Here is a 576716-nt window from a genome sequence, read left to right as displayed (position 1 = left end):
ATAGGAGATGAACCTTTGGTGAGATGGTGAGAGGGTATACAGTAGGGAGACAGTACATCTCTGCCAATGTATGCAAGCACAGCCTGGAAACAAAACAAAACAAAATACCTGGAACTCAAACAAAAAGCAAAGAACTTAGGATCAGGAATGGAGTCTTCATGGAGACACAGGGGAAAGAGTTGTGTAATCCTCTTCTCATCAGAGCTGTCATTACTGCGCCACATAGCAATAGGAGCGCCATGCAGGAAACATCCTTTAACATAAATAGATACAATCTTCCCAAGAATTTTAATACCTTTGCCAGAAAAAATATTTACTGCTTCTGAGAGTTACAAAATTCACTCCATGTTTAATATTTAATATCCTCATCCAAAAAGTTGCATGCTTCTAAGTAAGCTAGAAGAGGATACAACAGTCTCATCTGTCTTTACTCACAGCCTTTTTGAAGCAGAAATGCTGAAAGAGTGCTGGAGATTTAACTTTCCCAACTGGAAACAGCAATGAAATATGTCCTTCACAAACCATGAAATTATTTCTTATCTTTGGCCAAAATACTTACGATAGATCTACACAGCACAGCTCTCCACAACTGAGAGCAAACTGTTTTCAATTCAATTTGGTATTTCATATGAATATTAGGAATGACAAAAATCAAAACACTGGACTCAAAATCACCAATATAGAGAATTTCATTCTAAGTCTGTAAATGTTATTACAAAGTTTCTTGCATGGACAAGGCCATTATATATAAACAGCTTTCTTATTCTAGCCTTTTTCAGATTTTTAAGATTTTATGCTTTCAGAACAGATTCTCTTTATTCATTGTTTTAATCTCTGAAGATCTTTGTAAGATTCAACAGGACTATTCAGAGCAGGGTGCACTCCATTCTTACGATCATACTAGACCTTAACATAAATATTGATCTTGATTATGTGATTGTGTCAAAGTTTTCTAGTTTTGTATCTGGTCTCTAGACCAAGTTCCACCTTCCCAATCACATTTCTTATAAATTCTCTTGGATCATCTGATTCCTTAACATTTTTCTTACAGTCACAGCTGAGACTCAAGAGCCTGACATCCACTGAGCTACTGCTTTCAAGCAACCACTTGCATAAGTTGTTGCAGTGTTTGTAATATCCTCTTCTAGCTGAACTCAAGGTCATCGGTCACCAACCGAACTCAAACAAAAGAAAAAAGAACTGATGGTTGGAAAGTCCATGATTCAGTTTTTTTGTTTGTTTTCTTTTTTTTTTTTTTTTTTCTATGTTTCTGACTTAAAAGATTACCTATAATTTATAACATGATGTTCAAATATGCATGATTCCCCAGAAGTAGGGGAGCCCACAACTTTTATTTTGTTTCATCTGTATTCCGGTTGCATGATGACATTTTAAAATCTGAGAGCCATAGAAATGCGCAAAATAAAAATACATCTATATGTCTTATGACATCCTCTTCACCCTGTGAAAGTCTTGCTTCCCCTTCCAGCTAAAAGTATTAAATATTAAGTTAGGAAAAGTTTGAATAAAAGTATAAACTCTTAATGGGTATCTTCAACTTTTCTGTAAGAATAGACACATTAAAACAGTCTTTTCATTTGGAAAGCTATTCTTTCCCAATAGTGCTCAGATGACCCATTAAAATATTACAATAGAGCATAATTTTCATTAAGTTAAGGTAAGGAGTGTTTTACTTCTAAACTTCACAACCACATTTTAGAAGAAAGACCTTGCATGTTTTGTTCCTGCTTCCACCTCTGGAAACAATGCATTTTCCAGGCAGACATAAGCTTGCTTCAACTTCAGGTAATCTCATTCTGCCCTTAGAATTTGTTTGTTAGGGCTCAGAGTTGTGCTAACCTTATCCACATCATTTTTGGTTAGCTCAGAAGATGGACAGAGCTTCTTCCTCTGCACCAGTAAATAGTTACCTCCTACCTCAGTATGGCAATACTTTGGGATATTCTATGATTCTATGATTCTATGATTTAAGAGCTTAAGGTCAGTAGAAGTCTATTTAAGCGACAGCAACAGAAACTCATGTTCTTACATTATCTTGATCAAAAATATAATGACCAAATTCAGTCTGGACCTGTGTAGGTATAGCTACTTGGGAATGTCCAAGGCAAAGAGCTCTAATCTGGCCAAATGTTTTAGGTTCTGCATTTCAACTTTGTACTCATAAGGAAGGCCCAGAGCTTTCTTGTGGTTTTGGAGCTGTTGTAGAAACATTTACCATGCTCACTTCTTTTCAGAGTCTTCTAGAACTTGAGAAACTAAGGGAAAAAAAAAACAACTGATTTTGGTAATTATGAGGAATCAATAAACTTCATAAAGCAGAAACAAACTGAGTAAGGATAAAAGGTCTCTTGGCTTCTGAGACCACAAAGTGAGTCATAGGGACACCAAATGGCAAACAGCACCTTTTTATGGCATTTGCTTCCTAGTTAGAGAGACAGTCCCTTACTTCCCTTCACCCCACAGAAGAGCACTGAAGCTCTATAATCACCAGGCAGCTTGCCACAGGTGATGATTCCCACCCACTCAGTGACTGTTATCGGTCCATTTGCTGGGCTGATACTAGTCTAAGCTTATGGAGGAGGGGGCTTGGTTGTTGTTGTTGTTTTTGTTTGTTTTTAAAATCAGTTTATTGTGGATACATTTCAATCCTTCAGAGATTTTTAGTTTATTTTTTTTTTTTATTGTTGTTGTTGTCTAAATGCAGTCCATTTTTACATAGATTTGATTATATTTCAATGTGTTATAATCATTAACATAAACCTCTGCATCAGAGCAGAGATGATAATTCCCTCTCATCCTTTTAATTTTGTTTATTGGTTTAAGAAATATTTAACATCTGAAGGCACACTCATACACTATGTTAAAACACTTAAGTCTCATTTATTTAGCCCTGCAGGGTAACTTCATGCATTCGTTTCCTGAGGTATGATGTTTTCTGTAGCAATTTATTACTGAAAGTCCTTGATTCTTCCTAGCTACATTGTGCTTCTGTAAGTCAACACTGCACCTGGCTCTCATTTATACCAAAGAGAGCAGAAACTGTTCTTTCTCACCTCATGCCTCCAATGGCTTGTATTTTCCCCTGCTACCTTCACGGCTCCCTCAAAGATCACCTTTATGATATTTGCATAGACTGACTGACCTATTTGGGGATATTTCTAATAGACGGGCAAACTCCATTTCTGGTATCTTTTCCTGTAATTCTTTCTCTGGCCCCTGGGTACATCCATAGTGGACACGTAGCCCTCCAAGGTTGACTGACAGACTTAGTAGGCTGAGGTCAGCTTATCAAATTTTAGCTATCTGCACTAAATATGTGTCTTTGAGCTCTGTCACAGAGAGTTCCTGTCTCTTTTCAATGCCTAGAACTCAGATAATTTCGTTTGGGGCTGGACATGAGCAGACAATAACATGACGCTAGGCTGCTGTTCTCCATAGTCAAAGTGGCAATGAAAAGATTTGAGATGAGCAATATCACTGCCAAGTTCCCTGGAGTCCTCCAAGCATGCAAATATTCATCTGCCTGACTTGCTCCACTCACTCATCTCTCCCTTCTGATTTCTTTTTGGTTCTTTGCTCCCTCTCAAAGCTCAGCACCGGAAGCTGTACTACAGTGCAGAGTGCACAATATTCCACGATCTTACTCTTGCAACAGCAGTTTCTTAAAAGTCATGAAATACTAAACACATGTTTAGTGTTTTGTTTGTTTGTTTGTTTGTTTGTTTTCCTATCCTTTCCAAAAACCAGCAGTGTTTCTGCAGCTTAGTTTCAGCTCAGCATCTCTTGCCAGGCCTAGAATAGCTTAAGGACTCCATATTGTATTGTGAGTCCCAGAAACAACATTATACTCTTTCTCTGGCAATGGTGTTCACAGTGCAACACAACAGATGGATAGGCAAAGGACAATTTTCTGTTGCTCTTGTATTCCTTCTCTTTCCCACTCTCTGCCCTTTCTGAATGTTTCTTGTATGAAAGCGGCTTGTCAACATCCTGCTTGCCAGGACCATCGATCCTGCCCCAGGATATGTACTCCGTTTCCCCATTTGTCAGATTTCTTTTGTTTTCCAGCCAGTTCCTCTTCAGTATTCCCATAACATCCCATTTTTGCCTTTGGCCTTACACTGCCTCCTCTCCTTTGAGATTTTTTTTTCTTCTTCTCTGGCTACATTTTCTTTTTTCCATTTCAAGCCAGAGGGCAAATGAGCAGTGACCTCTGTAGCTGGCACCAGGACCTCTCCTGTGGCTAGATTGGGGCCAGCCCCTGCACAAGAGACAGCCAAGTCGCCTTCCCAGGGGAGGATATTCACCTCCTCACAGAGCAGTTCCTCTCTGCTGAGAAGCTGAGCAAAGTCAAATTTAGCTATTGATTAATCCTCTGTTTTTCTCTTTCTTCAGTGGGAATATGTGGCTTCTTTCTGTGAAGTGCTGATTCTCTCAGGAGGATGAGGTGGTTAAACTAGAGACTTTTCTCTACATTTTTCCCTCTAAAGTACTACCATAACCCCATAACATTTCCAGTTTATCAGATTAAAGAAATCTAATAATGTGAATTAAAAGCTCATTAACTTTAAGTGTCTGGGTTCCAGCAGAGATGTGCCAGAAGAGCCACAACAGTACCGCTGGTCAGTTCATTTCTTGCATATCTCACAGCAAATAGTATTTGCATTGATCTCACTACATGTCTGTTTGAACACTCATGTTTCTGCTTTTCAGCTAGGTTGCCCTCATGCTGTTCATAATCAAGGAAAAGCTGGAAGCACCCAAAAATAATAAGTCACTTGGGAGAGTTTTCCCTTGTTATTCAGATTCAAGATTAAAATTGAGGGTGGTCAGGCCTGACTTGTGTAGCTTGTGTTCAAATCCATCTGTGAAATTGCTTTCACAGCCCTGCACTTACTCAACTGCCCTACAAAACCATGTAATGCTGCCCTACACCAAGTTGCACAGCACCCTTTATAAGTGTCATTTACACCTGAGCCACTCATGCTGTGTGTTTACTGGCCCTGGCAGGGCCACAGCATGTGCCCCAAACAGCAATGCCCATTGCCATTTACACTGTATGGAGCTTGAGAAAGGGCAAATTCAGCACTGAATGAATTGAAACAAAGATTCAGAAGCTGACTCTTTGTGTATCCAAGACTCCCAATGCTAGAGAATCATGTGCCAATATCTGAGTTTGGTTTTTGGTTTGGCATTCAGAGTCCACAGCACCCACAAGGAAGATGTTGATTCTGTTATGGTCTAAGTTGCCTTCAAATCCTTTTTTGATTTCAATAGGAAATAGAGACAATTATCTTTCAAGGCCTCTGGCTCTCCCCAGGTTTGTTGTTGTTTTTAAGATGTGGCAGGACCTTTAGTTTCAAGGTTAATTTTGACTTCACCAAGCAAAAACAGGTCACAGTGACATGCAGTGTTAGAGCTGTCCAGCTTCACGTGAACTAATTCTGCGAATTATCTATATTATTCTGTCCCTGTTTTGCCTCTTTCTCTGCAGTGCCATAATCTAACTGATTAAGGCATGATAAATTCAGCAGCTATCAAGCCAACAACTACACAGGTTTTGTGTGGCAGATGATTTTTGAGAATAGATTTTAGCTGATAAACATAGGAATGCCAGCTCAATCCCTGTAAAAGAGAGTGATGAATGGCACGTCTGAAGCGTACGGTGCTGGCTTCCTGTCACAGGAATGCCACACTCCCCTTTGCTGGTATTGTGATAAGCCCGACTATGTTTAGTAGCTTTCTCTAGCAGGCTGTATATCAGGGCTACCAAAGCTACCATTTGACACATTGGGTGTCCTGTCAGCACAAAATGCTTTAGCCTTTAATTGGTCTTGCACGTACTGTTAATGTTAGAGCCACACATAAATCAAGGTAATTACAGAAAAATGGTGAGGTGGGAGGGAGGTTAAAGAGAAGTAAATGCTGCAAATTAAATAATGAATTGGATTGAGAGAGCTCAGACACACAGATCTCACTGCAGTACTTTGGTAATGAGAAATTGAGTCCATGCTCTTACTGATGTTGTTATAGAGTCCTGGGGGATTTATAGTTTCCAACTTGTGGGAAATGAAGTTTGTCAGAACAGAGAACCCTGGAAGCCAAGCTTAAAAGACATAACAAGACAGAGATGCTGGGTTTCTCCATGGAAAAGCTGTCCTAGAAGAAACAGAAAAAAACATCTGAGCTATTAGTCAAAGAAATGCAAAGAAGCCATTTGAAACAAAACCACCCTAAGATATTTGATGAAACCAATTTTCTTTAAAGATGCAAACACTGACATAAAAATCATGCCTGGGGTATGACCTGAAAGTCCAATGTGATTTGCAGTCAGAAGTGTTCATACCCCTGGACTTGTCAGCTATTGACATCTTATTACTAAGGTCAATACCTTAAAAAATAATAATAATGAATATATAAAAATGCAAACCACCACAACAATAGAAACTAAGATATAAACTAAAAATAAAAATAAGAAAGTTGCTGCAGTTCTTTCTCCTGTCGGTTACATGCAAGAGCTATCAGAAAATTTCAAATTATCTTTGGTAAACTCCACTTTAATCAAGTAAAGTTTTCAAAAAAAGTTGATCAGTTTAAATGAAAACCTATTTTTCATGATCTAGATGAATTTTGAAATTGCCTTACTTTGACATTCATAGCTGTTTTGTTTTAAGTAAGCCCTATTTAACATTTATTAAAATTAAAATGAATTTTTGTTAAAATTTGAGAGTGTTAAGCGGCATGAAAGCTTCTTCCTCCAGATTCTGTTTCCAAAACTTGAGAGACCTTTGCCCTATCACAATTAAGGAATTAACAATGCCAAAAGTAGATTAAAAAAAGAATTCTGACCAACTGCATTTGCAGCAAGAAGTACTGGGAAACAAGAGAGTGACCTCCAAATGTGGGGATTTCTCCTAGGAGAGACTCTAAATGAGCAACAATAAGCAGAGGAACAATTAAAAAAAAAAAAAAAAAAAAAAAAAAAAGTGGTGCAATATGATCATTCTTTCTATGCTTAAAAAAACAACCAACCAAAAAACAAACAAACTGAAACACAGCAAATGGTGCCAATTATGCTGACTGCCACTAGTATATGAATTCAAAAACCCAGTATTAAAAGTAAAATTCAGAATAAGTTAAATAAGGAAATGATGCTGTTCAGAGCAAATCTAAGTCTTATAACTGTTTTGTAACTGGTAGAAAATATGTAGATGTAGGATAAAATACTCTCAAATACTCTCTGCTTGCCATTAACTTTTAAGAGAAAAACATACATGCAAAGTGAGCAGAAAGGCTCACATGCAGGTGCCAACAGAGATGCAGCACACAGACAACTCAGAAGCAGTATGGGGAAATCATTACCCTCCCTCCACTGAAATACAATTACTGAGGAGCAATCACAGCATAAAAAACAGACATCAAAGTGCTGAAGGAAATGAAACTCATGCTGGAAATGAAGATGGCTCTGGTGTTAGACATGATAGTTAAGTAACAATAATCATCATGACAGAGCTTAAAGGCAAAGAAAGCGAAAGCGTTTGTCTAGGAAACAACTACTGTCCTGGAAGACAGCACCTTGATGATGGTAATGCTGCTCTTATGCTTCCACACAGCATTAAATACATCATTTGTGAAGCTCAGGTGAGTTTCAGGTTAGAATAAAGCCAAGACAAGACCAGAGCATGCTGACAGGATTTGATGCGTTGTAGAGGCAATGCAAATAGGTCTAGTCTCAAACATTTTTTCAACAAGAGTGGAAATTGCTACCCTAAAACTTTAAATTTACTCTTATTAGTGACCATAGTTACACTATTCAAATCAGTGACCACAGGATTGAACTCAAGACACCAGCAGAGTTATGTCAGGTCAGAATAAGGCATCAGGAGCTCATCAACATGGCCAGGGTTCCTAAGACACGGTGAGCAGCGACACTCGAAAGGTGTGGAACTAGGCAGGAAAAATACAGGATTAACTACACAGCATTTCTAGCTGAGGGAAGAGCAAAGATCTTTTTGCTGCAACCCATAAATGCTTTATCTTAGTAGACATGACCAACTAGGTTTGGGGAAACCTGATGCCACTACAGTGACTAGAACAGACATGGCAATGAGGTAGACTTGGTGTTGCAACCTGCTTTTTCAGAAAAGACAGGTGATTTTGGCCTCTGCACAGGTATGAGAATTTATACATATCACTTTTTACCATAACTGAGCAGGTAATTAACAAGGCTGAAAACGGATGTTGTAAGACCATTGACATAGTGCTAAAGAAGTATGCAAGTATGTATGGCAGCTGCTCTCAAACCTACAGAGCCTGTGCAGGGAGAGCTTTGCCTCATTAGGCAAAAACACCACAACTCCAGCATTTTGAGAGCTCACAGCAGAGAAAGGGGTATTCCAGAAAGCCAAAGTCATCAAGTGAAGTACGTCTCCACACCACTGCCATCTGAATAAAAACATAGGCTGGAGAACAGTCCATATGCAACAGCTATTTACAGGTGTGCCCCTCACTTCCCACAAGTGTTTTGAGATGTGGAGGAAACGCAGTAGGTGCAATGACCTTTTTGAGATGCGATTCACATTGCTCACATTCATCTGTGATTCTAACCCTCAGCTGCAGGTGGCATGGAGCTGCACCATTGCAAACAGAATCGCCCTAAGCTTCCTGTAAGTTACAGGTGTTCACAGATAGGAGGATGGTCTGGATGTGCTCCTGTGGAGCTATGTGAGGATGCTTTTGGACCTAAGTTTCTACCACTTCCAGAGGCTATCAGGATAGAGAGAGGGATGTTTGAAACATTATGCCTATAAAGTCCATAAACATAAAGCCTATAAAGTCCATTTCTTACCAACTTTAATGCTATTTGAGAACTTCCCCCTGTTCCAACCAATGTGTTTTTCTCCACAAATATTTCTCCGAAGGCTTTAAAATAATTCACAGCTCAGCGTTCTCTCCCCTTGGAATTTGCTAAGCGTGCATTAGCAAAGAAATCAACAATGTATCTGCATGACAATTACATTTTAAAAAGCATAAGAAGTTCTGCAGAGCTGAGTGTTCGTCCATTCCTTCTTTGACTGTGGTTTTGCATTTTGACCAATCAAACTGAACTAGAGCTAGAGCTGTTTGATTTCAGTGCAGCTTACCAGCATCCCCTTCTTAATTTTCCTGCAGGTGATAATTCCCTTAAATCAGCACCAGATGCTTCTCTTAAATAAAAAAATAAAAGTAAATTCTTGCAGGCTTTTCCCTGAAAACAATGAATTTTGGAGTTTACATTGTTTCTTTTTCTCCTTCATTTTATAGTTAATCTTTTTCTTCAATGACCCTAAACCAACAGGCTGAGTTTTCCCCATGGGCTGTTGATGGTATTAAGTGGACTGTTCAGCAGCTGTGCCCTGCTGCCTGCCCTATTGATTGGTTTCTCACATTGCTCTTAATAGGTTTATTGATATTTTGGATTCATTTTGTCCTGATTTTTGTCAGTCTTCACATTTTCACAGTCAGGTTCCCTTTTGCTTGAGGAATGGATTAGCAATTAGTCCTGCTCTTAAAAGCCAAGTTCTCTTACTAATGGTTTAGCCATTGGCATGTATGTGTGTGTGTGTGTGTGTGTGTGTGTCAAATACACCTCCAAACTAGTTTTTGTTGTTTTTGTAGATTTCACTTTATCATTCTTGTTTGACAGTGCTTTAAAATTATTTTTATTTGTGATGCATTTCAACATCCATGGATTTTGAAATCCTTTGCTAGCATTAACTGACACAGCATTCATGTTGTTACAAAGTAATGCTGCTTTATTCCAGCCAAAGATCTGTTTCTTTGCCTTTAAAAAGAAAGAATAACAAATAAATGTATTTCAGTCTAAACTGTTACTTGTTTAAGACTCTTACAGAACAGCAGAAAACAGATCCAAAGAAAATATTTGTCCCTATGATTTCAGAGGCTATTGAAATTGTCTTTTGATAAGGTTCCAGAAGCTGCACAAAGTATTAAATGGGTTTGCTGATCACTGACAAATATCATGTCATAAATGTTTCTTGTATGTTCATTACTTCCATTGATATTGAATAATTTTAAAAGATTATATGCTTATTTTCCATTGTCTAAGTGGTGCTCTATTTGGTTCAATTTGGAAGAATTAAGATATAGTTTATCTTACTTTCTTTTGTTGACATAAGAACCAACCTCATTTATAACCCTAATTTTCAATTATTTTTATGACCTTTCTCCAGGACGTTATTTCAAGTACTATATTGCTTTACACTTCTGAAACAATCTTGCTGTTTAGGTTTATCACCTTGTAGCTACTGTTCCTTACAAATTTATGCTAACAAGGTGCTTTGCAATAATCAATGTTCTTGAACAACTATGAGTGTCACCTGTTGATTAAAGCTGAACAAAACCGACTCCGTCCTACTACATTAAACAACTACAAAAGGTTACGTTACTTTAAATTCCTTCATTTACTCTGTTGAGTAAGACAGAACTTTGTGCACAACCAAGATGTAAAAAACATTTTCTCACATTCAAAATTTATAATCAAACCCAATTTAGAAGACACTATTCTATTTTCCTATTTTAAATACTTATGGAGCAAAATTGCTCATGAAGTTGATGGAAATTTTACCTCAGTCAATCAGATTTTCATCCTAGTATTTGCAAAAATTCTGGGCCTGGGGAAGAATCAAGAATATTTTTTATTTATGAAAGATAATTTGGAGGAAATTAAAGACCTCATAATTTGCACTATAGAGTCATTAAATTTTTAGAAGATTTACAACTCCCAGTCACTTGCTGGGAATTAATGCTGGGGTGTCTCTTATACTAGAGTAGGCCACAATAAAAAAATCATAGGTTGAGTAATGGCAAGATCTTTTCACGTGTGTTTCTCCCTCTGCACCCCCAAATCTTAGAGTTTTTACAAATATGCCTTCAGTCAATTTCAAATATGTGCTTTTGTACATAACCATATTCCTTTCACTAGCATCCTCCATGTTTCTCAGACAATTTTCATCTGCTTTTAAAGTAAATGAATTCTTCAGCAAAGGCACTACTCAACATCTGGCGCAATGAAACCCAAAATTTGAGGCCTGTGGGTTCTCCCGTAAAACAATTAAAATGTATTGGAAAAAGTAACATTTCTCCAGGTGTTTCTCAAAGAGTAGACAACAGTAATATATATATATAATATATAAATAAAATTCACGTTTCTAGAACATAAGTCCATTTACATGTTACATTTATACATTAAGTTGTACAATTTTTAGCTCAGTTGGAACCAAGACCATGTCTGCCTTTTGTTTACACAGCAGGATTAAAACAGGAGGATAAACGAGGGGTTCTTGGCTGGCTGAGGATTACAGAAATAACACAAAGACCTCATAAAAACAGATAGCATCCTGCCTCATATTTGCAGCTCTGAAAAGCTAACGTTTGGCAGGCACTCACACTGGTTAAAGCTTCCTTATTTGGGAGAAAAAAGCAGTAATGCTAAAAAGGTTGAGAGAGAAACAGCGTTCTGTGAGAAGACTTAAGTTCAGATAAGCTAAATCAGACATATATTAACTGGGCAAGCACCAAACTGATGGTTTGATAACCACTGCTTCCAGTAGAAGACTTTGGACTCTTTGAAACGTGTTTCCAGTCAATTTTTATCAGATGTCAGGATTTAATACCTGAAAACAGAGTGCCCAAACTTCCCCCTGCTGTGAAGCCTGGAGTGTTACGGCTGCACTGGCAGGGAGCAGAGACCCTCCTTCTCCATTGGGTTTGTGGCTCTTCTCACAAGAAGGAAGGAGGCAGTGCCAACTGCCAGGCAATAGGCAGCTGCATGCTCCTGGAAGACACGATGCTCTAAAACTGTACCAAAAGTGCCAACAGTAGGGCCCAGCGTTCAGCCTGTATCATGTTGGAAAATTACCTGCCATTTCATAAAACCTCATCCTCAGAAGAATCACTGGTTTGAAAAGGGCCTCCAGAAGTTATCCGGGCTGTCTCTCTGCCATGAGGCAAGATGGTGTTCTGTTTCTCTGTTTTTCTCCAGTGTTTCACCACCCTGTATGACTTTCTAAAGTCTAATCTGAGCCTTCCTTGCTGCAGCTTCAGCCCATAAGACTTACTGTCCTACCCCATGCAAGTGTGGAAAGAAGTTACCCTCTTCATCTTTGCAATGGCCTTTCATTCAGAGACAGTGCCTACACTGTAGGGCCCAGCATTTTCAAAAGCAAAGACTTCAAAGACTTTCTTTGTAGCTGGTGCTTTCTAGCCAGGCGATCTCTTTTGTTGCCCTCCTCTGGAATCCCACCTTTACTTGAAGGGCGAAGCCCCAAACCTGACATTTTGTTCAGGCCCAGCCATTACCAGGCACAGCAGAACAGTGACACTGCTCCTGTCCTGCATGCTCTGCTCTTGCTGTCATGGCCTGGTGTGAGGAGCCCCTTTTCACAGCAACGGTTTCAACAGCAGAGTGTTAATACAAATCAGAGTCATTTTCAGACAAAAGGAAAAGCATAAAACTCATACACAGATGCTTGTATACAATCTTGTAGGTGTTGCATTCTCACCCTGCCAGGGGACATCTTTGGTAAAAACACTCCATGGTAACTTTTCCAACCCAAGTCTTACCAGTAGTAACAAGCTACATCTACTGACCAGCTGTAGGGATCCAGTCCAATCTATCCCAAATAATGTAAGAACTACATAGGTTTGCAAAAAAAGACAAGGCTTCCTTGCATGCTAACATTTTCAGGCACAATTAATCTTTTACATGAGTTATGTATTTTTGAACACAGATCTTTTGCAGGTCAACTCAATTAGAGTTTCAGGTGGATTTTGTAGAAGTCTCACTAGATGATTAAAAATCCCCCAAACATGAGTACATCTCTTCTGGTAAGAACATCTTAGACATTAAAACCTGAACTCAAGTGGAAAGCAAAGATAAAGATAATCCTGAAGAAAATAAACAAACAAACAAAACAAACAAACAAAAAAAAAAAACACAACCAAACAAAAATAACCAAACCAAACCAAACTATGTTTCTGCAGCTGTCATGGCAGTCACGGAATCCAGGAAGCTTGAAGAAAAAGATAGTGTACCCTTTAGAATACATTCTGTCATGGTCAAGAGGACCTACAGTGATGCCGACACTCTCAGATACTGTCACTTCACAACATAACCCCTGGATTATACGTAACAAGATCTCGGGAATTTGTGATCGAGCAACTTCTCAGACTATACTTGTGCCAAGATAGTAAGACATTTACAACAACCCCTCTGCTTGTTTTTTACTCCCTGCTTTCTCACCTATCAAAGGCTGTTCAAGGACTTGGGGTTAGGTTATAGAAGTGGTATACATAGCATTTGAGGTGCAAGTTTCATATATGAAACACTATTATTCCCAGTCTAAGTGCAACAATGCTGTGCAAAGCAATTGTACAATGTGTTGCTCATTAGTTTCTTTTTGCTCTCATTAAGAAGTAGGAACAGACTCTTTTGCTCTGTCCAAGGCAGTTCAAATCATTAATCTTTGCATTGGACACATTTGACTTGAGTCCAAAATAAGTCAGAAAAGCTGGCTAGAAAAATAATGCAAGAAGAGAGAAAGCTTCTGCACCCAAAACTCAGAAAATGGTGAAAGAGGTTTAAACTGGCACATTCCTAACTAAAAATTTCAATAGTCACAGCATAAGTTTTTTACTTTCACAGAACACATAACAGGAATATCTGCAGAAGAGAATTTTACATTAATTCTATTTTGGCATCTCCTCAAGAGGTTTATTTGCAGTTGAGGAAACTTTACGCAGTGAAAACATATCCTGACAAATTTTCAAAAGCTCTGCTAAAAAAAAAAAAAAAAAAAAGGAAAGCACAATCAATCATCTATGAAACATGGCATTAAAAATGAGATTGAAACATGAAATAACTGAGTTTGGAACAGTTTTGTATTCAACTCATTCAGTATAATTTCTGAATTTGAATAAATTCACACACTTGCTGTTATTTGATATATTGATCAATTGTTATACTGATAAGTAAAAGAAGTTTGCATTGATATTGAAGAAAGACTCAAGAAAGTAACCTGTCTCATTGCACATCCACCTCCCTACCCCACCAAAATAAAATTAAATAAAAATAAAGCCATAAGACTGTGGCTTCATATCACACTGATTCGTTTTACATATGAAATACCTTTTAAAAGCTCCCAAGTCAGTAGCATAAAGGCAACGTGCAGTTGGCAGCCTTGCTGAATCAACCACAAAGAATTCAGCAGGTTCCCAAATCCTAAACTGTAGAAGTTTGGATGCATATATCACAAGGACTGACTATGTCTCCAGGGACAGGTTTGACCAACAAAAATGACAAGTTTTAAAATAACTTGTCCATAGGAAAAATAAATAGCTTGGAATATTCTTGCAGAACAAGAACTCAGCGTGGAGTTGTTACGTTGTTCCCGAGCACTTCATTCACTGCCGCTAGGAAAAAGAGCAACATGGTGCCTTGCTTCAGCAGGTGAGGTTGGGCCACTGGCAAAGGTTTTTCTCTCCCCACCCATTCTTGTCACACTTGCACGTGATGAGGTTGTGTTGGGACTGCATCTGCCACACTCCCGGCTCTCCCCAGGGTGGAGTTCCCCCCAGATTTGGCTTTCTATCTCCACATTTTCTTGCTGTAGCCCCACTGTCTCTAGTTTGGTGGTTTCAGAAAACACAGAGAGGCTGAAAAGAATCAGCAAACTCTGGAAAATCTCTGAAGCTGGGAGTGGGTAAGGCAGACACAGGGTTCTTGCAGTAGTTTATTTATGTAAGTTTGGCTGCTGGGACCAGCTTGTACACAAACACAGCATGACCAGAAGTGACTTAAGGGCTGACTACTTTTTATATTCATGCAGGATTCAAGAGAGCTAAAACTTGAGCACTGATATATTTATTTTTCTTTTTTTGTAGAGCAAAAGATCTTCTGAAAAGACGAGTAGGCCATGGTTTGTCCCTTTTGGAGTCCACAGTCCTTTTGGCTAAAGTAACATGCTGAAGCAACTGGTAGAGAAAAGCAGCAGTTCAATCTGTCCCTAAATTTCAGTTAGTTAGACCTGCGGTTTTGGTTCAGCAAGAAAACTCTGTGCTATTGCAGGAAACTGCAGCAGCAAAAGAGAAGTTTGGAACACATTTTCTGAAGAATTTGCAATGCATCTGGCATTTTCTTCTATAAAACAGCAACGCATATTTCTTACGTGTACACAGAAACAAACAGATGCACACAAATGCTTACATACAACTTGCAGGAGAAAAAAAAAATCATTCCCTGATTGTTTTCAAAACCCACCAATTATCCTAAATGCCTTTGTAAACAGATCTGTCTCTGAATGCCTTCGTAAGGTCAAAGTTCAGTTGTGTACTCTTTAGTTAATTTTCTGTGTCATAAAACTTGAGATCAGACACTATTTAGAACGATAAAAGCAAAAGACTAGAAAGAAAACTATAGATTATAGCTCATGATAAAAGATATAGTAATGTGTCACATGGAAGAGTCCAGCGTGTATTTATTTCTGAAGAGCCTGGAAGCAATTATTAAAGCTGAAAAGCTGTGGTTTTAATGTATGTGGAAAATTATTACATGTCAAAGAGATCCAAATTCATGATTTAAGGATATTAAGTAAACCAATCATTTGATTAGAATTGCTCTACGCAAAAGCATGTCAAGAACATTTGAGAAAAGCAAATGTAGAAACTGTAAAAAAAAAAAAAAAAGGGTAAGAAAAAAGAAAAGAAGTTGAATTGTGAAACATGCTTTACTAATAAACAAATGAAATAGTAGAGGTCTGGAGAGGCTCCCAGCAGTGAGTTACATCATTTATTGCAATGTTTGACTGAATTTCAGATGGACCACAGTCCATTTGAGTGCAGAATGTTCTTTGTATAACATTAGCAAGTCAATGGTGGGCTCTAAATAAGAGGAAAGGATTCATCATTTACCATCCCTTTTGCAGCTTTCTTTTCATTACAGCAAAAGGCTGTTTCAATTAGAGCCACGCAGATTCCCTGCACTGAGTTTGGTTCAAAGTGATTTATGCAATGCCAGCATCCCCAGGGACTAGCTTCCCTGCAGGCCGAGGCTCTCCCACTGCTGGGACTGCAGTTTATTTGGGTCGAGCTGTGCTTGCCATCATGCCCTTTGGCTCTCTTGAGAGCATTGGTTCTTGGTGATGAGCCTGAGCTGACCTCCACAGCGAGCTAGGCTTTGCAGCCTGCCACCCTTCAAGGCTGGACCCTGAGGCTATTGCAGTGCATCTGAAATGCACCCCCGGGGCAGCTCCCTTTTTAACTCCTGAGGGGTGTCTGCAGTTCGAGCACACGTGCACTGTTCTGTGGTTAATCACTTCCTTCTGCCTTCCACCTCCCCTGTTTTCCAGCCATGATAATACAGGAAAACCAAATACAACCATTGTTCTTCAGGTTATATAGGCAGGCACATTGACCCAAAGGTATCCAGCCTGTTTAGAAAAGCCTATTTAATACACCAAAGCTCAGCATACCTAGCTATATCTCATATAGCACAGACAAAACAGATGACTCAGGCCCGAAATGGATTGGAAGGGGCATTCAGACTGGAAACAAGGAAAAAAAATACAACAACACACCAAGATTTGAAATCGTGACTGTGCAGCATTAGCAGTCATCTTCATTCTTGGAATTAATTCAATATACTTGCCTCACACAAGGAGCCAAGGCATGTCACAAATAATCTATTCCATGTCCTAACAGCCAAGTATAAAATACTTTCTACAAATTGATTTGATGTTAGACTCTCATCTGCAATTAAGGGCAATATTCAGTAGTTGACTGGTAAAAATTAAATAGGATCTGAGCTAGATGGCACATGCCTGCTCTCTGAGTACTTAGCAGTTTACAGCAGAGGTAGTCATTCTGTCCATTGCTGTTGGAGTACAATAAAAGTAGCTGATGAAAATCCACGAGGCAGCAAGCTTTGTCAGGGAGCTCACAACTGCTAAGGGGGCACTACCAGCTCCTGTTCAACACTGAACAGCACAGAGACCTCAAGACAATAGTTTCAAAAAGCATACCACTTTGTCATAGTTATGACTAAGATTTCTACATCCTCTTTAGACAGGGAGGCATGCTGGTTTATTATTCTTGCTTGTTCTGCTTTGTTTCTGTAAGGTAAACTGGGAACTATGGCATTCCTTTCAAGCATATCAGCTGGAAGTTGGCTACAGGCTGGACCTAAAGAAGAAATTGTCATGGAGCTCTTGGAGTGGTCTCCAGCAAACCCCTGTTTGCTTCAGTACTCTGTTCTATCCAGAACTAGCATGTTAGAGATGAAGGGATCCATTGCAGAGCACACATACACAGAGGGAAAAAATTAGTGTTATTTTAAAGCAAATTATTATACTGAGAAAGGAGCAGTGTGACTGCAACCTCTATGAATCCAAGCTATGGGTACTTTAAGACATACACTGAAATAGAACTTAACATGCAGGAACCTATTCCTATTCCAGCAAAGCAATGCAGACAAAACTATTAAATAGATATACTGAAATGTAAAGAAAAGCAGCGATTAAAGCACCAAAGGAAAACATGCCAGAGTTTTGCAATGGCAAAAATATTCTGAAGAAAACAAAGGGAGCTGAACTGAAAGAAAAATGAAGAGTTTAAAAATGGTTCTTAAATTGCTTCATCTTGACTTTTTTCAATTATATTCAGAATTGAGAGAGAATCACAATCCATACTGCCCCATACTAAAGGCAAACCAAAACATGACATTTCCCCACCTCTGGTAAGTGACCAAGGCTTTCCCTTTAAAGGATTAAAGACATTTAAGAAGGAACAGTCTTCCTTATACCAAAGTCCTAATTGAAAGCATATGGCATGACCTGAAGCAAAATGTTAATTAAAACCACTCTACGTTTCTTTTCCAAAGTCCTTTTGTTTGACTTTTATAGATTAATTTGACACACTCCCTTCCCTTGCCTGGAAAGTTCTGGGGTTTTTTGTTTATACTGTACAAAGCATGAAATTATTGTCCTTAATGCTTTGTTCTTCATAGCTGCATGAAATTGAGTAACATTTTGAAACATATTTGTTAGATGATGAAGGCCAGAGTTGACATATAAAAAACAAGTGAGTGCATCCATTTGCATGCGCAGAAACCCATACCCAGTATATGTGAAAATGAGCACTGCAGTAACTAATTGATATTTTGTCTTCAATGCACCTGTACTATCAATGAATACAGCACGTGTGCATTTTTCTGATGGCAAGTTAGAAGCTGAAGGGTTCTTTGTATAAGTCCCTTGGATCACCACCCAAGATAAATACTTTCCTCTATTTATAATACGCAAGAAAGTCAGCTTCATCTTCCAAGGCTTTAAAGAAAAGCCACCCCAAATTCAGTGTTCCAAAAGTACTTGCTCTCTCTCAGGTCATACAGCCTTTTTTTTGCCTCTCTTTTTCAACTGAAAATCATGAATCTGAAAGGACATCATACCCCAAGAGCAATGCCACTGAAAATCAGCTCCATTCTAATTGTGCATTCTTCTAAACGCTCAGGTTCACAAAGATTGCCATCATTTAAAGCACAAAACATTAGCTCTGTACTTTTTGTCAGCCAGGAAGTTTTCCTGTGTCTGATTACAAAAGAACTCAAAAATCAGCAGTAAAATCATCCATATGTAAACCCCAAATATTCCCTCTCTACTTCCCCAGAGGGAACTAGATAGTGAGGCTGGGGGAGAATCGTGGAGTTACCTTTTAGGAAAACCTTTGCTTGGAGATTTGGACTTTGCTAATGGATAATATTTTATACACCTGTGAAATACTTTTATATACTTAAACAGTATTTAAATAAATGAAAGCTGTAAAACAGTCATGGTGCTCATGATGCTTGGCTGGAAATTGCACTGTTTTTCATATTTTGAATAAAAATTACAAGAATGGACATCTCTGTAGAGTTAGGCTTAAACTAAATTTTTCAAACTGGTGAAAATAAATGACTTGAGAATGTTTTGTCACCACATTCACCATGAATTCTGGTTCACTGGTAGTTTACAGCCATGATATAATAAAAACAAAACAGATTATAGCGTTTTCTAGGGCTATCTCTTGCTTTTAATTTTGTTTCAGAAAAATGAAAAGAACATTAATTGAAAATGTCTCTTTTAATTCCTCCTTTCATATTAATTCCAAATCAAATAGCAGCTTCAAGTGCAGCTACATAATCAAATAGTTAAATTGTAAGTCAAGACTGCAAACAACTTTAATTTTACACATAATGTAAAGGAATTCATAATTAAGACAGAGACATGGGCTTTTTTAGGCATTGAATGATTAAATATTAGGGTGGATATTGTGAATTTGTAATTTGTAATTTTTTTCTCTCTTCAGACAGACTAATTTCCAACATCTAAATATAATTTCTTATCATGTTTACTTTCAGAGATTCCTTTCTTCATCCTTCTACATACATTGTAATTAAAAGCTTGTATTAGTCTGGTTAAATTAGGCTTCAACCTTAAGCAAAAATAAAAATAGCTTAGTTTTTGGAGGTAACTAGGATACAGAACCCCTGTTGTAGTCATAAGGTGAAAGTTTCACCAGAACCCCTGATAAGTCCAATTGGTTTTCAGCCAGAGTGATGACAACAATTAGGAGAGCATTTTTTATGTCAGTGATTTTACTCTGGGTGACTGAAAACATCCAGACTCCCTTATCAGGACACCTTCTGTCATTTTCCATCCTAGAAATAAAATGTTTTCTTGGAAATGCGACAATTAGCAATCTGCTATGGACTGAAATGAAGTTTAGTCCTCATTCATATTTTTGCTGGGTTAACTATTACAACAGTTTCTTCCCTGTATTATCTCTTACAACACCTACTACTGGCTCAGGTCTTGGTCAGCCTGCCTTATTCTTTACAAGGAAAGAGGGAGCTGGAGGGACAATCTCCTCTTGCTGTCCTACAGTTGATCTCTTGCTCCCTCATTCCACAACTCTAAGAACTAAAGCATAACGAGAAAGCATGAAGTTTAACAGTAAAATACTATCCAAAAAAAAGTGAAGTAAATATAAATCATTTTCTAAACTGTTAGTGTTCTCATCTAACATCAGCATGCTTTCAAATTACAACACTCTTTTCACAAAACAAATCTGCAAGTTGTGCCATTTTTCATAATTTCTTTGCAACTAATAATTTCTAAATAATATACAATTTTTCTGTTCTGAGCCTATGAAATGTCTGGAGAAACGCTTTAATTTTCAGAAAGATAACTCACTTTATGAAGTTAAAAAGCTGATGTTTCTTTTGGAGCATGAACTGAGACAGCAGGACATAAGGCAATTGATACGCTAAATGGAAGAATATCTGCTGCAATCAACAAGTAACCCAACCAGTTACACTCAGAAAAGGAAAGTGTGCAACAAAAGGATGACAGACTGCACAGGAAGGTATCCCAAGAGTCAGCAAACAGCTCCCTGGAGGATCTTTACGTCTCAATTATATGTCTCAGCTGAGCAGTGTCCATGGATCTGGAAACTAAAATGGTCTCCCCTCTTTCCAAAAGCCCCTGAACCTTCAGTCTCTGCAAGATAAAAATGGTCCTGGACATGTTAGAATATATGAATGGCTGTGCTATTTCAGATCAACAGTACATCTGGCCCTCAACCTCCAAGCAGAAGGAGCACAGGGCATTTTCTGAGTTTCTTGTGGTTTATCTTCTCTGTTAACCCAACAGGTATGTCATCCAAGCACCTGCTTCGTTTCTCTTAAAATCCATGTTGAAGTAAAAGGTATATATTTTTGATAAGGAGTCCTATAGGTCTACTACCTGCTTGCTTTATCTAGTTAAGAATTTGCACAATGCATCACAATCTCATTAATGTGAGTTATTTTGTTGTTGGTTTTAATTCTTCTTTGCTTTTTACCCCCAGTCCTACATTTGGACAGTTTCCAAATCTTGATGTTTCTTCCTCCAAAGAGCTTCAGACCTCTACCCTGCAGGTAAAACCTGATGTCCACAGTTCCGTGACCATCCAGCTTCACTGATGCAAATTCCTCTTTCTTAACACCAATGCTGCTTTGTCCAGTACTGATGAAATAGAGCCACAAAGATGCTAGGAAGAACAGATTAACCACAGAAGCCACCGGTAGATTTGGAAGTCACACAGCAGGAAAACTCCTGTTCATCCCAGGCACCCTGGGCTCTAGAGTATGGCCAGCACAGATTGAGTCTTCAGTTACTGCTGCTGCCAAACTCCCACAGAGACTGTATAATAGGAAATATTCAGAGGCTTGTGATACTGCCAAATTTAAGCAGATTCCTGACCCCAGGCTCCCCAGCTTCTCAATCAGATGGTTGTAAGATTTTTCTAACCATTGGCTAAACAATATCCTTTGCCTTAACCTTGTTCTTTGAATACTGAACCTATTCCAAAATAATCAGCCTAAGGCTGATGCTAGTTATGGAGAATTCAGGTCCAATTTTTCCAACTTATATTCTACTATGAAAAAGGTTTCATAAAGGAAAGTGTCAGGCAGCTTTAATGACAGCCACCTCTGCCAGCTGCACCTATAACAACTTTTAGTAGTAATAAGAATCTTATCTTTTGTTTTCTCAGCAACAGACCATCTTGTTTTGTGTTGTATTGTGTGACGCTGCAAACAGTTCATGCAGGCACTTCCAGATTAACTGCAAGCCAAGGTTTCAATGCAAATCTTTTTTGATCTCCAGTTGCTAAATAGTTTCTAAATTAAAATAAAATCAGCAGGTTTTTTTTTAAGTGCATTCTTAACTCTGTCTTATTTGCTGCAGCAGAACCTGAGGGCACTTAGAATAGTATAGTAAAATATTATCTCTTTCTCTGTAATTTCCATAAGAAACCATGAACTCAAGGAATTTTAAACATCAAGAGTAGTACTGAAGGTACTTCATTTAGTTCTTAGGTTTTTGTTTGTTTGTTTTCTTCTTCCCTTTGCAACAGATTTGAGGAAAGTGCATTTCTCTTGGCACTGAGTAAAATTATAACTAAATCATTTCCTTCTTCTTTCTCTCAGGGCAACAATCATTGACTTCCTCTCATTTTAAGGTAGTTGGATGACACAATTCAAATTTAATTACTCTTTCTGCATGATAAACTCCAGTTCTGTGAGCAAATAAGCCTAATTCTCAAGTTTGGCTAGACAGTAGCAATGTAATAGGCTTTTCAACCCCTTGTGTAGCCTGTAGCTTTTGAAATCTTTCCTAAATGACAAAATAGCTTCCCCTACCATAGAACTTTCTCTTAACACACTTACTAAATAGATACCTAATCCCTAAAAAACAATAAACCTAATCATCTGGCTGCCAATGACAACTTCTGCTGTCAGAACTACATGATGTGCAACCACAACAGGTAAATGGCAATGTCAAGGGTGGCTTTCAAATTAAGGTTTACTAAGCAAGGATGTGAATTGTCACAGTCATTCTACATACATTACAGTTTCTCTCCTGAGTAAGATTTTCCAGTCTCTGAATGGTTGTAGCAATCTAATTAGTATAATCACTGGATACAAATATCTGGATGGCAAATTCTGACAGGGTAGCTTGTGCTGGCTGTATAAACTCACACCTTGTAGTACACACTACTTCCCTGCCCAGATTCTAACTGGTACAGCAGTATTAAAGAAGAAGAGAATTCTTATAATTTTTACTTCTCAATAGCATACAAAAACAGGAATTTCTATCCTCTAATTTCTCTTTGGAAAGATCTTTGGTACTGAGCAAAACACAGAGCTTTGCAGTATTAGGAAGTAACTTTCAGTACACCTCAAATATACTCACACTTTTCCAGAAGAAAGAGGCCAGGCAAAGACAAGGGGCATCTCTACTCAGTCACGTTTTCAAGGAGGCCATTCAATTATTCTGCTCATAGGCTGCCAATGCACAAGCACTAACAGTTGAAACTCCCTTGAGAAAATATGACAGAAGCAGAAGATTCCTCAGATGAGAGGCCAAGAGCAGCATTTGACAGATATGTTCAATCTGTGAGAGTCAGATGGAGGGAAGTATGAGAAACAGTTTGGGCCACGTGAAACAGGCAACTTAGCCCTACTTTTCCTTCCAGAAGTTTTAACCATGAATCCCAGTAGCTGTTTGTCTCTTTCTTGCTTGGTCTGAGGAAAGTATCAAGCAGGTATCAGACTTGTGCCAGCTCCAGTTTCTTTCAATGAGAGCTACAAGAGATCATCACATCTCTACTAATACAGATTTTAACATTAAAATACCAAAGTAAAAAACAAACAAACAAACAAAACCACAATTGTAATGAAAAAAGTAAACTAAAACCTCAAGACATTAAGAAAAATAAAACTGGTAATTTTTTAAAAAATAGCACAATAAAATTAAGCAACATTGAATTTTGACTTCACTGTTCAGGAAGGGCCCATTTTTGAGCTGGACCCATTTTATTTATCCCATTTATTTCTTAAGCAAGTGAATTTTGTATCCACGTTTTCTAGGAAATTCTAGGTAGCAGTACAATAGGGTTTCTCTGCATAGGCTGGGTAAAGAGTCCATCTTGTTCAAAGTCTGTTGCACCAGTGAAAGATGTCACTATTGTCACTGGTTCATTCAGTTTTCACATGCCACAAACTGTTTGACAGATTCATATTTACCATGAAAGCTCCAAGATCCTTCCTGAGACACTACCAAAGAAGTATTAGACAGCAAGGATGCTGTTGTTACAATGTGCTTACAAAGACAGATAGCACATTGATATTTAATTACAATGCTTTAAATCAAGGCTAGCTGGCTGGCTGTGAGAATATAAGCCAAATCCTAAACCATCACAAAACCAGCTGGCTGACAGCATTCAGAGTTCTTGTTTTGTTAGTTTTTTAACTAACCCGAGCAACGTGTCAGAGAATTCTCCAGTCACCCACTTAAACAGGCAACCTTCAGAAGAAGTTGTACAACACCAAGGCACAGACTTTCCTTTCCTTTTCCTGCTTATTTAAACAAGAAACTCAGAAGAAACTGCACATTGCTTTTAACTAGTCAAGCTCTGAGAGAGCAGCACGGAAATAGAAAAAGGCAAAATTGAGTGTATTTGCATACATCACATGAAATTAGGCTGTGTTGCAGCACATGGTGCACATGTATGCATTGAATGTCAGCTGAATTACATTCTCAAGGTGACACCGGTCCTTGTCTTGCCAAATTTGATACAACTGACAAGCATTTTCATGTAAGGGGGATATATCCCTCCCATCACCTTGTCAAGCTGAGTGAAGGCAAACTCTAGCATATTCCTTCCTCCAGTGATGAGGAGTTTTGGAGTCGTTACAAGTCATAAAGTCACATGGTAGCAACGTGCCCTGCATGCCAGATGAGCTCAGCCAAGGCTGAGGAAACTCCAGGCCCAGCCCTTGCAGCTCCTGCTCAGATCCAGCTCCAGAGCTTGGCTATCTCTGAACTCTTTTGTTTTTTAATGTACCTCCAACATTTTCACACCAACTGTAAATACAGTTGGTCAGTCTCACTGCTGCTTCCTTTTTCATTAGACAAGCATCTCTAACAGCTCTTTTTTACCCAGGGTATTCCCAAACACAGTGATCATTGACAGTGATCAATGCTACCCTGGTGTCAGCTTTCCCTGCAGCTGTCTTCATAATGACATTGTCTTTCCTAGTGACAGTGGTAAACAACTTAAAAGGAAAAATACACTTCTTATACAACACCTTATCTATCCTAGGGTTTAATGTTTCACAGCAGAAGACTGACATTTATCATGAGCATGCTTACAGAGTGGCATGGAAGATATGAAAGCAAAATTACTGTAAAACATTTTTGTAAGGGAAAAATAATTCAAACTGCAATCCATTTTAGAAGAGGTCTGGAGAGACACTATTACTGCTCTTTGCTTCAATTATATAATCTTACCACACTGAAACTTTTGGCTTGAAGCTAAGTTCATGTTATGTGCTGATGGTAAGCATGATTGAGAATTCCAGCTAGATAGCATCATGCTGTTTTCTGTGCCCAGCAAGGTGTTACTTAATTGGATTATGTTGTAAAGGGCAGATTCTAAAATAATGGAGCAAATTCATTTCCCTTAATAATTGATTTGTCTTTAAATAGCTATTTGATTAACAACTTTGGTTATAAGTTTAAGGCAGCATAAGTCTACACAATAATAGTAATATTAAATGAAGGTCATTTGAGAGAACTGTGTGTTGTGTTGTTGTTTTTTTTTTTTGTTTGTTTTGTTTTTTTGTTTTGTTTTTTTGTGAGGCGTTAAATTGCAATTAAGGTAATCTATATCCATTTCCCAATGTCAAGAAAGTTCCTGGGAGATACAGGACATGTCCTTCTCTGACAATTCCCATTCACAAACTGAAGATTATATTATTTTCCTTCTCTTTCTCTTTGTCTGTGATAATTATAGTATGTTATTAACACTGTTAGATGAAACTGCATTTTACTATGACCTTGGATAGGACAGATTAGTGTACTAATCATGAGCAGAAACTGTTATAATAATCAAGGTAATATTTTAAAGGTACCCCTAATAAAACATTAAAGCCAAGCAAAGTATCAAACAATGGACCTAAGAGGGATTGTAGACATTGTAGTGTCTCCATTCTACATGGAAAATAAGAGAATTAACATTACCACATCTCATATGCTACATATTTTACTGTTAATGATGTAAAATAGCTAAGACTCAGGTTTTTTAGTGAAAGCAGATATAGAATGTTTTTGTATATCCACATAGTGGTGTATGACAGAAACCTGTACTGATACACAACCCTGATTCCAGAGTTTTGATCTGTTTGTTCCATCTTGTAAAATAAGCATTTTACAAGATGCAGCAGAAACAGAAAAGATACACAATCGGTTACACAAGACTGATACCTCTGTCTTGCTAAACTGTTCGAGTAATAAAACTTAAAAACACATAATCAACATAAATCCTACCTATAATGAAATATAAAGCACTTTTTTGGGGCACAGTATGTACTTGGACTATTTTCTGATTGATATAGTTACAGAAACATTTTCTTCTGCTGATACAGGGAAGATTTCAACTACTGGGAAAAACTGTAGGGTTATACTCAGAAGCAGAGATATCAGTTGAACTTTACATTTCACATTTTACCACATAGACAAAGCAAAGAAAGTGCAAGAAAGGTTAATTTCTCTATGTAGTTATCTAATTCATTTTAAGAGAAGGTTTATACATATATGTACATATAAGCACTCTGGAAAATAATCTCGATAAACTGAAATGAATTAGTAGAATCATATTAAACTTTTCTGCACGTATGCTTATCCTAAATCAAAGCACACTTAGTTCAAGAATAAGTTGATGAATCTAACTGTTGATAAATCTGTACTTGAATTTGCCTGTATACCTCAGATGGTTTTAGTTATTATGCTATTTGTTGATGTGTAAAATGTTAAATTGTTCTGTTAACCAGAAAAGAAAAAAAAAAAAGATATTCTATTGTGCATCTGCAAATGTCAACTTTTAAAATAATGCACTCATATTTCTGAAGTTCAGCTTGTTTTTCACTCCAGTTTGAGGATGATGAAACAATACTAGTTCAAGATTTATAACATCAGCTGTGTGAGTTACAAAAGCACAAAAGTGTCATTTGGAGTACACAAAGACTATAACTTTGCCTCGGTCTAACTCCAAAACAGCTGAGCATATTTTGCTTAAATTTTCTGAAAATTGGGCATTGTAGATGAGACCATGCAAAGAAAGTGTCAGGTAAAAATTTATTTAGCAACTTATGAGCAAATATATCACTCTGAAAGAGTATGTTAGAAAGACTTCATTGTTCATGACAAGGTGATAACACAAATGGATTGTAATGGAAATTTCAAAGGCAAAAATCACATAATATTATATGGAAATATGATTTCCTACACCATGACTCCATCATCTGGAAGGAGTTTCAATGCACCAGCTTCTCCTGTTTCTGCTTTTTTCACCAGAGCAATATCAAATCATTTTGACATGTATAAATTCTTAACGAAAGGTAAGTGCCATGGCCAAGGGTCAATACAACTGGGTAATTCCTTATACCTCATGTAAATTCTCTGGGCCAATAACAGTGTTGAAATGTATATTGACCTAAAATACATTTGGACGTTGAAATGCTTGCGGAGTGATTATAGTGAAATCTACACATTTCTTTCAGGAAAAGGCAACTGTATCCCCAAGGCAGTGTGCAAAGATATGATGGCACAATGTATACAATCTCCCTGAATGCAGGATCCTCACAATCTTGACTATACATAGAATTACTAAATCTTTGTTTCTTTGAAACTATTTGCTAATGTGAACTAATATTGACTTCTGCAACTATGCACAGGTCCACTAGAGCCACCAATCTCCCTAACTTCATCTTCAAGGGTGCTATACCACAGGATGAGATCCTACTATGAAAACAGTTCACATATGGAGGCGTGATACTCATGCCTTCACTAACTCCATCTTAAAGCAGATGGAAAAGGTGACTGTTCTGGACTGTAAAGTGAGCACACTTCATGAGATAATAGATCCATGTTATGAGACATATCATCCAAATTCTTACATCAGGATAAATGAAGCATTTATTGCATTCTTTCATTTGACTGCGCATAATTTGACAAAGTATAATTTAATGTATGTCAGAAGACTTGATATTCATGAAGATTCACAACCTTCTAGGACTGGATTGGATCTTCAATCCTAGAAATACCTTCTGATTTATTCACCACCTATGTTCCTGCACTGACTTCTGCTTTCTCCTACATCAAGGTGCACACCTTGTTTTAAGAGCAAGGCTTCATTACTTTTGACATAAGTAATGAAACAATTTCTGGTCAATAACTGAAAGCATGTAAGCAGAGAAAGAACCATGACAGCCAAAGAAGAATGTCAGTGGGTGGATGGTAGAAAAGTAGCCACCCAGACTAGCACGGGTGTGTGGACCAGGAGGTAGGGTGTAAATAAGAGAAGGGAATAAAAAGTATAGAGTATCCAGGTTTGTGGCTGATGTGAAAGGAAGCAGGCCTAAAATGAAACAAAGATAATCACCAGTTATCCCTTATGGTCATGGGGACTGTTCTATTAATACTGGGAAAAAGTATCTGTGCAAAATCCACCAAGAATATACAAGTCAGCTTCAGCTTATGCATCTTTCCAGCTTTGTTAATGGTAACAGTGTAATCGTGGCAGCTGGACATAGATGTTTTTGTTGTATTAAATGTTTGGTGCTTTTTTTGAAATACTTTCATACTACAGAATAGCAAATGTCACACAGTAAAGTCATTCCTTCAGTGAATGCAGATTTTTGTCCTGTGAGTGCCTTAAACTACTATTGACTTTTTTTGTTCTATAACAATTATTTTCATAATGATGTCTACCAACTCTTAATTTATAATTTATCAACAGCTAAATAAGAGGCTTTCAAATCTGTGTTGTATTGCTCAGATTGGATGCAAACCACAGGGTAGTGTTATGACTTACATATGAAGTGACTCTTAGAGTCAGATTTCTCATTGAAATACTTGTTACAGATGAATTCCAAATTAATTTTCCACAATTATTCAATGAGCTGAAATTTTATTTGTTCCCGGAATGTTCCTGCCAGTAAGTGCCTAGATAATTTCAGAAAAGCAAGTGGAAAGAAAAGGAAGTGCAGACATAGCTAACCAGGGTTGGCTCTTTTCTTCAGAGAGTCTTTCAGAAAGACTTTTTGCCTGTAATTAGAGCTGCCAACTCACATGTTTCTATCAAGATTTATAAAATTCCTCCCACAAACACCACAGCTATTGAAATTAAATGTATATCCAAGAACATTCACTTTCATTTAAAGTAAAAGTTTCTAATAATTAACTTCAGCAAACTGAAGTTCGAAACTAGAAGGTAAACAAAAATCAAAGATGTCTTATCTTTAAACACCTCATGAAGTTGAGCCAAACTAATAATTTTACTGAGGAGGGGTAAAGGTGTTACACTTCTGCAAGATCATGGTGGTCACAACTGTGATTTGGCTAGCCATATGTTAATACTCAGGTACACCAAAAGTATGTAAGCACAGCTTAAAAACAGCTGCAGTTGCAGCATGAGCAGAAATCACTTAAAAACTCTACAAATTATTTATATTTAACTGACATCCTAAAAATTGTGGAATTTCAAAAGTTGTGGGTGGTAAATGAGAAAGCCGCAAGAATGAAAATAAGTGAGTAAGATGTACAAAGTGAACAAACTGCAAGGATTTATCAGAACAAAAAGACCATTTACCAAAATTTAGATGTGCAGGTTAGCACAGATCACAGTCATCCTCAGCAATAGGCATAAATAACAAAAACATCCAGATCTTCTGTGTCTTGGCCATAAGACAAACACTCTTTACATAAAAAGTAATTACTTCAATATAAGAAACACAAATGCATTTTTCCTTTATATAAGCCACGCCTGCTTTTATTTTGAATTATTTCCTGACCAGTGCCTCCCCTGTTCCATTTTCTGGGTTCTGAAGTTAAATGTGTACTTGTGTCTGATTTGTCCCAGTTCTACCTCTGTTTAACAGAGGGGTAATCAACAGCAGGATCATTTTGCTATGCTATTTGGATTGGGTTCCTATCTTAGACCACAAACTCAGAATCACAGATACTGTGTAAAGATCTTGCACAATGTTTGCTCTTTCTTTTGGAATTAAAATATTCTCACTCTTGCCAAATACAACTCCAGATTGCCGTATGCCTGATCTCCCATGAGTCCGCGTCAGTGTGCTAGCTTCAGGACATGAATGAACATTACCTACTGACATGTACAAATTTGGAGACCTTCATAGTATGAAATTTCTGTACACTTTGGTCCAGATTCCAGCTCTCTGTTAGAAAGGTGCAGGTTGTCTCATGGGTTTTAAATTCTTCAGTGGGAAAAAGTTACCATTCCCTGCCAATTTCAGTTTAGCTGCTGCCTGTAAGGAGAAGGCTATTCTAGAATGAGGCACTCAGAAGTGACACAAGGCCATTAGCTAAGAAAAAATAAGCCTGTTGTGGTTTTTTTTGCATCATAGACAAATACTACATGTATAATCAAATTTAGACTTCTGGACTGCCACTCAAAGTGGCAAAAATATCGATCTAATCTCAGTGGAAATGCTTCTTACTTTTTCCACAAATAAATGGAATTAGCCAAATGTTTTTAACAGGCACCAAAGATGAAAAGAATAGTAAAATAATTCTAGGGTAGGAAACTGTACCAGGACTTTAGGCTTTGGAAAAGTATTAATCTCCACCAATTGAACTTTTTGCCCCTCAAAATCAGGAAAAACATTATGTATTTAAATATGACACTTTTAAACAATAAAAAATAGAGAAATGTTATCCGAGTTTTATGTTAAGTTCAAAAATACTATCTGATCCAACATTTTGCAAAATTAAATCAAGGCTAGGGTTGGTTTCAAGTTAATCTACCACTTGTGAAACTAAATAAAAAGCTAAATACTCAAACAAACACTAAAGGAAAACCAAAAAGGCCTGATGTTATAGCACAAGGTCTTTAAACAAAGAATACCAGCCGGAATGTAAGCATCCATATCCTTATTGAACAGGTAACTATCAATATAAATACAACTCAATCTCATCTCAAACAAATAGAATAATTCAAGACTTGTTTCACAGAAGTGAGTTTTTTATTATTAATTCCAGATTCTTATTATTCAGAAACACATGGGCTTACATCAGAGCACATACTGGCCAGAGCTGTATATTCTCAGCTGGTTCTGCCAGAGATTGAACAAATTACTTTCCCCATGTAGACACTTTTTTTTTTTTTCTTATTAAGTTATTCGAGCTTACCTACTTAAACTGTGAGCTCTTCTCTGCAATGACCCCCACTCCTCCACTAGGTTTGTAGAGTGGCAGCACAACAGGGTCTGAACCTCATTTGAGGATCCTATCTTAGTACACTAAATATGTTTTAAAAGCGCTTCAAACAACTCTTCGTAGAGTACTTCCAAAAGTCAGAAAAGATAAAGATGAATATTTATGATAAATACATAAAACTCCTTAGGAGACCTGGTAGACACACTATGCTTGTTCATATCAAAGGGCCCAGAGAAAGCTGATGTGATTCACAATTTCAGATTGTTAGTCCTTACAGTGGTACTGCTTTGTTTAATAATTTCAAAAGCTATTCATTAGTCCAGCTTTGTACTGGAAAGTCAGAACTCTTCTGGTAGAAGTATGTGCATGAGCACAGAAGAAAAACACTGGACCATTTTAGGAAGTTGGATGAGAATTACTGCAGTATAGAAAGCCTTCTTAAAACCAAACAAAACAAAAAGAAGTTTAGAATTTAACCATGATGAAGAGATCATAGCAGTTTTGTAAACAATACTTCAAAATGTGATATAAAATATGTTGGTTTTTTAAACATTTCAGGCACTGTAAAAATGCATACCCAATATTTTGTTGCTATGACCTTCTCAGCCATCTATCAACACACATATCCACACAGACAGCAAATGGCACATTGAAGGGATGAGTTATAATTTCCAGCTTTCAACCAAGGGTGAAACCCCTTATGGGTCTATTGTTTGCATGGACATAATTAACATGAAATCATATCCTAAGACAAGTCATTACAAGTGTATGTTACTCACCAGCTGCTAACATGACTATTTTAGGTACTGGACTACATGGCAGTACTGGGTGAAGCTGTTTTAAGGTATTATTATGTTAAACTGTTAAGATGCAATTGTTTTTGGTTTAGTCTGTGAAATATAGAAAGTATAAGTTTGTTAAAGCTGCAGTGAACAAGTGAGACATGAAAAAAAAAAAATTACAAAAACCCTTAAGTAGCTACAAAGCTACTTTTTAAGTTCCAAGTATATCTCTAATGATGGTAACTATTATATTTTACATTGGTAGGGATTACTCAAAAAGAGCTTCACAAGAAATCCTAAAAAGTTTCTTTAAAATTACCACTGTAATTTAAATATTTGTAATTATGATTTTAATGTCTTCTGCAGTATGACCAGTAATAAAACACAACAAGAACTTATCAGTGCACTTTTTTATGGTGTGAATCTTTCACCACATATTTGTAAAATCGCTGTTTTTCTCTTCTATGGCTCTACTTTGACCCCCAGAAGTCCAAAGAAAGATTCAGACATCATAGATACAATTTTTGGTTCTCTTTAAACACCCTTCTCAAAAATGAACTTGGACCACCTTCTTAGAAGAATTAATGGAAAGAACCAAATATCTTTAGAGATCTGTCCTTTACTTTCTTCAGAATCTCAGTCTTAATGAAAATCCATATGGCTTAGGTACTTCTGACATTTTTCTCCAGAAAAATCTGTTTGTTTGGCTGAAATGCACAATGATACGTTGCTAAAGAAATACAGATTTCAGAGGGTAAGATATAAGCTACTTTGGTCTTCAAACTTCTTCTGTGTATATTAGCAATATTTTATATCTATTTTAGCTAAATCTGTTAATAGTTAAAACACAATTGGTGAAGACACTGATAAATGCATACAGGCATAAAAACATATACCGGGAGAAGCTTATACTTTTTAGTCATCAGGAGTAAAATATGAGGGAATAGAGTCTTTCCTCATTCTTTCCCTTGATAAATCCTCACCAGCAAAATGCCTCAAGATTTCAGATACTTCACCCTAACCTTTTTTTTTTTTTTTTTGACAAAGCTTATCTGAACTGGGATATTATATGCAGGCTATGAGCAAACAAACACATTTTTGTAATATACAGTTATACCAAACCTCATTTAATCAAACCTCATTTAATTTGCATAATTCTAAGCTCTTTTTTTTTTTTTTTTTTTTTTTTCCCAAATCCTTGCATTCAGAGGAGGTGCGTGAAACTAGGAAATGAAATATCTGTATACAAGGGTATCAGGGTATCAGAAACAGGAACAAAATTCAGTTTTGTCAACATTAGTCATTCCAAAGGAGCAACAAAGAGCTTGGAAAGAACATGAAAGCAACCTTCTGACATGATAAAAAGGTAGCCAGATCCTGGCAGAAAGACACACTGCTCTGTGCAGCAAGATAGTGCTTTTTCTTTCCTCATCACAGTTTTGAAATCACAAGCCTCTTTAGGCCTGCAGTAAAACGCTTCTTGGAGCTTGTTTCTCACTGAATTAGATACAAGTGTTTTCATAAGCTAAATTTGCTTTGTTCTCTGTTCAGTTCTAAAGTTACTGGTCCTGCTGCCAATAAAACAAAATGTAATGAAAGCTCTCTGGAGGCTTTGGAGAGCTGGAGGCGCAAGAGAGAGAAGTAGGAATCACGGTTGCTGTTTTACAGAAAGAGCAGCACTACAGAGAATGAAATGACTTCTCACAGAGCACTTAGCTAGTGGTAAAACTAGAAATAGAATGAAGCAGAAACCCATGCAGAACAAATGTAGAACAAGAGTAAAATAGATACAAGAGTGATCTCTCTCTCTCTCTTTTTATTATTATTATTATTATTATTTATTTTCTTGTATAAAATAAGATCCACTACTAGGATCTTTAAATATTTTAGAGACATTTGGGGAAATCTGAAGCATAAGTTCAATTGCCTCAAGCACTTGAGAAAATCATCACTCTTATGGTAGCTCTGTCAGTTCAGCTCTCTCCTAACCTACTGCATTCTTACCATGATGCTGAATTGGCTGTTGTAGTAGTCTAAACAAAACATTCTTCCAGTCGCCTTGCTTGGCTTACAGCCCTATCGTTTATTATGCTATAGCTAGCAGTGTTAGGAAGGTAAACAGATCAACTTAATTCTGTCTTGTTTAAATTGGCCCTTGAAATGGGCAACGCTTAAAAATTCAGCACTTAGTACTTACTGAAATATTTTATTCTATGGTTTGACCCTTATCTCTACTAAATTCTTGATGTACACAGAAAGCTGCAAACATGTAAGAGAGAAGACGATTTCTAAGAGCCAACAAGATTCTTGTGGAATGATAGCAGTAAGTTTGGCTGACAACTCAGTGCCCGGTAGGCCTGACATCCCAGACAGACTTCTTGAATGGGCCCTTAAAATTACCTGTCAGCTGACTCCCAGAGGGCCTTCCCAAGAAGGGATGGCTCAGCCACTCAGCACACGGCATTCCCAGTTCCCAGGCACTTTGTCCCACATGTGCTGGAAGTGCCACATGTTTAGAATCAACAGCTCAATTTTTGGTATGATGAAGACTCATCTGTTTGCAAGCTGGAGCTAGGAAATACTGTCTTGTCTTCTCCATGCCATGCCCAAAGGGGTTAGTTAGTTCACCACAGCAAAGACTTGTCTAGCCTGGAGATGTCTGGGCCAAGACGGAAATTCAGAAAACAAGTGGGAAATGTCGAGGTAGAAGAGAGTGGGAGGACGGGTTTGTGAATGTCAGCATCTTGCAGGGATTGTGGTTGCGTTTGGCTGACTTCAGCTCTCAGGAGAAGAGGGGTCGGGGACACTGGTGGTGAAGGCTGGATTCCTGGAGGAGAATTACAATTTACCTCCCAACTAGACTGGACAGAAGCCAATGTAGTGCTGCATCAGACTCTTTCATGTTGAGGAGACCATGGGAGAATAATCCTGATTTTTTTGTTTTTTAAACTTGAATTGCAGCCACAAAGATTTTCTGTGTTTCATTTCACATTGTTTCCCAGAGTCAATACATAATCATGGAATAATATAGGTTGGAATGGAACTCTAGATGTTGACCGGTAAAATTCACATAAGTCCCACATGGAGTTCTTACGAGAGATTTTTTATTTTTTTTCCAGCTTGCTCCTTCCTTTGATAGCCCCCTTGCAGCCCAATGTAACTGCAACTCTAGTTTCTGTCAACCAACCCCAACCTTAAACCTAGGCAGTGACAGAGCCATATAAGACCTTATAGCCCTCCCACACATGAAGAATTTCTGAAGGGTGAAATCTACTTGTAGACTTCTGGTTTCTTTGGCAGCCTCTGTACATCTCCACTTCATCTACAGCTCTATACTTGGTCTCTTGCTCAATCCTAACCCTAAGTCCATACCAGTGCAGAGCACAAGCTCTAAGGAGATTACTACACTCTTACTAGTCCCTTAAATATCAGTTTTTCCTTATATATTGTCTTCACGGTCCTGAAGAATGCTTTTTGTTATCTTTTCAATAAGTGATGCTTTTGTCAGAGCTAAACTTCTTTTCTTTTTTTTTTTTTTCTTTTTTTCTTTTCTCTTTTTCTTTTCTCTTTTTTCCCCCTTTCCTTTCCTTTCCTTTCCTTTCCTTTCCTTTCCTTTCCTTTCCTTTCCTTTCCTTTCCTTTCCTTTCCTTTCCTTTCCTTTCCTTTCCTTTCCTTTCCTTTCCTTTCCTTTCCTTTCCTTTCCTTTCCTTTCCTTTCCTTTCCTTTCCTTTCCTTTCCTTTCCTTTCCTTTCCTTTCCTTTCCCTTCCCTTCCCTTCCCTTCCCTTCCCTTCCCTTCCCTTCCCTTCCCTTCCCTTCCCTTCCCTTCCCTTCCCTTCCCTTCCCTTCCCTTCCCTTCCCTTCCCTTCCCTTCCCTTCCCTTCCCTTCCCTTCCCTTCCCTTCCCTTCCCTTCCCTTCCCTTCCCTTCCCTTCCCTTCCCTTCCCTTCCCTTCCCTTCCCTTCCCTTCCTTTCCTTTCCTTTTTTATTTTTCTGAACAAGGACCTCAAGACACTTAGTCACTAAACTCTATATTTTTTCATCTGTTCTTATTCTTTCTAAGTCTTGGTATAAATGGATATCTAGACAAGAATTTGATGATAATCATCGGTCAAAGCTCTCACTCCTTAAACAGTCATGAAATATAATAGAACAGATGATCTTTTCATGTAAAATCAGCTCAGCTCGTGAAGTCAATGAAGTTATTAACAAATGCTAGTTAGGGAACTGATATCTTGTCAAAATGTTAAGCAGCATTTCATGAAATACAGATAATAATCTGTTACTAAGTTACTTTGTTATTCATTTCATTAAACCAGTTGCTCTAAACTAAAGTCTACTTTGATACTAATGAGCCCAAACTAAGAAATAAAACTTAATTTCCAAGAAGGTGGGGATGCCCAGACCCATACTGTTGGCTTGGTCCCATCTGCATTCTTAGGATGCAATTCCACAGAAGCTTAAAATATTTGACTTCCAGGCTCCTACCTCCCAATCTTCCCTGACCCCAGCCACAGGTTCCCCACTTCCATCCATGTGCTAGTATTGCTATTCATTCAATGGCAGAGGGAGCCGATACACAGAATTGACTAGTGAGGAAAATCTTTTTTAACTTGGTGATGAATTGAACTAAAAAAAAAAAAAAAAAAAAAAAAAAGAAAATTTAAAATACATAATGGTTTAAAGAGCACAGCATTCTTCTAAAAGAAAACTTATCTGGTGTTGTTTCATTCAACAAGAATGAAGTATTTTCCCCTTCAAGCTGAAAACAGTCACTGAAAACATCCAAGCCCATTCTGGTTGAAATGAAAAACATAAAATAAATAAAACAAACTAGCCTAAAGTAGTTATTCAATATGGAAAATTTTAGCCCAAAGTATTTTTAAGTTCAGCAATTTTATAAACAATTTAATACAGCTTAATTTAACAAGAAATATCAGGCAACCTGGACAGTCTGCAGCACAGCAAGTACTGTCCTTCAAGTTTTCAATTTTACCCTAAACATCACTGTCATTTTTGAGAACCATCATTTGAATTTCTTGATTTTATGCAATATGGACAATAGTTCAGCCACATCTGAAATGATATATACATATATATTTACTTTATTTACAATTGTGCAAAGACAACAAACTTAAATCCATCTCACTATTGCCAACACTTTGTTAAATCAGCAATTAAACAGGAGGGGCATCATTACCTCCTCCAGTGAAAGAGTGTTGATTAGTGGAAATTGTTTTGAGCTTTCTCCACTCTACAGCAATATGTCGTATTTATATTCAATAATGTTCACAGCAGGACAATAAGAGTTCTGCAAGGAAAGGGGTAAAGATTACTGTACACTGATGAAATTTAAAAACCCATAGGATCCATTCTTCCCAATTGCTCCGTTTTTCGTCTTGACAAGTGTTGGTGTTAGTTATATATTACCTACTTCAAAGGGAGAAACAAAGGTGCTTATTTTCTGTAATTATGTTCATCCAAAAATATCAAGGACATCTCTGTGCCTTGTAACGGGCGTAGCTGCACTTCACTCAGAGGACCCATGATTCAGAAAGTTAGCCTTAGGTTGAAGGCAGACTTTGTGGATGGTTTGTGGATTGCACTTGAGCAGGTGCCCAGACCGAACATAGCCCTGGTATGAACCCATAGGCTGTGCAGCTAGGTCAGCATCACACTATGTCCTTCCCCACGTCCTTCCCCAGAGCACGTTACAGCACCAGCCTACAACCAGCTCCCAGCTGGTGAACCATGGTATGCCTTCTCTCTAGACATGCTGGCATGTACCTCAAACAATCAGGCCTGATGTTCGATGTCCAGCACATGGACTCCCATGCAAGGAAAAAGGCATCACCTCATGATGGGAATGGGCGATTTGTTTATTTTTGTTGCCAGTAAGGTGGGAAGCTATAATCCAGACAGTCTTACTCTTCCTTAGATTTTTGTGTTTGTTTCTCTTCTTGTTTCAGGTTTTCTCTAAAAGGCTGCTCTGATGCTACTCTAATTCTTTGGTAGTTTCAGGATAACAGGTTTCAGGCTCATGGGTTGCATTTGTGACACTTGAGGTGTCTACAATGAGCAGAGAGGAACTTAGTTCAAAAAATAAAAAGTGATATAGAAGGACCAGAGTCATCAACCTGTCTTCAACCCAGGTCTTTAAAAGATGCCTTTGGTCCTGAAAACCTCTGGGATCAGACCACTGAGAACCATGCAGAGACAAACTGAGACCTAACTTTGTTCGTTAACAGTGCATGGAAAGCCGGTGCAGAGAGCAAAGAAGAGGTAGGTGTGCCTATGCAGAGTCAGTAGCCTATGCTGATGGTTTACAGCACCTTGTAGACTCCTGTAGGTTTATTATCAGAGTTTATTAACTCACATTAAGGATTCCATACCCAGATACATCTCAGTGTTACATTCTGCTTAAATGGTAATGAATACACGTGAAGCTGATTCTAGGCCAAGACAAGCTACAGTGTGAAGCAATGCTTAAAACAGCTGGAGGGATTAGAAACTGTTAGCCATGGATACTGCTCTGTGAGAGTTCAAACCGAGGTCTTAATCAGTCTTAATCTACTATGTTCTGGATAAACTGGCTGCAAGAGTAAGACAATGCTCTAAGGGCTTTATGAGCTAACTGAATGAGACATGGAGAGGAACTCTGGGCCAGAAAGAAGCCAGTGACAGATTTCTGAGTGGAAGCAAGCTCTCTTCATTCCCACTTTTAAGTCTTTTAAAGTGGACTACCCGGGCTGTGAGCACAGCTGCTCTCTATTCATTTAGGATGTAACAACACTGAGGGGACAACATCATGTCATAGAACATGATGAACTCCAACCTCTTCATAAGACAGCCATTCTACAAGCATTTTTGCTACAGACAAGAACACTTTGTGGAGGCAAAAGGCATTAATTAGCACATTGACTGCTCATTTTTTCCAGTAACTTGAGAAATACAATGAATGCTTTCCAAATGGAAAAACACCTCTTTATTCAACAGCTGAAGGAGTGATGCTTTGAGGCCTCAAATTTTCAGCACAGCTTTAAAATCTTTGGATAAAGAAAACTGTACATACCAATTATTATTATTTTATTATTATTATTCCTTTGTTTTGTCTGTTTTGGCATTGTTTGGTCACAGGTGGCAGGCAGTAGTTGAGTTAAGTAGATGCCTTGCACATTAGTATGGATAACATGTTTAAGGCTTTTATTCATCAAAAAATGTCCCCCTAAGCTTAAAATTGCATATAATTACTGACTGGCTACTGTATTTAAAAATCATGTTCCTTTAAAATTACAAAAGAGCAAACAAAATCTCTGTCACGGAAGAGTGGATAAATCTCATATAAATAATACACATGCATAGAAAAAATAGTTAATTTGACTTGTTTTTAGGTTAGGTTTAACCCCACATATAAATTGCACAAATAGACCCTCTCTACTTTTCAATAGAAAAAAAATCAAGTTCTTATATCTAAATATCTTTCTATATTCCAGTCTAAATATTGTTTTAGATCTCATAGTTTGAGCATTTACAATGTGACATAATGTCAAAGCATTTGAGTACATCATAGCTTTCCAGGTTTTACACGGAAAGCTAACAGCTGTGCCTTGAGGAATTCTGCTACTTCTCAGACAAAAATTCTGAAAATGAAATCACTTTCTGTAAGAACCTAGTAAATGCCTCTATTACTTGAAAGAAGGTATATGATTCCTCCTAAGTATTGTTGCTGTATCATATTTCAGTTTAGGTTTCAAAAAATTAGTGTCATATTTGGCTGAAACCATTTACTATATATGCAGTCACAAAGGATTCCAGGAGTTATAAAGCAGAACAAATCCTGTTATGCTTTTGACAAGAACTGCCACCTTAACTCAGAATTGGGCTTTAAAGAACAAAGCTTTCTAAGCACTTCCCAGTAAGGAGTTACAAGTCAAATTAATTTATTTTATGTAATAGGTGTTTCATTGTTTACTTAAATTGAGTTAATATGTTGAAAAGCTGGTTGCAATACACTGTGCAGTTTGGACAACTTTTCCACAGATAGACATTTCTCAAGAGACTACCAGACTGAAATTGCATATGCTAGTAAATAAATGTAAAGAAATAGAAAAAAGGACAATGTTTGACATTTAGAGAGTTTGCAAAACAGTTTGCAAAAATTATCTCAAACCTTTTGAGAAAAATGGCTGATGATAGGGACTCATATGATGTTTTTATTAAGTGGTATGTAAATAAGTAAAAGTAAAGGGAAGTAAAACTAAGAACAGGCTCTTCATGAATGATCCATATGCTGAAATCTAGTCTCATAAATATTTGTCAAAAGTTTGAATAATGAAGACATTTGAAAAATGAATGATCCACTCCAAAAACAACTAAATTTACAAAAATGTTCACTGCAATTCACATGACTAATTCTAGTAAAAAGTAATGTCCCTTCCTTCTCTGTCTTGCGTAGATTTGATGGAAGAATTTACATTACATCCAGAGCCATTAATTTCTACAGCAAATTATATTTTATACTATGTTTCTCTCTTCCAGTCAAAACTAGTCTTCTTGTCACTGAAAACTCCCAATGTGCATCAAATTCACAGTTACTACACATGGTTTTTCATATTGCTGAGTTCAAAAACTCATATAGTTCTCAATTATGCCACTTACAATTTTTTAGCAATATTTTGCTAATTACTTTCAGGCTAATTAATACTGTGGATTGGCCTCTCTCTGTGTGCCCTGGAGCCATTTGTTATGCTATTTTAGTACAGAGAGTGTTTTGCTACTCATTTGGTTCCCTACCTGGCATCATGACGGATGCTGGGAGAAAGGCTTGAGCCTCTGGTGTTTCCCTGCAGGGTCTGAATCCCTGCTGCAAACTTTAGGCTGCAGACCAGTTTGAATTTAGAAAAACATGCTGAATCATTGGCAGGTTTGGTGCAGTTTGCTTCTGTCACACAGTAAGGGACTGTTTTTGTTGAATCTTGAAAGAAAAACTTTTCTGTTCCCAGTGGCTTGCGACAGGATACTGAGAGCTCATGTCAGGACACTCATTTTTCAACATTTTCAAACTGTAAATTATATCTGAAAATACAGAATGCAATTAAAGTGAATATTGCAGAGTCTCTTGCTGCTGCAAGTCACCGTTTCTGGCAATTGTCATCATTTGTGACATAAGAAACAGCATGGGAGCCCAGTGTCAGAGGTTGCATATCAGCTTCTATCCTGTCAGAAGAAATTTAATATTTAAACATGCATTCAGAATATGGATACTGGAATAACGGTAGTGCAATGCAATGAAGAATTGAGCCCTTAATATTTAATCTAGTATTGAACATTTAAATACAAAGCCTCTTCTTCTCACAGGATCGGAACAGATAGTCTCTAGCTCTGGAATATTATGTAGTTGGGATTTCAGATGTCACTCATATAATTTTTTTGTTCTTCACTAATTTGAGTATTAGACTCAGCAGACATCAGAAATCACCTCAGACTAGGTTCCTGTGCAAGACACCAGTGATGACAAAGCAATGCAATCCTCCTGTCACACTCATCACAGCAGGGACACTATGGTCTGGCATAATGCTGCACACTTACCAGGGTGGTTTTGGCTAAGGGACCAGCAGGACCTAAGGGAGGCACAGACAGTCACCAGTTGTTGGGTACCCCTGGGAATCACTCATGGGCTGCCCATCTGAAATCCTTTAGGTCAGCCTGGCACCGACAGAGCAGTTGTCCCATGGAAGTATTAAACTCATTTCTGCACACATTCACTTGTACTGTTCCTCCACTCATCAATTAGAAAGGCCCTCCATTTTGAAATGCGGTAAGTAGCAGAGACAACACCTGGTGTAGTCTGGTGTAAAGAAGGATTGTGCATACCCCAACACAAACTCAGGTCCTGGACATAAACTTCCATTTAACAGTTCCAGGAGCAAACATCAAATGGAGATGGTACGTGCTCCCTCTCTCTTTGCTTGTCATAACTTTCAAGTGTCATGAAGGAACTGTCTCGTTTAGCATGGCCTCTCCTCTGGAGCACATTCCTTTCATCAGTCCACAAGAGCTTGGGTATGGCAGCCAGCAAAGCAAAGGCCACTCCTCTGCTTTCACTCTTGTCTAATATTTTGTGTGTTGTTTCAAATAATTTCTTTGTTGCTATGTATCAGGGCACAGCAATGTAACCTGCTTTCACTCATTGATAACAGCTTCTGAAACTTCCCCAGTCCCTGCACGTTTCTGGTTTTAGTCACCAGTTACAGAATCAAAACCAAAACCCTATAATAGTAAATAATATATTTTATGTTTGTAATTGTGTATTTCCTCTAATTTTTAGCAAACTTTATTCTTTAATGTGAGAAATATACAGTAAAAGAAATCAAATTGCAATCTACAGACATCTGAGATGGAGACATACTCAGCATTAAGTTCTGCACTGCCTGTTACAGTTTTAAATGGTACACATCGATAGGATGTGTACACTGCTGGATTCCTAAGTCTTTTTCATTTTAGTGTACCCTTGAAAGAAAGTGGCAGTGTGATGTTAAGATTAATTTTGTGGACAGATACACTATAGTAAGACATTTTGAGGGTTACAGTAAACCAACAATACCAAAACTATGAAGATTAATGCAGGTACCTAACAGCTATTTGTCCAAGCCGTTTTGTGACATCTAAAACAGTTTTATAAACTGGGTTTTTAAAAAGGAAATGGGAGTTGTTGCAACAGAGGAAAATAATCTAGTAGCATCTTGGTTCAATTTCTGCCTCAAATTTCACATTTAATTGCCTGTTAACTCCAAAGGGAAATCTTAATTCTAAAGAATAATATGCATTACCTCATTCACACTCACACATGTTTATTCTAAGAATACTCATTCATGATGAGCTCTCTATTTCTTCCTTCTGTTTTCAGAGTTAGGAATTCACCAAACAACACTGAATGTGACTATTGATGGAAAACTGGTAGCAGCTTCATATGATGCTGCTATAAATGTACTTTTATCCCCAGAGTAAAGACAAAAAGGAAGGCAAGTTGCATCACATTTGTTACAGAGTGCAAATTTTCAGCACATGGCAGAAAATTTGACAAGCTACCTCAGGTGAGTTCCTCTATGATAACTACTTGTGTATGTGTTTTCACCATTGAAACTCTGGAATGATTTGAGGTTGCTTACCTGGAACTAATTAAATATCTTACTATTATTTAAAATGATCTTTCATACTTCACAGTAATGCTTCTGTTCATCTCAAAAAACATGGACAAAATGCCATTAAAATAAGTCATCTTTTGTGGTTATGATACAGTACATGCAGGAAACTGTTTAGATTTATCTTAGATAAGGCTGGGGACAGAACCCTTAAACAATTATAAAGTACAGCCCAAAAATTTAAAGAGAAAGATATTGAAACACTAGTCTCAAATGAAATCACTGTGTCATAAGCTTCTATCTTGTCACTTGTCTGGTGAGTGTTTTAAAATGTGCACAGTTCAGAGCATTCTTCTGAAAAGCTAAAGGATATAATATCATTACATCAGACTAAAAGAACTTAAGAAAAAACTTTTCTGCTCCCTAAAACCCAAATCTAATACAACATGAGGTTGTATTAGATCCTGAATCCTCTTGTATTGAGGTAATTGGCACACATGTACATCATGTAGGTTCTTCAAAACTAGAAGTTATTTGCTAAGTTGTGCGATTGGTTTCATCCTCTGTTGCTGCTAAGTGTTGAGTTACTTCCCTGAGATAAACCAGCAAATTTTAGCACTGGTCAAATGACTTGTCTTCAGTAAGCAGCTTTTACTAAAAATAAAATACAATAAAAATACGTTTAAAGAAAAAAAAATCACCTTTGATGTTTAGACTCTGAACTGCTGAAAAGAAACCTGCCATGACTTCAGCAAGAAGTGTAGTGACTCAAAGCAGCAGTGGTGCTGAACTGGAGCAGAGTGCAGCTATAGTACAACAATTTTCTCACATCCTAGTGGAAAGGTCTGTTCTATGAGAAACAGCAAGAACCAAAAGAACAGTCTTGGAGCACAAGATAGAAGTGATGGCAGAGGACTGTTTGTGCATGAAAAAGCTGCTTTGAGATGTAAGCCACATTTTAAAAGCTTCACTTTTCTCCCTTTCCAGCACAGAAAAAGTAAGACCATTAGATTAAGATATACCATGTCCAGGAAAATAACCAGAAGAATAAGGTGTGTTTGGTGAAAATATAATTCTAAACTTTCATAAAATAAACCATAAGGTAGGGCTTTGTTTTTTAGAAAAGAATCAAAAGAATACCATGAAAATGAGTTCTTTAGTTTCCATACTCCTATTTCCAATTATTGCTAGCAGTTTGGAAAATAAAACCCTTTGTAATTAAAGTGTAGCTACCACTTAAAGAAATAGGATGTCTTCATAACAGCAGAGGCTCTTTTTGAATGACTTGCAACACTCATAAACAGCTCTTTGATTGTTTTACTCTGTTTCTTTGATTGTTTTACTCTTTCGTTCACATTATTCAATTGCAGAAATAGTCACAGTCTGCTTAAATCACAGGATATTGACTCATCATGAATATCTCCATGTTCTTTTTGCAGCTAAATACAACAAGATGTCAATATGATGTTTAAATCAAGGCAACAATAAGTCCGGTCAATTGCAGCCAAGAAGAAAGTTATTTTAAAATATTTGGTGATCTGAAAATCAAATTTTGCGGGTTTGTATTTTTTTAGACATTTGAGGCAATTTGTCCTCATCAAAGTTACCGGAGATTTTCATGCCGATAGCCAAACTTAGCAACTATTTTATAATTAATATACAGAAGATGGGTCAGAGGTAAGCTTAATTCTAGTATTTTGTAATTTTGAGTGGTTTGAAAAAAAGAATTTTAGAATTGCTTTTTTACTGTAATATTTGTATATTCGAATTTTGCTTGCGTATAGAATGTTGCTAGAGCCTCCTGGACTGCTGAAAGCTAGATCCTCCTTAGTAACAATGTCAATATAGCCTGAGCCTGTAAACACAGCAAATAGCAAACGCTGAGGGGAATGCAGACAGATTTCCCAGTTCCAGAAGAGTCCCAAAACATTTCAAAAAGCCAAAATAAACAAATGGATGAAATGAAAAAAAAATCAATTCTAACCACTTATTTCCAGGTCTTAGCTTAAGAAACAGTAAAAATGTTTGCTGATGAATACAGAAAGGTAGTACTGTCATACTGTCAGACACAACAGAACAGATGAAACAGTATTTGGGAGTGTCCATATGTATTTCCTGCCTTGCATTTTCTTGCTTTTGCACTACTAAGTGCAGAATTTCACTTAACAGTGCAAAGAAAATATTCTGATGTCCTACAATACTTCATCAAAATCTCATTTTCTTCCTTTCTACCCACGACATTACTATCCAGGCACCTCAGTCCACATAACAACCAAATTCAAAACATCTACAGAAGCAAGAAATCTGTTTCTGTACTAAATTATGGTGCTCACTCAACCATTTTCCATCTGGACTAAATTAGGGTGTGCATGTTATTAAAGATCATAAAAGCTCTCTTATTCCTCCTTGAACTCCTGTTCTTTTACACTATAGCCGTGATTGTACTACTTTGTTCTCCTCCAGAGTAAATGGTACTGTGATAAAACCAATTTCATCTTCATGTGAAGAAAAAATATCATGATATGTGTCATTTGTGGATGCGAAACTCCCACAGCAAAGTGATCAGCCTCCCTGTGTGTTCAAAACGATCCCACCTCCACCTCAGTGTCCAACAGACATGTCAAAAGTTTTGCTTTCAGCTACCTTCAGAGACATTTCCCCCATTTGGGAGACAGGATACCTGCAAATATGTGTTTGTGCACGCATGTATGCCCACATATATGCACATAAGAGTGTGAAAACACAAATACAAGCACAAATGCACACAGGCTTGGTATAGAGTTGTGCTGTTCCATGGCCACCTTGCTCTGTATTTTCCAGTCAGTGGCTATTCTCAGGAATTCTTTAACAAAGGTTATCATGCACAAGTCCTATAAAATTGTGTTTAACCTGTGAATTGAGAAGAGAATTTCCAGTGAGCACTGAGTCCAGAAGATGGAAAACTCTATTACATATAGGTGAAAGTGCTCTATACAAAGAGCCAGGTATGTACAGGTTCACTACAAAATACTCTGCTATAAATATTACTTTCAAAACAAACTTTCATATAGTTTTAAATTATGCCATGGTCATATGAACTCATATTGTCCTTAAAGAATGCTAGTAAGTAATCTTTTTTCACAGCATTTTTTTCCCAGCAGTTTGTGATAATAAAATATGAGTGATTCAAGCCCTAACACTTACAGGCACCAATGGCTTAATTATTTAACAGTTCCTGGACTGCTGATATTTCCAGCCTGTGGACTTAGTTACAAGCGCAGACCTAGGGAGTTGTGTTACTGAAAACAGATTATTAAATAATGAAATACAGGCTTTGAAAAGCCTCTGAGATGTTTACCTTTAGGAATAAGACCAGCATTAAGAGATTTCTAATAAAATATTGAATGAATTAAGGGACTTCCTTTTTCTGTATGCAGAGGTTACATTTAAATCCCTTCACTGCATAGCAGCCTTAGGCAACACAACCTGACTTGACGTTCTGTTGCCTTGAAAAGCATGAAGGTTTTCTACATGAAAGGCAGGCAGGACTCTTCCTTCTACTCTTCGCTTGTTCTCTAGGCTCCCTAGCTGAGTAGGGCTGTAGTGATTGAACTGAAAACCCTAGAAAGATTTTTCCTGACTTCCACTGGATTTTAAGTGTACGTGTGTTTATTTTCTGGCATTGGAGCTGTAGCAAAGCTAACTTTTATTTGTGAAGCTCATAACAGAAGCAGCCTTAAGCCATGTCAAGCCACACAAGAGCAAAAGGTGTTGGCCACCAGTGAGCATAAAAGAAGACTAAAGGCCCGTGGGGTCATTTACGTAGACAGACAATGTTGATGAAAGTCAAGACAAGCAGGTTGCTACTCTGAGTTTCCAAAAGCACCCTTTGAGAACCGTACAGAAAAATAATAACAAGTATTTTCCAAACATGCTCCTATAATTTTCTCCATTCCAAATATTATTTTTCAAAAACATTTTAATGGTAAGAAACACTAAAACCTAGGCTTTAGAAAACATTGACTGAAACCAGACTCTGTGACCCATTAGCAACATGCAAAGGTCACTTTCATCATGCCATATCCAATACCAGTGTCCTAGCTATACATCTTTTAGCATCATAGCTTCAACGAAACATCACATTCTCTGCCTGAACCACTCTCTCATCAAATATTGGCAGCCAGCTCCTGTCACTGCACCTTTTCCTGACACACAAGAAAGTATTTGGCTGGTATAGCTGTGTGATAAGGCATAAAAGGGTGTGTGTACACTCCCAGGTGCAGGCTGTCAAACACCAGCTCTGCCCTCCCCGGCTCCCCCCAGACTCCTGAAGAGTGAGCTAAGTTTGGCTGGGAAGCCGGGTAACTGCCTGAGTGATAATGGCTGTGATAGCCATGGGTGACACCACAGGAATCTTCAGTGGTACTGACACAAAATATCGTGTCTCGTGATAATGACAACTACTGTAGTATCTGCAAAAACGTTTAGGTATCTGCAGACAGGTATGAAGCTTTTCCTTCTCTTCGCAAGTCTCCTCTTTGAGAGAATTTGTTCTCACTGTGAAGGGCTGCAAAGGGGTCTGTGACCTCTCCAGAAGGACTTCACCACCAAGGTTACATGAAGCATCTTTTCATCTTCTCCCATACCGTCAGATCCTACACCTCAATGTGGGCTCATTGCTGACCTCAGACAAACCCCATCTCTGTTCTAGTACTTCAACAGGCAAAAGCTGCAGAGCTGATGTTTGGGCCTGAAAGGAGGAGTACACCCTTCCTCCTGCCTATTCCTCTCCCAGGGTGGTGTGAAAAGGCCTGTCACACTTCCAGGGGAGCATGAGAGGCATGGAGAAAGCAGGTAAACAGCAAATGAAACTGACCCCTCTAGGGTACGTCACTTACACTGCCCAATCTTAGAATTCACAAGAAGAATTGAAAAACATAAAAATACTATCATGCACATTCTGGTGTGCAACGTTCCTAAGTTCTTTGTGCTGTTATTTGCTTGCCTTGCTGGTTTTAAGCCAGTATTTAGAGAAGCAAGAGTGTGTTAACTGATCCTCAAAACACGCAGACTTCAGCGGAAGAAAGCAGTTGTCATTTTCCTGAGAGCTCTTAGTGGAATGCATAAATTGTTCACAATAACTTACTGTTCTCTTAAGCCATCTCACAGAGAGCAGAAAGCATAGTAAAGGATGACTGTCCATCAAAGCAAAAAAAAAAAAAAAAAAGGCTGCTTAGCCTAACTGCGTTAACAGTTTCATGTCAGGCAACTTGTAAAGAAAAACTCCATGCTCTCAGGCCTGGCAGTTACATCCTACACAAAGGAAGTAGATAGATATTTTACTCCTAGATATTTTACTTGGCTAGCAAGCACACTCTTATTCTGCAGCACTGTTTGTTCTTTTTATTCTAGGGTATAGAATGGCCTGACCGATGCAGTGTTGATTTAAGGGCTGATGCAGCAGATTTCACAATAAGGATTCAAGTATGGGATTTTGACCTGGCCCTACTCTCCTGTGCAGACAAAAATACAAGACATCTGAATCATTTCTGGCTGGGACTGTGAAGAGTTTAAACACAGCTTAAAACAGTTTTACATACCAAAACAGGGTTTTACACCTCTGTCCCTTGTGGCGATTGCATCTATTGTTGCCCTGACATTCTTAGAATCTGCCTACAGGCTGCAACTCCCCTTATTCCTGACTTGGACAAACCGAATTTGTCACTGACTGAGTAGCAGCTTAGAATGGCTTTCTCAAAAGAAAGCATTGCTTGTTCTTTTCCTTAAAGGTCTATAGCACATAGAGAAAAAGTTCTAACAAAGAGCTTGATGCATATGTTTCCCCTTAACTGCACCTCAATCTTGCCTAGCATCTAAAGGATATTTTCCCTCATCCTAGCTGATCCTCATCTGTGATAGGGGATCATATCAAAAGGATTGGATGCTTCACTGTGATTAAAAAGATAAGTAGGAAAAGGTCAAGGGAATTGCTTCATTAGATGATGTCTCTGTCTCAAGCTAACAACGGAAAGCCAAGAAGACGGTAAGAAAAAAAAAAAATCAGAACCACCAGGGTCTAGATATACATCCAAGAAAACTTTGAAATCCAAGACTTGTCAGACGAGTCAGCTTTCATTTCTACGGACACCTTGGTCACTGGTCTTTTTCTGAATCCTTAATCTTCTTTTGTTTTCCCTGTAAGAAGTCATTCCCAATACTTGTTCCTGGTGTCAGAACATACAGTTGCTATTCCCATGACATACTCACTGTCAGAGTTTGTCTCCATACTCGTCACCTCAGATGGGATGTAGATTGTTTGGCATGGGATGTGTGACTTACACTAGGGTCATTAATTCTTGATACATCTGCAAAGCTCTTGATCTTAGTCTTAGTCTTTTAAGCAAACTTTTTTTAAAGAAAGGGGAAAAGCAGGCTGCAACGTTAATTTTTTTTTTTTTTTTTTTTTTTGACTGCCAACAACAAAGGAACTAACAAGCAAGACTCTGTCCCACCTCTGCATGCCTGCGCAAATGAAGCGGAGAGCAAGGAAACATTCCCTAATTGTGTTTCCAAGAGCTGCAAACATTACGGGTAGAGAGTGTAAAGATTCAGATCCAGTGTATTTTTATATTCAACATTTTTCAAACCAGATGTTGTCTTTTCTGAATCTTGGACAATTGTAAGACATCCACATGTTATTTCTCTGGAAAAGCAGCAATGTCACAGATAACTCTATGGGATTATTTGTGCAATTAGTTTTTTAGGTGTATTCTTTGGTAAACTGTACAGCCAGTCTCCAAAGAAGGGCAGACAGATATACGTAGGCTGATTTCCCTTGCAGCTAACTACACACAGGCCTTGAAGTACAAATTTTCCTGAAACACTATTTAAACTAAAAAAAATAAATGCAACTATTAACCCTTCATAGCTGTAAACACAGGTAAAAGAATATCCTCATGACCAACTTAATGTAACTCTAATTGTGCATGATTTCTGAGGATCTAGTCCACTAGTTTCCAGAAGCTCACAGGAAATACCTCACATATAAAAACCACAGCAGTCACTGTCACCAGAGCAGCATAATTTCATCTAGCACAGGTGGATGCAGAATGCAGTAGGCCACCACAGAACAATTTCAAACATTCCTTTCACTCTCCCTGCAAATCAAATCACCCATGATAGGCTCCACAATGCAATTATCAGAGAGAAATCCCCACAGTCAAAGCACAACAAAAATCTTACCAGAGCTCATGACCTGTCCATTCATATGCTGTACCTGAAAAAAAGAGCTTTGATTTAGAAAACAATAGAGCTTTTCTGAAGCCCTAGATCATTGTTAATAATTATTTACTTGTTTATTTATATGGCCATTTCAATTGCTCACACACAAGATTTTTCTTGGTCAGCTTTTTTCACCTAAGGGCATGATTTCCCTCTTTTCCCTTCTATGTAACTACGATGTCGTAAACACCAGTATGCCTTCTGGAATGAATTTAAAATGCAAGAGGCACCATGCCATACTTCACAGTGTTTATCTCCAAGAACTGCATAAGCTGGAAGTGACCTGCAAGCGTAATTAACAGATGGCTTTCTTTTTTATTTTCTTTAATAATCTGGGCAGACGGTGTTCATATGTCACAATCACAGTTATGTACAGTGAACATTCAAACAACGGTCCAGTGCATCCAGATGTATCTAATAGCTGGGCTAAGACATTCTAATACTTCGAAGTATTTATTTCAGACTATAATTGACTGGTTGGTGGAAATTTTTGTCAAATTCAGAGCTGAGTCTTTATTAATATGGATTAAATTTGTCTAGTGCAGACAAGTGGTAACATGACAGATCTTTTGATTTCCAAGGGAGAGTGTCTTGCCTCTTCCAGGGACTGTGCAGTATGGCTCCACGCAGATTTCTAAGAAGCACTGATCTCCACAGAGCTTGGAAACATGCTATCTAATGCATGTGCTTTAAACACAGAATTACAGAACAGTTGAGGTTGGAAGGTACGTCTGAGATTGCCTTGTCCAACTTCCATGAGGGTCACCAAAAGCACGTTGCCCAGAACAGCATCCAGGCAGCTTTTGAAGATCTCCAAGGATGGAGAACGCAGCCTCTCTGGGCAACCTCTGCCAGTGCTCAGTCACACTCACAGGAGGAAAAAACAAAACAAAACAAAACAAACAAACAGACAAACAAAAGTGTTTCCTGATGTTTAGACAGAACTTCCTGTGTTTCAGTTTGTGCCCATTGCTTTTTGTCTTGCCACTGGGCACCACTGAAAAGAGACTGTCTCTGTTGTCTTTGTCACCTTCCCTTCACATATTTGTACACATTTATGGAAAGCCTTCTCGTTTCCTAGATGAACAGTCCCAGCTCTCTCAGCCTTTCCTCATGAGAGATGCTCCCATCCCTCTGTCATCCTGGTGGCCCTTCACTGGACTCTCCAGTATGTCCATGTTTCTCTCATACCGGGGAGCCCAGAAGTGGACCCAGCACTCCAGGTGTGGCCTGACCAATGCTGAGTTGAGGGAAAGCATCACCACCCTTGACCTGCTGGCAACATTCATCCTAACATGGTTCATCAAATTAATACACATTATATACCAAATAAATCAGACAGGAGAAATAAAGGACGTAACTTTCAAAGCAAAATTTGTGTAGTTTTCCTCTTTGTTACACAAGCCTGGGCTTCAGTTTCACATACAGCCTCTGAAGCTTACATTGTTTACAGCTGATGCCAGATGCAGAGCCAGACTGTGACAGGTGGATACCAAGAACAATCCACCCAAAGTCCACTCAGGGACCAAGCAGTTGCACAAATGGAGGGGATGCTTTTTCCTTTGCAGCATCAGGGAGGAATCATCCCCTCCAGCATCCCCAAAGAGAAAAAGATGGTAGCATTGTGGGAAAGGATAAGAGTATCCAGGAAGTTAATATTCTATATTCCCTGAAGTGGGGTGGCTGTGGGCAGCTTTCTACTATGCAGAGAGTTCTTTCCTACTTAAGGTGAAATTTCCCCTTGAGCTACCCGGGGGCTGAGATAGCACTGCACTGGCCTGAATCCAGACTCTAAATAATATACCTTATTCTACATCTTAAAATGTTATTAAAGATAACCTTTAAAGATAAATTAAACTTGACTCACCTTGAAATGTCCCCTTTCTGATTTCCCAATCATTTTCATAACATTATCACCTTAAAAGAGATAAACAGATACCAAGTTATTTAAAAAGTAGATACAAAACAATGAGCTTGCATCTTTCAAATAAATATTTTTCTTCTGTCTAAGTGATTTTTAAACCGTCCTTATTTTTAAGACTTTCATCTTGTTCATTTTCTATTCATATATTTAAGAAGTCTTAAATAAAATAACAGTAGGTTTCTTAGTAGACATCTGTTCCATAAGTAACCCTTGCTTCCTGCTATTTATTGTGTTTGCTTAGCTAGAATAATTGCTCTCAGACTTTCATGGGCCATTATGGTTTTCTGCTCCCAAGCCCTTCCCTTGGCCTGACTTACAAAGAGCAAGAAATTGGCTCCTACACTTGCTGACATGTGGCTGGTCAAATCTATAGAGAAGTCATGTAGCGGTGAAGAGCACATTAATCAAAGATGATAGGAAAACACAACTGTCCTGCATTACAGGGACAGCTGAACAATTCACCCTGAGTTTTAAGCAGACTGGCTTCTCCTGCTTTTATCAGACAATAAACAGACTTCATTAGAAATATAAATGCAAATGACCAGGGTCTACTTTCAAAACACAGCTGTAAATCTGGTGAGATTATGTTCAAGTCAAAGCAACCAACCTGGTATATTGGCATGAAAGCCAACTGAGAAACAATCTCTAAGCACTGAACAAGACTTCTGACAATGAATGCAAACAGAAAAGTATCTATGCACGATTCTACAGAAAGAGCTGCACATGAATATCTCCCTTCTTTCTTTCAACCTTCTTCCTGTTTCCTGCAGGCATGAAGAAATCTTAATTTTCCTAGCCTTAGAGGCATCATTTAGTATCATAGCTAAAATAGTGGTAAAAGCTACAAAGAAGTTTCCATGGTGCATTTGGGACTAAACTATAGTACTGACTTTAGTCCATGAATCAGACGTTTCTGTTTCAATTTGGTCCAAATGTCCCGATCTCAAAGGCTATTACTTCTGTAGTTCTAGTTAAACTATATAGCATTGAACAAAGTCCAAGCAATGCAAAATACCAGAGGAACATTAAGTACTAGAGAATAAAACTTTAAATGATTACATGAACTCACTGAAGTGCTTCTACAATAAACCTTTGCAACCCCTGTTTGAGAAAAAAAAAAAAAAAGAAGCTGGGGAGAGAAGAAAGTGGCAAGTTGTTTGTTTGTTTGCTGTACCCACACTATTAAAAATTTTACAGTCTATACTCTCTCTTTTCTCTGCAGAAGGAAAACTGACATCTGCCCACAGAACGCAAGCTCTGTCTGCATGACCATCTCTCCCTGAAGGTTCTCTCAGAAAGGGTGGCAGTGTGGGATCAGCTGGTAGCCATCACGGAAATTCACTGAACCAGATCACCTCAGCATCTTTTCCTTACCTTTCTTAGCAGATTTTCCCCCTTTGGGGGGTTCTGTGCCATCAGGGATACATACAAATTTGTTTGAGATCCTCAGCCTGTATTGCTAGCAGTGTTTAGCTACCTTGCTCTTTTGTTTCTCTGACTGAGAATGCAAGTCTTCAATTAGTGCAAAGATAGGTTTAGATGCTAGTCAATTGACAGAGGGACACATAGTATGTGCATATGCTATATTCATATACTAATATAAAGCAATAGAAATATTCAGAATGCCTCTCAAAAGCTACAAAAATGATAGAATAAAACTTATTTTCTAACCATTTAGCATTGTTGTTTGTTGATTTTCTACTATATACAGGTTCTAAATGCAACTACATTTGTAATTTGTTACTGTGCATTAGTAATGTTATAAACCTGTATGAACTTTATTCCCAGACTGATGGACTTTAATCCTAAAATCCTGCCAAGAAAAACATTTCACATTCACTGCAGTGAGTGAGAGCTCCACAAATGTAGAAGGAAGTCATTTACCAGATGTTACTATTTGTCTTTCTAGTCTGTCTTTGACTTTTGCTTATTTTCTCTTGACCTTGTAGGCTTCTCCCATACACACTTGGTGCAGAAAAACAAATGTGAAACTTTTGAAAGCCAGTTGTTATCCAGCTATAAAGTTTCTTGAGACCTAATACTTACACCTTTTAGTGTGTCAACAGAGCTACTCATATTGTTTGAGCACCATATCATGTTTCTGACTTTTCTAAAACAATGGCATGTACCATCACAGCTGGTACTGAACAAATAAACCAATAAAATCCCAGCTAAGAAATGCTAAATTACCTCATTCAGAATCACAGAAAAGGAAGATTAGATGATCGGTGTATACCTATGACAATATAGCTTGCTGTCTTTAATGAAAAAGTCTGGAACAACAGTATCAGTTACCGAACAACTGAATTTCAACAACTGAAATGAATGTAGGTATTTCCATTTCAGATTTTTAAAACCACCTTCTCTTTTCTTGTCCTAAATAAACAGGACACTGCTGGTGGTCATAAAGCTACGCAGCATTTCAAATGTATATGGTCACTTACTGATACATTTGTTCACATACAAATAAATGTTCAGCACAAATTCCTGCTGTGCTAGCTAAACCTGGGGGTTATGTGTGGATCACTGTTTCTAGATCTGTTTCACTGAATTAAGAGCCATGCTCTGGCTCATCACAGATGTAACTAGCATAAAGCACCATTGAAGACATTTAACTTCAAGAACCACAAAAAATTAAAAATTAGTGTCCAGAGAATGGTCTGAAATTATCTGTCATGAACAGGGGAAGAAAATACAGAATAAGCAAGATGTGAAAAGCATTTTCTTCTACGCCATTGCTTCAGGTTTGCCTGGGCTCTGCTTTTGCCAGCTGAACTTCAGCAGCTCCATGAAAAACATGGGGACATGTTGTTGTTTAAGCTGTGTGTGCAGAAGTGGGATTTAGTCATGCACTGTTGGTGGTTTTTTGTTGGATTTTTTTTTCCATTATTGCACCACTTTCTTTTCTCCCAAATGCCTGCCATAAATGTTTTATAACATGGGAGAAGAGAACAGAAACAGAAAGCAGGAAACATCTGGAGCCCCAGCTCTGTATGTACAAGAGTATTAAAAGGACAACCTTTCTTTCCATGATTGCTGTGCACAATGGGCAAATGGTCCACAGTTGTGCTTGTGAGATGGATGGGAGGAAATCTAGGAGCAGCTTTCTTGTTGCTAGTTGAACGCAGAGCAGTAGCCCTCAGGGAGAAACTCTGCTACACTCAAATTGATTTGAGACGTAGTCTCAGTCCCTTGGTTTTGGTCAATCCTAGCAAAAAGGTGAGAATGAAAATATGGCCAAAAAATGAGCCTGAGATTGAAATCAGCCCAGGCAACAAACAGGACGCAGCTGTACTAAAAGAATAGCCTAATTCAGCAAAAATGCTTTGACCAGGACTGTAACCGTGGGACCAGTCACTGAACAAAGCGGCAGAGACAGAGATTCACATGTATTGCATCCAAGAATGACAGGCCACCATCAGAAGTGAAAACATTCTAGCTGGGACTAATAAAGAGAGTCAGCTGCGGCCAGTAATCATGTCAGGGGAAATTTAAATCTGTAGGTATTTGAGGCTCAGTATAACCACAATAAACATGATGTGTTTTATTTCTAGCAGAGGATTCAGAATGGTCCTTCACACTAGTTGAGCCTTTGTTTCTACTCAAACAGTTGTGTCCATTTTTATCTCAGTGTAGCATGTATAACTGTGATACTCCTCAGAAGTTATGGAAAAGATCTGAGGCATTTCAATCTAGAACAGCCTGGCATAAAAAATTAAATGCATTATTCCTTAGGAAGATAGTGAAAATGAGATTAGCACAAGTAATTTGGGTAAGATGAAGAAGAGAGAAGTGACAACGGTAAAGGTAAATAGTTTGGCTTCAATTCAATTGGCTATGTGAATCAACGACTCCTTGGGTATGATTTTGTCTTTCGCTGAAGCTCTTGCACCACTGTTACTTCACTCCAGAAATATTCTGTTAGGGCCAACACTTATTTTGAAACATTGCAATATTTTAATCATTTCAGTCTGAATAGTCATTTCATCTTAAATAAAAATACTTTAAAACCTTGAAGGGAAGAATTTAAAATGTATCACAGAGCCAAGTAACAGCTACAGTTCATATTTTAAAAACCCTTAAAATAAATGCACTCTTTTCCTTAGTAAAGAATAACTTTGCTTAGGTTTTGTACAAATATTGATATATTCCCATTTTCACAGAAATTTATTGCAAGTCAAAGAACAATAACCAGAAAAACACATGGAAATGACTCAGATAATTGCAGTTGCTTGAAATATGGCTAGGAAAATCAGCACACATGCACATACATAATTTTATCTTCAAAAGTCTCTTTTCTTTGAGGGATACCCTATTATTCAGAAACAGATAATACATGTAAATTTTGCAACAGGATAGAGTTTTAAGTAGATCAGAGACATAAACACTAACAGAGGAAAAAAAAGTAAAATGACTAGTTATCATATGACTCCCAGAAACTACAACCAAACAAACAAAAGTAAAACAAACTCACTGACAAAACAGAAGTAAACTGTGTATTTTTTCCTGCAGTATCCTGGGAACGTATTTTAGAAATGTGCACATGAGTAACTTGGATGTATATGTCACATGGACAGAAGTGTTAGCAAAATAATCATTGGTTACTTTTCCTGTTAAACCTTCTCTTATTTTGTGCCTGCACAGCATCTGTACAACAAGCTGTTAATTGATAAGTCTGTTGGGGGAAAAAAAGGCAAGAGACCCTTATGTCAGAAAAAGAGGAAAGTTGTATGTAGAGTGACTGACAAATAAGGGTTCTACTTAGCAGCTTGGAAAATCAACTTGGAAAACTCAGAGTTCAAGAACTGCTTTTTTACAGTCTTAGTTTGTTTCTGAAATATTTTGATAGATGTAGATACAGAAAAGGGCACAGCTGGGAAGGAAAGAAAAAGGCAGTTTTGTACAAGCAAAACTTCTCTAAGGGAGAATGTATTTGGGGGCAGCTTTGCTCTTTCTGTTCTCTCTCCAAAGCCATCAGAAATGTGAAGCCTACTTTTCCACTCAGGACTTTTAAAAGAGTAGATGAGTTAAATATCAAATTTAAATAGGGATGAACATTTAAAAATATGTGAAATCAATAGTATATAGTGATAGCTAGAAACAAACGGCCCTTTCATTTTAGTTTCACACCAGCTGTTACTTGTCAATATGTTGGTTTCCAAGTTCTCCAAGAATACTCTCCCAGTTTTTCAGTCTCCTATAATCAATAGCAATAGCAATCATCATCAACATTCATAATAACAATATCAGCAATACCTAATCAGTGTTATTTAACAGCCATAGTTGCCATTACCTCCTCTTAACTAAGCTTTTGCAAATATTTGATGTGTACAGAAATAATCTGTGATGGCTAAATCCTGAAAATGAAGTTGATAAATCTATTCAACATCTCTGAGTTGGAGTGTTTATCAGAACATTCCCAAACTAGCTGACAGGATACCCTGACTGCCTTTCAGGACACACAGCCACGCTTGAACAATATGCTCTTGAATGAATTCAGTAGTTGGAGTAGGTGCCACTACCCTTTCTCCACTGCGTTTTCCTTATACATAATTAAGCATAAAAACATAAAAACCATACATTTTGCAAAACCTGAACTTTGCTCGATGAGGGTTGTCCTACCTCACCATTAATTTCAGTAGCTGAAAGTCAGTTTTAGGGAGCCTATTCTGCTCTTGCTCTAATTTAAAAGCTCTATAACTGCAGTGGAAGTATGGAGGTGAGATTGAGTTCTTGTTGGATAATATTTTAAGCAAACAAAAATACCTCGGTGTCTTGTAAAAAAAAAAAAAAAAAAAGAGTTTGTACAACAGATAAAGAGCAAACAACAGAAACACAAAGTGTGAAGTCCTTGTTGTTTCTGCCATACAGATAAGGTCTTGTTTTCCTTTGTTGAGTTCACTGCTGTTTTTGTGTCGTTGTTCAGGGAATTTTAGTCATATAGTGACAAGTATCACAGTTCACACATCAAGTCCTGCCAAGAGACAGGAAGGAGGAGGGGAAGACAGTCTGCTTATAAAAGAAAAAGAAAAAAAAAAAAAAAAAAGAAAAAGAAAAAAAAAAAAGAAAAAGAAAAAAAAAAGAAAAAGAAAAAAAAAAAAGAAAAAGAAAAAGAAAAAAGGCAAGGGAAGATTTGATACAATCATGGAAAAACACTGAGATCCTCAGCAGTCCAGTTAACTCATTTGCTTTAAAGACAACAGTGCTTTTTTAAAACAGACTACAAGAAACAAGTGAAAACACTAAGAATGATGCTGGGGTAAGTGGTAGCACATGGAGTAAATGTTCTGCAGACCACTCTGAAACAAATATCTTTTGCAGGTGAATGAGGGAGACTTTCTTAATGTCCCAGCTAACTTTCAATTTCTTTGTTCTGGCCAGATCAGGGGCATAAGAGCACAGTTATGATCTACAAAAGTGGTTAGGAAGAAATCTGTAAATTCATATGCCTGATTTATATATATATATATGTATATATATATTTACAATTTAATGCAAGCAGAAAAAGCTCCTGCTCAGACTCGGAGCTGTGCACATTCTTTTACCTACAAAGTCTTTGCTATTGAGTGCTGCCCAATAACCGGAGTGAATCAGAGATTGTGCATAGACCTAGGAGAGCCGGATACTGGCTTTTTGGAGAGAAACCAGCTTCAGGCTCTTTGGGGAGCAACACCACAAATTAAGCATGGTGTGAATGTAGCCATGTTTGTTTCAAAAACAGAACAACATAAAACCAACCTGGCACACATTTAAATGGTTCAAAATAACTAGAGGTTGCTGTCAAAACAGAAGTGAATCCTAACTGAATGGGTGCTTTGCCAGGGACTCGCCTAGGCTGTATATAACCATGTGGCCAGAGTGCTTTAAAGTTCATTGTGCAGTCCTGTTTCTGCATCACCGTAGGAACTGGCCCTGGGCGTATTGCAGAGCCCCCAGCAGCCACACCAGAATTATACTAAGTAATGTGCAGGAAGAAATGGTTCCTGCCCTGGGGTAAGGATGTGGCCACAACCTGCATACAGATGAGGAACACTGCTTTTCTGTGCTCCACAGCACACACACAATCATAAAGCCATTACCTGATGCTGTACTATTAATCTATCAAACCTATTGCTAATCAGGGTGGATACATAAAACCATTTTTCAGCTTGCTGAACATAGGAGGATTGGTAAAGAGGACAGTTCGCTGATTCTGAGTTCTCAGGACTGCTTGGTAATTTTGGTACCAGAAAGCAGCATGTGTTTGTTTGTTTGTCTGTTTGTCTGTTTGTCTGTTTTGTTGTTCTTGTTCTTTTGAAGTCCTTTATGTCTTAAAGTCCTTCAGTCTTTTTATGTTGTCATAAACCTAAGAAAAAAACAAGCATAAATATACAAAATAAAATGTTTTCTGGGAAAACTGTAATGCTGGTTAAGGCTAGAAAGTTTTAGTGGATAATAAGCTAGTCACAAAGTGCCTGGTTAATGGTGGTACCAAAAAAGGCAAATGCAATCAGTGGATATCTAAGTAAATATAGAGCATCAACAGGCAACTATTATAGCCCAGTATTTGGCAGAGGTATCATGCTAACAGAATAGTACATGCAGTTCTGATGCCTGCACTCTAAGAAGGGTCCTAATAACATGAAGACAGCTTTGAAAAGGGGAAAGGGAATAAATTATGATCAGAAGAACAAACAGGACTTCTAGGAGGGCAACCTCTAGCCTAAACAAAACCAGCTAAAGGGGCGACTTAGTCCATCCTCTGAGTACTGGCCAGGAAGTAGAAATATAACAGCAAGTATTTCAAACTCACAAAGCTATAAGGAGTTACTAGGACTAGGACTCAAACCTTGACAATTTCAAGCCAGAAATAAAGCATGTGTTGTTTGATTGGTTGTGTCGTAAACACTGGAGATAGAAACATGTCAGAATAAATTTATTTATTTATTTTTTAATCAGATACAGATGGTTTTCTAAAAGATATATTCTTTTTCAACATGGAATTAGTTCCCATTAACCTGAAGCACCCTGCAGTGTGAAATGTACCAGAACACAAACAAACTCCTTATGAACACCAGAACCAAGGAGGAGTCCTGGATCCTGGGGAAACTTTTCCTTCTGAAAAATGATTGCTATCTTTTAGCAGATGTGCCCAGGCCTCAGTATTGGCAGCCAGACTCCATTTCTGCATCAAGGGAGGAAAACAGTAAACAGCAAATCGCTTGCCTTTTCCCACTGCATTTCCGAAGGATGTCAAGGAACGGCATCACTGAATATTTTCATGAGGTATAGATAGCTACGTGAACAATAATGTAGTTGCAATGCCCAGATTTTGACAGTGTTTAAATGAAAAAAAAATGTAAACGATGCTTCTGAAAATTGTCATAACAGGTGATCATGCCTTTCTGCATAGCCCAGTAGATACAAAACTGACTGTATGGTACTGCTACTGCTGTTTTATTGCCAAGAGGGGTTCCTGCCAAAATTTCCCCATTATTTCAAAAAAATCAGGGGAATTTAATGATCAAGATTATATTTAGATCCAGATAACAGTGCAAAGTGAGTTGGGAATGATGTGGAAGCAAAACAATGTGAATGGTATTTGAGGGAACTGTGTTACAGGAAAGTCTGTTCCACCTTCCAGGGCAGCTCTGCCCAATGCAAATGCTCCTGTCATCTCTTCTTTCTTTTCTTCTTCACTTGCCAAAGATAAAGAGCTTATTGTTTTAAAATAAGATGCTTCAGTGACAAGTTTCAAAGTTGTATGTCCATAAATGTGTTTTTTATGCTGTTTAAGAGAGGGACATGCTTAAATTCTGCCTTGAGATTGAGGCTTCTGATATCCAACCTGAACAGCAAGAACATCTTACAAACACAAGTATACTAATGCTCATGCCAAGTTTCTTACCCACCTTGCTTTGCATTATACTGTAGTAGAAAGTATATTTTGGAGAGAAGAAGAAAAAACCCGATTTAGTTGCATCAAAAACATGCTGATAAATCAGAGGCACAGACAGCTTTAATAATAAAAAGGCCATCAAAGATTAAACGAGTGATAATAATCTACTGAACACAACAGTTTTGCATTTGCTACAGTGTCACTTTAGAAATTTATCTTTTCCAGGCTTAACTACAAACATATGCACAGTAAAGGATAACAGGACCAATCTTATCTTTTCTTTCGCAATTATAAAATGAGGTTTAGCTAAAGGAAGATTAAGGGAAGGGTTGAAAGAAAAATTGAGGAAAGAAAGAGACAGCAAGGAGAGAAAGAGTATCTAGAAGGATGGCTGGCAGGTAGATGGCACGCTCTCAACAGCAGCCATTGTGAAAGCCAGCCAGAAAGCGAGCTGGAGTGTGGCCAGAACAAGATGCTGTCAAAGAATAGGGACTCTGATGTGGCAGACCCAAGCCTGAAGAAGTTACATGAGCTTGCAGAATGGTGCATGGAGGGCTGCCTCTGAATGAGCAAAGGGTTTTCAGTCTTCTGGAGCAACGAAGACCAGATTACTGAAGGGTCATTGAAGCAACCCATTAGAGCTGTAAGTTTTACTGATTTGGGCACCAAATCATGATTTGCAAGCTGGTGCTGACCTCATAAAAGGAAGTGGACTTAAGAAAGACTGACTTTATCTTTTTAATAACTGTCTTATAGAAAGACATGGCTAATTTTTAGTGGTAACTTCCAGGATTTTCTGGATTTTCTGACAACTATATTCTGACAACTATATTATGACAAAACATTCCTCCACTTTTTCTTTTCAAAGCAGCTCTAATTACAACAATGGTGAGGAAAAAAAATAGCTGAACATGATTTGTCCTAGGGTTATGTAAGACAATAATGAAATATGAAGTCTCCACCTGCAGGTTTATTTGCTGCAGATATTCCCTTAACTTAAATTTAAAATTAAATATTTTGATGGCTTGCAAATGAATACAACACGTAATAGTTAAAATGCTGGTTTTCCTACTGGGCGTTTGGCCAACCCTTAAGAAAGTTGTCATGAGTTCCCAGTAAAGCACAGAGCATCTCCTGAGAGTAGAGGTCTATCCATCATGAGCTCATATGAATTTTATGTTCCAGTTCTCAGAAAAGCATTTTGCTTTTCTTGCACACTATCAACTCATTTACTATATCAAAGCAAAATCTCATTGCTTTATTTACTACAAAATGCAGTCTTGGGTTTAAAAGAAACAGCTTTTTTCAACTGAAAATTGTATTAAAGCACATATCTTAAGTAGAAGAAGAAAGAAAGAGAAAATGAAGAAAGAACAACAAAGAAATAAAGAAAAATATCATGTACTGATGTCCATATAGTAAACAGAAGCCATCAATGGCTTACCATTAGCATCTGCTTTTCAAAGTTGACAGCCTTACTACACTTGCTATCCACATTTACCTTTCATCTAAAACAGATTCCAAACGAATGTCTCTAAATACAAGTCATTGATCAGTTTTGCTTTCAATTGTTTATTTTTTCCCTCAAAAGAAACACAAAATTATTTGAGCTAACTGATATTATTTCCCAAGTGGGACACAATTGGGAAGTGACTCTGTTCTGCAAATCAGTGAGTATTTGCCTACGTACTAACTATTTCCTGGAATGTTTGGTCTGATAAATAACTGCAATGTATTTGAACCAATTTCCTATGCTAAATGATGCAGTAGTCTCTAGAAATAATGTTTTCTGACAAGGCTTCCACTAGCCATGGTAAAATAAACATTTTTCTTGTTACAATTTGGTAATAATAATTAGGTATGCAAGGAGTATTTTCAGTATCACTCATACACTCTATACAATTTTTGGCCAGACTCTTCATCTCTTCCGTCTTGCCTATCCTTGCAAAAAATGAAATTACTGCCCTTATCATTGTTTCTCCATATATTTGTATGTCTTTGTCTTACCAGACTACCTGTAGATTAGACAAACACTATTGATCCTGTAAAAAGACAAATATTACCTATTGACAAGATGAGGTTAAAAATTGATTAAAGTACAGATTCGAAAAGAAGATACCAGTATCAGTTTTCAGCAGTCCCCAATAAAAAGAAGAGCAAGCTGGGTGCACTTACATGAGAAAACATATTCCTCAATGATTACTAGAAGCAGGTACAAAAATATTTGTAACTGTGGAAGCTCCCTTACTGTTGAAGCAAAAAAATGTGAACTTTCTCTCCTCTAAGAGTAGACAGGAGTAAGTGGGAAGGGATCTGTGTGCTATGCTTCCAGGTACTTGGTCACATGCCTGCACCAAGGCTGAGGCATGTTCTGGGCTTACTTGATAACTAACAGCTTCCCTTCCAGCACTTGCCACATTGCACCTGCTAAATATAGAGTGGGACAAAAGGACAATTCATCAGAGAGAAAAGATAAAAGGGTAAAGTTGTAACTGCTCTCTCTCAACATGCTTGTTGATATATTTATTTTCCATCTCTAGCTGCACACAATTCCTTTTTCTCCTTCAGAAAATTAACTACAGTTGGAAATTATTTTCTTCCTCATCCTTTCCTTCATCCACCCGTTCTTCTTGTTTTTATACCTACTGAACCCCTCTCCTCCAAGGCTGCTTGTCTTTCTTCCTCTTCTATAAAAGAAGTGAATTTCAGCTTGTTGCTGAGGCACAGAAGGGGGAAATGGGCCACGTTTGAAGATGGTGTAAGGGAAATCTCAACTTGCAAAGAGGAAAGCCATGACAGAAGAATATAGGTGCTGTGATTATTACTTCTCAGAGAGGCTGTTTGCACAGCCATAAGCCATACATTCAACCTTTCTGTCAAAGGCAAGGACAAGAGGTAGAGATTATTTTTTCAGTATGGAAATCTTGTTTCCTTACCCAGAGGTAAACTGGATTGTTTTCCAGTCCCTATAAAATATTTACTGTGTCTTTCTTTAGGTTTTGCAGCCATTTCCCTGCTATTTCCCCACAAGGGGCTGGAAGGATGCCCTTTTTACGGTCAAGGTTGTGTTAAATTGCCAAGCATCTAATCTCTCGTATTGGGATCAATCCAGGAGACAGTGCCTTGTCTCCCATCCCAGCAGATCTAACTTCTGCACAGCCAGGCACGTCCTACTTGTGTCAAGCCACATCCAGGTTCAGAAGCTGGCATACATTATCAGGTACTAGGTATCTGAACACAATTTTTACCTTACTCTTAACGCTAGCCTCATAACTCTTGCTGTCTATAAAACTAAAGTTTTCAAGATCAAGACTTCTTGTTCTACAGAGAAAAAAGCTATTCCTGACCTGAAGAGCTAGCAGAAAGTGCATACAAAAAATTCCAGAGGGGACATAATAATTCTGTTATGCCTTTATTCCTAATACCTAACAAGAAGTCCACAAAAACCTATTCATATCATAAGTTAGGTCAAAAAGACATGTCAAGGAGGAATAATAGTTACAAGAAATTGTTACAAGCAATGAAAGAAGCTATGAAAACAGATTTTTTTTTTCAACTCTGTAGCAAAAATTGATTGAAAGATAAGAATGAAGTGGTTCAACCAATGACATGGTATCACTACACTCATGAAAACGAGTGACGAATTGGGTACACTTGCTTGCTGTATGCAATGATGCAACGTTAATAATCAGATAATAAAAGAAGTGCTCTGCTCTAAGGAGCTGTTCCTTTAGCTTGTGTTTGTACTGAGGCTTCTCAGCTGGGGCTGCAAGATATCCTTGCTCCTTAAAACTTAACAAATGAAATTAGAGCAAAGTTTTTCTTTAAAATGCTGTGTGCCAGTGGTCATTTCTTAACAATAGAAAATTTCATGAAAATTTCACTCCTAAGAATTTTTTGGGGAGGAGAAGGGGCTGAAAATTGTCCTAAAAATAAATATTACATGAAAGCAAAATATGCTTATTTGCTGCTTTCCCTGATCAATATTTTCAACTATTAAAAATCAGGTCTTTTGAGTACTTTGTGTACCTGGAGATGGCTCTTTGAGCTTTCTTGTTTCTTGGCTTATGTCTGTCACTCAACAGAAAGTGTCTCATGACAGAGGTAGATCTATAATTAGCTCTGTGCCACGCATATCCTTAATTTTAGAATATAGTCCTTAGAGAATTCATTTTGGAAATAGATTGTGAAGTGAGGAGATAAGTTTTTAGAATTTTGTAGCCATAGTATTATCCTGCTCCATGCATAGAATTAAATCTCATAATAACCAAATGAAATTAGTAAAGATGAAATCTGAGAAACAGTTTTCAAAGTAGCTATTGAGTTTAGACTCACTTAAAGCCATATTTATCTGATTTTCAGATAATATGTACCTTGCAGCAGAAAACGTCTCATTCAGACACAGAACATCCTCAGGATTCATCCCTAAGGAAACAACATAGTCATTTAAGAAAGCTTATTAATGTCTTCTCTTTAGTCACACATCAAGTCACAATAACAGCTATTCCTGCAGTGGTGTTAACATGTAGACAACACTTTCTTCCTGCAATTTCATTTTATGCTATCTAAATATAAGAAGATTCAAGAAGTTGAGATCATAATAAATAACATGAAAAATAATTTACAAGATGCCAGCAGAAGTTATTTTAAGAGAAAAAAAACAAATCACACAAACATGACTGCCATAAATCCTTGTTTTAAATTCTCACAGGAGAGTTAACCTGAATTCTCTCTGCTATTCCTCTTTCTAGAATTAGTACTTAAAAAATAAAAGAAACCTCATTAGTATTTACTCCTATAAAAGCAAGCTTAGTGAAAGCGTTCCAGCTAGTTAGGCAGCCAAAATATCATTGCAGTGAGAAGGGATGATCACACACACATTCAAGGACAAATCTCATGAAACTCATGTTTGACAGGAAATTGTACAGGAAGCTAATTCAGAGAGATCAAAATGAGGGTGGTATGTTCCCAGGACCCAGGGCAAGTCAGAAATCTTGCAGCTGAATTTTGTACATATGGTAATTTGATCAGAGTGGATATAGCAGAGAAGGGGAAGAAATAGTTGATTGAAAATGTAGTTCTAACTTTAATAATAATAATAATAATAATTAAAAAAAAAAAAAAAGAGAGAGAGAGAAAGAGAGAGAAAGAAAAGAAAAACCAGAATAGGAACATGAATCTTTGTATCTCTGTAAACAAGCCAGATCACAAAACCCCCAAATATAAACAAAAATTGCTTTATTGTAGTACGATCAGAAATACTATGATTTCAGATCTGTGCATTAGAAACTGGTCACTTATATTGTAGGATTTGAAAATGCTGTGCATGTGTTTCATTTATCTTTTAGATATGTACTAAATGTTTTCCTGCCCTAATGATGGAAAGAAGGAAGGAAGGAAGGAAGGAAGGAAGGAAGGAAGGAAGGAAGGAAGGAAGGAAGGAAGGAAGGAAGGAAGGAAGGGAGGGAGGGAGGGAGGGAGGGAGGGAGGGAGGGAGGGAGGGAGGGAGGGAGGGAGGGAGGGAAGAAAGAAAGAAAGAAAGAAAGAAAGAAAGAAAGAAAGAAAGAAAGAAAGAAAGAAAGAAAGAAAGAAAGAAAGAAAGAAAGAAAGAAAGAAAGAAAGAAAGAAAGAAAGAAAGAAAGAAAGAAAGAAAGAAAGAAAGAAAGAAAGAAAGAAAGAAAGAAAGAAAGAAAGAAAGAATAAAAAAAAAAAAAGAATATGAGAATCAAGCACAGAGTTAAAAGAGTAGATTTTGAGGCTACTACGCACTTCAAAGTCTACTTCATTTTTATGTGTTCAACATCAGATCATTACAAAATGCTTGTATCTTTAATATATGGATTATAAACAGGGAATGAGATTCTCTTTGCTACCTCCTCTGCATTTCCAGAACATGATAGAGAGGAATTTCAAAAGTTTGTAGGAAATGTATGTGGGCTGCAGCCTGCAGATCCCACAACCACTTTACATACCCTTTCAGCCAGCCATCTGGTGATTTGTGGTAGCATGAACTTTGATCGTAAGTGGAAACTGTTTAATAACATGAAGTACAGCAGTGGCCAAGTAATCCAAGTAAGAGCAGAGAGCAAAGCATTAATTTCAGCCATAACATTGACTTTCTCTGGGAAAATCCACAACTTGCAATGTCCCTCTGGATGACTAAAAGAATAAAATCTGGGATTTATTTTTCTGTTTTATATCAAAAAATGTATCATCTTATTTTTTATCTTTAAACTGACTGAAAGTTATAGTGGCTAAATCATAACCTGTTTGAATGACTTCTTTATTGTTCATAAAAACAGGCAGCTCAATGAGTACCATTATGTGAATTGGAAGTAATTTGAATTTATACCCGTTCATTCTTTCAAGAGGGACAAAATCCAACATTGTGTCTATGCTGCAGTAGACTTGTATTACAAGTGACACGTCTTGGTTTTCTATGGGGAGAATCCCAGAAGCCCAACAAGAAAGAGGAGGAGCAATGAATGGGAAAATGCAAGAGAAGTTAGAGGTTTCCCACACAGCCATAGGATTTCCCTGGGGCTTTACACAATCTAGGCCAAATTTTGGACTTAGTTACATTTGTAAAACCTGACTGATTTCTGCAGAGCTGTGGTTGTGGAAAAGTGAAACTTGCCACCCTGTTTTCATCACAGGAAAAATACTAATAATTCTAAAAACCAACTTAAAAACCAGATTCTTCTAAAATCAAACAGAACAACCATAAGTGACCACGATGTACAAGTAATGAAATACAACTTATGTAATTCTTCAGAGACATTTTAAAAGCTTTCTGCTACAAACCCATGAGGAATCTACAAAAAAAAAACTATTGGAATCTGAACTGGAAGTAACGCAAATGAAGACAGGAATCTGATGGAGAAAACAGCAGTTGAACAGCATAGTTTAAAAACAACGTTTGGGAACTATAAAGAATAAAATAAAAGTTCAGTGTATATTTCTGGCATGTCCTTCACAGCATGGAGGCCTACCCAGCACTGACCACACAAGACAGGCTGTGACACTCCTCAGTCTGATGACTGAGATGTTTCACTGAAATGTACAAATGGGAAGACTCAGATGACCAGCCAAAAATATGAGAAGAGTCAGGCTGGAGTCTCCTCCTTCCACTCTCTGTGGAGTCCCACGGAGTTCATGGGACTGTCTTACGTGGTCAGATATTACACACACTTTTCTACATTTTCTGATGTTATTGAAGTGATTTGGATAAAAACATGAGCAATGAAACATGATCTTTGCATATTTTTCTTTTTCTATGGGCTTTTGCTGTAAAACACAAGAGAAATAAACTCATTCAGTATGCCTTATCTAAAAATGAACTATCCTTCCCCACATTGTGATCAGTACTGCACAGTTCTCCTAGGATCTGCCAGCATTAGAAGATGGTTCCCATACCACTACTTTGATGTCCCAAAGAAAAAGTCTGAGAGACTGAAAGCAGTCCTCTCATTTTGGCTACCGTTTCTGTTGCTTCCCTAATACGGGAAATGTGGAGGTTCCTCGCATAGCCTGAACAAGTGGGTTTGCTTCTAGAAGAATGTCATGGCACAGTGTGAAGAAGTGATCTGGCAACTAGCCATTGTGGCAAGCATTGTTCTTAGGAGTTTATAAAACTGCCAGCAGTGTACTTAAAAGCCCATGTCCTGAAGCACTGCCATGGTTCAGTTCCACACATGCTCATACTATGCACAGTAGCACCGGGTTTTTGACCAAGAAACCACCCAGTACAGCCCTCATCCTATCCTTTTATTGGGAAATCTCAAATGTGTCTACAGCAATTGAGGCCTGGTTTCTCTTTCAGAATCTTTGCTTATAAAGGCAGCACAAAATCAATAGCCAAAGACCTTCCTACCAGCCCAGAACACCAACAATCTTTACTTTTTTCCCTGAGGCACCAAATGTACCATCATTCTCAAGCAAGGCCAACATATTTGTTGTTATTTGTTGGAATACACTTGTGGAGAAAGAAGGAAGAATACAGACAGGTTCTGCTCTTCCCTGCACTTCTCTCTATGTCCTGTACCATCTATACACAAGGGCAAGAACAGGCTGGTGAAATGGTTCCCATGACCTGTGTGTTTAGAAACCAGCCAAATAACATTTCTACATGAGCAGCAATGGCCGTGTGACTCACTGATGGTTAATCACGGGATGCTATTGCAGCAATAAGTACTTCATGAGCACCTCCAAAGGAAAAATGACCCTTCCAGTATCAGGCCTTCTGTTTAACCACACAGATTTACAACCCTGCCCACATCGACCTCTTTCAAAATGGCATCAGACATGGAACGTAATTGCATCCTGCGTTCTTGTAATGAGCAATAGCAGGCACAATATGTCTGCTTTCTTTTTCATCTTGAGTTGCTAATGATTTATCAGTATTCTTTTTTCAAGGATGGTTTTGACCCAAGTCTTAACTGAAAACTGCAGACACTGTAACAGAACAGGAGGGAGTACAGTTTCAAATGCTGCTGAAAAGCTGTGATTTAATTTGGATTGGCGTTACTTTTCTGCATTCAATTCACAAGCTGTTGCATGGAAGAGGAAAAAGCATCTGAATGTAGTCATTTAGTAAGAAACGAAGCAAACTCTTCCACTCTAATGCTTTGTTTACAATGTAAGAGCTTCCTGATCTGCAAAAACTGGGCCTGATTCTGGGCACCACTCTCCATGAGAACGTCGAGAATAAATCAGCTAAATCCAATGATTTACTGATTCTCAGAAGCCTTTGCCAGGTATCTGTCAGAAAATGAGATGACAGAATCCCAGTGGGTAGGAAGAGAATAATATTTATGGCGAAACTGGCAGTGATCTTTCCAGTAAAATGTTGTCAATTTTTCCTTTATCACAAATACAGTTGTCTTAAAAAACATCTCTTTGAAGCTGTTGTTTGAAGACTAACATATACTTGCAAGGAACTAATTCCTCATTCTCCCAGTTCTGCTTTTCCTGAAAGAGAAATCAGTTACTGTTTCTCAACGGATACTCAAAATGAAGTGTTTTTTTTTTAAAAGGATTAGGAGAAGGGGAGAGAAAAAAGTCCCAAGAATGGAAAAACATCCATCTACTTACAGAACTTCACTTACAGAAGTCCTGTTAATGACATAGGATTTGTGTTTTATAGATTCAGACATTTCTCAATAATTGTTTTATACTATTGCATAACACTGGACTTTGAATAACATCTGTCTGAAGCTACTGTAATACAAGAGGATAAACTTTATCTGAAAGTTGTGAAACATAATTCATGTTTCCTCATCAAAATTGCAGAAAGTTACCACCAGTAACAAAGTTTAAAACAGCTTTGACTGGGCACGTAAGGAAGCTTTTAGCCATCAGGATGAGCTGACAATAGTAGCTATGAAATCTGGCATCTTTCTGTTATGAGTTGAGAACTCAAGGAACACTTTATGAAATGAAAGCAGTTAGACACATGAACGATATTATCCTTCATCTAGATGGCATAAATACAAAAAGGATGAAGAATAAGTGGCAAATTAGCCGGTATCAGTGTAAGAAAGGAAAATGTTTCTGTGTTCAGAGATTATGCTTGAGCTAAACCTGGCCAGAAAATGTTGATACATTTTTTATTCACTGAATACCAATTCAAAAAATAAGTATTTCTCACAAGTTTGCTGATTTTAGGAAGAAGTTGTTTTTTACAAGAATGTTCTTAACATTGTTTCAGCCTCTGTGAAGCAATTGATTTTCCAGTTTGAAATTTTATAGAAATGATTTCTCTTTAATTTCTCTTCTGTTTTGCAGTTCTGTCCTTCACAATACAAATGTTGTTTACTATCTATGTACTTTAAAAGCAAACACAGAAGACCACATCCTTACTTGCCTTTCAACAATGTCTGTATATCCCTTCTCCATTTCATCACTAGTCTTAGAGTCTAAAGTTGCTGTTTGGACCTCTCCTTCTCCAATACATCCCACATCTTGCTCCTGCTTCTGGATCACCACTGAATCTGTAGTCATTAACACCCCCAGTGACTCTTTCTGTCCAAATCTTGGAAACTCTTAGAATTGATAGTTTCCTTAATCTTCACTAACCACATTTTTTGTGGCTCTGTTTTCTGCGACCTTTTCCATATTGAACATCCTTGTTCAAATGTCATCTTCCACTTCTGATCAGCCATGGATATCTTCTGATACTTCTCTCTTACATTTAAAAAAATAATCACTGCACTTTTTCTCATGCTGCCCTTCACACTTGGGTAGAGTGAACATAAACATCCACAAAGTTATTTCACAAACATCTCCAAAGCTCTCTTTTGCTGTTTCCCATAAAAGACTGCAAATTATTACGCTTTCTTGCCTTGCTACCACCATCATCTTAGCCAGAACAGTGTTTTTTGTTTTGTTTTGTGTTAAGCTCCTTGTTAATTTCTTTGTCTCTTCTGTGTACGGATATTACAAACTTACAATCAGTTTTTCACACTTTGTATACTGCCCAGCACAAGCTGACACTTTCTGCCTACAGCTCATAGTACTATAGTACTGTGCATTAAGACAAATAAAAAAGGAGCTGCGGTGGGGAAACATTGAGTTCAGCCTTCCAAAAGGCAAACAGGTGAGATACCTACATCACACTGGAATTCAGACACCTACGTGCCTCCAAAGAGGCCATTACAAGTCCATCACCATCTTTAATGGTCCACAGAACCTTCTGCAAAAATAAGTTTCTAAAAATAAAGCTGCTCAAGGATGCCACAAAAGATCAGTTACATAGTTTTGATTCAAGTCTACCTTGGGACAGCAGAAAAATATTTTTATAAACAGGAAAATTACTATGTACAAGCTCTCCTTGAAAATGAAAACAACAAGCATATATCATACACATTTCAACATACTATATTGTTATCTCTGAACCTTCCCCTTTAAGGAATATGTGAAAGATGAAGTGAAAGAAACATGAGAAGAAAAGAATGTGAGACAGAAAGATCGTGAGAGAGGTTACTCTCATAGCACTTTTGATCTGGCTGACACAAAGAGGTAATAAAAATTCATAAGAAGCCTGTTCTTGCTCAATTTCCAGGACAAAAACATCTGGGTATCTATCCAAAGCTGACTCAGCCTTGACATCTTTTGATCCCAAGTGCCCTATTTCTTTGTAACCGAAGGTACTGTGAAGCATTAACAGAAATGTATGCATTTCTCAGTGGGTTTTGGTGTAGCCTGATCAGAGTGGGATGGGATTAAAAACAAAAGTTGGAACAATCCTGGATACAAAACCAAACCAAACCAAACAAACAACAAGCACTACAAGAAAAGATAAAAAAAATGCCATTCATAACAAAACTGTATTTTATTATTTATGTATCTCTGCATGCACAATGTACACAGTGTTCGCCTTGCAGTTTCAGTATTAGAACTGTCAGATAATGTTATCAATACACATAGGTAATTTAAAAAATGGTCTTTTTGTTGTGCAAATGAACACGAGGGATATGCTATGTCTTGTAAACCAAGGAAAGCAACAAAGCAAAATAATGAACTTTATCTGGAGAAGTGGATGGAGGAAATAGAGGTGTGCACAGGGGGTACAGCCAGTAACGTGCCTCAGATGACCAATTATATTTTATACATTCCAAGCCTCTTTACTTTCTATAATAAAACCATGAAGACAAATACATGTTCTACATACACGTACAATTTAGGGGATATGGAGCTAAACAATGTCTTAACAACAGCTGATGTATACAATTGCCTTACTGTAATACTTAAGAGCTTTTAGCATGGAAAAAAGCAACATTCTGCTACTTGCTATGCTAACACAGGATAAAAAGAAATAAGCTAAAGAAAACATTACTTTGGTAGAACTGTTATAGAAACCTCAGTGTATTTCAAGTTAGTGAGTCAGTAAGGACTCCCATGTCTTGATTTCATGCTATTGGTCTCATCTTCAGTTTTTCTGCAGATGCTTAAGGCACTGAAGCTGAAGTTTTCATAGTTATTTTTCCTCATACTATGTTCTCCAAGCTGGTTTAAGAACTGTGATAATAAGATCTAATTTCTAGAAATACTGAGCATGAATTATTTTCAGCACCAACGTAATTTAGAAAAGTTCATCCAATCTGATATGAAGTCATCTAGTCAAGATATCTAATATTAACCTCCAAGTTCAATTTAAAATGACTAACTATGAGAGTTTGATCATTTCAGCTTCAAGTAAAATCTGTTCAGTGTTATCACAGTAAATCCAGAAACAGTGCCACTTCTTCACAGTGTCTATGCCAATGAGATTGCTAACAGAATCTAACATATGGATTGCATCTAGAAACATACAGAGTTTTGTTTCAAGTGTTACTTCATTTTACACTTTTTTTTTTTTTTTTTAACAGCAACATTTTCACACAGTGCATATTACCTTATAAACACAAAGGAAGGTTAAAGACTACCGAAGGCAGAAAGTAGCACAGCTTCATCCAAAGTTTATGTCAGTGACTAGAATCCATTTAATTAATTTCAGAAGGATTTGGATTAGGCTGTTTGGCTAGCTTCCAACTAACTTTGTATATACAGGGAAAGCAGCGATCACATAGCCAGCAAGAGTGGAGTTTGCACACATACTCGCTTTGGTATGCTTAGACTGAAGACTAAACAGAGTTTTTACTGCTTAATGGTACTGCGGGTGAGTTAGAATAACTGAGACTATCTCGGAGAGATATACCTGAACTGCAACCCTCTTCCAAGCACACTTAACTCTAGATAAACTGTGAACAAAGTATGCAGCACAGAGAAAGCCAATTCTTTTTACTGGTAAGGTTTGCTTATGTTACCGTGGAGTTTTGAGGAGAAGCATACCTTGGGTTTTCCTCTGGTTTACACGCAAGCACAATTGTGAACTACATTTAGGTTGCCAAATATAAAAGTGATGAGGTGAGAAAGAACACAACCTAGGAGACAGATGGCAATTTGAGTTCACAAAGCTTTCTCTTTTTTTCCTATGTGCATTTTTTACTCACATATTTCTGTGGAAAGAGAAGTCACAGGGGGAATCAGTACAGAAGTTCACAATGTCCCTTTTAAACTTTATTAATACTGCTGTGTACAGCATAGCTACACTTTGACTTCTTTGGTGTGTCCCCTTTTTAGAGAATATGTGAAGCATTTGTCAATGGACCTGTGGCAGCAAAAGGATGTCCCGGACTGGGAACATTTCTACAGGAGAGCTTCCAGCCGACTGTGGGCTGATTCCTGAAGGAAGTGGTAGGATCTAAGTTACTGCAGTTGTTTAAACTTGAGCTGAGAGCATCTTACAGAAACTATTACTAATGCTGATAGAAAGATGGAACTGATTATTTTATAAGTGTATGCAGCTGTTTTTTTTTTTTTTTTCCTAGTTCTTTCAGCTTCTGTGTTTGAAAATTGAGTACTTCAAAAATATTTGTTCTAGATCCAATAAAGTAAAATCCAGTAAATAAGTGAGAATGAGTGATTTTTAACATGCCCAAGTGTGGCTATCTGGTTCTTTCACAGACACTTACAGATTCAAAATACGGAGCTTTTGCAATGATAAACAGCTCTTTAAAGTTCCAAGCAACAAATATACTTTCAAATAGAAATGCTACTACTTGTCAGGAAATACACCTGAAGAATGATCCATATGTGTTTGGACATGGTCCTGGGCAACCTGCTCGAGGTGACCCTGCTTGAGCAGAGAGGTTGGACCAGATGAGCTCTGGAGGTCCCTTCCCACCTCTGCCATTCTGTGATTCTGGGAATCTCTGTGCACAGAAGCAGACTTACAGGTTCCTGTTCTGTTTGGGAATGTAGCACTTTACAACAAGTCCTTCCTCGATGGTCCAAAAATTAATGACACATAAATAATGTTCTCAATAAATTAATGACACAATAAATAATGTTCTCAATAAATTGAGAACATTAAGTTGGTGGGCAGAATGTGAAAACCATGCATTATTAAAATAGTGCATGAAGAAAGACAAAGTGACAATTACAGGTTTTGTGCAGAAAGATGCAAATTGTTGCTAATAAAACCTGTAATATGTATATACAGAAGCCTGTTTCTCCAACAAATGGTGACAAAAGAAGGTAGTACTGTCATCCCTAGCACTTCTTTCTCTTTAGAACTCTCTCAGTCTCTGATCAGGATGCAGTCCTAACATACATATGCAACAAATATTCTCATAAGCTAAGACCTGGCAAACATTCATCTATGCACATTACTTTAATAATAACTACATGTGCTTAATTTCAGCTACACAATCATAAGGACTTTAAAGATCAGCTCCCTAACCTTAGAAAGACTGAAGCACTTCTAAAACTGACTGTGCCTGTAAGTAGATAACATCACACAGGCATCATTTTATGTCCCTCTTTCCCACTCCTTAAAGGCTGTAAGTCTTTTGGAGCTAGGATCAGGACTTTTTATGAGTTAGCAGACACACCTAGCAAATGCCTTTTCACACCAAGTTGGACACTGAACAAATAAATTCTTATACAAAGTAGAAACATGTTAATAAAGATGGCTGAAGGCAGAAAGGAGGGTATTCAAATCATCGCGAGTGCCTGTGTTAGGAGTCTGATTTGCCTTTACAGTACATGAAAAGAGCTCTCGCTCCCCATTGACTAGAGAAGATTTTAGACAGATGGCTTCCACCTTCAGTCCATCAATTAGGTGAGATGAATACTGACACCTCTGCTCACTCATCGCCTACATTTGCATGTGGTGAAAATGCTTGCCCCAATCACACAAATCAGAGCAATAGGTATGCCACCATAGAGAGAACATCTCACAAGGAGAACAGATTACCTTTAAATACAGATTGAAATGTAATGTGAACAGCAAGCACATGCATTCTGAAATCAAGCATAGACAATTCACCGGTGCTTTGTGCAACAGCGTTAGAACTTCCCCATATCCATGAGGTATAGTCTTAGCTACTGCTGCATCTTAACACTGCATTTGTCTCAAATTGACAGCCTGTAGTCTGATGTTGACTAAACATTGCTTTTCTTTCTTTTCTCTTTTTTCGTTTTTCTTTTCTCTCTCTTTTTCTTTTTCTTTTTCCTTTTCTCTCTCTCTCCTTTTTTTTTTTTTGTTTTTAATCCTTTTGTCAGTTCTGGCTGTCCTGGTATACAGCAGAAACTCCAGTGCAGTTTCCATTACTCATAGTCAGGAAAGAATTAGGCAGAAACAGGTAGGTTAGGATAGGTTCTTATTTAAGTTCTTGTAAGAAAGATGTGTAAGGCAACCTGACTTAATAGCCAACTTACTTTTATTTATTAGTTAAATAAAATGTTGGCACAAGAATAATTTTGTTCAATGAAAATCTAAATAATGTTAGGCCCAAAATTGTAAGATTATGTTTTGGAACAGCTTGTCATTAGGAACTAGGAAGGGCAAGAAACCTGTTTTCAAGGAGGATCACTGAAATTTTCCTGATACACTAAGTGATACTGTTGTTTGTGAGAGCAAAGGAGAAAAAATATAACTCACATTATAAAGAATAACAAATTCACCACAAAATTTATGAGTAGAAATCAATTTCTGCTGACCTGGACTAGGGCAATTGAAGTTAGGGCCCAAGTAATCCATTACAAGATATTGTATTCCTCATTCAAGAAGCACAGGAAGAAGATTTATTTTATTTCAATTATGCTTAGGCAATAAAGAAATAAGCAAAGATTACAGCAAACCATTGTTTTAAGCAGAAGAAGACCTAAAGGACAGACAGGGAAAGAGATGTGTTTAGCTCCACACTTCCAAGGAGAATAAGCAGTATTTTTCAGAGCAAGGTGAGATTAGTGATTTTTATGGGAAGAATTTTGCATCTGCATAAAAAAAAACAACAAGCTGAAAATGCAGAAACATAAATTACACACACTAGTTAAACCAGGGATCTACTAAAACCCATTAATTTACAGGTGTGACAAGGTCTATGCTCTAGATTCATCAGTGTTGAGCTGTGGAAAATAAATTTAAATAGTATTACTGTGAATGTGAGGCAGCTCCTTATAAATTATGCCAATTTCGCTGACTCTCAACATTGGCTGATTCTTAAAACTTGGTACTCCACACATTTTTTTACTATTCAAGAAGCTCCTTTAGACAAAGCCAAGACTGGTTGTGCCAAAATGTTGTGGGGATGGCTGTCCCAGTGGCACTTCCATCAAAGACAGAAGATATGAATGCCAGAAAACTTTTAAGACGGATCTCCTGAGGCCTCCTGACCAGTTTTGTTCATCTCAGAAGCAGGCAAACATTTTGGAAAAGCATCAGACTTCCACTCATTACCCGACAGAATCTTGAAGTTTGACATGCAATAATTAATATAAAATCTGTGCACACATTCTTTTAGTCTCCTCTACAGACTTTTCTTTCCCCGAAATATGAAGAACTGGCAAAGGAATCTCAATAAAAATTCTAATAAAAATATCCATTATGCCCTGGAGGTAAACATAACACAAATCAGGCGTTGTCTTTAACAGGGGGAAGAAGCTAGCCAGTCCCTGGACAAGTCATTAGAACAAGAGAATAGGAAGGAAAATTCCTTCAGTTGGCTGGGAGACTGTCTCCCTTCAAGTGCAGACTTGGGTAGTCTTCCTGTAGAACTTTGCAGTGAGACTCATGGACTCTACAGTTTAAAACAACTCCGGAAAATGGTATGTCTGTGTGTATGTAGGTTTAGAAAACTGTGTGTGTGTGTGTACACTGCCTAAGTTTAGTAAATATGTCTTAATACAAGAAATCATAGGAAAAAAAGTAACAGTAAAGCATGTCAGTAAAAACAGCAGATATAGAAACAGGCATGAGCATGACAGCTTGCCCGTTACATGCCGTCAAACTGCTGAGGTACACGAAACAATTCTGATGCAGATCATCACAAATAGCATCAAAATAGCAGCATGAGGAACATCAGGTAGGAATAGGAATATACATTAGCACTTGTAGGCTTCTTCACATCCTTTTTCTTTCATCTGTTGCATTTTCAAGCCTAACATCACAATCCAGAGCACATCAATTCACTTTCTACTCTGCCTCTCTACAAAAGCAGGTGGGGCAGCTGGATCACTTAGAAGTACTTTGAGGACCACCAGTTGTACACCTAACACAGTGAACCAACTCTGAACCAACGTACCAAAAGTCAAAGTTTCTGCTAGAGTCTGAAATCATTCTAATCAGAATCAGACACTCAAAAAAAAATAAAGAAGCAAACTTCAGGTACAGGTTGTGCATTCTGATTACAGATATGAGGCACACAACAGCGTCCACCTCATTAAGGCTTTTTGTTCAAGGTGCAATGGAAATGTGAAAGGGCGAGAAGAAACAAAAGGAGGCAGATGTATGGTACAATGCCCTACTAAAGGTTAGACAGAAAAGCCACAGAAATATCACAGGAACTAAGGAAGACGGGGGTAGTGAACTTGATAATGAAAATTAGACTATACAGTATGTTCCCTTACAACATAGCAAGAGCAACAAAAGAATAATGACATTAAAATTCTGGATGACAGTTTCTTTCTAAGGCTACCTCTGAGATGTTGGAGTTGCATGCTACTTTTGCTAAATGTCTAAATATAATCTCTTAATAACAATGCTAACGTGAGGCTTATCACATATGCAAGCACTCCTACAAGTTTTTCCACTTTCCCGTCATCCCTCCATACACATTCAACTACCTTTGCGTGTTTGTTTATAAGTCAGAGATCATCTGTGCTCACCTGCACGAGGGCTGCATACCGTATCACATAAACATTCAGACATAAACTTGAACTATATAGAGATGATATACTTATCATCTATCAGTTTTGCTTATTCTAGTCATGCTTATTTGTGCATTATGTTATTGGGTATGGTCTACATTATATTTCTCTGTTGAAAGGAATTTTGGATGGCTGTTTAATGAAGAACATGTTATCCTTGCAGATCTGGAAACACAAATCACCTTTCTTGACAGAACACATCTTGTGTTCTTCACCCTCTTTCTGAAGATCCCTGCTATCTTTTGTCTTATGTGTGTATTCAATATTTTATTCTGTGCACTTTCAGAAATGCTGCCATATACTTTCGTAGTAAGAAAAAAATCTGTAACCTTGACATGGCTGGATGCCCTTATAACTATGTAAGACAAGCTATCACTTCTGTACCCCTGTTATATTCTGTCAGACACAGGTAAGGGAAGGAGAATTAAAACCAGGTAATCTAAACCACACCAAAACCCCATGAAAACTGAGTCCTAATGACATGACTCCATGTCTGAGTCCTAATGACAGCAGGTATCTGAAGTCATCAGTTTGATAGCCCTGACTTTATTAAGCATCCCTTCTAACACAGAACTCATTATGTCTGTAGAATTAGTATCAGCTCCCACAAATTTTAAATGCTGTGGGTGATCATCAGCAGAAAGCAAGCACATTTTATTGATTAAAAGTGAATTGATAGCAAATAAATGAAGGCACTGGACGTGCACAAAGAAATGTTGTTAGCATGCCCCATCCCTATTTTGCCATAGGGCTGTAATCAGCAGTGAAAAGCCTCACGCTTCTAATTTAATACAGCAATACAGTCTGTTAGACAAACAGACTCTTCAGAAATCAAGACTGTTGGACTTGCTGGTTTTTTATTGATGCAGCCAGTAACTTTAGTACCTCTTCACAGAAGCTCCTCCGCACACAGTCTTCTGTACAGTCTCATGAGCACAGAGCCCTACGTGGCTGTTTTCACTGTAAAGATTTTGAAAATTAGTACTGGGTCTCAGTCCTCTGTAACTAGTTAGAAAAGCTGAAGAGAATAATCTGTTCTTTAGCAAGTTTGACCAGGATGCCGGTTTGTATTTACTTTAAATTTTAAAACAGGATAATGATGTAAAATTGCAATCTGACTTCCTCCACAAAAAGATTTCTGTCTAAAATGCAATTTAGAATAGTTTAATATTTCAGTCACTTGGGGTGAAATCCTAGCTTCAGTAAGAGACAAAGAGAATTTTCCAAGGGACTTCAAAGTGGTCAGGATTTCATTCCTTATATGCTTCAGATATTTTATTCAGAAGAGGAGTATGCGGTTGAAGTTTAAAAAATATGCTTCATTTAGTTAAATTTCAAGTGCACCAAGATGCTAGAAGTATACTAATTCTTCAGTTGTAAATGGGAAAGAAAACCTTTGAAATGTCACTTTAAAGAGAATAAGCAGACTTCATGTTAAAGGGTCGTATTTGGCAACAACAAATTGTAGCATGCCTTCCCATTCCTCTCCCTCATCTTATAACTATTATTTATTGCCATTACTAGGATGTGTTCTATAATTGGATTCTGGCACAGATCAATGGAAAGAGAAAAATCTTTCCAATCTGATTCAAAATAGGATATACTTTGTAAAACACACATGCAAAGAGTGAAAGATTATCTCTCTGCTCCCCAGTAGTTATTCAAAATATGGAGACATTTTAGGATAGGCGGACTTTAAACCTGCATTTCTGAAGTTGTTTTTATAAACTGTCCGTGTGATTTGAAGTTGGTGTAAATTTTTCCCTGTTTGTTGGTTTCTACTAATTCATTTTGGCCAAGCAAATGGCATGTTCCTTTCAAGAAATACACTTTGAAAGAAACTTGCTTCTCACCAGAGTCACATGTTCTGCAATTAGAAGTAAAATAGATGTGGTACTTTGCAGTCAGATTTAACAAATGAAAATCAGTTGAAGGCTAATCAGGCATAAATCAGCAATTCTGCTTCAGTGTCTGTTCAGACAGGATATTGAAACAACTATGAACTAATGAGGAAAGTATAAGGCAAAAAGGATAATAGCATAGCATAATAAATAATAATAATAAAAATAATAAATAAAAAAATAAAGTAGCATCAGGAAAAGCTAAAACTTATTCTTTTTAGAAGATGGTCTTCCAGAGTTCAAGAACTTTTTCGACCAATTGATTCCAACATGAATGGCCAAGCTGAGAACTGTCAGCACACTCATATAGTCTTCAGCAAGGCACTCAATGTTTGGACTTCAGGGCAATCAGGATGTTAGTCCTGGAATGGAATAAGGAAGGAAAATATGAGGAAAAGTCAAAAACTGTTCAGAACAGGAACCTGGAAATGTTTAATTAAAATGTCAATTTGTTTAAATTATTTTTTCCTTTCTATAAAGCTTAAGTTATAGCAGCTGCCAGCGCAGGGTTAATTAATACTATCAGCCACTTAACAAATCAGAAGTACTCTGTAGTTTGGAGTCTGAAATTATTTATAACTTTTCTGAGCTTTGTAACACTCTTAGACTTATAGCCACCAACTGATGTCTATTTTGCAAGAAACTGTGCCTTTGAAGACTACTCCATCCTCAACTGTTTGTCACTAGCAACTTTTCTCTTCAAAAGAGGTCTGTCCAAACATCCCTTTATTTATTTCAGGCCAACTGAACAGCTGCCCTAGTTTAAAAAATAGGTTCAGGCTCCTAACAGAGCTTTAGGGAAGGGACATGTCCTTCTTCTGTCTGAGAACGAGCAATGGATGGCTAGCAGCATCTTACATTTGCACAGTTAAATTCAAATGTCTGTTTGGGGCCTATTTGAAGGAGAGTGGAGCCATTTTACTTCAAAGCAATCAGAGAGCAGATTCTGTTTACCAGTCCCTCCGAGTGAAAACCCAAAAGAATACCACAAACTTCCAGAAATGTTCCAGTTTCTGTGCATGGCTTTTTTTTCTAGTGCCAGACATTTTGAGTCTTATTTTAAAAGCTTAGAACCAGCTTGTTTTTATTAAATGATTGAACACATTTGTCAACCATTTTCTATGCAAAAAAAAAAGCTAAAATATTTTCTTTATTGAAAAAGACAGCACTGTCACTGAGAACTTCATATGCATCTACGGTAATGATACATACAAAAGAGTACATTTAAATATATATATATATATATATATATATATTGATACTTCTAATTCCTGTGCATGTTATATCTGTGATTGCAATTGTTCTGAACCTGGTTTCCATACAGTAATGTTGTGATTTCTGTACGAAATCTAAGCCCCCCAATAGGCCTATGGGTTTTCACATACATGACTTGACAGCAGTTAAATAAGAGATGAAAAATTGGTGTGCTCTACCAGAAGAAGTCAAAAACCTATTAATTAATATCACTTCATATCCAAAGTCCTAAATGGAAAGGAGATTGTTGTCCCTGAAAATATTACTCGTTCACCTTCCTGACGTCTTGAGATACTCAGTCAGCTGCAGTGGTAGTTGACTGAACCACCAGGTGACAATGGAAGGGAAGACGTACAATTACAGAACAGCCTTATACAAGGAAATAGCCTGAATCTGAGGCTCAACACTTTGATATAAGTTTCCAAGCATATCTGTTCAAACTAGCATTTCTTAATATACAAAGGCATACCAACCCTCCAGGGCAGAAAGAATTAAACTATCAGCTCCTATTCACCACTAAAAACAACCCTAAAACTTTTTTTCATGTTGAGACACCTCATTAGGGGTGGGTACTTAAATCTACAGACAGCATTATAATAAGAGTAATGATTACTTAAAAAAAAAATAAAATTGAAAATTTTAGAAAATTGCAGAGACTAGGCTTGTGACTATCTGGAGGCAACAATTATTGTTACTATCTCTAGAGAGTACTTGGCCCAGACACGTCGATTAATACCAGACTCATTAGGTCTTGACAGCTTATAGGACATCTGTTTGTTTCATTTCCCTTTAGTCTCGCCAAATGCTAGCAGCTAAAATCATACAGACTTTTTTCCTTCTCCTGCATAACTTGAAAGGTTTTTTTGCATATATGAATTTTGACAATAAACAAGATCTTCTAGTGTTCAGTATCTGATATATATGTACAGGCATGTGTATTCAAAGAACTGCAAATGTGGGTAAATTTCTTTAATCTGAAGACATTTATCTTGGAATAAAGGTGCTGTTAGTGGAGGTAATAAACACTCAATAAACTGAACCAAGAAAGTTACGGAGACAAAAATATCTCAGTAGCAGTTCTTCACATCCAACCTTCCTCCCCAGTTCACCATATTGCAAAATTCAAAGAAAAAAAAAAAAAAAAAAAAAAAAGGAAGAAAATAAGAAATTTCAGGAAAAAACAGAGGTTTTTGGTATGTCTTTTCCCATTTTTCCACTTTCTAACATTAATTGAAGAGGAAAAGTCAGCACACAGAACTTGATCCAAATAAAGTTCAGCCAGTGGTACAGTGGTACCAGTTCCAAGCTAAACTGGAAGCACTCTTCTAGTCCATTTTGTCTTTTGCCAGACTGCTACAGTATTCTAAATCTAAATCCGAAAAGCATTATTTTCCCGAGTTTTTCACAGTTCTTGTAAAGCTTTTATTGTTCTTGGCTGTTATTTCAAAAGTAACGGTATAGATGAGATTTGAATACCACCAACTGAAAAAAATAAATAGGAGATATAGGAAATAGCTACTTGGATATTATAAATCAATCAGAGACAGCCGCTGATGCTTTGATCCACATTATTTCTCTGTGAATATATGCCAAATAGCTAAACTATTTAATTTACTGGAATTCAGCTTTATCCACTTGCATGATCTTCATACTGCTGTATAAATAATGTTTAAATTTTAAAATTACTTTATCTTTTATTATAAATGTCATTTTAATAATATAATTTTATACAAATGTTTACAGCATTTGTAATTGTTGAACAGAAAAAAAAAAAAGTATGCCTTGAATTATGTTCATTCGCACAGTCAATACATAGGTTTATTATTTTAGGTTAAAACCTATTTGGATACAAGTTTCTTCAAATATTTTCATTCCATAGAATATCATTTCCCATAAAATATTTCAGATTATTTCAGAATCAAAATTTGATTTTCAACTATTTTCTAAAACTTATTGAAAATTTACTGATCAAGATTATTATAGCCGCTAGTGAATTAATATTCATAAAAATCAGGAAATAAAATAAAATAAAATAAAATAAAATAAAATAAAATAAAATAAAATAAAATAAAATAAAATAAAATAAAATAAAGGTTATACAAATGACAGAATCAAAAAATCTTAACAAGAAATAGCTTTTGCAGAAAACTGCAGCAGTTTTCCAGTTTCAGATATATTTTGAGATACGTGTGCACAATGGCATGGTTCCCTACAAAGTATATTCATCGACATAAATGCATCATTTATGACCACTATTTGATGATACAAATAAATGCTTTTCCAGTTCTATCAAGAGATTTACACTCATTTATGCCTGCAGAGAATCATATCCAACTGTGCTATATGAGTAGAGTCCTACAATGTATCTTCAGTTGGTCTGAAGTAAATAACATTTAATCACAACATTGATATGTGTGTTTTCAAGCATACATGTATGTCTCACAAGGATATGCATGTTTTTGAGTATATTCATAATATAATATTCTAAATAACTACAGAGCTTTCCTCTTATAGGAGAGAACCTCACACTCCCAGTGTCTTAAATTTGAACTAGTTAAGATGTAGCATTATATTTACTTATGGATTAGAAAATAGGAGTTTGATGTTCATAAGGCACTGAAAAGTGTTCTTTTCCATATGTTCTTCCTTAGGAAAACATGATGCAAATTATAAACTGACTGGTTCAAAGAATATATAAGCTTATATTTGCATGTATTTATTGTTTCCATTTTTTAACCTACTTCCTGTATAGATAAATTGAAGAGCATATTAAATCAGAGTTGTTGAAAGTTTGTGACTAGGATAAGTAGTATTTAAATGTTTAAAAACTAAGTTATATTGGTTCTTGTTACCTAACATACGTGATTTTATTTAATTATTAACAATTGTAATATACAGTATTTTGGTTATATTCATAAGAATTGTAACAGAAGGCTAATGACATTCTTTACCCTTCTGTGACCAGCAATTACACAGGCACCAAACTTTTTTTTTTTTTTTTTACATAGCAATTTTTTTATTTTTTTTTTTAATCTAGACAAATGAAATAGTCTGGTGTTACAGCTTGATAAAACTGAATTGCCATAGATGTTTCTTCTATAACATTACTTATGTTCTCATTGCACTGGATATTAGCATACCAAAAATCCAGTGTTATCCAATGAAAGCCCATGTAACTGGAGTGGAATATCTGATAGAAAAGAAATCACTCCTTGTTCTCTTTCCAGCATGCCCTCTGTCATGAGGGATCAGCAAGGGCTGGCTGCTCCCTCAGGGCTGGGGAGCCAGCACATGAGGGGAAAACCACAGACAGCAGGGCAGGGACCTTGCCAGCCAGAGGCTTGGCATTCTCCATTTGCTCATCTATCTTTCCTTATCACACCAAACCCCAGTAACCACAACTGGGATTAAGGGTAAACTAGGAAAAGTCATCCATTTAGTGTTTAGTGCATGAAGAAACAGGCACACTACCAACTGTGTGAGAAACTAGTAGATCATCAGCATGGGGTAGGACAAGAATCAACAGAAGCAAGGTGGTAGATGAATGCTGTTGGGGTTTGATGCCTAGAAGGCATACTTGGAAGATGTGAGAAGTTATTATTAGAAGGAACAGAGCAAAAGAGACAAGGCTCTCTACAAGCTGGGATGGAAGAAGAATGAAATAAGCCAAGATTAGTTTGCTCCCAACCCTTTAAAAAATCAAGACAAATTCAGAGTTCCTGACAATCCTAAAACTTATTATCATGTGCTGTACAGCCAAGTACCAGTAAAAATGTTTGTTCCAGAAAGGGTCTAACTTTAAGAAACACAGAACAATTCCCATTGATAAAATAGGTCCCATGGCACCTTTACTGTAAGAGGGGTTTTTGCAAGATTGGATTTTGTTGAATCAATCTGAGCTGTTTTTATGGTAAACTTCCAAAACATAATTCTGAATGATGTCTCTCATCAAAACACAGAACTAGCATAAGAAGATTCATTTCTCTCTTGATAACATTCATGCTTGGTTTTTCTTTTCTATATAGAAAAGGTATGCAAGTCATTGCAATGGAAGTCCATGTCACAGCAAGGTAATAAACATAAAATGCTTAACAAAAACTATTGCTGTCTCCTTCAATCAGTTTGAAGACTACGATTTAGGTGCCCATTTACCTCACACAAGGGCCATGATGACAGCACATCGTAACAACCCTATTTCCATGAAGCCAATCGTATCTTAACCCAGCCCCTCTAAACACAGGATAGAGTCGGCTGTATCGTTAAAACAAAGAGAATACTGCACTTGCATGAACATAAAAATCAGGATCATTCCTAGAAGGCTGGAAGAGTTTTATTACCAAAATCTACAGAGCTACCCTTTCTCAAGAATTCCAAACCTATATTTTCTACTTACATTGTCTTAACACTATCATAATTACCTAAATGTGTGCTTCAGTTTCCAATAATGTTTTCTTAGATATCAGAAAAGAATGGTTTAACCTTTTCCAGAAACCTTGATCATTTGAAAAATCTCTATCCTAAAACTGTGCTGTAGAACATGCCTTATATCTGTCAAAACATGCAAAAGTTTGTAGATTTGTCACTTAATGATAAGTCTGTAAATAAGCCTAGGTGTAACACTTACTGTAAGATAATATATCGACTATTATATGATAACCATTACACAATGAATGCTGAATAATACAACAGCAGTAGTTTACTGTATCAAGATAAATGTACACACAGCTCATTTCAACGCAGCTTTTCTTAGGCTAATAAAAAATTAGATAACTTTGAAACATAAGAAATAAGTGAGATGAGTCAGGGTTTTTCACGAAAAACAGCTTCACAGCTGAGTAGCCAATAGAAATAATTGTAACCTTATTTAGTTTAAGATAAAATGGCATTCTAATATCTCACTATCTTATCTAGATAATTTTATTACTGATTAAGATAATAAAAGAAGGGTCTGGCAGCAGAATAGCATTCTTCTGTCACAGAACGTGTGTTCTGCACAGGCTCCCATTTGCTGATGTGGATTGAAACTTGCTTATGTGAACTAAAGTAAGTTATGAAAGATTTTCTAATCTATTCCCTCCCTTTTTTTATTCTTTAAAACGCACTTTGCTTTCTCTTTATATAATTGCAAAATTATGTAATAGGCATCTTCTATGCTATGTCTGTATTTTCCTGGTCTTTACTTATTCTTTTTTTTTTTTTTTTTTTCCTGCGTATTTAGGTTTTTATGTAAAATTCTTTTTATCTATTACCATTAAAACCTGGTCTCTTTGTAGCAGGCTGCTTGAGCTCATAGCTAATTTCAGGGTCTCAGTAGGTTAACATCCCTCTTAATGTTCATATATTCTATTCATAAATCTTTCTGCTTCAGGATATTAATGCCTATACTTGAGAACATTAATAAAATCATCTTTAGTGAATAGTCTTTCAGTGTAAAGTAAAGGTGGAAGTACTTTGATCAGTGGTCTTAAGGCAATTTATCTGAACTATTAGTAAGGAGAAATGCATCTGGTCAATGGATTGGATTTAGAGCACAGACAGCATAAAATCTATTAGTCTGTCAAGGCTTCTGGACATAAAAGCTGTGGATCCACCTTTGGCATTCACTGGGCACTGAGAGAAAAGTTTGGGAAAACACTGGTATTCTGTTGTTCTTCATTAGTCATCCTCTGCTGGCCTCTGTCACAAGCAAAGGATATGGGACCAGATGGTCTGACCTGGCGTGGCTGATTTAACATTCTACCATTCACAACTGGTAAGAAAAGCAAAACCAAAAAGAGACAGGAAGACAGAACAGTGATTCCCCATCGCAGCTGGATTATGGAAAAGCTCTATTCATCTGGTATAACTTTCAACAGAGTGAGTAAGAATATTAATTTCAACAAATACTTTTCATATTTAATAATTTGAGTTTTCCACATATACAGAAATTTAAACACAGATTATGGATTATGACTAAAAAGGGACAAGATGGAGGATACAGATTTAAGGAACACTGACATGAATTCCCCCCGCGTGCAGTGGGGAAGTGTGCCCTTGCCTGAAACAATGGGGACAAATAATGAGAACATCTGAAGATCCCCAAACACTCTCTGCAGTCAACAACTCTGCCATCTTGGCCTCAAAAGAGAAGAAAAAAATTCTCTGTAGAGCTAATGTTAAAAAAATACACTTTTTGCTAAATATTTCAATGAACTTCACTCGTTATTCTTTTGGACAATATTCAATGCTGTAACAGTTTCCAATAGAAACATTATAACTCAAAGTATTCCGAAGACCATAATTCTAAAGTTTGAGTCAAAATACCCTTGACATAATGGGATGAATCACAGTGTCACAGAGTCACTTAATTGCAGAGCCACTGAGGTTTGGAAGGGACTCCTGGAGATCAACTAGTGCAACCCCCTGCTCTGAACAGGGTCCCCTTGAGCAAGTTGCTCAGGACCGAGTCCAGTTGTGTTCTGGAAAGCTCCAAGGATGAAGATTTGACAACCTCTCTGGACAACCTGCTCCACTGTTTGATCACCTTGGTAGTGAAAAAGCATTTTATTACTTTTAAATTGAATTTCTTCCCTTTCAGTTTGTGCCCATTGCCTCCTATTCTGCTACTGAACACCCTTGAGATGAGTCTGGCTCCATCTTCTGTACTGCTTTCTGCCAGATATTTTATTTTATTTTAAACCTGAGGAGATGCATTCCAATCAAATAATCCAAATATAGCCAAAGATCATCTTTTATTGTCTCTGAGGTTAGATGTATAAGAAGCACTGCAGCATTAGGTTCATTTGTCTAATAACCCTTGTAATAAGGCATTCCTTTCTAAAGCCCAAATTGCTCAGGAACATTATTAGCTTTCAAATTGAGTCTTCTTGAAGAATGACTCCAGCTGCAAAAGCCAGGTATCCTTAAAACCGATGTAAAAGGGGTTAGTGTGTAACTGTTATGGTGTAACAAGACCAGTACGTTGCCCTTACTCTCCATCTTTGCAGTTATACAAGACAAGCTGAGTAGTTTGTTGAAGAGACAGAAGAGAAGAGGTCAGAGGAAACACCCATGGCACTGATTCTGGGAGAGAGAGCCACCAGTCAAGAACTCTTCCATAAAAGAATGCATGCACAGGATAGCAGTCCTACAACAATGGTGAAAGTGTTTCTAGTACCTAAAAATATATCGGTGTAAAAAAATGCATTGTCACTTTTCTTGGTAGCTGAAGTCAACTGCATTTGCAACTGCAGTTTTTGAATAGTTCGTATATAATAAATTCCTTTTTCGTGTTGCTTCCTGAACATGGTTAAAAAAAAAAAAAAATCAGGAACAACGTCTGAATTTAACTGAGTTTAAAACAGAAATTTAACTCAGTTTTAGACACCTGACAATATTAAAGATAGAACAAAGGCCTAATTAATAAATAAGCAACAAAAACAACAACAAAGAATAGAGAACCGCTATGAGCAATTCAGTAATTTCTAATAATTAATACCACTTATGTGGGTTGGCAATAACAGAGGAATTCACAGTGGTAATAAATAGCTCTCTTTTTTCATATTTTAAAAGTTATCTTTAACAGCATTAGTAAATTTTATTATACCGTTTAATAGTAAATGTAGCTAGGCATGTCAGTGTCTGAATATATGATGTAAACCTTCCAAATTAATGGAATTATGAATTGGAAGGAAAAATATGTGTTTGAAAGTCAGATATCATTTTCATTTTGTTGAGTAAGCAATTCTAGTTTTTTGGACATAGAGATAAAATGATCCAAGGAAGGGAAAGGTGTGTTAGGAATGTCTGGAGAATATATATTACAGATTCAAGAACTTCATCAGAAAAGCACCCCATAAAACGCTCATGATCTTTAACTACACCCTTTCTAGTTCTTCAACAATTTTTCCAACAAATTAGCACACAGATGATTCTTGACAAAACATATCATTGATGCTAAGTATCTATGACCAAACCATAAAGAATTTTTAAATATCTTTTATTAATAGCGTATGGACAATTCAATGGCTTGTCAGTATTCATTCAACTTCAAGGCAACGTGAAGCTTTGAATTAAACTTTTCTACTGATTTGCAAGCAGTGGGCTTCCTGTGATTCTCAGCTTGAACATTTACATTCCTTCAAAGATCTCATGTCTTGACACATTTAATTGAGATGGCTTTCTAGAGCAAATAAAGTATTGCTGTTCCAGTTGATCAAGATGCTTTCAGATGCCTTTTTTTTTTTTTTTTTTTTTTTTAATTCAAGGTTTAACAGATAATTTAAAGGAATGTCTTCAGAAACATTCTTCTAACTACGCAGTACTCAGAAAGCCTAAACAATTTCTTACATGATTTATGGCCAAATATCTTAACTCTGAAGGCCACTGGGCATCACGTTTTCTATTGTTCTTTTCAGGCTGATCTTATTCTTTTAGGATCATGTATTCTTATATCATATTTAGGAAGATTGCCTTTTTGGATTCAAAAGAAGCCCAGATATGTTTAGAAAATTATTCCAGATGGAAATTTGCCATGAAATGAGGATCTTGAAAAGTTTCAAGAAAGGAACTGAAAATTTCTTGTTAACTTGTTAGCATGAAGGGATCTTGAAACTGTTTCCACTACAAGCTTCACTCTCTGGTATATGAGTATATGAGAAAAGATTGTTAACTTTAACAGAACTTCCACTTTTTCTGAGTAACTTTTCTGTATCACTACCTTAGCAGAAGAACAGTAATAAGAAACATCTGAATGACAGAAAATGCTACGATTTTATTTTTGTACGTGCATTTTTGGTCTTGAAAAATAAAAGGTGTTACCGAGGTGTGTCCTGGACGGACCACAGCAAATGACACCCCGAGATGCAGAATTTCTGAAACTCTTACACATCCAGTTTTACTGATCGTCGTGGAAACATAATCCTGACCGAGTCCGGGGAAAATGAAACGCAAAAGCTGTGTATTTAGTCGCGGGATATTTTTCCCTGCTCTGCTTGTGGCTGTTAAGTCGTCTGATTCAGTCAGACACACAACCTTTGCGTGAACCCTACTTGCTGTCAGGAGGCAGCTGCAGCAGGGGATGGATTCCCAAAGGCAGTTGCCCTGCCGAGTGCAGCGAGGTCGTTAAGCTCCGTTTCAGAGAGGAAACAGTTAAAGGGCTCAGCGTTCCCCCCGTGCCCGGGAGGCAGCCTTTGTGTTTAACGTTGGCAGGGGCTCCGCTCGGGCTGGAGGCTTGTTTTAATAGGGGGAGGGGGCAGAGAAGCGAGGACGCTCTGCCTTCTCCGCTCCGTCTCCCGCTGCCGATTGAGCGGAGGTGGAGATTTCCATCCCACCCAGTCAGAGGCTCGGGGAAGACCATCCCAGGAAAAGCCGCTCGGCGGCAACTCCCGGGAGCAGCAGGCGCAGCATGAGCGCGGGGCCGGCGGCGGAGGCACGCCTGGGGTGAGTGCGCGGCGCCCCGCACCAGCGGCCCCGCTCCCAGCCCCGCTAAGGGCAGGGAACGGCGAGCGGCTGCTGCGGCCGCCCGGCTGCCGGCGGGGGCGAGGGAAGGGGGCAGAGAGGCAGAGAGCTTGGGCTCTCCGGTAGGAAGCGCAGCTCGGCGTGGGAACCCTGTGGAAGAGCTCCGCAGGCTGCCCTGCCTCGCCGGGTCCGTGTCGGGGCCGCTGTCCCGGCGGCGGGGAGCGGGGAGGCATCACCCCGGGGCGGCATCACCGCGGTGATCACCCCGTCAGTGCCCTGCTTGGGCTCCGCAGCAGCTTTTCGGGCACACCGGTCGCCGGTTACGTTTCGGCTCCTCTTTCCTAGCGCTCTGCGGTGACCCGGGCAGGGGCTGTCCCCGGTTTGTCCCCGGGTTCTGCTCCCCCACAGCGGCCGCCCCCGGCCCGCGGGTCCCCTCCGCGCCTCGGGCACCCACAGCCCTGCACGTAGGGCAGGCCGCCTGGGAGCTGTGTGCTCTGTGGCCGTATGGACACTTGGAGAATACGCCAAGCAAATGAAGGATTTGTCAGGAATCCGTAGGAAAGTGGTCTTCCTTATAAATCATTCTTTAAAAAAAGACAGTTGTAGTTTTGCTTCTTATGGGAAAGTTTCTTCTGGGAGAGGGAAGAGATGGCAGCTGGCGATGCTGTTCCCAGCTTTGCATGCTGCATGCACCATTGGCATGCGACCGCTATGTTCAAATGAGGTGTGTATACTAAGTTTTCACAGGAAAACATCATTAAATAAGGGGGATACTAATACAGCAACCAAAGCTGTGGGTCTTTGTAGTGAGGGCTTGGGCTCAGTCCATAGCTGTATCACATTTACTTGGGCAAGTACAAACTTGGAAATGTCATTTAAATCACTACTGATTCAGTTTTTCCATTTGTGAATTGGAGAACAGCAGTCATAGCAAATAATAAAAGTACTAATGCTTGCCTGAAAAGAGTTGCAGTAAAACATGCCTGTTATTTCTGATACGACTTAGAATCGTAAGGCAAAAGCACTGAGATCACGCTAACTATTGCTAACTGCCCTGAGATATCATTGTATCAGGCTTTTAGGTAAGAAGGATTTGCTGTCTAACTGATTAAACTTTAAAATCAAGTGCACAGGTACTCAGGCTGGTCAGATCACTATCTCAGATACACCAAGATAGAAGACCGTAAATTTGGATGACTGGTCTGTGAGAGATAGCACCCTACACAGCAGACAGGAATACTCGGACTTAACATTGCATACGCTGCTGTATAGAGACACACACACTTTAACAGATGACACACAACAGAAGTAGTAAATATTTATAGTGTGGCTGCATTCAGAACTACTATCAGTAAATTGTCTGCCACGTTCTTGTAAATTTTTGCTATAAACTCTGAATTAATAGGCCCATAGGGAATGAAATTGGGATTCATTTATTTAAAAGGATCCTCCCAATTGCTTCATGTGAGTCCCTAGAAATCAGAAAGTTATAAATACTAAACTTTCTACTCTTTTTTTGGCAACACTGTAGCATTTTGTCCTGCTTTGCAGATATTACCCATGTATAAAATCTTTATCCTAAATTAGACCAAGGCTTCAAGGAATTGGACTTGAGAGTGTCCTCCTTGGCTTGTACCTCAGGGAAGCTTTGCTGGAGGTGCTACCTGCCCCCTGCCGCAGCGACCAGCAGCTCTGGGGCTGCACACTCCCAGTCACAGGGGTGGAATGCTACTGCCTCCTTTCCTATCTGGAAATGTCAGGAGTTATCACTTAGAATACTAAACCAACTAGTTTTTTATCTTTAAAAGAGCTTAATTTTTTTATAATCAACTTTGCCATGGATAAGGACTGCAACATGAGCAGCACTTACATTATTCAGGAACCAAAGACTTCTTTTTATTACAATAAATTGACATATGTGGTCAAATGTTTACCCTGAGACTATAAAAGTCTTCCTCATAATGTCCAGGGACTTTGAGTCCAGTCCAAAATTTGATTTGATATATACGTATTATCAGTCTTCATTTAAAATCCAGGTAATTATAAAGCCAGAGAAAAATAATATAAAGCATCATTGTTGCAATATATCAAAAACACTCAAAAATTAACAAATGTAGTACCTGTAATTACTAATGCAGTGTTACCTTACTTTTTAGAACATACTTTATTTTAGTTAAAATATCTTACAGCAGTCCCCAAGGCCTCCCTTTGCTGGTAGAATTTTCTTGCAAGACTATATTTTAAAGCAGAACTTCATCTACCCCTTTGTGTTCTTTCATGCACAAGTTCTGTCTAAAGTTAAAGGATCCTGCAGGATCTCATCTCTGTTTGTGTTTTGTCAGAATTAATGGATGTGGGTAATCTAGATTTCAGAGTAGCACAATGATTACAAGCATGTGTTTATATATATGTGTTATAGAAATTACATCCAAATAGCTTTCTTCCTAAGTGAGAAGCAGGATGTGTTACCCTGCTGGGTCTACTGATTCTGTTTCTTTTTTTTGTTTGTTTTTCCTTATTGTTTTTCTCTGCAGGTGAAGAAGTGAAAAGTACCTCACTGAGATAGTGAAAAAAACTCTCACTGAATTTGCTCATTTGGGACTTCGGGATGGAAGCCTTATGTTTAAAAGTTTCTTTGCTGCTGCTGGTTTCGGGATTTGTCCTCAGTGACAGCTCTGACAGAGATGCTGCCAACCAGAGTGATCTGGGAAACAACCTTCCCACTTTCTCAGGGATTGACTCCAGCATGCTCCTCACCACCAGACGGCCCCTGGTAATCAACCAATCTGTCAAATGCTCCCAGCAGACTAAGATTGCTGAAACTTTTAAATACATTAACACGGTGGTATCTTGTGCTATTTTCATCGTTGGAATGGTTGGGAATGCAACTCTGCTGAGGATCATTTACCAGAACAAGTGTATGAGGAATGGCCCGAATGCACTGATAGCCAGTCTGGCACTAGGAGACCTTATCTATATTGTCATTGATATTCCTATCATTGTGTACAAGGTAGGATGCAACAACAATACATTTTACTTGCAATTTCCTTACAAATACACTTGTTCTCTGTGGTTACTTCTTTGTCTAAATAGTGCATTTTGTCAGTGAACAGTCTGCTTTAAAAAAGTATATCTCACTTTCGCTCTGCAACCAAGTCCTTGCTCTCAGGTGTCACCTCCATAAAGGAAAAAAAAAAATCTTCCTTTAAAGATGATGTAGCTCCTAGCTCTTAACCAAACCATAGCCTTGGGTATTTCAAGGAACTTTTCATTTATTATAGCTACTATAGTTAGCAAAACAAATTGTGAGAGTAGACTTTTTATAGACTGTTCCCCTTCTTGATGGGCATAAAGCATTATATAAATATATAAAGCACAGTTGCTATTTTTGGAATATCCTCTCCTTACTTTATGTTTTTACAGAAAATACTCTCTGTGATCAGCAAGTTTTATGTTATGACTTTGTGGAGAGTGACTATGTCAGTTACACTGAGAGTTAAGATTTTAATTTAACACTCATAAGTAGCAGATTTCCAAAATTATTCCAGGGTTAGTAAGGTTAATTATATCACAGAACATTTTTGAAATAACAAATTTCATCTGGATCTCTCAAAGCATTAAAAGGGTTCTCAGCAATTCTGTCCCAGTTTTAATTTGCATCTTAATCAAGCAAAAACTTAAAGTAAACATAGCTTTTTCTAATGCAATATATGTTTGTCAGTGTGACAAACTTGCATGATTCCAGGACAGGTTTGAGTGAACAGAACTGAGTCCTTTTTCAATATATCTGTCTTGAAGACATTAACTTGTTTTAGAAAGTCTTCAAAGAATTTTGTAAGCTTCTATGTGTATCCTCGTGGATTATACATAAGTCCATAGCTGATAGGATATATTTTTTTTTTATTTCTTTTTCTTTTTCTTTCGTAAAAAACTTAAGACATTGCTGACAGTAAATAAAACACTAAGGAGTATAATGAAAAACAAAACAAAACAAAAAAAACATTCCTCATGTTTTGGCCCTTAAAAATTCTAGAGACTTAACTTTTAATGACATACCTTTAAAACAAACCATATTAATGCATGACTTCATAATTATTAGTGTTGTCTGGTTTCAAAACAGATTTTTAAATTAAAGAAACAGTGAACTGAAAAGAAATATTTTGTATGTATATATTACAACCATTGACATCATAACTTGACCTGCATTTTAATGCAGGCATTGACACAACAAGATTGTCATAACTTGAATTCATTAACCAATTAAATATATATATATATGTGCATATGTCATTTGTACAGAGGCATATGGTAACATATAGTACCCGATTATGATCTTACAGTGGTATGAATTACACATAAATCTTTTAACTTTAACTGGTTTTAACATAATATGAATTTGAAATTAGGAGATAGACTGTGAATAATAACACAGGTGATTTAATGGAAATGTAAAAGTAAAATATTTTGTATTATCAAGTTGATGCGTACATTAGCCTTTGCCTGGTTTGACATTCCCCTGTGTTTTTCACAGCTGTGTGATGCCTGGTGGGACATGGGACTGGAGTTCTGCATGTTTTCATTATCCTTAGTGAATTGGACTCATAACCTGAACTACATCTCCCAAAATGCATTACTATTTCCTCCCAAGGAAATTATCCCAATGTCTTTATGAATATTTGCTAGGGTAGTGTTCTTATTCCTGGTGGAATTTCTGAAAAGAAAGTTCCCAGGAAAAATGGCCCATTTTTTATCCAAACTAAGTTTGGGAAAGAACAAGTATTCTCACCACACAGTTTTTTCTTGCTTTTCAAGAGCTCTGCTGCTTCTTCACATTGAAAGAGGACTGGAAATATGGAATTAATTTTGCCTTTATTGATTTTTTTATATTCCCTTTATTGCTTTGAAATATGTATTTTTTTCCAATTAATCTTCTGTCAATCCTTTGCCTTCCATAGGTTCACTGTTATATCTTATATGACAAACTGTGGTGCCAAATAGCTCTCTACAAACAAAATGACTGTAGACTATAACCAAATATCTTACTGGACTGCAGAGAAGTACTTGATAATTAAAGGCTGTGAATGAAACCACAGCCCCTTGACATCAACGTCTGTCAACTCCCACATACAAGAAGGCAGAACTGAAAGATTGTCTTTTAGTACTTTTTGACAGCTTGAACCTAAAAAATTGTTTTCTTAGAAATTATCATATATAACCACCTTGCTGTATAGAGTTACCTGCATGTATTTCGAAACAGGAAAGCATCTGTAGCATTTATAATGGAATGGTTTTACTTATGCTAAGAAATGAAGTTACTATTTGTAGTACTTTTTTCATATAAACCATTCAGTAATATGTCTCTTTACATTAGAAGCTGATTTTAAAGTCTGTTAGATGGTATTCCTGTTTATATCTCAAGGGATCCTAAAATCTGTGGCATCATTTAGCTCCCCTTTTTGAGTGACAATCTGAAAGATGGCCACTGGAAATATTATAACCATTTGAAAGTGGAAGTGACAGTATTTCAAGAAAAAAAAAAGTTTCCTTTTTATTTTAAATTTTAATTTCTTAAGTATTTTATATACTTAGTTTTGAACTATATTTTAAACATTCTTTTAGCTTTAGAATAAGGCTCATTTTGGGTTATATATTAGTATTCTATATGAATAAGTGGTGTCAAACAAAACCTTATAGATTTGATCTTCATTTTGAGGAGGACAGAACAGCTCTAAAATCAGAATCAGAGTAAAGCAAGCATTGGTCTGCATGTTAAAAAAAAGAACACAATAGTATAGTATTAAGATAGCCACATCCTATACATCAAAACTTGTAATACTATGTAATTACACTGTAATATCAGAAATATGTATAATTGAAACATAAGGTAGCTTTAACTATTTTGAAATGACTCTCAGAAGAGAAGTAGTTAATGTTACTGAGATCCATATCAATTTCACAGATCTTAAAAAAGAGGAAGTTATAAGATTATAGTAATTGAAAATGTAAGGTCCCAGGAGGACTGAATCCATGATTAAGTTATGCATTTATACAATTAACAATGATGTGACACTGGGGAGAAAAAAAAATCATATAATTTATGTCAGATAAAGATATGGTCACAGGTGTTTGACATTTTTATCCTTTCTTCACTGTACAGTAGACTCAAAAATTCCCACTTACTTTCCTGAATTACTGTAATTATATGGTGGATTCCCCTTAGCAATTTGTTAAATGGATTGAGATGTTAGTAATACTCACTAGCCTTCTTTGAAGATATTCTGAATGTATTAAAGTCCCATCAGGCTTAATTACCTCTAGTATATTCACTTGTAGGATCAAATCAATATTAAAAATTGTAACAAATTGAGTTTTACAGGAAGGGTGCCAATTATAAATCCAGCCTTAATGGACTGAACAACTCGTTCTAAGACAATTTCATTTTAATCTCATTTATAACACCGAGACCCAAATAGTTTCCTCAACGTAAAACATACACATCTCAGCTATTCATGATGTGAAATAATGAAACCTTCATATCAGTAAGAATTACTTATTTTTGGTGAAAAGAAGAGTAGGAAATATAATTCTAATGTTTCATGGTGCTGTAGAGGTAGGGCTAAGGCACTGAAAGAGACAGAGGTTTCACATCTCCTTTTCCAGAATCAGGTGACAGGGCACATTACGGGAAGCTGCTGCATCACCCACATTATCCATTTGTAACAAATAGGTTAAGTTTGGACCCAATGCATGAAGGCTTCTTTAGAGGACTGCTTCCTATTAAAAAAAAAAAAAAAGTCACCTTTTTAAGGTTATACAGAGGCAGCAGCAGCAGCGTATCTGTAGCACTGCTGTCACCTTGGCTGTGCTAGAGCTCTGGCTGCTGCTATCACTGGCTAATCCCTGGCTGGAGCAACAGCAAGAACAGCTGCTCACCAGAGAAAAAAACTCTCCTGTTTCTGAAACAGAAAAAGTTTCCTGAGCTTGTAGAGCTAGAAACATTCCAGGCCCAGGCTCTCACCTTTGGAATGGCAAAGTTCAGCTTTAAAGATATTATTGGGAAGCCTTGAGCTGTCTCTGCTTCCATTTTAATGCAATTTCCAGAAAAACATTTAAATGAGTTCTGTTTATTGAAAAATGACCTACATAGGATTGATGTTAATTATATCACCTTACATCTTATTATTCTTAACTTCTTGAGTCATTATATTATTTTTTAAAAAATAGATGAAGCAAATTAAGTTTCTTTGAATGTGATTACCAAACTTTTCCCTAATTATTTTACCGATATAAAGTGAAAGACATCTACCAAGAATAAAAAGGTGTGAGTGTCCACCGCTCAAACAGCTCAACACAGTGGTGTTTTCAGTAGTGGCCTAAGGTGGGTTTCTTTGGTGTTCATGTTTACATAGTTACAACAGCATCTAAATCTGAGTAGTCTACCTTGAACATTATAAAGCTAAATGTAGAAATCAGCAGGCAGTAAGCAAGCATTCCCAGCCATTTGCTCTTCCATAAAGGAAGAGTTAGCTGAGGCATTTCTGGTCATAAACATTTTTCAACGCTAGAGCAAATGTGCAAGTTTTAGACCCTCCCCCCCTTCTACATCACAATTTGGTGTATCTGATTGCCTTTACTGTCAGAATTAATAATATATACAAACAGGGTTGATAAAGAAACTCATCAGGAGTGATCATGTGGACTAATTGAGCAAGTGACAGCCACAGTAGTTACACTTCTGTGCCAAAGGAATATAAGGCCAAGCCCACAGCACACACAAAGTTAAGTCTACTTAGAAGAGAAACCCACCTTTACAAACAAAATTCATCCCCTGTGCAGTGTGTCTCTCTCAATTAAGTATAAACACTAGTAGGAAACTCTGAGGCCACCAACCTAACAGCATTCCAACTTTTTCTGAATGCTTGGCAGTGATTCCACAAAGACATGTATCAGTAGCCCGGTGTGATGCAAAAATCAATATTACTTGCTCAGAACATGAACTATGATTTGGGTGTATGTCCCCATGTAGTGACCATACATTAAAGAAATCTAGAGGTAGCACAGGTATTGATTGTCGTGTCCTGGAGACACAAATCACCCAAAGTGGAAGAGGGAAGGGGCAAGTGTTAGTATACCAGGAATCTGTTCTCTCCATTTGCAGACTACAGCTTCCTAGCAGAATGTGTATCATGCACTCCAAGGCAGGAGGTAAGGAAGGGTTTATGTTCTAGGGCTCCATTCAAGATCCACTCTGCCATTAAGTAATGGCTGTCCAGTACATAAATTGCCAACCCAGAGACTGTGGGAGAATATATATTCCTTTCAATGCACAGGCAGCTCCTCCCTCTTCTTCAGTTTCACATCTTGTGCCTGTCTTGCTGCTCTGTGGATCTGTAATACTGTACAGTACCTAGAGACTGTAGGTTTCACAGAATATTTTAGTATGCTCACTCTGGTCATTTTTCAATCAGCTGAATTCTACAGATAACAAGGAATCATTTTGACTGTGCATATCCAGGGTTTACCACTTTTGCTGTAATTTCATAGCAATACTGTCACCCTCTTTTAGCAACACAAAGAAGACAACACAGGTTGAAGAATAAGAAAAGCAATATTTTGTCCAGGGATTGAAAAAGTTCTTTTCAGCAGATCACCATGCACATAAACAGACCTTGCAGCTCATTTGCCTGAAAAAGAGCTGCACAGCTTGAAAAGTAGTCTACCTAAATGGGGGGGAAGTTAGCCATCACCACAGAACAAGAAAAAAAAATTAATCCTACTTTGTAAACAACAAAAATACCACAGGGAGATGTCAGGAATGCTTGGCTGCTAAGTAGATTTTTGTAATAAACATAAACATTTTAAAGAGAATGTAAAACTTAGGATTTATCGTTTTAGCTGTTAGTTGAGACAGAACATTCTGCTTCAAAATCAGGGCATTTGTTTCCTTACCTTTCAGGATCTCTTAAAGTATAATATATCTTCTCTTGTGTAAAAACTCTACAGTCCTTTCCCTAGCTGCCTAAGTGGGAGAAAATGACTGCCCATTTTACTCAGCAGGAAAAGATGAGCCGAAAAAGCTGTGATAGGGCAATTCAGAAGAAAAAATGTTTTTGATGGTACTCCCGCATCCCCACATAACCTTTCTTCCTTCCTTCCAGAAAACAGACAGTCAGACTTCTATCCACTCAGACAGTGGAAAGAGGGCAGCTGTTGGCTGTAGCAAAACTAGGGATATATTTCCTGCAAAGAACAGCTGAAGAGATGCCACGTGCCTTCTGGAACGTGGCAGTATCATGATCCTAAGTATAAGCGAACTACTAAAGTCAGCAGAAGTCTGAACTATTGAGTCACCTTGATATACCCAGTGTTGGTCTTGTGCCCTTTTTACAGAGGCTTGCCCTGTTTGCTATCTTCCTCTACTCAATGCCCTTCCCAAAGTTGAGGCTTTTCACTCCAGCAGTGGGAAGGGAAGGAATACTTCCAGACAGGCGCTTTTCTATCTTCTTTCACCCTTGCAGCTTTCTGTGCCAGCAAAGTGGTGGAGCAGAGCTGAGTCATGCATGTGGGGTGAGCAACAGTTTGTGGGTCCCAAGAAAGAAATGGATGAGTATTGTCCTGCAATTCAGTTCTCTTTAGGATGCAGGGTTTGCGGGAAGACGAGAAAGACTTGAAAGTATGGAGTGAATTCTTGTACTATGAGGTTTCATGGGGACAGAATGATCCTGGTTGAGTCACTGAGTCAAAATACCACAATTAAAATGCAACAAGCGGGAGACTGAACCCACCCCTCTTTCTAACTGGTCTCACAGACTGGAGACAGGAGGAATGCCTCAGTCACAATTACTGTCTTTTGTCACTTAATGCAGTCAAGTCAGTGGCACAGACTTTGGACACTTTTGTGTTCAGTCAGATTCCACCTGAATTCTGACCAAAAGAGCGGGTACCATATTTGGCCCATGCCTTGAAGCAGATGTACTTTGCAAGGACCTACATAAATGTAGATGATAACTTAAGACACAGCTGCACTTACAAAGCTCAACATCTCCCACAGGAAACTTGCCTGAAAAAACAAAACCCCATGTGATCTGACAAAGAGTAATTTCTCTTGTCTTTCATTCTGTGCTATGTTGCAAGGCAACGAAATCACCCAGGAATACACCGATTTTGTAACTCCACAGTTAGCAGGCAACGGTAACTTATGCAACTAGAAGTTATACAAACAACCAGCAGTCTGCTGGTTTGGTCTCCATCACTGCACAGGATGAACAGAATTTAGAGAATAAAGAAGGTATTTCTGTTTGTCCTGCTGAAGACAGAGTTGAAACCCTAGCTGCCAGAGTGGTGCCACTAGAATCACTGAACACCTAAAGGCCATGAAACTCAGAGATGTATCCTGCATGGGGGCAAATACTACCTGTATGAAAAAGTTTCTGGGAAGCAGAGCTTGTGTGCCAGCGCAGCAATGGTTCCAAGAAGATACAGGAAGAAGAGGAAGACTCTAGTGCACTAGCATGAGATAAGAGCAGGAAGAGGCAGGTACAATAAAACCTTTGCTTTCATCCTCAGTGCCAAGTGGCAGGGAGAGATGACCTCCTAACAAGTAGCTGTTGAACCAAAGCAGTTTTCACAGAGCAGCTCAGAGACATTTCCTATCCAGCACCCAACCCAGTCCATCTATTTTGGGCTGAGCTCCAGGGTCATCATCTGCCTGTAAACACACAGTATCAGCCTAGGAATAGATAAACACTGTGGATGCATATGAGCATGTACTGGTGAATGCTCGTGTGGTTAGATTATAACATTCTCTCTTTTAGACTATATATAAATTGCTTGAGATGCACAGTGGGACTTTATCTGTGTTTTGTACATCAGCTAGAATACTAATGGGGGTTAGAAAATAGCAGTGGCAGTAGAATAAAATCAACTGAGTGACATTTAAAAATCATTGCAAAGGAATGTTCTCAGCGCTGCTGTCTTGTTTGTTTCAAGCTGCAGTCAGGGCAGAGAGGCCATATAAAGGAGCAGAGACCAGGGGATGCTCAAGGAAGCTGTAGCTTTCTAGTCACTTACTGAGGTTTTTCAAGACTGATGGTAGAACCTTGAAATTTTGGTTTCTGATTTCAGTGTAAGAATACGCTGTTGGCTACACTCTTCTCGCTCACGAATTGCACCACAGCTGAACCTTATGAAATACACATTTGCAACTACACATGGGAAAAAGTGTATTTCCTTTGCCACGTCTTATTTTGAAACCTCAGATTTTGAGAGTGGGATTGCAAAAGCAGAATCCATTTGACCAAGTCATGGAGAACTAGGATACAAGCTAGGATAATCAGCCTGATTCCTCCTATCCCTAGGGCTTGAGAGAAAATGTAATATGCTACGATTTTATCCCCATTTTGTCTGGATGTTAAAAACATGCAAAAGCACTTGAAGAGCACAGACAGTAGTCCCAATTCTTATCTTGAGACTAAGTAAATCAGGACTAATTCAATTGAACTTCTGCGCCCACTTTTTCATACAAAATGAATATGATATTTCCCTCAGAAGTTTCTGTATCCTGCTAGGGTAGAACAGAGGGCAATGGACTTGTTTTGATGTAAAATTAGTAAAACCACAGATGGGATAAGATTTGCTGACTAAAAATATCTCCTGAAGAAAAAACTGGCACCTGATCCAAAGGGAAGTAATGAATGCATAGCTGATGTAGAATGGTAATGGAGTATACCCATGGAAATGTTTGCAAAGTTAATCTTAAAAATCAAATAACTTAATCCTGATCCTAGTGATTTTGATTAAAATCAACTTGAAAAGAATGTCTGATGATTTGGTACTGATGGTACTTCAATTAGTGGAAAAGTGTAAGAAACAAAAGGAATAAAATACTTTTCATCTTAAAAAAGGAGAGCTTCCTGGGGTGCAGGGAAGATGTGTACATGCTGAAACTGTGATAAAGCTTCCCTGTGAGAAGTAATGACTAAGTGAACCTTTTTCAAGTACAACACTTTTCTTTTTGAACCTTTTCTTTTTGAGCTTTGTAGTAAGAGTTTCACAGTCAGTACAAAGTGCTTGTTCATTTCTATTGCTGAGTATATGCTACAGTCATGGTCAGTGCACATAAGTGAAGAGGTGGCTGTCTTTCTCTTGCCTCTTAGAGTGTGAGTTGTAATAGTAAATCAGTTTTGGGGCTCTGCTTGGCACAGGCAATTGGTAAAAGTCTGCTGAGGCCTCCTTCCCTTGGCAGTGCCACTTCTAATTTAGCCTTCACCCAGTGGTGCCTGCAAACTATTCCGATTTTACCCAAACCCAGACACCATATGATTACTGACTGTTGAGAATCTGAAGCTGATATTCCACATGATGAGAATAGGTTGGAGAACCACCTTGGATTCAGACTGGCCTTTCTTTCTCCAACAGCTTTTATGCAGACCCTGACATAAACTAAAGCCTCATGCAAGAGCTCTTGGCGAAAGGCAAAAATATGCCCTGAAACTTTTGTTATTATATTGCCAATCTATCCAGAAAATAATTTTGCTGGAGCTTTCAATGTATTTCATTCAGTTCATATAGATAAAATCAAAGGAATTATCCAACAGCTTGCAGGCATAATTTCATTACCTTTATTACTGAAGCTACTGACAATAGTTAAATCACCAATTCTAGTGATCCACTAACTAGCCTCTGGCACAAGAGGGATTTGCTTACATTAAATATGATTGTCCTAAACTGGAATACCATTGCAAAGATGCTTGCATTCTGTCTGCTGGGGTCTTGATGGTAAGTAAGTTTCTCGGTTCTTCTTGAAGAAGGAAAGAATTCTCAGTATGCTAGAAAACATACAGCAAGAAACAGCAACAGAACGAGAGCAAATGGAACATTTATATTGTATCACTCTCAAATAGCAAGTAGACAGATTTGGATTGATCCTATGGCTTATTTTTAGAAATCTCATTTTAGTATTCAACTAAAGAGAAAAAATAATCAAGTAAAAATATAATGCCTAGTGGATAATGCCTTTCCTATTTAACTAGCAGTCATACATGTAAGTTTGGTTCATAGTTGACTGAAAGTTATGAATTGCTAAAATCTGTCCTGAAATACAAGTGATCAAATAACAATATGAATATGGTCCTAGAGAACCTTATACAGCATGTTGTAGATAGCAGCTTCCAGGATTTAAGGCAGTATTTGGGGAAAAAAAAAAAAAAAAAAAAAGCACATGTGGTGAATGGGTATAAACAAGAGATGTGAAAATGCAAATGATGAGTGACTCTAAAGAGAAGTTCAATTACTAGAAACCTAGCTTTCAATGAGTATTAAATAGCTTGCTTCAGCAATAAACATCCTGTACTCTGCATCTGAATATTCTGAAAATCTCACGCTGTGAAAAAGCAGAAAGGTAATTCCTACCTTCAGTGAGATAAAGACGTATGTGAACTTTAACAATAACATTTATATTATCAAAGGTTGTAATTAATCTTATATTTCAATTGAAGAATAATTTAAATAGTGATAAAATGTTTATTTTGAATACTACAGTCCTGAGCTAGGACCAAAAGTTGTTGTTTTTTCTAATTCTGCAGACAGAATACACCCACTTTTACTAGACAACCACTTTCCAGACCCTAAGCCTCTAATGAAAAAATTTCCTTCTGTCTGCACAGATAACTTTCAAAATGCAAACTGACTGTAAGGAAAGAAATAAGGTCTGCCCAAGCATCAAAATGGCCTGAGAACAGATCTGCAAGAAAGTGAACTCTGCAACCTACAGTCAAAATTCCTACTGATTTAATTATATTCTGAACAGTATAATCTTTGCTCAGTTTTAATTGCAAAAATGTTACAAAATATGAGATTCGTAGATTTTGTACTTTGTTTTTGAAAGAGCCCAACTAATTTTTGCATGAAGAAAGCAATGGGGTCAGTCCCTGTGCATTTCTGTAGATAAGTGTGGTTCCTTGCTCTCTGTTTTCCATTTTGTGTTTTTGCCCACAGACAGCTAGAATCTGGCACATCACACATGCTGTATTTATTGGAAATGATAGCCTTGCCACCCGTTTATCACTATCTCATGCACTGGAAAATAAAACTGTTGTGATGTTACAATCTATTTCAGTTATATAACACTGAAAAAGTTCTATATAAACCTTCCCAGGTCTGGATCCAAGTATCTTCAAAATTTCAGCAGAATTAGTTTTCAGAAGCTTTCAGAAGCTTGGGTTTAGCTTCTAATTGCTACTCAATAGTGTATCATTTGCTATTGCCCTCTAAAGCAAACAAAAACATCTATAAACTGAAAGGGTACCATCAAACTATCCTGTGTTCCAGCCTTTGTTCAGTAACACTACATATACATGTAAATCAGATGATGAATGCACACGACTAATAATGAGTTAATCATCCAATAAGATAAACTATAATTACTTTGTATTGACTTGAAAAATTGGATCCCTGCCTATCTGGGATACAACATCCTCCAAGATGTTGACAAAGTTACATGTCTAGTTCAAGAATTGGTATTTTCATTTTGAAACTAATGCTTCTTATTACATAGACACTCCAATAAAAGTTGGTAATAGCATAAGAACTGTTGGGCTATGTCACACAAACTGCTCATCATACCTCTTATTCAGTATCCTACCCCTGACAAAGGCTCAGCAGCAGAGACTTAGAGGAGAAAATTTAAAAGAGGTAGAGCAAGAGTGACCTTCTCACCAAAAGGGGAAGGATATGTCAATTTTCAAAAAACAAGGTGACTGTAAGATCTCTTTCCTGAATGGAATTAGCCAAGTTAGAGCTCAGTGTGTATGGACTTAATATTTTTTTCCAATTACATTTACTTACATTGAATATAATCTGCCATTTTAACTACCCTAAGTCATTCGTATCCTGTATTTTGTTCAACACATTAACAGTTACACCTAGAAAGATTAATATTTATGCACTATTTTTTCACAATTATTCACAGGAATCAATGTTTTCATATTTGTTTTGTTAATGCTTCCTTGGAAATACTGATCTAAACCCCAGCCGCTCATTCACATCTTTCCAAATGGATGCCTTTCTGTTGCGTGGTAGTACAGCCCACATGTATGAAGCTAGTCCTTTAGAACATAATATGGAACTAATTATGTGTGTACACTATCTTCTCCACACACTTAACAATCTGGCAGTGTCTACTGACATGGTGGTGTATTTACAATGACAAGAATCTACTTGCATGCAAGCATGGGAATTTGGCTCTGAGGTATTTCATTATGAACTATGAATTACGCTTTGAATCCTTGGTTCTGGGCCATAGTAATCGCAACCATTTATGACAGGGCTGAGTTAGATTTTCACTGTTTGGTATTGGTGGCTGAAGCACATCAATAAAAGATCCTTTAACAATGCAAGTGTAGAAGGTCAACACTTAAGTTTTCACCCTCTATGCCTCTATGTTTGAAGTACGTAAATTTCGAGGTTACAATGATTGTGTCTAAGACAAGAAAGAATTGTGATTGTTACACATTTGCTAAGCTATTGTTTAAATATTCTGCTTGTTTTGTATCTTCTCTTTAGCTCCTGGCTCAGCAATGGCCTTTTGGAGATAGTGAATTTGGACAGTTTCTTTGCAAATTCCTCCCCTTTATACAGAAGGCATCAGTGGGAATCACAGTCCTTAATCTCTGTGCCCTTAGTGTGGACAGGTACAGTATGTTCTACTCTTTTGATTGACACCGTTCTTTCCCTTGCAGTTGTACTAATAGTGGGAATACTCAGTATGGTCTTCTTAGCAGACAGACTACAGTATAGATGTAACCTAAATTCTGCTTTTTGATATCCTGGCTATAACAAAGCACCACATCTGTAGCTCAAAGTATACCACGAAGCTACTAGACCTCATGCCTACTGAATTAATTTCATAGCTTTTTAAAGGTATTTAAAAGGTTTATTAAAGCATTATCTCAATTTCTCTTACCAGACTAAATTTTATTGGGATTTGAGTCAGTATTCTTTTTTTTTTCTTTCTTGTATGTGACATAATGTTTGCTTTGTATTTGAACAGGATCATAATCTTTAGTCATAAAAATATTTTTTTTCAACTCATTGCCTATGGACTATAATTACAGTATTCATTTTAATAACTTATACAGCTAACTGAATTTTATTGAAAAACATGCTGGAAAACGGCTTTGATAGTTTGATGTTGATAGTTTGAAAATTAATAAAACTCTGCTAAAAGTGCTCAAGAAGATATATAAACATTATGGTAGGACAACAGCTAAGATGCTTTTGAACATTATTCTTTTATGCTTTTTTTTTCTTCATGAATATTAGGCAAAAGCAGATGGAGAATTCACATACTTAAAGGCTCTTTATTTTTATTGGTCTTGAATATACTTGTTCATGTTCTAGTCTAAGATTTCAGTAATTCTGATACAGAAATCGTTGATAAATAGAATGCATTATGCATATTAATATAGTGATGCAAATATAAATGAAACTTTAAAAATAATCTTGGTTTGGTTTTGTATGAAAAGTTGATGTGCAAGGTTTGCAATGGATGAGTAACTGAGATGTATCTATTCCTGAAATGATTCCTTATTGCATTGGTAACTCATTAGCTGACCTCGTTAGCTCATTAGAAACAAACAAACAAACAAATGTTCAACAAGGCCAAGTGCCGGGTCCTGCACCTGGGGCGCAATAACCCCAAGCAGAGCTACAGGCTGGGAGAGGAATGGTTGGAGAGCTGCCAGGCAGAGAAGGACCTGGGAGTGATGATGGATAGTCGGCTGAATATGAGCCAGCAGTGTGCTCAGGTGGCCAAGAAGGCCAACGGCATCCTGGCTTGTATCAGGAACGGTGTGACCAGCAGGGCTAGGGAGGTGATCGTCCCCCTGTACTCGGCTCTGGTGAGGCCGCACCTCGAGTACTGTGTTCAGTTTTGGGCCCCTCGCTACAAGAAGGACATCGAGGTGCTTGAGCGGGTGCAGAGAAGGGCGACGAAGCTGGTGAGGGGCCTGGAGAACAAGTCCTACGAGGAGCGGCTGAGGGAGCTGGGCTTGTTCAGCCTGGAGAAGAGGAGGCTCAGGGGCGACCTTATCGCTCTTTTTAGGTACCTCAAGGGAGGCTGTAGCGAGGTGGGGGTTGGCCTGTTCTCCCACGTGCCTGGTGACAGGACGAGGGGGAATGGGCTTAAGTTGAGCCAGGGGAGTTTTAGGTTAGATGTTAGGAAGAACTTCTTCACTGAAAGGGTTGTGAGGCACTGGAACAGGCTGCCCAGGGAAGTGGTGGAGTCACCATCCCTGGAGGTCTTCAAAAGACGTTTAGATGTAGAGCTTAGGGATATGGTTTAGTGGAGGGCTGTTAGCGTTAGGTTGGAGGTTGGACTCGATGACTTTGAGGTCTCTTCCAACCTAGAAAATTCTGTGATTCTGTGAAATAAACACAAGTGCTCTATTTCTTTTATGAGTCTATGACTATAAACAGAATTCTAATGCTCAGACTGTATCTGTCCAACATAAAACACAATCCCATGGACTACTCTAAATCCTAGATCAAACACATAGGAAACTTGCAGATTGTTCACTAAGTTCTCACCAATGAGTTTCCACTAGATTTAGTGAACATACGTTACATATGTTTTCATAAATTGGAAGTAACTCAGCTGAAGCTATCTTTTTATATATGCATGCTTGTTTTTCTTTGTTTTGTGATTATTTTGTTGTTGTTGTTGTTGTTTGTTTATAAACACTGGTTTGCTAATCTTTAAAATAACCAAATGCCATTTCCATTTGAGCATAAAACCTTGTATGGGATCATATGCAAACTACTTAATTTCCTCCTCCAAACTACATGCTTTGTCAAGGACATAGTCTTTATCACTTGGTGCTACTGTAGTAAATGACTGCAGAGAATGTGTGTTTGAAAACAGATACATAGAGCCAGACTCTGATATTGGCTAACACATATTGAATCTAAGTTACACTATCATTAAATCAAGATCTGACAACACCTTAGACAAATTAGGTCAGGCACAGGAGTGACAGGCATAATCATATTAGTAAAGAATTCTACATCAACTAAAGGATATTTTTTAATATGAAAAATGAGTACATTTTTCACAAAAACTTGTGTGCTGTCACAGCTGGACTATTTCTGGTCTACAGGATAGCTATTTTTTCCTTAAAAAATGCTCCTGAAAATGTTCTCTTTTATAGTTAGTTAGTTAGAGAGCGTATATATGGGACTGCATTCTGCAAGGTAAAAATAGATGGATGCAATCAGTACAATGAATACAGAGCTCCGAAGCTTTGATAATTATTGACTCCTTAGCTCTCATTTGTAGACTACAGCCTTGCTTTAGAGCCCAATGTTTGTTTTTTCTTACAGGGACTGGTCCCTGTGTTAACTACACCTTACTGTGAAACACCACTCATTACTAGTGCCCCTTGCACAAAATGGCATGCACTGACAGCGTCTTAAGGTTTAACTGTGCATTCCCAAAGGAACAATGCCCATTCACACATAGAGAGGGTTTCAAGAGGCTGAAAGAAAACACCAAACCAGCCATTCACCCTTCAGAGGAAGATCACATTTATTTCAGATGCCCCTCAGACATTTTTAAACTCTGAATCATGATCATGATGAAAGTCTGACACTTCTTCTAAACAGTCCCTGACTATGACTAAGAGGAAGGATGTTTTCCTTCCTGAGCTTTTACTTTTCCTTATGTCTCAGACATAACAGTTTTGATGAAGAGATGGTTTTTAAAAGTGCCGATCTCATTTCATAGGTATACACTCTCTTCTTGACCCTTCTGAATACCAAATTTCACAGGACAGTCATTTCAGATTAGGTGCTTCCATCTGGACCAACTTCCAGTAAACGTATAAAACATCCAGGTTATAGCAGTAAAGCAAAGCAGTAAGAGCTTTATTATATTAACTGTTATTATATTATTAATGGCTCTTATTTTTAATGTAATTACTTTCAATTATCAATTTATTATATTGCTGTCAACACACTGCCAGCTGGCTTTAGAATGAAGAACTGCAGTGATCTGATCTCTCACAGCAAAGAGGAATAGATTGGTACCAGTAACAGTATAGGAACTGTTCTGCTGCTAACCTTGGCAGTGACTGCTTCTCATGTGCTTGACATTTTATAAAGGGCTTTCCATTTTATAAAGGGCTGGTGGTACTTGCAGAACAGAAGTATGTTATACTAGTGGGTCACTTGAACAACTAATTTTAATGTGGTCAAAAGGAACAGGGAGGCAAAACCACCTACTCTGTAAAACAGCAGCAGGCATAGGGGAGGCACAGGCGTTCCCTGTGCAACGTGCTCTAAGTGACCCCGCTGGAGCAGTGGGATTGAACTTGGTGATCTCCAGACGTCCCTCCCAACCTCAACCATTCTGGGATTCTGTGACTCATAGTCCACACACAAGCTATAAGCCAAGGTTTAATTTTCATACACTCCTTGACTTCATTTCATAAGGCGAACAGTACATTTTCTTTTTTAATTGTGACTAGATACCACTATGGTAAAGTCCATCCAAATTGTTCCAAAAACTAATCTAGGCCACAGCAAAAACCACAAGGCTACAGCATTAATGTGACCAATACTGAAAGGCTAATTAGAGTTCTGGAATTATTCCTTACCAAAGAATGATGAAATCATGGAGAGGGTGTTGAAAAGCATCAGAAATGATTCAATGACCTTAGAGATCTCAGCAAGTTGCTTCTCAAAAATAATGGTGAAAAAGCCACTTAAACATTACATCCAAGTGCTGAAACACAGATGATGTATCAGATATCCTTTAGGTCTTAGTTTTGCAAAGAAAATGTAATATTAACCCACTGATCAAAGTTGCAGCCAGATTCCGAATGAAAATAAGGTACACATGTTTAACAATGAGGTTAATTAACTACTACAAGACATCACCAGGGAAAGGTGAAGGTGTGCTGTTTTTTATGTTCTCAAATCAATACAAGATATCCTTGTGGAAGACATGCTTTGAACCAGTTATAACTAGATAGGAGTGCACTATTTAATTTTATGTATGTATACTTTATGATGTAATGATCCCTTGTCCTCAAATACTCCGCATATTTAAATACAAGTAGTAAGAGGGACTGCAGGGTCCATAAAAAGAAAGTTGGAATAAATAGCTAAGAATGAGAGAAAAGGGAAGAGGAGAAAACACAGAGGAGAGAGCAATTGAAGGGTACAGTATACTAAAGTTGACAGCACATACACGAGCAATAGAAAGAGGAAAAAAAACTGGGGGGGGGGGGGGGGGAGAAGAAAGAGAGCCACAGCACTAAATAGGGAGAGGGAAATGATTTGGAAAAGAGCTGAATGTTTTAGAAAAGATTGGAGAGAAAAAGAAAACAAACAGAAACGGCAAATGAAAAGATAAAACATGCACATATACACAGATTTTAGGCTGAGGAATTAAATGTAATGTGTGATGCATCTATATTATTTCATTTCCCTGGCAGCCATCCTATATTTTTTAAGTGTGAGGGAAATAAACCCTGCAGTATTTCCCATTCATAATTATGGGAGGTTTGTGGCTAGACAAAGATCCTATATATTACATAATTCACAGAACACCCACTTGAAAAATTTTACTACCACTATTTTTCAAATCACTCTTAGAGCAGTGAGTAGAGACAAAGTAATTGCGGGCTAATATGTATTCAGGAAATTTTGATCTAATTAGTGAACTTCCTATCCTTTAGGTGAAACCATTCATAATATTTTTCAGACAGTAATTCTGCATCTGATGGTTATTTGAAATGTTAACTGAAAAAAAATTGCCAATAAAATATATATAGAATCCAAATCCTTGCTGCTGTGCACACTGACCTTCTGTACAAAGCAGACATAACTTGAAGAGAAACAGGTATAAAAAAATGCAAGAATTCACAGTTTCTAACCCATTTGTTGTCATTTAGATAGTTACACAGGTAACGCAACAAAAATTTATGTCTTACTTGAGAAATGTGTAGTCTATAGTCTCCTGTTTAAGGACATCCTGCAGTCAAGGATGATGAGGTAGTACCCTGCACCTTGTGCAGCTGATTTTATTGATTGTAAAAGTTCCAGTTAGTAAACTTCCAATTGATTGTTATATTTCCAAAGTTCACCTGGTACAAATATCTGAGTATTTGTGTGAATATTCCTAGGAATATTGCATGTAGTAATTAAATCTAAAATCTGATATTTGGTAAAATGAAATATGAGAGGATCACAAAACATTCAAAATTAAATCTGAATTTTAATACGAATAATTGTGTGGGAAGATCTGATGTTGAGCATTACTTTCCCAATTATTTCAACATAGGTTGTTTCAGTGCTCTCAGAATTCCATTCTCATAGGCCTCCTCCCCACAAGTGAACTCTTGACTCCATCCTTTCTGAGATCCTTTGAAGATAAGGATGCCTTCAGAAGATGCTTTCGTTTTTAATCTGCAAGTCCAAAATGTAATGCTTTGCTTTAGTACTTTCAAAATCTTTATACATACATTTCTGTTAAAATGGTGTACCAAGAACCTATCTCTAGTACACCCATGACTATGCAGTGTATGATACTGCTTTTTTATCACGAGATATCAAAGCAAAGGTTTCTAGTTAGTTTGCTGCAAGCATGGTGGCATACAAGGCTCTGACACCTTCCACTGTTGTTCTTTGATAATGCCTTCTGAAGTTTGTGTGAAGGGCTTAAGGCCTGATTTTGCATTCCTGCATCTTCCTTCTTCTAACATCGAGGCTACAGGGTATTTAGTTCATGTGTTCCACCCTGTTAATATGAATGAGCACACTTCCAAACAAAAAAAGGGGACGTGATAGAGGGAATCAGAAGAAGTGCTACGTGTGAATCCTTAATCTCAAATTAGTGTTTTGTTTAGAGGAGGGGTGTGGTTGCCTTTAAATAACTAATTTTTACAGACATCTGTAGCCTAGGTCCTACATCCCTTGGCAGTTTTTTTCCCACCAGAAGCTCTTCATTCCTTCCATCTCAGAAATACAAACTTGAACCCTTCCCAGTATATTCAAAATAATTGTAATCCAGAGTTCTCAACTACTCTTTTCCTTAAACCCTTGTTACCCCTGAGCCTTTGAGCCCATGCCAAAACTCTGACTTCCTCCAATCATAAGCCATCCCACTCTCATCCTTCCACACCCTAATCCTCCAAATGAAAACTCTGTGATCTAAATTCCCCTGTTCTCTCTTTTCCCTGCCAAATCTCGCCCATCCCTGCTACTGAGAGCCTATGTACTTGCAAATTGTACACTCCTGGTCTGCTGAGGGCACCTTCTTTTCCCACACCCTCCACCTTCCTTGTGCCTGCTGGCATGCTCTGTTGTTAGTTGCTGTCATCTGTTAAAATCACCACTTCATTTGCTTTTCTTTGAAAAGCTTAACCTTGGCTCCTGCCTTGGAAAGGTGTTAAGGATAGACGTAGCAGCTGCATGAATCCAAATGTGTCTGCCAGGACTCATGCAGCAGAAAATGAGGGCATGTCAAAAGAATACTTGTCATAGTCAGGACAGTAAAATGCCACAGCTCCATACAATTTTTAACTGCTTCAGTAACTTCTTATTCTCACCTTTATAAAGCAGAAGAACAACTCTTCTTGACTTTTTTCTCCTCAACTAAAGAAGACTATTTCATCCGTGCATGCCATGATAAGCCCGTATAGCACTGTGGTTCCAAATGGGAAGGTGCTATTCTTTTGTGGAAGTAAAATAAACAGTTTAGAAACTGTTATATCACCAATGACCGAAAGCTCTCCAGTATGCATTTCAGATTAGTACAAGAACACAATAATGTTCATTCTTTCCATAATTTTAGATAGCATTGTCTTTGCTAAATTGTTGGAAATGCTAAGTATCTTATTTACTATAGCTATTGCTAGATAACAGTTCCGTCTACTAATGAATTTTCTATTTACAGACTGGTATTACTCTGTATTACATGCCCATCTGTCTTCTTCCAATAATTTTTGAACCTATTGAGCAGACTTGACAGAGAGGTTAAGGTCTGAAAGCTAATAAACTCCTACAAGTTCCTTGAAAACTGGCAGACAAGTCGAGGAGAAAGACCCTCTCAGTTCCCTGACTGGGGGAAAGGCTGTAGCCTGTAACAAGAATCCTCCAACACGGGAAAGACAGAGAAAGTAAAGAGAGGAAGAGAAAAAGGGAGACGTGCTATAAATGTTTGGACTGTATTTGAAACTTTTTTGAGTTCTTACCTTTTATCAGGGATTTGAGCTATCAGATGCATACATATAGAGAAATAGGTTTCAGCAATTCCACTTTTTCAAAGAAACTTGGTATTTGAGAGATAAAGTTATGGGAAAAATGCTTTGCTTTTGGTATGTGCACACCTCTTAGCCATGCACTTCAGCTTCTCATCAGAAAGGTGATGTAAAGGCTGGGATCACTGCCAGACAGTCCTAACTAGCACTCAGCTGTATTCTAAAGCCAATACAGGATATACCTCATAGAAACAGTACTTTCACCATTAGCATAAATAAAAGAAATGCATTTTCATTTGATGAAAAATATTTTCACAGTATTTCATTGCATGCCAGCTGACAACTCCACTTCAGATAGCACTGCAGTTACAGCTGAGGTAGCTGTGCCAGATCTGTTAGAATGGCTAGTGTGTTAGAAAGATTTTTCTTCTGCTGTTATATCATCTGATCTAGATGATCACCCCTTGATGTGCGCTGCTGTGTCCTAGGTGGCTTGACAGCTGGCAGAGCCCCTGGAACAGGCAGGAAAAACAAGCAACATGAGTCTAAGATGTCAGCTTTGGGATTTTCCTTCGTATATAAAACTGGAGCAAGATGTTTGAATTTAAGGAAGAAGTTGGAAGATTGGACACTAATGCCTTTCTCTTTCAGGTATAGAGCAGTTGCCTCCTGGAGCCGTGTTCAGGGCATTGGAATCCCTATGATCACCGCTATTGAAATTTTCTCCATTTGGCTTCTGTCTTTTATACTGGCTATTCCAGAAGCCATTGGTTTTACTGTGGTACATTTCAAATACAAGGATGAAAGTTATGTTACCTGCATGCTCAATCCTACAAATAATTTTATGTTGGTAAGTAACATCCTTTCTTCTCTTTTTGGAATCCACATCATATAACTTAGACACTTAAGATACTGGATTATAATATGCTTTATTTATCCATTAAAGTGCAAATAGCATTCTAATGTGTATTGATGCAAAAAAGGTCCTTCATGCACAGTTACCAGCCTCTGCTTTCATCTAGAGATCCTAAATGTGACTTTACATTTCCATTTATTCCCTACTGAGGATTCTTAATACAGAAATTTGCAATTTGGGCCCGACTAAAGTACAGCCAAGAGATGTCAGTGTAGCCAGAGCCTTGGGAGGTATTGTGTTTCTAGGTATAACACCCTGAAGCCTGTAACTGTCAGAAAACGTGTTTTACCGTGATGAGTCATTGGTTTGTGTGCAGTAGCCAGGTCCTTTGGCAGATAAATAATAGGGTGGGGCCATGCTCTAACATAGCTTTTCCTATTCTAAATGCAGTTACAAAATCAGAGGATAATCCCTTCATTTATTAGAAATCATGGGTACAAATCTGACAGACTCACATCTCTAACTTAGGTAGCTTAGGCACTGTTAGCTGTCATCAAGACACAGCAACTCAGGAGCAAGAGATGTACCCGAGTACAAACCAGACTTCTTTGGCACGCTTCATAGCACTCGTCCTCTGTGCTACTAAACCTTAACAGTGGCAAATATCCACATTAGATTGTTCAAAGCAAGTCAGGTGAGTAGTCACTACAGAGTTAACATATCTTTACTCCATAGAGGGATGGTGATTATTTTCTTGGCTTTCCATTGCGAAAATGGGAAAGTGATATATTACTGTTTTTTTTGTGAACCCAAAGAAGGGCCAGTAACCATTCAACAATTAATAATCATCATCATCAGAAAAAAAAAAAAAGTTTCATTCTGTTTTGTCTCTGAGGATGCAGATAATGCAAGGTCTTCAGTCTTGAGGGAAAATCCACCCAGAGTTTCTGGGTCTTTTTCTGACCAAGATTTTTTAATAACAGAGTGTAAGCTTCTCTGTTTTTGAATGTCTGATCTTGAGTTAGATCCCAAGCTTGGGATCCCACATGGCCTGGGTTAGAATTGAGAAGGGTGAGGCAAATGAAGTTAGGAAATTTAGAAAATAAAAAGTACGTATGAATTGTGTTTTTCAGTGGAATATCTCCAATTTTGGTTGGGTTAGACTGCAGGGATGGCAGAAAGAGTCAGAGACAAGAGCAAGAGAAAACAAAAGCAATACCCTAACGGAAATAATTAATGTGGGTGAAGAGGGAGTGGAATTGCCCAAGATTTATGGTATCTCTGTTTCTAAACTCTACAGGCAGTATGGCTGTAGATGCTATGGTTTAAAGAAAATGATTTATGAAATGCACACTGCAGTAAATGTAGGCCTTTCCATTTTGTAGTGGTTTTTCTCCACAGATGTGCCTGGACAATCTTCACTTCTTCTCTCCTTGAGAAAAAGAATGCTTTTCTCATCATGCTTCTCAAAAACACTACAGTTCAGGTCTTCCACAGGCATGTTAACTTTAATGATTATCGTTCTGTTTTTAATGTAGTTAAGAGAATAGCTTGGTTCATTTTGTTTACTAGCAGAAATTAGTATTGTTTATTTGCTCAGAATAATTCAACAGCTCCAAATTTCACCATGACAATTTGATTTTCAGTGAAATAAATCAACATTTAGGTCCAAACTGAGAATAAGTGTTGGACACATCAGTCAAAAAAAATGTTGTGTTTCAATGCATCGCAAGGGAGTACAAATATGAGATTAAAATGGAAATACCATTTTAACCTTAACTATAATATTCACTACCACAAACATCACAATAAGTGATTACTAAACTGTGGGAAGTACTTATGATTAACTTTTATTTTTAATAGGGGAATTTATTCAATTTTAAAGCTGTCTTTGAAAGACTTGAAAGGTTCTTGCTAGACCATGATTCCCTAGAGGCTGAGCGCACTAGAAAACTTGTTTAAAATGCACATTTCCTGTAGAAAACCAGTTCCATGTGGGCTTTCAAGACAAACAAAAGAATGTCTACTTCTCTTAAATCAACCCAGTCATGTGCTTTGATGCAAGCTTTGAGAAAGCCAGATTCCATAATTAATCATTTACAGACATTTTTGTGTAGGTTTTGTATTTTCACGAAGCCAGGTCATCAGTCAGGGTTGTGACACAGGACTATGGGTGTGTTCTTGACTGCCATGCAATGCTCACGAAAGCTGGTAGCCTGCTAGGAGAGAAAGCTTGCCTTGCAAATGTAGCATGGATTCACACAGTATACATTTTGCTGTGCTGCCCAACCAACATGCTTCTAGTCTGACCCAGAGGAATTTGCCACAGAAAAGATAATTGCTACATGTATTTGTAATACTTTTCTCTGCAGGAGCAGTGGTAATTAGATTTCCCCTCAGTACAAACTCTTAAAATATGAGGCGTTTTGTTTTCTGGTTTTCTGCTGGCAGAAGCTCAGGTTCTGAGGGGAGTGAGGGGAGGGGGAATTTGGCCCCAAAGGAGAGAGCAACTATGCAGCTGACTCTATCCCCTCCTCACCCAGGGATGAAGCTAAAATGAGGAGGAGGAAACAAGCTAAAGAACACAGTTCAAGATGTCCTGTAGGGTGGGGTTGTGGCCTAGATACCAGTAGCATACTCGAAATTAGCAAGCTCTGTAAGCAGCTAACTCTGTTGGGATGGAGGAAGAAAAATCAAAAACATTCCCTTTTTCTCAGTAAATCAACTCCCTAGTGTAAGTAAAGCAGATTAAAAATGAATGTTATTAAATACAGTCTATTAAATTGCATTTGTTTCCTTTATCTTTTAAAGTTTAGAACTGTTCAGCTTTAAATGTAAACAAGATGTCAAGAGTTTAACTTCTTCAGACAGGATCCCTAATAATCCTCAGTTATTAGCATTTTGACATTTGGTGTGGGAACTGTGATGTTACTAGAGCACATCCGCTAGGAATAAACAAGCTAGGGAAAAGATTATGAGAAAGAAGGTTCCCTATTACACATATCCATCTCAGTGACTAACAATGTAGAGACAGGAAGTCTTTAAAATGTCATATTTCAGTACATGGTTTTGGCTTAGCATGAAGTTTAAAAACTAAGATTTAATATTTTCTCCAGTCTGAAAATGCAACCATCTACAAAAAAAAAAAAAAAAAAAAAAAGAGGAATTTTAAATGTTTTGTCAAATGTAGTATTTCCCATAATACATAAATGTATTAACTTAAACTACAACTTGAACTACAACTTATATTTAAAACTACACAGCAACGCACTGCTACTCTATAATTCCCTCAATGTCCTGTCACAGAAGTCAAATAGCATGAAAGGCAGGCAAAGAGTTAAAAGTAACCGTACTGCTGGAAGCCACCAGCCCTAAGCGTTGCATATATCAGACGAACACTTATGAAGTGGCCCCTATCTGCCCTGCACATAAGCAAACCAACTACCAATCTTCTCACTGATAACAAAAGGTGATTAAACTTACAAGACATTTTGAATTTTCCTTTTTTGGAATTGGGGCAGAAGCCACAGAGGTAAATGGCATTTCCTGAGACAGGCTTTTAGTGAGATTTGTTGTCTCATACTGACAGTGTCTACATTTTGGCATGTTCTTTTCACGTAAGCTGAACTCCAGTTTTCTTGAGTAAGTGTAAATGTTCAGAAAACACAACCAAAGGAAATTAATTCCAACCCAGGACAGATTGCAGCAAGGGTACAGTCAGGTTGTTAGTAAGGTAAAATTAAGGTTTACACTGCCACAGTTCCCATTTTGATGTTGGTCCAAAATAGATGCGAATTATAAGGAAGTTTACGTAATTTGGAACTGTTTGCCAATAGACAGATACCAGGATACAAACTGTCACACCTTCCATTTCCCATACCTTGCTGTGGTACTTTCCATTGAATTATATGAAAATACCTTCTCTTTTCTTTCTCTTATCCACAGTTTTACAAAGATGCAAAGGATTGGTGGCTGTTTGGTTTCTATTTCTGCATGCCACTGGCATGTACTGCCATCTTTTATACGCTAATGACTTGTGAAATGTTAAACAGAAGGAACAGCAACTTGAGAATCGCTCTCAGTGAACACCTTAAGCAGGTAAATATTAGGGACAGCAATGTTTGAAAATACTGTTCTTCTGTCTTTGGCTTAGCATAGAAATGTTTCAAAGTATATCTGAATACATTAAATTACAGAAGTAGGACTTGAGGATATAGGTTATTTTTGATAAGGTATTCAGTCAAACCTGCAACGTAAGACTATATCATAGTATAAGGAGACACTGAAGACAGCACACTCAAGAAACTAATGGTTTTCTTTCTTTCTGTTCTTCAGTGTGATGGCTGTGCTCCCCTGTTCTTTAACCTTAAATTACTGCTGGCTAAATGCTTTGAAATTTAACTACAAAGATTTGAAAAAAAAAATAAATCTTGACTTTTTATTCACTCCATACATCCCCCCTCCTTTGACGCACTTTGATATGTATCTTTAGGTTCATATAAAAAGCCATTGTAGAATAACTTGGTTTAGAAAAGGTGAGATTTGTTTCAGGCTTATTGCACTGCTGCAGCTACCACTCCTGTAGCTTTCCTGCTTTGAAAAGAGCAATAGGAGACTAGTACAAACAAATAATCATAAAGTCACTCACAGAACTGTCAGATCTCACTTTGATGTTTTTGCAGTGCTGTCTGATGTTTCATTCCTAACTGAAATTTTAAAAACAATCTGTAGCTTTTTCTCTGCAGTTAGTCAGACAACAGGCTATAATGTTAACGTCAGCCCCGCAAATTCCACTCTTTCTTTCAAATTCCACATTCACAGACGTGAATCCCTAAACCAGTCCTCTGCAGCTGAGTGAGTTCTCTCAGAGATTCCTCCTCTGCTGGCACACTTCAGAGCAAGGCAGACCAGAGGATCCTCCCCTCATGCACAAACCTTCCACTTTGTTCCCTCAGCAGGCCCCAAGGCCAGTAGCACAGCCTGTCCCTAGGGCCACACACAGGCTACTCCACCCATCCGAACTGGAATGGTATGTGCAGGGGAATCATCCCTCCAGCCTTCCCATCCTGATGCGCTGTGCCAGCAAGCTGCATGGACTAGCTGCTGGAGGATGAGTTTATGCCACAATTTACAAATGCTTCTCCTTTTAATGATCACATTTTGCCTTTCTTCCTTCCCTCCTACAGCCCTGTCCACATTAATTTCTAGTTATGATCCTTCTATTTTGATAAAAGCTATTATAAGAAAAAAGAAACAGTAATAGTCATATTCAACACCTACCAAGACTTATTCTAATCACACATTTCACTCTAAGTTTTTTAACGAGGGCCTTGAAATCCTTGCTATTGTTATGTGAAGGTGGCAGATCCAGAAGTGTTATTCTTACCTCTACATACGTTTCTCTTTATCAAATGCATGCCTACAAAACACAGTTATACATTGTCCAAAATCCTACATAACTTCTGTAAATCTCCAGAGTCGTGTCAAATGTCCATTAAATTTAAATCATTTCCTAACTACTAAGCATTATAAGATTAAGCTGTAACACAGACATTTCTAAAATGTTGCTCAAAGAATGACTACTTAAAAATATCAAGATTACATAGCAAGGATAACATAGAACAAAAAATACTTTGTGCAGTATCCCTTTATGTAACGAGAGGCATACTGAATATAAAATAATATATCACAATTTGGCATCCCGACTGTGGTACATGGTTCAATGTGGTTCAAGTACTCAATGTGGTACGCGACCCGGGTACATGGTTCAATGGATCTGCTATTGCCAAATGATTTAGGTGCTTTGGATTTACAAATTGCCCTATGTCAAGGATTAGGTGAAAGTGGTTTATCAAACACATGTGATCTGAGTTCCCCTCATACACGAAAAAATTTCCTTGCAGAGTATGTATATTTCTAAAGAAAGAGGTTTATCTGAGGGACTGCTAGAAAACTCATCCAGTATAGAGGAATAAGAAGGGCTGGAAAGGTTCAGGGATGTCCAGCAGTGGTTGTTGCTTGGCTAACAACTATGATGTCCTGGCAATGAGCAGTGTGCAAGTCCAAAAAAAAAAAAAAGTTCAGGGACATCGGATGGTCTGGAAGCTGCACTTTGGGAATCCTTGCATGCATTATCTAGATTACTTATCTTTGCTGCCAACATCGCTCCAGTACAATCAACTACCAATATGAACCACGCACTCAGTCATAGTTATTTTTACTTCTTTTTCCAGCGTCGAGAAGTTGCAAAGACAGTTTTCTGTTTAGTAGTGATTTTTGCTCTTTGCTGGTTCCCTCTTCATTTGAGCCGAATTTTGAAGAAAATGGTATACAATGAAAGAGACCCCGGCAGATGTGAACTGCTCAGGTACTCCATTTTCTATATCAATCAGTTGTTTATACTGAAAAAATATATCACATACTTGGGAGATTGTGTGAGAAATGTCATTGTGCATGCAATGTGCTGCATGTGGCATTAGAAGAGCAAATATGTCATTTTATGATTTTTCAACTACATCTGTTTTCAGGGGGATCAGTTTTAATGGGGTAACATAATTACAACATGTTGCCCATTGCCATTGTAATCACTTTCCTCTGGGTTTTGTGAACTGAGAGGTCGTTATTGACATGGCATGGTAAAATATTAGATTCAACAAGAGAGATGAGAATTAGTTTCTTTGACAGGAGAGACTGCAACCACAAATAGCATTGATGCTTCTACATTATATGAAGAGTTTAAAAGTTTTGCTTTCTTTTTTGTTGCTTAGTTTCTTGCTGCCATTGGATTATATCAGCATCAACCTGGCAACCATGAACTCTTGTATAAACCCAATTGCTCTGTATTTTGTGAGCAAGAAGTTCAAAAACTGCTTTCAGGTAAGATCTTGATAATATATAATGTCCAGTTGATGAATAGTATTAAACCACTTAGTTATCTATTTTTTTTGAGCTGGGAGGAGAGACATGCAAAGGAATGAATGATTATAAGTTGCCTAGTTTACCAGCTAACAGGTCACATAGCGCACATACCAAATTGAAAGTGAAAACTATCCACTTTGTCTGAAATGCTAAACAGGTAAATAAGTTTGACATAGTCCTCATATGTAAACTATCGCTGAGAGAGACACACTCTTCTAAGTACTATTTATCAGCACATGACATGTGCATGAAATTGGTTGATAATGTATTCACCACTCTGGATGAAGATAAAGGACATATACATAGGACACAAAATCTGCCAGCAGTTCAACAATCCCATTCTGACAAAAATTTTCAGTCTTCAATACCAAAGCAGGCATCTGAGTTGACTTTGGCAACTGAATAAGCATTACAGCTTTTACCTGCATTTTTCTAGTTCCTATGTATGAAAACATATTTTAATGTTAAAATATCTTCCTTGTCGCACTGTGCTTCTGCAAGTCCTCATTCACCTAACAAAGGCTATACAGGCAGAAAGAAAATGAGAACAAACAGTGTTAAAGAAAGTGGCAAGATGGAAAAGGAAGACTGAAATAGCTTTATCTGAAGGGAAAAAAAAAAAAAAAAAAAAAAAAAACAGAAGACAGAACAGTACCACAAAACTTTCAGGCTGCAAGGCTGCAAACAGGTGATGCAAGCTACTGAAAAAAAAAAATGTAATAAGTGATTAAAATACGGAATACCTGTTTTTCTGTAGCCTGATGAAACAGAAACTATTTTAAGGGAGTATTTTCACATGAGAAATAAGAAGTCAGCTTTACTTCTGGTGGTCCCTTACTTCATTTGGGAACTGTGGAGAAGACACTATGCCTCGACCTGTCCTCAAGTAAAAGGGCAAAGTAACAGGAACAGGGGTACTACCAGTGTGCTCCTCAAATCATTAGTTCATTCATTCCGTTTGCCCCTTCAAATACAACCACATCCAACAGTTCTAATTAAATAATTTTCAGCTATTATGTAATCCTTCACGGCTTTGCATTTATAGCTTCCCTTTTCCTTTCTGGTATCAAGATGATTACTTCAGGCAATCTCTTCATTTTATAGTAGAGTTTCTCACCCTACCTCTGTAGATATTTTATGTACCCGCCCACAGACAAACAGTACACGTATCGTCAGTCTGTCCGTACCTCTCTTCAACACTCCCTGCTCATTGAGTCCATGGAATGGATCTACTGCTGTTATTGCCATTGCTCCTCTGAGGCCCTATCCCTCTTTCTGCTAAAGTATAGATTCCATCTTCATAGAATGAGGCATTAGTTTCTGCAAAAGGAGGGGAGGAAAGCTGAAGAGCCATTTCTCCTCCTTTCAGAAGAGACAACAGAACATCACAGCCTGCGAAGAACACAGTACAACCATGAATTACCTTCTGTTCTTAAATGTGAAAAATAACACAACTCAGCATATACACCATCCCTTTTACTAGACAATTTTGCCTTCTTCCAAGATGTGAGAAGAGACCTAAGTCTCTTTTTTTCTCTTACATGTTAAGCAGCATGCTGATCCCTAAGCTTGAAGTGCAGTGAGAAAGAGGGGTGAAAAACAACCCAGCTCTTACAATGTTTACTGAATTCTGTCAGTTCTGAACCCATTTACCTTAGTCAAACAAATTTTCCATTTGATACTGTGAAAGTTTTTCTTAAATAAGAGCCACAGGCCAGGCCTAATTTGCTGCCTTTGTGACAATCAATCGTAAGAACTGCTTGCATTCTAGGATAAGAAATTGAAATTGGCCCAAGTGCAGCTATCACTCCCTTCAGCTAGAATTCTCTGTTCATTTCTGAATTAAAAATATTGTTGGCAATCTGCACAGAGTTGATAGATTTGTGCTAACCTTTTTTTAATTTTTTTTTTTTTTTTAATATTTCCAGTCATGTCTTTGCTGTTGCTGCTCCCAATCGAAAAGCTTGGTGACTTCACTGCCCATGAATGGAACAAGCATTCAGTGGAAAAATCAAGAACTAAATAATCACAATACAGACCGAAGCAGCCATAAAGACAGCATAAACTGAAAATTAAGGACTCTGACACAATTTCAGAATCAAACAGGAAAAAAAAGTCACAATAAAGCTATTTCAACAGGAAGTCCAGTGAGTGTTCCATCATCAATTCAGAAGTGTGCACCCTCGTACCTAACTCTAGAGGTGACTGAAACAGTTGATGGACTATAACTGTGATGATGCTCTACGAACTGAGATCTACTGGATGGTAATTCTGTCTTTGAAAATTATGTTGATGTGATTATAACACCAAAAAAATGACTTGAACTACACAGGTGGTTTGCTCTTCTGAATTAAGCAGGAACTGTCCAGTATCTGTAACTGGTACAAAACAATATTCTTCCTGATCGTGACCTAGAATTAATCACTATGGCATTTTTTAGAAGATAACAAAGTGGAATCTGTCTGTGTATATTTTCTCTCCTGCCATTTGTCTTTCAACTTCTATTTGTATGGTGGATATATTCCATGCACCACTACATTTTGCATGTCGTTGTTGTTATTTTTTTTTCATTTTTATGTTGGAAAATGTTTTGCTCCACACCAGTAGGTTATTTACTTGAGTTACAGTGAGTCAGGACATCAGCTGGGCAGTTCACATTTGTAGCACTTCAGTACTCAAAAACAGGAAGAAACAATATAAAATAGCATTGACATTTGGCACTTAAGCACAGATTAATACCAAAAAAGAGGTATTAGTAACACGGTACTGTACTGTGTTATTTATTCTAATGATCTGTACAAAAATAATAATAATAATAATAATAAACAGTATCTCTATCAGCAAAATGAATGAAAGATGCCCACAGAGGGGCATCTTACAAAATGTTTTCAATTAACCTGCCATGTTAATTCATAATCTATATGAATTTATTAATCTATATAGACAATAGCAGCTTAAAATCTGTGTCAAAATAAGGATCATCGGAACACAGTGAAACATTAATAAAGATGTCCAAAGAGTTATAAGGATATAATTATTTTCATAGCAACTATGCACAACACTACTTACACGTTGTGAACATGAAGCCATAGGTGAATGCAGAACTGTGGAAGTCCGTAAGAGTTGTATATGCACAAGGGTATTTTGTGCCTTATGTGTACAGACTTTTTTTTGTCTTATTTTCACAATGTTCAAAGATTTTAATGGGATTTGATACTTTATTAGAATTGTTAACCATACAAATGCTATTAATAATATATAGAAAATATTGCTTGCATACGTGTAAACTGGTGATTTACTTATCATTTCCATTCATTATGGTTACATGGCAAGAGATTCATTGTTTGGCTATAAACATTTTTAACTGGTAGCCTTTTATTAAACAGTGAAATTAAACAGTATGGTGATGTATATAATATGCCTTGTGCATAAATCTGCTAGGAAATTTATAGCATCTCCTGTGCCAGGTTAAGAAACATTAACTTAATTTCTACAATTTTTAAAAAATGTTACATTTTAAGTGAATGTGATATAATCCTGCATATTTTTATTTACAAGGTCAAAATGCTAGTGCCTACAATGACTTCTGCTGAACGAGTTTCCCAAACGTTTACATTCACACAGATCTTCTAAAATATATTAAAAAATATCTTTAACTTAGTTTATGTATTTTTGTGTGCTTTTGTCTCTGTGGCATATAATTGTGTATAAATATATACAAATGTACATTCTTGTGTTATAAACCTAAATACAGACTTTGACAGTGCCCTGTAGCAGTGCCCAGGAGCACGTTTAGTTGAATTTTATTCAAAACAGATCATCTTCAAGCTGTATCAAAAAATATACCGAATGAGTAACAATGCTTTCCTTTGAGGTTGAATTACTGGGTCTCTTTACATCCTGACACCTTCACTGCTACTTCAACAGAACGTATACAGCAGATGATAATGGTAAACAGAAACAGTGGATTGAATTTAAATGGTAAATCTACACTTTTCCCCCTAAAAAACAAAACAAAACCCAAAAACCCTATCACGAAACAGAAATTCAACCACGTTTAATTTTATCCTTTCATTTTTCTGCTGAATTCCACAAAAAAGGTGCTTTGACTTTCCTCTTTGTGCATCAAAATTGGTGGTGGTTTAGTTGGGATTTTGCTCTGCTCTTGAACAGAGGCTGCTTTCTCCTTTGCATCAGACCAACCTTTCGCAAGTATTCTTCCTTCCTTCTCTTATTTTATAGATGTTTTTACATTTGCTGTTTGTGTTTTCCTTAGCTGAACCCCAAGCCTAGCTTTTTTGGCAGCTGCTGAGATCTCTATTCTACAGGTTTCCTTTATATGGAATCCTACATGATTAATCTCTCAGCTCCTCTCTTATTAGTTAACTCCATTTCATGGCATATTTACATTTAACACCTTTAATACCTCCTGCATATTCATACTTTATTTCCCTATTCCTGCTTAGCATTGTCTCCTTCCTATGTAAAAACCTAAGGCACAGAGTTTTTTGTTGGCAAGAGAAGTAATTACCATGCTTTCAATATGATTCTTGAAATTACTATATTTTCTTATTCTCCACATGCTTAGATTCATTTCTTACACTATTACCCTTCTTACACAAGATCTGTACCTTATAATTAAAATCTGTTTAAATATCAGAATCATCTTTTTTTGCAGACTTCACAATTGCCAACTCTTTTCAGTGTAAAATTTCATTGACTGTTCTCTCCCATAGTCTCATGTCTTGAGTTCAAGCACGTTCTGGACATTTGTTGAGTTTAGAAGCCAGTTATTTTCCTTGTTTTCAGTATGCATTTAATTCAGACTACCTCACTAAACACGTCCTCTTTGGTGTATTTTATCCTTATTTGCTTCAAAAATACAGCACACAAGTTTTATTTACATTTATATTTGCATGTGTGTATTTACTTAGGAAACTGTGCTTCATACCTGACCTAGGTAGCTCTCGTGCTTTGGCAAAAAATTGCCCATGTAGGAGTTCGTCAAAAACCTTACCTGATAAAACTGTTACTTTCCTTCCTTGAAATGAGGCTTATGCAACCTTCATGTCTGAATATCTTTATTTTGCTTTTAATGCAATCAGTTTCCGATGTTCACCTGTCTGTCCTTACATCTCTCAAGAGCAGCTATGAACCCCCTAACCAATTTTAAAGTGAATTTTACAGAATAGAGTAATCATGTTTATGAAGTTGCAGTGAATTTAATGGAAACTGGTGGATGGACAGAAGAACAAGACCCTACTTGTTTCCTACAGAGAACATTGCTGAAATTGAATTTATATGTAGTCAACAAATTCATATGATAGAGAGAGATGCTATGAACATCACAGCTGCAGAAAAAGCTTTGATCAGAGGTTGCAACTTGTAAGACATCTGAGAAACCACAACAGAAATTCTTGGAACCCAGTATTCCAAGTTCCATTGCGTGTGGAATTACTGCTTTTTTGCTGTTTCTTTCTCATCATTTTGCATATTTTGCATATTGTTACTATATCATTCAATTCTGTGAAGTATCGTGGGTTTGTGAGACATAGTAGAAATTCAGATTCTGTAGCATTTGTATGAAAAGGATTGTGCTCAAATGTCCCTGAGGCAAAGCATGCATTTTCATTAGAAGAAACATACTCGGACTGCATGCTAACATTGCCTTACAAATTTTTTTTCCAGACTAGCTGTGCAAAGCTTGGCTTAGTAGAGTATTCCTAATTTACACTTCCTACCCTTTCAAAGACTAAATAAAAATAAAAGCAATTATCTCCAAAATAAGGATAAGGGAAGATACATAAAAAGTTTACAGAACAAAAGCAATCAGCAAATCACATAGAAAGAAACAAACAACAACAACCGAAACAACAAAAACAACAACAAAGCACGTTTAAAATGCAGTTTGAAAAGAAACACAGCTTATCATTAGTCCAAGTGTGGGAAAGGAAGATAAGAACTAAATCAAAAAATTTAGGTCATCCCCTGTTTCTCTAAAAGGAGGTGAAATGAAATGACCTCCAGCATCCCATCTAGAATCTGCTTTTTTCCCCTGTATGTACACAACTGCTTCTCAAATGAACTGTTGCTTGAGTCACAGTTTTGCAGTCTCGTTAGTTACAGTAGCTTTTGTTATTCTCGATCTTTTTAAAAAATACTGCTTCTAAATTTCAAAGTCTTTTGGGACCTTAAACATGTGGGACTGCAGCTCTGTTTTTTTTCCGTCCACCGTTCACTTGCAAGCAGTGAAGCAGGGGACAGTCATAATAGAGCACAGGAGTTTAGAGGGAAGTTTTGTTTTCAGGCTTTCTAGTGAAACATCTTAAGCCCCCATCAGTGCCAACTTGTCACAGTCAAATTTAATGTCTACAGAGCAATGTCTCAAAAGCTATTCAAAGAGAAGCATACCATAAGGTATTTCCACCAACACAAAAACTGCCTAAGTCATTACTGATATAAGCTGGAAGGTGTTGAAACACACAGAACAGTACCACACCCACAAAAAGCACATCTCCAGGGCTGTCTTATGATCACATCATCTTTTAAAGCAGAATTTATCAATGTATCTATGTTCACGCAGAAACTCCTGGGGAACCAGTTGCTTTAGTTTTTTAAAAGGTACTTATTGTTGCGGTACAGGAACTAAGAATTTCAAAGCGAAAACATTTCTTGCTGTCTTTACCTGTTAACACATTAGCTTTTCATGTTATGATTATTTCCAGACAACATCACTTTAAGAAGTGAAAATGCATGCAAAAATGCATCTTTGCTTTATTCAATTTATCAGTGTGTACCAGAAGCCGCTGTACAGCATGTGTTCCCTATGTAGTAGTTGTTCTTTATTTCCACAGACATATGGGTGTTGTCAGGAACTACAGATGTCATTGCCTGTATCTGGTATGCTCAGGCAAAATCACCACTTGTGTCCTTACCATTAACGCACACTCCAGCAAAAGGTCTGATACTCCCAACTCTCTCGTAGTCTCTGCACTGTATTATTCAAAAGTTTTTCTTGTAATCAGATTGGTTTATGACAATTCAACACATTCTCACTACAAAAGTCAAAACCTATGTTCACAATATGGATGGAGACAACAGGAAGATATTACTTGCACAAAAGCAACTACTAGCAAACTCTAAAATCAGTGAAGAATCAATGTGTGCTGCACAGGTGCAAAGTACATCTGCTGGAGTCTGGCCATAAAACAAAAGAACACTTACAAAGAAATCGAAATAAAAGATTTCTGAAAGTGAAGTAGACAGCTCAGTAGTAAACAGATCTTCCTTCATCTCCATCACCTCATGTTAGATATTGCCTTTCCAACAAAGGTCTTCAAAAAATTTTATACCATACGTCGTTATAAACAAATTAGTAGACAAAAAATATCTCACATGTTATTGCAGGAATTCATTACTGATACTTTAAAATACTGCTCTTCCTCTTTATTCATTCCAATAAAGCTCAGCAGAATAAGGGTTACAACTGATAAGAAAAAGGAATTTATACCATTCTTCAGCAGCACTCTGCCCACATTTCTCAGAGAAAGTGAGTATCTGCAAATGGCTCTGAGATCTATGACTTGGAATTAATTACTTGGTGCAGCTCAGAATAATTTAGTTTAATCTCATGCTGGCTTAATCGTTGGAAGTAATAAATAAATAAATAAATAAATAAATAAATAAAAACCCTACAAGTTACTGAATCAAGCATCCAACTGATTTGAGAGAAGCCCTTCTAAGCTATCTATGAGAACATGCATTCCACTAAGTATTTTAAACATAGGGGAAGATTAAATATCCATCATTACTAGCCACCAACTTGCAATCCTGTGGCCACACTTCATATTTCTTGAAATATCTGTCTGTATAGTTTTTGTGTCTTTTGCTCTCCAAAACTGTTGTACAGAGACCTCCTTGATATTGCCTCCGAATAAAGTATACATTATTTTCTGTAATATCCAACTTCTGGATTTCCTGCATCCCAAACAAATTGAAATAATTCCAATGCCAAAGGCTTCTTGACAATCAAAGAAAAAATTATTGAATTATTTCCTTTTTATGATAATTTGAGAATTTGCTTGAACAGAACTTTAACCACTGGTTGTTTTTCTTCCATATAAAATAACTATGTTTTTATATGTATGTATATATATATATATGAACTTCTATTTACTTAAAAAGTGTCAGTCATTTAGAGAGAGACTGGAAAAATAGTGTGTAATTTAACTGTGGGCATACCACATACAACTACATACTACTATAACCAACTATGTGAATAAACCCATAGGTCAACCAGATACCTAAAGTTTTTAATGTAAAGTGCTAGATGAGTAACAGGAAGACCATATGCATAAGAATCAAAGTTTGTTTCAACACTCAATATTTTATTGTCCAGCTGAAGGTATTACCTCAACCAAAGTTAAAACCAGTCATTGAAGTATTTCAAGTTCCAATTAGTAAACTGGGATAAAATGCAGGAACCTACTGAAGGAAATGAAGGATGAGTTTGCCACTGACTTCAGGAAAACTGGGATTTCACTGTCAGAGTATACAATGGAGCCCCATCAGCACGGTAACTATGGCAATGTGACTGAATCTATAAGTCCATGACAGCTAATACAGAAGAAGTAAAAGACTCTGCGTGGCTTGCATGAATAATTGCTAAATTATAATCTCATATGCTTGGGTGGGAAAAGAAACTTTGGCACACTTTTCCTTCCATAAAAACAGCTTAGCAAAAGAAGTCAGCTGTAACAGGGTTCTTCTCTCAGGCCACTCAACTAGCAGAGATGGATGGTTAAAATAGGAGAACAGGAAGACAGTGTACACAAAGAGAAAAATCCTCACTGCAGAATACTGATATTCTGTCCTTATCCTGTCCTTACTCCATGCTGTAATCTTTACTTATACAAATTATCCCACAGATTTCAATAGGATGAGCTATGTCAATGCACTTACTGGTTTCCTTGGAGGTGTCCTTTTTACTGTTTGGGCAGACACTGGCGATGTACAGTTGGGTGGAATATCCTAACATTACGTATCCTTGACATGCCTACTGCAATTATGCAGATCCATTTTACTGACACAATTCCAGTTTACACTGAAATCAATGTGGACATATTATGCAGTGAGCACATATCTCAGAAATATAGCAATCCTTTGTCAGAGGAATCACAGGATCAATATTTATTACTGCAGGGTATGTAGTGTGCTGTATTCCTGAAGCACTTGATATATATACAAGAGAAAAGCATCTCTGCGGGGGTTTACCCTGCTGAGTCAAACTGAAAACCCTTACAAATCTCCTGATATACAGACCTCTGGGATCTGCCTTCTTTCAGAAAATTTCACCTTCTGTAGCTGATTACATATTTAGCTGTTCTAAGGATGTATTTTCTAGGCTTTGGGAAAACACAGTTTACACTGACTAAACACTGTATGAGAACTGTCATGTACAGTCATTCCCACTCAGCAGTTTTTGCCACAGGTATAAACCTTCATAAATCTTGTTCTGTATGCAAATAAAATCATCAAGTAAAATAATATGGAAAATGTATTATTACCTGAGAAAGAATTTGATGACACAAGAAATGGAACTGCCTACAACTACACCAAGCCAACATCCTTCTTATCAAGCTCCACTTGGTAACAGCAGATTACCTTTTAGCGAATTTGCAAGCCAATTTTAATACTCTCTCCCTTGAAAGGAAAATAGGAATGCCAAGCAACACTGAATTTATTGGATGGTTAGCTAACTTTTTCTCTGTTGTGTCTCTAAATTGAATACAAATAATTAATTTAATGCACTTTGTGCCTTAGTTGAAGTAAGATTACTTCTGCACTACTTTGTAACCCAAACTGCCCTGCTATGCCTACAACTGGTTCCAGACGTCTTACCAACAATTTGTTACAGTGGGTGCCAGGGTAGAAAAGGAAAACGATTAACCAACCCAAATAAACAAAACAATGCAACTACGGAACAATTCTGAGCTCAACAGGGAGCTGAAAATCAATTCCAAATGCTGCTTCAACTACATGTTGTATACTCTAATAAATTGTTCCAAAACTACACTCTGCAAACACATGGCAACAAAACCTGCATAGCATTTTTAAAAAGCATTAAAAATGAAACTTTATAATGTTTAATACTAATGTTTGATGGTGACTAAACAGTCTACAAGAAATTCTGTGCATTAACTGGTTTTCATTATCCAAACTGCAGAACCCTGAGAATTCTGCAAATTCAAGAGATAACAGAAACTTTCTCTAAATAGTTCGTAAACAAGTTAGAGAAATTGGAAATTGTGTATTGAATTCCAATTTCTTGTGCTCAGTGCTTGCAGTTTATCCTTCATTTCTCTCCTATATCTTGTCCTTCTCTCTGAGGTCCCTTCTTTTTCTTGACTCATCACTGCCAAGAAGCAGGATGAATTAACTTAAGTTGAACTGACTACTTCCATTGCTTAAATGTTTACTCTATACAAGCCTAAAGCTGGCCTTATTCTTTACTATCCTGTACCAAAAGGTCTAATGTGAACATACCTTATATTGTCAGTGTAGTTCTTGAAAATAAAGCAATTAAAATGCAACAGTTGTGGAGCAGGTGAAAATAGGAAACAAAATAAAATTAACGGGGAAAAATAAAAGCAATTAAATATTGCTATTTGAGTTTTTCCGCCCTAGGAAAGGCTTCATATCATTTATTTTTTTTTCCCCTCAAAGCCTCTTTAAAATCACAGCGAATAAGAAGATGAATGCGTCTGCCTCACATCATAGAAGCAAAAGATTTTATACAATCCTTCAGTAAGCTAAATGTAGTAAAATTTTTAATGTTTAGATAAACATCAGTGACTTGGAAGTTTAATTTGCAATGGATTAACATTCATATTGCAAACAGTTCCAGGACTGACAAACTACACGTTTGAAAAACAGATGAAGAAAAATCAACTTTAATCTAGATTTGGTATTTGTAAATTCAGTACAGAGGCAAAAAGCTCACTTCAAAGAGCCAAAACTTACCTCAGTAGCACAGCAAACGTGATATAACATGCTAGCGCAATTAATGGTTACTGGTACCCAAATTACTTCACTTAGAACTAGATTATAACTTATCCTTAAAGAGGAACCTAACATAAACCAGCATCGTGCCCCCAAATTGCATTTTTACAAGAAGAAAAAAAAATCTGTGTAGTTGCAGAAGAGCTGCTTTTCAAATTCACCTATACAAACCATGCCTAGAAAAAAGCCCTTTCAGATCAAACTTGAAGTCTATTAACCCAGCAATGTGTGGGAGTTTACAGTTCTTTCTATATTGTTCATGACCTCAGTTTAGCTAGAGAATTTATGTTTTAGGACAATCAGACTGCCGCCTTTTACAAGTATTGCTCTAAAAAGAAAAAGAATTTAGAAAGTGAAGGATTTACTATAAACAAGGAAGTAAATCAATTTAATTTTATAATAACATCATAGAATAGATTAAACCCTAAAAGGAGAAAAGCATAGGCAGAAGATAAATGGTATCAATTTGTGAAAAAGGGAAAGGAATACATCTGAAGAAGATAATCAGAAGCTGCTGTCTAATGGGAAGATGGAATTGTGGAAACAGACCTCCAGGTGACAATGATCACCAAGTAAGTGATGTGTTTGCAATTGGCACATGGCAGGAAAAAAGAGAAATGCAGTCTGGAGCAAACACATGGAGATATTAAGCATCACAGTGTGCGGATTTAGTATGTGACTGTAGTGTGATTATATGTGGAATAATCGCATTCAGAATATACCATAATGATTTAAAACATTCTGTCTTGATAAAACAAATTTTAGGGAGTGAATCAGCCACTGTCTTGAGAGGTCCTTCAAAAGTAAAAGAAGTCTTTTTTTTTTTTTTATGATGATATAAGAAAAAATTAATGCTATAAAAATAGATTAGTTTAGAACTCTCCCTATGAAATTAATACATTCCTGACCAGCACAAGAGTCAGCCCTATTTTGGGGTATGGGAAGCCTCTGTGTTAATGATCATATACTCTAAAAACCTAAAAGCAATTATACTGAGTCAGACCTTCCTGTCACCTGTGATGATCTGTAACAGATACCTACTGAAGGGTGAAAGGGCAGTATAAGCATACACTTCACTGGTAGACTGACTAAGCCTTCACCAATTTGAGCGGAAAATAAGTGTATTTGGAGTAAGTGATAGGTATTTTTCCATGAATTTGTCTTTTTGAACATCTGCAGCCCTTTGGTATTCACTGCATCTTGAGGCAATGAATCCAGCAATCTAAGTGATTGCTAGATTGTGTGAAACTATGCTATGAGTGAGCTTACCATTTGATAATTTCATTCAATATCCTCTAGTTCTTGTATTAAAAGAGACAGTAAATAATTGTTCCATATTTACCCTTCTGCTCGTGAGTTTGCCAATGTCAGATGTCTTTTCCAGGCTGACCAATTTGTTTATTTCTATGTTGAATGAAAGCTGTCCTCTGCCTTTGATCATCTTTTTGCCCTATTTTGTGTTTTCCTGAGTTCTACTATTATATTTTATAGATGGAAGGGACAAAAGAGAGTCCAACATGACCTAGATGCAGCACCATAATCATAATTAAAACATTTTGTTCTTTATTCCTCTGTAATAATTCCTAACACTGTATTTGTACCATCAAAAGTTAGACGGTTTAAGTCCTTAAAGACGGATAGTGTGAAAAGTCTTCCGGAAAACCAAATAGATTACACCAACATGATAATCCTTCTGAACATGTTCAAGGACACTCTCAGAGACATAATTTTGTAAGCTATAACTTCCCTTCACAACACTTGAGCAGATTTTTCTAAACATAATATTTAGAGATGCAGCCATTAATTCTAGTCTTTGTTACAGTTTCTACTGGTTTGATGAATACTTCAGATTTTTGGTCAATCTTTCCACTCAGAAATCTGTCTCTCTCAATTTCTAGCTGAACATGATGTTTACTATGTATTGTTTCTGTGATATTGAGGCACGTTCACACATACCTACAGCTAAATGCACATTTGCATTTCTTCAGAATATTTAGATAAATACCATCCTGCCTTGTGCTTTATAACCGTCTTGTTGATTTGACCTATAGGCTTTTCCTCCATTTAAATCAGATCTTTAGAACCACTAAAGTCACTTATGATCCAATACAGTGAATGTGGATGCAATGGACTTAGCTAATAGGGATATGACTCACCTTCCTTAAGCTTCCTTTTATTCCTTCAATGTCTACCAGTCTTCGCTATCTTTCTAGTCTTGATGTGCTTGAAAAAAAAAAAAACCTCTAAACTTCTATGGCATCCTTCATATGGCATCAATTCTCCGTTGGCATAACCCATTATATTTTTCTTACATTATTTGAATTCCACTGTTATGCTGTTCTAATGATCATCTTCCTACCACCAAATTTTTAATATATCTGTTCTGGCAATATCATTGCAGAAACCCAGGTATTCCAGTTCCCCTCTCTCACTGTCTTCTAGCGTTCCTGTATAAACAGTATATGTTTAGTTTGATTTCCCATTTTCAATGGTTTGTTATTCTATTTAAATTATTTGTGTTAAATTTGTGCATTACCTATCTAGTGATACTATTATACGGTGGCTATCATCTTGAAGAACAGAGTATCAGTATGGCCAAGTTAAGTATGTTTAGTAAATAGCTTGAATAAGTGAAAATAAATTGAGAAAACTGTTGAGAAAGAAAAGCATCCATTATGTTCTGATCATTTGTCTCTGTTCCAAATAAACACAAAAATACACACGTTGTTGTCTATGTAATGTAAACAGCTCAACATGTGCATGTTAGAACTGACTTGAATTCCATTTCTTAAACTTAATATATTCTGGAAATACATTGTTTAAGAAATAATGTAATTGCACAATTCTGCTGTAAACTTTGCCTGAAAATTGGAAACAAAAACAAGGGTAGATTTTATCATCACTATTGTATAAAATGCATTCATTATATTTTTCCTATGGTAATAATTTCCAGTGTGTATGCACAGTGTTCCAAACTGCCTCTACATGCTCTATGTTTGTGCATGGATACACATAAAGCATACTTATACAGGATTTTGCATCTTTCTCCCAAATAACAAAGACATTTCTCCCTAATGAATTCAATTTATGAAGTGTACTTACATATGTTAAGGATATCTGCTTTTTGAATATTGCAAAACTGTAACAGTGTATGGTTTTGAAGCTGATTATATAGTTAACGGTCTCTGTAAGAGGAGCTGAATAAAATTTCCAAAAGGAATCAGGTTTGGGATGACAAGGCGTGGAAAGATTTGACTACAAAAATATTATTACAGAATCATATAAGTAAATGAAAATAGGGCTTTGCAAGGGAAATATGTAATTTTGAAGACAATTAACATACTCTGTATTCTAGGAAAACTCTAATTGAAAGAGACTTAACTGCTGTTTTACATGCTAAAGTAGATTCTTGGAAGTCAGCTGAAGCTTTCCCTGAAAGCAAGGTAGGAGGAGATACTTAGGAGGTGAGTTGATTTCTTCATTGTCTGAGTGCTTCTTAGAACTGACTTAACCATTTGACTCAACATTCTGTTCTGAATTACATGAAAGCAACTCCCAGACAAATCTACTGGACAGCACACACACCCAGGAGCGCTGGCTCAGAGAACAGGACCCAGCCTGCTGTGATAATGATCCTGTTGTTCTTTGAATGTTCTACAAACTAGAACCTGCAAGTTCAGTATTCCTGCTCCAGGACTGTGAAATATTAGCTGTAGCACACTGACCAGGAGTCCGGGATGACTAATGTGAACTTCTTTTGCTGTAGTTTTCTTTGCCACCGTCTATGGATTTCAAAATACATCAGAAGAAATCTCCGTCTCTGGTCTTGTAGCTTTGGACTACTTCAAGTACACATGGAACAAACAGTATTACTACCTGGAACATGAACTGAGCTTATGCCAAACTCCAGAAAGCACAGGACTTAGAGGCAAGTGTAGGAAAATAAAGGTGATTATGTACAAAAGCTCCATTTTCAATGGCGTTTGATAAAGAATGCTAAAGTTTGACAAGTTCTAGCAATGGATGAGAATCAAAAAAATAAAAATAATTAAGAAAAAAGCTACACACTTGCTTGGATTCAATTTCGCTAGCTGTGGTACCTAAGTGTTAATTTGGCCCATGACTCCTTTGGTATATTTCTTCTTCTGAGTAATTTGAGTTGAAATACTTCATAGTTATAAAACATTTTGATGTGGTTTCAATTAAATGTAAGTATGACTTAATGTCTGGCAAAATCAAAGCATCCTTACATTAGAATAAACACATATCGTTTATTAAGCAATACTAGCAATATTGCTGCTAAAACAAAACAAATTCTTAAACGGAAAAAAAGCGAAGTTCTAAACCAGTGTGAGACAGAGAAAGAATTTCTTATATTTGTAAGAAAACTGAGGAAAAATATTGCTGGGTTCATTCAGAGGCTAATTTCTATATTCTAAGTATTTTGAAATACTGTATTGCAGCATCTAGCATTCAAAGTTTACTAAAGTTTTGTGGGAAAAGAGCTTTTTGGCAGCATCCCAGTCCATAAGGGTCTGAGAATGATGTGCCAGAAAGACTCAGGAGGCCTAAAAAGCCACTTTAAAATATGGAAGAGGGTTTGTTTTGTTTTGGGTTGTTTTCTTTTTCTTTTTTTTTTTTTTTCTTTTTTTTTTTTTTTCTTCTTCTTTTTCTGTTAGAGGCCCTGTTCAGGGTCTTTTGGTCTGTTTCAGGGATTTGTCTAAGCTGCAACACAAAAGTAAGGAATTCATTACAGGCACTCATAGAGCTTCTAATACTATCATGTTCAAATAACACTTTTGCATTAGAAAAGTTTTGGTTTTATGCGTTTTCATGGCAACTGACAAACTTTTTTTTCCTCCAGTAATAACTAATAGCTATCTATCTGAGATGCATTTAGTGCAAATATTATCCTTCAGTCACGCTACAGCCTATAATGTTGGCAAGGATCAAATCTATTTTCATCTTCATAATTCTTCACATTTCTCTATACCAACATTTCTCAACAAGTAAAAACCTCATTTTTACAACTTTATTCCATAATGACTGACGAGTCATACGCACAAACTGTTACAAATATTTCTGTAAAAATATATACATGCCAGTATAACGGCAAAATCAGGCATATTCTCTGGAAAGAAAAGCCTATTTACTTTTCTTGTCCTCATTTTAGCAGCCCTTTCAGACACTTAACAGATCACATCTCAAAGCATTTGAATTTAAATCAATTTTAATTAATTCGTTTTAGAGAACTGAGATAGGTATTGACTTGGCAAAAATAGCTGGTTTGATAAATCACAGCAAAAACGCATGGGTACTAAGTATAGTTGGAACTATACACAAAACTTCTCAAAATGTTTCTTCTGCCATTAATATTCAGAGCCTAATTCTGACTTGACTAACACCACAAGGATTTTCCCTTTGATTTCTGAAGAAAAAGATCAGGCTCCAAATATGTTTCTTACCCGGTTGTTTGAAGAACTGATCACAAACATGGAGAGGAATGGAACAGAAAGGAACTGAGGGAGAGAGAGAGAAAGAGAGAGAGAAAGAGAGAGAGAAAGAGAGAGAGAAAGAGAGAGAGAAAGAGAGAGAGAAAGAGAGAGAGAAAAGAGAGAGAGAAAGAGAGAGAGAAAGAGAGAGAGAAAGAGAGAGAGAAAGAGAGAGAGAAAGAGAGAGAGAAAGAGAGAGAGAAAGAGAGAGAGAGTTTGTGTTTGTCCTATCCTGTATTAGGGATCCCTATTGCTGAACCTAGGACAGATCTAGAAAAAGACAAAGCACTGCACTCCTAAATATCACATCTGATTTTCATCTTCCTGGCTCACGTAATTGAATCCAGAATCCTGTATAGAGAATCTTTTTGCAGTGCATGCAGGAAAGTACACGCATGTGGAACATTCATAAAAATCATTATGTTCTGTAAGAAGCTAATTAAGTAAGCAGGCACTCACTCAAGAGCACTCTAACCTGGGTTCTAGTCCCAACTCCTCCAAGTATTTTTGTACTTATCCAGGACTATTTCTCTAGTTTCTGTAAAAAATTGACAAGTTACTCTTTCTCACCAATGCATCTTAACTGCAAGACTTAAATGATGAATAGTGAACATCATTGGAAAGTGAAATTGAAGACTGAAGAATCTTTCCTACATTCTAGAATCTGCTGCCTGCTGGCTACAGCATACTCCAAAGGAAGGGTTGAGCCCTTTCAGACAGACGAGGGAATTGAACCTGGATCTCATCCACATTTCTGTCTGTTCTAAGCACTCAGCTCCAGTCTGAAGGGAAACAGATTTTTCCACTGTGGGGCCAGCTGTTGCTGCAGGGTCCCAGCCTACTAGGCATCTTCAGAACTCACCTACTGGACTGAACTCTCCAGGGAGACATACAGAGGAATGCTTCATTTCTGGACACATATTGAACGTTAGGTGGGTTAATTAATAGGCTACTCAGCCCTATTAACGCTTAACTACCCTTGAGAGGATGAAAGAGCATTGCTGGAGTGCTCTTTTTATTATGCACCTCGCGATAAAAATGCCTGAGCTTCCACAAAAATGTAGGTACTTCGAGTGTGAAGTGGCAGATATGTAAATACTTTTTAGGACTGCATTTTTGATACAGGGCACTTAAATTCCACCTGACTTCAACATCAGATGTTTACGTCCTTTTCTGGGTGTCATCCCAGACTAGAATCAACTGCTGAGAAATAATCATAATATCTGCATAAGGCTGATTTTCAGAATGATTTAAATAATTAATCTTCATATTGCTCCTAAACAAATATTATTTCTTTTTCACGTATATATATATCATGTGATAAATTGTCATTCATTCAAGTGAATTGGTATCAAAATTAGAATTCTAATGGAAGAATTCTTGGTTCTCAGACGAGAATGCAGTTCCTGCCTCTCAGAAGTTAAGAGCAGAGAGAAAACATGTTCTTCAGATGAAGTAGCTGGTATGCTGACAGGTTTTAATTAGCTACGGAGTTTTTCTCTTTAAATGGTTTATCCTGTGTTTTTGTTGTTGTTGTTGTTTTTTGGTTGTTGTTTTTTTTTTTTTTACTTCCAGAGAATACACAAAATTTTGCAGTGTTAACTTTCACTTCTGGTAGGCCATTAGCATCATCAATAGGTAAATAACTGTGGAAGCATGATTTAAACTTATCTTTAGTAAACTTCACTTTCTGAGTATCATCAGAAGCGATTGGACATACTACATTTAATAGTACACAAGCATGATGCAGTTAAACAATGACAAAAAATTTTTAAAAGGCTTATTAGATCACTTAATTGCTACCACTAATGAAAAGTGTTGTCTATACATAAGTAGGATGTTTTCTCCTTTTGTTGCTGAAGGAAATCCATGATTTTGAATGCCTGCAAGAATTGTCGGTAGGTTGAAAGGACTGCCAACTACCACCCCCTTCGCAGCATTATCTTGGCTTTCACAGCTACAATAGATCCTTCCGTAAATTCTCATGTGTGGCTCACCAATCTACTTGCTACATACACAACTGAAAGAGTATGTTAGCCACTACAAAGTGACAAGTGCCAGAAAAGCCTAACATGAAACAATTTCTAGGTTAAAGTATACAAAAAATATTGTTGTGACAATGGGCAAATTTCAACAACCATGCATCGAATGTTTCCAGGGTAACAATTTTGAGAAGACTACATTTTCATAAACACACATTGTTTTACAACCCATGATTCAGCATAACAACAGATATCCACAAATCTTTGTTGACCACTGTTTGGTACAGGTATACATTTACCATAAGCAACAGAAAAGCAAGAATATATACTGTGATATAGAACACACTTAATTATTTTTGTGTAAAAATGTTGCATGTATTTGCAGATATAGTATGCAAATGATGACTTACCACAGAAACAAAAAAAAAAAACAAACAAAAAAAACACAATAATTCTAATAATAGATATTTAGTAAATTGAATATGGTTGTGGCTGTGACATTCCTTTAATCTCTTGGTACATGTATGACTGTGAAGGATACTTGCATAATAGGAATTTTTTTTCCAATAGATCAAATACCAAATCCCTTTCCTTACAAAAACACGTATTTTGTACTTTTTTTTTTTTTTCCTGATATATCCAAATGAGAACACTAGGGTTTTATGTTTACATCACGCTTGAGAATTTTGAAACTTCAGTCTCTTAAATACAGGGGCTTCAATTTTAGACCGACAGCACAACCTAGTGGTTACTCACACTGTTCTGTAGCATTCTGATTACACGATACCTCCTCAGCTGTGCCTACCCAAATAAATTTCACGTGTCCTTCAATGTATGCACTTTCCTTCTTTTCGCTTTATAGAACAACAAAGAAGGAAGTTGGGATTTTGGAAGAAAATGTCATTTAATAAAACTGAGATAATTCAGGAACATGGAAGATTTTAAAATTGCTTCTATATACCTTTCAAACAAAACCATATTTCTGAGTATGTATCATTTTAGTTGTTCTTAGCCGGCACATACAATGAAGAACAGTGTAGTTTGTCCTTTCATTTCATTTTCCAATAGGAAAAAATTATCTCTGTTTTTGTTTCATTTTTACCTGACCAGCTTTAACTGGGTAGTATGATTAAAATGCTATACAAGTTACTAAGTACTTACCTAGTCAATAAAGCTACAAATGTAGTCATCAAAACCACACCTATCATAGTGTTTTGATGTGTTTTTTCTTTTTTTTTTTTTTATTTTGCCAGTCAAGTTTGTTTATTTTGCAGTACAATCAGATAACTGTCTGTTGAAGCAGAAAATAACCAAAATCAAAGAGAATCAAGAGAAGTAAATCAAATGTCACCTGAACGTGTTAAAACAGTATTTTTTTTAACAGCCCAATTTACAAAACTTTGACTTTTTATGTGGACGGCTGTAAATGATTACTATTTTCATATGGGACATCTACAGAAAATCTTGAAGGTATTGTTCCCCAGGTGAGTTCATAGTTTTGTATAGCTGCAAAATCTTTCAGCATATTTCTCATTCTCTGATCACCGAAATATCAGATTTAGAATGATGGTCTTCTCAGTAGTATCAGATATTTGTCTCTTAAAGGAACAGAACTGTAACTGGAGTTCTGTATCCCTGACAGGCTGGATAGACTGAAAGACCATTTGCCTGCTGAGCATCTGCTTCTTGCTGTAGAGCAGTTCTCTCTTAAGCTGGGATTAGTCAGGTGGAAGCAGACTTTCACAGCAGGATGAAAGGGACTGTGGATCTGACCTTTCCCTGTGGCTCTTTCCTCATACTTGGGTTCATATATTTCTTTCCCCTTTCTGAATCAGTTTCAGTAACTCTAGAGTAATTTTATTGCCTGAATTTGGGTATTTTGCTCACTGTCAAAATGTTTAAATCATCTTAGTATGAGAAAACATTTTCTAGTACTAATAACAATTCATGTATTTCAGAGAGTATGTTTTCCAAATGGTATGTTGGGACACTCAATACATTTTGCTAAAGCTCAAAAATCAGAACTCAGTTAAGAGTTTCCCTAGTTTTTAGTTTAGCTTCATGGTCTTCTGCTGCCTGACTCACGTTCAATGTACGTTACTGGCAGTGCTAATGTTTCAGTCACGTTGACATTAAAACTGAGATGAAAAGGCAAGTCCCTCCTTTTCTGCACTGCTCAGGAATATACACAGCCCCATATTATTCTCTCCTCTGAAGGGGAGTGAATAAAGAGAGAAATCTCATCAGGAGAAGCTCTGTTAACAATCCCAAATGGGTACATATACTGCATTTTAATGCTATAGCTGAAAGGTAAGAGATGGTAGAGGATTTTTGGTCACAATTCACAAACCTATTTTCTGATCCAGCATTAACAGAAGCTGTAATGGCAAGTACCCCCTAAGCAGCAGTACAGCCTGCCTCTCTACCAGGCCACATCATTTCTTGGAATAACTTAGATACCAGAGTTTGGGAATCCTTGTCATAAACTCAACAGTAACAAATAGGGTTCTAGGTAAAAGTCTGTTAACTTCTCAACAAAAAGACATGCAATAGGTAAAGGAGAAAGGAGTTGCAGGTAATGCTGTTCTCTATAAATTTGTACACCTTGGTCAACTTCTCCAACTCCCCTGCTCAAGCAAGGCCACCTAGAGCTGGTTGCCCAAGATGGCTTTTGAGTCTCCAAGGAGGGAGGTTCCAAAACTTCTCTGGGCAGCCTGTTCCATTGCTCGGTCACCCTCACTGGAAAAAAAGGGCTTCCTTAACAAATCATACCAAACGGCCCTCTTTGTTATAGAAACATCACAATGAGTGTTGACTTTTCACCAAGAGGTATACTGAATTAGTTAAAACCTGAATGTCATGTGTTTGTTACTGGGAGTCAAATGTGATAAAATTTTGGAAAGGTTTCTCTGTCACAGAATTCAACAGGATGGAAGATCCTTCCTTTGAGAACCAACAGGCAAGAAGACTTCATAATCATCTTACTGAATTTCCAAACACATGGCATACATTCCTTCTATATTTTAACAAATCACAGGAATGATAGATGTGCCCTTCTGAGGAATTGTGTATGAGGATTATTTATACTCAATTATTTCATGTTCACCACTTCCTTTTACACAGCCCCTTCTTGTTACATTGCTTAATATATTTTGAGACATCATACATAAATGTATAAAACTCTGCCAGAACTTTGCTAGGCAAATACACGTCCACTCACTGCAACAGGAGCTTACGCTTTAAAATACAAAGCAGCCTAGTGATAGTAAGTAGCTCACAAGTCCTCAGGTAGCTAACAAAAAAAATCTAAGTAATCTTGAAAACAAAGAAGCCACATCTTAAAGTATCACCGAAACTGCTCTCTACAAATGCTTCTGGAGCTGAACGGCCATTCCCTTCAGTGATCATCCACAAAAGAAGCAACGAAGTAATCAGAATGTGATGGCAGCATTTCCCTAAGATCAATATCTTAGAACTAATGACAGCCTTGTGATAGAAGTGTGACAGAAAATTGAAAGAAAAAAGTCTAGTACTGGTAACACTCAAGAAAACATATTGAGTTTTAACTCTCATTAAGTTTTAATAAAATGACATAAAAATGCATTAGTAAGGTTGCTGGTGTGAGTAACCACCAGAGCAGAGTGTGAACTAATCAGCAGCGCTCTATCAGATGCACACCTCAAAAGGCTGACAGTAACGTTACCACAACACGCAATACAAGAGGGGAAATCAGTGATTTTGACTGTGGAAGAATTTGCGTTTAATCCTGCCCACCCCACAGAGAAATTCTAAGCAGCCAAGATGGACAGCCTAGTTATCACTGAGGGTCAACACTTGTATAATACAAAGTAAGAAAAATGAGGAAGCCTATGAAGCTAATGGCATATAAATAAAAATACAATTCATGAATAAAATATGCCACAGTTTTCCAACAGCAATTATAAAATAGTCTATTTTCTTTGCTATTTTAATTTAGTAAATTATTTATAGGTTTCCATATAGTAAGGAATAATCCCAGTTTATTATGTTTTGACATAACTCTTTTAAATAAATTTGAAATTCATGAGAGCAGAATGTACATAATGATTGACATCAACAGTCAATCAGTCAACACATCGGTCTTTCCAGTAGTGGAGAATGCTACTAGTACAGCTGTTACCTCCAAGTTCTGGAGGGTAGCTTTGTTGCTCTTTTCTCTGCTATTAGAAGCCTCAATATTTAGTGAAGATGAACCCTGTCAGCTCGGTTCTTAGTAGCATTTCACGCACATCCTCTTGCTGAAAACAAGGGGTTTTGTGTGTGTCCTGGAGACAGCACTGGTCCCAAACCATAGTGCTAGTTCACTGAAAACCCATACAACACCTGGAAAAGTGATCTTTTCTCTCACTGCACAATACTTTGAAAAATTATAAATTCATGTGTGAGGATATGAATTTATATAGCTTGTATTTCCTGTGTTGTTGAAACAAGACTGGGAGACAAGAATGTTTATAACTACCATCTCCCCATAATACTACATTTTGAGGGTCATATTATCAACTCACATTCACTTCTGTTACAAAATCATTTTGGTTATGAAGTTATTTCAGGTACGAAAAGGTATTTTGTAGAGACACAACATAAGAATAGAACCTCACAGACAAGAATAGTTCCTCTTTCTGATCAAAATATAAATGAATCTGAGACATGAAGTAGATTCCAAACAAAAAACTTCAATGGTGGGGATCACAGAAACTAACCTGTTCCAGTGCTTAAATACCCCAATTCCCCTTGCTGCAGTTTCAGCATGTTTGTGATATCTACATCAAAAATAATCGAATACAATTTTTATCTTTGTTTACAGATTTATCATGTTTCCTTTAAGCCTTCTCTAACCACAATTATTTTATTATTTCCTGGCAGAATTTGTATTTTAAGCTTCCGATCATGCTAGTTGCTTCCCAGTGCAACTGAGACACTTTTTTTTTTTTTTTGTCATGCGTATTTGAAAAAACCACAGACTTACTACAGTTAAGTAGAACAGAACGATTGTTTCCCCTCTCCCATGAAAGACATACCTATTTACATATTCTAGCAAAGTGCTGGCATTTTTCCAAGGTGATTGAGCACTACTTGCTCAGTTTTTTTGACCTGAATTAGTAGAAAACCTGGTTTCCCTCTACACTGTAAAAATATTATAAGGCCTCAGATTTCTGCTAAAAATATATATCTACTTCTGATATAGTTAGTACAAAAACTTTCTGAAAGTATGCAAAAGAATCTACTTGCAGAAATGCATTTCTTTAACATTTTTATTTTTTTTTTTAGGAATTATGTTTACTTACATAAAGCCACGCTGTAATTTTGTAACAGCTACCACTGGAGAGGGGTGCCCAAGTTAATAACCTTATTACATTTCTTGCATAGAATCAGACTAGCATACCAGTCCCCTGGGGCACCACATGAAATCTGACAGCAGGGCTGAAAATATTTATGAGGTTCTCTAGTCCAACATTCTTCTAATGTAATATTAATTAAAACCAACCCACAGTGACTGACCAGTGAGTATTCTTGTGATAGGAGTATATGTAAAGTGAGGCTCCTTTCCTTCTGGAGGATAAAGGTAAGCACTAGTTCAGCTGCTTCTCCTTTACCAGCCTTCAAAAAACATAAAGGAACGTATGTTGGAGTTTGCTAGAGAGGGAGGTCAGGCCAGCAAATACAATTTAACACAACTGTGTTAAATTTTGCTTTCTAAGAAATCTGATTATAAAGAAACCTGACTTGTTCTTGTAAAGAAGTCTACCTTGGAACCTGAGGCAAACACACAAAATACGAGTAAACAGAAAAAAGACCAGATAAACTGAAAACAATGATTTCAAGTCTGTTAAGTGTTGAACTGCATGAAGTTCAACAAGGCCAAGTGCCGGGTCCTGCACCTGGGGCGCAATAACCCCAAGCAGAGCTACAGGCTGGGAGAGGAATGGTTGGAGAGCTGCCAGGCAGAGAAGGACCTGGGAGTGATGGTGGATAGTCGGCTGAATATGAGCCAGCAGTGTGCTCAGGTGGCCAAGAAGGCCAACGGCATCCTGGCTTGTATCAGGAACGGTGTGGCCAGCAGGGCTAGGGAGGTGATCGTCCCCCTGTACTCAGCTCTGGTGAGGCCGCACCTCGAGTACTGTGTTCAGTTTTGGGCCCCTCGCTACAAGAAGGACATCGAGGTGCTTGAGCGGGTGCAGAGAAGGGCGACGAAGCTGGTGAGGGGCCTGGAGAACAAGTCCTACGAGGAGCGGCTGAGGGAGCTGGGCTTGTTCAGCCTGGAGAAGAGGAGGCTCAGGGGTGACCTTATCGCTCTTTTTAGGTACCTCAAGGGAGGCTGTAGCGAGGTGGGGGTTGGCCTGTTCTCCCACGTGCCTGGTGACAGGACGAGGGGGAATGGGCTTAAGTTGAGCCAGGGGAGTTTTAGGTTAGATGTTAGGAAGAACTTCTTCACTGAGAGGGTTGTGAGGCACTGGAACAGGCTGCCCAGGGAAGTGGTGGAGTCACCATCCCTGGAAGTCTTCAAAAGACGTTTAGATGTAGAGCTTAGGGATATAGTTTAGTGGAGGGCTGTTAGCGTTAGGTCAGAGGTTGGACTCGATGACCTTGAGGTCTCTTCCAACCTAGAAAATTCTGTGATTCTGTGATTCTGTGAAATTCTCCTCAAGGATTTTTTAGGTCAGTTAGTGCTGTAGAAACCCCAAAGTACCAAAAACAATTCAAGAACAAGGAACATCACTAAGAGAGCATCTCTTGGCTTGATATTCTTAGGGAAGTTAAAAACAAAACAACAAAACTAAACAACAGTGCTTTGCTTTCAGTGTACCAGTTACTGGAGAAACTTAAAAAAAAAAAAAATGTTTTGTAAACAATGTGCTTATTCATTAATGACATAAAATGTTTCCCGTCATTTTAGATATATTATTTACAGATAAGTTATTGTTGTTATTCCTAGTATTTCAGCATTTGTGTTGTCTGCTTTTCTGGAAACGCTGGAAATATTTGCTTTTATGTCTGTAACATGCTTAAGAGAAGTATTTATATTTAGGTACTTTTCATTATTCACTGTGACTGAGTTTGTAGCTTCTGATGGACATACTTCTTGTACCATCAAGAATTTGTTACGTACCAAGACCAAAGGTTTTGCAGAATAGACACCTGAGCACTAATTTGGTAATAAAATACAGAAATGTAGTATTTCAGCTCAAAACAATATGGGAAGAATTATTTAGTGGCAGTTATCAGTAAACAATACTCTGTTCACAAGTCTACCATAACCTTGAGCAAATTCTACTGAATTTTTATCTGTAATGCAAAGATGATCGTTCAGTTTCTTTAAACTGTTTTTCATCCTTAAACATTAAAACTAAATTTGCAGCTAATTCATTGACCAGTAGAAAAATTTAAAAATGGCAATTGAAATATCAGGCTTTTTACTTAATGTGGTCGTGGCTAACTAATTCAGATCATTCTTCTAAATTCTGCATAATGGAAGGAAAGGGAAGTAGTAAGCTAAGGGAAATGGATGATAACCAGTCGAAAAAGAAAGGACCACAGGATCCTGCCCTCACTTGTAGAGGAGCCTACCAGCTACTGAGGGTATCACTACTAATTTAGCTTGCTTTGCTCCTCCTAAGACAATTGGATGGGGAAGGAAAATTTAACAGCCCATTATCAGAGTCTCCATTTCTGGCTAAACCAACATAGTTTGGCCGTTGGCTTTGGGGACGAATTCAGCCACATCTTCATCTCCTTGGAGGAGATGAGGAGCTGTTGCTTCGGCAGCTTAGAACTGAAATGCCAAAGAACTGAATGCTTCTGGCTGAGCTGAGCTGAGACCTCAGCTGGGTGTCCTCATGAACTATTAGGTGCCACAGCTGTGGAGCATGGCAAGGGCAAAGAGAGGTCTTGGGAACAGGCCTCCAGCCCCACACTACTGGTTAGGCCGATTCTGGGAGCAGTCTGACAAGTTTTAAGGGTTTTGCCATTTCCTGAATAGGAATTTTCCTTTCAGGTTGCATCTATCCAATGGAAATACATTTCCAGTCACTTCCATGATACAGAATACTGTGAATATTTAAAGAACCACAGAGCTTCGCTGTTTCAATAAACATCTGGGGCATTGGTAAGTTAAGAGTGGAAAGCCTGGGCAAACAATTGCTGCAGAGATTTAAAAAAATATATTAAAAAAATCAGTGATTTACACAGAGAGACCCACGCCAGTGTTCCTCAGTACCTCATCCTCCACGTGGGTCCTTGCAGCTCACGCTCCTTACTCACACCTCAAGCATTTGAGAGTCTGCTTTGGGCTCCTGCTGAGGACTTAGAGCTGCCTTTCCCTGGGACGTTTGGTCCTCACACAGCTCAGCACCAAGCCCCGCGCCCTGTCAGCCCTCACGAGGCTCAAAGCTTCAAGCCTGAACGGCAAACGCTTGAAGCTCAGGGTGCATTTCGTGTCACTCGGGTGCGCTGCGGGGGCGTCGCCTCAGGACCCTCAGTGGCGGGAAGAGCGGGCTTAACGGAAATAACTGACGGGGATAACGGCACTAACGGTCCTCGCCGCGCGCGCCCGAGCGCACCTGCCACCGGCGCGCGCCTGAGGGCTGCGGGAGAGCCCATTGCTGCCGTCTGGGGGGGGAGGTGAGGGGGGGGGGTGTCGAAGGGGGGCGGGGAGTTGGTGGAAGCAACCATTCATCGGGGCCGGGCGGCCGTGACGGGCGTGGCGAGCAGCCAATGGGCGCCGGGCTGGGCGAGGAGGGGGCGAAGCCGGAAGCGGGGCGGGGCGGAAGTGTGGCGGCGGGGCGGGCAGGGCAGGAGCGGGCCGGGCAGGGCCGGGCTCTGTCGCGGCCGTGTCGCGATCGTGTCGCGCCCTGTCGCGGCGCCGCCCTGCCCCTGTCCCCCGTGGGCGCGGCAGATGAGGGCTGGCGGCCATGCCGTGCACCTGCGGCAACTGGCGGCGCTGGATCCGGCCGCTGGTGGTGCTGCTGTACATCGTGGGGCTGCTGGTGGTGGTGCCGCTCTGCGTCTGGGAGCTGCAGAAGCTGGAGGTGAGCGGCCGGCGGGGCCGGGGCGGGGAAAAAACACCTCAACCTGTACCAAATACACATCTTTAAACTCACCATTAACCACAAAAACCACATTTTGTTATTATTACGCTACCAACGCTTAAAAAAACCCAAACATTTTTCACGCTGTCCTACCAGTACTTCAAGCTCTTAACGAATGCCAAGACGTTAACATCCCGCTCTTCTCTTCCTCCTCAAGGTTGGCATCCACACCAAGGCATGGTTTATCGCCGGGATATTCCTCCTCATGACCATCCCCATATCTCTCTGGGGGATACTGCAGCACCTGGTCCACTACACGCAGCCTGAGCTGCAGAAACCGATAATAAGGTAGCATTTCATCGTTTGCCTCCACCGCAAGTGTTGGATTTGCTTCGGGTTAGAAGTACGTCTAGTAATTGAATGTTCTTTTGTTGTTGTGACAGGATTCTGTGGATGGTGCCGATATACAGTTTAGACAGTGTAAGTGTCCTCTTGCTGGAAACAGCCCCGTAAAACTGTTTGCTGCGGGAGTGAGGGAAAACGGTGTGACAGCAGAGACAATGCTGCATGGAGAGCCGCGGTCCTAGAAACTTCTCTTCACTGCTGTTTACAGAGCACATCAGAAGCGTAGTTCTAACGATACCACGTGCTTGTCGTGGATCTTGTGGGATTACTTTTGCAACCCCATCTTAACCCTCTCAGTTGCTGAATATCCCTTATGACCGATGTAGAAATGAGGATAAGTGCTTGCTTTTGGTCCTTCCACCTTCAGTAACAGCTGAACTGGAAACCTCTTGAACAGATACACTCAGTGCTCTTAGATGCGCTTAGTGCTTACATTCTTCCTTATTGCGTCAGGGGATGAAGGATAAGATCCCAGAAAAAATCCACTTCCCAATACTTCTATATGACGGGTTCTGCCATACCTGAGTGTGCCACCTGTGGCTCCATGCATAGAGATGACTTGAGTTAGAGTTAAGCAGCATACTAAATGTGTGGATTGTACAGGACGTGTGTTTACATGTTGTCATCACCTCCTGGCATTGCAAGTACTTACATTTCCCCCATAAAAGATAGGTTTTCAGGAACTCTTTTTTTTTTTTTTTTTTTTTTTTTTTTTTTTTTTTCAAAGAGTGGGATTTAGTGACTGGGGAAAAGGAGGGTAGAGGAGGCAACACTATTTGTCCCACATGGGGAATATCAACTACCTCAAACTGACATTTCAATTTCAAGCGCATAAATTTTCTTTGGAAGTAAAATGCCAGCTAATTACGTGAGCTCTAGCCAGGGCCCAAGGGCATTTCTGACAGGTATTTAAAGATTTCCCCAAACTCTGGGATCCTGTGGGTGTTGCTCCAAGTATGGTGTTCTCCTAGAGCACAGAATCTGAGCTGAACATAAAATTCTCTTCTCAGATTCAAACAGTTTGTGATGCAGCATCACGTGTTCCACAAAGACGTTGCCATCTCTAGTATTTCTGAACTGCAATGAGGATGCCAAGCATCTTCCTGAAGTTCTAATAAGAAGGTCTGAGAAGGCACAGCATTCACACCACTACAACCTAGGGAAGCACAGTAAACTCAAAATACCTGCCTCTGTTTGGGAGACAAAACACAAACCAATAAAGTGAAATAAACCACTTGCACAGGCTGCACTTAACAGTTCAAGAACAGAGTAATACTCGAATAAAAATAAAAAATTGAAAGCTCTGGCAGCTGATCCATAATTACAGTTTTGTCAGACAAAAACAAAAAGCAATTTTCTGCCTGAAATGCTTAGGTTGGAGGGATGACTGACTACCACTTGAAAGCTAATCAGCTGCTGTCTTCGTATATTTTGCAAACATTTATGCATTACATAGGAAATGAACTTTGTACCAAAGGACTACAAAGTTAGTTTTCACATCAATATTGACAGGAACATGCAGATTTCAGGAAACTGTTTCTTGTCTCCTCCTGATGGGAATAGGTCATGCATGGGGAACCATCTCCATAGTTAATTTTAAATTGAAGACTGCGTTGTGTTGGCAGAGATAGAGAGCACCTCTCGTGCAGTGCTTTAAGCCTGCTTCCATTTCAAGCAGCAGAGATGCAATCTGAAGTTCCACTTGTATTTTTACAATACGCTATTTTCTAGCTGTAGCATCACACTCTTATTAGACAAAAACTGCAATTTTGTTTTACTTGTTGACTCGTGAAGTGTGGCTGGCTGACCTAGGCAGGCAGTGTTGTCATTGGAATCGCTTTTGCCTTACTTGCACGTAACCTTTTGTGTACCTCTCTTCTTGCAGTGGATAGCTTTGAAATACCCCAACATTGCAATATATGTGGATACATGTCGAGAATGCTATGAAGCTTATGTCATCTATAATTTTATGGTTTTTCTTTCAAATTACCTAACCAACCGGTATCCAAACCTTGTATTAATAATAGAAGCGAAAGATCAGCAGAGACATCTGCCTCCCCTGTGCTGTTGTCCATCGTGGGCTATGGGAGAGTGAGTATATAATAGCACCTTACAATTCTAAGCTGTGTAATCAGATACAAACGTTTAAATATTTAGTAATATAACTGTTGTTGTTGTTGCTTGTCAGTGGTCTGCTTGTGGTTTGCACGCATTTCATTTATCAGTGATGAAATCCTACTGAAAGCAGCTGTGCACATGTTTTGATCTAGCTGTAAAACATGCTAGATATCACATGTAGTTACTAACATACATTGCTCTTCAACATCACCTGATGTGGGAGAACACTTTGATATTTTGAAAAATATTGGAAAAAAGTCTCTTGGAATTTGCTTCTTTTTCTGTCGTAGAATGTTTGCCACAAACCTCACGTCGACTCGGTGATGCCATATAACATACTGCTTTTACTTCCTCACCTGAGGGAGGAAAGAAAATCCATATGCCCATGAGCTGCTTGTTTCTGCATATTTACTCTGATGAGCAGCATAATAAGTTTTCCTTCTCTCTCAAGAGATTTTGATAAAGCTGCTTTAATGTTAAAGACAAACTATGAATGTAATTCCAAAACATCCATAAACCAAGTGGAAATTTCATTCTCTGTTCAGCCCAGACAGAATTTTTCCATGGCTAGAAGTGAATCACCAAGTATTTTCTTTTATGTATCCATAAAGGTCTGTTCCGTTGTGCTTATACGCACTGTAAACTGTAGCATCTGAAGTCTTAGAAGTAAGCTATGTTGATATTCCTGTGAAATAGTGAAACCCCTGAGAACAGGACATTTCCATAAGTGAATTGTCTTTAAATTCTTATACAATGAATTTTTTGTTTCTCTTGCAGAGTTTTATTATTTAGATGTAAACTGGGTGTTTTGCAGTACACTGTTGTCAGACCATTTACCACCATTATTGCTTTGTAAGTACGCTTATAAATAATTAACCTTGGTCTTCAGAATGTAATTTTGAGTTACACTGGAAACAATTTTCATGCCCTTTGCATTGAATCAATGCAGTTTGAAAGCAGCCTAGTTGTGCTACCTTCTAAATGGGTCCCGGCAATTTGCATCAGCCTTTGGTTTCTTTATGGCTTCTATTGCAAATGACTATTTGCAGAATTGAAATAATAAATAGTTAATGACTGCTGCTGAAAGAAGTGGGGGAAGATGTAAAGTACTGTTTATGTGGGAAAGATGTTTTAGAGCACCAATCTCTTAATTTTAGAGTCGTCTTTTCCTCCTACTTCTTCTGTGTTTTTAACAACTGCATGTTTTTAATGCCAAGTTTCACATAACTTTTAAAATTTTACTAAACTTTGCAGGTGATAAGCCTGTGTGCTGTTGTACATATCATATGATTTCTTGTTGTAAAGGAATAGCAGGCAGTTCTGCATGTTGATGTTTAAAGCTTACTTTCATAAACTTTGTATTGATGATCAGTGCTGTTAATTCTGTGGGCCTGTGAAAAAGTTGTTATTCACAAAGAATATCTGTGTAAATAAATATCCCATTCAGCAATGGGATATGTTAGCCCTGCACTTTCAATCTTCTTTTTTGGGCTAAAAATAATAATAATAAAAAAAAAAAAGATGTAAAAAAAGATGTACCTATATATATTATGATATTCAAACATTGTTTCTTCTGAGAAAAATACAATATAAACTTAATACACTGTTGGAAAGTGATTCTTGTGCAGACCCCATTGCTCATATGTTAGTACCAAAACAGATTTTGGATTCATTCTAACAGCTGATTGATGTGATGAAGGTTTAGCATTTCAAGAAAGTGTTAGTGTACTATGTTGTGATTAATTCTAAAAATTCTTTCAGAATTTGTGAGCTAGTGGACGTGTACGACGAAGGAAACTTCAGCTTCAACAATGCTTGGACTTACTTGGTTATACTAAACAACATGTCACAGCTAGTGAGTATCAGAAGTATCTCTTTTGCTCTTTTAAGTCATGTTAGTATTATGTAATTCTTCTTATGTGAACTCTTGAGAGTAACTGCATGAATGTCTGGTAACTCTTACATGTAGAATATTTCACACTAATTCTTGTTCTTCTTACCTGTTAAAAACTGTGTACAGAATGCTAGGACAACAGTCTAAAATTTTACTATTTTGACTTCTAAGCTCAATAAATCACTAGTGTCCCACCTCTCTACCCCAAACTACTTGATGAAGTTGTCAGACCCCACGCATGCTAGAGCTGCAGACCTTTCCCCTCTGCAGATGCCAAGACTCCACTCAACCTGCTAGCTGCCTCCCAGCACACATACAGAAAATCCATGTGGCTTTGTTAAAAATACTGTTAAAAAGCTTGTAGTAATAGCCTTGACAGAAAAAACAGAAGCCATGCACACAGTGCAGAGATGCTAGCCTAACGCCTAGTCTTTGAAGGAAAAAGACTGCATAATTATAAGGTTCTCTTGTCTCTCTAGCCAATATTGGATTTTAAGGAAAAGGGATACTCAGGAGTCTGTGGCAATTTAGCTTTTAATTTGAACTTACCCCTAAGAGACTTGGAGCATTTACGTTTTAGAGGGGGGAAGTTGTTCAGTGTGAAAGCCCCTGACTGCAGTAGCCAGAAGGCTGTTGGCTCAGCTGCCACGTGCTGGGGAAAGGGTAAGATGTCAGCCTGTAGGCCTGGAAATTTCATCTTGGAGGTCAGAGAGAGCATTTGGTGGCTGGCTGGGAGAGTGGAGGAATCATTTGCTGCTTCACCTAGAGCACGTTACATGTGAACTGCTGCAGCACCTCTGGCAACAGCAGCCGATACCATAACAGCATGACGTCCCATCTGATTAGGGTGTCCTCTGGCTGCCACAGCTGTGTTTGTTGGGTGACTGTTAGAGAATGAACTGTAACTGCTTTCTGCTGTGACAGCAGTCCCAGCAGCAGCACATGCTTCTCTGTGTCCAGGGTGACACGGTTGCTTAAAAAAAAAATGCAGTAATAGGCTAGAAGAATGTCCATGAAAAGGGGAGATCAATTACTTTTGTTTGGCTATACATTAGTTTGATTGCTTGCAGTTCAGATTGCTCAGTTTTGCAGTGAAAGTTGTATTCCTTTACTCTTTTCTCACAGAAACAACCTTTCAGGCATCCTTAACAGCAGCCTGAAAGAACACCCACTTTTTCTGCCATTTTCTGTAGGGTTGCACGTGGCACTGAAAAGATCTTATGGGAGCTTCCTATGCCTTGTTTTACTTTGTAGACAGATGAGCTTAGTCTTTGACAATTTGATACACTTCAGAAACATAATTTTAGGCAAAAAATAATAATTCTGCTTTAACACAGTGAGGACAAGGATTCAATAAGTCCAGAATTTCCTTTCTAAAATAGCTTCTTAAGCTTGCATTATACTGTGGTATTTTTGGAACTGAAGAGGTGCTGTGAAACATCTCAAAAGAAACAAGGATTTCAAAGATTTTAAAGCTTTTCTTCATTTCTTTTCCTTGTTAGTTTGCTATGTATTGTCTGGTGCTGTTTTATAAAGTACTACGTGAAGAACTGAACCCCATCCAACCTGTTGGCAAGTTCCTTTGTGTGAAGATGGTAGTTTTTGTGTCTTTCTGGTAAGTGAATTGTTTACTCATTACTTCTTGCTCTCATAGTGGGGTCACTGAAGAACAGAAAATGCTGGATTGGCATCACTGAGGTTAGAGGCTCCAGAATGTCTAGCCACAATATTGGTGAACTGCTGCAAGGGGAAAAGGATACCAGTATTTTGGACACAGCTGTCTCGTTCACTTGACATGAGTTCAGACTTGATGTTTTGTAAGGTGACTCTCAAGAACATAATTTATTTTAGAATCCTCACTTTCAGTTATTTCATTTTTTTTGGTAACTTTTCAGTTATTTTCTGTATATTTTTAAGCATTGCTCACACTTAGCTGCTAATGAGTGAATGCATTTGACTAGTTGACCGTCACTCTGTGGGCTGCTTTAATATCCTGATAGAGAAGTAATTTGTTCTAATAAAGACCTGAAACAACAAACTCTTCTTTAGCTGTCTTTTCTGTTGGTCTTTAGGACCATGGTTGAATGATGTTTTCCTTCAAGCCCATTTCACTTTGTTTTAATTCTTTTAAAGCCTAAATATAAAACTATCAAGTTTTTTTTATAAGATTTTTGCTACATACATACATACATATGTATACATACAAACATGCATTGTTTACCAGATTTGCTGGGTGGTTTGTTGGCACTGCTGTTACAACAATAATAACAATTAATAATCTTTGCAGGCAAGCTGTGCTTATTGCACTGCTGGTGAAAGTTGGTGTTATTTCTGAGAAACGCACCTGGGAGTGGCAAAGTGTGGAAGCTGTAGCTACAGGCCTACAGGTAGGAGCAGATTATTATTTCATAGGAGAAATTGCTTTATGTAGGCTGATGTAGCTGATTTCAAGCAAATGCTGTCATACCTTAGTGAATTATTTAAAAGTTGGACCAAGTTTCAGCTGGTCACCCAAGTAAGGTTTCTACTCACTACTTCCATATCCATGTGATGTGTGAGAGGAGTGCAGCCCAGTTAAATAGTTCTGTTGGATATCCTTGTGATTGTTCCTGAAAGGGCACATTATAAAGGTAGTTTTCCACTTTTCACAAGTCAGTCTGTCCAGCAAGGACTTGTTCCAGTACGTATGTAGTACGTGTGGCGCTCTGACATCTGCCAAAAACATCCCATCTCCAGTGAAAAAGTAGCTGATGTCAGCATCCCAATGCCATTGCTATCAGTCTTTAAATGGTAGAAGAAACTTGGGAGCTCTTTTTCTCTAGTTATGAATGATCAGTATTAATTAATACCTCTCTCCTTGTTGCAGGATTTTATCATTTGTGTTGAGATGTTCCTGGCTGCTATTGCACATCACTACAGTTTCTCCTATAAACCTTACGTTCAAGAAGCTGAAGAAGGGTCATGCTTTGACTCTTTCCTTGCAATGTGGGATATTTCTGATATAAGGGCAGATATATCAGAACAGGTTCGAAATGTTGGTGAGTAACAGACAGATTTGTATGATCTGTTAACAGTGTATGCATTTTTCCAGCTTCATTTTGTACTATTAGCCATCTCTATAGTACATTGAGAACATCCCATACAAAATTCATGGCAGCTGCATCCCTAAAGGAATTCATAGGGTATCTGGCACTTTGCTCTTCCCACTAATCCTGTGAGTTGAGTGTCTAGTTCCTAATTTTTCTTTTAAATATACACATCTCAGCATGAGTTTCAGATGTTTTAGGTAGAACAGAGGGGGATGACTTCCTTCCCTGCCCTCCCCCGCAATGGAAAGATGGAAAGACATCTTTTTATTGACTGAAGATAACAATGCTCATGTAAAACTCTTCTAAAACAAAGACTAATCTTCTAATTTAACGTGGCTATTTTAAAGTTTGTGTGTTTGAAGACCTTGATATATCACTGTAAGTGCTAAAATGCATTTTCATTTGGCATTATTCTAGGAAGGACGGTTCTGGGCCAGCCAAGAAAAATATTTTTTGCTGAGGATCATGAACAAAACGAGCATACAAGTTTACTGTCTTCATCGACTCAAGACCCTATTTCCGATGCTTCTTCAATGCCATCTTCACCCATGGGTCATTACCAGGGGTTTGGACACACTGTGACACCTCTCACAACACCGACGACGGTCCCTGCAGTTGACGGTATTTATAACAGTCCTGCTCTTCGAGACACTAAGGGGTCACCTGAACTAGAGCGCAACTTATTAGAGAAAGCTTCGGATAGAAGTTAGACTCGCCTTTTCTTTGAACGCGCCAACGAGTCTGTTGTGTACTTGCCCCACACCTTCTGTTAGCATATGCTATTGGCGATGGAAGCCGAGTAGCTTGGAACAGACACTGCACGGACAGGAAGAGGATATGGCTGTAACTGACATCTTAATTCTGAGTCTATAATGGATGTATCTGACTGCCCTGTGAATACAAAACATGCATACTGTAAAAATTTCTGAAGAAACCTAAGAATCAACTCTTTAAACGGTTAAATGTTTATATATCTGTTACACGGTATGGCAAAACTACACTGACTTCTCTTAATACAAAAGAAACTTGAAAAATACTGTGCTCTTCTAGACGTGAACTGTAAATACTACTACTGGGGGAAATGTTAATTTCAAGAATGTAATTTAAGGAGGTCAGCAGCAAAGACTCCTTACGTTGGTTTTGGTTGTCCTGTTAATGATAGGACAAGGCTGAACGGTGTGTGGATGACATGGTAACTTCTGTGCACATGCCATCTTCTTCCCTTTCCTGCATAGCTGAATAAAATTCCTTCATGAAGGTAATTACAGAGCATCTGTAAAGAATCCATAAAGAAAAAAAACAACAACATTCCCTATAGGTCTTACCACAAATTTCCATGCCCAGAACATACGGTTGGCATATCTCCTGTTCTTCTAGCTTGTAATTTGTTAGTCTTTTACATTCAGAATAAACAGCCAGGAAGATAGGTTTTGAATTAATAACTTACACTTGACTGCTTTTTTCCTATCCTTCTAAAATGGTTACTACCATAAAATATTTAGGTGGGGAGGGGAAAATAAAGAATGTCAAAAATTAAATCGAAAACAAAACTTACTTCTTTATTTTTGGCTGCAATAAATTCTTTAACACTTAAATTTTCTTAAGCTGTTAAAACTTAACATCGTAACGTGTCTGTAGTAATTTGTATTCATGAATTTGTGTCTGTGATTACTGTACTATGCTTCTAGTATAGCCTGTTCAAATGTAATAATTGATTTGTGTGCCCCCTCAGAAGAGACCTTTGTTAAGGTAAAATTAAGTAGCTAGTTAAATCTGGAGTTACTGGATCATTAAATTTCAGACCAAGGAAAAAAAAAAACTTTTATCAAAACGTTTTAACATTTTACAAACTGAGAAAATCAGTTTTTTTATCCCATTACTAGGTTTTTATTACTATTGCATGTTTGCTGTCTGACAGACGTAGAGCATTGCCATTAAGTGACATCTGATTTTTTTTCAGCATTGTTAGCGTTTACCAGATAAATGCTTAACTTCTGGCTGTCAGTGAACTCATCTTAAGTGCTTATTTTGCAGTACTAGTGTGATGTAAATACTGCGCCTTACTCACTAGGCTGCGCATTTTATAGTTGACTGTACTTGCTGTATCTGAAGCTAGTGGGAAAGTGCAAATCATACTTTTCGATTGCCAAGTCATTGCCTTTGTTGTAAATAAGCAATTAAAGATTTTATTTAAACTGTTCATTTTCTTTCAACTTGATTTACTGCTAGTACTTATGAGTGTGAATGACAAATTAAGACAACCCTCCTTTTTGCGGAGGAAGGGGATCTTGTATATAACTAGTACATGTGCGTGTAGTTTCACTATTTTAAGGTTTATATTGAAAAGAGAAGCCCTCTTTGGAGCTTAGCAGAATTACTTACATGTATTTGTGTGCGAATTCTAGGCCCCTTTATTGTCATAGATGTGTTCTAAGAAGTAATTAAAAAAACAACTTGTAAAAGCTTGCAAGGCCTGGGGGCTTCTTTGCTCACTATGGCTACTACTCTTAATTTCTTGCACATGCACAGGATTTCTACCAATGCTCATTTTTACCCAGCTAAAGAATGAGAACTGCTGGGAGTGCCTCGTAGAATCATTTCGGTTGGAAAAGACCTCTAACATCATCCAGTGCAACCATTAAGTAGCAATTATGCTCTAGCTTTTTAAAAAACAAACTGTATATATATATTTTTTTAATAGTTGAGGTTATATCTGTTAGGTATAAATAACCAGGTATGGTAACAAGGTAGGGATGTGGAGAGCAAAGCAACTAGTTGAGTGTCTTAGTGACTTTCCACAGCATTCCACTTGTTGTGAAAATTAAGATTGCCTAGCTTTCCAGAATTATGTTAAATTCAGCTATTCCATTTTAGGTGCACACTACTCCTGCATTTTAGGTGGAAGGAAAGTTAATTTATCAGCGCAATAGCTTTCAGGGTCATACCTTTCAATTAACAATTACTGTTGAATTTAAATAAAAAATAAAATCTGTGACACCTGTCTTGTCATCTGAAAACTTAACTACAAGAGGTTATGTTGTAACATGCTATCAAGTTCATGAACAAGGTCATTCATGAGTAGTCTTTGTTTTCATTAACAGTATTTGTCCCTCCCTTGTTTCAGAACATACCTGATCTGTTCTCAGCTCTCAAGGCAAGAGCAATTTTTTTTTTAAACACTTGGGTTATTTCGAACACTGTTTGAAAACATAGCATTATTTTAGCCCTGTACTTTCCGTAACTGATTAAGGGTAGAGCGTATCCTTAATTTTCTTCAATTTCACTTTCTCACTAATTAGTGGAAATCTAATAAATATATTAACTAATATTTAGTGGCCTTGCTTTCAGCGTTCTCTATAAAACCATACTCTGCTGCAATTACCCTGCAGCTACTAACTCTGGTCATCATTTCCAAGGTAATTGTGGCACTATGCTGCCCACAATTCAATACATGCTATTTAACCTTAATTGCCAGGCACTGCCGTTACTAAAAGGACCGTTGGTAGAAGTGCAAGACAGTAACTAAGACTTAATGGACATTTTCTTTTAATTAAATCTTCCTTCACTTATGTTTTGCTTTGGATTGTAACTCTTGGATAAAGAATAGTATTCAATTAACCTCATCTTCAAAAAACTTGATTTCACTATCACTTCTGTTTTCAAAGTGAGGTGGAGAGCTGTCTTCCACCCTTCCAGGAGGAGCTTTGTTACAGCAATGTCAGCTGCAGGCTGGAACAGCCACAGCTGCAGCAGAACCACTCAGTCCCCCCATTTGATAGCAACTAGCCTCCATTTCCCTAATGCAGGGTACATACTGATCACACATGCAAGGAGATTCTAGAAAAAATATTTATAGGTGTCTCCTCTTATACATGTACATGTAGGCTCTTGTTAAGAGATCACAGCACCCTCTCTTCTACATGGAAAGGACAGCAATTAACATCATAAAGAAGCTTAGCTACTTGCAGCTCTCCCTCTAAAAGTCCTTTCTATATCTATAGGGATAGAATCAATGCCTTTAAGTCCTCCATCTGAATAGAAGTTTAAGAGAAGGAACCCATTACCTGCAGTGTAGTGAAATGCAGTGCTGCAAGAGTAGTACACAAGTGCTGTGGTGACTGATGTAATAATTTCTATCAGCTTCTCAGAGATAAAAAGTTTAGGCCCATTATATTGCCAGAAATGAGTCTCTGGAGGACTCTAAATAACATTTACTATGTAACTTATTCTACATTACTCCATTATGACTTTTTACAATTGTTTATGTGTAACACTAAATTGTGATACTGCAGCTGGAACATACAACAGTCCATTCTACAAGGGTAGGATCTCAGTACACTCAAATAGGATGCTTTGACTGCTCAGAAGTAGAACCAAGGTCTCAGGAATCAAGGACTCTAGCTTCTGCAGGCACAGTTGTTTATTTCTGGTATATGCATCTCAGATGCTTTTTCTTACACTATAGATGATGTGGCAGTGATAGATGCCTGTCCACCTGCTACAGCTACTCTAATAGCTAACAATCAGGTTTTTTTTAAATGCAGCGTAGACAATTCCTTCCCTCAACACTTTGTAATTTATCCCTGCAGAGCAAGTTTCAGTCCATCAGTAAGCCCCAGAAGTCTTCCAACTCTATTAAAGCAACACAATAGCCTTTTGATCAGTAAATATATTTTCGACTTTAATATAAATTAGCAGTGATGTTATGAACAGTAGATGTATGTATAATTAACCCGAAGTCAGTTTACACATGGCATTCTTCATTGTTTCACTGTAATGCTAATATTGCTTTTATGGTGCTGAACTTCAAGCACAAGTTCATCTCCAACCTGTACTTGGATGGGCTCATCGAGAACAACTGCAGCTTGCTTCCAGTGTGAGAACTCATCAGATGTATTCAAACTGTGCTCTTCATCCAGATGAAGATGATACCAGAAGGGAATTGCAGTGACTTGGCCAGACTTGCAAATTTGTACCTAAAAAAAAATTTTTTGAATATTACTCAGTTACACCAGTTTCAAACCATTTCAATACACTTCAGAGACATCCGCAGATAAGTGAGTTCTGTATTGAAATTTTCAGCAAAGGTGAGCAATAAATGAGAAGTTCTGCAGAATGGTCGTTGAGTGCACTTCTATATATACACACACTTTCACGTACACATACACACAACTCACCTTCACTTCTCTGCTGGAGCTGTTCAACAAAGGATTCATGAGATCTAGCCTTAATAGTTCTGCTGGTTTACTCAAAGGTACACATGGTAACGTAGAGAGATCTAAATACACACGAACAGGCACCTAGGGGTACATACCACAACTTTAGATATTAAAAGCCATTAAAAAGTGAAAAGTTCACTAAATTATAATGCAAAAGTTTCTAGGAATTATTGTAATACCAGTAAGAAACAGCCAAAATGCACCCTTCTAATCACTTCTCAAGTCACAGTCACTGCTCTGTATAGTCACACTATGTCTTTGACTGGTCAAAGCTTCTTCCACACTAGGTCTAGACCAAGTGCTTCCTGTCTTCCTTTATCCCAAAGTCGCTGCATGGTCACAGAAGTGTGTCTTTATATCAAAGCAGAACAAAGAAGTTTCAGCTCTTAGTTCTCTTGCATTTTACACTGAAATTAGACAGCCAGACAGCTGCCTGCAAACTTTGGAACTGTGCTTGGAAGACATCCACCAACTTCATACCTTGAACTGGTTGATAAAAGGGGCTATATTAAACCCAAGAGTTGGTTCTGTTCCTTGAACAGCGCTCTCCAGTAATAGAGACTGTGATTCTACAAGCATCCCATATACCAACACGTACTGTGGGAATATCTTCCCTCCGCTGTGAAGTAAACATCTGTAAAATGAAAGAGATGACACTTCTAAGCATACCATTCAATAGGAAGGAAAGAACATTACCTACATTTAATAAAGAGACACCAGCTCCTCCACTAAAGTCAAGCACTCATGAACATTTGAGTTTGATCCATCTGACCCGACAGCTGTACTACACCAAAGAAAGAAAACTTGTCACATAACATTGAACTACAGGACTAAGCAGTCTTTCCTCAGTGACAGTATTAGAAACAGTGATATCTCAAGATGAAGGTGGCTGGAGTTATTCATAGCACCAGCACCTAATTCTGAAGGACTGGCAGAACTGCTTAATAAGCCCTTAAGTCAGCAAGTACTCACTGCTGGGGCACAGGTTCAGGGGCATACACCCAGGGAAACAAAGTCTGGTTAGCATTTAAGTCAACTTGGAGTGTTTTTTACTGAAGTTAACAGTACAAGAGACAGTCTTCCCCCCCCCACCCCCAAAAAAAAAAACACATCTAAGGCTGGTTTCTTGCTACATTGCTACAGAGCACCGTATTTCTGAGAACAGCAACATGACAGATGCTTTCATTCATCGTATCAAACATCTCCAATTCAGTACAGACTATTTTAGAACTCCTTTTCTTCTAGCAGGCACCTCTGCATAAGAATTTGGCAGCTAAGTAGTGCACCATATGTGTTTTCCTCCTTGGCTACTTGTAATACAGATTCAAATTGGTTGGCATGAAAAGTCAAGAGTAATTTTTTTTTTTTAAAACAGCAATAGTCTTTCAAATCATCCAAAGATTTATCCAAAAGTTGGAAAGTCACAAATATAAATCCTCTGAAATATCCTGCAGTCACTATGAATGGAGAGGAAGATTCCCTAGTGCCACAAGGGGGAAACAAATCCATCTCATCACTACACACACACACCTCATTTCTCTTGTTCTGCAGTCCTTCCCACCCCTTCCTGCAGATTACGGCTAGCTCTGTTGATGCCTCCCTGGCTGTTCTAACCCTACGAGTTTGTCTTTCAGCAGTACCAGTTTCTGTCAACAACACCAAGACATGCACATGGATCTGGGTGTGTTTTTTTAAACCTTGAGCTAAAAGCTACCTCATTTATTTAGCGACACGACACACCTAGCCCAAATCACATTCTTCCATACAAAAAATAAAGCAGTCTATTAAAGTGGTATCTTTAACAAGTGTGAAGATCTATGTATACAACTGTCAGACACCAGGAGTAAATTTGCCAGTGTCTTCAAAGTGAATTCAGTCTGTTCAGAAAACAAGCTTTTCTGACTCTACAGAAGCAGCATCATAGTAACTTTGTAGTTAGAAGGAGCACTTTTGAAAGTTTTCAGATAGTTACAGATTCATGAAAATACTTTTGTCCATTTATACTGTACCTGGATATTGCAGCCTTTTCCATCACCTCCTGCTGGATTAAGCCAGATGTCTCTATAACATCCAAAATAATAATACTCCACAGTTTGTCTGATTTGGGTCTCTGTAGTACCACATTTTCATCTTCTAAATGGCTAAGCCAAAATTCTAATGTTTCCTTGGGGAAATGATTAGCTTCTGAAATTATATTAAGGACTGCCTGATGCTGTTCTTTCTCAACAGAACTGTAGGCTTTAACTGGTCCCAGTTTGCCAGCTATGATCGGGAGGATGGAGAAGCCTTCAGACACATCTAATACGTACAAAGGATCAGGAACCACATCTACGGAGCTCTTGTTTTGATCTTCTTGGAGGTTCACCCCACTGCCGTGTCCATCAACATCCATGGACTGCAAGTCCTTACTTGGATTTAAGGATGACAGAACCTTGCCCATGGCAGCTTTAAAGCATCTGTGGTACGGTGCATTGTTCAGCAGAGCTATTTCCGTAGATTCCAACACGCATACTTGGCCTTCACCATCCTGTTTGCTAGTTGTCTGAAGACTAGCCAGAGCATTACATAATTCAGCCTCATTGCCCAAACTCAGCGTGTCATCTCCATCACTGCAGTCCATCCCACACTCTGAAGTTGAAAAAGAAATCTTCTGGATCTTCAAGTAGCAATCTTGGCAGCAAACTTCCATCATCACTGTGTCCCCAGCCTTCACAGAATAATCTTGGCAAAACAGCACAAAAAGTCATGTCAATTACTTTACAGCAAACATTATCACTGGAGCAGCCATACAGCACTCTAAAAAACATAAAGAAGCAAAGCATTATCTTTTTTATTAGTTGTTACTACTGTATACAAAAGAATTATTCTAGTTGCATTTCTTAGTCTTTGGAGAGATACAGCACAAAGCAGCTCAGGTACACAACATCCTGTAGGCTGGAACCAGCAGCCTTCTGAGGAGGGTTTCCTCCTAACCTCAGTAGCCCACTAACTGAAATTCGCTTTGCTGTTAGCATTTGCCTTCAACATAAGACAAATCTCAAAACAATCCTTTCCGTGATAAACAGGTATTATAGGTATTACTGTAAATGTTCTGTCAACAGCAGAGCTAAACAAAACCAGAAGAAAGTACTTTGGCTATAAGGTGTTAAATATTAATATTTACATTTTAATACTTCCTGTAGACAAACCTGAATTTGTATTTATATTAAGAACAATAGCTATGGTTTAGAAAAGGTGAGACTACATGTGAAATAAAATATAAAATAAACCAGAGCATTTCAGAGCACAATTCAAGACTGCCTTTGGATACTGTGTTTGTTTTAAGAAAGGAGAAGTTCTGATACAGACCAGAATTCCAAAACAAAACAGCTAGTTTGACAAGTATTTTTTTCAACAGCAACACAGGCTAAAATATTCTCCTCCTTCTGTAATTTCAACTGAACTAGTCTATGACACAGCTGCCTCTACTGTCTATCAAAACCTAGAAGTGAATGGAAAACAGGTGGACAGAGAATAGAGGCTGCTGCAAATGACACTAGCACAGGACCCTGCAGAACAGCTGGGTCCAATGGAGTTACATCCAAAATGAATGTGAGGGGTGTTCAGTTGTCTTTTTGTAGCACAAACAGGTAGCAATTACTACCTCACCTCCCTTTCGTATGTCACATCCTGACTATATAAAGCCAGTCAGCAACCTTACTTTTTGGAATTGCTTCAAAAAACATTTGATTCAGCATAGAAAAAAAGTAAAATGTGTTTGTTCTCTCAGACCTGGCCCCTGATCTACTTCACCACAGTCCCACAGGCAAGACCTGCTGCAGTGGCTGCACACTGCAGTTCTGAAACTTGGTCAGGAACCACCTCACAGCTACTTGTCATTGACCTTCTAATCTAATTACTGCTATTTCCTAGGCTCTGAGATAAAGTGCTTAGCTCAAGAACAAAATGAAGACAAGTTAATGTACTGCAACACGAAAACCTACAGGACTTACCAGAGAGGCCCTGCACAGGATAGACTGCCTGTTCCCAACAAGTTTCCTCACTGGGACTCGTAGATAGAGCATGCTCGTCATCAAGCTGTAGGACAAACCACACCACAACAGCATCTAGCATTCCTCCTTCAGTCACTGGCTGGCTGAGCTTCCACGGCTTCCTACCTGCAAGGCTCTTCAGCTCCTGACCAGAACAGAAAGAGGAAGAAGTGTGAGAAAGTTCCTTTCCATGAATCAAAAACGGTTTCGCTGCAGTCATTACTAAGTTGCTCAAATTGCTGTACCAACCCATGAGGGCACCCAACAGAAACCCCGAGTTAACAAGCTGCTACAATACCAATTTTTCAGTATCAGTACTCATTAGGGTTCTCTTTGCACAGGAAAGCAGAGTTATTGGCACACAGCCTACTTGCATTCGTTAGCCATTAATGTACACACACCCACATCTAAGAATGTATGTATTTAGAAGCTGGGAACTGCAAGAAAAGAGTTTGGTTGGCAAAGCTTGCCTTATGAGAAATAAGGGTGTGTCTCTTACACTGGACTCCAGCCAATGCTTAGACACATACTTCACTTAAAACCTGCATTTAAATTTAATCAGTTCCAGAAATACTGTATGTAAGCACTGAGTTCACTCAGCAGTTCAGCATTATCATTACAAAAAAAACAAGTCAAGCATCTTTGAGGATGCTTTGCTTTCCACTATCTAGGCTATTGCCTTTGTGTAAAAAGCTTGGGTTTACACAGTTTTACTATTGGAAAGTACTAGGATCTTCCATAAAGGGACCAGGTTCTCAATTCTCCAATACTTCCTAAATAGTTTTAAATATATAACAGGAATTAAGTCATTTTTCATGTATACTTTCTTTTCCCCAGTAACTACCTCCTACTATCAACACTGCCAAACACAAAGCCCAGCGCTGATGTCCTAAGACAGTTCTGGCACAGTAACAGGCTATCGATCACAATGGACCAAAGATCCTCTTAGTCACAACCATTATGCTTAGTAACATCGCAGCGTAAAAAATTATTGGCTTCCTGAATTGCTCGTGTCAACACTTGTGCTCTCTAAATTACAATCTTAGGAAAAAATACAAGGCAATAGAAAAAGTTCCACTCCAAGAACGTGACTAGCTCTCATATGCTGCTTTTTCTACTCTTCCTTTTTTATTATTGGCCTGTGTTCTCCAGAAGTTGGTTTACCTCTCATCTCACAACTGGGAGATGGCTGAACAATGCACACGTCAGAGTTACAGGACACTAATGAAGTTCAGGATGAGATCTCACTTCTTGAAAAAAAAAAAAAGTGCTTTGTTGGCAATAGCTCAGTTCCTTTAGGGCCTGAAATGAACAATCAGCTGCAATTACCAGCTGTTAAGGTAAACAATCACTTCCACTCCCAGTGGCACTGATCTGCTGCCAGCAAACAATACCTGGGCTAGGTGAAAATGTCTTCAGCCTGCAATTATAGCCACAACTCATTCCTCTGCCTGGGAGGAACCAAGCTGGTGCTGTTAAGAACAGCAGTAATAAAGTAATTGGCACAAGTCAGCTGCCTTTTTATTATTTTGACTTGTTATAATTACTTCTCTGATCTTTACTGGTATCTTTGAAGCATCCTATAAAACACAGTGCAACAGTATTTCTCAAACTGAGTTAAGTCTTTATCTCAGTTCTCTCAAATAGTAGTTAATACAAGCAGAATAAGTGTAACGTTCCTTCCTGTTGTTTAAAAGCTAAGTTTATAAAACGTATCTTTGAATTTACCTTACTAGTGCTAACTGAGTTTAGATCTAAACTTCCATCTTTAGTTGGTAATTCTGCTACTGCTGCTGAGCACAGTGCACTTTTAAAAAAAATCCCGTATGAGCACAACAGGTTTGCTTGCTTTTTTTTTTTTTAAAGCCACTGTTAAACATCAGGAGTGGCCACTACAGAGAAAAATACCACTGGAAAGTAACTGAGTGCTGTTGAAATGGCCATACTTGCCCAGTGACAAAAGTAACAGCAAATAGTAGCTAATTATTCCAAATAACTTAATTGCACTTCTTCCCTACACCTCTACTTACATCTTTACCATTTCAGAACAGCATGACTTCATTTAGGGTAACAAGAAATTTCAGTAGGGGAATTATGAACTATGGTTTACAGAGTTCTTTTATCTTTACAAGTCTACCTGCAGACAGAGGCTTAAGAAGAGTCATCTCTCAGATGTAACGGTTTCTTATTGATGCTAGAAGCAGAAGCAACATCAGGTCACAGAGATTGCTCCCAGTAGTATTCTGAAAAGCCCTGTCTTATTTCATTTTTAACTTCAGGATGTCAGAGAAGCCAACTAGGAAGAGCTATTGATTCAGAACACTGCAATTCCTGGCCAAGCAGTAGCCAAGAATAATTTCATTTATATAACAACCTATTTTAAGCTCTGACTCACCACTTCAATGCAAACTCTTTACCATGGGTCAATGAGCAAGAAGCACACTCACCAGAGATCAGATTTATTTTTTAGCATGCTCAGCTGTGAGCAGCTGAGGTCTTTACCTTACATTTCAGGCCTATTTGGTGTACGCAAAGATATTCTAAGCAAAATGCACATAAAAAGCCTACTGTGTTTTTACAAAATTGTATTACAGAAATACCATAAGATACAGCCCATAGGGTTCTGAAGGGCAGAATCAAACTGATTAAATGGGATATGGTAACTTCTTTACATCCTCTACCATTTACATTGACCCAAACATTTAGAGACATTTTGGTACAAGATGTAAAAAAAAAAAAAAAAAAAAAAAAATCTTCTTTTGTCTTGAAGATTTCTTTGACAACTCTAACCTTAGAGGAATTAACGAAGTCAGCTCCGTGATTACATAAACCATGTAGGACAGGTCTACTGCATTTTTCCTCCCCTTTTCTACACTGATGCTGATGGCTGCTTGATCCAAAGGTGAGCTGGTTTAGGGAACTAAATTACATCAAAAGAATTCACCGCCTTCAAAAGAAGGAAGACTGTCATCCGATGAATCATATTGTTACCACAATGAGACAAATACCGATTTATAAATAGGTTAGCTTTAAAAGATGTAAAAAAAAAAAAAAAATCATTACCTGCAAATTGTTGAAATCCACTGTCATTACTTGGAAGGGTTCTGTAAGACGTTTGTAGCCTCCAGGAATTCGACTGAGCTTCTCAGTGGTGTAAGGTTCAACAGTTTCTTCTGAACCAGCAAAAGCATATGTTGGACTGAAGAACTGCACTGAATTTGGCAAAAGTACACCAGCGACTTCTTGCGTTTCCACTCTGGGGTGGGGGAAGAATGAAATTTGATATAATTTGACAAATAAATCCTTCCAAGGCAGGCTATGTGTTTTTAAAGGCAGAGCAGAAGAATAAAACAAGAACTTAACATTCCCCTAGAATATTGATTTACTGTTATATGTTATGACTCCTGGAAGACAGCTAATTCAAACTTGAAAAAACAATATGCAGTACACTGGCTTCTTAACAGTCTTGTGGGTAATTTAAATACATCTTCAAACTTCAAGCAAAACTTGAGTCTTCTCAGAAGTTTATCAGTTCATTTGTTCTTCTGGAAGTAAATGTATTTCACATCAATCTGAAACAATTGCTTTAAAGAGAGAAATAATTTCAAGAGAAAAAGAAGGCTAATCAGAAAAAATACATCAGTAGAGTTAGGTCTTACAGTGATTCTAGAAAACAAGTAATGGGTACAACCAGCATCAGCTATACTGAAGAAATAATGTTTTAATGATAATTTTAAAGTAATAAAGCTACAGTAAGAGGTAACCCAGTAAGAAACTTTTTGTGAAGTTGGCTTAAATGCAGCGAAAACAGAACTAAAAGAAAGCTGGTACTATATGTCTAGAATTTCAGCATATTCTAGGAGGAAATCCTAAAAATAATCAGAACACAAGAAATGCAGCGTAACTTAAAACATCACTAAAACAGAATTAGTGAGCAATAGAGTACAAGGCAAATATCAGTGCCAGAAACAGACAACTCATCTGCGAGATTATCAACAATTAAAAGCAAAAGCTGATTTCACATCTGAGCAAGAGACAGTGTTTGCTTACTAGATTAAATATAGTCTTGAGCATACTTCAGAAAAAAATCTCAAGTATTCATAGACCTCTGTGCTCTATAACTACTTAGAACCACTCAGGGAAGAAAATTACGTCATGAGGACAAGCTCTAAGAGAAGCTGTATTAAAGGTATAACAAGAATAAGAAATACTGTGCTAGGTGATATAAGAAGAATGAGGAAAGATGCTTTCACAACAGTATTTCATCAGGCATCTTGCTCAAAAAGAACATTCTAAAAAACACAGTTCTGAGGCAGACCATGAAGGCACCTGGGGAAATGTGGAAACGTACATCAGAAGGATACAAAGAGATCTGGATAGCTTAAATTTGAGACAAGGTTAAGTGCTTTACATAAAGCTCAACAGCACTTGTTAGGGGTATTGACTTAAGACCACTATAGCTATTGGAGTAAAAAAGGGATCTTAACCTAGAAGGCAGAAAATTTAGAAGTGACTTATCTTCTCAGCATATAATTAATCTGTAGAAGTCATTTCAGCTCTGCTGACCACTTGACCTTAAACTACACTATTAGAATGGACATTTACAGAATTATAGAATTACACAATCCAAAGCTACAGTAGATTATGTTTCATCCCATTTGGGAGAAATAGTCATTATCTTTCAATGCAAAAGACATTTTAGGAGTAATTAGTTATTCACCATTTACAAGAAGGTTCTTCTATGGCCATCTGCTATGGGAACTTCTGCCCCTTTCTGGCTACTGTCCAGGTGTACTGCATTGGAAAAAAGTCACTGATGTGGCCTAGCTGTTCTCCTGTTCCAATACAGGAAAACAGCTGTGTAAGTCAATGTGTTTTTTTTTTTTTTTGTCTAAGAGTAATAATAAGAGTAATACTAAACAAATTGCATCAAGTCAAAACCTCTTACAGAGAGTCTCCATACAGTAATATTGTTTTAGATTATAAAAACAAGAATAACTACAAAAAATAATTGATACACAGCCAGAACTGGTTCCTACAAAGAAACGTGACAGTATGTTAGTTCAGCATTAGGAAAGCCACATACTCAGAAGGATAAGGCTAGGTGGGGTTATTAACACCATGCCTTTACAAGATCCTGTCCACACCTTCTGAAAGCATTAGATCCAGCAGTGAGGTATGGAGCAGATTATAAGGAAGGTACAATAAGGATAAAGGCCAACTGTTAATCCAATAATCTTCAATATAGAAACTGAGAAATAGTTTTACTACTAAGGAATTATGTTTCTTTAGGATGTGGTAAAGGCATATATTTCAGCATTACTGAAAGTCAAGAGTTTCTAATTAAGTGATCCAGAAAATCCAAACAGGAAGGAGGAAAAAAAAAAAAAAGGAGCCTAGAGAAGCATTGAGAAGAGTGGAAACAAACCACAATGAGACAAACAGCTGTTCAAAATGTAAGGAGAACAGTAAATGGAAAGTCTTCAGTAAATCATGAGGCCTTTCTCCAGGTAAGAAAATATGGGTCCAAGCTGTGCCAGATTTTAGACATACCTGTGATGTCTACGTATCTCTTTGCATTCCACTGCCATCCCAAATATTGTTGCACTTGAAGGAATAACTCGGCCACAGTCTTCAGTACTGCCATCTTGATTTTTAGCCTGTAACTTGAATAACATGCAATAAGACCTATTTATATCATTACAACCAAGCCTAGTTTACACCAGGATTACAGTCAAAACATCAGGAAGTTCAGTGACTGGGTAAAATCTCCAGTCTTTTTCATTCAGACAAGCATTAAGCTTGTTTCTTACATGTGTATTTTAATACATCCACACCATCATCTTTACTTTTCAGTCTACTTCCCCATGTAACTCTGAATTATGTTTTAAATTGTGTTCTATTAGAGTATACTGAAATATCTGAGTGCCTTTTTTTTTTTTTTACATGCATCATTCCAGCACTTAACACTAGAGGTCATCAGTTTCAGTTCAACAGAATATGTAGGTTTCCAGCCAGGCAAGACTTATTAAATTCTTATTATTTGGAATCAAGGCAGCATCCAAACAAACAACAACAAAAAATCCTTGTATTTCATAAGGCCTAACAAAAGTTAAAGTAATATGACAGAACTTTGTATGGGTTAACATACACCAGCTAAAAGACAAAATATGAAGAGATTTGTTCAGTGTTCCAAGAAAGATAAAAATTAGCAAAAATAAAGAGCATATGGCATATTTATATGATGAGGAACTCTTCCCTAGTGTTATGATGAGAAGAATTCCTATTGTAATTTAGCACTTTTTTGCTTAACCTAGCATGAGTTCCTGCTACCTAGCTGACATCTCAAAAAATAAAATGACTAGGTTGCAGAGCTGCAGGGAATTTGTACCTTTTTGCATATACATACCAACCCCTTTGATGTTACTTATGAGGAGGAAAAAAATGAACAGTGATCAAGAGCGATTTCTGTATGCTGCTCTTGAAAGGCTGCACCAGGCAAACATGCATTCAAGTACCTGTCTACTCAGAACAGCAGCTCACAGAAGTATGCAGCTCTCACTTTTCAGTCAAGTTCATAAAAACAAACCCTAGAACACTAATCTTTAGAATTATCAGCAGGTATGAAATATTCACAAAACAGTTGTTCCTCATTCGTACGTGTGAATGTGCACACAAATGCATTTGTGAATATATATTGAATGTGAACAGAAATAGAAATCACATTGTCATGTACCTATGTCACCTACCTTTGGCTGTAAAAGTAGATGTTCCCAAGCATGTATCAAGCTCTCCACAATCCCTTCTCCAAATAAGCCAGCATCAACAGTTTCTGTAACCACTAATGAAACTCTAAACAGGAGAAAAAGACACCATGAAATACACATATTATGGATATCTGTTCACAGTCATTTTTTTTTTTTTTTTTAAAGAAAAAATGAATGGCCACTCCAATTTGAGATCAGTGCACAACTTCTGCAAGTGTTCTGTGGTCTCAATACCGATGGACAACTAAATTCTTTTAACAAATTAATCAAAATGCAGGTAAGAAATAGACATATCAAGCAAGAATTTACCATAAAGTTTCTTGGTTAGTGTTTATGAAAAAAAAAAAAAGAAGAGATAAGAGTAAATAGATATTATAGATAAGAATCTAACCCAAAAAAGATGTTTCAGTCTGAGACACAGACAGTGATGCTGCAGAATGTTTATTTTGTCTTCACGTTGTGCAAGAGTATATATCCATGTGTGCACGTGTTACAGATTTTTAGCATTTCTATTCAAAGTGCAATAAAATTACTATAGTGGGTTTACGTGGCAAGGTTTTGGTAGCAGGGAGCCATAGGGGTGGTTTCTGTGAGAAAGATCTAGAAGCTGCCCCATGTTTGGGAAGGGCCCCATTGTTTTCCAGATCCGAGCCAATAAGCGATGTTGTTTTGCGCCTCTGTGAGAGCATATTTAAGACAGGGAAAAAAACGCTGCACCACACAGCAGCCGGGAGAGTCAAGGGAGTGAGAGAACAGCCTTGCACCAAGGTCAGTGTAGAGGGAGGGGGAGAGGTGCTCCAGGCGCCGGAGCAGAAGTCCCCTGTGGCCTGTGGTGAGGACCATGGTGAAGCAGGATGTCCCCCTGCAGCCCATGGAGTACCACGGTGGAGCAGGGTTCCACGCTGCAGCCCGTGGAGGAGACCACGGTGGAGCAGGTGGCCCTGCACCGACGGAGGCTGCCGCCTGTGGAAGACCCCTGCCGGAGCAGATTCCGGGCCGGACCTGTAGCCTGTGGAGAGGAGCCCACGCAGGAGCAGGTGATCTGGCAGGAGCTGCTGCCCGTAGGGGAGCCAGGTTGGAGCAGTTTTCTCCTGAGGGATGGACCCCGTGGTACGGACCCATATCTGGAGCAGTTCTGGAAGAGCTGCTGCCTGTGGGAAGCCCACGCCGGATCAGTTCATCAAGGACTGCATCCCGTGGGTGGGACCCCACAGCACAGGGGACGAGAGTGACCAAGAAGGAGCGGCAGAGAAGAAGTGCTGTAGACTGACCATAACCCCCATTCTCCCGTTCCCCTGCGCCGCTCGGGGGGAGGAGGTGGAAGAGGGTGGATGGGGGGAAGGTGCTTTTGTTTTTTTTTCCTTTGTTTTCTCACTTCTCTCGCTTGTTAGTTGTAGGCAATAAATCTTACTATCTCCTTATGCCGAGTCTGTTTTGCCCGTTACAATAATTATTGCGTGATTTTCTCGTCCTTATCTCAATCCTTGAGCCCTTTTCACATATTTTCTCCCCATTCCTCTTTGAGGAGGGGGAGTGAGAGAGCGGCTGTGGTGGAGCTCGGCTGCCCACTCGAGCGGAACCACGACAACAGAGTAATGAATGCAAAAGTCCTAAATATCCTCTGGATTTAAACTAAAAAGTGAATGACATAAAACATTTCCAGAAGAGTAACGAATTACTCCTGACAGGCCACACCTGTAACTTATCAGATACACTAAAGAGGATGCATATAGGCAGTTAACACAACACAGCTGACACAACTAGACAAGGCTTAACTAGCATGCTCACCCATTGCAGCTTTATTATTATTTTGCATTGTAGAGGCTGTACTACCACCACAGATACAATATTGAATGTTAGTAATGGGAAGTGAAACAAACCATTTCCTTCCTGAATGTTTAATCTGCACCCCTAATATTGGTGAGCTGAAACAGTAAACCAGTGTCTTGCATATGCCAAAAACAAAAATCCCCTAGGATTTCCACCTGCTAAAAATTTGCAGATCTTCCTGAAGAACTCTTTTTGAATGGGATAGTGAGCAAAAAGGAGGAGAATATCGTAAGCAGCCTGAATCATATATAATGATCAGTGTACTGCTGGATCAAGTTTTAATTTGTCAGAAGACATTCTAAACTGACCGCTTAAAATCATGTAAAGAAACCACAAGGATCACCAAAACCAATTACTGGGTCCATACAAGACCACCCAAAAATCAAAACGTATGTCTGAGAGCACTGTCCAAACACTTTTTGAACTGTGCTAGGCTCAGTGCTGTGACCACTGCTCTGGGGAGCCTACAGCTCTTATTTTGCTTTAGAATACATTATTTAACACTGAAGAAAATCAACTATTTAGTTTTCCAAAGCACACAGATCTCTGCTATACAAGACAGGTGGGAAGACATACATACACAAAAATAACACTCAACACAAACACAGAAACTTATTCTCTCAGGACAGGTTGCACTCTTCCACTGAGTTTTACTCCAGCACCTAAAGCTACTCTCAGTGCCCTTTGGATCTACCCCATCGCAGGGTGCTGACATTCAGTTAGCCCACCCACCAACACTCCACATTTAAAACATCAGAAGCCTGCACACATCACATTGCATTTTCTTCGCTTCAAAAACACAGCATCACTTTCTGTAGTGACTAGAAGGGAGAGGAAGTTTTTCCCTCACTCCTTCAAAGCAAGAGACTGACACACTGCATTTCTGCTCTCTCTGACAAATGCAGGAGTTAACAGGGAGCTACAGGGGTGTGGTACATCCCAGGAACAGCCTTCCTTTGTAGGAATACCTCCATACCTCCATCCTATTCACCAGCTGCAGAAAACAAGTCACAAGTGTGTCAAATGATTACTTCCACTGTGTAGTAACCTAGCTTATTTTTTCTTATTACTGCAGTGTAATTGCATATGCCCCAAAGCTACCACCAAACCATTGAACTCCTTAACTTGTGAGATCATTGATTTACCGTAGAAATTCATGTGTTCTCAAAAACATTATCATTTCTGCACTGCTCTATAAAAAACATAAAACCTTCCTCACATTTGCTATGATTAAGTACCACTGACAAAGTTATTTCCTGTTTAGGTCACAGTACATTTTCTTGAATTGGGAGCAGAATACCACAACAGAGCACAATAACTTACCTTTCAGGTATGTGCTTTGGAATTTCTATATCAAGTGACTTCAAATGCAGAAGCTTGATCTCTCTTTCCATATTATTTGCTGCCACCACATCACAGGCAAGTTCATACATGGTTTTTGATAATTCGCAGGCATAGACAGAAGATGCTCCTGCCTTTTTTGCAAACATACTGAAAAAAAGAATCAGAGCTTTTTCCCCCTCCGATTTAAATCTTGTCAAGTATGGAAAGATAGTGAGTCTTTTGAAGTTCAATTTACACTGCTGATTCATATTCAAAGGGATAAACGTTTTTCATTAAGTGAGCTAGTTTCTTCTGTAAACACTGATGCCACACTAATTGTTACTCTGTTGATATGCTACCAACAACAATAGCATAGCTAGGGAGTATACTGCTAAGCCCATTCTTTACAGTACAGCATTTTCATTAAGCAACTTCTGCCAAATAAGTACTATACTCAGTATTTTAGGACAGAATACTTGACAATAAAATTCCAAATCCAACATGAATTCTCCAATACATACAGCAATTCTTAGCATTAAAAGGAAACAAGGCCCTCCCAATAAATCAAATTGATTCAAAAATTGGTTCCAAAAATACAGTTAGACAATAACCTCAAGACTCAATGACTTCTGAAAGCTTTGTTTTGTTTGTTAAGCTTCGTCTCAACAAAGCATGAAAGTCTTTTTCAGAAGCACACAATTTAGACAGATGTTTCCATTAATTTCACATTAAACACGTACTTATGACATACCTCAATATTCCTGTTCCTGTACCAATATCAAGGACAGACTTGCACCCTGAGCGGACAGCATTCTCTATTGCTTTTAGATAAGTAAGATTCCTCTTGGCATCATTGAGCATGATGAAGTGCCAACGTTCCACAAGCCAGTTTGCAACACGGTAAAAATTCTCCTTTGCATCAGCAAAGTCTGGGTTAAGCTTCACTGCTTTGTGAAAATATCCAGCTGCTTCATCTCTAAAGCCCATTCTAATAGTAAAAAAATAACAAATAGGAAGATATTCAGTTGCCAATTATCTGTACGTATGTACAAGTCTATAAAAAGACCTTAGGACAACGGAAATATCTCACACTAGTTGGAAAGATCTCTTTAAAAACACCGATATAAAGAAGTATTTACAGCTCTACATCAGATCATTTGGAAATGCAAAGGTAATCAAAAAATTGCAGTCTTTATCTAGTATTGCTTTTTTTAAAACACAAATGAGAAGGTATAGCTTACTGTAACCACATGACAGCAGCAAATCTGCAGTCTCACAGATTTTCAAATCATAATAGAATGATACAAAAATCTAAAATTGTCCCACCATATCTAACTTGCACATACTGTAAAAACAAATTTTGATTTGCCTATGCTTCCAGTAAGTGGCAATCTCAAAAATAAACTGTGAAACTGGAACAATTTTTTTTTTTTAAAGATAACTGTAGCATACTCTTAAATAAGATGCACTGAAAAATAAGATGTATGAAATGCATCAAAGCATATGTTTTGTTAGCAATGTTGTATAAGTTGTTCCTTCAAATAAGCAACCAGTCAAAATTGTATATCTAACCAAAGCTGCTTTGACCTATGATTTCTGTCTTAAGTTCCAGTTTCAGAAGACCTTAAAATTCAGAGGAACAGCAAAACACCATGTATTTCAAGTTTTGTAGAAAGCAGTAGAAGAATGCATTTAGGTATTAAACAACAGTATAAGCTCAAACCATTTAAGAAAAAAAACAGCTCTACACATTATAGTACACACTACCAGCTTCCTCACTTGAAAGATCTGTCAGATGTGACCTCAAGAAGGACTGAAGTCTAGTCAGGTCCCTAACAATTACTGCGTTTGCATACTAACAATACAATGGAAGATGAACTTCAAAAATTTTAAGTTAACCACAATTACAGTAAACACAGTAACTCTGAACAATTATGGTCTTATTTCTGTTTAGCAACTTAATAAATGGTTAAAAATACACTTGAAGGCAGTAGTACTATTACATTAAGCTTTTAATTCAGCAGAAGTGCTCTTTTATACATATAACTGGCTGTGACTATTAACATATATTAGTATCGGGTACTTACCTTTCTAAGCTAACAAACACAAAATTCAACAACATGAACTATATGAAATTAAACATGTGCTTGTATTTATTTCTTTTAAGCACATTTTATGTGTTAAATTATGTGAAATTAGTTTAATTTCATTAACGTATAACACTGAAGTAAGCTTTACAACAGCTGAATATAGATCACTACAAACCTGAAAAGATGTTCTCCCATACTATTACATATTACTTCATCATTCGGATACAGTTCGAGAGCCTGTTCATAGCAGTTAAAGAGATCTTGAATCCGTGCTAGAGAATCTAGTTCTTCCGCCCATTTAAAGAGAGTAAACTGAAACGTTTCCTAGAAAATAAAACACAGACCATTGAGTTGGCTATAGTTACCAGAAACATCCTGACATGCACCTGAACACACTTCTTTCACTAAAGCAGCACCATGCAATTGCTCACTATTTTCCCAAGTTACTTGGGACATCACTTACCATTTGAAGGAGCTAAAATAAGCTCTCAAATATCCACACTGAATATCATCACCCAGCAACATTATACTAAGAGCCAGGATGTATACTACTGCATGCTGTGCTGTACTACAAGCCAATAATAACAACAAGGGATTATCTTTATTGAAATTCGTTAATGCATACTGCACTGGAAGTGTGATTTTCTTCCCACAGAAAAATACAACTCATTAAATAAATTGCTATCTGTTACTATTTTTCTTCTTTTAGAAGACTGAGTAGCAAGATCAGTTACAAACAAAAAGTCACAGGCACAGAACATGTTACATAGTCTCAAGAGAAAACCAAACAGCACTTACTTTGACACTGGTCTTTAACTCAGGGGCTAGATTCAGTACCAGGAGATAGTGAGCATATGCAGTTCCGTAATCCTGGTCCTCCAGGCAATGCTCGGCACTCTGCAGAGATCGGGAAACCAACTCCCGCCTGCCGGCTTCCTGACCACCTCTGGGGCTCCGACGAAGTTTAGCATTGGAGTTGGGCATTCTGAAGGATGGAAGTACTACCCTTCCTAAAATCAACGAATTACACGTTCTGTAGGCCAAAAAGGTTATGCACAGAACTGGTAGACAATGCAACATATTCAGAATTTACAGGTATTTAGAACTCTTCCCCAAATCCTAAGCATTCAGAAACATTCTTATCTTTAAAGTTTATGGAAACATCAGGGGTGTAAAGATGTAAAGATAGTGTACACTATTCAAAACTTAGGTATGAAACATACTTGTATTGTACTAGATCCTAAAAACAGCTTGTATTTCTTTGCTTTTCAAGAACTATTTTTTTGTAATGTGTACTTTAGCATATCTTTAAGTAGTTTTACACACCAGGAACTCACACATTCAGAGATCTCATAATCGACCATAACATTTGCAGGTTAAGGCTCTTCCACTTCAGTAACAGCATCCCCATAAACTAAGGGCTTCCAGATAGAGAACTTTTTACTTTACACGAGGTACCATGATTGTTTCTTCCCCTCAAGAAAGCATCAGTTAACAGCATCAGTACACACGTTTTAAGTGTTAACAGTTACCAAATCTGCAATGCTTACCTACGTACAAGGGCCTAACAGTGCCTTCGGGGTTTTCAGATATATCCTAAAGCTGAAGAGAGCGAACATTACGTAAAGAGGAACCACAAGGAAGACAGCATCACCTTAACAGCTTGTTTAATTAAAAAAATAGAAATGAAATAAAAAAGCCCCAGCCACGTAAGAAGCAACCACCACCAACTTACACAGCAACACGCAAACCCGCCTGCCACACGGCTCTGGGGGCCCGGAGGGCAGCAAGGACAGGGCGGGCAGGCCTCACCAGCACCGGGCTGGCGAAGCAAGCCTCAAGACCCCCACCCAAGCGAGCAGGGGGCAGCGGGAAAGGGAGAAGCCCGTACCCTGCAGCCGGGCCGGGCGCTCCCGGGGCCATCACCTGCTGGGCGCCAGCCGCCGCTCCCCCACAGCCCCCAGGCACGCCGCGAACCGCCGCCATCTTAGGGCCCAGCGGCAGGCGGTGCCGGGACGTGCCGGCGCCCCGCCCAGGTGGCCGCCCCCTAAGATGGCGGCGGGCGGGTCCACGCCCCGCTCGCCTCAGGCCCGCTGGAGGAAGGAGGGAGGCGTGAGGCGGGCTGCGCCCCGACCGCAGAACCCAGTTACACGCCGCAGAATTGAGCAACTCTTCTGCCTCACGAGATTGAGAAATCCCTTTGCTTCATCTTTATTTCTGTTTAATTTATGAGGAAAAAAAAAACTCCTCCCCCCTTTTTTTCAGGCTTCTCCTTACTATTTAAAGTTTAGGCATTAGGCGTTCACTTTATCTTTTATTTACCTCAAGGAACAGCTGATAGACAGAACATCTTTAAGAATCCAAGAAAAAATCAGAGCACTAGAAACTGGTATTACAGAAAAACTAACGCTTTGTAAGCTGACAAGGAGGCTAGGCAAAAATTTGTAACTATTAATAAGCAAAAGGCTTGAGAAAGCTAAAACAAAGTCTACTTTTTAAATGTAAATTTAGCTTATTCCTTTTTAGGTGAAACTTCAAAACATTTTGATCAGAAACCATTCCTTAAAATTTCCTCACTGCTTCCTCACGTGGATTTTGACTACTTATTGGCGGGGCGTGCCAAGCATGAATCTACAAATAACTCTGCTTGTCCCTCTGCCATATAAAAACGTGCATGTGCATATATATGCACATATATATTGTCCAGGTTATTTTGCCATCCACATCCAATGTTTAAAACTGGAAATTCAAGTCATAGGAACACAGGGCTAGAAGTGGCCCACAGCACTGTTAAATCCAGTCCCTTGCTATTCAACATTACTCAGACCTGCTCTACATGTAAGAGCCTACTACCTTAAATGTTTATAGCATGCAGTGTAAGAACCATGTGCTGTGCAGGCACCACCCATAATTGAACTGCAGTTATGGTGTTTGTAATATTTAATTTTAATTACGTTATTGATAAGTCAGGAGAATGACATTAGAGGAGAAAAATTCATACCACCTATTTTTAAGTCATAAACAAGTCCAAGTTGTCTTAGGCCTTTGACTCTGCTCTATATTAACAGAGGAGCAAAATTCAGACCTTTGCTCCCACTCCTCAGTGCCTTATCTTGCTGTCTTCAATGCCTATGGCATCACTTGACTTCCACTGTGTAATGTGGCAGGCTGCCTCCTCCTCGGATCAACCACATGCAAGGCCCTGGAGTGATATTTTTTTTTCCAAAAGGCAGCGTTCATTTGGTCTTACCACTTTCTGGGACAAGAACAGGCTATGGCACTCTATTAATCATGAAACATTGGAACATGAAGCTGTTTATCATTGCTTCCCTTCTCTAAAGGGAAAATGCAGCTCTCCCAGCGTTTTACAGTTCTGGATATTGTAGATGCCTTCACTTTTGAGAAACAAATTAGTACAATTTAAAAATGCCTGACCAGCATTTTGAGCAAGGTGAAAGTAGTACATATGGAGAGGAAAGTTAGTCTAAAAGAAACAGTGGTAGTTAAAAACATGGTAAATCATGGTTAAATGGTTAAATCCATGGCAAATGATTACTATCCTAGACTACTGTAAGTAGGAGTTAAGCCTGCAAACATTTTGAGTGAAGTGACCCAAAGGACAGCAGAGGACAAGTAGTTGAATGATGCCACAAGCAGTTTCCATGTAGGAAAAACATTGCCAGAAAGCACAAAAGAACTGGTAAAGCAGTTGGGCTGAATGAATTCTAAGAGGACATACAAATATCATCAGAGTGTATCAAATATTTCTTATCTAAACTGAGCTATAAGTCAGGATATAGTGTCTTATTAAATCAACTGGTATAAACAGACGTAGCCCTTCAATTTTGAAAATAAAGCAATGAACTTTAAATTAGTTACAGATGGGGAACAAGCTTCTCTAAATTTAGCTTAATTATGCTTTCCAGCTACAGGAGGGTAGCATGGGGAGAAAGACAACCATTAACATCTGTGGGACATAGTGGGAACATGAGGGCATAGTACAGGTGATTATCACCTATGGACAGTGAGGTGTAACAGGAGTTGGACTGTCCTGAATACTGTGATGGGCCAGGAGCTTGGTAGCTCCATCATTTTCTAAACCTCTTCAGCTGTGTTTTTAGACCAGAGAAAGTACCAGATACATAGCATAAATATTTTATAGTGCTTATTTTTAAGCATAAATCAAGTATTACTGTGTGCTAATTTGACACGATTTAAATTGATATTTCACACTGTTACATTTGTGGGAGAAGATTACTAAAAACTGACAATGTCAAATCCTTGCAGTTTGTATGAGTCAATTGAGTTCAAAGGCTGGAGAGGGTTTTTTTTTTAATTCCATACTCACTTTGTACGTCTTGATGGAACACATCAGAGAAAAAAAGGCCACAGAATATAATGTTTGCATACAGCTGCATACTAAGATAATTTGTTGGGTAGAGTTTGTGTTACAAAGGAATGCCTGAAGAGAATGCCCATCTTAGCAGTCATGTATGCGATTGCTGTAATAACATTCAGACTAGTTCAGTTGACAGTAGATTAAATAATGTTGGTCTGCATCATGGGTGGTCAGACATTAGTCCATTTCTATTTGCAAACCTGATGTATGAGAGGAATATGCAGCATAGTAGTACCTTGCATATGCGTAAGGCTACTAATATAATGCAAGGTGGGAGTTGGAATGAAACCGTGTAAACTCTAGCCCAGAATAGGGCTTTCCTCCTGAGGTAAAAGTGCTTAGGAGACAAAACTGCAACACCTTGGAATGATGTAGTTGCTGCCACTGTTTTCATTGGTGTTTTCAACAACTCAACACAGCTGCATGTTTCAAATGGTAGAAGCTGATATCAATGCTCTGTAACAAAACATCAATAAAACTGCAAGTTAATATTACTAATTGCTAACTCATCTCTCCATAGCATACAGATTAGAGACAGAACCAGCCACAGGAGAACAAAATAACAGTGTCTTTCATGAAAATCAGCATTTTGAAGTGATCATTCAAGAGAATAAGAAAGGTAAGGAAGAACAAAACAAATGCCTTGATAGTGTATGTCTATTGTATAAAATAACTTGAAGAGGGTGTTTCATGAAACCACACTTGCAATGATTATCAAGGGTAAATAGCCACAGCATAGATGAATAATGGCATAAGGACAGGAGGTTGCCAGAACTTCATGTAGTCATGCTGTGTTAGTATTTAAATGAAGCTACAACAAGGCTGTAAAATTTGATGACCTTAATTAGAGAGTGGCAGAAAAGAAGACTGCTGATATAAAAACACTTTTAGCCTTAATTAGCAAAGAAAGTGCAGCTCCTTTAATTGCTCATTAAACTTCTTTTTTTTTTTTTTTGCCCATTTAATTTAATGGTTTATTATTTCTCCTCAGGTCTTCTCCCCTTCTCTTTTTTAACCACAATTCTGTCATTTCAGGATCAGAAAGTGTTTTGAATTGGTGGGTCAGGCTTTAGAAAAACACATTTAATCATTTTCTGTAGGTGCTAGGAATCCAGAGTGTTGTCTGCATAACAACACTGGATCAACAGTGCAGAATTTTGCCGGAATAGTGAATTTGCTTCCTTGCTTTAAACGTGAAGTTAAAAATAAAATATTAGTAAATATAAATAATAAAAATAAACAAGTTTTTAAAACTTGAATTCAAGTAACTTCATGCAATGTATGCAACCTGATTACTTTACAACATTTCAGTGGAATAATAGGAGAACTGCAGTAACCATAAACAAGCGTGACAAATATTATTCTAAATTTCATCCTGAAGACGAGCGCAGGACAAAGTAAACAAACTATTCATGGAAACTATATTTGCTCTTGAAATGCTGCTCCAATAATGTAAACAGAGATAAGAAGTGTTTGTTATTTTTTAAGGTTGATTTTAATTCTCCTTTTAAACACAGCTCTGCGTGGCATAGTGGCTTCTCAGCTAAGTTTGGAAAACAGTCGCAGCAGGCGAGGCGGTGTAGCAGTTGGGACACTTGCTTGAAAGGCTGGGTGTGCAGGGTCTTCTCTCGGCACCACCTGCGGTCATTTCAGACAAGGGAACAGTCCAGCACTCGGGAAAGTGAGGTGATCGCCTCAGCCTCTCGCTGCAGGAGTTGCACTCCCTGTCAGCAGCACCCCTCTGCCCGAGAGGGCGTCGTGGCAGGCTGCCGCCCTGTGGGCTGGGCCGGCGGGGAGCGGGCCGCCCCCTCTCCTCCCTCTCTCCTCTCCTCTCCCCTTCTCTCCTCTCCCCTCGCTTCCCTCAGCGCCGCCCCTGGCAGCGGGGAGGCCGCCTCGTCGCTGCCCGCGCCCAGCCCTGCGCGGGGGGAGCCGCCGGAGCCGACCGCTCTTTGTGGCCGCGGGGCTCGCAGCCGCCGGAGCCGGGTTGTGAGGGGAGCCGAGGCCGGGCCGGCCCCGCAGCCATGGGGCTGCAGCCGCTGGAGTTCAGCGACTGCTACCTGGACAGCCCCTGGTTCAGGGAGCGGGTGCGAGCCCACGAGGCCGAGCTGGAGAAGACCAATAAGTTCATCAAGGAGTTGCTGAAGGATGGCAAAAACCTGATCGCCGCCACCAAAAGTGAGTGGGGAGGGGAGGGCTGGGCTGGGCTGGGCTGGGGGTCGCGCCGTGTCGCCGCTGTCGCCCTGAGGCTGAACAGCGCCTGAGCAGCGGCTCGCTGCTGCTGCTGCCTCGGCTTTCAGGCGGCGAGCAGGGGGCTGCCTGGCTTCTGCTGCCCACCTGCCGGCCCCCTCACAGCCATTTGGGGCCTGGCTGGGGTCTTCGGCGGTGTATGGCCCGAGCTGAGCCGGGAGGGGAAGGCTGGGGGAAGGAGAAGCCCGGTTCAGTCCCAGCGCTGTGTTACCGAGCTGAGCGGCGGAGCGCTGCATCGCCTACAGAAAGCCACACGTAACACGTGCATGTGTTCCTCACCTGCCGAGAAGCTCCTGGAAACACATCTTTGTTAAAATTTTAAGCGTGTTCAGGAATCACAGGAGTTACGCTTTTGCGGTGACAGCGCTAGTTATCAGCGCTGTGGATTTGGCCTTTCAAAATTTGATGGCAATTTTGACTTTTGTACTTGTTGGAAACGTATATTGTGTGTCTGTGTGTAGTATCTATGTCGTGGTTTGGTGATAATTTTTTTTTTTTTTGTCTTGAGTGCCCACATTAATAGACATTCTTGATGTAGTATTGTGCTAGCGTAATTTAACTTAAGATCTAGTAGTATAGTCACCTAAATATCTATTATGATAGTTGATCCTACCAAGTATACAAATGAATCACTAAAGCAGCACTCTGACACCATTCTATAAAGTATTCTGCATCTTTGATATCATGGGAAATTTCTGAAGGCAGAGAACTACAGCTTTCAAGGTACTTCTTTTAAAGCAGGTTGAGAGGGGTTTGGCCACTGGTGTGGGATGTGTAGCTGCCTGGATAGGATGAGAGTCGTAAAAGCAGAGGTAACCCATTTGGTGCAAATAAACGTTCTTTCCTACTTGTGTCAGTTTGAAATACCTGGGTAATAAATAAATAAATAAATAAAAAGGTAAAAAAGGTAGAAAACATCTTATCAAATTTCACTTGTTTGTAACTCTTATTTGTTGGCCAGTTAATGTTCAGTTCTTGCAAATCAAGTGTTTCTTGAGGATGTTCTGTAATCTGTGATTTGTGGTGTTGGTAGAAGTCATCTTAACATGGAATACAACGTACAAAGTGTCTCGAAATTTGAGCAAGAAAAATAGAGGGAAATCGTTCTACTTTGCTTATATTCCTCAGCTCCTTAGACAGCCTTCTGGCAAGTGTCCCAAACTCTGTTTCACACACACAGTTATATACACAGAACTCAATTCAAAAGTCTGGAAGTGGGGAAAGCCCTAATTTCTGTGAGCCTCCTGACTCCAGCAAAATCCTCTGCTGATAATGTTGATTTGGTGTGCAGTGAGTGGTGGACGTAGCTGTGTGTGGTAAGCCTCCTAACGTGTTTCGGTTTTCCACAGTTGTCTCTCCCCTCTAGAGAGCCCTGTTTGACAGGTTTGAAATTGGGTCGTCTTCTGCTGCTGCCGGTGAAGCAGTGCCACTGTTCAACAGATGTTAAAAGCCAAACCGAACCAGAGGAAATGCAAGGAGGAGTTACGACTTGTTAGAACCCTGGTGGTTAGCATGTTGGTCCTCCTTGTGCTTGCAGAAGAAAGCACTGGCATCTAAATAAGTTGAGGAACCAGATTCTTTCACCATCAGGAAACCAAATGGGATTAATGTTTGTTCTGAAAACTGGGCTCAAGAAGTGGTCTAGACTCAGCTATTCATCTCTGTCAAAACCGCATTTTCTACATGAAGACTGGCTTGCCACCATCAAGAGAATGTGATAATTAAACAGGGCATTTCAAGAGCTTAAATGGCTCCATTTTAGCCAACAGTTGAGGATGATTTTATTTTTTTTTTAAAGCTGTTTTAGTAGCTAAAGAATTTATTTCTAGAACTGGGTAAATTACAAGAAGTTTCACCTGTTATAATTGATATGTGAGCATAGTGAATTTCCTGATATGTAGAAAGTACTAGGCCCAATATTCTTAAATTTGTGAGAAATGAACTGACTGTATAGGAAGCGCCTGCATTTCCTTATCTGAGCTGTTTTCAGACTAGTGCTTTCCTTATTTCCCTTGTAAAGCAGTAGCTTACCAGAAATATTGTGAGGATTCTTGAGGTGTGAATAACTTATGCGACTTAATGCATCATGCTTCCTGTCTGACAGAAAATATTGCAAGTGGCTTTGATGCTCCATCCCGTTTGTATCCTCTGTTGTACGGGAGTGTATTTTCCACCTAAAACTAATAAGAATTAAATTTTGTTAGTACCAGACTGTGCTGCTTTCAGAGGAAAAGGAAAATCTTTTGTGTTCTTAATTCGGTGAGCTTCCACCCCTCAGTTACGAGGTACGCTTCAAGTGGATCTTTGCAGTTTTAGGTCTCAGTTGTTTCAAGAATCTGATAGAAAGATAAACAAGACTGACTCAAAGCTGTCTCGTTTCCTGTGTCATGGTTTGAATCACTGAGTTGTCTACTTCAAACTAAATATTGGAAAAATGAATAAACAATAGGTATCTCTTTATTTTCTTATGGCAGTTAAATATGTTTAAAAGGAGTACAGGAAGTTTTTTTCCACTGATCAGTAAGTACAAGTGGTATGCACATACGCCTTTCAAAATAAAAATGCAGTATATCTCAGGGGATTCTAGTTCAGGCAAACAAGTGAAGATCAAAATAGTTTAAAAATAACTTCTGGATGGAGTTAGTAATTCTTCTGTTGAGAGAAATTAAATTTAGAGGTGCCTGATCAAAGAATCCTTATTCTGAAATAAAATAGGAATTTGAGAGGTTTAGTTCAGAGCTCTTAAAATCTGAGATGCAAGTTATTGGAAGGTGCAGAATATACTGGATAACTACTACATACTTGCTTCCTAATTCCTCCCCCTTCAGTGGCCCAAGTCTTGGTCTCTTGACAAGAATGTAAGATTTGAAGATTGTTTTTTTCTGAAGCTGAGACTTTTCCTGTAAATGTGCATCAGGAGCTGTCGCTTTTTATATGGCAGGATTCCACCCTCAGGGTGGAGTAGGAAGAATCCACACAAGGGGTTTTGTGAAGGATGCTTCTGTGTGCCCACAGCTGTTTCCAGTGCGTGCATGCATAGCCTCACACTTCTGGGATTTAGGCTTGTATTAGAGGAGAACTCTGTTTGGGTTCAGCTGCTGCGATTTTGTAACAGGCTGCTGAAGAAGAAAGAGAGAAGCTGGGAAAAAGTTGGGTTCCCAGGAGACTTCAGAGGGATGGTGTCACTATGCTATGTCCATCCAAGGGGAAATCCAGACAAAATTTGGAAGGGAAGGGTGCCCCACATGAGTGCTCTCATCCTTAGCTGAAAAGCATCATACAGCCCTTCATCAAGTCTGCACCATCTACAGCTGCTACCACAAGGGCACTGCAGTATTCAAATACCCCTGTCACTTGTGCTAGCACCCAGAGCAGCTGTTTTCCTCTGCTTGTACCCTGAGAAACTTGCTCTCCATCAGCTGGATGGCCAGCTTTTCACTGGGGCAGGTCTGTCTCTTGTTAGTGTTGCTATGCAGCTGTTTTGGTTGAGAGCCGGATAGCTTCTACCGTACCTTGAGGTTTTGGTTTTGTGAGCTAAGTTTTGTGATGTCTCAGCCATTGTATTTGGTGTGTCAGAGGAGGAAAACACATCCTCACTAGTCTAGTGCTAGTCTCTGCAGGAAACTGTGTGCTCAGATTTCTAGTGACTATTTTTATTGCTGTTACTGTTTTATGCTTAAAGAAATGTTATTCCTTGTACTTTTCCAGACAGAATATAAAGCAAGAACCAGATTTCTTTTGTCTTTTTTGTTGGAATATGAAGAGTTACTGGTAATTGTCACTGAAGAATGCTGGCATGCTCCAGGGAGTATTTCTGCATTCATGAGAAAAAACAGCAAATTCTGTTTCCACTGAGATATTCTTAGTTATTACTAACCGGTCTTTTACAAGCTCACCATCGAGAAGATAAGCAGAGTGGAAATCATGTTGACAATGGGAATAAAGCCATTCCCAGTCCCATCCTTGACCTACTGGAATAGGCTGAGTATTTCTTCTAGCAGAGTTGGCTGATGAGCAATTCCTAATCCAAATCCAGGACCTAATTTGTTGTTGGTGTTGACCAAACACCTGTTTTTGTTTCTGGGCACCTTCTTAGTGTATGGTGTTGGTTGACCTCTCAGATGCTGCACTAGGTGGGTTTTTGGTCTGACCAGAGATGGATGTCATTATAAAACAGTAGTGGCTGTTGTAATCTGTGTAATAACAGAGTGTAGAAGCTGTTCAGATCACCTGAACCACAGTGCTTTTTTTTTCCTAAGCACTAAATGTCTGTTTTTTAAAGCTTTCCTTAGCATAATCCGCATTTATGAACCCACTTAGCTGACTGTATAATTTGTGCCAGCTCTGGAAGTCTTAGGAATTTTCTGCAACAATAATGTTGTTCTTTTGGCACTTAAGTGCATGTCAAAGAAGTAAAGTAAAACAGTTAGTAGGGGCCTCATTAATAACTTCTGTTGGAGAAATGGGCATTCACTGAAGATTTAGAAAGAATCCAAAGACAGAGTAAAACCTAATGTCATTCCTAGTCAAAAAGGGGGAAGAGTGGGGAGCCTTAGCTGAGTTTGTGTGCAAACTTTACTAAATTAGCAGTATTAGCTAGGCCTCCATCTTTGCCTCATTTCCCCTGAATTCAGTGGGAGCTATGTATTAGTATATCTTCACACTTAGTGTTTTAGAGAGCTGTTTCAGTTTTCAATTGCAAAAATGACCTTTATTTCTGTTATAAGGCACGTTGTAGATGTGATAACAGTAAGCAAATAAGTGCTCTTATATGAACAGTCTGAGATACAAGTTTGAAAAACACTCTGTTAGGGCAAAGTGAGATAAAAATTTCTGCTAGGGTAGTGTTAGGCTACCGAGCAGTGTGTGTGTGTATATATATATATGTGTATATATATATATATATATATATATACATATATATATATATATATATTTAATATACTATTCAAACAAAGACCTTCCTGCTGGAATTCAGCTCAATAGTGTCATCATTGGAAGACTAAGGCAAATGGATGCTTTGGGGCCCATCTGATGCAGCTTTCCCTTCAGAAAGAACTGCTTACATGTATAATAGCAGAATGTTGTTTTTCCCTTCCCTCCGAGGTGATTGCCAGTGTTAGGCCTAATTAGCTAAGACACTGCCTTTTTTCCCTGCTTGTAGATAAAGCTGTTTCTGTGTTAGGATCAGGGAAGTACTTTCTTTTAAGAAGATACTCTGTAGAACATTACATTTAGCTCCACCCAAAGTAAAGCATTCATTACTGTGTCAGTAGCTATAAAAAGTGTCAAGCTCATTCTGTGGAGGATGCCAGTTTGTCATCTTGAATCATGTCTTTTCAGCTTGGATTACTAACTAGCTCCATTACCTTCTTTGTCCTGCAGATGTTCCACTGTTTTTTTCCTGTATTCAAAGTCGAGCATTGTGCTGGTGAACTAGAACGTGTGATTTCATAAAAATACATGAGTTTACATGAGTTTTATCAGTGATAAGAGATGCAACAGGTTCTTGACTGGAGCGATTCTGTCTCCTGAAAAATTTGTGGAAATGGTAGTTTTTAGTTTAGATAAACTGTGTAGGTAGTTATTGAAGGAGACTGGTGTTTAGTGTCTTTTCAGGACAAAAACAAACAAACAAAACCAAATAGAGCAGTTTGTAATCTTTAGAAAAGTCATCTCATAGTTCATGTTCCAATTCTTTCCCTGCTTTATTTTTTTTTCATTTTTAATGACAAGCCTCTTGGAAATGTATTAAATCGTATGGAATTTGAATCCATCATCTGGAATAGGCTGGAATTTGCTCTACAGTCTAAAGTGACAACACCTGCTTGCAATTAAAGAAAGAAATAGATTGGCTGCTAAGGCTGTGCACTTGCTAAGGCTGCAGGTGTACTGAAAACGATCATATTCCTGAAATGATCATATATTTGTCAGCTCCGTAATGCAAATATGCTGTAAATTTTGATAAGCAGAAGTTAACGGTGCTGAAAATAGTTCTCAAGTGAGTCTAAAATCAACTTTGTAGTCCGTAGTGAGGCAGACCTTTTTTCTGATTTGGGATATGTACTGATTTCTTACAAGGAGGCAGGGAGGGGAGCTGGCCTGCTGCAGAGTGCTCTATTTGTGCCACCTGCAGCAGTGGGAGGAGTGTGCAGGCCAGGTGCTGCGCCCTGGCTTCCAAGAGGAGCACTTGGAAACGTGTTTTGCAATGGCATGGAAGAGCTGCATCCCAGTACTTCTCTCCTCCTACCTCCCCAGCTGTTTTTTAACATTGCATATTTATATATGGAGTTTGCTTGGTGCTTTGTTTTACACCACCAGCTTCGATCACTACTGCTGCATTTTACTTGCTAGCTTAAAAAATAGAGGCTTGGCTGTCCAAGGGAGGTAGTCAACAGCATGTGGACCTTGGCAATACCCTTAATGTTTTGATGTGGAGGGTTGTGGCTTCTCAGGGGAGTGTTTGTGACTTGTTGATGTTTGCTGGGATTCCCCTTTAGGTCTGAGGTTTAAAGACACTCTAATGCCACTTCTCTGAGCTTCCAGACGAAACTTGCTGTTGTTGTTATAGAGATGCTGTGACACATTGGTGTTCTGATTTGTCTTTTAAAAGTCTTTATGCTTTAGATGTGGAGAATTAAGATCCTTTGAGCAGTTGAATGCCTTTCTGGAGTACCTGGCGATTGTAAAAATATATGATCAGATGGGCTTGGGCACATTATTAGCAGAATAGTTGAAGCAATGACTGTTCAGAGACTTCAACATCTGTCAGTTTTAGTAGGTGCCCAAAATCTATCTTATTGCTGAGCTAAATCCATCTTCTTTGGCAAAAACAACCATGGTAGGCACAGGAGCTGCATCCCAGCTGCTCTCTTGAAGGCTGTGCTCTGGGACAGGACTGTGGTGGAAGAGGCAGGGGCTGCAGTTTAAACACCCCACGCTGTGTGCCTGGGCTGCAGATGTGCACCTGGTATTCAGAGTGCACACACAAGTACCTCACTGGGAAAGGGGACGTTGTGTCTGGGATGGATACCTTATGGGAGAGCTGTGGTTAGGTTTATGCTATTCTCAAATTATTATTATTTTTTTGTACAGGTGTTTTGGGCAATTTCTGGCAGGCAAGCTGAATGTTATGTAGTTGTTTTACCATTCCTACGTGCATCTGTGGGCTGATGCTTTTTGTGCGGATGTCTTCTACTCCCTCTGTTCTGTTTTCGTTTCCTCCCCTGGCTGTTCTTTTCCCTCCCATATGTTTGCTCATCTTTCAAGATAAAAATTGAGAGAAGATAACGCAGGTGCTTAGAAGCAACGTGGCAGTAACAGGCCAAGGCAGATTAAGAAGTTCCTCAATCTGGGGATGTCCTCTGTGGGAAAGAGGCAGTAGTGGGGAAGAGTAATCTGCAGAGATGGAAAATCATAGTCTTATTAAACTGGTGTTGGTTTTACTACTGTCCACACCTTTGAATAAATGTCGTGTTGCTGCTTGTTTTTGCCTCTTTCGCTTAGAGGAGGGGCAGGTGGGAGTTATCAGGTAGGTCAAGAGAGAAGAATTTGACCCTCCCAGCAGATCTGGTTATTAGTTTACCTTAATTCTTTGTAGCTTTTGTATATCCACTTGCTGCTTGGGACTCTGTGTCCTTGAGGAGGAAAAAAATGTCTTGTTTAATTTGGCAAGGAAAATTGAGTAACCAGGACAAAACTGAGCAAGACGGTGTGTTAGAGCTGAGCCTTGGAGGAAGCTGTAGAATGTGCAGTGTCCAGGAGTACATCCCCAGTAAGTCTGTTGCTGGTAAGTGCATTTTTTTAGCATTGAAATTTGCACCTGTCCCCATTAACCTGATGAACTGAGGGCTTAGAACTGGTGAGTGTATGAAGAGATTGAAGCTTGTAATGTTTCAACTTAAAAACCAAAACAAAACACCACCATCACCAAGAAAATACTGGACTGTAATATATCAAATCTCAAAAGGTGGATTCTCTTCCCAAGCAGAGGGAGCACACCTTACTTTTGTTTGTTGTAACCTGTGACTTTTGCCAGTCCTTAGAAAAAGTTGCATGCTTTAAAAAAATATACTTTTTTTTTGTTCCAACATGCCTATATTCAAGTGTTATTAATATTTTCAGAGTTGATAAGGAAATTGGTAATAGATTTAAAAGAAAATAATTGCTTAGATTTTTTTTTTTAAAGCACCAGCTTGCAGAACAGGTGAAAGGAGCAGGTTGCCGGGTCACTGAGGACTCGAAGTAAAACTTTTTGAAATTTAATTTTGGCAGTAAGTCAGCGTTCTTAGAAATCTGTCATGTGACTAAGTTTGTAGCTTATGTGGATTAACAAACCAAACACTGTAGTTTCAGCCTTTGAAACACACTGGTGCTTTGAGAACAAAACTGTATAATTTGCATTGTCAACGCTGTTTTCCTGTTAAAATATCAGGTTGTGTGCTGTCTCTGTAGAAAAGGCCTGCTCTAATTGACAAGCTGAATAACTTTTTCTAAAGCTTTGTCAGTTCAACTCATTTTTTGTCTGCAAACCTTTCAGGAACAAAGCTATTTTCCAGTCTGCTTTTAAATGTTCTTGTTGTGTGGCAATATTCCTGTACTGTTACTGTGCCTCACTTCTTTTTTTAATCCTACTTTTATACTTTTAGCAGTTTTAAATTTCTGTTGTGCCTCTTGACTGGCTGTTGTAGTGTTCCAGCAAATCCATCCCTTTTGGCAAAAGACATAAAACTACCTAGATATATTGCATCCTTAGTAACTTCTTTTACTTCTAATAATGGAAGTAAAAGAATCTGATGCTTAAAAAGAACCTGCAAACACTCTCCTGTCCCGTGGCCGCAACTAGTTACAAAACATTTCTGTGTGTCTGCCAACACCTTTCGTGTTCTTCCCGTGAGATTCTGCAGGGCTGCACCTGAGGGGGAAGGCAGTGCTCCGTAAGGGGCAGCATGAAAATTTCTTTTGGGCACCTGTTTCCTTCCCCTTGCATAAGTTGTTAGCTATGTTTTATAGAGGTATGGGGCAAAGCTCGAGAAATTCAGCTCAAGTTTTAATGTAGTTGCTGAAATGAACTAAGGAAATGCCTGGGTGACATCTTTGCATCTCATGTGTGGGAATGTTGTCCTCTCTTCAGGTGAACTTTCCTTTGCTTCAGGTAAAGCTGAAGGAGACATGAACCTAGATATGCCAGGATACCATGATTTCAGATGAGCTGAAATGCTTTGTCTGGCTTGAAAAGGCTCATCCATCCATTGCAAAGCCCAAGTGCTTGAGGGCTGGCAGCTGTATTTCTGGGCAGTGCTCGGGGAGTGTATCCTGCTCTGAGCATATTCTTCACTACTGGAAATGCCCTCGCAGAGGGATGAGATCTAGTGGCTAGCAGCTCGGAAGATCCCTGAGAAGTTGTGTCCGTATCTGGTCTAGCAATCATGACAGTTAACCTAGTGGACAATAAATTTTAGCAAGTGTATTTAAGAAGCAGAACTCCTCTAAAGCACTCTTCTAGATGAAACTGTTAGTTTGAAAATGTAGCTTTGAGACTCAACAGAAACGCTTCTTTGTGTTCATTTATCTCAATTTTATTTCTCTTCCTGCCTCCATTAACTGCTTTCATGTCCGTAATTGGAATGTGTCTTTGCTAGGAATTTCTCTTTAGTTACACCAAAGTATTAAGTGTTTGTTGTAACAGGATCTGTATTGTATATAGGGCTCTTTCTTTATCTCTGCTGAATGTTTTTTCTTTTCATAGTGCTGACCAGGTAGTAGGCAGGAAACAAGTGAGTTGAATGAATGAAATAGTAGCATGTTTCCATCCCTTCACACCATGCTGCTTCTTTTATCACCCAGCACTGTTGAGGCTTTTCATATACTTGGATATTTTTTTGGTATGGACAAAAGAGCAATCTGTAGCTAGACTTTGGGAGCAATCTAGGCAAACTCTCCATCTTTTTTTCTTTCTGTCCATTGCTCTTTAAGCTATTGCCTCAGATTTGGGCACGTTTATCTGTAAAATACTTCACAAATTTTGAAATGCTATAGGGCAGTGTTGCGTATCAGTCCCTTTTGCATTTTATGTAAGACTGCACCCGCTGCTTTTTTTCTGTAGTCATTTGCATTGAGTGGTAGTTACAAACTTTTTTACATCCTCTACAAGGTAAATTAGCTTAAAATAGTATCTGATAGGAGAGCGTGCAGCATTCTCCTACAGTAATGTTTTAGACATCTCAGTATGGAGGGCATGGCAGTATTAACTCAGAAGGCAGCTGTTCTGCCCTTGTAGTGCAGATCATTGAAGTGGGAATTTAAGTCAGTGGTTTGACATCTCTAAGGTTTATAGCATATAGGCAGTCATGTTTTCATAGGAAGTATTCATTTGTGAAGAAGAATTTGGAATGGCAGTCTTGTTACTGTGCTCTCTGGACAAAATGAAATCCTGTTCAGATTTGAAGTGTTGCTGGAAAACTTGCTTCCTTGAGAACTTATACTTTTTTTTTTTTTTTTCTTTTGTACTTCTTTACATTGAAGTGTTTACCAGAAAGATGGCTCTGATACCTTCTTGAAAATTATGTTGGCATTATTGCTACCAATGCATTTTAAAACAAAATCAGAAACTAGAGGTCGTTTAAGAAAAGTAGCAGTTTTGTTTCGAGTGGAGCAAGTAACAGGACTGCACTAGTAACTGATCCCTTAGCTGCTTCTTTCCCCCCAACTCCTGTCTGTTACAGAGAAAATTGACAGATTTGTAAGAAACATGTAACAAACGAAGCCCCTCCTGACACATAGTGAAACAAATAAAAGCCCTCTGATGCTCCAAAAGCACCAAACATATCCCAAACATTACTGTTAACATTTGTTTCAATTTCTGTCCTTATATAAATAAAGCTTTCTTTATATGCTTTTTTGGTTCTGTTCTGTTGTAACAGCTATAACTTTCTTGTGTTTAGGAAGTCCAAGGCTCACAAAAGGGATCAGATGCTTTTGATGTCTCAGATTTGGAAGTAAATCTTTTTGAGGAGAGCTATATTTACACTTGTCTTGAGTAGGGATGCCATTCTTCAGCAGCAGCTTTTTTTTTTTTTTTTTTTTTTTTCGCTGCCCTCTCCTGCTGTTTTTCTTTCAAATATGGAAAATTGCAGTATTTTAATAGTGGTCAGGAGCTGATCTCACATTTCATGAGAACATTACTGAATGGCCATGTTGGAACATTGCTTCCTGGACGCTATTATTAGTGTAGGAGCTGAGAGAGATGTGAGCAGCTGCCGAGTTTCAGTCTGGGTGCCTGGATGGGTGGCTCGGGGTGGCATTCCCCGAGTGACGAGCAGAGGCACTGAGGGAAGCCGGGAAGCAATGTTACTTGGAAAATACCTTGTAGCTGCTCTGCAGCTTGTGATTCTCCCTTTTTCTCTCTTCCTTCTGTGTGGTCTTAGATGGGTCATTTCTTAGACCTTGTCATTGCTTGTCAGTTTGCTGCCTCTCGCACCTTGTTTCACGTCTACCTGGCTTTTCTGGTGAAAATTTGTAGAGCAAATATATGTGAATGTTCAGATAATAGGGAAGAGAAGGATAGGTTCAACAGCGTGTTTTTTCACACAGGTTAGCATGGAGCCATGCTCAGGGTTCCTAAGAGTTTGTGTTAGAGCTGCTAGAACAGAATAAAGGCTGAACCAGTTTCTCTGAAGCCCTTGCTAAGCTTTGGAAGAGGTGCTTGTGGGTTTGTTTGTTTTTTTTTTTAATATTTTTTCTTTTGCTTCCATGCATCTGCCACTGCTCTTTCCTACTCTGTAATTTACTCTCTCATAGAGAGCAGGAACAGAATGAATGTGGTCTGCTAATGCTACACAGGTCAGAGAGATGCCAGCTAGCAGGTTAATGATGAAACCTGTAGGAATGTTGTTCCTAGGCTTTTCTTCTTCTTTTCCCAGAGTAAACTGCCTTCTCTCCTAGTTGCATCCCTCCCTCACAAAACATCCAGGGTTGCCACTGTCAGTTGAGTTATTACCCACAGGGGAATAATTAGCAGGGAAAAACAGAGCTTTTGGAGCTCTGAACAATACCAGATGGAATACACTGATGTCAATAAGTTGTAATGTCAGAGGGCTGCCCATCGGTCCTGTACTTGGGAGGAGTGTGGCGGCTTTTCTCGCTTGTCTTTCTGAAGTTACTTGCTTAGTCACAGTTGCTTCCCCTCCGGAGAGGGACCCACTATAATGCTCTCTAGTGCAGTTTTCTTCAGCCTTTTTAAGTTGAAGGATTGTGTAACCTTTTCCAGAGAAACAAAATCCGTGCTGTTTTGGAGAATGTTGCCATGTCACGTGGTAGCTCTCATTTATTGACTGCTATTGAGTGAATTTCATTATTTTGTTTCCCTTCCATGTTCTTTGCTTAAACCTGTTGGTTTTGTGTTCTGTCAGTCACTTCACAAATTGTCTTTTGATGCTTTCTGGACTACTGTTCCTTTCTCCATCAAAGCCCACAGGGATGCTTTCCTGGTACTTGCAGTATAGGAAGTTGAAAATTCCTTGTTGTCAATAAAGAGCTCGTTTTTTTTTTTTTTTTTTTTTTTTTTTTTGCTTGTTTCCTTAACTTATAATGTCATTTGTCTGTGTTGTAGTGTTTTTGATCTTTTAGATTCCAGGAGGATATAAAGTTATTGCAAGTGGATAGTTAATATGATGGGGAGAATTGAGAGTTGTTGCTCTTATGTATGCACATACTGTTAGTGATTAAGGTTTTTCCCTTCTATATGAACTCCTGACTTGTCCTGTAATCATGCATTGACCAGCTTGGTCTGATCGGGGGTTCCTGACAGCAAGAATGTTCTTAGGGAAGCTGCTAGAAAAAAAACAGCAGACAGCTGTGTGCAGGAAATGGCAGCAGGAGCACTGAAGGTAAGCTTGCTTGCTTAAGATCAGCCCAGTCCCAACCCATTTTAAGTTCTTGGTAATGATTTCCACTGTTCTATTGGTGGCATTGTTTCTTCTGTCATGTAAAGCATGTGCAATTTAAAATGAGTGGGAGAGGAGTTCTCAACAAACAAACAAAACTCTTCACCTCTGTAGCACTTTGAAGTGCGTAAAGCATTTCAGATGCTGGGCTTTCAGCATCCTGCCAAGTAGGTTGGGCTGCTCAGTCTGTTTACAGACGAGTGAGGTGAGAGACCAACTGATTAGATAAGGCTGCACACCGAGTCTTTATTGGAGTTAGCAATTAGGAGGCCCTGACGTTTACCCTTCTAAGCAGTGCTTGGTAAGGCAGATTGCAGGCACTGTGGTTGTATTGTGAATCGTGTGGCAAGTTCAGAGCACCATTCAGTTCGCTCAGTGGTGATCAGAACTGTTTTGCACTTGTAGATGTGAGGAAGGCATGTTGAATTGTACATCTTGGGTTTTTGTATGCCACCGTGTTAAATGTTCCTTCAAGGTAATGATCACATCTGCCTGATTCTTTGTGCTTGCTGGAATAGCAAGAAATTGCAATAGCAAACCTGGGATCGTGCTTCCCTTGGTGGCTCAGTCAGTCAGCAACGTGTGTGCTTGTGCTGGCTTGAAATCTATCCCCAAACCCACCAGTCAATTCCAGAACTAACTCCAGACAGGTGTTAATTTACAGACTCTGTAGGAGCCTTAGTACATTGATTTTGGCTTATCCCAACCTCTCCTTGCATCTGGCAGTCCTTTCTGTCCAAAGCCTTTGGTGTCCTGCCCTGCACACATGCTGGCTGCGCTCCCCTGGGTTAGACCTGCCTCCTGTTCCTCTGTGACAGAGGCAGGCAGGCATAGCCAGCTGCACCCTTCTAAGTCCAGTGCCGGTTTTGGCTCTTTTCTCTTTTTCCTACCTCAGTAATCCCACCAACTCAGGCTCTGTCCTAGCACGTAGTTAATACTGAGATGAGTCCTAAATTTAGCCCTGTGTTGTTCCTTCTGGAGCCGTCCTTAATCCTAATTTGGTGACTGCAACCTCTGGCAGATAGAAGCCAAGAAAGGAAATATTCCCTGCCGATGCTAACGTCTCTCAACATTTGGCAAACCTTCTCTGAAGCCAGCGAGTACTTCTGCTGGCTGCTACCCAGGCCTAAAAGTAATTGACTGAATTTTTGGATTTGTCTCTTTCTGTGTCTTGACACTGGTAACTAATAACAAAAATTATCTGGAAACCCTGTGAGTAAATCCTAATTTGTCTTGTTTTAACATGAAACAGGTGGGTCCCATTGAACTGAAATCTAAGTCTTAGTCCCTGTCATTTTATGTGGCTTAATTATGGACAAGTGTCTTAAATTTGAGTAGACTGAATCTTAGTAAACCAAGAGTGAAGATGATGAATTATATGCAAAGCCCATACGGTTTATGCTTGTGCCAATGGGAAAGATGATGACAAAATGAGAGTCAGAAGGGGCTTGGGGGATTTCATGGCCAACAGTCAGCAAGCCAGCTGCGTTGTAAGCTCCCAATAGGCACGTTGCTTTCAGTTCTTAAGTAAATTGGTATTAGTAATATCAACTTCTCCTTATAAAGAATTTTTAAAATCTGTATTACTAATAAGGAGAAGATGGTTCTGCTCTGAGCTGACCTCAGACCAGGAACTGTTTATGCAGAGATTCCCATTTGCAGATGCCTGCTTTGGAATTTGGCCTCTGAAATGAGATAGATAAGGTTAGTAGAGAACATACTAACTAAAAAAACACATTCCCTAGTTATCTAAGAAATAAAACACCTGAATGCTTTTTCTTTCCTTTTCTGTGTCCGTACAGCCAGTGTTATGTGGATAACTTCTAATTTGTTGTGATTGCACTTTGTTTAAAGTTTTAAATACCGAAGGACTAAATAATGATTTTATGTATCTTTCACTGAGAGAAATTCAGTTCCGTGGAGCAAACTCTAATTACAGTCTGGTAAACGATCAGGGAATCAACATCTATTTTCTGTTGTCAGTTCTGTATAATCTATGCAACTCTGAACATTGTTCAGAGCCTTACTGTGTTCCAAGTTCCCAGGCTGGCCTTTGGTATGTTTTTACCCGGTTTGGTATAGGTTGCTGTGATGTAGAAGCAAGAGAGATCAGCATGCAATGCTGAAGTTTGCATAAGTTAATGACTAATGATCATTAGGACAAGTTGTGCTTAAAGGCTTAAATATGCCTCCAAAGAAATCAAGATGAGTAAAGAAACTCATGTGAGATATACTGAGGGTCTACATTTACCTAGAAACATTTGTGTTTTGAGTCTAGCATGTGCTGGGCACAAAACTGTGGCAGGAGAAGGTAGAAAACCACTGCTGGCACTTCCAGAGAAAAAGCTAAAGATGCTTTGAAGCACCATGTGTGGGGTTGGATTCATTTCTCCCTGCCAGTGCAAACTCCCCTGTCCCCACTGGATAGCCTTCATCTTCTGTAAGGGCCAGAACCTGCCCATGGTTGAAGGTTTCAGTTCAAGGTGGCAGACACTGGATCTCCCTTCTCCTCCTCTGCCTTGTTTCATCCTCTTCCCTTGCCTTCCAGGACTTTGGTCCGTCATTTAGCGACGTATAGTTAGCATTTTGGGTGTGAGGGCAGTTGGTGTGCTTAGATGACTTTGATGCTGTATACATTTGAGTTTTAGTATTTCCGCACTACTGGTATGTCAGCTGTTATTAGCACAGCCCTCCCAAATTGGTTGTGCTGTTAAACCACGGCTGCAGGGCTGTATGTCACCGACGATCCCAGAGCCGTGCTTCTCGCTGTTTGTTCGGTGTCCTAGGAGAATGTTTGCTTTGCCTGCCTGCTCTGCGTCTTCCAGATGTAGCTGTCATTTCCACTTAAACAATTAGTTTTATAATCTCTCCTTCCTGTGCACTGAAGCAAAGGAGTTGAAACATAAATTACAGCAGTACTTTAACTTGAAGGTCTCCTGGAAAAGTGGACATTGTGCTTTCCTGCCTTCCCTATATGAAGCTGCAGCATGTCATGTATTTGCTGTACAGGACTCTTGCTTGGTCAGGCATGCTAATGTGCTTCCCTTTGAATCATTTTTCTTGTACTCTTAATTTAGACTCTGATGCTTGAAACACTGCCTGAATGCTTTGGATGGGTATTTTGGCCTGAAAAGTGTGGTAATATGAGTAATGTTGATGTTGTGTTTCTACAAGCTCCCACTGGTACTTGTATATGTGCTTATGTATTGTATCCTCGTATCTGTGTGCTGCTCATCAGTGACAAGAAATAGGGGGAGGAAAAATTTACTCATCAGAAGAACTTCTAATTTGATCGACACACCCTTGATACGCAGCCCTTTGCTAAGGAGGGTTATTAACTGAGTTGCAAGATTTGAAGTCAGAGGCAGCACAGCCTGAAGCACTCTTTGTCAAGCTAAGGTGGAAACCTTCACTATTAGTACAAGTGGAAATGGTGTCATTTCTGATGCTGTAGCTGTTGTCATTGACAAAGAGGCTCTCATACATGTGCGAGAAATACAGCCTGTTGTGTTTACAACCACATCGTACGCTGGATTCCTGACAGTTCTCTTAGTGGCTTGCTAGCCAGTGAGTATGTGATTTATGGAGGGAAAGCTGTCAGCAAAACTACAACTCTCAACTGAGCTGGGCGAGATTTGTTACACACCGTGTCCTCCACGTTTTTTGGATAATGTGAAAGACCCTGTCAAGTAGTCTCTGGTAATTAGTTTGACACGGCTAATACCTGAAATATGTGCAGGACAGTCACGTGGCCGAATCATGGACTGTCAGCAGTGAACGTGTTTGTGTTGAGTCGGCTAGATTGTTTTAGGGAAAGGGGCACTGCGTAATGAACGCCTAGAAAAGCTTTGTAGGTACTTGGACTACTCTGTGCTGAAATAAGAGGTTATAGTTTTTCTATGCCAAATGGCTATTTATATATTTAACTGTAGTCTAAGAGTGTTTCTCATGTGAAAATGAGAGATCGCGGTATTTGGCAGTGTCTGTGCATCCAACAGGCAGGCTGCTTTTGAGCATCTGAAGGTCTCAGTGCCTATATCCTCAGTCCTTACCAGTGCTGAGGAAGCTCAGGCACAGCAACACTGACCTGTTTCTTTATTTTATCAGTGACCTCCAGTGGTTCCCCCCTCCTCTTTTTTAAAAGATTATAATGTTAGATTAAGTAACACATAGGTGCAGTATTTTAGGTGCTGCTGCTGTTGCTTTCTTTAATGGCAAGGAAAGCAGTTTAGGAAGAGAAAACAACGGAAGTGTAAGTGCAGAAATATTCATGTATTTGACAGCTGAAGCTGCAGACATCATGACCAAAATAATTTCCTGTCCCAGGAGTTTTGTCGTACCCTGAGACTTTGTTTTTTTGCAGAAGAAATATAAGATGTGTGTAAATGTTGGCTTTTAAGTTTAAGAAAAAGCACAAAGAATTACTTTCTGTTCCCTTATTACCTTCACGTGTCATGCACATGAACACTTTCTGATGTATATTTTTGTTTTCCACTATACTTGCAAGTAAATAAAAGAGAGCTGCTTTAAAGCAATTCAAGTGGTAATTATTCATGTTATAAACGAATGTCAAAGAGATCTTGGGAAGATAAGTATATGGTGCAATTTGGAGAAAAGAGTCTTTCTCCTCTCCTTTTAGAAGGTCTTTGCATGGTATGTGTGTTGGTTTCTAGGTTCAAGATTTCCTTTATTTTAATTTCCCACTAACAGAGGAAAAGCCTTTGTGCATTGTTGCAAGAAAAAGGATAAATGAATATAGCCAGAAATAGTTGTGGTTGCTTCCAGGCTAGCCATTTTCTCAACTGACTATATTCCTTTTTCCTCCACTTTATAATTTGTTTGGCTGTGGCTTCTTTTCTTTTCCAGCTCAAAACAAAAAGTTTACAATTCAAGCAAAGAGGGGATAAGGAACCATCTTTGGCATTTTTCTGAATTACACAGTCCTGCAGGTAGCAGGAGTCACACAAACTGAGCAAAACAACTTTGCTTGCTAATGTTTTGCTTGGAGCTACGGAGTGGATTATGAAATTACTGCAGTCAAGTAGAACTTCAAATATGGAAAACGCAAATAAGAAAAAAAGTGAGCTTGTGATTTGTGTTGCATGCAGCAGCATTTTTTTTCTTTGAAAGCACAAAGAATGCCAAAACGAAAGCTAGATTTGCAGCTGTCTAAAGCAACTTCCAACTGTTAACCTGGCACTCACACACTGTTCTTTATTGTACAAATCTGGCTGCTCGATTGCTTCGGTGCAGCGCTGTGAGGTTCCCTCGGTCCAGCTGATAGTAGGTTAGTTGAGCTTCGCTGGAAAAAGTGTTAAAAATGATTTATTGAGTCATCAGGCCCCATCACTGTTTCAAATAAATAGAAGATAAATTGGAACAAATGTTTGCATCTTATTCCATTTGTTCCGTTTGGCTGTGTCATGGCATATTATTTAAGCTGCATCACAGTAACTGGTGCTGTGATTATTTTCCCTGGTGTACTGTTAGCTCTTTGGGTTTTTCCTTTTGTCTTTTTTGTTTCCCTCTAATTTCTTTGGTAGTTTGACTCTTCATTTCCTTTTTGTTCCTCCAAGTATAAAACACATTTCTGAGGGAAAGGCAGTTTCTCATTAGTATGTAAGTAGTAAGTACTGATACGAAGAAGTGATCCTCATGAGACCTAGTGGTAAAAAATTGTTAGAACATTATTTCTAGAAGCATCAAGCCCCTTCTTTCCTGAAGGTTGCTTGCCAAATATCCTGGAAAGTGCTATGATGCCATCTGGTTTTGCCAGTTAATATCTAATCTGTGCGTGATGAAGAGGGTGAGCAGAATGGATAGGGAAGCATGTTGCCTGATGTCTAGTGATATTTCCCTCCCCCCAGTTAGTTGAATCATATCAGTGCTGTAAAAGGCAATAACCAGCATTTGTAGAAGTTCCATATGTAGTTTGCTGTCAAAGTGGATACAGTGTACCAGTGACACAGGATGGTATACCAGAATAGAAACTTTGATGACAGCTTCTTTTTCTACTTAAAGGCTAATTCTTAGAAAACTCTAGAGGAACTTGAAAGTGCAGCTCTGATCAAGTTAAACTGCTTCCAGCTTTCATTACTAAAATGGTTCCCTTTTAATGCTAGCTTTTACAAGTTCTTCGTAAATACTGACTTGTTCATCTTGCATATTTGCACAGTGTCGATGTTACTTGATGGGCCTGCCTTCACAGCATGATGGAGAACTTGGCAGCTGGAGGATTAAACATCTGGTTTAATCTGGTTAGTTGCTTGTGCTCTAGGTCAGATAAATCTGGTGATCTGGATAATAAATAATTCCCCAAACTGTCTCCAGTTACCATGCAATAGACCTTAACTATAAACTGCAACATAGCTCATTTTTAACACGTGATGGTCAAGTTTTACCATTATCCATTTTTCTTCTGTTGAACTATTGAAAAGAACAATCTAAGAAAAATCTGGAAGGAAAAATGTCAGTGTGAAAGATGGCTGGGAAACAAAATGAAATTATACACTAAGACACTCACATTAATATAAGATTATATTACGTTTGGCTCATCTGACATTTAAAATGAGTGAAAAGATGAGTAGTGATGAGGGTACTAATTCTTTTATATATAGTTGAAATTGCTGCTGCTTTAACCTTGCTGTTCTGAGTCATCGTGGTTAAGATTTATAGTGGCTATCTATTTCTTATAATGGAGCATCTGATTAAGTACTTGTTATAGCTCTCCCGCCAGGTTACATTTGGGATTATGCCAGTGCCTGTAGACTGATTTGCCTGCAGTAATAGATTCCCTCAGTCCTGGAAGTGCTATTTTTTTAATATAGATTATTTTCACAGATTTAGTTGTGTTTTTGTCATTTTCTTGAAGAATAACTCATGGCCTACTTAAAACATAAGCAACCTAAGTTGTACCCCTTGTTTTAAGAAATGGGTGTGTAGGAATGTGAGTATACTCCAGTGAAACAGGTGTACACTGCTTCATTATCAGTTTGTCTGTAACAAAAGAGATGAGAGTGAGAATTAGCTAACTGAATTGCTGTGTGCTGTTCAGTAATAATTCTACCCTGCTGATACCCAAGGCTGAGGTACCTTCCCCTGTAATGGCTGGTGGTCAGGGGCACAGCGTTTGACCTTGTCGAAGTCTGTACCTGGGCTGGAAGGTAAAACAGTTTCCAGTCCTATTCTGCATGAGTCCAGCTTTCCTAATTCAACATATTCAACGTAATTCATTTCTCCTTTTAAGCACAATTTATGCCACCGTACTCAAAGGCTGGTAGAAATACAGTTGATCTAGTTTTTCTTAAAATTTCTCAGATCGTTGCCTTAGCATGAAATTATTGCTCCCTGCTCCTTCAAAGTTCCCGTGTAGCCACAACAGCTTTAGGCGTGGGACGCTCAGGCTGTGGGAGGCAGCTGGAAGCCGGACAGGCAGCTTGCAGCAGGTGGATCCCGACAGACCCTTGCCACATACAGTGTTCAGGTACCTTCTAGATTTGGGAAAAATGTATGGCCCAGCCCTGTGGCAGGGCTGTATCCCACTAGGGAGGCTCAGCCACACGGTGTGTGCACAGGACACTGACACACGTGGCTTTTTGCCAGCTTCTGAGCAACTGTAAATGACGCCATGGGCATCCCTCCTCTCTGTATGTCTTGCTGTGGCTTCAAGACTTATCTTTAATCAACAGCTGGTTAAACTTGCTTTGTATTTGAATCCAGTTTTTCTTGCAGTACTGCTGCATGGCTTGCTTTTGTGGCTTGTAAAAGAATGCACGCGATGAGTTGCTTCCTCTTCAGGCACTGAGTTTCCTCAACCATCTTTTTCCCATGACTGCAGAATCTGCATGAGCCCAGCGATGGCTGTTCACGTACCGGTCCTGTGTTTAGCTGTGGAATTGCACTTATGCATGGGGGAAGTAGTGGAAACAAAGGTAGTGCTGCACGTTGCTCAGTCACTTCTGGTGCTTCAGTTGAACGTGCTATTGTGCCTAATTTACCAACTCACTGTTTCTTCTATGCAGATTTCCTTGGAAAATAAATGCTGTTGGTGCCACACACCGGAGTGCTTTGTCACACTCAAAATAGCGTCTCAGTTCTGTCAGTGTTTTTAAAAGATCTATTTTCTTTTTGAAATCTATTTGCACTCATCTCTGAATGTTATTGGTGGGGATGGAAGTATTGGATAAAAAGACTTTATAGATGCTCTCTGAAATACTCTATCTAGGCACTTACCAAAAAGCAGGTTTTTTGCATTTATTCCAGCTCTATATCCTTTGAAAAGTGAACTCTGTTTCAAACAACTTTTTTTTTTCTTTTTTTTTTTTTTTTTCTCCAGTGTGCGCTATCTTGTTTTCTTTGATCTGCCTTTGCAAATACTTGGTGAACCTGGTCAGGGAGGTTTTCTTCTTGTGTGTATGTAGGCCTTTCTGTGGCTCAGGTACTTTACAGTTATGTGCGTAGGGGTTATCGTCATGAGTTTGCACTTTGCTCTGGCTTTTTAATGTGTTAAATGCTCCAGGAACAAGAAGACAGCAGTTAATGAAAGCATAGGTTGTCAGTGTTTTAGTTTTGAAGTGGAAACTGACAGTGCTGGAGGAGACCTGTTCATGTTACTTCCTAAAGCAGCACCAAGATAACTGGCTGGGCTCGTGTGTGCTGTTCCTCAGAGCTGCGGCGCTGCTTTCACCTGAAGGAATGAGTGAGCAAGTGGTGTGGGGAGGGCTTCTTGGTCCTGCGTGTTTTGTGGTACAAGGACTCTTACTGCAGTTACGAGGTGACTGCCATCCCACCAGTGCAGCTCTGGTGCGCGGTTTCTCTCAGATTGCCATACGTGAGTAATTCTCATGTTTGGATCATGCTTTGGTGGTATATTCCAGTGTCATAAAAATAAAATGTTTAAAAAAAAAAAAAAAGTTTCAGCTCTTATTTGGACTGCATATTTGACTAAAATGTAATGTTGTGATGCTAACACAAATCATAACTCATCCTGATACTCTAGAGCGTGTAATGAAACAGATTTGTTTTTAGCTATCGGTCTTAGTAATTATTTGTGCTATATAGCTGCAAATATTCTCTTTGGAATTAATTTGGAAGAAAAAAAACCTTAGTTTTCTCAATCTCTTGCTTCTGGAGAACTGGATTCATAACGTTGGTTTGGAGGGCGTTATCAGCCTGCAAAGATCCTGGGTACCTGTTCTCGGGCAGTCATCTATTTTCTCATCTTGCACTCAGTCAACACAAGTAAGAGCAAAGGTAAAGAGGAGTCAGCAGGTCTGTGTAGAACCTGGTTGTTGCATTTCTCTTAGTTGGCAATTCTGCTCTTGAAGTAACGTTGTGAAACACTTGTCACAAGATGAGCTGAGTGGCACTTACAGGTCTGTGCGGCCTTTTTTTTTTTTTTTTCTCCCTGTGGAGTTTGTACCACAAGCAACTGCTCAACATTTGTTTTGGCTGATGTCTGCCCTCAAACTTTCTCACGGACCTTGGTCTTTTGGACAGGAGGGTAGAGCTGTTTGTAGCTCTGCGGAGCCTCAGTGAACTGCATCTAGCAGGTCTTGCGGGTTACTGGAGGTCCAGGGGGCTGTAGTTGGAGAATCACAACCCTGGGGTTTGCAAGCAGCTCTAAAGCTGTATCTGCAGGGTGAATCCTGACCGAAAGCACCAATTCAAACCTAAAGCAGCCTTAGTTGCTGGAGCTAATCATCATTAAGGGCTTAATGTTCTTTTCGTACCTTCTGTCTCTGATAGTGCCTGGGATTTTCATGCAAGTGTGGCATTTATCTGTGCAGGACAGTGAGAAATTACACTACCATCTGTGATGTTGCAATTATTAGTATCATTAGTATTACTTTTTTTTTAAAGCAGGTAACCCCATATTACTGTGATATTAGTAAGAGTTAGTACAAATCTTCCATAGCTCTAATAGAAGCCTGGCCTGTGCTGCTGAGCTGCACTGAGCTGCTTGATCTGCCCCTCGTTGCCCTCCCCGGTCTGCTCTCCTGTCCAGATAGAAGAGATTCTCTTCTGCCTGCCTGCAGGTCTTCCCCAGCAAAGTGTGTAAGAACAGCAGAGGTGCTGTGAGTCTTTGTGCTGTCCTGTATTGGATGTGTTCAGAACAACGTGGATCAGGTTGGAACAGCCTAAACCTTACACCGGTGCTTTTCATTGTGATGTTTGAAGATTTCTTTTTTTTTTTTTTTTTTTTTTTTCCATCTCATTCTTGCAAGTCATGCAAAAGTGCTGGCTTAAATGGGCAAAGTAGAAAATAGCAGTTCTTGAGTTTGACTAAAGTTTGCAAAGCCTAATGCTGCTTAAGAATTCAAATTTTTTTTTGAGTATCACAGCTGATGTGTTAACGTGACATTTCTTTTCCCCTGCTTTGGGGAAAAAAAAAGGTATAAAATCTAGAATCAAGAAGAAACATTAAACGAAGGAAGAAATGTATTGGGGAACTTGCTGTACAAATCATTTGTTATATATATGTTTGAACTTTAATTTTTCAGTGCTAACTGGGACTAGATAACGAAATCAATATGCGGTTTTTATGCTATCTGATCTTTCACTACTTCTTGCAACATTTGAGAACGTCTGCTTGGGAAGAGCAGAAGAAAAAGCATGAAGCTGAGACCCAACATCTTGTTTTCTGTGTTTTTTTTCAGAGCTGGTTGTCATTCTTTCACAATTTACCCATCTGACAGAAATGACTAGCAAATGGATTAAGAAATGAATGAAAAATCTTGAATGTGTCAGCCATCCTTATTGTTTCCAAACTACTTGAAAATAATAAATGTAAAATACAAAGTGTACTTATTGGTGTGTGGGAAAGCTTGCACTTAATTTTCAGAACTGGCGCTATGGTTTTTAGTGCCCAGATAATGCTACTGAAATCAACAGAATTAGTGTGGACAAATATTGCAGAATGGTAAAATTGATAGTTTGTATCATAAAAAAAAAATAATGTATTGCTGCTCTCTAAGGCAGTAATGCCACTTGAAATGCTGTGACCTAGTAGGGTGGTTGCTAATACCAATGCAGCACGTTAGGTGGTCCTGTGTGTGCACCGCTTCGTGTCCTTGCAGCCTGCTGGTGCTAGAGACTGCTCTGACATCTCTAGGAGGAGGTCAGAAGCTCCGGTTTTGTACTGAAATCAAGACGTGCTTTCCAGCTGTCCCTAGCAAGCAGATTCACAGAACACTTCAGGGTTTTCCCTGTTTTGTTGCCTTACATCCACACATGGTAGATTGAATGATATTAGCTTCTTTGTTTTAGTCTCTATTTAATGGACATTTTATAGATACTTTGTAGTGCTGGGACTATGCTAACAGTGCGTCAGAAACTAGAGACAAAATTGGGGTTCCTGACTCCTGATCCTATTGCCTTTTGTGACAAATGAGCCGTGAGTTATCTGAAACAAGGTTTGAGCAAATGAAAGCGTATGTGATTTGTCTGGCATCCTTTTTTTTTTTTTTTTATATAGAAAACTCCTGGCAGCTTTCCAAAAGCTGGCCGTGGGATAGCTAACTTCTTGGCAGCACCCTCCAAACTAGGGTTGGTTTTGACTGGAGAAGATGCTTGCTGGGAGCCTCGTGGTGCTGCTGCGGGATGGAGCTCAATGTGGCAGCAGCCGGCAGTGGTGGTCCAAGGGCCTGGAAGCGTGCTGCTGAAGGTGCCAGCTGCTCCCAAAGCTGAAAGATGCTCTTCAGGCATTTTCCAGTTAGCCATCCAGAACTGCCCATGAGAAGTAAGCAGATTCCAGGAGCCTGCTTGGTCAGTTGAAAAAACGGAGGCCATGCCAACCTGTGGCTAGATCAAGGATACTTCATCCAGCCTGGCCTTGAACCTCCAGGGATGGATGGGGCATCCACAGCTTCTCTGGGCATACCATGCACGTGTGTGTGTGTATTTAAAACTGGGATGTTCAGATCACGGCAAGGCGGGATGGGATTAAATGCGCTCTGTGTCCCAGATGGTCACTGTGGTAGCTGTTGGCTGCCGAGCAAGATTGGGCTTTGTTGGTGGGGAGACAGGAGACCAAACTCTGAGGGGAACGCGTTTATGCCTGCCTTTCCACTTGCTGTCTCGTGCTGCAGAACTTGCTCAAGCTGTTCTGGTGGTACTGCTTTCTACTGTGACAGAGTGCCTTTTCTTTCTGAGAGCAGACAGCAGGAGAATACCATTATTTTAATCAGCTAGGACAAGAAATGCATTTTCTACCTGAAAAGCAGCTTTTGATATCGCATCTTAAGCACTTAACTTCTCTATCTTAATGATATTGCAGCTTAAGAACTTAATGAAGGGGGAGATGAGTGTTTCGTAGCCAGAATTCATGCTGTCCTCTGTCCTGGCCTGGCTGAGTAACCACTGCAGTGGCAGGCAGCCTTTCAGGCTTTTGCTTTCAGCTTGTGGCTTTGATTATATGGCAAGTGTGAAGGAAGTGCCTCTTTCATCCTGGCTTGACTTGTGGGTTTTCTTTTTTTTTTTTTTTCTTGAGTGTGGGAAGGAACACACTGCTACTGGAGGAGTCAGATTGAAAGGTCTGACTTAGGAAAACTGAAATAGGTACCTTACATTGTCAAATAACTACACCACTCCCATATCTGTTGAAACATGGTGGTTAACTTTATTATCTAGGTTAATTTTAGGGTTTTTCCTCCCTGTTCAAGTTACTGTTATTTCATAGTTAATTTCAGTGTTTTGATAAGGAACTTTGGTAAGAATTTGTAAATGGTTTTGCTGCTGTTGCAGTCACATCTATGTAACAAAGTCTTTGCGACACTCCTTGATTTCTCAAAGTCACAGATTTGTTGTGTCTTTTTTTTTTTTTATTTAAAAGACAAAATCGAACAGCAAGGAGAGAACTGTTTCCCTCCCCTTTCCCCCCAGCCCCAAGATTAGATTCTTATTCACGTTGATTCTTTTAATGTTTAAAGGAGCTCTGTAGAAACATTAACCAGTCGTCTATATGTACTTCTACATGTTTTCAGGAAGACTTATGTATACATGTTTTCAGGAAGATTTATGTAGCATTCTGCCTTGATCACCATTCTTGTTATTTGTGTTAATTAGAGGTCTTTTTTTATTATTATTATTAAAAAAGGTGGTTCCATCTACTATGATTTCATCTGCCCGTGGGGTTGGAATTACATTTTCTTTAAGGTCCCCTCCAGTTGAAACCATTCCATAATTCTACTAGCCAGGCTAGCTCATAGTTTAAGTGGTGTTCCCCCTTATCTTTATTTTCTCTCCTTAGAAGATAACAGCAAAAATAAATTTCCCTAAACTATAGAGAACCTATAGATTGTTACAGAAGCATGCAATAACAGGAGTGTCACAGCATGTGTGTTGTGATTCAGTTCACTGAAGTATGTCTTAAATGTGGCTTTGCTGCGTTAAGGTTCTCTCTCTCTCTTGAACCCCAGGATCTTACTGCTGGTGTAGTGAGATTTCTGGATTGTAAGTTCCCTGTGAACAGTCAGTTTATCCTGCTAACCATTTTTCCTCTAGAGACTTGAGATTCAGTGACTCAAAATGAGTATACTTTCAAAAAATGAAGTGCTTATTTTTCTTAAGGTTCATGGTACACTGAAAAAGGGTTTTAGGGGAAAAAAAAAGAAAACACAAACAGCCAACAACAACAAACCAAACCTATGTGCATATTTTTTCTTAACTACCTATGGTCTTCTTTCTCTGCAGAAATGAGTAGTTTCCACGTAGCAGGCTTATCACCTATGTTATTGTTTCAAAAGGTACAGGCTGGTCAAGTGAGACTGAAGCACTGCACATTCATCTCACATCATAGATTTCAGAGTATTAAAGCACTGTCCCTTTAGTGGGACCCACAGAAAATGAATTGTTCAAATCTGGTTATTATTTTTGTCAGTTCACGAAAGAGCCGTTTTAAACTGAAATATCTGTCAAAAAATTGCTTTCTTGTTGACTTTGCACTATAGATAAATAAACTTAGGTAAAATGTGGCATTTGCATAAATTGACTGCTTTTGAATATTTTCTTTTCTTTTAATAATGCGTGGAGAGCAATGGGTGGGACAGACAGAAGATGACAACCCAGTCTTTCCTATTAGCTTGGTAAAATTTAGACGTGCTTAGGCAATTATACCCCCCAGTTGTCATCATAATTCACATTTTGTCCTTTTCTTCCAAATTGCTCATTCATTTGGTGTCAGGGCTTGTTAGTTAATTACTTGCCTTTCTCCATCATCTTGCTTGTTTTCTGCTCGCTTCTAAGCTTGGCGTATGAACAATCTGATTTAAAAGGCATGCATATTTAAAGTTTTCTGAGCCGCCAGCACAGTTTGTACCAGCGAGTGCTAAAGCTCGAGCTGTAAAGGCAGTACAGCTGAAGTGCAGAATGACAGACATGCGGAGTTTATCCTAGAGTCTCGAGCTGAATAATTAGCGTGTGACGCGGGTGAGTGTCCGGCGGTCAGCCTGCAGCCAGACAGGCCAGCCTTTTAACCCCGGAGCCTTCTGAGCACAGTTGGATAATACATCTTGTGGATTTTCCGAAGATGTCAGAAGGAATGGTGAATTCTCCTGGTTGTCATCAGCAGACCTCAGCCTGCTTCTACACTAAATGCTTTACCAGTGGGGTATTTCACTGTTTCCTTGATCACCAAAATAAATGTTGAAGCACTGAAGCATATATTTATAATTCTGCGGTACAGAGGAGCAATAATCTTTTAATAATTTCAGCATATGTTTCATGTGTTGAGTTTTGATAGATAAAGTATAATTTCTTATGTTTTCTCTTTTTCCCCTTCAGTGGGGTCAGAGATGCTAAGCTTTATGCCGGGTACCAAACGGAGCTGGAGGTAAGGTGACATTTCCTCGTGGAGGCCACTTCCCCAGCACGCCACAGTTACCCTGTAAAGGGACTTGTTATACACTGTTGAGGATGCGATGCTAGGAAGTGTTGCTGATGAGTTTCCTGTTTGTTCTTAGCACCGTGTTGGGTGTAAGAATTTTTGACAGTTGTTGAACTCGAGGTCTCTCTTTTGCCTCTGGAGGATAACCCTTAAGTGTCTTGTGGTCTTGGTTGACTTTCTAACTAGCATTTTTTCTGGTAGATTTGTTGGCAGTTTTCCTGCAGAATAGCATTGATCAAATGTTACAGACATTGTGACATGCCTTCTTTCTTCTTTTAAACTAATTTTAAGTGATTTTGGCTTTTGCTCCATCAAACAATGGTGTGTATGCATGCTATGCATAACTTCCTTCCTGTATTCCACAGATACAGTATATTCACTGGTGAAAGGTGAAGCTTTTCATTCAGATTGTTGCATATTTTATCTCTTATTATAATAATTTCTGATAGCATCCTTGAAATTTGAAGCTCTTCTGTGAGTATTATACATGTAAAATAGATTGTTTCTGCCTTAACAGTTCTTCATATGAGTTATTGGGCTGTTAGAATGCATTTTTTCCACCTCCTTTTGTTTTAGAGGAGGAAATTCATGCTTAGATTTTTAATTTGACGTTTGTGGATAGTCATAGAACAGTTTTAGTTCTCTGCTATTTTTCTTTTCCACTTGTCACTTGCTCTAATGCATACATTTAAAGTTCTGACTGTGCTGAAGGTGTCCAGACTCACAAAGTAAAGTTGTAGATCCGAAGGCTGATAATAGCTGGGGACAGTACTGGAATATAAACCATGGGTTGTGGTTCCAGGGAAGGACACAAAGCAAAAATCAATACCTCTTCTTTTACAAACAAATTGTCTGGAGCATAGTAATGTGCCAGCCCCAGAAATGGTAACAAAAACATTACAAATCCAAACATTTTATTCAAACAATATAAAAAGCAGTTTTTTTTTTTTTTTCCCCCTTCTGGAAATGCTAGCTCTTTTTTTCCCTCAGCTTCCATCAGTGAAACACTAAGCAAGAACAACTGACTTCTGTACTCCTGTTCATATTCTGTTATGCAAAGCGTTTCTCATTTCATCAAAGTGGTGAGAATAATCTCTTCTAGTTCAGGAAATACGTGGTAGTTTCTCAGGCAGGTTGCGCATTGCCTTTCACAGCATTGCTCGACTTTACACAAGAAACTGTGTTATCTTATCTCTCTTGAAAACACCTTACGTCAGAAATACAGAGCATTTAGAAGTGAGGCTGAAACGGTTATACACAAATCAAAAAAGTTATGTAGTAATTTCGCTCTTATACACATTATGCTTATTTAGGAACAAAAATAACTTGTTTACCAAACAAGTTAATATTTGTCAAAACATGGATGTAAGTAATCTATAAAGGTTTTTACTGCATGATCTATTGAGAGTTGTCCTTTTGTTTGAAAACAGAAATATGAAAGTTACATTAGAAGACTAAACAAATGGATTTCCTTGCTTATAGGATGTGTTGGTGCAGCTGTGCAGGAGTGTGTGTTTTTTTTTAATCTTGTGCTTCTCAGCGGGCTATGGTTGTTGCTACTAGCTATCCTAAATTGCTTTTGTTCTTTTTTCTTTTTGATTATTTAGTAATCTTTTATTTAGGAACCAGTTGTTGCTGATATCCTGATGGGGAACTCAGTTTGAAAAAGTATACTGAAATCCCAAAGCAGCGAGGCTTTCACATGCTTGTGTGCCAGTAACTTTAAGGTCAAGTGTTTTTTCCTCTTCAGAGTTAAGTTGTCTCTCCTTTACATACATAATAATATTCTGTAACTGATTCATTGGATGTGTGTAAAGTTCATAATCCAAAACTGACAGAAGGATTAAGGGATTTTGTTACATTTTGAGTTCAAATATTGCACAACTATCCAGAACAGAGATGAGTCAAGTTTTTCTTTTGGCATATACCATACTACATAGTTGAATACTTAAATACTTCCTGGCAAGCTTTGTTACTGGTTATTGATGGCATGAGCAATAACTTTATTCTTCTTCCCAGGGAAATAAACTGGAATAATCAGAGAAACTGTCTGGTGAAATGATGCTGGAGCTTCCTCTAGAAGTAACTTAAATAAGAGCGACAGTGAGCAGTAAAGAGGAGTGGAAGGATTATCCTTTACCTTCATATTTCAGGCATTTCAATGCTTTCAGCTGTTACTCCTTTAGAAGAATCTTGTGTCAAGTATACAGGTGCTGGAGCATGCTGCACGTATGTACATGGCTTTCGTCTGACCTAATGAGAAGCTTTGGTTTCACTAGGGTCCAGCCAGATACAGCTCCTATCAGATATGGATATATAAGGAAAACTTTGTTTTTACACAAAAATATTATGATGCTTTATGCTTAAAATTCTCAATTGACAGTTCTGGAACAGTACAGAGTAAAATCCTTTTTTATTTGGGCATCTAGTTTAGCTATCTGTTTTTTTGCTCTTCAGTGCTTTTTCTGGAAACTATATATGACATAATAAGTACAGGCTGTCCTCTGCACCACAGTTGCTGCCAGCTGTTTCTCAGTCAAAAATTTGGATTCGTTTCATTTGTGTCTAGCTACAGCAAAGTTATTCTTGAACTCTTCCCTCTTCAGGAGCCTGCTGAGGTCATCCTATCCTCCTTGATGCTGAAGGTTCAGCCGGGCTTGCCCAGGGTGGAAGAAAAAGTCTGTGCATCAGTGAAGGAAATTTGAGGCAAATCTTGCCATAATTCTTAACCTCTGCCTTCTAAAATTGGGTTTTAAGTTTTCTGTGTAGCAGTGTACTAAATTGTCACATATTTTCCAAAATGTACTTGTGTTTTTTTGTGTGCAGGTGTTTTTTGTTAGTTTTAATTTTTTCAGTTTTTTTCCCCCTTGCTGCTGGGGAGGAAAAAAATCCCAGTCTTGCTGGAATTTGTTCTTGGACATGAACGCTCTAGGGTGATGTTGATGCTCAGCAGCAGATGAGGCACATGGGACACCTGCAAGCTGGTATGCTTGCTGTGACCTTCTTCTCTCAGGCTGGGCTGTGCTCCCCCTGCAACTTTCTTGGCCACATCAAGATTCAGCCTCTTGTCTTAAGAGACCACAAGCCAACTCGTACTACCAAATAATGCAGTCAGTCTCTTTTTCTTGGGAGGAGGAAATCTGTGTCCTCCACTGATGGATCAAGGCTTTCTGCTGTGCTAACTTTACCTTACTGCCACGAGTGAAGTCTGATGACTGAAGAAATCAAGTAAATGTGCCCTGTTGGTTATTTGGATTTTGTAAAGTGAAGTGCTCTGAATTCAGAGAGCATTTCATTTAAGAAGATCAGAGAGGGGTCCAGTATTCAGTGTATAGATTTGATTTTTGTTGTTGTGAGACAGCATCACGTACGCTTTCATAAGTTAAAGAATACAGTGGCAAAACCGAGTGTCCACCTAAAAGTGAACTGGTCTTTTCTTTGGCAATCAAAATAATACTTCAGCAAAATATTTTGTTACATAAACATTACAGTTATTGTTTGGAAAATAAGTCCAGGAAAGAAAGCTATTCTCCAGAATTAAAACATTCAAAATGCTGATGTTGGATAAGTATCTGTACAATAAACAATTCTTAGACTGTAACTACTTTATTTCTTTTACAGAGTTTCGCAGCTGAGGAGAACGTTCTCAGTTACCTAGCCCAATCCTTCATCCTTAAACAGTATGGTCTTCTCATTTGCTTGCTGCTGAACATCCTTGCTTGTTTGCAAATTGTCCTTGAGATGTCAGTAGCTTGAGTTGGGGATATGAAAGGTTTGTGAAACAAACAGTCTTTAGGATGCAGGTCTTCTGTCGGGGTGCTTGCTGGAATATTTCTCCATCCTGAAATGATTAATTTATTGGGAGGGTTGTAGTGCTAGGGACACAGCTTACCTTTCTCTGTCATGAATTGTAACTTTGGCTGTGCTCCTGAAGAGCAGAGATGAAAAATTTAGTCACCATCTGAGCTGGCAGAGGGGTGTGCTTTTGTGAGGGCTGCTGGAGGTGCCCTAGGAGAGTGAACATCTGAGCATGCTGTTGTGCCGAACACCTTTGACACAAAAGAGGAAAATGTACTTGGCAGGGTGGAGTAGGACTGGCTTTTTGAATTCAAAGATCCAGATTTAAAAAAAAAAAAAAAAAAAAAGGCAAATAACCAGAACCCAGGAAGGTGTGGTGCAGTGGAGTGACATGGAGAGATGATTTGGCAGTTTGTCCCTACTCATGCCAGATGTTACTTTGTGATATTGTGCATATGGCAATTAACAAGGTAATTGTTTGTTTCTTGATGTAGAGGAATCTGGAGGTTGTACCCTGGTGCTTGTGAGGGAAGAAAGGAGAGAAGTGAGTTTAGTCTGTTTTCACTGTTGAAGGTTATGCTGTGTACTTCCTTTAGGAGAACACGATGGTTTGAGATTATGCAGTCTAAAACATCTTGTATGCCTGTAATAATAGGAATATACTAAATCTGAAAGCTTTGTTAACAAGTCTGTTTTAATTAATGTGGAGAGTAATGACACTTAAAGTATGGGATTATGGACTTGAAAGAAGGAAAACCATAAAACAGTAAGCTAATAAATTGAAATCTTGCAAAAACTGGGTGGTTCTCTCTCTTATGAAGTGGGGAGAAGGCTACAATGGGTCTGTCATGCTGCTCAGTTGTGGTTAGTTCAGATACGAGAAGTTATGTTCAGTTAGTGAAACCATCTGCCTAAATAGCCTGTGTTTACTTGTACCATAATTATGCCACAAATAATCATCCCAACATGGGCTAAAGCTGCTAATAGAGAATGTCAAGTACCAGGGAACAAACATTGCAGGCCAGTCAGTTCCTAACAGAGGCATTGTTGTAAGGAATATTTATTTTCCCAGTATCCAGTTTTCTCTATTTCTCTTACTTTGGACAATAAAAGCAGGCTTTTCTTTTTTTGGCTCCTGTCCTTTCTCGTTGCCAGTAGTTGGGAGAGTCATGAAATAATTTGGATTTTTAGGGTAACAGAAGGACAACATGAACTGCTGTCTGTGATGAGTTGAAAAGAAAATTCCATTAGAGATAAGATGCCTAAAGTTGTTGTTCTTGTATATTTTCATGTAAGTTACTTTAAGGTTGATTGTTTTTGTTTTAATCTTGCAGTTTCCTTCTCTCAGTTTGCTAAAATACAAAGTTTATGGAAAGATTTTTTTTGAAACACAAACTCATTAGTGTTAAGATTTGTAAGACTTTTTCTAAAATGATGTTGCTTTTTGTTATCTCTTCCTCTCTTTAGTTACATTTTGAAAAATTAAACTCCCCCTTGTGTGTGTATGTGTGGTTTTAAACTTGATGTAGAGTAACTTTGTCCTGACACCAAATTTGAAGGCGTCTGGTAAATAATAAACATGTCATGACGTTGGTGTAATCACTCTTTATGTTCTTTGGAGACCAGTAGGGAACTATTTAATTTTTCTCCTGAAAACTTGTTAAATTACCTTGCTGTTTGCAGTAGACAGCATTTTTTTTTTTTTTTAATCCTCTCTAGCTTTCTTTTTGTAGTAGATGTTGCTGGTAGAACTGCACGGAGAACTTGGAGGAGGTTGCAACAGGGGAACAGGAGATGAAAGGTGGTGGCATTGGTGTGATTCCAGCGGGACTGCCAGGGGCTGCTCATTTTAATGGGGGAAGATGTCAGTTGAAAGATGTTTTTTATTGAGTGTGGCGCTGGTAGGTTGGTCTCAGGCCTGAGCACGTCAATGCAGAGTGTGAAGATATTGACTGCTGAGTGCTTAGGGGCTGTGGCTGGAAAGATGGCTTCGCTGGGCCAACAGCAGAAGAATGCTGTGTCACTAATTGCATTAAACTGAAACGAGGAGGGGTTGTGGCTTTTCTTATTTGTTTTAAAGGTGTGGGATGGCCCCCAAAATGCTCACACTGTATTGTGCTGTGGGGAAAAAAAAAAAAAAAAAACTACTTGGCAAGTCAGTAATCAGTTGATTGCTTATCGTCACACCTGAATTTGCTAAGCTTTCAGAAACTCACAGGTACTGTGACATTGCTAAACCTTGACTCCAGAGAACTTTTTGTTCTTGAACTTGATTTCCCTTCTGTCTTTTGGAGGGGAATCAATAACCTTGTATTTTAGCTTTATCGTAATTTTATTCTGTTTTGGTGATTCTTTCAATATACTTGGATAAAAATGAATAACAAAAAGTTTATTTAGTTTCAGGGAGTTGGAAATGTTACTGCTCTTAATCTGTTACAGCTTGCATCTGCTAAGTTGATAAGTAAATCTTGTTTACCCATCTTACTAAGGTAATAACTAAATCCTGTTCGTGTTCTCATTGTTGTGGATTGTACTAGATCCCTTGTTCACTGTTAAAGGGGACACAGAAGAGAAACAGAGCCCCATCCACCACTGAGATGGCACTCGGTTTGTACAAAACGTCATAAAAGTTCATCTGGCAGCTCTTGGACAAACTACGTCAAGTGCTCTCTTCTGCTGAAGCTGCTTCATTTGCTGCTGATGTCTTTGGAGAAGCCTGGCTCTTTGCTTGCCCTTGCCCATCTCAAGAGCGTGTGTAGCTTGCCTGATCTCAGCCACTGTGAGGAAGCTAGTAGCAGAGGACAGTCGAGAAGTTTAATATTAATCTTTAGTGTTGAAGACAAGCTTGGTAGGTAAATCTTAGGTATCTGCGAACCTTTTAGCTCTCAAGGAGAGTGTTAGTGAAAGAGAGCAGAGCAATATGAACCCGTGTTAAACAAAGCAGCTGTAAACCTGTCATTGCTGGAGGATTTCTGTTAGCATAAAGAAGATTTGTAGTTAGAGAGGAGGAAAGGAAATGTAATTCCAGTTCTTAAAGAATTGTAGTGATCCTTTAAAAGTGAAGCTGGAGGTAGAAATCTGTGTTTTACTGTAGAAAACATTAATAAAAAGGGCTGTTGAAGATAACTTCTGCCGTACAGAAGTCTAGGATACCCTAGGAAATAGTTTTACTGTCTCACTCTGAGCAACAGCTTTAGGCTAGATGGTTAATACAGTATTTACCTAGGAGCAAGTGGGGTGATTGGAGTCTGGTGCTGTAAGTGAGGGCTGCCCAGTGCCTAGCAACTCGTGTTGTCACACTGGCTTGCCTCAGCTCTGATAAGAAACAAAGATATTTTCCTCCAGAACCAAATGGAAAAATAAGAGTGTGGGGCACCGGCAGCATGTACGGTGCAGGATGTTTGGCACAGTGTTGGTGTGGGAGCCTGGTGCAAAAGCACTCCAAAGAAGAGGGAGAGAGCTGGAAGCTTTTTTGGCCCTTCTGGTGTATTTTTAAGTAGTTGTATTTAAGCATGAAAAGAATGCAATGGATAAGGACAATAACAGGGAAAATTAAAAGCCCCTGTGTCCCCTTCTTTCCTTCTGCCTTTGAAAATAAATCTTTTTCTTTCTTCAGTTTCTTTCCTTCAGAACATTCAACAGATTATTTTTTTAAGGTGAGTCTGCCACATGAGTTTGCCAGGATTACATGTTACTCAGGAAATAGCGTTAGTGTTTGGTTGATATTTAAATGCTGTTTGATCTTGAATGCCCTGTTCTTCCCTTTGGACCATTAGCAGCAGAGTTCAACATCCAACAGCCCTTTTACCACTTGCAATACCTCTCAATTTGGTGTTACTGTGTTCAATAAGGAAACTAAAAGGAATAAAATAATTGCTTTCTGGCCTCCTAAGTTCTTACTGTGTGTATTTTTTTCCCCTTGGTAGACCAGTGTTATCCTGATAAGCTGCATAAATGGCTGTGCTATTTGATGTGTGTTTCACTCACGTACTGTGTTACTCTGTTGTACGTAGCTGGAATCCATCTATGTTTGCATTGTTTCATAGCACATACTGGTCTTGCAACCTCTGATGCTGATGTGGAACAATACCGGGTGCTTCTGTGAGAGTCAAGTGAACAGTTTTGCTGCAGTAAAAGTCTGCTAACAAGAGAGCTGAGATGCATTCGTGAAACTTCTAAATTAAGGAGCAATATTCAGCGTTTAAATCATAATGCAGTAGTAAGAGGGTATAGTACTTACATTGGTATCAGCATGTAGCTTGTTCTGTTTCTTTGTGGTTTCATGAATACTTGTGCACAGTTATGTATGTGCTGTAGAATATGGGGAAGTTATAAGGGTAAAGGGTGGAGCAGTTTCTTGCTTTTTGCCCCACAATGAAGTTTGGACTACAGATGGTCTCAGGTGTCTCTCCTGGGCCATGGTTTGTTAAATGGTAAGGAAATTCAGCATGAGGTTGTTTTCCTTTTGAGTCTAGCTGTCATCCTTGTTATTTTTCCTGCACTGTTGCAAAACAAGTTCCATATTCTCATTCTGCCCGTTCTCAAATACTTCCTCTATTTTTACTTGATGCTCAGTTTTGTTGCTTTTACTTTACCAAGAGTTAGAGCAGAGACTTCCATACCTGTGAATAGCTAGGCACCAGTGGTTCCGCCCAGCAAAGTGCTAAACCAGTTTTGTGTTATTCCCTGCCCTTTTTTGGCATAGGGAATGAAAACAGAATGTGGACTTAAGGGTAAGGTTAGCCAAGATGAAAGAAAATTGATGGATGATATATAAAACATCGGGTGATGGATCTTGCAGTTAACGCATGCAGACTAAGCAGGATTAAATATCTCTTTATTCTGGCAGCAGTTGGGACTCTGGCTGTTGCAGCAGTCTGAACCGAATGACTGAGTTGTCCTTCCCCGGTCAGGAGGCTTGCTTCTTCCCAGTTATGACTTGCAACACGTGATTGGTTTTTACTTTGCTTCAGTAATTCTCATCGTTATCAGAAGTGGTAATTTCTTAAAATCTGTCAAAGTCTCTTCCTCTTTCATTGTCTTTTCTTAATGTTGTTTCAAGAGATCAGTAACTGTGGCTTTTCTGACCCCATCAGGTCATCTTCCTGTGTCCCAAACCCCCAGCTTCCACCCACACTCAGATACATCCCAAAGTTGTATGGAACAGTTCTTAAACATTTCACAGAGATCATACGTGGAAGGATATTGCAAGAATGTAACACATTTTCATGACTTTAATACAGGAACTCTGCAAACCTAGCTTTGCTGTGTGAAAAGGTTACTGCCTCCAGCCCTGCTGTAGGAATTTCCAGCCCCTTAGCAGGTTTGGTAAAGCTCAGTGACTTGACCCCTGATGTTGGCTTTTCCCCTGAAAGCATCAGGGTGCGGGCACAGGTTCTGTCTGCTGTCCCTGTCAACAGAGAGGTGGCCTTTGGGATGCACAGCCACGTAGGAGATGGTCTCACACCACGCTGGTAAGGCTTGGCAGAGCCTGGAGCCCGCTGCAGTGTTTTGGAAGCCTTGCAGTCTGGGAAGGGGGTTTTGGGGAGTGTGGTGTGTGGGCATGCTGGCCCTAATGCGTACCATGCTTGACATTATTTGAGCACTTCACCTCTAAAAAGGGGAAGCAGAATAAACAATTCCATCCTGCGGCATGGAGCTAGCTCTCATATGACAGGGCTTTGGCAGGGGATTATCGGATTCAAGAAAATTAAATAGGTTTGGGAGAGTGTGGGTTGCTGGACACATTCTCCCACAAATAAACTCTTTTCAGCCTTGTGTTGTGACTTGGCTCACAAATAAGCATAACATTAGATGTTTAAGAAACTTATTTTTCTAAACTTTTAATCCTTTCACAGCTGGCAGAATATTTTTCCTTTTCTGTCTGCTTTAGGAACAGCCTTTTAGCCCACAAGACCTTTGATTTAAAATATCAGTGTTTCCTTTTTGATGGGAATTATGTTGTTTATCCTTCTTCCTTCAAGAAGCTTTAGCTAGTGAGCAGCATCCTGCTGCTATCGGGTTGAAAAGTACGTGTACGGGCTTCAGGAGCAGTTGTAGAAGGGAGGCGAATACCTGGCAGCGTGACTTTGAAAGGAAGAAGCTGTTGTACCGTAGGTGAGAAAAGGATTAAGGAGAAATGGGGGAGAAGAAGGGAAGGTGGAATGACAAGGATCAGAAAGCGTTTAATTCATTTTAGGTTGTCTTGCTGTTCGTAGAGTATTTGTGATTCAATCTTTGAAGTAATTGAATTGAACTTATGGTGCAGCGTTGTACAACCAAGTTGTACTCAACTTGACACATACAACATACAATGCATTGCATGCAGGACCTGACACAGTCATTTAAAAAAAAAAAACCACCAAACACTTGTGTTCTTTTAGCTCCTGTTTAATATTAAAGAACAAAATGCTTAGCCAGTGTGCTAAGAGTTGTTCTTAGCCCTTTAGAACTGCATGTGATATGAAAAAGATTATAGATTAACTAAACATTTCACATTGTCCTTAACCTTGGCTGACAACAAAAATGCGAGTAAAACCTTTACTACTGAGTAGGAGTGTACCAAGACACACATCCTTTTTTTTTTTTTTTTTTTTTTTTCCCATTGAGCAATTTCTTCCCTCCAGAACCCGTGACACTTCCAAACTGCACGTCAGCACAACAGAGAAGTGTATAATGCTTATTCACGGTGTTATAAATCTTAACAAGGGCTTTAGCTGATGTTGTAGCTGAATATAGAATATGATTACTTCCTGGGGGATGTAGAATGTAGCCCTCTGACCCCAAATTGTCCAACACCAATAAAATAAAATTGGGTGGAGAAAAATGTGTTAATAATATTAAAAATACATAATATGAAAATAAGTTTAATGCTGTGCCTACAACTTTTGGCATAGTTGTAAGTCCATAAAATTTCTAGTTCCAGTGTAGTAATTCTTCTAAATTTGGTTTATGTATGTAATACGTAATTTGGTTTATGTATATAAAGTTTCACAAGCAGAGCTATCTATGTGAAGTAGGTATGAAATCCTAGTATCTGTGTTTGTGTTAGCAAACGAGTCAGCAAGTTTAGGTTAGCAGAGAATCCTTTTGCTGGCACAACTTACTCCATGTTGTGGCTTAAACTTCTGTAGTTACAGATCTGTTTGTATGGCCTGTGGCCTTAATTGTGGTGTAGAGAAGCATAAGAATAGATCTGATACTGTACCCATGATCATACCTGCTCTGTAATGTGTGGCCTTGTATAAGGAAATATGTATGACAAGTTCCCAGATGAGACCAGAAGAGGCTTAGGCAATACTTGATGCATCTTGTAATGTTCTTAGGCAGACCTGTTAGAGTTTCTTGTAAAAGTTGATCAGGGATAGGAGGATTTTCCAACCTTCTTAAAATGATTCTCTAACCTTCAATTTGTTCTTTTTTTTTTCCAGACCTTTCAGCAGCCCAAAGAAAATTTGCACATTCTCTGAGAGACTTTAAATTTGAATTCATTGGTGATGCAGAGACAGACGATGAAAGATATATAGGTAGGTAAGAAGTGACTATAAATGGCTACGTTTTGCCATGACATCTTGGTAACACGATTAAGCTTTTTTTCTGTTTTTGTATTACAGATGCATCACTTCATGAGTTTTCAAACTTTTTAAAAAATTTGGAAGAACAAAGAGAAATTTTGGTGAGTTTCAATAAACATTTTAAAAAGCTGTTTGTGTAGCAAGAAATGAGCTGAGAGTTGAAGTTGCTTGCTGCTTTTTTAACCACTAAGCCATTCATATTGATAACTTAACAGGGGAAGCTCTTACTGTGCAGTCTTTGCTCTGTAGTTTGAAATTAGAGGCAGCAGCTACCTCTTAAAGAAGGCTATCGTGATAACGACAGATAATTATCAATGGGCTTAAAATGGTGGTACCCCAACAAGTTGTGGCTGGGGTGAAGACTAAAAGCACCACGGTGGTTTTTACCTGTTACAGTAAAAAAAGCACGATGGAAGACACAATAGTACGTGCAGGAGGACATGTGAGATTGGGAAGCTGGCCAGGTTTGGATCCAGGATCTCTGTGGCACCAGCTTCAAGATTTAGGTGGATTTGGGATGCAGTCTCTTGGCTGGATGCAGTAACAGATTTACAGCCCTCTTCTTCGTAGGCAGGCAGTCTGGTGGAGACTTGCGTATGCGAACGTTTAGTTGCTCGGTTGTGTAGATGGGAGTGTTTGTTCACGTATCTGTGATTGCTTAGGGTTTTAGTGTAATCTGGGTCAGGTTGGCTGCTTGTCGACCATGGGCTAAGAGCTCTACAACGTGCCTTTGCTGTTTTAATTTCCTGACAGAAGCTTTGCCTGCAGTGTAGGAGGATGTAGACAAGCAAGAAAGCTGGTGAAAAATTTTTGCAGATTTTTCTATCTCTGGCAGTCTTAAGCCCAATAATATTGATGTTATGGTGTTATGTCCTGGTATGTTGTTTGGATATGGAACTGTATTTGGGTTGGGGCTAAGGTCTGTGTGGTTCCTTGCAAATGACTGCAGAATAGTGTCTTTATATATGAGACAAATTTTCAGTATCTTGAATTGCTTTGCCAAATTGCAGGGATTGCTCCAGTATGTAATAGTGTTGCTTTTGTTCCTTGTAATTCTGAAGTACAGCGTTTGCTCTGCTTTTTCCTGCCAGCCACTCCTGTATTTTATTTTAGTGAAGTTACGTACATCTAATTAGTGAAATTCTTTGGGAAACTTCTGCAATGAAAAATACTTCCTAGCCTGTCACGCTATTTTCCAGTCTGTATTTTGATGTCAGGTTTTGGAGAGGACTTGAGAGTAATGTGGCATGTTTCAATGATGGTGTCAATAGATCTTCAGCAGTGACAGATTACCAACACAGTAGGCTTTGCAGAATCCAATGTTCTCTGTATAGTGAAAACACTTCTGTTTTTCAGCCTGAATGCCATAAAACAGTACTACTAATTTTTTTGGTATGCTGCCCATGCTTACACAGAAGGTATTATCACACTGAAAGCTTATTCCTGTAAGTTTCTTGATAAGAAAAGTATGAAATGCAGTATCTTTTAGAACAGTGGTAGTTGGATTAAAAACAACAACTGGGCAGTATGAAATATGGTGGGGCAAATATTTAATTCCAGACAGAAATGATATGCTTTGAGTTACCAGATGTGTGGCCTTTTCACTGCATCTGTAGTCTTGGAAATGTTATGTATCGCTTTTAGAGTCAGCTAGTACACCAGTGGGCATAAGTCTCTGAGAAAATGATTGCGTGGTGATTGGTGAAGATCATTTTCAGCTGCTGCTCTGACTTTTTTTTTGACTTTTCAGTGTGTGTTTGAACAGTGAAATGAACTCTAGGGATACTCCCATGGAGAATACGAGGGCAAATTGAACTCAGATGTTTGGAATCATGTCAGAGATCCAAACAGTTTCTATTAAGATGTAAATATGATAGCAGGATTGCTTTCAAAAGCATCCAGTCTCCTTCATGTTAGCTGTTTACTGAGTGTTTTTCCCCTGATTGTTTTGAAGGTGACCAGGAGGTTTCTGACTGCTCACTTCAGGCTCAATGCAGAGTGCTGCAGATAAGAAATTTCAGTCATGTAAAATAAGCTTAAAGAAATCCATGAATAATTATGAAACTTAAGGCATTTCAGATATTGCCGTGCATTTTAATTTTTATGCATTTGAGAAGAAGGTTAAGTTTTTCTTATCCACATGGTAAATTAAATGCAATTTCAAGTGTGTTTTATATGTGAAATGAGATCCTTATCACCTATAATTCTCATGTTTTTCTGAAACTATGATGTGTGGTGAAGCTAGAGTCTATAAAACTTTGCTAGTGTTTACTATAAATTCACTTGCTTATTGTTTGTCTACCAAATGTTCATTTGGTGGATATTTAATAATTTAATTCAGATGTTTGAGTCCTGCACTTCATGGTTGTATGACTTCTCCCACCCCTTCCAAAGGCTGCCAGAATCATGTCCCAGCTGTCAAAGGATTTAGTGGCTTGTGAAAGGGGAGGTCGGCCTTAATCCAAGCATTCCACTGAGCTGTTATGGAGTGGCCAAGATAAAAACAAATTACACTTTTCCATAGCACCATAGCTTGGTGACATTCCTCAAGACAGTGAGGAAAGAGGTCATTTTGTCCCTGAGGATATTCTGGAAGTGATTTTTTTTTTAATGTGTTAAGGATGAGTAGAGTTCTAGAGCTTACATTCCACTCTTTTGGCAGTGCAGCAGTTTCATGGAAGTGCAGGGATGAATGGGACCCCTCCAAGTTACTAGGAAAAGGTTGGGGATGAGCAGGCACCAACGCAGTGATGCTAAGATGCTCAGTCCTTCTGTCGAGCTGCTCTCCCACACAAGCAGGGAGGGCACCAGCCCTCCCCCAGCCCCAGTTCTCCTGACTGAAGCAGGTTTGAGTCTTTGTGATATGGTGAGAACAACAGATTTAGCTCGCTGACCTCATTTAGGCTGTGCTGATGGTAGGCACCCCCTGGGGGTAGGGCACCCACTGACAGCACTGATTGCATGACTGGTGTGTGATTATTCCATTTCCTCATTTGTGGCCTTCCTTTTTACCACCTTTTATACTTCCCTTTCTTTCACCAGTCTTCTCCCAGGTGAACAACCTGCCCCTATCCACCGTTCTCTGCTGATTCTAGCTTTGGTAACTGATGCCCAAATGTGATGCTGCTCTTACTGTTCCCTCAGTTATCTCAGCAGTGAGTGGTACTTCTGTTGCTGTGACCCTGATGTTTGCGTGCTTCCACTCCCTCAGAGGTCTGTAGTGTTCCTCTTACTCAGTTGCCTGCGGAGCTCTGCTGTCTCTCACTTAGTTCCCCTTAACCATAACAGTTAAGTCCAGTCAGCCCTCATGGCACCATCAGTAACTTCTGTCAGCTTCTCTCCCTGTTGGGTGCTGTGTCCAGTGATTTCTCAGGTCTGTCCAGTGGCTTTTCTCCTGTCCCATTAGCTTTTTCCTGTGTCAGCGCTGAGTGAGTTGGATGGATTTTGCCTACAGCCCTTCAGAGGTGTGATTTGTAGTAGGGTCTTATGTACCTGGATCATCCCTGATAAGTGCTTGTCTAAACTGTTCTTTAAAAAAATAAGAAATAAAATTCAGGGACAAACTATATTTCTAGTATTTCTAGTTTCACTCTGATGTTTAGTTGTTATTCTTTTTTTTTTTTTTTTTTTCCCAGATATCTGTCCTGTCTCCTTTTACTGCAAATTAAACTTATTTTTTTTGGCCTTTTCTACTGTATTCGTGGAGTAAAACTCATCACTTTTCCTTCATAGGAGAATTTTCACTGTTACTCTTCCAAAGGCTGGAAGACTGCTACCCTTTCAAAGTAGTTTAGACATCTCTCACGTCAAAATTATTTGGAGTCCCATTTTCTGAAGCTCTGACACTTTCTCTTGGATTTAAGTCACTCCATATGTACATTAGTCTGGTGGAGTTATTTGTAAGTCATTCCACAAATTGTTACTGAAAATTGGATCATGCAGGAAACTAGATTCTACTTCAAACATCCTCTTAGCCAAATATCTATTTCTCAATAGTTTTTCAACTATTTTTTTTTCCTCGTTCTTCTCATGGTTTATTTGTTAAGACCAGGTCACCGCCTTTGCTTTTGAAATTGTGGGGTGGGTTGAAAAATTAATAGAGGAGGTTGGCTACGATGCTGATCTCAAACAGGAAATTGTCATTCTTCACCAATTCATAGTGTTTTACCTTCTATACCATTCCAGGACTTTGGAGGATTGGAACCGGAACGCCTGATCCGTTCTTTCCTCAGTTTCTGCATTTTCCTCCTTTAAAGCTGCTGCTGTTTGCTCTTCTGCCATGCTCTGGCAGCTTGCTACCTCTCCCCTTCATGTGCTTTGTTGTGCTCTTCAATTAATCTAAAGCAAAGCCTCTTCTAATTAAATGTAATTAATTCTTCATCTATGCAATATAAGAAGAATACATGTAATTATTATTAAGAAATCCTTACTCTCCTTAATATCCAGCTGTTCTACTTTGTTAGATGGCTTGTTAGAATTAAATGAGATTTTTCTTCAATTATTAAGATTTAAATTTGTTCTAGAGTCAATTGCTTTTTTTCTTTTAACTCTTTCCAGTTGAATAATGATTTTATAGCTTCCTTTCCCACTGTTTTCTGAAATACCTATATATATGTGTATGTGTGTGTGTGTATATATATATATATATATATATATATATATATAACTTCTTCCTCATGGTTTTCTTTTCTCCCTCCCAAATAAAACAGATTTTTGCCTTAGTCTTTCTAACTTTATCCCAGGTAATTGTGCATTTCCTTTTTACTTCATCACGTTTTCACTTTCGATGGCATTTTTGTTACAATTATATTCACCTCATTATGTTTCCTGTTAGTTCTCCAAGGCAATATGAATTTACTTGATGATCTCTTTTATTTGCTAGTTTTGGCACAATTTTATTTCTTTCAGTATCTCCTAGAAAAGATGGTAAGTTCTAATTTTTGAGCATGATATTTTTTTTAACCGTTTTTCATATTAAATAGGGCTTTTTTTTTTTTTTTTTTTTTTTACCTTTCATAAAACTGCTTGCAGTCCTTCCTCTTGAAAATCCTTTTGCATTTTTAATGAGTTTCACCAGTCTGTCAGAGTCTAGTTCAAAATAGCATCTTTGCAAATGCATTGTTTAGAAAGAATTATTACTCCCAGAGTCTATCAGGAACGTAAGCAAATGCACCTGTATTGATTTTTAAAGAAAATAGCTTGGTGAAGTCTCTATTGTCTTCTTCCTTCTTCTACCTCCAGTGACTTTAAAAAAAAAAAATAAAAAATGGGGGGGGGAGGGAGAGGTTTCCTAGCTGCGGTTTCCCAAGTTAAAAGAAGTTGTTAAGGTTGAAAGGCATACACTCAAAAGGTTAAAGGTAAAATTTAAATCATCTGTGCAAATATGTACTCACACTTATTCATGCTTAACAATACTAACCTCTTATGATTAAAGTATTGAAATACATGAGGTTATTTCACAGGTGAAGTGCTCACTTAACAAGTAGCGTTCATGAGTAGCTTACTATTACCTTTTGTTCAGTGGCTATGTATTTAGTTTACACTGATCCTATGTTGCTGTGAAGATGGTGCTGTTAATCTTTCTGTGTTTTTCCTTGGTCCTCAGCATGTAGATATTTAAGGGTTCATAAATCTTAATCTGGCTTCACAGTAATCTCAAGAAATGTGTGAAGGAACAATGGTTTTACTCACTGATCTAGGTAAAAAAATATCTGACAGTTTTGGATTTTCAATGTAAGATGCACAAGATCTGCTCAATCAGAGCTCACGGCATTTTATGGTATTCTGTGTGTTTAGATCCTGTTAAATCCCTTGACAATGCAGGCTGCTAAATAAGTGTGCCAAGACAGTGAAAAAAAATACATAATTGTGTGCCACTTCTGAAAAATTAGGTTGCCAACAGCCTAGTGAACATCTCAGGTGAGGAGATAGAAGCACAAATAATTCAATTTCTCAGGAGCAGCATTTAATAACTTTAATCACAGGACCTAGATTCCCCCCCCCCCCCCCCCCCCTTTTTTTTTTGCCTTCCTGCAAGCTGTCTAATTAGATTTTAAAAAATGTAACTCACTGGAGGATTTTCATTCTGTTATTTCATCAACGGGAAATGTTTGGAATTTGCGTTGTAAAACTTTCATCAGTTTGGGTTGTGCTGGTTGTTAATAACACCACTGTTTCTCGTGGAGAACAGCTCTGACAATAATTGAGCAGTTCATACTTGACTAAACACTGGAGCTCTTGTTCACTGTTAGATTCTTTGCTGTTCAGTGGCATCGTTTTACTCAACTATGAGCTTTGCCATGAACAAAGAAAATAAGTATTACGCTATTTCCTTTTCAGAGTAGCCTTTTCGCTTTGTCAAGATCTTTATACAGCCCAAGTGTGGACTGGGAGTGATTCTCTGTTCTTATGTGAACCCGGCCAGTGTTCGGGTGTGTTACACTGTTGAGCTCTGGCATATTGGATTTGCTAAAAGGAGCTATTTCCTGGAAGCTTTCATCCATTTCAGATGGGAAAAAGCTGTCTGTATTTCTTTTCCTACTTGTTATATTTATTGTTTCATAGTATTTCTCTAAATACTATGCATTTAATAAGAATAAATTTACTCAAAAGACATGACTATTAAATATTTCTTGTAAGTAATCTTTATTAAAAACCACTGTCTTCATTTAGTTTTCCTATTTAAAATGAAGTAATTTTCTTTTTGTGTTCTCTGCTTATGATACCAGTTTAACTTTTCAAAGCCAGCTGTCTCATGGCAAGTGTATCAATGCAAACATTCTTTCAGAGCACAGCATAGCATATAGGTCAGAGGAGGCATTTTTAACCATCTGTCCTTTAGGTCAGTCATAAACTTCCACTGAATGGAAAGAACCTTTGACAAGAGGGGACAAAGGAGTCCTGCTACTGTACCATCTGTAATCCAAGGCTGCTGCATTTAAATAAAGAAAACAAAACAAAAACAAAGCTAAGTATGAAGAACAGGAGTCTGACAGTACCACAGCTGGTGAAGCAGGGTTTGGTCTGGGGAACAGTTTTTGAAAGTCACTGTTTTAAACCCCAGGGGTAGTTTTCTGGAACTTCTATGAGGAAGGTGATTTGTTTTGTTACAGGTACCTCATGGCATGCTGAAAATATACAAAGTAAATTGTATCCAAGAATACCTGTCTGACACTTTATTACCAGATGGTTTCCCGCAGAAGCAATGGACCCAGAGGACTGGATGTCACTAATATTTTCATAGCTTCTGCACGCATGCAAAGACACAACTATTGATATGCAATGATATACCCTTAAAAATCCTTTAGTCTGTAGACTCTAGTCCTTCTAAAACCCAAATTTCTCAAATACCCTTGTTTTTAGTCCCAGTGTGCGGCTGAGGGAGGCTTTTTCTCTTATTTTAGACTGTAAAGCTACAGGGAAAGCTCTAGACCAGTGAGAAAATCCAGAAGATTTTACAAAGTTAAAATGTGCACTTGAAAACGAGCACATAGATTAGGGGAATAGATTTGGGTGTTGGTTGTGCAATTGTCAGTGCTCCAGTTAAGTACAAAATGGGTGCTGAAGAGTGGGTAGAGAGATGCCGCTATGTCTGCAGGGCGTACTGGCAGGAGAGCTGGCTGGTGCAGCTAACTGGGAGCATGTTCTTGTAAGAGGAAATCGTGTTCCCATGGGAAAATAAAGGATGGAGATTAAACCTTTGCAAGGAAGCGATTGAAAATAACATTTGACTTCCTCTGCAGTGGAGCCGTATCTGTGCGGTTACATAACACAGGCTTTCATGCACAGAGTTTAGTGTTTCCAGAAACTTCATTATCAAATTGAGGCGTGTAGCAGAAGAGGTTTTTTAGAGGGAGAGGCTTTTTTTTTTTTCCCATTTCTTCCCCTGCACCCAAATATTGGAGATCCCAGAAAGTCACCTTTTGTACTAGGCTGAATGTTGCACTTCCTTACAAGGAACACAAAGAGCTCTGTATGTCCTCTGTGAGCAGAAACGCAGCTGCAGGTAGTAAAGTTCTTTATTAGAAAGTACACTTCTTTATTTAGCAGCAGTGTTACCTACTTTATTATTGAATCACTGTTAGCTGTGTCTTCCTTTCCGCATTCTCTGTTACATTGAGAAGGGCAAAACTTCCTTCCCAGATCCAGTTTCATTGACACTTACTCAGTTTCATGAGCTCTGCCCTGCTGGCTGTGGGCCTCCTCCTTTGCTTTGTTGACAGGGAGAGACAATCCTGCCCCTGTCTACAAATAAATCTTCCCAGTCAGCGCACTGGGAAACTTTAAACCACCCTGTCTTGCTGTTTGGCATGTGGTGTGCATTCCAGTTCCTTTGATGAGGCTTTGGAAGTGGGTACCCCTGTGTCACTGTGCAGTCTGTAGCAAGGTACATGTTTATGGCTTTTTTTTTTTTTTTTTGCCATTTTCAGTAAGCCTCTTTTGTATGAGAGGATGCTTGGATTCAAAACGGAGTAGGGTCAGTGCAGGAATTTCTCACCACCAGGGTTTATTGACCAACAATATTTAACTTTGAGTTCTTTCAGTGAAGTCTGAAGTCATTTTTAGGATGAATGCTGGGAGACCGTAGTTGCATTTGTATAACTTGCAAACCGAAATTTGGTTAACTTTGGTTGATCTCGCCTTTGTAACCACAGAGGCCAGACTGAGATTCTGTGACAGCTCTCGTGGGTCGATGTCCCTTTACAGCCCATGTAAGCAGCCTTCCTCTTCTGCAAGACAGCCTGGTTGTGGCCGCAAGGGGAGCGGGAACCTGTTGGTGCTGCGTTTCTCAGACAGACTGCTCTGGAGGGTGAGAAAGCATGCAGAGAGCTTTGAGCGCTGGTGGATGGTGCTGTCTGGCAGGTTCCAGTGCATGGGAGGAGGTGTTCAGGGAAGCAGTTTCTCCCTAAACAGCCATTCTCCCGCCCTCTCTGAGAAGAGGGAAAAAAAAAAAAAAAAGGCTAAATGAAGTTGGTTGTGGACTGGCACTGGCTGGTGAGTTACCTGTTGGATCTTGTTGACTCGAGTGACTAATTGGCAAGCTGCTGGAAATGTAAATGGACTTGCTAATGGATTTAGTCTGTGCCTTTGTGGACTGCTTGTAGAAAATGTTGGCTTGGGTCTCTTAATCTGCAACCTGTTACAAATTTCTTTTGAAATATATGGAGCTGTAAAAGTCAGGATTATCACCATTCTGTAAAACGTCTCTGCCTGAGCAGGTGAAGTTTTGTAAGGGCAGCTGAAATTAGGAGGTATATCCAAAGCTGAAAGCCTGCTTCAAGATACTGTTGAAAATGTTGGCTACGGGGATCTCCTGAAGTGATGTTGGCAATGATTTTTTTTTTTTTTTTTTTTCCTGCTGTTCCCAGACTTATGTTAAAATGAAGTTAATTCTTTGGCCTGTCAGTAGTTGCAACAAATAGAATAGAAATAGTATAAGCAGTTTCAGGTATTCGGTCCAAGGAATGTGTGCATATTGCATTAGACATTTCTGAAAGCATTTGTGAAACCTTGACGTTCATAAAGCTGGTTAAGATAGCGTTACTTGAGACGTAACCTCTTTATATTGATCACTTAGGGCTTACACATACCCTAGTTTGCTTGCTGGAATTTAGAATCGGGTGTATGTTCCTTTCAGGTGGGTCTGGGTAGCTTAGGGGTATAAGGAACAGAAAAGATTTTTGTATGTGTGTAGAATAAAAAATTAGCTCAAGAGTCATACAAAAGTTGTTGAAAGAGGCAGGAACATGCAATTTGTTACTAATTAATATTTAATTTGAATTCCTGATATATTTTCTTGAAAGTGGTGGATTTTGATGTAAACTTCTTTAAGGGAAGGGTGTGTAATAAATAAATTCAAAGGGCCCTTAGCTTTTTTGCTTATTTCTATGTACTGAGGAAATATTTTTTATCTACTTATCTGTTATTTAGTTTTTTAAAGTAGTAGTATCTTTTGAGTTCCCAAGTTATAAATATACAAAGTTAACAATGAATAATATCATAAAAATGTGTTCTTATTTATGGAATGAAAACAACTTTTTCCATCTCTTTATGATAAGCATTGAATTCGAAGTACTGGGAAACACTTCAAATTCCTCCTTTTGTAATTTAATATTGTGCATATTGTAGCTATGAATGTTTTCATGTATATGAGTCAGAAGAACAGATCTCTAATTCACTATGTACCAGTCACATCTTGGTTGACAGCTTCTGTATGTACAAACTCTCACACTCCTTTCAGTGAGGAAGAAATGTTCCTCCTATATTTTTATATGTGGGCCTGGTGTGAAGCTCCATAAGAATGATCAAAGAGCTGCAAAATCCCACTTCACCAAGAAATACTCATAAGCGCTGCTGTATTAACCCACTCAGAGAAAGCAAAAGGGGGTGACAAATCATAAATACCTGCAGGACAGGCAAATTTCTGCTGAAGAGTCATCTGTTACAAAAGTTTGTTGAGCAAAATGAGAAACTTTTTTTTTTTTTTTTTTTTTTGGAAGGAGAAGAGGCTTGTTTTTCTTTTAATGAAAGAATTACTGGCTTATTTTACCACTGGCAACACTGGAATCTTTATTTGTTGGCTGTCTTGGAGGGAACATCCCATTTTGATTGAAAGATTATTTTCTGCTTCAAACAAATACCTTCAGTGGTTCCCATGGTTAATGCCGCACAGAAGTGTAGTAGACCAAGTGATTTGCAGCCAGCCCTTCTGGTTTGTGAACCTCAGCCTTTTCTGCCCATGTTTTTTTTCTTTCTGCTGCGCCAGGTTGCTGGGTTTTATTTTGACCCTGACTTCATGTTCAGCATGCATCCATTGCCTGTTGACCTTATGTTTCCCTTTTTGTTGTGTAAAAGTTAAAAAAAACTAAGAAGCAACTTGTTGTTAGATGCTAATTTTTAAGTTTTTGACCATTTCAGTGCTTCCTTTAAGCACTTCCCTTTGTGAAAGCATTCTGCTCGGCTGGTACCTGCCAGCGCCTCAGGCCTCCATGGCCTGTGGCTCGCCTCATCCTCCCCGGGCTCCTCTCTGAGGAGGCCTCACAGCCTTCCTCCCTCACTCCGTCAGTGGAGAGGAAACTGGCAGAAACAACTCCAACTTCTTGAAATGTTCCCAAACTGAAGGATTATTCTGTCATTATTCTGTCAGCCTCTGGAGAGGTTCTCTGCTTGGATTTGTGTGAATCCTTGCAGCCAAGCCAAGAGAGACTCCGAAGGCCTCAGGTGATGTTGCTTGGGGTTGCTCCAGTTATACATGCAACTTGCTGTTTCCTTTCAGCTCCTTTAGAATTTCCAGGGAAGTTTTGGGAGCCTCACAAAACTGAATATCCTAAAATGCCCTGGAGACCCCAATAACTGCTTGAGTAAATAGGATGCAGCGTGCCGGGTGGGATGGATCCTTCCTGTAACCGCATTTTTCAGTTCCTCTTTGGGACGTTTGACTTCTCTGGCTGTCAAGTCCTCCTTTTTCTTCTCCCATCAGGTTTGTGCTAAAGGGTACTTTTAGTGTTTCTGACAAAATTAGGAAGTGAATGCAGAAAGAAAGGGTTTGGGCCACAAGATCAAGTGCTCTGAATTTAGGGAATATCTGAGGATGACTGTGCAACGCTTAGTTTGGCCCAGACTTGCCCAATATTTGAGTTTCCAGCTAGATAAATAGGTTAGCGTGCTGTTGAAAATTCAGGGTTGCTCTGGTTACGGTGAATTGGCAAGATGACTCCCACAGTAATCCCCGCATGGCTCCAGGGCTGGGTGGGAGCAGACAGTGCTATTTGGATTTGTGCTGTGCCAGATCTCTAATATATCCCTCGTGTGTTTTACGATAAGAGCTTTTCAGAAGGCCAGATTAGGCCTGCAGTGTCTTATCTGAAACCTCTTAAATTTGGAGGGGGGTGGGGGGAAGACTTCTGCTCTATCTGAGGTGGGCTTCCAGGGAGCTCTGCCTGCACTCCTGGCAGCTCAGCCCTGGGCTGGGGTGACTGAAGTGCCCTGGGGCTCTGCCTTGGGCCTGGGACCGCAAGGAACCCCTCTGCTCCTCCACATCTGCTGTGCTCTTTACACTTTCTCAGTGCTCCCGTTGTATTTAAGAAATTCCAGCTTTTGCTAAATTTCAAATGCTTTTAAAATTCTAATTCGTGTTCACAGCAAGACCAAACTTAAACTTATTTATAAGCTAGCTTTCAGTCTTTAAATGGCATGTTGTTTTCTTTTTTGTTTCTTATGATAAATGGTCTCATAGCCATATTAAAAAGCGCAGTGATGGATGCTGTGGAATTAAACTTTAAAAAATTTAAACTTTAAAAAAAATTAAACTTTACCCAGTCAACCAAATTTCTCATTTCTTGTCTCTACACCTCTTGATTTTGTAACTTAGGTTAACTTGAAGCTTTCTTAATGTAATTAAATTTAAATATTTGGAAATATATATATTTCAATTCCTAATGGTTTTAGCTGTGTATTAAAAGCTTATTACTTACACCTCAGTTGTCCATTCTACAGCTGTTTCCTGTGTTTTTGCGTTGCTGCAGAAATGTGTATGTCCTCAAATGAAAACTATTGTTTTTTTCTGTGTGGCACATTCTGGTGTTCAGTTGTGGAGGCTGTTGACCTGATCTGCAAGACTGGCACAAGTAAAGCAGTTACTGTTTGGCTGCAGCCAAACAAATGCAATTTCTGCATTTGTTCATTTTGTTTTAGATTTGTTTTAATTTTCCTTACAGTGAATTGAAAGACAAGATAGAAATTTTGAAACCTTAAATGAACTCAGAGACAGGATTTTTTTGAGTTAGGACTCAGTATCCCACCATGTTTTCCTTATAAGCCCCAGAGCTTGCTTGTCTTTTTTTCCCCCTTTTGATTGATGGTGCTAAAGTGACTTAGTGACTTGTCTGTCTGGCAACAGAAGCTTAACCTTTGCTCTTTTTTTTTTTTTTTTTTTTTTTTTTTTTTTTTTTTTTTTTTAGGCACTCAGTGTTACTGAAACTCTGATCAAACCTTTGGAAAGATTTAGGAAAGAGCAGCTAGGAGCTGTAAAGGTTTGTCCCTCGTTTGCCTTTATGATAAGTTTGTTTAATTTCTCTACTTGGATCGCAGTGCAGTAATGACATGTATTTGGCAGAGGGAAACTGTTGTTTATATTTCATGTGTTCACACTTCTTTTCTACTTTGAGAACTTGCTTCAGAAACAAATGGAAAGTGTGCTTAAGAAGAGAAGAATGTGTCCTTCTTTCCTCCCCCTCCCTTATCTCTTCTGTCTGGAATAAGAGAAATACAGCTAACAGCCTAATGGATAACTCTGATTCACTTTATTCTTATTTGCAGTTGCACAATCAAAAGCTGAAACGCATTAACTACCCAAAGAAGTTCATTTGTATGCTTTTAGCCTTATTTATGCAACCTGTAAAGTGAACATTGCTTTTATTTTACTTGAATAAAATCACTCATTGTTTTAAATAAATCACTCATTGCTCTGTGTGAGTGAGGGAAAAATAGCGATGGAGTGGCTAAAGAAAGGATCTCATTCAAGGTACTTTTATTTTGGTGAAAGTTGTCAGTAACCTTTCTAAGGTTGCCACTATGTTGTTGGTATTTATAAAGCTAAGCCTCATGGGTTAAGTACAGACTAGCAATTGGATAAGTATAATAAGGACAATTTTCACCTTGCTGTATCTGTCTACCTTCCTTCTTACAATTAGAGATTTAAATACTTATTTGAAAATGGGGAAACATTACTGCTATTTACTGCCATTTTCTGTTCCAAAACTCAATTTGTACATTTTTAAACTACCACTCTGCAGATGTTTTATTTTATAATGTCATGACTTTACCAGCAGTGATATCTAACGTCTCAGATAACCTTTCAGTTTCAGGTGAGCTATACATTTTGACTTCAGCAGGAATGATTAACATATTCTGAATCTGATTTCAGTGTTCATGCATGGAAAACACTCTGATAATAAATTATTGCAATTTAATAATGCAGTGGTCTTTGGTCTTTTATGGATGTCAGAAGTTCAAACCAACATCCAATAAAAACTGTAATTTAGAGTTGTTGAAGGAAAAAGAATTTGTTCTAAATACAGTATATTGTCATTTATATGGTATATTGGTATATTTAATGGATTATTTCAACAGAGTATTTATGGTGTTAGAGGACATTACCATTTTTTTGGGTAAGAATTGCTATGTTTTAAACTACTTCATGATCTTTACTCATTTCCTAGTCAGTTCTGTCCCTGATGTTTTTATCATGAAAATTTACATTCACATATTCTGAATGTCACATTTTGTTTGGATGCATGCGTCTTCCCTTGTCTCTCCCTGCAACTCTTTCCATGAAGTTGAAGCTCTTATTGGTATTTGGCCATTTTGTGGACAAAACTCTTGGTGAATTTAAATAGAATGGTCTTGCTTAATTGTAGAACACAGAGAAAAATACTCTAAAAATATTTAACTCCTGGAATATTTTAACTGAATATTTATTCAGTATAATCAAAGTACTGTCATTGGAAATATAATTTTGCATGGCTCTGAAAACTGTGTTACGCCCTCTAATACCAAAATGTATCTAGAACATTGTATGGGATGAGCCTTAGGAAAAATAAATACATATATATCTACTGTGACAAAAGTTAAATCTGTTGACTCATGTTTTCATGTGTTGTACATCCCTTGTTGATGAAAAGGTCTGAATTAGGTTTAAGAAGACAAAGAAAAGAGCGGGGAGGAAGTTAATCTCTGTAGTGCTTGAAGCTGAAAAACTTACTGAATTACTCCTCGGTGAAAAATTTTACTGCTCTCATCCCCAGCTGCATGTGTAAAGTTTCTGATTGTTTCTTACCTATTTAGAAGTAAATATCTCTCTTCTTTTCTGGTAGCATTCAAATGTTTATCTGATCAATGGAAATTTTGCTAGTATAAACACACACCTTTTTTTCCCCACTCCTCTTTTTTCTGAACTGTGTATGCTAACATGTTATATCTAATGAATCCCACATGCATATTATATCATTTCTCAATTGATAAGAAATATTGTGGCTTTTTTTTTAAAAAAAAAAAAAAAAGGTATTAGATATGTGATGGAGGAAAAAGCATTTTTTTGTAAAATCCTTTACTGAAAAGCAGTCTTAAACAGCTTAGATCCTCTATAGGAATGCCATCTTGAAAATCAAATCCTGCAGAGAACAAAAACCTGCATGAATTATTAAAAATGAAAGATTAAGATTAAAAAATGAACAAGTATGTGTGTAGAGTCTAACCAGTATGCTGAATAGATGCATATATAATGAATATACATGAATATATGCAGAATTCTTAATGTCATTGAACTGGTCTGTTTCTGATGAGCAAATCTGTGAGTGCTTTAATAAGGATTTTTTTCCTGTTTCTAAAGCTTTATTTTCTGCTGCAACTCATTATACTGAAAATAGCTTTAAAAACTGGTTGGTTAATTCAATCAGTACTGACTTCTGTCTTAACACATGGAACTGAGAAACTAGAAATGCAGAAATGAAAGGGTTGTTTGACAACGTCATTGTCTTAGATCCAAGAACTCAAATTTCCTAGAAACTTTTCATGTCTGTCTCTCTTCCAATATGTTGCTTTTAATGGCCAGACAAATGGATGATTAGTACATGCAAATGCTATTTGTGTGTGCTTGTGAGAGATGCTCTTCTGCTAGCATGATTTTATGGTCCATGGAGATTTATCCTTTATTTTTTCTGTCATGGGTGCAGCAGCAGTCTAGCAGATGTGGGAATTCAGCACAGAGTTCTTTGGTTTTAAAATAAAGAAATCTTACAGAATATGAAGCTATATTCACTTTGGTTTTTGGGCTGTGAACCTGTTGCAACCTACTCAAATGATCTTTTCTTTCTTCTCCTCTGTCAGTTATAGAAAGTTTTTTTTTTTTTTTTTTTAATGGAACTGATGTTTCTTGTGAAGTACTCTATTCAAAAGATGTGGATGATCCCTGAAAATAATGAAAAACACAATAAATCAAGAAGTTTTTTTATAATCAATTTTAAGTGTTCACTTGCGTGTTAAACTTCGCTGTGATGATGTAATGGGATTTTATTTCAAGTTTTTTTTTTTTTTTTAAATTAGTTGGAAACATGTTTCCTTAGTTAATGGAGTATGATATTTTGTTTTTCTTTAGGTAGAAACTTAAAAGAATAGAAGAGCTTTTTTTCTTTGACGAATTAGAAAACTTTATAAGAATAATGAAAGCAGCTTTTCTTACATTTTTATTTATAAATGAATGTTATTTTGTTCCGGTGTCTAGGAGGAAAAGAAGAAGTTTGATAAAGAGACAGAAAAGAACTACAGTTTGTTAGAAAAACATCTAAATTTATCAGCTAAGAAGAAAGAGCTACAATTACAAGAGGTATTGCTGCTGCTCTTCTTCCTTTTACAGGCTTTTGAGTAGATAAATGTATTTTATGCAAAAGAAGCATTCATAGAGGTAAACAAATTTCTGAAAGGTTGGTGAGAGTTGGTGTTTGTTGAACTTGATTTTATACCCCACTGTTTTCTGATTCAAGGGCTTTCCTTGAAACATATATGAAGCACTGGATGTCATGTTCTTTATATAGTTCGGAGAATATTGACGTGCAAATTTATTGTGAAAAACTATGTTTCTCTTACGACTTTAGCCTATATATAAATTGTATTACATTGTATGTGTTGACTTACTACAAAGGATTAACACAGAATGCTAATTACAGTTAGATTTATATTCCAGAAAGACATGTTTTTGTACTATTTTTTTCCTCATGTGTTTTGAGGATCCACTTTTTTCAAGTAATGCTACAGAAAAGTTGTTGACAATTTATAACTTTAAAACAGATCTGTTTTCCCTGGCATTCCTTCTCTCCGCGTGGGTTTTTATCATCATTTGTACTTGTAATAGCTTTTATTTCTGGAGCAACAGCAAATAATAGTTGAGAAAAGAGCAGAGAGATCTTGCAGAGACTTGCTGTAGGCAGAAGGATTTTGTTTGAGAAATAAAATTGTGCCAGAATTATTGATGATTAATCTATGAATGCTTTGTATCATTAAAATCCTAAGGGTAGGAAAACTTTTCTTGTATAAACTTGGGAAATAGTTGTATGTGATTGCATGGGATCTTCCTTATTTCACATTACATTTGGCTAGTTGTGTCAATTCCTATCTGGAATGAATAAAGGATGTGGATATAAATTTGACCAAAAAAAAAAAAAAGATAAAAACCATGTCACAGTGGAGTATGTCTTACCACACCATAGGCTTTGACTCTATTAATGGAGGGATATTCCTGAAATTTTACTGAGGAATGGTCAGCATCTTATTTCTGAATTTCTTAGTAAGCACATGAAGTACAGTGCAACAGTGAGCAAGTTTGCTGGGTGCACAGGAAGATTCATGCCTCTAAAAAACGAGGAGAAATGCGGTAATTTATTTACAGAGGAAATGAAAGGAATTGATAAAATGGCTGTGTTGGGTATTATGTTCTTGGGGGATGGGGACACTCCCAAAACAATAAACAACCAAAAAAAAAAAAGAGAGAAGCAGGCTTATTAGACTTCGGTAAGACTGCTCTATATATGGCACTGATTAGCTAAGTATCCTAGCAAACCTGCATTTTTCTATGTCTGTACTTCACTGCACGTGTATATCATTATAAGCTTTGCTGACAATTCAAACAGCCCCAGTGTTGCATGGTTTACAGGATGCATCAAAATGGCTTGGCTTTTTGAAACATTTTTACTTAATGATGTGTGTGTCATTATGTGTGTGTCATCAGAAATGCCTTTTTTAATGGCATTTGTTGTTATGCCCCTTTAGCCACTGACAGATTTTGAGCACTGAGCAGCAAAGCAAAGCGCGTCTTAGGGCAAAAGTGTCCTAAAGCTTATTTGAATTATCCTCTTAAAGCATAGTGGTCAGTGTTCTGTCTGAAGGATATAATCTTGGTATTTAAGAGAGAGAGTATGGTAGTAAGTCTAGTCCTTTGCTTAGGGTTTTCTCTATTTCTTTTTGTAGTTTAGTGCAGAAGCTTTAATGGAACTTATAACAGTGTTTTAGTATTATCACATGGGCGAAGACAAAGTGTTAATCACTTACAGGATCCCTCTCTGCCCTTCTTTTTAATGCATTTGAATGAAGGTCTCCATTACCCAGTTTTTGAAGTTTCATAGTTTAATGAGGGTATGCATAGCACAAAATGTAACTTAAAGAAATAATTCATATATGCTAGAAAGTTAAATATTTATGTAAGAATGAATGGAACTGAAATATAACTGATCAGGATCAATATGATGTTGGCATTTACCAAAGCTGAGCTAAAAATTATCTGCAGCTAATAAGGCTGCATTTTTAAATATTTGATGATCTGTGGAAACTTGTGAAATGTCTGCCAATAAAAGAACGTTGTTTTTTTTTTTTTTTTTTTTTTTTTTTTTTTTTTTTTTTTCCTTCTTGGCTGTATTGTCGATCAGAGTGAGCAAAGGTGTGAGACAGGTATAATAGCATTCTGGCTATATGTAGCAGTCATTTGGGGTATAGAGGAAAGCTTACAATGCTTTCAAAACCAGTGAAATGCTTTTCAGCAGTAACTTTTTCTTCCTCAACTGGAAAGTTGATTCCCCCTTTTTCTGATGGAAGATGCTGTTAGCCCTGTCTCTCTGGCGGCACCTTTTCAGCATTATTATTGCTGAAGTACTTCCTCTGATGTATTTGGCTTGGATTCCATTGAAAAGAGGCTGGAAGAAGTGTTATCAGAACGTTCCTAAAAATTTAATCTCATGAATCAAAACAACATACGCTATCTAGTAAAATGGAATTGTTGCTTCCCTTTGAAAGTAAACGAATGAGCTCTGTAGTAAAGGAACAAGTCCTGGTCTGGAACAAGTTCTGTTATCACTTGCTGCTTGTATGCAATACGTGTGTCAGTTTGAAGCTGTCTGCAAAATGTCTTTGAAACTTCATAAGCTATATTTTTGTTTTTAGGCAGATAGTCAAGTGGAGCAGAATAGAAAACACTTCTATGAGCTGTCCCTTGAATATGTATGCAAGTTGCAAGAGATTCAGGAGCGGAAGAAATTTGAATGTGTGGAACCTGTAAGTACCAGTGAATTCAGTCTACCCTGTTACTCATAATGGACAGAGAAAGAATGCAGTTGGACAAAGGCCAAGGAGCTGCTTTCTGAGATGTATGCAATTGTGTGACTTAACAGAATTTAAAGCAGTCTTGCTACACCTGTGCAAATTCTTAAGACACACTTAACCAAGCAGCTCAAACCTTATTTTAATTATCACAATTGATTTAGATTCAGTGACGTTGACTTTCAGAAAATGTGAAATCTTGTGCAGTATTGAGGAAAAAAAACCCACCTTGATTTATGGTGTAAGTTAGAATAGAGGATTCAAAAGAACGATGATAGGGTCAGACTTCTTTTTGCATCTTTTAAAGAAATATATTTTTTTTTAACACCTGAAGTGTTATTCTTGACTAATGTAATTTTTTTTCCCAGTTGAAAGTTGCACTTAGAGGCCTGTTAATTTATACCTATGCTTCTACACTAAAAGGGTGCTTCTGACTAAAAAGGTCAGTATTAGGTAGTTTGAAATGTTTGATTTCAAATGGAGTTGAATCTATGCACAAATCAAGGGAGCTGGAGTTTCACTGGAGTTCAGTGAAAATCATACATGTGCTGACAAGACTAACCTGAGCCTCTGAGAAGTGGTTACTAAAAATTTCCTGAAATGTGAATTAGCTTTGTAAGATAAATGCAACTTCGTAAAGCACCAAGAGAACAATAAGTGTAATACACAGATAAAGGGAGGATGGATTGTAGAACTGATTTCCATTCACTTACATTATGTGTTTTTGGGTTAAGTCTCTCCATTTATTCTGATAAAATTATTTAAAATAAAAATAAGTCCCAAGTGACCTAATCAAAATAACTGCTCGTTATGGAATTAATGAGAGCTATAGATTTTAATACATCTTATTTCTATATGAAAGATTATTGAAATAAAATCCTTCGTAGGGAGTAAATTGCTTTAAATATTTTAATGTTGTTCAAGGAATGGTAGAAATTTCTTTTCAATTCATTTTTTGTTTCCAACCACTTAATTTCACTTTTCTGAAAACTCTCTGGGTGGGGTTAAACTTTGTTATTCAATTTGTATTTGAATTTTTCCCTAGTGAACTGAGGTTTAATTTCCAGATTCTTATCTCTGTTTCCCTACTTAATGTTTTAAAAACAAACAAACAAAAAAAACAACCATGCATTTGTGAAAATGGTTTATTTGTATGTGACTTAAGATTTCATTAAATGCATTCTTTGATTTGGTCTCTGTAATAAAGAGAGTTGTTGTCTGTGTCACTTGCTTCTTTCCAACTACCTGACCTAAACAGGAGAGGTAGGCACTACTGCACCCTTATGCAGCTTGCAATACAGCATGCAGTCATTCTTTCTTTAAATTAAAACACTGAAGTCAGAAACCACAATACAATCACTTCTTAAGTTCTAAGAGAGTGTCAGGTCTGCGTGCAGTGATGAGTAAAGCTGCTGGAGGGAGAGCTGCTTTCACCCAAAACCAATAAATCTGCTATGAAAATAATCACAATATGGTCATTAGAAGGGAGGGAAATAGTAACTAAAAGACAAAAATCTTCATCACCTGGTGCACAAATTTATTCCAGACGTCATTGGTATCAGAGCAGCTGATGGGAAACATTACATAGGGAGGACTGGGAGATAGGCAATATATATTGCTTACAGTCAAATTTAAAATTGAGATGAGTTGTGAAATTCCAGGGATAGGACCACACCAGAATCCATGAATGTGTAGCCAATCATTTGGATCCAAATAGGTATTCAGAATTTGTGGACGTTGCTGGAAATATGTTTTTAGAAAGTAATTATTATCTCTGATATTTCTGTAAAAAACAAAACAAAAAAAACAAACCAAAACAAAAAAAAAACTACATGCAGCAATCATTTGGGTAAATGAAGCTTTACATTCTGACAAATCTTTTGTTTGTATTTCAGGTGCTATCATTTTTTCAGGGTTTGTTCACTTTCTATCATCAGGGATATGAACTTGCTAAAGACTTCAGTCATTACAAAATGGCCCTGCAGATAAATATACAAAATGTAAGTTGTGATTGATATTTATGCCTCTTAAAAGACTTTTTGCCAGAAAATATTTGTATTGCCAAAACTTTCCTCATCGTGGTAGTCCGTTGCTTGTGAACTTCGAGGATATAGTGCCATCTTCTGGCTAACCAACCACATCACTGAACAAATCACTGCTGATTCCCGCGAGTTCTCATTTCGTGGTTTGTAATAACCACGAAAAAAAAGAGCTTAAAAACAGCTACATCCCTGTTGGTTGGTGGTGCAGAACTGTATAAGGAGACTATTGGTGTTAGCTCCGGATTAAAAGTGCAGCAAGCAAGGTGACCAAGGTGACAGGCTGAAGCAATGGGGTTGGCAGAATCAGTAGTCAATTGGTCTGTTTTTTTCCATGAGATTTGTTGAAGAATAAAACTTGCTCAAAATAAACACTGGTGTGCCAGAGGCCTTTTGATAGCAAATAAATCATTTACCTTACTTCAAACAAGCAATTCATGATAGTGTATCCATTTTGTTAATCTCCAAGGGCACCTGGAATTAAGACACTTCCAGGAGGCTGCAGCCTAATTTTAGAAATGGCTTAACTAGCAGATAGTAGGGAGACAGGAAGGTAGAATAGAAGACTGCGGTTATTGTAATACACAGCAACATGATCCATTTGTCACCATACCATTCTTGTCAATTTCTTTCCACGCATCTAAGTCTTCACATTTCCCTAGAGCTGTTGTTTAGTTTGGGTAGGAGAACTAAATAGTAGTAACTTCATAAACAGAAAACATAAACAGAAATTTCAGGACCAACTTGCTGCTTCTGTGTGCTTCGCTTAATGGAATAAGGAAGAGCACCCAGTGGCAGTTGGTAGAGGGCAGCTGGTTCAAGACAAGCAAGAAGGAGAATGTGAGAGGGAAGCTATGATACAGTATTGAAGAGCTGGATTTCAGATTGTGGATGGAAAAGAGCCAGAGATGTAGTCTGAAGAAGTGACGAACAAAAAGAAAACTAATCTCAACAGATGCATTTCAGTCAACTGCGTGGTATTACAGTGTGCCCCAGGAAATCCAGAAGAGATTGAACATCACAGCTGAAGTTTTATGAATAGAAAGAACAACCTCGATTTCAAAACACAATAGAAAGAGGAGAGTAAGAGGAGAATAAAAAGATGAGTCTGCAAAGATCATGAGGACACGTAGCAGTCTGCTGTACTGAAGATAAAGAAAACATCACAAAGGAAAAATGAACCGGGTCTTGGCTGTTGTGCAGCTGAGCTGCTAGTAGGACAGTGGGTTGATATGTTAGAGATACAAGGGTATAGGATTCTTTACAGAGAGCCTCGCTGTGTATGAACAGTGATTTCTCAGCATAGCTCTAGTAATTTAATTCAAGGGGGTGACCACAAATAATTGCTCCCTAATCTGTGGAAGAAAAGCTGATGAGTATGCTTTGATTCTTTTTAAGTAGTAGAAGGTTTGCTGCTAAAATTTCCTCACTTGTCTACGTTTTTGGAAGCAACTGGGCGGGGTGAGAGTTCAGAGTAGCAGATTCCTTCAGGTAGATATAAAGTACCTCAAACCTAAGATGTATGTTTTGGCTTTCAGCTGTGTTTTAGCATTTCCTGAGAAACCAAATTATTAATCATGAGTTAATGCTGTGGAAGTTTAGGAAAGCTTTTAAATACAGACCTCTACCTAGCTTACTGTCCTAAGAGAAAGACTCCCTATACATATCGTTCCATGAAAGAACAAGTGGACCTCTAACAACCATTCCCCAAAACTTCCAGCTCCACAGGGTCCTGTTCCTTCTTTTCTGTAATAGTTTGGAGCTACATACATGTGTATGTAGCATAAGCATGCCCGCAGTGTTCATCTTGACACGTTTTACATGCCTTTGTTCTCTGGTCTGCTACAGTTCATGTCTTCCCATCCTCTTAGCCTTTCTTTTTGTTCAGGTTATCTTTACTTTAAGAATGACATTGGTGATTTTCTTTCCATACCCTGCCCCAGATCCTGCCTTCCCAAAAAAAGGAGGAAAGAAAAAGAGAAAACCCAGATTTTACCCCAAACTCCAATAAGTCAATGCTTTCAACAAATAATCTTACTCTCTTGTGATAGTCTTGCATGTCTAACTTGATTCCCTGTGCTCCCTCAACCCTTGCTTGCTAAGTGCAACTGGGACTTTTCTGTTGTTATCTCAGTTCTGTGCCCAGCCCCATGCATGGATCCTTGCAGCCTTGATGATTTCTCTCCTGCAAACAAACTGTGGCTTCCTAGGGAAGAGGAGGATGTAGCTTTGCTGATGGAGCAGCTCTAATAGACTCCTGGTTAAACTCAGCTTTGTCATAACACAAAGGAAGACAGAAAGATGGTGTTGAAACAGCATCCCTTTCCTGTCAGTAGCAGGTTGCCCTATAGGTGTGAAACCACCACCATTTGTGCTGTTTGTGGTCTGATTCACATCTGTAATTCAGCACTCTTGAGTTTAGTGCTCTCTGTGTGACTCTTTCAAGGGAGCTTTGAAAGAGAGATCAGATGGGGGAAAGGGGTAGAGAGAAGCACCAGCTGGAATTTTGTTTTGAGCCTTCAGGAGCCTGCGGCATTTCTTCCCAATGTTCCCAGAGTGCATGTTGCACACATGGATTTGTGATTGCCGCACAGCTAATACAGAAAAAGGTCCTAGCAGAATCATTTAAAACATCTAGCAGCAATCAGTGCTCAGCCAGTAAGATATAGATATGAACAGTTTGTCACAATCAGCTTTTGCCCTTGCCTTGGGTAGAGAGTGTAGTTTTTATTGCAGCTCTTCTGGGGAAATATGAGAAAGAATTCTGAAAATCATTTGGAGCCTTGGCAATTAATTTGTGTGGGGTCTGACTCATAAATTTGTGAGCAGATGTGACCTGAGACTGAGACTATGGATGTGGGGAGGGTTCAGACCAGTTGTTTTGCCTGCAGGTAAGAAAGCAGTTGTTCCTAGACATCACCAAAAAGAGTATCTTTTGTCTCTAAAACATATGGGTATGTGTGGCTGCTCTGATCAGCTTGCATGGACTCTTTTTGTGCCCATCAATAAACTCCTTCCAAGCATAAATCTAGAATTTGCACGTACAGATGACCAGCCAGGCACATACTGTTAGCTGTCTAGGTACAAGAATGGATACTTGTTTGTATTCATGATGTATTTGTCTGTTTGTGCAACTGCATGCTTTTTGTGAAAAGTTGAAGCAAGGCGTCATTTTCTAAAGCTGATCCATTTTCAGCAAAATAAAGGTGCTTTCAAAAAGTAACAAGGCATATAAGCATGCATCTGGAAGTATGTGCTTGCTTCAAAATGCACATAACCAACTGGGCAAAATACCAGTTTGAGTATATGTTTTCAGTTTGTGCAATTTGGATAAGTGGGTATGGGGAAAAAACTATTACTGCGCCTGTTTTGGTATTTGCTCATTGGCCAATTGTCAGTGGTTTGCAGACTGAACCAAAGATTTCCTTGGGTCAGGTGTGAGCTACTCTGTTATTTTGTTTAGTTCTATTGTATACTTTATGGATTGTGTGGTTGCTTTCTGTTTTTTTTTTTTTTTTTTTTTTTTTTTTAAACTAATATTTTAGTAAATATTTCTCTTGCTACTGCTTAAAACTTTAAAGTGAGTGGCACCCAGCAATAATAATAATAATAATCTGGACTTTGATTTTTTTTTTATGTAAATGCATGCATGTTTGGTTTGCATGATTCAGCCTTTGTGTGACTGAAACATGTGGCACGTGAATGGTCTCAATGTATATAAATTATTGGTGATCTTCTTGTCATGTTTTTCTCAATAACCACAGAGTCTCCTTTCCTTCCTGATAACAAGTAAGGATCTCATGAATTGAGACAACATTTGCAGTAATATTTCGCTTAAGAAACTTGAATTTTTAAATCAGTATTTCAGTTCTTTCTGAACAGGTCAACATGTTTTAGAAATCTACTCTGGCTGTCTTTGTGTGCTTTCCAGTTATAACAATTAATTTCTAAAAGACACTTCGAGTATTGTCAGAAAATTCGAAGAGTAAATGTGTATAGAAATTGTGTACTGATCATCCTAAAATGACCTTCTATCATTCTTTCTTTTTATAAATAATAGTTACTATAACTGCTATCTGCCAGAAAGAATAAGTTTTTCTTCTGCTCCCTTTACTAATATTTTTTTGCCATCTTGTTTTAGACGCGAAATCGTTTTGAAGGAACAAGGTCAGAGGTCGAAGAGCTCATGAACAAGATCAGAAGAAATCCTCAGGAACATAAAAGAGCAAATCATTTCACAATGGAAGGCTATCTCTATGTACAGGAAAAAAGTAAGATATATTTTTGTATTCGTATGGTGCACATAATACACATGCAGGCAAGGCTTATTTCTACAGATAGCATGAAGACAATTTACAGCTTGTTAAACAGAGTCATCTGAATAAATGTTCCAAGTCTCTAACGGCAGTGTTACGCTAGGTCATAAAACAAATGTGGTAAAAGTGTGACAGTTTTAAGCAAGAATTGACTGAATTCAAGAAAGTTTTATTTTATTTTATTTTTAATGCCTTAGTAATGACCTCCCTTAGAGTTGTCAGACGTTTGTTGTCAGACAACAACATGAGTTGTCAAATTAATCTCTGAAAATCAGGCCTTATCAGTTTAGTATGGTGAAGTTGACTGTCATTTCTTTGGTTCAGTAATATGCTCTCATCACCTGGTTGTGATCATAAGGCCAAATAAACCAAGTTATATGCTAGGTAGCTAGTGTTGAAAATCTTCCTGTGAAGATGTCACACATCATGTCAGTACTTTGAACAATTGAAAATTCTTCCCACTGTAGTAAAAAGGACAAATAAGAAGAAGCGCTCTTATTTCTCAAGAAATAACCATAAAATCTGTTTGTTTGTTGTTTTAAACATTTTGTGTAAGCCATGCTTGTTAGATATGTGTTGTTATAGAAAGTTTGTTAGCTTATTTTGGTGAGAGATTTTACTTTTATGATGTTCGATCATATTGTTGAGGTAAGGGCTTCTGTAAAACATCTCACAAATAGAAGACTCCAACATTTTTTGTGGAATCATTGGTATTACAGTGTTAGAAATAAGATTTTAAACAAAAGAAAACAAAATAAGAAAAACAGATATGGTATGAGATCATTTCACTGGTCTTAGTCATCATGAGCTTTAGAATCAGCTGGAAGGATTCTGAAGAGGTGGGTATGTCTGAAACTGAGTTGGGGAGGAGCAGGGCAGTGAGATCTTCTAGTTTCAGGAGCAGTGAAATCCACTGTCAGCTGAAGTGAATCACGAAGATTTTCCCTGATGCTTCAGGGCAGAGCACATTAAAAGAGGATTCATTTGCAGGCTTTTTTAATTTTTTTTTTTTTTAAAGTAAATTAATAGAAGTGAGGAGATAACAGAGGGTCAGAATCCAATCCAAGTTTTAATAGTCAACATTATGGTACAAATTATAGTGTATGCAGTAGGTTGATCTCTGTATCCAATGTAGGGTGTGTACCGTTGAATAGTTAGGAGTGAGTTTTGGTGTCAGAAAATGTAGTCAGATCATAATCAGTAGATAATGTGGTGCTTACAACATAGATGCATTAATCTGCAGTTACTTAAGTTCAAACGAGATTTCCATGTTCTGCTTTACAGTTTCATAGGGATATATATTTTCTTGGGAAAAGGTTTTGTCTGTATCTGAGGTAAAGGTATATATAGTGATAATTCTTTCCAATGATCATTACGTGTAAATATGTAACGTAACATATATCAAGTTTTAGAATAGTAATTACCACTTAGCTTTTGCTTTACTTTGTATAATGTTCTTAGTTCGTTACTTTGTTGTAAACACTTCATTCTTAGGAGTTAAATAGGACTTCTAAGTAACATTTTAGATAGCAAGAGAATGAAACACAAATTGGAAATAGCAGATAATACTTAGTGCTTCCATTTACATAGGGCCTGCCCCCTTTGGTTCCAGTTGGGTGAAGCACTATTGCACATATAGGAAGGAGACAAAGAAGTTCACCATGATCCCATTTGAACACAGATCAGGAGGGAAAGCTGTAAGTATATTTTTGTATTCTACTCTTATCAAGATGAGTGGATGTGTCAGATAAGACGTGTCAAGTCTTTCCCCTCTCCACCTCCCTGCACCTTTTTGTCTTCTTTCCTCATGCAACTCAGTGTGCCATTTAAGGCTATGAACATAAAGTAACGGAATGGCTTAATAGATGAGCTTTCTGCAGACTCTTCAATTGCTTGCTTTTAGAAGACCAGACAACACGATGCAGTTAACATGCACTGCTTTATTTGTGAAGTATTTAACTTGTTAAAGTATAAATTAAGAAAATACAATAGATTCAAAAATTTCTTTCTTACACTCTCTAGTCAGATTTTTCTTTGGTAGATGTAAGTACTAGAAGAGGGCCTGGAAACTATATTCCTATTAACTAGGAATGTACTGACAACTGAATGTAATTTCAGGTGTCTTTGATAGCATCTGGAATATTCAAGACCCAAGACTCTGTTGATCTTTGAATGGCTTTTATTTGTATTGAAATAGTTGGGAGTTAAAGGCACTCAGCACCTTCAGAGATGAAGCATTAAATGAATATATTAATATGTATGAAAAGCATTTTGTTGCAAGGAAAAAAGATATGTGAAGATTGAAAATAATGCTCAAGTCAATATTCCTATAAATGTAGCACCCTACCCTATCTTCAGATTTGGTTAGAAGTCACATTGTTCAAATTTTATCTAGGTGTTATATCCCATTAGTGGAAGATGGCTTTCATAATTTGAGGGCTGTGGATATTTGCAAATATATTGAATTGGGGATAATCTTTCAAAAGCACCAGAATACCTGCTGTACTGAAAATCGGTGGTGGTTGGCTTCCTTAATCATATCAATACTTTATGATTTTTTTAATCCTGATTTACTCTAACTGTAGTAAGCAATGTTAGTTAATAAAGTATGTGCGTAAGTATTTGGCCTTCTAAAACACTTAGGAAGCCCTTTTTGCTATATTAAAAGATACCAGTGCAATTATTCCTTCATTCATCTCCTGCCTCTGGAGATGCTGAATAAGACAAAAATAATTAAAATGCACAATTAATCCTAATTAAAGCTGGTACAACTGATATGGCATTCACAGAAGAATTTGTTTGATTTCTCAATTCTTAAGGGTAAAATACAATCCTAGTGTTGGTCAGTCTTGAAGAAATGACTGGGTCTGTAAGGCAGATTCCAGAGAGTAAAGAACACTTTGTTCTAGTTATTGTAACGGTAGCCTTTAATATGGAGATTGCTGTGTCTGGCATGAAAGAGGAGAATGAAAGTCTCTTACACTCAATGTTTGCTTATATTGTTACATGCAAAACTTCTATAACAAAATATTTTTGTTAGTTTAAATTACTGTGTTGCTGTGTCACATTGTAAAGTACCAGCTAAAGTCAGCTTTATATTTTCGCGTTTGTGTCCCCTAAATGGCCATGCAATTTATACACTACTGTGTAGTGACCTGAATGGCAACCCTGAGTGCATTTTTTTTTCAAGTGTCAGTTTTCTGTAAAGCTTTTGCTATTATTTTAATGTAAATTCATCATACTTTTTTTTTTTTTTTTTGTATTCCTGACTTACTGAGGTTTTCAATTACTGGCATAAAGCATATAAAAACTTTCTTTTCACAGGGTGATGAGGAACTCTTCATCCTTACATATTGTACCAAAAGAAATATAGATACTATCGACAGGCGATTCTGTTTCGACTTAGAAGCTTCAGACAGGTAAGCTTATGAAACACATTAGAAAGGACTGTTTCTAAGTATTAGTCAATATTACTGTAAAATTACCTTTTTTTTTTTTTTTTTTTTTTTTTTTTCTTTTTTTTTTCCAATGATCATTCAAGCTGCCAGTGGGAAACAGTTGCCGGAGGAGCTTGTATGCCACTGTCATAGCTTACGCATTTTACCTCAGCTGTGTATAGCAGAAGCAGTGAGGATCTAAACTGAAAAGTAGGCATTGTCTTGAAGTATCACGTAAAAGAAAAGCACAGAAAGATAAACTGTTATAAATTACTGTTATCGTAGTGAATTAATGTGGCTTAACTCAAAGTACACATGGCTGTAGTGAAAAACTATGATCACAGATTCATACAGTCTTGACCATATTGTATCACAAGCCTGCTTTCAAGAAGTGTCATGTTGCTGATGGTTTGTGCTGGATTCTCAGATTAGAAATAAAATCATTTGGATTTTGAAGCATTTTGTGGCTAGTTTAATAATGTAATGCATTTTGAATGTTGTTGCTGCTGCCTTTTTGAAATGCTACCATTCTGTTGCTTTATTTCAAAAGAGAATTGTTTATTTATAAATTTTGCTAAAAGGATCTTAAAATATGATCAATATTGCTTTTCCATCAGCAATAGTTTTCCTTAGTAGTTTTCCTTCATTTACGAAGGTGAGAGAATCTAACCTAATAGGGCACTGCAGTTAAATAACATTGTGGTAAGGCCACGTTCTTTTGGTGCATTAAATGCTAGATAGAAGTTGATGAAGTCTTGCTGAGTTTTTGCATTCACCCCTTTTGAGCTGTTTTTAACCAACACATTTCCTTATAGCAATTTACTTGCATTCTGTTTTATCATGTAACGGATCTTCAGGTTTAAAGCTTTTTCTCCCCATCAAATTCATAACGCAACTCACTTAAAATGTGGTGTGGTCAATGTTGCCAGGCCCCTCTATCCTGTGGTGGCTGGTGCTGCAGGTATGTCTGTGATAATGCTCATAGGCACATGCCCAGCTTCGGTCAGATGCTGTGCTTAGCTGGTGAGGCCAGTCAGGCCAGCTTGCCTAAGGCATGCCTGTTTCTCTAGCAAGCAGTGGGTGAAGGAATGCAAAACTATCACTGCATCTGTAAACTTTCAGTGTATGTGGGAGATAACAAGGTACCATTTACAGCTCCGTTTTTGTCTACAGCAGGGGTCTGAACTTGTGGTTATGATTTGATGGGGATGTGGATTAACTGTTCCAGCACTGTCCCGATGTTAGGAAATGGAATAGAGATTTAAGCCCTTGACATAAATCCTCTCGGGTCAGTGTATTGATCAGTATGGAAACCAGATTCCAAACGGAGTCTGATAGTCACTGAAAAAGTACCACGAGGAGTGTCAGTTGATCCCCCTCAGTGTGTCCTCTCTAGAGTTCTGGTATCTGGAGTTGAACAGAGATGGATGGATAGCAGTGCTTCCTTGATCCCACAAAACAATTTTTCATTCTGTTCTCGTAAAAGCGGGAAAAATACAATCCATCTTTCTGTCTAGATATAATAGACACAACTGGTCCACTGTGACCTTGATATCACACATTTTTCTTTTAATAATATATGTGTGTAATACTGAGATGTTCCCATGGAGATTAGTTGCATGCTGCAGGCCATTAGCTCGTTTCCTTGGTATCAGTTCAGGACACACTTATCCCTCAGCTTGTCCAAGTTATAAAGTAATGTACAGATTGATGGTTGGCCACAGGGTTTTCTTTGTTCCTGTGCTTTGGAAGGAGGGAAGACTGGATAAGTTTAGGAAGAACTTCTCAGTAGCAAATGTTCAGCCTTTTAAGTGACAAGCATAGTTTGCTTGGATCTGCTAGCTGAAAGTTTACAGATTTTTCTTTTTAGAAGAAAGCCAAAATTATTTTTTTCTTCTAAATGAGCAAATGTAGAGAAGTTTAAATCTTAGAAAAGAGACAGCATGGGTCTCCTGTCTAATACTGATAAAGAAAGAGCATTATACCAATACAGGAAAAGAAGAAAAGAAGGCTTTGTCTATTTTGACTTTAATTTGATGACAAATAATATTTTGTGAAGCATATGCTGAGTTTAATGTATTGCCTCAAGGTGATAATCTTTGATATCATGATAGTTAAAATTTTACTGAAAAGAAAGTATACAGGAGTTATGAGAGTAACTTTGATAAACTTTTGATAAACTTTCTGGCAAGGTGAAAATGAACTAGAAACATCTCTCTAGAAACATCTCTGGTTGTAAACATATAAACTGTGTAGACTGTTACAGTTTTGAAGGAAAAGTGGAATTTGTTCTGTTTTTCTCTATGCTATGATTTCTGAAACCATTTTTCCCTACAGCTATTTTGCTGCTGGAAGATAGGTTTAATATGAAAAAGAGAGAGGGAGAGAGAGAATGTGGAGAATGTTATGAATTAATTCTGTATTTCTACCTATCTCTATATAACGAGATTTACATATTTGCCCAAAATACTGGCAGGCTGAATATAATGATTTTTATAAATTTGCAGAAAAAATAATTACCTGAACAACCTGTTCTGCTTTTAACTCTCCTTGCTTTGTACATTACATTGAACCACACAATTGCTCCTTTTCTTTTCCTATTACATAAATACAAAGTAGATTTTTGTTAATCTCTGTTCAATAATCCCAATGTCCCATGGTTGTCCATGTTGCTTTTTAGGGAAGTTATAACACTGGAGTTTTGTGAGTACATGCTGCATTAAGACTTGATTATTTTGATAAAAGAATTACTGGAAAACTATAGCCATTAAAGTTAGTGCTTTAAAGTTGAATTTGTTAGTTTTTTTTCCCCTGTGTAATAGCACACCAACACAAGAGCAAGCCTGTTTAGAATTCAGAAAGCTCAGTAACTCTCAGCAAGCGTTAGAATCAACAAGCCATCAACAATGAGCTGTTTTGAATAAATAGTTTGGAGATTACATTTGCTTTCCTTTTTCCTTTCTATCCTCTCTATTTCCTGCTGTGTGCATCATTTCTATTCCTTTTATTTCAATGAGGAGCAGTGTTCAGTAATTAAGCAAAGCCCTAGACTTTAGGACAATGAGCTTTTAAGTGCATTTGGAAGTGGAGTTTGACAAGACCATGTTTTAGTTGCTGGTGAATGCAGTTACTCTGTGTGGTTGCAGGCCTGGCGTTCCTGTGACCATGCAGGCATTTTCTGAGGAAGACAGGAAGCTGTGGATGGAAGCCTTGGATGGAAAAGAAGCTGTAAGTGATGTTTTTAATGTTTTTATTTGTTTGTTGTTTTGTTTGTTTTCCACAGAATTGTAGGGGTTGGAAGGGACCTCAAAAGATCATTGCTGATCTTCCGATGATCATAAGATCGTTTTTGTATTATAATGGAGAAATCCCTCCCTTCCCCCTCTTCCTGATCATATTTGCACTTCAATAAACTGAATTTATGTAGTTTAGATTCATTGAAGAAGGAGTAGAAGTGAAATAAAACTCTGGAGAGATGAGTACGTTGATAAAGCTCAGCGTTTATGTCTGTTAATGCTGATACGAGGTATTTTTCATTATAGCAACAGCTTTGGTTTTTATGAATGGTTTCCAATCACAATGGTAATATTAGTATTCTAGAAAATGTCTACTATGAGCATGTTGACTTAGCCATATGCTGACATACTGTATTCCAGTGGCAAGTCTTGCATGAGTTAGCTGTGGTATTATTTTTTTACAAAATAGATCAAAAAATACCTGCGTCATTGGAAATAAGGTTGTCCTTAAGTTTGCTTAATTTCTAGTTCACATCAGGAAATGGATCTGAGCTGCAGAGTTGAAAGAGAGCAGCAGATTGTTCTTAAAATTGTAAATATTATATTGGTCTTGTAGGCCAAAATTAATGGGGCAGTCTAGTCAGTAACACAGTAGTGTCTCTGTCACATTAGTTGGCTACTGGGGATTTTAACAGTAGGTTTTATTGACGTTGTTGCAGAAATCTCTTTTAATCTGCAGAGGTGTTTATTACCATCACATGCTGTCTGAACTGTCCAGTAAGCTTACAATTTCTGGGAATGCTGAGCTGGGACCTAACTCCCAGGATTCATCAAATGATTTCAGTGAACTGTGGGAAATTAATCTGCAGAGAAACGGGAGAAAGGAGCACTGAAATCACAACTCATTTTAGTGACTACAGCTGTGCTTGCTCTTCTCCCCAGGGAACCAAGTTTATTGAGAATTTCTGAAAATTTTCACTCCTTAAAAACTACAAATCTTTACTTTCTGGGGGACTGGAGATCTTTTTGTCCTACTGTTCGAGCTGGTGATATGTTCTGATGATTTGTGCCTATTGGGCAGTAAGATGGAGAGTCTTTTGTTTATGGTTTCATACAATTCTTTAAAATAATTAGTCTTTCTACTCTTCTTCTCTTAGCTGTTCATCAATTTGAATAAAGCAAGTGCAAAACGAGAGGGAAGTAAGTATTTGAATTACTACTGAAGATGATTTTAGTTAACACTTTACAGTAGAGAAGTGCAAATATACAATTTGTCTGTGGTTCCAACTTAATTAAATATTGTATTTTTAATCCCAAGTTCTGAATATCCTTTTTAGATCTTGTAGTTAATGAGTTTCCACAGTAACACAGTTTCTTACATATGTAAGAATTGTAGGATTGGACATAAGTTAAACAAACAGTCTGTTTTCACCAATTTAAGATCATGCTTGAAGTGACTTAAAAAAGGGTTAATTTGAAAGTGTATCACAATTTCTTAATCCAGATTGTGTGTACACATCTGTTTGAATGCATAAATATGGTTTTAAAAGTAGAGCTGAACACAAAGGTCAGGAAAAACACTGAATGCATGTATTTAAAATGTAAACTACATAATATGGAAGTAGAAGAGATGGCTTTCTTTAAATAACATAATAACATTAGCTTTCTTCAGGTAGCAAAATGTATGAGTTAAAACAGCTATCTTTCTTGCATTATCAGGGAATATAAGTTTTTTTTTTTTTTTTTTTTTTTTAATATTGTTGGATAAAGCTGTGTTTATTAATAGAAGTTTTTCCACGGATTCTTATTTTAGTGATGCAAGCCTAGGTCCCCAGGAGCAAGAAAGCCAGATGTTTGGGGGAAGGGCAGCTTTGCAATATAAGCTTTTCAATGAAGTTTTGATGTGAAGAAAAAGAACAAGATAGGAACAACAAAGGAATGCTGGATCTCAGCTGTTGTCCTGTTAATGCATCTGCTTCTATGTAGTCAGATCATTAACTGCTGTGCAATGATATACATGTGTCCTGTATCTTTAGTGTGGGAACTCCTTTGGCTTTGGGTAGGCCTCAGTAAAAGCCTGCTGTTCATGATTATGTTTTTTCATCATAAGTACTTCCTTGTCCCATTTGGTTAACTCTCTCAGATGTTGTCGATGTTTCAGTAAGTATTGTTAAACTCCATTTTGCATCTGCCAACATATGTACCTAATTAGAGATCCCATTCTTCAAAAGCTGCTGCTGTGAACAGTTTCAGTGTAGCCACTACCACCAGAATGTGCCTTAACTTGGCCTAGGTAGGGCTGTGAGAAAAGGGGAATTTCTCTAGAAAAAGTGATGATGTACCTCTGTTTCAAAATATTTTTACAATTTTGTCTGAGAAGTACTAGCCATGTGGTTAAGTCCAGTATTATTTTTCAGCAAAAGGCATAATTGTAATGGTGTTTTAAAGGTTTTTGAACTTTTTTTTCTTTTAGGTGCACAATTGGATAAGATAGGATTCACAGTCATCAAAAAGTGCATCAATGCTGTTGAAACACGAGGTAATGATCAATCCAACAAAACACTTCTGATCGTGGAGGGAATGGAGCAGTTGGTCTGCTTTTAAAGGCCTGTGTGATCTAGTTTCCTTGTAGATCTCTGTGAAAGACTTAACGTGGTAGAGATTTCACTGATTACATTGGCCAGTTCAGGAGCTTTCTTCCATCCAGTTCCAGCCTTTACTGTATTGGCTCTGCTTCAACAAACGTACAACAAAAGAAGTGCTCAGAAGGGAGTAATAACACCTCCCTAAAAGGAAGCCAATACTGGTGCACAACAGCTGAGAAGATACCCTTTATCTTGTAGGCAATTCCTATATCTTTGCTTTACTGTTGGAAAAGACTAATTAATTTTAGTATTCTATTTGTTGACTTTGAAGCTTTTCCATTCAGCCACTGAAGACAAGAACAGGAGCTAAGCAGGCAGGTGAATAACAAAAAGTATTGAAATATTTCTGGTGGAATCACAGTCTCACAACAGAGGCAAGGATGCTGTCAGGCTTACTATTCTGTACACTCGTTCTTGTACCTCCAAAACTGGGCACAGAAGAGAAAGGTATTTATTAATTTTGTTTTGGAAAGTACTTAAGGAAAAAAATTCAGTATTGAATAAATATGTAGGGTTCCAAGAACGGATGTAGGTGAGCTTGCTACCTCTTAGGAGCTCAGTGATTCCCACACCTTTGGTTCAATGAAGTTGATTCATCCATAACATTTCAGGGAGTTGATGATTATTTGCAGTTTACTGATTCTGAACATAACATCAACTGCACTAAAAAAAAAAAAAACAAACAGAAAAAGCCTAACAAACAAAATAGTGAGTTCATACAGGAGACCGGCTGAAGCATTCCTACAGGATAAGTTTCTGTTTTCTGCAGAACCTGCAGGACCTTCTGTGGATGTCTGTAGAGCTGAACACAAAGAGGGCCAGGAGAATATTGAACTGTGTGCCTCAAAAGGAGTTGTCCAAGGAGTTGTACAGTGGTGAAGAAAGTCTGTCTTTCAGACCTGTAGATTTTATACCTATACTTCTTTTTAAAACAATTTTTACTTGACTATTTTACTTCGATAACACATCAAAGGCAAGTTATGTTCGGCAGAAGAAAACAGGACAGATGCCTCTTCAGAGATTGTGCTTCTGTGCCATGTTTTTATCTCTTTTAATCATAATGGGTGTGAGGTTGGCGTGGGTGGAAAGAGAGGACAGTCTAGTGTGGGTGGAAACTGAGAATAGTCTTGTCATGTCATAGCAGAAAGTCTGGTATTCAGAGAGAGAAGAGCATAACAGAGATATTGAACATAAACTTGTCAATGGCTGGATAATTTTTTCTCAGTTACGTTCAGTTTTATAAAGCCAAGAACGAAATGATTTGCTTTGAATGAATAGAAAAATCAAAGACAGTGTCGTGGTTAAAATGTAAATTTGCTTCTGATTCAGTGCTCTTTTTGCATTGCTGGATAAGAACACAGCTTTACCTAATAGAAGATGCTGAGCTATCAAGGCAATGTTATATTGAGCCTGTCTCTCACATACGGAGCACAGTTCTGTTTGGATATGCATGCATGTTTTGTCTCCGAGGGAACGTTTTGGGTTTTTGTTTTGATTATGCCATGTATTTATAGTTCTGTACTTAAAATAATAAAGCAGGGTTAAAAGTTTACGGAAGCATAAAAGAGCTATTTGCTCCAGTAGTAAAGACTCTGTGCATGTTTTTGTGTGCAAGTAGTTGGTTGAGCATGTGGTAGGTAAGTGTTGGGAGAGTAGCATTTGCCTTAATTTTAGACCTACAGGAGCTGCTAATCTGAGCTGTAGAGACAGATGGCAGCATTGAGCTGTCTTTCTTTCTCTTCACAAGAAAGATAGAAGATGGTGAGGAGGAAGTATAAAACCTTTTTTTTTTAATGTAAATAAATAAATAAATCTGGTATTACTTTGAATCAAGAGTGTCACTTGTGCGACTCTTTCTGTACTGGAATATGATATAAAAAGTTAAATTTGCAGCTCTGTTAATAGCCTGTGTCAGCCACACTTACAATGCCAGCCACATGCCAAACATGTCTGCAGACATATCTTCCTTACAATAGTGTAAATTATATTTTACTTAACTTTCTAAGCATGTTTCACAAATCGTGTTCCAGTGCCGAATTCTGGTATCAGACTGCCAACCATCTTTAGATCTTGCAAATGTGAGGAAAATTGCACCGCAGGGCTTCACCCCTCAGAGCTGCTAATAGTGATGGGTTGAGCCCGCAGACGTAGCTGAGCCCCTCAACGTTTTAGGCAGTGCTAAGCTATTCCTTGAAATGAGTCACCTCATCAGTTGTGCTCCTTAAATGCCAAGCATTATCTCTCTTTGGTATGTTGAAGATCTGCAATGTACAGATTAAATCAGAAACAGTGCTGTTTCAAACTGGTTTTGTATATCTTTAATAAAACATCATTTAATGGTACGTTTAAAGGTTTAATCTAAAACTATTGCTATTTACTGTTGAAATATTTTCTCTTTGCACTTCTTGATGTCTGTTAGCAATTAGCCGTGCTTTTTTCAGGTTGATGAATTTGAAACTGATCAATTATCTGATAATTTTTATCACAGAGTCATGGTTACTGCTGCAGGAATGTCTTAGTTTCAGTACTGCCACAATTTCGGAGACTTTTGTATATTATGTCTGTTTTAATATTGAGCAGTAGTTTCTGTGGTTTGGCATTAATTATTTTTAAGCCATTAAATGTATGTTATGAATGTTTGGGGTCAGCACAGTTTGGTTCTTGTGAATTTTAATGTTAGAAGCACAGGGAATCAAGAAACAACTTCTGAGATAAGCCAAAGCAGAGATATATCTGACTGTGACAGTATTTCTTCAGCTTTTTAATTTCTTGCATGTGATGCAGAAGCCTTGTTCTGTGGAAAGTAGTGGTGGGCATTATATAAAAAAAAAAAAAGTGTGATGCATTTTGTTAGAGAATTGAAAAGCTTGGTGTTACTTTTTGTTACTTTTTACCAGAATTTTCCTGGACTTCTGTGAGAATCTTCAAGTAACAAATGCTTGCTGCTCTCAGGATGGACTCCTAATGCATCCTTCTTTGGAATGGATGAAGGGCCATGTTTATTTTTCTTTAGTGTTGGCAGTCTGCAAGGCTTGTATAGCATACCATCACACTGTTGTTCCGCATTGGAAAACGTATTTGTGTGACTTGATAACTTCATATTCTGAGAAGAATAGCATTGTGGCCACATAACTGTTTATTGTGGTTCCTTCTGCTGCACAGAGCTAAATTTTGAGCATATTCCAGAGCTGTGTTTTTTGATGGCTGCAGATGAAATGCTGGAGATCTGGCTTATTCTGTTAATTTAAAGCCAGCTCTGAATATGACATCTGCCTTAAGGCTCAGCATTAGTAGAGTGGCACTGGCATCCCGGGGAAACAAAAGGGCTGATTCTGCCCAGGTGGAGCAATTGAGAGAAGTAGCACTACTGCCATAGCATGTCAGGTCCCCTCTGTCTCAGTGCTATCAGTGAGGAGTTCAGCAAGTCCTCTGAGGTCTGGGATGTTTGAGGAGGCTGCAGACGGTGTGAGGAAGAGCAGGGGGAGAGAGAAGTAGGAAGAGACGCAGCAAGACCAGGCAGGAGGAGGGAGGTAGACAATGTGAAGCTCTTGCCACTGTACTTTTGCTTTGTATTATGGTTGTGTCTGACATTAATTAATTAAAGATTTAATGATTTTATATACTGCATCTAATACTTCTTTAGGAAGAAGCTTTTTTCTCATATTACTAGTTTCAATTTTCCTTCTCTGGGTTGAAACGGTTTGATATTGAAACTGGGAATTCTCCACAAGTCTTCCTTTGTTGAAAGATATTTTGAATAAGAATACCTCATAATCTGTTATTTGAAAAGATTTCCTTGGAGTAGAAACACAGATATTTTATGTTATTTCTACTCTTCTAGGCCATTATGAATATAGAGGTAGAGTATGGTGGTGTTTAATGATTATTATATGGCCTCTCAAATATCTGTATCAGCTTCAAGCGTGTAATATTTTACCTCCCCCAGTATGGGATCTGAAATGGTGCAGCAGACAGAAAGACATACCTTATTTTGCCCTTTTCCTTCCCTTCCACTTCTCTCACTGTCATTTATCTTTAATTTATAGTCATATTTTTTATTTCCCTGGGGATAAAACCAGGTTTGAATGTGTATGAGAGGAAGAAAGGGCATAGAGAAATGACAGGAAGGCAGTCCGGTGTCTACATGGAATGATGGCAGAGGACTGAAAACATTATGCTGGTTATGGCTACTCTTTTCATCCTTAGCAAAGCCAGAAGTACTGATCTCAATAACTTGTGGTGCTGCCTCTGGGTTTAACCCATATGTGGACCCCAGTGGGTTGGAATGAGACATCGTATCTTAAATGAAAAGCATTTACAAACTTGAAAAAGCATTGGTTTTGAGGACTGGGAATAGGCTCAAGTTTTTCTTTATTTTATCCAAACTCTTTTTGTCAGCCACGTTTTTGGAAAAAAGCAAAATTACATTTGCTAAAGAATTCTTAATTTAGCATTTGTTGGTTTGGTTCCTGTGTTATTTGAATGTGGACGATGAAGTATCCAACGTGTCATTTAAAAATCTGAAAACAGCCAGTGATTTTTCAAGGAAAGACTAGTCCCTGTTTGCTTCTTCTCCCAGTATCTGAAGTGGAACCTTTTCCAAAACATAATGTGAACTTATCTTAAAAACACAGAAGAACAAAAGGATTTTTGCAATACTTTATTTATAAAGTTGTTCTCATGACTGTGTAAATAGTATGTAGTCTGTCTTACTCTGAGGATAATTTGTTGCCTGGGGAAAAGTTTTAATGCTAAATTTGACTGTGTATCTTATTGCTGTGGTTGATCTTCTGCCCTTTTTTTTTTCTCTCCTTTTGCATAATAGGTATAAATGACCAAGGATTGTACAGAGTTGTGGGGGTGAGTTCAAAGGTCCAGAGACTTCTGACTTTGTTGATGGGTATGCCTCTATTTTACAATATATTTTTTCTATATTTTATGTCATGTTCATTTTGCTGTCCATATTTGATGTTACAGTCATCTGTACTTGTTCTGTATACGAGACACATCTGGTTTGCTTTACTCCATGAAAATTATACTTGTAGAACTGTAAGGTCTCCCCTGGTTGAGCACAGAGAGCGAGATTAGTTGGTACAGGAATCTAAGAGAACTTGTAAAGGGTGTGTAGGACTAAATCATGGGCTTTGTGCAGGTGTCAGGAAGCACACCTTTAATGTCAGGAAAAGCTTCTTGAGTCTGTGGATGATGGAGCACTGGCCCAGGTTGCCCAGAGAGGTGGAGTCTCCCTCCTTGGAGGTCTTCAGAAGCTGCCTGGAAATAGACCTGGGTGTCCCCACTTGAGCAAGGGGGTTGGAGAAGACCATCTCAGAAGGTCCCTCCCAACTCCATCATTCTAGGGTTCTGTGAAGTGGATTTAAAACTGTTCAGAAAATTCAAAATACCAAATTTAAGAATGTTTGAAACTTATTGCTTCATTGTTTGAGGTTTCCAACTTTCTTCTCCCTTGTCTAAGATATACAAGTGATTTCTCGTGTGTATTTAGTTGATCACTGTGCAAAATAAGATTCAGTTTAAGCCTACTGGTGAGGAGCTCTTTGGCTGAAGAGGAGGAATACAATATACGTATTAATAATAATTATGTCTGTGCCAAGGCGGGAGACAGATGGAGAAAGGATTTGTTTTAATAAACTCAGTAGTATAACTCTTATTTGTGGCTAACAACTTAGACTCTCTTATATCTAGTTAGCCATGTGTAGCTTTTAACATTTTTGATTCACAAAAGTATTCTCAGAAACTTTTCCCCCTTCTCTTTCTGGAAATTTTGATGCATCTTTAATCCCAGTGACAGTAGTTCTCTTGACACTTTGCTATCCCTAGGGAACAAAAAAAAGAGGTATTGGCACCTGGATGAAATCCCTAGTCTGCCTGCTATCTCTCACCAAAGTAGTAGCCATGACTGCAAGATGTGCAGTGTTTCCCAATTTCTTGTCCTGAGCACTGACAGTACATGCAGTCAGACAAGACCACTGGGATTAGTTCATTTTTATAGAGCTTCCAAACCTGTCACTTGACAGCAAAGGTCTGATTCTCAGGGATTCATTGGTATGCAAAGAAGCTTGTTTGCAGTTTGCACCAGGCTCTTCTCCAGAACCATGCATGCTCCATCTGTGCTGATAACACAGTGTTCTTTGGCACGGCAAACTGGAGGAAGCCAGAAAGTGAATTCATTTCATTACCCCAGACATTATGTGAATGACAAAGCGCTTTTATATTATATGCTGCTGTCAGTTCAGTGCCACCTGTAAGACTTTTTCTTTTCCTTCCCTTTTTTTTTTCTTCCCCCCAAACAGGCTGTCTTTTCAGAAATGACAAGACATCAGGCTTGAGGGCCTGTATGTCATATCAATCTGTCATAATGACCTTGCTAAATATTAATTTCTGGTATCTTACTTTAATCAATATTAACAGCACTCTGAAGTTCTCCATTAGTGCACATAAACCTGCCTGTATCTTTAAAGTATTGTAGCAAAAGATTTTTTATTTTTTTTTAATACAAACCGGGATTAATAAAAATGATATATAGCAGATTCTCATGGTTGTTTATCTGTGTTGGAATTAGCCTCGATAAACACTAACCATTTTTAGCCATTGACCATGGAAAGACTGATTAGCTGTCACTCAGAGGATCTTGATAAGATGCATTTGATATCCTAAGATGTTTTTCACTTTTACACTTACTGGCTTACTTTGGGCATGCAGATCTAGCAGGTAAATTTTCCTCTGTGCCATTAGTCAGAACGAAATTAAATGGATTCAAGTTGCCAGTAGTTCAGTAGCAGCTGGAAGAGTTTACTAGGGATTCCATCACCTGCCTTTATTTATTTATTTATTTTAATTAGAAATATATATTTTTTATCATTCCAAAAATTCATATAGTTATGTGAAGTAGGAGGAATACAGTGGTATCAAGACGAGCCAAATACCGAACAGAAAAAAGTTAGGGTGCAAACAGGTGCTCTTTTTCAGGTGATTTGTTGAAAGTGATTCTATCTGTGCTCTTTATCTGTCTGTCCTTAGAGAAGAATAAAGAGGGTTTCTTTTTGATATACAGTGGTACAGAGAATTTAAAATGACTGATTAATCTTTAATCCTTTGTCTCTGGGTATACTCTTAGATACCCTTTTATATGAAAGTTCCTTTCAGAATCATAAAACCTCATATTAACTTTCTGTATTTTAAAATGTTTGATAATATTTCAAAGTATTTTAAGCTACCTGTCATTGACCGTGAGGTTCACTGTCTGAAAGGCCCTAACTGCAAAAAAGTCTTCCAAATGGTAACCAAGGACATTAACAGCATATAGGTTCTATCTCTTTCTTAGAATATTTTCTATAAAATTTGGGAAAGTGAATTGAGAGTCAAGAGAGTATAAGAACAAATATATATGCAGGCCTGCTTTTCTAATACTGTGAATGCACAGATTTACGTATTTAATATAAAAAAAAAGAATGTAATTAAGTCCTCTGTAAAATAACATTCAACAATCAAATATACAATTCTGCTTAAAAAAACAAACAAACAAAACAAAACACAACACAAACAATAACAACAAAACACCACAACTTACTTGTGCAATTAACTTAGTCCTTGAAGTTGCTTGTAACCAGGACTGTGCTGTGGTGGTCTATTTTGCAGCAGTAACCTTGTCTAAATTTGAGTGATAAAGGCATTTGATGAATAAGGCATTCAGCATGTTTCCAGGTAAATGTTACATTAATTTGATGCCTCACTCTGTAAATAGGGATATACGTAGTTATGGCTTCCAGTGTTCTGGGGCTCTTTGTTATAAGCAGTTCAGTGTGTTGTGAGCCATTAGAAAGCTCAGTTCTTCAAAGGTGTTAGGGACCAATTCCAATTCCTGTCTCATCTGTGATCTGCATACTGGCTCTGATGTGGTTCGTTTCATACAAACTGCCTACGTATATTTCATACAACTATGAGTTCGTAGTACAAAGTCAGCTTTCATATAGACCCTTGCTCAAGGTGAAGAGACTGCTAAGGACTTCACGTTTCTACTGACAAGTTCAGTTTTGATTTCTGATGCTGCCTGTCGTGAAAAATGCCAGACATTACATTTTGTAGTGGAAAACATTGTCATACCTCTGCCTTTTCAAAACAGGCAGCTTTCAAAACTGAATTCCTTTTTATTTTATATACAGTCTGCATACACTCCTACAGTGGGCATACTGCCTATGAAAGTAGAGAGTCTAATTCTAACCTAGTTTAGTGAAGTGGACTGGTTTTATAAACTGAGCTCCCTTATTGTCAGAAAGATTTGCATGAAATTTAGAGTTGATCTGTCAAAAACTGTTCCATAAATGTGCATAGTTATTTTTGTAGGTGTAAAATTGCCATTCAATGCACAGTGGCTGTGATGTGAACAAATAGCATGAAAACTAATGGAGTTGATTTTGAAATCTTGGTTGAAGTTCCAGTTCGTATACTAGTCTGAGATGTTTGAAGAGGGAAAAATAGGAACAGTCAAATATATATTGTTTTGTATGTATGAGTAAATTTGTGTATGTTTGCATGGGTATAAATGTGTATGGAGTGGTGGGGCAAGGAGCTGTGTATGGCAACTGTCAAACTAAAAGTGGAAAAAAAAGTCTTTAATGGGCCTTCAAAAAGGGCATTTTTACAGTCACACTAGTTGGTAGCAGGGCTAAATTTAATTTTCTTTTTTTCTTTTTTTCCCCAAAGAGGTATGAAATATTTCATCAATACCATACATTTTTTGAAGAGCCTTGTTTTGAAATCGAGATGTTCAGATTTTTTAGTCCTCAAATTCATCACCACAAAGTTCTATATAACTGAGTATGTTCCTTGACTGTAAAGAAGAACTAATGACTATTGGAGAGCTGATGATTATTAACTGAATACTTGAATATCCAGTTATTTAAAATCACTGGATATCACATAGTGGTTTAATAAAAAAAAAATATTTAATGAACTTTACAGAAAGGTTTTCTTCTCCAAAAAGAGATTTGAAAGCAGAAGAAACTAGCATGCTAAAAAGAAGAAAAATATAAATGTTTTCCTGAAACAGGCTTGAGGATTTTGGGTGGTGGTTGACTACTAACAATTTTGGTTGAAAATGTAACCTGACTTGTATTTTAAAATGGGATTTAAATAATTGATATAATGAGGGAGAATATTCAGTTACAGAAATAATTGCTTGGCACAGCCTTTGGAACAGTATTATTTAGTCCCAGTAAAAGGACTGTACCTTTAATCAGGGATCCTAATTTGATTTTTTAAATGTGTCTGTTGTTTGTCTGACAAGCAAAATAACAAATGAATTCTGAGTTGTATGAATGGTTCAACATGTAATCTGTGTCACTCACTGTTGTTGCAGTTTACTGTTGCGACTGACAGGAACATAAAATAATAATAAAGCTCAAGTACTTGAAGGTACAAAATACATTGAGCTAATTTGGCCACATACATATGATCTTCTCGACTGTCAAATAGCTATTGCTTCTTGTTTTGAGACATAACTTTTTTTTAGTTGCAAAACATTTCATTGTGCTGTCCTATTTCCAATGTTTTGTCAAAAACTCTTCAGCTGATTGATCATTCAGGCATACGGCATTTCATGTTATGAGACTTTACCAAGTAGCTGGATAAAAGATGGGAGGAGCTTTGAGAAAATGAACAAATTGTCAAGCAAGAAAATATTTTTCCCCTTGGCTAAAACTGATCAAGTAAGGGAGACATTAAAGCCATCTTGTAGAGAAAACTTACTAGTAGAGAACAGCCCTTTTTCTACTTTTGGAGCACCTTTTAAAGGTTTTCACACGGTAAAGGCAGTCACATTGCAGTTGGCTATTTTTGTCAGCAGCCCAAAATAACTGTTTATACGGAAAACTATGAAAAAGATTAGAAAAGATTTCTCAGTGTATTTGTGTTTTAAATAATGAAAACGATAAGTTATCCTTACTAGGTCTTTTTTCTAAACTGTTTATGTACATCTTTTTGTGTTCGTGTACATCTTTCAGTTTAATTAAAGGTGTGAAAATAGCAATTGCTATACAGATCATTTCACATGAAAGTGATTTTTAATCCTTCATTAAAGAAAAAATAATCAGTAAAGTGCTTTCTATAATAAAATACATTAGTAGAATTTATAAAGAGGTTTGGATATTAAGTCTCGTTAGTATTAATTAATAGTAAAATGGACATACTGCTTCCACATTCATGTGAGCAAATGCATAATCAAATCTAATGTGTTCCAGTTCATATAGGGCATGCTGATTTAGAATCACCTTTTTCATGCCCCTCTTCACTTCCTGATTATTTTGTAGATGCAAAAACCTGCAACGAAGTTGATCTGGAAAACTCTGTAGATTGGGAAGTGAAGACAATTACTAGTGCTATGAAGCAGTATCTGCGGTAAGCCTCTCTCTCATTTATTTTTTTTGAGATGGTGAATTTTGTATTTTAATTCTCACATGCAATGTGTTAAGAAAAGCAAATAACAGAGATTATGTTATATTTCCTTGTATGAACAGAGGTGTATTTTGTGCAAATGTCATGTTTGTTATTTTTCTTGGGGTAAGCAAAATAATTTAGCAAAACTAATACTTGTGTTCATGTAAGACAAGCCCCAAAACAATTTTGTGTTAGATACATAAGCACTTCTCTGGTGGTTTGGAGATCTGAACTGTTGGTAAACTTGCTAAGAGTCATTACTGTCAGCTGAGATTATTACAGGAGTTTTCTGCCTTTTTGTGTTTTAACGTGGTAGAATGAAAAGGGGAAAGGTTATGAATTTTTTAATGTCTTCCTCTTTTTCTTCTGACTGGTGTTCCTGATATTCTAGTGAAATAGTAATAATATTCTGAGTGTGAAAAGTAGGAATCTTAGATGTTCAAATGACTTGGCTGATTCTTGATCGAGATACTTTACTTAATTGCCTAAGAACATAGAACTTTCCTGTATCTCTTATAGCATATCGCAAATACAGTATTTTTAATCTCTTACTATTATTTAAACCATATCAAAGAATGCTGAAGAAATTTTTTTGAAGATAAAAGTCATTGGTAATGTAAGAAAGAATAAAAATAGTGTGCACTAGATTAAATATTTCCTGCTTACAGTATTTCCCATCTCGGTGCTTATTCTGGTATTCTGTGAGCATCAGTCATGGAGTCAGCTTAATAAACAAAGGTTTTAACTCTGATGTTTTAACTCTGGTTTGCGTTATTTGGTACCTTTTTCACTGATGACTAAGGTTTTCAATTTTTCCATTTGAAATGCTTTAGAAGTTTGATTTGTGGATGGTTGCTGTTCAGCAACTTAACTGTATGTCCTTTATTTCTTTACAACAAGGCATTGGCTTTGCCTCTGTATTTTAAAAACCCTTAGGTAGGTTGAATTACATAGTATGCATGTTACAATATTCAGCTGTAAAATGATCTCGATGTTGTAATTTGGAAAGGTGCTTATGATAGATTGGAGGCATCGCTTCAGTTCATGGAGTATGAGTGGATGTATTTAGTCTTATTTTCCTCAGTTTTTCCTGATTTCCTAGTTTTCCATTTGTACTGAAAGTCATTAAAATCAAGGGCTACCATAACAACGCTTTCCTCCCATACAAGGACTATGCTACTAAATGTTTAAAAAAAAAATCCTACTTAGAATAAATACAGATGGAAAGGAATATGGATAAACTTATTATGTCATCCTTGTTTTACAGAAGCCTTCCAGAGCCACTGATGACGTATGAGTTGCATGGAGAATTCATCATTCCTGCCAGTAAATATTTGACAGTAGTTCAAATAGAAATATTTTCTTATAGTTGTGGGCTTAGGAGCATGCAGTAAATACAGTTTCAGAAAAATTCTTCGACCCAGTAAAAATAAAGGAATAAAAATAATAAAAGTTTTAAGAGTACAGAAGTTTTAACCTGTGTTCAGTTTTAGTACGTGTCACAAGTGATGTGACTACTGAAGGACAAGTTTGTGACAGACATAGCATAGCATGATTTTCACTTCTATGCCAAAGCTTTTGGTTATACATTCTAAACATTTCATTCTTATTACATTAATTGTATAATGATAAAATTCTACTTGGACTGAGATGTTTTTTCTTCCATTTATAGAGTAGAAGCTTAGTAAAAGAAAATATGTCAACTTGGGCTCATTTAAATCCTGAAGGTATAATTGCCTGACCCTTGTTTTCAGTGCCTTGTTAGTCTGTATCCAGGCTGCCTCAAATGTTCCCCTCATATATTAGTTGAAGAAAGGAACGAACAGGCCAGATTACACGATGGCAGTTCAAACACAGACTTGGAAAAGGCAGAACAGCATTTGTAGTTCAGCTGTATGGTATCTAATGTACATGGAATTTTTTGGAAGAGGACAGAAAGAGTATAAGAAACCTTTGGCAAAGTATCAAACAGATATTTAGCTGATTTTCTTTCCAGCCTGTAGCACTTCTGGCAAACTGTGGAAAGCAAAATTAATATAAACTTTGAGACAATTGCTTTATCTTTTTCGGTTTGCTGTAATGACTTTTCAGGACTGCAGAATATATTCGCTTGTGGCCCTTAATTCATAATGAGAATTAGCCCATGAAATTCATTGCCAAAACACGTTTCAGAAGCCAAGTGCTTAAACAAAATTCAAGATTTTATTACCTAGATGGTGAGTCTGCCCACTTGTTAAAATGCTAAAATAATTTTTTTGATCAGTGAAGTTTTGCCATCAGTTTCTCACAGCATTTTCCCTTCTCTATTTTATAGTCTCCTTTGTAAAAGAAATTATTAGAATTACATGTTTTAAATAGTACAGTGTTCATAAGTAGTAAACAATTTTGAGAGGCTGATTCTATGTAACGGGGAGGAAAATTTAATCAACATTGCAGATCTGAGTTACGGCATACTTAAAAATAGGTATGCACTGTTGTTTCCTATGTTGGCTATAAAAAAAAAAAAACAATGCCAGGAATAGTAAGGAATATCCTTTTCTCTGAAACTATTTTATATTATATATATATATATTAAGATCAAAACAAAAAATTCTCCTTCCAATTTTCTTTTACTGTGATACAGATCACAGTAGATAGTAATTAGATTAAGTTGCTTAGCCATCCTCTAATTAGGGCTTGTGTTTTCACATATTTGTGAAGTATTCTTGTTTTAAAGAAGCCTAAAGTTTTTATGACTGTCCTAATTTTGATTAGCTGACAAGGAGCTAAACATTTTGTGTTTTGGTAACTTTTTTATCTTGCAATTTATGCAGAGGTGTTCACTGCAAAAGAATAAAAAAAAGTGACCCTAAAATGCGTAGCAATGTGCAAAGAATAATAACAATAATAAAAAATAATCTGTAGGAATATGCACTGAAAGAAATAAGGTGGGTATTTTATGAAATACACTTAACAATCAAAGTTGCCTTGGAGTAAAATGGGACCTGATGAGCAGTCCCAGTGTCAAAACCTTGCATTCATGGTAGATTCTATTTTTTTCTGTTTATTTACCTTGTACTAAGTATGTTATATACAAGAAAAATGCTTCCACTCTTCTCACTGTAAGCCACTATGTAGTTTTGTGGTTTAATATAACCTTGACAAGTAGGAATGTGGTTTATTTCCACCTTTTACAAATTCTTGTTTTCAAGAATTTGTGTGATAGTGAAACATATGGGGGCAAAGTTATTGAATTCAACACAAAAACATAAAAAGGCCCTTGCTTATTGTTACTCTCTGTGCTGTACTAGAGTGGGATGGCATTGTTATTCGGGACCCTTTATCATAGTAATCTCACTCAGGATTTTTTTTTTTTTTTGCATCATTATTCTTCTTTGTCTTCAGGGATCATTAGTTTTTGTCTTTCTGAGCAGATTAATCTTCAGCAAGTGTTGTTTTATGCAGTCTCTAATGCAAGGTAGCATAGATGCAGTATTATTAGCTGCATAGTACCAACAAAATTAAATTCTAGTGGCGAGGACAATCAGTTAATGGTAACGTGTAAAGTAGTACAATTGCACTTCAGGTTTTTGCAAAGAGAAGGTGGCACCCAGAAACAACACTTCTCACTTCACAGTATATTTGAAAGCAGATGAGTCTGAGGCAGCAAAACAAGAACTAGAATCTGACAATTTTTACATATAGAGGAACAAAGGCATACTTTTGCAGGTGGATTGAAAGATTGGTTCACAAAATAAGTAAATAAAATAATAATTCTGGAACAAGACTATTTGTGAAAACAAAGCATGTGTTCACTTTTGCTGTTTGGAGACGTAATCATTCAAGCGAAGTATATGCAGTATGTTTCTGTGCAGAGTTGGAAGAAGCTTTATGTTTCTGTGGATTATTATTTTCTTTAATGAGATGCTTATTTGTTTCTATGTCCCGTAGAAAGTGGAAGTCCTGAATCTCGAGTTAATGCTGTTCACTTCTTGGTCCATAAGCTCCCAGAAAAGAACAAAGAGATGCTGGACATTTTGGTGAAACATTTAGCAAAGTAAGTGCTGTTACCTGCTTTCCTGCCTTGTCAGAACCCTTGTCCTTACCTTTGTTTTACTACAAATAGCCTGGTTACCGTGCCTGGAGCTTAAGCCCATCTTGATGCTGTCATACACAATACAAAGCAGCAAATGTGCAAAAGCAGACAAGGCGTTTGACTCATGCTGTGTATATTTTGGAGGTAAAGGCAGAAATCTAATCTGTTAATGAAGCCATATAAGTATTTACTTTAGCAGTCTTGCCAGCAGTTGAGGGTTTGATTGAAGTGAGAAGGTGAACATTATACTTTCTTTTCACAAATTCTGGCAAAGTGAGTAGTGGAGATCTGTTAGCAAATTTAAGTTGGTTTCACACTTGCCTGGGTCCAAGGCTAAGTGCATTTTATATATTTAAGTTCAGAAAGAGACAGCTTTTGTTTTTAAATTGACAGTGGAAGAATGGATTTTCTGTTTTCCACAGTTCAGTATGACTTTATTTGAAGAAACTTTGCATAAAAAGAACTTCTAAAACATGGATTAAGGAAATGTAATGTTTTCATTTGTAAAGTAGACTGCAGTTTCCAACAGTAATGGAAAATTTTCATAACCTATTTCCTGTTTTTTCCTTCAATTCTTTTCAAATAGTGTTTCAAAGCATGCCAAGAGGAATCTAATGACGGTAGCAAATTTAGGGGTAGTATTTGGACCAACCTTAATGAGGCCACAGGAAGAAACTGTAGCAGCCATCATGGACCTGAAGTTTCAGAACATAGTTGTTGAAATCCTTATAGAAAACCATGAAAAGGTAAGTTTTGAAGCATCTCCATGTTTCTCGAGTATTGTTTCAAATGTTCTGCTTAATTGGTAGCATGGGGTAGGCTTAATGGGTAGCATGGGGTTAAATGTGACATTACAACTTAGCTCTAAAGAATATCCTCTGTATGCTGTACACTTTTGCCTATTTATACTCAATAAATATCCTGGTTCATAGGTGAACTGACATTTCAGGATGCATATTTCCTGGTGGTAGCTGTGCTTCTGTGTGTATAGTATGGAAACAGATTTTCGTTATGATAATTGTATATGCCTTTTTTGTGAGCAGAAGTGATACAAAACGGGAAAAGAAAAAGCCCAGGCCCAGTTTTAGCTCTTTAAGTACTCTAAGGTTTCACTGTATTAATTGTTCTGTCGTATTTTTTCTCAGAGTTTACATGGTTTAAAAAAAAATAAGAAGAAAAAAAAAAAAGATTTTACTGTACTCTGAATTTTGTGGGTTTTAAAAAGCATTATGAGAGAGCCAGGTATTAACATTTCATTCATTTTCAGCTGAATGTGTGTTATTTTAAGCCTTTGCGTTTGAGGTAATACTGAAAATGAAAGTTGCTGTTGTTGTGGCAGCTGCTGGTTACTAAGGCACCATACCCATACAAGATAACTGTCCAGAATATCTGTTTGCACTGCACGCAGTCTGGGCCCTGGAATTTGTAATAGATAAATAAATCTTTTACCGGTGTCCCTTTGCTTGGGTTTTTCTTTGGGAGTCCCTTGTGACTAAGTTGACTTTTGGAACTGGGTGTTTGAGATGCGCTGCTTGTGCTGGGAGGATGGGCAGTATCCACCTTACTCTTATTTTCAAAAAAGAAAAAAAAAAAAAAGTGCTTTGGAAAAATTTCAGCATGTGCTTTTTCCCCTCTTACTTCTTAAGCACTGTGAGCAGTGAAATAGTTATTTCTTTTAAAGGTTAACAGTGTTGAAATTGGCTATCTAAGTTGAGTCTTATCTACTTTAAATAACGTCTGTCACAAGTTTTTCTTAAATGCAATTTTGCCACCTCCCTGAATAACACAGGCTAGGCAAAACTTCTTTTGGCATAGCTTTATCTACATGGCGTGTTTTGTTGGCTTAGTTGACTTAGGGTGTGATGCTGCCCCCACATACACCTTGAGCAGATACAGTATTGTTCCACTGGGAAATTATTGTGCAGCAGATGTGGCTCAAGTCCTAAGAAATAAATATTCCAAGAGGTGTAAAGCCATTTTTTACCTTATAAGTGAAGGTAAACAGTGCAGTAAGGCCATGATTTTGTAGCTATTATAGTGACCACACAAATTAAGAAAAAGTGAATAGAGAGTGAGCAGAGCCAAGGTGTTTGTAATGGCATATGGAGGCTGGGTTTAGTTCTGCCTATTAAAATCACTAGATCACCACATATTAGCACCAGCTTATTGTTTTGCCTGCTTGTTCACATGCCCTTAGAAACTGGACATCAATTTCACATTTGAAACATTGGTTGTACTCACCTTTCTTGCTCCTCTGAAAATGTGGAGAAGCAGGGAATGGAAAATACATAAAAAAGATACCGCATCATTTTCCATAATTCCTTGTTTTTATGCCTTCTTTAGAACTGGAAGGCTATAATTTTTTTAAAGGGATTTCTATCTTTTCACTGTTATTTCTAACAGCGAACTTGCCATCAGCGGTCTGCCTACAGCAACTTCTGTCCCACACTAGAGCTGCTTCCAAGAGGGAAGGAAGCCCAAAGTGTGACCTCTGTGTATTTATAGCAAAGACAAAAGAGAGGCGTGTTTTAAGGCATGGCAAAAATGTTTGGTCAATTTGAATATGTTGCTTTTATAAGTGAGCCTTCTTCTTCTAGGGCAGACCAAGGATCTACTGTTAAGGGCAGATAGGCTTCTTGTCAACCTAATGTTCATTTTAAATTATTCTGAATTCTCTGCATTTCAGACTTTCTAAGAGTCTTGCATGAGTTGGGTTTATGATTATTATTATGATTATTAATTATTTTATTCATAGCCCTAGTGAAGTCCTAGGAGAAGTCAGCAGCTGTAGGTTAAAAGCTTTCAAATATCTCATCAACAACTACTCTGCCTCTGCTAACTTTTAGTTGCTTCTGCTAATATATGGTAAGTCTGGAATTACAGAAGTGCGGTGGAGTCAAGATGGAGGCACGCTGACAGAAACCTGAAGCAACACTTCATCCCTTTGTAATTTACAGTCCTGACAGACTGCAGAGAGGCATCTCTTTCCCCCTGTAGCAAATGAAAAGGTTAACAAAATTCCAGACTGTAGAAGAAATAGCTATTGTAATTCCAGTTTAAATACAGTAACTTGTTAAGCCAAGTGGTTAAAATGGTTACGATTCCTCAAACATTTTTAAATTCCATCAACGTTCATTTTGTCTTGCTCTGTGGACAGCTTTACTGAAGGAGATCTACGATTCAGTTTTGGGAGGATCTGTAGCTAACTGCTACTAGCTTTGAAATCCTGGTGCAGTCATTCCACTATCATCACTCTGCTGAGTGATTAGAGAATTTCTATTCAATTTATATATGGAAACCTGGAGATGGGGACTTGCCCTGAGATAAAAATATCTTAACGCATAAGCTGCTTTTTTTATTTTATATACTTTATTGATAAGTACATTTATTTCATACTAGCCAGAAACCAATGTCACATTTTTACTTTGTTTGAAAGCTGCATACATGCTTCCAAACCATGGATCTGAACCAATTATGGTAGGTTGAGGAGGGGATGTTAGGCAAAATCAAACCAAAGCTGAGACTTGAATGCTGGCTACTAGACTATGCAGCCTGCTGTGATACTTAACTGGCACTAGGACCATGCAATCATTGAGACTAGATGGAGGACAGAAGAGCAGTAAGGAAACAATTGTTCAGATCTTATTCTTGACAGTTATGGATAAGTCTCTTCTAGTAAGAGTATTTCTCAGTCTCCAAGCAGAAGATGAGTTGTAGAAGCAGATCTCTACTGAAAGAAAAAAGCAAAAAATCTAGACCCAATCTGAGATCTTTTCTCAGAACCACCAGTAGTGGAAGAGAGGCCAGTCTAGAGAAAAATAAGACCTGTGAATTATCTTGCTTGCTACTGCACTATGGCTGTAGGGAAAGGCCAGCCAGATATGCCAGGCAAAGTAGGAACATATTCAGCTTTAATATTCAATGGACTGTAGTTTCACTTCGAATTGTGATGTTTTTGCTGAGTGGCTGCGTGCACTCTTGTTCGTCTTTGTTTTTCAGGCCCTTAATGTCAGTGTCATTTCATACACGGCTGTCTTGTTCCTTCTCCCTTGCCATATCTGTCTGGTCTCCTTTGGTTTCTGTGACCCATGTCCTTCCCTTCACTAAAAAGGCATCGATAAATTCATGTTGGTATCTAGTGATCATGTTCATTTTGCTTTGAAGCTAAACCTTCCCTTAGTATTCACTTTCTGAGATGATGAACTCGGGGGATGGCTACAGCTGTGTTTGTGCAATGCTTGGCCTTTAAGTAATCCTGCGATGAATAACGATAGTCAGTTTGGACCAAAACCCAGATTTTGCTTTCTCTTCCTCTCTTCTCCTAAATGAATTTCAGAGGTGTAAATTAGTTTTTCTTCCCCAGGGTTTAACAGACTAGATATCTTGGTCATCTCAGCTCTTCTAGTCTTGTTTTGTGACTTGCACGGAGGAAGAATGGCAGTACACTCCAAGAATTCCTGAATAGCATGCACGTGTTCTTGCTGTTTGTGATAATGTTTTGGTATCCCATTGGAACAAATGCCACAATTCAAAGGGGTTATTTATTTGCCATTGAGAGATGCCTCAGTGGTAATATGAGCCATTTTGGTTTCTTAATTGCCTGAACATTGTTTGAAGAGGAAAAAAACCAACAACACAGGATAAAAAAAGAAGGCTCTGAAATGAAAGAAGATGAGTGAGGAGGTTGGAATAAAAATCTCAGTGGGACTAGAATATGTAAACCAGCATATGGGGGAAGGAAGAATAGTGAGTACAAATAGCAAGACTGCAAAAACAGAAAGAAGATGAAAATTACAGTGGAAGTAAATTAGAAGAGAAAAGAGAGGGGCTAGACGGAAAGAGTCTGGGAAGCCAGAGTATTGTGAAAGGCACTGGGCATGGCAAAACATACCTTTTTTTAAAAAAAAAAAAGTTGGCAACTTATAGGTAAGGTTAGCTCAGACGATGTTAATTCTGAAAAATTCAGTGTCTCCAGTACAAAGGGTAGATTCTGTTTTCATTTGTTTTCTGTATTTGTCTACTTAAAAGGGGCAAAAATTTTACATATATTAGACAAAATACATATTTGTTTTAGCTATATGTTTTGTTTGAAACAGTTATATGACAAGCATTTTTCTATGAAGCACTTTTTTAAAAAAAAAAGTAGGCCCATTTGTATTTTTTATTAAACTAAAGGAAAGAGAAAAAATTAATAATACTGAGCTCTTAAGCCAACATCAACTTCGTGTAGTAACACCTGGAAAATCCTTAGTCTTAAAACATATCACAGTGTATAATACCTGCAGTGTTCATGCGATGGGACAAATAGAAACAGGTGAAGTCAGATGTTCATTTTAAAGCATAAAGTAGCACTGAGGTGTGGCCATGTGCATGTTTAAAGCAATTCTCAGCAAGTAAGTGCTTTAGAGCCTTTAGGGGCATAGTGGCACTGCCAGCCTCTGAACTGACTATTTTTGACAACACAGCAGATCTTTTGAAGTGCTGGTAAAGGGACATAAGAGAAATACTAGAGGAGACTTGTTTCATCTTTTGTGTTGCTTTGTCTTTGGCTGGAAAGGGAGACGAAGAAGCAATGCATTGTAATTGCGGTGGTTTGCTGCGGTGCAGAAATTTGAAAACCTACTCAAGCTGAATGTTTTTCAAATCAACAAATGTTTGACTTAGGGAAAAAAAATACAGTAAGTCATCTCCAGTAAAGTAGAATTTGCAAGGAAACATGAGCTTCACTTAAGGAGGGTATTCAGTATGTGCATAACTTAAAGAGCATAACTAATCAGAAGTGTCATTGAAACTATTCCTGTACTTAAAGCACATCCTTTAGTAATTGGCTGGGTCTAAACCAGAAAGAGCAGCAAGCACAACAAAGAACTTAATGTTTTCTGGTGGAAGTCACAGCAGCTCTTTCATTTCACTATAGCGTGTGCAAACTCTTCAAACTGTTTCTCTGCTCTGTGGATAGTAGAAAGCACTTCCATATGAAATCCACATGTTATGTTTTAATTGACTGTAAATCTTTTTTTTTTTTTTAAAAAGACTGCTGATTTCAAAGTCTTAATGTAGTTTGTGCATACTGTGAGAAGATTGTATATGAAGTCTCCATTCGTATGTGTGACTATAGTTGATGACATTAAAGAGTCTGGATCAATACCTGGATTGGTATGCTCCAAATGCATTAGACTGCTCCAAAAGACACAAAACACACTGTGTTTTGTGTCTTTTGTAAGACACAAAAAAATAGTAAAAGACATAGTAAGACACAAAAAAATAGTAAACAGATTAAAAAAGAAAATCAAAACAAAAGTCATTCTTACGGGGTTGAAAATAGCCTGCTGAGGTGTTGCACTACAAATATGTGGCACCTTACAAGTAATATGGACATACACTTCTGTCTTCTTGATGGGCCTGTGTTATCTCCAGTTAATTTGGAGAAACTTCATTCAAATCCATACCAAATTTCTGAGTGATGCAGTCCTCATCTTCCACTGCTCCACAGACAGTGCTTTGTAAGTAAGTAAATAGAAGCGATGATAAGAGAGTGGAATTCAGCTGGCTAACATTTACTTCAGTCTAGACACTCAGGATCCTGTGCTTGCATGTGTGGAGGGGGGATTCAAAGGAGAAAACCTTATGGAGAATGCTAGAATGGGTGCTCATAAGTAAAATTTTGATACAAAAAAATAATTATGAAAACTCCAGGGTTATTGAGAGGGGAAAAGTTGTTGCACTCCTGAAGAGTTTAAAGAGTAAATTCTTATATGTGACCTAAGAACTATACTGTACTGCAGTTTTCAATGGTAAGTGAACCATTGAATTGACAATTTTTTTCCCCTTTAAATTGGGTAAACCGATCTGAATGGCATGCTGCCTGATCATTGCTAATGACAAAGCACTGGGTAATCGTGCAGTATGTGCTTGTGTGTCTGTATGTACTCTTCAGAATTCCAGTAAGCTTTTGCCCTACTAAAGGGGTTAGTGTATTTCAGTCTATTTAATGAATTTTTGAATAAACAAGATGTGACAGTCAGCTGATAAGTGTTTATTCCTAGTATTTTTGTGTGTATGCTATTTACACTAATGAGGCATCAGTACTTCATTGCAGTGGATGCTGGACATACAAACAAAGAATATATTCTTTGCCTTCAAAGACCTTACAGTCATAATGTAAGATAAGAAATGGATTTTAACAAAAACAAAGACCAGAAAACACTGTACAACATAAGGATGATATAAATCCTTGTAATGGCAACAGGGAAATTATCAGAGAAGAAAATACTGGCTGTGTGGGACAGTTGGAACAGTGTCATCTCCGAAGATCTTGACATTTCATTCTGATGCTTTGTACAATGACATTATAGTAGGGTGTCAAATACAGGGTTTTATAATTATTCATATTGTGGTGTATAGAATTTGGAGAAAACCAGATTTTACCACATATATTTATTTGTAAGCATGTGTATGTATTTATTCATTACAAATATAGGGGAGATCAGGTTTGTGTGTTTGGCCATATTTGTTGCTTTTAATGGCTGTTGGCTTACATTTGTAAATGCTGCCTTTTAACCTCACAGGGCTTCTCATGCTTTTCATAAGAGCAAATACATGCAAATATTCTCATTCTGCATTATTTTTCGTTTAGTAACTAAGATTATGTTATGTTTTAGAAAGCTGGGTAATTGGATTGAGTATTTAATCTTTCAATTTAAAGGCTTTTTCTGTTGTTGTTCTTTTAAGTATTTCCTGTAACTAAACAAGATAGGCAAAGCTAATATGTGTAGCTGTAATACGGAAGGACAACCTTTTTTAAAATACTCTCCTTGGTGTGAGTTACAATAGGTGAGCACAGAAAAGAAGGTGAATATGCTGTTTCTGCTGGTGCGGTGGATAAATGTGTAGGTGTTTCAAGCCTGGTGTATTGTTAACTCTCTCATTTCCTCCAATGAATAAAATGGATTGCTTGTGAATGCAATTCACAGCAGTGAATGGGCTGCTATCAGGAGTGTTCTTCTCGTGAATTGTTAAAAGGGGAGCGAGATGTGATACAGTGGAAGCTGCAGGCTTTGTATCAGGAGTGCTACTTTTAGAAAGGCTGAGTCAACAAGCTCATAATTTGCAAGCGATCAAAGGACACATGTTTCTAACCTTGGTATGTTCTTTTTTTTTTCTTTTCCTTTCATCCTTCCACAGTTGTCCTCCAGACTGCAATGTCATGTTTTACAGGCTATGTTTAGTTTCTTCATTAAAGCTCCAATGTGAACTACAGGGTTCAAGGTAGTCAGGCCAAATGAGTGTCTGTTAGAGTCTACATATACTTCAGGTTTGTCTGAAATTCCCCTCAGTTCTACCATCACTCTAATAGTTTGTCTGGAGCACTAAACCTAATCCTTTTGCATTAAAATTGGCAGTACATTATTTGATTACAATACTGGGACTCAGTGTCCACAAATCCCTAAAAGCAGTGTTTCATTCAGTTATGGGTAGTCAGGCTGCTAGGCAGATTGTCTCTGCAAATGGTGTCTTTGCAGTGAAGAAAAGGCGGTCTTGGATTTGTTTGTTTATTTATTTATTTTAGAGCTTTGTGGGTTGTCTGTTGGCTCTCAACCAAGGGTGTTTCCTGTTTCTAGTTTTGACTTCTACTAGGGTTGTTTTCAAGCTGCACACTCTGTTGCACTGTAACTAAGTAGAGTGCGCCAGGCAACATCAAGAGTATTATGGATGCTTTCTGGGTGGTGGCCCTCCAGAGGCTTAGCTTCAGGCATCTCTCAACTCTTAAGCTGAGTTTATATTTTTTTCAAATATAATGTTAGTGAATATTGTAAAAAGGTGTTTGTGGTATGTAGCGGAATTCAAGCCTCAAAATCCAAAGCTTCAGAAAATTTGCATCCTATGCAGTCTCACAGAAGCCAGTGTGCAGCAAATCGTATTTTATAGCATACAGCTGCTGAAGTGCCAAAGTTGGGATAACTACTTCAAGGCAGGCACATCCGTATTGAAGTGGACACAGTGGTAACTTGGAAAGGTAAGTGACTTAGAGATTCTAAGTTGTTGATAATTTTTATTGAATTTTATATTTTCAAAAATGTTTAATATGATGTGGAGAAATAATGAGCTTCACATTATGTGTACTGAACACAAATTCTATGTAGATGTCAATAATTTCTAGTGCAAATGTTTTTATATTTCATTGAATTGTGTTTGAAAACAATAAATGGATCATGTTGACTAAAACCAGGAAAGAAACAGGTTGATCTAATACAGTCTTTAATAAATTTAAATGCAAAAAGAAAGAAACCACATTTTATATATAAAAAAAAGTTTTCAATAATGTTTAATTTTAGAAATTTTATTAAACTGTTAGAATTGATGCAATCTGTTTAGAAATACAACTTCTGTCTTTCCAGAAGTTAATCTTTTGTAATTGCTGTTATGATTGAGCTTTTAATTTTAGTAGCTCCTGTTACCTTCTGCAATCCCTTCAAATTAAAAAAAATAAATCTGGAGCTGTAAATCTTACAGAATTGGATTTTATGGATTAAAAATTAGAATATTAGTGGCTGAGTTGCCCTTTTTATGTCAATATTTTAAGATGCTTATTTTCACCTTGTATATCCTGAAATGCTTCTATCTTCAGTAAAATTATAACTTAACATAAAAAATGTTACTTTATGTTTGCAGAAAATGGCAAAAAGAATGGCACAATGACTGTCTTCATTATTGTAAGAGGAAAAAATGCATGGGAACTGTATCAAGGTAAGAGCACATTGTGAATAACTAAAACGGTTTTCCTCTTTCTTAAGCACTGTTGTCTCTAATATAAATATAAATATATATATATTTTTTACAGGTTGGTGGATCAAACCCTGAATTGAGTCTACATTACATTGAAAAGAAGCTAAGTCAAGAAAAGGCCATGGTGGTGATGTTTCTCTTGCTGTATCCAATTAGCTGCTAATTTATAGAATAGATTGACATATATTGTAGACAACTATAATGGAAATACAAGGAGTACAATAGCCATAAAATGTACGAGGGTAGAGGAGTATATGTGGCCTGGGTGGATGGCATTTTATATTGTTAAATAAACATCAGTTGAAGTGTCTGTGTATGTTTCTTTTATTTACCAACTGCAAATCAGCTGCTGAAGGGAAATTACCCAGATAAAATCTTGTACTGGTTTTCTTTTTGTCTTGAGAAATACTTTACTCTAAAAATATGATTGTCGTAGAGGAGGCTGTACCCGGAGCTGAATTTCAAAGAATTCAAAGTAACCTTGCATGTTCTAGTCTCCTTTTGCATTAGACAACAACTTCTGGTACTCCAGTTCTTGTTTGTGTATCCGAAGAAAATAGATGCATCTTCTGTGTAGTAGGTGTTATGAGAGTGAATGAGGGGTTTGTCTTGCAACAGAATTATGGCACAGCTTTAAGCTGTTAATGGTTTTTATAATTTTATCCTCATTAGCTCTATTACTAAGCCTCCAGTTTTTCCCCCCTCTTTTTCATCCCACTCTGTCCTTGCTTTTGCCTCCCACTGATTTTTAGAAGAAATTTTAATTACCCCAGTGATACAAAGCAGACAGAGATGACCTGATGTCTGGGTCTTTTCCTAAAGTGATTCCTGGCAAACATACTGATATTCATTAATTAGTTCTGCTTGAGACCAGAATGAACAGATCAGTATCCTCTTGTAGCAGTAGAATCTAATCTGCATTTCCATGTACAACTATACATTTAGTTATAAAATTGTGGAATAGGCTTAGTTAAATACTCCTACCGATGGGTTTTTTGAATTTCTAAAATCAGCTCTAGCAAGAGCTCAGGATCTAGAGGCCAACACTGTTGTTGCAGATTAAGAGGAATCTGGCAAAATTCCTTGGGCTGCTGCCATATGGATCTGCTGGTAGAATACAGTATGATAATATGTTGAATTTGGCTCATTACTCTCAAGAAATGCTTCCAGAGACTTTGTGGGACACCGGTTTAGGAACTGGAATGGTTGTGTGTAGGGATGGTCTTGGGCTCACTGTTGTAGAGAGGGCTGTTATTAGTGGTACATATCCAAGATGGTTTGTGGTTTGTTTAGCCCTATAAAGTATCTGTTCCGTACTATTGCGTAGAGAGAAATAGGTCAAACATGCCGCTGTTTTAAGTAGCTCAACAAGAGTTTCATCTTTTTTTTTTTTGTTGTAGCTTTTGCACTGCAGGCTTGGAGACTGATCCACCACTTAACTCAGTGTGCATCTTTAAATTCCACTATCATATACAATCAAACCTAGACAACTATTTAAAATAGTGAATGAACTGGGATAGGAATGACTAACAGGTTTATTGTTTGATAAAATTTTTGGTCTGTTTTCTGTGCATTTTGAGCGCTACGTGTCAGTGTTCTCCCATATGTAAATTGTTTCACTTAGCATCCAGGTTTGCCCTCGAGTAGATGAAGAGCAGAATGCTAATGCTTCTGAGAATTAAATTGTAGAGAAGTATTCTATAAATCTAGAGCAGTTTGGCCCTAGCCACAAAAACTATGTAACGCTGTATGTGATTGGGAAGTCCTTAACCTTGGAGGCTAGTTTAATACATTTTTATTGCTTCTTGAATGAGGTAATTCAAAGAACAGACTTCATTCTTGTCTTTGTGTAAGCTGTGGTAACTTCTGCAATACAGATGAGTGATGATGGTAGGTCTGATTTTTTTTCACTTGAAGGGAGGCTTTATTTGGAGCAGCAAAGAAATCTTCCATTAAATAGCATGTTCCAGCCCTGTTCTCCCACAGAAGGGATTCTGCCCTACTGCGGTTGCCTTGTGATGCATCTGAGAGCCACAGCTTGCAGTGCAAGAAGAGATTTTGAAACTTAGTCAGGTCCCATATTGTTCTGCAAGTAAGTCAAAGTACTGAAATGTTAGTTCAGTTGTTGGTGCTCTTCTAAGCCATTACTTGTATGTGATTTTGAATTTTGTCTTCTGTGCATAGGCAAGGTACTTCTGATAACAGATCTCTCATAGTAGGCATCTTGTATTAGTCTGTGAAACATTTATACAGTATTTGAAAAATCAGTAAGGCTAAGAGCAAAATTGAATTAAACAAACCCCAAACATTTCTCCCTGCAACTGAACTAAAATATGTGTCCATTCCCCCCATTCTCAGTGAGACATTACAATGCTTCTGTCAGAGCAGCAGAAAATACCTGTTTAGGTTTGATGAAAAATATCTTGTCTATTTAAACAAAGCAAACTTAAAGAAAGTGTGGAAGTGAAGCTGAATACTGTGCATGCATATCTTAGGGCTGAGGTTGACCTTCCACTTGCTTTTCAGATGCTCACCTTTGCAAAACTATGGTTTTAGCTGTAGCTTTGGCATGCAACTTAAAGAGATTGCTGCTGCTGAAAATGCAGGTCAGGATGTATTTAATTTTAGCTGCATTTAATTTTATTTTCCTAATGGAAATAGAAGAAGGAAATACCAAAGTAAGTACCAAATACCAAATAGCTAATGAGCAGCTTGAAAGAGCAAGACTGATTCCAAAACTTTTTTTATTTGTGCAACATGTGAGGGTGTTTCCTGCTTCTTTTGTGTATTAAAAGAAGAAACAAAAACAAAAACCCAAACCCTAGTGATCTTTCTAGTGGTGGTGGTGGGCTGTTGTTTGTTTGTTTGTTGTCTTTAGACTCTTACAGGGCAACTCATGTTGCTTGGTGATTTCAGTGACACTTTCAGTGTCTCAATGTGCTCTGGGTCAGTTTGCTCTGCAGATAGTCAAGCAGTTGCATTCTCTAGTTCATATCTAACCTCTTTCAGGAATCCCTTCTCTATGGAGACACGTATTAAACATGAGCACAAGCAAAGAAGTGCTAGACCTTATAGCATTGCTTCAAAGGGATGCATGAGTGAGAGGATGGAGTTCATGCGTACCCTTGCCCTGGTCTCACTGAGTGTAGAGAGCGGCTGGACACGTGCTGCCCAGGAGTTCTCTGCTCCTTAGAAAACAAAATCTCACTTACTAATTGTAGCTCAGAAATGAAACTTTCTAATCATCTGCCATGCCAAGAAGGTGAGAGGTGAGTGAGGCCTGATGCCCACCTGAGCATTTGTCTGCAGAAAGGAACTTGGACTGACCAGTACAGTTACTGGTTGGCACTGGGGTTGCACAGCAGTACTGTGGGAAACACTGGTGCACAGCTCTGCTGCTGGCAGGCCTGAAAATATTAACAGTAGAGGTGGTATGCTGGTAATGCATATTTTTAGCCAGTTTTTAGCTATGGCCATTTCAGTGAAGATCTAGGAATTTCTGAGAAGAGGAAAATCAATCTTCTGAGAAGTTCCTGACAGTGAAAGAGAAGACTTGGTGCCACTAAATTTTGTTGGTAGGGGAAGGATGACTCTTCTGGGGAGCTCCTGACTGTCTGGCACAAGTACTGTTGCGGAGTTAGTTAGCATGTGTTGGAGAAGTACTGCCTGAAGTGGAACTTCACTGCTTGCTTGTTATTTCTCCTGTTTGTTGTGTAGGTTTTTTTCCCCATATAAAACAGAACAAACCACCCACTATTTTTTCACATCACAGAGCGACTTACAGTTAGAAATTTGCTTGGATTCATTATCTGCCTCCAATTCATTGTCCTATTGCATGTCTGGCTCTGGTTATCATTAAGTAAGAATCCCCTTTATGGTTTTCTTGATTGTGTTTTGCTTTTGCGACTCTGTTACTCATGCTAGTAGTTTTATTAGAATATATTGAAATATTTCTGAGAGGTGCTAAAGAAATTTACTGTGAGCTATGCAAGTCACCTAAATGCATATGAGAAAGCTCATCTCTTACAAGCCAGTCCTGGGGAATACTTGTTCTTACCATCATTAATTTCAGTGGAGATGCCTGGTTAAGGCTGTACAAATAAATACAGCTGGGGAATGTGACATAGTAAACAACATGCTGCAACCTCTTGGAGGAGAGTTATTTAGCAGAGGGTCCAGACACAACATTTAGTCCATGAAAAAGATGGCATTTAAAATTTTTGGTGCTTTTGGATTTTTCAGAAGCAAATATTATTCCTAAAACTGCTTAGTCTAGCCTTGTGTTTACACATAAGGGGGCAGTGTGGTACTGTTAGCCAAATGCCATGTAGGTGCATGTTAGATTTCATTATTACATATTGCATCATGGTTTAAAAAAATAGTTTTAGCACTCTGAGCACAATTAGACCTTTGTCACTGTCTGAGAGAGATGCTGTGTCTGTGCAGGGGACAGCACTTTCTCCTTTATAAGTACTTTGTTTAGAGTGAGTTCCTTGCTTGATTTTGGTGCTCTCTCATAATCCCTGTACATTAGCATGTGAAGGAGTGGGAGCCAGTTTTCTTGTAACTGGGATGGGGAAGTTCAAATTTCCTCATTTTCCCTTCTCCTCCAGGGTGACATTCACCTTCTGGGAAGGAAGGTAGTATTTCCACTGGAACATTTGTATACCATGTATAGGCTTCCTGCCTGCTGCTGCCTATTTTGGGTGATACGATCTTTCTTCCACGGTTTTCATGGAGAATGATGTTTCTGATGATTTTGTACACCGCAGTCATCAACCTGCCAGGATGAAAGTGATCATTAAGTGGATATAAGCTGGTGTATATGTGGGTTCCTGGGTCATTTCATTTCTGTATGTGTAATATTCAGGACTAACAGGCCAGCATATAGTCTTATAATTTTGACATGATGTCTTGACTGCCTTACCACAAGATGATTATGGCATTTTTCTCATGCATAGAGTAGCCTGGCTGGCTTTTAGCTTCGTGCTGCAGCTGAGATATGCTGTAATAATCCAAAAATGTGTTATCTGTGGCATCTCTTTCTAACTTCTGCATGAATTTCTGCTTCATAAAAAGCTTCTCCTTTGAAGATTCATTACAAGTCCCCTCTTTGTAATATTTCCTACATGGATACCTGACTACATAAAATTGCAGGGTAAAAGAGCACCACATGCTGTTTCATTATGTCTTGTTATATTACCATGTTGTGTTACTGCAAGGTGCCCTACAGACACAGGGCTTTTTTTTTTTTTTTTTTTTCGTACAGGTGCTGTTTGTGTTTTTCTTCATCTGCCGGTTTGATTTTGATGAAAAATTATGAAGCTAATTTGTTCATATGAGTCTGCCATGATCAGTTGTAAAAGGCTGCTGTTAAATTGTACATTGGTGTACTGATAATTTTCTTGAAGTAAATCAGCATCATTAGACTGTGCCTTGTATGTGTCAGTTAAAAAAAACTATCAGTTTGAGCAGATTTGTGTTACGAGTTAATCCAGAGAGAGCTGGCATGGTATTTTGTATGGAGGGGTGATATGCTAATGGCCATGACTCAAAGGATAAAATGGTGACAAGAAATGCAATCCTTTTTATATGTGTCTTTGTGAGTATCATCATTTAATACAAATATGAATCAATATACAATGGTTGTCTGAGAAAAATCTCACATGGTATGTTACTATGGTATCTTTCATTAAAAATCCCTCCCCTCAAAATTTTTCCTTTGCTGTCTTCAAGAATATGACTTTTTTTTTTCTTTCTTTCTTTCTTTTTTTTTTTTTATAACTGGCAGATATTATAGTGATATCATAAATTTTGAAAACTAACATGGATATTCTGGCAACATTATAGGTCCTAGCTAAAATTCTAAAACTTCCTGGTGGCTGGTTCATCTCCCTCTTTCCCCTTTTCCTCCATCCTAGCTGGCAAGCATGGCTGCACATATTTTGTCTTTGGATTAACTGATTTGCAGCTTGGTTAAAGTGTAGACAGTGTTCTTGCTTATTTTCATTTTATATCTATTTATTTATTTATTTTAAAAGCACTCATTAAAGACCCACGGCATACTCTCAAACTTGAAGGAATGGATTTTTGGCTCCTGCCTGCTTTGAATGAAATCCAAAACAAATGTTGTTTGATAATGGTTTACAGTTGCATTACACAGGTTGCTCTTTGTGATAAATAATTAACACCCTTTGTGTTCTTGATTGCAGATTTTCAAAACCCTGCCTGATGCCACTTTCCCTGAGCCAATCTCTATGCCAGTGTCTCCTCCAAATGCCCCACCAAGGCAATCGAGAAGACAAGGACAACGTATTAAAAGGCCACTGGCTGTGTACAATCTCTGTCTTGAGCTGGATGATGGTAAGATGTTAATAACTCTTTCGGTCTTTGCAGCATATTGGTGTTATTGCATATCCTATCTTCAGTAGGTGTTTTCATTTCATGTTTCATTTGTATATGTGTGTGCATGCACATACATGCTTGTTTAATTGCTTTGAAACATGTAAAGAAACAAGGAGAGTACAGGGAAAGGAGAGTATAGAGTACTGTCTTGTGGCATATGTTCAAAAGTAGGGCGAACTGTCTTAAATATGCTTTTTTGCTTCTGAAAAAGAAGCAGCTCCTGTTTCTTTGGGGAAATCTCTTTGACCTCTACTGAAGATTACACAGCCATAAGATAAATGGAGAGAGAACTAAAATTAAAGCAAATCTTTTATGAGAAGAGCTAATGCACTCTACTGTTAAATTCATCTGGATTAAAGGCTCAGGTCACTGCTGCACTAGAGAATACTAATACTTCACTTGAATCTGTAATACCTTGGTGTTACTAGCAGTAAATACTCGTAAACTTGTCTGACTTCAGAAGAAAAAAAAAATCTTGTTTTAGCATGCAGTCTGCAATAGCAGCATACAGAGAGGCAAAGGGTATACATCTTATATATTCTGACTGTTGGCCAGAAAAGTAACCATTTTCCTGAAATTTCTGTGCTTGGGGGTACATATAGTACTGAAAAGGCAAGTCCTCATTTTGTGCTACAGATTTTCTCCACCCTATCCCTGTTCTCCCTACTGATGTTGTTAGTCAATTATCTTTTCACATGGAGAATCATGGGATTAGGGCACAAAGTCCAGTTATCAGCCAGTGAAAATAAACAGGAAGATTTTGAACTCATGCAGTAGCATGAGATTTGCTGATGAACTGTCATTAAATCAGTGGTCAACGGTGGTTAATTTGTTAAGGAAAGAGCACAAATACCCACAACAGCTGTAAGTGCAAATTTTAGATATAAACTCAGAACAGTTTATTGTCTGAAAGCCAGTTTTATACAGTTTGCAAGAAACTCAGCACGCCTGTCATCAGGTTGAATTCACTAGAGAGATGTAATTTCTGTGCCTTTCTTTCCCTGCATCAAACATGCAACGAAATGTATAGACTAGAAAGTATTTAAGGTACATCCACTTAAAAAGCTTACACTGTGTTAATTTGAATAATCTACCAAAAACTAAGAAAGCTCTTGAACTGTATCTGCTGCAATAAAACTAACCTCTGTTGGGAGAAAAAAAAAAAAAAAAGCCAAAAAAAAAACGAAACCAAAACTGAATACGCTCACAGAGTTGTTTACATCTGATTTTGAATGTGAATCACAGCAGGTCACAAGAAATACCACAGCTCTTCTCCAGTTCTGTGTCTCAAAGTGTGCACTGAGGACGTGGCTTTGGCCCTGACACAGTGGACAGAAAGTATTTGATGGGTTATCCTTATTGTAAGATCTAAAAATGCAGTGATACTGTTGAAAAGTATGTGATAAACGTTCCGTTTCTCCTGCATACAGTCCATACTTTTGTCATTCAGGTATCTGAACATAGAGGAGTGGGATAGTTATAAGGCTGTAATTGTTGCATGGAAATTTGGTGCTTGTCTGGGAGTCGCAGTGTGGTGCATTGCAGACTAGCCTAACAAGCTGTTACACGTGGTTCCAGTCACAGTTCCAGGACATAGAGCACTGAGTTTCAGTGGGATCTGAAAATAATATTTCTCCTTGTGACTTCTAAAAAATATTCTCCATAGTATCTCTAGCTGCTACTGAAGGTAGCAGTATTGCAAATATGATGTTGCTAGAAGCCAGCTTTTGACAGGTCCAGGCTACATGCTAGCGCGTACTGTATGTGTGTCTTAGCCAGCTCGCTGTGTCAGGAAGGCAGTCAGGAGATGGTGTAATGGGCACTTATTTGGCAGGTGCATGGCACGCATTGAAAGGTGGTACTTTGGGCCGGGTTGCATCACTGCAATACCTGAGGAACTACCCCACCAGATTGGTTACATGGTACAGAAATCGGGCAGGCTGACTAATTATCCAAGCGCCGAGGAGAGCTCGCTGCCTCCAAGTACGCCCCGTGGCCTTCAGTTACTTTGTTCTTAGGAGAGGGGGGGAATGAATAAAAGTGAGCCTGGGCTTCGTTCCATATTTACCTAGTTTCTTGGCTAACAAATGCATGTTTTATAACTGCTCTTTGGAAGATTTTATCCTGTGTGTGTTTTTAACAGGAAATTAAACATTAAACCCCTTCCCTCCCCCCTTTTTATTCACAATGGCATGAGTTAAGCGCCAGGCATAAACCAGTGTTTTGTATTTCCTGGATATGGCAAATAATCTTGTTTTAAAACAAGTAGCTGATACATATTTATATGTAAATATATTTGTAAAGAAATATATCCCTGAAGTTATTGTAATTATATACAAATATATTCTGTGCCTTGAAACTCGAAGTACGTTGGAGACGAAATCTCTCTGTGCTGGAAAACTTCTTGAGTGTGTTTCTCTTAGGATTGTTATGCAAACCAGGAAATTGTTAGAAAAACGGAAATAAGTCTTTAACTATCAGCTGCTCCAGGGAGTTAACAGGCTTCGGAATCCACTGCTTGAATTGGAAATGCAGGGTTCGGGCCAACTTTTCTTGTTAAAAGCACGTTTTCAGTCAGGAGGCTTCTTGACTGCACACAAACTGTATGCAGCAACCACCCAGAAAAGGCTGTAAGTGGCATAAATATTGATAGATATAATAGTGGAAGAACACACACACAGTTTGATAAAAATCTTTATTTTGCCTTCTTGTAATTAGCTGTGCTGGGTCCTGATAGAGCATAGATTTTCCTTGTACTTGGCAATTAGGTGATTAAACCTATTTGCAAACAATTCAAGTGTTGTATTTACTAGCTTAAGGATCTTCATTTCCTCAGACAAATTTAAATCAGAGATTATGCTGTCCATTTTTCTTTCAACTTTTTTCCTTTATAGTAAGCCAATTAATAATTTTTCATTCCGAAATTTTTCGGCATCTTGATGTCTTAAGTAGAACTACACGTAATGGAGAACTGGGAGCTACTTTCATATGTGGCCTAATCCCAAAGTTCTTGCTTCAGCAAAATGCAGATTTGCCTGAGATTTGCATTAAGATCACTTCCAGAGTTTCGTGCTTTCTAAAGTGAATACTTGTTTGTTTGTTTTGAAATAGCCTTTTTAATTTTAGTACCAGTATTATTGGAATGAATTTTAGACTGAATTAAGTAGCAATGCAGACACTCCTGTGGCTTACAGTCCCAGATATGTACAAACAATTTTGCATTTGCTCTCTCTCTATGGAGAGAAAGTGTTAGCTAAAAAAGGGAGATATTTACATGGTTCTTCTGAACATGCCATTGGGTCTTTATTTTCTATTTGGATGATCAGTACTTATTAGAAGAGAGCTCTATTTAAATTTATTCTAAAGGGCAATGCAAAGTTACAGTTTTGTCCCCTCACACCGTTATTTTAATTTTTATATAATTTTCTCTTCTTGTTGCAAAATATTTTTTTTGCTTTGTTTATCTTTTTCTGTGCTGGAGATGTAGACATTATTAAACTATTTAGGAGAGCCACAAGAGCAACACAGCAAGAAAAGTCCTGTGTAAAGTAGGAAGTACAGTGCAGTCCATCCAGATGAGCAGACAGTCAGCATGAGTTTCATAAATCACACGTGGAGTCAAGAAATTGATCTTGCATGACAATTCATCCAGTTGCGGAACAAGTTGTTTTCTAAACAGAACAGAGTATATACGTCTTAAGCCACAGTGCCTGCTGATTCCTTATTCTCTTTGAATACTCTCTAGATGTCAGAATTTGTCATTGGCATGTACATGCACATAGCACGTGTGTGTTATGGAAGGGCTTGTTTGTTTTGTTCTTAAGGTGTTTGTCTCCCACTCCCTGCTCTGAAACTCAGGAGGCATATGGGGTGTTTGCAATAGCTTGCTTCTGCTGCTATAAATTAAAAATTGTATATATAGTGCTTTAGAAAACAGATTTTTGTGTAGAATTTTAAAAGAAATCAAAAATTAGAACTGCTGGTTAACCCTTTAAAACTTTGTGCTAATTTGTATTACCCTCTGAAGTATCTTCGGAAGCTGAAGTATGAATGGTATGTTAGCTTATTTAGGAGCAGCTCTTTTTGAGGGTATTGGAGTGATACAATGCCTTAGATTGGGTAGTATATTAGTTTGCATGAGCTACTGTGGCATTTGGTTACATCAGTTACATCACTTCATCAAAGCAAAACGTGATGTGTGTAATAATTATATTGCTTCCAATGGATTATTCCCTCTCCCTGCTCCTCCCATCCCTTCCTGCCCCAAACAAACAAGTGAAAAAACATAGACTTTATTTGGAATTACTGAACATAAAACCTGGAAGCCTTGGATTTATAATAATGAGATTGGTCTTCAGGGTTGGAACAGTCCAGAACTGCAAGGTTGCAGGTGTGAAACCTGGCCTTGAACTCTTTCTATTTCTGAATCTGCTGCTTGGAAGTGTTTCTGTAACCTGGCACATAGCAGGGGAAATGGAAAGAAAAGCAGCTACATAGGCATATCAAAAAGCCATAAGGGCTTGCAACACTTGCTTACAAAGCTATTGTTAACAGCTGAGCAGAACAGACAGTTACGCTGTTACAAAATAGGTACACCAGTATTAGTTGTGAGGGGAAGATCAGGATGATTGCTGTTTGCTATGGAGAATTTAAGGTAGTTCATATTTCACCTTGCTGCAAGAATAGTTCCTGCAATTCAACAGGATCTATCACATCTTTTTCTACCCAACGGCTCTGAGTAGGATGAGAGCTGAAAAAGGCTTTTTCTTTGTATAGCATTTGCCAGTAAAGGTGAAGCTTTTTCTTAGGTAACAGTATGTGTGTGCAGGGGCCCAATTTCCAATCTGATAATTAACTTCTGGCTGGAAAGCTGTGGGTCCATAGAAGGTACCTATTTTTTTTGAAAGTATGGAATAGTTTTGGCCCATTCTTTGTATACACAATATACATTGTCTATCTATTACACCTGTGAGTAACTACGTGCTACAGCCTACTTGCTGCACAGTTATGTGAAATCAAAATTAGCTGTCATAACATGGTAAACATCTCTTTAACTTTTACTTCTTTTCAAATGACGTGTCAAATCTTTGTGGTTGGTGTGAAAGTCACCCCAATATCATCACCAGTACCTGTCTACTTTCCATATATGAAATTCAGAGCCTGTAGAAATTTTTAAAAAATAAACACATCTCCATGTGCTTGCACACATGCACACAAAAGGGATTGGAAGTGCAGTAAAAGGGAAAATGAATAGACTAAAACTAAAATCTCAACTTAAAGGAGTGCGGAGTTCAGGAGGGAGGGTCAGTCTTTGCTTGAGGCCAGGCATTAATAAAAATCTCTGATCTTCTGTAATAATCATTCATCTCTTTAATTCTCTACCTTCTGCACCCAGACATGCAAGGGCACATAATACTGTAAGAAGGCCAATTTTGCATGCTAAAAGCCATTAATCCCAGGCATGGAAGTCACTGACATGTCTTTGCTACAAGCCAGCTGTGCCCTATCCGATTGCCGTTGGCTGAAATTACTTTTAACCCAACACACAAAACTGCAGGTAGAATGAAGACTTGACATAGTTCAGCTCTTCAGTCAGTTTCCTATGGATGAGGCTGTGCATTTCACTGGACAAGGCACTTCCTCCCAAGGATATTCTCTTGCTTCCCTTGGTGGCAAAGATAGGAGGGAAGAACTTGGAGGGGAGGGAGTGAACTTGCTCAAAGGCTGATCTGTGACTTAGAGAACACTACTGCTCTTCCTGATTTGCTCCCAGTCTGTGTCAGTCTTTGCCATTCAGTCAAAAAAAAACCACCACCACCAACTGTATTCCTGTGTATATCAGTGGCTGAATTGCCAAGACAACAGAAAGGAGAAAGAAAAAGAATCATAAAGAATATTTTCATCATCTTTGGAGTTTTTGATGCCATTTGAGGTATGCTACTTAATCATGAAACTTTTATTAATGATGATAGCAGATGACAGCCTTGTTTGATCTGCTTTAGTTTTAAAAGTCCCCATTGCCACTGATGAGACAAGAGCTGTTCTGTTGTTAGGTTTTGATACAGGTCTGGACCATAGGTAAACGTTGCCTGAATTTATGGAAACCCAAGACCTCTGATGCAACAAGAAATCTCTGAAAACTGTAGGATAGCCTACTTATCTTACTATATGTCTGAGTTTTCAGGAAGTAGTTGCAGTTCATCTCTGTATTTTACAACCATGAAATTAATGTGTGGCATCTGGCCAGCCTGGTAAAGCAAGAGGTCACATGTGGTTTCCTGCCAACCAGGCTCTGGTAAAAAAATGAGTAATCCTTGAGTTTATGTACCACTCTTATTTTCTCAGCATACACAAATCAAAAGAGGAACCCCCCTGCATGCTTGTATCTGGTTTCTGCTGTGTTTCAAAATTTAATTACATGATATAAATTAACCACCCTACTCTTCTATCCATGACTCTGTCAATGTTTTTTTCCACAGCTTGAAGAATAAGCTGAAATTCTTCACGATTTTTGGTTTTTAGCTTGCTCAGCAAAAGGCTCACCTACAATTTAGGGTTTCCTAGAAGTAAAGGAGTAACATTAGCAATACTTCCCATGAATTTTGAGAGACAACCTGAAATGAAAGAGATATTTGTCGAAATAACTACCTGCTATTACAAATAAAGTATATGCCTAGAAATATGCCTGCTTACAGTTGATCTTTACATTTTAAAAATAGACGAGATGGTATCAGAAAAGAAGGAGGGCAAAGAAATGGACCCAAAATTCCAGTTGTCTATAGGTAACTTGCAGGTGAGCACTTTTGTCTCTTGCCTATCTGCAGCTTAAACATCCACCTTTCTGGCTACTATTCTTGAGTTACATCAGCCAGTCTAGACACAAATTCTTTCTAGTGCAGCTTCCTCCTTTTTCTAACATTTCTGAATCATTATGGAGATGGGATAAAACTGTCTCTCTGCAGATCTACCATGTGCATAAGATATACATGCTTATACATGCACACATTTGAAAAATCTGTCAAAGTTGGTCTTTATCTAGGAAAAAAGTGTAGTCAAATGTAATTGTTGTGTTAATTATTTTGTCTGAGAGGAAAAAATAGCTGGCATAAAGATCTCATTCTTGCTGCATGTGGTTTGAAAGCATGGAACTAATGGATATGCAGGTTGTGCTGTCCGTTTTCTCACTGAAGGTTATGTTGGTTTTAGAGTGTATGAGTCTACTGATGTCTAAATTTCAGGTAAGAAATAATTGCATTTATCTAATCATAACAGCATACTAGGGCAGTACTGAAGTGTGTAGAATTTGCTACACAATGAGGATAATTAATAATTTTTGATAATGAAATGTGGTAAATCTATTTTTTGAGTGTGTACAGGCATCTGACCTTTCAAATACTAATTATTCAGGAACACCTAAATAACTCTTTGTTAATTTTACTATTGTCCTGGTTTCAGTTAGGACAAAGTTAATTTTCTTCCTCATGGCTGGTACAATGCTATGATTTTTCTTAACCAAACAGTAGGTCATTATTAACCTGTTTTTATATGATTTAGTTTGGAAATTCATTTGTTTAAATAGCACAGTTTCTGAAGTTTGGAGATGAGTAATGAACAATTCTGTTGACTAGTTTTAGTGGTTAGACAAAAGTACACAACTTCTTTATTTACTCAGAAATAGATGACTTCATTCAGAAATTTAAAGATGCGAAGAAGTAAAGAATGACTAAGTTCACCTGGTGCTTGGCATGATTAGCACAGGATGGTTCGTGCTCTGAGTAGTGAACAAAAGATTGCAGCCTTGCATCTAGAGAAAGGCCTTTCACAAATACAGCTCTGTTAGCACCTTGACTGCAGAGTCCTCTGGTCACCCTGACTATAATATAAAAGGAGTTACTTCTGGTTTTCTCAGGAATGGCTGAATCCTTTCTGGAGTGAGGATACTTGAGGAGGTACCAGCAAGGTGCAAATACTAAGCTAGAGTGAGCTAATGACACCTTTTGTATGGTTTTGGCTGATTAGGTAGGTTAATCGTTTTCTTTCCTTTTAGATTAGATATGCTGCTTCAGAATAAATTCGCTTTTGGTTTCTGTTATGAATCTGATGTGAATATTCTGGTTCCCAGTACCAAGTAATTTGTTTTGACTTCTGTTGACATTGTAACCTAACTGGATTTCTCATGTCAGTACTTTTTATCATACAGGAATTCTTAGAGCATCTTCTAAAGAAGATAGGCTTATTTTTGACGTACTGTAATGCTGATTTAGCTGCCTTTGACTTTTTTATGTGATTATTACTTCATGTCATGGAATCACTTTAGGTTTGTGTTGATTGTGTAAGACAAGTAATCTGAAATTACATTTTTCATGTCTGTTTTCTGTGGTTGTTGAAGCTCTAGCACACAGAACTAAGTTCTCACTTGGCAGTGAGTATTTTAGATACTCATACTTCTTTTCTAGCCCTAATTTATGAGATTCCTATTAAAATGAAAGCATAGTATGTACGCACAAATTAACATAAGAGCAAAGCTACTTTCTACTTGGTTTACCTTCTCTATTATTGTGGAAAGTTAGCTATTTATGGTGAATGAGTGTTTGTTATCTCTGAGCTGGATGCAGCTGTGATGCTGATGGGGAAGGATGGATGGCTGCACAGCAGTGCAGCTGCTGCTTCCCCATCTCATGATACAGAGAATATCAGAGCTGAAGGTGGTAACAGGGATCTTGCAGCATCTTGAATTTACTCTCCTCAGTAATTCTCCCCAGCTCCTCTTGACGTATGTGACTTTGTCAAAGTGGAATAAGTCATGCCTTTTACCCTCTTATACTGCCATTATTTGGGCATCTGATGAACATTTAGAGAATACACAAGAGATCCGTTCTGCTTGCTCTCTGTGTATCTCAATAGAAACTGTGGTAAATTTCCCATTTACTTCAGAAACACTCATTTTCATAAACTGCTTTCATCCTCTGGCTACCCTTAAACTATAGACATTGGTTGTAATGTTGATGTTAAGATTAGTCTTCCTTTTAATAATAAAGTGTGTAATTCTTTAGTTTACTTAAGCTGAGGTTGAAAGAAACTCTGTCACTCAAGCAAGTAACTGATAATGTTAGCTCTCTGGTTCTTGTAGTTTTTATTACATGTTTTTTCTTATTTAGAATTCTTGGAATAAAGTAAGGATCTGATTATTGACACTGCCAAAGTATTTCAGTTTCTTTCAACTTAGGATGCCAACAAAAAATATTCTTAGACTAGCCAGATGGAAAAAGTCAAAAGAAGGCAACTGGGAGGTATGTCATGTTCAGTTAGGTGGAAGCTGAGTTCAGATTTCTGGTATCGAGAGTCTGAGAGCCTTTACTATCTGAGGCTTATCCAGACAAAAAGGAAAAAGGAATTAAAGGCTATATATTTGTTAGAGAGAAGCTAAATAATATAAGTCTCAGCCCATATAAGTGCTTTCTTATCTTGTGTGGATTTTTTACTTTGAGAAAGGGTGACACATGGATTAAAAAAAAAAAAAAAGGCTATTTGCATCAGAAACTGAATAGTAAGTAATACCAGCTAGACACAAACAGTAAATGGTGAGGATCAGCCCAAACTGTTTTATTTTCTAGTTAGAACTGGTCTGAATTATGAACAGCCATAAAGACAAAGCACAGGTATCTGTTGCAGAGGCACAGTGAAAGCTGTAAGGATGGATGAGTGTTGTGATTAGAAGAGTGAAACAAGAAGATAATTTAGATGACAGTTTAAAAGGATCTGAGCAGTCAAAAATTTTAAATAGTATGCAAAAGGTGATGAGAATATGAAACAAGTTTTAACTCTGTTGAGAGTAAAATTGGTTCTTATACCTGTTTGCATAGGATGGGGAGCTTGTAGAAGCAGCTTAGAGGCAATTCTATACAGATGGCCAAGCAGAAAGCCAAAGGAACTCAGAGGCTTCCCATAACTACACAGAAGGTGAAGAGATGATGGCTGGACTGTCAACAAAAAATTATGAGACGTCATGCAGGCTATTGCTTTTATTCTGAGAATCCTAATGCCCTTCATCTGGTCTGTCACAATTTGGTATCCAAAGATAAGTGTGTAATGGGAGAGCAAAGGGGATTGACATTTCTGGTGAGAAAAAATAAAGGCACCAAACCCACCATAAAAATATAAAAGACAGATATAAATGAGCTTCATTACAGAAATCCCATCTTCCCTATTTTATGATGTAAGAACTCATTAGAATTCAAGTGTTAGAAAAAGAAAAATGGGAAGTTTCTGGAGCTCCTTTTCGAAAGGACCTGTCAATCCAATGTGGCAGTCAGCCTTTACATAGAAGTGGGAAATCTGACAATGTTACTCATTGTAGAACAAACTTGGAGGTAAAGAGGAGTCAGAGGAGAGAAACAGAAAAGTATTAGACTATCAATATTAGGCAGCCCATGAATTCTGAAATCAAATGAAAAATATAGATATGGTTCAATTCCAGCAACATAGTTAACACACTCTAGACAACTAAATTTTAGACTTTCACACTCTAGACTATAAAGATTTTTTTTAATCTCCAACACCTTAGGATCTTTACTGGTTCCACAAAGAGTAGGAAAAAAAGGAAATAGCTAGCAGTTAGTATACCTTACAAGTTTTTAAGAATTCTTAAAGAGAAACTGAACTGGGAAAACTGATATGGGATTTATAATAAGCAGGGTCAAGCAGAAATCTTCACAAATAGACCTGTTGCAAAGTGAATATTTTGAATAATGTGAAGCCATCTAGCTTGTCCTAAAATGTTGTCTGGTAATTGGTTTGTGTAGCTTAGCAATGTTAACTTTTCAAACATCTTGTCTCATGCCAAAGGAGTTCAAAGAACCTGGAGGAATGTTAATGTAGCAGCAGTATTTAGAAAGGTAAATACAAATCTTTGATAATATATTTACATATATTTACAGTGATGACAATGGCAGCTACATTGGAGTTATTGCCATGTTCTACCCTGCTAAATTTTTCTGCTACCTTGTTCAAGCAAAATAAGTTTGGTTGTATCAAGGAAATAAATTCACAGATCTGAGAGGAAAGTTGTAGTCCATGCCTACAGAGTGGAGAACTCTGTCCTGAAAAAAATGGGCACTGCTAAGTCTGTCAGTCCCAATGGACAATCATCTCATCATAAACTGTTAACAGTCTTGTGGCAAAAGAAAGTGCAGACCTCACATGCACGAGCAGGGGATTGATGAGTATGAGTAAATGGTGAAATTCAACGCTCACTGTGGCACTTGTGGGACCACAACAAAAAGTTAAGAATTTGGATCTGCTGTACACTCTTCAGTAAGAGCTCTGGAATAAAGGAACAGGTTCATAAAATGGGTACACAACCCCAAAACTGCAAAATCCCATTCAGTAAGAGATTTACTGTTAAAATTACAAAGCAAATTGTTTAAATACCTTCACACAAGAAAACAAAACAAAACAAAACAAAAAAACAATTAGTGTTGTTTATAATGTGGGCCTTGCCTGGAAGTTAAGGCCAACAAATTGAAGGTACGTGCATAAATCAGTGAATATGTTAATGAATTAACAGCCAGTTGATTCTCCATTACTTCATGTGCTGATGTCTTCCGACAAAGACTCTCTGGAAAATATGGTTTGGTCCAACATGTGGACATTAATTGAAAGTAGGTTATTAAACTTAATAGAGAGATAACTAGAGACAATCTCATGGCCTCTGCCATGTACAGAAGTCCAGATGAGATTATGTAACATCAGGAAAACAAGCTAGTCCTCTCCAGTTTTCCTGTCTGTAGCGGTTCGGAGCAGTCCAAAATACATCATATCACTAGAAGAATTTATTTTATTTTTATAAAAAAAGTTGCTAAGTAGTGGGACATTAGGATGTATTTTTATTGTATCCGAAGAAGGTATCTTCATATATCCTGTTAATACATGGGGAAAATACCCTCCTAGTCCAATTCATTGGGGAAAATACCTTGGTATTTTAATGTTTATGACATAGCATGTTGATTAAAGGTGATGGAAGGCCCAAACCCATTTATACCTGGGTATAAGAGATGCAGAACATAAGAAGATATAAAATTTACATAAGGAAGTATAATTTCTGATGTTCAGAACATTTTGTAACCAGAGTGAAATCTTAGAATCATAGAATATCTTGGGTTGCAAGGGACCCACGGGGGTCATCAAGTCCAACTCCTGGCTCCACACAGGACTATCCAAAAATCAGCCCCTATGTCTGAGAGCATTGGCCAAACACATCTCGAATTCTGTCAGGCTTGGGGCCGTGACCACTGCCCTGGGGAGCCTGTCCCAGTGTGCGACCACCTCTGGGTGCAGAACCTTTCCCTAACCCCCAGCCTGGCCCTCCCCTGTCCCAGCTCCATGCCGTCCCCTCGGGTCCTGTTGCTGTCCCCAGAGAGCAGAGCTCCCTGTGAGGGAGCTGCAGGCCGCCATGAGGCCTCTCCTTGTGAGGGAGGTGCAGGCCGCCATGAGGCCTCCTCTCAGTCTGCTCTGCTCTGGGCTGAACAAACCAAGGGACCTCAGCCGCTCCTCAAACATCTTCGCCTCTAGAGTCTTCACCATCTTTGTAGCCCTCCTCTGACCACTCTTCAATAGTTTTATGTCTTTTTTATACTGTGGTACCCAAAACTGCATACAGAGATCAAGGTGAGGCCGCACCAGTGCAGGACAATGTGCTGGATGCACATCTTTGTACTGTTGAAATTAGAACAATTGCTATACTTTGAAGACTTAGTGTTTGAACATATATTGATTTTAATCATGAAAGTGTGCTAGATGATCATTAGTCATCTGTTTTTGCAGTTATACAGAATAGGCTTTTCCTGAATAAAGATATTGTTTTACTTTTCTGCTGTTTAGAATTATCTGGTTTTGTAACTTCAAGTATCTTTAAACATGTTTTTGGAAGTTGTTTACTTAAACCCACAGTATTTAGAAGGTGTTTTCCTGTTTAAATACTTTTTTTTTTTTTTTTTTGTCTTCAAAGTAAGTCCTTATTCTTGAGAATGCAACACAGTATTGACCATGTGAAAATGCTGGCTCAGGAAGCAGGGGAAGGAAGAAGTAAAATTGAGAGAAGATGTAATTCTGAGTTTCGTTTATGATAACATCAAATGCAATTGCTTGCATATTTCAGTGTATAATGTAGCATCTACTGTGGATGGTGACTGAAGCGTGCAGTACGTCTTTTTCTGTGTGCTCTGAGAAATGATTTGAGAGAAAAATCTTCCCTTTTCATAGGGGGTGTGTACTGTCTTGGTAATACACTATTGAAGAATAAGTTAATATTCCTTCCTAATGGTGTTTCAGTCATGTTAAGTGGATAGTTGAGCTAAACATGGCTTTCTAATATGGTGCATGTAGTTTGATAGTCTGGCTTGCTTTAATACTGCTGTTTTGAAAAGAAATTTCGGTGAGGTAAAAGGACGTAAGTCTATTTAGTTTTAAAGAGTTCAGTTTCTTAATAAAGTAAAATTGCAGTATTACCGTCTAATCTCTCAGATGTTTATCATTGTGACACATACGTCTGCAAATGAGGTGTAATGAATTAGTTTTTACCTGACACTCCTACAGCTCTCATGTCATGTCATGTAGACGCGAGCTGCAGCGCCCAGGCCTATTGCAGAGGGACGGGGCGGCGGAGCTGCTGCACAGGGCTGGGCTGGAGCCAGCGTGACTCATGTGCTGAGGCTAACATTCTCCTCCTCACGGCTTATCGTACTTTGTTACTACAGGCTAATTTAGAGCCTTAAATTAGCAGCTACTTTAGGGAGAAATTTTCAGATCATCACTTTCATCATTTGAGTGTTTTTAGTTGTATGTCATTTGCCTCTCTAGGGAAGTTGTTCTCTGAGAGTTACTGGAGGGGGTGTGGATGAGATGGCTGGGGAAGCAGGTGAGCATTTACATTAGCTTTCTGCTTTTTAATCAGAAGGGATCAAGCTCTTTGAGACAGTAATGAAGTCGCAAGGGTGATTTTATCCATGGAAGGCAGCTTTTCATTGTTCACATTTAATTCTCGTTGCTTTTTCTTTAAGTTATTAAAGAAAAGTAAAAATAAATGAAAGAAATTTTTGCAACAGCACAGCTCAGCTCCATGAAGCTGAATTAAACTCAGTTGTTCTCTGTGCAGATTCTAATTCATTTAGCGTTAGAAAGTAATATACAGGACTTGGCTTTGTACAGTAACGCGTATAGAAGATACAGCTTTTCAAGCTATCACAGTATTTTAACAGCTTTTGATCCAATAACTGTGATTGCTGTGGTTGTTCATTCTGCCCCCAAAGATTCTGGTCCTGAAGAAGCAGAACTCATACCGTGGCTGTGTAGGGTCAGCGTTATCGATTGTACTCTGGAGGGACTTGTGTGATGCTGTGGGCCATGCTCACACGTATGAGTGGGAGTAGAAAGCACAGAAGAGGAAGGATGGGGTGCAGGGAGCCATGTAAAGGGTGGTTGGAAATGACCCTTATTCCTGTTAAATATTAAAATTCTGAAAACAGCCACAGGCTCCATTTGAGACTGCGGACTCAGCTGTGCTGGAAACTTTAATGTTTGCAATTGTCCTCATTTCATACGACTCTTTTAGAGCTTGTAAAATGTGCAACTGATGTTTAAATAATTTTAAAAGGAAAAACTATGTGGTTGAAAGTTAGCTTTTCAGTGAAGAATGTGCTGTTTGGCTAGATGTGTCAGCATGGTTTTCAGTGAGCGCTGTGCCGTATCTGTATCTTTTTCGTACAGTTCATGAGATAGGAATGGTGTTCCTTTAACTTTTTCCTAAGCAATCATTTCTGAATATGTTGCCTCCTGAGTGATGTTCTAAAAGTAACCTACATAAACAAATAGTAGACCAGAATACAAAGAATTCTCTTAAAAGCAATACCCTTAAAAAGGAGTAATAAAAGTAATGTTCATGGATATCACATGTTGGTTAATGGCCTGTTGTTAGAGATCTCTGCTATTCTGACCTTTCTAAATTTCATTGTTTCATGTTTTATAGGATTGTGCTTATGGTACTTGAGAGCAATCATTTACTAAACTGTGTATCAAATTACTTTTAGAAACCGTTTTTAGAGAGGTGTACAAATGTGTACAGCCTCAACTATTTTATTTGAAGGATGCATTTGTCTTAAAACACCAACACCCCCCCCCCTCCAAACTCTAGCATTTCATCCACATAAAATACATGTTGAAAAGGGGACCAGGAATACATTGTTACATGAAGACAGCCTTGTGATAGCTATGGTGGAAACTGAGCTGTGGTACCTTTTGGGGAAATGAAGGAGGATTGCATGTCCTCCAAAATAGTCTATGAAGATTGGACAGTAAGATTACTCTTTGTACGTATTTTATGGAATTGTTACCAAAGTAGATTTGACTCTTTAGAAGAGTTTTTTAGTATCCTTCTGATTTATGTTTTTTTTTTTTTTTTTTTTTCTAGCTGACACTCACAGCTCTCCCAAAGAGGACACTCCAACTGGTAGCATGGATTCTCTTTCTTCCCAGTCTCCTACACCTGCATTCTCTAGTAGCCCTCCTGGGCTCCTGGACAGAAATCACCTTATTATGGACGGTGGAGATCTTACAGACTGGGCAACAAATCTGTAAGTAACCCAAATATTGAATATTGATTTTTCCACTAGAGTGATCAGGCATATAAAACATATTTCCCTTTTCAGTTTGGTGGCAAGTAAGTGGCTTTTATATTGCATGTAGTTGTGTTTGTTTTCTGCTACAAAAAGGTATGTGCCTACATGTAGTGGTGCAGATTAGAGGATACTTGAACACGGCTGAGTTCGTAGGATTTTTTTTTCCTTACTGAAACTTAGTGTGTTTTATTGTAACCTGTTATAAAATTTTAAATGTTTTTTATTTAGGCAATGAATACATCAGTTAGTCTTTATGGGATGTATTACTCTATGTCAAGACGGAGTAAGGTTACATTTAATGTAAGGCCATTAAGATTTAGGGCCAAATTTTGGTTTTGGATAAATGTATTTTAATGAGCGTATGCCCAGGTACTTTTGTCTAAGAATATTATCATTGTTGATCTCTTGTTGTTAACAAATTAACTGCCTGCTTTTCAATTGTAGTGCAGTATTTCTCTTTCAGTGCACTGTACATGCTCAGTTACTGAGTTACTTGAGTTCAGCAAAAATAGACATTACCGTGTTAGTGCTATCTCTGTAATATATACTCAGGTCTGATACAGGGAGCTGAACACACATTTTTTAATCAGAAGTTGAGCTTGAATTAAATTCTCTGTTTTGCCATTCATACAAACTTCAACAAATCAAGACAAAGTTTTCCAGCCTTCAGTGCCAAGAAGATGGAAGAAGCAAGTCTGGAGAAAAGATTTGTTACAGATATTTTCCATAATGGCATTTTGAGTAGCCTGTTCTGTTGATTAAGCAAGTATGTAAAATATATGTGTAGATGTATGGAACACATCAGAATATGTAGAGAGACATATAATAGGTTTATATTTCCATATGTACACGTAATTAACTGTTAATTAGAGTATTTATTAGCTATAACAATATTTTATCGTATGTATTGAAAGAATTTCAGATTTATAGATATTTACATATATGTTGCTTCTTCAGAGGATTGAAATTACTTTTTCCCTGTCTTGTAGTCCAGTGGTAGTGGGTAGGATTAAAAATAAATTGTATTTGATGAAAAGAGATGCTGTGCGAGAAACAAGTGCTGTGGAAGACATAGAACTAGAATGTCTGTGAAAGCAGGCAGAGCTAATGAGGGAACATAATGCTTAGCAAAACATTGATAATGGCACTACATAGAATAAACGAAGGAAGTATTGGCTTTATCCAGAGTATTCAGGAACTTAAGGTCTGTGGAGGAACATTGCATTTGTTTGTTTTCATGGAGAACTATACTGTAGAGCTGTTTTGGAAACTTTGATGACTTGAAGTTTTGTGCTCAGTTGGAAGCAGTCCTGTTTGGAAGGAAAAAGAAGTGTCTTGTTACGTGCATCTAAATGATTTGTCAAAAATGCTTACCTGTTTGAGAAGTCTGCATAAGAGCTACCTCCACAACAAGCCTGGACAGTGACAGAGAGTAGTCAGTGAAAGGTAGATTCTTTCTTTACTTTCTCACACTGATTTGGGCTTCTCTTCTCCTTCTAGTTCTGATGACTCAGAGGGCCTTGCCTTCACAAAACAAAACAAAACAAAACCCAGAACAACTCCATTGTGTTAATGGAAGAGGCAGGTGTCAGCGGCACAAATGGTGATCTTTGGCAGTTGCTGTGCATAATGATGTCCTGTGGACAGGCAAAGGTGGTGGTTGTCTTGGCATGGTGTAGCTGTGGTAGCTCTCATGGCTCCAGGAAATGAGGCATTGGCTGTTGAACTCCGTGTTGGTCTTAGACTGTTGTCATAAATTGGACTATCCCTGAATTATGTGAACAATCCTTTCTGTTTGTGCAGGGTTTCAGAATGTTTAACATTTTGTGCCAAGTTGGAACAAAAGAAATTCTTAACGTCTCAGTGTCTTCTCTAAAATGGTATTGCAGGTTTTCACTGAGCTACAGTAAATACCATTACTGAGCCTAGGGATGATGAAAATACAAGAGGATCTGGTTTCTCAAGTTACTGCTGATGGGTGTTACTTGTAAGAGATCAATCACTATGGAGTTATGTATCCAACAAGGTGATGGTGACTTCTTTGCAGTAGAAGAGTTGCTTGCACTTTTTCCTGGGGGAAGGATGTTGCATTGTGGGTCCAGATAGGTCAGATATTCCAAGGTAGGTTTATATCAGTAGTTTGCTCTCAGCAATAACGGGATGGATAGCAAGAATGCTTTCTGTGGTATTTGTTTTCAAGAAAGAAGGAGCGCTTTTTTTTTTTTTTCTTTTTTTTTTTTCTTTTTTTTTTCTTTTTTTTTCTTTTTTCTTTTTTTCCCCTGAATGATAGCTGTTGTCACAATGATGTTCTCTGGCAGAGTTTTTTTTGTAATGCACGCCCTTTCCTTGTCCTACCTTTAAAAGCGAAAGGAGCTACAGCTTCTAGCATGGTTAAATGGTTAAGGGAGCACCAACTGAAAGCGAATATAAATACACGCTCACCTCCTGGCTTTTACTAGGAGGGGACTGCTTGGCCAGAGTGGTGAAAGAAACTGAGAGAGCAAGGGCTATACCACAGATCTGCAATGTCTCACAAAGCCCAGACTGCTCAATTGTCAAGTCAGTGTTTAAAGATATACCATGCTTGCAGTGTGACTGAACCATGATGTTTCACATGCGCCATGTTGAAGTCCTGCTCAGCTGTTGGTTTTCATGTCTGTGTGTGTTTGCCTGATGCTAGATTTTCTTTGAAAGCCCTGTGTCGATCAGCCACATGCCCTGTGATGTTATGTACTGCTGAAGGGGCGTACAGTGATGGTTGGTTCATACTGTCTACAGCAAGAATGGTTTTTATTGGAGACTCAATTTTGCGCTTCTATCATCTTGCACACTAAACTTTTGTCTATCTTTTTCCTGAAGATAGTTTTGCCTTCACGCTTCCTAGAGCCAAATATTAAAAATAAATGTTTTATTTTTACATATAGTCTGTGGTAGGACATAGTGTTTCTCCCCCCTCCGGTCAATAGTAAAGTTACAGGGTAGTTCATTTAGCCGCAGGATTCAAACTCCAGTTGGCTCAGGAGGGACAAATTACTTTTTCTGTTTGATGGAGCAGCATCTCAGAAATGTGTATTGTTTGAAAATCACTTTCATCCAAGGATGCTTAGCACAAGCTATGTTTAAAGACTCAGACAAAAATTGGTAGTTATGATAGTGAGTTATGAAGTATTTGACCCTTGTGGTGCTCTCCACTGGTATGGGCATTTTTTCCTTTAAGGCACAGCAGCAATGGCAGTCTCAGTCTGATATTAACCAAAGCAATTACATTCCTTCTGTCTCCCTCTCTGCTTTCTTTAAGTGGCCACATGCACTTGCCCTTGAGCTACAGAATTAACATTGTTCAGCCGTCTATCTTCAAGTTCCACTGGAACCACTGTCAAAGTCCACTTTGCTCTGACAGAGCTCCAGCTGTTACTGCTTTTGCAAGGAGAGCATGTTTCAGGCTTTTTTTGGCAGACTGTTTTGGGACTGGTATAGTTTCACTAGCGGTACATTCTCAAAATGCTCATTTTTTCCCCTCAAAGCCACAGTTGGCCCTGGGGAGGGGAAAAAAAAAAAAAAAAAAAAACACAGAAAAAAAAACAACAAAACACAACAGAGTTTCCAGTTCCTTGTACATTCCTTCTGATTCAGATTGCCATTATAGCCAGGTGTTCTGAAGGTAAGCCGTGTCTTCTAAACGAAATATGTCTATTCCCATAGGTATTCTTTAGAAGCTTTCTTTGATCTGTTCCTTCTGTTATTTGAGACATTGGAAAACAGACAGTATTCCCCGCTTAAGAAATTGGCCAATACGTATAAAAAACAAACAACGTAAAGAAGAATGTACAAATACAGTGATATTTGTCATGTTGTGCCTTGGGTTTAACAAGTAGGTCAAGTATTGTAACATTTTAATCCTTTCATACAGAATGGATGTATTTTGTGAGTTGCACATAATATTATTCTGACTGGATTCAAACAAAAAAACTCTAACAAAGCAAACCTCCAAACATCTTTTATCCATTAACCATCAGTTTCACCCAGTCTGATGTCTACCCTACAGCTGCAAATTATCTTAGGGAGCGCAGACCTCAAAATCCACTCTTTGCTCCTTCTTTCAGAATTGCTTCAGTCCCTGGCTGATCAGAGGATGCGTTATTGCTAATTCCTCTTGGTGAATTTGCAACTGTAAGGAATGGAACGCGTCCTGCCACTCAAACCTCCTCACAGAGAGCATGTCTGGGGAGTGGATGGCTTGTTAAAGCAGATACATTTCTGGGCTCAGACTTAGAGTTCTCAAACTGAATCCCACCTTACAAACTGTTGTAGGTACAGTTGTAGATACAGTCCAAATACCGAAGGTACTCAAAACCCAGAGGAGAAATAGAAGCACCAATAGAAGTAACTTTTGTGAAGGTACCAGTGGCAGAGGAAATAATCCAGTGTGTTTTTTTTTTTTTCATTAGTGGGTCTCCTGACACTATATTCTGTTACAAAGCTCAGTGGTGTATGTGTCCTACATACACTATGGGCATCATTTCTGGGTTTTTAATATCCCCAGAGGCTTTCAGAATGGTGATGAGAGCTGTGCAGCATCCTGTGTAGTTCCAGGGCCTTTGAGACCACGGAAAAAAGCTGGTAGTTCTTCATGAAATCTCAGGCCATTCAAGTTCCCAGTGAACAAACAAATGTTCAAAGAGCCATAAGATGGCAAGGGAGGACAGGACAGCAATAGTGGTGTTCTGAACGTAACAGAAGTCTTCGAGATGGTTACTCATTTTCTTCGACTGCTGGATGAATTCCCATCAGCCTTATTATATCTACACCTGTAGACTGCATCATCTCTTGTCTCCTTGAAATTGAAACAGCTTATTTTTGTATTTTCTGGGAGTGCTGTGAATTTGCAATTTTATAAAAATGATAAGTGACTTCACCTTCAATGTGCTGAAAACTTTTTATATCTGATGTAGTCTTTTTTTAGTAAGGGGATGTGCTGTAACAGCTGCAGAAGGCACAGTCCAGGTATGTGGCAGTGCTCCTCACTCATTGTGCTTATTTTGCAGTTTGGTTTTGTTCAGCCGCCACCTCTTCAGTGACTCAGCAGACTGAGAGCAGGTTTAAGTGAAGCAGGCACTTCTTTTTGTATCCTTTTGTCATGCAAGCAGAGCAATAGCCCTGATTTTGTAGCTCCATTGAAATAGGCATAATGTAACTTAGTCATGTGGGTCACACAAAATAGGTTTTGCCATCTCCTTGTCTTCCTGTGGGCTGGATGTGGACAGTTAGGCTTGACAGCAGCACCTGGGTGAGCGCCAGGTAAGCAGTATGTGTGCTCACAACAGGGAGGGATGTGGACACAACCACTAGGAGCTGAAGTATCCTTTTTTTGCCTCCTTTTTTTTTCTTTTTCCATTTTATTTATTTATTTATCTTTATGCCAGGAAACACAGCCCCCAGTTTGTTTTTTTTTTTAATTAGTATCCTAAAAGGGACAGTATGCTGTAAGCTTACATATGCACATGCTTCATTTTTTGCTTTGTCTGAATTATCATTTAAAAATGCTGTAGTTTAGGACAGCTGCTGTAGAGACGTAACCTTCAGATTTACCAGACTGGCGTGAAAGATCATTTCGCTAATATGTTGGCTGCTTTACTGAGACTTCACAAGCCAAGTTTAACAAAGCCTCTATTTCAGTGTTGGCTGATGTGCTCTGTATAAACGTGGGATCAGGAGTGTTGAGTGCATATTACATATTTTACATTTGGGGGTGGAGTTTCTTTTTGGAGTGGTCATGAGTCAGGAAATTCTGTCCTTTTGCTTTGTCTCCAGCTTTGCTGCCACTGTTGCAATTTCTAGAATTTTGTCCATGCATTCTTCTACTTCCCATTCTCACCAAGGCATATGAGTTTTAACATGCAGGAATACTGTTGTCTGGTGATGGAGAGTGTTGGATTGCATATCGAATCAGAAATAGCCAATACCTGTTGTTTTATAATCAAGTCTTTTAAGAACGCTTTCATTGAGTTTATGTCAGCCAGACACTGAGATATGACAGCCATGGGGCTGCCAAACCCTTCTGTGAAACAAACATTTTTTCTTGAAGAGTTGCAGTGTAGATTCTTTTCACAGAGTCTCTTCCTTGCTCTCAAGATAAGAGGCTGCTCTTTAGCTGTGTTACCTTAGGAACCAGCCAGCTAGACATCCAATAAAATCTTGTTTTCAGGAGTTTGTTTCTGAATATCAGTACAAAATCTCTAGCTTATTTTCAGAAGGGCCATTTCCCCCTCCTCTCTTCTCCCAACATTCACCGTGCCAAACAATAGCATTTTTTCTCAGAGAGAGATGGTTATGTCAGGGTTTTTTTTTTTATTTCCCCACAGGAAATGCATTGCCTTCATTTTAGCCCTTAGGATAATGGATTTCTTCAACATACCTTCTCAAAGTTGAGATGCTATATGATAAGATACACAGTACTTTCTAATTTATCATCATCTTGATAAACAAGGCTTGCAAACCTTCACAGCAAGGTAACTTTGCTATTACAAGAATCTTTTGAAGGAGACAAAAAGAAGTTCTACTCAGTGTTGCTTACACACCACAATGTTGGAACCGATTTTTGCTATTGAGTAAAACCTTCTGTTTTAATAATAAAATTAAGTGGTTCCTGAGATAGCCAAGTACAGTAAATAAAAAAAAAAAGAGTTGAAATTCTAGAATGTGCTTTAATATTTAAAGCCATTAGAGGTTTTTTTTTCTTCTTTTTCTCAACATGGTAAAACTATTTCTGATGAAAAATGTTTTTTTCCCCTGCTGGATCGTAGACCATGATCAAGAGATCTGTAACCACGATCTGAAAGTGACAGGCGAATTGAGGAGCCATACTGCAGTGCTTTTGCTACAGCTGAAATGTATTAAGTGAATTAATCAAAAAGTGGGGGAGGGAGCAGTCCAGGGCTTCACGTACCTGCGCTTCTGGAGGGTTTTTCCTCTGTTGAAGTTGCTCAGATTTAGTAGAAAATCTGCCTGTTTTTCCACATTTTTAAATGATGCTGCCTGACAAAGGACAGTGTAGTCTTGCTAGCTGATAGGTTACTGTACTTCTTGAGTCTGCGTAACCTGAAAAAATAAATGTGCCATGACATGGATCTGAACACTTGATTTCATCCTCTTTTCCTTTCTTTGCACACATTCTCTGATCCTTCCTTCTTCCCTTCCTGTTTCAAAGAGAAACCAGCTGTGATATTCTAAGTATTCTTACGAATGACTGCTGCTTTCCTGGATCAGAGGGTATCTTTGGTAGGGGGTTCTGAATGTTATTTGGAAATCATTAATCTGGTGTCTAAAACATGGCCAGTATGTGTTGTCCTAGAGCTGATCATGTAAGTTGCACAGACAAATATGATGTGCATTTCAAAGAAATAGCTAATAAATAGAAGGTTTTCATATTCATTTGTTGAAAGGCAAACAATGCCAAATCTGAGGTATGAGTTATAGAAGAATATTCTTCACTTGTGATCAGTTTGAATTGGTGACTCTTTAATAATCTTTGGCATTACGTTTGGAATATTTTTTCTTCTATTTTCTGTAATTTTACAAGTTTCAGAAACAAGCTTTACCCAGTCTCAATTTTGGAGTGGATTGAAGAGACAAGGGAAAAAGCACAAGGGAAATGATCTTTCTTTAAATATCAGGATTGCTTTAACTCCAATCATTTAGTCTGTGCAAGTAGGAAATGTTTTTTGCTATTCATTTTTTGAAAACCCTTTTTGTCTTAGGTTCACCTATTCTAATGAGCTAAAATTAATTTTAGACATATACATTTTATGCGTAATGATGGACAAATAGTCTACGTTCTAGCAAATTTTATAAACCTTGAAGTATCATTAAATTGTGTTTTTATTTACAGTATTTGGAACAAATAATACAAATGCTGGTGTTTGCTTTTTGTTTGTTATCTTCAAACGAAGTCTTACAGTTGAAGGTTTTTGTTCTACCTAGGGAATATTTTTCAATGATTACATAAAAATGGAAAGAAAACAACATGTTAAAGTAAGAGTAAAACCTCAAATTAGGTAGATGCTGGTTTTCAAAAGAACGTAATTATTAAAAGATGTAAATAAATGTGTAGTGCAAGATTTAAGAATGGCTAAGCAGAATAGACATCCTCTTCCCAAACATAAGCAAGAAATATGTTTCTAGTAAGTACAGTCCAGCTTTTCATTCAGTTTACTACCTATGATTCCTTCCTTTATTTGGTAAATCTGATAGTTTTAAAAGCAGAACATGTTTTGATAAACCCTTCTCACTGTGATGCCAGGACATTTAAGTTTCATTTTTATTAGTGGAATTAACTGCAGAATGCTGTTTTCATATACTTTGAATTCCAGTTTTCATCCAAATGCAGTCTGACACAGATCCAAACTAAAAATTATTGTCTTGTTAAATAAAGAATGTGCCATTCATCATTTTATGATGCAGTAAATTTAAAAATTAATAATCAAAGTAAATGTCTGCTTAACCTTGTAATTGCTAGAATGAAAATGAGCTGTATTGGCTAGCAGAATTAGTCTGTAAAAGTTGTGCTTGTTTGTAAAACACTATACAAGCCAAAAAAAATGATCGTTTCTTCTAGAAATTAAATATCCCAATGAGTAAGAAGATGAAAATCTGCTACATAAGTTGAATTTCCTGCATTCTTTTATTCTTATATTCGTAAGTGGAGTGACTGCTGATCTTTTTTTTTTTTTTTTTTGGCTTCTGGTCAATTCACCTTGATTAGGTGTGCATTTACACCCCCATCAAATCCTTCTTGACTGTTTTCCCAGATTTTGGTGGTACTTGGCAGATTTATATCTAAAAGGTTAATCTTGGAATAAGTCTAGCTGATAAATGCTGTATCATGAAGTCCATACTTCTGAGTGATGATTTCTGCGTGGAAGATGTGTGTGAACCATTTTAATTCTATTTCTGCTTGGAAACTGCTTGGAGTCCAGCTCCAAAGATATGTTGGTATGAAGTCTTTAGATAATTTGTTTTTTTTTGCCCATACAGAGGAAGAAAGCCTTCCAGTGTTGGAACATTTTAGTTTCTTAAGTTGTAGGACTAGGAGCATCGTTTATATTGGAAAGTACCTTGTATATTTTTTTTCAGTGATAAAAAAAAAGTTTAGCTGCTTTAGCTGCTATTTATTCTTCTCTTTTAGCAACTATAAATTCAGCCATTAATTTAACACGTTTTTGAACAGCGTGCTCACGAGGACAGTCACTGAGGCAGTACCTGTGCAGTTATGCGAACAAGATCTCATTCCAGAGCCAGCATCGTGATCCCAGTGTTGTAACAGCTGCAGCCTCTTTTGAAATCTTCCAGTTGCACATGGCTTAGTACAGCGCTGAGAAGATTTTTAAATAGATTCATCAAAACTTGTAAAGACAAAGTGGCAGCTCAAATAATAGCCTGCTATATGCAGTTTCATTGTATCTGTCTTTATTAGATAAGGAATGTGGAATTTTGCCTTGTTATTGGTTATGTCATACATCTCAGGTAATTTGTCCTTGCTTAGGATGTAGGGCATATAGGAAAAACGCTTTCAAGGAGGAAATGCAGAAACTCGACGACCATGTCTGGAAAATCACCTCAGCCTTGTTACTGGTTTTGAGTTTGAGGATCTAACTAGTTAGTCTAGTTATAAAGATTCAAACATTTTTAGTATGAAAAGGAATTTTATTCACCTCATTAATTCTGCCTTGAAATAATTTCCCCTTAGTTCTGGTCAAAGCCGCCCATCGATGGTCTCGTGGATGAACACTCCAAGCACTAACCCAGTTGCCACAAACACTACACCATCTGCTTTCTCCTTCCCTAATCCTGCCACTGGGAGTGACAGAGCAGTGGAAAGGTACGACGCACTCTTCAATGTTTGCTGGTTATTTAATTGCTTCCTTTTTTCTGTATTCTTTTTTTTTTTTACAAATGGCTAATTTATGTCTTCCGCAGTAAGTGGTTATCTCAAATCAGGAAATGCAGCCTTTGCAATGTCTACAGAATAAAATAATGGACTACTTTGTATTATTTTTCCTTTAAGCACCTTCTTGTAGACGGCACCTAGATTGAGCCAGTGACTTGTTGGTCAATGCAAACAGACTTTGATGGAGGTGATTGATTAGGTCCCTCTCTACGGCAATGATTCTTTAGCTTACTATATTGCTTATAGTGTCTTTTAAAATACAGATCTGTTTTTTCCCTAACCACCCATGTCAAATTTAAGTTTCTCATCCTAGCCTTCTTGACTTTGAAATACTTTCTCATATCTTTATCTTTATCTGTGGTTTCATTCTTTTCTTTCACTCTTTTGGCCTGCTTTTATTCTGTCCTGTTTTTCCTTCCTTCCCTGTTGTCCACCTTTTGAAGTGTTTTCACTTCTTCCTTCGAAGGTCTTAGCTTTATTCCTACAAGTTCAATAAATTTGCTTTTCAAAATAAAGTAGCTGTGTATATTTATGAATTCTTTCCAACACTTTGTAACAAAATTCAATTTTTCCTCACTGTTGACATTCTGTACCAGAACTGCATTGTCTATTTGACTGTAAGTTTCTTGGGGCAGGGAAAATCTTTCCCAGTGTTTTATTTTGTTGTTGCCAGGGCTCAACAAAAGATGAGTTATTGGTGTGGGTGCTTTGTCTAAACAAAGCATAGGGCAGCAACAAACTGTCAGTTTTGCAAAGGCGTGATTAAATAAGATGTGCCAAAAATACTTACGTATTCAAAGTTCTCTGCTATGGTACTTGGAGGAATGAGTATTTTGGAGAAATTCATATTAATGGTTAATTATTGAGCATCCTAGTAACACCTCTAAAAGACTATCTGAAGTTTTATAAACCTTATTATGATGAGGACAAAATAGCATGCTCAGTGGTCTAACAATGTATTGTAAAAAAGTAAAAATAAAATAAGTTCAGTAAAGATTTCTGTACAGTATTAGTGAAAAGCTGAATTGCAAAGACCATGAAGAAACATTTTGGAAGGTATAATGATTAGTCTATAAATTAAGTATAGTGTGCTTTGCCTACTATTGATTTCACTGCTGATTAGCACTTGGCAATATTTTAGCTGTAGTCGAAAGTCACGTTTAGCTATCATAAAAATAAGTGCATAAAACTGGAAGTATGATATTCAGAAATGCCAGCAGTAAGCTGTGAAGCTTCAGCTTTGGCATTTGTGTGTATGAATTAGAAGCCTGCGATGATGCATGTGAGACTGAGTTTAAAGTTTTAGTCATCTAATGAGAATGGAGAGAGAATGGTTGAGAAAGGAGGGTGTTGTCATTAATAGCCCGAAGTAACTGTATTTCTTAATTTCATTTTTCAGTGTTGCCCACCGAAAAGCAAGAGCAGTTTATCCATGCGAAGCAGAACATAGCTCTGAATTATCATTTCAGATAGGAGCGATTTTTGAAGATGGTAAGTACTTATTGAGTGAATATAAAGCAATGAAAAACAAACTGACAAAACTGTTTAAATTGCTTTGGATAAAAATACAGGCATAACTGCCGTTCTGCCCATGTTGATGATGGCAAACAGTGACGCAGAAGATTTCTGGTACATAGAAGCTGCTTTAATGTAAATTAAAGCAGTATGAGGTAATGCATTTGCTTCAGGTGAGCAGACTCTTTCAGTTGGTTTAATATTTCAGCAGTGTTTAAATGTGTGTTGCAGTAGGAAAAAAAAAAGTTGCTCAGCAATGCAGAAATGGACATCTTGGCCTATGGAACTGTGTTTTTCAATGTGGACTATCTTTGTAAGATACCAAGGCTTTCATTTAAAGAAAAAAAAATCCACTTAAGGATTTTCAAGCAGGTAAATCAGGTGATCATTGCAGAGAAAAGGGCATGTTTAGTCTTCTAATGTATGTTTGTACTTGTAGAAGGAATGAATTTGCAGAATGAAGGTCTATGTTTAAAAATTTCCGTGGAGGCAAATGTAGTATTGCATATGAACATCCAGAAAAGTGATTCCTGAGCTCAAGACTATGTTGAAATTCCTCAGTTAGCTTCCATAGCTCTACTCTCCAGCATCTGCACAGGGGCTTTGAACTGACAAGGAATGGTTTTAGTTTTAAAACCTTATGCCAGTGACTGCTGTAATACAAATTCTGAAGATACAGAAGAAGATACTGGAGCTTAGTTTCTTCATACCATTGCATAAGAAAGAGATAGCATGGAATGGATCAACAGGGCCTGGACAAATTCAGCAATTCTTGTTACTGGAATGCAATTTAATAATGATTCTAAGCAGAAATTAATTCATAGCAGGAGCAGTGTAAGACTGTTGTTTGTTACAAGGCCTCGATAAGTTGCATTTGTACTGAAAAACAAAAGACTTTTAAGTTCAGCCAAATCCTCATCCAAGTTTTGTGCAGACTGAGGGTTTCAAAGTCATTTGTGAATTGCGTTCTTAAGATCCTCGTGAGTACTGAGACTAGTATTTTAGCCTTTCAGCCTGTCTAGAGGCAGAAGGGGGTGTAGTGAGGGGCATACTTGCCTCTAAAGAATCTGGAAATTCTGCAGCGATGCCAGTTTTCTTCTCGTCCATTGCCAGCTTGCTACTAGGTCCGAAATCTGATATGTTCTTTCCAGAGGTAAAGTGGTATTTAATTCTGCATGACCAAACACACTTTGGGTATGCACTGCCCAGTTGTTCAGATACCACATGTGAGAATCTTTGTTTGGATATCCAGTAAGGAGGAGTAGCCCAAATTCCCAGTTTATATCCAGCAAGAAAAAAAGTATAAGTCAGAAACAGCTGGAAAAAATCAACCTGCAGGCATTAAAAGGCTAACTAAATGCATCCTGTTAACTCTGTTAGTACTGGATCAGAAGTGTCTATGTGAAATTTCTCTTCCTACCCTACAACCCCAACAGAATGTTTCTGTTTTTTCTAACAAGCAGAAACAAATGAGCAAAGCTCAGCAGAACCTTCTTTTTTCAGTATTTATAACAACAACAAAATGGCACAAACATAGACATCTCCTTCCACTTCTTTGTGAACCGTAATTTAAAGCAGACAGATCATAAGGACATTCCTGTCCTCTGTCTTCTCCCAAATAAATAAATAGTAAGCCTAGTCCAGAGTTCACTTTTTTTTTTTCAGTATAAAGTGGTCTGAGGTTCCACGAAGTTCCTCCCTACCCACTTTAGAAAATCGTACTTGGTGTTTCCTATTAGATAACTGCCTTGCAGGCAGATCACGTCTGAATCAAGTTAGGTGGGAAATCTTTTTAAAATGAATTAGCTAAATGATTGCTCTTTTTAAAGTCTCTTACAGCAGTTATTTTAATTTAAGTTTTTTAAAACATGACTGATAGGGATCTTCAGCAGACGTAAAATTTGTGTACAGGAAAAAAATTTGGTGCATAGAGGAAAAGATCTGGTGTGTAAAAGACAGGCATTTCTAATGGAGGACATTAAGGGTTGTACACCTGTTGTGCTGGCATTGGAGAAAAAAGTCTTGCAAGAAGCAGTTGCTTCTGTATCGTGTTTGTGTGACAGCAATGTTGAGATTCTTTTTTGTGTGAAGAGATTGCTAGATGTTATAGCAAAGCTACCATGTTTTTGGTACATTGCAACCTTTACAGCTTTTCAACTAAAGTCTCAGATTGTCCAAGAACAAGTACTGAATTCGTCTCTTTGGCAGCACATGGAGAGATTTTTCAACTCTATTTTTCCACACCATCTTTACAAATAAGGTTGGAAGCTCAAGTAAAATAAGGTTGGACTGCATTTTAAAATCCTAATTGTAGACTTCAATGGGGAAGATCATGGTTCCTTAAATACATTTATTTTGATTTATTCTGCTGATTCCTGCTTATTTTGGAGGTGATGTCCTTGCCCCACAGCACTTCCAGCATAGGGTGGGTTGTGGATTGGCAGACAAAAGGAGGAGAGCCTGCAAGCAATAAAGGCAGTAATTGGACATATGTAATAACTAAATATTCATTCCATAACAATTTGTAGTAGGTTATTATGGATAGGCTCTGTCACTATGAAAAGGTGTTCCCATTAAAAGTGCAGACCAGTCTCCATATTTGAAACCACTGAAGTGCCTTCACATGGGCCTTTTCTTTTTGCATTAGACACCCTTGTGTCTATGCTAGAATCAAATTCCAGTGAATCAATTCAGGTTCTTCAGTTACTCAATTTAAATTCCCATATGCCCTAATAAAGCCCCCAAATGAAGAATTAAAGTAATAATACATCAATTCTGCAGCTCTACCAATAACCTTAACTATCAAAGTGACAACGCATCAATCAAGTTGACATACAGCTAGTATCAACCATTAAAGTAACTGTTAAATTAATGTCTACTAAAAAGTGCTGCTTCCATTAGTGAAGATTTTATCCATCTCTCCTTTCTCCACCCCGCCTGTCTCACTTTTCTAATCCTGTCTCTTTCATCTCTTACTGTTTGTATGTTGAGTTTTTTCCTTTCTCTTCACTCTGTTCTGCTTTGTTTCTTGCACTTTTTCACTTCCTTTTCCAATTCTTCTGCTTTGTCTCTCTTGGTCTGTGGATGTTGATTGCAGTAGTTCTCTCTCTGTTATTATCCTGGATGAATCTTTCTGGCTGCTCTAGCCTGAGACAGGATAATGGTATTTAGTGAGGTACAGTCTTGTGCCTGTCATAGCTACTAAATGTACTATTGGTGCAAGCAGGGAAGAGTTTAACCTTTACTCCTGCCTCCATTTCCTTTATCTAAGTGGGGGAAAAATACTGGTTTTGCAGGCTGACAAGGTTAGATTTAGTAATATTTTATATTGAGCTTTACTTCACCTCATAGGAATTTGTACAGAATCCGAATATTTGCATATTGTGGTGTTTTCTTTATTGCATGCACATTGTGCTAACCCAAATCTCAGTCTTGTTATTAAAGTGCTACAAAATATAAATGCAAAGGCACCATTTGGTAAGAAAAAAAAAAAAAAAAAGAAAAAAGAAAACTTTTCTATTTAATTGAATTGTGTAAGAAAATGAATAATGTAATCTGAACAATATCCACTGCTTTTTTTCCCCTCCGTCTTCAATTCAATTTACCTTAGGCCGTGCCAATATCTTTATTTCCCAGTTGCTACAGTCTATATTACTGATAGCACATAACACTATAATTCAGGTGGTTAGAGGCAAAGCTTGAAGACTTTGCAACTGGAAAAGGGCACATATGGGAAGAAGCGGAGTACGATCTGAGACTGAGAGACATACACCAGTCGTATGTATATTTATATTTGGTTCAAGCAGTTATTCCCAATGATCATGAAAAGAATAATCAGACTGCCTGGCATTGAAACTTTGCCAGCCTTGCAGCCAAGTGTTATTTCTGGTTCTTAAAAGAGACTGCTTAGAAATGGGAATTTCACTGGGGAGAAGTGTTTTAGATAGGGTAAGTGCTGTTTACACAACAAAATTCCTTGTCAGTATCGCTAGCAGTTCTACAAAAACTTGTCAAGATAGCTCTCATCAAAGCTTTTCACAATTTTTAAAATAACATTTTAGGGGAGAGAGAATGTGGGGAAAACCAGGAAAGTTTTTTGTTACAGTAATTTTCCTTAACAAAGGTGTGACACCCATTGTCGCTACCAAGCGCAGTAGGAACACAAAATCAGTGTTCACGCAGCCATTGTTATCCCCCTCTATCCTTCCTACTGTACTTAAGTGCCACCCTTAGTTAATCTGCCCGGTTTCGACTCCAAGGCACACTCTTCTCTTTTATTCACGCGGTGGCTTCTGGACTTTCTTTGTGGTATTGACAAATGAAGGATTTACATCAAAGAAAAGTACTACTCCCAAAATGCTATATTGCACTGAATGTGCAAATAATTATTTTGTTGAAGTAAAAATGAGAATAAAGCCACTTCTTTGTACTCCTTTCATCTGTGGATTTCAAAGCACTTAGGAGCATTCATGTGCATTAACTATCTCCATTTTACACCCAGAGAAACTGAGTGTTCAGGCTGTGGACAGATGTTCTCCTTTTCAGATCCCTCCATACCACTGAGAGATAAGTCACCTCGAACTACTGCTGAAAGTTAAAACTGCAGCTTCACCAGTAAAATGTACCAGATAAGTACTGCCAAATTCCTGCTGACTGCTAGAAGTTTTGAAAAGCCACTGAAGGCAGTTTGACCTTTTACTGTCTGACTTTGCCTGATACAGAGAAGGGAAGAGTTCCTCCTGGCAACACTGTTGTGGAAGCAGTGGTCCCCAGAAGATAAATGTTAATGGCGAGCTGAGTGTTGAAATGGGAGGTGTTTAAACAGATGTGTATTACCTCGTAGCTGGTGTGTGTGCAGGACTATCAGAGATGCTCAGCTGACAGATGGGATGGGAGGCAGCTCACGACTAAGTCCCAAGTCTCAGGTCTTTAGTTTAATCTCCTGGTGAAAAAATGGCCAAGAGGATTGAGTTCTATAGTGGTGTACTTTGGTGTTGCAGTGGTTTTAGCAGTGAGATTTTTGTTGCCTACAAAATGAAGCTTGTGGAGTCATTACATTTTTGGTAAAGTAGTCCATCAGAAAGGGAGGCCCTCTTGTGCCAGGCATCATGCATGTTAGATTTCCTTCCTCTTTTCCTCTTCCTCCCAACACAGCTAGTTTCCAGAAAGGAAACAGGTTTTTCAGTGCCTGATTCAGTCCTGCTGAAGTTAGTGGCACCTAGCATTTCCGCTGTGGAAATGAGTCTTGGTTTCCTTTGTTTTGGGGACCCAGGAAACTTCTGAGTTGCCAAAGCAGAACAGTGTCTGCTGTAGCGAAGTCCATCAGCACTGTGTCTCTGGGAAGAGCTGCTTGCAAACGTTATCTATTCACAGTTAGATAATCTAACATGGGCAATATCGAAGCTATTTCCTGTGGAGAATACAGAAAAGTAAGAAGGAATGCTGTGAAGGCCAAGCTAATCTTTCCGTGTTTCTTGGTGAGATGAAATCAGAGAAGCCTTACTTAGAGATCACTGCAAGTTGAAAGTCTGTTGATTTTGTTTGTCCCCCTGCGTTTGGGGTAATTGCTGGGTAGCACTTGCAGTTACAGTAACAGTCAGACGTCCTACTGGTGTACAGTTTGCTTCCACTAGAGCGAGACTGGGCTGCTCAAATGGCCTTGCAGCAGGTACTGAGGAAGCTGTCATCCCACCCAGGGCTCTGAAGTCTGCTGCTACTTCCACAGTTCTGAGCTTTGATGGTTGTTCTTTGATTGCTCTTGTTGTGCAGTCTTATGCCCTCGTTACACCTTGCTGTGCCATATGTAATTCTCAGCTCTTTGCTCCCTATCTCTTACACTACAAATGTTTTCCCTTCCCTTCCTTTCCCTTTCTTTCCTTGTAGAAGCCTTTCCTCTAGCCAACATATGACTTAGTCCTATAGGATGTTTGGTCAACTAATGAATCGCAGTTTTAAGGCCAAATGTGTTGTTTCTGCAGCAAGGTATTTTTAAATGAGGCAAGCCTGAGAAAGTGCTAAGAACTGTAATCGTTGTTGATAGAGAAGAAATGACAGAAAGGGGGCACTTCTCTTGAGCAGGCTATTTTTCAGAAATAGCCTCTGTCCTCCGCTTACGAGGAGCTGTGCGTGATAGTGGAATGCCTTTTGTCTTGTAAAGGTTTCTTTTTTTCTTAAACAAGTGCTTTTGTATACTATACTTTAGAATTGATAAAGAAAAACAGGATCATTGGAATTTAAAATAGCTTCACATTTGGTTAGCTTCCTCATTAATATCTTTTGGCCACAGAAGTCAACGATGTACACGGGTATCTTAATGTGCGAGGTGATTTGAAAGGAGGCACAACTCTTACCCAACTTGTAATTGCTGCAGCTGCTGAATATTAAGAATTACTTCTGGGTGCATTTTTTTTTAAAGGCTTTTCTCTAGAAACGGTGATATTAGGTGTAATCCGTGTGGTAGTCCTTTCTTCTGTCTTCAGAGAGTGTACGAGACACTTGTACTAAGAAAGTCGTGAGGCCCTGAGCTGTGTGTAAAGTGAAGTGTAGTGTTTAGTTTTGCAAGCACAGAGCTCAGCTCTACCATCTGTCTGGCCTTCTAGGGTGACAGTGGGATTTGTTGCTCAAGTCCAGTTACTCAGCCATTACGCTGAGTATCTGGATGTGCTACAGTATGAGGAGTTCACTATTAGATTAGCAAACTTGTTTAGAAAATACTTCTGAAATTTGCTGCTGTGTCAAGCCAAGTGATTCTGTATAGTTTGATCATTTTCTCCTCTGGGTGAATTTTAGGGTCCTGTCCAGTGTGATCTCTTCAGATGAGGGCTACCCTTGCTTTTAACAGGCTTTGGTTCATAGACACTAACATGCCAGTAATGTTTATCCTCTCGTTAATGTAAATTGGCTCAAGCATATTTTGGGTTGAGCTCCAAAGGACAAGCAGAAATTAGTTGCAGTTCTTCTGGTTGATTTTCTTTCTAATCTGCCATTTTTGGGAGTTTCTTTCCTGTAAAACAGATGTGCTCTGCAGGCAAGGGATACTTTAGGGAGAGGCTGGGCTGCCACTGGAGCTGCTGGCGTCTTTGCTCGCTAGGGTGGAATTAGTGCTTCTGGAGGGAGGTTTGTGGTGGTGTCAGCACTGCAGCTCTAAATGCGTGTGTACTCTGTAATCATGGAATAAAAATGACAAAGGGAGAGGAGGGCCTGCTAATTACTAATAGTATTGTAAGTTACTGTAAGTCACTGTGTGTGCAGAGATCCTAAAAGGTAATTTTCAATGTGCTTTTTCCTTGGGAATCTTTCTATCAAGCACGTTCATTATAAATATGTGCTCAGACTTTTGTTCGGTATCATTTGATAGCAGTTTTCTCTTCTGAATGTTTAAGTCCCTTGCAGAGATAGCTGTTGTTTAGGCTGTGGTTTCTGAGCACAGCTTCTAGCTTCACAGCCTGGCAGTGATAGGACGCAGGGAAAAAATAAGGGAAAACATCTTTTAGGTGGTCAAATTTAGAAACTTTTAATGTTTTTGAAAGTGAGACTTAACGTGTTGCTCTCTTTTAACTGTTACTTCCCTGATTTCTAGAAGGCTACAAATATCTTTTGCCAAAGTGTTAATGTGTTTTAAATAAAGCACTGACATGGCTGGCAGCATATTGCAGCATTTCTCTGATCATTTCCCTAAACAATGTCTGTCTCAGAAGCACTGTGAGGATAAATTAATATGGTAGAGAACATCGTAGGTCACTAAAGGTGTGGGATCTTACAATTGTGTAGGTAAGTAGATACCTGTGCTGTGTTCTTATAAGAAATTTGATAGGGGGATTTGAGAACTTTTTAGTCTATTTTCAAAAAAAAAAAAAAAGAAAAAAAGAAAAAAAAAAAAAAAAGAGGATAATGCTTCTTTTTTATCTTCCTGTCAAATGAGGTCAGAAATACATGGGTAACCAGACTTGGGTCTGTTGCTCACAGAAGTACTTCTGGATCATTTAGAGACTGAGCTGTAACTTCTCTTATTTATGTTCATGGATATTGTTGCATTAACGTTCGTACCCGCAGTAGCAAATACTTAGGATGGCAATAAGAGGCAAGGCTTATCTTGCCTTTTCAAGCCTTTCCTTCATGTTTTGTGAATAGCAGGGATGTGTTTGCATTTCAGAGAGACAATATAACCAGAAGAATGATTTAGATTTTGTTCATTGGTCTTTTCCAATAGAAGCCCTTACTCTGTGGAGAAATGGTACCTGAAGTGAGATCTGACTCTTTCCTGTGTTTCTGGGCTTCCACCACTTCTGCCCAAGACAGATTTTTGGTCTTGCATTGCTTGCAGATTCAGAAATTGTTTCCAACTGTTTGATAGGAGTGATTTCTCCCCCATAGCTTCTAGATTTTGTTTTATAAACCTGTTCTTTCCAAGTTCCAGTAGCTAATTGTTTCCTTAATGTAATCTCCTATACCTAAAAGCAGAAGATCCTACAAGTATTTAAGTTAACCATCCTCATCATTTTTCCTAGCCAGATTGTCAACCTGGTGATTGCAGGAGACTGGTTGTTTTTATGGATTCATTGCACAGTGTCATGGAGCTAAATGTGAGAGTACTATTCCAAGCATAAAAAGATACAGTAATTCTTTTCCTTTTCTTTTACAGTGCAATTTTCCAGAGAACCAGGATGGCTAGAAGGCACTCTAAATGGCAAGAGAGGACTTATTCCACAAAATTATGTTCAGTTTTTATAGCTTTATGCATTGAACGCCAAGAAGGTGTACATGGTATCCATGGATTTTTGTTATAGTCACTTCTCTCTACTTTTGTGACTGCTTTTAATCAACGAAGAGCCTGATTATGGGTTGAAGATCCCAATCTGTATAAAGACATTAAGTGTTGCCAAATATGAATTAGAAACAAAAGATTCTTTAAGGGTTGGAATGGGTGGGGACAGGACAGTTGGATGGAGGGATAATTTAATTTTTTAATGTTTTCGTTTTTTTCAATTGTAAAGAACCATAGCGGTATGTTTGTTTGCAAGACAACTAGCATTTTCTAGCATTTTAAGTCAAATACTTGGTTGATCTGTAACTCAGCTATCAGTTGAAGATGATTTTTAAAACCTTAGTGTCCTGGAGATTATGCATCTATATCCAGCCTTTTTAACAGAATGTTATTTGAGATTGGAAAACACTGTTGGATAAAAAAGCTATAGTGCTGACACTTAAATTATATTTCAAAGTGGAACAGACAATATGGAACAGACATATTGGTAAGTAAAATGATAGGTATCAAGACATGACATTTTTCAGATGTCTTCAAAGAATACGTTCATTTATGTTATGTGTGTGACTTCATTTATTTTATAAAGGTAAGACACAAGAACCTTTATTACAGGCTCCTATATGTCATGGTTCCTTTGCTACTCAAAAATATCACTGTAAATGAAATAAAATGTCATTTGCTATTTGACCTCAGTCGTTCCTTAGTTGGAGAATATTTTGCTCTGTTTCAGTAAGTTATGACATGAAATAATTATTGGCAGCTCTTTGCAGTCAGTCACAAACAGGCTCTAAAATGGATGGGGATCTTTCGTCATTCAAAATAGGCAACTGCAAGCATAAGCCAAAAGGAAAAGAGAATCTCTGGCTGTGATCCTTGTGCATCCTGGAGGCATCGTGCATTTTATCTGCTGTCTATCTGTCTGGCTCCTCCTTGAGCTTCCCTTTCTTCCTCCCCCGTAATTGTAGATTGTAAGGTCTTAATGAGACTTCACAGTATCAGAGTCCTCAAGAAGCTGCCTCGGTATTTGTAGAACTATCTGAGTAGTAAAAGAGTTATCTGTGATCATAGAAAAAGCTTCCAGAAATCTTGTGGTGTATAAATCTGTGCCCTGTGATAAAAAAGCTACGTGCAGTTTGTCATTAATCTTTGTATTTTACTCTCCTTCAAGTAAGACCCTCTGGGAGGCAGAGGAGTGGATGCAGGGAAATCTGACAGGGTGGCAAGTTAGTACAGGCTCAGATATTTGTTAGATTGGACTCCATGGATTTTGAGTCATTTACAGCAGATACTCACTTCACTTGCAAGTTTTTCTAACTAATGTGATTAGTAAATCAGTTAATGGCTAATGCTGCCTTAAGGTTGGGGTGTTTTTTTCCCCCTAAGATTTAACTTCATACCAATATTTTGTTCCTTTGCCCAGACTGTATAGACCGTTGGAGTATGCACAAATCATTTCCAGATGGAGCAATGGTGGGCCAAGGCAGTACTGCTCTCCAGCACTAAACCTCATAGCTTGGAGGAGTTTCATTTTGTGAATTCTCCTTGTCTGCAAGCAGTGACTCTCTGCCACAGGCAATTCTTGTCTTGGCACAGTGGCTGAGTGACCCAAGCACGGAAGATGACTTCTGTAAAGGAGATCCAGTTCTATAATTTGCTTCTTGACACAGTATTAATGAAATAGTTACAGCAGTACATGCAGCAAGAGACTGCAGGTTTCCTTGCTCAGATTTGTTCACATGGCAAAGTGCTGTTTTGGCTGGTTATCATGTCGCCTGGGACTTGCATGAACTCATTTGTGACCTTAACAGAGTCATTCTGAAAGCAGGATGTTGCCTGTGTGGCCAGATTCAGTTTTCATTGCTACTAGTTAAAAACGTTTGACAGAACAGGGAGAGTGTAAATCCTCGTTATTAGGCTAGTAGGTGTGGCAGCTAGGTATGCTGGCTCATCAGCTAGCGAAGTAGTGATAACTTGAAGCTTAGAGGCTTTATAAGTCACTTCCATTTGTTTTGCTGCTGTTTTAAACGTGCAGTGCATGTTAGCTCTTGTTCTGGTTGCTGTCTTCCAAAATACTCAATGTATTTCTCAGCTCTAGTTCTGTTCTTACTGCGTTTTTTTTTCTTTTAACTGAGGTGGTTAAAAAAGGCAGATATATAGAGAAGGAATAAAAGACATGCTCAGTGTCTCTTCAGTCCAGCCCTGTGACCCTATTTGCCTTTAGGTGAGATGTTTTGAGATTCCTGTTACTTTTGGAGCCATGCAGAACCCGAAGAAGGAAACTTCTCTACTGAGAAACGATACACTGAGCAAAGGTAAATACTATTTCAAACTTTCTCATGTCCCAGACTTTGTCCAAAAGCAGTGGTGCTGAGCCAGATCTGATCTGGCTTTCAGGTTAACCACACTGCCTCTTAGGAATTTAGCTGTGGTCACTGCTACCCAGCATACGGTTTTGCACTTCGCCCTGGTCATACCAAGGCTGAGTACAGATTTGTGCAGCTGAGCAGCCATGGCACATCTCAGGCATCCTTCTCACTGTTGAATAGCTCTGCAAATGGTGCCCTTGCACTGACTGTTTGGAAGTAGAGATTTAAGATGCTAAGAAATAAAAATCATATTAAGAAAGTCAGGCCCCTTTTACAGTCCTTTGAGATTGTTTTATTTCCTAAACATGGGCTTTAGGGCATGCCTCTTGTCTTTCTTTTCCATGGTTTGGCAGAAGAACAGAGTTAACATGGTTTGGGAAGAACAGAGTTAACTTGAAGCAGGATGGAGGACAGGAAATCAGCTGTGGAGAAAGCCAGCTGAAGGGCTTTTCTCTTAGCCTGGCAGCAGGAGTGGTCATGCTCAGTGGTTCTGGGCTGTCCCCGTCCTCTTTGCAGGGGACTGCTCTCGTGTCACAACTGTGGGTACAGTTTCAGCTTAATCCCTGGGCAGGGTTCCCCCACTCTTGCTCTGTGCCTGTTGCTGTGCGTAGAGGCATGTAGGGCTCAGTTTTCAAAAGCTGAGACTCCCTGTAGCAAATGCCTGGTGCAGGCTGCAAATTGCAGAGAGTGATTTAGGAGTAAGCTGTTTGTATGTTTTATGCAAAGTGATGTTTTCTTTGTGGGATGTTTCTCTGTGGGAACAGAGATTGAACCCCTCTGCCCAGGGATTAAGGTCTAATGTGTGTTTGCCAAATAATTAATGAAAAAGCTGAGTCTCCAGCCTAGTTGGGATGACCAGGAATTTGTGTTACTCACTGGACAGCACTCAGCTCTGCTCCTTGGCCGGGCAGCATTTTCACTTTGCTGTTCTCCCTGGGGTTTTCAGACTGCTGGGTGTTGTTAGCCCATGTTCTCCCTGATCTTCATGGCAGGTTTCCTTCTGATGCCCAGCCCTTCAGTGGGATTGAGAGAAGCATCTCAGGACTCATTTATCTGGCCTATAATGAAAATAGGTGTTTCTGCTACATTGGTTATAGCTCTTGCTAGCCGAGCCGCTGTAATTGCATCATAGAAAAGACTCGGGGAGAATTTTGCTTTTCTCAGTGCTCTGTTCCTTCATTTCTTCTCTTAACCCATTTCACCATTCTTACCTGGTTTGCAATTTCATGAGAAAATTCCATCCACTGCTGACAGAGGGCTTGTGTGGGCTGTAAATGCACCAGAGCTAAATATGTTTAAGTGGAAATCTTCACTGGAGTTTCACCTATTGGGCTGGCTGTGCCTCGGGCATCATTTCCTACGTGAGAATTCAGCAGCGTGCCGTCATCTGCACTTCCAGTAACCACAGGTAAGCACCAAATAAAACTTCATCTTATTGACATTACATTTAAAGCATTGACACCTTACAGTATGGCATGTTTTACCTAACAAAAGTCTTTGAAATGAAAGGGTATTTTTCACTACTTTCTAGCTTATTAATACTGTACGCAACATAGACTCCCATTCTCTGCAGATACCTGAGAGAAAGCAGTGTCCCAGCTTGAGGTCAGAATATACGTTTCGTTTTGTTTTTAAGTAGTGATAGCATTTTATATTTCTAGAACAGCATATGACAGATACATCTGCTTCTAAGCATATGGGAATTTTTTCTTAACACTGCTGATCCTCTACTATTCTTTCCTGGTGACGATTCAGCAAACAGAAGGCAGGTGCAAGGATTCTTGACAATAAAAAGTTTGTGTAACGTGCTATCAAAAAAAATGCAATTAAGTGGTGGTCTTGCACCACAGACTTAGTTTCATGCAGAACTTTGCAGTAGCTATTTAAGAGAGTGCCCAGAACAAACCAGCATAGCAAGTTTTATTTCCCTTTCTAACTTTCTTAATGTAATTGGAAGAGACCTGACTCTTGAGAAGGCAATTTGATTCATTAACTTGAGAAACCTTGTATATGTAAAATAGTCAATCCGTAGTTCCAGGGAAGAAATCCTACCTCTGATCAGTAGGTAGAGCAGCTCTGGGTTACCTCAATCCTGAAGCCAAACTTTTCTGGCTAGTGAAGGCCGCTGGTTTTGTTTCTTTGAGCAGGATGTGGTTTCTGCATGTAGTGGTGTCACCACTTCACCATTGGGAAAGCACAAGTACCCAGATTAAATGAAGCAAACTCCTCAAGGTTGGGCATTTCTTTTTACACAGTGTGAGCTGCTGTCTGGCTGAAGCCGTGGTATGTGCATTATAGCCCAGATTACTAAACCTTGATAACAACAAATTGCTAGATGTCTGAAGATGTTATATTGCATTGTTAGTTACTTTTTGTTGTTTAATATTGTTTCCAAGCGCACAGAAGCTTGTTTCTAAGGATATCACTGCACCAGCAGCTATCTGAGATTAAAATGCAAGAAATACTTGCAATCAAACCAGTTTAATTCATGTGTATTTGTACAATTTGTATAAAAAAAAAGAAAAAGAAAAATAGGTACTTGCAGACATTAACATAAAGACCAAACAATATTTTCTATTTATTTAAAAAGCTTTAAACATACAGAAGCAAACCCCTAATTATAAATGCATCATTATGCATAGATTTTACTGTTTACACCATACTGCTGGCTGCTTTTATTTTTTCATCCAGGAATCTATTTAAACTCCAAGAATTCTTAAACATTCCTCTGAGCTTCCTGGCCTCAGAACTGCTGTCTATCTTATCGAGTCATTGACCTCCAGCTGAAAACATTGCTCTAAAAAAAGAAAAAGTCAAATCTTTAATAAACAATTAAAAGTGCATTAACTGTAGAATTGTTTAATTTCATAAATGTTTAAACAAGTCAGTGAAAAACACCACCCTGTGAATTAGCTTTTTGCATTATTGATTGTAAAGTATCGTTTTAATAAGATTTTGCTATTGCAAACTTTAGTCTTTCTATTTTATTTTATGCAACTGGTCAGTCGCACGGTGTGTAGTATTCCTGACATACCCACTGCAGTACATTAACACTATTTTACATTTTTAACTGTGTATACAATGCTCTTGCTGTATATCCCCGTTCGTTCTTACAACAAAATAATTTAGCTCAATGAACAGAAGCCCACTTTTAAAAGATGTTTTCGTTTGTCTTTTATTTTGCAGGAGACAAATGCCTATTTCATTCTAAACAAATTCAAAATAATGTAACTTCCTGGTAGCTAAAAACTAAAGGTTTTTTTTTTTTTTTTTTTGCTGTACACAGGTTTAGATAAAAAAAAAAAAAAAAGTGATGGCTATTCTGCTTAAGTGTCCTTGATAAGAGAATACTGCCTCTTACAACATCTATATCCAATTGTATCTATTACTTCAATGATCTCTAGCAAAAAATAATAATCAATGAATGGTTTCATAAACAACAGGTGATTAAAGTAAAGGATTTATTATAATCTGCTTACAGTTGTTTGCAAAGACAGACATACGTTTTTGCATAAAGATATAAATTGCTTTTTAAAACTAATTTAGTGTGTTTAATTATATGAAGTTTCTGTGAATTATGAATTGTACCAAACCAAGATTAAAAGTAATAAGGTACAAAAATAGGAGCAAACAGACAACAATTTGGACTGGGACAGGCATTTAACAGTGAAGTGTAGAATATGGCTTTGCTATTTTATTCAAGCAAAGTTACTCTGAGACAGAAAAGGAGGCAGTAACTTTGTTAATATAAAAAGCTGCTGCAGACTGTATTCACCCAGAACCTGGCTTTGAAGTTTTTCTATTTTAGACTTTAAAAAAAAAGTAAATGAAAAGATGGATGTATGACTGTTTCTTTACTGTAAACAACCAGTCTGCATGCTGTGTATCTCACGTTGGAAGTTTGGCTTTCATATTGCTGTGCAGGTCAGTATTTAAAGATCTGCCTATGAATTAGACTTCCAAAATGCAAATAATATATGTATGTATATATTTATATATAAAAAACCTCTCTGAATACAGTCTTTACAGATTACCCATTGCATAAGGCAGGTGTCATTTAAAAAGACAAGAAGCACTGACTGTCTTCAGTGCACCTCAAAATTTGGACTCAGAAAGGGTGTATAATTCCTATTAGACCACCACTGGAAAGAAATGCTACATTCTGACCGGTCAAGGGACAAATTATAGCTCAAAAACATCAGTGTCACCCCGAGAGAACTCTATAGATTAGGACTCTGAAAAACTATTCTATTGAAATTAGCATATGGTAGCAACAGTTGAGCCTCAGAAAAGTTCACCTGTCCTCTATTCTACTCCAAAATTTCATAGTTGCTTATAAATTGTGAAATAGTGAAAATCACCTCAAAAAGTTTTTCTTTGCAGTCTTATTCTACAGAAAACATTTTTGAGACAAAATCAGACCAACTGAGTTGAACTTGTAGTGTGAACATCTTTCTTTCATGTGTTCTGATTATTACAAAAAATTCATACAAAATTAAATATGCTTGGAGTTTTTTCACTAAAAATTCTACTCAGCTAATCTGCCCGTATCAGTACCTTACCTTCCCTCTCACCAGTACAAGTCTGTTCGATGTACTTACTGTAATGATCTGCATGTTCCTTTCATCATAATCAGAAATCATTCTCCCCAATCTGAAATAACAATCTGACCTTTTAAGATGTTTTACGTATCCAGTACTCAAAGGAAAACAAACAAACAAAAAAACAATTTGGGAAACCGTAATAAAAAAAGAAAAATCATTCAATGTCTTATTCACCTCTTCCCCTGAGAGAGAAAGGGAGAAGAGGGCAAGAACTTACTGTATCATTAAGCTGGCAAAAGCTTTGGAGAGACTGTAATTTGTCTTGTTAAATGAAACCTTCGTAAAGTGGCAAACACAACAAGTGTAGTTTCCTACAGAAATATGAAGCACGATTTCTAAGATGTGCTCATCACGTATACTTGCAAGCGAGACAAAAGGGAGAAAAAATATAGAGGAAAATAGAAAGGCTTAAATACAACTGAAAAGGTTAAGTGTGGTTATTTACAACAGATATTGTAAGATGGTAAATTAGATATGATGCTAAAAAAGGCACAGCTTTCCCTTTCTTAAATACACTGTAAACGGTTCATTATGCATGCAGAACATTTCACTTTACAAAAAAATTACCTTGTTTGTTTAGACAAAGATAGTACTTAAATAGTCTCCAGCAAAATAGAGTTCTTTCAAAAATACTTTCCCATTCATCCTATTAACCATTAAAGATTTTTTTTTGTCTCATTTACAAAAGTTCCTTACACCTTATTTCAGGTCCTTCACAATTTATACATACAGCAATGTACAGTACAGCAAAAGACTGCAAAAAATTATTTGTAAAGCCAGCACAATAGATACTATAAATTGATACCAGGGCATTTGTTTTCGCATCTTATCCTTCTTAATTAAATAGTAAATGGACACTTAACACAGTGTATATCATCTATGAGGGGATAACATGGGATAACAAATGCCACAGGTGGGGATAACAGAGTATTCCACACCAAATGTTCTGTTATTACTTTACACATTAGGGTTTTGTGTGTGTGTGTGTATATATGTGTGTATATATATAGTTTTTGTTTGTTTTTATTTTTTTTTACAAGAAAAGAATATTAATGCCCCATATTGACTTTACGTTTTATGTGCAAACCAAGGGTAAGCTTTAAAAAGTTCTCATTAGTTCTTGAACCCTTTTAAAACAAGCAAACAATACCAGAAACTACATGGCATATTTAAAACTCCATCTGTTAAAATATCAAAATCAAAGAGTTATTGACTAGATATGGCTTTTCATCCAGAGGAACAGGAACATTTTCTAAATGTTTTAGGGTTATGGGGTAATTTCCAAACATCTAGGTCTTGCCAAATCCAAGTCAACTGTTTTTCATTCCCCAAACCCTTCGTATGATTTTAGACTATTCAGAGACTGCTGAACAAGTGTAAATAGCATGTTTAAAATATGGTTTCTTGGGTCCTTCATGGGTGTGGAATAACACAGGGAAACTTAAGGCAAAGTTCTTCCATTTAAGACATTTTCTATCACTTCCTGTGAAAGTACAGGGGCTTGGCATTCCCAGATTCCACCTTTGGTAGCTGGTCACTGATGATTTCCACCAGCATGGCTGGAAACTCTACTTTCAGTGCCTGAGACTCTCGGAAGGTGTAGAAACAGAATTCCAGTAAGTCACTGACAAGCTGAAACACAGAAAGAAACAATACTTAGGGAAAATATTGATAATGAGGGATTATTACCAAGAAATGGTACCTTATTCTGACTAGGTAGTCCATTTCCAAACAAACAAAGCAAAAGGCAAACAAAAATATTCAACTCCCAAAGTGCTACGGCATTGTTTCAAAATCAGCTAACACGGAGAAACCCAGATGCCTCCACAGATCTGATTTTTTACCATTATTACACTTCGCATTTCATTAAACAGCAACCAGCCACCATGAAAACTATTGGTACTCAGCGTCTATGAAAAGAAAGCCTTCTGCCCACAGGGAAAAGATCAACTATAAACTGCTGTAACTCTCTTTACATTTCAGCTGAATACACGTACATTAAGTCAAATTATGTGGTTAACTTCAGTGTACTCTCCAAGGGCCACAACTTAAAAACTGCCAGAGCAGCTGAACGAAACAAATGCCATGTCACACCAAGGCCTTCCAGGCTTTATAGCATCACAGTCCCTATGAGAGGGTTCACCTGATAAGATATTTCTATTCATATATAAATACATTTTCAATACATACACATTGCACTTTTTTTTTTTTTTTTTTCTGCTTACTTCTCATTAAACTAGAGAGGCAATATTTAGGGAGGTAGGAGGGGTTTTTTTGTTTTTAATAAAGTTCTCTATTTTTGGTAGCAGCACACTTTTACTTTCAGTAAATTAAGCATAATATTGAGAATTGGAAAGATAAGATAAACATTTCTAAGGAGTCCTTCAATGACAGAGAAGGAAACTTTTTTTTCCTATAATACTTCAAGTACTGAGTTACTACTGTAGGACCACCAGCAGAACAAAGCTGTACCTTACACTTAGCAGCAGCAGCCCTTCTGCTTACTCTGGGCAGCAGAGGTTTTCACACGTGAAACCATATCATAGTTGTCCCAAATGGCAACAGACAGCTGTTCGTAATCCTAATAAAGGTGGTCTCCAAGAGCAACAGGAATGCAAGTTAAAACACTAAATAGCATACAGATAGCATCAGCTTTTTGGTGTGTGGAAAAAAACAATGCACGTCTTAAAAGCACCAATACAGTCTGGCTTCTACCTCATCTCCAGATTTATTCTTCTCATTTGTCAGTTCCAGGTCTTTGTTTTGGTCTATACCTTATGGGAAATTTAACCACACTACATGAATCAAAGTTAATTTTTACTTTTTTTTTTTTTTTTTTTTTTTTGTGTCTGTCTCCACACAAAATTGCAAACTGATGTTTGGAAAGTCAAAAATAATGCAGTGCCTTCTGTCTTTACAAAGGATTTACACCATTTCTGCTTATGCAGTTTATCAAATACCAGTTTGTTGTTTCAGTTCTGAACATGCAGAGTTGTACGCTGCAGTAAAGCCCCAGTTAAAGATACAGCAAATAAAAGTGTACCTCAGCAAAGCTGAAAAAGAAATAAAAATATACAGGCAACAACAGACTCCCTTCCTGCAGCTCCAGACCTTACTACTTAGTTTCAGGACTTTCACAGCTGTTCTGGCAAACATATAAGCAGTTTATGAACACCACCAAGAAAGTGCTGGGACCACTCAGACACACAACCTTCTGCTATTGAGCACTGCGAGAAGCTGTTTGCTATTGCTCAGTTCGTTCCTGATGATCTGGCATATCATGAGGCAATGCTAATTAATTAATACAGATGCATGCTAAATAAGCAGCACAGACATAATTTGGTTTTCAAGGAAAAAATGCTGATGTTCAAGGGTTTAGCTTTAGCCAGTAGATTTTTTTTTCTTGCCTATACCATATGCAGAAAATAGGCCAATCATGCACAAAAATGAAGCGAAGGAAACTCTTGGTATACAGCCACTGTATCCTCCTGCCTGTCCTCAAACACCAGCACCCAGGCAAACCAAGCCTCACATCCCACAGCCTTGACCATGACTTGAACATGAGCACTTCATTCACGTCACTGAGAGAGGGGCTGGGGTCATCGCCGTCCGCCTACCAACCAGCCGTGCTGTGCCAATGGCTCACCTTCTGTCGATCCAAGCTAATTCCTGCGCCACGCCAATTTGTGTAGATTTTTTTTTCTGAATGCAGTGGAATGGGTATCACAGGAAAGCTAACTTAGAAACTATTAATTGTGCCCTTCATAGCTAGCTTTTAGCTGTAACATATAAAGTCTACATGAATGGCTGAGGGATACGTGGAATAAAGGCAAACTGAAAATTAGTAACATCAAGAGAGCATAATCTGTTCTACACAATAAGCAAGGTAGCTGTCCAGTGGGGAGCACAGAGGATGTGATCCACAGTTATCATAATCATAGCACGAGTGTCACCAGAGGGGGGAGGAAAGGTTAAATTACCCAGCAATTAGGATGAAAATCTAGAACTCCCTATCACGTAATAATTTTTTTGCACCTTAAAAATAATGTATTCTCTATCTAGTCAGTCCTCAAAAATTTTTGGTCCTCTAATTCCTTTCTTAAGCAAAGTTACCAACTTTAACATATTTAAAAACAATCAACCACTTTAACAACAACAACAACAAAAACCAGCAATAAGAACTCCAAGCTGAAGCATCTGAACCACGGGACTTGGTTAGAACAACTGCAGCTGTGTGGGCTGGGGGTCTAGCACCAGGGGTTTTTGTTGTTGGCTTTTCTTTAAAAAAAGGAATTAATATGAGAAAATCATATCATATATAAATAAAAATAAATACTGCAAGAGAATCAGAGGCATATAATAATATAATATGGGACGGTCAGCTAGAGAAGGCTGCAGAAGTAGTAACTGAAGAGAGGGAGGAGCACGGCTGAGAACCAAGCAGCAAGCAGTGCTCTTCTGCATGTGTATTCATGTGTTTTTAAATATTGCCAGCAGCCTTGATATGAAGATGCACTGAAGGGATGAAAAACTCAGCTTCCATAGGCAACATTAGTTTGAAATTTCAGTAGCTGCCTGTGCAGCATTCATCTGGCACTATATTTTATCAGTTAGTGTGATTTATAACAGGTAAATAAGTTAGCTAGCCTTTTGCTTTAAAAGAGAAGCTCCCTCTCCTGTAAGGAAATGAAAAGTTTGCTTTCTTTTCTAAGATGTAAGCTCTGTCAGCGTGGTGACAGTGACTGATACACAAGAGGTTACAAGTGGTCTCTAAATTAGAAAGATATGCAAGCTGTCTGGCACCTCTACATTTGGCTTATGATTTTTCTAGATCAAATATACTGCTGATTTTTCTTCTTCAAAGGACTATAAAATCTTGGTGTTCTGCAGGCTCCTGACTGCCTTCTACCAAACCATTTTCACCCTCTGCTTCTGGCAGCTTGCACAAGAAATGCTGACACCACCTCCACCACAGCAGCCCGAACGGCACCACTACAATTCAGCGGTGTGAACGGAGCGCCGCTGCTTTCACAACTGGTGCGACAGTGGCCAGAAACCTGCCTGCTTCCACAGTCTCTGACTATTCCAGTTAGCAAACCACGTTTTTAAGAGTTACAGCCTTAGCACAGCGCAGTCAGTGCAGTTAAGACCACAACTAAACCAACTCCCATTTCTTCAGGACATCGCTCTTACCGCTTTGGTGGGTGGCAGCTCAGCTCTGCAGAGACGGCAGCAACGCGCGGCAAGCCTCCCTCCCTCCACACCTGAGGCAGTCGGGGCAGCAGCTCTCAGATGCCGGGCACCTCCGAGGACAGAGCCCACAGCCCTGCGCTGAGCTGGGCTGCAGGGGTGCGGACACGCAGCTGGGAATTGGTACGTCCCCATCCCTGTCACCCCGACTGCTCCAAGGCAGGACAGCTCACTTCCAGGCATGCGGATCAGCTGCTGGCTGCAGCCCTTCACCACTTCACTCACTCACTGTTCCTTGTCCTGCCAGCACTGCCCTACAGAGAGGGTGCCGCACTTAAACCTTCTCAAGGCTGCAGCAGATCTGGTACTTCTCAGAGTTTTACTTAATCAAGTCTTCACGTTTTGTGAGCTGTATTAAATGCCTCTGAGAAACAGGAGTATTAATCTAACTTCATTTTCTCTTACCAGGGTGGGGTTTCCATAAAATTAACTTTTTCCACCCATACTGTTCTTCGTAATTAGAAAAAATGAATCTGTTAATGAAGTCCCTGAAGTTAATACAGTTACAGTGACCTTTGAGCACTTGCAGAATTTTTACGGCAGAAATAATCGATTTGGGTTTGGCACTCTCGCCATGCCCTCGTACTTCCAGAAGTGGTAAGAATGGTCTCATTTGCAAGGGCGCCCATTTCTGCGCTAAGTTTTCTGACTCCAGGATCTCCTCCAGTCTCTGAGGATGTTATGAAAGCCCACAGCACTCCTCTATCAGGAGCGTCTTTGCGTTGAAGCCTACTGATACAGCAATTAAGGCAGCAGTAGGATAACAACATGGTGCTGAGTAGTTTTTCCTGTTATTAGCTGCACCTATTACTAACAAAACCCCAGCATTCTCCTACCAAAATGACACTCCAAAAACTTCCTAAAGAGGAAAACTTCACACACAGTGCAGGGGGAAGGTGAGGCAAGTCCAAGGAAGGAAGCTTCTGCATCCAGCTATGCAGTGCTTTTGCCTCATGTCAGCAAGGAATAAAGGGAGGATAAAATGCATATGGATTAGGCACTAAAAGTATCTAACCAGAGCAGACAGCAACCCTGTTCTGCCTGGACAGCTGCATTTATCTCATTTAGGAACTGCACTCTTTTTTTTTCTCCATAGAAACATGGACACAGAAACCACAGCACTTGCAGGTAGTCTAGCACTTGACAGCTGGACATGACATGGAGGAACCGGAGCTGAACTCAGTTAGCATAGCTGGAGTTTGCGTGCGAACCCACAGTATCATACAGCAATGAAACGTCCTGAGCCCTTGGCCAGGGTAAATTCTGGGCCAAGTCTCCCTTGTTCTGTTGGGAACAGAGGACTCTGCCCTCCAACAAACACCTCGTACTACAAAGAAAGAGACCCAACCATGACAAATGGAGCAAGACGACCCTGAGAGCAGCCCAATGTTTCCACTAAAGATCTGGGAACGAATTTCTCACTTAACAGACGCTTATCAGCTACAACACGCGCGCCCTTACATCGCTGCTGGTTTTGCAGTGGCCACACAAGGGACTGGGGATCGGCTCCTGCCTCTCAGCAAGCAGAGAAATGCTGACGCGCAGAATTTAGGCACTGGGACTGAACAGCTCACAGCAGCGGGACACAACTTCGGCAAGTCAGGAGCAGAAGTGCACCCAAAGGTGCTGGCAACAGCTGAGGGGCTCATCTGTGGCTCCGTATTTGTGGGATCGAGCACCTGCAGAGGCACATTTGCATCCACTGCATTGTGCCTGGCAAACCTGCCCCTCGAGGAGCTGCACCCTTCTTCCCCGTCAGCTTTCTCAGCGAGTGTAATCCTGGCTCTCTCAGCCTACGGAAAGATCCACCTCAGCTATAAAGTATTCCCTTCAGGAACCATAAAAAATTAATTATTCAGCAGCATGAGCCTTAAAGAATTTATTTTTGTTTGGCAGAAAATATCAACAAGCAAATGACAGTGCAGTGCTGTGCCTTGCCAAGACAAGGGGAAGGTTCACATTAGGGTTTAATGTCATGGCATCGAAACAAAAGCCCTCTTAACTCGAAGTCTGTTTAGTATCAGCCAGATTGAAACCAAACTCAGCTTTTGTTCTGCAAACCGCCTAACCATACACTAAAGTCTCTATATGAAATGAGGCTTGCCATGCAAGATACAACCCTTCCTGCCAAAGCCAACAGGAGATGCTGAGGAGGATCCAAATGAAGTTTTTGATACCATGTGCAGTACATCTGTTTCTAATGTTCCTGCATGCCATTCGTCTGATCACATAATGCAGTTCACCTACGACCAAGCCCTGCACGCGTACCCCTCGCTGAAATGCCCACGGCCCTCATGGGCACAGGACTGAAACCTTTCTGTTCTGGGTAGAGACAGGCTAGAGACAGTCCCCGCTATGCAGCGGCTCTCAACACCTAATGCTGCCTCCTGGAATGAGGAAAGTGGGCCAGCCACGTCAGAAGAAACACAAGCCCAGGAAAGAGGTTGATGGTGCTGTTGCCCACAGTGCTCCCAGACCCTACCCACGCCGTGTCCATCCACGAAAGCACGGCTGAGCTGTGACACGATAGCAAGTAAATGGCAACAGCCTCACCTTGTCATCTCGTGCCGAGGGAGGGGAAGGGCACGCCGTGCAACCTGGTCGATGCTGTCAGCTGGTGCTGGCTGTGTCAGCAGCCACTGCTTGCACGCAGCGCCACGCAGACACACAGTGATGCCGGGCACGCCACAGCCCGCAGACACGCTCCTAGGGCTGACTGCAGGTGTGCACACGCATGTGCATGAGACCGCGGTTGTCTCGTCTGCTTGGGATGGATTTCCATCTCTTGATACTTCAGTTTTGCTTTTGGTGCCTAGAGGCTCTGTGGATCATTAGGTAAAGCTGCTGATCTTTTCCAATACCTAAGTGCCTACCTGGCCTTCTTGAAAATTTCTTTTTCCCTCACCTCGGCACTTTCTCACCTGCACATACGTTCGCTATGTGGATGAATGATTTACAGCACAGAGCAATATAAAACCATCTTGTTTTTTTTCCTTTTTTTTTTCTTCCTCATGTTATATAAGCCAAGCAGCCCGTAACCCGATATTCCCATGTGGTTCATTTCACGGAGCCCTCAGAAAGTCTATCTAAAAATAAGGTCGATAGAAGGAAGCGTGAAGGTGCAAAGAAGTAGTATTCCTTCATTGTCGGCTGCCTCGCTCGGGTAAAGTGAACTCTGCAATGGCGAGATGCTGCCCTGCCCCGCCCTGCTTTGCTCTGCTGAAAAAGCTGGAGGCAGCGGGAGGACTGAATAAGCATGAACTGTGCACAAGTCCCTTCGGGCGCCTGCTGCAAATGCCAACGCTGTAGCTACGGCCGCATATAAACACGGGACTTCAGCTCCAGTTAGACTGCTCAGCACCAAACCTATTCTGATCCTCCAAAATTATAATGGAGTAAGTTAAAAATACACAGGTGACGGCTGAACAAGCGTTCCTCCTATACGAAGGGACTGAGCAGAAAATTTGCATTTACACGGACAGAACGGAGAAATGCTGCCCTACCTGGCAGCGGGGGGAGAGGAGCAATTCTCACTTCTCATTAATGTTATCACCTCTCTAAATGTATTCCAGTGGATTTCAAACACAGAGACGCAAATAATCAGTTTTAGAGAGGAAAAATAAACAAGTGTCTTTGCTGAGCATCTCAAATAACACCTCTGAAAGAAAGCACTGTTGTGTAGACAACTGGTCTTTTAAAAGGAGAATGCTGCCAATAGGAGTTTCTTTACAAAGTCCTTTGTAATAGAGCGCTCTATTAAAACAAAAGTAACACAAAAATAGCTTAATTAAAGATTAAACAAAACACAAGAGCAATCTGAAGGAGCTTCTCCTCTGGCTAGTGCAGCTTCCAGTGGTTAATGCTGTGTTTTGGAAAGTGTTTGTAGGACACTGTGGCATTCCCAGCCAGCGTGCTTCTACCAGCCCGTCACCTCAGCCACACAAACACATCCACCTAAAAGCAAATCCCAGACGCTGCCTATTCTCAAGAGGATTAGCAAACCACCTAAATGCAGGGGTTTGCTAACTGCCCTGAGGTTCAGATGTGAACATCTTGCAAATGATTTTATCACCTATCCCCTTTCTTTCCACCGAAACACTACAACTTCCTTTGCTGGCACAGAGCAAGTGAAACCCGATCTCCGAAGAATGAGCTGTTACTGCAGTACTAATAATACTCTCCCTGCCTCCCACCAAGATTTTCAATGTTTTAATGAACAACAGAACAATATTTGAAAAATAATTCCATATGTACACTCTGTAAACAGACCTCAGGCTCTTATACAGATTTGACCTGAAGTGCACTGTACTGTACTGTCTCTACAAAAATGAAATTTAAGTCGAGTACAAAGAAGTACATTTATATGCAGGCTCTGAAAGCAAGTGCTGTTGTTCCTTCATGCAGCAAATTTACTTTCCTGCCCACCCAGGATGGAGCAGACCAGCTTCTTCCTTTGCTGCCATTTACCAGTTGTTACTGGGAGGTCATCCCTGCGAGCTGCCATGCTTCAGCCTCTGCTCGTGGGACAACCCCCTGTTGTACCCAGACCTGATAAAGCTCTGTCTCTGGCCCCAAGAGCCCTGTCACTCACTGCACTGCAGCTTCAGAGAGGATGGGCTCTCACATGGGGCACTGGAGACCCCTCAGGTTGGGGACATCAGCAGAGCTGGGCCACTGGCTTCCTCAGAGGGGTTTCCTCTGAAGGAGGGTGTGGAATGCTTCTCCACGTCTGGAGAAGCAACGTTCTGCACTTACCACTTTATCAGCCAGAAATGGGCTCAACAACTCAACGTTAGACACCTGCTCTGAAATCACGAGCTGGTCCCATGCACCAGGCACCCACCACAACCCTTCCAAGTTGTTTTTTGCTGAAGCACCAATAGCCTTGTCATTTCAGAACTAAACTTGTAGTTTCCCATGTCATTAATTACATCTCACACCCGACGCATACAAAACAAACACCTCATGCTGGAATGAGACAGGACGGTAGTAACAACCTAACAATACCGTGCATCTTATACTCGAAAAGCTCAGTTAAAGCTTCAAATCCCCAAGATGGCTTCAAAGTCTAAAAATATCTTTTAAAGTCATCCTTATTGGAGTACCAGCTGTAAAAGATCAGCAAATTATTTCAACATTTATCAGCACACCAGGCACGTTAGATGCGTGACACACTGATCCAGCACCTTTCAGCGAGAAGTGACTCAGGGATACTCTGCGTGGTGCACTCGCACCGTGTCTAACAGGGCCAGAGCTAACACCACTCCTCCTGTTGAATAGCCTCTGACCTTCAGTGAATCACAGAGAACACACTACCATTCAACAGCAGAGCAGGCAGCAGGACCCAGCCCTTAATGACTTATATTTTCTTATTTTACTTGGCAATTGTCCTTAAATTTGTCTGCTAACAACTTCTCTCAGATGTTCCTTTAAAAATGTGTTGTGGTTCCTTTTTTTTTTTTTTTTTTTTTTTTTTTTTTTTTTTTCTCCCTGTGAGTTAGCACAATTAAAAACTACTGGTTTACCTTAATGGAGAGATTTTTGCTTAACTTGTCTGCACTCCCTGAGGAGTTATACTTACATCATGCATGGAGTCAAGGAGTTTAGTCAGTTGGTAGAATCTCTGCCAGCTTTGCCCAGAGTTACTTGGACATTTAGTTACCATCTTCTTTAGTTCTTTAATGTAATTTGCCCTCATTTCTTCAAATGCAGCTTGGCTTTTGAGACCATCCTTGGGAACTGTCATTAAAAAGACAGTCTTACATTAATATTAACTGTATTGCTTATTCTTTTGATGTGCATACTTAAAAAGTTACACTAGTTAATGTATGAAAGAATTAAACCTTGAAGTAACGTCCATAATTTTACAGACATTGGTACGGAATCAACAACATCATACAGATTTTCAAGTGATTCAGGCATCCTCTGCAGATCCGTGGTTGCAGACTGCTTAGCTGAGGCACAGGACAGCATCTTAGAAATATGACACATGCTGTCCTCATGCTGAAACTGTTTTTAATACAACCCAACCACACACACATACAACAACATAAAAACCCCAGATGGATCAAGAATACTTTTTTAGAATTTGAAGATGTGATTTATCATTCTTGAATGATTTCCCACACTTAGGGGAGGAGGGGAAGAATTACAGCTGTTACGTGTGGAAATGCTAGAACAAGTGACATCAAGTACCATCTAAAATTTCTTTGAGTGTTAGTAAGCGTCTGCATAACACCTAGAACAAACGGAGTCATTATTCTGCGTGAAACAGAAGACTATTTTCCAAACAGGCGTCCTGACCCAGGGATTTACCAGACACACGTTTGCAGCCTTTAACACAAGCGTTTCTGGTGTCCTATCAAAGTGTGCATCTGCAAAAGGAATCATTTCACAAATGGGCTAAAAACTAGAGTTTTGATACTTTCTACTACAGCTGATTTCAGCAATGCTAATTACAAAAGCAAATACATGGTTTCTTTACAGATTGCAAATATTCTTGCACTCCAGTGGGTTCTGCAAAAAAAAAAGATGAATAGCTTAAAGGATCAGGTCTCTAGGAAACTCCTGAAGAGGTTATTAGCAACATTACACAAAATGTTCTGAAATTTTAATACCTGTATTAGTTGAGTATTGTTTAACCATCGAATATTTTTATATTCTGTCTCTCTTAATTCTAGTCCAAGGAAGGAAAATAAAATACTACACTGTACAGAGTGAGCTTATTTTCTAAGCGAGCTGTAAAGCTATGTCAGAGTAAACTGAATGGGAAGTTACTTATTAAAAAAGGAAAGGAAAAAGGGGTGATCTTCCAATTTAGCTTACTCTGACTTAACATCTTGACAGAAATTGTCTTGATCGTCCATTCCCTTCTCTTTGAAATCCTGTAGACTGCCTTCTATCTCACTGTAATGACATAATAAGCATGTAACAACCACCCAAATTGCTCACACAGAGAGGCTTTAAGAAAAAGCACTGGTTGTCTTCTGTCACCAGTATCTACCAGAGCAATTTAGCAATGGGAAACAAGGAGGAGCTCTACCACCACGTGAGCAGCAAGGACTTGTGACCACCAAGTGCTCGACAGGGGCACAAGGAGGAATCTTTAGAAAAAGCCTAGGAGGTAACAGCTCCAGCCTGCCCACCACTTGGTAAACACTGCCTTTGCTCTTTTCTATTTGAATTTTAAATTCGAGATGCCAAATATCTCAGTTGCTCGGCTGACAGAAAAAAGAAACTGTCTGAAACAGATGTGCCAATTCAGTTAAAGCCAAATGAATATAGAGATATCAATCAAAATGAGTAAAGCCCTTGGAGCATACCGTGGCCCTTACACAAAATGCAGGGCTTTACAGTTCCTTTAACACAATTCTGTATTCCTAAATGCTGCTTAAGACTGCTACAGCCACTCTTTGTCTACTACTACGCATCTTACTGCTCTGTCTGAAAATTATTATACCGTCACCCCAGCCAGATTATTAAGACAGAAAGAAAGACCACAAATAAAGAGAACTCAAGCAAAACATGAAATTCTGGAGGTTTGCCCAGTGTTTCTGATTTTACTTATTAAATGCAGCAATGCTTTTGGCAAGTTCCCAAAATCTATGGTCTGTGGAAAGCAAGAAAACAATTGAGTTGTAATGTGTGGTTTCTTCCACATGTAAACGGAGTGAAACTTCCTTGATGTGGTCATCATGAAAGTTTCAAAATAACTTGTACTCTGCTCATCACATGGTTCAATAAAAAATGAAAACGAACCTGGTGTTTTCTGTCGTAACGTTGTATCAAGGTGCAATCGTTAGAAACTAGGTTTGCTGCTCCTCATGTGGCACTTTCTGGGTTTTATCACTGCCTTCATTTCTGTTTTGTTCTCCCCCCTTTCTCTCCCTCAACATAACTATCCTGATTCTTGCCAAACACATTATTTTTAGAAGGTCTTCTAGTGACCAGCGTGTGCGTTTCAAAGGGAACCAGCTAGACGAAGTTAATTGGCAAGGCTGATCTCGCCTAGCAGAGTCATCACTTAACACTCTCAAGAGGGCAGAATAATAAATACCTATCTTAAAGAAATGATGCCACGTTTTTAGGATGCCTTTAGGCTCTCTTTCTAAATATTCTCACCCTTTAGGGCTGGTTAGAAAGTAGTGGGGCCACATCACCACTCTAGACGTGCTCTCAAGAACGTTTTGGGAGCTGCATCCCCCAAGCACTTCAAGTTAAACACTACCAGCTGCTTCCTGAAAGACCATCAGGTCCCAGAGGATCCGTGTCAGCAGGGGGACGTGGGGTCAGCCCTGCAGGGCTCCTGCCCAGTGCCGTCTCTCCCCTGCAGTCACTGCCCCACTCCGGGGAGCAGGAATGGCTTCAGTGGGAGGGATGGAGAGAGTGAGACAGCCGAGCCCGAGAAACTTACAGCCCCAGGAGGTTTCTGTCAGCAGATCCAAATCCCCTCCAGCCGGGATGGGAACTGTAGCTTCACCTCCTCCTTCAAAGGCAAGCACTTTAACTGCAGCACTACTGGCAGGGTGGGACGGGCGAGGTCTGAGGGAGAGGAGAAAGTGCCCTGCCCGTCCCACCGCCTCGCCTGGAGGGGCTGCCCCTCGGCGGGGCTGGATGCCACAGACCCCTTCACAGGCACCTAACCCTGCCTGCAGCCAACGTACCCAGGCCACTGCTGGGGCTTCAGGACTCTCCTGGGTGTCTGCATCGGCTGCTGCATCAGCCCGCTCTCGAGTCCTGTAGTGGGCACCCTCCAACGTCACTGACACCTGTCTGTCACCTGCCGTTTGTTTCTTCTGCCAGCTTGCTGGGGCAGACAATGGGGTGACAACCCGGTGGGAGAAGACAACAGGATCTCAGAGGGCGTGCTGGCCTCTGCTCACTGCCAACTGGGAGCTGCTCTGCTCCGTGCAGCCACAGCCCGGGCAGCCCCTGGCCCTGCTGACGGCACCCTTGGGCTCGCTTCCCGCTGCTGATAGCTTGCAAGTGAAAGCAAGCGTAAGGGCAGCAGCCCCTTTGATCTCCTGCTCTTCCCCTCCAGGCTCAGGGCCACATCCAGCCTCATTCCTCCAGGGGAATTCCTGCCTGGTGAGCTCACCAAGGTGACATCAGGAACGCCCCTGAGTCAGGCTGATAGGTTATCTCCTGGTGATGGCACTGAGTGAATCCCACAAAAAAGGAACGTGATTATACGGACAGAAAATTTGTTTACACTAACTGGCTTTTTCATCAAGACCACTGGAAAAGTAACATACAAACTGCCTGTGTATGTCTACAGTTGTACTGGGACTGGGATTTTTTCAATATTTTTTAGCATGAGAAGATCAAATGATCTGCTAATTACTACACGGTGCTGTAATGAACACCGAGATGTAATTTCCTATCTTAAAAAACCTCAAAGCATGACACTCGAGAGAAAAATAAAGTGTGCACTGTCATTTATTAAACTTTCAGAGTACTGCAGAAGGGCTTACCGCTCTCAGTTCAGTGCATCTTTTGATCTTGAAGGTGTTGTTAAGTCACCCAAACCAGTGGCTTTGAGCGTTGAGTCAGGGTTTATCCCAAATCCCCAGAGTGCAGGACAAGGCAGCAGCTGCATTTTCTTGGTATGCCTGGCTGAATTTAGCCGTTCCCATGTAGAGAAGGGGGACAAAGCCCCTTGTCCTGCCACTCCCGCCCTTCCTATCCACACGAGACATTCAAAGCACAAAGACCCTTCCCACGCTAACGGAGAGCAAGATCTGCTGATAAATCCTATGCCACATACATAGGTTGTTCCTGCAGCCCTGCTGGAAACAATGTGGCTCTTTTGTTACACCATTTAAAACCACTGCACCTCTTTGTGAGTTGGAATATTTTCAAGTACTCCCATGTAACTAGGAATCTAACTTACCTGTGCTCAGCAGCAGCAAAACTTTCATTATGGTGTACTCCTCAAAGCTGAGCTGCAAGCGAACGAACTGCAGGCTGATTTGGTGCATCCCCTGGCACAGCTCAAACATAGCAGACTGGCGCATCCGCTCCCTGCAGAGAGGAAAAAGATAAAATCCAGAGGATAAGCACGTGAGGACAAAAAGGGTACATGGCAGTTAGGAAAGTGAGACGTGACCTGGAAACCAAGCACTGGTCATGGAGGTCAGCAAGACAAACTGCAGCCACAAAGTTCAGGTCAGGTGAGGGCGCTGGGGACACAGCTGGAGTCTGCCAGCCCCGGGGAGCCGCCTGCTCCCGCACTGGCAGAAAATGCTGCCGTGCATGGCTACGGTGTGCTGGAACTGCCAGCCTTTGCTCAGCTCTGTCCTGGCGCTGACATGTGGAGATGAGCCTGCTAGCAGGGTCAGAGCTGGTGCGACACAGACAGGAACCTGTGCTCGTTTTTGATGGAACACCTCGCATCTGTCTGCGTATTGGTGAAAAAGGGCTGACAGCCCCGGCACCAGCCACCAGGGATGCAGAAAGCTGGGCCGAGAACCCATGGTAAAGGGCTCCACTGTCTGACTCCTGGTCCGCAAGCCAGCAGAGCCTGGTGATCCGGGTTGCCACCGTGCCAGCAAACAGCGCGACCCTCATCTGCCTGAACGACACAGTCCGGCAAAGATACAGCGAGCGGGTCTGGAAAATGGGGAAGTGTTTTAGCAAAAGCGAAGCACAATGCACGACTTCACGTTACTGCCTTCAAATCCACCAAAGAGGCTGAAGCTGAAAGCTATCTAGGTGACCAGAGCATCAGCCAGCAGCACTCACACAATCCTTCCCAAGAAACCTCTGTCCAAAATCTTTGATTACTATTTTGCCCAAAAATACATGAGGTCTAGCTGCAAGGATGAACATGCAGGAACAAGGAGATGTGATTTTCCAGCCACTGTAGTTTTTGTTAATGCACTACACTGGGCCTCCTTGAGGGAATTATTAGACAAATTATTGCAATAGTCTCATATTCAAACACTGAAATGCAATAAGCATTGTGTATGATTTTTCCAAAATAATCATCTGAGTATGAAAGAAGAAGTACATAATAAGATGATCTTGGCCATTATTACAGGTTTTTACATGTTGCATTGTAAAATAATGAGGATGCGTGGCTTGCATTCAGCTTACTTTTTTTTTTCTTTCAATATTCTTTGATACATTTTGCTTCAGCTCCTAACTCTTCTCATAGGCAGCTTGAGCCCAACCCATTCAGCATGAATTTCAGGCAGAATTTGTTACTTTTCAATATGCTATCCCAAACCACAAGAGTTAAAGCAAAGAGTCACTGAGAACTGCCAGTCTCATTCTGAAAGCAAGATATACATGTGGGTATTTAGATGAGGTGCTATAATTGCTCAGTGACCACTACTTTTTTTATTATTTTAATTGCTCAACAACAATTGTCTGTATTTCTGCAAACATTTTTTTTCACATAATTGAGGAACTGGATGAAGTTCAGCTAATTATTTTAACCAAGCAACTGGCTTTTCAAATACACAAATTGGCTGGTGAAAGAGAAGAATCATACTGTGTGCAAACAAAGACTTACGTAATCTTCCTGGTGTTTTATTTCACTACTGCCAGAGCAGATTTTATTTTCCTCCTCAATACTAATAAAACGGACTCCCCATTGTTATATGGGCTCTACACTTTTCCCTGCTCCACCCTCGTCTTGGGACTAAGAACTTCCAGCTTTTTTTTTTTTTTTTTTAATAGTAGTAGTAAATGCCATGTTTATTTATTTTTATTGTGCATCATGGACTGCAGGGAAGAAAACAAATAGAAGAAAATAGCCTTTGAATGCTGACTGAAATACCACTTGGCCCTCGGTTTCAGAAGAGCAGCATCCGCTGCTGGTTCCACTGAGGCACAAGGAGAAGAGCCCCCGCTGCTGCTGCAGAGGACTTACAGATGCCACTCGCACTCTGAACACTGCTAACACGCAGTGAGACCCTGAAAGACCCCAGAGAGTGATCTCCCTGCTTCTGCTCCCCTCCCTCTGCTCAAAACAACCACATGCAGCTCTAGGATGCTGAAATGCGTGTCTCCTGACTGACCTCTCCCGCGAGGCTCCAAGGGATGCACAGTGAGGCCAAAAGGCAAATGCCAAAGGGACATTTGTATTTTATAAATAGGGATGAATTTACACCTCAGAAGCCTAAGGACTAGCAGGATTCAAGACAATGCCCACTGTCACTTTCCTGGGCACAGAAGACAGCTTCTCCGGCCTCAGAACGCGAAGCAGCTCCTGCCACCCCTGCCTGCCTTTGACCTCAACAGACACGGGAAGCACCGGAGCTTTCAGCTGATACCACAAGCCACACAGCAAATAAAATGAAACATTTTGAGGTTTTGTCTCAGGTTTCTCATGCTTTCACTAAACAGTGAGGCAAAACACCCTCAGTGACAGCTAACCTAGAAGTCTCCTGACTCAAAACCTTTTTTATTTTATATTTTTACCCTGCACTGCATGTTTTGTGACATTTTACATTTGATCGCTGATGTTTTTCTCTGTATTTGTTTTGCTTTTATGGGCGATGAGCGCTTAAATAGAAGAATTCTGGTAAAAGTCAGTTTTTATGTGTTTGGGTGCTTTCTTGTTTGTCTTTTAAATGTTTAGTCCTTTATCTACTTGCAAATATTGATCTCCCTAGTCTACCCTCAAGGAAGACCTGATGGTATTTTTTGTAGAGAGAGAAAATTATGCACAGAACTAGTTACTAAGCAGTTTATTTAGCATACATCAAAGCTGTAAAATTTCAAGTCAGTTTCCTTCCTGAAAATCAATTTAGTTGATTTATTACTTATTTACAAGTTATTACTAACTACAAATTATGTCAGTTTATGACTGTTTAACATCAGATAAGAATTTTGTGGGATTTTACAGTATTTAACTTTGCATTAGATTTTAATCCACACAATGTAAAACAAGAGGGTGTAGAGCTTTTGGAAAATTCGGATGCTAACATCAGATAACCCAATACCATGAGGCTAACAACAACATACAGCCCAGGAACAGCTCATATAGTAAGAGAGATGAAGCACACAGAAATCAGGGCACATCAACATAACATGAGCAGAGTTATTTCTTCCTTACTGAAGGCTTTATCTAAGAATAAATACCACCAAGTCACCGCAAGTGCCCTTACAGCTGTGGGGAGAACGTAAAGCAGAATCCTACATTGACCTACTTCTAAAATAATACGTATTTATTTAGTTAAGGGAAAAACAAAACAAAACACAGATTTACCTCTGACACAGCATATTTGCTCACAGAAAATGGAGCACGTGAACATCTGGAATACAGGGGCATGTATCTTTATGGGGACATTCAAGGAGGTAAATACATTTAAGTAATAAAAGGCGTGGAGCCAAAGCTCTGAATCCGCTGCGTGGATACTCATTCAGAAGTGGTGTCATTAGCTCAGTTTAGCTTAATCCTTCTTCATAATAATATGATTTAAACTTTACACCTGAAGTTAATCCATCTTAAGTTCCCCGAGTGTCTCCTTACAGGCTTAATTTAATGCCTGGATCACACCCTGCCTGACCTCTCCCGTGGCCTCAGCACTGGGGGCAGCGGGAGCGGCCGCACACAACCACAGCAACTCCCCTCATCTACCGCTTTGCCCAACCTCAGTCTGCTTGTGCACAGCCTCCTTGGTCACAAATACCCTGTATTAACCGGTCACAAAATGGGTCACCACCTCCCTGCACTTTTACACAGGGGCAAGTGAACAGGTGAGCAGCTGACACAAACGGGACCAATGCTCCACACCACCTCAGGATGAGCCACCCGACTACAATGGAGATGTTGGCCTTGAGCAGTCATGCTGGGAAGGGGCAGAAAATGATTTATTTAAGGCATCCTAAATACCAAACCAGCCATATATCTCATTAACGTCGTTATGCGACCTTCACAGAAACCCAACAGCCACACCAAGACCTGTGCCACTACAGGCATGCTGTACAGCTAGCACTTGTTACGAATAACTACCTTATAATTTATGAAGTCATCATAAAGATGAGAATTGTAAATCTCATTGGAGAGGCAAACAGTAACTCTACTGACTATATCCAAATAAAGGAACCCCCACATCCAGGAATATTCGCTCAAAAGCAAAACTCAGACCCAAAGCAAACCAAAGGAAATCATGTTTTATTTACTTTCTCACAGGCTCTATTCAAAACCACTGCACATCTTCCCAGTCAGGGAAGCAAAGAAAGCTGTGGTGGGTATTTTGAAGATTCATCAGTACTCAAGTGGCATGCTGATAATGCTGAGAAAAACTGGGCAAAGACATCCCCCTTTCACAGCACCTCAAAGGAACAAACATGCAGGCTGAGCTAGTGCCTTCGCCTCTGCTGCTCACAAAAGACTTAGGAAGAGACCTAGTAACGCTTGTAGCAAAAGCCTGATGTCAAAGATCACTTTGTGCTTCCTGATTTTACATTTTTTCCCCTGTAGGAACCGTTTCCAATTTTATAATCAAGAGCCTTTCCTTTACTAGACTTAAATGTACTCATTTGAAACTTGTCCATCATCTAAAATAGTTTCAGGAAAATCCAGACAGCACATTATACTGCAACAAAAGCAAGCAAACAAACAAGCAAAAGAAACCCAAGAAGAAAACCTGCCAAAGGCCTGAAGGTCAAAACAAGTTTGGAAACATCAGAAAGCAAGGTATGCTTTCCACCATGCCAGACGGGGTCAGTTTGAACTTGGCAGAGAGAGGAGTGAAACATCATCAGACACCCTCCTGGCAAGGCAGGCAAACTGCAGATAAATGGGAAAAAGACCAGGGACATGGTCTCACAGAGAGTCCCTTGTTCAGCTGCTCAAGCCACCTAATTAGAAAAGCCCTCGGACTAGATTATCTTACCTGCTTTTGGAGGGGTTCCCTTCTCTGGAAAATGTTTTGAGATTCTTGGGGTAAGAAAGACAGGAACATATTATTACAACAGCAACTTATTCTTTCCTGATGGACTATTTTACTTCAGCAACTCCATCATGAGAAACAGTGGAAACAGAATGACACTGCCTAGCACAAAACGAACCTATTCTTCCATGCAAAGGGGCAATCACTGCACTGCCTTGTGTATGGTGACACTGGCAAGCAGGCTGTGCATCATTCTGCTCAATGGACTATGCCCAGACACCTGTTTCCCGTCTTGAAGCCATTATAAATGCAACCAAAGTCAGCAGTGCTGGAGCAGCATCATTAAGTTATTGCACTGATCAAAATCCAAGCCAAAATACATGCAGAATTCAGACAAAATTCAATCATGACTTTTCATTCAGCACTTATTTCTTATTCAGCACTTTCTAGCCTTTGCTCACTCTGCAAGCCACAGCAGAAAGAGACGAAAACATTCCCTTCAACATCCTGCCTTCAACCCTTAGAGCTTTAGAGCCACCAGGAAGGAAACGATATGTTACCTTGCATTAACAGCAAAAGCAGGCAACCAATCCTCTCAAAACTGATGTTTTGTCATCAGTTTCAACTGCACAGAAATTTGGGTCGTGCCCATTTTTTCCTTTAACTTGCCAGTGAGCCAACAAAAATAAAACATCCCAACTTAGGTACTGTCAGTGGCCTCCCCCTCTGACCAAGAAGGCAGCCAAAGCTCTCCCCTGGCTGTAAAATTCAGCTCTTACCCTGTGGTTGGCTAAACTGACTATGGATAAATGTAGGCTGCAAGACCTGCCACCAAATGTCATCTCAGCCCCTCCCACTGCCCCAAATCCCTCTGCCATGCCCTACCTGAGGAGGAGCAATGCTGAACGCTGGTGGGCAAGGAAGGTCACTTCATGTGAAGACAGCTCTACAGACATGGCAGTCCAGGAATACAAACTTGCCAGTTTTTACACTGAACTTAAAGGAGCCAATTCTGAAAATCAAAGTTTTCTGCTGAGAAACTCCTGCTGGTGCTCCTGGAGAATATAACCCCAGGTAACCGATATGAAGGAGTCAGAGCTGCTTTAAAGGTTTAGCTAAGTGCTCCCCTGCTCCGTGCCTATCAGCCAAAGAGCTGGCAACAGCTTGGTGGGTAATTATTGCAAAGGAAGAGCTTCAGCTCCAATCAATAGCAGAAAACTTGTGTTAAAATCCAACTTAATAATCACCCAGTTATGTAACCCTACAATTCCAAGCACATTAACAGCAAAAAAAGCCTCAAGTATCAGCTGCAATTAACAGTTAATTATGCAGTTAATAGAACGCTGATACCAAATACTCTCTTTTGGTTTGCATTTGCCTTCTGAAAGAGACAAATCACAGTTTAAATGAGAAAATACATAATTATGCCTTTACCAAAATGCCTTTTCAAAACCACATTCAATAATAAGTGATGATAACATACACATGACAATAAATACTTTTAAAGTTCATCAGAGAAAGTTATCGTTAGCTAGAAATGGTACCCACTGATATCGTTTCATACATCCATTATGCAAGGGCTCATTGTCACTTGCAGCGGTTCGTCAGCATAAATACTGCTCTACTCCACATGCAGCAGCAGTTCTCTTCTTGTACCGACAATGCCTCAGAAATCAAGACTCTGCTCAAGCTGTCACGCAAAGCCTGGTGTTTTCCAAAAGTCAGCCAAGGCATGCCTTCCTCTCATACCAGTTTGCAGAAACTACTTTCTAATTTGCCTTTTCATCTGGAAGATGAATATTTAACTCCACCAGGAGAGCGGTGAAGGGAAGCACTATGAATATGAAAGGCATTTAGAGATGCCACCAAACAACTCACCAAACTTCAGCAAGATTAAAGCGGCATCACGTTCAAACAGAGACTTGAAAGGGACAAACCTCTTCTCTATCCTAACCCGTCGTGCCAAGGACCTTAAGGGAACTGAAAAGACACCCTCCCAAAAGCCCTGTGGATGTCCTGAAGTCATGCTGAGACAAGACAGAGAGCATAATTATGCCAACTTACATGTAAAATCGCTGGGCAAGTCTTCATGCTAAAGTCATAAAAACGAATAACCAAACCCTTTCAAACACATCACAGGCTGGAAACCTGCCAGAGCATCCACGGGGCCAACAGATGATCAGATGAAAAAGAAGTGTCTGAGAAAGATCAGACCATAGCAGAAAAGTTAAGTAAGACCTTTGCGTCAGTATTCTCCACACAGGAGTCCAGGAAGGCTCCACACCAGTCTCCCTTTTCAGCCAGCGAGTGTGAGAACAAGCTTCAGATTGAAGCATGAGCGGAACAAGGCTTAGAAAAAAAAAAAATACAGTAAAATGAATAGTAATAAATCACCAAGACAAGATGGCATCCATCCACAAGCTGTAAAGTAACTTAAATATGGAATTGCTGAACTCCTAACTGCAATGCACAGCTTATTGCTTAAATTGCCCTTATAAAAGGCGTACAAGGTGACAAATGTGACTGATGCCTTAAAATGGGCAGTGGAGTGCAGAGGGAGCACTCAAGAGACCCCAGGCTAGGAAGTGGCATTCCTGCATCCAGCAAAAGGACCGAAGGAGGGGCACTAGTAGGTAAATAAAAACACTGTAATGGAGGAAATTCAGAGCAGCTTTGGCGAAGGGAGGTCACGTCTCACTAATTTCTGCCAGCAGCACAAGGATGCTCTGGTTGATGCAGGCAGCACCTGCTTGATGGGGATGCTTCGCACACGCCAGGTCTAGCTGCATCCCACGTCCGTATGGGGTGAGACCTGAGCAAACACCAGCCCTCTGCTCCTCCTCTCCTCTGCCCTGGTTTCCACACAGAGGAAACTGGGGCAGGCAGCCTGGGCACGGGCTGCAGCGCTGTCTGTCGGTGTGCCGGCACGGGTAACCATGGGTCTCGGCCCTCTGGCACACCACGCTCGGCAGCAGGAGGTGAGTGGGGAGGCAGTCACGGCAGAGGTGGATTTTAAAGCTGTTAAAAAGATCTCCTGAAGGCTCTTAAAGAGAGCTTGGAGATAAGGGGGAGGGCTCTTCATGGATTATTAGCAGCTTAAAAATAGGAGGGAGAAGGTAATAATAAAAGGACATTTCTCACAGGTGATGGAGGCTACCAGGCAAGTCTCACCGAGCTCCGCACTGGGGCTCTGCTGAGAGCTGTACTCATACATCATCTGAAAAAAATCAGACCTGTGGAAGTGGCAGAGTTTGCCGATGACTCCAGACAATGCATTTGGGAGCTGCCTGTGACGAACTGCAGAAAAATCTTGCAAAACTGTGGCTGGCTGGCAACATGGAAGGTGAAAATCACTAATTGCAAGACAATGCAGACGGTATAATCTTCTCTCACTATACATAAAGAATAATTGACTCTAAATTAACAAACATCACACAATAAGGAGAGCCAGGTATAATTTGGAACAGGTTTTTTGGGTTTCTGTTCTTTGAAAATGCTTGCTCTGTGTTTATTAGTGGTCAAAAAAAAAAAAAAAAAGAATAAAGAAAAGAAACAGCAAAGGGTGAGAGAAGAAGAATCAAGAGCGAGACAGAAATCAAAATCTCACCACTTCATAAATCCACTGCATTCTGAACACAGAGTGTTATTCTGGTCTGTTCCCAAAATTAATACAGCATAAGTACTGAGGAAGAAGATGAGGATGGCCAGGGGTAGCAAACTGATACACAAGAGGAGATTAAATTGACTAGCTGATTCTTCAGCTCACAGAAGAACTAACAGGACTTGACAGAGATCTATAAACGATAAATAGCATACACAGGATGAAAAGGAATATATCCACTATTTCTACAAACACAAGAATGAAGTGTTACTCTGTTAAATTATCAGGTATCTGCTTTAGAAACATCTCCAACAAACAAATATGCATAATTAAATTGCAGAAGTGAACATTTTAGAATGTCAGGATTATAAATGTATTCAAAAAGGTATGAGGCAAATTCACAGAAGAAAGATAGAGAAGGCTTATTAAGCACAACTGTCCAAATGCAATCTCCCATTCAGAAAGTACCTAAATCGCTGACTGCTGAAACAGGCAAATGAAGAATTATCATTTTATCCTTGTCCTGATCTCGCATTTTCTTTGCAAATGGCTGTTTTAGAGATTGAGAAACTGTGCTAAAAGGACTTTTCTTCTGACAGGTTTTTTAATTTTTAGAGATCTCCTTAAAACCACCTTATCTCCTATTTTCCTTTACAATTTCACGGCTTTAACTAAAATCAGAAGCTTCTCTTCCACAGATGTCTAAGCACTCTAAAATTTTAAGAATTGATTAGATAATTGCATTAAGGGCAAAGCTTTTACAAAGTTATACAATGAGGCTGCATTTACTGCTCTACCCAACCATTGACCTGTTTACAAAGAAAAAGCAAAATGAGACTGAAAAAACTAGCTGGAGCATGTTACGTCCATCAGGTACAGATGTGACTAGTTTTTCAAATTTCTGTCTGTCTGCACCATGTTAGGATGTGTACAGAAACAAATCCTCTAATATACATTGCTGGTTGGAAATTGAGCTGGGCTTTACAAGAAAGTAAATAAAACTGACAATGTATATATAAAAAATCACTGATAAAGATATCCACATCTTGCTACACTGACAGTTTAGATTTTATAAACGCAGGACTCCTCTTCAAAATAATATTTAAAGCAAAAAACTTACAGGGAAGAGTATCAAGGAGTGCTTGCTGACCTTTTAACAAGATCAGCAATCACACACACACTTTATCAGCAAAGAATGAACACTAACAACTCATACTAACAATCACTGCAGCAATACTAATTAAAAATGAGGGATTTGGAGACTGCTAGATTGAAAAGATGACAAAAATTTACCTAAATTTAGACAGGATTAACAAATCACAGAAGAGACAGAAACAAGTCCCATTACAGTTAACGGGCATCATCCTGCAAAATGGGTATGGGAAAAGGTCACCTTGTACACAATGAAAGTTACTGGCTTTATCAACACGCACAGAAGATCTAAAGAATCCTCCTCCTAGAGGTATATAAGGTTAAAAAACCTCTGTTGTTCTTAAATATTCAGCTTATTTTATTACATTGATTTTTCCTGGTGTTACTACAGAAATTGGAATACCTGAAAGACTTACGGGCTTTGGCACCAAAAGGTCACACAGAGGCAGCTGCCTCCTTGCACTTTGTTACACAACACAATACCCTAACGGTCTCAGCTTCCACAAGTATATTATGCTAGGATATTAGGAATGTAATGAAAATGCAATGAACATGTTCTTTACTAATAAAATATGCATTATTAATAAATGCAGATTTTAAATAAAATCCTATTTATTCAGCCATGCAAGATCTTTACTCTTACTTTAATTTCATGACTTCCTTCAACATCACAAAATCCTCTGCCCATCCACATCCCAAGACAACGTCAGAACTGAATCTTCACAGAAATCCCCACATCCTGAAGCTGTTTTTCTGCCTCTCTCTACCTCATTTGCTATACATCAATGTTCTCATTTGAAAAATATATTCTCTATTTTTCCTCTATTGCTAGTATCAACCTCTCTCTGCTTCTAAATTTTTAAACTTCACAGTTGGAGGAATTACCAAAGGCATAGCATGAAAGATCCTTGAAAAAATACATTTTTATAGAAAGTTAAATTTTGTGCTTTAAAGGAAGGATTTATACTATTTTGTAATAGCCTCTGTTAGTTTGTTAAACTGCATTACATACATAGAGCTGGGTTACATACATTATGTTATTTAAAGATATCTGAAGGAGATGTTTTGGTTTTACAACAAAAATGCCTTTGATACCACACTACAACCTAGAAAAGAAGCCAGTAGCTCCACAATTGCCCAAAATGGCAATAATGAAAGGAATGACATCCACTTCTTACTTCATTAATCCATAACCTTAAGTTTTTCTTTATCAGTTAAAACCTCTTCTCCTCTTCATGTTTTGTCTGTAGCATTCAATAAACTGCTGCCTCTACTGTAAACTTGTTTATTTTAAGGGATTCAACTGCATATGACACAATACAGTAATTTCATAGATGAGGCTTGGGGGAAAGACACCGCTGATCTAAATGTTCATGAAAACTGTCCTCAGTTTTTAGACTTGTTTTTTCAAGTTCACTTTAATAATATGGGGTACTTCATGCAGTGCCTGGTACTATTTTTAATCAGGCAAGAACTCAAGTCCTTGAGAAATGTAAAAATCTGTAAAAATATTACGACAGTTAGAACAAAGTAAAATGGCTAGAAAATTCAAAACCTGTATGCTTATGCACCTATGACTTACTCTTGGTGCTGCAAATGACAAACCAAGAAAATCAAAGGAGTAAGAATACACACAATATTAGTCATTCAGTGCATTTGCAAAATACTGTTGAAATATTGATGCCGTACTTTTCTTCGACATACAAAAATGTCTCATCATGATGTCTCAGTATTACTGAACCTTTTCACATTATTCCATATCATTGCCATTTTACAGCCAGCTAAGGCTGGAATGGTAAATATGACAATTTGAATAGATTTCTTAAAAATAGTAAAATATTTTGGAGCTTCAGTCCCTTCTTCAAGAGACCTCAAGAATTTACAAGTCAACAAAGAGACTATGTAAAACCTCAAACTGAAAGAAGAATAAAGAATTGCAGCAGAACTTCAGCATCACGTAGCAGGTCTGGTTTCTTTACACCAGCAGAAACTAAGAAGCTGCAGTACAGCGTGCCGAAGAGGATGCATGGCCTGATCTTTAATATTCATCAGCAATGCCATCAGCAAGGATTTTTGCCCTGCGCAGACACAAAATGCCAACATTCCCACCCTTAAGGAAAGAGCTGGATAAGCTTGCTGTGAGCGATGCAGTTTCTGGCCTCTGGGACATGTTGGGAGCGTAAGCTGTGGCCCCAAAGGCAGCTCCCATCCCAGCACTGCCAATGGTTTTCCACATTATGGGAGAGAGGCTCCCCGCCACACCATGTCTCAGCTCCTGCTGGGCTTCTGCTGGAACTGCTGCACCTGTCAGTGCTATTTTTCCTCACTGAGCCTCTAAAAGGTTAGCTGATGCCTTAACTTAATGTATGGGTGAAGAGAAACTGCCCCAAACCATCACAGAAATGGCCACAAAAAGGAGCATCCCTTGCTTTTCTCTGGGATTTAGGCATCTGACTTCTGCAGTGCAAACTCCTGCTATTTAAAGGTTCAGCTCGTCAGATTTCTTCTAGGACCTATACTGTTGTGCCATCTCTTTTCCAAAATGTTGGGGACTTCTCCTTCAAAAGACAGCAGCCAGAGAAACGCTCTTTTAACTATTAGTTCAGTGATTAATTCATTCAGTAAGGGAGAGTCCAAGGGAATTTGAAACCAACTTTCCCACCTTCTATGATAATGTCTTAAAAATCATGTTTTAGGCTGTTCCCCATAGGAACTGTTCATCTCAGTGTTAAAAAAAATATTGTGCTGCATCTCTTGCTTTATTCTTGCACCCATTTCAAGCAGAACTCTTTCAGTTTCCTGCTTTCAGTTGTGTATAATTTTACAAATTTAATGTTCTGGACTGAAATTGTTCATGCATATGCCTGCCTTAGGTTGAATTAGATTAGAAAACTTCAGCTAAAAGTCTTTGGTTAAGTCTTGAGAGAAATTTTTCCCCTTCGAGTTAAATAAACACTAGTGATTTATTTATTTATTTATTTATTTATTTTGGTGGGATTTCTGTTACTTCACAGTAGGAACCTGAAATGTCTCATAACTTAGGGTCTTGAAGTCTTTTACCATGTTTTAAGAAAATCTTCCCAATTAATATCTCTCTGTTCTCCTGAATCCCTAGATCACTTTTTCAACTGCAACAAGTGAAGAAAAAACCCAAATCTCTCACTACATAATCCTCTATCATCCCTACAACCCATCCAACCCAATCAATACAAAAGGAAGAAGTCACATGGGAAAAATAAGGGATAACAACTTAAAGGTTTGGTTATAGATACAGTTTTTAAAGCACAGACCCAAAGGGCTCAAATTACAGTTTCATACAGACTATCTTAATTTTAGGATTTTGCAACTTCTAGGATTTAAGTTTGCAACCTTAAGAACGTAATGGCAGCATCCTTTAAGTGTTATTACATATGAAACATTCATCCTATAAGAGTGTTTACCTGTAACAGGAATTATGTGGTGTCACGTATACAACAGAGCTTTACAGTTTTACATGGCTATAGCTTACTCAAGCTATAACTACAGCATACTAGCTTTGATTACAACTATGTTATGAAAGTAATGGATTAAAAAACCACATATGGTAAGGTAACTTACATACACACAACATAAAATACATTGGTTTATTCTATTTTATTGTATACCCCCATTCAGCCTGTTTTCTGGCATTTCTGCAACCAGCTGAATGGTTGAATGGTTGCGTGGCCATTTTCTTACCCCTCAGTTCACATCTTGGCGTTTGCTTAAACCCAATTAAAGCAATGGAACATATGCATGATCCACGAAGACAAACAGTACACTTAATTAGATATATAACCTGACCAAACGAAGGTGGTCAAATATTTCCAGCCTTGCATGCGCCTAACAGGAAGTCAAGCTGTGTATTTATTGGGGAGGCATTTTGCTCTGCATTTACGCAATCAGAGGTGCCTTTAACTGCTATTAGCAGCAGAGATTCTCATTTGTTACTTGTCTTGTTTACAGGCCTTCAGAACAAGAAAGAAAACAATATAATGTATCATGGCCTTCCAGAAACCTTATGGCTTCCTTTTATTCACAGTAGTTAAGAGTAAACGGAAAATTCATTTAATGCAAAACAAAGCAACATAATTCTGCTAATGCCAACCTCTACTTTCACTCTTTCTTAACTGTTCATTGAAGAAAAATGCTGAACCCCTCTGGGTAGCATACTGGCAAGGGACCCTCCTAATTACTTCTTGCCCAGGGACAGGAAATGACCTCTCCAGACACAATATGAAGAAATAACAAGAAAATCTTGGCCTAGTGTTAATAGAAACACAATTCTCTCAAGCCAGCAGAAGGAAAAGTCATTTTCAAGCATCTCCCTTTCATTCTGCATCAACTAATAGAAGTCCTAAAATGCCAGTGGGGATAAAATACTCAAAAAGTTACATCAAGTGAATCTTAGGGAGGTCTGATAAACCCTGTGGCACAGAAATAAAGGCCTGTGTAGGACAAGCCTTCAGCAATTCCAGAGCGAAGCTTCGAACCAGTATATTTTCACAAATGGGAATAGATATAAAATGAAGCAGTAAGGTTAAACCCTATTACAGACAGACAAGGTAAATGCAGTGAAAAAAATGAGGTAACCTACTTCCTGAAGTAGTGATATTGAAGATGAAATAAAACGATATGAAACATGGGCACTGAAAAATCACTTGTACAAGAATTGCACTGGAATTGTCATTGACTACTTATGCTTTTTGCCCTGCTTGTTTGAAAAACTGTTCTTAGACTTGCTTGTGTTTTACCAAGTTTGCTAGATCCAATCTTGTTTTGCTCACCTGAGCACCTGAGAGATTAACCTGTCAAAATGACCCTGAATTCCATACAGGAATATTTATATACACATTTTAATACTGCATGACACTTCCATTCTCAATCTTCAATCTTTCAAAACTGTTTATTAGGTTTTGTGCTTACCTGAATGTTTTCTATACTGAACTGTATTGGTTGACATGTATAATTCCAGCAATTCTCCTCTGATCTTATGTCAAAACTGGGAAAAAGTTGCTTTTATTAAACTTAGAATCACAAAATAACTTATGTTGGAATGCATCTCTGGAGTTCTCAAGTCAACCCCCTGCTCGCAGCAGGGCTAATGCCTGGAGCAATGCTTGAGGCTTGCTGCTCAGGGCTTTGCCCAGTCAAAGTTTAGAAATCACCGAAGATGAAGACTCCAGAGTCGCTGTGGGCACTTCTCAGCTACCTCACCATTTCATTATGAAATTTCTTTCTTGCAGTCCTTTTCCTGACTAGATCCTAATCTCAGCATCAGTATAATTCTGCAGGCACCTACTTCAAATCTTGCAAAATAAAACTCACAATTGGTCTCAAATTCTGGAAGCTGCTTCTAGCTGCAGTATCAAGACTACTAGCAATGTACATACGCTTATTTCCAAGTGGGATTGACTTCCCTGTCCAACAAATTTTGACACCCTCCCCCCCAACTGATTTCTTCAGAAGAGGGAAAACTACTTCTGTGTTCAAACTTTTAGGTCTGCATTTTCACAGAAGAATTGAACTCTTTCAATTCTTCACAGTTTCACAGTTTGAGTTAGCTTTAGATAAAGATACTTTTTTTCTGTGGTAATTCTTTAATGTCCCAAGTCATAGCGGAAATGCTTTCAACAAGGAGAATGGTCTAGCAATATATTTTCAACCACATGCAGTGAACTGCCATTCCCCGGTGGGGGGAGCAAACAACAAAAAATGAGCAAACAAAAAAAAAACACTCACAAAAAATCTTCCTGCTTTGGGACCACATCTTATATGCATTAATTATTTAGGAATTCTTATATGAAAGAAAAAATGTTAAAGATGGACAGAGACAAAGCATCTTCTCCAAGAAATAAACACTTAAAAATGCTTCAGGAGATTAGTAGTAAGTTATTTTTTTATTCATTCTTGTTTTGTTTTTCCTTCAAGAGCATCCATATCCTATTGATTGTGTCTCATTTTTACCTCTAGGAAAAATACCTTCTGGGATGAGCACATGACGTGACTGCAGTTTGACTGCCTGTGTATTCATTTACGTTATGACTTTACCGTCTTGGAATAAACACTAGGCGAATGGAACAGAAATTAAATTATACTCATCAAAGGCAAAGCACTAAAACACAAACTTGAAATATGAAGGAACACACATACTCAGAAGGAATGGTTCCTTGGTTGATCTTTCTTTTTCTCTGAATGTATCATAAAAGAAGTTATGTTTCATTACTGAAAAAACATTTTGGCTTCTTTCATGATTGCAAAGAAGGGTAATTAAGACTGTCAAGAAAACTCATTGAACAGCTGTATATTCTAACAAAAGCACTATTATATGACTGCTCTGAAAAAAACTGGCAATTTAAACATTCACATTTCCTTGAAGCTAGATATTTTTCCAAGCTCCAGTAGATACCAGAAAATGTTTTTTCTATAAATCTTGGTAGTGTATCAGTCATATTTGAAGCCAGCAAGTTGTTCCCAGTTTGTGAATGCATCCACATACTTAAGAAGAGGATGGTGGTAATACAGCTTTGCCAATTGAAAACTGAGTCACTGAAAAATCTTTTTAGCTACTTCTTAAACTGGGATTAGCTGAAATTTTCTTAGACTGAAAACCAAATAAAGAAGAGTAATCCTTCAAGTTTGCATTGAAAAGGACCATTAAGAAATACTTACTCATCAAAGATCAGGTCTGGAGCAAAGTAGAGGAACTGGCTGTTTGTATGTTTATATGATCTCCAACTCAAGGCAAACGATGACAGACACATCCACGAATACTGAATTAAAGTAATTTGGTCCTCGAGAGGCAAGTTTCTAAATCCTAGAGATCAAACCAGAAAATACCCATGAACTATGTTGTGCTTTATAAGGGTTGGTGAAACCAGCACTGAAAATACATCACTTGGTATTTTTCTAGTACTGAAGTCAAGAACAAGAGCAACACTCCTACAAAGTACATTTCTGAAGGAAAAAAAAAAAAAAAAGTAATTTTTTATTTCAGTGACAAAACATGCTTTCTTCTTAAGAGGCTATTATTTGGAATGAAAGCTTCTAAAATATCAATCACAAACACATGAAACAAACATTATATAAATTAAAAAGAAACAAAACACAACAATCTCTTAGATGTTCATGTCATTCCCCACCATGAGGGCTTTCAACTCAGCCCACAGACTAAAGATGCAACTTGTTCATTAATCTAGAAAACTTAATGGAAATTTCAACCAAATACCTCATGGTCCTACCTGGAAGTATCTTTGCCCACTTTACCACCTGAATCATCTGCTTGCCAGCCAGGCGGTTTAAGGTGGAAAGCAGGTACTCTGCTGTGTCTGGTTTTGAACTGTCGTATCCTGCATACACAATCTCCGGTTCAATGCTTTCAAGGATCTTAACAGGAGAGGGAGTAAGTGCTGGTGAGATAGCAGACATGTGGGGGACAAGTGCTGTGTTCACAGAGGGCTCAGTTACTGGAGCGATGTACGTCGTCCCTTCCTCAGGGCTTTGGGGTGGTGGCTGCTGCCGCTGCTGTGGCTGTTCCTCGTGCATCCCTTTCAATTTCCCCAGCTTTTTGGACTTTCGGGCTGTGAAGACAAGCAGCACAAAAAACAAGTTAGTGTAGAAACTGTGAAAAGCCAGCATAAGCCTGGCTTGACAGGCAATCAAAGCAGAAGCAGCATCTCAAAAGTTTGCAAGTGAAATGTGCACAGAAATCACCAGGACCTTAGGAAATACCTCACTGCCTGCAGCATTGTTACACTGGCAAAAGGAACAGAAGAAACATTTAAATTCTTTTTTGTTGTTGTTGCTTTAGTGTGCATCTATAAGTGTCAGTGTCCAGTAACCTGCATTTCTATCTGTCTCTACACAGATAGGCATAAAACATCCCAGTTATTGCAGTAGGTGCTGATTAAACATTCCAGAAGTTTATTTATACTATACCTTAGATGAATCACTTATCACCTGCAGGTTTGCAGTTCATGTTCTGCATTGCATTTGCTAATCAAAAGAAACCTCCCTGTCAATGCCTAAAATTAGCAGACCTGGAGTTCTCCTAAGCTTTTGAGTCCTTGTACACACCCTGGCTGCGCCTCAACTCGAAATGCAGTCAATCCATTTTGAACAACCTAATCTAGTCAAATCCCTTTGGCTTCGCTGCTTTGATACTTTCTTAAGATCCTCGCCCTCTCTCTTGGCTAGTTCTGAAACAATGCTACAAATATGTACCCAGTTAGACAAAAAACACTGAGCCTCATGGAACACTTCTCTCTCATTGCTATCAATATTTCTCTTAATGATTACCCTTCCTCTCTTTTTTTTTTTTTTTTTTTTTTAAATTATTTTTCCCCTTTAAAACTATCCCTCCCTACTTTTCTTTGCTAAGCATTCTTGGAAGACAACAACGCTAGCGTGCTTCCACTCCTGGCAGAGATGCTGGCCGAACCCTGCGGGTTGCCTTCCCAACATTGCCACATGAAGCATGGGTATCTAAGTAGGCAGAAAGTCCTGCTCCCAACCCAGCAAAATTATCCTACAGTGTGAGGAAAGAACAGAAAATAGAAGAATAAAAGTAAGACAATTAAGTAAGAAAAAAAAAAAAAAGGGCGGGGGGGGGAAGGGGGAGAAGTCCATCACCCACTTCCTTCCAATAGCTCATTGACTGTTCTTAATTTTTTGAAGTCTGAGCGGTATTTCCCACTGATTTCCATAGACAGTTAAAATATTTATTCCTTTTATGCTCTGAACATATTTTAGGTTAAACTTTTGTCCAGATAAAAATATATTTCTGCACAATGCTTCTCTCCTGCTCAGTGTACAACATATCCAGAAGAGGCAGTGCAGGCTTGATTTACTTCATTTACCTTTTTGCTCCTTCAGTATCGTGATTTGTACCTGCAATCTGTGTCAACCCCAGAGGCTAAGCTCGCCTTAGCTGCATTATGTGACACTGAAACAAGCTCCCTTTTTGACTTTGGCTAGTTTTCCATGCCCAGAGCTCACATCTGGAGAAACAGGAATTGTCAGCAGGGATATAGGTTGAGGAAGGAGAGAATCTCCCAACAGGGGTGCTCCTTTTATCTCCGCTCCCAGCACCAACCAGGAGGAGAGAGATGGTGCCCTGCCTGGCAGCACAGCTTGGAGTCTTAGGGCAGGCAGGATCACTGTGATCCTGGGATTTGCCTCAAAACCAGCACAGGTCATACACATCAGTTCCACATTAAACACAGTGCAATGCAGAGACAAAACAACAGCCTTGCATTTAAAACCCTATGCAAGGTATCAGTTAACTGAAAGCCTTCCTTGTACATTCAGATGGACTGAACATGGAGCAACGGCAAGGAAATGTTAAGTAAAATAATCTTAAAAGTCAACAAATAATGAATTAAATCTAAATGATTGCAGCTCTTTCGGAGTAAGTGCTCTCAAATACATTCTTTCTTATCTATTTGTACGCAGCTAAAACTCTTGTCTGGACTCTTAAACCCTTATGTCTTAACTATTACAACATCCCTTTTGCTGGCATCAGTAAATACTAGTTTATCTTGGTCCTTCTTAACACCCATCTCAGTCCATCCCCCGTCCCAAGTCCATCTTCTCAAATCTTTTTCCCTGCCATCATCAATTCCTAATGCCTCTTCCCTTCAATATACCCCCTTTACTGCAGTCTCAGGATCCTTTCTGAGCAGCCTCCACCTCACCTCACCTCTCTGCTCCATTATTGAGATGTTTACTTCCACCCCAGCTCAGCGCCCCGTGCTGCTCCCTCCTGGTAAGTGTTCAAAGCAAGCGCTCCCTGCTGCTTCTCACAGTGCCCCAGATTCCCCACAGAACTACCTCTGTACCCTTTTATGAACTCTTCAAAACCCAGAATTTAAGAAAAACCTCCCGAGCGGCAGCACTGCTGCTGTCCTGGAACTACTGCTGGTGCCGGGGGCCATTAGTGCTTGACTGTTTCCTTGAAACTGGGGCTGCCTGCCCAGAGCCACCGGCAGTGCCTGAGCTCGTTGTGCTGCGAGGCAGGATACAGACGCCCAGCGCTCAGGACAATGCACACCCAAGCGCAACAATAGCCTGTTGTTTCCAACACTTCCTTACCGGCACGGTACCTTGAACTCTGAGGAGCTGGCTCATCCCAAGATCCAAAAGAAAAGCTTGTTTGTTAGGGAAAACCCAAGAGACTGCTATATAAAAGCGTTCCCACTCATACGCTGGAGCTTGAGGGTGCCCTTTCCAACAGGTGCTCTCTGACTGTCACCGTCAAAACATGAACACAATCCTTTGCTACCGCAGAAGGTACTGAATCCAGCAGGAAGTGCAAAATCTGAACATCAGTTTGGTGTCATTTCCATCATACAATAAAGGAAGGTTTCTCCTGGCTGATTTCAGCATCGACACAGCCAGGAGATCTGCAGAGATCATCAGAGATCTTCGTGTAACTTTCATAACTTCTCCTTCAGAGAGCTGAACACCATTTCATTAACTCGTCTACAGCATGTATTTCTGTTTTCAATAATTTCTTAATTTAGCTATGCCTGCAAATATCCAGACCAACTGGTGTGGGTTGAATTTTTTAATAAAAGGATTAGATACGCAAATAAAAATGTGCTAGCGCTAATAAAATTTAATTTAAAATTCTGTTGTTCCACTATGCACATATACTTTACAAAAACTTCCTAATTATCTGAAGTATTAGCGCGGATTACATAGAGAAACACCGGAGTTACTATCATTGAAGGTTATAAGGAAGAGGTGAGACAAATGTTTGTCAGGAGAGGTTTCACTAAAACTGCTTCTGTCTCAAGAGACAGGACAGACAAGAAGACCCTTCAGCCTCCCTTCCAATCCTATTTCTTACTTTTCTATTACTAAGCCCTTAAAAAAGCTCATTCAAACAATGAAACACGACTGAAGGATTTTTCATCCTCTGGTGCATCAAGTTACGTGGATGCTGACATCCATTCTTCAAGATGTAATTTCCGTTCTTACTACCCAAAAAAGCCATTTTACAAAGCTGCAGCTGATCAGACATTTTGTTAAAAAGGCTTTTTCCTCACTCTGCAAAATAAAACGGGGGGAGTTACAGACAGGCAATGCAGACAACCATGTTAAATTTAATTCTGAAAAGTAAGTGAAAATGCTGTTGTTCCCCATTTGGTGCAGTTGCACCTACAGGATGACGTACTGGTGAAATCACTGTGAGCGTTAAATATAGTTCACATTTATCTTAGAAAGGCAAAGCTGAACTTCCACATTTTTCAAAAAATAAAAATAAAAAAAAATCCCCAAAGCTAAGCAACGATGGCCAAGTTCAGCAGAACACTTGACGATGAGTTACCAGAGTTATTGGCCACTGAAAAGAGAGTTTAAAAATAAGCCCGAAGGAGTGAATAGAGATTAATGTTTGCTGTTGTTATTCATTAAATTTTATCAGGCACTATGTTTTTTTCTGTTATCAAAACAGGACTAAAAATAAAGAACTTTACATATCTTTCATGTTTGCAGAGGCAAAAAAAAAATGCATCCTCACTCTAACTATACCAGAATAAGAAATGCATTGGCTTACCAACTCCATCAAGTATCTAGCAACACAGATAACTGATTACATATTTATTAAAACAGAATTTTCTATGTTCTATTCTCTACGTTTTTCATTAAAAGAAAAAAAGAAATAGCATTCTTCCATGTATAATACTGGCATAAAAATGTGTTTTAGTTTCATTTTCTTCCATTATAATGCCTTTAAAATGAAGCTGAGAAAAACATTACTGTTTGACAGTCATGTTTACAGTGAAGAAAACTGTATTTTTCATTTGGCTTCACGCCAGCGCTCTAGCTCAACTGGTTTGGTAACTCCCACAGAAACCAACAAGTAAAGATTAAATACAAGCGCAGAGAAGTACGCACTCCGAGCCTGCCTCGTGAAAGTGTTTTTCACATTTGCTCTCTAATTGGAATACCAACTAGAAAACCGACAAAGCCACCTCTGAATCGGCAGGGAAAAGCCACGCTCATCAGGACTTTTGAGCGGAGATGTCTGAGAAGTTGCAGGGTCTCCGTGCAGAACAGGGATGGGGCATTCACACTGCAGAGAGGAAGCCTGTCAAGTATTTAGGGTTGGGATAAGACCTTCTCTGGGACGGCAGTGCTGCCCGTGACTTCTTGCCCCTTTTGTGCAGCATTACTGCAGCCATGATATCGTAACCCGTGTGTTTTTAAGTAATCTGAGCTGGAGTAACAGCTGAAGAAAACTAAACAATAGTGAAAGACTCACTGCAGGTATACCTGAGGCTAACTCCTTAAATATCCGACACATTTTTTGTTAAGTATTTTAGGAGGTCTTGCACATTACACTAAAAACAAACACTGAAGTAAGGTGAAGCACCTGAAAGGTCACAAAGTTGCACTTTGAACAGGCATGTCCAACAGACCTTCCCTGTAAATCCAACAGTAAATCGTAGTATAACAGAGAAATAAATAAATGAGCAACAGGTTGGACTGAAAATAACACTCTCTGTTCCCCTGGAAGGAATAAACAAACGTTTACCTGGATTTCATGAGTGGGCCTTTGCCCAGCTTTGCCCAAGTCCAAAGGAAAGCCTTAAAATTTTGCCAAGCCACCTGTTGCTCCATGTGCTTGGAAACCTCAGGGAGAGCACGCCTCACCTCCAGCATCAGGGTTCTTCATCCTCAGCATCGGTCCCACCTGCCTCCAGAGGGCCAGTGGGGCTCCCGCAGAGGCACTGAGGAAGCCAGACGCTGCACAGCAATCACTGTAACACAGTCTTAAGCACTGGTAAGACTGTAAGGTAGATGGATATCTTACTGCTGTCTCAGACTTACAATCCAGCAAAAAGACTGGGTGTAATCATTTGAAAACAGCTATTGTCCGGGGACTAGGGTGGATTCAGATTTGGACAGCTGGCTACTGAGCACTGACCCTTCACTTGTTAGACTGCTGTCAGAAAGTCAAACTCAGGAGTCCTATGATTTTATGATTGTGAGTTTTCAGGTGATTGGTAAAACACTCAGCAGTCTTCTGGCCAGCTACAGCATTTATGCAGCTGCATATCACATAACAGGAGATTAACCAGACATTAACCTATTGCAAATTATTTTCTGAATAAAATTGATGTGAAAATCAGCTACAAATCCACAGCATTCCCAATTTTAAGAGGTTAAGTCTGATGTTTTAGGTTAGTTACAAGAATTCTAAGCTACTACATGATACCATAGTAAACTTACACATGCTATACAAGCTGGGTTGAGAGGGAGCTAATCTATTCCCTCTATCCCCAGGGAGTAAACACGAATTAAGTTATGAACTCCAAACAGCCCCAAATTTGGTAAGTATTCTTCATAGGCTCAAAATTAGTATGGTTGGTAAAGAAATGGGATCCAAAAATGCCAAAGAACAAAATGCTATCAAGAGTAGATAAAAAAAAAAAATAAAATATATGATATAAATCAGCAGTTTTTAACAGGGCAATATCTCGGTTGCAGAATTGTAGTAGTGCTTAAATTTAGAAAACAATCTAAAATGATCCTTAATTTCAAACTGGTATCCAGAGCTCTAAAACAAAATCAGAAATTAAAAAATAAAAAAATCACCTATAGTTCTGTGTAGGTATATGTGAATTACAATACTTGCAACCGATAATTCCCTAGAACCAGATTTTTTTCTTTAAGAGATGATATTCAGATCCTGCCTTTTGCCTATCAAAAAGCAATTGTTATTTGTAAAGCTGAAGTCATGATACAGACAACTAAGCCAGAGCCTCATTTATCATTTCTAAAGCTCTGCCAGAGCCAGGACCAAACTGATCCTGACCCAACAGATCTTAATTTCATCCATGTTGCACGACATATTTGAGTCAGTAAGTGATACCAAGAACACATTACAAGACCATATGCTACCTCTGGTGGAAAGCAGAGAACATCAGCAGAAGGAAATGGGAAACCAGAAAGGACATGAAAGGACACAGCACAGAAAAAAAATGGAGGTTTAAGAAAAATAAAATAGAAAGAGGTAAAGGAGAAGAAAACCCAGCAATTTTAGTAAATAGATATTTTAGTAAATAGATGTAAAAGACAAATGGAAAAAATGCATTAGATGCACTTCAAACAATGTAAGGGATCCCTTTTTTCCTGGTACAATTTGTGATTATTTCAAAGTAACACCACTTGCATAGTACTACCAGTGATCTAGGCAGCGTGAGGACAGAAAAGACGCTGCAGTCGAAACGCACCTTGAATATCATCAAAATCCTCCTCACCCAAGCCCATCATCTATGACTGCCTTTGCCTGAGCCCGCTCTGCACACCTTGCCAGCAGTACCTGCATTTCACAGCCTTGAGCTCCTCCACCCAGGTCCCAGCTTCACTGCTCAAGCTCTGCACTTGAGACAACCACTGCCTCCTTCCCAGCCCCCAAACCCATCCTCCTTTGTCCCGCTGCCCTCACACCAAATGTCTTGGAGCTTTCCTGCACACCCTTCCGCTGCCGCCTGCTTCTCCCCTCTGAACACAACCCTGGGCACTGCTCTGTACCAGCCACCAAAGGATCAAGCTGCTGAGTCTCCCTTGATGCAGCCACAACAGCTTTTGGGAAGACTTTCCTGAGCCCTCACCGAGCATACGCACTTTATCGCTTGCTTCCACCTTTGCACAGATAAATGCGCCAACAAAATGCCACTTTCTCCTCCTTTGAAACTTTCCATCGTGTTTGCCTGGTGCCTTTGCCTCACTTGCTTCAGTGAGCTGACATCTGTTCTCATTAGCTATTTTACTGCTACCACAAATAGTGTGTCCCTTCCCCCAGTCTGCTGTATCTTGACATATATGAAAATTTTGAGCTATCTTGGTACAGACATATTTTTCACTTAAGTGTCTAGCACAATGGGTAAGAGATTTAGTTGAGCAAATTCTAGATAATAACATAGACATTTTATATATATACACACACATGGAATAAAGTGAAAAGCAATAATCCGAACAAGATCGTACAAGTATTAGTCCTACAAAAAGTGCATTCAGGCATGCACATTTTATTCTTCAAGAAACAAAGAAGGGACCAACAAGGACAGGATCTTAAAGCTTCCTTAAACTGATTACCCACTTTGGAAAGCAAACTATTGCTTTTTAGTAGAGCTGCGGTTGATGAAGAACCTCTAAACGTGAAGCTGAGTGTTGTCTTGCGCGTAAGAGGATTTGTACCTGGGTACAAATCTTGGAGACTCGCATGCCCAAGAGGATGAGTCACCAGTTTGACTGGGCAGACCAAGGGGAGAAAGCAAATAGAAAACAACAGTGGCAGGGGACAAGTTGTACAGGGACTGAAAAGAAGAGCACAAAATTACTTAGATTTGTCATGTATGACAGTATCAAACGGACATTGCACTTGCAAAGCAGTAGCCCTTCAAGGGTGGTTTCTGCAACAGCATTTGAGATACACTGAATTGGACCACGCAGTTTATCTAAATATACAAAGAAAGGAAGGCTGCAGCTGGTGAGAAAGAAGATAAAGGTCCCACCTTTACAGAGCAAAATAAGTTTTAGAAGCAGTTTCTGACAGCTCTGTCCCTGAGGAGATACAAAGTGATAGAAAGCTGTATCACTTGCTGTGAGCCTGAGGAATCAGTATACAGGTAGAATTTTTAATTTAAGTAACAAAGCTATGAAAAAATCTAAATATCTTTCTTATCCTCTACCAGCAGAAGCGTGCTTTTAGTGGAGAATAAGATGAGAGCCAGTGACTGAATTCAGCAGAACGAAACGGTAGGCAGAACGGAAATAATGACAGAGTTTGGCATTGCCAACACCATTCACAGCTGCTTACTAATTAATAAGTAACACTTTAATCTGACAGGATTGGACAGCTTAAAGACAAGGAATAAACGTGCATGAAGACTGATCTATGGCTATGTCACATTTTATTTGTCTTTGGCCAGACAAAAACATCCAAGCACATCTATAAATGCCAGCCACTCTTGCTCTTAGTTCACGCTCAGTATACCCAAAAGAGAGGTAAAGTATAGGGATAAGGAAAAGCTCCAAAAGTACATTTTAATCTGCATAATTGTACATTTTTTTTCATTGTGTTCATTTAAATGTATTTAAATTCTTTGATTTAAACTACTAATAAAACTATCTGTAACTAAATAAATATTTACTGCTTCGTACTTTGCTTGCTCATATGTCAGTTTCAGAAATGTTTGCATCTTGCCTCGTTTGGAACAGATCCCAATATCCAGCACAGTGTAATGCTGCCCCACGTTGCAGAGCACAGAGACGATGCATGTGAAGCAGTTTATCCTCTTGCTTTGAGTAGGATCATCAACTATACTCTGCCCAGCCCACTATGTTATTAATTTCCAACAAAGGCAATCTCACAACAACCCCCATCTTTCTCCAACATTTAACTACTCAGTTTTTCCCCAACATCTCTTATTCCAAATCATTTTTTCTGTACTGAAGTTGATTTCTCTTCATCATCCCCCCAGTGGCCATAAAAAACAAATTATCTTTCCTGTCCCATCCTTTATACCACTTTTTGAATTGGAAGTCTGAATATGTTTCTCTCTTCTACACTAACTTAAATTGTGTTTCTTCAACTCTTCCTTACAAATATATATTTTTTTTCCCTAAGCTTCTAATTATCTGTGTTCCTTGTGCTGTCTCTAGTCTGTATACACCTTTCTCTAGACACAACACATGAAATTTCGTGAACAACTGGCTGATGGGTTGAGCTCAAATGGGGTTACAACAGGCTGGTGGCCAGTCAGTAGTGCGGTTCCACAGGGCACCATTTTGGGGTCAGTTCTTCATAACTGATCTTACTGCAGGACTCAAATGCATACTAAGCAACTCTATAGATGATACTGAGTTAGGAGAAGCTGTTGACTCCCTCAAGGATGGAGAAGCCTTGCAGAGAGACAGACAAGAGAGCTGGGCAATCACCAACTGCACATGATGAATCAGGAGCTAAGTGCTGCGTGCTGCACCTGCCTGCGATGGTGCAGTCCTGGGGGATGAGTCCATAAACTGGGGGATGAGAGGCTGGAGAGCAGCCCTGCAGAAAGGGATCCAAGCATTTTGGGCAACAACAAGTTGAACGTGAGTCAACAGTGTGCCCTGGCAGCCAAAAGGGCCAGCGTTACCGTGGGGTGCATCGAGCACGATGTGGCTAGCTGGTCTAGGGGAGGGATTGCCCTGCTCTGCTCTACGCTGGCGTGGCCTTACCTTGAGTACTGTGTGCAGTTTTGGGTGCCACAATATAAGGAGGACACAAAACTATTAGAGAGTGTCCAAAAGAGAGCTAGGAAGATGACGAAGGGTTTAGAGGGGAAGAGTGGCTGAGGTCGATTGGTTTGCTCAGCCCCAAGCAGAGCAGGCCGAGGGGAGGCCTCATGGCGGCCTGCAGCTCCCTCACGAGGGGAGCAGAGGGGCAGGCGCTGAGCTCTGCTCTCTGGGGACAGCGACGGGACCCGAGGGGATGGCATGGAGCTGGGACAGGGGAGGGTCAGGCTGGGGGTTAGGGAAAGGTTCTGCACCCATAGGGTGGTCGGGCACTGGGACAGGCTCCCCAGGGCAGTGGTCATGGCACTCAGCCTGACAGAGTTCAAGAAGCCTTTGGACAACGCTCTCAGACATAGGGTTTGGTTTTTGGGTGGTCTTGTGTGGAGTTAAAATGTAAAGGTCTGTGAAAAACGGGCAAAGATTATCAAGGGAAACAACAGAGACTTCCACGCTGGAGATCTTAAAACAAGATGAGACATACCCATCGGGAAGGACACAGGTACCAGCAATCCTACCAACTGGCACAGGAAGGGAAGTGACCGATTCACGAGGTTGTCCCAGCCCCACCACCCTGACCAGCAGTACTGAAACCACAGTCAGCAGGCCCACGCTTGCCATCTCTGATGAGAAGGGAATAATACCTTTGTATCAGATTTGCCTATTTTACATTATTGACTCATTTAATGTTATGCAACCACAGTTCGCTCTTCTCAGCAGTTCCCAAAACAGCTGCTTTTTGTTATTTCATACCAGCATGCCTGAAATCTCAGTGTAACCCTCTGCACTTCACTGAAAATGCCACCGTGTTGATTTCAGAGACCAGCACCAAAAGTACTTCTGAATTCTGATTCTGTTCACAGAGGAGAACTTCCAAATCTGTAGTTACATATTTACTCTGGATTTTGTTATCCAAGTAATTAGTGAAATTGCAGACCCAGAACTAACCCTCAACAGGACCCTACTTCAGACACCCTTCCAGTATAATAGTATACCATTCACAGCTACTTTCGGATAATGTTATTTCAAATAATTATGCACCCACTTAATGAGAATTCTTCGCAAAATTTGATGATAATTCTACATTCCCTCCTTATTATAGTTATGGCTGGAGAAATTGAGCAGTGAAGTACAAAAACCTACAGGGAGGTGGCACTTCATAACAGCACTTGAACACATTTTATGGAACAGACAAATTCCTCTCATTGGCTCACTGCGTGCAGGATCCAGGACTGTGGATCCACAGCCACAGAGATCTGCTCGCAGGGATGGTCTTTGGAGCACTGATAAAAGGAGCAGCCTTGCAAAGACAGCGCAGAAGCTATCATAGCTGCCTCTCGGAAAAATTAAAGTGAAAGTCCAGATAAAATCTTGCATATTTTGAGGTCTGACCCAGCGACGAAGCTCAGGTTATGTACTTGTCTGATGAGACAGTGATGTTGTCCTCAGCAATCAAGAAGAGAAGGCACTGGGGAAGGTTTAGGAAGAGAAGACAGGAGGAATTAATCCGTTTTTAAGCTACGCTGAGCTTCGGGCTATGCATTTATGAAGAGATAACGGACAAAAGTGACAAAAGAAAGCTGAGTTCCAAAGTGCATTTTACAGGAATATTTAGGTTGTCAGGGAAAATGTCTAACACATTTGCTTGTTTCTCAGCAATCCTCAAAGTGATAATTAATTGAAAAATAACAGTTTCATAGGGGTACTCCTCCCCGTGTGGGAACAACTTTTACCAAATGCCAATTAGTGGTTTCCTGTTAAAATCAAATCAAGCTGTTTTTGATAAAGATTTTTAATGAGAAATGTCTAAAGTATGAAAATTTCCCCCACATATATTTCATATAAAATCCCAAACTGACATAATACAGCCTCACAGCTAACATTTTTGGTACATAAAACTCCCTTTTGTGCTTCTTCATTAATTTCAAAAGAAATGTATTTACTAAATATTTAAATCATCTGATAAACAAAGCCTTATAAAAAGCTTACAAAATAAAATTATAATTTTGATGAAAGCCAATCTTAATCAGTCCTTTTCAGATGCTCCCATAACTCATATTTTACTGATTATTTATTCATTCATCAAATGGATGGCAAATTCTATGATTTTTGAGCTGTTGTCTACTAAATGCATTGCTAGTTTCAACTATTCATCAAATAGATTTAAAGACTAGCAGTAAAATACCAACAAAGAATGCAAAGTATAGGTCACATACAATTCCAGCGCTTTTCACCTACAACTCCAGAACACCTGCAGCAACAGCACAATAGCAGCTTGAGCTGTTGGCATTGGTAATAATTTGGTTAAAAACAAAGTTAGGGAAACTTTGGAGAACAGATTTTGAAATCTTCCAATGTACCAGACTGAATGCTCTTGGCTATGATCACTGGTTTCTGCCTTGTGCCAAGTGACAACCTCCCTCCCAAGATACCCATTCTCATCCAACCTTCTGCAGGCGTTCCTCATCCAAGTCTTCTCTCCTGATTTTATTTGGGTTGATACCCAATACCAAGCTTGTTCTGTGATTTATGTGCCCTTCATTCTGATCATAACACTAAGCCATCCCGATTGGTCCTGATACAGTCCTATAGACATTTACTGAGTGTCAAATACCCTCTTTGTACCTACGTTGGAGACACGGCTACTCAACAACACATTCAGAGTTTCTCAAAATCATCAATAAGCAAACATTTTCACAGCACCTCTCATTCTGAATCTCAAGTGCTCGTGCTTCCACTTCATGCTAAAGAGTGCGCCATGCTTTAAATACTTCATTTTCATTCCTTCACTACTACTACTAGAGCTCCACTTCGTAAGTGCTGCACTTCCCTTTGTGGTCTTTCTTGTTAATTCAGTAGGCATTGGTATTTTTTCCAAGCAGCAAAACTTTTTGAGACACATTTCCTCACCTGCGTGATTTCCATATCCTCTGTTTTCATCAAGTCTCAAATGATTTCTCTCAAATGACTTTATTTCTTATAGATCCTACTGCTGCTGGTCTGTCCTTCATCTTCCAGAAATCCTCTGCCCTGCTTATCAGAACAGCAATCCTATCTGCGAAACATAAGCTGGATGTTTGTCTTCTGCAGTTGTATCAACCACATTTTTCATCAGTTTATGATTAGTCATAAAAAAAAAAGAATATAACCATGTTAATCAACTGCTTTACTAAATCACCCTGACCATTTCTAAAACGTCCTGTATGTACTACCCTGTGATATTAAGAACCTTTCCAGGGAAAATGCAACTCTGCAAAATTACCCATAAGCATGATTTGAATCATACGACCCGAGTATGTCTTCACAACTGACAGTGTGGCACATTTCTAAATTCTCCCAAAGCTGAAGTAGTTGTGTAAGAAATGCCAATAATGACTAAAACTGACACATGCCTCTCTGAGGAGATATGTAAATGACATGCCTGAATGTGCTTGGGCCACCTGCAGACCCAGAAGTTACACACAAGTTTCCTCAGCTTGCTTTCTTTCCAGGATGACAACCGCATGGCTTTGAGGCATGAGAATCATCCCACATTGGTACCTCCTCTGCTTCTTACTGACCAATCTCCTCACAGGGGACGGACTGGTGTTGTAAGCTCATGTTTCACCATGTCTTCCTTCTCTTGCTCCTTCTGCAGGGATGTTATGCAGGGAAGAAGATTGCCATTACTCAAACATTAGAGCACTGGAGGAAGGGGGAGAAGAGCTACCCAAGTTTACACCCAGTGCACATAAATCACCCACGTCGATTTGCAGGAAGCTGTGTGGTACTGGGTGGCTCTCAAACATGCTGACTGGTGGCTTCACTTTGTTTTCCTGTTTGTTAAACACCACCTTCTTGCCTCTTGTGTACTTCTAAGGCTTATGTTTGCTCTAAATTTCCTTCAAAACCCACCGTGGATTGTTCTTTCTGCTAAAATTTAACTCCAAAGTCTGCTTTTTGAGCCAGATATCCTTGCTACTTCTCACACTTAGTTTAGCAAAACACAGGTACTAAAAATGGAAAGCCATGCACTTGGGAATTGGTGGAAAAAAAGAAGGAAACAGGATTCAAAACAAAATACAAGTTACTAAGGTAATTCTGAAGCAAACTACATATGTGAGAACAAGGAGAAAGAACAACAAATTCACGTGCTAAGGCACAATCTGTGATTGAATAATTTTCCCTGTGACATTACTGGAGTAAACCACAGCTCTAGAATCAAGTTGAAACCTGTGAAGTGCCAAAGTAGCAGACAATCAAAAAAGCAACACGTCAGAAGAAAGTGCACAATTTGCAGAGTTTTAGCATCATTGCTCCTTCAAAACATGCTGTCGCACAGCGGACAGAGAATCTCAAATGTCTTTTTGTCACACGGAAGTAACATTTTCATATTTCTTTGATTTGCACACAAATTAGCTAACTTATGTCCGCTTACCTAACATTAATCACAGTCTGGAAGAGACGTAGGACAGCTGTACGATCCATCCTCTTTCTCAAACCAGGACCAGCTGCAGCCTCATCACTTCTGACAAATGTTTGTCTTAACTGATCTTTGAGACGCCCAGTGACAGAGCTCACATCTTTCCCAGACTAACTATTCTAGTTTTCCATTTCCTCACTTCAATCTTCCTTGCTGCTCATTACTTCTTGCCCTGCCTTTCACAGACACAGAAAGCAGATCATCTCCTCCTCCTCTTCTGCAACACTTCATGTTTCTGAAGACACCTGTATCTTCCTTCTTTTCAACCTTCCCTTCAGTCTTTTTTTTTTTTGGACTAAACAATGCCAACTAACTCAATCTGTCTCCACCAGCCAAGGTTTTAAGACTGCTGATCACCCTCATTGCTTTACGTTAGGCTCTTCCAAATTGGCCCACAGTGTGCCTGTAGGCAACTATTGAGGGTTTTAACAAAAACTGCTGCTCGGCACAGTGAGCCTACCGTAATTTGCCCAAGGTAGTGTCAGAAATGGCAAGTCAAACCTTCACATCTTTTTACTCAGGTGGAAACTTTCTGAAGCAATGGCTCGGCTGAAGCTAAAAGGACAAGTTCCTCTTGCCTCTACAGCTTTCTGCAGTGAAGGGGAAGTGAGAAATGGAAACACACCATCACAGACTACAGGGTGAGGTTTCAGAAGGGCTCTGGTGATAACCAGCAGCTCTGGAAAGAGGAACGGTAGACACAGGCATACTTTCATAGCCGGGACTACTGTTTTACTGTGCGGAAATGGACTCACAACACTGAGGAAGGAAATGCAATAATTTGGTGGTTCAGGAAAAAACAAAACATTGAGAGCTGTGCAAAGAGAATTTTGGAAACAGCAAAGGGGATTCTGGTCTGCTCCAGCATAAGGAGACAAAAGAATAAACAGAGGTGTAATGGGCTTGCTTGCTTGCTTTTATGCATCTTCATGGGTGACAAAGTTAAACAATTCATTTCAGGATTGGTAGAACAGGTTGTTAAATTTAAATTCCCCACAAGGCAGAGAAGTGCTGTACCAGGACACCGAGGTAAAAAGGGGAGTCATCTTTAGTCCCAGGGCGTCAAGAAGACAGAGCTGTCCTCTATCCTGAGAGCATCCTAGAGGTGAAGCCCTAGTAACAGAAAAGTTTGAGAGCTCACAGGCACTGCAGCCTGAATCCACAGAAGACAGCCAGCCAACACCTGGCAGACAGCACCCAAGCAGGATCTACTGCTTTGCTTCAGTTGCATCGCATAACAATGGCACAAAGGTTGGAGATTTTTTTTTCACCTTTTCTGGGAGGACCTAAACCTTCTTCTGTGAAGGCTCTGATCGGCTCTCTTAGCCTTTTGGTGCTAACCAAAGCAAAAACCCAAGTGCACAACATGGCCAGTTCAGGACAGAGCACCTTTTGAGCCCGTGCAACGAGAGATGTATAGGGCCGAAAATCAGACAAAACCTCAGAGAGCCTGCATGCACAGTGCCGCCACGTGACGCCAGGCAGGCCGGGGCACGTACTCCCAGCAGGAGACTTGAAAAGTTGCAACTCCTTTGCAGAGCTGGCAGCCGAGGGTGTTATGCCATGAATGGTACGATGGAGCATCCAGCAGATGAAACAGGGAAGTCTGGAGTTCAGCAGGCCTTTGCCAAAAGCCTGAAAGGCTGTTCCTGGAGGAAAGACAAACGGGGCTGGCAGCTGGATGCGAGTCAGAAGGCAGAGCTGAAACTAGCAAAACTTGAAAAAACAAAGAGGGACTGAGAACAGGAACCTGATTATGAGTTTGATTACAGATTGCTGCATGTGACTTGTGTGCTTTTGGACTGCTGCAGTGCGCCTTCTTGAGCTGACATCATGTATGAAACAAAATCGTCAGCAAAATGCAAAGTACAAGAACAGTCTTTCAATACTGTTTTTTAATCAATGCCTGAGAGATTACCAACCCTCTTCAAAATTCTGCATTTTTTCATCGTTCCCAAAGAGTTTCTTAATTGTTGGTTCAAGTGACTGTTCAGATAGTTACCTACACTATTCTTGAGGATGGTTCAGATGAAACCTTAGTGGGTTCAGGAGCAGGACAAGGGCAGTATCTTGTAACATGGAGGAAAACAGACACAGAAGTAGGAAAAAATCATTGCTGAACAAATTAGTTTCTTTCAAGATCCCAAAGAGGAAGATTGCTTTTTTTTTTTTTTTTTTTTTTTTTTTTTTCCAGGGTGGGGAGGTGGTGCAGCAACAGCACTGCCTTAAACACAGCTGGCCCTCACTCAGGAGGAACTCTTCTGAAGAGTCACCAAAATGGACTCTGTGCAGCAACATGGATATTCCCCTTTGAACCATCTTAGAGTACAGGCCAAATTTATGTGACCTAACGAAATCACACCACAAGGCAGCATGGTTGCAGGCTACAACCTCTTACAGTTCTATTATTGACTTGGGCTCAATACGCCGTACACTGCAAACAAGAGCAAGAAAATCAGTGGCACTTTCTCTGCTAGGAGAAAGCACAGATTTTAACACAATCTCATAATTTGAGGGATTTCTATCTAACACAAATGTTTTCTTAAACTATAGCATCTAGAAAAGTAAGAATGCTCTTTGAAACAATACACAGTACTAGTGACAGCCAAATCAATGATAGGTACCACTACTAGGTTAGTCCAGCTAAAATCCAAGAAAAATTGTCAACATAAGATTTTGTTTTACAAAACCATAAAAAACTTCATTAAACTGCAGTGTATTGGTAAAAGTCTCGCAGAAGAACTAACATGAACCCAGCTGAATTTTCAAGTTAAAAAAAAAAAAAAAAAAAAGACTTGATTTCTTGATTCCGTAAGAGGAAAATGCTCCATAATAAACGCAAATAAAAATGCAGTTGAAGTCAATTGGCATTTCAAAATGCCTCGCAGTTAAATTTTAAATGAAAAATAAAAATTAACCATACAAGTACTCAAAATTGCTTTATGGTTTCTTACACAGAGGATTTTTTTTTCCTTTCAAATTTATGAAACCTTGTTCAGCAGTAAGTTGGTAGACCAGGAGGTGCTGTATTTAAGTTCTTCTTAGTTTTCAGTTTTTCCTATACTTGTATTTTTTTCTCTTCCTTTTCTCCCAACTGCTTTCTTTCTCTCAAAAAGATATTAAAAAAATATAATATAAACACATAAGCTGCAGTAACTGAAAATAATATCATAGTTTCAAATCTCTACTAGTATAAGTTATTAAACAGAAAATGGAAAGCTGGGCAAAAAGGTGAAATACTGTATCTTATTACTGATTCTCTCATTTAATCTATTTTTCAGATTATTGAAATATTTTAATGTATAAAAAATAAGGAGATGTGCAAGCAAAGACTACAAATCACACACAGCATCTTGTGCATGAAGTGTCTTACATATGTAAATGTATGCAAAACCAAGATTCAGATTTCACAGGCAGTCTCTGCAGACAGAGCGATGAACTATGTAATTTGCAAGGTGAAATCTACTTTATTTCCCTTCAATATCTGAAGGGTACTTCAGCAAGCTCTCTGCTTACTGTTGTGGGGGAGCAGAGCTGCTAGGTCTCAGAACTGCTTTATATGGGAGCTGAGGCAGGAAGGGATCCTGGTCCTACACCAAAAAGGTGTTGACCTTTCTGTCCTGTAAGCATATATAACGCATCACATAGCAGAAGAGGGACCTTCAGTACTCATGCAGCAGCAGCAGGAGGGCTGCTTGGTCACTAGGTCACACCAGAGGGGCAAGGACGAACCTGCCTATAAAAGGGTCAGTGAAGTGGTGGGATGGGGTCCTCTCAAGCCACACCACACAAAACGTTTCCCTTCTCCAGCTTTTCAGCACGGAGTGTGGTGTGCAGCAAGAGTGAAACCGGGAGGCTGCTGCCTTGCTGGGCACAGCTGGTGGTGTGCGAGAGGCTGCACTGAGCACCTGTGTGGGGCTACAGGGTCTGAGCACGATCCCCCCAGGCTGCTGTGGGGACGGGCGTGAGCAAGGAACAGCAGCGCGAGGTGGGAGTCGAACAAAAATGTCTCGTGCGGAAGTGAGAGACTCGACAAATCTGATCACAGCGTATGCTGGAAGAAACTTCACAACTCATGAAGTCATTCTGGTCCATAATTAACTGAAAATTAATTACAGAATCTTGAAAAGAGCATAAACCAAAAATGGGCCAGCATACCTTCATAGTGCAGTTGCTCACTCTGAATCTCTTCCAATAATTAAGTCTAGCATATGGCACTGGAGCTTAAAAAAAACAACAACCACACAACAAACAAACTATGATTCCCAAAAAAGTTTGAGAGTCCTGCCTGCTGAAGGGATGTGTCTGTCTGCAGTGCACAGGCACACTTTCTAGAAATGAGTAGGATGAATTAATTTGGTATTTGGCAACTTCAGCTTCGCAGAAATTACAGGTTGCAGATGCTTCTTATGAAATCAAAACAAAAATCGAGAAAAGAACGCAATTAGGTAAATTATTTGCTGACTTGATGAATAATTCTCTGAAGACTATTAGAGGATAAGAGCATGGAGAACTCTATAATTTTTCAACAAACAAAAGGAGGAGGTAAACAATAAAACTGCTACATTAATTTGGTTGAGCATTCATAAAAAGGTGTAGTTTGTAGCACTGAATTACACGTATTTTTGTAAAAGGTGCTTAAAGCATGGCATGCTGCCACACATCAAAATATTATTTTTTGTATAGAAAAAATAGTTAGCATGCTGGGAAGTTGGAGATATCTGATCAAAACAAACCTGCAACACTTTGGCACAGTAAACAAAAGAAAGAACGTTAAAAAAATTTTGAGAAAGAATATAACTGGAAAAAAAATACACCAAAGATCAGTAGACTGATCAGAGATTGAGCAAAAATGTGTTGCAGGAAACATGGGAAAATCTTTCTGATTTCCAGTTTTCTACTACAGAGATGAGTATCTTCAGTTACAGTAGGAAGACAATCAGAAAATTTCACATTACAAGATGTTTTCTCTTTGTTTTCTAAAACACCCCATTGTGGTAACTGGGAGCTGGGTGGCAGCCTAGGGTGCAGCCTCCCTGTGGACAGAGAGGGATGCAGAGAGAGTCAAGTTTTTTTTCCAGCCCATGGGAGACAGCAGCTTGTTCTGTACAGCAACAGTTCTTCTGTATCAACTGCTTTATTCCCCCATCAAAGCGAGGGCATAAATCACTGTAATCATCCGCAAGTAGAAAAGAAATGTCCATGGCTTCAGCAGCTTGCCCACTCCTCAGCCCTGAGCTACGCTTATGACCCTTTTGCATATCATCTTGCTGTTTTCCCCATGAACCAGACACATCGGCATCTCCAACGCCGTTTGTTTTTTGTGTTTACCTTGGCTTCCAATTGGAGGGTGAGAGCTTAAATTAGATCTACCACACAAAGAGCACAGCACTGTGCAGTGTGACTCAGCTAGAGAGAGTACTATGCTGCAAATAGGATTTGAACTAAATCACATTTATAAATTCATTTTCCTCCAGCTCTTTACTGCTCACAATGCCTAACGAAATACTTGCATGTTTTTGTTATATGTCCAAACCAGAAACAGGTAAAAGTCAATTTTTATTGGAGTAGTGTATATCCTTGGCAAAAGTAGGCTGTCCACTGCTGAAACTACAAGCTTTCATGTATCTTCATAACAACGTGAACACACACTGTATACTCAAGTTAATTATGAAAAATTGTTTCTTAGTACCAAACCTTGGAAAATTCTGTGAAAAGAAAATTACTGTTTCCAAATCTGCATTAATAACTACTCTTGCCACTTCAGCCTCTTTTTTTCATTATGATCTCCATCATATCTGAAATCCCTGAAACAGCACACGTAAATTCCCAAAATTAAGTCTGAGATACTGTGTTGCTCCTCCAAAGATGCCCAATGCAAAGTGCACCACCGAGGAAGGAGGACTTAAGCTGTTAATGGCTTTAAGCCATCAACGTTTCCTGCCAGACTGGGGCCAGCTGAAAGACTGAAAGGTCTGTTAGCATGATTTGGCAGCCCTGTCTCTGGGCTGCAGCCACCTTCTCTCTGGCAGTCCTCCCCCTGCCTCCAACCTGGCCTTTCTCTACTGGACCATGCACAAGGCACCATATTGCATCCCTACCCGCAGCCATGTCCCTCCCATCTCCTCCACCGCAATGATGGGAGGACTCTTTTATGCCATTTAAGTTCCCTTATGTGGCAGAAAGGGATTGAATCAGGAGTGAGAATTTCATCTTAGTTTCTCTAAGTGAAGGAAATCACCAAAACAGTTAAAACCACAAAGCTCATCTGCACGCCTCTATGAGTGCATTGTAGAGATAGGCTCTGCCTCCTAGGTCATTAAATGAAGATCTGGAATTGCAAACAAATCCCAGCAGACTACCAAGATCCAACAGAAGGGAAGTTTTTTCAACATACTCCTCGTTTACAGTACACTGGCAAGTGGTAAAAGCAACCCCATTGCACTAAGCTTACCCCCAACAATTTGGCCTGTTCTCCTCTAGGAATCAGAAACAAGGGGCCTAGGGGGCAATGCAGCATCTCAAAACTGGTAGAGGGAGTGAAAAAGGTCCTAATGCAGGAAAAGGATAGGGCTACTCTGGAAAACCAGTGAAGAACAGCTTGCTTGAGCATTTCTGCCAGAAGATAAGGCACAAAAAGAAAATGGGGAGGTAGAAAAGGCGTCAGGAAGCACACGAGCCTTCATTTTGCATAGAACCTATGAAAGACAAGCAGCTAAATCTGTCTATAGAAATAAGCTAAACTAGTTCTAACAATAGGTCCAGGTGGATAAAAAAAATAATTGAGAGAGAGGAAAGAATCTGGAGGAATTATGTGACCATGTTATAACTTTCTGGAACAGTAAAAGCATCCTAAGGAAATGGTTACTCTGTGCATCAGGGAAAGGACCTGTAGCAGTACCCAAACCCCCAGTCACAGGCTCTATAATAAACCATAGAGTTGGGGGAAAAAGTGATTTATAATACAATTTGCTCAGGGAGATGACTCGTAACAAGATGCCTACTGAAGCACAGCCAGAATTGTGTAGACATTGTAATTGAAGAATTAAAACAATGGAAAAAACTATTATAAGTTTTGTTAAAATACAGTTTTCAAGATACTTTTAATTATTAAGACAAGTTTTTGCCTTTTGTTATCAGCATATGAATGACAGAGTAACATCATCAAAATAATTGCATATACAAACAGTTGCAGAAATGAATCAATATAAGTGCCGAATAAGCATCAACAAAAAAGTTGAGAGGTTTCACTGTGTGTGCATTTGTTTTCCATGATGGTATAAAATGTTTTTTAGTATTCTAGAGAATGCTCATCACCAAAAAAAATTATGCAAGCCTTGAAGCCTTAACACTTTTAGCTATATGAGATTCCAGTAAAATTACTGTCATCATAAAACACCCACTTTTCTTTTTTCTGAGCCATAGAATACATATCTCCAAAAGCTGATTTAGAATGACAATAGAGTTTATTAGCTATTAAGCACTTCTTCAGGATAATTCCACCTTAAACTTCTGAGATTATGCAGCTGCCAGAACTATAAAAAGGCTGCACATTTCCAATATTTTTGCCTAATCAAATTAAGAGACCAAACTATTAATATTCTACTTACCTCCTAGATTCATTCCAGCTTGCAGACATTTCTGTAATCGACAGGCTGGGCAGTTCTTCCTCCGAATCTTATCAATTATGCAGTCGTTCCTTCCCGCACACAGATAATTGTGCTGTCCTGAATGAACCAAAAACCAAAATGCTTTATTAGAATATGTATTTAAATAATTCCCATTTCTTTTCCTCTCATTTTGCAGTCACCTTGGGTTTCTTATTAATGCAGAAATTCCCAATCCCATTCTTTGGTCTTCCCAATAACCTTGGTAACTTATCACGGGCCTTACTATGAGCTTTTCTTCTGCTTAATTTGGGAAAGAGCTCTTTCGTCCAAGCGGGACTTCACTTTTTTTTTTTTTCTTTTCTTCATACAACAAATGATTGGTTTGATCTTTTTTCAAATATCCTTACATGTGCAGTACAAGAAAGCAGCTCAGCAACTCTTAGTTTGTTATAAACCCAAGGGCCAGTCTCGTGTCAAAGAAGTTCACAACCTGAGGCAGAAACACCAGGTGGAAGTTGATGTTCTGAATACACTCCATTTTCTTTAACCTGTTCACAGAGTGCTTGATTTCTGATTTAATACCTTCTTCTATATAGCAGATTTCTGAAGGGTTTACCAAAGCAGGTTTAAATCACAGCATATTACTTCAGTTCTGTAAAGCCCCACAGAAACATTCATGAAGAGACAGCAGGTATTTAATACACAACATTTAGCAGAAGGGAAATACATGGCAAGAAGGAAAATAGGCTGGCATTTAACAACTTGAAGACTCAAAAGGAGTTTTGCTTTGTGGGAGTAATGTAGGTAGAGCAAATGGATGCGGTGTGCCAGGCAAGGGCAGCATCACATACATGGACTTTTCAAAATAAGGTGCTTGAATCGGATGTGGAAGAAAGGAAGCCACAAGGGGTTAGTGCAGCATGACAGGAAAAGAAAGAGGTAGATTATTTGAGCTGCCCGAATCCAGAGGTGGCACACTGGGATGCGGGGCGGCCACAACAAGCAGCTTGCAGCAAATGTGACAAAAAGTGATACAAAGAGCTTCCAGAAGGATGAAAGGAAAGGACACAGCTCACAGAAGTACAACACTGCAGGATTTGCCAGCACCTGAAATTTGAAAAAATAATCCAGTGTAAAATACAACAGTGTGCTGCAGGTGTACATAGCTGGCACTGGAGAACTACCAAGCCCTGGGGAGAGGCATTTTAGAAAGAAGGTAAGAAACTCATTAGTCCGTAAACTACACACAAGTCAGTAACAAAGACACACAAGACAGAGGAAAACATTAGGATTGTAACTGCAGTTACACCAATGAGGAACAAAATAGAGAGACTCCTAAGCCAAAACCCAAATGACGATGAGATGTGAAGAAAACCAGGAACTGGACAAAGAGCATGAATGTCCATGTCAACAACTGAAGCAAGTGACAGCGGTGCAAGAGGCTGGTGCATACAGGGAAGAGGAAGCAAAGACTCAATAAGGGGACAAAGGCTCAATAAGGAGACAAAGCTGCTGCAGAACAAGAGGTTTAAGATATTTTTGCCAAGACATTTTCCACAATACACAAATGCCTCCTCAGGGAAAGTCAAAGAGAATATTCATGGGACACAGGAGACCTGGCTTCTATTTTAGGTTCTTTCAGGAATTTGCCTTACGACTTCAGATAAGTAATTTTCTATCTCTACATCTGATTTCCTTTCACCCCTACCCAACGTTATCTATTTAGACAGTGAACTCAAATTTGGGCTATTTCTTGCACCTCTTCACTGAGCATCTCACACAAAGATTGGTTCAACCTTATTTGAGTAAGCAAAGTGTTACTGTAATACCACAAAGTTATTGTCACTTAGATAATAATGTTTTAGATGTCTAACCACCAAGCAGATTGACAAGTCAGTGCTTTTATTAAGGGACTTCACCTAGCACTGTGGCACTGCCAAAAAACAATAAAACGTGGGCAAGATAATTCATGAAATGAAGCTCATGAAGTTATGCCAGACAAGTTCAAGATGAACAATAATTTAGTGACAGCATCAATATCCATCAGCTGATCTTTAAGTAGGCCTGCTAAAATAATAAAAAGATAAAATTCTTAGCTAATCACAGACTGAAAACCTGCTTATCAAGTAATGTTTATAGTATGGAGCGATCTGTACAAAAACCAGATACAGAAGAGAAGAATGTGCTTAATTCCTATTTGCATTTTTGCTCTGTACTGAACACATCTCCTAAAGAAGCAGCAGCATGAAAGTGAAATTAAAGTGCAAAACACAAGTGTTTAAAATAACGATACACAGCATAAAGATGGTTTATATATCTTTACAAACGCTGGTATCTGGATTCTTATACTGATTTCGTGGAGAGAAGGGAAAAACGGTTATTTTTTTGTGAGAAATGTAAGTACGATTGTTCAGTGCTCATACAATGTCCTTTGTACATCACAGAGTACTGCAATACCATTTTTAGGCTTTCACAGGCGGGTGCAGGCTATTAATATGACAAGTCAGCTCTAATGCTGCAGAATGAACCCCATTGCAGAATCTCCCTGAAGGCAGTTTGTTCTACGAAACTGTACACCTGTTAAGTCAACATTTTTCATTACTGCTTTCAAAAGCTAATGAGTTTAATAAAAAGAGGTTAACATTTATGTACTCCACAATAATTACTTGGGTCACATTCTTAAATATTGTAGAAACATTTATGTGCCTCGATCACTGTCACATGGTGACTTCATAAGGAATCCTCCCACTATAGCTGACTACTTCCATAAGTCACCCTTCAAACGGCTTAGGTAGCCTGTAATTATTACTTTCTAACCCATCAACTCTAGGCTAAATAATTTCAGAAAATATAATTTAGTAAAGGCTCCTCAGTTTTTGAATCGTGTATCTCTGAATGCTAACATATGGTACAAAATCTGTAAGTAGTTTTTCTAGTAAGCAAATGTCTTCTGTAGATCAGAGAGATCGTCAAATTTCTTTTATTTTCTTGTATTTATTAATTAAATAACCATGGCCATCTTAAAACTTACATTAATCAAAATAACTTGAAAACCCTTAAAGAAGAGAAGAGATCAGTGTTTAGGCAAACCTTCTATGTAGAGTACAGTATCACATACTAAAGAAACATTTTTCACCTGAAAATGATTTTTTATCACCACCTATTATGAAAAAAAGCTTCAGATTTCCATGCAATCAAAATATTTCTGAAATAAAACTGATTTTGAAAAATAAGTTAGTAAAGAAAGGCTCTCATAATGAATCAGAATCTTCCATTCCTGTAGCATGAGCCTCACCCATGCCCCTAAACTTCAAAATAAAACAAAACCTACACATCTGAGGCTGATGTGACTCTCTCAAGACCTCCCGGCTCTTCAGGTTCTCAATGAGGTGATGGAGATCATCCTGCAAGGAGGCTGTTGCTTTTGTGGTGGCTAGATCTCTAACCCTCTCAAGCAGCATATTGATCTTTCTGCATTGCTTGTGCTTCGCTTAACCCAGTTATTCTTTTTATCCAGTTTAATCACCCACAAGTGGGCTGGAAAGCGACAGAGTAGATATCAAATCCTCATCTCCCATGTGCTAATGCATTAAGATGAAAGTGATTTTTATATATGCCCTCATTAAGTGCATTTATATGAGGTAATTCCTATTCCATTTAAAATACATAGATACAAAAGATGCCAGGAAAATTTCCTGTTCAAAATAAATAATGAATAGGTACTAGGCTGTTACATACTAAGAAGAAATAAAGGTCTGTCATAGTCATGGTACGGCTGAAGGAATATTTGAGTTTGCACTTTTCAGGTTACTATGTCACTATATACCACAGGAAGACACATACTAAACCACACACAAAAATATTTCACAGATGAGAGAACTGAAAAGCATTTAAAAGTCTTTGATTCCCTGATTTTATAGGACTGTGAAAGAAAACAAAAAGGAAGTACTCATGAAGTTGAGTCTTGAACTGCATTTTCTTGAACAAGCAAAATTCAGAAGGGGGGAGGAAAAAAAGCAGTTCTTATCTGGCCTATGAATTACTGCCCAAATAAGGCTGCAGTAGAAACCTGCAGCATCAGTTGTGCCTTTATCCACTCTAAAATTCCAGCATAATGACTGAACCACCAGTCCCAAAAAGCGCCTTGCTCAGATGAGCTCATATATGCGGGCAGAGCGCTGCTGCACTCTTCATGATACATCAAGCCATGCAAGTCCGCAGTAGGAACGGGGTCTAAATATTTCTTGCCAGTAATATTTCTGTTACTGTCTAAGGCAAAATTAGAAAATTACAGCAGTTTGTGAAATATTCCACATGTTCTCTCTGCTGCCTTTTTTTTTTTTTCTTAAAGTTTTTCAAAGCCTAAGTCAGGAACTGCAAGTCATTACTAAGTCCTCTACATTTCTGCTCTCTTGTTAAAATAGCAACTACTATGATCAAGTGTTAAACGTCGTAAAAAAAAAAAAAAAAAAAAAAAAAAAAGGAAAGAAAAAAGAAAGAAGAAAAAAGCGTAGTGCTGGAAGAGGATCCAAAGACTGTTTAATTCAAGCCCACTCATGGAAGCAAGATAAGACTAGCTTCATAGTTCAGGCAGATTTTTTTCACCCCTCTAAATTTGCCTACGAACCTTCTGAGGAAAGGTTTTCTGCAACTTCCCTGCAAACCATGTGACTAGGCCAGTGATTAGTGAGCCTTTAGGCTGTATTTTTTCCCTTTGCAGTTAACCTAAGCAGGAATATTTTGCAACAGAGAGAGAAGTTAGCACTCCCCCCAAGACACACGGAGTAATAGACTGTCATCTCCTTTACAACAATCTCATGCTTATCGAAAAATGTATGTTCCCCAACTCTTTGCTAGACTAAACAAATCCAGTTCTCTCAATCTTTCCTCACAGGTCATGTTTCCTAAATCTGTCATCATCCCTCTTATTCTTCTCTGCTTTCTTTCATAAAACGTAGCGCCCAAAACTGGCCGCGTTCCGCTCGCTGCGTTTCACCACCGCTAAGCACAATAACATGGTTACTTCCTGCACCTTGCACACAATGCTCCTGCTAATACAATCCTGCACCACATTTGTCTTTTGGCAATCACATTGCCTGCTTGACTCATGCTCGCTCGGTCTCTGCTCCGCCACCCAGCTCCTTTCCTGCAGCCCTGCTGCCTCGTTCCCTGCCTTGTGCCGGAGGCATTGCCCGCCTTTACCCGGGAGCTGATGCTCTCTTTCCACGGCTGGGGCTACGTGTCCACTGCAGCATCCCCTGGGAAAGGCAAGGGGAAAGTCCGAGAGCCGGCCTCAAAAACAGCAGCGAGTTTTGGGACCCCAAACAAAGGCGCGATTGAGGAAGCCTCGCAAAAGGAGGGGAAAGTGAGAAAACAGGAGCGGCAGCTAAGGAGCAAATAAAGCAGAACAAGCTTTAAAAAAGCTCAACTTCTAAAATAGCATCTCACTGAAGCATATCAAAATGCATGTGCAATTCACAAACTTTCCTTCTCCCTCCACAAAGAGAATTAATACAGTAACTCAAAAAAACTAAGGCAAAGTTGCTTTCCTGCAGCAGAGGCCAGCCGGGGGTTGAAGGAACCAGAATTCCCCTCCAGCCCCACAGCCTGGAGCTGCCCATCAGGGCTACGATCCCTTTGGAGCCTCTGGGCTAGCACCAGGGCCGGGATGTCCCCATAGCCCCTTGCCCACGACGACAAGGACACAATAGAAGTCTTAGGGCTTTGAATGCTGACCAGCACCGGCTCGAGCAGGTGCGCAGAGGTGTTAAACGCTATTACCTGGCCTCCTCGGCACAGGGAAGCTCATCTGAAGACCCTCCTGATGCTTCTGTCTGCGTTTGCTACTATAACCACCCATTTGACCCATTATCCTAGTGAATGACAGGGGAGAAAGAAAATCTGGGTTCAATGTCTATACTTCTACACTACGAGCCCCTCAATCCCATACACATTTTTTACTGCTCATCTCCATCCCTCCCCTTTACCCACCAGCCCCTCGATGGCACAAGCCTGGCCCCTGCAGCCACTTTTCTCTGCTGAAGGAAACACAAAAAACCTGTGGCAGATAATCAGTAGGAGGAAAGGATGCTTCTCGCCTTGGCAGTATCTGGTCAGCAAACAGAACTTTGTGTCGGGAATTCCTGCTTGCTGGCATGGCCCTAATGAAGGGGGTTGCCTCCTGCACATCCCAGCCTCTTCTTGCCCATGCTCTCGGGGCTATGTGATGTGCTCCTTTCAGCCAGCTCTGAGACCTTCGCATATTTTGTGAAGCTGTTGTTACTACTGTAATCCACATAAGCTCTTGTAATTAATAAAAATAAACTGTTTCTTTTTATAGATCAAATATAAATAAAATTCCTGCTACAACTTGTCACAATAATTTCCCATATGAAAAAAAGGATTTTCTCTTTCAAAGGAATTATATCGCACTTTGAAGAAACAAACTGCATATACCTGGGGTTTTTATTTCACAATCTGCCGTAGGTACTCTCAAATAAATCAGCATGATAAGTACAGTAAGATGAATCTCTTTCAAAATTTCAGTTTTCCCACAGCCTCTATTCCTTACAATTAAAAAAAAAAAAAAAAAAAAAAAGTGAAGTAAAAAGCCTGCTATTCAATGGAAATCAGAACTGCATTTTCATTTAAAAGGTCCATTTGTTACACAGTTGAGGGGTTGTTTTTTTTTTTTTTTTTTTAGCAGTTGACAACTGCCCAGCAACAGCAGCCTATGTTTGCAGTCACTATTTTAGGCTACATCACATGTCAATTACATAACCTTGTTTTACTGCTCTTGAACTGGTTCGAACAACCTGGGAAACAGATTAGGGCAGTCCCTCCCGAGCTGCAGTCCCAGCGCAGCTGCAGCCCCCTCCTGCCCGCTGCAGCTCCCGGGACTGTGGCCACGGCGGGTCCCTCTCCGCGGTTGGTTACTCATTGCTAGACCTACCTGAAGCATTTAGTAATTAACTTCCTCAGCTCTGCTTAAACCAGTCTGGTCTGACCATGGTAAACTAATAAACTCGGTTCCTCATGCTAAGATTTATGAGTAACGCAGAATAAGCTTATAAATGCTGCAGACAAGGTACAGAACTGAGATATGAATATTGCCCCTTCGTTTTATACAGTGAGTGCTCACGGTTTGCGGTTCAGATATCGATCTCAGGGTTTCCCAAAATTCAGGGTCTATCTCCTTCATCACTCCACAGCTCTACTCTTCTGGCCGTACCACCCCAGACCAAATGCTTTTCGGCTGCAGGCAAAGGTTGTATCTGTCAGTTGTTCAAGACAACAACATCGATCCATTATGGTAATTATTACCAATTGTGCTTATTGCATTGGTATAGCCTACATCTTTCTCAGTTAAAGACTTGATTAAGATTTGTTTTCATTTTGGAAAAGTATTCACCACGTTGGGATATTCCCTGCTTGCTTCACATTCTCCTGCTAGTTCTAGACCCCAAGACACCTCCCCATTTTTTTTTTTTTTTAGCTATTTATATTAGTGGATTCATTTATCTACATTTTTTTTGGTTATAATTTTGTAATTCTCCTTCCCCCGCCCTTTTGTTTCTTTCCTTCAGTGAAGTTTCTTTTCTCACCTATCCTTCTCCCTTATCTACTTTCATCTTTAGTGCTCTATCCCTCTCCTGTCCCACGACTGTTTCTCCAGGTTGTTCGTTTCCTTCCAGATGCGTCATTTCCTCCGCTCAACCTGTAACTAGGCATTTCATAGGGCGCTTTTTCACTGCAGTCAAAGGCCACACCTCATTTCATACACCCAAGCAAAGTAGCGCAAAACCAGCTGGGATATGGATAAAAGCACGGTCCCAACAGCATTGCTCGCTGCGGGGTCCACAGAATCCAGCTAGGGCGCTTTTAAAAGCACGGGCACATCAGTTACTTGGTGCTCAAATAGTGAGAACAGTCTGCTAACTCCAGCAACACACTATTTTTCTAAATTTTCTATATGCTTTATACCTTGTGCTTAACTACTATTTCTCATTACCATGTTATACATGGTACCGACTGAAATGCACGCTACCAATTCTTTCCAAGTATCCCTGAGAAAGAGCTGCAGGTAGTTCTCAGGTGGGGATTACATTATGATCAAACACCCTGTGCGTGGACTACCACACATTTCCTCCAGAAAGATGAAGTTTGAAAGGAAAGATGAAGCACCAGTGCTTCCACCCGCGGTGACTATGGATATAAAGCCAATTTCCTTTCTTTCTGGAAGTGAAGCAGGGAGTGCTGTGTCCCCTCTGGTGCTTTTTTACAGCATCACAGCTGCCTATCGATAGAGACTGCGTGCAAACGTCTACTTTAAATCTCTGCAGCCAAAACGGGGAATATGCTTTCCCCAGGATTAGCCATCAGTGAATAGCTAATGCAACAGCTAGGGAAATACGATACGTGGAAGTTTTCAAGTTGCCATACTACTGTGCTCTCCCTGTGCACATCAAAGAGGCCAGATTTCAGTGGTCTGGTGATTTCGATATGGAGGCTGTCTCCTGCTTCCCCCTCAGGAAACTTGCTTTCACACTGGGCTGAGACCAGGTTAACACAAACAATTGGTACGTCTGGTGATCCTGGCAAAGGAGATGAGAAGTTATAAAAATCGTTCTCACTCACTATTTTAAGCAGACTGAAAGGGCATCGATGAGAGGGATCAAGGAGAGAGAGGAAATTTGGCAAGGGAGCCCAGGATGTAGCCTAAAAGAGGCTAGTGTTCTGCAGGAGAAACCATCCAGCAGAGATGAACTCTTATTAACAGCAGTGAGACAACTCAGAAAGAAAAAACACATAAATTTCTGTTATTTGAGATGTGCATTTGCTTGTGTCATGCTTAGAACATGCTGCACAACTTTGGAAAGCTTCTCAAAGTCTTTGCCTGGGAGTTCCAGCCATCCTGTTATCCGGGGGGACTGAACCACTGGCACAAGATACGCCCCAGGCTGGAACTTGGAGAAAACCTGGGCTGCAACCATCCCCAGGGCTCCTCCACGTGCTGGGCTTTGGGGTCCCACCTGCATCTCCACGATGGAGGCAGAGTTTGCACCAAGCAGCCACGCCAACGGTTGGGTGAGGAGGAGAGCTGGGGCCTCCCGAAGCCCAGAGCAGCCAACAAAGCAGCTCTTGGTTCAGCATGATCAAAGTTTAAACCTGACCATGCAGCATGGTGGATGCTCTGCAAAAGGAGTTTAACTACACGGTAGATCTCTTTTTATGCAGAAATGTTGAATCATACTAAATAGCACAGAAAAGGAAGAGGAAAAAAAAAAACATATTTTATAGGCAAAGTATCTGATTCTTGCAAAGCATTTCAGATCCAGTGAAATCACACTGCATTGGAAATCTGGCTAGGAGGAAAACCAAGAAAAAATATCTACAAACACCAAAATATCCTGTTACAGAGCTAAATCGTTTTGTTTCTGTTTTGAAGTCAGTTTTCTGTTCAATTGTTTTTGATTTTAGATTACACTGGATACAGTAAGACAGAGCCACAATTACAGGTTCAGATGATATTGTTTTGACAAACTCAGATATCTAATATTTTATAGCATTTTATTCTTCTGCAAGTTTCCAATTTTTCATTTTGGTTTGAATTTTAAATGAAGACTAATTTTGAAGTCTCTAAATTCTGTTATCTGCAGAGCAGTATGCATGGTAGATTTACAAGAGATCATGTTGCATGCATGATGCCTGCTTCTGCTTTCCCATGCTAAAAATCTGATAAGGCATTCTTGACATACTACAAATTTTCGTGCACTTCGATGGAAAATTTCAATGTACAAGGCATGGCATAGATGGACAGCAAATGCAGTTTGGCTTTCAAATAAGCATCATGCAAAAAAGCAACCGAAATATCCTTCCACTTTTACTGATACGAACTGTCAAGTATTCTGCTGCGCTCACATACATGATGTTGTGTCTTGCTCTACAGCGAGCTCACCATGCTTCTCTGTTACAACCAGATTTTAGGAAGTGCACACTGTGATATAAGATCTGTATGAAATATAAAGTTCAATTAAGGGAAGGTTTAAGGGGGATGAGGGGGCTGCATTCTGGAACATGCATCACTGCTGAGTAACGTAAGGATGCGTAGCTGATGGTATGGCTCCCTGAGGTGAACACTCTACTGAAAATATTCACCTCCATAAAAATATTCATATTTTAAGTGTACGCAGGGCCTGGGAGTTGAGTGGAGAGATTCTATCTATCTCGAGCCACTTAGTCTGCCTTGCAATCCTACCGATACACTCAGGCATGTATCAAACTGTCTTTGCAGCAATCATTTGAGAGGGCAAACTAAGAAAGAGCTTCTATTCTCACTGGGCAGACATGGGAAATCAAGGCACACAGTCAGTATTAACCCTGGGTTTGTCAATTACATTTTGTAATTTGGAACTCCGGGCGGACCCCTTCAATGAGATTCATGGTATTTATATAAGATACAGAAAAACAGACAGTTTCTTTCCTGCAGTAAAACTTTTCCCAACTCTTGATCTCAGTGAAAATATTCTGTTAATTTTTTTTAAAGTAACTACTCAAATTGTTTGCAAAAATACAAAGAAGTTCAAGTCCGCTATGTTCTTGCAGTCAGCACGTTCAGCAGATTATAAATTTTATTCTGTGTGAATGACACATTATCTTCAAAGCATATTTTTCTCTTCCATTTTTCATGTACAGTTTACTACAGATCAGACTGGAAATATGCTAAATCCATAAAAATGAATATTATTATGAATAATGGCAACAATTTAAAATATGGCCAGCACATACATTGACAGATCTTTTCCTCTGGAACCCTGGTCACTGATAATTCTCTTTTAAGGGCTGAAAGCAATATAGTCAGAGGCTTTTAACAGAATCTCTTGAGATCACAAACACAGAAACGTTGACCAAAGTACTATTAGATGCTCACTGAGGTGAACTTAACAGTTTTCTGGGTTTGTTTGCTTGTTTAAAAAGGAGCCTACTTTATCCCTTTGAAATACGTAAAAGTATTCCTGTTTATTTTCTCAATTTATCTACGCACTTATTTGTCTTTACCGGGAACCTCAGCTCTGTGTTCTTCTGGGTAAAGCTGAAGAAACGGTCAGAAGAAAGAGGACGAGGGCATATCAGAACATTTGACGATTATAATGGAATTTCCCAGCATGTTTACTCTTAAATGTAAACCAGAAGAAGAATCAAGTACCAGAAAGGATATTACACTGATCACCATACCTACTTTAGTCTTTAAGGAGATGACTGGGTCTCTGCAATAACCCCCTGAAGCTGGTACAGAATTTCCAGGCTGCTGTACCAGAGAGCCACGGGTCCAAGGCCTCTTTTCCCCGAATTTAGGTCAAGCTTGCTGGGTAGCCCTGCCTACAGTCATCATTCACAGCCCCCTGAAAAGCAGCTTCTGAATGGATCATGGCATCCCTCCCATGCCCCTGGAAACTGCTACTTCACCCTCTGCTTATTTACCCCAGCCTGAGAGGCTGAGCAAGAATTCATTCACCAGCAAAAACACAGGCAAGGCTTTGATTCAAGCAATTCTCCCAAGTTTTAGCACAGCTCCCCTCATCTTGCTGGTGATGCTCCTGTGATCCCATTCAGCCAGCCAAGCTGGATCCAACTACAGCACCAGAATCAGTGAGCTGGGGGAAAGCTACAGGGAAAACGCATTTCTGTGCTGAGGCAGAAAGCCCTGGTGTCACCCACTGGTGATGTTTTGCACATCTCAGGAAATCATCTCAGGGCTTGAATAACTAAAACTATGGATAACTCAATTCACATATTGTATCATTTTCAATGCCTATAAAGTCATTACTGAGTGTTAAAAAGTCATCTATTAAAGTATACCAAATTTTGCAGACAATTTGCACGTCAGAGTGGGATCTTAAAAGGGATCATGCCTTTCCTTCACAATGAGAAAAGGGATATTTAGGTAAAAACAAGTATGACAAATTTCAGCCTGAATGACAGTGGCCACTGGAAATAAAACTGAAAAAACAGACCTAGACCAACAGGATAAAAGTCATCACAAGGCATAATTACAGCATCACCAAGGCATAAACTGAATTATTCCATTCTACTTTCAAAGATCATTCTGCCTAATTGACATAATTGCTGTTGCAAAATTTGTTTTGCTCAGTAAAAACTAAAGACCAATTAGGATTTAATTTATATCCAGAATTCACCCATGAATTAGGGTAGCTGCTCCTTCATTGGTATATATCCTTACTCTTTGCATTCACATTAAAAAAATAAAATAAAAAACTCCTCAGTCTATTCACATTTAACCTTCGCAGGAGTCATGAACACAGATTTTTACAGTTCTAATTCAATCTCAACAACTAAAATTCCCGTAGTATTAAGCAGATTGAATTAATTTTTGTTTCCTGCAATGCGCTATTTAATAAAAACTCATGTGAACTGAGATGTCATTGCTTACAAGAATAGTAAGAACGGCATGAAAATTCTTTGGGTTAACCTTAATAAAATATAGTACTTTTCTTACTAAAATTATCGAGATACAGGTTAGTCTTTACCAAAGCCCAGTCTCTTTGGCAACAACCATCATCTCCAGCTAGTAAAGCAAGGTCAACAACGCCAATGGGTGATTGAGGATGGTGGTCATTTAGTACAAAGCCTTTGTTTGTACAAGCTTACCTCAGTTTCACTGGGCTGACAACATACTTTTATATGCAGTAAATGGCAGGTTTCACTAGCAGCATCAAAAGCAGTTGCTGTATCTTTGAAAAATGATAATGACTAAAGGCAAAATTCCACTTGTCTGGAGCATAAGTTGAAAGTAAAGGTGATAAAACTTGAATTTTTATAAAAAAAAAGGAAGTTTTGAAAAGGTCACTAGCATCAAAAATCTGATCTGCTTTCTACTCATGCCGGATTTCAGCATGATGTACTGAACCCCAGTTTCTTATCATAAGAGGATAGTCCAGTCCTTTGCTTTTCCTAATGCATCCTGAGTTTCCAAGCTCCATTTTGCCATCTTCAGAAGCAACTTTGAAACTGACAGGCAGCAGTATTAAAAGCCTCCCTGAAAAGGTACACTTGTGTCTGAAAACACACAAAGAAAAGATCAAAATGAAAATTAAAAGCAGATGCACTTTATGTACTAAAAGGTTTTTTCCACTTTGATAAGTGGATTATAATGAAGTGTGGCACCATGTTTCATACAATTTATTAATCCAGTCCCACTTATTTGCACTCCGAAGCAGCATAATGATTTCAAATGTTGGAGCACTGCCAAAACTCACATGCAGAAATAATTAAGAAATTACATGGAAAGATCGGTCATTGTTGGGTTTGGGGGTTTTCCAAGAGGCAGACGGACTTTTAGTTACCAGAAGACCAAGGTTAAAACAGTTCTAATAAAAAATAAAGTGCAGAAGCAAACTACTTTCTGAAACAGAATAGATGCTACAAAAGGATAACTTGAACCTGACCTACCTTGCCATCACAGCTCCTCTAAGTCTGGAGAAGCTGGTACAGAAGACCTCTGTTTTTTCCAGCCATCACCTATGCCCTGGTCTTGAGTTTTCCTCATCAGCCACACAACCCAGCAAGCACAGCGAGAGAATAAAATGTTTAGAAGCATGGAAAGCATGAGTTCAAGGAGAGCACAGAAAAGCTGGAAAGCAGAGCACGTAGGTCGTGGTCAGGAGAGCATACAACTAGATGATGCCTCCGTGGTGCTTCTCCAGCCACTGAGAGAGACACACCATCAGCCCCACGCGCTTTCTTAGACTGTCTGAAGGTCCACGCTTTCTCCTGTGGTAGACTTTTTAGCAATGCAGAGCTGAAACTAGACCAGGAGTCCAAGGCCATTTATACCAGTGCAAAGCAAGCATAAGGCTGTGCAGGATAGGAATGACAGTGCCTTACCTTGGTTTTAACCATGTGTAATTGTCTACACAAAGTAAAAGGGGAAATCAGGCCACAAGTGTAAAAAAAAAAAAAAAAAAAAAAAAAAGCTGTTTCTTTGCAGAAAAAAATAGCGCTGGCAGTTCCCTCTGGGCACAGCATCCTCTTTCTGCTTCTAGGAGCATCGGGACCCCTGTTATTTCTAAGGTAATAGTCCCTGAAGATGTTGAGCCAGCCAACAGATCAGAAATGCTTACTTTAGAGGGTGAAATACACAGATATGGAAATACTGTTGGAGATGCACTCATGCAAGAAATGTATTTTATTTATTCACTGATGCACAATGCCCAGTTCATTTTATCCACTACATTTCCCATCCACTAAAGTCTAATTCCTCACCTGAAAAATGCTGTTTATACAGTAAGCAAGAAATCCAACATCCAGTTAATTGTTATTACTTGGCAAGATTTACTCGGTGAGGAGACCCTATACCAGTTTTGCCATTAAAAAAAAATTCTACAGCCAATTCCTGCTGAGATTAAGACACTGCCAAATACTGACAGTTTATCACATTGGGAAGACATCCTGCAGAGTATCAGAGGGACTACTGCTTATTTTGATCTTCTCATTGGAAGTAGGAAGAGAGGAGGAGGAGTTGCCAGTGTAAGTGCGGATGGAGAAATAATACAAAAAGCTATAGAGAAATTAGAAGCAAAGATGTGAAACAAGTAATAAAATGCTACTGTATGTACCAAGGGAGCAATTCAAAAAAAAGAGTGAACAATACAGCAAAATTTGGAAAGCAGCAACATTGAGAGACACCTAGATAACAGGACAATTTAGATGTAACAAGTAATGCAGAAGAGAACAAAATGCCTGTAACAACTCTGGTTCCTTCTGTAGGAGAATTACACAACAGAGTAGGTTGGCATAACAGTGCTCTCTTTATGCATTTCTTCTGCAGCCACACCTGGAATATTGTATGCAGTTCAGGCACTTCATTACTGGAAGATATAAACAAACTGGAGGAAGTCCAGAGAAGTGGAACGGAAATGATTAGAAGCCGGAGGGAGTGATTTACCAAGAAAATTTAAAGTAGTCCTTTACCCGTCTGTAACTTCTCTGATAATTAAAGACGGGAAATGATAACAGCCTAGTTCTAGTCTTTGATTCAGTCATGTGCCTTAAGCACTTACGCCTTGGGCGCTTAAGCATGTGCCTAGTTTTGAGAATAAAGAACACATGAAGATTTTGACCTGGTGCAGAGAATAAGATTAACTAAGGAGGAAAAAAAAAAAAGAAGAGGTTATATACCAGTGAAAACCTCCCAAGAATGAATTATGCCTAACAACTACCATAAAAGAAGGAGGTTGTATTGCTTGTGATTTTACATTTTATTGCTGATAACAGAAAGACTTATTCACGTGTCCAAAGTTCATTTTTCTGTGAGACAAGAGCACTACTCAAAATAAACAGTGGTATTCATGTATGTAAGTCCTGGCAGTCTTTGTCACAAAAGTATAGCACCAAGTGGTCCTATCACAGCAAAGGGACCTAAGTGAGCCTTTATTCCCTGGACTGTGTAAACCAGGTGGAACGGTTCTGAAAATGAAGAATGATATCCCAGCAGGAAAGTAACTGGATTCTCCGAGCTTCTCACACGCTGACATTACTGAGAAGTGATTTTTAGAAAGGCAGCATTTTATATAACTGTTGAGCTGTCAGCGGGGCTCTACTGAAAGACACTTTAAAAGTCATGTAGACACTGTCAGAGGCTGATCGAGGGAACGGGTGATTACCATCCACAGAGGTTTTGCATGTAATCTCAACAAAAAAGCCCCAAGCCTCAGCTGCAGGCAGCCTGCAAACAAGCCCTGCTTGGATGTAGCTTGCTATCTAATCCCAAAACAACATAGTAGGCCAGTAGCCATGCTTGGGCATGTGGGATTCCCAAGCCCCTGTATCAACAGGTGAGGCTCCCACAGATGTGATCTTAAGGATAACCATGTCCGCTCCCTGATCCTGGCCCCCTTCACCCACCTTGAGCTTAAACTCATTTCTTGTTGGTATTTCAAATAAACAAATTTTAGAGTTCCAGTCAGGAGAAATACCCTGGACAGATTTTTAGCTCATAAACAGAAGAAAAACTATGGGAGAGGGAGAACTGGAACAAGACGGAATCCTGTGGTATTTACAGGAAAGTCCGTATTTATTACTAAAATTGTTAGATATGCAAATCTGAATGGCATGCTATCCTAGGCTTTTGTTTATGCAAGCTTTATGTTACAATTTTTGCAATATTTTTATAATTCAACATTTACCTGGAACCTACGTTTAGATTTATGAGAATGAGATAAGAACTGGCATGAAGTCAACAGCTCTCAGCTTCAGTGCATCAGTGCCTTGATTTTATATTACTATTTTTTATGGACTTTCTGCAGTACAGTTTTAAAGGTTTGGCAGAAGGTAAAATGACTGCATGGTTGAACACTGCTTTCACTACTTGTAAGGTGGTATATATAAGCCTGAGAGTCCTACTCCAGGGACTTTTTTTTCTTTTCTTTGTATAGTATATGCCAAAATGAATCTGCAAATTGGATGAAATCTGTCAAAAAACAGATTATCATCAGTGGGTCTTGTAGGACTACATGTAGTTAAGGTTGCCTGACACTTCTCATTTTAAGACCTCATTTTCTATTGCCTATAACTTTACCACACAGTAGCAGTTAGGGCTGAAATTTTCCATGCTGGATGTCTGCCTCAGGCTGAATTTCATTTTGCGAGTTTAAGAAAGTATCAGCTAGAAGTACTAAGCTTAGTGAAAAGTAAGTTTGTGAATAAGGGTAGGGAGAAACATGTTGGTTTTCCCCCGTGTTACATTTTTCGCAGACATATTTGAGAAGCTCAAGAGCCTTCACACTTTGAGACAGGCCCTTTGAAGCATCACTGCTCTGATACCACAGATGTGCCTTTTGCCATCTCATACATTATCACTTAAAATTATAACGGATCACAGTATAAAACACTGAAAAGTTGCAGTTTGTACGTGATATGATTTGCAAAGGTTTTGGTGAAGCCTGGCAGCCAACCTCCAAAGTTTCCTTCTGCAAAGAGCATGGACCAGGGCAGAAGGTCTGAGCAAAGCTTGTGCTCCAGCCATCTCTACCAGGTGCCAGGCGATGCCTTGGCACGGGGACTCCGCACAGAAAACCTCCATCATGATCTTGGTGCACAGCAAAGGAAGTGCTCAGAGGGAAGGGGAACGAGGCACAAGTTGCAAGAGCAAAGAGCCACCAGGAGTTGAGAAGAGTGAGGAGAGGAGTTTGGGTAGGTAGTAGACTTGGAAGGAGAAAGCCTCCCCACAGAAGTAAAGCCAGGCAGTAAGACAACGGAGAATGGCCAGGAGAGTCTGACAGTGTGGGAGCTGATGACTGAAGGAGGACAAAATTACAGAGAAAAACAGAGGCAAGTGCTGGCTAGAAGCAGAAGGGACAGGATGCAGATGGCTGGTAACCAGATAAGCAGAAGCAGGTGAGAGGAAAACCACCTGGGGGCAGCAAGTCAAGAGAACACCTCTCTCTACACCATTAAGTTTGAAACCAGGAAACCTAAGACTTAATCCCCCTAGAAGATGGCACAGCCACCTCTACTTTATAGATTGGAAACTGAAGCCAGAATAAAAAGACCAAAAATATTAAAAGCCTCTATTAATGCCCTGAGCCTGACCTGTCACTCCGGCTTTGCCCATAAGCTGTCACAGCACCTGGGACCTTCTCTGCTGAGGCTGCCTCAGGGGGGGAGCATGACGCAGGCCTGCTGCCACCTCTGCTGCTCTCCTCAGGTGTGAGGAAAATGGCTGGTGGCAGCCACAGAGGCTGACGGAAGCAAGAAAGACCCCCCAAATATACTGTTTGGACCCCAGGTTGCTTTTACCAGATGGCTGTATCACCTGACAGTGATCGGTCAAGTACTGCACTGACAGAGGGAGGCCTCACGTACCCTGTTTCACCTCTCCTCCTTCGGCCTCCCCTCCAGGGAGAGAGAACAGAAGCCATGGCAGCAGCTCCACAGCACCTGGTACACTCCCTCATAACCCACAGCTCTTCCTCGGGAGTTTGAGTAAATATTTACCTCAGAAAACAGACAGCAGTGACTTCATTTACATTGCCTACCTCACTAAAGCTTTGCAGGATGAGGAAAGGAGGCTTCAAGGTCCCAAGCGTGCTCCACGCTCCCACTCCCCAGGTGCTCCCACTCCCCAGGTGCCCCTCGGAGCCTCCACACGTGAAGCCGGGGGCAGTGGGATGCACACCTCACAGCCAGCGGGAGTCTGGCCGGTGCTACCCATCCTGTTCAGGCAGGCCATCACAGTGGCCACTAGTATGATTTCCCACACACATGGAGCTTACAGTGGTCAGAAGGGGTTACCAAATCATGACAAAAATGTTTTGTCTGGGGAGCTCCAGCATGGCAGCCATGCATCGCAGCTACCTTACGCTCCTAGAGCAGACTGTGCCAAGGCTGGCAATGTCTTCCCGCACATATGACTACGCTGACTTTAACTGGCTGACTGGCTCAGTGGGTTTGGTTGTTTTGACTGGGTAAACCTGTGACATGGATTGATCTACAATTAAGATGAACTTTACAGATAAGTGTTCATGTTAGGTGGTAGAGAGGGCATGTGTTGCTGCCTGCGGACGAGGGGGCAGACTCCGTGAAGAGGCAGCTTTGTGGCAGTGGCAGGTTTGAGGCAAGTGACAAGAGAGGCTCTCTCTGCTCAGCCTGTGGCTGCTGACCTCTGCTTTTCCTCATTAAAAGGAAGTGGTCAGTTCACCCTCATCATCAAGCAATAAAGCATGACAGGGAGTGGTGATTAATGCTCTGCTCACAAATACAGTCAGGCACGAGCAGGCACCTGCAGCGTCAGGCTGCTGGCACTTGTAAAAGGCCATTAGTTATAGTTGTGCAAAATGAAATTAACCCAGGTAATCAAGCACTGAGAAGCCATGGTTTTGTTGAGGGTCAAGGGTTACTAGCAAACAAAAGGTAGAGTATGCTTACAAACCATGAAAGGAGAGAGGGAAAAAAAAAAAAAGTAAAGAAAAAAAACTGACAGGCTGATTAATGAAAATGGATACTTATGATAAATCTGACCAAACAGTGAATAAACACAGTATCTGCAGTGCATATATTAAGAGAGAAAAGTTCACATCTTAAAGAAATAAAGGGAAGCAACAGATTGACTTCAGTCATCACCAAGTTTATGAGCAGTCTACTAAAACATGCTACAAAATAGCTGTTGCGCTGCTGCAGGTTACCCTGTTTAGACCCCTTGTCCCCCAAATCCTTTTCGACTGCCCTCCTCTGGAGACAGGCTTGCTATTTTTACTCCTTTGCAGATCCAGCCACATGGCTCCCTATGTCCGTCCCTTAGGCTGAATTTTGGCAGTGCCTGGCTTATCACACGTATTCCTCACATTCTCAGATGGGTTTGCTATTTGTAAACCCTTCTCCTACCAGACCCTTCAAGCCAGAAAGCTGAGGAAACGTGCAGAGCAAATGGTAAAAGCACAGGAGAAAAACACAAGCAAAACACACACGAGCACATGCCAGCACCTTCTGTGATGGGCCTGAACACCATGAGTCTTTCTGAAGTATCCTCTTACTTTAAATCTAATCTTCCTTTACTGGTCTAGGCAAGTCTCACTTTAAGAAGTCACCTCCAGCTCCAGGAGAAACATAGGAGACAGAAGAAACATTTTTGTGGCCTGCTCTGTGTCCCTTTCTGGATGATTGAGGCCAATCTCCTCTATGTTTCTGGTTTCTGCTGAAATCTTAATTTGTCCCACATCTAGGTGGAAATAGTTTAAATTCTAAGCATATCCCTCACTTCCTTCAGTTGGCAGACAATCTTAAATGAATCTTCCAAGAAATTCACATGCATACTGATTTTTGCATATGGACTTAATACCCCTACCCTACCTGTAAAGCAGTACTTGAGCTCTGTCTTTACCTGCTGAATCCAAGCAGGCACTTTTGCTTGTAGAGGCACACATAGCATTTTCCACTTCTTTTCTTGGTGGCCTTTTGTTCTTGCATGGTTAATTTGTTACTGAAGACTTCAAGAAAGGAAAGAATGGTGACAGTAGCAAGTACTTCCACCAATTCTTAATAGAATGGCAATAGAAAACACAGTAAGAGTGAGAATGGCAATAGGAAGAACTGATATGAAAGTCAAACACATGATGTGTCCATCAGTTCTCTATTTCTGCAACATTTTCTAACCTGTGGAAAAGTGGATGCTAAAGTGAAGCAAGGATCTCCAAATACTGTTCAAAAACCCTGTCATGTCTTATCACAAAACTCTTTGAGCATGTACTAGTACATATGTTTTGCTTGTGCTTTTATGTCCTTCACTTTTTCATAAGCTTTCCACAAATGATCTTTTATTAATAAACAGTCAAAGATCGCCTCCTTGTCATACTTCCTCATTCTGCTTGTGAATGAATAATTAACATGGAATAATTGGTAGGTGTTCTTTCTCTACTTGGGAGTAGATTCCTTCACAAAATAGAAGTGCAAGAAGGAAAGACGCATTTCAGAGTAACCACTGTATCCAAGTGCTTGCACTATTTTCCAGCACCCTAATTTATATTATAAAGCTGTATGCAATGCTGCTGTATCGAAATATTCACATAATTGTATGTACTACACATATCTGCTGTATCTGACAGACTGGATGCTGCCCTACATTCAGCACAGAGTACCTGCATGATGATGCTGCAAAAGTATGAGAATATAAACTAACAGTTCTAGTTCCAAGGCTCTATAAAACACTTGAACATCTAGAATTCTAGAAGTGTGCAACTTGTAAGTTCTTAACAGTTGTCCTCTCCCCAGACAAATCAATGTACAACCTCAAGGTAAATTTCATTTTTGAATATGATACCATCATTGCAGGAATAATGTCATATTGTTACTACTAAAAAGACTGCAAGTAAAAGGCATTACTGTTAAATAGGTTAGTGTCTTTTTCTTTTTAATTTTATAAATAGTTTAGTATGCTAGTGCACACAACATAAGAAGTACTTATTATTAATTTTCCCCAATAGTCCATCATTATCATTCTGTTGTATCAGAGAAAATTAGCACCTATCACTTACATAATTTCAAGCAGCATTGTTAAGAGTGGAATTTGCATGCATGATATGGTGTATAGGCTAACACAAGTCCATTTGCTAAGTCCACGTGGTAAAATGAATGAATAAATAATTGAATGCTTAGCTCCAAATATGTAATTACTTTTAGAAAAAAAATATTAGAGCACAAGTCTGTGAAAATACATATAATAATACTCATCTACAGCTAAATAGCAGAGACAAAAAAATGCCCTTTCAGAAATGGAATGATATAGTTAGGTTCCTAAAATGTTTATAGAAAACTTACATAAAAGCCTGAGTTTTGAAAGTACAGGACTATCGCAATTCTTTCCCACAGGCATTAGCTTTAAATTACAACTGTTGTCCCAGCCCAGTGAAGAAAAGCCCAAGCAGAGCACTTGTGCAGAGCATGCAAAAGGTTTGTAAACCTTCAAACTGCAGTTAAAATTATTCCTGTTAGAAGAAGTTACAGCTCCATTTTTCTGATCTGTTCCCACACACAGTATCATACAGTCTCTCCCTAAGAAAGTAACAATATCTTTTTTAATATCATCCATCACCCTGCTCTGTAATAAGCAGTGCTGTTCTGACGTTGCAAGAACTGTTTGCCATATGTCTACTTCCAGCACAGCTTTCTACCCCAATACATGAGTTGCATTATTTATTTGTTACATGTAAAGAAACGAGGGAATGGGCTTCACAACTTAAGTATAAAACATCAAGTCCAGCTCTTTTCTTTATTTAAATGCAACATAAAACAATTTCCAGATGAAGTAAAACGAATAGCTGGATACACATGAGAAAACTGCAGTCTAGTTCTTATGCCTGGTAATAGTCAGAATGACTGCAAATAAGTGGATATGGATTTCAGAATTAGAAAGAATTACAAACAAATGAATTAGTTCAGATAATAATTACATCTTTTTTAGTAAAAGGTATGAAACATTAAATTATACTCCACAATATTGTGTTTCTCAGAATAGTCAGTAACATCAACAATAATGACTTTTGTTAGCATCTTGCAAGAACAGTACCAAATGTTTCAAAGAATCCCAATTTTCTTGTAATGCAATGTTATACTGTTTTCTGCTTTGCGGGCATCAGGCTGTATTTTAAAACAATACATCTGCCTTTATATTGCAGTGGTTATTTCCATTTTGGTACTTTTTCTCCCCCTGTGACTTTAAAGTCAGCCTACATTCTAAACTTGTAAAACAAATTTCTAAAATATACCCTTCCCACATTTATTTTCTGAGGCATTTATTTAGTACCAAATTTCTTCAGATATTCTTTACCAGGCAAGAGTCATTGAATAGTTTCAATAAACATAAAAGCCTACTGCCTAAAACAATAATTTTATTATAGATTTCTGTTCTTATTACTGGTCATCTGATGTACCACTGAAGAAAATCTGTAGATGGATTTTATATATATATATTTTTTTTAAATCAGAAAAAAAATAATCTGTTAGGAGACACAGGAGTAACTCTTGAGAGAGGCAGAATATCATTTAAACTTGACAGAGCCCTTTAGTTTTTCTCCTCCCTTTTGCAACCACATATTAACTAGCTGCATGAGTCAGTTCAATAGATTCATGCAGAAGCTTGAGCTTCTCTTACAGTTAATTGGGGTAACTCTTGGCTGTTCTGCACTCACTTTCTTTAGACTGAGCTGTTTCCTTTTCTACTAAAAGACTACAAAGCCTATCAAGACAAAGCAAAACAATTTCATAGAGCAAACATTCTTCAGAATTAGAGACATTTTCTAGATGAGAATCAACTCTAATTCCAAAGCAGATCCATTTGCTTTGAAAATCAAGAGGGCAACTCTGGAGGAAGGCAGACTTGCCCTGGGAGGTATAGGACCAGCCTAGGGAACATCTAAACAGTCAGAGCACCATGGGCTGCACCCACAAGCATCAAGAGAACTGTCTGGTATCATTAATAGGTTATCTGATTATCTTTGAAAGGTCATGGCAATCAAGTGATGCTCCCAAGGACTGGAAGGATGTAACCATTACTTCTGTCTTCTACATCTCCGCTTTTATGATGAGGTTGATCAAACACTGGGACAGGTTGCCCAGAATGGCTGTGGAGTATCTATCCCTAGAGATGCAAAAAAACCCAGCTGGGCATGAAGCTGAGCAACAGGCTTTGAGCAGGACTGTTGGACTAGACAATCTCCAGAGGTCCCATCCAACCTCAGTGATTCTACGATTACATGATAATGCTCTCTAATCTGGACAAAATTAATCCATGCAAAATGATGCTCTTCTCACAAACCTATGCACAGTCTCTTATGGTCCTACAGGCACAAAGTGATTAAGGTGCACCTTCCATATCAAAGAAATGATACACATGACAGTAAATAAAGTGTTACACAAGGAAGCTTGAAACAAAACAACAGAACACTCGGTATAGCTTCTAAAAAGAAAAAATGTACTGTGAAACATCTGCAACGTATCCAGAAAAGACCCTAAGTTAACCACGTCTTACTAACGTGTTTCAGTAACCTGTGCAAGCAACTTATACAGGGCAAAGATTAAACCAAAATATTAAACATGTTGGGATGTGAGAAACTGTGTGAATAAAATAGATAAGGAAGGACTAGTCTGAGGAACCCTACCATAAATTCCCTCTAATGCAAGTATCAGTATGTACTAGAGAAACTGGATTACATCTTCCCAAATCCACTTCTTTCAAACAGCTTAGCACAGTCCTAAGACCTTGAGGGAACTTGCTACTACCTAGCTGCAAGTAGCTTTCCTCAGGAGGAACCACCATCACTAATACTTCTTGTACAAGACCACCATGTAAGAACCTCACTTGGGTTGCAGTTGCTGAACATGTAAGAAGTCCCAGACTTCTGAACACCACAAAACCTGAATTTTGATCACCACAATGGATTAACATAAGTCTCTGACTACATTATGTTTTATGTCTAAACCATCAAGTCTCCCTCACTTGCCAGACCTCTAGCATACCCTGTGGACAATGTGAATGATGACAGAGGATGAATTGAATCAGGACTACTAAGGCAAGAGGCCTCCTCTCCTTCAAATCCATGTTTGTTTGCCACTGAAAAAAAAAAAAAAGTACATAAAGTATTACAGAGGCTTAAAGAAGAGACAGAGAGAGAGTGATGAGAAAAAGACAATGCCTGAGGCAGTTGAATGGTGCCCTAGAGAACAGGATTGTATCTCCTTCTTTGCTGTGGATTTATTTTGTAATAATAAGCAAGAAAATCATTAATTATATCATCTCTGAATTCATTTCCTGAATATCCAACTTGAGATCCAGAGTCTGATTTGCAGTAGTTTAAGCAATCATAGCTGCAACTAAAATCAATGTGAATTGCACTTTGGACATATAAAGTGCTATAAAATGTCATGTACTTCTGCCCTCTGTGGTCCTAGGTATCATAAATCAGGAACCCCAAATCAGAGGATACATTGGGACTTAATCTGTATCTTAACTCCTTGACTGTAAAACATGGGTAATAACCACTCATCTTATCTGGTACTGCAAGGACAAATTAAACAATATTTGTGAAGCGCTGGGATATTATAGGGATGAGCACCATAGAAAAGCTCTGTAAGAAATAAGCAATTAAGTCTTCTGAGCAAGGGATGAATAGCAATCAGCAGTGAAGGCACAGGACCATACATTGAGCAATGAGAAGAATACAAACTATTGAAAAGCTGTTCACTAATTGAACGTTATCCAATCTGTTCAATAAGCAAGGCAGAGGTCTCATGGAAAGAGTTCTGTGTGATCATGTCATTAAGACTGAATTAGAAAGCATTACATGTGATGCAGATGAATAAAGACCATGCAAGCCACTAGTATTCATTACTCTCACATTTAGTTGCAACTTTGCAACCTCACCCCTTCACACCCCCAATGTATTTTTAAGAAGCAAATTGGAAAAGAGAAAGCAGCTCAAGAACTGAGAAGCTCACCATTAGACCTCATATAGAAACCCACACAGAGCTGCAGAGAAAGGTGGTAAAGGAGAGAACAACTTCCTGGTGCCCTCGTACTCCCAACTGTGAAACAGGCAGAGGAAAGGTCTGCCCTCAGCTCAGCAACCAAAGAGCAGCAAACACAGGTGAACTCCTTCTCTGCCCTGTGTGCACCAAACAGCCGCATCAGTTACACCTGTAGGAAACCAGCACACACGCGGCATTTATTAATGCATGCACCACAACTGCAAGAGAATACATACAGGCTGCTGGTCCAGAATTACTTCCTATAAATTCTACTTATTTTCTTTGCAACACAGACTTTATGCTTCGGCTGCACCTACTTTGCAGACACAAGCACGGCTGCATGCAATGTACACACTAGTTCACGTACCGGCTGCTTCAATGGTTGTCCAAACCTCTGCAGCAACTCTGCAGTCAGTTTGGAGCTCCCTGTCACAGTGCCAGCAGCTCCTGGCACCCTTTCACCTGACATTTGAGGAGGCTGACTGTAAGTCTGCTTGTTTATGATTGCTCTTCTCCTAGTGGGGACAAGGTGCATGCCAAAGCCCCGCATCATCATCACCCTTGAAATGGGTGGGAATGGCCTGACTGACCCATCTTCCTTTTCTCAGGGACCAGGGTTTGGCAAACTCAGCCATGAAAGACAGGACCAAAAAACTGCATTAAAAACATATTAGAACGGGTAACAGAATTGTCTCCCTTTAAATAACAAACAGCTGTGGACTTCAAAGCTGACCACGTGTCATTGTCATTTCTAGAAAACTGACAAAACTGCCTCAGACTAGGTCTACACTTCAAACCCAGCAGAGGCAGTCCCAACCTTCAACAGCCTAAAACTGTGCTATAAAAAAAAAAAAAAAAAGAAAAAAAAAGAAAAAAGAAAAAAGAAAAAAGGCTGAAATGCTGGCTTCTTTTAAGGCAATGGGAGATTTGCCATTACCTTTTCCCACTCTATTTATATCCAAGATGCTAGCAGATGCCTTGTTCCCTCTGTCTATACCAGACAGATCTGTATGTACATTTTATTTCACTTTTTTTTTTTTTTTTGGTCTGGAAATTGTTTTCCCACCCTCTTATTTAAAATGAGATTAGGAGATACAAAAAGATGCTTTGTTTCTGGCTTTATGCATTTTTATATTTATCTTGAGGTTTTACTTGTTTAGAATTTCTTTCAGCCACAACATTGCCCAATTTCTTATTTCTAACATTGTTTTGTTGAAGGTAGCTTGCAGGATCCCCTTTTGGCTCTTAACTACTTTACCTGGAAGACCTTGTTCAGGCTCTAAAAAATTTCTGAACCTCAAGGGTTGCAGAAGAGAAGCGCTATTTGCTATAAAAGTGTGAATTATAACATTGCTTCGATAGACTGCCAATGCAGGTAGATAACACCATTTTAAAAAGTGGTATCTCTTCAGAACCATAGCTGTAAGGAGCTAAAACATCTGTTTTATGGTATTTGATATGCTTTATGCTGTTTGATATCAAGAATCTTGTACATGTATTTATGGCCTATTGCAAATCCCAATTTCAATGGTTGTTCACGCTTTCTCTTACCCGTTTACAGTCATATTGTACTTGGAGTTGCAAGAACCAGCAGGACAGTGTCAAAGAACAGTGTCACGCTAATCACAGAAGATTTCTCAATAGCCAGGCTCTCACTTGAGGGAATTATCAGCAAATAAAACCAAGCATGAGGCCACTTGACATTGTCTACAGGTACCTGCAGAGGCTTAGCTGGATGGCACAGAACTATCTCAAAAGGACTTCACTCTTGTGAGCTTGTTTGCGAACTCAAAATGAAAAAGTTATCTCAGGAGACAGACATTCATCTGCTACTACAACAAGAAAGCGGCTCTGCCTTACACAAGATCTGAGCACTTTACATCAGCTTTTAAAAACTGGAGTCCTGTACCCCTGTTAGGATCTGAGTATTCATCATTACGAGTGGAATTATCCTAAAATATATTAGTTGGTTCACCCTTTCCTTTGCTACTCCCATTTCTTTCATTTCTGCAGTCAGATCAACTCTCCAGCCTTACCAGGACATGATGGCAACTAGAAGAGACCTCTTTGGCTTATCCTTACTACCAAAGGTCACATTATACAACAGGTACATCTCTTACACTCCATTTCAAAGCAGGCACTTAAATCCTACCACCTCTCTTTAGGAGAATGTCCCTAAATGTCCCCCTTTTTGACAGTTTGCAGCACTCGAAAATACCAAACTAGTTAATGTCAGTTTTACCCATTTGCTGTTATTTCAGTACAGTTCTTAGTTCAAAATAAATTCTTCTCCCTCTCAGTTGTCTATTCCTCCACTGTGAAATATTTATAGACAGCAATCATGTCCCAACACAGACTCTTTTTGGGTAAGCTAAAAAAAGCTAAAAGCATTTAGTCACCTGACATAAAATAAATTTTTATTCCTCAGATCATTTCAGAAGCTCTCCTAATGTGTTTATCTGACTCTGAATCAAGCTAACACACTGGTGACCAGAGGCATACACAATACTCCATCATTTATACCATGACAGTGAATATTACAAAATGTGGATTTTGTATAAATACACTACACAAATGGCTCAGCCATCTTGGGACTACTGTCTAAAAGACAAAATTTCCAACCAGTACTCTATCTACCTTCCTTATATGACCTACAGGAAAAAAAAATATCATTTTCTTGTTAAAGAAAAGGAAGCTGAAGTATTCGAGAAGGCACTAAGCTAATGGCTATGACATTTGGTCTTCTGTTAGCCAAAATATTTCTGGTTACCTTAAGTCATCATGCCTTCACAGGGCCATCCCACTTACAAAGACTCTGATCTACAATGATGGTACTCTGTGATGTGTCAAATGAATAAATACAAATTACTGCAACTCAGATCTTTGTTATATCATAAGAATGCCAAAATTACCCCTCTCTTATAAAGAAAGGCACAGAAAGTAAGTGCTTGAAAGACAGCATGATGCTTGGATTTGTAAATCAAAAATTGCAGTCAGACTTCCTAGCACTGTGTGTGCGTTTTTCAGCGTTAGACAGCAGCCAATATCTAAATTCTCATCCTTGTCCTTGTCTCTCCCTCTCTACAGGGAAAAGAGTTTTTGGAAAAGAGTGTGTGCAGAGTTTTGGCTGTCTGTTGTAAAACATTTTTTTCAAAGCATTTTTCCAGCCATTAACCATCTTGTGGTTCTTTGTGGCACTGCAGCTGCTAACCTTATTCTTTGTTTTAAAACTAGGATGCTGTAACACCGAGATGGTCCCCAAACCTCTCACTTTCTTTCTGAAATGCTACCAGAATGTGTTTGCTGTATTGGCATTACACTCCCCATTCAACACATCTCCAGTATTTATTCCTCAGCTTCAATCACAGTTTGTCATACAAGGGCACTTACCCTGAGAGCCACAAGGAAATCTCTTCCTCCCATTCCACTCCTCCCCAGCTTTCAAATACTCAGTTCCATCCTTAATTAATCCTTCTTTATTTTTGTGTATGTGTCATGCTTTTCGCTGCTTGCTTTTTTCCCCTTTTTGGGGTCCCAATGCAAATATTTCTAGCTCTTTCCTCCTACCAACCTCCTAAACTCTGAGCTCTTAGTTACTAAAGTCAACTGCGGGAGCAGGAAATCAGACTGCATTTCACTGAGCAACACCGCCTGCCAGAGTGAAAAATAGGAAGAGTCTTTTTCATGTCTATAAGAGCACGGAAGACTGGTGGCAGCTTCGAACCTATGATGACTTAATTATTTAAATTTTATTTTACACCTATTAACCATGGCATATCAAGTAGAGTAGCAGCTGCTACATGAATTTGACCAGCTCACTTGCCCTCAGCAGATCACCCATCTGCTTGCTCTGCACCTAATAGTTCTGTTTGATAGGTTGTAAAACAGATTCTTGCAACAGGTCAGGAACAGAGTCAACTTCAAATCCCACTTAGAAATCTCTATGAAAACATATGGACATCTATACTGAGTGATGTTGAATTTAGAGAGGTCACTGACCTTATGAAAGTGGATAAAAGGAAAATTGCAGCCTGTGACGGAAAAACACTGACTCCATTACAGTGAATGAACAGAAGAGTGGAGAGTGAAGAACTGTATGTATAATTAATTCTAGGGACACAGACGTACAAAATTTGTGGATGCACTGCAAAATGGTGGGGAAAATGCCTTTCTATGATGTATCAAATTCAGCTTCTGCAGCAATAAAATACTGCTTCTTCATATTATCAATAAGGTAGCCTTTCCTGTATAGCAGTAATACTTTATAAAACTAACTAATTAAGCAAATTATTCAAGAGCTACATATTCTAGCATTTAAATTCTCATACCTTGATTTTTTTCCACCTCAATTCAAATGAAAAAAATTCGGAGACACACACCGAGGCTTTAGTTTCTCTGTATTTTCTAGCTGGAGGTGCAGAGCTCTGGGAAGTTCTTTCATGTACAGTGCATGGGAGAGCCAAGGGAAGATTACCTGTTTCTGAAAAAACATATTACGTATAACCTATCACTTTTCCTCTTGTGTGGCCTTCTGGAAACTGAGACTATAGAGTATTTCCAAAAAAAAGACTATCCCTGGGATATTACACATCTGGCCCACTGCTAAATGGTTGCACAGTGCCTTGCTTGCCAAAAAACGGAATCTACCACTGAATTTTCAGGCTGGTGACAGCCTGCAATCCTTCGTGCTAGGATGAGTCTGTGGAAGGCTGTTGGATCACTTCGGTTGTGGCAGTAAGACCAGCCTTGGTGCGTGGTACAGCAGACTCAGAGCTACCCCAGATGACCGGTGGGCTGCACCCTCGATCCCGCGGCCCCAGCTGTTTTGGTCCTGTGTTTACAAACAGCTGAGCACAAAGGGAGAAGAAGAAAGCCGCTTCTTTTCCCTAACCTCAGCTTTGAGGCAATCTCAGCTCCCACAGTTGTGCAGAGTCTTTTTAGATTGCTGCACACGACATTTCATCCCCTCTGGGGTTTCTTAGGAGGGTTTCTTAGTCGCTATGCTGCTCACTGAGGTGCACAGCCCAGTCGCTGTAGTCAGTAGGCTTTTAAGTAAGGTGTTAACAGATTAGAATTTGAAAAATCTCCTGCAGCCAAATTTCCCCCTGCTTTAAATAGGCAAATAATAAATGATCAGGTGAAAAATAAATGGAAGCCTAGAAACTTCTGTTGCTGTGACGATGTTTCTACCTCAGACACGGCAAGAGATCTACACATTTCTGACCTAAAATAGCAGAACTGTGTCTAAGGCAAACCCTCTAGAAAACAAAATCTGAAAATGACTGAAGATCACATCTTTCTATTCAAAAAAGTAAAGAAAAGCTTCTCTATAACTAATAGGATGTAATTTGTTAATTCTTCCATTTTAAGTAGCCAAATGTCTCTCAGCAAATATGCAAAATAACGGGATGACAGTCATTTTTGCTGTTGGCTTTACCACCATTTGGAGATGAAAAATGCCTTCCTTTTTTCTTACATTCAAGCCAAAGGAAGAATGAAAGATTAACTTTAGCAACTTAAGAAGCGATATAATTTTGATTTAGGACAGATTACCTCATACTTGTCTGGAACTCGAACAAATGAAGACTGAAAATGCAAAGCATACGCAAGAACAGCTGTGATTTCTGACTTCATGCCTTTTACTCTCCTTAGAGAAAGCTGGTTCAGTGGAAAATTAGCAGAGAAGACTGGCCAGGTGCTTTAGGTTCCCCCACAGTACAGTACATAATCAGCATATGACTCCATTAATGAACATAAATCCAAGTTTAAATAACTCTATGATTGGCCATATCTTCAATTTAGAAAATCATAAAGTATAGTTATCCCATGTGAAAATGTATCATAAGTACATGTCTCAACCTTTACTGCAACAATTTATCAACATTTTTATTATGGTCAAGGTGTTTTAGTGTTTGCAAGGCAGATCAAATTTATTTTAGTAACACAATCACATTTCTTCATAGCCGTCCAGACTCTTGTTCATCAAGTAAGCCAGCAAGAAGTTCATGCTACTTGATACCAAAGTTTTGCTCTTTGATAATTTATACCCCCATAATGAATTGCACCTGAAATTATTTTGGAACTTTCAGCAAAGAAGTTATTTTAGTATTTTTTTGGTCTATAGCTCTCCTTCTCTTTAATTCATTGCACTTTTCCTGTAAGTACCCCAAAATAAGATCGATGGGGAACATGACTACTAGACTTATAACTGGAAATGTGAGCTTCAGCCTCATTGTTGCTATGGGCTTTCTTGTTTTAAGTTTCAAGGCATTTTTTTTTAATCCTATTATAATGCCTCTGTTTTATAGTATTTCCTAGCAGCACAAAACAATTGGCAATCAAAAGCTGTTCAAGGAGGGCTCACAACACTTCAGCAATTCCAGCTGAGACCAAAAGAGCTGGATAGTGTGCCACATTCCCTTTCTCCAAATCTTCCTCCCCTCTGCTTCCATATTTTTTGACATGTTTTGTCTCCCTGCTAGTGCTTTCATCTGAACGCCAGCTGGTCTCCCATGATTTCCATTGTACTACATCTTTTGAAGGACTACCAGTGTGTAACCAGGTGTGCACATTTTTAATCTAAACTAAATAAAAAATTTGTTTATTCATTACAATCTAACAAACAAAAAGCCTCTCCCCCTTCAAGGAAAGGGTTATTCTGTTCAAAGAGGGCAAAAACTGAAACAGAGGAGGTTCAGCTTCTGAACACCAATAATTTTTTCCTGTGTGGGTGACAAAGTACTGGCAGAGGTTGCCTAGACTCCTTCCTCAGAGATCTTCAAAAGCTACCTGGACGTGGTCCTGGGCAACCTGCTCTAGCAGAGGGGTTGGACCAGATGACCTCTAGAGGTCTCTCTTCCAAACTCAGCTATTCTGTGATTCTGTGAAAAATGCACCAGCCTTAGATACCATTTTTAATAAGAATTGGAGGTAGAGGTCATTTCTGGAAGAATACTCATGCTGCTTTCTACTGAGAAATGTTTAGTGAACCAAATAGTAAAAATGCATGCCTGTGTGTACACGCATATGTGGATATAAAATGTGTAAAATACCTGGAAAATATTCATAATTTTTTTTAAAAAGTCAGTCCACAGAATTACAGGGAAACAGTGAACTAAAGTTGAGGAATCTCTTCTATTCTTTTACTATAATCTTTTAGGGAGGGAACAATTCATTTTTACTCAAATAAATAAGCCAAAGTATTTATAAATATCCCAGAAAATTGTGTCTATTTCTATGTTCACAGAGGAAGTATTACTGTTTCTTTGTAATAAAGGCAAGGATGCAGGCACTTAAGGAAAGAACATAGCTGTAACTCAGAGCTCAGACAAGTATGTCCAAGATCTACACTTAAGGTAGTACTTCTACTTTGATTTAAACCATGCACTGAATTACCATACTTTTAAAAACATCCTCATGAACTTTTGGTACGCCACAGTAATTGTTACGAGCATTCCAATTAAAATAGGAAACCTCAAGATGAGTGGTTTTATTGGCTGTGCACCTAACTGAAGAATTTAGGATGACTTTAACAAACATTTGTTTTGTTACAAACCCACCTGCACATATTTTTATTCATGTTGATAGTTTCAGGATGTTCACAGCTAAAATGTATATTCTGTTTTTGTTATGACCTCTTCTGACTAATACACTACAACATACTTCGATGAACTTTTACATAAACATAGAAAGTATGAGACAAATTTGTAGTGTTTGCAATAACAACATTACTGGTAGCATCAAGAGCTCACAGTCACGTGCTTAGAAGCAGAAGTCCAGACAGTATTCAGATACCATATGTAAGAACCCGTATGGAAATATAATAATTCTAAAAATATATTCTAAAAATATATTTTATGGGAATTTAAATCTCCCATCTCCAGGCTTCAATGAAGACAAGGTTGTTCTTTTTTTTTAAAAAAAGCTTTTTTGTTATTGTTGTTGTTTGTTTACCTGGTAAATTTTCAATAATTACTTATAACTACATTTTAAAAATGTGGTTTTATGTCTGATTACAGAGTAATCCTTTCCTAACAACCTTGGCTTCTTAGGCTTGGAAATACAGTCTCGCTGCTTTGTTAACTCCTAATGGCAACCCCCCATAATTTTTCATAAATGTCTAAAATAGGATAAGGAATATCTATCAAAATATGTCAGAAAGGACATAAAAAATGAGAGGTATGGTAATTGTAGATACACAATGCCTTGAAATTACAGTGATTTTAGACTGGGAAGGAAGCTTTCTTGGAAGGCAGGAAAGGAGGAAGGAAGATAAGAAAAGGTTCTACCATTTCATACAGTAGGTGTATGCCAAAAAAAAAAAACACACCACTACCACCACAATAAAAAATGCTTTCATGATTCAAATTTCACAAACTTAGACCTGGATATGCAAATGTCCATCCATGATGTGGCATGGAAGCACACAGAGGAAATCATTTAGTGAAACTACATCAAGTTTTCCAGTTCAAGTGCTACATTAAGGAACTGAAACTTCAGACAAGAAGTTAGAGAATGAAGACATCAAGGTCAGCTACTGCACAACAGTAAGAGAAAATGCTTTCAGAAGGGGGGGTTGGGGGGGGAGGTCTTTTCCATGTCCTTATAACTTTGGGAAGTTTATTTCAATCAAATTGACACCTTTTGATGATAGATGGAGAAACAGATTGATAGAGAGGTATTACATGAGGTCTTGACTTCAATGACGCACAAGCTCTCAAGGTCAACTTAACAGTGAGCTATATCCTCACAGCCACCAGCAGCAGATTCAGTGACAACAGAAGTAATTAATCACATGATACACTGCCTCACTCTTTTCAGCACAAGCTGGACACCATACTGAGAGTTTATTTTCTTCCTTCTAGGTTTTTCTTCATCAAAATAGATCAGTAATTAAAAACAGCTTGTTTCATCACTGGTTATAAGAACATCTACTATCAGTAATGATTTCAAAAAAACCTGTGCAGTATTTATGTCCTTTGCATGCCATGAAGTCTTAATCAGATACTAAAAATTTGATTTCTATCACTTGAAGAAATTGTTTACAAAGTCTTTAAAGGTCTTACATATCCTAACAACCCAAACCACTGAGAGGCAACACCTACCAGAAATCCTGCAGCACTCAGTAACACTAACTAACTTCTTTCTATTGAAGTGCCCAGGAAAGACAAGCTACACCATAAATAACATAAAACAGGGAGAGGTCAGCTAAATACTTCTGTGATGACAAAGCTCTCAAAATATAGACCGCATGAAAAGTCCTAGTCCTTAATGAAGAAAACGACCATTGCTATGTCTAAGCAATGCACAATGATCAATTTGTGCACCCTCATCAATCTACCACAGTACTGTAAAGCTGCTTACTTCTCTTTTGCTGAAAGACAAAACAGATGATGCACTACTGCATCCAAAGACCTGGAGCTACCCAAATGTAGACAACTGACCTGAGTTGTATTGTCATATAAGGATGTCAAAATGATGAGACAATCCTATTCATCTTCCAGTACAGGAGACGCAGAAGTATGTTTACATCAATTGTGTTCATGTCTAATGGAAATTACAAAAAGCCACTAGGAGAACTGGAGGAGCGGAAGCCTAATACAGCAGTAGCATAAAGTAAAACAATGCATTCTTTAAAAAAAAAGGCGCAAAAAGGGAAAACATCCTGGCATATTCTACATAAATTGTATCACATGTAATTGGAGTCCATTCAACATTTTTTCTCAGATTAACACAGAACTTTATCAACAGCAGAAAACACATAGGAAAAACAAGTGTGTGTGTATATATATATATATACACACACATACATTTCTATATAAAATAAACTGACGACATTTTGCCTTGACTTTTTTTTTGCTGATTTTTTTTTTTGCCTTCTTACCTTCTACTGCTCTCTTGAAGAAAACTTTACAGCTGCCACATGTAACTACCCCATAATGACACCCAGATGCTTCATCTCCACACACCAAGCACACTTTGGAAGGTCTTGAAGAACCAGTTGATACACTTCTCAATGAAGAGCTGGAGCAAAAAAAAGTAAAAAGAAAACAACAAACAAAACAGTTATGAATATTTCAAATCACACTGGCCACAATGCAAAGTTCAATTAAGAATTTATAACAGGTATAATGCTCAAGGCACCTAACAATTAGAAAACCACAACTCTTTCTTTCAGTGCCTGATTGAATACACGAGTTGCTTTAATTAGTAGATGAAGTATTTTTATTGTCTGTTTTAAAACACCCATAATACATCAATGTTAATGTGAGAAGTTACCACAAGGGCAGTGGAATTTATTGGTAGCAGATGACTAAAACTGAAAATAAACAAACAAACCACTCTGGCAATGCCCAGATAACTATAAATTTTCCTTCTGTTTGTTTGTTTGTCTCAAGCTCTTATGGCTAAGGTATACCTGTAATAAAACCGGTAAGACCATTTTATGAAGGAGCACAGCAAAATGGCATGCCCTTGCCTGATCACGTTCCTGCTTACCACTACAGTGGCCCTTGAGCAGCTTATATTTCTGTAATTGAACAGCTTACTTCCAAAGTTGTTCTGAAGCCTTTTTATATTCTGCAGGTGTAAAATATCCTTCTATTTTACTATAGGTGCCAGGAAAGCAGCCCTGGAGGTTTAGAAAGCATTCTGAAGTTTTGCAGACCAATGCATCTTGCAAACCCAGCTTTAACCATCTACCACATGCTTAAAACATGGAGCATTTTTGTTGTTGTTTTTTTTGTGTGTTTTTTTTTTTTTCAACTGTGACACTCTGAAAGTATCTTTAGTTAGTATTTTCCACTGGCAGCCCTAAAATACAGTGCTCTTCAAAACACAACTCAAATTTCATGATGCAGCGAGTCTCCTCCCTCCCTTCTTCCCCGAGGAACTGGAAATGCCACCCTAACATAATCGGCACGCTCAGAGAAACGTGCCAGATACCAGAGGAGATGAGAGCTTTGGATCCCTCCCACACCTCTCAAGGGCTGGAGAGAATCTTCCCTTCGATACCGTCTCTCTTCTCCAGGTAAACATGACCTCTTGCATTTCTTCACACGTTATCTCCCTGAAGCCTGTCAAGCAACTACAAAAACAACCCTGGAAAATTTTACACTAGTGGTGAAACAATCTGATCGTTCAAATTGCAGATCACGGGCTATTTGTTGGTCAGCCATTGGGAAACAAAGTTCACAGGTAGTCTGAATTCAAACATAAGATAACCAGCTCGCTTAAGAAATTCCAAGGAGGCACCCTTTGCCTTTTTTCACATCTTCCTTTAAAGAGCTACGCAGTGGCCAAACAATTTATCCAGGGGCACAGCAGGAATGTCACTCCAGATCAAGGACCATGAGTCTCCTGGCCTGCAGCTTTACTGTAGCATCCAAACTAAACATCTTTTCAAATGACACCATGCAGATGCTAATCAAAACGTTCCAAATAGTATTTCTTGTCTGCTTGCTAGTCTGTTAGGTTTACTAGTTTTATTCCTTGTGCTATTTATACTTTCATTACATAACTCAACACTACTTGATAATTGCTAGGTGATGGCATTAGCTCATCTGCCAGAGAGACAAAGGAAAGCCTCGCCAGATCTGTGTTACAGAAAGTTCTGTTTGCTCAAGTCCCAGGCAGATCTATGCACATGGGATGAGCATAGCTGGAAGGAAAGGCAGGTACTTCTACCAAGACTGTGCTGCTATTCAACACTGAATTTCAGCTCTGCATTTTGATTTGTTTAGGCAATGAATAGGACTCGGGTAAAAACTCCTTTCTCCTTCTAGCATGCTGCACGCTGCGTGAAAAAATCAAGCCTTTCATTAAACAGAATTCTTCTGAAGGTGTCTGCTTTCGAGAGAAAATGTCAATAACCTGGAAAACTACCTCGTTGAAAATTCATTTTTCGCTCTTTCACTGCAACTGCGGTATTTTGTCTGAAAAAGGAAACATTTCAATTCTGACACACCACCAAAATATCTCGGGGCACTTGTAATTTTGCACGTTCGCATTTCTTCATAAGACTGGCAAAAATTTTCCTACCATATGACTACTGTGTTGCATAGTCCTACTACCCTGGAGAAGGTCATTGTGTTTTTGTTTCAATATCTAAAAAAAGGTAATTCTGCTAGGGAGCTCTTATTGTGCAGAAATAGAGGATCCCAGAGTATCACAGCAGTGTGTTGATATCTGCACACATGACTGCATACACATACATACACGTGTCTTCTTTTCAGTTGAAAATAAATTGTCATGTAGGATTTGCAGAAGGTGGGAGAGCCTTTTTTTATTTTTTTTTTAGATATGAGCTGCCCCTTAAAATTCTACTTACACAGAATTAGTGGGTTTAAAAAAAGCCAGTAGACACACTGAGACACCATTTGATCCATGACTATTATTAAATGCCTACCTAAGACATTATCTATAGCATATTTTATACAGTGCTTATCTAGACAAAGGGCTTGAATATAGCTGAAAGGTGAAGGTACAGCTTGAATGCAAAGCGTGTATTCAGCTATTCAGCCGCAGCACCACAGGTGGAAACTTAACATTCTGGAATAAAATTTAATTAATTCCCATACATCCTTTTAATCAGTTTAAAAGTGGAATAGGTTAAAACACAAATGAGGTATTTTCGTTCTTAATAGGAGTATCCAACATGGAGCAATTCTCAAATACTCCACTGCAAAGGAACGTTGATATTAGCTGTCAGAACTCAAATTTCCTCCAATTTGTGCCAGCTTAAGCTATGATTGCCTTCTAATGCACAATGTTTTGCTTGATCGGTTTTAAGATGTCTTATGTTCTCTTTCATCCATGCTACACCAAAGTATTTCCTAACTTAAAATGCTGTTACATTATCTCATACAGGAGCTACGGTGGTGTTTGTACACACCTGAAAATAATAAAATACTGACTTCTGAAAATATGCTCAAGTCATATTGCTAAACCTCAAATTAAGTCATTCTCTCCATGGAAGCTATTCTTTTCTCAACAAAGTATGCATGGATGGTTACACCTTTTCCTCATGAATCTCTTACATTCACACTGTCATTCCTTTCTTAGAAACTTGACCACAGTGAATAAGATTTGCATCAAGATCTGACTGGTGAGCAAATTCTCTCTGCCCTCAATTCAAGGCCAGATATCCAGCTTTTATGACACTAAACATGTTTGATTTATTATTTACTTTTATTACACGAATTAATTAATCAGGATACCTGTATATCTTATAATGCGTATAGTGGGAAACCCTAGACTAAAGTAACCCCCTGCTTTGAAAATGCTTTTCATGTATGCTCTGAGTTAAATATTTCCCTTTTTGTTATTTTTTGCACAGAAACATCCCATAAATTTCTATTTGGTAACGCTAATGTAAATTTGTGAAAAGTTACTGGTAGGTAGTGCTTAATAAATAAAAGCTAAATGTTGATTGTGAGATTGTAATAGATATATACAGCAATTTGGCTTTCCTTTTTTTTTTTTTTTTTTTTTTTTAAAAGCTCAATTCGATTCTTAGCTCCAGATGAAAATCTTAGTTACGGTAATGCAGATCATTTTGGTAATCCATCATTCTCTCTTCTGAAAATCCAACCAAGAACAGATACTATAAATGAAGACTGGGAACTTTACAACTGACTCCCTGGACAACCATTAGTCTAGTGACAAAAGCCTATTGGAATGACACCCTAAATCTAAGGACACCTGTGGGCCACAGCAGGATTGAGGCTTTTAATGCTTGGAGCAAGTGAAAATGCTGCTTTTATACATTTGCATGAGTCCAAACTAGATTCTAACAAATATTGCTCTGCTAGTCACAGTTCTTTAAGCTTTCAGTGGGCTACTGTTGACCTGGATTTCTTTCTTGTAGCCAGCAATCTACTTTTAATACAAAATGAAAACACAAGAAAGATGAGATGAGATGCCACATTGCTGGCTACTCATTACTGCTTTTAGAAGTCACTGGTTTCCGTAGCCTGATTAGGGGTTATTACTTTCATGCTGCTGTCATATTTCCAATGTGAAGAAGAATCAACCAAACAAAACAACCCTACACAGCAGGATGCAAAGAAGAGATCTAACACAGCATACATATTTTATCACAACAATTTTACAGCCAAGGGCAGCATGGATCAGTTTAACAATGCCAAATGTATCTTCTAAATGATTTGTAAAATGGTCCCTTAGATGGCTCCGGTAACATTTGTTATGTTGTAGGGTATTTGATTAGGAATAAGCCTGATTTATTATCCTTAACAGTGCAAATGCTGGCAGTTAAATACTGACCTTGACTGGCCATTGCCATCAAGCTTATTTGTGTCTTAGCAAGTTGGCTTTAGGAATAGTTATATGGAGAATTAATTAGAACTAACAGATTTTGTAAAGAAGAGTCAATAAAACCACAGATAATCCAGCATTTGAAAAGCGGATTATATAGGTTATGATGCTTTTCAAACCAGACGTCATACAGGAGCGCAGTTTAACCAAATGCCACCTTTCTGATGATAAAATGAAGTACTCCAAAGAAGCACAAGCCACAAAACGAATCCCAGACAAAAGTTTATGCTACCCTGTAGAGAGTATATTTTTCTCCTTCCAAACATTCCCTTCAACTTTTCCTGGCCTCTACAGCTAGCATTGCATTCCTAAGTGCTTGCTTTGACTCACTGCTCCTCTGCTCAGCTCTCCTAGCCTCTTCCTTTCTGTAGCTCATCGTTCACTCAGTCACCACAGCACGAGCACCTTCTCTTCCCATTCCCTCTGCTATTTTTATGTGTGGTCACATAGACACAGTAATTTCATTGCCCATGATAATTCCTGTAGTGACTTAGGAAATGTTAAGCTGGTCAAAAGTTGTCCACGAGATTACTTGACCACCACACAAGGATGTTGACCACAACCTCCACCAGTGGCGTGTACCATTCCCCAGATTTTGCTCTACACCATTTTGTTAATACTGAGGTTTTACCAATGTAAGTTCTGCCTTGTGCAGCCTGATTTTCTTAAAAAGTTTCACTGCAGGAATGTACCTTGGTTCTCTGCTGTAACTACTCGCATAAAGCAGATTAGCAGACTGGAAAATGGTATTTCTTAAAATGTCAGACTACATAAACCAATCTTCCTGTCAGCAGACCAAGAAAGCATAGAGAAGTGAAAAGGTAGAGAGATGAAACAATCAGATTTTAGGAGGAGAAGGCAGTCACATGGGACCTCGTGAATGTGGAGCTGAAGAAAGAACGAAAGCTGAAACCAAACCACCCTTAAGCCTCAGAGCCAAAATTAAGAGCAACATTTACCCTCTACTGTTTGGCAGAGGCACACAAACTGCCAAATAACCTAGCTGCACGTTCTGCTGACTGAGTTTCTCGGGGCATTATCTTGCTCCTACAAAGATGAAGACAGACATTACAGAAGTTATGTTTCCTTGGATAAGACAACAGGACCCATGTAGCCACTACCAACCCTTACACCTTTACACCAACTCTTATAATCTTATACCAACCCTTACACCTCTAAAAAAAAAAAAAGGTGCAGGATTTTTCTTTTAAGCCTCGGTCTTAAAAGAAAACAAACAAAGAATGTCCTTTGAAGTCTCAGAAACCCTGAACAAGATGTAGATATTTTAGGGAAGGTAACTGTATTTTAGTGTGTATTAGGGATGATAGGCACCAAGCATAACATCTGAGGCAGTGCATGCTTGCTCTGACATCTGGAGTACTGTTTCAGTCCAGAAGTAATATGAGCAGCTAGGGAAAGATATTTTTTTAAATGTCTTCTCTTCACTAGAGTAACAAAGATAAGAAAAACATTTTTCCATTCAAGTGAAATATTCAGGAAATTCAATTAAGGAAGAACAACAACCTGTAAACTAGTATCTTCTTGGCCTATAAATCAATTATTTTTGAAGCCTCCTGGAATCCAGAATCTCAGAGCTCTTATACGGATTACCATTTGTTCACATTTGTTTGTTTTGTTTTCGCTAATGATGAGGAACTCATGCTATCCACTACTGCTTACCGCAATTTAAAAACAGGGATCAGTATCTCACCAAAATAAATGTGTTTTGCCACCTATGACTTGCAAGATGTATTTTTAAGAAACTTAAAAAGAACAGAAAACAAACAAAAACCCCACCAGCATCAGATAAGTGCAGTAGCTGTTAAGCTACATTTAATTTAGCAGTTCATGTCAATCTCTTTTTCTAACACAGACATGCACTGCTCCAATAGAGGAAATTTTCAGTTGTTTTAACTTCAAATACTGCAGCTCTAATACAAAGTATAGATTAAAAAAATAATCCAATATTTATACTCTTTCCTCATAAATGCTCAGTATGAGGAAACAGGTATCAGAGAGGAAAGCACAGTTAAGAGAAAGCTATGAGATCACAGGGTTTCTTCTCTCAGCAGCTCCAGCTTTCCCATCAAAGTTACTTTATTTAGCAGTGCCTAGGGGTCAGAGATGACACTTTCCTACCTTGATCTTAATTATTCTAAGAAGTGAACTCTGATGTACAGTGATAAAAGAAAAGGCTCCACCCTTTCTCCCAAGCTCGCAAACCTAGGAGTCAGTTATGATTAAAAAATAAAAATAATAACAGTAATAAAATTACAGTATTTATTCTGCAGATAGAAGCTGATGGGTTCTCCTGTGCTGTAGCCACCAGTGAATAGGTTCTTGTATTTAGCTTAACCTTAAGGCACATGTTGATTTTACAAAATGAAGCAAGTGTAGCACGGCCCTTCAATTTCCATTTCCCTCAGTGGATGCTGACAGGACCCAGCACTTCCCCAATCCAGCTGTAAGCCTTTGACTTTTCCTTGACCTTCTCCTCTGAGATCTTTTGGTAGCAGCTACAGTCGGCTATCCAATTTTTACCTTAAAGTAACCCGTTGACTACAGAAAAATATGAACTTAAGCATAAATAAAACTGTGTTCTGGTGGACTGAAACCGAGCAGCACTTATCTCCTAGGGAAATAAATCTGCTTTTTGCCCACTGATCCAGTGATCAGAGCCGTGTAATGTCCTCCACATAGTCTTCTGAAAGGCACTTCTGCTCTAACTACTGTCGCAACGTAACAAGATCTAATGCCCCAAGGGAAATAAAACTCACTCGTTCTGCAGTTTTTCAGTACATAAATATAGTTTTCTGTGGAAGAGGAATGGCTGACCTAGGTAGGGAGTTTACTCTTAGAAGCAAATCTCCACCTTTGGAAGCCGCAGACCAACATCAAGCAGCACATTTGCTCTAACTTTTAATATTTGGTCCACTTATAGAATTAGTGCAGTTTAAATGCATGTGATGTTCATTTTTGTTCTGCTCATTATAAATTGCAATGCATTGTATAGCAAGATAAGGCAGGAACGGTGTATCTGGCAAATGATCTAGTTAATTATTGAAAGTTGGGGGGGGGGAGCATTTAACCCTCTCTTTTCCTGTACCTGCTCTGCTGTCATGATCAAAGGGAAAGAGACAGCTTTGAAAATCCCATTTCTCATAGCAGCATCTCATCTTCTGCCATTGAAAAATATTTCAACTAATTAAGCATCCTGATCACTCCTGTAGGAGAGCACAGTTGTGTTTACTTGGTAAGGCTCTGCTGCCTTCTTGGTCAGCAATACTTTGTAAACTGCATAAAATGCAATGATTCAAGTGAATTTCTCCTGCTGATGCTGGCACCAGTGGGAAATCATTGCCATAAGGAATTACATGCAAGTCAAGACTGCATGACAACTTTGCTCTGCTGCTGAGGACTCTTAAGACAAAGAAAAATTGAACAAACAAGAAGGAAGGAAAATATACCTAGAGGCCAGTGATGCAGGGAGATGCTCCTAGTAATAAGAACACCCCGTAATAAGAAGTCTCCCCTTTTCAAAATAAAGCTCACTACTTTTTTCACATTCCTCCTTCAGAGTCTAACCAAGCAATTCTCACAAATACCTTCCTTTGCTTGAAAACCTTATTATATGAAACCTTTATGGCAGCAACCTGAAATGGCATTAAAGACTAAAGAATTGACCATTTTCACCCTGAAGAAGTCTCATTCTGTTGCCAAGTCAGAAATCTGACCGGTTCCTCTGCCACCACACCCTTGGGCTTGGCACCTGAAGTCCTAAAAGGATACAAGTCTGAAGAATTCTATCAACAGTATTAACTTAAAAGAGAAGCAGCTTGGTCCGATCACACTTACTCGCCTACCAGAAACTACGTGCTTCATCTGCCGAGTGCATGATACGCGTACAGAGAAAGCCACTGTCCCATGTATGCCCTAACCAGGCAATATAAAAAGTTTACAAGAGTTCTGTATTCCAATAAAAGAGAAAAATTAATACTTCAGAATAGCAAAAAGTGAACCGAACTGCCATCCCAGTCTAATGGGGATTAAAATACCACAATAGAAAAACCTCCAGAGCAACCATGAAACCATAGGGAAAAAAATGCACCAAAGCACAAAAAAGGTTACCATGGGAACAAAGGCTATTTTCCAACTTGTCAAATAAAAGCCCCAGTATGGCAGACCTTTACTCCTAAGAGCAATCCCACAGGCTTCTAAAGGCAACACGTGTAATTATTACTTGAACTGAAAGACTCTAATGGGGGGGATTTTGCCCTTTCAGCTCCCTTTTGCCCCCACCACCAACAAGACAAAATTAGTACGTATGTCGAAAGTGTATTAGCGTTCAGCGGCAGCACGTGCTAGAGTGTAATTCCACACAGGAACAGAAAATAGAGGTAGAGAAGTCTGCACAGCGATCCACAATTCATAAACAAGACCCAGGGGAAAGGCAAGGCAGCGGGCAGCTGGCGGGGCCGTGCAGTATGAGGTAACGATGCAGAACCGAGTCAAAGGAACGCCTCTGATCCGCTCGGGGGCTCGAGCCCTGGCACGAGCAGCCTTCGTGTGCCTTGCAGCGTGCTCCCAGCTCTTTGTGGGCTTGCAAAAGGAAGGCTGCAGAAGGAAACAGTCCTCTGGAGATGGTCTTATTAGTCGAAAGGCACTAACCCTCCATAAGGTTGGTGCTTGATGTTGTACCACAAGTGTCCTGCTTGGCACTTGTTTCAGGCAGTACAGGAAAAGCACAACTCCAACTTCACCACAACCTCTGATTAACAAGTGTTTTAATAGTCACTTTTTTTTTCTTCTTCAAATATATCCTGCCACATCTAAAGTCACTATTTAAAGTAATGAAGGCTTCATTTTAACCAATATATTTTAGTTTTACGAAATGCAAGCTATTCATGCTGTTTTAATGCATGCAATTATTACTTAATACAAGAAGTAAGATGACGTGCAGCTCTGGGCTGGAGAACCACACAGCTTTTGGGGTAGTTTCTATGTTTGTATTTCCCACATTCCTGGCTCAGTAACTCCAATAACACGTCTCTTAAAACTATAAGGTAGAAAAGCCAATGTGATTTCTGCTTCTATCTCCTTTACTATTCCCCTTTTGTCCCCTTTGTGGCCTTTTAGTACCCTTTAACAGGTAAAAAAAATATTATTTGACATAAAAAAGCCAGTCATGAATGCAGAGGACCATGCAAGGAATATGGTGAGCATGACATGCCTGCACTGAGCAGGCAATACAGGGCAGGCAGACGCGGGACTCAAACCCATCAGCTTCTTTTCTTTCTTCTTCCTAACTCTGACAGGTAAGTTGAACAACTTGGAGCCACTCATCTTTGTAGAGCATTCGCCTCTTCATTTTCTTTCTTGCAAAAGAGCTTGTTTTGAAATGGATGCATAGAAAAAGATGTTTTGAACTTATCATCACCTGTTAGAAAGACACTTGGGAAGAAAGTACTGCTAAAGCAACTGACATCATATTCCAGCATATATGTAACCTGCCCTTGTAAATGCACAAAGTGTACCCATGTACATCACTAAGGGTGAGTCACAATTTTTAATTTTACATACCTTGGATTTGCATAGAATTATACCTATTTTAGACACCAGGAGATCATGACAGAGGAGCGGTTCAGGTCATAAACCAGCACCAGAGCTCCTCACAAAAGTGAACACTTTGGAGCAGAAGTACTACTGAGCATGGGAGTTACAGGTTTTAGCAACCAAGTGCACAGCTAACTTCCAAGAGTCCTTTAAAAATCCACAGTAATTACACAACAGGAAATCTCTGCTCCATTAACTAAGTAAGAACTCTATTGACAGTCAGTAGAGGTAGCAGATAAAATCAATTGTTAAATGTAGTTTTAAAATATTCCCAAACCCAAGCCCTTTCAATCTTTCAATTCCCCTTTCCCTTTTTTTTTTTCCCACAGAAAGTGTAACTGCTGACATGTAATACAGTTACAGTGTATTAAATAACTGTAGTTTTTACTTTTAAATCAATTAAAATATCCCTCCATAATATGTCAAAGTGACAAGTAATAGCCTGCTGAGTGCCATGGAAAATTTTGGTCAAATAGCAGATGAGGGTTGCAATCACTGACTGATACCTAGAGCAAAGACTTTTGGTAATTCTCCCACAAGCAATCACAATTGCTGACAAAGTTCAAATTTGTCTTGACAGGATTGTCAAGGCAAACTAGAAATGTTCACAATTGCAAGTCAAAGAATTCATTTTTATTCAGCTGAAATTCATTCTACTGCTCCACACTAATGATACGCAATACTGTACCTACCACTCACTCTGGCTCATATAGCAAAGATAAGAAGAAAATGGCAGCGTTAAACAAAACACAAAGCAAGGAAGTTCTGTTCTGCAGCTTGCACAGCCACAGTGCGCCTCTTAAATCCCTTCTACATATATCTGAAATTCTTACAATATATAGCGGGCCCTGGTTTTGGAAGGCAGCTTGCATGTAACTTCAGTGGGAATAAGAGCTGGTGCCATAATTAAAAATACCACCATTCTTCCCTTTCAGGAAAACTATGTTTAACTGTTTATGCACAGAAGCATGTTCCTTTAGAGGCAAACTGACAGTTGAGTGTGAATAATTATGTGCTTATGCATAAATTTACACAATTTACATAGTAATCAAGGTGTGTAGCAGACTGAACAAACATCGTTGCTCGCAAAAGCATCACCCCCCAATCCTACTCAGGGAGCCTATCTGTGGCACAGCCTTTCCATTTGCCATAGCAAGGACTGTGATATTTACATTCATTGTTAAAGCACAGCATCGCACACTGACACAACAGGTCCCACACGGAGTGCAATTAAAACCAAACAGAAAGAACCTGACGACACACATTCTTTGCTCCATTAAACAATTTCTGCCTATTCTAAAACATTTTTTTTTTTTTTTTTTTTTTATCCTTCCCCTGCAGCCGCTGAAATCATTTCTGCTATAAACAGGTGTACAATATGCAGAATAAGCACTTAGGGAAGAAAGGAGACAACTCAACAAAGAGCAACTTCTGAGGCTGCACAGTTTCAAGTTCTGCAGCAGTCGCAGTGTAAGGCAGCTGCGTAACCTTGCTGAAGGAGCCCAGGAAGCCCTGCTGCCCCCACTGCACCCCTTCCCAGTCCACAGACCCTGATGCAGGAGCCCACAGCTCTGGCACATGCTTGCAAATTGTGATGAGACTTAGAAGGTTTCCTTACTTACATATTTGCTTTCCGTATTTCCAGATGACAAAGACAAAATACAGCCAGTGTATGTAAAGCTCCAAAGAGTATGAAACCAGTTAAACTATGCTTTTTTAAAGAAAAAGATTAGTTGTTATTCTTAGAAACCAATGAGTAGCAGGACTAATGCAACTCTGTGTACTAAAGCCTTCTCCTTCACACATGACATCTATGACATTCAGCAGGAGAAAAATGCAAGCAGCACCTTACACTTAGGGGTGATACTACCTGGGCATCCCTCTTCCACCTTGTCACCTATTCTAATGGTAAAAGGTTACAGCAAAAAATAAAAAAAAGGTAATAGCTACCCCCTGTCAACCTTGACTGAAGTTGGCTGATGTTTACAGCTTACCAGGTGGGGAACAGGTAGACGGCTCAGTTACATAAAACTTGATTTCCTCGGGAAGCCAGCCTCTGCCTCTGGTTCTGCTGGAGCTGTTATTGCAACCAACAACTTGATGGCAATAGATGCTGGAAAAAGCTATCACTGCTTTAAAGCTTTGGTCCCTCACACACACCTGGTTATTCCAAAAGCATTCCCTGCGTCATGAAAGCACACAACCCCTCAGCAGCACCTACTCACCCCGTACCCATCCATGCAGAGGCACAAACCCTGCGGCTCCTGTGGGCCCAGCACACCACCGGCTGCCTACTTCTGCACACCCTCTGCATCCCCATCTATCTCCATTAATGCTGCCCATGGGCAGACTCCTGCTCCTCTGCTGGAAACCAGAAGCCTGTGGCCCAAACAGACCAGGTACAGCCAAACACTGCTTTGTTTCGTACATTTTTTTTTCTTAATTCATCATGACCGAAGCCAAGTATCTACTTCTTCTGAAGTAGTAGAGTATTTGACAAGGCTTGTAAGAACCCAACACCTAAACCCTTTCCCAGGCCTTTTACACCAGCAACTGTGTACTCAAAGACTGCCCAAAAGGAACTGGTTAATGCTTGGAAGAAACAAGGCTGTTATCCAAATTTCATAGTCACACAGTGGAATGTTAATAAAAGTAAATGCATACCAAGCCCTTGTTTGAAGTTCAGCACTTCTTTCATTCCAGAAACACTGCTTTAATCTCCCAAATGCTGCTCTGCCTTTTGTTATCCTCTTTCGTGACTGTGTTGTCAAGCGCAGCACTCAGACAACTTGCTGCAGAAGGAGCAGAAATTGCCTACAAACGACAAGCCTGTGCTGCTCACGTTTTCTAGCAGAGGTTGAAGCAGAACCTCAGTTTTCCTTACAGAAGTGCTCAGGCCAAGCTGCTTGGCAGAGTGGCCAGGAGAGTCAGTTCTTCCTGGCTCTCAAGCTCTTGGGAACCAACACGCGGTTGCTGGCAGAGAGCCGGCTGCAGGTTATCAGCTGCGTGACCTTGGCTTGACGGAAAACTGCAGAAAATTCCACCAGGCACCTACCATGGCGTGCAGTTTCCCCTGCCACGGACTCCAAACACGGCAAGAAGCAGCTCTGCTTACGTGATACCAAGGGCGGTGAGGGTGGGGACGAAGCCCTGCTTCGTGCCCTTCCAACAGCCAAGAACTCCGATGCTCTGCCTGGATCAGAAATGCTTGCCAGAGCTGCCAGTTCACGAGTCTGCCTCAACAGCTGAATTTTGCTGAAATCTGAAGAAACCCTTGAGATTAATGGTATTACAGGCTTTGGTTTACTTGACAAAGACAATACACAGGCCTTTATTCTCAGCTTTTCTGAGATTTCCTTGGCCGCAAAATTGCATTAACTGTTCCTCAACCAAACCAATCCACTGGGTCTGCTGGCCATTACTCCAGCAACAGCTGAAGATTCTTTTTCCTGTAAGAAGTGACAGATTACTCTAGTTCCCAAAGCATGAGCAGTTAGAGCACGGACTGAATTCTTTTCGTAGGGTTGTGTGTCTACATCCTTGAACTTCTGAGGAACTCCTTGTCCTTGGTGGCCCTAAGCAGTTGTGCCCTGGTCAGGCCTGGTGGTGCCCTGTGACCCAATGCTCCAGCAGGAGCATCTCGAGTGCCTGCTGCCCTTCTCTGCAGTACTTACAGCACAGATACAAGTGTTTGTGCTATTTTGCTGCCAGCTGCTCTTCAGTGGGTAGTTGGAGAACTTCATTTAATGCTTCATCAGAGATGCCAGATGGACATTTTAATAAACTGCAGTATTCAAGCCACTGATTTAGGATTTCCTTGTAGTTGGCTCTCAACTTTTGACCATCTTGAGTATGGAACAACACAACACCACTGAATTTAAAGCCACAGACTAGTTTTAAGTAGTCTTAGAAGCCTGCATAAATTCTCATGCATTTTCTGCCACTGTAGCGACAGCGTAAGCCAATGGCACTCCCCACGTTTTTGCAAAAACTGCTCATGCAGCCACTGCAAACGTATGGTGGCCACAGTCAACGCATAGCTGAGGAGCTTCTACCATGCAGCCACAAACATAGGCTCAAGGGGGCTGCCTGTGGCCACTGTTCCAGCTCCCATAAACACTGGTCCCAACTGGCAGCAGAAGGTATAACAATAAAATAAAAAATACGGGAAAATAATAGAATAAAAAGGGCTTTTGCAGGTACTGCAGATACTCGTTAGAGCTCCTCAAAATAAATAATGCAACTGGCTGAGCTTCTTATGGCATTTACTACCTGTCTTAAAGTTACTATGGTTGCATAAAAAAAAAAAAGATCTGAAGAGTCTAAGAAGTTTATGAATGAATATTGATAACCTGGCTGATGGTGATGTGCCATAATTATTCTTAGAGCATGAGGTCACAATCCTAAATTATGAAACTGCTGAAATAATATTTTAAAAGTTTCAGCTTTCCCTTATGCATAAAAATCTCTGCTAAGCCTGCAAAATATTGACCTCAAATTTAAGGACATCATGCTACTTTAATAAATTATATAGAAGGCTTGACTTGTGATCAAGAAAATATTAAGGCTTAGGTTATTGTATTTTACATCATTTCTTTGCTCATTAAACCCACAAAGTTTTCATTAAAAATACAGTAATTCATTTCACTGCCATATTATTAACAAAATATGATATGCATATTTAATTTCCAATGCTGTGAAACAGATGACAGGGACAAACTATATACTGAACAGCTGAAATCCAGACAACGTGAAAGAAACATAGGATCTTTTATATAAGCTTAAATCCATGTTTAATGTATTAGGTATCATGTCCTACAAAAATGTTTGCAGAAAAAAAAAAAAAATCAGTATTTTGGATACTTTTGTCTTAAGCAAATATGCTTCAGCTTTTTACTCCATAAGAATGAAATTGGAAAGTTTGTTGGTGAGCCTCATTCCTCTTCAAAATTTGACATGCTGTTGCTGCTCCTGATAAAGCTGCAGGGCGTCTGTGTGCATGATTGAGAAGCTATCCATGAAGACTGTTACTCAAGTGCACAAGTATGGCTATCCTTCTAATTAACTATTTATGAACTGCTCCACTGCTCTAGAAAAAGTGCACTGCTATTGCTCATTAGAAACCAGCCCGTTAAGGTATTTTTAAATATAACAATGCAATTTCACTAGACATATGCACATTATTTTTTTAAGGAGAAAAGGAACAGAAGCATTTTTACTCTGGAGCTGAGTGGTTTAAAATTTTAATGAAGAAAGTATTTAAGATTGTCTTATAGGCAACAACGTCTCATTGACAGAAACGTGGCTAAGATAGCCTTGCAGATCTTTTCCATCTCTTACTGCCGTGACCTTGCACCCAACATGCGTACGCTTCCACTCGCTTTTCGTACAGAAACAGGGTGCACTCTGACAGCTGGAAGGGAAACAGGGACCGGTACTGCACTTCAAGGTGAATTCCCGTAAGACACAACCTTTGCCAAGAACTCCCTTTACATCCAAAATGCTGAGGGGAATAACTCGGTACTCCAAATCTGAAACTCCTGTATTTTTTTCTTTCTTTATTTCCCTCTGATATGAGGAAAAATTACTTCAAGTGAAGAAATGACAAATGATTCTCTGATTACACTAAGCAGAATGGAAACTAAGGTGGGGCGCAAACCTGTCCTGACCTATCCTTATTAACCAGTCACTTCTGAGGTGCTTCGGTTATTGCTGATAGTACAGAAAGTGATATACATCAATTTGCCATTACTGTAGCCCTCAAGCATTCCAAGAAATTCACATCTGTGAGTAAAACAATCACTTTTCCTTGAAGCTGTGCCCTTCACTCACAATTTTTCTCAAGTTCCTTATGAGAAGTACCTAAAAAGCCATCTTATCTGATGCTGTACCTGACGGTGATATTTTGGACAAAGTGCAAAAACATTTCGTAATGAAATTATCAGATTGATGAGTGACACCAAACCCTACCTGCCAAATTGTCATTGAACTTCACCTTCTAAATTACTCTCTACCCAGTTGTTTCCAATGCATACAGTTAGTCCAAATGAGCTTGTTGCTTAAAATACTACCGCATCCCACACATTTGTTCCTGGAAGATAACACGATGGAGCCCATCTGAAACACCGTCTGGCATGCTTACCTGTCTCAAGCCCTCGCTTTACTTTGCAGCATTCTCCCCTGCTGCGAGATCATCAGAACAACATTTTAATGCAACGGAGCATGTGATTAATCACAATCTACAGGAGGACACATTACCCAAGAACCTTGTAAGTGCAAAACCTTGTTATAAATTACTAATACTCAGAAGTTAATTTACTGCTTACACTTGATCTTAACATTTACCCGCCCACATCTCCAAGAACGACTTGACTGATCCAATTCACCAGCCTAACTCTGTGTATTGGTGGTTGGTCCAACAACCTTCCTTTCCCTCTCTGCTCCCTCCCTCCCCCCCACCCTTCTTCTCTATGCCTATAGAGAATGCCACTAAAAAATAAAAGTGTATGCAGGAATAACAAATGGCTATACTGAGACTTAGCCTGATACCTGAACCAGAGAATGATGTTTTTGAGTCCTCGTAGGGCCAATGCTAGGATCCACATCAAACCTATCTCAGATAAGATACAGAAAGGCAATTCTGAGTTGCTCTAGAGCTTTGTGGCAGAAGGGCTGATACCAGCCTGCAGAGGGGAGTGAACTGAGGAGAGGACAAGAGAGGTGCGAGTAGAAGGATGATCCTCCCATGCTACCCACCACAAACCTCTCTAATTCCCTACGAGGAGTATATGAAATACAGGAATAAGGAAATAGAGAGTAGGTCATACAGACTCCCACTAAAAGAAAAATCCCTCTCTTACAGTTTCTCAGTACAACAAAATTAGTGTTGAGATGCATGATAAACTCCTTAACATACTAACAGATGGTTTATTTATAAAGTTATACTCTCCCTGTATTTTTCTATAACTTTTCTCCCTTCCAACTTTTTGCTTTTCAGATGAAGGTAATTGCTTCACATTTTATGCATCACGGAGCCAGAACGAGTATCAATGTTTAACAATGATTCCCTGCAATCTCTGGGGAGAGGGGAAGGGTAAGACAGGGAAGAAAGGAATTGAGGAGCGTATTTACTCCCATCTCTTGTCACTTTACAATAACATGGAGGGGAGATGGATAAGGAGAAAGTCTAATTTAGTGGTCTGAATGATATATTGGAAGCTCTACATGCTTCCAAGGCAACTTCTAAAGAAAGTTTTGTGCATATGCAAGTCTGTTGCTGGAAAGGTACCATATGCTTATACTCATTTATCCTTTATACAATAAGTTCTTCATGCAATTTGTATGGTCGCTTTTTTTTTTCTTTCTTTTTTTTTTTTTTCCCTTAACAGTGAGATTCTGAAAGGATGTTAAATACTAACTCTGTAAAAGTTCATAATAGTCTATGACAAAACTCCCATTCAGTTTGGATTAAGTTTATTTGGGGCAATTCCAAATGCATGTCAGAAATGTGCAGACGGTGCTGTTGGTTCTATGGGCTACAGAGGAAGGAGAGACCACTTGTGTGCTCTGTTAAGACCTTTGTGTATAGACCAGCAACAGTGCTAACCTGACATGCAAGATACTTCTGCAAGTGCTAAAAGTTGAATAACACTGCTCAGCTGAGAAAGAGACTAAATGTCTCACAAAAAGTTGTACAGCATTCCAAGAAGTGCTTACAACTTTTACTGGAAATGTATGTATGAATTGAAACGTATGAAAGCCATTCTCTTCACTGGATAGTTACTCATTTTATAGCTAACTTTCAAAAAATCTGAGCAGAATACACAGATCACAAACAATTTTTTGCTCTCTTTCCTTCTCCCTATCTATTATGGCTAAGAACAAATGCACAAAATCTTTTAAGCCTTTTCTCTCCTCAGCCTTTGGTCAATATTTGTTAATTACTTCATATTGAACTACTCATTCTGCTGTGTTATACCATAACTCAGGTATTAAACTTCACTTTGTTAAAGAGACTAGAAGTATTACACACATTTTTTACTTCTAAGCTTTCACTTCAAGAACTTTTCCCTTGTGACTACCTTAGTTTGTATTCCCTTCCTTATTTCCTCAAGCTTTTCTCTTAAGATTCAGAGGTTTCTCCTTCCGCTCTTCTGCATGCTAAACACATCTTTAGGATTCAAAGGGCTCAGATGTCAGGTATGCAAACTATTTTTCCTTTAAGAGCAGAACTGGCACATTAGTCTATTCCAAAGATAAGTAAGTGTATTTGTGGCTGAGACTCACCTTCCAGTTTTGTTCTCTTCTATGAGCAATGCCATCTTGATAATATTGGCTCTGGTGAAATTAGAAATGTTATATTCACTGGACAAAAAACCATTTTGCTATAGTGTGTCACCCTAAAGTTTGAATATACTATACTGTCATCTTTTTCTATATAATCCCACAGGCTTCATCTAGCTTTCTTCATGGTGTAATATGCAAAACAGGTAACTTGGCACTAGTTTTTCCTCTTCCCAACTCAGTCAGAAATCATATATGCAATACTGGAACTGAAGTAAAAATACAGTCTTGGGTGTTTGTGGTATCTGATGAAGATTACTTCGGTGAATAACGTGAAGCATCTTATCCTGGACCTTTATTCAAACTAAAGTGACTGTGTCATCATCCATAATTCAGGAGCAGCACCCGTTGGACTTGTGTTAACAACTTGATACTTAAGTAAAGAAAACTCTTTGGAGCTGGAGCTGAAAAAAATATCCTATACTAGCAAATGTTACACTGATCAAACTGAAACTGGTGTCAGTAAATTATGCCAACCTTTTCACTTCCAGTAGAAGGATAAGAAATAGGACAATCTCCAGGCAAAATGATCAAAAGTTAAAACACATCAAATATTAAAAGATTAGTATGGAAAAGTTAGGATATCGGTTTTCTGAATAGCAAAAAAGAACTCCTGCCCTCCATCATTTTTGCCTCTTTCTAAACACTTTCTAAATTCCCAACAGAGTACATCTAAAACTGATCTGGTCACCACGGTGCGCGCTGTTTTTCACATAGCCACACAGAAAGCAGTGTTTCTATCAGTATGCAATATTCAAGGTATTGTCAGTTCTTCACAATTCACATCTTTCAATGTTAAATGTAAATGCGCTGATGTACATATATCTCAAAAAATAGCTTGGATAGTTGGACATATTTTTCTTTGGGAATGAAGGCTGACAGCTCAGTTTTCTGACTCAGATCAAGGTCGAAATTTTGCACACTCGCATACTAAAAAATAGTACTTGAAGATTCAGAAAACTAGAAAATTCAGTTCTGGTGTCATCCCAACAACTCTGTAGTTAGCCATGCTAACATACAGTTTATTAGGTACAGTGCTGTTAGTTTAATAACCCCTAACGCAGTGAAGTCTGAACGTGCTGAAGAACTGTTAGACAAATTTTCCAGCTGCAAACGCAAAGTTCTTTAAGTTCTTTAAAGTTCTTTAACACAAGAGGGAGGCAAGATAACTTAGTATCAGTTCTAATCACAAATTAATGCCACCTCAAGCCCGCTGTAAGTTGTGGCAAATTAAAAAGCCATTCCAGAAGTTTAGGAGCCTTGGTTGGCAGGAAGATCATCAAGATGGCTTTGTACTGTTGGACACGTGGGCTTGTGAAATGGTTCTGTGTAACCAGGCTGTCCTGGGTGCACTGCAGGCTGAGTCACCACAGTTTCTCAAGTCAAATACCCAGACTTAAATATGCATATAGTTAAGTAAACACGATTATTAGTAGTAAACAATAAATACAGAACTAAATATGTATGTACATATAAGATACAAAACTGTACAGTACTTTTTTTTTTTTTTTTTAAACTGTACCATACAGTTTTATTTCTATGTCTCAACTGAGTTAGGAAAATATAATACCAAAAAAAAGTAATTATAGAGATAGTTGGGACACAGCAATATTTCCTTTCTAGTACCCATTTCCTTGAAGATAAATAGTGGACACAATCCCTTAGAACAACACAATTCTCCACTATTTATAAATCTAATGCTTCCGTTTTGTAATTATATAAGTCATCACCAAATTAAGTGGCTATAAAATATAGGTCTGTTTCCTTTCTCAATTTTTAAAGCCTCCATCTTGAAGTAGAACGCACAGACATCAAACACGGAGACAACAACAAAATGTCACTTTACTAAAGGGAACTTGTATTTGCACAGAAACAACCATGCCCAGAAGAATTCATCTTCCTGAGGCAGGTAATAGATAACAGATAACCTGACAGAGTGGGAGCATCTCACCACATGCTAAAAATAAGAAAAATTAAAAAATAATATATGAAAAAAATCAATATGTTTTTACATTGGCTGTTTCAAGGGAGACAAACTGAAAAATTAACAAGGGAGAATACTGCAGAAGTTAAAGATTTCCAGTTCAGGAGATACTGCAAGCCAAAAAAATGAAAAAAAAAAAAAAATATATATATATATATCTGAAAATATACTCTTATTTCTTCATCACTTATTATTCTGTCTCAGTCTGTGTACTGCATAACCTGAAACAAAGATCACATCCAGTGGCAGATACAGCCCAGATGCTGTCGAGAACCACCTCCTTTGCTACCTCCCTGGTATGTTCTTGGAGACACAAAAAGCAAGACCAGAAAGCCAAAACAATTGCAGGTCAGGGAGGGGTCCTGCCTTCAGAAGCACTTGTGAATTTTGAAGGAAGGACGATTGTGAAGGAAGGATACTCCTTCATGTCATACAGGCATGATTCCTCATCGGCCCTTTGAGAGGTGGTAAGTCATTGGATAGGATAACAAAAGAAACAGAATCCCAAGTCATTCATTCTATAACCATATTAGAAATTATTTGTAAGGACTCTTCCTTCTAGTCAGAAGCTAAAGAAGTTGACAGATAAGTCTCAAGCTCTCCTTTTAAAGACCTCCAGGAACTTTTCCATTTCTAGTTTATATTGATGTGAAATTGTCCTATCTCTAGTTACAACGCTCACTGGCATTTGAGACTCACAATTAAAAAATAAAATAATAATAATAATAATTAAGAAATAAAGATTGATTATGACCAAACTGAATATTTGGTTTAGCATGAAACATTGAAGGTTTTACATTTCCAGGCACCTTTAGCATAAGCAAACTCAGGGCTCTGCCTCTGCAGCCACTCTCACGTATGGGATGGAGCACTGCTCCCAGCAGAGGGGTCCTGTGTGGCATCATGCAGGTGAGGCCCCCCAGAGTATAACCACATATTGAACCTCAGATGCGTGTGCCAACAGCTGCTGGGTGGGGGAATCTCTGATCCCTCACTGAGACCTGGCGTCCTAGTGTTAGCTGAACAGCAAAAACCTGAAGATTACAAGGGGAAAACCTCTTCAGCGGAGCTGCGCATCCATCCTGAATGTGAGACTAGTTTAAGTACCATGAATTGAAAGGTACAAGGAACAGGGGAGAACAGGGGAGGAAACAAAACCAAACATGCTAGCCTTTAAATTTCCAGGCTCAGACTGCACAGTTTGTAAGAGCTCTATATCCATGCAAATCCAGGGGGCACATTTCTTGACCTGTTAGGGTTCACAAACTACAAAGCTAGAACATGACAAAAATACAAAAATACAAAACAAAACGAACAAACAAACAAACAAAAAAAAAAAACACCACAAAAAACTTTTGATGTAAGAAAAAGTACAACCTAAATATGAAGAATCAATTTCATTGAATTCAGCAAGCTGTGAGCATTAAGGTCTTGCTCTCATAGTCTCAAATAAGATCTGAGTCTCATTGAGAACAACGATAAAGCACCTACTGATTTCAACATGGGCCTGGAAATTCACTTCATGATTCCTGTAGCAAGCCAGGGCAGCTACTGACCTGAGTTATCCTCAGCTTAAACCAGTCCACAGAAAGTTTTAGCTGCAAAGCCAGAGAAAGAGCCTCAGTAACATTCACTCAAGCAGTTAGGACACATGTACTTCTGGCAGAAGTTTTCTGCATGATCCAAGCATGGACTTTCCCCTAACCTTCTGGCTATCTAGGCAGACCGTCTCCACCAAATGCACAGCCACTTCCTTACCCTTTGTGCACAACCTAAACTAGAGAGTCCTCACAAAAGAACACCAAACAAAGCCACCAGGCCTGAACTAGCTGCAGGATACAGGTTTATTTAAAAGACACAGTTCAATAAGATCTGAAACTAGGGAATAGTTAAGCTGTGATACTTCCAGCATGCAGAGAGGAACCATAATAACTGTACATCTGGGCAGTGAATAAAGAAAGGCCAAGGGATGTTTTATTCCATCTACTCCACATCCTTGAAGGACAGGGCAGCTTGCATGCAAGGACAGTAACAAAGCGAGCACTTGCAGCGTGACAAAGCTTGAACATGAACTGCATCTATGCCCTTTTAAAAATTATATGCGTGTGTACGTATGCATGTATGCGCACACACAGATACAGCACCAAATCACAGTCTGCAGAGTTCACTCCTCCAGCGAAGGCTGTCACTGTTGGAAGCCAGAAGCTAAATGCGGTCGGTGCTCGGATGTTGACAAAACTCACCAAGACGCGCGAGCTGCGCGGTGGCTCTACTACAGGAGAATTATATAATGCTGTTACGAAACGCCCCGCAAGGTTATTACATCACAGAGTCACCCTTCGCAAATCAGCAATTCCCCTGGTCGCCCCTGTGCAGTTGACTGCCCTCCTGTGGATAGCACATGATACACTAGGGTCAGCTGAAAAGTATTCAAAGGAAAAAAAAAAAAAAAATCAGCCTTCATGAAACTAACATCTGGTACATGTCCAGGGTGACTACTGCTTCTATAGCTACCACTGAAAAATACCATAAAATGTTGAGGATAATAAATAAATCACTCCTGTAACCTGTTTTGCATTTTTTAATTTTGCGGCTAAGTTAAGTAACATCTTTGGAATGTCAGCTACAACTAAAACTGCCCGGCACTCCATCTGCAAGCAAGTGGAAATAAGGGTTGCTTTCTCTTTTTTGTTGTTGGTGGTGTTTTTTTGTTGTTGTTGTTTTTGCTTTAAACTAAACATTAACATTTTCCAGGATGGGTGTGTTTCAGGCTGAAAGAATTTGTTTTTCAGAAAAAGTGCTATAGCTGTTTTTTTAAAAACCAAAGCAAGGGGAAAACATTGTTTTGACAGTTTTCAAATTTCCTACAATTGACCCTTTGCATACCGCTATTTCCATGTCTTAGTGTCCAGACTTTGCCTTAACCTCAGAGTCAAAGGTGATGCTTTTTCCAGCCTGGGGAAACCAACTCCCTAAAAGCACTGTTTGTATGCACTCACCAGAGGTTCACGGTATTTGGCAGCAGTATTCTTTTCACATTTTATCTGCACTGAGCAAACTGTAGATGGGGGTTGAACAAAGTTCATTTTTCTCCCTTCCTCTCTCTGTACAGTTGCTCAGTCTTGCTGCTGTGGACTGCTGCACCTGAACCGAGATTAAGGACACGGCACGTATTGCTGCTACGGAGAACGGAAAGAAAAGGAAGGTCCCAACACAAGGAGATCAGGATGCAATGAGCACATGTAAATGAAGTGTTAGAAGGACATGGTGAGAATGTGTTAGCCGAGACAGAGGACGACAGAAGAATAAAGGAAGGGATGGACTATTGGGAAAAGCAGCAAAAAGGGCTGCAGCAATGTGGGCAGAAAGACAGGGTTATTTAGACCCAAGCCTGGAGTTAGGCAGAGAGATGAAGACTCTGGGACAGCGCACACACCCTACTACACCGTACTACTTACAACTTCTTTATACAAGGCCTGTTAAAAATGGACCTTGCTCCTTTTGCTAAGGTTCAACAAACTACATGGATGCCAACCCTGCTTCATGAAACAGCATTTATTGATATCACCAGTTTTAAGAGGTTCCTGAAGTATTTGTGACTGTACAGCTTTGTGACTGTGTGCAACCTTCTCTACTACAGCTCTGCTTCCTGAGCAGGATAAGTGAAATGTGGAAACAGAATAGCTTCATTTGAAAAGGCAAAGATCATCGAGTCTAACTGCAACAGCTAAGGAGGACAAGCAAATTGAAGAATACTCTTCCTGAACAAGGCCAAACAGTGTACGTAGAAAAAGACTGATCTGAGCTAAGGCAGTACAATGTCAGTACGTAGAACTGAATTTACCCTAACTTTTCTGCATGCTATATATTAGGTATTTTTCATAAAAAACACACACACTTTTGCCAGAGACTTCTCTCACTTTCATCTTTGAACTGTGAAAAGACTCCAAAAGGTAAGCTAGCCAATAGCCCACATTTACGATGATTTGCAAACTGTGCTCTGAGTTCATTAATACCGACAGCTTAATGAACAATGTAGCCTTTGAATAGCCACATTGATTACAGCCTTCTGCAATTACAATCCATTTACATAGTTTGAAAATGTTTTCAGAAAACCCTATTTACACCTTTACACCTTTGGAGTAAAGGAATAGGTGGAGTCCAGAAGGATTTATGACTTGCTTACAGCACCCCAAGCTGTTTAAATTACACGGGACCACATTTTCTCCGGTTCTTACCCGTATGTAAAAGGAGAAGCAAGAACGGAGTGGGCCAGAATAAACACTCTATTTACCATGAGGACAGCACTAGGACAGGGAAACGCTTAGTTCCTGAACATCAGAGCACACGAACAGTTCCCTCTGAGCGTCCATGTGATCTGCCATCAGATGGTAACAATTACAAGGCCATCGCTTCATTTCCACAGATGTGGCAATGCTCGCTCGGAAGAAATAAAGGGGCAGGGTGATGGAAGTTGGAGGAGAAAGACCATTACCTCCTTCCAAAGGAAATTCAGCTTGCTCATTTCCCTTCTCCTCCTGAAAGTTCAAAAGCATGTTCAGAAGAGGCTGCCTTGTCCTTACAAGGCACTATCTGTTAAATCCATCAATAAAGATCTTGCAAAAAAGATTCAAATGCATTAATGCTGATGCATGTATATGTAATTTTAAATATCTTTTAAACATTTAGTAATACAAGACTCTCCGTTGGACTCATGTCTGTACTTCAAGATTATGAAATATAAAATTAAGTTCACAATCTAGTATTTTTGTCATGGGAATGGTTCTCAAGTTCCTAGGCTTAGCAGATGGTCGATAACAGATTTCACTATTTCCTGTTTTTCCCCCATTTTCTTGGATTTCAGCAACAGAATAGATCTTTTCCTGAGCAATCTGTTCAGTTTGATTGCGTGTCTTTTCTGAATTATATCCAGTACTTATTTGTCTTTTGTAGCTCCCCCACCCCCCATCCTGCCATGTCCCTTCTCTGAACACCAAAAGTTTTCTCTTTGGTTTGTAGTTGCTGGACGAGAATAAAAGTAAATCTCAGATGAAGCAGGCAAAACGCATGTTTTATCTGCTCTGTTGCTTTTCTCAAGTTGTTTTTATTATGCAAATTATTCCCAACAAGTCACACACACACACTTCTTAACCTGTAATTTCGCTTTTGCAGAATCATAATTCACTTCTCTTACTCTTGGCTCCACCACATTTTCCAACTTTCAGAATTCCTCTGCAGACTTACTACTAATTATCTCCATACGCACACATGTGCATTACAGATAAGTGCCCTGTTCCTGTGTAACTCATTTCCAAATTCTCCTATTCAGAACAGATCTGCCCACCGTCTTGAAACCACCTCCCCCCCAGAGGACTGATGTTTTCCCCCATCTTTCACAATTTTCACTTAGCGTCAAGGTATGTCTCCCACTCTGTGGTTCACTTCTGCCGTTCTTTACCACAAAATCTACACATGATGGAGAGGAATACGTTCAGCAGATTTATAAAAAGTTTGAATTGCTCTTCAGAACACAGTCATATGCTGGCCTCCCTGCTGCCATAAAGGGAAATGCTTACAGCAAAGCTACAGGAGAGGAAAATCCCAGGTTTGCTAGCTCTTTAAGCCAATGCAATAAATCAAGAGTTACATAAGTTCTTCTTTCCTCCTAAAAATACATCCTTAGCTTGAAATATAATTAATAAGACTGAAAAATTAAAATGATGTTTCCACTGCTGTACTAGCCCTTAGACTGGAACAGGGAGGCCTTCACAAGAAAGCTGCTCTGGGAAGCAAGGAGTGAACACAGGCAGCAACATACCACCAGAAAGAAGATGCACAGCATCAAGAGCTGACAAACTAATGCTCTGGCCTCTATCCGAAATCCTGCCAGAACAGAGGTGACCCAATGGAGGCTTTCAACCTCCATAGGTTGGCACGAGCAGCACGCTCAACTGAAGATCCAGCACAGGGAGAGAACGGGGTGACCCCATAGCCAGGCTCCTTCCCACTGCCCATGGTGGGAAGGCACCAAAGGGGATGATCTCCCCAGCACTGGTGGCCAAGTGCAGCCGGAGGCCCCATGGGTGCAGATGACCATTTCTGGCCAGTTGAGGCTGCAGTCGTTGGTCCCAGCTGGGATGAGCCACAGTGCTTTGCTGCCGTCCCCAGAAGGGGTGCTGCTCCTAAGAGCTGGCACCACACTGCTTTGTGCCCAGCCTGGCCACCACGGGACACCACTCCCCCGGACCATGCCAGAGCCCGAGTGCTCTGCCCTGTTACTGGCAAGGACAACCTTCAGCAGCACAAAGCTAGACCTCCTTGATCTACGGCACATCAGAAATCTTGAGGGTCTGTTTCTTGGATCAGAGGAGCTGTAATCTTTTTATAACTAGTTAAATGATGTCATACACTCATTAGCTTTCCAGACTCTATTTGGAAGGTAATTTTTTTTATTCTCTTGTTCTTTTTTTTTTTTTTTTTTTTGCCTGCTTAGTTTTTATTCAGCACGAGTGCTCTGCTCTGAAAATACTGCCAAAGGTTTTCCACATTCTCTGCACAGCCCTTTAACTGCATTGCAGAAAAATAAGACTCTTGTATACACGTTCAACCTTGCTCCTCAAATATCTTTAAAAGTTTCCTCTTTAGAATTCAAGTTGCTACTGGAAAAAATAAGTTGATAATCTACCCAGAAATACAATTCTGCATGTTCCTGCACCCAGCCAAAACCACAGAATTTACTGCCACAGAAAACAGAGAAGTAAAATGAATGAAAAGAATCCATCATTTTCCCTCCAATCTATGCTGGGTCATTGCAGTAATCCAGGAAAAGAAGTCTTCTGAAATCAAAACTTAAGCGTTAGATTCAGCTATGCTGCTTCAATACATAAGTAGTGCCTACTTACATACTGCCTTTGTAAAATTAGAAGTAATTATGAAATGATATAGAAATTACCTTGTTCAGTCTGGGATTAAAAGTATTAATCGTAAGTAGGAAGTTAAAAAAAAAAAAAAAAAAAGAACAATCGTTAATCTATTTGGAAATTCTATTTAAATTCATTTGAGAGGTCTGTAAGTTTGTGTCCATTAGGACTATTTGAAGGATTTTATTCTATGGTTTGCAAGTTGCATTTAGACATCAGACCACAAACATTTTTGACCATAACTGAATTCTCTTCCATAAATTGACAAACCCTATTTCAAAACTAATCAAGTATTTTTATCCGAAGATTGCCTCTCCAACGACTAGAAGCCTTTAAATCTCCTTTTCAAGTTTGTTCAACCCAGCCTATGGCACTCATCCTTGTCCCAGTGTTACTCTTCACCTTAAAAATAGTAATTAACAAAATTAAATCACTCCTAACAATCCTTCCTCCAAAAGCCTGATTTTAATAACAAAGCAGATCCCTGCCACACCCACCCCTATATCCTCCCAGCCTTCCTTTCCCTAAGACAGACACCGCATGCTTTACCAGTCTCCCTTCGTCAGCAGACTGCTTTTCTCCTGAGCGTGCACACAGGATGGGCTCTCCAGAGCTCTGAACTCTGTTATTAAGCATCATACAATCCTTACCGTGTGCTCCTAGTTGCTTTCAGAATGGTATTTGCATATGGTCTAACAGCATCCCAAGTCTTTGTTCTTTACATTTTCATAAAAACAGTAATGCCCCACTAAGAGACATGCTCCTTGAGCACAGTGTTGAGGATCAGCCCCAGCACAGAGAAGGATCAGAGCTGTGCACAGGCACTGACTACCTAATTATAGAAGTGGGACGATGCTCAACGGTAGGAAATGCAAGATCGTGCGTTTTGTTGTCCTCGACTTTTAGCAGTTGCCATAAGCAGAAGACAAAGACCTGTTGTTAACCACCAATAAGCATTTTCTGGCACAACTGATTTGTGTCTCAATCCAACACCTAATTCATTTACTTATTTTTTTCTCTCTAGTTCAGAGACGTGTATTTTCAGTTTGCCACTCTACCAAGGGCTCCACTGATATTTAACCTTAGTCTGGTACAGTTGACTCTTGGCAAACATTTTATTTTAATTGTTTTGCATCTACCTACTTTTCTGACAAATGTTATTCTAGTGCTTTGCACACTACGGATCGCACTGTAGCTCGATGTTTAATATTTCCTGGTAAAGGTTTCCCATATTTGTTAATGAAATAAGCCTCTTCAGGAACTTGAAACCTCTGCTGCCCATCTGGGGCTGAATCAAAAATGGATCATGTCTACTGATTTTGGTGCAATATAAAGGCCTCTGCCAGCCAGGATTCCTAAAACTTTGTCAGGATAAATGAAAGAGCGGCACTAGGAATTACCACAATCAATATTTCAGTACTTCTTCAAAGAAAAACTTCATCCCCTGGAACTTTTGTGTCAAAGATATTCAGTAACGAAGATCATATTTGGAGATTACCAAAAAGCATACAAGGGCAACTGTTTCGCTCCTAACTGCTACTGACCTAGGCAAGAAACACAACATTTTTTAAATTCTGTTCTCCAGTGAAGCAAGATCTGTGAATTGCACAGGAATTACTTCCCCAGCGAGACACTTTTTTTTTTTTTTTTTTGAATTCCTTCCCCCCCACCCCTCCAAATGCAAATATTTAATATACCAGGTTCTGAAATCAGAATGAAAAACCATTGCAGGAAACAAGTTTTCAGACAGTGAATTCTGAACAGATGGTTTTCTAGTTCATACAAATAGCTGTGCTCATATGTCTTTTAAGAGATATGCAGCAATATGCATTATGCTCAGGAAAAGATGCAGTAAAAGATTCTATCACTTGACTGACTAAATTAACTCATGCCTGAGATTTGTTTACAAGCACTCAAACATTATTAACAATTGAAATTTAACAATGTAAGTATATGAGCTGAAGTATATGAGTGGTAAAATGGCCATTTTTAGTTTTCTGTGCGGGACAGCACACTCAGCAGCAGAAACACCTTTAGGCTTCAAATGCAAGTCCTCTCACTTCCTATTTGGCACAGGATTTTCTTCTGCATATGATAAAATGTTTATGTTAAAAATATACTTGAAATTGGAAAAAAACAATTGTAAGAAATGAACAGGAATACAACATCTGACTATGAAGAGAGATAATGTTGAAGCACTAATATACTGCAAAGCCTCCCCAAAATAATTCATTTCTCCATCAAAACCAAGAAGACCCATAGGTTCGTTGTGTATAAAAAGCTGCATTACCTCATTCACAAGCAATGAAAGCAAGAATAAATTTGAGAGAAAGCAACTTTCTCTGCTTAGCAAACTTAGTGAACTTCCACCTTGGATCTTCATCACTTGGATAGAAACCAGCCAGGTCTGCCTGGGCAACGTGCGATCCAAACAGTGTGGGATGCAGGCTGCTTGGTCTTTACAGCAGGTTTTAAATAGGTGATGGTAAGGAAGCTCCTTTCTGCGAAAGGGAAAGGACAATGGCTAATAGTAAATTTCAAGGCAAACAAAAAAAACCCATGCAGCAGACCGATTATACATATGTGCCCTTCATACCTCGGAAGCGTCAGGGTTTCTATTAGATTCAGATGAGCAGGGAAATATTATGCCATGTTTCTTATCAAACTAGTAGCTACTTTCTGAACTATTAAAGGCAAATATTTATGTTTCCTTGGAAAAGCCTCTGCAATATTCAGAAAAGAAAAAAAAAAGGCAGCAAATCAAAACTGAATTCATGAATACAAACCAATTCCTGGAGAGGTGTGTTCCCCCTCCCTCTCCCAACTATTTTTTATGAGCAGATTTGTAAAGGGGCCATTTGGCATTTTTTAGTATGAAATATTATAATCAGCTCCTTCTCTCCATCATACACCGCTATCACCCTGATGTATTTTTCTCACAGAGACATCACTTTGGGGACTACTCTATCATAAGGGCCACCATATTGCATTTGACAATCTGCACCAGATAAAACGAAGGGCATCCAAACAGGGACAAGGTCGTTTAGACTTCTGAAACTTTACAGGGAGCATATAAATTGTGCTTTAAGTATAAAAAATGTACTGAAAACCAAGATCGCATGAAAAGTGCTTTAAGTTGGTATGATTTGGGATAAAATTAGCAAGAATTGCATCTCTGCCAAGTGCTATAAAACAGTGATGCAATAATTTTACCCTTTCAAGTTAGCACACGCATGGAAGTGATTAAAATGTTTCTTTTTTAAAATTAAAAAGGAAAACTGCAACAGGGGATATTAAATAACTTCTTTAAGTGTGGGCATGGAAAGGAGCAGTACAAACGCAGCCATTTATATCTCAAGATTAAGAGAAGGAGTGAGGTCTGCTGTTTTTCCTTACCGAAATCCACAGTCGACTGCTTTGCACTGGAGTACAGCACACGCCTTCTGCGTGCACCTCCAGTGGCATGAAGTTCTCCAGCTACGGAGTAAGCTGTCTAGCCTGGACACCACGCCGAAGACAATAGCCATGGCACAACAAACTACGTGTTGCATACAAAACAACGCTGCAGGAATAATCAAGTCACTCCCCACCCCTTCCGCATTTAGTTCTACACTGATGCTGGAAGTCTGGCTAAAAGGGAAACCTAAATGAAAATCCTTGCTTTAGAGAAGAAGTTTTGATACAAACAACACTACTGAAACACAGTGGGGTAATTCACACGCCTAACAAAGCTACTGGTTCTGTCCTTCCTGAACATGTTAGGAGACACATACAACGTTTTTCATGAAACCTGATTTTCTGTTTTACATTTGCGAATGAGTCAGTCAGTCACTCACTCTTGCACTCAGGCAGACCAGCCGGCTAACCACTTGCACGCAGCACTGAGGGGTACCGAGTGGAGCCCGTGATCAAACCGTGCTGGAGAATGGATGTCATCGACTAAGCAGCCATCAAATACGTGAAAAGAAAAAGAAATCTTTATATTTGAAGATTTATGCTACAGGCCTCCCACAGCCTGTAACGAGTTGTCTGAGCTGCTAAATGCATGCATTGCTTTCCCATGCCAAAGTAATGCAACTAAGTTACTGCACTATTAACTGGCAATCGTCCACAGTACAACCAGGAGGACACTGGGTATGGGAAGAGGCCATTTCCAAAGCAGTACCGTGTGCTCAGAAACGCACACACACGGAGCATGCAAACTTACACTCAGCTGACTGAAATCTTTGTAGCTTCCCACCTAAAGTAAATCACTAAGGGGAGAGATAAAAGTCTTTACAGCTGCCAATAGTTGCACTGGTGATTGCATCCTGTCAGCACGCACATTTCTGCAGCCATCCACCTCCAGACAATGTCAAACTGCTCCGTCCTCTCCGCCACCCAAATCCTACTGGCAGTCTAAACAAGACATTTCCCTGTGTAATACAGCTGTAATGCTCAGCTGAGGGAATCTCCTCAGAACATGTGAGACTTGCTCTGGCAAGCATTGTGCCCATGGCAGCAGTGCCAGCGGGCAAGTCATGAGAGGTAGGGAAGCAGCTGGGCATTAGCCGGACAGGGCCTGCAATCCACATCTCTGCTCTGCAGACTAAGGCCCCAGACTTTGGGCAAAAGCCCACCCTCATCTGGTAACAAATGAGAGGCCACGCAGAAAAATAAAGAATACCCAACCCAGTAACAGAACAAAAATTGGGAATTCATTAGGAAAAATAAAGACCAATTGGCCAATTTTCTCCAAATAACATGGTTTATAAACAAAAGTAGCAACAAGGTTGGAAAGCCCGAGAAAACCCCAAAAGCAGAGGCCCAAAGTTATCTGCTTGATAATTTTCTTAATAATTATGCAGAGAAGACAGAAACACTCAGCAAAAAGCAGCAGATTACTTAGATTCAGAATGAGAGGCTTGCTTCATGGGAGGGTGATTAATAATTTCCAGCCCATTGGTTGTTTAAACATCCTCCTAATTTACGCCTATTAGGGATATGCATATTTAGATTAGCAAGTCTGAGTAGGCTGTAACAAGCTCATTTTCAGGAGTTTGATTGAATAAGAGATCTGGCCTGAAGAATACAGTTTTTAAATAAGTTCTGGAAAGAGACAGCAAAAAGAAAGAAATGTAATGAAATCCTTTCAGACTGTTGGGAAGGCAAGCCTCAAAGTGCATGCACAATCCATTAGCAATGTAGGCTGAGTTGAACTGACAAAAAGGTCACATGTAAACATGGACTTGAGATTTCTGCAAGGTTTCTTCTCTTATTCTTCGAGATATTTTAAGTAAGACTATCAGTGTATAAACCAGAGAAACCAGAAAACAGACTAATAAGAGGCTGCTGTCTCTGAAAGCAGCTGCAGGTGAGGAAGCATCACTGCGTGGCACTGCACCTGGCTCTGCAGGAGTCAGGTCCAGGCCTGGCACTGTGGTGTACTTACTTTCAAATCACTAATATTTCTATCTTACTTTTCAAATCACTAATATATCTCTGAAGATTTGATTAGCCATGAATTTAAAGACTGGCAAACGGTATTAATAGGGCAGTGCTCTGGACTGGTAAACCCATTCGACAAACACCTTTTAAAAAACTTGCCTGTTGAAGTTTATCTAAAAAAGGAGACCAAGCCCATGGGAGCAGCTCTCCTCCTGTAGCACTGCTGTTTTTTTCTAGGGTGGCTGCAATGGGCCAGAGCACGAACACAACTCAACAGGAGCTCACCATGAACTGCTGGAGTAAAACCGACTGAGGTAACCTTAAATGAATTCATTTGGAGTGCTGAATTATGAAATGAGTGAAAGCAAACTAACATGCAATACACAACACAACTGTCCACAAGCTAATAAATTTGTGGGAGAGGTGCAGAAAAGAATGATTCAAGGACCAAATATAACAGAAAATTTAAAAATAGGTCACTTCACCTTTCTTAAGAGAGACTGTGCATACTAAAGGGATGTAGAAAGAGCTTTTAAAGAAATGGCTGTGTCTGAATCAGGAGAAATACTTCTTTTAACAGGCAGGGTAATAAACCATAGAAACAAGCTGGGAATGGAAGCCCTAGATCCTGCAGTTTGTATTATATTCTAAAAAAGACATACAGTCTAATTTGGAAGATACTTCAGATAAAAAAGTTATGCTTTAGTTGAGCACACAGTGCTGAGTTCAGTTCACACCTCCTGTCCTGCTCCCAAATGCCTTCCACTCACAACTTGGGTCTTGGAGTTCATCATCTCTCTTCAGAAAGTTGAATTCTGCAGGACTTAGAAACCCATTTAATATTACTGGGGCAACAGCTTCTTCTGGCTTAAGCTGCATGCACTACAGCTTTACATATATATATAAAAGAAAAAGGCAACTCCTAATTTATTATTTACTTCGTTTATCCACTAGATGACTAAAGCAAAATGAATGCAGTATTGCTATTTCCACAGTCCTCATGCTTGAGGAAATCATATTACAGGACCATATTTACTGTTAATGTAATATTCAAGAAACTGAAGCAAATTACAAAAAATATTTATGCAGAGAAAAAACACTCTTAACTTTGTACTGCTGTTCACTGTTACTCAGTTTTCCAAAGACGGCATTAAGAAACATGCTAAAAAATGAGCTTATTTCACAATGCTAAAGGCAAACAGAAAGATATTCAAAAAGCATTTCTGAGTTTGGTGGAATCCCCACTATTGGCAGTGCTGCGGTGAACCCTCCATTCGAAACAAAACAGTTTTAATATGACTAGCAGCAGAAACTGTTCTGTAATCGTTCATTTAAATGGACTTACTTATTTTTCTGTTTAGCTAAGAAGGAAATTATGCCCAGCTATCTCAAACATAATTTACAACAGAAAGCCAAAGCTTTCCATTGAAAAAAAATCCACACAAAACCAACAACAAAAACCACACTTGAAGTTAGATTTCCTTAGTGGAAAGCTTTCCAGTTGTACTTGAGAACTTATGAAGTCTCACAGTGCCTCTCCTCCCTAATATCTAAGATTAGATATACAATAAATATGTACAAGCAAATAGCTACAAATTTACACGGTACTTTCTCCTCCTGATTTTCTTCTGATTCCCCAGATCGTCACAACAATGTTTTATGGAAGCAAAGCCCCATCACACAGAGGAATTCGTTTCACTGAACAACGTTTCGTGTAGATGCAACAGCTCTTGATGCTGAACAAGAGGCATTCAAGCAGCCTTGCTCAAACCAGCCACCAGCTCACAGCCAGCCCTATCAGTGCTCACGCCAAGTGCAGAGCCTCAGTTTGTAAACATCTTTACAGTAAATGAGATCAACATACAAATATTATCCCATTAAGGACAGATCTCTATGTAAGAGTCTGCAAGCTTTTCACAAAAACTTCTGTCCCACAGATAACCAGCGCTCCTTCCCTCCTCACTCTGCCAGCAGCTCCTGCAAGCCACAGTGGGTTAATCCCCTCCTCTGTGTGGCTGAGATCTGCTGGTGTTAGAGTATCAGCAAGTAACACTTGCAGCCAGTGCATAGCTGTTGCTGTAGAAGGAATATTTAACTGCTAATCTTTAATTTAAAGCTAACACTTTCTCAAAATAAAGCACATCTATATGCATTAAATAAGCACACATACATCAAATGTAGTACAGTCTCAGAAGTCTCACTTGGGGAAAAACACCTTGAGCCCAGCAACTCAGCTTCCTGGGGCACCACGAATTGCATTGTTCACTAGTGGATTTAAAAGGGAATAATCCCAAAGAGACCTCGCTTTTTTTTCTAGTTGGCCAATGCCACATTGGGACTCTGGAAGACCACCACATCAAGAAGCCTGTTCATCAGATCCAGATACCTGGTCAAATGCACGGATACCGGAGCCAACAGGGTGGCACGGTGGGTCTTGGCCAGCAGGGTGGAAGAGCAGAGGGCTGTGCAGATGCGACTTGGGACAAGACTCATCTACAGATTTTCTATTCCTGATGAAGCAGCACAATCTGCAGGAAGGAAACCTGCCTTTCTGACCTCTAAATCAGATTGCAGCAAGAAAAACAAAACAAAACAAAACAAACAAAAACAAACAAACAAACAACAAACAAACAAAACACAACAAAAACATCTCCCAGCTAGCTTAAGTTACTGGAATCAAAATGAAAGAAACAGCTAACCCTGTGTAGTTTCACTAGTCATTTTCAAAGCGGAATTATTCTGCATTTTCATAGTACTTATATGTATGTATAAAGCAAGAGCGAGCCTGAAAAAAACCCTTAATGTTAAGTGTTAAAGGTAGCCTAGGACATCCCAGCAAAGCATTCTGAGCACACAGAGCATGATCTACAGCTCGTGTCACTTCTTTCACCAGCAGCAGACACACCAGGCACTACTTCACCCTGACATCTCTCATTGCCCATCGCTTTTGCAAAATCTCAGTTTCACAGCGGAGGTGGAAGCCAGGGTAGCACTTTGTGGAATTAGGAAAGCGAAGGCGCTTGTGCATGCCTGCTGCCTGCAACCCCCTCCTCCTCCTCAGCAAGGGAGAGCATGTCCCAGCCCCGCAGCACTGCCATGGGGTGGGTGGCCAGGCCACGGAAAAGCAGCTTGCCATGGCATCGTGGGCTGAGCAGGGGAATGGCAGCTCCTGTGGCTCTGTGTGGCACAGGGGAGAATGGCTCCGTGAATTTAAACCACAAAGGCTCTGGCTTGAAAAAGTGAGAACCCTTGCTCTTCACATTAAATTACATCTTTGCTCAATAATCTGCAAGTTACATCACCGTTGTGCTCCGAGTCATGATGCTGACAGGTCATCTAAGGTGATGGCAGCAACAGAAAAAAATACTAAGCCTGTTTTTTTTTTTTTTTTTTTTTTTTTTTTAAAGGAAAATATGTAAACCTTGGCAAGATGGTTTTAGTTTGGAGAATTTATTTGAATGTGGTATTCCATACAATAAGCATTTTAGTATTCAGCTGTTGTTAAAAAAAAAAAGTTGAAAGGAAAATGACAAATTGTACCTTTTCATTTGCCTTTTTCAGCCACTGAATATGGCAATGGGGAAATATAGGTCACTTACATACGCTTCGATGGCTTGAGGAGAACTTACTGTAGAAAAGATTGGAATGATGAGAAAGTCTCTCAAAAGTACAGAAGCATTTAAGGAGATGAATCATTAAATGTGAATTATCATTTTAGAATATACTATAAATAACTTACAGCCAAATCCTCCTGTTGTGACCTGGACAAAATTTTATATTGCCTCAGTGTAAATTATTCCTTACTGCACAATCTGAGCAGTTTTGCACATCTGCTGTGGAGAAACATTTCTGCATTTATGAGAAATACAACTGCCCGATATTTCACCTATCAACTGACATCACTCAGTCAAGCACAGAAAAAACACAGTAAGAGTTAACCACTGGCCACATGAGATATATTTATACAAAAGCCTTGGGAAGTTGAGAAAGCACAGGACAGCAGCGATGCTCTCTTCAGAGCTATAAAAATCTTTTAAGTAACACAAGTTTCAATTTTGGCTGTGCCAGCAAATATGCTTCAGAGACGCATGGTTAGCAGATGCAGGCATACCCCAAAACACCACCCTGAAACTCGCCGAGGTGCCCACAATGTATTTTCTGCGTAGGCTCCTGCTTGGCAGGGTGGTTACATATCTGACTGGCATGGGAGCTATGAGAAACAATTCCTCACTATCGACTATGTTAATTAATATATTCTCTACCCCTTTAATATACTTCACATTAGCATAAATCAAGGTTGCAACAGACTTCTCTGAAGTCTTACAGCACCTTTCACTTAGCTTTCCTCAGCACTCCAACCCTACCCCCAAAGCACCTAGTCCTTGGAAAGCCCTTCAACTCCAGTGGTAAGGGACCAACTACTGCCTTTTAGCTGGAGCAGGTACTTTAAATGGAAAAAAACTGCTTCAGATTTCAGAACAGAGACCTTGCAGGACACTGCACAATGTCAACTCTTGCTTTGTGGCATCCTCTTAGATTTCTGCTGTAGTTTCAGAGGCAGAATTGCAGCTGCTTGCAAGGGTTTGTCAAAATCTGGACCACGGTCTCACCCGGATATGAATGGCACCCAACAGACACAGGAAAATTATTTCTGTACCTCAGTGGAATTAACTTCTTCATTAGGTAAACCTCATTTTAAAAATGTCAAATGATGGTGTCAATCCATTTTCAGCCTATTTCCAAAATTCAGCTGTTTGCAGTACAAAACTTTGAATGTTTGAGAGCTGTATGGAATATTTTAAGTGTCTCTTTCCACATACAGATAAAAAACAACCCACGTAGAAAACATATTACCCAGGAATTTACTGCTTGCTATACATACAGAGAACTACCTAAAAAAATAGAACTATCTTTTTCCAATAGGAAATGCATATAAATATGGGGGGGAAAAAAGTACCAGAATTCTTTCCTGGCCAGGACATCGAGTCAGTTCCCATCATCCTGTGTCTTAATCCTTAAGCATCCTGTTCTATCAGCCCAAAGGCCCGATTCTGAACACAGAAAAGGGCACAGGGAAAGCTTCTGGAAAGCTTACAGTCATTGTAAATGACTGTAAAACTGTGCTTTACCACATCCAGTTCTGTAAAACTTAGAACCCTTCTGAGACAAAACAGTTGAAGAAATAATTGAAGATGCAGATGGTAACTTAAAACTTTCAAGAACACTACATGCTGCATTGCAAAATTATTAAGAAAGAAAACTTTGCTCAGTGTAGCAGGAAAGGCAGCTCCATACTACATTTCTCAAGCCCATCCACCCCGGTACATTTGTGGAAAAAAATTGAAGATAACAGAAAGTTTGACTGAAAAGCATTACAAGATCAGAAAGGCAAAGTACTAATCACCATCACTACCAACAAAACAATAAAAAGGCTTGTTAAATTTTATTGGAACAAGAAAAGAGATCAATTATCATTAAAACTGTGAACTGCTGCTAATAATGAAGAAAAAAAGAAAAGCAGAGGCATACAACAAATTTTTGCTCTGTATCTGAAGTTAGACAACATTAGACAATAGCTACTAAGATTTGACTGCTTAAGATTGCTAGGTCCGAATAACTTGCATCCAAAGTAACAAAAGCATCCAAGAGTCAATAACTCTTGTTTTCTGCAACGCCTGGAACACTTGGGAAGCTCCAAAAGCCTGCAAGAGAACTGGGGTTGTGGCAATACCCAATGAGTAATTGGGAAGATTAACTTTATGATAGCCTGTCATCTAGATACTGAGCCTGTTTAAACTAATGAGAAGTTTGATTTAGGATTGTATTAATAAAGACTTTAATTAATAAGCATCAAGTAATTAAAGCAATTAATATCAAACAAGCTCATGGAAAGTAAGCCCTGTCAAACTAATTAATTTTTTTTTGACAGAACTTCAGTTTTTGACTTGTTTTTAGCTGCTAAGACAAGCGTTGATGAGATCTGCTACTTCTGTACGGAACTTGACTCAGTTCCGCACAACATCTTGATTAAGAAACTAGATATATAAAAAAGCACCAGCAAATATAAAGCAGACTGGGAAGCAGACTGGGAGGTGATGGGCACGCCTGAGAACACAGCCGTAACAGAGGCCAGCTCTGACAGGCTCTGTTTTTGTTTCCAGTTGCTGTTTCTGAGAGGATCTCTACAGAACTGGTCATTGGTGTAATATTAACACAAGGAATCAAAAGAGAGAAAAAGCTAATAGTTTGGCAAGAACTCTGGGAGCATAAATAGTTATGAGAGTGAATTAATAAAAGTGATCTGAAACACATGCACAGATGGATCCAAGCATCTCAGGTACCTTTACATTTGGGTATCTCATTCTGTGAGGAGGTAGAACTTGGTTACAGCGGTGTTTGTTTTACAAGTGTAGCAAAAATTCAGTGTCGGGAAGGTGTAAGATAATTCAAAGTAAAATTAAAGCACTTCTTGCTTTCCTTCAAAATGCTTCCAAGTTGTTTCCCTTATACTAGCATGAATTGTAACCAACCGGAGCATGGCTTCTGCAGCTTTTTCTTTACTTTGTGGGTTTTCTGTATATATCGCCAGCGCAGTTTCCACTGTGCAGTAGCTAAGCTTTTGTCTAGAAAACTCAGTTTACAAAAAAAGCTGGAAATAAAGCAAAAGACGAGAAAATTCCCTTTTGCTTCTGCAACCACATGTAATTGCCATTCTCCTTTTCACAATATCCTCTAAACATACCTCAGAAGAAAATGTTGACTGAATTACATATTAAATACCCCATCAACTCATTAAATAATAATAATAAACCCAGCTTCCATCTTTCTGCATCTTGTCTTGCACTGCTTCTATATCTTCTTAACTGAGAAGCAAAGTAACCTCTCTGATGGACAAAGGTTGCTTACAGTTTAGTATTCAGTACAGTGACAGTCCCATCCTGAAATCCTGCTTTTGCAATGATTTGTAAGGCCTTCCTCCCAAGGCAAGCACTTGGAAATAGAAAGACAACTTCTTTGTTTAGTTGTAAACCTTCCTGCCCTTCTCCTCAATAAATAATAAAATAAAATAAAAGCCTAGACCTAGCAGCTTGGGGGATGGGGTGCCGGACACGAAACAAAGCCAAAAATGGACTTTTGGAGTCCAACTAACTTGCGATTTTCAAGTGGCAAAAAAAGTGATTTTTAAGCAAGAAGATTAAACACGCAAAAACAAAACTCAGAGGAGAGAAGCCAAGACAAACTGAAAAGGCCGAACCGTCAGGAATAAGGCAGAAATTATACTGCAAAAATTCAAAAGAAGCTTGAGGAACCTGTACACGAAATTACTGCATGGGGGTTAAAACAAAGTAAATGAGACCCTCTGCAACTTCACGTATATTCTGGTTTTCTAACTCTCTGCTCGTTACCTGGTGGATAAGTATATATCTGTCTTTCTCTTGCATTTTTTGAGTTCCAAAAGTGTGACTAAATACCAACATAAATAGTAGCAAATTATACACTGCCATGGTGTCTAAGCAGTATAATAGAACCCCCGCTAAAATACAACCTCCTCAGACTTTCATTTTATTATGCGTCCTCATTATGTGTATTTTTGAAGTTTAAAGATCTCCGGCAATAACAGAATTGTTCTTAATACCTATAAAACATTCATTCCAGGTATACCCATAACACTTCCAGCAATACTGTGTATAACATTCCTCCAATGCTAAAAGATACCTTGGAAAGGGGGGGGTCCTAAGCACTCTTAAGTCATCTTGAGAAGTATTGCCAGAAGTAAAAGGTATCAGCTTAATTACTTTCTCTCCTACACAATGAATAGTACACTGCGAAGCCTACTCAACCTTTTCACAGTTTTATTTCAAGGTGGAAGTGAAACTAAATTAGAATGCCAAAAATAATTACAACTTCACATACTTTGGCCAAACCCACAGGTGCTATAGAAACGATTGACATTACTATTTCAACAAACACTTGCATTGTGCCTAGGCAATTATTTTTGAAGGAGAGTAAGTCAAGAAGTTAAATGAGAGGGGTAAATCATCAAGGGTTACCCGATGCAGACTGCTTCTTACTGCCTTTTACAGGATCTTACAAGCTCTGTTCTGCCGTGTGCTGCTGAGCCTTTTAAGACCCCCTTATTTATGCCTTCCATTAATTTGCAAAGTGAAGCGGCCAAATGGACTGGGATGTACAAAGGCAAGTCCTTGGAAACGGAGTATAAAACTAATTTTAATATGCAACAAGAACCTAGGCATCAATAACTGAAAGATATTCAAATTAATATGATTCAAATATGGGAGTAACAAGTCCCAAAAGCAGAAATTCTCTAAAAATGCAAATATTTACAGTGATTAATTAACAAATGGCCCAGCACAGATTTGAGGTAAGCCGTAGAATAAACGGTTTTTTTGTGTGTGAACATGACCTTTTCTTCCCCTTTGTATTCGGGATTGGTAAGGAACCCACCTCCCTCACCACAAAAACCACCTCACCCCAGTTACCCTCCAGCAGCACAAGCCTTTCAGATTTTCCTTCGGCACAAGAACGGAAAAAGCAAGCTCGCAGCCACTCCTCTGCACAACCTCTGCTGACGGTGCTCACCTCTCCTGTGGCAGGGAGGTCCATGCACCAGGGCTGACTCCTGGCCACTGCAGCAACACACCGCTTCGGTGTCAGGTGCTAGGCACACGGGTACAGAGTACTTAGATTTATTCAGTCCAGTCATTTGCATGTTACACTTCAAGAAGCTCGTTTTAAGTGCTTGTGAGCTTCGTCGTGTTTGTTATGTAGGTAACAAACTACTTTTAGCATGGTGTCATTAGAGTATTTCTAATAAATCAACCTATTCCTCTAGCAGGTCTTATTTTATACCTTTCAATCAAACCAAACAACGCTTGAATAGAATACCTCTGCTTTCAGAGATGTCAAAACAAAATAACTTTCAACAGAGAAAGTAAAGCAATTACATAATACTTCATTTTCTTTTCATTTTTAATCCTCCCTTTCGTTTTGGCTTTGATGAAGACTGCTGCTGGTCTGTCAGGTAAAAAAAAAAAGTCAATCCTAAATTTTTTCTAATCAAAAATTTCAATTTACATTTTTTGTTTGTTTGTTTTTAAACTCCTTTGTGACAGAGAACAAATGAAGAAGCTCTCCAGCTCGGGCCAGCATTCGATGTTAACCCTTGCCAGCACTGGATTATAATTTATTTCAGTTAGCCTGTGCTACTGCCATGGCCAGAAAGCCCCGGAGCCATGCTCTCAGACCTGCTGCTGCTCCAATAGGGCTGCCTCTGCATGGGCAGAAGCATACTTTCTAATTCCCATACACTTGGCCTCCCAAACAACATTAAAACCTGAAGTTGGAGGTACAGAGCACAGAGAGACCTAGGTGGGAATAGCAGCTGGACCTGGCCAGCTCCCACCTGTGGTCCTGCAGAGCCCCAGGCTGCACGCAGGCAGCACCAGGGGAAGCAGGAGGCAGCTGGGATGCAGGCAGGGGACCCAAACAGCCCCGAGGAGCAGCAGAAGGATGGGGGAGTGGAGTCACCATGCTCAGATCCATTAGGGACAACCCTCCCGCAGGGCCCCAGAGCATAATGCCAATGCCTGACTCTTGCCCTGAGCGCTACATAAACATCCCGATGCAACATGTTTCTACACCCCGCATGCATAATAGCGCATTCTCCTTACACAATTGGAATAACAAACTTTCACCCTTCTTGCCAGGTTTTCTGCTGATACTCCTACTGGAGCCCCCTAAGGATGGTAAAAAGACTCAGAGAAGGACTCCATGTGTTACTCAAGCTTTCACCTAACCTTTCTGAATGGGATGAATCATCAGCAGGATTAACTACCCTCAGCCATAAGGCAGGGTCCTCAGAGATTTCAGCCACCCCATTCCAAGGGGGTCATGGTGCATGGAAGCCAGAGAAGGATGCAAAGAGGGTACTGCCTGTGACCCCTGCTGAAGTCTCCCTCAGGGTATCATACCAGCAAGGCAGCGCAGGCTGGCTGCTCACAACATCCCCAGGGCTCTCTGCAGCAGGGCAAACTCCATGAAGTGGTCAAGAGGGACTGAAAACAGCGTGCTCAGCATCTTCAAACCCAGGCATATCTGCATGGCTTTGCACAGTGGTACAGGCTCACCCACAGGCTCTGAACGAGCCTGGCCTGGAGGCAGCACCACCATGCCCCAGCACTGCTGTCCCCTTGCACCCACTGCTGACCTCAGGCCACTGCTGCACCCCTTTCTGTGCCCCTGCCCCTTTTTGGCAGCCCCTGCTCCCCACACTGACCCATATCCTGCAGCCCCGGCTCGCCCTACAGCCCCATGCTGGCCTTGCTGAATGGTGGCAGCAAAGCCCTTGGGCCTTGGCTTTGGCACTGCAACACCCACTTAAAGCAGTGACCCAAATCCAGATTTAAAAAAAAAAAAAAAAAAAAAAAAAGGAAAAGAGAGAAAAAAAGCCTTAGTACTCCAAGTAAAGTTCATCTTACTTTCACTGTGGCTGCTTTTCCCACTGGTCTTGAAGCTGTTTTTAAAATGCCAGGTGTAAAACAGAAAGCGACTGAGGAGACCAGGTGCTCCACATTAAACATCCCAAACCATTCAGAGACAGTTCCTCAGACATGAACATGAAAGACCCCTCTATTTTCCAATCTCCATGCATAAAATGATAAAGAATGCTTTTAATCCAGAAACCCACACAAGAAAGCTGGCCTCATCCCAAACACTCTCCCACCCCTTCAGCAGATACAGACCCGAGCCAAAGACACCCTGCAACTCAACGTAATGAACAAGCAATGTCTGACATCTGAGCACCTTTCCCAATAGCCCCAAAATAGATGTAACGATCAAATCTTTTTTAGCCAAAGTTTTCACTCCATTTGTAGTGTTGTGGACTTTTCTCCTAGAAATAATTTTGGTGAGATGCAGGCAGCGGACAGGGCTGCAGCTCCCTGCCTCCTGGTGCAGCACCCACACTGGGCCAGGTTTTCGAAGGCTTACGGGTGTCCGAAGATGCAGAGTCTGTAATTGTAAAATACCACTGCCTCTGCTGAAAGTCAGGAAAGACCAAAAAAAAAAAAAAAAGAAATAAAGAAGTCGAATTATTGTGGGATAACAAGTTACCGTGAGTCAACTGATGAACACGGTAATTGCACACGCACACTCTTTAACTCAAGTGACCCTGCTTTTGCCAGGGGCTAATAATGCACATACAATTACTGCAAGTAGCTGATGAACTGTAACTTGTTTGTGCATCTGAAAGGGTGGGTGTTTCTGGAAATCCTATCCTATGCGGAATTACATGCTCAGGCACCTTAATTACTTTTTCAACCCTGTCTAGCAGCAGTCGCCTGTTTTTCCCCACACTTGGGCAGCCCAGCAGGGTCCCGTGACCTGTATTACTTCCACGTGCTCCATCACTCAGAGAAGTCCACAAGCACCACCACGAAGCTGCCACAGCCACTCTCACAAGCCAGGCAGCCCCAAACCAGCCTTGTCACAGCTAATTTGTCAGAAAGAGGGGTGTACTTCCAAAAGGCACACTGTATCCTGGTCCTATTGACTCCTGCAGACCCTTAAAAGAAACATGTTTCTGTTTCTCCTGCTCAGGCCACAGGACTGAGTGCTCCTGGAAGTCCTGTGCTCTTGTATTAGCAACCAGGCTGAGCTTTCTCATCTAATTACACTGATGAATGTTCCTCCCCCTGCTTTCATACCAGTTTCTGGCTGGCTGGCTGTTTTCCAGAGCACACCCAGTTGCAGAAGGGTTGTGTTTAAGTGAAGTTAAGACAGGATTCCCGCTGTCAGGTTGGACATGTACCCTTTAGCTCACTGCCACCATGAGAAGCAAGGCTGGGACCCCCAGTGCAGGAAACACAGACTGAAGAAATCAGATATTACAAAGTCAACAGTTCCCAAAGTGTTCCTGTGCATTTACACACGATTTTTCCACTACTAATTCTAAAAATACTGCAATGAGAAAAAACCTTTTGCCATTTTAAGAACTGACCTCCTGCCAGGATGACAGGACTAAAGACTCACCCAGACATAAGGCACATCACATGCAATAAAAGCAACTCTAGCCAACTTGCCTTTAGAAGTGTTTGCAGTGATTTAAAGCCCTGAATAGGTGTCACGCACTTTTTAAGCCCATTATTATAAACTGTGTCAAGAGGCGAATGTTACTTCATGACTCCAGCTCAAGACTGTCTACTGAAATGCTCTGCAATAACTGCACCAACATGTCAGCCTTCGCAAGATGGACTCATGGAGAAAACTGGATGGGCTGACTCACCCGCTTCGCTTTCTGTCATGATCCAGCCACGATTTATTGGATGGAGCACACGTTGCAGTGAAACAAACAGCTTATGAATTTACACTCATGAGAAGCAGTGCCATCCTTCAGACAACAAGAAAATTAAATACCCAGTTAAATCCCCAATGTTGAGGTCTTTTATACTAACGGTAGAGCAAGTTTGCTGGCATTTCATACACGTGAAACCATTAACACATAATATTCCAAACTGTGAGTATTATTAAGTGCTGTGATGAGCCAAAAAACTGCAGATGCCAATGGTTTGTTCATTTTTTGGCTTAGGGAGGTCTTTTCAGATCCTTTGCAACATAATGTAAATCATATTTACAAACTGAAAGATGTGAGTAGTCTTGTATGTCAAGCCACAGTGATTTATGGATACTTACTTACTCTCACTTTTTCAAGTATGTCATTAAGTGCCTCAGTGCTGAGTAAGAAATACAAAGAGGCAGATAATATCCCAAAGAGCTTATTTCTCTGTTTCCATTTTAAGTGCTGGACATACAGATTAGACTTTCACATTCATCTGCACATTAGTAGCTTTTCCTGGGTTTTCAACCTCCCTTCTTTTAACATGCCATAGTACAGAAAAAAAAATTAAGAGATATGAGTTACAGCTGCCTTAGCCACTGAAGAAGTGATACTGTAGAAGGGACTCTAAACAAAGATGTGAGCAGCCTAAGCAATGTGAGCAATCTATTGCTCATTGCTTCATTTCCTTGCACAAAAATCATACTTTTTGATCCATACATTCAAGGAGCACAGGAATCAAAAAAATACAAGATACCAAACAACATCTCCAAACTGGCATCGCCAATGGAGAGAGGGAAAGAGAATTAAAGGTTGTTTAGCAGCTCAGCAAAGCAATAGTGGCTTTAATGAAACAGTGACTTGAAAAATAATTTGCACTCACTACAGGTATTGTTCTGAGGCTGCTCACTCTCCCCAGGCAGCTCAAAGTATAACCGAGTCCAAACCTCTTGCCTCTCACCGGCATCCTCCTGTAGATCCAGCTGTGGCACAACTCTTGGCTGCAAGGCACGTACAATAACCAGGCTGATCAACACCAACATGCAAAACAGCCCAAGGGAAGAAATTCAGAGGAAAAAGTGAGACCCAGTTGTTGAGCAGAGGTTAATATTTTGGCACCAACGGGTGTAGTTAATCAAAATCCAAAGACCACAGCAGGTGTGGGGAAGGAGGGCAGCAGTTAGCTTCTGGCTGTACACAGCTGTAGATGATCGAAAAATAAACGAAGGCAGAACCACAGAGAGGGCAAGGAGGGGTGGGAGGAAAAGGCACTGTCATGGATGTACCATGGAGGTCCCAGCATGCCAATTCAAACATCACTTCTATTATTTTAGCAACCGTGACCTCCTCTTGGTCCTCCTGCAGGACCAGGCCCTCGCCTGCTTCTCTCAGTCCTGACCTGCTGCCCTCAGGCGGCCTGGGGGTGAAGTAGTGGGGGGACTGACATAGAACATAGCAAACAGCACAGCAAAAAACAGTGTGGACAGGGCATAATTTTTACCATTCTTCCAGTTATTTAATCACTGTCTAAAGAAACTGAAGTGATTTGGGAAAGTTTATCTACATGGACAGATGAAAGCGTCTTTGCTACATGAAGAACAGACGCAGTACAAATAATCAGGTATGCTTATCTCTCATCAGTAAAAGCTTTCAGCAGGTTAGCAGAGAATGATAAGCCACCTCTAAACCAAAACTACAAGTTAAAAATTCTGTTGGTGTAGAGGCTGGTACAAAATAATCAAGTTTTTTTTGTTGTTGTTGTTGTCAGGTTACCGGAATTCAGTGACTTTCAAGTGTTATTTGTAATACAGTAGAGCCTGAGGCCCCTGAGTGAACTCAGTGCTATATTATGCCACATTCGATTTTGTTTTTCTATCTAAGAGCTTATAAAAAAAAAATAATAATAAAAAAAAGCATTCTCTGTCTTAAGCTCTCAACCAGAATAAAACGTTAGCATAAGAGAGCGTAAAGCACTACAAAGCGGTTCAGCATTGCTGCACAGCGGGGCCGGGAGCAAGCCTTACACCACAACCCAGTGCTGTAGTCCCAGGTGTAATTTCTTCCACCTTTTGTTTAGCTTCCCCGCAGCATTTGCTGAGTGGATCAATACATCAATGCACTCACTTTTTACACTGCTAAAAAAACCCCGGCCATATAATGCTGGAAACTTCGTTCTGATGGGAGATCATGCCATCTGCCACCCTAGAGAGAGGCAAAGCCGCTGCAGCAAGGGGGGACGCGCTGCCGCAGCTCCCGGCTGAGGAGCCACTCTCCACACAGGGGGGCAAGGTGCTTGCCAAAAGCTGACCAAAAATCCCACTGCCCTCCCAGTTTGCCACATCACAGAGGGAACAGAGGGACTCAGTACAAGCAGAAGTAGTGGAAACTCCTGAGCCCCCAACACCTCAGACAGTGGCTTCAGCCTGAGGGAGCCTCGCCTGTGGTGTGCTGCGTTCCTCGCTCGGTCAGACCGCTGCTCTGTGGGCACCTGCTGCAGCCCAGAGAGACCCAAAACCATCTCAATGCCTTCCTTCTGAGAGCAGACCACTAACCTGACCTCCACCGCTCAGCAACACCCCTGGCAGCGCTCCTGCTCCCAGCTCTACTGCCTGTTTCGGGTCCAGGAGAGCTCCCTCCTTCCTCAAACTCCGTCCCGCAGCTGTGGTAACTGAGCCCAGGCTTCACAGCTGTGGCCGTGACCAGGCAGAGCCAGCCCACCCCTGACAGGGCACAGGCCAGCACTGAGGGCCTAGGAAAAGGCCTGCGGTGCCTGCAGCTAACAGGAAAAGTTCGAAAAAATAAACATATCAAGCCCTTGGCAGAGAAGTGTAAGACATCTGTGAACGTGGTCCAGGAAAAAGTTATCTGAGAGAGAATGAAGGCTAAAATCACAAAACATTAGAGTTAAGTGATTTCATTAGTTGCACAATGTATGCGGATGGAAAAAGTCAGTAACCTCATAAGAGCCTAAACTAGGCTTAAATTCCAATTATGAGTACGTTTTTACCACCTGAAAATTAGACTGATACATTTTTCAAACAGTAGTAATCTGTTATTTCAACTTTTTTTTTTCTTTCTTTCTCCAGTTAATAAATACAAGACAATGATTGATGCACATTAACTCTGAAGTTGTCCAAGATCTGAAATGCAATTTCTCCTAATAAACCTATCTGGGGATTTAAAACACATTCAACTTCATAGAATCTAAATGGTAGTTTTTAAAAATGAATTAATGGACTTTGAGAGTTAAGTTAGCAAATAGCACCTACCACCAAAAGACAACGTCATCAGCTTTATTAAAAATAAAATAAATGAAAAAAAAGGTTGATAATTTATTTTGGAGTGTTTAGAAATTATTCTAAATTTAAAACTGACTTAATAAGTAAAGCTGAATTTTTATTTATTTTTTACTTAATTTCTCCATCTACATCACCACTCATGTTTTTGTCATTTCCTGCTTCCATTCATACAATTTATTTCTTTTAGTTTGTTCCCCAGTCCCAGTAACTTAAAACCTTAAGGACTGAGTCTGCATTCTCCCAGAGAATACTACAATGTAACTGCCATAATTATGTCACTATGACAGAGTGAATGTCTGAATCCTATTTATATTTAGCATCCTGTTTTTTCAAAAACTCCTCTTGGCCCCACTCCCACTCCACCCTGACTCTAATCTTGTGTCCATCATCCAATTACTGCCCACTCATGCATTCCTCCCCGTCCCATCCTCATGATCACGCAGCTGGGGTTGCCCTTCAGCATGTGCTGCCTCATCTGTCTGGAATTCCCTTTCTCCAGCCTGTTTCTCTTCTCAGTTCTTACCTTTATGTCCATATGCACGAATTTACAGTCACCACTAAACCCCATGAACTTTTTCTTTCTCCATTACAGTGTTTCTATCCTACCCTTTCCGAGGCTATCACGGGCTAGAAGAAACTTTTTCACTTTTTGCATTTAATTTCTATATTCCTCTATTCCATTCCTAATATATATATGTGTATATATATATTATTTTTTTTGCACATCTCTTTGTAGCCTTGCACTTTTATTCAACCTATGTCCACATTTTGCAAGTACACATAGAAACATATCTACACTTTGCAAGACTGTATACCACACTAAACACTGTAATTTCATGCATATTCCCCTAATACCAAATCATACACTGACTCTGTAACATACTACAATGGTAGGACAATAATATCTTTTAATAATACCACTGTATTGCTCCATTCTTCCTCTCATTCTTCTGCTGCTGAGCTCAGATGAGGAGTGTATTGAACATTGCCAAGTTTGTCCTTGCACTTAAACAGCTCTCTTCTTTCACACACACACACAAAAAAAAAAAGTATACATATACGTACATAGGAAGGATTTGTAGAAACCACCTTCACACTTTTGTACCAAGCAGAATTACTTTCTGCAAAGTACAGAGATGCCATACTAAGCAGATGGGGGCAGCTAGACACGAAGCAGAACAAAGAAAAGCTCGTAGTCAGTCTCAGTGGCATATGAGGTGAATTTTGAACTGGGACAGAAAGGAAAAGGTTCTTTGCTAAACTTTTCTTCTTGATGATAAACTTAGAATGTAATGTTCTGAATTTTCTACTGAGTGCTTGTACTAAGAGGTGAACCACCCCTGGCAACTTTTATGCTTATTATAAATTCTTTTTACATAGAGTTTGTTGGACACTATGTACAGAAGCAGGAACTACTCTGTAAAACTTTGCATTTCAGGTGTTTTCCTTTCCGTTTCATAAAAACAGATCTGATGCAACTAAGTGTCCTCTCTCTAATATTGCTAGAATATAGCCGAATTTGGTATTTGCCTTTTAAAGACCGTATAACCTTTTAAAATCAAGCAGTTTTCATCAGTGCATTTTTAATTGGCACTGTATAATGTAAAATCAAAAATGTTGCATGTATTTCTTCTATTCAGACCTACATCTTAAATCTTCAGCACACAAAGCTGGCTATGTGCTTTTTTGGTCATTTTCCTCTCTTTTTATTTGAAGTGACTCATGTAGCTGTGAGCTTAATTGGCATCACTTAAAGTAGTCAGGGAAATGTCATACAGCTCAAAGTGAACGTGTTACTACTGTATCTGATTGAGATCTAAATAAATTCTATATTCGACCCAATAAAGTAAAAGAGGCAAGATTTCCACCTGTTCCAGGAGAGAATAAATACAGCATTCTAAGATATTAATAAAATAATAGTTTAAGTCAGACTCCCTTCACTACGACCCCTTTCTTTATTTCAAATAATATCGATACAACAGTAATTTCTGGCTAATTTTCCTTAGACTAATTAAGCCTAAGATAGCTACCAAATAACTAAAGCCTACTTCTCTGGGGAATATTCTATTCATTTACAAGATGTGTAAGAGAAACAGTTACATGGCATGCAAATATTAAAATAAAAGAGCATGGCTAGGAATTCCAATCAGCAATTTTTCTTTGTATTTCTCCATTAGTGTTTTTTATCATGGCACTATTTGCCTTTGGCATGAGCTCACAACATAAAGAAAACAAAAGAAAAACACTCATTAAGGGTCTTCCACAAATGAAACATTTCTACAGAGGTATACAAAAAGCATCTTTGCAATTTCACAGAAACCATTCTTCAAAATGCCCTCTTGTGATCTTGGGCATGATGCTGAGAGTTCATCGGGTGCTTATTTGATGTCCTGCATACTGTTCTGTCTGCACTAAAATCACTATATGAGAAAGCACTCATATCCTGCAACAGGCCTTTGTTTTAATTTGGGGCAAATATACAAAAACACCAGCTTGCAAGGCACGCTAAGACTAGAAGGGTGGGATGCTCTGATACTCATGGCACACTTCATAAGCAAGCATTTCCTCAGCTGGGGCAGAGTAAACTTGACAAAGAAAGCATGGAAAATAAATGGCTGGCATCTGCCTCCAAGGTGTAACTGTTTTATTTTAATCAAACCAGGAATATGAACCTTTTGAACTGCATATTTTTATCATTACTGCATTATTACCAATAGCAAGGAATCCACAAAACTACAGAACGAGTATCGTGAATTTGAAACCCTGAATAACTGCAATGTTTGGTAAGACCTAAAACCATACCGTGCTTTAAGTATGAACCTACTGTTTCCAGCAACAGATACATTTTCATACTAAAAACAAAGACGTTCCATCTATCTCAAATGTCCTTAACTCTGTACGTGTTCCTTTATTACAAGAAATAACAGCTGCATACAGAAAAAACAGCACTATTTATCAAAGTTCCCCAAGAGTTCAAGCCAATCTCCATTTTTATTCATGATTTTTATCCTGTAACATGCAAGCAAACAAGAAATCACATAATAATAACTCAATCTACACAATTTGCATGGGCACTCTCTATTTCCCATGGAAAATTGTACAAAAAGACCTTCATCACCCTTATTTGAATTCAGGTAACCAGCCAAGTTTTCAAAACATGCTTGTAAATATTCCAAGGTCTTGAGTTGTTGAAGAGATTGTTGCAGGAAGAACATAAACCATAATGGGTAAGAGAAAAAAATATGACCTAACACCTTGCAAAACAGTTTACATGGCTTGAATTCCTCTATTGCATAAGAGCCAAATGAGTTAGCAGGAATGTTATTTTACATTATGCTGTACTACTTACTATGCTCTTTCTCCATGTGTGAACCACACTTTCAGAATTACATTGAACACAGCGCCCCCGGGACTAACTAGTCAAGTGCTAGGGAAGGATGGCATGGTCTAGAATAACAGGCGGGAGCTGAGGGTGTAACTCAGATCTCCTAAACCCAGCCTCCCTTGCAACTTTGAACTCCTTATTTCCTCACTTCCCATTGCCTCACTTTCTCCAAAAACAGCATTCTTTTATTGCACACTGTAAAATATTTTCTATTCTGATGATAATATATTGCTAGTCATCATTACTTTAACTAAGTTATGTCATTTTCTGGATGCATTAAACTGGAAGTACTCGCTTTTTTTTTGCATCCATATACCTGCAGTTCCTAACAGCAGTTTACATGATCTAATAAGGTTGCATGAATGTATGTAAGAACTAAATTGGTCCAAAATGTTTAAATTGGCTCCAATCAGATATTAGTGAAATTTGTATTTGCATTTTCCAGTATGGAGTTTAAACCGGGCTGCAAAGCTGTGGAAGCATGATTGATCTGTAACCTAGCCAGTCCCCCTTAAATCAGTTATTCAATACATCTGATGTTAACGATTCTTTATATGTACTTAATCTCCAACAATTAGATAAGGAACGTTATATTAGTGACACTATGAAGGGAAAGATATTAAAAAGGCCTTTGTCTTCAGACAGAGAAGGTAAAAGCATTCTTTGATGCAATAAAAAGTGAGTATTTACATACTATGCCCTAATAAAGATTTTTTTTTTCTTTAGTTCTACTGGCTGCACTGGAAGAGCCATAAACATTTAGTAAAATAATCTCAATTTATATTGCTTTGTTCTATGCCTTCAAGTACCGTACATGGCTGTACTCCAGATCAAGTAGTTGTCCTCAAATGCCTTCCAATGAGCACTGCCAGATTCTGTGGTTCAGAAGTAATTTAAAGGCAGAAAGCTGTAGCAAATGAGACCTAATGGAAAACAGAGAATGCTTTAGTTCATCCTAACTGTTTGCAGAAGAGAAATGGAAAACCACAAAGAAAGAAAGGAAAAAGAAAAGGAAGTGCCAAAATGTTGTATTTCTCTCTGCATATGAAGCTAATGAATCACCAACATCATTACATGGCATGTACAGTGCCTTTTAATGATTTGAGAAATTTATGATATAAACTTGAAATAGAAAAATACTGTCCTTGTGGAACTATAACTTTGTTTTTAAACAGCTTTTTTCCATTTTTCCTTTTTTTCCCCTCCCTTCCTTAACGTTGGTGTGTTATTCTTCACTTTCAATCACCTGCATTGAATAAACTAACTCCTCCTGGTTAGAGCAGAGACCATCAACCACTGGTTGTTAAACGCAGCCAACTGTTCATAACTCCAGCAGATGGTTCTCTTCTGCTGGCCAACAGAAACTTTATGGTCCTTTTCCTAATTTCTCTCAAGAGATACAGAAAATCTTTATTTAGAAAGCAATTGCTCCTGCAATACAGTGTCTCCCCTATGCAGTCTATTTTCAGTTAGCCACACTCTTTCCCCTCTCCTCTTCAAAGTATACTGAAAGCAACGAATAGAAATAGACTGACAGCAGACCTGATCTAAAGCCATCGGATGTAACAAAAAGTCTTTTCATCATTGTATACATCATAGACTTTCCTCCTTAAGCCTAATTAACACCATGGCAAACCACACTGCGTGTTCCAGGCTGCCCAGGGAAGTGGTGGAGTTCCCATTCCTGGAGGGATTTAAGAGATGTGTGGACATGGCACTAAGGGACATGGTTTAGCGATAGGACTCAGTAAGCCAGGTTGATGATTGGACTTGGTGACCTTGAAGGTCTTTTCCAGCCTAGACAATTCTAGGATTCTGTCCCTACGCTGTCTGGTGCTCAGAGCACTGATGTGGTGTGGTTGTGCCTGAGGGTACTATCAAGGACATTGGCTTTCTAAAGAACCTTCATGGAGGAGGTGCCTAAATCCCATGGAAATTAACGGCACTTTTCCTGAATACAGACAGCGATAAATGCAAGCCCTCTCAATATGTCAAAAACAAACAAACGAACAAACGAACAAAAAACTACAGCTGGTTCAGGAAAGAAAAACTTTTATTTGTTCACGTCCATTAAACGACTACATTTTCCTTGGGTTCCTGAAGGTTTTTCCCGCATCCTTTCATGGCGGCACATAAAACAAGAAATGTTTGTGGTGAGGGGTCTCTCCTCACTGCTCTCAGACCAAAGAAGGTGGGATAAATTCATTTTAAGCCCATGCTATGCAAAATGCTATTACTGCTCCTGTCCTGTTCTTAAGACTGGAAATTAGGATTGATGCACTGAGGGTCTGTCCTAAAACAGCTTCCAGAGAGCTTCCCTAGTGCGTAATGAAGCTCTGCCACATGCACTGCTGTGTTTCGTCCCCAGCATGTCCTCCCATCCCAGGAGGGATGGAGACTTCACGATTTCATTTTTTTCCTTGAAGCTTTCATTTACACTGTTAAAAAGTCAAATCGATTACTTTATTCACAGAATACTGAAACACATTTTTCTCAACCTTTCCCAAAATAATTACTTCTTGGGATGAATGCAAGCATAACAGTTTTCAAACTGAAAAGAATTCATCTGGCAAAGTACAGAGGAAAACAGTTATGTGGCTATTAAAAATACAGTTGAACTATAGCATATGCTACAAACACACAGGCATACACATGCATTTTAATAACAACTTAAAAGCAAAATATAGTCTAGCTGAAATACTTTTGATTGCCAAGTAAAACTTTTGTAGGATACCTTCTATGACTTCTTATGACACAGTTTTTAGGGATAATGGTGCATTATGGCTTATTCAGGGTTCCAGTGCAACATGACAATTTAGGAGAATATAATGGTTTTAATAGAAACCAGTTTTACATACTGCATTTAAATTACAGACAAACTCTTCAAAACAGTAACTTTATCCTCAAATAAAAACAGGTGCACAGAAGTGTAATGTCTCCAGTTATATATTTTGCTGTTGAATTTTTAGTAGTTTGTTAAACCTTCTTTAATATTTTAGGCAGCTAAGTTCAATACTGAACTTACATGACTTATTTACACTGCTCCTTAACACACACAAAGGGATCTGTCCAGAAGCAAAGTATGCCCTACTTTCAAGATGTTCATTCTTTAAGATACCTACCGCAGCTATACATTTGGTTAACAGAGAACTAAGAGAAGTTGAAGGTATCTTCAAGAAAACTAAGGATAGACATTTTCAGATTACTGAGCTCCTCTCCAGCCTTACTGTGTGCGCAGTTCTCACATCTGCTGGGGGTAAGGGAGAAATGCCAGGCTCCCCATATTTCCCCAGAAGTTGGCGCACCCCTGACTCAGCTTCTGCCTGCAAGTGGAAGGACACATGGTCTCTACACTTCCGAAATGAAAGGTTCTCAAGTCCAAACGCTCCTTGGTAATGCTTTTAATTGATACTCCTTGTTAATGCTCTCAAATCTCCTTGTTGACACTCCGGCTGGAAATTCCTGGGGTTAGGATACTCTTTAGAGAATGAGAAGCAAACTCATTTGCACAACAGTCTGAAACATAACAGTGCATGGAATGAGGAACAACCTACAGCACTGCTGGTCAGAAAAGGAGGGTGCAAGAGCAGAAAGTTACTAAGATGCTCAGCAGAGCAGAAAAGGAGGAAAACTAAAATACCTGAGAACACATCTCAAACTTCCCTAGGAATTGCAAAATCACGTATTTTCAAAAGTAAGCACCAAAGAAGCATTTTATTTAAATACAACATTTTTTCCATATTGCCATATGAAAGCAATTGGTACTTCTAAATGGCATGACAGTGATAATATCTTAACAAGACAAGACAGCAGGAAATAAACTGTAGACAACAAAAATGATTACTCTGTTGATGTTCTCACTGAGACCAAACTCAACTGTTAAAACATTGTATTACTGTATTCCAGTACGATACAGACAGCCTTCTCATATTGCCACAATGAAGACTTCTGAGGAAAGGCACATGTGGGTGCTCATCCTTATATAGAACTATGCATAAATACATTAATTTCTGTTTTTAGGAAAAAAAACACACACACACCAACAAAAACAACAGTCATACTGCAAAATCCACATTTCTTGGCCGGGGAGCTGTTGTTAGAATATATCTTTCAAAGGGAGGAGTCAGATGAAATCAGTAGGCTGAGCTTCTGTCACAGTTCAAGTCTAGAGTTTTAATTTTGCCATGGTCATTTTCTCTTAATAAGGTTCATTTTGTAAATATGTATCAATTGCTCCATAGACTTTTAGTGACAGATAAAAACAATGCAAAAATAACTGTAACTTAGACTTGTTTATGGAATCCGTACCGTTTTTGGTCCACTTTCTGTTGTGTTACAGGCAATTATTTCTGGTCAGGCACAGATACATTGGCAGAGAGCCTCCTGGGCACACAGGTGCCCTTGCTCTAAGGCAGCTTGATGAGGTGTGTTCCCAGCTGCACAGCTGGTCACAGCTCCTGGGATTCCTCCATACTGACCCATCACATCGATAAATATCAGGGTTTTAAAAATTATTGTATAAAGTACCTCCTGAAGAAGAGAGGTGCTATTCTATATAAAGCATACGTAGCATAAATAAACTTTTTCTGCACTAGTTGGATACTTTTGCTTTATTTTAAAAATTTCAGCAAGGTAGGTCTTTGAGTCAAAAGCAGTGGAGAAAGATGAAAATATTTGGTCTCAGTGGAAAAAAAAAAAAAAAAAAAAAAAGCAATTTTGGCAGCTTCCACAACTAGTTTCACTCCGTTAGGCTTTTTTTTTTTTTTTTTTTTTTTTTATGCACTGCAAATATTGTTAACCCAATGCCATACGTGCAAAACTGTAGTGCTGAAATTCTGAATTCTACCCAATGATTTTCAGTACTATGCTTTTTCTGTAGAGACCCAAGGATTTTATACAGTTGTCATTAAAACACAATGCATATTTGAAATATTTACCAAATTAATCACCTTCAGCCTAACTTACTTGGTCAGATAATGCTCATAACAAAGAAGTGTCACAACACATTCTCATTAAGCAGGGCAGAAGAGTTATATTTGCACACTGCAAAAACAAAGACAACTGCCACCTTAATTTATCTATTAACACAAACACATACAGAAAACATACTAAAAAGGCTACTTCCTTATACTGTGGCTTATCAAACAAAAAGAAAATAAAAATATTGGCTCAATGTAATGAGATCTTCCACGCCACCACCATGTGTAGGGAAAATCCATTAAAACAGCGTGCCATAAAGTCCCTGAAACACAAGGAGGTCTGTATCAGCAGCAAAGATGGTGATTATAGGTGTCAATAGCAAATTTATGCAGCTGGTGAAAATGGAGGAAGGAGGAAGGTCATAATCAGCTAATTAATTTATAATGTACTCTTAGTTGCTCTTTACAAATATGATTATCATTCAATAAATGGAGAAGCTCTAGCTAAACAACATGGTGATGTTTATCTGGAACATTATCTTAATAGTAATTAGCACTAATATAATCTCACATTAAAAAATATTTTATTTTTCTTAATAGTTTATATGCCTAATTCTCTATATTCTAACATGTATTTCTCAAATTTATTTACACAACTGTAAATAATATTGGTCTCAAGGGCTCCTAAATAGTCAGCCTTCCAATCACTCAGTACAGATGTTAACAATAAAATTTGAATGGATTAGCACATCAGTACAAAAATCTACATGGCTTTTAGCAAATACAGTTTCTACTTTTATTTTCATTGTGTGATTGATAAAACATTACTATCTGTACAGCACATCTACTTTGAAATCCAACGAAAATAACTCTACAGTTTTTTTAAGCTACTTTTGAAGTTCACTCAGATTAATAATACTCAAAGTTAACACTGCATGTTTATTTATATTTCTATGCTGCCAGGGAAGCACATTTAAATATTGCCTCAGAAAAAGTTTACAGTATGCAGTGTCTACTGCAAACCAAATTCATTTGGAGAACACTGATGTGGCAGACTTGAAACTACAAAAATACATTCAATTATGACTCATCAATGCTGTTTTCCTAACTGTTCATAAAAACAAATAGGTAAAAGTCTTCAGAAAAACAACAACAAACTGGCATTTATCTGTTTTTAATAACATCAATATTAACTAATTCTGAGGTTTTACTGTAGGATAATGCTTCTAATACAGACAAAAATGAACTCTAAGGTCCTAAACCTATAGTCCATTTTAGACAGACAAAGTCACAGAACTGCACTGAGACTCATTCATCTAGTTAGAACTATTCATATTCTTATAGTTATAAATGTGCTTAACTACGTACTGAATTAAGCCCAGACTGGAGTAAAATATACCTCAAATTCAATAGCAACATGTGGTTTCTCAACTAAATTTATGTTCAGACTAAAACACCCATTTCATATGGGGAGAGATTCATATAGCCAGCCCCACAAAACAAAGCCAAATTGGTTGGGAGGTACAAATACTGATGCAGTTCCTCATGGAAAATGAACTACAAAACAGATATTGGTTAGAAAGTTTCATGTGCTTCTACAGGGCCTCTTAGCCTGGATTTTTGTTACTTTTCAATACCTGAAAATACGTATATAAGACAGCTAGATTAATAAAAACATCTAAGCAGGCCAGATGTTTAGCTATTAATGAGCCCATCTACTCTGCATATACACTGTTAAAAAGTTAGACCAGGAGACTATTGTCATCTGCTGCAGGTTTTGGCCTTGTAAACACAGATCCTATGGTTTCACCTCTGGATACAATGGTGATGAAGACTGCTGCAGAATCAGTATAGAACGAGAAAGCAAAGACATTCAGCTGCCTGAGTAAGGTACATAATGAACAACATAATACAAATAATAATAATTAATGATCTTGGTATGGTGCTAAGTTTCTCCTCCTTATGTGAAAATTATTTGTTTAATCATGTGAACAGAAATAAAATTAGCACACCCATATCAAAAAAATATTTCCTAACTAACGCTTAAAAAGTCTTTAATTGACACCTTCTAGTCCATAGTACGGTAGAGGTAGCTGTCCTACCTAAGATGAACTCATCAGCCACTCCCAGGAGAGTAAGTCTGTGAATATGACTAAATCTTCTGTTCTCTCCATTGCATTGGGTTCACGCTGCATCTCAGGCTGTGCCTGGCACAGGAACACGCCATGACAAAACCACCCTTTCTGTTTGTAGGAAGGTTCCCTCTACTATGGGTCTCTAGGATAAGGAATGGGAGTAGCTACCCATTCCCTCTTCCTGGTACAGCTGAGCTCCCTTCATGACTAGTCGACTTCTGCAAGCAACAAGAGCAAATTATTTCACTTTTTATTTTTGTACAGCTCTCAGTATTTCATTATGTATTTATTATTTTTGCTGGTCCCAGAAAAAGTCAGGAAAGAATTCTGACTCTAGGGTGAGTTAGATCAAAACATCTTTGGGAACTCCTCCTACAGCACCTTCCTGAAGGTTGCCACCAGACCAAAACTCCAGCCCTTAATTTCAAAATTAAGAGATTCCCACTAAATGCAGAGTGGCAGTTCTTTACATTAAATGCAGGAAAACTCCTCCTTTTGGTGGCTTGCCATTTTATGTTCCCTACAGCTGTTGTGCTAGAGACACGGAATGTAATGCATTACAACGTCCAGATATTAAACAGAAAGAGAAAATACTCCTTGTTTCAATGTATAATAATAGTATCAGAGCCTCAAGAATACTGCTGTGAACACACATTTTGGTACTAGTGAGAATGCTATTTTATTTGTCTAAAAAAAAAAAAAAAAAAAAAAGAACTAACCTGAAAGTCAACAAGTTGACCTGCTGTAACAAGTCCTTCTTCTCTTTATTATTAATCTGAATTATTTTGTAATTAAGATTTATGATATTTAAAACAATCTTTCATACAATTAATTTATTAATTAACAATTTGTCGTATTATCTCCCTTAGGCACTGAAAATAAATGTGGGAATGTGATTTTCAAATTCAAAACCAGGTCTTTATTGCTGAGGTCTGTCCTTTACAAATAGATTTACTATAATTTTGTGTGCACGCACACACACTACTGAAGGCAGTGGTATTATATTCTGCCACTAAACCACAAATGTAATTACAAGTTGGAATTTCTGGGCCGAATTTCAATATTAAACACATAGTTAACAATGCCTAAGGAAATGCTACTAACCCCCATTTGTCCCCCTGCCCTCAAGCCTAGAAAAAGGAACTTTACACTAGTGATTCTACATCATATCTCATGGGATTAGACAGAGGAAACAGGACGAAAAAAATGAAAATACTACAGGAGTATCTAAATTACATTTTGAAAAGTAAGAAATATTAACCAGAATAACAGCAGTATCTGTATACCTAACACATATACAGGGACCAAATGACACGAAAATGTTATACTAGTTGTTATTTTATCTCCATGACTTTCTTTTTGAGTTAAGTGTTTAATACAGCAATAAAACTAAACACATCAAGTATCTTTCTACATCTTTCTATTGATAAATATGTTTCAAAAGCAGATCCTAAGAAGCCAACCCTTCCAAAAGCATGTGCCTCCTTCAAAAGATTAAAAGACAAGTAACTAAAACCTCAACTAACATATGTTTTTTTTCAGAGTTTGATGACTGACCTCAAATTTCTTCCTGCAATGAGTTTAAATATGACTTAACAGCTGGGAATCAGACTTCAGCCAAAGACCAGTATTATTTTGCCAACAAGTTCTCCTGTGAAGGTATATTGAACTTTTACAGCTTTCATCACAGCTACTAAGTAACAGTGAACATGATTTAGAAGAGGTGAGACTCAAGTACAAAGCAAAACCTGAACTACAAGTAAGCTGATGTACACTAAAATAACTCAAATGAAACCCAAGAATAGTGGTTGGTCCCTTATTTTTCAAAATATTTATTTCAACTTTAGCTTCTGCCATGAAAAATGAATCAGCCTCCAAGTATATCCTAAGTTCTCTCTGCAATGTGAAGAAAAAAAAATGGTTGGATTCTGTTATAAAAGCTTTTACTGAAGTTGGGAGGAGCAAAACTGTATTTTCATTCATCTTACGGTCAAAACTGGCTATTTTTACTTTTTCTCTCATTATCAAAAAGATACCTGAGGTCACACCATGTAAAAAAACACTATGAACTAATCTTATCTATACTTTCACTAATGTGACGTTTTCTTCGTAAAAGCTTTTAAAGTTCTTAGATTCACAATATCTGTTTTTATTTTAATTGAAAATGCATTAAATTAGCAACTAAAATACAATGATGTGAATAATATTTTTCATCTTTTTGGTAAAAGGGTGATGGCTGGCAACTGGAGAGTTTAAGTATTTTCTTATCCTACACAGAAAAATAGTATTTCCTATAATTTTGATTGTGCACCATATTCATGCATTTGTGTTCTATTCATTTAAAAATATAGTATTAAGTGGGATAAAGAACAAATACTAAAAGCTATACAAATGCATTTCATTATTAAGATCAACATTTTGGTCAATATTATGGACTTGTAAAATTTGAGACTCCAGTAAAATAAAAATAGTGCAAATACTGCTTAAAAGTTTTGATACCTGTTTTACATACACAGCAGTATCACATCATATTGCTGCCTTTACTTGAGGAGCACACTGTTTATTCTTAACTCTGAAATGCATTAGTCTTGCATTCTTTGAAATGTGCATTTTTATCTTATTTCAGAAATCATTGAAATTACAAAAAAAAGTACGAGTATACAAGGATACACATAATACTAAAAAAAAAAAAAGAAATCCTCCAATCTACACCACTCAAAATACTTTTTTGTTGCTGTTGTTAATTTCAACGCAAAACTCAGCACCTGACTTATCTCTGTAACAAAAAAAAATAAAAATGAATGGATGAAGACTAATAAGCTAACGGAAAAAATCAAAGTCCCTTAAAGTCAATAACAGAACTTCCATTTGTGGGAAGTATTACTTTTATAGAGGAATCAACATTTTTTCCTTTGAAGTTTACATCTTATGTACAGCAAACCTAATAGAACCATGTCTATCAAACTGTACATCTTTGGTATTTCACTGACCATTAGAAGATTAAAATCTAGGAGCAAATACATATCCTTGGAAAACAGTAAGATAGAAAAATATAGTTTAAAAGCCCCAAGCCTTTTATTATGTAAAGTGAGGTGCAGTTAAGCTTTATTTCTACTGGCTGTTATGTGATTTAGATCTCTTTCTTGATCTTCCAAGTGACCCTTCTCTGCACTGGCAAGTCTTTCTCTATTTTGTATTTGCTGTGACAGTGAGATACAAACTAATACGAGCAGAATATTTGGACAAATAGATGGAAAATGGTCTTTATAAATATTTGAAAATATCATTTTCCCTATAAAATCACGAAAATTCTTTCACTAACACCAAATGTACATTAATATGGATCAGATAGGGAATTGCAAAAACTCGTCAATTTTTCTCTCCAAAGAAATGCACTCCTCTCTTGGACTGTCCCTATTTATATGGCTCTCTGGTGACAATATGGACCTGCTTCACAAAGGCAAGTCATCTTTCTCCTCTAGCTAGGATGGGACATGACAGGTAATCAGGCCTGTCCTGTCATCCTCTTCATAAAAGTGGATAAAACTCCATCTAAAAATCTATAAAGCCTTCTATCCCTCTGCCTATCAAAAGGCTACATTAAAACCTCATCAGTTACAAGCCAATAGACAACATTTTCTCAGTTTTATTACGTAATAGTCCTTTCTGCCCTTCACATTGAGATTAGGAAGTCATCTGAGAAACCACAATCTTCTACCCAACAGCTTTATAATTTGCCTTATGGCAGACTTCTTTGTTCAATGGTCTGACTACTTCACCTGAGACTAGCACCGTCTTGCTGTTTCATTTTGATAAAATTATGAATAATTACAGATATACAGTCAGAGAGAAATCTGGGTACTGAGAAAGTTATCATAAACAACACAGGCAGCATAAGGAGAGCGTTACTCTGTACTTGCATTTCTTTGTTAAGTATTTCTGGGTGGTTGGTGATGACAAAAGGTAGGCAGCACTAACCTGCTAATTTAGCTAAACCAAACATAGTAAGTATATGTGTAAGAGAGGGAAAAAATGGGCATTCTGCTAGATCCTGAAAGATCAGCACCAGGTATCCACGGAAGTACTGAAGCCACAATATTTATGTAGCCCTTAAAATGGATCTCAGCTGCTCAACTCTCCAAAATCTGCCTGTGATCTGCAGCCTGACTCTTCTAACACATTCATCCAAAATGACTACCTTAAACCATGTCATCCCCTCCACAGCTAGTACTAAAAGCATCATGTAAAGCTTATACTCATCATACGCTGCCATTGAACTTATCACTTGATAACAGCAAGACTATTTGCAGACTCTTGTAATGTGTTTTCAGTGTTCATTTTTAGAAAGAGCAGCAAAATTGCAGTAGTCATATTACAAATGTCATATGGTCAGGCCAGTAAAGCATCCTGCAAACAAAGAAATCAGTAGAGACGTTGTTCCTGAAAGCTATTGTTTCCAAACTGATGCTAAATTATTTGGAGGATAATATCTCTCTACGTTGGCATCTGCCTGAAGTTTTTGTTCTATACATACTTAAAGGTTTCCAAGTGCCATATGGCCATAAGCTACTGAAAATATTTAGCATTGATAGAGAGCAACCCTGTCGGTCTTATAAACTTCTCTATAGAGAAGACTGCAGAGCAAGCAAGTGGATTGCAATCAAGTCTTTCCATCAGTAGCCAGACAGTACCAAATACAGACTTTACAAACTGTATACACTAGTACATCTGCATCTACTTCACATCTTGAGTGAAGGAGCTCTGTGTGGAAACAAATTTGGCACTTAGTTTTCAAGGAGCAGCAGCAGAATTCAAGACTCGGTTCATTAGTACACGACAGGGATGTAAAAGCGAAGCTGTGCTGGTTGTAGATACAAAACAGAGTGACATACCAACCCGACAGTCGCAGTATCAAAGCTCTAACAAGAAAAAACAACAGTATAAGAACAGCAACCTACACAGACCAGGCTGTGACTGAGCAAAGCTCTCTGGAGGTAGGATGCCAAACCCCACTGCTGAAAAGATGACTGTACTTTAGAATTAAAAAGAAAGGGAAAGAATTTGCTCTCTCTTGATAGTGTCTGCACTGAAAAGAGAAACAAAGGCACCTGTGAATTATCCTTTGGCAGCACTTCTCTGCTTCTGTGGTTTAAAGATAGAGACTGCAACAGCTGCATTGCTAACTTGGATGCCTCAGTTTAGTCCAAAAATCCCTTTGTGGGATGAACACCAACCTTTAACATACCTATCTAAACATCTGTGTGCTACATTCAGAACTAAACCAATTATTCTCAGTCAACTCTGGCATGGGGAGGAGGACATGACCAAAAGAACCCAACAAGAACAAAAAAACCCTCACAAGTACCTGAAAACTTAGTTCTGAGTCTACAAACATTCATTCCACAAATCTGCGTGTTGTGACTCACTTTCTGCTATGCTTAGACCCAAACAAGAATCACTGTTTCTCAACAACCATGAAAAGCAGTGTCATCCAAAATCCTCCTTTACTCAAATAGTACTTTTACAAAATATGCTATCCAACAGTTTTAGTGCACTGTGAGCTGTTCTGCATAATCAGATATAAACATCACTCACATTAACTTTTTTTTTTTTGGTCAAATGCTATGCCTGAGTTTCAGCACTCAGAAATTCTCTGAAGTTAGGAAGTGAACAACGGAGAGAATTCATTTACCTTAAAAAAAGTAAAAGCAAATTCTTTCAAATAATAGAAGTCACATTTGATCCATTATCAAACTCACCCTGTTTTATATTAAAAATTTGAAGTACCAAGAAATATTCTAGGTAAGTGTGTATTCATGTGTGAGCAGTGATTAGCTAAGGATTTCAGACTGGCTGGTGGGCTGAAAGATGAGATCATCAACTTGAGTTTTCAGCTCATTACCATTGCCACTATCCAAACCATTAAGTCACAACTGGAAATACATACCATTCATATTATAAAGGAGTTGCACTTGGGATTACTTGAAAATGACAGAAGACAGAAAAATAATGGATCTATGGACCATTTACTCACTGCTGAGTTATGAATATGGGACAATTTTAAAAAAATAATAATGCCATCACAATTTAAATATCCGAGCCACAAAAGAACCACATACAGAATTAACAAAATATTAAGGCTGAAGTGGGCAAAGGTAGCATAGAGCTGTTCAGAATCATTCAAAGCCCAGCAGTCTCATATGCTTTGGCTTCATTTAATGTCTGATTTTTTTCATGAGTAATATTAACTTCCACATGATAGCCAACACCAAACAGATCATGCCATGGATTTTACAGGCACAGTCTCATTTTGCTTTTCTAATGAAATGTACAAGTAATTAACCATCAACATTGATATAGCGCAGAAATTACAAGTCCCTATTAACTAAACAAAATATAAAATGTCTCTGAGATTTCAAATAACTGTGGAGATCTGCAAGCATCCGCTGAAAGATCAGGGCTTCTCTTGTCAAGGCTTGTAAATACATTCATTCACGCTGCACAAATACCCTCCTTGGAAGCATCCATGAGGAATCTGATGTCCTGTGCATTGCACAATGACTCCTGGTATGTAAAATGTAACTTTGGTTTCTATCTTAAGTCTAGTCCTCATCTTTGCCCAGGTGACTAGTTTGGGCACTTCTTTTCCCTCAAAGTCCTACAAGTCAGAAAACTCCTCTGCTACTCTTTTCTTTATCAGGATGATCATACCATCCTACAGTGGTGTCAAGGCTTTTTCTTCCCCTATTCCTATGAAGACTTTTATAGATAATGCTGCGGTTCTCATCCTCTTCCACTCAGGATACTTGAAGACTCTAAAGCTTTAACAGCTCTTGCCTTTTACTCCAAATACCTTGTTTACAGAGTTCAAATGTACAGAGCAAATTTACAGAGCAAATGTAGCACCATACAGTTTCTGTAGATCCTTTCTTTCTGAGCAGACCTTTAATTCCCCATCAGATATAACGATATAAACCAAAGAAATAATATTTTCCCAAGAAATAAACCAAAACAGGAAGAAAAAAACACAACAAAATACCAGCACTTTTTTTGTTTGTTTGTTTGTTTGTTTTTTTTTTGCTTCTATGCTCACTGTGGAAGAGGTTAGGTGAATGATCCTCTGACTGGAACACCTTATGGGGGTTGAGAACCAGTATGAAATTTAAGCACCAATGATGGAGGTCACAGGAGAAATATGGGTAAAATGAAAGGTAACAGATCACAAGCATGAGATGATGTTCCCACAAGCTCTGCAGGAACTCACGTATGCATTGATGAGCTATTACTGCTCATGTTAATCTTGTTTAAACCCATCTCCATACCAGAAAAATGAGAGAGAGCAAACAATATCAATCTCTTAATAGGTCTCCCAGGGGGTTCCAGAGAACTACAAAACAATTAATTTGATGTACATATTGAGCAAATTGATAGGAACTGTTAGGAAGAATAGAATTCTTTAAACACAGAGCTAGATACAACATGCTGGGGAAGAGTCAACATGGCATTTGTAGAATTGCCTCATAAATCTGTTAGCATTGCTAGCTAATCAATGTATGTGAGGACAAGCATGATCAATAAACTAGTCTGATCTCCAAACAAGCAAATAACTTGTTAACAGATGGGAAATAAAAGATGGCATTAGGCATTTGTTTTTTCTTAATGAAAGCAGGTCGATATTGGCGTTCCACAGGAGTTTTGATGGGACACAGTTGAGTAAATAGGTTAGAAGAGGGGGAAGAACAGTGTACAGAAGTCTGCTGCTGATACTAAGTCACTCATATCAATACAAAAAAAAAAAAAAAAGCTGTAATAGAATTATGAATAATCTCACATAAGAAGGGAATAAATAGTAAAAGTGGAAGATAAAATTCAGTGTTGATGAGTATAAAGAACAGCATGGAATGGTGGTGAGGATGGTTGGGGAAGAAACCAACCCTAACCCTATACAGGCTCTGGATATCACCAATCAATTTCACAATTTCAGCAATCTGGCACTTATAAGAGTCATATTTATGAAAATGTCCACTTACTTTCAATAGCAGTCAAATATCAAATACTGTTAAAAATCATCAGGATCACAGAACAACAGAGAACATACCATGTCAGCATTTAAATGACAGGCACTGCACACTATGTTGTCTAGTTTGCATGCATTCCTCCAGTCTCAAAATAAGATGTAGCAGAACTAGGAAAGGCAGAGAGAACAGCAAGTATGATCAAAGGTATGAAATGGCTTCTGTACAAAGAACTAAACAGATACAGATATTTCCAACCTGGAAGACAAGCGACCAAGTTGGTATCAAAGCAATCTGTGATAAACAGAGCAGCGTTAACAGCAGTGGATAAGGAATCATTTGTCTCTTAAAAGAACAAAGAAGCATCAAATGAAATTATCAGGTAGCAAGTTCAAAACAAAAGAAGGCACTTCTAACACATACATTGTTCTACTGTAGAACTCTCTGCACAGGATATTGTGGATGATAAAAGTGCACATGGATTTAAAAACAATCAGACAAACTAATGGAAGAAAAATCTATCAAGGGCTATTAAACGCAAGATACCATCTCTGTTTCAGGAAGCTTGTGAGATGCAGATTGCTGAAAGCTGGGAAAATATACTGGGAAAGCACTACTACGTGCTTGCCTTTTACAGTCTTCCCATGGCATCTGCTGCTGGTCACTGGCAGAGACAGAATAGGTTACAGCAGCAGCACAGAGCTGCAGGAGTTGGATCCAGAGAGCAAAACATAAAAGTAGTAAGGGTCCAGTATCCATGTTTCGTTCAGATGGTATCACTTTCAGCTGGAGCCAGTCTGATCCCACAGGCCAGATGGGTATTACCTATTTGAAAACATCTTTTGGTTTAGTGTCACCCAAGAAGAAGCCTGTTTGCGTGCTCGGAGGCCATTTTGCAACACACGCATGTCTGCAGGAAGCAGGGACAATGAGCGGACTTGCTTCTGAAACATGCTCCTGACCTAAACCAAAATGCTCATGCAGATACATCTGTGCCCAACTGTTGGAGCACTTGCCTTGAGAACTTGATTGCTCTCCTGAATCACTGACCCTTCTAAATCCATCAGATGCACTTCTGAACATGAGGTGCCCCAATGGGTGACTGTGACCAAAACGAGCCTTTCTACAGGACTGGTCCTGCAGCATCCTCCCAGCTACATCCCACTCTACCTAATGCTCTCTTGGTACAATTGTACAATTAGGCCTTTAAGCATGAAGCTACCAACATGAGGAGGCTTTCTACTGCACATTTTAGGAAGCAGTTTTTCCAACTGTAGTTACTTTATTGAAGCAAAGAACCATTCACCTCACAATTATACATACATGCTACTTTGTCATGGCTAATATACTGATACCAGCTTTTATCTGTCTACATGCTAAAAAAATAAAATATAACTGGTACCTTTCTAATAATAAAAAATGTGCAATTCTACTCATAATTTTGAGAATAAAGACATCCATACTACCTTTCAAGAAGGCAAAATATAGCCAAACAATATATAACTCCAAGTTGTGGATATTTAAAAGGTTATACGCTTGCAAAATATGTTTTACATTAGAAACTTTATTGAAATTCTCTCATCACAGCAGCTCAATTCCCACAAAGTAGTTAAATATAGTATTACACTGCAAATTTTCTTCATGGCAAACACTACTTTTATGACAGTATATTGTCTTTAATATAAAAGTACCTTTTAAGTAAGATGACAAGCTGATTTTGCAGTTTACAGACAGGTCTGATATCTACCCAAAGCATTTTATCCTGGGACGAACAATACATTTAAAACAACCAAACAAAAAACATAAACAAAAAAGATCACCCCTAAAAACTCTCAAAATGCATCTGATTCTGACTTCTGTTATTTAATTTTCCATTTGTCTAATTATGCAATGTGGAAAACCTCAACTGCATATTAAATAGAATGTCTTTACATGTATAAAAAGCCTTTTGATTTACCTTGAATTCCTCATTCTACCAGCTTAATTTTTCATGTAAGTCTTTTCCAAAGCAGACTACTACTTCCTTAAACAACAGGTTATGTGTTCGTTTTTGAAATACAGTGACACTTTTGACCTTGACACGGAATGCACAATTGATAGCAAAAGTCACTGCAGAAACTTCCAACAGATTAACATGACAGAGCTGAATCTTTGTGTTATCTGCCACCTAATCAAAAAGAAAGGTTCCCATCCCCAAAAGCTTTGTGCCCAGTGCTTATCATGAAGTACTATGAAGTTCTGCATAACAGGCCCAAGGGCATGAAAACTATTTTTTCTGCAGCAGTAACTAACAATAAAGGCCAGAATCTTCCCTTCAGAAAGCCAAATAACAACTGTTAAGGTACTTTAAAGACCTGTAAATACATATCAGACTTGTTTCATTTAAACTGGATCTGGGAAAGAAAGAGAAACACTTTTTTTTTTTTTTTTTTCCTCATTTTGGTCTGTCGCATACAGACTAAAATAAAATCAATCGCCCTGTGGAAAAGCTTTGTAAAGAAAACTCATAAATTCTATTTATTTATCCATTTTTCATCATGCTAGAGCAACAGAAGATGGGGTAATTTTGTCACAGTGCCAGATGGTAAAAGAACTGTAACAATCACCATTCTTCAACCCCAGGGACCGTATTTACTGTACTGTAGATGAAGCAATACCTACCAATTCACAACATTATTTGACCTTTTGATTACTGCAATTAAAGAACATTATATTCCATCATTGGTCATAGCCAAAAGTTGCATGCACAGTCTTCCTAAACTATATATGAGGAGAATGAAAACTTCAGAGTAAGATCCCCCAAGTTTATTGTGTGAAGTAGAAAGGTTTTTAATGTTTGCTAGTAGAAAAATGCTGCAAATGTGTCTTAAATCCTTCCTGTATCTGGCAATAAAGTCCATCTTAACAGTACGCCCTTCCACTTAGGGTCGACATTTTATCCAATAGCTAATGCATGTCAAATATATGAATGCTCTTTGGAATAGGAGCCGGAACGCATGAGTCACTTTCCTCATCGCGTGGCTGGAGCAAGCCTCTGTCTCTGCCTGAGATAAATGAAGATTTACTGGGTCAAAAGGAAATATTTTCATTCAGGTGGTGTGTACACTTGCTCTGGGATTGACTCTAGCCCCTGAAAACTCAGCTGTGAAAAGATGTTTGGATGCTCTAAAGGCAGTAACTGAACCCCGGACCCCAAATACTATGGAACAATTCTTAATGTAGCATAGGTATGTTATCCCTCTTTTTTTTTCCAGTGATCTTTCGAAAGGAAGTAGCAACCTCAACAAATACGTTTATGTGAAATCCAATCCAATGGATATGATGACTGAGCAATTCACAGAACAAAAAACAACTCAGCAGTCAAGGAGGGAACAGTGTTGTTTGTTGAACACAACAACAAAAAAACAGAAACCAAAACACTTCTAGGTATTGTCATCTGGAATTTGGCAGAAGACTAACCTGCCAGTTCAGATCTCATTTTTTATACTGCTGCTCCAAGTCCTAACCGCATCCCACCTTAAAATCTGATTTTGTTAACATGCTTTCATACTAGGTTTGGATCTTTTTCTCTGACATTTCTGCAGAGCTTTGTCTAGGACATGAAGGATTGTAGATGTTCTCTGTTATTCATTATGAGCACACCTGATCTGAAGGTGGCTCAAGTACAACAGATACGTGTTCGATGCATGTACTCAAACAGTATTAGTGTGCCACAGAGCCACACCTGTAATAAACATAATAATTAACTGACATCCCTGTCACGTAAGTGTCACAAAGCGAACTTCACATCGAATAAGAGAGCATTTAAATTCTTTACAGATTTCAAGCTGTTGCATGCATACACGCTGCTCTTTCTTGTAGGGAAAGAACTTGTTAACTGGTTTGCACCATAGGCCAACTTTGGTGGATTTCTTTTGTCAATATATCCGACAACATTTTTTAAGATGTATTTTGCGTTTATCCTCCAAAAGTCGAAATGTTACTTTGCACCAAGTACACCAAAGCACCTTTAATGAACATTACCACACACAGAACATTTCTATTTCTGTGTATAAATCAGAAAATATTTCATAACCATATGATTTAAAGAAACTTAATTGTATTCATTGCCCATTGCCAGACTGGATGTTACTCAACTATGGCATGATTCAAATACTAGCAGGTCCCACAACCCAGAATTAAGAAAACGGCACTATTGGTAGAGAAAGCAGATTTCCCCCAGATAGCTTTAATACTTTGAGATGAATTTACTCAACCCAAAACAAATTCTTCATAGCCATGGAAGGATTTGCTGAGACACAGGGTCACTGGAGGCTAATGGCACTGCAGCACACCTACTAAATCTTCTCTCACATGCTTAATGCAATAAAGAAAATCCCTCAGCAGCAGATACCGCTGCAGGTGCGGCAGTGGAGGCAAGGAAGACAGGAAGGTGAAGGTGCAGAAGAGGGCCATGAGCTGCTCTCTGCCCAGGGTATCACCCAGCTCTGGGAAGGGAGCAGGGAGCTGACCAGGACTGTGGTTGGTCTAAGCCCTGTTACAAAGGAGAAAATGAGAGGCAACCTGGCAAAGGAAGTGAAAGAGTGAATACAATGTCGCCTCGCCAGGGGGATAAAAACAGAGAGCAGCTTATGCCCTGACCTGTTGAGAAAGAGAGCAGAACAATGGGACATTCCCCTTGTGGGCTAAGGAGCTGGGGAACAAGGGTGGAAGATCTGCTGGTGAGGACAAATGCAGACTTACTGAAGGGAAGGAAGAAGACACTCCTTTTTCCCACTCCTCCTCCAACCTACTTGCTTGGTTTTACTTGGACAAATCAGAAATAACCCTTGTTAGGATGAGAGAAAGAACGAGACGCCAGCAGTATTTTTTCTTTTCAGGAGGGGCAGACACTTAAATGGCCTGTCTTGCTACTGATTTTGGACACGAGCCATCACTGGGGATTTTACCAGTAATTCTCACTGACATTAATTCACAGACTGGCTCCCTGATCAGAAAAGGTCCTGCTCTGGCCTGACCCATAAGGAGGAACCTTGGGTGGAGGGTTCATCTGACTCATGATAATTGTCTTACTGGTGTATCAGATAAAAGGCAGCATCTGAGGCATCGGGTCTACAGCCAGACACGGAACCTGCAAGCTCCTGGCACACACTGCAACAGCCAAGGAAAATTGTTACTGTAAGGACTGAGGATGTCAGTAAGAAGCAAGTGATAAAGCTGTCTTCTGCTTCTTCCAAATATGTATTTAAAGCAGCTCAAAAATCTAGCTTTTCAGATACACATGAGAAATACCTGAACGTGGTAAGAGTATCTCTGCAGTTCTAACACTGTTCTTTGTTAATCAAGTCACTGTAATATTTATATCAAGCACTTATTCCTGTATTTAAAATACATACTGACATCTGCTAGCTATTCAAGATAATCTGCTCACGGTATCAAAGAAGAAAATATACTAGCAGTGTACTCTAAAGTCACACGGCCACATTATAACTCAAACTCTGTAGAGATATTTCTTAATTTTCCCCTAATGTGGGTGCTCAACAGGGATGACAATAATGTCACTTCCACTTAAAATAAACTACCACATTTACCAAAAGCAAAGTCAGACTGTAAAGCACGACCAAAACCAAAATCATCAGCTACTTATTTTTCCTTCTAATGTCAGAGGTGCTTAAAGAGTGAATTTTAGTTTTCGTGCAATGTGCTCCACTGAAACGGCAACAAAACTGAAACTGTATTCAAGATAATTATGTGTCTCATCCAGCAACCTTAAAATGGTAACAAGTTAGTGATAGCTTTACTTGTCATTTTTTCAATAAATCTTCCTTACATATCTTGAATGATTTAGTTTCAGGATAAAAGAAAAGTTAGAATGAGGGGAAATTTCTGATGGCTATCATTGAGACGGGGGTTATTTCCTGATCCACGCTTTTACAGGAGAGCTTTTTATATATTGTGCTTACAAATATTACTTGATTGCTTAGAAAAGTTACTCTCTATTCTCTGGATCATCTCTCAAATTTAATTATCTTAAAATAGTTAATTTCATTAATTTTTGTTTCAAGATACCTGTGCGAAGATATATATATTTTAAAAAGTGCCATTCCTTTCATATTTGAAAAGAATTTACTCCAGAAATCAAGACTTGTCCTGCAAGTCTGGAAAAAAAAAAATTTTCTAACTAAAGGAAGGAAGGAACTAAAGGAAGGAAACTTGTAAACTACTAAGTTTCCTGCATAAATATTTTGTGTCCCTCGTTTGGGCATTGCAGATTGGAAATTAAGCCTCAGAAATGCTCTGCTTCTAGAAGAACATACTCCAAACTCTCAAGTTAATGCAGTTTTTCAATTTTTCTTTTACATGAATCATTAATGTGAATACTTATACTGAAGCCATTAAGTACCACTGCATTGTCTCACAAATATTCATGCATTTATCTTTACCATACTGACATATTTTAAGGAAGAAGATTATCTTCCTTTTACAAATGAAGAACTCAGGAAAAAAAATAGCGATGACTTGACCAAGTTATTTCAAGAAATCTGGCAGATCAAGAAACTAAGTCCAGATTTCTTCTGTCACAGTCCACTGCTTTAAAAAAACAAAAAGATTCCTTTTAATTTCCAGAAACCTTAACTTTGAATTAACCATAAACTACGGAAGTTAAGAAACACAAATCCATGGTTTTCTTCAATAAAACCTCGAATAGAACTATGCATATGTGACCTATATGGTATGCTCTAAGCTTTCATCAAGTCAGAAACACATACATTGATATACTAAATGCTTAATACATTTTAAGGAAGATAGACAGACCTCTGAATTAACCATGGTACATTTTGGGATTTAAAACATTTTGTTGCAGGCTGATCTTTCACATTAAATTAGTATTTAACAGCAACAGGAATTTTTAAATTTAATTTGACCTCCCATATCATTCATGTAGAAACGCATTTTTATCCAGATAAGTCATTAAAATGTGCACAATCTAAATATCACCATAATCACTTATCTTTTACAAGGATAATTTTGCCAATAATTTAGCAAAGCAGTTGTCAGAAAAGCAATAACGCCGATTCTCTTTCTAGCATGAAAGCAAAGCAGCTTTAAAGGCATGCCTTGTGTTTGAAAAGCAGCAGAAGGAACTCCACACCCCTCTACCACTTTTATATATAACAGCAAAACAAAAAACTCAGCAGCTATTTCAGGAAGCTCAGTTGTATGAATAAGAAAATACTTACAAGCAGAGGCTGGGGTACGCTTTACAAAAAAGTATTTTCTAGAGACAAAGTACTCATTATTAACGCAAGTTTGGAAGTAATCATGAGGAAGTACATCTATGGATCAAATCAGCAGCAGCCCTGCAGATTATTTTAAACTACACATGATGGATGCATTCTGCTCTGTCCTCATTTCAAACTCTGCACAGACTTTTCACTGCTATAATCTATTCCAGATGAAGCAACTGATATTTCTAGTTTCACCAAAAAGAAACGGAAAAAAGAGGCAAAAGAAAAACAAGCTGATAACTCTTTGTTATTCAGTGATTAATCAATATGAAACCTTCATTCAACATTTAACTTTCTCTTATTTACTGAACTCTTCAATACAGAAGGGAAAGTAAATAAAAGGAAGAACGGCGATTCTTGATTTCTTGCCAGTTTACAGTATTAAAAAAAGAATCTGCGCCACGGATTGGCAGCCGGCCATATTTACAGTAAGCTATCTACTGTTTCACCCGGCAGGAAGGACAAAGGATTCAGTGTGGGGCTGCTGCTTTTCTCTGTGTCAAGCGTACCCTTCAAAACAGAGCACAGGAATATTAAACTGCGTGCAATTAAGACTGTATTTCTCATGGTCTTTCCTTCTTTTAGTGGATGTTTTTAAAAGCCCTAGAGCATGTTCAGAAAAAAAGCAGAGAAAGGAAATGGACGTGTTGGAGTCACAGAGTTAACATTTTAACTTATTAAATCAAGTTGCTCCAGCAGAAATATAAGGTACTAGGTCAAGTACTTCAGTTCATATTTCTATTTGCTCATGATACAAGTGCACATACTCTACTGTTTCATGCTCAAGAAGCCGTAGGGATGCCAGCACCCACTTACACAGGAGGGTTTCAAGAGGAGCTCGGGGATCCATGTCTTCTGGGGGCTCACTTCTAAGGTTTACTAGTATACGAATGCAGTCGTTTACCAGCAAGTTACAATCAGAAAATATGAAATCTGTATAGACTTCTGAGAATGAGTTTCAGTGCATTTCCATATTCTACCCTACAGACATGGAAAATTCCCACACCTTCATCGCTCGAAAGCATCTGACCCAGTGGCAGGAGGCAGGAAGGATGGAGGAGCAGGAGGAAAGGGGGGTAAATTAAGGGCTAGGAAGAAAAGGAAGGACAGGGTAAAAGGAAGCAAGAAGTGGGAATTAGAATAGGCTAGGGTTAACAGAGAGCCAAGAAGAAAGTGAATGAAAGCATGAAAGAAGAGGAAACAAGTTGTTAAAGGACAAAGAAAATTGCACGCATGTTTAAATACAGTGAATATGGAGGCGAGTCAGGGATCAACGATTATAAGTACAGCCTGAGCAACCCTTCTGTAATTAAAACACAAATAACAAGAACAGCAAGCCACCTACATGAAGTGAACATTCAGGTAATGTACCTTCCTTTTCCTAAGTGGCCTTGCAACCTACTCTCAGTTTCTGACCACTTTTACCCTCCTCACTTTATGTTGGAAACGTTCCTTTATCCCCAGAAGCTTCAGGACATCTTCCAAAAAAACATTATTCTTTCAGAAAACAGTTCTCTTCTTTATCCAAACTGAAGTAATCTTTGACTTCTCATACTCCACACCCAGTTTCCAAAAATTAAATACTTAATTTAGTTCTATATTTGACAGTATTCAATCAGTTAAACTTTGATATCTTGTAGTCTCTCAACTCTAAAACTGTATACAGAAGAAAACGGGGCATTTGTAGCTTTCAAATAAACAGGCAGCTTTTCCTTCCTTTCCTTCAAGTCCTGGAAGGGCTTGAAACACGCATTTTCAAGTTCTTACCATTCTTTTTATTTTTTTCCCTAGGTAAAAATCGTCCAGAAGTCACAATCAAACTACTGCAAATCAGAAACAGCCTCATTTAAATGACCTTCACATCTTAATAAGCTTCTCATGTTGGATCCCAATCTTGAGTGAAACCAGTGAAGATTGTACTTAGACGTACAGTTTGTCTATACTAGGCTCAGGCGAGATACTAAGATCACTGTTTGGAATGCATCTTGTTTTACAAAGTATTTTATTTTGGCAAATCTAGCATACAGGATAAGCATGCTTCCTTTTCACACCAAAAATTGAAGAAACTAACAGTAAGAATACTTTAATGCAGAGCATAAATTCTGAATATCATACAACCGATTCCCTCCCAGACCGCACAGGCAGACAACAACAACACAGAAATATTCCAGAACAAACAACCCCTAGCATGGGTAAAGAAGCCTGAGCAATGCTTTCCCCGTCTGGGATTTCTGAACCGACAACCGGACCCATCCTCTCCCCAGAGACCTGGCCGCCACGCATCTTCCAGGCGCGGGTGCACGCAGGCTGCTCGTGCGATTCCACCCCTAACCCGCAGCTCAGCCCAGGGTGGTTTCAGCAAAACCACTTCCCCGTCTCCATGTCTGCATTCACAGAATGGGAAAAAACAGGAAGACCTCCTTCCTGGAAGTAGCATGTAAACAAAATATTTGGGGTATGTTTTTCAGGAGTCCCATACTGATTTGGAAGCATAACTTCCTTCGCAGAAGGTCAGTTTTTACCTTTCTAATCTTCATCTATGCCATAGCCCATAGCAGAAATTTTGATGCTTTTACATACCTTTTTTTTTTTTTTTAAATCCTTGGAGAGTTTAGAAAAGTAACTGGCATTAAAGATTTGCTTTATTTTCAAAAAATCTTCTATTCTATAATAAAGTTATTGACAACATGACAATATTTTTACGTATACAAAATTTTAGTTTAAAAGCAGTAATTGGCATAAAAAACATTTTCATTAAAACTGCTTGATGCTTTCCTAATGTTCCACAAATATTTTAACTTCAAGTACAAAATGCAGCAAGCCCTAGTGAGTCTCAAAACAAGATACTTGAGGAAAAAAGAAGTCCATTTTCAACACATATATGAAAGAGTTGAAGCAGTCACCAATTTTTAAGCTTCATGGAAGTGTTCTTATATTTTATTTTTAAATGAGATAATGGAGAGTAGGAGAGAAAGAGAAGTCAAGAAAAATAGTTATACGTTCAAGTTTAACACTTCCTACTTAAAAACAGACTCTAAACATAAATGAAAGCTTTGATTAAAAGTTTTTTTTTTTTTTAAAAAAAGGAATAATAATAATGAAAGAAAAAACAACCACCACATGTGCTTGCATGAAGCTGAGGATTTGCAAAAAGTCACTCTAATTCTGCAAAACCTCTAAACACCCACCGACTTCAAGGAATGCAGACTTACAGCCACCATTTGCAAAAATGCATTAACTTCAGCATTGGAAATATTTATCTTTCCTAATCTGATTCCCCTCCCTGACAATTATAAAGCAATTACATGAGATAAGAACATATTTCTAGGCACCATTTTTACATATTTTGATTACTGTATCCAATTACAAATTTCCTTCGCTGCTTAAATCAAAAATAAAATAAATCTTGCAAATACTTTTTTTTTTTTTTAATTACTCTGACACAGTGCTTGTCTCCAACAAAGAAGAAAGGAATTCACTAGAGCTCTGATCCAAAACATAGTAGAAATTAACAGCTGACTTCCAGTTAACTTCGGTGCGCTTCTGAAAACCGTCAGAAAACTGCCCTGTGCAGCCTCTTGAACTGTACATTAATTCATGGACATGAGTGGTATCAGGGTGGGGTCTTTGTTTGTTTGTTGTTTGATTTTTAAACTCTTGCTGCTCTTTTCAAGGTTAGGATTCTTTAAAATGCCATCAGCTATAATAGCAAACTGTTGTTTATACAAACAAATAACCTACACAACAAATACCTTATCTTGCCAGCCTGCAATTTTCATTATCCCACAACAGGTTAAGCACCTCTCTTTTTGCCTGAGCCTTTTGCCAATTAAAGAAAGCGAAGTGTTAATTTGATGGACAAAACACCAGAATACTTTTGTTCTGTTATATTACAAGTAATCAGTGTCCTCTATGAAAGCAAACTTTGCTTCTTAAGCTTTCTATCTATACTATATCTGGAACATAATTTGTGGTCAATTGTGTTTGCAAAACTTATTTAAAAATAAAAATGTTTCTATAATTTTTGTAATGCCATTCGTTCCATCCTAGGCAATGAGTTGCTTTAAGTAAAAGTTTCCAAATTTTCGGTTGAACATACTCATTAGGTTCTCTAGCTAACTTGTTCTATGAAGTACATGCATATGCTGCACGGTACCAGCAGCAGCTACTTTTAAGGTATTTCTGTTATTTAAAAACTCATTTAAAATCAGCAAGTAAGTAATCAATATTTTAAGGCACTAGCTGATTAATACCCTAACTCACCCACATCTTTTTGTCATTAAAACCATAGACTGCGATGGCATGTCCCTCCAAAACTGAGGTGAAGCCCTTGCAGTCCTGAGGGGCTGGATTTGTATGCACCAACCAGCTGTGACCACGGAGGCAGAGCAGGACACGACCACGCTCCCTCACCAGGGAAGGTGGCTCTGTGAGCAGTTACCCTGCACACTTCCCTGCTCTCACCTGAACCCCGTTCCCTGCCAGCATCCATGTGCAGAACTAGAAAGTATGGGGGGAAAATGAAAGAAGGAAAAAAAAAAAAAAAAAGCAGCAGTAGAAGCATCAACTTCCACCAAAATTTCCACAGCTTGGAGAGGAAGGATGCCAAGCACGCAGGCCAGACACTCAGCTCTACTGCTATAAAAAAAAGAGTTCATAGAAGATTTCTGTATCTATTTATTGTCAATAATCACTGCTTTTCCTCACTTTCTCACCAGTCCTTTCCATAGGAGTATCTTCCTGGGCCTGACACCACTCCCCAAAGCTGAACAGCTCACATGGGCTGCACAGCTCCTCTGGGCCAGCAGCCATACATAGGCTGCATTGCTCTGGAAAGGCCCCTAAGAAAATACTGACCCGAACCATATTCCTCACTGACTGCCTCTGGCACGGAAAGCAAAACATGCTGGAAGTGTGTTGCTGATCGAGCAGAGCATACTCTTGTTCTGATGATGGGGTGAGGCTCCATGGCAGCTGCCACACACCACAGACACCAAAACACCATGGCCAGCCAGGCATGGAGTTCAGGGGCACCCACCAGGGGATGTGGGTGAGGGACTGTGGCACAAGGGGGGGATGCCAGCGGGGGTAGCACCACAAAGCCAACAGGCATCATTTCCAGCATGCATGGTGATGAGGGAAGGAGCAATTTCTGACAATGGCAGGTTTTGTGCTCTCTCTCTGCTGGGCTGGCTCATCCTGGGGCATGTGGGTGTTCTTCTAACCAATGACACCATAGGCAGGGAGAACATTGCTCCTCTGCACACCTCTTCCTTCTCCTCCTGCCACACCAGTAGGGATGCTCAGAGACCCTGCAGCTGAGTATGGGACAAGGACCTGCCTGCTGCCCAGTAAAGGAGGTCAGCTGAGGTAGGGATGAGCCTAACTGATTAAAAAAATAAGCTATCCGGTATCACAGGGCTCTCTCAAGCACCCCTGCTGCCAACAGAGATGTATTTCATCTTGGCCCCAAGCCAGCCTTCATGCATCCCGTTTCAGTTCCTGATACTTCGGGCATTTGCTCTCCCTGCACCCACTTTACAGATACAAGAACAGGCAGGAAAAATGAAAATAAAAAAAATAAGAACAATCACCTTGTGAATACCCAAGGCTCAAAACAAGGGGAATGTAAGAGATTGAGAATCAGCAACTTTGTGAAGAATTTGCTCTGCAGGCTACCCATATGCTGAAGAAATTCAAGCACATACTATGCACCCCAGAGAGGCAGTGGCTTCTTCCCTTGTCACGCTGCATTTTGTGTGTGATTTATTAGAAGTCACTGTTGGATTACACAAACAGGGAACAAACACATGCAACTCTATATATTGAAAAAAAATCCAAAGTGCTACAGTACATAGATATACACACACAGACATTGGGTATATACGTATACATATGCCTGCATGTATATAAGTAAACACTAGGAGAGTTAATTTCATTTTATAACCAAATAATAAATTGTTTCAAAAAAATGATAAAAGGGGATTGTCATTACATCCTCTCAAACAGATTTCTATTCTCTTGGTAGACTGCAGCCACAAATTAAATTGATTCATCAGTAAGAGATGGTGGGGAACAGAAATCAAAGGGTAGGCAGTAGGGACCTGAACCAAGCTCAGAAGACAAATAGAAGGGATAACCATCCTACAATGCCACAGGCAGAGAAGATACTGTGTAACAGTCACAGTCAATACACAATTGGTGAATTTCTTCATTTTATATGAATACTATAACAGAAATTAATTGTAGTATGCTAAATCATGGTTTTGATTTTGCAATGCTTTTTGCAGCATTGGAGAAATAAATGAAATCAGAGTAGAGAACGTTAACAGTATAACAGAAGAATTTCACATGTAAAGGGGATTATTTTACATGTCAGTAGGGCATTTTTACAGCTGTTGACTATTTTCTCAAGGTGTTTCATCTCAGGTGTCATTTATGGTGTTTTGGGTCTGATTTTTTTTAAAGCGTTTTTTAATTTCACCTCCAAATAAATTCAACAATCACATGGAATTTCATCACTATAAAGTGCACCTCAAATTAAGCAAGAAGTAAAGGCATCCAAGTTCTCTATCACATACAAATCTATAATAAATTATCTTTATGCTTCTGGATTTTTGCAATAGTGTATTTCCTGCAAGTAATAAAATAAAATATCTGCCAGTGTTTTTGAATTCACTGATCTAGTACAAGTTGATTAACAGTGCTTCCTCTTAAGGAGTTAATACTATTTTTAATCCAATGATAGCTTTGATAATAATTATCATTACTTCTAATCTACTGTTTTGCATGGTGTATAACATGGTTAGACAACTCTTAATTTTGCCTGTGCTCTGAGACTGCATTCCTGATAGTTCCTTTGGTTCATCATCATTATGGATGCTGCGCCATGCAGTATCTTTCCTTGTTGACATAAGAAAGTATGTCTCCACAATACGTTATTCAAAACACTTGATTAATTTGGGTTCAAAGTCGCAAGTTTATTTAAAGTCAGCATTTGGCTTCTTTTGAGGTGAATGTTCCAAAAAGAACATTTTCTGATGGACTCGCACATCCTTGCTTGAGTGCAACAATAGACGTCATATTTAGATCATGAACACAACCCTGCTGAAGACAAAAAAAAAAACAAAAAACAACAACAGCAACAACAAAAGCTTGGATGGTATGACAAGTAATGCATACAAAGAGCAATGTAAGTCTTTACAGGGAGCTTATTCCCAGCTTCCCGGCTCTTCCCCTTGTCCTCAGCTGCAGCCACTCGCTGTGGCAGAAATGCATAACAGCAGACAGACGGTTTGCTGAACTCCCTGCAGCCCCCTGGGAGGTGGGACACCTTGTAAGGAGCTGGGAACCTGCATGGCCTCCACTACAAGCAACATATTTCTGTGACTACATGGTCGACCCTTCTCAACAAATACAGCATATTGTTATTATTGTAAACATTAATCCCTCCTTTGTCAGACCTCTGTAACTAACTGGGCTCATTTTGATCAGCATTGCCTCCTCTTCTAATATCATCAATTTTGATTGTCCAAAGGATGGTCTGGAGGAAGACTGGAATAAAGAAGCTATATATGTGTCTCTCTATATATAATCTGAGGTAAACATAAGTGGGAAATCACTAAACTGGAAGTAACTAAACAGTTTACTTGTTCAAATCAACTTCCTTCACTGGCATACATATCTGAGCACAGGAAAACTACAGCTTTGTCTCTCACCTGTGCCCCATGTCCCCTACATCCACCAAAGCCGTTTGCACCAAGGTGATGTAAAAAGGGGCAGTTGTTACTTCAAACTTTGGGCAAGTGGAGAGGCCCCCCACTGCCAGCAGAATCACCAGCCAAGTTTATGTGCTTCAATTCTCTGCGTTCACACTGCTTTTGTGGGTGCCACAGCTACACCAATGGACCACACCAGGTCCCACTGGAAAAAAAATACTATCACAGCTGCATTATTCCCTCAGCTACCTCGCAGGCTTTCATTAACTCATTATCCTTAGAATAATAATGCTACAAGTTATTTGATGGTTACCATCACAAGGCTTCTGTTTCCACTTACATTAATTGGAATAGTCTCCTGAAATAATATTTGGGGGAAAATGTTACAACTTTATTGACTTGGAAACACGGTGCTCCCTACAGAAGACGGGGCTTACTCACGAGCATGAATGACAGATTTGATGCTGGTATCTCTTCACAAGGAGACAGAAAATGACATGCTGGATTTTCAATCATAAAAGAGCAGAGGAAGAATATTTTTAAGTGAAAATTATTGGGTCTACAGATTAGCAAGGGCCAAATGAATATAATTCACAGCAACTATTATTATTATTTTTTTTTTAATCTATAGGATGCCACAGATTTAGAAAACCCAAATCATTTCCACAAAACAAGGGGAATGCAATGAGCTATTCATGAAGCTCATTAAGGGCACATCAGAATAAAAGAAATCAGGATTAGCTGGGCCAGTGCACTCTGCTCCCTGCCAGGGCTTTTCCTGATGTGCAACAGCCCAAACACGAGTTCGTGCCCAGGGAAGGACCCCAGCACCAACCACGTCAGGAGGCAGTGAGGTATTTTCTGCAGTTGCCTCTCAGTCCTGCAGCCGTCTCTCTCCCTGTCACCGCAGTGCTAGCTGCTGGTGCTGGTCACCCTTATCTATCCATCTGAGTACACGCTCTGCTCACGGCCCTTCCTCTACTCCTTCCACCCTTTCCTTAGGAACCAGCCAGACAGACCTGGGAGTCGTTTTTGCAGACTGCTGGCAGAGAGGTGCGCTACATGCTGAAGCTCTCTGCCCTGCATCCATGCATCTGCAGGCTTTTTGCTTTAGATTATAAGTGGTGCAAGGTAAATTTTATCCTAAGAATTATTTATAGACTTCCTGCAAGTGACTGCCTACAGCACAGATTAACACAAGACAATAGCTCTGCTCATCTTCCGTCAGCAGCAACGTGAGCAATAAACATTTCTATCAGCAAATGTCTGAACAAACAACTGATCCCAGTTTGTTCCGAGCATCTTAGACTAGGCAAATAATAATGGCAAGAAAGCTCAAAGGAACGTAATATACTGGCTTGCTCCTCTGCACCACCGTTCACCTCTGAGTAGGCATATCTTCTGACTGACAAAAAAGATGAGTAACACAACATCTACCTGGAGAAAATTTACTCTAAGACTTGTGAACTCAAATCCTGACAGTATTTGGTATTTGCCCAATACATCTTTCTAGTGCCTACCTATGAAAACACTAAAATAGTGGAAGAGTTACAGTACAAAACCAGCAAAATTTAGTAACACTCAGTTCCTTGAATACAGGCCCTGGAGCCTCAGACACCACAGAGGTTCATTTCGGCACGGGAAAGCCTGCAGGCTCCCATGTAGATGCTTTCATGAATCAAGCAAACACGAAAAGCCGTTGTTTGTTCTTAGTATAAACAAATATTATTAGGAGCCAAAAAAAATCATACCAAGACTTTATGGTAATACTTTTTTTTTTTTTATTACAATGCAAAACCTGCCACAAAAATCTCACAGCAAAAACTGCTGACATCTGCTACTGTACTACCTACAACCACTGTCCTGCAAGATTACAGTAGAATTGCTGTTTTAAGATATGATCTGAAAAATCACTAAATATGGAGAACAAATTCCTAAGAAAACAAACTCCTACCACATCAGCATTCTATAATATTAGGAAACTATTTGCATCATGCGGCTTGTGCTAAAATACTTAATGATCTCATCCTTACCATAACAAATTATCTGCCAGAAAAAGACCTTGAAGGTCAACACTGGCAACAATTAAAAAGTAATGAAAAACATTCATCCCTTAGGCAGAGTTACAATTTCTAAGTTTGAAGCAATGTGCTGTATATTTTATTAGCTATCACTTGTTTAATTATTCATTGGAGCTCCTCTTATGCTCCATAGAGCAACCTCACATTGTTAAGATTTCCATTTGAATGCTATTACCAATTCAAGGACAAATCTCGTCTAAACTTTGGCTTTTGTTTGTGTTTTCCAAAACATAAATTATGTTCACAAACTAATGGCTCTGTCATACTTTTTATTTTCAATTCTGTTCACACAGTCTCCAGCATGGGACCCTACACATCATCTCTCTGCCGAAGGTATTCCAAGCGTCCACATTCATCTGCTCCAGCATTCACACAAACACACACAAGTTTTCAACCAACTGCATCTCTTTCTTGGCCAGCCAGAGTAATTTTTATTCCTGTCTCATTTGCAGTAGCAGCTCACTCTAGCTCAGTGTTTTCTTAAAGAAACTCACCGAGTTCAAACAAGGTGATAGCACCATAAAATAACTTATATGCTGTAACTGTCATTTAATTACGCTTCCTGAACCCCTAGCAAATAAATAAAATTGTTATTGTGATTTAATGGAGAAATACAGAGCCATAAGGACAGGACAAGCTTAGATTGGTATTATCCACTGTTCTTAATTTTTCCTTCTGTGGGATCATAGACATTTATGCCCTGCTGTGGACTTGCAAGAAGCATGGAGGAGGTTAACTAGAATAGTTTCTTGAAGTAAGAAAGACCCATTTACTATTTTGTGTTCAACAACTTGAGAAAGATTCCACATTTAAAACTTCATTAGTGGAAATATGTATGCATATTGTACTGAAATGGTGGTAAAGAACAGGAATAAAAAAGAACAGAATAGATCTGAAATTACTAAGTATGTGCTCTATACATTTTTCATTTTCATTCTACCAAAATAACGAAAATTGATGTTAACCATTTTTTCACCTTTCTTCTTCCCCTTGCAAAAATATACCTACTTCCTGAACTTTAGTTACAAACGGAAGAGTGTTATCTGTTATGTCAAGGATTATAAAAATCCTAAAAGGGTTGCCTTCATGGCAGAGAAAGAGAAGTAAGACAATGAGAAGTCTACAAATTAAAAATACATGCTAATTTTAAGGTACTTTGAGTTTATGACACATGGTAACCTGAAGAAAAAAAATCAAAACAAGCATGCATTTCCTTATAATTAATAGTCAAACTCTTACCTAATGCTCTCAAAAAGTATTGATTTGACTAAATTAAATCTAGCAGCTCCTAAAAGAAAAAGAAAACACTGTTCTCTAATAGTCTTTGGATAGAAAGGAAAATAGACCTCAACTACCAAGAAAAATTGAAAACTACTGTGCGAGAATTTTTTTTCTACCACTCAGGCTTTTGTGGCACTGTCAACATCACCAAAAGTACCAAGACGAATTGTTTACATAATGGGGAAAATTATTTGCAAGCATTACCGCACTGACTTTATATAAGCAAAGGTGGAAGCAAAACCAGTCTTAACCCACTCTAACTGAAAACTAAATCCTAGGACACAACAACTTTTGATTTTATGATCTAACAATCTAACAATGTCTGGTTTAGTGGGAACTGAAATTACTCGCCACCCTAAAACTTCCATTTGCCATGCCTGGGCAAGTGCCAGGCTAACAGTGGCAGTGCACTGCCCTGGAGCGATTCTGCACAAGGGAATATGGAGGGGAATGACCCCCACCCCAGGCCACCCCTACCAAAAAAATCAGATAGGAACATCTCTCAAAGACATACACACTGAAGTAGAACCTCTTGCTATTTTATTTTATTTTATTTTTTTTTTTATTTTTTAATAAATAAATCACTTTTTTTTTTTTTTTTTTTGTATCCAGAATACTGAGGAGACTGAAAATCCAGCAAATGACCATAGGGGATCAAACAGACTTTTCAGTGGATTGGAGTGCTCTGCCCTTGCTGCTACTACAGCAATTAAATGTACAGAAGCTCGCTTTTGCTGCAGAGAAAGTCTTTTAAAGCCTTCCCGATGAGACCAGAAAATCTGGACAGACCTGTTCTTTGTTGGTCTTATTAAAAGGCCATCAGGATGTTAATCCAGTAGTGAAACCTGAAGGAACAACATGCAGGAACACACGCAACTTTAGCTGAAGATGACAATACAGGGACAGCATTCAAAGGTCATATTTGGCCAAGCGTCCCTTTGCATTCTTCCTTCATGCAGTAGAGGACACAGGCTCCTCCTGAGGGTATCTCTCAGCCACCAAAATTAAACTTCTGCTCTGAATAGCTCTCCTCTCCTTCTCTCCATTGACTCTAAATGAAAGAGACCAACACCCTTATGTTAAAAATCACTCTTCAGATATTTCCCACAGGTATTCTTCTCATCAGAATGCCTGATAGAGCCCATATTGAGCCATCCTAAAAAACACTTTCTCTCCAAGCATAGAAGCAGTGAACTGTTGCTTGGCCCCAACAGCATATACATGTATGACTGCAGAGTTGGCACTTACAGGCTTTTGCCCATTTTCTGGGATTCTGATCTCCATTAGGATTTCTTAACAATGCAAGCGTAAAGAATACTTGGGCACTAGTAGTCCCCAACAGTATCAAAATCAAATGGTAGTTTGTCACAGCTGCTTTGAACAGGGAGAAAGAAAAGTGAAATCCATGCAATGAGACAGGAACGAAAGGTAGATTTCCAGGATACAGATCAGAGAATACAGACTCCATTTCAGCATGATTTATCTCAAGCTACTTACAGTCATTATCAACCTCAGACATCTGGTTTGCCCACTTCAGCCAAAACATGCTCAAATCCATCATCAAAAAGAAGCACAGCGCCTTCGCCTAGATTTAAATGACATCTTGCATGCCGAAAACAAGACCTGAATGCCAACTTTCAGACTCTTTGTCTCTAGAGATTCTGCTTCCCCCAGAAGTAAACTCCAAAAACCCCTCTGGACATTCCAGAAGTTTAAGTAGCAGATGGAGCAAACCCCCTTCTTGCATGTTTCCACAGCCACTAACACTCTACAGCTAAAAAACACAGCATCGTCCATTAATCCAAACCCATCACCAGGACATTCTCATAGCTGCTGAGGATGAGGAGGGGCATCTGCCATTACCATGCAAGTTCCTTCAGCATGTCCATAGGAATGCCCCCCATGAACTTGTAGGAAATCTAGAAACAGGCTGTGCTTCCTCAAGAATGTTAAGCAATAGACATTTGAAAATGGAAACAACAACAACAAAAAAAAATCCTATCATAATGGATGGCTAGCACCTCTTCCTAATTTCTCCAAATTAACTAATTTGACTTCTTTGAAGCAAACCTTAATCCTTTCTGCCAATACTCAGTCTTTTTGCTCTCTTTCTGCAATCAACCTTGTTGCAAACCCCACATAAGCAGTTCAGGATGCATACTAGTAGTGATGCTCTCCCAAGCTCCTGAGATAAGCTATCACTGAACAGCCACACAGAACTTCCTTTCTTTGCACAGTCTGCCTAACATTTCTTACATGTTGGTGTGAGCCATTTAGCACTTCAAAGTAGGTCATCAAAAGCAGGAAAGTATGTATCAAATTAGGTACACAGGAACGCTAATGCCAAGAAAGTGGCAATAAATATTTTCGTTGTTAAACACTTATAACCAGCATACAATTTCTTGTCAGGCTTAGCTGCTGAAGTCGTAGATGCATGAGGCCAGTTCCTTCAGTATTTGCATCCCAGGTGACAGGAATTTGTGAGAAAAACACTTTCTGCATTTTTCTATACAACTCATTAGACAGTTTTAAATGAACAAATGCTGAAAAATGTCAGACAAGCTATATAAGCTATGTCCATCTTAGAACTACTTCAGAACTTCCTGCTAACATACATGAAATTATATAAATATGGACAAAACCACTGTTACCTACATAAGCCTGTAGTAAGAGTTTTTCATAATGCAACTTTCACAAATGAAGTGAAGAGCTGATTTGATCTGGTATACCGCAGTAATTTGCTGTGCAGCTTCATGAAACTGCTACAAATAGCATTACAGCCAAAACCCAATTGTTGCTGAAATGCATTCAGTAAAATGGAAAACACAGAAATAAAACACAGTAATTGTCTCTCAACCTACATTATATATTGCGTTTCTAAATTATATACTTTTTTTTTTTTTTTTTTTTAATATAGTTTCCCATTGAGGAATTGATAACACAAGAGACTTCTTCAACCTTTTCTCTCTGGATATCTAAATAATATACCACACGGATTTATAAACCAAATAAGTCTCTAGCCTTTTATTAGATCCCAATGGACAAAATCGGTTTTATAAAACCACCACATGTAGCTACGCATAAAATAGCTAATGCAAGCTGCTTTCCTTGCTGTGCTATTTTCTCACCTGAATCACAATTTTCTCCTATACAGCTACAATTGTGGTTTATGAATTTACACGTATCTGAAAGACAAAATTGGACTTCTAGCAATTGAAAATCTGTACTGAACACCCTAATATAATAACAGACAATACAAACTATGATCCTGCACACCCACTGATTTGTACTTAATGGATTCAACACTCAGCATTGCCGTCTCTTGAAAGGTCTGACCCAAGCAATGGACGAAATAACTTATCAAGCTTTCTATTCCCCAGACATTGCAGAAAGTATTTAATGGATTTGTTCCAAATTTAGCAGGATGTTAAAAACCACACAGCCACCAGATAAGTAATTTGTGGGGCAGCTAAATCAAAAGCTAGGCAGATCCTTTAAAATAGGCCTTTCGGGGATTTTGATTTGATAATGTTTGTATCTCTACAATTAATCACAAAATAATGAAGGATTCAAGCCATCACAGTCAGGGTTTGAAAGTGTGAAAAGATGCAAGCTGTGCATGACACAAATCAAAGTGCCAGAATAACTCAGAAAAGAAAGCATAATATAAAACAGTTGATGTAAGTTAGAAACATTGAAAACTTTCAATCTGTAGAGGCTTAAGCAAAGCCTTTGTATATGGCCAGTCCCACTGATTCTAATGGGGCTGCTAGCACAAAGCCATCAGGGCTCTAACTGATCAAGTCCTTAGTTTAAAAGCACAACTGTGTGCTTCTGAAACTTTGAGCAGACCCTGCTTCAGAAAATGTGGATGATACAGCAATGTTAAATCCAGAGCTGCAGCTTTTTGAGGAGGTAGGAGTAGGGTGGGCTATGACAAGCATCTTAAATGTCTTGCTTCTTTTCAAAGAAAAAACATCCTCTACCATCAGATTTACTTACAGTCACCTTTTCAGATCTCTGTTCTGATCTCATTCAAGATCAATTTGTCAAATAGGTTTGCATAATCTAACTTACGAAGTGGCACAATTAATAGTTAACATGAATTTTGAGCTGCTTCCTCAACTGAGACTAATATTTCAGTAAAGTTTCCAAATACATGACAGAAAATGATCTGAAAAAGAAATAAAATATTAATAAGTTGTTTATCTTCCTTTTCCAATACTTTGGGTTTTGACAAATGGTTTTGTAAGTTGAAATATTCCTGGAGCCTTACTGACACACATAGCTGATATATTTTTTTTCTCCCTCAAAACTTGGTGCATTATTCCAAGTTAAATCTACCTTGGCTGTACGTAAGTTTATTTTCCCCTCCTCCCTCCACAGATGAGATATTCCTCAACATTTCTCCAAGGCAACACACACAGTCAGAATGAATTAGAGTTTTAATTCCCACAGTCATCCTCTGGTGAAATACCTATTGAAATACTAGTCCTACAGAAAGTGAGCAGAGAAGGGCCATCGATGCTAATGAGAGTGGATTTCAACCCCTGACAGGTTTTCCTCCTTGTTGATTCAAATGTTAACAGTACAAGTTTTTGGAAAAAAAAAAAAAAAAAAAAAAAAAAAAAAAAAAAAAAAAAGCTTAAATATTGGTTTGACTTTATTTAATGTTTACAGAAATCTAGAAGAAGCATTTAAGCATTTTACCGATATGGGGTACCTACAGACATCAAAAGGCAGAATGCAACTCTTAGAACCACTGACAATGCTCTATCTTTCCTCCTTCTGCCATACACATTCAGTATAACAACTTTACCCGATATCTGGAATATGATAAATGAAAACTGAGATGCCAACAAAGCCCAAACAGCAATACAGTTGTCATGTATGGTTTTATTATTTTTTTTTTTTCAATACATTGTTTTTTCTGCTATTAGGTCAGTACTAGAAAATCTCATTTACTGTTAAGATAATTTCAGCTCCTACGAATTCAGATGAGCATCTATTCACATGTCAGAGTAGTCTGGTCCAATTTTCATGCATAACACTATTCATTTGACCACTTACAGTATGAAGGATCATCCTTCCGCAGTTATTGGGTGGGAAAAAGTTTTGCTTTTAGGTGGTTAGTTACAGTAAAAGGTTATCTTTTACTGTAACTACAAGAACCTTTAAAATACTGTAAAAATAAAAAAATTACTTATACTCTATTTATACAATGTAATTAAACCCCAATTCAGAGTATTTTTCAAGTATATAATTTATGTTTCCTAGAAAGCACCTTAAGTGTTTGAAAAGCTCATCATGACTCCCTTAAATGTCTATTTCTGGTATCATAACATACTTCGACTAGTTTGCACATAAAATTATCAGCAGACATTTCTCTTTTCTATTTAAAAAGAAGTCACAACTTACGTGATAACTTAATCCTATTAACTTAAAATTCATCCTTTGCTTGCATTCTGCTGTTTCCCTTTATACAATGCATCTAATCCAGACAGCGGACAGACTGCACATGCTGGACAGTACAGCACCATAAACAGGTCTAATATACCACTGCTTCCATGTTGCTTTTAATGAGTCCGAGGTCCCAGCTTTTGAGTCACAGCCCCTTGTTGGGCTGCATGCAGACCCACTTCACATGCCTGGAGAGCCTGGGGGCTCTCACGTGACTACAGGCAGAGACGCTGTGCGAGTATGAACAGGCTGACACAGGCTGAAGAAAAATAAACTGAAGCCCAAATACAGGAGTTGTCCAATTTCTTGATTTCACTGGTGTCAGTTGGTAGATTTTCAATAGGCCTCCTATCATACTTTTTTTTTTTTTCCTCCTTATTCTGGGAGCACAGCCAATCCCCAGCACAGCAGCTGACTTTCCCCAGAACTAACTAGAAATATTCTGATAGACTCTATTTATAGACTCAAAAACTTAGGACTGGAAGCAGCCAACCAAATTTTTCCATTCCTTGCTCCCCTCTGCTATCTATCTATCTGTCCTGGGCTAACCTAAATTCCAGGCCTGCATGTATCTCCAGGGGAAATCATTCTATCCAGAACAAGTCTGTCTTAGGTGGGTACACACCTTAAAATCCAAAGCACCTGTAGAGATTTCCTTGCATGAAATTTACTAAAAAGGATAAAAGAATACAAATTCTTTATTTTTATGTCACTTCAGAAAGTACTGGTGCTGATCTTCTCTCCTGTCATTACAAATCCAGTTTGGACCTGTATATCATGCCTTTGTTTACTTTGACAAAACCAACAATAAATAAGAACTTTTTTTTTTTTTGGCAGGCTTGAACAGTGGAAGATATGTAGTGGGTTTTATTTTTATTATGTTATTTATACACACATAGCTAATACTTGCAGAACTCACATTAAGCTTAGCCCTCATTAGTTCTGCTGTGTATTTGTATTGTGCCTAAAGGAAATCTGTGTCCCAAAGTAAGAATAATATTTTAGGTGACTTGTCCTTGGACATATGACTCTCTGAAGTTCTTTATTTACAATACTAACAGATTCCATTGAGCATTTCATACTGCAGATAATGTACCAAAAGCAAAAATTTTGCAAGAAAAAGTTTAGTGTGCTCTGGAAGCAATACCTGGCAAATTTGATTTTTACTTAACCTTACAATTGTTGCTAGGAAACCCAACTCAATATTTACTTCAAGCCTTTAAAGAAACAGACTAATTCATCGTGCTACTGGTGGGAGCATTGAGGACTTGGCGGAGAAGTCCCAGCCTAAATTTACTCTTGTCATCTCCCCTTCTTAATCCGCAGACCTAACGTAATACGTAAGGAACACGATTAAGCTGTGGCTATGCAGTTACCTTCCATTGGCAGAACCTGTATGAGCAGGTATTTTAGATGTTCCACGCAGCACAGACAAGGAAACAGAGAAGAACATAAAGTTCTGCTCTACTGTTTGTTTTTCTGCACACCTGATGAAAAAAAATCATTAACACAAGGTTTTCTAAAAGTGGCAGATGATAGTTACATTTCTGTCCTTTGAACAACAGATTATTAAATGTATTCCACCATCAGCTCTCATAACCTTGTGCAGAGGTAGATGGTACCTTAGTCTGCCCATGTGAAATGTCAGACAAAGGCTAGATTGTACTAAATGTGAAATGTGTGTATTTACTGCTGTCTTTCAACCTGATTACATGAAATACACCTATAAAATCAAATTATCCCATTTAAACTGAAGTAATGAAATGTTGAATACTCCCAACTTTTAGTGCTGGTGGCAAAACCGTAAGTTTTCCTAGGATCTGGTGCACAGTATTTAGCTTACATCATCTTGTACCAATACCTGCTATTTTCCTTGCTCCTACAATCTTACTCTTCTTTTCTGTTAAATTGTATTAACACTTCCACATTCCTGATCTCAAGCTTGTTCCTGTTCTGTCCTGAATATTTTTTCTGCTCAGCATGAAAATTGCATTCATTTCTACTGACTTACTGATGTGAGGCCAACATCAATACCACCTCAGAGTCTGGGGTACGGCTTCATAATGTAAAAAAGCTAATACCCATTAACTCTGATCAGGGAACAGACACTGCTGGGGCTGGCATAGAGAAGTCCCCGTGAATACCCACCAACACCATTATCACCACTACCACCCAAAAGCAGGGCTAGGGCTGACATCTCCTCAGGCCTCGAAACTCTGAACATCCGTCTGGCAGATGGAAGACCTGTCTTCCATGCTGCACCAGTTAGCTTCATGCACCTCGCTTGAGCCTTAGCAAGATCTCCCTTTTAAAAAGCACAACATCAGGTGTATGTACTGAAGCAGGTAGAACCTGAAGTAACTTGAAGTTGTGTAAAGGGCTAATACCGGTGGAAGGACAGGGATTAACACTGGAGGACATGAAGTATCTTGTTCATCATAGTACAGAAGGAATGAAAGTGAAAAAAAAAAAAAAAAAAAAAAGATCCTCTTAGTAAGGTGGTGAATAAGTTCAAAATTCATCTAGATCCTGGAATTATGGTACTGATTTATTTATCTTATAAACAGAGTTAATAGCTGTGAGTCATTTACAAGCCACTAATACATCACCTATCTGACTCTGTTAGCCTCATATGAAAATTAATTTATCAGACATCTGCAATATATAATTAGTTGCAAATCAAAAGGTTTGCTTTACAAAAAAAAAAAAAAAGGAAAAAAAAGATTTTTTTCCTGAAACCATAATTTTAACTTGTTAAATTAGTTTGCATAAGTTACAGTTGCTTGAAAGTACTTCACTAAACTACCTACCATAAAAAACAATTGCATTTTCCTTTGCAGATTAGTATATAATAAATGAGAGTATCTGCAGACCTTATCTAGATCTTCCAACGAGTTCAAAAGAAATGAAGTTCAGCAACAAACAAACAAAGCAAAACCAACACCAGGATAGATCTTCTTTGTCACTCCAGTCTCATTTCCTACTTCCTGCATTTAATTTACTTGTTTCTAAGATTTCTGAAGGGCTGAGAAGGAAGGGTAAGCAGGTATTCTGGTCATTCTGGATACAGCTCAGAACCATAAATACATCTGCTGAAAATAGTGCCTCCAACTCTTCTCTGGAATAATTTTCTCTGCCTGTAACTCAATCTTTTTTCAATTACAAATGCTTGAGTTAGCAGGTGAAAACCGCAATAAACACAGCGTCAGCATCACCATTAGTAGATAGTATTGTGCAATACAAAGCTCTAGAGCGAGGAGAGGCTGGTGCTGAGCATCCTCCACCCATGCCACTTGTGTTGCAGGATGGGGACCATGGCAGCTCCAGTAGGGTCACACAGACCGAAGCCATCAGGGGCTGGAGGGCTGTAAGCAATTCCTGAAGCACTTCTGTCAGGCACTGCTCTCTAAGAAGTCTCTATTTTTTCACTCCACAGCCACCCCACACAAAATGGGGGCAACTGGAAGATTCACTTCAAAAGCACATTTCTGATTCAAATAAAAATGCAGACACATATCTAGCAAATTTGTTAACAGCCTTCCACACACAGTTAACTCTTGTCCTTTAGAAAGGAAACACAAGACTGTTTGCAGACCTATAATGGCTGCAGTTGTGGTCCCAACAAAACCACACCAAAACAAAAAACAACAACAGCAAATCAGCAACTCGCTCTTTTCACTTTGTATTTCCATATAAATTAGCTCCTCTAATTTTTTTCCCTTTTTAAAATAATATGTCCATCCAAAACACTCATCCTTCTTGCGTCTTCCACCAAATGGTTTAATATGAAGTAACAGTCCTTTATCTCATTATCTGCTTGTGCAGTTTGAAGTTGTCATTACTACATATTTAATCAGTCAAAAATTTCAATGCCTAATCTACTTTTTACTGTCAAATCTTGAAAAACATAAATTCCAAACAGTCTAAAGAAACAGAAAGGTTAGTTAGGAAACAAGTGCAAATCAAGTACATTGTTTCATTGCAACATTATCTTATGTCATTAGTTGGCAGCAGTCATAAAGCTCTGGACCGTTTCCAATATTTACTTCCATACGCTGAGTAGAAGCTGACATGTCTAACCCCCACTTTGTTCATCTTCCAGCTAGTTTACATGAATTCAGATTAAAATAAGAATTTAAAAATTCTAATTGAGTCGATTTAGATGATTCAATTTTCCTACAGTGCATCCGAAGGAAGAGTATGGTAGCATCCTAAAGGGTTTGCAGAGCTAATCCGGCAGAAATGTTTGTTTTACTCAATGCATTTTACAGCGGGACAGCCTACAACAAAGGTTCAGTGCTGAATTTGGACAAGCCAGTCACGTTTATTAACTTTATATAATCCTTAAGGAATGCTTATTTGCCAATATTTGTTTTTAATTATTAACTTAATGCCCAAAGATAAACAAACAAACAAATTTAAAGCAAAAGTAGAAAAGCAAAGCATGCTGCAAACCTTCCCCCACCCTAAAGCCAAGCGGACAAGTGACCAACAGTGGGGGAGTCCCAAGGAACTGGGGGACAATCCCCCCAGCATCCCTGTTGGGCTGGGGGTGCTTGGAGAGCTAAGGGACACCCCCTGGGCATGGCACCTCTCCCCCATCCACCCAGGCATCTCCAGAGGGCAGATCTACTGCCAAACAATCATGCATGTACCGGCACGTAACGCAGGACTGTGCCCAGCTCTGGGACACCAGCTCCTGCCAGCTACGGAAAGAGACACCTACAGCATCCCGTGCCCAATGGGCCAGAACTGGTGACGTGTGTTTATTTTATATTCAAAAATTAAAACAAAACAAAAAACACACACAAAGAAATGGACCTTGATCCTTAGACACACCAACCTTAATCCTATATTGATTGTCTTCAAATGTGACTTGATTTTTTTTTTTGTTTGTGGTGTTGTTTTTTTCTAAAAGTTTTCACACATCCCAGAATGAACATCTGTACAGTCTTTTTATTTTTATTATTATTATCAATAATTTATCCAAACAGCTTTGAAAAATAGTAAAGTGAGAGCTAGCAAAGTAGATCTGTACCTAACACTGGAGGAACAGCTCACTAACTGCTCTCACATACTGCACTCTTGAGCACAAATTTAATTCAATTTAAAAATACTGAAACTGACAGGTCATAAAGCCTTCCTGGAAACAGGGCAAGTTTCCCACCCACCTTCATTTACAAGGTCCCTGGCACTACAGGCTTCAAAACTGACATGCACAACCAGTTTCTGGAGACCAGCTTTCTGTGGTGCTGGAAGTCAGGCCTCTAGCCTTTTGGGGCAGCTACCTGAACTCAAGCCTCTGTCTCAATGCCTCAAGGCTTGCTTCCAGAAGCGACACCTTTTCTGCTCCCAGTTCGAGGGTATCAATGTGAGGTGTATGCAGAAGGCTGGGGCTGGCCTCCAGCTGTGCAGGCCGAGGGTGTGCTGCTAACTGGGTGCCAAAGAGCCCCCTCCCCACTCCCTGACCCGCAGCAGTACCAACGGAGAGCCACGTACACAAACATGATTGATTTTCCATGGCCAGACGCTGCCAGAGTAAACCAGGACCCACGGGTTGCGAAACCCGAGTTCCCCAAGGGCTCCGGGAGCACAGGTCTGGGTGAGGACACGGCGGGGTGACGCAGTCACACAGGTACACGGCCGCAGCCAGCTTGCGCAAGCTCTGGGGGATGCACACGGGTGCACGCAGCCACCAGTGAGGCAGGGCAGTGCCGGCGGAGCTCAGCCCCTGCCCCGTCTCCTACGTGGCATCAACCTGCCACCGAGAAGCAAGGCACAGCCGAAAGGTCATTGAGCAGAGCACTGCCTTGCCTGCTCAAAACAATTCGGGGGACTCATAAGCCAATGCATCATTTTCCTACCACAGACCCAGAAGTGCCCAGTTATTCAGAGTTGTTACCATTATTTAATTAATTAGTTATGCGGGAAGATTACCACCAGTTTAGCATCAAAATTCACTCACAGGCAACAGGCACACTGAACGGACCACTGCGACACACATGAAAATGGCAGATTTATAATTTTAAATCCGCTTTTCAGAAGCCAAGTTGTGGGGAAAGTGGTTTATAAAGCCATAATTTTTCAAAATTTGGGGTACTACTTCTCAAAAACAGACAAGGAAATAAAAGCAGAATAGAAAAATGAATGCGATCATTCCAAATTTCAGTCTGAAAGTCCATTCAAAAACTTACTACACCTCCGTATGCAAGTAAAATGTATCATTTAGAAAAGAATGTAAATGAGCGAAGAGATACAAAAATCATCAGAAACATTCAGCAATTAGCCTGAAATTTACTTTTCAACCTCAGGGCTACAATTCTTTGATCTATTATTAATTATCACTAACCACAATCAGCTGCATTACCATGCATCTTCGGAGAGCATACAAATTCTTATATGTAAAATTACAAATACTGGATTAAGTTTCTGTTCAGATATTCCAACTGAAGTTTACTTCTTTTTTTTTCTTTTTAAAGAAATATCTTCATATATTAGCCCTAAGTTACCTCACCTCCAATTTAAGCATTTGAAATTTAAGCTTTTCTGAAATTTGAAATTTAAGCTTTTTTTCCCCCTGAAGTAAATACACAGCACTGCTGCTTACAGATTTCAAAGTCACACAGATTTAATTTAGCAAGCAGCTAACAACACATTCTAATGTAATTGCAGGACTGCAATTCACAGTTTAAGATAAAGAAATAAAACTCAACTTGAAGTTATTCTCTTGTGATCTACCTACAGACTAGAAACTCCTGTTATTACACGACTCAGTAAAGAAACACTACCTTGAGAAATATTTTTCACATACTGAATAGATAAAAACGATGTTAGATATCATTTTAAGAATTCAGAATCACCATTTATTTATTTCTTTTTAATCCTACATCAATATTTTCAAGTTAGCAGGGGAAGACTACTCAGATCATATCCCTTCAGAAAACACATCATTAAGCACTCGTAGTTCTTGTTAATAATCTATTGTAACTGAGGTTAAATATACACACACATATATATATTAATCTAAACTTCCTATTTAAAGAGACAACTTATTTGAAAACTTTGTCCAGTAAGTAAATTAACTCTTAAGAATTTGTGAAACAGCTCCTGAACAGATGCATGCATACTATTAAAGATGCGCATGCACCCTGCTTCAAAGTGTTATGGGAAGTCCTTAAACAACTCCTAAGCACAGGCACAGCCCGGCACGAAGCCAAGAGCCACTACTGTTGCTCCTGCTAGTAGTGGTACTGAAGCAGACCATGTTGGGATCTGCTGGCATGGATCAGAGACTTTCTGGCCTATGAAGCCATTCCCCTGTGGCATAAATAAAAAAGAAAATACACCTTCCTCCAAGGTCAGCATGTCTCCTCCAGCAGCAAAACCAACATGGTTCCAGCAGGAAAGCAAAGGAGACTGTAGCATGGCTCCAATAAGTGGTGACCTTCCCCTGCATTGTGCAGTACCAGGGCAGAAGTCAAGTCATATAAGGGTCTATTTAGGGTGCAGTCAAATATGCCCAGTAACTGCTGCAGAGACTAGGGCAGCTGCATGCAATGGAAGTGATCCTTGCTTTTTTTTCCCCACAGATTATTCCACCTGGAGGAGACTGCAGCTGAAGTCAGGTAATTCATATGCTGAGCACCAAGCACTGCGTAGCGACCTGCTACACGTGAGAGCGGATAAAATTACTAAGCTTAGGCATAGTTAATACTTGTTTTTCATAGTCCCTTTTTAGTTCCCTTATTGAGCCATCTTTATCATTCTTATGCAGACCATATTGTCACATGTATTCATGAGAAAACAAGTCAAGGTTCTATGTTCATCATAAACCGTAGTATTTTCTGACCTCTCAGGGCTTGAATCTGAAATCACAACACTCCACTGTTTTTCCAAGGGATTTTGATTGAAATCAGTCCATTATAACTCCAGCTTCTACAGCTATGTTCAGACATTGATATTCAGACATCTATGGTTAAAAAACAGAAGCTATTTTTGAGAAGCATACCCTGAAAATACAAATGCTGACATTACAGCATGACATTGCATTAACTTTGAGCAGCAACACGCACTTGTGATATTTCATAGCCACCTTTCCCTTTCTGTCCCTTGGGTTTGTTCTCATGCCCGTGTCACACCGCGCCACTCACCGAGTTGCATTGACCCGTCAGTTTTTAGACCTTCAGAGTGAACTGGATCAGGAAACCAATCTGGCTCTCGCATATAACACATACACCATGCCCAAATCAACGGCAAAAACAGCGTCAGACCAGACTAGACTCCAGGGCATTGCCCAACAGCATGTTTCGTCACTGAAAACAATATATTGGTCAACCGCAGATGACTTCCAACAGCAATCTCTACTCAAGCCTAAGTTCAGCAAAGCACCAATACGTACACAGAAATCTGATTCAACCGGGCAGAGCACTTGAGAGCACGTTTAAGTTCCATTAATGCTAAGTGCTTGTTGAATAAGGACAGGTTATTGAATCAGAACTTAACAATTTACTCCCTCTGCAGACAATATGAGTACTGCATGATTATTGATACCACTGCAACAATCCGCATGGATACTCACCTGCATAACTGCAATGCATATCCCATACAATGAGAACATTTGACTATACGGTAATATTTCAGATATTAGTGTCTTCCAGTCCTCACTAAAAGCAATGGACCCATACTGTCAAAATATGGATAATCAAAATTTCTTCTGCTTGCTTATTTAAACATCTGTGCACAAAGATGATCCTACCTTCCCTTTTCCAGACAGTCAAGAGATCATATCACAGTGATATTCTGTATCACCAAACATGATGTAAAAGCTAGTTTATTTTGATAATAGTCGGTAACTGTTTCCTATGACAAACCAATTTCTAACAGCCAAGTTCTGTAAAGTTCAGCAGTATCAACTGACCATATAAATGTTTCAGTAATATATAACATGATTTATGACCCCCCACAGAAACAACCAAACTGCAGATAATGGCAGAGGGACTGAGAACAGAGCTCTTATTTCCACAGATTTCAAAGATCTGCCCGTTCATGGAACAAGTTTTCCAGCAATGCGGACTTCTCTGCCATTAGGACACAAGTCAATTTATGTGTATAATTTAAGAGAAAAATAAAGCATCATTAGCAGTAACTTTTAAAAAAGATACTTTATACAGATTTTGAACTCCTCAGTAAGATGAGCAAATCAAAACAGAGCACCCTCAACAAAATAATGATAAACAAAGCTGTAAGAAGTACAAGGCTGTTAAATGCATGCTGGTACGCTGAGGAGAACCTTTAGACCTTCTGGCTTGATTTATTAATGCAGGCTCATAATTTTTTAAGTGAGAAATAAAGACACATTTAGAGGTTCCTGTTATATCAAGATTACACCCAGAGCTGTTAAAAATTACATAAAATTATACATTAAACTACAAAAAAAAAAAAAAACAAGTATTACTTTCTAAATTTAAAAAAAAAAAAAAAAAAAAAACAAACAACAACAACACAAGTACATATTTAAGGTTATAGTGTATAAGATAAAAGAAACACTGTTAAAAAGGTTGCACAGGAAACTTATGGGAAGCTAAAGGGGAAAACAACCCTACCAAAGCACGGAGAATATTTTAACAGCTTGGTCTTTTTCCCATAAAGTCCATCAGCAAATAAACAGAGGTGAAGGCCAATCATAAATTCTAAAAATAATATTTACCAGACCTTTATCTCTCTGCCAGGTATCATTCTGATAAGTGACTATTCTAGATAATTTTTAACACAAAAGTTTATTTACAGAAAATACTTGCAACAGCCTGAAATCTGATTTTAAACCGAATCACCCATTCAAGTTGGTGAGGGTTACACATAAATGAAGGCTACGTTGTTGTTGTTATCTTTTTTTGAGCAGCAAATGTACCACCCAGCCCAGCCTGCAGGCTCTGGACCGCACACCAGAGCCAAAAAAATGTCCTGATCCATGTGAATCGTTCAGGAGTAAATAGGTGTAAGAAGTCTCTAAACACTGTCAACATGGATCAAAGACTGGACTGTAAACCCTAAGAAGTCAATGACAGTCTTTCAACTGATTTTAGCATATCTGAACTCTAGAATATCAATACATTATTTCACGATATCTCCTTGTCTGAATGATAACAATTAAAATCTAACAACTAATAAGTATAGTAAATTTATTATTTAGTAACAATACTGTGTAAATGTGTTAATTACCCCACACTATATCACACCAGTGAACCTTTGCTGAAACGGTAACACCTCATGCCTCACCAGGATAGACAGGCTAGCAAACAGAAACAACTGTTTAGGAACCTGTATAACTTTGTACCTTGAATTCCTTTCAGACTACCCAGGCTCCAGTCAGTTCAATTACATGCTTAGATTTCAACTTTCAGTTCAATTCTTTGACCTGTCTACCAGCTAAGACATGTAGTTAAATGCCACCTTGGAAGAATAGGTTTGAGGGTATTTTTGTTTAGCTTCTAAATCAAAATCAGAAAGATTTATTATTATTACTAAAAACAGTAATAGGAAAAAAGAAAGAAAACAAGAAAAAATACATGCCAGATCAGCAAGTGGTACAACATTCCCTACAGCCATTGGGGAAAAGGACTTGGACTTAAAAAGAAAAAAAAAAAGTAATGTGAAAGTTTGGAAAGGTATTGAGCACAGCTGTTGCTGAATCATGAGAAAAAAAAGCATGTGATTCCCTTTCATCTTCCACCTGTCTCAGCAAGCAATACCTTGCATCTGCAGTGGCCCCCACACCCCCATCACACATGGGAATAGGGAAAAAGTCTTCCCAGATCTCCCCAGCATGGAGATGCACCCATCTCCAGAAGTCCTCTCCTCCTTGGCAGGGACCCTACACCTGTTCCTGGCCTGGGAAGAAAGCAGATTTGGGGGAGATGCATGGAAAGGTGACATTAACAGGTAATGGCAACAAAGAGTTTGATTTCTAGCCAGATTTCAAAACCATCCAATTGCAACTGCCACAAAGACTCCACAGCAAGCACATCAGCCCTTGGTTTGCACAACTGCTGCATAAAGTGAATATGTACATGTACATACAAGAGTTAATATGGAAATTAGAGGGAAAAGGCACATTTGCAGAAAAAGCTTTAGGTAAGAACTAACACAGCAGAAAGGTCATCCTCCTCAATTTATACTGTTGTTTCAAGCAACCATGACATTTTCCTGGGCCATTTTGAAAATTACATAATTGGTATGATCATGAGTCTCAGGCTCGTACCCTGATTCAGATGAGCAATCACCTTGAAGCGAAATCTTATTTGGATTCTTAGTGCAGATTTCCATCAACGATATCACACGATCTCACATACCTTATTTTTCAAGCCCACTTTGCTATTATTTGTTTTATAAACCACTGTTTCTTAGAAATGTCATTCATTGGGGTTGGGGCGGGGGGATCTACATACACAGACACACAGGTATGATTCACCCTCTATTAAAAATAAAACATGTTCCATCTTTCGAAGACAAAGACATGTTCTGCATGCATATTAGCATAAGAAACATGTCAAAAGGAATAGGGGAATTATTATTATTATTATTATTGCTTAACAAGATCTCCTTCCCCAAACACTGCAAATTGCAATGTTATAAACAAAGTTACCACCATCCACCTTAAAAATAACCATAACTGACCACATCAAATAAAAGTAACTAAAGGAGAAAAAAATTATGTTCCATTTCACGGTGGGTATTTGGTCAATAAGGTTGCAAGACATTTTAAATGCGTAAACCATGCTCATTAGACACTATCAGCAAATATAATTGACTCAAGAAAGCACCAATTTAATAACAGGTGATATTCTAATAGGAAAAGAGAATTATTTCTAGTAACATTCTGAATAGCCATTTTGAAAAACCTTCTTCACTCCTGGTCACCCAGGCCTTTCAACCATGTAAGCTGCAAGGCAGAAGCATATCAAAAAGGTACAATATGGGACAGCTGAAATACATGCTGTGAACTATACATGTTTTATTACAACACTTTGGAAGATGAACAAACTTGAACATGATTTCCTTGGTTTTAGCTGGAATGTGGCACAGGAATAAGGAGAAAAGTGAAGATGAATTTGAGGCTCATTAGAAAGAGTGAGCTTTTACAAGCCTCTGTGACTTGTTAGTACACAAATATCTGAACAGGCAACTATGCATTCAAATCTGTACTGCTAAGATTACCTCTACATTAATTTATTTTGAGACATGAAAGGGTTTCACACAGGTCCCCTGCTGCACCTGTTAGCAGAACGCCATTGCCAAGCAGATTAACAGTAACATTTAGTAAAATAATGGGGCTGAGTTAAAGATTTGAAATGATGACACATGTCCTAATCTGGAACACAGATCAGGATGTCTGACGTGTTGCAACCTTGCAGATCACCACCACCTAAACAGAATTCCACGCGTGCAGTAATTGCTCTAAGCACTAAAAATTTCAGGACTATAATCATGAAAAGCAACAACTACACTCAGCTGCATATCTTACTAAGGTATCAGCTTAGAAAACAAAGGTGGGAAAGTGGAGTCACATCACATCTGATGACAGACTATACATTTACTGGTCCAGAGGCAAACCAGATGAGAAGAGCTACCATGGAGTTATGTCAGATCAGAAGGTACTCCTTCAAAAGCCTTATGAGAAACTGTCATTAAAAACATAATTATTGATGACCTTGCTCCTACCAGTACTTCCCTGTTTACCGTGCAGTGGCTGACATCCTGCAGCAGATGACAACCTTGACTCAACCAGAGCAGCACTTACTCATACGAGAGCTCTCACGGGTGGCAGGAGCTAGTTGCCCAAGTAACAGCGCTCATCCACAATGGCAATTAAACACTGGGCCTTTGTTTTCAGACAACCCATCAGTCTTCTGCTGAACTTTTCCCGCTATATAAATAATGCAATTTATGAAAATTTCATCAGGTAAAATAACTAGAAAACAATAACTTCATCTTCCTTCATCCAGAAAGCACATTTGATCCAAGCACAGATGATAACAAATATATAGCTATGTGCAAAGTTCAACACGAAGGTGGGATACAAACCTTCCATTTTAAGAAAGGTGCATTAAGAAGTATATTCTCTACAGATGATATTTGAAATTGACAAAGAAAAAGTACAATTTGCAAATTGGTAAGCAGATTGCAGAGATACTGAACGGGTCTGAGAATAAAATGCAAATATTTAAAATATTTTTTTCCTCCCGTGAACTCTAGATCAATAGATTGTCTTCCCTCCCCCAAAGCACCATTATTTTAGGTGTTTTTCATTGCAACATTATTTCTTTTTTTTTTTCAGAAATACTTAGAATCATACAAAAATAGAGAAAGCTACGCATCTTCATCACCCCAATCCAAGAATAAGGTAGAAGCTGTGTATCTTTCAAAAAGAAAAAAAAATAGAAAAGACCTGAGAAAGGTAAATGCAAATTCTGTTATCAGCTATTTCACCGAGCTTTAGCACAAACCTTGGTCAGCCAGTTTGACACATGAAGAGGCTATGTAGCTACTGTAGCTCGGTCATGTTGCCAGATGCATTTAATAATTTGTAAAATTGACTGTGAAATTAAATAGCTTATGTAACTAAGTGTCCTTTATAAAATACATGAACACCTGTTTGTTTGAGAAGTATGTGCTTCCAGGAATCAGCCAAGAGATACAAAATCAAAGGACACTTGCATATTTCTTTCACCAAAAGTAAGGAGATCAGTTCATCCATTTATCCCTTTCAAATGCGTCAAGTTTTAACAGCCCTCCTCCTTCTGGAGGCATTTTTCTATATATACAAACCAAATGTTCCTACAGTTACAATACAGAAATAATACGTTGCCACAGGCTTGTAAGGTTTAGTTTTAAAACTTAACCAGCTGAAGCCTGGCGTAAACTTACAGCCATGCATCCTTGCAAAAATGGATTCCTGACATTACCGTCTTATACTCATCTCAACATTTCATCTGAGGTACAACACATTCAAGCACCAGCTAAGGAAGAATACCCTTTATGGGACACACGAGAGCAATTTTGCTAAGCTCTCATTATGGGAAAAGCAACATTTGTAGTAGTAAGAGCTCATAAACATACTAAAGCTACACTTTCAAGTCTAATAACAATAGAATATAATATGTTCTTTTTAAATATTAAAGCGATCACTTTGTTTTTATTAAAGCCATAGTAAAATATAGCAAGCAAGCAGCCAATCTAACGATAGGAATTGAAATGCAAACACAGAATTACACATCAGCCTGAGAAATACCACCCCAGCCCCCATTTTAATTCACATCTTGTTTAATTAACATGAAAACTTGTTAAAAAAAAAAAAAAGAAAGAAAGAAAAAAGCAGTAACTTGCTTGCTCACCTGGACACGTTTTCTGGAATGTACTCTAGAACTGGATAGCCATCACTTCTTCTGGATGCCAGCTCCGAATGCGATTTCCAGGTCTCCACTAGCGTGCTGACGGGAGGAAACGAGCTCAAGTGCTGAAACGTCTGCTCTCTCGCAACTGGCCGTGACAAAGATATCGTGCCCTGGGCACCGATCCTGTAGTGAAAGGACTGTCCACCTGAATTTACACCAACTATGGCAGAGGATGGTATACTGTTGTCTTGGTAATAGCTGCCATCATCAGGCTCCTGCTTAATCCCCACAGGGAGGCCTGGATTTGGAAAACCGCTACCTTCGCAATTGCCATCAAATGAAGAAACAGGTGGTCCTAAAATCCCAGAAAGAGAGTAGTAGTCTTTGTCATCCATAAAAGAAAAGTATGAGCCATCTGTAAATGGAAAAGGATTTACTGTTTGATTCCCTTTAAAAGAGGCACCGGAACAAGGATGTTTAGTGGACTCTTGCTTCACTGGTACTGAAAAAGGGGAATCAGAATTTATTTTGCTGTTTTCTCCAATGCACGCACTACCGAACGAACCGTCTGGCTCGGGTTTTATGAACTGAACGAGGTTCATCTGGCTGTTGTTTGAGATGGCATTCTCCATTTCCTCCATTTTGGGAAATGGGATTTCTTGAGCACCCTTGTCTTTTGTTTCTGGACTGGGAACAGTCTCTTGGCTTCTGCTAGGTCCAGCCGACGTGCTGGAAGTGGGGAATCCTAGAGAGTTGTTGATGGGGCTACAGATTGAAGATCCCACAGTGCTAACCGCTGGGCTGGAACGAGTGGACCTGTTGTTGGCATTGGAAGGGCTGGCAATAGAGCTTCTCGAGTTCACGTTTGCAGGGCTGGACACAGAAGACCGCATAGTGATATTGTTAGGACTTGAGACGGGAGATTTCACGCTGCAATGACTGGGAGGACTAGAAATTGGTGATTTCATGCTACTTATAGGGCTAGAAAGTGGAGACCCTACGTTGCTAACGTGTGCGGGACTGTGCAACATTGACCCCCGGTTTTCAACGTTAGGCGAGCGCGACAAAGGAGTTCCCTGGCCGATGGGGCTGTGCACGGCAAAGTTCCCAAAGTTAGCAGTAGTTGAGGACACAGAGTTAACGCCAGCAGGACTACACACTGAGGAAGTCATGTTCTGAGGACTGCAGCCCGAAGGGCTTTTCTCTTGACACATGATCGGGCTTTTGACAATAGCATGCATGGCACCGCCGTTCATGGCGCTTCCTGAGTCCGACATCAAGGACCTCAAGGGCCTGCTGGCGCCGTGGAGGGGAGAGGAGCAGTGGCCGTTCTCCTTGTAGAGCTTCACCAGCTGCTCCACGTTCTGGTAGATCTTTCCAGGGCTGCCTTGGTTCTGCTGGTCATAGGGGTAGTCAGCGTCTCGTATCGAATCCATATACAAACCCATGGATTCGGCCACCGTCGCCGACAGTTCCTTTGACTCTGTTTCAGTTTTGATGTCGGAGGGCAGAACACCAGGCTGACTGCCGTCTTGCTGCAGGCAAGAGAGGAGCTCGGGTTTTTCTTTGTTGTTTCCTGGAGTGCTGCTGTTTGCAAAAGCGCCAGCAGCACAGCTTACATTTACAATCTCCATATAGTTACTGTCACCAGCCTGCTCTCCAGCACCTAGAGAAGAATACTCCACAGACTGAGAAACTTGACCCCACCGTCTCTCCATCTCTAAGCCTTCTGGGTAGCTGTGGTATCCTTTTGTCTCCATAACTAGCAAAGACATACACAAAAAAGTAAAATTAATAAGTGACAGGACAGTGCAATTTCCTAAGGAAATTTCCTAATTTCCTAAGGAAACAAGGCGTATCCGCTCACTCTGTCTATCCCCGTCTGTCTGCTTGCCAGACCCACTTCCCGCCCCATCAATCACTTCTCAACCATTTGTCCAGTTCCAGTCAAACCAGGGGAGAAGGTGTCACAGATACGACAGTCCTACGGGTTCAGAGAGAAAACAAGCCAGCAGACTGCAACGACCCCAATTCCTGCCCTCGCCTTGCCCCGAAAGGCACAGCTAGGCAGCACCAGCACAACCCTGCAGCCAATGCCAGCGGCACCACCAAAGACCTCACACTGTCATGTTGCAGGGACAGCAAAGCAGGAGAGGCTGGTGAGCTACAAGGGTTTCTCTTTATCCTCCAGCACTAGAAATGATGCTTTGAAAGAAAGCAGCAGTTCTATGGAGCTGGGTACAGACCTGTCCTTACACAGACACGCAAGCTTGTCATACGGCCGCCAGAGGGGATGCGGAAGGATGGGCTGAGCGGGGAGAGAAGCATCGCAAAAGTTTCTTCCACAGAAAGAGGAAGGGTCTGCAGGACCAATAAACGGGTCTGTAATTCCACCAACCTCCATGGCAGCCAGCAAAAGGAATATGTAAAGGGAAGTAAACCTTCTTATAAAAAAGGTCCTAAAGAAAGCTTCCCGCCCACCACGCCACTCTCCCTAGGCAGGGAGCAAGATGCATGCCCATTTTCTGAGTGGTCATGCATTATTTTGAAAATATTCTCCATTATTCTGAAAATTGTGTATAGGTAACAGCAACTTTTTTTTTCTTGGCAGGAATTAGTTCATCATCAGATTGTTAAAACTGCAGAAACTTAACCACCGTTACTTGTGATACCAACATTATGCAAAGATTTTTCCCCTTTCAAAAAGTACTAATTTTCCAATTTTAACAGCATTTCATTGCCTTAACACTACTTATAAACAATTTTTAAGCAAAACCACGCACACATAAAAAAAAAAAAAAAAAAAACTTAAAGGGAAAGACTGGAACACTTCTTTGCCCTTACTGAGCACTATGGCCCTATACCTACGTTGCCCTCAGGGGCAAGTTTTATTAGAAGACGATTGCGTGTACCGAATCACATCCCCCTAGCCTAAAATTTTCAGCCGGGAGCGCCTGCTTTCACAGAAAGCCCCTCCCGGATAATCACTTACCCCCGATTTAAGTGCTGAGCAAGCCTAATTCCTAGAGAAATCAACTGCAGCTGCGGGTGACCAGCATTTCTGAAAAACCGGGGGGGACTCGGTTCTCAGGCTTACGGGGAGGGTGTGAGCTGCAAGCCAGCTTTAACCCTGACAGCCCCGGCAGCAGCTCGGTGCGCGGGGCAGCTGCGGGGCCAGGCCCGAGGCGACCCCGGTGCGTGCGCTCGGCAGCGGCAGGCGGGCGATCCCTCCCGCAGCAGCAGGAGCAGCAACAAGCAGCAAAGCTCCAACTGGCCGCGGAGCCGAGCGGCGGGCACGCTCCGAAACTTTACCAGCCCGGGATCTGGGTCACCCCGCGGGAGAGAATTACAAGAAATAAAAGAAACCTCCCGCTCCCCTGCTGCTGCTGCCGGGGCGAGCGGCGCCGCTCGGCCAGCGCATCCCGGGAAGCGGCCGGGGGAGGCAGCCCCGCGGGGCTGTGCTGGGCTCCGCGCCGCTCACCGGGCACAGCGCGGCGGCTGCCGGCACCGCTCGCCCCGGCCCCAGGCTGCGAGCAGCGGGGGGCTCCGCGGGGCTCCCCACACCCCGGCTCCCCCCGAGGGCGGCCCTGTGCGCTCCCCTCCGCCGGGACGCAACACCCGAACCCCCCCCTGCGGGGCTGCGCCCCTCACAGCCCCGGGGGTCCCCGGGCTGGGTACCTGTTGCGGCGGGGCGCCTCCTCCTGCCGGGAGGGAGCGAGGGCGGAGCGGGGCGGGGCGGCTCCCCCAGCCCCTGCCCCAGCCCCGGTCCCAGCCCCAGCCCCTGCCCGGGCGGCCGAGGCGCGGCGCGCCGCCCGGTGTCACGGCGCGGCAGCCGGGAGGGGACGGCCCCCGGTGCCAAGTCCTTTAACAACATGTCACATGCCCAGATAAATTCAAGTTGACGGCCCGCCCGCCGCGCGCCCCCATTGGCTGCCCGCCGCGCGGCGGGGGCCAGCCCGCCTCGCCATTGGCCGCCCGGCGCCGTCACTCATCCGCCGGGCGACATGACTGATACAAAGTTGCTGCGACACAGGCGGCGCGGCGCGGCTCCTTAAAGCCGCAGGGGCCGCCGCGGCCCCCCCCGCCGGAGCCGGCCCCCCGCGCCCAGGGGCGGCCCCCCGCGGGCAGGTGGAGGTGTGCGGGGCGCGGCCGCCCCCGCCCGGTGCCCGCAGGGCCGGGCATCGCCTCTGCGCCGGCCCTGGATTTCCGCGTTTGTCGGGCAGCAGCGCATGAATATGCATGCGGAGCCGGTGCGGGGATGGGTTAAAAAAAAAAAAAAGGGAAAAAGAAAGGGGGAAAATAAAAAAAAAAAAAAAAAAAGCGCCGAGGTTCAAGGACTCGTCCTCTACACGCCGCCGGGCTCGTCCCGCCGCGCTGCCCCGGCACCGGCACGGCGTCCCGCGGGCTGCCTGCCCCCTTCCCGCGGAGATGCGGGAAAAAAGAGAGAAAAACCCCGACCCCCCCCCAAAACCCCTGCAAGCGCCCTGCAAACTTTGAGCCCGCGGTCCCAAGTCGCTCCGCGAGCCCTCGCCCCCGGCCCCCGCAGCGCCCCGCGTCCCGCCCGCAGCCGGCGGCGGGGGCCGCGCATCGCCGCGGGGCTGCGCGCACCTCGGCCCCGGCTCGCATCCCCCGGGAGCAGCGGGGACGGGGCTCCGCTCGCCCTCCGTATCACATCGGCGGCGACGGCGCGACCACGGCCGGGCTCGGGGCTCACGTGCCTCGCCCATCCCCGCGCCGTGCCCCGAAATCGGGCACCGGCCGAGGACGAGGAGGGGAAGGCGGCGGGGAGCCCCCGCGGGGCTGCCTCGGCGCTTCCCCCGGCGAGCAATGGCCGTGCCCTTCCTGCGAAGTTTTCCCCGCCGGGGACGGGACCGGCCGTGACCTGGATCCGCCGGCTCGGGTGGCAGCCGGCCCCCGGCTCCCCGCTCCCCGCTCCGCGCCCCGCGCAGGGTCCGCGCCGCACTCACCTCCTCTACGACATGGTTGCGCGGCGGGAGGAGGCACGGCCCCCGGCTACTGCCAGCGAACCATCCGGCAGCGAGCCTGCACCGGCACCGATGACAGAAAGAAAAAAAAAAAAAAAGGGAAAAAAAAAAAAAAGAGGGAGGGGGGAGAAGAAAAAAAAAAAAAAAGTGTGCGGAGGAAATGGTGGGAGCGGGGCTGCGGCAGGCGGCGGGGTGCCCTCGGAGCGGCTGGGCTCGGCTGGGCGGACAGCTCCCACCATGGACGCCTAGGTGGGTGGGTGTTCCCGCGGGTCACACCCTCGCCCGCCGGCGGAGGGGAGCGGGGGGTGGATCCTCCAGGAGCGGGGAACGGGGGCGGGGGGTTCGAGGAGAAAAAAAAAAAAAAAAGAAAGTGGTGGTGGGGAGACGGGGGAGAGAGACACCCTCAAAGAAAAAATTAAAAAAGCCACGGGAGGGGAAAAAAAAAAAAAAAGCCAAACTTATGTCATTCCAGGTAAAACTCCCATCTGCGCCACCAAGGAAGAGGAGGGAGGAGAGTGGCGAGGGTGTAAACTTTTTCCTCCCCCCCCCTTTCCCCGGTGCTGCCCGGCCCCTCGCAGCGCCCGGCGGCCGCGCCGCCCCCTCCCGCGCCGCCCGGCCGGCCCGGCGGCTCCCGGCGGCTCCCGGCGGCTCTCGGCGGCTCCCGGCGGCTCCCGGCGGAGCGGCGCCGCGGGGTTTCTCACGCACCGAGCCCGCCGCCGCCGCCGCCGCCGCCGCGGTTCCTGGTTCGCGGAGCCGGCGGAGGAAGGGAAGGAGGGCGGGCGGCGGGGAGGCAGGGCGGGCGGCGGGGGAGGAGGAGTGTCTCCCCGCGCCCTTCCCCCGGCCGAGCGGCTCTCCCGGCCCCGGAGGCGGTGGCGGCGGCGGAGGAGCCCCCCCCGCCCGCCGAGCTCGGTCCCCCCCCTCCCCTCCGCCGGGCTGGCGGCAAACGCGGGGACCCCCCTTTTCCTTGTCCCCCCCCTAGCGGCGTGCCCTCGGGGTCAGCAGCGAATCCGTCCCCGATTTCGTCAAAAAATGTTAAAAATGCGCACGTAAAAAAAAAACAAAAACAACACGTTTCCCCGTTAATAAAAAAAAAAAAAAAAACTAAAAAGCGCTAACATCGATATGGGTTCGTCAATTAATATTTCGCTGGTGGCTACGCTGCCTGAATGCCGATTATTTTGGAGTTGGGGGCTTTAAATGTCTCTTCGTTGAAGCATCTTTAAAAAAAAAAAAAGTGAAGCGTCGGAGGGAGGGCAAGTTGGCCGTGTTTTAATGCCCTCGGTGAAGTGTTTAAACATGCAAAAGGACCGCTCGCGGAGAGGGATCGTTACCTGTGCCAAAGCCTCGGTAGGACCGGGGCCTTAAAAAAGGCGATTATTTTATCAGCTGTTGTTTGCATCCGTCAAAGTTTGCGGGTAACTTGATAAATGTTAAATGGGGAAGCATAAAGTGCTGCTAAGGCCAGACTTCGAGATAACGGCGCATTCAGTAGCTTAATTTCACAATTAGTTTGCTATATTATTGGAAGCAAATCATATTTCACTGTGCCTACACTAGCGCTCTATTTTTAGCCAGAATGTAGCTAAAAAGGAGGAACCTACCGAGACGTATTATAACACAGAATGCGAGCAATTCTCTTCTCTCTCCTTTTACTCCTTTCGTGTCATACAGCTGCTTTGGAACACAGATCATTTATTAATCTGGCAGAGCCGCCTCCAGTGGCGTGGAAGCTGCAGTCCCAGGGCAGAGGAAAGTTCCCTGCAACTCCGCACAAAGCAAATCCCAGGGGTGCCAAAAGCACCCGAGCACCTCGGCTGCTCTGAGAGCTGCCGTGCCGAGCACAATTACCTTATGGCAATTTATACGAGCGGGGTGTTTGGCTGATGGGTTGCGCTTCTTTTGTCTTACTCTTCCTGCTATTCATGTGTGTTTGATTTATTTATTTTTCTTTTTTTCAGGGCAAAGGTGTAAATGAAAAAGGCATCTGAAATGCTTGGAGGCAGTCTCAGCCTTAGTGTGGCACGATTATTATTATTGCTGATGAGCAGAAAGGAGAGAGAAAATAAAGTTGAGGGAATATATCCAATATACCAAATGTTTGATTTTTTTTTTTTTTCCCATTGTGTTACACCCAGAGATGGCTGCTGGAAGGATAAAGCACCCTTCCCAGCACATGCAAGATGCTCACAGATTTTCCACAAATTCAGTAGAAACCTCATTTGTTTTCTGCTTGTGGTTCACAGGAGCACTTAGCTTTTTAGTGGTTGACACTAGATCTATTTTTAGCAGCATTTTAACAGCTGTCACTAACAACTAAAATCTCATCTTGAACGGGGAAGGGAGATTATCTGTTTTATTTAAAAAATCAAACTACATAATTGTCAGATTATAAAATGCAATTTGGATCTCTATCTGACAAGAGAAAAGGCTATCTTTTCTCATTGTGCCAATTCCTTTAAAAAAAAAAAAAAAAAAAAAAAAAAAAAAAGGACCTACACTGGGCTCGATAAAATAACACAGGGAATCTGCAAGGTTTGGAAATACTGCTGTTTAAGCACATACAAATCTATATGTATATATATATATATATAGCGTGTTTCGAATTCTGCTCAGAGTGGTCCCCTTACTGCCTTCTGCAGCTGTGTCGTGATGAGGGAAATGCAGAGAGTTTCAGTCGTGGTTTTCCAAGTAGGTCAAGAGGAGCAGCGTGGACACCTCCGACGAGCAATTCTCTTCCCTCGCCTTGTATTTTAGACGAGGTTAACTCATGTCAGACACGTGGCACTGAAAGCAGCAGACAGACAAGTGTAAGCCACTCTGTAGCAGATGTCATCTCTGCTCCTAAAGATAGTGGCAAATTTGCTGTGGATAATGCATTACTAAACAAGATAAGGCTGAAGCTCAGCGAGTGTCAAATCTTACCTCCTCCCAAGCTTGGGAAAGTGAGTGAATTTGTACCAGGGGCTGCAGGAGCAGCGGTGCGGAGTAAAAGCAGCCTACTGTACTGTCTCACTTAGAGGTCATGTGCCCTATTTTGAGAACTGAACCAAAGCGGATGAAGTTTTGAGTCGCTTCCAACTAAGGCAGCTGGGCATTTCCCACTGTGCTCCAGCTCCAGCCTCGGAAAGCAGGCGACCACATGGGCAAATATCTAAGTCCTTTAACTGGTGTTACGCACTGGAGATTTACATTTTATGCCATTTGCCTCGCGTGCTTTTGATTACTATAGCTGACTGGAAGTTAACATTCTGGGAAGCCCGCTGCTAACTTGGGGAAATGGTGGGCATGACAGGGCAGGGATTACTTTCACTATTCAACAGGTGCGAGTTTTCTGAGACAGGAACCTACAGCCTCCCCTAACCCACCAGTTAATGGCATCCCACCTTTCTGAGCAAAAGTCTTGAGAATGCTTTACAAGCCCTGGGAAAATGTAAGTAAATGTGTTTTCTGTATGGCATGCTCATGTTCTCCCAGACATCAATATTTTATCTGTTTGGACTAATCTTGAACAATTTTATTTTCTAATTATAGTTAAGTCTTTCAGCTGAGAAACAGAATATTTTCCCTTTTAACCTGGATTCTTTCTTTCCTTTTTTTTTTTTTTTTTCTCCTCTCTCTCTCTCTTTTTTTTTTTCTTTTTAATGCTTCTTAATGGCCCATGTTATACCCGTGGTTGAACCACATCTAAGTATAGTACAATTGCATTTCTAATGCATATTGGCTTTAGCAACCACTTGCTTGTGTAAAGGGCCAAGACATGCATTTGAAAGCACAGATTTCCAATACGTTTAAAATCACAGTTTTTATTGATGATCAGCACTGATAGTTTCATCTGGTTCAAAATGCAAATGTCTCACAAGGAATTATATGTCTTGAATCATGGGTCTCATTGACAATGGTAGGGTAAATGAAGCACAGGTAATAACACGCAGGCAGGAATTTATATTTTTTGTAGCTTTAACATTGCTGTATCTATTTACATTGTTTATATTCATCTTCTAGCTTGTTTACTACCTGCACTATTGTTTGAAACTACAACCTGTAAAAAGCAGCACACTAGAAACATTGTCACTGCCATAGAACTCAGACTTACTTTCAATATTAATGAATTCCAACAATAAAAGGTAGTGGCAGCTAATTGTATCTTAGTATTTATCTACTACCTACTGGCATTCATACAGTATCAAATGGTAACTCATACCGTAATCTGATTAAAATTTTGTAGTAACCATAATAGTACTGCATCTATGCCAAAAATCCAGACATTGTGTTTAACAGCAGTAAAAATAAGAGAGCAAAGAACACCCTCCAGCACTTAATAAACATATCAAATGCAAATTGGAGGAAATTATTTAATCACTCTATAGGCTAGTTAATTTTGATGATTATTCACAGTTCTTGTAGAAATACTTACTGAGGAACAAGTTAGTACCAAAATTGTCATGACATCAAGGTCGTAAGTAGAATTTGAAACTTGCTGTATGGAGGAAATTACCTTCTTGATTAAATGAAGATGCAGCTTTAAATTTCTGATAGCAAAAGGAGAATCCTTCTGCAATTTTCCAGATTCTTCCAGAATCCTGAAATTACCTGCTCTCAGATGTTATGCAGTGAAGAACAGTTTGGTATTTATCTGCATGATCATGTTCACTTTGAGACTTAAAAGATGTTTACTTTCTAAATTCTTTAAAATCTTAAAATATTAAAAATCTAAAAATTTCCTGGAAAGGAGAGATTTCTGATGGGCCCTCCCTGACACGTACAGTGAAGAAAGCGATGCAATGCAGCTGTGTTCTAAGAAAGTATCCTGACTCTGAAGACGGAGGTCATACCAGGATTTGTCTGGCCTAGACTAAGTCTCTGGTAACCCAAAGTAATGCATTGCAAAATTTTCCCACTGTGCCCTCTGATACTCAGCCCACAAGCCAGGACAGGGTTTCAGTATGACAAAAATTTTGGCATGTTTGATGGGTTGGTCTCTGGTAGTCCCAAACATATGCAAATAAACCAAACGATTCACTCACCCATGACGGTAGGTATCCTTTCCAACCCAGCTGCATGACTATGGTTTATTCTCTTTTGTGCAAGTTCGATGGTCACCCAGAGTGGTTTCAGAAAACGATGCTGTCAGTGTATCCATGCTTGTACAATCCTGGCTCCTGCAGCACCCAGTCACCGTGCAGATGTATTTCTCCCAAGTTTCGGAGAGAAGGGGAGCATCGTTCCCCTTCCATATGCAGGGAGTGGAGTAACAAAGGTCACCTCAGGAGGCAATGACAAAGCCTGGTGCTTCCCAAATCCCAGCTCCCTGCTTTTCATTGCAGGACCAGATTTCCTTTTCAGCAGTTGCCTTCCCAACCTTGCTGCATGAGCACTAATGATGTATGGTTAAAACACATTTGGTTGTTGTCTGGGGAAGGCAAACATACCATGGTCTGTTTGAATGCATTCATTATCAAAATGAATTTAGAAAACCTACATTGTCAGGGCTTCTTGCTGTACAGATTAGCAGCAGCCCCTGAAGATTGACATTACCTTGCCTGCTTGAGCCTGGTCAGAAGAGGCACATTCCACGAATGTGCAGGAATTTCTGGCATGAATTCTTGTACATGCACATTTACATTTTGGCTTCTGCGTATGCTGTTCTTGTGCTTGCCACTTTGAACTCTGCTTTTCGTGAGTAATTCCAACAACAAAATTCAGTCCCTCATATATACATGGAAAGCAAACAGAAAAGAGGCAGGAAGGGGGCCAAATTGAAGCAATTTAAAATGTTTTTCTTTATTTATTTATTTTGCATTACGTATGCAGCTCTGGCTAGACAGTCACAAAGCAGAAATTATGTATCCCTCTCAAGACTTCTAAAGGAAGATCAGCCAGGACTCAAAGGAAATCTTGTTTATTTAGGAGTCGAAGTTGGTCCACGGCGGGAATGGTGGAGAGTTTAGCAAACCAGTACTGCTCTTCCAGCATGTTTCAGTTTTGTTCTCTATGCTTGACTTAAAATTTGAAGAACTGAGCCAATCTGAAATCATTTGTGTTAGACAACTGTGCATAAGACATGGCTACTTCTAAATGTAAGATTAAGTACTGATTTTTTCATGTACTTTCTTTGGTTCTCTTCCAGGCAAAGGACAGCTTTCATCATGATACTCGTCCTGCAGATGAGCTTCACTTTTCAAGTCCTGAGCATTGCTCTTTTCAGTAAGAGGAATGTGTAAAAATAATGAAAGGAAGCACAGGAATATTTAAGGAACTGAGATACTGAGCTGGACTGCAGCATTTACGATACTTTTATATAATTGTAACAATAGTGATTGTAACATGATTTACATCATTAAAACAGAAAGGAGTAGACCTTTTTTTTTTTTTTTTTTTTATGGGAGTCATCAAAAATGAATAAATGAACTAGTCATTTCTATGTCAAAGCCTATACTGAAGGGTGCCTGGTTCCAAGCAGGTGCTTCCTTGTAAACCCAGTGTGGAGAGTAAAGCAGTCCCCAGGACTGTCGCTCCTTGTTGATCATCAGTGGGCGTAGATGCAGTAGATGTAAAGGTCTATGACTCACTGAGCTTTCTGAGGTGAAACCAGAAAGGAGCAGATAATTGCACCATTATGAAAAGAATTATCACAGTTTGATTACAGAAGAAAATCCTCTAATGGTGCCATGCCTCTTGGGAACTTGAATAGGCAATGGGACCAAAAGTGAGGAGTTTATGTCAAGGAATTGCAAAGTGTCCCCTTTAGCTGATCCATTTTAATCAAATGTGTCAGAAAGATGATTTGCAGGGCTGAAGATGCAGTGGGTCAAAACAGCCTAAGGCACTTTGCCTTGCCAATTCTGATTAAAATAAAGAAGAAGACAGATCCGAGAGATAAAGTGACAGAGGCAAGATATTTCTGAATCCACAAATTACTGGAATACTTCCTAAAAGAGATTATGTGACCTCCCGTCTTCTTACATATGAAAAAGATACTGAGTTCAAAATTACCCCCATCTAGTTTGATAATATGTAAAATGAAAATTGAGAAGGAAGGCTTACAGGTAATTCAGGTATTGATTGATATGAGAACTTAAGTACTTAGAGCAGTATGGAGAAAGCATTTCCTTTTAAGGGACACTAAAAATTCATTTGGTGTTAAATAACCCAGAAAACATATATATAAAATGTAGTAAGTATGTGGGCAATTGAGAATTAAAAGCAGCTGTGGTATAAAACAATGGCCATCTATGACCTTTATAAAGTGCATGAAACTTGGCAGGATAGGTTTCATGCTGATAATGACATTATAAGGTGACTACAATTTAGAGTGTAGAGGTAAAATGGAGAAGGCAATGGATGCAGTCATGGAGAACAATGGTATCACTTCGTTGACAGCAGTAAGGTGCAGAGGGACACTCATCCATCCATCTCAGATGCATCAAAGACTAGAAGCATGCGAATGAAAGCCTGTCATTTTCTCTTTCTGTTTCAGTCTTCATGGTGGTTTTAGTGAGGCCACTAGCGAGTACTGACTAAGGTAGGCAACAGAACTTGGGGGAGGCACTGCAAGTCTTGGGGAAATGGACCAATGAAATTGGGAGCTTGGAGCACTCCCTCAGGAGGGAGAAACTGAGTTTTTTTAAAAAGAAATTGGTGGTGGGGGGGGTGGGACTCAGCATCCTGGCCAGGAGAGCAGGGAGGTATCTCTAGTCTCCAGCTGGCCCCTCTCCCTGTGAGGCCCCTTCATCTGCAGCAGATAGAGAGTCAGTGGTGAGACTCAGTTTTAGGGAGACAGAGGGCTGAGAACAGTAGAAGTGTATAAATAGGATAAAAATGGAACTGGAGAAAAAACGAAAGAGAAATGTGTTTCATTTGAAGTATCTTCTTCAATTTCCCTATAGCTAGTTTGGGTTCTTGGCTTCAGGGGTATGGTTTAGTGGGCAGAGACTGTTAGAAGTCTTTGAATTTTGCCTTAGAAATTGTTACAGGGGGGCAATCATTCACAACTCTGATACTGAAATATATTTCAATGAAGTTGGGAAAGGGCTGGCAAAGATGGATTGATCCCCATGTGGAAAGGTGAAGTGATATGGTACACATGAAGAGAGAGGAAGTTGTTTCTTGTCAGGTGTCTTCATAGCCAGGATTGAGGCCCTCCCAAATTATGTCCCAGTGACATTGGTAAGAAATAAGATATTAAACTATTGTTGTGGACCATTCAGGAGAGCTGTTCAGAGAAACCTTTGTTTGAAGTGACAGATAAAACAGTCCATCAAAACCAGAGAAACATATCTCCTCCATCCTCCTTTTCCTCTGCTTCCCCAGCTCCCTGCACCTCTGTGAAATCTAAAAGGAAGAGGGAGGCTGCAGACACACGTTACAAATCTTATCCAAAGATCATCAGTAAATGACAGTGTATGCCTTCAAGTGTGTTCAGTGGTTATTCCTTGTTTGATGCAGCAGTGGCCACATAATTATGTTGCTTCAGGGTTTGCTAGAATGTAATATTAAATCTGATTCCAGTTATTGCTGTGTATCCCTGCTATTTTTACTTGTTGGACTTAAAGTTAATAATACTTTCACATTATCCTTGGTTCAGGTGAATGGATATCTTCTTTTCAGAGACAACAGGTTTTCCATGAGAGAAAAAACAGGAGATTTGTCCCGTAGCTAATGCCTGTATATTGAAATGGGCACTGTTCAAAGTGTTGCACATCACAGGAAAATGCTTAATACCACAAAGACATTGATAAATCAGTCAAAGACACAGTGGAAGTTACTGTACAGCAACAGCGCAGGGTCACAGAACGCCTCAGTTTGTGCACAGATCCCATTGGGGTGCCTCATGCCGTCAGGACTGTAGACACATCTGGAAACAAGAAGCTTCATTTTATTAGGATGGTAATGAAATGAAGGAACACTCTGCAAGTGTGAAACTGAGCAGGCTGACAGGCTTTTGGTTGGACTTGAAGTTTTAACAAAGCATTAGGTAAATTCCACAGCTCTGATGCTTTTGGGGTGCATTATGAGGACAAGCAGTGACCCATAAAAACGTGTGGCCCAGAGAACTGGAAGATACCACTCCTCTGACTTTTCCTCTCAACATCAGCGTTAGTCAGCTGACACCATAATTTCTGTGAGTGATGGGTAGCAGTAGGGATAGTGGCATTGTTGGTACCCAGCTGTGATTTGGGATGATGTACTTCGGGGTCTCTCATTGTTTACCTGCAGAGACCAACAAGTGATTTTGTGATCAGTGACATGACAGCTAAGCCCTGTCATCTAGAGAAATGCAGCCAAAAGCTACGGTCTCAGGAGGAGGGCTACCGTGGGCTTAGCCTCTCACTAAACACCAAGTGGTAAGGCAGTGTCTCTGGCACAGTGTACATGAGCTTCACTCATCCTTCAGGTTGCCAACGGCTCTGGGCCTTTTGTTGCAGACGGGCAGGGTTTCCTGCCTGGTGCAGGGGATTTCTGCTGAGGAAACTCTTAGGCAGATGATGTGCATGCATCTTCTTTGGGAATGTCCCCTGATGTGAGCTTCTCAAGTCTGAACAGTCACAAAGCTTACCCTGTCCCAGTGCTTGGCAGCCTTTCCTTGTGGTTTTCTGCTTTGTCTTTAACAACACGGTCAACTGAAGCTGCATGGCCCTTGCAAGCCATGTGTAAATATATATTCTTTGTGCACAGCTGTGTTATAGCCACTGTAAAAGCAAGTAAAACAAGTTGGAGTACATACATCACAGATATGCGTATTAACTTATTTTACAGGTATGTTAACTCAGGAGGTACCATACTTTTGGTCCCTCACCTGGTTTCTGGAGATAGGTTAGCTGCCTCTGCACTGCTCGTTATCGTGCAATGCACACATGCAAAGTTTGTTATCTTCCTTGTAAAGATAGTCTGTAAAGACTGAGAAGAAAAGAAAAATTGGGTAGACTTCTGTCTGTTGCAGTGCAGGGGAGGAAACATTTTTAAGCCAGCTGGTAATATAGATGGAAGAGCTGACCTGAGGCTGGGTAATGCATGCTGTTTCTAAAATCAAGACAAAGCTCCCCAAAAGAAGCCAAACAAGCACGTAGAAATCATCCAGGTTTTCCCACAGACTTGAAACTGAAGTAGGTGAATAGGGGAAATAAGTTGGCCGAGGAGATAAATAATGACTTGGTAAGAGCTTCAGATTGCAAGAAAGAGGAATCTTACAAAATTCAAAACCCAAGATCCTGAAGATATATATTGACTGAAATACACTAATTTTTTAGGGTTGTGCGACTGATCAGCAAGCACACAACCACACATACATAGCCAAGCAGAAGATAAACATCCAAACATGGCAAAATGCTTACTTTACTCTCTCTCTCTATGTGTACAAATTCTTGATAAGTTTATGTAGTACTGTGAACCTACAGAGATTAATGTGGGGACGGAAGAGACAGAGATTAACAAAAAAAAATTACTTTGGGTCCAGTATTACAGCAGGTGTGGTAGTACTTTGGCAAGTCTTAGGATAGATTAACAATAAAAAAATATTATTTTGATTATTAATAAATTTTACTGTTCTGCCACTGACTTTAGCTTTTATTTTGTTACACATCATTCCATGTTTGATAAAGGCTTAATAAATCTGTATGTATACAATACTAAATGCTACGTTTTTAATAGTTTGAGCGATACATTTACTCAACGTACCCTCTTAAAAAAAGTATTTGTTTATTTGAGAGACACCTTCAATAGCATGTGGCAGATTATTTTAATGAAACAAAGTGAGATAGGTATCTTGAGAGCAAGATTAAATATCTTTAAGACGGTGCTTGTATCCTAACCCTTTGTGTGTGATTTTAAATTTTGAAGAGGTGAGATAAATAAATGAGAATCACTGACTATGATTCCCTGGTTCGCTTGGGTTCAGGAAGGGAAAGACTGCTTGAAATATGCATGGTGAAGCTGGATTCTTCATAAGATAAGGTAGAAGAGATTAGTCAGTGAGCCCAAGAAAACAGTCTTTATGAAAGAGACAACCAAGAGGCTGCAGGTGATGTAAACAGATTATATTTCTTGGAGATTAAAGTGAGCTTTTTGACATTTGAGAGACCCTAATAAAAACTGGACTGTGCTTACTGTTGTCTGTCGATGATATTGGTTACTCAGCTGTTTACTTGTAAAAGGAATTCTTAGTGGTCAAATGATGCGGTTTTAGGAAAGGGACTGACCTCTGCAGGAGGGGGGTGAGTACACTTATAAATCATACCAAATGTGATTGAAACTCTCCCACAGGCAAGACAGAAAATCAAATTAAAGCAAATATTGTATTAAAGGAGTTTCAGTGGATGCCTTGGAGAGCTCTGATTTTCATGTAAATGCTCATTTAGACTGAGGTTTACTGCCTCCTCACAATAATGGAAAAGAAAAGAAAAGCATATTTAATTGGAAAGGGAGGGAATGCCAAGGAAATAGATGAATTGCAATTCACTTTCTAGATTTTGCCTCCAGATCTTGTGGCTATGATAGCTTGCCGTCTTAAACCATACAAAGGAAAACAGTAATTGAACTTCTGTCCGTATAATTTGGGAAATCTTGCTTTTTTTCTTTATCACATCTTTTAGATTATTGCAGCTTCAGATAATTTCCCAGTCAGGTCCTTTTGCATGTCCTTGTGGGAATTGCCTAGTGATTGACAGCTTTGATCTGGAAATTGTTGCAGCTAAACTGCTACAATTCATATGGAGAGAACTGCCAAATAATTTGACAGATAGATGCCAAGAAATGACGTATCCGGATCTGTAAGCTGTCAGACAAACTTTTTAGAGGAACTGTCGTTTGAGTTTTGTTCCATAGTTATGGTGAACGCTGAGCACAGCTTCATGGAGAGCCTGTTTCTGGTGGGCTGCAAGGAGCTGACCTTGCCAGTGCTCTGCAAAAGTGGTGTGCTGGGATGGATGACGACTGCCAGCAGTAGATCCCAACAAAATGGTCATCAGAACCTATGGATTTTGTGGTCTTGGCACCAGCTCCCAGGCAAATAGTTACGTGCCTGGAAGAGTGTGAAATTGACGTAAAATGTTTCCTGAAACTGGATTCTTAATAAAAAGCCTGAGAGTAAATAATTTTAAATGAGCTCTGGATGAACCTAAGAGAACGCAAATATGAAGTACTTTTGCATCTGCTTTCCTGCACCCCCACATTTATGCACACACACACACACACACACACACAAAAGAACCAAAAGGGAGGGTATTAAGATTTATCCTGGCAGTAAAAATCAACACAATTGCAAATGCTGTGGTATCATGTAGGCTATCAAGCAACTGAGGCTGCACATGTTCAAACTGAACTAAGTAAACATATTTTGTTTGCATTTAAGCTAATGCCTGAACACTGGAGTTAACCTCCTGATGTTACAGTCAGGGCAGGTGCAATGTGGTTTTCCTAATCTATCAACCTGAGGCACTGACCGGGTAGTGTGAACTATTTCATTCTTAAGTATCCTTTTACATTTGACTATGTACGCAGACACTTAATGCAGTGGGACACAGAAAATCTCATCAAGTTTAACAGAATAAACCTTAAAATGATCTTTCATCATTGCATGTTTTCATACTCTATAATGTGCAAAGTTACATGACCATGCTTTAAGTAGGCTTTAAGTTGGAGAAAGTGACCTGGAGCCCAAAGGTGGCAATGCGCTAATTAGGATACACACGAGAAATGTTAAGCGAGAAGCTGTAAAGAGGGAGGGATGGACATGTGCCACTCCGTGCAGCACTACATGACTCTTCAGCCACCAAGCCCAGTCACAGGGGAGGAGGAATACATAAACAGGAAGAGAGAGCAAAGAAGTCATTTAATTGTGGGCTAGAGAAGAAAACATCTCTTGGGAGATTTATTCTGGATGGCTCGATGTCTGTGCTAGTGGGAGCAGGGAAGATGCAGCTAAGAGCTCTCTGGGTCCTGCCTGTCCTGGAGTAAGTCAGAGATGCAGATTAGCCAAAATGGTGAAATGCTGTAGCAGTGAAGGAAACTAAGCAGACTCAGAAACATATTAATAATATTTCCTGCTGTTTCATCCTTCTCGTAACTTTCTAAATTACCCTTCTGTCTTGACAGCATCCCAATCTGTGGTCTGCTCATTTCTGGTCCCTCCAGCAGCAGGCTGCTGTCCCAGCCTCCATCCTTCCTGTGCCACAGCCCCTTGCCATCCCCAGCACATGGCATCATCCTCCGCTCAGTGTTCATGTCCTACACCAAACGCCATCCATCTGACAACAACCTCCCAGCTGTTCCCTCAGCCCAGACTTTCTTTCCCTTGGCAGCAGGGATTGGAGCATGGGTTGGCATACACCTTGCTTGTGCCCAGGTCCTGGCCTAGCACGCAGCTGCAATCCACCCCCACTAGAGACCCAAAACACACTCCCTCACCCTGCAGATTAGGCATAGCCTTTAGCAGCTCCAGAGAGTAAGGCTTCTCTGGCTTTCATTTACAGCCTGGCCACAGTCCTTGTGAGGACAGCTTATTTTCATCAAAAGGTTCATTTCCATGGGGCTGGTATCCTCGCAGATGGTATCTGTTAAAGGATAGCAAGTCTATACTGAGTGTGTTCAATTACAGTTTTTATAAGGCTCATCCTCAAACCAAATGTTGGTGGACCTGCACAGAAACTGCATAGAGAAGCTGTTCTTTGGCACAGCTTTTTGTCCTTGCTCTAAAGTTATGGGAGAGCACTAGGTTTTTCAGCAGAAAGCTTATTCCTTAGTCTGCTTCTTAGAAACACCAGAGCTAATTCAGTTGAAATTAGTATTTTAAAACAAAAATGAAGTCAAGAATCCACTTGGTGTGGAAATGTTTTATAGTTTTTCCAAATGTTATGAATAATTGGAAGTAGGATCTGCAAACTGGCTGGCAACCATACCAACACGTAAAACTACTGCTTGTGCTGATACTAATGGTGTGGGTAAGAATAACAAATCTAAATACCTCCAAATGAAGGGGTTTATGGATGTTAACTGAACAAAGAGCTGCATTTTATTATATGGAGCTTCAGAAAGTTCGTGAAGTAAGTAAGCAAAATTTTCTTACCTGAGGTCCTGAGGTGCCTGATCAAGCTTTAAAGCTAGTTCTGCTCTGAGAAAGAGGTTGGACTAGATCAGCTTCCAAGGTTCCTTCCAACCAATATTTTTCCATGGTTCATATTTTCATCATACGAATTTTCAAGTGTTTCTAGTTTTTAGTATGGTTATATTTCCAAATAATGGACTATTTTAAATGCTGCTTTTGAAGTTTTGACACACATTTTTAATCAGTGGACCTTGGTGTGGAAGGCAAAGACAAGTAAAAAAGAACATTCTCCCGTGTATCTGCAAAACTCTAGTACAAGTAAGTTGTGGTTATTTGTGGACTATGTTTGCCACCAAATTGTTTAACTGTACTGTGGATTCTTGCAGTGATTTAAACTGCTCTATATGAAGAGTGAATGCCATCATGATTCTAGCAAGAAGTGCAATCACAATAGTAATACTCTGCCATTTCTTAGAACTACAGAGTAAACCCTAATAAATAACAGGCTTAGTCTCAGAGCAATAAACATGCCAAGATATGAAAATCATCTCTTCTCATAGATTTAGAAGTAAAGTGTGATTTAGTGTTTCATATCTTAGGTGTATCAGTAACATCCTACCAGCAATCATCCACAGTAAACTATTACATTATTTCAAACTGCATATAATATTTAGTGTAGAGGAAGCGATCCATTTGAGAATAGTCAGGCTGAAAATCTGTTCACAACAAATATTTTTCGAGTATCTTAATTCTTCATATATGCATATTGATTTTTGTTTCATATTTAGAACCACTTAGCAGTTAAACAAGTCAAGTGCTAACATGCCCCAGCTCTGCCTGCAAAATAGGGGTAAAATGGAGGCTATAGGTATGTTGTGACTCCCGCAGAAAGAGTATGTGGTAAAAGTAAGGGAATGCAGACTGTGCCTGCCTGCTGCAAATCTCTGAATACACCCTGAGAAACTAAAGCATGCAAGAAATGTCTGGTTGCTAGCACAACTGGTTGCACAACATTGACTCCCCTTTGGTCTAGCAGACCTCAGATCTGTTGACCTGGACAATCTCTTTTAGTCAAAGTGGAGAAGTTACGAAAAGTACATTCCCGTAAACCCTGAGCATAAGGGGAGATTCACTTAACATGTTTCTTTATGGTTTTAGAAACATGTGTCTGTGCTGTCAGAAGATCTTGCACTCAGTAGTAGTTCCCGCGGGAACACATGATGATCTGAGCAAAGTGTCTTGTCCACAGCATTCAGAGCTAATCCCCAGAGCCTGAACCTGAGCCAGCCAGGTGTTATAAGCTTTTCTGTTTTGCCCAGTGATAAACATACTCCCTTTCTTTCCCATTGCTTCCGTATGCTTCAGGCGGGGATGTGGTCCAGTAGACTTTGCACCACAGCATTAGCACTTGCCGAGCAGAATCAGGGACAGCAAAACATATGTGGTATTTCCTAACTACCTTCCTAGTCAATTGGTAATGAGGCTTCTTAGTGTGCAACAATTAGCCCTGATTGTGTTGGGAATCAGAGTAGATAAGTTATTAGCAAAACAGTTAAATTAGGAGAGTCAAATGATTTATTTATTTTTATTTTTATTTTATTTTTTTAAATCACAATATTCTGCTTTCCAGGGCAGGATCTTTCATTCTCTTTATAGGCTGTGGATAAAGAAGCAACATGGTTTCCTGTGTGCTCATAAAGATATACTATAGGGTAATAAACCTGAATAATATTCATTTCCATTTGTTATAATGATTGTAATAAATCTACAAGGCATAGATGAAAGCCGTTGTACTAGCCTTACATCTCAGAGAAGATAAAAAAGCTTCTAAAAAGGACAGAATGGAGTGTTTATTATGCCTTCTTAACTTTAAGTACATTTAAAAGAATTGCCATTTCCTTCTGTTGCCTCATTTACAAGCACCAAGTTAGGTGGTAATTATAAGATAATTCAGTAACACTCTAAAATAATGATTCAGCTAATTAATGCTGAATTACAGAGGCAGTCCTACACAGATACTTATAACACCCCCATTAACACTGACAGAGTTCATGATTATTCCAGCAAGCTCTGAAGGAACTGAATGCGATTAGACCATTTATTGAAAATGTTTACTGGATTTATTTTTTTTTTAATTTTTATTTTTCATAAAACTTTGGCCTTTTATATAGTTCTCTGTAGTGCAGGTGTTTTCATGTGGAAATGGGCCATAGGAACCCTTTTATGTGTAGCAAACAAGCTTGATTTTCATGAGGTCTCTAAAGCCTAAGCTGAGATATCGTTGTGCCCAAGGGAATAATGACTGCAGAAGGGTGTAGTCTTTTGGTTATGAGTTGTGGCCAAGGGGCAAGTTGCCATCTGCAGTATCTTTGGCTGTGGCTGATGCTGATGTAGGGCAGAGGACGGGAAGGGCTTCTCACTCAAGGTCAGCAGAGAGGTTTGTTGCCTTAACATGCCAGGGCTCAAGCACCCTTGCTTTTGTTTCTTTCATTTGCTTTGGAGAGTCGAAGTAATTCTGGGGCATAATTTTGTGTTTGCTCGAGTTTTGTGTTTTGCAAAGGCTATAGTATTTGTGTATGCTGCATTTGTGCCTCACTGTGGAAAACGGAGAGAGGGCTATGTGAAAGCTCTTAAAAAAATCAGCTATTTTTTATTTTCACTTGGTCACTAAGATTATTAAAAAAGTGGCTTTGGTAATTTTATTTACATGGAGAAAAACACAGATCAGAGTGATATAACATTACTTAAGTATTTCAAGACAGTGTGATCAGAAGTTCCAAACAAACTTTGTTGTCTTCACTGCCTGTGAGTTGATGTCAGCACTCTGAATGAAGTATCGCTCATCACTGACAGAGATGACTCTAGCAATGACATTGACCTGCCCAGTAGCAGCAGCTGCCTGGACATCAACACCCTGTGCACTGGCACAGGCAGCATTTCCAAGACTTTTATAAAATTCTTCCGTAAAGACCTGTACACCCAAATGTCTGAGAGGAGCAAAGTTAGAAATTGTATATAAATGTATTGTGCAGCCAATGGGAAATTGAACTCGAAGGCTTCCAATTACGGTGTGTTGGCAAATACTTTTTTGCCCCAAACTAGAGATTTTCATTTTTAAGTGGGCGTTCTGCAGAGGCTAAAGTGTGAAAATTCCCACAGCGAAGCAGGCAGGGCCCCATGCATCACTGCAGAGCTCAGCCCTGGTTTCCGCTCCCGGTGGTGGAGAGCAGGCTCTCGACGGAGGCAGGCCAGAAGCAGCACAGCATGAGATGGCAGCAGAGCTGCCTCAGCCCCACAGTTCTGGCTGCAAGATGGGAATAGTCTGGCGATGGTCCTTGCATCCCTGCGGGGGGCAATGGGTGATGGATCTGTGTGCTGGCACCGCGTCCGCAGCCCAATGATCTCCAGCTGTCAGAGATGGCAGCTGACTGTGTTATAGCCAGTTCAGAACTGGGCTTTATGGTTTCTTTGGGTTACCAGAGCCCTTTTCATTCTGGCCAGAAGAACTTCAAAAATGCAATGCTATGGATACAGAGGCAAATTCAGGCTTGGCAGAACGGAGCTGCTTTCACTTATGTAAGGGTTGAATCTGCCTCCTAGTGCTTTAGTGGCGAGTGACTTCCTCTCTCTTTGGTGTGAAAGTGTTGCTGATGCTGTCCCAGGCAGCTAGAGGTACTGCTGAAGCATGTCTATCCACCCCTTCAAGAGCAGAAAGAGCTGGAATAGGTCCGGAGGGAAAACTCGAGGGATTCTTATGAAGGTACCAAACTGGGGGCCTGAGGCTCTGCTTTTGACTGTGCTGCAGACTTCAGAGGAATAACCCAGTTTTTCCACTCTCTCTCTTGTCTATCTGTAAAAAGGGATGACAATCCTTTATTCATCCATCTCACCTATTCTGAGTAGAATACACACCGAAATATAAGCAGTGATAACAGAACATTAAGCAAATGGGCCTGGGAGTATAGAAGCTACAGAGGTGGTTAGATGGAATCAAAACAAATATCATGAGAAAGAGAGTAGAAATCACAAACACGGCTGGCTTACTGTAAATCCCTCCTTAGAAACACAGCTGAAGGCAGGTTTTGGGTACCTCTTTTTTTTTTTTTTTTTTTTCTCTCCTTTCTTGCTGAAATGGAGGTACTGGGGAGGAGGAGGTCGTTCCTCTCCAAGAGCCAGAGATACAACTCCTCCATAGGCTATGGGTGGGAGGCTCTTTGCTAAAAGCATCAGTGCCCTGAGGTATGGGTGCTCATGTGACACTGGGACACCCAAGGTGGCTGAGGCCTTAGAAGTGCCTTTGGAAATTCACTGAGTGCTTACTGACTGTCCAAGAAAGGGATAAATTTATTCCCTGATGAATGAATTGTGGTCAGCCAAGGAAGAATTTCAGAGATCATATATCTGCTGTAGAGACTAGTGAAAAAGTGGAAGAAATGGGCCAATCTGGCCCGTGTAGAGATAAACAGTGATTAGAGAAAGGAAACAATCCAAGGAACAAGCTGGATTTGGCAAGAATACATCAGCACCGTGTTTTCCAACCCTGCAAGTGTACAGCCCCTAGGCAAGACCAACTCCAGTGGAAAGCTTCAGCCAGCAAACTGCAAACACTTAAAAAAACCTGATGATAGGCTCTTTGGGAGCCTCGCTGGGAGGAGGATTCTTGTCTGGCAAAGTGACTTGCATACTTCTGGCACTAAACAAACCATGTCTAACTATGGTGCTTCTGTGGTCACCCATCACCACATTATTTTTGTGCCTCCCTGCATTAACCCGCTCCCTGCGCGCAGTCCCCACAGCATAGGAGGGAGCTCTACCCAGCTTGCCGACAGAAGGCAGAGTCTTAAATTTGGACTTGAAGAAGGGCTCTTGATGAAATCCAGAATCATTAACCAAAGTCCCCTTTTGGCTTACTCATATGAGTCAGGACTGCCAATCATTGCTACAGCTGCAAGGGCTGGGTAATGCTTTCAGGACTCTGGCAGCAACACACACCACAGGAGCAGCACCCTTTCTTTCTTTTTGTGTGGCCCTCCTGTGGCCAGAGTACTTAATGAGGAAAGCTTGGGCTCTGAGCATCCCATGTTTTATGGAGACCAGGGTCCGCAGCCTGGGCCAGCCAGCATGCTCTGGGGGAGGCTGCATTCCCTGTGGCCTTTGCCAAAGCAATGTGGTGCAGAGACGAAGATTTCCAACGTCCGTGAGGTCGGTTCTGAAGCCTTGTGTTTATTGGCATCCCTGGATTGGAAGGAAATCCTCATTCTCCTTCATTTAATGTGAAATGTGTCTAACTGGGCTGTCAGGGCAGCTGAATAAAAGCTCGTGTGGGGTTTTGGAACAAGGCATTGGCACTGCTGAAACAGTCCAGCATTGCAATGCAACAGCACTTAAATGGCGGCAGGGCAGGGATTTGGGGATACAAGCATCTGAGACAGTCTTGCTCCTTGGTCCTGTGGGACAGGTGAGTGATTTGCCCATGATTTCTGAGGCAGTCTGTGACAGGTTCACAGCTGCTCCACTGGTTCCTCATAGATACCATCACTCCGTCATGGTGCCAGTGGCACACAGGCTTTGGTTTGCCATGAGAATAAGAGGATTTCTGCCCTTGGATACACACATCCTAAATAATGGAAATCTAACAAAGTCCATGACACTTCTTTTCAAGTGCAGGATGGAGAGGTGAACTCCCGGAGAGAACTGCTGGAGGTGGGGCAGCACGTACCATCAGCAGTGTGAAACGAGACCTCCCCTTCAAGCAGCTCCTTATCTTTCCATTGTAGAGTAAGTTTTTTCCCCATCTGTGTTATATGCCTGCTGCAGACATATAACTCTTTGCTGAACAGATCATTCTGCTGTTGAGCAAGGGCTGGGCCCTCACCGTGCGTGTTTGAAAATTATTAAATATGTGACCATTTTATCAAATTGACCCTTGCATGGATCCTCCTTAGGACAACACATGTGCCTGCCTGCTTTTGTCCTGTTACAAGACTTCGTGCCCTAATGCAATTACAAGCTTTTCTATAGATTGGCTGGAAACTATAAAGTGGCAACTTCTAGCTCGGTGTGATTTACCCTGTTGTTTTCTGCTGTGCAAAAACTGTTTGTCAGTGGAGCTGCGATTTCAGGAGGATGTTTGCACAGAAACATAATGAGTCTTGGCTGGTCCTCGGGAGCAGGAGCGATTTTGAATGGCTGCTGACCTCACGGAGAATCTGGGCTGCGCTCAGGCAGAAACCACTGAGCCGGAAACAAAAACCTGGAGAAACTAAAGCAGGCTCTCCATCTCCTGCTCTGCGTTAGTAAAGAGAGGCTTTGTCCAGAGGCAAATGCTAGAAGACTCATTCATATCATTTTTTAAATTATTTTTAACACTAATAAAACTTAAAAAAATGTGTCTATGTTTTTCAATGTGTTTATATAAACTGCTTACTTGCAAATGAGCTGGCCCTCTTGCTGGTTCTGTTCCTATGAGCAGCTTTGGGCTTGCTCTTTCTCCTGGGCTTGGGACCCGTGAGTTAGCTCCTTGCATAGGCTCTGTGAAGCAGTGGGATTCTTTTACACTCTTGAAACCACACAGAGCAAGATTGATTTGCTTTGTAGTCAGGTTTATTAGTTCCCTTTCTGCAACCAGCTGTATGGTGGTATCTTTTTGGCTTTCACTATTGCACAATATAAAAAAGTAGAGGAAAATATAAGCAGGAGTTGTGTTTGAATAAGAAACAGGAAAAAAAAAAAAAACAGCATTTTTGCCTTTTTTTTTTTTTTTTTTCCTGGCCTCTTTAAGCAATTAACTATCTTACAGTAATAAATCACATTTTGCACTTCAGGGATGTGAAGACTTGAACAAAAGGGCTGCGGGTTATAGAATTGCTCCTCACAGTGCTGCTCTGACCTCTTTCCAAAATCTGCTCTGCTCTCAAAAATGGAGGGGTTGCTTATACTAAAAAAAAAAAGAGAGAGAGAGAGAAAGAGAGAGAGGGAGAGAGAAAGGAAAAAAGAAGAGTCGCCTTTGGCCAGAGATCAATCATGGAAAATTTCAGCCCCATCAGAGAATGTTTTGGAAACATATGAGGCTGTAAGCAGATGATCTGATCCTGATCCTACTTAGCTCACAGCTGTTTTACTCCTGCGGTAACGCCAGTGTCTGCAGTGGTTTTACCCATGATGTGCCACTGTAAGTGGAGATCAGGATCAGGCTGCGGGTTATAATGGCATCTGCTCTGCAGCCTCTGCGCTAGCAGTTGCTGATGGGGAAAGAGGCAGAGAAAGATGCTGTTACAGTCCTTGTTCTCGTGAGTGGTGGTATTGAATGGGACTATTCATATGATTAAGGGCTGCAAGACCAGGCCCCACAGAGCTGTACTATAAATAGTGAGATACAAACCTCAAAAGATATAGTGCTTTAATTCACATGGAAATTCTGACTTTGAGGTGCATATCTTGACCGAGTGCCTTTGGACTGCAACATGCATTTTATTTTGGTATTTCAGCACTTCAAGTGCTGGGTTGGACCCCCATGAAATGCAAATATCAATTAAAATTATATGAAGCTAATTTGGCTAAAACATCTCTTCCTTCTTATAAGCATGAGACTTTTATAACCACTCAAGGCTCTTGCAAGAGGTGCTATTTGGAGAGCACAGAGTACTCTGACCAGTAGGACAAGCTCATTCAAGATACAAACACCTCCAAGACTAAGTCTTTTTTTTTTGGTTTGCCTTGTGTCATTGTACCCAGCACTGGCATTGCAAGTAACAGCACATTGCACCCTTCCTCTAATCGGTGCAGTTTTCTCTTGTGCTCTAATGAGCCTGGAGAAAGAGCTGCAATTGCCTGTCTCTTAAAGGAGAGACCACAGTATCATGATCTTACCCTCTGAAAGCAAAGAAAATAAGGAAAATTTTATAGTGAAGCTGATTTTTTAAATAATCATGTATCCTCTTCAACCACTACCAATACAGCTGTACTTAATTTAAATTATGTGGATTACAGCATTCAGAATGACTCCTCTGCTTGTATATCTACTTCTCATGAATATTTCTGAGGGAAGAAATGTCCTCAAACGTGCTGCTCCAATACTTACTTTGAAGTGCAGAAATTCAGCAGCTGGTCTTGTAAAACAAAGTAGCACATCTATATACTTGAGCTGTTTCTTGTCTTTCTCTTCCCTGGGCATTCGCTAGATCAGCAGTTAGAGAGAGGCAGGATGTTGAGGGAGATGAATTCTTGGTCTCACCTGCAAAAACCGTTCTTAGGCCCCAGGTTTTATATGTGCAGTGCCTAGCACATATCCCACATAATCTGGTCCTCTTCTTACTCAACTTGCACCGTACAGTACATTCATGTTATTAGAACTGTAAAATTAAATTATATTCTGGTATTTCATATGCTCTTAAGAGGACTCCCTGTCAAGAGCTCTGTTGCTCTGGTGCTGCATTTGGGCAGATGCTGGCTCCACCTGTTGATGCATCTTCCCCATTGGTTGCCTAAGCCCAAGCAGCCTTTGAGGCACCTCGTGCTGTTATAAACAAACCTTGAAATGAAAGGCAATTGTGTAACTGCAAAATGTATTCAATTTATACAATTCCATGTCTTAGTCAGGTGAATCAGACTGGTTCATGAGTGATTTACAACCTGTAGAAGATGCTACTTTTACCATGCAATTAGATGTGGCTGAATATGTCTGTTAAAAAGCATGGCAAAAAGTTACAAGTAGCTAATGAACCAACTTACCAATTGTCCTGTGTTATACTCAGTATTTCTTTGAAAAATGTTCAGCTGATAGATCTGTGTTTTATTATTATCTTTGCCAAAGAGCTACTCAAAGTGGGTGTCAAATCTGATTTGGTAAACATCAAAGGCAATGGAAAAATGCAGGTTATAACAGAAATGAGAATGTAGAAGTTCTTATGATTTTGTGGCTAATAAATGTTGTCTAAAAGTATTAATCATATTTAATGCTTAAATCATTAGTGATGAAACCCCTAGCTCTAGCAGAGTTGTCAGTATATTACTGGCTGTGAAAAACTGCAAATGCCAGTAGTTCTTGCTGGTGAATTAAATCTTCACAATTGCTCTACAGATGTCATATGTAAAAACCATTTAGTGACATGTCAAAGATGGCATTTTTCTCCGGTTCTTTTCCGACAAAATCCCTTCCAAGAGTCATCTTTGGATCTTGCAGATTGTTGGTCCTGGGAAGTTCCAGGGCCAGACTCGGTGTGTGTGCAGATCACTGCAGATTCATCGAAGTCAAGGAGGAACGCTTCTTTTCAATGACATTCTGCGGCCAGGACTTCCATCCATTAATCATATGAAAAAGGACCTCCTTTAGTCAAAGCTGCCAATTTTTAATGTAATTGAATGTCACCTTATCCTTATATGACTACAGAAGAAAAGCAGAAGCTCATGCTCAACATCCATTTGTTTTATGCCCTTACATATTTTTGTGGCAGTCAGAGCTTCATGTGGCTGATAAATGCAGGAAAAGGACATTTTTACCAGAAGTCGAGATAGAGGTACCAGGAAGTAAATTTCTGTTCTACTTTTTTTTTTTTTTTTTTTTTTCAGATGGAAAACCTGAAGCTGAATAGTTGCAACTGTTCCTGCAGGCAGAGGACCGGGGCTCTACATGTGAGGAGATGAGGAATCTTTCTTGTGCATTGTAAAGGTTGAAGTATTTTTTCTTCCTTTGGGAAATTAAATGAGTGAAAATAAATATTAGGAAGTATGCAAAATAAGCTTACATGTGTAAGTAAACATATGCTGCTTTAGGCCAGTTATGTAAAGCTGAATCTGACAGTTCTGATTCAGTAAATATTGATAAGCATTCAGAAAAACTATTTCTTTCAAAGTTTGGGCACTGGATCCAGGTGTCATCATTCTGATGACAGTAGGTTGATATCTCAACATTATCTCATAGAGGAGTTTGACTTACTGATAAGATGCGTAAAAGTGATAGGATCTGGCCCATGACCAAATTGCATTATGAATTCTACTTTTTTGTTTTTAGAAAAACTCTGTCTTACAAGATGATGAACTGACAGTCACATAGGAAAAAAACAGACAGACACTTCTTTTCTGGATAGATTAAACTCTCTAGAGACTGGTAAAAATGAAGCAAATCAAGTACATCATCTTTCATATTCACATCAACCCATCTATTGTTGAAAACATCAGAAGTCAGCATGTTCTCATTCAGCTGAAATATTATTTCTGTGCTATTTCTAGAGCAAAAAGAAAAATATCTGAGAAGTGAACACATTTAATAATCAACAATATGAAAGAGAAAAACACTGAAAAAGCCAGAGCACAAAGCCCTACTTTATGTCGGCTGATCCTGCCATGTTCATGGAAAGCCACCTGGAAGAATAAATACCAGTTACAAAGAATAAGAAAGCTGAGATATTTCACCAGGAGCTTTTTCCTGTCTGTCTCAAACCTTTGTTTTGTTTTGTTGTTGATTTCTGCTTGTGGACTACTTTTTTCTGGGGGAGGGTTGATTTCTGCTCTACCTGAAGGAGCAGGCGACATGTTGCTTGTGCTGACAGGTAGGTCATTGCCAGGGTGTGAACTTGAGTTTTGAAGTCTTTCCAGAACGGGCTTTTCTTCAGTGAGCCACAAGCCATTTAGTGCAGTTGGTCATTAGCAGGCTAGAGCACATTTAGTGATGCACCTTTGCAAAGCAGCATGCACAGATAGAAGGTGGAAAATGCTTTTGCTTAGTCATTATATTTTTACCAGTATCCAGCAATGATCTAACGGCTCTTGGGTAAACACTGGTACTTCAAAGAACGTGTGTGTTAATTTGACTTTGGAAATGAGAGGATAGGTAGCTAGGATGCATGACCTCTGATGAGGCATCTTTTGATGTCCCAAATTATCACTAGGTTTGATGATTGCTCATTTTAATTTCTCAGAGAGAATCCTCAGTAATGTCTTATTCTGCACACCTGTGGGCTCTGTTTCTTATTTGGACTGTTGATTCTTGAGTGGAATACATTACACAGTAAAGCTGAGCCATTTTTTGCAACGCCATGAATGGGACATGGTAAGATGTATAAGATTTACAAGAGAAATAAGTTGTGCATTCACAGGTATCAGAAGTGCTTGAAATATGTGAGCATATCTTTTCGAGAAGTTTAGGTTAATGTAGCTAGGATGACCCAACTACATTTCTCCTTTGCACATCTGCATTTATTAATGGTACACTGGTGCATGTGCCTAAAGTGCTAAGTACTAATATGTAATGATTCTCAGACTTGTGTGTCATCTATAGACATCAGTGGTGATATCTCAGTAATCTTTCCAGCCTTGAATGTATTAGCACATAGCAAAATACTAGTATATAGTGAAATACTGTTTGGAAAGTGTGCATTGATTTTTCTCAGTGACATGATATCTCATTACAAGACAGAGCATAGCTGCCACAATGCACATATCTCTTTCATATATGGTGAATCATTCTCTATTTTTCCTGTTAATGACTCAACATCTCATGAACTGGGAGTGACCACCTATTGTCTTTCTGATCTGCTAAATGGCATCTGGCAACAGCCACTCTTGTGCAACATATTTGGCCAGAGTGGGCTTGTTGATGACAGGAAGTCAGGGATGTAGCTGGATGGCCAAAGAGACATGCCTCATTAGTGTGGCCACACATGAAGTGCTACTATTTGCAAACCGATGGGAGCACGATGTAGACTTACAACAGAAGGGACTGCCAATCTGGTGATTATATTCTGTTGCAAGAGCCTGTGCAGGTGGCTGACCATGACTGTTGTGCTCATTTGACACCTTTTTGTGGCCATTTTCCTATACAAAGCACATAATGACGTAGGCTGTGTCAATTGTCCTGTTTGATACAACTTCTCACAGACTATCTGAAGTACCACAGGTAACTGGCATACATTTTTCTCATCAGAACTGCTCATCCTTCAGCTTTCCACTTTCTGCAACTGCCTGACTGAATAAGTGGCTCTTCTTCCCATGCAAGCTCTGTCCCTTTTTCTATCGAAGGTAAATGGCTGTGTGGGTGAGCTGTTGATTGATCATTTAATGCTCTCTCAGCCAGAATTAAGTGGGCAGATCTTTGTGCAGCATTGCTTGTTGAGAGCTGCATTTCCAAGAACACCTCAACTTTTCATCTATTCATGTTCATGCACTTGCTTAGTCATGCTTATCCTTACCCTGACTCGTCAGTAGTTGATAAAGAATGTGTTCCCATGTACTTTTGTACTGGAGCTTGGTCCCTGCTGCAAATAAAACTGCTTGAAGCAATGACAACTCTGCCATAAAATCCACAGCTTGGGTGGCTGTCTCTGTGTGGGGAAACCTCTGCATCCTGGTCCTTGAATGGAGTGAGGGTACCCAGCAGATAATTTCACTACATTAGCTAATGTGTGTATGGCTTGTACAACCAGCTTGGGAACAGTTATATCCTTGTAGCTTCACACCGACCTTCTGTATAGCAAGTGCTAGGAGAGGCTGAAAATTGGGCTGCTGCAAAAAAATGTTTAATATATTTACAGCCACAACAATCTTTTGCTGGTGTACTTTTGATCAGGCATAGAGGTATGTATACCCATGCGGATATGAGAGTATGCTAGAAAGATTATTTTCTTTCTGGAGTTTCAAAATTCAGATTTAGTGAAATTAAATTAACTAACTGTTACCTATGGAAAGATCTTTAAAGAAAGGGGTAGTTACCTATTACCTGTTCAATAAGATGTGCTTTGAAGGTGCATGTCAGAACAGAGAAAGGATTTTAGAAATGGAAAATTAGGTTCATTATAAATAAAATTCCAACAAGCTTTGCATTACAGAGATTAGACATGTAACTTCAGAAATTGAAACTAAGGAAATCCGTCTGTAAACATGGCACATATAAAGTATTTGTGCTCTGATAAGAAGATGACTGATTTTATTTTTTAGCCAGTAAAGGTCATAGTGAATATCTCAGTGCCTCCGTGGTTGGGGATCCACCACAGTACTTCAGTGATCTGAATGCTATGAAACAGTATCATTCTTTGCATTGCTTGAGACATCCCATATGGCCTCAGGGAAGTCATTTAGCTTCTCTGTACCTCAGTTCCTCTTCTGTAAAATGGAGATAGCATTTCTACTCTTTGCAAGGGCATTATTAAAAAAAAAAAAAAAAAAAAAGACAAATCATGATATATTCAGGCAGCACAACATAGGACTCCAGATAAAATGTATTGTTCACTTGAATCTTATTCTGCATTAAAACTATGCATAAAGCTTGCAAAGATGTAAAGTGTATGCTTACAAATACAAAAATATTTAATTTTAGAAGAGCCAGTCATAGTGACATTGCTATAATTGCTATTATGATGATTCACAGCACTATATTGACACCAACACTGCCTAATGAGGATCAGGAGAAAGCCCCAGCCACTGTGGAGAGAGCTTGCAGAGTAAAAAGTCAAGACAGCTAAACCATAGCAGAACAAGGATATGCTGGCCAAATATGAGGGTTTTATCACACATTTGTCTTGCAGTTTTTCCCTCCCGTACCTTCCCCACCACACCTTGCTGCATTTCCTGCCTTCCTGCCCTTCCTCACCCCCGTGTCCCCCAAAGACATGCTCTCGCTGGGGCCCACAGTCGGTGCCTGCCCGCCGCCCTGCTGCTGCTCTTTGGCGGAGAACCTGCACTGCAAGTTTCAGCTCAAAACAAACATTCATGGCTGAGTTATGAACCCCCAGAGGGATAGATGGTGAAGTGGATTAAAGCACTAACTCTTTGCCTTTGGCTCAAAGCCATGCTGGGACAAAAGTTAGAGTGAGCTTCAAAGTTAACTTTTTTTTTTTTTTTTTTTTTTTTGGTCAATACGGCTTGGGTTTGGACATGGCAAAATAAGGCCGCGAATGAAACACTGCTGGTTAAGACACATCGGCAGGGTTTCAGGAAGAGCCTACGCAGTGCTCCAGCCAGTCCAACCTATTTGGTGATGACAAGCTGTGACAACCTTTCAGGAAATGTTTCAGCTTCCGAAGCAAAAGCCAACACCCTTGGATGGCTGTCTGGAGCAGGGGCCTGTGGGAGGAGGAGACACCCAGGATGGCGGCTGCCCCACGAGGGAAAGCTCTCTCAAGGAAACACTTGCATGCCTCCTACACCATGTGGGCTTTGGTGGTGGCATGAGGACATTGAGGTAGGCCCTGTGACTTCGCAGTGGCAGGGCCGTGTTCTTCATGAGTGGCTGTTTGCTTTCCCATGTCTTTAGGGGGGTGTCTCCTCAGGGTTCTTGGTACCTCCATGCTCTGCGGTGTCCTTTGCTACTGAACTAGTTCACCCACGCTCCATGGACCCTATCGGAAGTGTCTAGAAAAAGATTCTGCTAGTAGTTTTTAGGCTTTGCCCCTGTGTGCTTGAATCAGAGATGATAAGCAAATATTGTAGGTCAAGGGCTGGGTGGAAGACTTCTGCCCTCCTCAAGTACCGGGTAGGGAAACAGGAATGGTGCAGTGCTCAGACTTTTGTTTAAATCATCAAGGCTTATGAAGGCTGAATAATGGAAGGCAGTTTTGATAAAATAAAAGTCGTGTCCTTATGAAGTATGTAGGTACAAGTCATTGTTTGTTCTTCCTCTCCCTCTCTGACAGATGTCTAAGGGTTTAATTCAGTTTGTTGTTTGTAAAGTGGCAAACAGAGGAACAAAAGCATTAAGGAAGGCTTACCTGAATAATAATAAATATTCTCCTAGGAATAAACAAAACTATTTTCGGTGTACAGGAGCATCTGAAAACATCTCACAGCCTTTCACTCATGCAAGGCTTTCAGGATATGGGGACTAGCCCAGGACCTGTGCTGGGGTGTCTGCAGCATCACTGGGGCTGATGCAGTTCCAGGAAGCCTGCAGAGTATCTGGACAGGGAGGAGGAGTGGCTGGGAAGGGGATGAGGCTCCAAGGTGGAGAGGGAGCCATGGAGGAAGGCTCTCTAAATAACAGCTTATCTAGAGAGATTTATGATTATTCAAATATTATAAGCCACAGGGCAGGTTGCATGGGTGCCCATGCTAGATGGGAGGGATGTTGTAGCTGTCCTGCACTGAATTGTGTTTTCAGCCTTTGGCAGTGATCCCCAGCAACCCAAGTCCTGCAGGCTCAGTGGTGGCCATGGGGCTGAAATAGTCCCAGATTGAGTGCTGCTGAAGAAGCAACACGGGATGAAGGTTTATTACTACCTCCTGGAGCCAAAAGAGTTTCTTCTAAATGAAGAAAACTCTCTTGCTGTATAAAAATACACCGTGGCTTTAAAGGGAGCTGTTCAAATGGAGTGTTGTGGCTCAGAGTACTTAGGTATTATTTTTTTTTTTCCCTCTGATAAGAGGATGGTGACAGTTTTCACTCATCTCTTCTGTCAGAGCGTTGAGGCTACTGATACATAAACAGCCAGTTGCTGACTTGAAGGGCTTTGAATAAAGCAACATGACCTCTTTCTTGATTCTTAAAGTGAAAAGAAAGCCAGGGGAGAGAAAAGGGAGCTGGGACTGAAACCATCTTCCAGCCATTCCCTTCCTCATGCACCTGCAGAGGTTGCACTAGTTCAGATGGGGCTCAGGTGTCTTCTGCACCTTCCAAATTTCCTCCAAGTTCTTCTTCCAATCCTTTCCTTTGCTCACTTAGGCCAACATCATGGGAACTACTTCTTGCTGATGGTATATTATAACATTTGATCTACTGGAGGGGTGAACATAGAAAGGAGAGCACACAACACCTTTTTTGTTTTTGTTGTTGTTAAATATGCAAGTTTTCAGCTTGTTCCAACTTTGGTTAGACTTTTGGAAACATCTAACTGATGCTAATTTATAGGCTAACAAAAATCTCACATTTATGAACTGGCTCTAGTAACGTGTTAATGAATCTTGCAGACCTATTTAGAATTAATAATAATAAGCTATTGCTATATTCCTCAAAACCTTTTAAAGGAAACTTACTGAGCTGCATTGTATTTTTGCTTTAAGCTCTTAAAATGGATCATGAATAAATGTGTTTGCAGGTACATCTAGATTTATATCACTGTATTTTCATTTGGTATCCTTTGCAGTAAATTCAGACTGCAGAAAATAAAAGAAAAGAAAAAGGTATAGTTATTTTTAACGGTTTATAAATGCCATGAAATTAATTGTTTCCTAATGTGAAAAAACACAGAAGTCTGTGGATTTATATGAGAAACTAGTTTGGCTCCATCAATGAGCAAAACCTAATAATGATAGAGTGTACCATATGAAAGGCAGCAACACGTTTTTATTGTTACTTTATTATTTTTTGACAGGATTGTGTTTTACAGTAATAGCTCACACATTTTCTTTTACAACATGGCATAAGGAGAGCGAACACTGGATCTTGTGCAGCTGGGCACACAGGGAGGAGAAGCAGTTGCCTGACATACCCTCTGCATTAAAGATGTCCTTGTCACAAATGCTGCAACTTGCATTGCTTTGTTGTAGAAAACAACCTCTGAAAGGAAATAGGCATAACTCCTGATTACAGATGGCTGGGAATTTTACAAGAAAGTAGCATTCCACCAGGAAGTATGCATATTTGTTAAATCAGAGGTGTTTTGGGAAGCTGAGAGGCCAAATAAACCCTTGCTGGAACTGAGGCTGAGCTCCATGTATGCTGCCACATCCCCACAGCCCCATGTCCCACCAAGGGATGGTCATGCTGCCAATGACAGGTGCTGGTGTGCCCCCCATGTGTCCCCATCCTCCTGCAGGACCAAGGGTCCTGGCACATCGCTGATGCCTGGATGCTTGGGTACTGCTCAGGGGCATGACTGGTGGTCACTTCCAGAATGGTCCTACTTTCCCAGAATAACTATTTTTTCTTCTCTTCTCTTCTCTTCTCTTCTCTTCTCTTCTCTTCTCTTCTCTTCTCTCTTCTCTTCTCTTCTCTTCTCTTCTCTTCTCTTCTCTTCTCTTCTCTTCTCTTCTCTTCTCTTCTCTTCTCTTCTCTTCTCTTCTCTTCTCTTCTCTTCTCTTCTCTTCTCTTCTCTTCTCTTCTCTCTCTTTCTCTTCTCTTCTCTTTCTCTTCTCTTCTCTTCTCTTCTCTTCTCTTCTCTTCTCTTCTCTTCTCCTTCTCCTTCTCCTTCTCCTTCTCCTTCTCCTTCTCCTTCTCCTTCTCCTTCTCCTTCTCCTTCTCCTTCTCCTTCTCCTTCTCCTTCTCCTTCTCCTTCTCTTCTCCTCTTCTCTTCTCTTTCTCTTTTCTCTTTTCTCTTTTTCTCTTTTCTCTTTTCTCTTTCTCTTTTCTCTTTCTCTTTTCTCTTTTCTCTTTTCTCTCTCTTTTTTTTTTTTTATCTCAGTTACCGATATAATATTACTTTATATATAGAAGTGACATACACACTCTCATTTAGTTAAATAACTCAGAATGTGATTTATTTATTTCCTAAAATTGACGACACTGTGCACTCTGAGTTCATTATTTACACATGCCTCCACAGACCACCAATCATCCTATTACCAGTGAATTTTTATGAAAGTATAACACAGACCATGTTTCAGTGGAACAAATCTTCAAATTATTTCACATGCCTCATCAGTACACTGAGATGCTATGATTCTTTCAGCATTAAACAATGCAGTAAAAACTGTGGCCATTTCAGTGTTTTTAGAAAGTTTAATTGAAGCATCTGCTGCAAGCAAGTATCTTGCAGAGAAATACAGCATAGACTTCATCATTCAGAACATTTTTTGCATTGTGTATTGAATATCCAATGTCAGCCTTAGATATTTTGAGCATATACAGAACTCAAAACGTTTAACTTACTCTGATACCATGTCAGTATACTTGTTACCCTATAGATACTGCTTTTTAAGTGTCTTTACGTCTAGTATACTTCAGCTTTTTTCTTTTCTTTTTTTTTTTTCTTTTTTTTTCCTGATAAAATCACTCAGACTTGTACTTTTGTAATCTTTCACACACTGTTTTTTTAAATGGGTTGCACAGTGATACCTTCTTAATTCTGCACACAGATGGGTGTAATAGAAAGAGCTATTCACACCAAACGTTGTTTATTGTAAGTGATTCTAGGGAATTTCCTAGTTTGTAATCCAGTAGAGATTTAAATGTGCTGTACAAACACATTTCTTACAACTTTATTATATTAGCTTTTTTGCACTTAGCATTATTTCTTTCTGAAGTTGCTTAAATGGTGCCATTATTAAGAAAATATTTAGAGGAAAATAAAACATCAGCTAAATCTACCCATTGAGCATCCAGTTATTTGTGATATATAGCCAGTCTGAAAAGACTTTCACTATGCCAAACTCTGCTGTTTTTGTGTGTGTGAGTATCAGTGTTTATACATCAACAGAGAAGCCTTGTGCAACAGAACTCTTTCCTATTGCTAAATAAAAACAATAGAAAGCCACGTGAAACACTCAGAGTGCATTGAGAAATTCTTTCAGGATGCACTTGGAAAGGAAGAGGTTAGTGGCAGCAGACACAGTGAGGAAAACTGGAAGAACAAGAAGCCTTGTACGAGCACACAAAAGAGTGTCAGTTCAAGCACAACTCAAATTATCCCTAGAAAGGCACAGTCACAAAGGTTAAAATTCTCATATGATTGAAATAATTCCCATTTATGTGTTACTTGATGACAAGACCTGCTGACTTCTTTTCTGCAGAGTATTCCAAGATTTTAGAATTTGCCTCTGTCAAAACCCTGAGATGAAACCTTCTGAAGACATTTAATGCTGGACTTTTCAAAACCAGTTTGCTTTGAATTGATTGCTTTGATTTGTTCTCTTTCCTCTTTTCACTTTCTGTTTTGTCCTCCATGGAGTTCAAACATTATAAAATTTGAGACTAGTCTGAGGGCTCAAAAAATCAAGATATAGGTGGCTTATGTCTCAGATATAAAGCCAATTATTGCTGAGTGATACAAATTAGGGATTTTAATTAAAACTACAAGGAGATCTTTACACGATGATAACTTTACTATTTAATACCTTCTGACTTGGGAAATTTTTCTCAACACTTTCTCTTTAGGTATTTTAGGTTTCTAGGTGCTGCCTTTGGATTTTCTTATTTGATCTCTGATCTGGAGCTGATCTGAACAGAAAGAGATCTATTAATGGGCAGGCAAAGAAAGCATAACCTTTCTATTTTTTTTTTTATTTTTTTTTCTTCTTTTTTTTTCCTTTTTTTTTTCTTTTTTTTTTCTTTTTTTGAAACAAACATTTCTTGAGAGAATTATGAAGAAGACACTCACTTCTCACTTTTCCATTTCCATTCTCTTACACTGCTTTATACAGCTAATTGCTGTCACAACAGAAACAGGCTGAAAAAAGCACTGAGCCTCCTTTTATTTTAGTAGCATTTCTCTTCCTACCTCCAGTGCAGGAGGGTGCCTGGCAATATTAATAGCCTTTTGCTTCACTGGTTCTTTTATATAGGGACATTAAAATTGATTTTCTGCATCTTGGCATATGAGGACTCAAAAGTGTGTTACATGCCCTATTGCCCAAAAATGTGTGTTCACAGAGCAAAGGTTCCGGTGACAGGGACTTTTATGGTATCAGGAGGCCTGAGCTACTGAACTGGAGGAGCAGAGCACGACAGGCATATTTATAGTGTTACTGAAGAATTAGCCTACCTTTGAACCAGCTGCCCAGATGCTCTGATTGAAAAATCTGGCTTCCCGACAGGAGGGGAGCAAGGCTGGAAGGGAGAAGCAAACTTTGCAAGACACACCCTGTGATAAGTAAAAAAGACATCATTCCTCACAGCAGCTCCTTGCCACAGGGGCTGCTGCAGACATATTTACAGCTCTGAGGTAATAAAGGTGCAAGTTAATGTTGGAAATTGAATTCTTAAAAGAGAAATTAAAAAATGCATCACCAGAAAGTGAAAGAATTCTGAGCATGAAGCAGCCAAGCTGCTGTCAAAGATTTCCAGTACCCAATTAAAATCAGCTTCCTTTTTGAATAACGATTTGAGGGGTCACCTCTAGACACACAGGCCAGTAAGCATGGGCTTAGGAAAAGGATGTCTGGATGGAGAAAAGATGATATTTTAAAAGACCAAGAGGAAGATGAAGTGGTAGATAGTAGCAGTCTGTCATAATCACCTCAAAGGAAAACATCTTACCTAGCAAAATTCTTCACGTTTAGCGACAAAATAACCGGTTTGATCATGGCATTCTACCTTGTTCATATTACATATGTTCTTATATGTGTTCAGATACTCTACTATATTCACCTCTCAATGAATTTTAATATTCTATTTTTCATCATAGGCATGGAGAACATGTCCAGTCAGCCAGGAGTTGAGGCAGCCAGGATACTGACTTGGATGCAGTAAGGTGCTTTCTCACTACCAGTCGACTACTGCCTCTTAGAGAGGAATGACAATCTGGAGAGAGAGCCTGCCCCTACTGAAATCAAGGTCACAGTTCTTAACGTCATGGAAGCCAGGGTTTGGGGTTTGCTGGATGTAAGGATTGTTTTTATATGGTGTTAGTAGTGATTTAAGAGTTACTAGTAATTTTTTTACACAGAAAACAGTGAGTGTGATATTATATATGACCAACTGGATCACCACAAGAATGTGCTTTGGCACTCCTCCTGTTCCATTTTCAGGCAGTGGGAAAGCCAGTGTCTGTTTCAGTCCAAAGTTAATGGGAATCTTTTTGTTGACCACAAGGTGCTCTTTAATGAGCACAGTTACCTTGGAGTTATTAGAAAGGGAACAGAGAAGAGATGTCACTGACTAACTTCATGATCTTGCTACTGTGTACAGCTCTCATCCTTCTTTCAAAAAAGATAAAGCTGAACTAGAAAATAAACAGAGAAAGACAACAACTGGGATCAAAAGAACACATGGGATCTATTCTGCAAGAAATATTTCAATAGACTGGAGAAAAATATGGTAGAGATCTGTGTAATTATGAGTGGTGATGGAGAAAGTGAATCAGGAACAACTGATCATTGTTCTGCATATGATAAGAATTAGGGTAGGCCAGATAAGATTATCCGGCAAGTTCAAAAGAAACAAAAGGAAGTACTTCATCATGCAAAATACAGCTGAAATGTGCTTGTCATAGGATGCTGCTGATGCTAAAGGTTTCAATGTGCTCCAGAAGTGATTTGACAAATTAATGGAAGAAAAGACCTGTCATGTACAAGAACATTATATTTAGCTCAGGATGGGTAAAGATCTCTGGAGCAGAGGAGATAGCATGGGAAAGTACCATTGCATGCTCACTCTGCTCTTATCTGTTTTCCAGACAATCTTTGTCGGGTACTATTGGAGCCAAGGGACCTTTGGTCCAGCACAGCCAAAGTGTTATGGTGTTAAAACAACATTCAATTTCTCACTCAGCCTCACTTATTCCAGACAATTTTCCTTGGGGACAATCAGGACATAATCAAGAGCAGTCAGGCTTCTGGGTGGGAGGAGGTGGTAATAGGAGTGGCTATTACAAATCAATTCAAAGAGGATCTGTTTCTAACATATGCGACAAAGCACACAGATTTTGAGGTCTAGTTAGATTTTCAGTTAAATAGTTATAGTACCAAATATATTTATTTCTGCCCTTGCCTATAGCTAGAGAAACAACATTTTACACAGACTCAGTTTAACCATTCGGAGGTTACACCATCTGAGCAACAGACCTGGCTAAACACAGAAACGACAGAAGGATTTTTTGTTATAAGTGAGGAGGCTTAATGCAGATGAAGTGGCCATATGGAGTGAAAAACATAACCATTAAGAAGATGGAAAGATACTATTAGCACAAGGATTCCCAAAGTTTGTTTATGGAAAGCTGGCATAACAAGCAGGACATCAAATAGCAGGACCTAAAATACTTAACCTGTAATTCCTAGGCCTTCTCCTTTCTCAGCTCCTCAAAACTTTCAGTGTCCACTTCCTACTATTCCTTAAAGCAGAAGGGTGAAACAAAGTTTCTTGCTGCTTTTCAGAGAAATGGGAGAAGCTGAGGGGTGCAATCAGATGGTGTGATACATGCAGCTCTCTGGACTCTCGGGGTCCCCAAACACTCAGCAAATGCTTGGCATGTGTGGAGGAGACTTTATAGCTGCAACAGCCTCAGACACTTGAATTCATTGAGGATGGCTGCAACTAATGTCACCTTATGCATCTTACCCAAAGGTGTCTCAGGCTGCCCTTTGGGAACTTTGTACCAGAGAAGGCAAAAGGCATCAAAGTAAGTCATGGTGTAGGAATTGCCAGAAGAGAAAGTGTCTGAAACGTTGGCTAGATAAAGAAGTGCTGGATAAAATAACAAGAATGTATCCTTCAACCAAACAAAACAAAAACCAAACAAATAAATAAAACCCCAAAATTATTTAGGGTATGAAAGAGCTTACATTAACAATTTAGAACTTCATTCACAGTGTGAGCGAGTGGTGAGACTCCTCCACTGATTGCAAGAGGTGTTGTATAACACTCCTACAGCAGGTATGCTCTTATGCAAAAGATATTCCTAACCTGATAAAAGACAGTTTTTTTCATGAATCACAGCAGATACAGAATTGTGTGCAGTTAAAATGGATTGATCAGTAGCTGTCAAAAGTATTTTTTGGTAGCAAAAAAAGAGAGAAGCTTGAATGACACCTGCAAACTGTTCATAGGCACTCCAATAACTGTGTGGACAAACAGAGTCATACAATCACAGCATGGATAACAGTCCACAGAGCCAGAAACTCAGAAACAAATGAACCTTTTGGCATGAGTTTGCAATATGAAATCACTTTAAAAAGAACACAAAAAACATTAAGCCTTCTGGTCATTTATTTTGCACTATGCAGTGGTACTGTGTCTGCAACTTAGAAGTGATTAATACAAAATACCACTAAATCTCTACCTGTTACAGAGAAAATCCTTAAAATTCTTCTTAATTATCTTTCTGTGCCAAAAAAACACAGTCAAGTTTTTCTACATTTTTAATCAGTGTTGTTACTGTTAAGCCTTTTCATGTTTATTTTTCATGATTTAAATGTAAAGATTTTGTTGAAATAATGCTCTTTGATACAAATAATTTAGTGTAAAGAATGTGTGCCAGCAAAGCTAAGTTAATTATTTTGTCTGAATGCCTGGCAGATGAAAATGATGATAGACCTGGGACATGTCTACACTGGGCAGGAAGGTGTGGTGCAGAAATCCCCAGGCAAGCGCTGAATGGGCTAGCTCCAGACCTTGAACCAGCACAACCACATTTGCATGGAGCTACTGACAGGCAGCTTCACTAAGCTTGGGACCAACCCTGGGCAAGTGCTTCTGGATCACCAGCTTCCCAGCTGGCTCTGGTGTGACACTGTGCTGGCTGGGGGTACTCAGACTCAGGGCTCCAAATCAGCCCAAGTCTAACCTGAAGCACAGCTCAAATAAGGTTGATGAAGACAAACCATGGAGAAGAAGTTGTCCCTTCCCTAGTGGTAGTTGACTCTGGTTGGACATCAGTTTTGCTGATTTTTGTTGCCTTATTTTTTTCTCCCCCTGATTATTATTATTTATTTTTTTCAGTCTGTATTAGGAAGATGACGAAAGCTAGTCCAAGCCACTTTACTGGCCACTACACATCCTTGCTATTCCACAGTGAAAGGCATGGGAAAGCTGGTTGGACTTCATTCCTTGCATCAAATGTCAGAAATGTTGTTAAATGGAAGGTTAGTTAATCATTTCAGATTCCATTTATCTTATCACGTGCATTTACATAAAGGTAATTATTTATATGGTACACTAATTTGTTTGTATTCCCTATGGGAAAAATCCTGGTTTAATAGAAATGAGACCAGAGATCACCCAGAAGGTGTAATAATACTCCAGTGCCACCTTGCGCTACAGCCTTCACCACGACGGGAAGATGCCCCCCAAGTAGTCCTTGCCTCCTAGGAGGAGTCAAATTGACAGGGGACAGTCAGGGAAAAAAAGAAAGAATGAGGGAGAAAGAGTGCATTCACAAGCATCCTCAATATAGGCCTGTTACCTATAAGCAAAGGTCAACCCCTCTGTAAATCCTTTGCTGCAGAAGCCCTGGCTGAGCTGCCTTCTTATTTCATGTTTTTGCTGGAAGACCTAATTTGTGTAAGCTACATTACAAACTGACCTGTCCACCTGGAAAGAAACCAATGGAGCTCTTTTAAGGCTATTAGTATGTAATTAGTAAATAAATAAATATAATAATAATAATAAAAATAAGGAAAAGATTGATCATGAACTTCCTTGAGTCCATGATGCAGATATGCTGGTCTTCATTGGGTGGACATGTCAGGTGAGCAGCCACCCTGGCAAAGCAAACCTGCTAGGGGTGTGATTACTAGGAAGTGAGATCTCACTCCAATGGAATCAGATCATGCTCTCATGGGCGTGGCGAGGAGACTTTTATAGCTTGATAAAGATTTAAACTATTGTTATTAGTAGCTATTTATACAGCAACATATTCTGCAAGCAACCACCAGTGATTTGGTTAACCTATGTGATAGGTAGCATATAAACAGAAAAGGCAGCCCCTGCCTACATCTCTGAAGGGCATTATCTACTGTGCCTCTGACAAAGAGCCATAGGCAGATGCAACCAGCATGCCTAGGAAGCACCAAGGATATGATTAATCTAATCAAAATTAGGCAACTAAGGCTGTTTAGTCATCCATGTATTTGGCAGGATTCTTCATGACTTCTCTCACTTCCATACGCCCCACAAGCCCTAGGCCAGATGTCTAGATACACATTGAACTTATATCTTCAAGAGAGCTGCATCCTAGTATTCAAACACACAGAGAAGCCTGGGTGCCTCTCTTACACGTGCAAAACAGCTACAGTCGCTTAATCACCTAAACAGCAGCCAGGTCCTAAGGCAGTACATCTCCTGCTCTGAGGCTTTTAAATTCTTTGTTTGCAACCCACTTGTCTTTATGCACGTCAGGTCTGGGGCAAGTCCAGCCAGGCACATCTGGGATGGGATGTCCAGGGGTGTCCTTGTGAAACGTGGCAGGGAAGGTGGTCGGTTGTAGAGGTGTAAAACAGTCTTTCCTTTTCTTGCTGGCAAGACCATGTGAGTTTTGTGTTGTTCTGAGGAGAATATGAGGTATGCTTATGCCTGCCTGCTGTGAGGGAAGGGATAAACCCAGATCCATGAGCTGACAGGTAGCCAGAGCTATAACCACATGAGAAGATTCTCTGTCATTTGACTCAGCTTCAGCTGTAGCTTCATGTGCTGTGAGAACAAATGCTGCAGCAGGCTCTCTCTGGGATGGACCAGTGAGCACATTTTCCTGGAGATAATATAGGAACAGATAAGGTCCTAAAGAACCTCATCTACTGCTAGGCATTTGCCACATACATGTATTAGCCCTGAAGCTGGTTGCCAAGATTGCAGTGTCTTTACCCCAAGACATGCTTTTCTTCATGAGGTGCTTATGACACCTTTGCCCTTGGCATGGATGTGACACCTAGGATTGCTGTGGGTCAAGAACTGCTGGATATACCTGCCCTCCTGAAATGGATACACCAAGGAGAGATGAGGACAAGTGGGGAGGACTAGGACAAGACAGGCTGATGGCAGGCAGCCTGGTCAAGGCCCTCTATTTTGGATTGTATAAAAATGCCCAGAGCCTGCTCCAGTTCCCACCTGTGTGCAGAGTACATGCCTGGGGCAGGCTGAGACCTGAGTTGTGTCAGTGGCAGCTCAGGAGTGACACAAATGTGTGTGTGGGATAGCATTTTGGTAAGGAGAAGGGTGAGGAAGAAGTTTCCTGTCTTGTTAAGGGTTTCTGTATCAGAAATTACCAACTGTGTCCCTCACTGACAGAGCTCTTGGGGTGCCTGTAGGATGCTGGCATTCTCCTCCATGGCAATACTCTACAACACATACAGCAGTCCAGTGAACAACATTGCATGGTGCTTTCCCTCATGGTGCAGTGCTTTTCCTTGATATTGTTGTGGGTGGCTGAAATCAGCACAGCCATTCAAAATGCATGTGTCTATAAGTCTTCTGGCCCTCCACCACAAAGGATTCATGATGCCCTCTTTGCCCTTATCTTTTCCCTCTTTATGCCCTTTCAGAGGGATGTTCCTCTGGACCAGGCTGCCGCTGTGTGTCTCTGGTGAGAGCCTGCAATGCCTTTGTGAAGGGAGGAGGCAGGGTTGGCATGGGGTACTGGCCAGGCGGCATGTCCTAAGTGAAGGCTTTATGTTAGAGTGAGGGAACAAGAGCATGCTCACCCTCTAGGAAAGCAGGAGAAGAAGATGAATATGCTAAAACTGCCTCCTAATTACCAGTGTGCTACCAGAGGAGCTGTCTGTGCATTCCCATTGAGCTTGAGATGGTACCCTCTGTTCTGCCATTGGGGGAATTTGCAGCCAGACTGAAAATGGTTAAAAGCCAACCAATAGCTTGATGCCTTGTTTGGGAATAGTGTCTGGTTGGACTTTGGTGTTTCAGATGAGATGAATCATGTTCAAGTTGACAGCAAGGGGGCAAGAGTTTAACAAACCTCATAATAATTGTAGCTGACAATAACATCAAGCTACAGTGTATCATTTGTCATTAAAAGCACTCTGCAAACTGTAAGGGGTGTTTCCACTCAGGCAGTAGTGTGACACAAAGCAGTGGCCTGAGTGTACTGAGATACTTCAGAGCCAAAGCTAGTGCTGCTACGTGGTGCCCATTGAAAGCAGGTCAATGTGAGGGTTACTGCTGGACTGTCCATCCTAACTAAATAGTGTGTCTTTTAGCCATATTTTGGCAGCTGGCAGAGCAGCCACCATGTCCTGGTAGAAGGCGGGACAGACGCTGGCTCACTCAACAGGAAAACAACTGTGCTTGCTCCTGACTACTTCTTCTCAACAGACGGGCAAATCCCAACTTGCCTCTGCCAACTGCAACACCTTAGACCAGTCCTGCCACACTGCTGGAAACCTGGTCTGAATCCTAGGGATGTGTCTTCCTTCCTAAGGGCTCCGCCTGGCATGTGACAGACTGGAGAAGCACCGAGCAGCCTGGAGGAGCACTCACAAGGAGTGGGTGTGAAACTGGCCCTGGAGTAGTTGTTGGCTCAGAAAAGCTTCTACTTCCTGTTCAGAGCTGAAAAACAGTTGTCAGATGGGAAGGATGAGTCCAAAGTCCTCCTGGCACTGGCAAGGTGAGGAACAAAAGGCAGGCCATGCCTTTATAGCCAGGCAAGGAGGCCCTCATTGTGGAGAGTCTATGATGTGGCTAGCATCTCTGCTGGAAAACAAACAAGCTAGTGAGAGGTAGCCCAAGTGTGAGGACAGAGGAAGAGCTCAGCCATACTTGCACAGTCATAGAATTGGGTGGGAAATGATGTAAATATAGAAGTCCAAGGTCTTTTCCTTGACATGCAGTTGTCAGAAAAAGTGTAACAAGGTGTGCCTACACAGCCAAGTGCAATTATGATAAATATTAAATGTTGCTGTATGTTTCTAGGAGCATTCAGGTGGAAACACGACTGCTAGAGAATTTTACTGAAAGATCGTGAACTTCCCCACAACTTCCTCAAAAATCAAGTGAGCTGCCACAAGAACAACTCAGACTGCAGATCACATGGGGAAACCCAGGTAATTTTAGTGTTTGTGTCCTTCCCACCAAGCTTCTCCTCCAGCCCAGCACTGCAGAAACAGGCTGTCAGCTATTTGGAGCAGACGTTTATACAATCTCTGCAGCAGAGGTTAGACAAGGCTGTAACATACTACTCTTAATGAGGTACTTTGATCTCTCCTCTCCCTTTTTTATTTGTTTTACAGTCCTTTGCCTCACTTTCATCCACAGCAGACAGCCATCAAGGCTCAGAGATCCTCCCTTCGCAAATAAGTTTATGAGGAAGGAACCCATGAAATCAAGCTACATTTCAGGGAACTTAAACCTGTGTAAGAAAATACATGTGAAACATTACCTATAAACTAACAATTCATAGGATTCATGAGAAGCCATTCAGTCATGAAAGTGCTCTTTATAGTATTAAAACAACCCAACTAATTAAAGAAAAAAACGTTTTTGACCTGCTTTTTCAGGTTAACTGAAGTATATAATCATAACTGTATGTAGTCAACAGTTTCCAATTTCAGTGGTAGTTTTACCATGCGCTAAGGACTGAATATAGCCCATTAACTTCTCCATGTGTCATTGAAGATATTGATATTCAATACTGATATCATGAACAGCTTGACTGTCCTCTAGCAATTTCCATTAAAATAAATGCCTCTCATGGGAACTATAGACAAATCTGAGATACTTGAAATTTATCTATCTTAATATCCCTTCTCGACACATTCATCTACACGTACTTATTTACACCTTTATGCTCAAAAGATAATTTTCTGTGGAGGACTAAGACATCTTCTTGGATATCAGCGGGTCTCCAATAAGAGCATTTGCACTCGCCATATTGCTGGAACAGATTCTATATCTTCAGAAATTGTAAAAAAAAAAAAAAATAAATAAAAATAAAAAAAACACAAAACAGCCAGATCTTGTGAAAAAGACCTCATCAACTACTTAACAGTTCTAGCAGATGCAAAGGCATTGGGCAGTTGCCTATAGCAATTTCATACACATAGAAGTTTGGGAAAATTAAAATGAGACAGAAATGTTAAGTTATCGACTTATCAGGAGGGGCGACAGCGACTCTGAGCATCACTTCTCTTCCCAGACATCTCAAAATCATGGTTTTATAAAGATGTAACTCAGTGCCCATGTGCTTTCCTCTAAATACTGATGACACACACAGGTGTCTGCCACCAGAACCAATAAACACCCACTCATCTGTCAGCATCGGGACACACGTGCACGCCATCTACATGATCCTGGGTTTGTCTTTTAGTCATACCTAACTGAGCAGCCACATGAGATCTGTGGCCCGTGAGTCACTGTCAGACATCAGATATCACATGTGGGAGAATGGCAAAGTATGACAGATACTGTTACCATTATGTAAACTTCCTGTCATAATCATTCTTGGATGTTCATATTAATCAGTTACCCTCTGTATGCTCAGAGATGGAGGTTTGCTTTCTGTGGAGGCACAGGCGAGCGCAGTTGTTGCTGATTAGGAGATAGAGGCTATCTTTTTCTATTGTTCAGAGTCCCAGCTTTATTTTTACCAAGCAAGGAATGCATTATACACTTCATTATGGCTGTATGTTATATTTCTACTGCTAGGATTGTCAAAAGGCTCAATTACTAATTCGCACCTGCTAGTACGGAGACTACATATGCAGACCTCATATTCAAAGTTAAAATCAGATTGACATGTAAGTGGTTGAGGGGGGTTGTCCTTCATTTCTTGATGTTTGTCTGACTTTATCATATTTTGCCTTTTTTTTTTTTCTTTTTTTTTTCCCCACTGCTGAATGAAAAGATCTATAATGCCCCTTGGCACTAATATTTTCTCACATTAATAAGGAGAGCATCTGTGTGTGTCTTAATTCGGAAGATAATCTGTACACATACAGCCTGGTAAACAGAAAAGGAAAGTGAGAAACCTGTGTTTATCTGAAAGGCTGTGTTGTATAAGCAACATGCACGCAGAGGCTGAAACGATATATTGGGGCAGAGGCTGGTTGAACTGTCACGTGTGCTGAATATGCCCATAATGAGAGACCTTGGATGGTCTTCCAGCCTTATGAGCTATGTACCCACCCTGGTCAGGCACTGTCAGGGACGGCCACATGTCGTTCACTGACCCTAACATTCAGACCAAGTGACTTGGAGGGAGTTTTGTGAGCTGGTAGCTGATGGTTTTACAGTCTCTCAAAGGCTTTTGTACTTCTTAAAAGTAGCAAAAGGTGTTATCCAATGCCATGAAATGGCAGAGAGAATGGCAAAAGCAGCTTTGTTCCAGTAGACTGCCTGAACAATGTGTTAATCCTTACCTTGAGAGATCACCTCTAGAAAAACAGAGGAGGTTTCCAATCTCTCTGTAAGTGTAAGCCAGTTTTTCTACTGTTGCAGCCAAAAAGGGTGCCAAGTGACAGCAATATAGGTGTAGTTTTGTGATGAATAGGCTTGAGCAAACCTTGGCTTTGTGCGTCTCCACAAAACCGGGGAGGTGGAAAGAAAATAGAAGAGCTCAAGTGAAGGTGGAAAAAAAATGTGTGTGGAAAAAAATAAGGTCACTGTTATTACCAGTCATCTGTTAATGGATGGTGCCCCAGTGCAGTTATACTAATGGTGCATAAGAGGATGATGTAGTCTTGACTTTGTATTGGCACCCATCTTGGTGCAGGCAGACCAGAGCTGCCTTGGAAAGCCCACCAGAGGCAGGGAAGCTGAGCTCCAAGGGTTCCAAAGGCCGAAGGATGTAAAGTCCTTGCCCAAAAGGTATGGTAAGGGGTTAAGTACTGTCTTCACCATTTTTCAACATGAAGGAACTCAACACACTACTCACACTCCTCTCAGGAAATGTGGAAACCTGGACTGCTGAAGTGTTTCCTCAGTTTTGTTTAAAAGTTCATTTCCCTAAGGAGGTTGTTGGAGGAGAATGGTCTTTTTTTTTTTTTTTTTTTCATCTGAATGTTTTGCAACAGAAAAAAAATCTTTTTGAAATGTTTCTGTCCCATTTAAATATAAGTGTTAAAGAATCTGCTGTTAATT

At 39.2% G+C, this 576716-nt stretch overlaps 5 protein-coding genes across 9 annotated transcripts; 3 read left to right on the top strand and 2 right to left on the bottom strand.

Annotated features, from left to right (window-relative positions):
* Positions 1–91132: 91132 nt before the first annotated feature.
* EDNRA (endothelin receptor type A) lies at positions 91133–125868 on the top strand. Its single transcript, XM_084285605.1, has 8 exons — positions 91133–91213; positions 93766–94241; positions 106793–106920; positions 115144–115342; positions 119294–119446; positions 121582–121715; positions 122116–122224; positions 124195–125868. The coding sequence occupies exons 2-8, from the start codon at positions 93840–93842 to the stop codon at positions 124333–124335; spliced, it is 1266 nt and encodes a 421-aa protein (XP_084141731.1). The 5' UTR covers positions 91133–91213; positions 93766–93839; the 3' UTR covers positions 124336–125868.
* Positions 125869–149629: 23761 nt separating this feature from the next.
* TMEM184C (transmembrane protein 184C) lies at positions 149630–159562 on the top strand. The gene is made up of 10 exons (XM_084285677.1): positions 149630–149866; positions 150084–150214; positions 150310–150346; positions 152157–152362; positions 153167–153241; positions 154151–154244; positions 155786–155898; positions 156571–156670; positions 157150–157321; positions 157790–159562. Exons 1-10 carry the CDS (start codon positions 149750–149752, stop codon positions 158080–158082), a joined length of 1338 nt encoding a protein of 445 aa, XP_084141803.1. The 5' UTR covers positions 149630–149749; the 3' UTR covers positions 158083–159562.
* A 2478-nt stretch (positions 159563–162040) lies between these two features.
* On the bottom strand, positions 162041–180654 carry PRMT9 (protein arginine methyltransferase 9). 2 transcript variants are annotated; one of them, XM_084286716.1, is made up of 14 exons: positions 180559–180654; positions 180183–180234; positions 179431–179642; positions 178808–178956; positions 177294–177530; positions 176543–176710; positions 173372–173474; positions 172176–172288; positions 169686–169878; positions 166584–166767; positions 164601–165312; positions 163072–163225; positions 162550–162672; positions 162041–162348 (listed from the first exon to the last, which is right to left on the bottom strand). In XM_084286716.1, exons 3-14 carry the CDS (start codon positions 179614–179616, stop codon positions 162133–162135), a joined length of 2538 nt encoding a protein of 845 aa, XP_084142842.1. In that variant the 5' UTR covers positions 179617–179642; positions 180183–180234; positions 180559–180654; the 3' UTR covers positions 162041–162132. The 2 variants fall into 2 exon arrangements, with proteins under 2 accessions (XP_084142842.1, XP_084142843.1); XM_084286717.1 differs by having other exon boundaries at positions 180524–180623.
* A 4264-nt stretch (positions 180655–184918) lies between these two features.
* On the top strand, positions 184919–326539 carry ARHGAP10 (Rho GTPase activating protein 10). Of its 3 annotated transcripts, XM_084285621.1 has the most exons (23): positions 184919–185206; positions 224335–224430; positions 224518–224579; positions 237438–237509; positions 240758–240859; positions 243463–243573; positions 245514–245618; positions 249799–249928; positions 251564–251670; positions 253298–253392; positions 256557–256638; positions 257804–257846; positions 259120–259185; positions 264117–264191; positions 269617–269704; positions 271011–271069; positions 273674–273779; positions 274405–274564; positions 289817–289967; positions 305473–305635; positions 315426–315557; positions 317026–317117; positions 325783–326539. In XM_084285621.1, exons 1-23 carry the CDS (start codon positions 185053–185055, stop codon positions 325869–325871), a joined length of 2340 nt encoding a protein of 779 aa, XP_084141747.1. In that variant the 5' UTR covers positions 184919–185052; the 3' UTR covers positions 325872–326539. The 3 variants fall into 3 exon arrangements, with proteins under 3 accessions (XP_084141747.1, XP_084141748.1, XP_084141749.1); XM_084285622.1 differs by lacking the exon at positions 237438–237509; XM_084285623.1 differs by lacking the exon at positions 315426–315557.
* Positions 326540–330825: 4286 nt separating this feature from the next.
* On the bottom strand, positions 330826–532183 carry NR3C2 (nuclear receptor subfamily 3 group C member 2; the record flags this gene model as incomplete). 2 transcript variants are annotated; one of them, XM_084285696.1, is made up of 9 exons in its annotated part: positions 330826–334507; positions 343707–343864; positions 348018–348148; positions 364418–364562; positions 364987–365325; positions 387107–387223; positions 422025–422164; positions 527090–528851; positions 532057–532183. In XM_084285696.1, the coding sequence occupies 8 exons, from the start codon at positions 528847–528849 to the stop codon at positions 334352–334354; spliced, it is 2946 nt and encodes a 981-aa protein (XP_084141822.1). In that variant the 3' UTR covers positions 330826–334351. The 2 variants fall into 2 exon arrangements, with proteins under 2 accessions (XP_084141822.1, XP_084141821.1); XM_084285695.1 differs by lacking the exon at positions 532057–532183 and having other exon boundaries at positions 527090–528864.
* Positions 532184–576716: the final 44533 nt, after the last annotated feature.

The sequence above is a fragment of the Netta rufina genome, assembly GCF_964035555.1.
Source record: "Netta rufina genome assembly, chromosome: 4".
NCBI lineage: Eukaryota > Metazoa > Chordata > Aves > Anseriformes > Anatidae > Netta > Netta rufina.
The sequence above is the reverse complement of the archived record's forward strand: the minus strand, read 5'-3'. Positions and strand labels throughout refer to the sequence as shown.

Excerpts from the sequence above, each read along its gene's own strand:
- ARHGAP10 (XM_084285621.1), top strand. The coding sequence starts at position 185,053 with ATGGGGCTGCAGCCGCTGGAGTTCAGCGACTGCTACCTGGACAGCCCC. Across the intron at positions 240,860-243,462 it reads AAGAGCTACAATTACAAGAG|GCAGATAGTCAAGTGGAGCA; the intron begins GTATTGCTGCTG and ends TTTTGTTTTTAG. Across the intron at positions 273,780-274,404 it reads TTGGTGAAACATTTAGCAAA|TGTTTCAAAGCATGCCAAGA; the intron begins GTAAGTGCTGTT and ends CTTTTCAAATAG.
- TMEM184C (XM_084285677.1), top strand. The coding sequence starts at position 149,750 with ATGCCGTGCACCTGCGGCAACTGGCGGCGCTGGATCCGGCCGCTGGTG. Across the intron at positions 150,215-150,309 it reads CTGCAGAAACCGATAATAAG|GATTCTGTGGATGGTGCCGA; the intron begins GTAGCATTTCAT and ends TTGTTGTGACAG. Across the intron at positions 155,899-156,570 it reads GTAGTTTTTGTGTCTTTCTG|GCAAGCTGTGCTTATTGCAC; the intron begins GTAAGTGAATTG and ends TAATCTTTGCAG.
- PRMT9 (XM_084286716.1), bottom strand. The coding sequence starts at position 179,616 with ATGCCCAACTCCAATGCTAAACTTCGTCGGAGCCCCAGAGGTGGTCAG. Across the intron at positions 173,475-176,542 it reads CCAAAGCACATACCTGAAAG|AGTTTCATTAGTGGTTACAG; the intron begins GTAAGTTATTGT and ends TCTCCTGTTTAG. Across the intron at positions 165,313-166,583 it reads TCCTGTGCAGGGCCTCTCTG|ATTATTCTGTGAAGGCTGGG; the intron begins GTAAGTCCTGTA and ends TGTTTTGCCAAG.
- EDNRA (XM_084285605.1), top strand. The coding sequence starts at position 93,840 with ATGGAAGCCTTATGTTTAAAAGTTTCTTTGCTGCTGCTGGTTTCGGGA. Across the intron at positions 94,242-106,792 it reads TTCCTATCATTGTGTACAAG|CTCCTGGCTCAGCAATGGCC; the intron begins GTAGGATGCAAC and ends TCTTCTCTTTAG. Across the intron at positions 115,343-119,293 it reads CTACAAATAATTTTATGTTG|TTTTACAAAGATGCAAAGGA; the intron begins GTAAGTAACATC and ends TCTTATCCACAG.